General features: G+C 30.7%; 169 protein-coding genes and 9 non-coding genes across 178 annotated transcripts; 79 read left to right on the top strand and 99 right to left on the bottom strand.

Moving 5' to 3' along the window:
- Positions 1-17991: 17991 nt before the first annotated feature.
- PWA37_002494 (uncharacterized protein) lies at positions 17992-20907 on the bottom strand (the record flags this gene model as incomplete). Its single annotated transcript, XM_064859058.1, has 1 exon — positions 17992-20907. The coding sequence occupies one exon, from the start codon at positions 20905-20907 to the stop codon at positions 17992-17994; it is 2916 nt and encodes a 971-aa protein (XP_064714274.1).
- Positions 20908-25760: 4853 nt separating this feature from the next.
- PWA37_002493 (uncharacterized protein) lies at positions 25761-30380 on the top strand (the record flags this gene model as incomplete). The annotated part of the gene is made up of 1 exon (XM_064859057.1): positions 25761-30380. One exon carries the CDS (start codon positions 25761-25763, stop codon positions 30378-30380), a length of 4620 nt encoding a protein of 1539 aa, XP_064714273.1.
- A 435-nt stretch (positions 30381-30815) lies between these two features.
- On the bottom strand, positions 30816-35738 carry PWA37_002492 (uncharacterized protein; the record flags this gene model as incomplete). The annotated part of the gene is made up of 1 exon (XM_064859056.1): positions 30816-35738. One exon carries the CDS (start codon positions 35736-35738, stop codon positions 30816-30818), a length of 4923 nt encoding a protein of 1640 aa, XP_064714272.1.
- A 4550-nt stretch (positions 35739-40288) lies between these two features.
- PWA37_002491 (uncharacterized protein) lies at positions 40289-42487 on the top strand (the record flags this gene model as incomplete). Its single annotated transcript, XM_064859055.1, has 1 exon — positions 40289-42487. One exon carries the CDS (start codon positions 40289-40291, stop codon positions 42485-42487), a length of 2199 nt encoding a protein of 732 aa, XP_064714271.1.
- Positions 42488-47319: 4832 nt separating this feature from the next.
- Positions 47320-47946, top strand: PSF3 (DNA replication protein PSF3; the record flags this gene model as incomplete). The annotated part of the gene is made up of 1 exon (XM_064859054.1): positions 47320-47946. One exon carries the CDS (start codon positions 47320-47322, stop codon positions 47944-47946), a length of 627 nt encoding a protein of 208 aa, XP_064714270.1.
- Positions 47947-48067: 121 nt separating this feature from the next.
- CTR9 (Ctr9p) lies at positions 48068-51343 on the bottom strand (the record flags this gene model as incomplete). The annotated part of the gene is made up of 1 exon (XM_064859053.1): positions 48068-51343. The coding sequence occupies one exon, from the start codon at positions 51341-51343 to the stop codon at positions 48068-48070; it is 3276 nt and encodes a 1091-aa protein (XP_064714269.1).
- Positions 51344-51839: 496 nt separating this feature from the next.
- NOP8 (Nop8p) lies at positions 51840-53309 on the top strand (the record flags this gene model as incomplete). The annotated part of the gene is made up of 1 exon (XM_064859052.1): positions 51840-53309. The coding sequence occupies one exon, from the start codon at positions 51840-51842 to the stop codon at positions 53307-53309; it is 1470 nt and encodes a 489-aa protein (XP_064714268.1).
- Positions 53310-53547: 238 nt separating this feature from the next.
- On the bottom strand, positions 53548-54060 carry RIB4 (lumazine synthase RIB4; the record flags this gene model as incomplete). The annotated part of the gene is made up of 1 exon (XM_064859051.1): positions 53548-54060. One exon carries the CDS (start codon positions 54058-54060, stop codon positions 53548-53550), a length of 513 nt encoding a protein of 170 aa, XP_064714267.1.
- A 409-nt stretch (positions 54061-54469) lies between these two features.
- Positions 54470-57655, bottom strand: PEX6 (AAA family ATPase peroxin 6; the record flags this gene model as incomplete). The annotated part of the gene is made up of 1 exon (XM_064859050.1): positions 54470-57655. One exon carries the CDS (start codon positions 57653-57655, stop codon positions 54470-54472), a length of 3186 nt encoding a protein of 1061 aa, XP_064714266.1.
- Positions 57656-58111: 456 nt separating this feature from the next.
- On the bottom strand, positions 58112-58552 carry MDJ2 (Mdj2p; the record flags this gene model as incomplete). The annotated part of the gene is made up of 1 exon (XM_064859049.1): positions 58112-58552. One exon carries the CDS (start codon positions 58550-58552, stop codon positions 58112-58114), a length of 441 nt encoding a protein of 146 aa, XP_064714265.1.
- A 1775-nt stretch (positions 58553-60327) lies between these two features.
- EGT2 (Egt2p) lies at positions 60328-62685 on the top strand (the record flags this gene model as incomplete). Its single annotated transcript, XM_064859048.1, has 1 exon — positions 60328-62685. The coding sequence occupies one exon, from the start codon at positions 60328-60330 to the stop codon at positions 62683-62685; it is 2358 nt and encodes a 785-aa protein (XP_064714264.1).
- Positions 62686-63013: 328 nt separating this feature from the next.
- Positions 63014-64006, bottom strand: PFA3 (palmitoyltransferase PFA3; the record flags this gene model as incomplete). Its single annotated transcript, XM_064859047.1, has 1 exon — positions 63014-64006. The coding sequence occupies one exon, from the start codon at positions 64004-64006 to the stop codon at positions 63014-63016; it is 993 nt and encodes a 330-aa protein (XP_064714263.1).
- A 392-nt stretch (positions 64007-64398) lies between these two features.
- FIG4 (phosphatidylinositol-3,5-bisphosphate 5-phosphatase) lies at positions 64399-67452 on the bottom strand (the record flags this gene model as incomplete). The annotated part of the gene is made up of 1 exon (XM_064859046.1): positions 64399-67452. The coding sequence occupies one exon, from the start codon at positions 67450-67452 to the stop codon at positions 64399-64401; it is 3054 nt and encodes a 1017-aa protein (XP_064714262.1).
- Positions 67453-67902: 450 nt separating this feature from the next.
- On the bottom strand, positions 67903-68736 carry KRE1 (Kre1p; the record flags this gene model as incomplete). Its single annotated transcript, XM_064859045.1, has 1 exon — positions 67903-68736. The coding sequence occupies one exon, from the start codon at positions 68734-68736 to the stop codon at positions 67903-67905; it is 834 nt and encodes a 277-aa protein (XP_064714261.1).
- Positions 68737-69713: 977 nt separating this feature from the next.
- Positions 69714-72854, top strand: VNX1 (calcium/hydrogen antiporter; the record flags this gene model as incomplete). The annotated part of the gene is made up of 1 exon (XM_064859044.1): positions 69714-72854. The coding sequence occupies one exon, from the start codon at positions 69714-69716 to the stop codon at positions 72852-72854; it is 3141 nt and encodes a 1046-aa protein (XP_064714260.1).
- Positions 72855-73251: 397 nt separating this feature from the next.
- Positions 73252-74106, top strand: PWA37_002479 (uncharacterized protein; the record flags this gene model as incomplete). The annotated part of the gene is made up of 1 exon (XM_064859043.1): positions 73252-74106. The coding sequence occupies one exon, from the start codon at positions 73252-73254 to the stop codon at positions 74104-74106; it is 855 nt and encodes a 284-aa protein (XP_064714259.1).
- Positions 74107-74361: 255 nt separating this feature from the next.
- Positions 74362-75957, bottom strand: HXT14 (Hxt14p; the record flags this gene model as incomplete). Its single annotated transcript, XM_064859042.1, has 1 exon — positions 74362-75957. The coding sequence occupies one exon, from the start codon at positions 75955-75957 to the stop codon at positions 74362-74364; it is 1596 nt and encodes a 531-aa protein (XP_064714258.1).
- Positions 75958-76543: 586 nt separating this feature from the next.
- PHA2 (prephenate dehydratase PHA2) lies at positions 76544-77536 on the bottom strand (the record flags this gene model as incomplete). Its single annotated transcript, XM_064859041.1, has 1 exon — positions 76544-77536. The coding sequence occupies one exon, from the start codon at positions 77534-77536 to the stop codon at positions 76544-76546; it is 993 nt and encodes a 330-aa protein (XP_064714257.1).
- Positions 77537-78076: 540 nt separating this feature from the next.
- ATP11 (Atp11p) lies at positions 78077-79066 on the bottom strand (the record flags this gene model as incomplete). The annotated part of the gene is made up of 1 exon (XM_064859040.1): positions 78077-79066. The coding sequence occupies one exon, from the start codon at positions 79064-79066 to the stop codon at positions 78077-78079; it is 990 nt and encodes a 329-aa protein (XP_064714256.1).
- An 859-nt stretch (positions 79067-79925) lies between these two features.
- SKP2 (putative SCF ubiquitin ligase complex subunit SKP2) lies at positions 79926-82268 on the top strand (the record flags this gene model as incomplete). The annotated part of the gene is made up of 1 exon (XM_064859039.1): positions 79926-82268. One exon carries the CDS (start codon positions 79926-79928, stop codon positions 82266-82268), a length of 2343 nt encoding a protein of 780 aa, XP_064714255.1.
- Positions 82269-82672: 404 nt separating this feature from the next.
- LIN1 (U5 snRNP complex subunit LIN1) lies at positions 82673-83653 on the top strand (the record flags this gene model as incomplete). Its single annotated transcript, XM_064859038.1, has 1 exon — positions 82673-83653. The coding sequence occupies one exon, from the start codon at positions 82673-82675 to the stop codon at positions 83651-83653; it is 981 nt and encodes a 326-aa protein (XP_064714254.1).
- A 311-nt stretch (positions 83654-83964) lies between these two features.
- ZIM17 (Zim17p) lies at positions 83965-84549 on the bottom strand (the record flags this gene model as incomplete). Its single annotated transcript, XM_064859037.1, has 1 exon — positions 83965-84549. One exon carries the CDS (start codon positions 84547-84549, stop codon positions 83965-83967), a length of 585 nt encoding a protein of 194 aa, XP_064714253.1.
- Positions 84550-85312: 763 nt separating this feature from the next.
- On the top strand, positions 85313-86662 carry STB1 (Stb1p; the record flags this gene model as incomplete). The annotated part of the gene is made up of 1 exon (XM_064859036.1): positions 85313-86662. One exon carries the CDS (start codon positions 85313-85315, stop codon positions 86660-86662), a length of 1350 nt encoding a protein of 449 aa, XP_064714252.1.
- Positions 86663-86916: 254 nt separating this feature from the next.
- KRI1 (Kri1p) lies at positions 86917-88644 on the bottom strand (the record flags this gene model as incomplete). The annotated part of the gene is made up of 1 exon (XM_064859035.1): positions 86917-88644. One exon carries the CDS (start codon positions 88642-88644, stop codon positions 86917-86919), a length of 1728 nt encoding a protein of 575 aa, XP_064714251.1.
- Positions 88645-89201: 557 nt separating this feature from the next.
- MRPS18 (mitochondrial 37S ribosomal protein uS11m MRPS18) lies at positions 89202-89804 on the top strand (the record flags this gene model as incomplete). Its single annotated transcript, XM_064859034.1, has 1 exon — positions 89202-89804. One exon carries the CDS (start codon positions 89202-89204, stop codon positions 89802-89804), a length of 603 nt encoding a protein of 200 aa, XP_064714250.1.
- A 1531-nt stretch (positions 89805-91335) lies between these two features.
- On the top strand, positions 91336-91764 carry RPL25 (60S ribosomal protein uL23 RPL25; the record flags this gene model as incomplete). The annotated part of the gene is made up of 1 exon (XM_064859032.1): positions 91336-91764. The coding sequence occupies one exon, from the start codon at positions 91336-91338 to the stop codon at positions 91762-91764; it is 429 nt and encodes a 142-aa protein (XP_064714248.1).
- A 340-nt stretch (positions 91765-92104) lies between these two features.
- Positions 92105-92929, bottom strand: BXI1 (Bxi1p; the record flags this gene model as incomplete). Its single annotated transcript, XM_064859033.1, has 1 exon — positions 92105-92929. One exon carries the CDS (start codon positions 92927-92929, stop codon positions 92105-92107), a length of 825 nt encoding a protein of 274 aa, XP_064714249.1.
- A 649-nt stretch (positions 92930-93578) lies between these two features.
- On the top strand, positions 93579-94997 carry YPT11 (Rab family GTPase YPT11; the record flags this gene model as incomplete). Its single annotated transcript, XM_064859031.1, has 1 exon — positions 93579-94997. One exon carries the CDS (start codon positions 93579-93581, stop codon positions 94995-94997), a length of 1419 nt encoding a protein of 472 aa, XP_064714247.1.
- Positions 94998-95197: 200 nt separating this feature from the next.
- Positions 95198-96052, bottom strand: RPS19B (40S ribosomal protein eS19 RPS19B; the record flags this gene model as incomplete). Its single annotated transcript, XM_064859030.1, has 2 exons — positions 95198-95612; positions 96033-96052. 2 exons carry the CDS (start codon positions 96050-96052, stop codon positions 95198-95200), a joined length of 435 nt encoding a protein of 144 aa, XP_064714246.1.
- A 2379-nt stretch (positions 96053-98431) lies between these two features.
- Positions 98432-98875, top strand: TOS6 (Tos6p; the record flags this gene model as incomplete). Its single annotated transcript, XM_064859029.1, has 1 exon — positions 98432-98875. The coding sequence occupies one exon, from the start codon at positions 98432-98434 to the stop codon at positions 98873-98875; it is 444 nt and encodes a 147-aa protein (XP_064714245.1).
- Positions 98876-99473: 598 nt separating this feature from the next.
- On the top strand, positions 99474-101534 carry TRF5 (non-canonical poly(A) polymerase TRF5; the record flags this gene model as incomplete). Its single annotated transcript, XM_064859028.1, has 1 exon — positions 99474-101534. The coding sequence occupies one exon, from the start codon at positions 99474-99476 to the stop codon at positions 101532-101534; it is 2061 nt and encodes a 686-aa protein (XP_064714244.1).
- Positions 101535-102526: 992 nt separating this feature from the next.
- CLA4 (serine/threonine protein kinase CLA4) lies at positions 102527-105313 on the top strand (the record flags this gene model as incomplete). Its single annotated transcript, XM_064859027.1, has 1 exon — positions 102527-105313. One exon carries the CDS (start codon positions 102527-102529, stop codon positions 105311-105313), a length of 2787 nt encoding a protein of 928 aa, XP_064714243.1.
- A 218-nt stretch (positions 105314-105531) lies between these two features.
- MON2 (Mon2p) lies at positions 105532-110679 on the bottom strand (the record flags this gene model as incomplete). The annotated part of the gene is made up of 1 exon (XM_064859026.1): positions 105532-110679. The coding sequence occupies one exon, from the start codon at positions 110677-110679 to the stop codon at positions 105532-105534; it is 5148 nt and encodes a 1715-aa protein (XP_064714242.1).
- Positions 110680-111155: 476 nt separating this feature from the next.
- Positions 111156-112898, top strand: MRX6 (Mrx6p; the record flags this gene model as incomplete). Its single annotated transcript, XM_064859025.1, has 1 exon — positions 111156-112898. The coding sequence occupies one exon, from the start codon at positions 111156-111158 to the stop codon at positions 112896-112898; it is 1743 nt and encodes a 580-aa protein (XP_064714241.1).
- A 150-nt stretch (positions 112899-113048) lies between these two features.
- RIM21 (Rim21p) lies at positions 113049-114893 on the bottom strand (the record flags this gene model as incomplete). The annotated part of the gene is made up of 1 exon (XM_064859024.1): positions 113049-114893. One exon carries the CDS (start codon positions 114891-114893, stop codon positions 113049-113051), a length of 1845 nt encoding a protein of 614 aa, XP_064714240.1.
- A 544-nt stretch (positions 114894-115437) lies between these two features.
- On the top strand, positions 115438-117603 carry MSB3 (Rab GTPase-activating protein MSB3; the record flags this gene model as incomplete). The annotated part of the gene is made up of 1 exon (XM_064859023.1): positions 115438-117603. The coding sequence occupies one exon, from the start codon at positions 115438-115440 to the stop codon at positions 117601-117603; it is 2166 nt and encodes a 721-aa protein (XP_064714239.1).
- Positions 117604-118094: 491 nt separating this feature from the next.
- On the top strand, positions 118095-119312 carry PUS4 (pseudouridine synthase PUS4; the record flags this gene model as incomplete). The annotated part of the gene is made up of 1 exon (XM_064859022.1): positions 118095-119312. The coding sequence occupies one exon, from the start codon at positions 118095-118097 to the stop codon at positions 119310-119312; it is 1218 nt and encodes a 405-aa protein (XP_064714238.1).
- Positions 119313-119440: 128 nt separating this feature from the next.
- Positions 119441-121063, bottom strand: MID1 (Mid1p; the record flags this gene model as incomplete). Its single annotated transcript, XM_064859021.1, has 1 exon — positions 119441-121063. One exon carries the CDS (start codon positions 121061-121063, stop codon positions 119441-119443), a length of 1623 nt encoding a protein of 540 aa, XP_064714237.1.
- Positions 121064-121700: 637 nt separating this feature from the next.
- Positions 121701-122714, top strand: RFC3 (replication factor C subunit 3; the record flags this gene model as incomplete). The annotated part of the gene is made up of 1 exon (XM_064859020.1): positions 121701-122714. The coding sequence occupies one exon, from the start codon at positions 121701-121703 to the stop codon at positions 122712-122714; it is 1014 nt and encodes a 337-aa protein (XP_064714236.1).
- A 1106-nt stretch (positions 122715-123820) lies between these two features.
- PCL1 (Pcl1p) lies at positions 123821-124579 on the top strand (the record flags this gene model as incomplete). Its single annotated transcript, XM_064859019.1, has 1 exon — positions 123821-124579. The coding sequence occupies one exon, from the start codon at positions 123821-123823 to the stop codon at positions 124577-124579; it is 759 nt and encodes a 252-aa protein (XP_064714235.1).
- Positions 124580-128476: 3897 nt separating this feature from the next.
- On the top strand, positions 128477-129847 carry CAF40 (CCR4-NOT core subunit CAF40; the record flags this gene model as incomplete). Its single annotated transcript, XM_064859018.1, has 1 exon — positions 128477-129847. The coding sequence occupies one exon, from the start codon at positions 128477-128479 to the stop codon at positions 129845-129847; it is 1371 nt and encodes a 456-aa protein (XP_064714234.1).
- A 652-nt stretch (positions 129848-130499) lies between these two features.
- On the top strand, positions 130500-133301 carry SEC21 (coatomer subunit gamma; the record flags this gene model as incomplete). Its single annotated transcript, XM_064859017.1, has 1 exon — positions 130500-133301. The coding sequence occupies one exon, from the start codon at positions 130500-130502 to the stop codon at positions 133299-133301; it is 2802 nt and encodes a 933-aa protein (XP_064714233.1).
- A 515-nt stretch (positions 133302-133816) lies between these two features.
- CUS2 (U2 snRNP complex subunit CUS2) lies at positions 133817-134722 on the top strand (the record flags this gene model as incomplete). Its single annotated transcript, XM_064859016.1, has 1 exon — positions 133817-134722. The coding sequence occupies one exon, from the start codon at positions 133817-133819 to the stop codon at positions 134720-134722; it is 906 nt and encodes a 301-aa protein (XP_064714232.1).
- Positions 134723-135712: 990 nt separating this feature from the next.
- Positions 135713-135786, bottom strand: PWA37_002451. Its single transcript has one exon. It is a non-coding gene; the product is annotated as a tRNA-Gly (tRNA).
- Positions 135787-138533: 2747 nt separating this feature from the next.
- PWA37_002450 (uncharacterized protein) lies at positions 138534-139742 on the top strand (the record flags this gene model as incomplete). Its single annotated transcript, XM_064859015.1, has 1 exon — positions 138534-139742. The coding sequence occupies one exon, from the start codon at positions 138534-138536 to the stop codon at positions 139740-139742; it is 1209 nt and encodes a 402-aa protein (XP_064714231.1).
- Positions 139743-139823: 81 nt separating this feature from the next.
- Positions 139824-140798, bottom strand: PKH1 (serine/threonine protein kinase PKH1; the record flags this gene model as incomplete). Its single annotated transcript, XM_064859014.1, has 1 exon — positions 139824-140798. One exon carries the CDS (start codon positions 140796-140798, stop codon positions 139824-139826), a length of 975 nt encoding a protein of 324 aa, XP_064714230.1.
- A 1160-nt stretch (positions 140799-141958) lies between these two features.
- IZH1 (PAQR-type receptor) lies at positions 141959-143032 on the top strand (the record flags this gene model as incomplete). The annotated part of the gene is made up of 1 exon (XM_064859013.1): positions 141959-143032. One exon carries the CDS (start codon positions 141959-141961, stop codon positions 143030-143032), a length of 1074 nt encoding a protein of 357 aa, XP_064714229.1.
- Positions 143033-143542: 510 nt separating this feature from the next.
- On the top strand, positions 143543-143956 carry MZM1 (Mzm1p; the record flags this gene model as incomplete). Its single annotated transcript, XM_064859012.1, has 1 exon — positions 143543-143956. One exon carries the CDS (start codon positions 143543-143545, stop codon positions 143954-143956), a length of 414 nt encoding a protein of 137 aa, XP_064714228.1.
- Positions 143957-144525: 569 nt separating this feature from the next.
- URA1 (dihydroorotate dehydrogenase) lies at positions 144526-145479 on the top strand (the record flags this gene model as incomplete). Its single annotated transcript, XM_064859011.1, has 1 exon — positions 144526-145479. The coding sequence occupies one exon, from the start codon at positions 144526-144528 to the stop codon at positions 145477-145479; it is 954 nt and encodes a 317-aa protein (XP_064714227.1).
- A 433-nt stretch (positions 145480-145912) lies between these two features.
- On the top strand, positions 145913-147010 carry RSM28 (mitochondrial 37S ribosomal protein mS46 RSM28; the record flags this gene model as incomplete). The annotated part of the gene is made up of 1 exon (XM_064859010.1): positions 145913-147010. The coding sequence occupies one exon, from the start codon at positions 145913-145915 to the stop codon at positions 147008-147010; it is 1098 nt and encodes a 365-aa protein (XP_064714226.1).
- A 192-nt stretch (positions 147011-147202) lies between these two features.
- Positions 147203-150157, bottom strand: VPS3 (CORVET complex subunit VPS3; the record flags this gene model as incomplete). Its single annotated transcript, XM_064859009.1, has 1 exon — positions 147203-150157. The coding sequence occupies one exon, from the start codon at positions 150155-150157 to the stop codon at positions 147203-147205; it is 2955 nt and encodes a 984-aa protein (XP_064714225.1).
- Positions 150158-150616: 459 nt separating this feature from the next.
- Positions 150617-152509, bottom strand: PUF6 (Puf6p; the record flags this gene model as incomplete). Its single annotated transcript, XM_064859008.1, has 1 exon — positions 150617-152509. The coding sequence occupies one exon, from the start codon at positions 152507-152509 to the stop codon at positions 150617-150619; it is 1893 nt and encodes a 630-aa protein (XP_064714224.1).
- A 481-nt stretch (positions 152510-152990) lies between these two features.
- Positions 152991-154181, bottom strand: SEC20 (Sec20p; the record flags this gene model as incomplete). The annotated part of the gene is made up of 1 exon (XM_064859007.1): positions 152991-154181. One exon carries the CDS (start codon positions 154179-154181, stop codon positions 152991-152993), a length of 1191 nt encoding a protein of 396 aa, XP_064714223.1.
- Positions 154182-155159: 978 nt separating this feature from the next.
- On the top strand, positions 155160-156437 carry ERG24 (delta(14)-sterol reductase; the record flags this gene model as incomplete). Its single annotated transcript, XM_064859006.1, has 1 exon — positions 155160-156437. The coding sequence occupies one exon, from the start codon at positions 155160-155162 to the stop codon at positions 156435-156437; it is 1278 nt and encodes a 425-aa protein (XP_064714222.1).
- Positions 156438-156606: 169 nt separating this feature from the next.
- HCH1 (Hch1p) lies at positions 156607-157044 on the bottom strand (the record flags this gene model as incomplete). The annotated part of the gene is made up of 1 exon (XM_064859005.1): positions 156607-157044. The coding sequence occupies one exon, from the start codon at positions 157042-157044 to the stop codon at positions 156607-156609; it is 438 nt and encodes a 145-aa protein (XP_064714221.1).
- Positions 157045-157876: 832 nt separating this feature from the next.
- On the bottom strand, positions 157877-158467 carry POP3 (Pop3p; the record flags this gene model as incomplete). Its single annotated transcript, XM_064859004.1, has 1 exon — positions 157877-158467. One exon carries the CDS (start codon positions 158465-158467, stop codon positions 157877-157879), a length of 591 nt encoding a protein of 196 aa, XP_064714220.1.
- Positions 158468-159527: 1060 nt separating this feature from the next.
- WSC2 (Wsc2p) lies at positions 159528-161120 on the top strand (the record flags this gene model as incomplete). Its single annotated transcript, XM_064859003.1, has 1 exon — positions 159528-161120. The coding sequence occupies one exon, from the start codon at positions 159528-159530 to the stop codon at positions 161118-161120; it is 1593 nt and encodes a 530-aa protein (XP_064714219.1).
- A 595-nt stretch (positions 161121-161715) lies between these two features.
- On the top strand, positions 161716-162582 carry MRPL10 (mitochondrial 54S ribosomal protein uL15m MRPL10; the record flags this gene model as incomplete). The annotated part of the gene is made up of 1 exon (XM_064859002.1): positions 161716-162582. One exon carries the CDS (start codon positions 161716-161718, stop codon positions 162580-162582), a length of 867 nt encoding a protein of 288 aa, XP_064714218.1.
- A 3627-nt stretch (positions 162583-166209) lies between these two features.
- Positions 166210-166284, top strand: PWA37_002436. The gene has a single exon. It is a non-coding gene; the product is annotated as a tRNA-Cys (tRNA).
- A 402-nt stretch (positions 166285-166686) lies between these two features.
- UTP18 (Utp18p) lies at positions 166687-168540 on the bottom strand (the record flags this gene model as incomplete). Its single annotated transcript, XM_064859001.1, has 1 exon — positions 166687-168540. One exon carries the CDS (start codon positions 168538-168540, stop codon positions 166687-166689), a length of 1854 nt encoding a protein of 617 aa, XP_064714217.1.
- A 541-nt stretch (positions 168541-169081) lies between these two features.
- On the bottom strand, positions 169082-169999 carry PWA37_002434 (S-formylglutathione hydrolase; the record flags this gene model as incomplete). The annotated part of the gene is made up of 1 exon (XM_064859000.1): positions 169082-169999. The coding sequence occupies one exon, from the start codon at positions 169997-169999 to the stop codon at positions 169082-169084; it is 918 nt and encodes a 305-aa protein (XP_064714216.1).
- Positions 170000-170387: 388 nt separating this feature from the next.
- Positions 170388-171239, bottom strand: MPM1 (Mpm1p; the record flags this gene model as incomplete). Its single annotated transcript, XM_064858999.1, has 1 exon — positions 170388-171239. One exon carries the CDS (start codon positions 171237-171239, stop codon positions 170388-170390), a length of 852 nt encoding a protein of 283 aa, XP_064714215.1.
- Positions 171240-171715: 476 nt separating this feature from the next.
- Positions 171716-172453, bottom strand: DLS1 (Dls1p; the record flags this gene model as incomplete). The annotated part of the gene is made up of 1 exon (XM_064858998.1): positions 171716-172453. The coding sequence occupies one exon, from the start codon at positions 172451-172453 to the stop codon at positions 171716-171718; it is 738 nt and encodes a 245-aa protein (XP_064714214.1).
- A 909-nt stretch (positions 172454-173362) lies between these two features.
- On the top strand, positions 173363-174802 carry BNA3 (kynurenine--oxoglutarate transaminase; the record flags this gene model as incomplete). The annotated part of the gene is made up of 1 exon (XM_064858997.1): positions 173363-174802. One exon carries the CDS (start codon positions 173363-173365, stop codon positions 174800-174802), a length of 1440 nt encoding a protein of 479 aa, XP_064714213.1.
- A 419-nt stretch (positions 174803-175221) lies between these two features.
- YHC3 (amino acid transporter YHC3) lies at positions 175222-176409 on the top strand (the record flags this gene model as incomplete). Its single annotated transcript, XM_064858996.1, has 1 exon — positions 175222-176409. The coding sequence occupies one exon, from the start codon at positions 175222-175224 to the stop codon at positions 176407-176409; it is 1188 nt and encodes a 395-aa protein (XP_064714212.1).
- Positions 176410-176562: 153 nt separating this feature from the next.
- IKS1 (protein kinase IKS1) lies at positions 176563-179037 on the bottom strand (the record flags this gene model as incomplete). The annotated part of the gene is made up of 1 exon (XM_064858995.1): positions 176563-179037. The coding sequence occupies one exon, from the start codon at positions 179035-179037 to the stop codon at positions 176563-176565; it is 2475 nt and encodes an 824-aa protein (XP_064714211.1).
- Positions 179038-179838: 801 nt separating this feature from the next.
- On the top strand, positions 179839-181272 carry PWA37_002428 (uncharacterized protein; the record flags this gene model as incomplete). Its single annotated transcript, XM_064858994.1, has 1 exon — positions 179839-181272. The coding sequence occupies one exon, from the start codon at positions 179839-179841 to the stop codon at positions 181270-181272; it is 1434 nt and encodes a 477-aa protein (XP_064714210.1).
- Positions 181273-181534: 262 nt separating this feature from the next.
- STE20 (mitogen-activated protein kinase kinase kinase kinase STE20) lies at positions 181535-183958 on the bottom strand (the record flags this gene model as incomplete). Its single annotated transcript, XM_064858993.1, has 1 exon — positions 181535-183958. The coding sequence occupies one exon, from the start codon at positions 183956-183958 to the stop codon at positions 181535-181537; it is 2424 nt and encodes an 807-aa protein (XP_064714209.1).
- A 774-nt stretch (positions 183959-184732) lies between these two features.
- MRT4 (ribosome assembly factor MRT4) lies at positions 184733-185452 on the top strand (the record flags this gene model as incomplete). The annotated part of the gene is made up of 1 exon (XM_064858992.1): positions 184733-185452. The coding sequence occupies one exon, from the start codon at positions 184733-184735 to the stop codon at positions 185450-185452; it is 720 nt and encodes a 239-aa protein (XP_064714208.1).
- A 127-nt stretch (positions 185453-185579) lies between these two features.
- Positions 185580-186239, bottom strand: SHU1 (Shu1p; the record flags this gene model as incomplete). Its single annotated transcript, XM_064858991.1, has 1 exon — positions 185580-186239. One exon carries the CDS (start codon positions 186237-186239, stop codon positions 185580-185582), a length of 660 nt encoding a protein of 219 aa, XP_064714207.1.
- Positions 186240-186293: 54 nt separating this feature from the next.
- On the top strand, positions 186294-186746 carry PWA37_002424 (uncharacterized protein; the record flags this gene model as incomplete). The annotated part of the gene is made up of 1 exon (XM_064858990.1): positions 186294-186746. One exon carries the CDS (start codon positions 186294-186296, stop codon positions 186744-186746), a length of 453 nt encoding a protein of 150 aa, XP_064714206.1.
- A 375-nt stretch (positions 186747-187121) lies between these two features.
- Positions 187122-188312, top strand: MRP4 (mitochondrial 37S ribosomal protein uS2m MRP4; the record flags this gene model as incomplete). The annotated part of the gene is made up of 1 exon (XM_064858989.1): positions 187122-188312. The coding sequence occupies one exon, from the start codon at positions 187122-187124 to the stop codon at positions 188310-188312; it is 1191 nt and encodes a 396-aa protein (XP_064714205.1).
- Positions 188313-188678: 366 nt separating this feature from the next.
- Positions 188679-189872, bottom strand: PWA37_002422 (TLC domain-containing protein; the record flags this gene model as incomplete). The annotated part of the gene is made up of 1 exon (XM_064858988.1): positions 188679-189872. One exon carries the CDS (start codon positions 189870-189872, stop codon positions 188679-188681), a length of 1194 nt encoding a protein of 397 aa, XP_064714204.1.
- A 3434-nt stretch (positions 189873-193306) lies between these two features.
- On the top strand, positions 193307-193380 carry PWA37_002421. The gene has a single exon. It is a non-coding gene; the product is annotated as a tRNA-Glu (tRNA).
- A 436-nt stretch (positions 193381-193816) lies between these two features.
- PWA37_002420 lies at positions 193817-193911 on the bottom strand. The gene has a single exon. It is a non-coding gene; the product is annotated as a tRNA-Lys (tRNA).
- A 1321-nt stretch (positions 193912-195232) lies between these two features.
- PWA37_002419 (Ty1/Copia family ribonuclease HI) lies at positions 195233-196375 on the bottom strand (the record flags this gene model as incomplete). The annotated part of the gene is made up of 1 exon (XM_064858987.1): positions 195233-196375. One exon carries the CDS (start codon positions 196373-196375, stop codon positions 195233-195235), a length of 1143 nt encoding a protein of 380 aa, XP_064714203.1.
- A 336-nt stretch (positions 196376-196711) lies between these two features.
- Positions 196712-196783, top strand: PWA37_002418. Its single transcript has one exon. It is a non-coding gene; the product is annotated as a tRNA-Glu (tRNA).
- Positions 196784-197601: 818 nt separating this feature from the next.
- On the top strand, positions 197602-202524 carry PWA37_002417 (uncharacterized protein; the record flags this gene model as incomplete). The annotated part of the gene is made up of 1 exon (XM_064858986.1): positions 197602-202524. The coding sequence occupies one exon, from the start codon at positions 197602-197604 to the stop codon at positions 202522-202524; it is 4923 nt and encodes a 1640-aa protein (XP_064714202.1).
- A 646-nt stretch (positions 202525-203170) lies between these two features.
- On the bottom strand, positions 203171-206869 carry TFC3 (transcription factor TFIIIC subunit TFC3; the record flags this gene model as incomplete). Its single annotated transcript, XM_064858985.1, has 1 exon — positions 203171-206869. The coding sequence occupies one exon, from the start codon at positions 206867-206869 to the stop codon at positions 203171-203173; it is 3699 nt and encodes a 1232-aa protein (XP_064714201.1).
- A 1806-nt stretch (positions 206870-208675) lies between these two features.
- GLO1 (lactoylglutathione lyase GLO1) lies at positions 208676-209653 on the top strand (the record flags this gene model as incomplete). The annotated part of the gene is made up of 1 exon (XM_064858984.1): positions 208676-209653. One exon carries the CDS (start codon positions 208676-208678, stop codon positions 209651-209653), a length of 978 nt encoding a protein of 325 aa, XP_064714200.1.
- Positions 209654-210425: 772 nt separating this feature from the next.
- Positions 210426-218651, top strand: FMP27 (Fmp27p; the record flags this gene model as incomplete). Its single annotated transcript, XM_064858983.1, has 1 exon — positions 210426-218651. One exon carries the CDS (start codon positions 210426-210428, stop codon positions 218649-218651), a length of 8226 nt encoding a protein of 2741 aa, XP_064714199.1.
- Positions 218652-219594: 943 nt separating this feature from the next.
- RHO1 (Rho family GTPase RHO1) lies at positions 219595-220230 on the top strand (the record flags this gene model as incomplete). The annotated part of the gene is made up of 1 exon (XM_064858982.1): positions 219595-220230. The coding sequence occupies one exon, from the start codon at positions 219595-219597 to the stop codon at positions 220228-220230; it is 636 nt and encodes a 211-aa protein (XP_064714198.1).
- A 547-nt stretch (positions 220231-220777) lies between these two features.
- NUT2 (mediator complex subunit NUT2) lies at positions 220778-221281 on the top strand (the record flags this gene model as incomplete). Its single annotated transcript, XM_064858981.1, has 1 exon — positions 220778-221281. The coding sequence occupies one exon, from the start codon at positions 220778-220780 to the stop codon at positions 221279-221281; it is 504 nt and encodes a 167-aa protein (XP_064714197.1).
- A 482-nt stretch (positions 221282-221763) lies between these two features.
- On the top strand, positions 221764-222786 carry PDP3 (Pdp3p; the record flags this gene model as incomplete). Its single annotated transcript, XM_064858980.1, has 1 exon — positions 221764-222786. One exon carries the CDS (start codon positions 221764-221766, stop codon positions 222784-222786), a length of 1023 nt encoding a protein of 340 aa, XP_064714196.1.
- A 1377-nt stretch (positions 222787-224163) lies between these two features.
- NBP1 (Nbp1p) lies at positions 224164-224997 on the bottom strand (the record flags this gene model as incomplete). Its single annotated transcript, XM_064858979.1, has 1 exon — positions 224164-224997. The coding sequence occupies one exon, from the start codon at positions 224995-224997 to the stop codon at positions 224164-224166; it is 834 nt and encodes a 277-aa protein (XP_064714195.1).
- Positions 224998-227757: 2760 nt separating this feature from the next.
- PWA37_002409 (uncharacterized protein) lies at positions 227758-227919 on the top strand (the record flags this gene model as incomplete). The annotated part of the gene is made up of 1 exon (XM_064858978.1): positions 227758-227919. One exon carries the CDS (start codon positions 227758-227760, stop codon positions 227917-227919), a length of 162 nt encoding a protein of 53 aa, XP_064714194.1.
- A 1065-nt stretch (positions 227920-228984) lies between these two features.
- PWA37_002408 (uncharacterized protein) lies at positions 228985-230172 on the bottom strand (the record flags this gene model as incomplete). The annotated part of the gene is made up of 1 exon (XM_064858977.1): positions 228985-230172. The coding sequence occupies one exon, from the start codon at positions 230170-230172 to the stop codon at positions 228985-228987; it is 1188 nt and encodes a 395-aa protein (XP_064714193.1).
- Positions 230173-233802: 3630 nt separating this feature from the next.
- PWA37_002407 lies at positions 233803-233885 on the bottom strand. The gene has a single exon. It is a non-coding gene; the product is annotated as a tRNA-Leu (tRNA).
- Positions 233886-242414: 8529 nt separating this feature from the next.
- PWA37_002406 (uncharacterized protein) lies at positions 242415-244304 on the bottom strand (the record flags this gene model as incomplete). Its single annotated transcript, XM_064858976.1, has 1 exon — positions 242415-244304. The coding sequence occupies one exon, from the start codon at positions 244302-244304 to the stop codon at positions 242415-242417; it is 1890 nt and encodes a 629-aa protein (XP_064714192.1).
- A 599-nt stretch (positions 244305-244903) lies between these two features.
- MRP7 (mitochondrial 54S ribosomal protein bL27m MRP7) lies at positions 244904-245884 on the top strand (the record flags this gene model as incomplete). The annotated part of the gene is made up of 1 exon (XM_064858975.1): positions 244904-245884. One exon carries the CDS (start codon positions 244904-244906, stop codon positions 245882-245884), a length of 981 nt encoding a protein of 326 aa, XP_064714191.1.
- An 818-nt stretch (positions 245885-246702) lies between these two features.
- HRB1 (mRNA-binding protein) lies at positions 246703-247719 on the bottom strand (the record flags this gene model as incomplete). The annotated part of the gene is made up of 1 exon (XM_064858974.1): positions 246703-247719. The coding sequence occupies one exon, from the start codon at positions 247717-247719 to the stop codon at positions 246703-246705; it is 1017 nt and encodes a 338-aa protein (XP_064714190.1).
- Positions 247720-248965: 1246 nt separating this feature from the next.
- PET8 (Pet8p) lies at positions 248966-249820 on the bottom strand (the record flags this gene model as incomplete). The annotated part of the gene is made up of 1 exon (XM_064858973.1): positions 248966-249820. One exon carries the CDS (start codon positions 249818-249820, stop codon positions 248966-248968), a length of 855 nt encoding a protein of 284 aa, XP_064714189.1.
- Positions 249821-252780: 2960 nt separating this feature from the next.
- Positions 252781-254271, bottom strand: PWA37_002402 (uncharacterized protein; the record flags this gene model as incomplete). Its single annotated transcript, XM_064858972.1, has 1 exon — positions 252781-254271. The coding sequence occupies one exon, from the start codon at positions 254269-254271 to the stop codon at positions 252781-252783; it is 1491 nt and encodes a 496-aa protein (XP_064714188.1).
- Positions 254272-254963: 692 nt separating this feature from the next.
- On the top strand, positions 254964-255692 carry PYP1 (putative phosphoric monoester hydrolase; the record flags this gene model as incomplete). Its single annotated transcript, XM_064858971.1, has 1 exon — positions 254964-255692. One exon carries the CDS (start codon positions 254964-254966, stop codon positions 255690-255692), a length of 729 nt encoding a protein of 242 aa, XP_064714187.1.
- Positions 255693-256106: 414 nt separating this feature from the next.
- SIS1 (type II HSP40 co-chaperone SIS1) lies at positions 256107-257145 on the bottom strand (the record flags this gene model as incomplete). Its single annotated transcript, XM_064858970.1, has 2 exons — positions 256107-256648; positions 256698-257145. 2 exons carry the CDS (start codon positions 257143-257145, stop codon positions 256107-256109), a joined length of 990 nt encoding a protein of 329 aa, XP_064714186.1.
- A 1148-nt stretch (positions 257146-258293) lies between these two features.
- On the top strand, positions 258294-259205 carry LST8 (TOR complex subunit LST8; the record flags this gene model as incomplete). Its single annotated transcript, XM_064858969.1, has 1 exon — positions 258294-259205. The coding sequence occupies one exon, from the start codon at positions 258294-258296 to the stop codon at positions 259203-259205; it is 912 nt and encodes a 303-aa protein (XP_064714185.1).
- Positions 259206-259850: 645 nt separating this feature from the next.
- Positions 259851-261722, bottom strand: VAC8 (protein anchor VAC8; the record flags this gene model as incomplete). Its single annotated transcript, XM_064858968.1, has 1 exon — positions 259851-261722. The coding sequence occupies one exon, from the start codon at positions 261720-261722 to the stop codon at positions 259851-259853; it is 1872 nt and encodes a 623-aa protein (XP_064714184.1).
- Positions 261723-262917: 1195 nt separating this feature from the next.
- EDC3 (Edc3p) lies at positions 262918-264801 on the bottom strand (the record flags this gene model as incomplete). Its single annotated transcript, XM_064858967.1, has 1 exon — positions 262918-264801. One exon carries the CDS (start codon positions 264799-264801, stop codon positions 262918-262920), a length of 1884 nt encoding a protein of 627 aa, XP_064714183.1.
- A 2907-nt stretch (positions 264802-267708) lies between these two features.
- PWA37_002396 lies at positions 267709-267781 on the bottom strand. Its single transcript has one exon. It is a non-coding gene; the product is annotated as a tRNA-Glu (tRNA).
- A 643-nt stretch (positions 267782-268424) lies between these two features.
- On the top strand, positions 268425-268506 carry PWA37_002395. The gene has a single exon. It is a non-coding gene; the product is annotated as a tRNA-Ser (tRNA).
- Positions 268507-273845: 5339 nt separating this feature from the next.
- FRE8 (putative ferric-chelate reductase) lies at positions 273846-275987 on the bottom strand (the record flags this gene model as incomplete). The annotated part of the gene is made up of 1 exon (XM_064858966.1): positions 273846-275987. One exon carries the CDS (start codon positions 275985-275987, stop codon positions 273846-273848), a length of 2142 nt encoding a protein of 713 aa, XP_064714182.1.
- A 1060-nt stretch (positions 275988-277047) lies between these two features.
- Positions 277048-280785, top strand: MIP1 (DNA-directed DNA polymerase gamma MIP1; the record flags this gene model as incomplete). The annotated part of the gene is made up of 1 exon (XM_064858965.1): positions 277048-280785. The coding sequence occupies one exon, from the start codon at positions 277048-277050 to the stop codon at positions 280783-280785; it is 3738 nt and encodes a 1245-aa protein (XP_064714181.1).
- An 812-nt stretch (positions 280786-281597) lies between these two features.
- SCD5 (Scd5p) lies at positions 281598-284327 on the top strand (the record flags this gene model as incomplete). The annotated part of the gene is made up of 1 exon (XM_064858964.1): positions 281598-284327. One exon carries the CDS (start codon positions 281598-281600, stop codon positions 284325-284327), a length of 2730 nt encoding a protein of 909 aa, XP_064714180.1.
- A 404-nt stretch (positions 284328-284731) lies between these two features.
- Positions 284732-285925, bottom strand: OYE2 (NADPH dehydrogenase; the record flags this gene model as incomplete). The annotated part of the gene is made up of 1 exon (XM_064858963.1): positions 284732-285925. The coding sequence occupies one exon, from the start codon at positions 285923-285925 to the stop codon at positions 284732-284734; it is 1194 nt and encodes a 397-aa protein (XP_064714179.1).
- Positions 285926-287249: 1324 nt separating this feature from the next.
- STB5 (Stb5p) lies at positions 287250-290036 on the bottom strand (the record flags this gene model as incomplete). The annotated part of the gene is made up of 1 exon (XM_064858962.1): positions 287250-290036. One exon carries the CDS (start codon positions 290034-290036, stop codon positions 287250-287252), a length of 2787 nt encoding a protein of 928 aa, XP_064714178.1.
- A 1847-nt stretch (positions 290037-291883) lies between these two features.
- CTR2 (low-affinity Cu transporter) lies at positions 291884-292372 on the bottom strand (the record flags this gene model as incomplete). The annotated part of the gene is made up of 1 exon (XM_064858961.1): positions 291884-292372. One exon carries the CDS (start codon positions 292370-292372, stop codon positions 291884-291886), a length of 489 nt encoding a protein of 162 aa, XP_064714177.1.
- A 499-nt stretch (positions 292373-292871) lies between these two features.
- ENO2 (phosphopyruvate hydratase ENO2) lies at positions 292872-294185 on the bottom strand (the record flags this gene model as incomplete). Its single annotated transcript, XM_064858960.1, has 1 exon — positions 292872-294185. The coding sequence occupies one exon, from the start codon at positions 294183-294185 to the stop codon at positions 292872-292874; it is 1314 nt and encodes a 437-aa protein (XP_064714176.1).
- A 1473-nt stretch (positions 294186-295658) lies between these two features.
- Positions 295659-298379, bottom strand: SPC97 (gamma-tubulin-complex subunit SPC97; the record flags this gene model as incomplete). The annotated part of the gene is made up of 1 exon (XM_064858959.1): positions 295659-298379. One exon carries the CDS (start codon positions 298377-298379, stop codon positions 295659-295661), a length of 2721 nt encoding a protein of 906 aa, XP_064714175.1.
- Positions 298380-299902: 1523 nt separating this feature from the next.
- On the bottom strand, positions 299903-301846 carry ATG7 (Atg7p; the record flags this gene model as incomplete). Its single annotated transcript, XM_064858958.1, has 1 exon — positions 299903-301846. The coding sequence occupies one exon, from the start codon at positions 301844-301846 to the stop codon at positions 299903-299905; it is 1944 nt and encodes a 647-aa protein (XP_064714174.1).
- A 598-nt stretch (positions 301847-302444) lies between these two features.
- NMD3 (ribosome-binding protein NMD3) lies at positions 302445-304031 on the bottom strand (the record flags this gene model as incomplete). The annotated part of the gene is made up of 1 exon (XM_064858957.1): positions 302445-304031. One exon carries the CDS (start codon positions 304029-304031, stop codon positions 302445-302447), a length of 1587 nt encoding a protein of 528 aa, XP_064714173.1.
- A 531-nt stretch (positions 304032-304562) lies between these two features.
- On the bottom strand, positions 304563-306275 carry MTG2 (putative GTPase MTG2; the record flags this gene model as incomplete). The annotated part of the gene is made up of 1 exon (XM_064858956.1): positions 304563-306275. The coding sequence occupies one exon, from the start codon at positions 306273-306275 to the stop codon at positions 304563-304565; it is 1713 nt and encodes a 570-aa protein (XP_064714172.1).
- Positions 306276-306669: 394 nt separating this feature from the next.
- THP2 (Thp2p) lies at positions 306670-307557 on the bottom strand (the record flags this gene model as incomplete). Its single annotated transcript, XM_064858955.1, has 1 exon — positions 306670-307557. One exon carries the CDS (start codon positions 307555-307557, stop codon positions 306670-306672), a length of 888 nt encoding a protein of 295 aa, XP_064714171.1.
- Positions 307558-308005: 448 nt separating this feature from the next.
- On the top strand, positions 308006-310249 carry CDC23 (anaphase promoting complex subunit CDC23; the record flags this gene model as incomplete). Its single annotated transcript, XM_064858954.1, has 1 exon — positions 308006-310249. The coding sequence occupies one exon, from the start codon at positions 308006-308008 to the stop codon at positions 310247-310249; it is 2244 nt and encodes a 747-aa protein (XP_064714170.1).
- Positions 310250-310862: 613 nt separating this feature from the next.
- PRP8 (U4/U6-U5 snRNP complex subunit PRP8) lies at positions 310863-318173 on the top strand (the record flags this gene model as incomplete). Its single annotated transcript, XM_064858953.1, has 1 exon — positions 310863-318173. One exon carries the CDS (start codon positions 310863-310865, stop codon positions 318171-318173), a length of 7311 nt encoding a protein of 2436 aa, XP_064714169.1.
- A 650-nt stretch (positions 318174-318823) lies between these two features.
- On the top strand, positions 318824-319942 carry PWA37_002380 (uncharacterized protein; the record flags this gene model as incomplete). Its single annotated transcript, XM_064858952.1, has 1 exon — positions 318824-319942. The coding sequence occupies one exon, from the start codon at positions 318824-318826 to the stop codon at positions 319940-319942; it is 1119 nt and encodes a 372-aa protein (XP_064714168.1).
- Positions 319943-320849: 907 nt separating this feature from the next.
- On the top strand, positions 320850-325577 carry DNA2 (bifunctional ATP-dependent DNA helicase/ssDNA endodeoxyribonuclease DNA2; the record flags this gene model as incomplete). Its single annotated transcript, XM_064858951.1, has 1 exon — positions 320850-325577. One exon carries the CDS (start codon positions 320850-320852, stop codon positions 325575-325577), a length of 4728 nt encoding a protein of 1575 aa, XP_064714167.1.
- An 82-nt stretch (positions 325578-325659) lies between these two features.
- Positions 325660-326412, bottom strand: SOL3 (6-phosphogluconolactonase SOL3; the record flags this gene model as incomplete). The annotated part of the gene is made up of 1 exon (XM_064858950.1): positions 325660-326412. One exon carries the CDS (start codon positions 326410-326412, stop codon positions 325660-325662), a length of 753 nt encoding a protein of 250 aa, XP_064714166.1.
- Positions 326413-327486: 1074 nt separating this feature from the next.
- Positions 327487-329829, top strand: BRF1 (transcription factor TFIIIB subunit BRF1; the record flags this gene model as incomplete). Its single annotated transcript, XM_064858949.1, has 1 exon — positions 327487-329829. The coding sequence occupies one exon, from the start codon at positions 327487-327489 to the stop codon at positions 329827-329829; it is 2343 nt and encodes a 780-aa protein (XP_064714165.1).
- Positions 329830-329981: 152 nt separating this feature from the next.
- On the bottom strand, positions 329982-330377 carry MPC2 (mitochondrial pyruvate carrier; the record flags this gene model as incomplete). The annotated part of the gene is made up of 1 exon (XM_064858948.1): positions 329982-330377. The coding sequence occupies one exon, from the start codon at positions 330375-330377 to the stop codon at positions 329982-329984; it is 396 nt and encodes a 131-aa protein (XP_064714164.1).
- A 1321-nt stretch (positions 330378-331698) lies between these two features.
- Positions 331699-331770, bottom strand: PWA37_002375. Its single transcript has one exon. It is a non-coding gene; the product is annotated as a tRNA-His (tRNA).
- A 1923-nt stretch (positions 331771-333693) lies between these two features.
- PWA37_002374 (uncharacterized protein) lies at positions 333694-335334 on the top strand (the record flags this gene model as incomplete). Its single annotated transcript, XM_064858947.1, has 1 exon — positions 333694-335334. One exon carries the CDS (start codon positions 333694-333696, stop codon positions 335332-335334), a length of 1641 nt encoding a protein of 546 aa, XP_064714163.1.
- Positions 335335-335480: 146 nt separating this feature from the next.
- Positions 335481-337076, bottom strand: TDA11 (Tda11p; the record flags this gene model as incomplete). The annotated part of the gene is made up of 1 exon (XM_064858946.1): positions 335481-337076. One exon carries the CDS (start codon positions 337074-337076, stop codon positions 335481-335483), a length of 1596 nt encoding a protein of 531 aa, XP_064714162.1.
- Positions 337077-337499: 423 nt separating this feature from the next.
- PWA37_002372 (uncharacterized protein) lies at positions 337500-338057 on the bottom strand (the record flags this gene model as incomplete). Its single annotated transcript, XM_064858945.1, has 1 exon — positions 337500-338057. One exon carries the CDS (start codon positions 338055-338057, stop codon positions 337500-337502), a length of 558 nt encoding a protein of 185 aa, XP_064714161.1.
- A 509-nt stretch (positions 338058-338566) lies between these two features.
- RTT107 (Rtt107p) lies at positions 338567-341578 on the bottom strand (the record flags this gene model as incomplete). Its single annotated transcript, XM_064858944.1, has 1 exon — positions 338567-341578. The coding sequence occupies one exon, from the start codon at positions 341576-341578 to the stop codon at positions 338567-338569; it is 3012 nt and encodes a 1003-aa protein (XP_064714160.1).
- A 1150-nt stretch (positions 341579-342728) lies between these two features.
- SPO16 (Spo16p) lies at positions 342729-343391 on the top strand (the record flags this gene model as incomplete). The annotated part of the gene is made up of 1 exon (XM_064858943.1): positions 342729-343391. The coding sequence occupies one exon, from the start codon at positions 342729-342731 to the stop codon at positions 343389-343391; it is 663 nt and encodes a 220-aa protein (XP_064714159.1).
- Positions 343392-343425: 34 nt separating this feature from the next.
- On the bottom strand, positions 343426-343740 carry SPO12 (Spo12p; the record flags this gene model as incomplete). The annotated part of the gene is made up of 1 exon (XM_064858942.1): positions 343426-343740. The coding sequence occupies one exon, from the start codon at positions 343738-343740 to the stop codon at positions 343426-343428; it is 315 nt and encodes a 104-aa protein (XP_064714158.1).
- Positions 343741-344466: 726 nt separating this feature from the next.
- Positions 344467-346065, top strand: MTC6 (Mtc6p; the record flags this gene model as incomplete). Its single annotated transcript, XM_064858941.1, has 1 exon — positions 344467-346065. The coding sequence occupies one exon, from the start codon at positions 344467-344469 to the stop codon at positions 346063-346065; it is 1599 nt and encodes a 532-aa protein (XP_064714157.1).
- A 272-nt stretch (positions 346066-346337) lies between these two features.
- On the bottom strand, positions 346338-347981 carry PEX28 (Pex28p; the record flags this gene model as incomplete). The annotated part of the gene is made up of 1 exon (XM_064858940.1): positions 346338-347981. One exon carries the CDS (start codon positions 347979-347981, stop codon positions 346338-346340), a length of 1644 nt encoding a protein of 547 aa, XP_064714156.1.
- A 1000-nt stretch (positions 347982-348981) lies between these two features.
- Positions 348982-351216, top strand: SKG6 (Skg6p; the record flags this gene model as incomplete). Its single annotated transcript, XM_064858939.1, has 1 exon — positions 348982-351216. The coding sequence occupies one exon, from the start codon at positions 348982-348984 to the stop codon at positions 351214-351216; it is 2235 nt and encodes a 744-aa protein (XP_064714155.1).
- A 275-nt stretch (positions 351217-351491) lies between these two features.
- On the bottom strand, positions 351492-352043 carry IMP3 (snoRNA-binding rRNA-processing protein IMP3; the record flags this gene model as incomplete). Its single annotated transcript, XM_064858938.1, has 1 exon — positions 351492-352043. One exon carries the CDS (start codon positions 352041-352043, stop codon positions 351492-351494), a length of 552 nt encoding a protein of 183 aa, XP_064714154.1.
- Positions 352044-352555: 512 nt separating this feature from the next.
- Positions 352556-353242, top strand: MRPL6 (mitochondrial 54S ribosomal protein uL6m MRPL6; the record flags this gene model as incomplete). Its single annotated transcript, XM_064858937.1, has 1 exon — positions 352556-353242. One exon carries the CDS (start codon positions 352556-352558, stop codon positions 353240-353242), a length of 687 nt encoding a protein of 228 aa, XP_064714153.1.
- A 122-nt stretch (positions 353243-353364) lies between these two features.
- PWA37_002363 (uncharacterized protein) lies at positions 353365-356775 on the bottom strand (the record flags this gene model as incomplete). The annotated part of the gene is made up of 1 exon (XM_064858936.1): positions 353365-356775. One exon carries the CDS (start codon positions 356773-356775, stop codon positions 353365-353367), a length of 3411 nt encoding a protein of 1136 aa, XP_064714152.1.
- A 1664-nt stretch (positions 356776-358439) lies between these two features.
- ALA1 (alanine--tRNA ligase) lies at positions 358440-361310 on the top strand (the record flags this gene model as incomplete). Its single annotated transcript, XM_064858935.1, has 1 exon — positions 358440-361310. One exon carries the CDS (start codon positions 358440-358442, stop codon positions 361308-361310), a length of 2871 nt encoding a protein of 956 aa, XP_064714151.1.
- A 362-nt stretch (positions 361311-361672) lies between these two features.
- Positions 361673-363391, bottom strand: MRS2 (Mrs2p; the record flags this gene model as incomplete). The annotated part of the gene is made up of 1 exon (XM_064858934.1): positions 361673-363391. The coding sequence occupies one exon, from the start codon at positions 363389-363391 to the stop codon at positions 361673-361675; it is 1719 nt and encodes a 572-aa protein (XP_064714150.1).
- Positions 363392-364095: 704 nt separating this feature from the next.
- VMA4 (H(+)-transporting V1 sector ATPase subunit E) lies at positions 364096-364803 on the bottom strand (the record flags this gene model as incomplete). The annotated part of the gene is made up of 1 exon (XM_064858933.1): positions 364096-364803. One exon carries the CDS (start codon positions 364801-364803, stop codon positions 364096-364098), a length of 708 nt encoding a protein of 235 aa, XP_064714149.1.
- Positions 364804-365704: 901 nt separating this feature from the next.
- On the bottom strand, positions 365705-366904 carry PWA37_002359 (uncharacterized protein; the record flags this gene model as incomplete). Its single annotated transcript, XM_064858932.1, has 1 exon — positions 365705-366904. The coding sequence occupies one exon, from the start codon at positions 366902-366904 to the stop codon at positions 365705-365707; it is 1200 nt and encodes a 399-aa protein (XP_064714148.1).
- A 1684-nt stretch (positions 366905-368588) lies between these two features.
- Positions 368589-371079, bottom strand: TEA1 (Tea1p; the record flags this gene model as incomplete). Its single annotated transcript, XM_064858931.1, has 2 exons — positions 368589-370838; positions 371014-371079. 2 exons carry the CDS (start codon positions 371077-371079, stop codon positions 368589-368591), a joined length of 2316 nt encoding a protein of 771 aa, XP_064714147.1.
- Positions 371080-371773: 694 nt separating this feature from the next.
- Positions 371774-376006, bottom strand: KRE5 (Kre5p; the record flags this gene model as incomplete). Its single annotated transcript, XM_064858930.1, has 1 exon — positions 371774-376006. The coding sequence occupies one exon, from the start codon at positions 376004-376006 to the stop codon at positions 371774-371776; it is 4233 nt and encodes a 1410-aa protein (XP_064714146.1).
- Positions 376007-376581: 575 nt separating this feature from the next.
- Positions 376582-377484, bottom strand: RPA43 (DNA-directed RNA polymerase I subunit RPA43; the record flags this gene model as incomplete). Its single annotated transcript, XM_064858929.1, has 1 exon — positions 376582-377484. The coding sequence occupies one exon, from the start codon at positions 377482-377484 to the stop codon at positions 376582-376584; it is 903 nt and encodes a 300-aa protein (XP_064714145.1).
- A 649-nt stretch (positions 377485-378133) lies between these two features.
- FUN12 (translation initiation factor eIF5B) lies at positions 378134-381160 on the bottom strand (the record flags this gene model as incomplete). The annotated part of the gene is made up of 1 exon (XM_064858928.1): positions 378134-381160. One exon carries the CDS (start codon positions 381158-381160, stop codon positions 378134-378136), a length of 3027 nt encoding a protein of 1008 aa, XP_064714144.1.
- A 643-nt stretch (positions 381161-381803) lies between these two features.
- Positions 381804-382712, bottom strand: PWA37_002354 (uncharacterized protein; the record flags this gene model as incomplete). Its single annotated transcript, XM_064858927.1, has 1 exon — positions 381804-382712. One exon carries the CDS (start codon positions 382710-382712, stop codon positions 381804-381806), a length of 909 nt encoding a protein of 302 aa, XP_064714143.1.
- A 1169-nt stretch (positions 382713-383881) lies between these two features.
- TYE7 (Tye7p) lies at positions 383882-384640 on the bottom strand (the record flags this gene model as incomplete). The annotated part of the gene is made up of 1 exon (XM_064858926.1): positions 383882-384640. One exon carries the CDS (start codon positions 384638-384640, stop codon positions 383882-383884), a length of 759 nt encoding a protein of 252 aa, XP_064714142.1.
- Positions 384641-386813: 2173 nt separating this feature from the next.
- On the top strand, positions 386814-389354 carry REV1 (deoxycytidyl transferase; the record flags this gene model as incomplete). The annotated part of the gene is made up of 1 exon (XM_064858925.1): positions 386814-389354. One exon carries the CDS (start codon positions 386814-386816, stop codon positions 389352-389354), a length of 2541 nt encoding a protein of 846 aa, XP_064714141.1.
- A 2473-nt stretch (positions 389355-391827) lies between these two features.
- On the bottom strand, positions 391828-393336 carry PYK2 (pyruvate kinase PYK2; the record flags this gene model as incomplete). The annotated part of the gene is made up of 1 exon (XM_064858924.1): positions 391828-393336. The coding sequence occupies one exon, from the start codon at positions 393334-393336 to the stop codon at positions 391828-391830; it is 1509 nt and encodes a 502-aa protein (XP_064714140.1).
- Positions 393337-394183: 847 nt separating this feature from the next.
- Positions 394184-395980, bottom strand: PUT4 (proline permease PUT4; the record flags this gene model as incomplete). The annotated part of the gene is made up of 1 exon (XM_064858923.1): positions 394184-395980. The coding sequence occupies one exon, from the start codon at positions 395978-395980 to the stop codon at positions 394184-394186; it is 1797 nt and encodes a 598-aa protein (XP_064714139.1).
- Positions 395981-398368: 2388 nt separating this feature from the next.
- On the top strand, positions 398369-401500 carry CIN1 (Cin1p; the record flags this gene model as incomplete). The annotated part of the gene is made up of 1 exon (XM_064858922.1): positions 398369-401500. One exon carries the CDS (start codon positions 398369-398371, stop codon positions 401498-401500), a length of 3132 nt encoding a protein of 1043 aa, XP_064714138.1.
- Positions 401501-403309: 1809 nt separating this feature from the next.
- On the bottom strand, positions 403310-404944 carry MEK1 (serine/threonine protein kinase MEK1; the record flags this gene model as incomplete). Its single annotated transcript, XM_064858921.1, has 1 exon — positions 403310-404944. The coding sequence occupies one exon, from the start codon at positions 404942-404944 to the stop codon at positions 403310-403312; it is 1635 nt and encodes a 544-aa protein (XP_064714137.1).
- A 1069-nt stretch (positions 404945-406013) lies between these two features.
- TFB6 (TFIIH complex subunit TFB6) lies at positions 406014-407051 on the top strand (the record flags this gene model as incomplete). Its single annotated transcript, XM_064858920.1, has 1 exon — positions 406014-407051. One exon carries the CDS (start codon positions 406014-406016, stop codon positions 407049-407051), a length of 1038 nt encoding a protein of 345 aa, XP_064714136.1.
- A 422-nt stretch (positions 407052-407473) lies between these two features.
- SOG2 (Sog2p) lies at positions 407474-410227 on the bottom strand (the record flags this gene model as incomplete). Its single annotated transcript, XM_064858919.1, has 1 exon — positions 407474-410227. One exon carries the CDS (start codon positions 410225-410227, stop codon positions 407474-407476), a length of 2754 nt encoding a protein of 917 aa, XP_064714135.1.
- A 643-nt stretch (positions 410228-410870) lies between these two features.
- MSC6 (Msc6p) lies at positions 410871-413015 on the bottom strand (the record flags this gene model as incomplete). Its single annotated transcript, XM_064858918.1, has 1 exon — positions 410871-413015. One exon carries the CDS (start codon positions 413013-413015, stop codon positions 410871-410873), a length of 2145 nt encoding a protein of 714 aa, XP_064714134.1.
- Positions 413016-415437: 2422 nt separating this feature from the next.
- On the top strand, positions 415438-416580 carry CLN3 (cyclin CLN3; the record flags this gene model as incomplete). Its single annotated transcript, XM_064858917.1, has 1 exon — positions 415438-416580. One exon carries the CDS (start codon positions 415438-415440, stop codon positions 416578-416580), a length of 1143 nt encoding a protein of 380 aa, XP_064714133.1.
- A 1619-nt stretch (positions 416581-418199) lies between these two features.
- GDS1 (Gds1p) lies at positions 418200-420278 on the top strand (the record flags this gene model as incomplete). Its single annotated transcript, XM_064858916.1, has 1 exon — positions 418200-420278. One exon carries the CDS (start codon positions 418200-418202, stop codon positions 420276-420278), a length of 2079 nt encoding a protein of 692 aa, XP_064714132.1.
- Positions 420279-420914: 636 nt separating this feature from the next.
- CIR2 (electron-transferring-flavoprotein dehydrogenase) lies at positions 420915-422735 on the top strand (the record flags this gene model as incomplete). The annotated part of the gene is made up of 1 exon (XM_064858915.1): positions 420915-422735. The coding sequence occupies one exon, from the start codon at positions 420915-420917 to the stop codon at positions 422733-422735; it is 1821 nt and encodes a 606-aa protein (XP_064714131.1).
- A 177-nt stretch (positions 422736-422912) lies between these two features.
- PWA37_002341 (endoplasmic reticulum-Golgi intermediate compartment family protein) lies at positions 422913-424208 on the bottom strand (the record flags this gene model as incomplete). Its single annotated transcript, XM_064858914.1, has 1 exon — positions 422913-424208. One exon carries the CDS (start codon positions 424206-424208, stop codon positions 422913-422915), a length of 1296 nt encoding a protein of 431 aa, XP_064714130.1.
- Positions 424209-424610: 402 nt separating this feature from the next.
- Positions 424611-425234, bottom strand: SNX3 (Snx3p; the record flags this gene model as incomplete). Its single annotated transcript, XM_064858913.1, has 1 exon — positions 424611-425234. The coding sequence occupies one exon, from the start codon at positions 425232-425234 to the stop codon at positions 424611-424613; it is 624 nt and encodes a 207-aa protein (XP_064714129.1).
- A 539-nt stretch (positions 425235-425773) lies between these two features.
- HAP5 (Hap5p) lies at positions 425774-426460 on the top strand (the record flags this gene model as incomplete). The annotated part of the gene is made up of 1 exon (XM_064858912.1): positions 425774-426460. The coding sequence occupies one exon, from the start codon at positions 425774-425776 to the stop codon at positions 426458-426460; it is 687 nt and encodes a 228-aa protein (XP_064714128.1).
- A 543-nt stretch (positions 426461-427003) lies between these two features.
- VTS1 (Vts1p) lies at positions 427004-428632 on the top strand (the record flags this gene model as incomplete). Its single annotated transcript, XM_064858911.1, has 1 exon — positions 427004-428632. One exon carries the CDS (start codon positions 427004-427006, stop codon positions 428630-428632), a length of 1629 nt encoding a protein of 542 aa, XP_064714127.1.
- A 422-nt stretch (positions 428633-429054) lies between these two features.
- PDE2 (3',5'-cyclic-nucleotide phosphodiesterase PDE2) lies at positions 429055-430734 on the bottom strand (the record flags this gene model as incomplete). Its single annotated transcript, XM_064858910.1, has 1 exon — positions 429055-430734. One exon carries the CDS (start codon positions 430732-430734, stop codon positions 429055-429057), a length of 1680 nt encoding a protein of 559 aa, XP_064714126.1.
- A 985-nt stretch (positions 430735-431719) lies between these two features.
- PRT1 (translation initiation factor eIF3 core subunit b) lies at positions 431720-434020 on the bottom strand (the record flags this gene model as incomplete). The annotated part of the gene is made up of 1 exon (XM_064858909.1): positions 431720-434020. One exon carries the CDS (start codon positions 434018-434020, stop codon positions 431720-431722), a length of 2301 nt encoding a protein of 766 aa, XP_064714125.1.
- Positions 434021-434863: 843 nt separating this feature from the next.
- On the bottom strand, positions 434864-435895 carry PWA37_002335 (aldo/keto reductase; the record flags this gene model as incomplete). The annotated part of the gene is made up of 1 exon (XM_064858908.1): positions 434864-435895. One exon carries the CDS (start codon positions 435893-435895, stop codon positions 434864-434866), a length of 1032 nt encoding a protein of 343 aa, XP_064714124.1.
- Positions 435896-439273: 3378 nt separating this feature from the next.
- PRE10 (proteasome core particle subunit alpha 7) lies at positions 439274-440155 on the bottom strand (the record flags this gene model as incomplete). Its single annotated transcript, XM_064858907.1, has 1 exon — positions 439274-440155. The coding sequence occupies one exon, from the start codon at positions 440153-440155 to the stop codon at positions 439274-439276; it is 882 nt and encodes a 293-aa protein (XP_064714123.1).
- Positions 440156-440879: 724 nt separating this feature from the next.
- Positions 440880-441665, top strand: AIM2 (the record flags this gene model as incomplete). Its single annotated transcript, XM_064858906.1, has 2 exons — positions 440880-441128; positions 441195-441665. 2 exons carry the CDS (start codon positions 440880-440882, stop codon positions 441663-441665), a joined length of 720 nt encoding a protein of 239 aa, XP_064714122.1.
- Positions 441666-441911: 246 nt separating this feature from the next.
- PWA37_002332 (uncharacterized protein) lies at positions 441912-445532 on the bottom strand (the record flags this gene model as incomplete). Its single annotated transcript, XM_064858905.1, has 1 exon — positions 441912-445532. One exon carries the CDS (start codon positions 445530-445532, stop codon positions 441912-441914), a length of 3621 nt encoding a protein of 1206 aa, XP_064714121.1.
- A 542-nt stretch (positions 445533-446074) lies between these two features.
- SCP1 (Scp1p) lies at positions 446075-446719 on the top strand (the record flags this gene model as incomplete). Its single annotated transcript, XM_064858904.1, has 1 exon — positions 446075-446719. One exon carries the CDS (start codon positions 446075-446077, stop codon positions 446717-446719), a length of 645 nt encoding a protein of 214 aa, XP_064714120.1.
- A 61-nt stretch (positions 446720-446780) lies between these two features.
- On the bottom strand, positions 446781-447293 carry PEX22 (ubiquitin-protein transferase activating protein PEX22; the record flags this gene model as incomplete). The annotated part of the gene is made up of 1 exon (XM_064858903.1): positions 446781-447293. The coding sequence occupies one exon, from the start codon at positions 447291-447293 to the stop codon at positions 446781-446783; it is 513 nt and encodes a 170-aa protein (XP_064714119.1).
- Positions 447294-447920: 627 nt separating this feature from the next.
- Positions 447921-449375, top strand: RAD17 (Rad17p; the record flags this gene model as incomplete). Its single annotated transcript, XM_064858902.1, has 1 exon — positions 447921-449375. The coding sequence occupies one exon, from the start codon at positions 447921-447923 to the stop codon at positions 449373-449375; it is 1455 nt and encodes a 484-aa protein (XP_064714118.1).
- Positions 449376-449780: 405 nt separating this feature from the next.
- Positions 449781-450209, bottom strand: RPS12 (40S ribosomal protein eS12 RPS12; the record flags this gene model as incomplete). The annotated part of the gene is made up of 1 exon (XM_064858901.1): positions 449781-450209. The coding sequence occupies one exon, from the start codon at positions 450207-450209 to the stop codon at positions 449781-449783; it is 429 nt and encodes a 142-aa protein (XP_064714117.1).
- Positions 450210-451094: 885 nt separating this feature from the next.
- On the bottom strand, positions 451095-452942 carry MRS6 (GTPase-activating protein MRS6; the record flags this gene model as incomplete). The annotated part of the gene is made up of 1 exon (XM_064858900.1): positions 451095-452942. One exon carries the CDS (start codon positions 452940-452942, stop codon positions 451095-451097), a length of 1848 nt encoding a protein of 615 aa, XP_064714116.1.
- A 672-nt stretch (positions 452943-453614) lies between these two features.
- Positions 453615-456587, bottom strand: GPB1 (Gpb1p; the record flags this gene model as incomplete). Its single annotated transcript, XM_064858899.1, has 1 exon — positions 453615-456587. One exon carries the CDS (start codon positions 456585-456587, stop codon positions 453615-453617), a length of 2973 nt encoding a protein of 990 aa, XP_064714115.1.
- Positions 456588-457100: 513 nt separating this feature from the next.
- On the bottom strand, positions 457101-459359 carry NDD1 (Ndd1p; the record flags this gene model as incomplete). The annotated part of the gene is made up of 1 exon (XM_064858898.1): positions 457101-459359. One exon carries the CDS (start codon positions 459357-459359, stop codon positions 457101-457103), a length of 2259 nt encoding a protein of 752 aa, XP_064714114.1.
- Positions 459360-460335: 976 nt separating this feature from the next.
- NUD1 (Nud1p) lies at positions 460336-462999 on the top strand (the record flags this gene model as incomplete). Its single annotated transcript, XM_064858897.1, has 1 exon — positions 460336-462999. One exon carries the CDS (start codon positions 460336-460338, stop codon positions 462997-462999), a length of 2664 nt encoding a protein of 887 aa, XP_064714113.1.
- Positions 463000-464625: 1626 nt separating this feature from the next.
- Positions 464626-466179, top strand: ALD4 (aldehyde dehydrogenase (NADP(+)) ALD4; the record flags this gene model as incomplete). Its single annotated transcript, XM_064858896.1, has 1 exon — positions 464626-466179. One exon carries the CDS (start codon positions 464626-464628, stop codon positions 466177-466179), a length of 1554 nt encoding a protein of 517 aa, XP_064714112.1.
- Positions 466180-466420: 241 nt separating this feature from the next.
- Positions 466421-467323, bottom strand: PEX2 (ubiquitin-protein ligase peroxin 2; the record flags this gene model as incomplete). Its single annotated transcript, XM_064858895.1, has 1 exon — positions 466421-467323. The coding sequence occupies one exon, from the start codon at positions 467321-467323 to the stop codon at positions 466421-466423; it is 903 nt and encodes a 300-aa protein (XP_064714111.1).
- A 6230-nt stretch (positions 467324-473553) lies between these two features.
- PWA37_002321 (uncharacterized protein) lies at positions 473554-476673 on the top strand (the record flags this gene model as incomplete). The annotated part of the gene is made up of 1 exon (XM_064858894.1): positions 473554-476673. The coding sequence occupies one exon, from the start codon at positions 473554-473556 to the stop codon at positions 476671-476673; it is 3120 nt and encodes a 1039-aa protein (XP_064714110.1).
- A 4266-nt stretch (positions 476674-480939) lies between these two features.
- Positions 480940-484875, bottom strand: PWA37_002320 (uncharacterized protein; the record flags this gene model as incomplete). Its single annotated transcript, XM_064858893.1, has 1 exon — positions 480940-484875. The coding sequence occupies one exon, from the start codon at positions 484873-484875 to the stop codon at positions 480940-480942; it is 3936 nt and encodes a 1311-aa protein (XP_064714109.1).
- Positions 484876-497835: 12960 nt separating this feature from the next.
- On the bottom strand, positions 497836-498728 carry PWA37_002319 (uncharacterized protein; the record flags this gene model as incomplete). Its single annotated transcript, XM_064858892.1, has 2 exons — positions 497836-498607; positions 498721-498728. The coding sequence occupies 2 exons, from the start codon at positions 498726-498728 to the stop codon at positions 497836-497838; spliced, it is 780 nt and encodes a 259-aa protein (XP_064714108.1).
- Positions 498729-499195: 467 nt separating this feature from the next.
- PWA37_002318 (uncharacterized protein) lies at positions 499196-504076 on the bottom strand (the record flags this gene model as incomplete). Its single annotated transcript, XM_064858891.1, has 1 exon — positions 499196-504076. One exon carries the CDS (start codon positions 504074-504076, stop codon positions 499196-499198), a length of 4881 nt encoding a protein of 1626 aa, XP_064714107.1.
- A 4359-nt stretch (positions 504077-508435) lies between these two features.
- PWA37_002317 (uncharacterized protein) lies at positions 508436-508654 on the bottom strand (the record flags this gene model as incomplete). The annotated part of the gene is made up of 1 exon (XM_064858890.1): positions 508436-508654. A coding segment is annotated over one exon (219 nt), but the record flags the coding sequence as incomplete, so codon positions are not given.
- Between the last annotated feature and the right edge of the window lie 125 nt (positions 508655-508779).

The raw sequence follows: 508779 nt of genomic DNA, 5'->3' as shown, positions 1-508779 counted from the left end.
TGTGCACTGAGTGTTGTTTATATCTAAGTTATAGTTATTCAATATATAGACACACATCTCTTAAAAGTACAATTAATCACTAATCTAATGATAATGGTTCTTTTAAGCAAGATAGATAGTAATAACTACTCATAATAAATTATTAGCTATTTATCTTATACTATATCAAGTATCATATTTTGGCATGAACCAATGCTGTATTATGCAATATAAATAATACTTAGCTGTATTTATATGAGCGTAAAATAGTTATACCAACATCTTTAAGTAGATAAATGACTAGAAATATAATATATATTTATTATATCTTCAGGTTTTATTTTGTATTGTCTTGTTTACTAATTTATAATACCATCATAAATATGTCATTAATATGCTGGAATCATATATTACCTGTTTGCAAAACAAAAGAATATATCAAAGAGGAAAAATATTTGTTCTGCACATTCAATATTACAGAGATAAGATCAAACAGAATGAAAATAAATTAATACATTATGAAAAATTGCCAAAAGGTAAACATATATAAGTAGACGACTTTACTTATTAATTTCCAATATGGATGGATAATTTATATACATTCTATCATTTGTTTCTTTTGTATTTATATAATTGTTAATTCCCAATTGAGAAATCGAGGGAAAATTACACTACATATCAACATAATAATAATACACAATAATAACATATAGTATGATCACCGACGCTAAAGACATGTATACTAATGTTATTCATCTAGAGGATAGATGATGTTAGAATCTTTACATTAAAAAAATTGCTATAATAGAAATAATACAAGGCATTTTCTTTCTTCCTTATGTAATCGTGAAAAGGCAGTGATTATATTAAGGACCAGTAAATTTTTTATTTTTTTTAGGTTCAATATACCCTTGGGATTTATAGATACTAAGTTATTTGTCCAAATTACTTCATTTTGAATGGCAATAAAATAAATTAATCTGCACTCTTATTTTTTCATTTTTGTTTTCTCAGGTGCAATACTTTCTTAATTCTTTTGTCTGTATATTAAGTTAAAGGAAAAATAGACAAAAATAAGATGTTAAATGGATCTATCTGGTTACAATTTCGATGCTTTTTGAAGCTGATCTGATAGTTGTCTTGCAATGATAATAAAACAGCACCAGGGTAGTGGACAAATTTTAAAAAGAAAAAAAACTGTAAAAAACGGAGATATGAAAACAACACATGATCCAGAATATGGATTTACTTATTGTTTTATTGAAACTCTTTAACACTGATTTAAAAGTGACTGTTAAGTTTGTAAATAAAAATTTTATCGTATATTAACAATAATTCTACATTTACTTTGCTGGTTTGTAAAGTGTGTTATATTATAATAGCTGCAAATTTATTATTTAAACAAGAAATGTTTGTTGAATTAAGAAAAACTTTTTACAATAAAAAAAGAACTATCTAAAGAAAGAACAAAGATAAAAAGATTATCCATCTATGCTTATTACAATAATACGAATGGTATGCGTATAGAGGATCAAAAAAGTCTAACATAACAAATATATCGTATGATTTTTTTTAGAAATAGAATATTCTGGAGTAAATAGATAGACCGATTATATTTCAGCAAATATAAATATATATCAAAATGCAGAGTGTGTATTGTTTATTTATTGGTAGATATAAACAAAACAAATTAGCATTTTTTTCTAGCCCTAGAAGGGATATCACGGATAAAAAAATATGTGAAGCCAACAATTTTTTTATGCTTTGTTTCTTTTCTTGTATACGTTTTACATACTATCATCGCTGTATTTTACATATATTCGAAGAATCTAAGCATAATATTGTGTTGAAATAGAATGTTCTATAATGAAATAGATAGAACAATAAGATTTTAGCAGACACTAAATGATAAATTGTTGAGTAATAATCGTTGAGAGGTAACCAAAGGTTGTTGAGTTTGTTTAATAAATATCTTACTGTTCGTAGAGGAAAGTGGCTGAATGTTAACATATATAAAGCCAAGGATTTCATCATACATTATTTTTATCTTATTTACAATCTTTGTGTATTATTACTTCTATGTTGTATATAGAGAAAGAAAGTGAAGAACTTTATTATAATTTTGTATACTAAATCTGTTTAATATAATATTGAGAATGTTTACTATATATCCAAATAAAGGTGCTCATTCTCAACAATTGCAATATATATAGACACTCACTCTGTCTTAAATATTTAATACAAAAAAAGGTGCAATCGCGTAGTTGTTTCCATACCAATCCTATCTTTTTTTAACTACATAATAATTTCACTCTCCATTTTCCAAATTTATAAATATTCTATTTCAACATTTTTATAACCACCACCAGATTCTACTACTCTCTAGCTCTCGATACATATATACATTACCAAATGTATTCTCTATATTACCCTTCCTTACGTCTCTGTTCTCTTCCTCGTGACACCATCAATTCTCTGTCCCATGTTGTTTTTTCCGCGGAACCTTTATTTTTCCACGGAACAACTCATTTTGTTTTTGTTTTTCCAACTCCCCTTTTTGAATTTCACAGAAAATCACAAATTCCTCGAGGCCGTGGAAATATTTTTGTGAAAATTTAGCAGAACAAATTTGCATTTCCAAATGGCTTTCTCTTTTTTCAAACATGAAGGAATGAAAATATGAAAACCAAAAAAAAAGAAAACATGGAAGTATCTTTCATCAATTGAAAGAGAGATGTGATGTATTGAACTATTTTGTATTCACCTTAGCATCATGATAAAATATAAGCTAGACATGAATATACATTCTCAGCTGATAATACAACTACTTTAATACAGTTTCACAAACCTTTTCTGTATTCTCTGAACTGTCTTTATTCCTATTCAATAACTGTATTAAATATTACATTGATATATCATATTCCAGTATAGCATACCACAATTACTCTAGATTGCAATTTACTATGATGTTTAATACTTATATCCATGTTTACTATGATAATATCACTAATGATCTCTAATACAATTTTTTGAAACAATGTATTTCATAACATACAACATTATTTACAACATTAACATCTACTTGAACTGAACTGGTCTTAACAATCGACTAACTTTAATTATATTTTTATTCACTTAATAACTCTATAACATCACTGTTAGACTATGCATTTACCATCGATATAAAACACATTCACATTAAATGAAAATAACATAACAAATTGTACTGATGAATTGTTTACTCTTAACTTAATTTAAACAGGTCTTCTTATACTGATATCTCATATTCCTTTTTTATAACTATCATCGATATATATTACATCACATTTTACTCGATTACTCTCAATATCACATACCATCACCTCTTGACTATCAATCCCATCCAAGATCACCTTACTTTTTTTAAAATCTGAAAAAATATTTTGCAAGAATCAACAACAATAACAACCACTCCAACAGATATGTAAACAGGATAGACACACTGGTTTGTAAGCGATCAACTATGATCCACTCACTTTCATATGATATAACTTTGAACATTAGCAAACCATTATTTGATATAATGTGATTATGCCATCTTATATTTACCTATACTCAATACAACCAACTGGGATATTTTAAGCTATAGACAACCTACTTAATACATATACCATCATTAGGGAAGATATCCATCAATGATATTACTTCTTTATAAATATGATTATCTAAGAATATCCAAACACTTCCCATCAATATCTTCAGTCTAAAAGAAATGATTGCCTATTATTTTATTGTATGTTTAATGATTATCATATGAACAGAATATCAACTGACTATGAAATGATAACAGGAATAAATAATGAATCTTCAAACTTACATGGATATATTAATTGTATTTTATGGCTTAGAAATGAACATTATTTATTCTATTCATATCCCAGTCATCTGATAATTTTATTACTCTTTGTTAGACATAGCAGCATAAATCTTGAAATAAATTGCAACCTTAAACATTCTGGATAATAAATAATATAAACAAACTCTGAATATGTATAATAACTTATTAATTATTATACTAGGACTGTTTTGTTATCTACTCTAAAATGTGTGCTATCTTGGATCTTAACTGTAATATTACCAATATGAATATAAGTATTAGAACAAGAACATAACTAACATGTTTCAAACTATCTAATCTGTTATAAATGATTTAACAACTCTTCCAATAATGTATCTATAATTATATTCTACATTATAAACATCACACTAGTAGATTATTAATTGTATTAATTTAACAGAATTATTTGCGATACTACAATTCATTATATTAAAATGATCTCTTTGATTATCCCAATACTAATATAACACTATGACAATGAGATAGACAAAGATAACAATCTATATGAACAATAATTAAACCCGCTACTATTACTTACTGAATATATTTTTGGTGTTATTAATATTATTAATTATTTATATTCCAACCAAGAAAGCTATCATTATTTAGAATGCTTTTATACTCTTAATAGAAATTTATATATTAATATGTTTGTTTGATCATCAGGTAACATATCCAAAATTATCATTACAACTATCCTAAATAACATCTTACTATCTAACAAGTCAAACATTTCTGGCTTATGTAATACACCAACTCAAACAGGTCTCTATATACTATACCCCTAACTCTTTCTCAATCTTTATCTTTTTCAAATTCAGTAAATTTTAATTAATCAAAGAACATTTCAACTTTTAATCATTTCAATACATACAGATGTACAAATAAAATAACTTGATTGTTAATAAATCATGTGGTAACAGTTGTTTAATTTCCAACAGGAATGGCATCTACTGGTATTGGTATAAACCTTCATAAAAATTTAGTATGTCTCCAAATTTATTTTTCGTTATTTAATGACATCATCATTGTAAATTTCAATATTCTAACAGCAGATGGTTTTGTATTATCACTAGTTGACTAGGTAGTAATTACAACTAAAAACATTTGAATTGGGAAAGTATTGATGTTGTGCAATTCATTACAGAACTAAACCAAAAATGACTAGAGGATAATTCACGTAACTGTATTGGATATCATTCAGTATATGTTCAAAAGCCAGAGAGTGAAATCATATAAAAGCACAATAAAAAACTTTACACCTGATCTGCATATAACTCATAGCATTAATACACTATATGACATTAATTTTTATCCACAAAAGATGGTCATAACAAAAGAAACACTAGACATTTGTTGAAAGCTGCTGGTTCATAGAAAAAAACTTCCTGTTTCATTGTATTAAATATCTCATAACATCTTGTAAATTGATTACTCAAGCTAAACTAAGGTTCTTTGTTTGAATAAGTTAGATAACACTGTATAAAGTAGGAAAAATCAACTTATCATTTGATAGTAATACTCAAAACAAATACTATTCTACCTTTCCCAATTGTATATAAATATGGTAACTCAGATAAAATAATTCCTACAGATCAGCACAAAACCTACTTTTTGTTGTGTATCCCACACTTAAACCATTTTTGTTTTTAATTACAATATATTTACAAGTTCATACATGTGTATTATTTGATTTAATACTGTTGATTGTTGGATATTATGTTGGTGTTGTAAGAACTGACAACAGTGTTATGGAATTTTACCACTTGACAGTCAGTAATAATGAATTGATTTTCAGGAAGAAATATAATCTTAGTTATTGGTAGGGTGTATTTTTGTGAGTGATTTGGATGTAATATTTGTGATGTAGTTGGGTAGTAGTACGATGGTAGTTGGCATAGTGTTGATAATTATACTGTGAGGTTCATCTATATGGATAGGTTTCATGGTAGTAGTATTGAAGTGATCACTATGTGAAATTGATATGTTATCAGATTATATCATTTAGGTGGAAGATACTGTAAGTGTTTGTGTTTATGTATTTGTAAATACTCATAGCAATAGAGTGATCATACCATAAAGATAGATGTATTTTGTTTATAAATATCTTCCTTAGTAATAATCCATGTACAAAGTGGATTGTCGTGAATATACTCTCTATAGTTAAGGATATCTTGGTTGGCTGTATCAAATATATTTATGGCATAGTTATATCATGTTGAATGGTAGTATCTCAATGTTATATAATGTGAATTTGTGAAGTGCATAGATCTCAACTGAGGATGTGTTGTCATCTGTAAGCAAGTCTTTTTAATGTTGTTTGCATGGTGTAGTGGTTGATATCTGTTTGAGTTGTTTTTATTTGATTGAAAAAAGTTTTTGGAATTTAAGAAAAATTGGATTTCAGAAAAGAAAAAGAATGAAAAGATAAGAAGACAATTTTAGCATATGTTGGCAGTTACAGTTCTACAAGCAGTGTTATATTAACTAACCAGTAGGTCTAGATCAAGAAAGTCGTGTAAGAATGAATAAGTGGCTATTCTATATTGTTTGCTATGGTATGGCATAATACACAATAAAAGATAGTATTGTGCAAAGTGATAGTTGTAGTAGGTAGTGTAATGTTATGGTAGCTATTACTAGGATATCAGTAGAAGTAGATGTATTAATGCACATAGCACTTCAAAATATTAAATGTATGATAGAGAGAAGAGAATATAATGTGTAGAAATAAATCTGACTAGTGAGATATTGTCGTGGTGTTATAGGGTATTGCTGTGTTTGTGGCTTATTGAAATATAATTGGAGATATCTTTGACAATCTAAATTTATCATATTAAATGAGTGACACAATATCGTGTATTTTATTTATGTAGAATAAAAAACTAAGCAACATGAGATAAATTTACAGCACCACCAACCCTATTATAAGTAAACTGAGAACTCATCATACTACCAATATTCTATTATAAGTTTATATCAGTTCATCATGTTAATATTATAATAATTTTTAAAAAGGTTTTGATACAGAGACCATGAATTAACATATGACTGCTAGTGTCAATAACATCTTAGATAAATTTTCTTATTCTCTTGAAATAAAATATTCCAGAATGAAATACATAGAAAAAATGAGATTATAACAGATAACAAACAACGAAACTATTTGTACATATTTTACTATTCGTGGAGGAAAATCACTTGATGTCCATATAAATAAAACTAAAGATTTCCTCGTATCATACCTTAATTTTATTTACACTTTTTGTATATTATTAAAAGCATGTTCTGCATAAAAAATGGAAAGTGAATGTTACTATAATTTTGTGTACAAGCGGCTACATAATAGTCATAGAATACAGTTGAGAATATATCTGGTTTATTCAATACATAAAGGTGTTAATTCTCAACAATAACTTCTATTATGTCTCATAGATAATGCATATAGTAAGAGTCCAGGTAGCTATTAACTATTAATAATTGTTGGTAATTAAATATGAGATCTAAAAAAAGTGTTAAGTTAGATCATGGATCCCATTATGTAATATGTATTACTTAGTCAATATTGGTTATATTGGTAAAGTTACATTTTTATTATTAGGTCTGGAGATATAGAGTGAGTCTACATCTTTTATCTATCCAAGTTATCTATTAATATTAATTCCAAGTCTACTATTATCAGAAGTTAATAATCATAAGGTTATCACAATTGGTAGCGTTTGGTATCATATCACTGAACACTTGAAACTTCTAAAGTGGTGTAATCTATCATATACAAATATAGTTAATTCAAACTCATATAGATAGTAGTTTACGATACAACAACTGCAACCTGATAGAAAAGTAATAACGGTGAATAGGAATCAAAAAAGAAGAGTGGAAATTAATAATCTGTATCACATTGGATCCAATGAACCCAATTATCGGTGTGTGCAAGACACATACACCATGATATTTCCCAATCTTCATCTTTACTGTTTTGTTCCACTGTATACATTTCGTAAAAGTTCAGTTTCTATCTACTATTAACGCCATTTCCCAACAGCTCTTCCAACATACTTTGAAGTGAAACCACAACAAGGTTTATATTTCCAAGTAGTTTATCACAGATATGTGAATACGAATGACGTAATAGAAGATCATTGTTCTTCTATTAAAAATGCTGCCTGAGTTATGTTAACTACTTTGTAAAACACTATAGTTTTTCTTATTCAATATAATCCCATTGCACCCCTACAATATTCAGTAATAATTATTATACTAATTCTCACATACTATTATCATCTATTTCTATAATATTTGTTTTTATTAGCTTTTACTATATCTTCATATAATATTGAAAGTTTTTAATACTTATTTTAAACCGATTCTTGCATAGTATGAATATCAATATAATATTAAATATTCCAATCTTAAATTTATCTATTAAAAAACAAATGCTATACTATCACGTGTTGATTCTTCCATACTAATATCATATAGGTGTTTATTAACTACATCTCTATATGCTTTCATTGTACATATAATAAATTATTATACTTCTACAGAGTATATCCCTATAATAGCAATTTATTTTATGTCTGATCAAGTATCATATTTTGATATTAAGCAATGCTGTGTTATGCAATATAAATAATACTAAACTATTTTTATACATATATAAAATACTTATACCATAAAACTTAATAAACTATACAAATTACTAGAATTTTAACATATATTTATTATTTCTTCAGGTTCAATTTTGTATCTTCTTGTTCACTAACTGATAATACCATCACAAATTACATCATTAAGTACTCTCCATCTGTTAGTCGTAACGAAATGATATGGAAAATTGTATATGTTGTGACAGTTCTAGTACCTAAGCTTATTAACAGTAGTTGAGTTTCAACGTGATCTAACAATCATATTTACTCATACCTAACATTAGAGATCTTTCTCTGAACAAGCATTTCAACTTACTTATTGTATATAATAATTTATATCTTTACAAGTATTAAACATGTCAAGGATATTTATATGTTTATTAAAATTATTGTAAAAATAATTATATATAAACGTATGTTGTATTTAATGATAATATATACTTTATGTTAATGAATCATAGAAATCCATATAAAGGGCCTATCAAAATAATAACAAGACCAATTATATTATACATTTTCTTAATCATTAAGTAGAACGGACAAGTCACTTCATATGAGGTATAAATAGTGAGACAATGGTGTGTAAAAGACAGTTCATTTATCTCTATTATTTAGTTTCTTCATGAAATTCTAACACTAGAAGTATTCTTTATATGGAATAGTAATAACTAAATCAAACACTAACTAGCTAAAATACAACTGTGTTAGGATTGAATAATATTCTCTGTACGTTTCCTCTTTAATTATTATATATATATTATCGAATCAACTTGTTTCAGACTTAAAAGTTATTAGCTTACCTGGTAGTTTATCGCCTAATTCCTATTTATAATAATCAACTCTATGTATATATATATCTTTTATATATTGTAATAAATATTCAATGGGGGATATTAATCAATATACTTATTATATGTTCATTTGTATTAATATATACCATAATAATATATAAAATAACAGCTTAGATAGACCTATATTTCCATATGGTATAGTATATTTAGTAAGTACTGTTATTTAATTAAGATATATTATAAAGACAGTTAATAAATTATGATATAAGGAGCTGTATATATCAATTGACAGTATTGATATGTTTATAAAATAGTATGAGGATCCATGTGTGTGAAGAATAATATATCGTATGAAGCAGACCACTAATACTAGATTATATACATAAGATACTACTGACAACACAGTAGTGTTATTTAAATATATGTACACCTTGGTATATAATTACTTTTGAATGTCCATTTCCACTTCACACTTACTGGAAATACTATCTCAACAGTACACTCTAAAACATTCTTTTTATTACTGATCTCACATATAACCACATATATTTGTCTCTCTCATTACTATTATCCATTAAATATTAATTTTTAAGAATATACAGTACAATTTCAATATCACATATTGATATATCATCATTTCTCGTTATATACAAGTATCATTTAGTGTTCACGCCTATCACAATATCAAGAATGTAATCTCCTTACACTCTACTTCATATTACAGATCTGTTGTGTCAAACTAAATCACAACATCTGCAATATATCAACCACATTTGTTTCATTCTATTAACAAGCACTTATTAAGCAACTACCACTCCTGCAGTTATTTTTACTTTCTCATAGTTTTATAGTCCACTTCTTTTTTCATTTTTTAATAATAATATTTTACAAGTTCTGAAATATCATCTCAAGAAACACAAGAGTAATATGATTCTAGCAACAAGAACACACAACAATATAAACTTACTTAGATTACCGTATTTTTTGCCAGTACATTATTTCCATATTTAATTGACAATGAAAATGCTTCAACACCTTTATAATTCTTTATTTGTTTATATGATTTAATCTTTATCACAATCTAGCAATATACAATTATTCTTATCCATACAGTTGTTGAATTATGATCTTGTTTTGTTTTTTGATATACTATTTGCATAGTAATATCTTTTTATATCATATGGAAATAATTAGCATGTGCATTCGCAATCAACAATCACTTTCATTTACTAATTCCTGCACATCAACAAAATACAATATACTCAACTATGTTACATCTAATCCTATTCTATATGTATTTTCTCTTTAAATTAGTTCAATAAAATTCAAAAAGCATGATCACGAGAATCTAATATTGTTCAAAAATTTCATGGTTGAATCTTGTTTTTATTTATAAATAGACAGTGATCTCCATTAGCACACTGTTATTAATTCTTTTACCAATCAATTTCTTATTCTAACAGTATCACTTTATTTATCCTATTTTATCGTCTCTTATAACATCTTAATACCCCTTTTTATATTGATCATTTGCTTTTTATTTAATTCTTAAAAGTTCTCTTTTCTTACCATTGTATTTCAAAATCTATTTCTTATCCTACTTCAAGAGTTATTATGACAATGAAATATCAACTTTACCAAACTACTATTTTTTCACATCCATCTGTTTGCTTCGTGAAATTCAGATATATTACATTATCTCTTCTTCGAATAATTGTTTCATATAACTTATTCTGTGTTTATTATTCATAATAATATTATAACCTTTGGATAAACGTATCTTCTCACCACTGATACATCATCATATTTCCATACATTTAATTATTTCTTGTAAAGTATCACGCCTTCATTATACCTTATATTCTATGTTACTTCTATTGTTATATATTGGAATGAAATTTCCACAATAAAAAAGTAGTTATTATAGAATACTACTATTATATTTGTCAGCTGTCTTATATCTTAATGTTTTTCAATACAATATAAGTATGGTATCTAAGAAGGTATGCAACCCACTCAGCTCAATAAAAATAACACACAATATTTCAAATAGTTCATGTGGTATGTACTTGTGAATATTCTAACTAGTTCTATTACAATATGGTCATCTAGTACAACTTTGCTTTTTGATTGGTTGAACCAGTAAGAACCCTATATAGTGTTCATCAAATGGAATATGCAATTAGGAACATCACATTAGTTACTTCTTGTATAGTTGTTATGCAATATCACAAAAATACAGTCTCTAGAAATAGTATTTATATGACTTAACCTAACTACAATAAAATATATTTATTAAATATCGTTGCTTGTATTTGTTCAAATTGTATGCACATTAGTCATTACTCCGGGTTATTCTTCAATCCTTGGATGATTGATATTCTAATATACTTTTAAATTGGCAGTGTCATTCTTGAAGTGTTATAATTAGTGTTCTTGTATACTCGTTCTTTCTAGTGTACAGTAAATAAACAGAAAATATTTTCAAAAGGCTAGTGGGAAAGTATAGAGTGAACCACACTAGAGAAATCTAGCAGATATAACATGAAATATATTCTAATCGTAGCATTCATTGTTTAAACTAGTTACTTAACACTCACAAAGAAATATACTAGTCAAAACACAGTTACGTGCTTTGTATTTTTTCAAATTTTTAACTATTTTTTCTCGATGTCATCACAGAATTTTTTTGCTGCAGCAGTTTTTCCATCAACGATGAGATGAAAAGTAGATTAAGAGAAGAAAAGAAGAAAAGAGTACTTGTAGTAATTATCTTTAAATAGTGATGTTGGAACTTTCATTAAATAGAAAACAAGATTTCAATATGCAGTGGTATATTTTATTTCTAACATGAATTGGTATATATTCATAGTGTGATAATATATGTTGTGTTTTTAAAATATCAATATACCTTCTTAGATATTATCATAATTCAACTATTAAATGAAGTACATTAGCATTTCAATTTCTCTGGATAGAAGTTTATCTAAAGTGTTCTTTGCTACGCTAGTTTATTAAACTTTCATTACGTTAGTATATATGGATTATTTATTAATGTTCAGTTAAATTATTGTGGTTTTATAACTCCATTATTTGTTGTTGAATGTTAACAATTTCTGTGTTATACTGTTACTTTTATTATGTCGTCGAAATAGAATATTTGAGAATGAAACAAATGGAACAATGAGATTCCAACATATCACACCACTGGAATGCTGAGGAACTGTTGCTTACATGTCACAAAATGTTAATAATACTGCTTGCTTGATTTTTGCCATTCATAGAAGAGAAGTAACAAAATTTAACATACACAAAGACAACATTTTTTCAAATCGTGTTTCTTTTCCCGCATACTTTTCACATATTATCATTTCTGTGTTATACATACAGAAGAAGATGGAAGAACTTTAATACAATTTTGTAATATATATTTATCCAATTACAGTATTGAGAACGTTCATTATTTATCCAATGACTATGAGCACCAATTCTTAACAACTTTAATATACTGTAATAAAATATATATTGTTAATGTGAGGTGTGGGAGAGGCAACTATGAATTTACAGAATGATTATTCATATGCTATGACTATTACTATTATTCAAAGAAATCACAATCCACAAAACTATTTCTGAAAGTATTTCCTTCTCTCTTATTTTTGAGTTTGGAAAGATCATTGCATTCTGACAGTTAATTTTCTAGAACAGTAGTTGTCATAACTTTTTCAAATGAACTATACCATAGTACTCTTGAGAATAAAAATATGAATTGTATATGGGTAATTGTCAAAGAATTCATTTTCTGTAATTGATATAATTTCTGTATTAGTTATACAAACACTCTTACTTATACTCAGATATAGTTTTTAACTTGTTGTTGCTGGCCTTATTCTATAGTAAGAATTACCTTCGGATATCATCCCCAACATGAATGTATAAAGATATCTGTGAATGTATTTCATTATCACGACAATACATCATCTTATAAATTTCTTATATCCCTATGGATCTTATTAACAATAAAATTATTACGTTAACATTAGGATAAGTTCTATTACATGAAAGTATTTGCAGACGCGTAACAATCGATAATATATTTTGTAAAATCTTGTATTAGACGTCAATAAACAAAATAGCAACCATTAGATAATCATTTTATCAATCTTTTTTTTCTACAAGGATAAGACAAAACAGAAAGAACCTATTCGTTTTTATGAATCTATGATTATATTACTGTTGTATTTATTTGTTTTTTGAATTGTTTCTAAGAACACTTTTAAAGTGGTATGATGGGGAATATTTGATTTTTCTTTTATGTTTTTTTGACAATACTTTATCAATAATATTCTTGCATTTGGTTTAATCATCATGAAAGTTTGGAAAATGTCATATCAATCCTTCGTATATTTATAGTTCTTGAGGTCTTGAATATGTTAATTTATGCTGTTTTGGCTGTATTGTTGTTAAAACACAAGTTTTTTGAGAATCAAAAGTATTAGGGTGTTGTTTATATTCTGTTTATATCTATTTGGCTAGTATTAATTCTTCACGTTTTGTAAATAGTATTGAAGCAAGATATCCGATTTCATGAATACCTTAATATACAATCTTGTGATGAGAAGATCGACCCAAAACATTACAAAAATTTGTAGATATCTACAGTTGTAATTATATATAAATAAAGAGTTGTTACAAGTTCTCCAGAGAAGTGATCTTTATTTATATTTCAAACCACAGTGCTAAGAGACCTGTTTTAATAAATAAACAACAATAATAATATTTGTTGATTGTCTAACTTGCAAATATGGAAAAATTATGCTAGGCTCTAAAGGTTGACTATGAGTACTTATTTATTAAGTTGTAACTATTTAATTCACACATCTGATGTTCTGGAACATGATGTTGTCAATAATACAAATAAGAATGTGTGAGTATTTGTAGTCGATTATCAGATAACCCACGTAGGAAATTTTATATCAAAGCTTACTTAAAGAGGTCTTTGATCCATTGTGATAGATGATATGATTGATTATCAATATTAGATTATGGTATAGTTGGGTCCAATATAATATAATTAGATAATATATCGCATGTTCACAAAAAATTTTTTGTTAAAAACTGATTTTGGTACATCGTTGGTAATTTTTTTGAAAGAAGTAAAGTTGTGAAAGATCAATATGTATTTAATAATAAATACAATATATACTATTTGCATGGGTTTTCAATAAACGAGAAATCCAATTTACTAAATACTTAAAACATAACAACGTTAGACTTTAAGTCTACTATAGTTCAGGAGATACCATATTAGCATCCCTGAGACTCTAATCCCAAATGTTAAATCTACAAAACTATACTTCCATAAACAATTAAGATTATTTAAATTAAATATCATTTTAAATATTTTCATAGGATAAATGCTTGATCATAAACAGTAGAAAGATGGTATAGTGTTTAACATAAATCTATTTATCAAAGTCTTCTTTGAAATGAAAAACGTAAGCAGATTTTTCAAATTTGTGGCTTTCACTGCATATAGAACATGTAGATTATTTTTGGATCGATCTTGTTTTCTGGAAGATAATTTTGTATTATTAGGCATAGAATATTTCTCATAATTCTCTAAAAACTGTCCAATATATCTTTTCCCATGAGTAGAGCAAAAATTATTTCCCATGTCAAATGATTATATGAACAATTTATACTTAATCCACCAACTATACCAAGGTAAACAAAACAATGAGCTCTTTCTAAAAAGTTTCTGAAACATATATATCACTATCTCTTTCTTTAAATTACAAAATATGAGTGAACCACAATTTTCGAAACAATAAAAATAACAACGATAGAGTTATTTATTTTGTGATAAATAAGTCAATGAATTTTGACCATTCTCTTTTCATGTGTAAGATATAGAAACAATGTAAACAACGCAAACTTAATACACTGGATTAATCTGATCCATCAATGGTTATTTTATCACATCTTATATTTGCAGCTACATTTCTAGGTTTATTATAGTAATATCATCTAGTAAATTTTATTGCTCTTTTAAACCTATAACATTCAATGTTATTCACAGTATCTGCTATCATGATATTAACATGTATGTTTACTATGGATTTATACATAGTAGACTAAGTTCATATCAACCACTATTTCTTTCAATTATGTCTTTACTCTTGAACTGCTTACTTCATTTGGACATTAATAACTGGTAGATTGTATGGTATCACTCTTAAACTATGAACTCTTTGTTAATATACAACTTCTTTTGATATTATGTCTTAGACAAGAACGATACTACACAAACACATCACACTTAATTATTCTTAGCATCAGCTATCATGATCTCTTCACTATCCACCAATCTCATTTCATTCAAATTTCAATTGTCAATTTTCCTTGTGTCAAAATTTGAAAAAATAGTTCGAAAAAAAAATTAACAACAATAATAGCCACACTCATCGACAACCATATAAAATACAGATCCATATAACCATAAATAAACAGTTACGATATGCTTACTATATGGTATAACTTTGAACATTGCTAAACCACTATTTAAGATGGTATAGTTACACCACTGTATACTTAATAATCATTCATAAGTAGCTATAGAGAATATTCTCAAAAGAACTTACTCCATACATATATTGTAACTAGGGAAACTATTTATTAAATACCACTTTCATTTACTGTTATACTACTACTTTCATAATAAATATGACTATTTAAGAATTCTCCAATAACACATGAACACTATCCCTTACTAATATTTTCAATATGAAAAATATAATTATATCTTCTATATCACTTCATTATCCATCGAATGATAGTGTTATAATAATTTATGATCATATGCAGTACTCTTTTGAAATTAACACATAATGATAACTGTTATAAACATAAATACAATTATGCTATATCCATAAACAAATTTACTATATCATCTTTTTACTCATATCTTCCAGGATATTTATCCTCACTAATTCCAATCTATTACACATGGATTTGATTTATGGTTGATTTTCAATGCTTATGGTAATAATGATAAAAGACAAATTGATTTGATATAATGAATAATATTTTGATTATATCTTTATTCTATTCTACTGTACTACTTTCCCTGTTCAATAATTTTTGTTGTGTCTTTTATTCAGATGATCTTATTTTAATGTTTGAAAAATAACGTAATAAAAAGAGATTTTATCTCGATCTTTGAACATTGAACAACATTTAAGAATATACTATGGTGGAGTATTAACATGTTAATCTATCAATTTACTATTCAGGAAATCTACTTTCTTTAAGAATTAGTCTGACATTATTATGACTGGATGTCTAATACTGTATATGGATCTCTAATTGTAACCAAGAGTCATGAGAAGATATTGAAATTCAAAAAAAAGTAATAAGAGTTTAATCCCATTATAACATTAAAATAGCAAGACATACTATATTTATGAATTAACATTTGCAAAAATACGACTGTGTTATGATAGTTTTACATGTTCCTTATTTAAAAAGAAAATTTTCACATTATCGGAATCCTTGGATAATTATTATTATTATTATTATTACAATATCTTTCACATATAGAGGGGACATTCTCCTGTATCTTGTAAATCTTGAAAGTTCTACACCCAGTAAAAGACAAAAAGAGATATCATATGTTTTCAAAAGAAGGTACATTACGAAATTCTGTGCATCTACATTTTTGTGTATAATATTCTTAACATGTAGAGTAAGTATAATATATCATCAGTGTGCAATTCTCTGCATTTGGGAAATAGCATGTTATTTCTCTTTCTTTCCCTTTTTTCCTTTGCTACCTAAAAGGAATCTCCATTTTTTCAAATATTGTTAGAGTAATTCTATAGTATGTCTCTACTGTTCATGTGAGTACAATAGTTATTGGATATGTTAGCTTACGTACAATTGAATATTATATTACAAAAAAGAAAGAAATAGAAGTATAACCATAAGTTTAAGCGAGTTAATAACAGTGACCATATTAACACAAATATACATATATATAGTTATTTGACTTAGCAAGATACAGTGGTATTTAATTAGTGTACATCCATGTATATATGTATGTATTATATGTTCCCTATGGATGTATTTGTATATACAGAGGACAGAAAGAAAATAATTAAGGAATGTGGGAATAAATACATTTGTCTAGTTAACTTTTCAGTAAATACAGGTAAAGAAAGATTGTAACTGTTTTTAAGACATGTGTCAAACCTTTTATTATGATCTTTGAATTAAACTAGCATCAAATCTTCACAATTACAATTTTTCTTAATTAGAAAAGATTTAAAGACCTTACATCCTTTAAACCATGATCAATCGATTTATACAGAAGTAAATTTCCTAATCACAATCTCTTTATTAAAAATTGCCAAAACATGTAGCAAAAACATACATGTATTAAAATGTCTATATAGCAACTATTAGATTGTATAATTGTATTGAATAATTTAAATTACTTAAAATTGGGAGAAGATATTATCGGTTTATTAGGAATGAGTAAATCTATTTGTGCTGTATAAGATATTTGAAAATCAAATAAATAATAAAAATACACAATATAAAAAATATTAGAATACTATATACTTATATAGAAATATTTAATTATTAAATTATTTAGAATTCTTTATTTTAAAATTTTTTGCCTTTAATCAATTTAAATTACCATGAATAATAATAAACCAATGCAATGGGCAACACTCCACTTCATCATATACATGGTGCTACCTTTACCTTCATATGATACAAGAGAAGGTATACCCCCATGAGGTATTGTAACAGCAGTCGATGATGAGGATAATTTCTCAGGAATATATTGGGAAACTTGCGGCACCATTGAAGGCATCGATGTTTCTGATCTTCTAGACTCATTATTACCGATTACAGTGGTAGATGTTCTAGAGTTTCTAGATGTTGGGTGATTTTTACCATTGGTAAATGCTGGACCAGGGGTGGTAGAAGTAACAGAAATAACTGGAGTTGCGTTGGAAGCAGCAGAAAGTGAGTTGGTCTCTTCTTGTTGGTTCTTTGAATAAACAGATTCAATAGAACTATGTCCAATGATAGCAGTCATACTTGTTTCAGAAGTTGCAGATGGTTCTGGACAATAAGTTGTAGTCATAGTAACTCCATTAACAACCGTAGTCAGAACAACTAGAGTGCCACTCAAAGTAGATTCAATCTTTTCACCAGATATAGTGGAGTTTCCATAGAGAGGAGATGGTACAGAAATTGGTGATGTCATAAAGCTACTAAATGGAGATGGTGTGATTATAACAACAACAACTTCAGTAGAGGAAGAGCCATTACTGTCAGTGACTACAGTTGTGTAGGTAGATGTGATTGGGACAGTGACTACACCAGTGGTAGTAGTGGATAAGGTAGATGGAGCTGGAGTGATCACAACAACAACAACCTCAGTAGAGGAAGAGCCGTTGCTGTCTGTGACTACAGTTGTGTAAGTGGATGTAGTTGAAACTGTGACTGCACCAGTGGTGGTGGTAGATAAGGTAGATGGAGCTGGGGTGATCACGACAACAACAACTTCAGTAGAGGAGGAACCGTTGCTGTTGGTGACTACAGTTGTGAAGGTCGATGTGGTTGGAACAGTGACTGCACCAGTTGTAGTAGTGGATAAGGTAGATGGAGCTGGGGTGATCACGACAACAACAACTTCAGTAGAGGAAGAGCCGTTGCTGTTAGTAATAGTGGTGGTGAAGGTAGATGTGATTGGAGCAGAAACATCCGCAGTAGTAGTGGTGTAGATAGTTGGGCCACTTGGAGATGGGGTGATTACAACAACAACAACCTCTGGAGAGGAAGAGCCATTGCTATCAGTAACAGTGGTGGTGAAGGTAGATGTGGTCAAGGCAGAGACATCACCAGTAGTGGTCGTATAGAAGGTAGATGGGGCTGGAGTGATCACAACAACAACAACCTCTGGGGACGAAGAGCCATTGCTGTCAGTAATAGTGGTTATGTAGGTGGTTGTAGTTGGAGCAGAAATATCTGCAGTAGTAGTGGTGTAGGTGGTAGATGGAGATGGAGTAATCACAACAACAACAACTTCTGGAGATGAAGAGCCATTGCTATCAGTAACAGTAGTGGTGTATGTGGTTGTGGTTGGGGCAGAGACTGGACCTTTAGTGATATTATAGATAGTTGGACCACTTGGAGAAGGTGTAATCACTACAACAACAACTTCTGGAGATGAAGAGCCATTGGTGTCAACGACTGTAGTAGTGTAAGTAGATGTTGTTGGAGCAGAAATATCTGCAGTAGTTGTAGTGTAGGTGGTAGATGGAGATGGAGTAACCACTACAATAACAACCTCTGGAGATGAAGAGCCATTGTTATCAGTGACAGTGGTTGTGTAGGTGGTTGTGATTGGAACAGAAACTGGACCTGTGGTAGTAGTGTAGGAAGTAGATGGAGATGGGGTGATCACTTCCACAACAACCTCATCAAACATTGCAGTATTACCATACTCGTCCTGGTTATAGACTACAACAGTATAGCTAGTTGTAGTTGGAACTGTGATATCTGAAGTAATAGTAGTGTATAAAGTGGTTGGATATGGAGTATAAAATATCACAGCTAATTCCTGAGATGTAACACCGTTGTTCTTAAAGACATCTACCACTTCAGTGTAGGTACTCACTGGAAATCCGTAGTATGTAACAAATGTTGTTGCCATTGGCATATTAACAACCGGAATGATTTTTACGTTTGCATTATCATCATTCTGCCAGGATGTCGTAGTGATAACAGAAAGAGTGGTTGGTGCAGTCAAACCTGCAATATAAGATTGAACAGATGTGGAATACTGAGTATTGTAAACGGTTGTAAAAGGATGACTAATGGTAACTGCGGAACAAAGCTCTCCCTGATCATCATCATCTGCATACGAGAATATAGTGCTACCAACATCAGTAACAACAGTACTATCAGGTAGATGGACAGCCATTTCAAGGATACCTCTTTGTTTCACGTTAATATAGATAGCTTTAAATGGATAGGAATACCCAGCCTCCATATACACCTGATGAGCAGCCGTTCCTAACTGACCACTTTTACTCGAAGTAAGTGTGAGCATAGCATCATCGGAGGAGAAGGACTCTGTTTGATTACAGCAATCAAATGCCGCACCAGCACCAAAGAAAAAAGTGACATAATCATCCACTCCTAGGGAAATAGTATAAACACCACTCATTGGGGCAATAAAGTAACCAGTGATCACCATCATAAAGTGTGTAATAGGAACTCCCGTATAACCATATGGGGGCACAGATACAGGCCAACCAGAATCCCAGTTAAGATTCTCGACACCTTTTATTTCACCAACATAATGAAATTTCCGATAACCACTGGAAGCGAAGTCTGGATCATTGTAACTCACAATATCATCAAGTGGATATTCGTAGAATTGGACAGTAACACCCGGCTGAAGTTTTCTTGAAATAACGCATGCTTGCGGGGTGATACTACCAGCGAACGAAATATGAAAAACCGTAAAAAAAAGCAATAGAATGGAGAGAAAATTTCTATTGATTGAATGTATATCACTGTGCATTTTGAATGAATGTCTTGGTTTGTAGAGAAAAAAGATTTGTATACTTTTTCTGTTGGTTGAGCAAAGACACTTCGAGAGATTTATTATCTGATTAAACTTTTAATTGCACTTGTATTTAATGCTTTCGAAGCTGTGGTGTTCTATTCATAATAAGTGGGAAGCAAAGAGGAAGGAAAGGGAAATGGTCCACGAAAAGAAGAGATGACTAAATAAGATAGCGTTTGTTTTTCTATCTTTGGAAATATGAACGTTCTAATAAAAAAACATCAAGACATTTATAAAAAAATGTCAAAACATTTATAACAAAAAAAATACCAAGACATTTATAACAAAAAAAATATCAAGATATTTATAACAAAAAAAATTGTAGATTGAATTAAAAGTATTGTTCTTTTGGTAAAGAAAACAAATTTTTTTACAAAAAAATATAATAACGGTTGATAACAATTAAAACCCCTGAGATCAAGGAGGTTTGCCTTTGTCGAGATGAAAATAAAAAAAGATACAAAAGCGATTAGTATAATAAAGGAATTCAGAGAAAAGTATTTGATTTTTAAAATTCTTGGTCATTAAAAATGCTTGTTGGTAAAAATACTTTATAATTAGATAAGAGAACTTATGTCATCTCTTTGTCAAAGAAAAATAATGAAAAAAAAAAACAAATGTGCAATGCATGTCCTATTGTCGCACAAGAATATCTCGATTTGGATAAGATTTGTTGAACAGTTCTGAAGGAACTGTAAACAAAACACTTTCAAAGTTGGCCTTTTCTGGAACTTTTTTTTTTCTACTATGGAAATAATAGAAATAAAATAGTGTTTTCGGTAAATCCAGCGAGAGAATTAAAAATTTCTTTTACTGTTAAGGCATACAAAAAAAAAAGAAAGGAAAAGAAAAGGAGTAGAGAGAGGCAAAAATAGAGTTTAAAAAAAGTGCTTTAATCTTCTATAGTTTTCCAAAGACTTACCAAGGAGCAGCTCAACAAATAATGATATAATAGAATAAAATAAAACGACAAATAATAAAAGAATAAAAATGACGGTAACAATGAAAGAAAATAGTACCAGTAATTGTTACCTCAAAAAATTGGTATATCTCTCTTACTTGTTGCATTTACATAATATCGGCGAATAATTTCAGAGGAATACATTACTTTTGGAATGTTAGATTGAGTAATGTTATTTTTAGAAAAACATAAGATCCGCGATTGAATAATGAGTTTTTTTTTGACCTATCAAGAATTTTTTTAAAATTTCCTCGTTTAAATGTTCTGAAACAGTCTAATTATTTTTTAGAACTATATGTTATGCTAGTAAAGAATAGGAAGCAGATAATGGACATAATATCTAAAATTATCAGCCCTAACCCTATAAAAAATTATTTTCCTACAGCGTATGTATTTTTAATAAAAGTAAGTTATTTTAAAATTGTAACCTTTAAAAATTTTTGAACATGCATAAAAAACATGTCTTTCAAGAAAAAAATTTAGCAGATAAAACAAGAAATTTATGACAGGAAATTTCAAATCTTTTGTTTTTAACTTTCTTTTTTTGTTTTTTTTTATTTTTCTGTTTCAAATTTCCTTTCTAATACATCCCCTAAACAAATTTGGAAAAACAAAAGAACTCCTCTTATTATGATCTAAAAATTTATAGTAAAAAAAGACGTTTTTAAAAAAGTAGATGTTGCTTTTTTTATAAAATTCCCCCCGGTTATTTTGTATAAAAGCCTGTACTATTTTTGAAACAATAGGATTTCCCCCCGATTTTTTTGTTTTTGCTTTAAAAACAATTTTCAATTTCCAGTAAACTACATCATCCGGAGGTAGACAAAAAATATGTACGGTTTATTTGATGCCATACGTATTGTTCTTCTTTTTTAAATAAAGATTTTGATTGTTCCCTAAAACCGGTTCATATGATAATTGAATACAAAGCAGCTATTTGATTGGGGTATAACAATACCATACGATTTTTCACCATTAACATGCATTTACAACCAATTAGCACAGCACCGTTGTGTATTGGAACAACTGAACTAGAGTTTAGAAAAACCGGATTTTTTGTATTGAATTTTGGTGATGAAAAATTTTTTTATCATGGAACTATTGTTATATGTGAAAAATACAATACGTCTAGCGATGCCAAGCTTCAGTATCAAACACTTTAATATTATTTATTATAAGCTAATATGACAAAAAAATAGAAAATCACAATAAGACATTGGCAATATTTGCTGAAATGATATATTACAGGTTTGGGTAACATGTAGATATATCAAAAGGGGAAAATGTTTGTTTTGCACACTCAATATTACAGAGATAAGATCAGACAGAATGAAAATAAATTAATATATTATGAAAAATTGCCAAAAGGTAAACATATATAAGTAGACGACTTTACTTATTAATGTTCCAATCTGGATGAATAATATATATACATCATATCTTTATGTTTCTTTTATATTTATATAATTATTAATTCCCAAAGAAGAGATCGAGGGAAAATTACTCTACATATTAACATAATAATAATACCTAGTAATAACATATGATATGATCACCGACGCTAAAGACATGTATACTAATACTATTAATCCAGAGGAATATTCTTAACACATTTCATTGATTTAAGTTTCATTTTCACATAATTGGGCTATTTCATAATTGATAGGTCTTTGAAGTTTTATCTTTTTCTTTTTGTGCATTGTAAAAAGGGCAAGGTTTTTTTTACCAGAAATAACATGATATAGAGCGAAATTAGTCGCACCGTCTCCGCAAGCGGCACAAAAATATTGATTTATTGTTTAAACTTTTACATATATTGTATATGTCTGGTATTGTTATGTGATATTGTATTTTAGCCAAGATTTAAAAAATTTTATTGTTACCTTTTTTTTCTCAAAAAAAATACCGGCTGATAACATAGGGGCATACTTGTTTAGTAATAATAGTATGGATAATAATAGTTTTAAATAGTTTATGCCTGTCTCCGATTTTTTTTACATGCATATATTATCGGAAAATACCTTGGAAGCACTATAATTTTTCAGGGACGTTAAATACAATAGCTTCTATCTAGAAAAGAATAGGATAAAAACTTGAATATTACTTTTTTTGTTTTGGTTTCTTTGCCTAAAAAGAATTTATTGAGTTCTTTTTTGAAATATTCAACCGACGATCGTTTGTTCGTTCAAGTATACTCACAACCTTGGACTCAGAGTTTCAGTTGTTCCAAATTCTGCGCCTCGATACTAGGTGTTACCTACAGACTACGTATCTTAGGATTTCCAGTTAGGACTCCTTACAAAATTTCATTAGCAGAAAAGAATGCTATAAAAATAATACAATACGTAAAAATTAATGATACTTGCCTTAATAATGCAAGAAGAAAATACGTTTTTTATTTGGATATTCTTTAAAATATTATTAGAACATCAGATGAAAGCATGTAATTGGAGTAAAATAACAAAGGCACGATTTCACCCCTGCAGATTTGATCCTTAAAAGTTCGGCATTGTACCAAAAGGCATGTGTTTCAAGGAAAAAAGAGTACATAAAATGGTGCCACTTTCTAAGAACTTTGAACTTTCCTTTTAGTATACAGTGATTAGGTTCGTAAAAAGCCTTAGAGAGGAAAAGAATTTGTATTTTTGTATTTTTAATTTTTTTTTTCCTATTATTTTTTGTATGATATTGTATTGTTTCCAAAATAACCTGATTACTCTCTTAAGTTTTCTTGTTTCAAGAAGAGTCTAGAATTTTCTCTGAATTGTATTTACTTGAATAAAGTGCTATCAGGTGCATCCAATCCTAGATGCATTGTTATTTTAAACTGGAGATTTTGATCTTTCTTTGAAAATTATCCATAGAACTTTCAAATGTGGAAGTATTATTTTGACCTGAGTATAATGGAATTGCGGTATTTTTTTACTAAAAACTTATATCTACAACTAATTAGTATTATACATGTCTGTATAGGGATATTTTACTAGAACTAAAAGAAAAAATAAAATAAAAAAAAAAAGAAATAAATAAAAAAATAGAAAAGTAAAAAAATAAAAAAATAAAAAAATAAAAAAATAAAAAAATAAAAAAATAAAAAAATAAAAAAATAAAAAAATAAAAAAATAAAAAAATAAAAAAATAAAAAATAAAAAAAGAAAAAAGAAAAAAGTTAAAAAGTAAAAAAGTAAAAAAGAAAAAAAGAAAAAAGTTAAAAAGTTAAAAAGTAAAAAAGTAAAAAATTAAAAAAAATAAAAAATGTTGACGCAAGGCTTCAGAATCAAAAATTCTAGTCGAGTTCATTTTAAACTAATATAATAAGATAATGTAACTTACAATAGGATATTGGTGGTATTATAAGTTCTATTATTATTTATAGTAGGAAGTTAGTGGTACTATAAATTGTTATTTTATTGCTTAGTCCTTTTCTTTCTATATAAGTAATATACAAGATACAATATTATACAGTATACTCATTTTATCTTTGAATCTTCTTTACTATAAATTTTCATAACTTTTAATCACTTAGTGCTGGATTGATATATTACCGATTTGAGTAACATGTAAATATATCAAAGAAGAAAAATGTTTGTTTTGCACATTCAACGTTATGGAGATAAGATCAAACAAAATCAAAATAAATTAATATATTATGAAAAATTGCCAAAAGGTAAACATATATAAGTAGACAACTTTACTTATTAATTTTCCAATCTGGATGAATAATATATATACATCGTATCTTTATGTTTCTTGTATATTTATATAATTATTAATTCCCAATCAAGAGATTGAGGGAAAATTACACTACATATCAATATAATAATAATACACAATAATAACATATTGTATGATCACCGACGCTAAGAACATGTATACTAATATTATTCAGCCAGAGGATGGTAGCGTTCGTAAAAATTCGTTTGCAGAGATCAAATCGAAGAGTGAACCAGTCACTCCGATCCAAGGCATTCAGGGATCATATGAACAAACTAAACAGAACACAAACAAAGCTAGTGAAAACACACAAGCTCCTTCTTTTGTTCCCTCCACATATCCATATCCATATCCATACCCAGGTACTCCATCATATCCACATGGGTATCACTACCCACCTTATCCTATGGGTTATCCACATGCATTCAACCCATACTATTATTATCCCCCACCACCTAACCTATACTTCCCACCGCCACCGACACCAGTACAATCACATGGTACACCATTACAATCTAATGGCCCTACCTTACATGACACTGATGAACATTCAGTCTCTTCATACTCGAGTAACCCTATATCAACTGTTACTCTACACCAAGTTTCTGACCCATCAGAATTTCCAGACTTTCTACAAAACTTTCAAAAATATTTAAATGATATAAACTTATCCAAGATATGTATAAACACAGCACAATCTACCATTACCGATCAAGAAAAACAACATGTAACACATATTTTTAGATTATATGTTAACCCTAAAGCATATCCTATGTGGTTCAAAAACGAACTATCGGATAACTATGTCTCTTTGTTTGATTTAATTCAATGTGCCATTATAAAATACAATAAAAGGAATACTCCTACTAAATTATATCAGCAACTACAACACATCCGTTACGACCCAAAGTGTGATCCTATGTTGTTTAAAAAAAGAATAAATAATATGATACAACAAGCAAAAGATTACAATATCGCTATTCCAGATAGGATTTTATGTGATACGATCATACAATCGTTACACGGACCTTATCAAATAATTGTTGATAATTACAATCGTAACTTTCACAACATTACATTGAATGACATTTTAAATGATATTATCAACATCCATAGTCGTCAGCCACACCCCTATCCAACCAAACATCACACCAATACATTATCTTCTACCAAGCCAACCAATCAACTCAAAAAGCCAAAAAATAAAAAGAAAATTTCAAACATTCAATGTGAGCACCCTATTGAAGAAAACACACAGGATGACTCCCCAGAAAATCTTAAAGACTATCTAGTCCTTGACACTGGTGCAGAAATTTCTGTTATTAATGACATAGAATTTCTAAACCATATTACCGATGCTAACGTTGTCCTATATGCCGCAAATGACAAACCAATTCCTGCTGCTGCTAGTGGTATAATATCACTAAAATTTCAAACCCATTCCAAACCTTACGTTATAAGGGCTATTCATGCTCCTGACATATCGAACAATTTCATTAGTACATACCAATTGGAAAAAGCCGGTATTGTAGTTGACACTCGTCATCGCCAATTACTAGACAAGTCGGAACACATTCTGTCTCCCATCATTAATGTGGGTAAGTACATGTGTATACCTCGATCAATTTTACAACCATCTAATCAACAATCTACTTCATACAGCATAAACAAATTAGGTATCAAATTAACTGTACCTTTTCTACACAATTTATTTGGACATATTAATGTTCATGATATTAAAACCACAATTGATCGAAAGATGATTTCTGGTATCACATCAGCTGATGTCGATTGGTCTGGCATTCACTCCTTTCGATGTACATCCTGCATGAAAGGAAAATCAACTCGTCACAAGCATATTATAGGTTCTCGTATAAAATATCAAAAAGAATATGCTCCCTTTGAATATATCCATACCGATATTTTCGGTCCCATGTCACATCTACCAGTCGGAACACCTTCCTATTTCATCAGCTTTACCGATGAATCTACTCGTTTTCGCTGGGCTTTTCCATTATATTCAAAGGATTCACAAAATGTTACTCGCATATTTTCAAAGTTCATTAATATGGTGTCTAATCAGTTCAAGACCAACATCCTATCTTTTCAAATGGATCGTGGTTCAGAATTTACAAACGATCAGATAACCAAACTCTTCGAAGATAAAGGGATTAACCCAATTTATACTACTGCTGGTGATTCACGAGCAAATGGTGTTGCAGAACGATTTAATCTAACTTTTTTAAACGATTGTCGAACACTTTTACAAGCTACAAACCTACCAAATTCGACTTGGTTTTATGCTGTTCAATTCGCCACACTCATGCGTAATGCATTTTTTAACTCATCTATTAAAACTTCATCAAGAGCAAAAGCCGGTCTTGCAGGTCTGGATGTGAGTACTATTCTTCCTTTTGGACAAGAAGTTATTATTCACAAAGGATCAACAACATCCAAGCTTTCTCCTCGTGGTGACGACGGGTTGGCATTATGCCCATCCACAGTATCTCATGGATACTTAATATATAATACCATCACCAAAAAAGTGGTTGACACATCCAATTATTCAATCGTTAAAAGTTCACCATCAAAAGGCACCACACCAAAATCCACAGTCTTCGACACTCTAATTGCTATCCACGACTACCCCGAGAACATTGAACCAGAATCTGAACCAGAAAAAATTGACATTCCTACTGAGAACCAATTACCATCACATACTACCGCACTACCATCAGTTCAACACTCCTCTGAAAACAATGACACCCTTAAAGAAGTTGACAATCTAATTGATTCCATCGTACATACAAACTCCAATTATGAATCTGATGACTATACATCAGAAAATGAAAGTGATAATGAAAACGAAGCTATATCATCCACTTCGCCCATTCAAGCCCAGCCAATAGAGCACACCCCATTGGGTGGTACAAATTTATCTAATTCCTCCAATCTATCTCCTGATTCCACTTCTTTAGCTAATCCACAAAAAGACGCTGTGTTGGGTGGTAAAAATACCGATGCTAAAATTACGAAACCATCTAGTAAGAAAAACACAGACGCTTCAAGACTAGCAAAAAAAGCTGAAGAATATTTAACGAAATTCTCAAAAGAATACAAAATAAGCAATATTCGTGCTAATCAGAGATCAAATGAATTAAATAGTGCCTCCCACTCAATAAACTATAGAGATGCTATAATAAAAAATACTAATAATGACTCAAAATATTTGTATAAATTGGCATATGAAAAAGAAATCGAACAGTTAAAAAAAATGAATACGTGGGACGAAGAATTAATCGATGATAAGAATATTGATAAGAAGAAAATAATTAATACAATGTTCATATTCAACACAAAAAGAGATGGAACACACAAATGTAGATTAGTAGCAAGGGGAGATCAACAGAAGAAGGGAACATATAATGAGGAAGCAACATCCAATACAGTTCATCACTATGCACTAATGACTGTACTTTCAAATGCTTTAAATAAAAACAAATACATCACTCAATTAGATATTTCATCTGCATATCTTTATGCTGACCTAGAAGAAGAACTATATATAAGAGCTCCACCGCATATGAATTTGAAGAAAAAGGTCGTGCGATTAAAAAAGTCCTTATATGGATTGAAACAATCAGGAGCTAACTGGTACAGGGAGATATCCAATTTTTTGACATCAAAATGTTGCTTAAAAGAAATATCAGGCTGGTCATGTGTGTTTATAAATGAGAAAATTACGGTATGTTTGTTCGTTGATGATATGATTATCACATCCAGAAAAATATCTGACGCAGAGAATTTTATATCAAAGTTACAAGAAAAATTTGATACAAAAGTCATAAATCTAGGACTACCTACAGAAGGTAAAACAGAGTATGACATTCTAGGTTTAGAAGTTAACTATATGTTTGATAAGGAACTATCCTTTGGTATGGAAAAATCCTTAAGAGAAAAACTCCCATTATTGGATGTGCCTCTAAACAAAAATGGGAAACTATTGAAAGCTCCAGGGCCCCCAGGAAAGTATATTGAAGAAGACTATGTAAGTATATCTGGATTAGAGTACAAGAAACAAGTAAAATGGCTTCAAAAAATAATTGGCCTAGCCTCATATGTTGCTCACAAATATCGTTATGACATATTATATTACGTAAACGTAATCGCATCAAACACATTATTCCCAAACAAAGAAGTTAAAGAATTAGCTAGACTTTTAGTGCAATATCTATGGGATACTAAAGAGAAGAAGCTTATATGGTGCAAGAAAAAGAATAACGAAAATCAAATTATGCTAAACGCTATTGCTGATGCATCATTTGCTAAGCAAAAGGAATTCAAGTCTCAACTAGGTTACTACATTAAAATTGATGACAATATAATCGCTGGTAAATCAACAAAATCAAAAACAACTCTAACATCAACTGCTGAAGCAGAAATTGGTGCTATTGGATTATCTATTCCTGTGTTGAAATACATCAAATTATTACTTAAAGAATTAACTGCAGATAAAATAATCACTACGATTGAAACAGATAGCCAACCGGCTATGGCAGTAATTACTTCCAAAGAAGATAAATCATTTAAAAATAAATTCTTTGGGATAAAAGCTTTAAGGATAAGAGATGAGATAAGTGAGAATAATCTAAGAGTTGCAAGAATAGATACAGCAAACAATATTGCTGATATTTTGACAAAACCAGTGACATACAAGAGATATAGTAAATTAACTTCAGAATGGATTGTATGAGCAGTCCAAAATTTGGGTGGTATGCTGGATTGATATATTACCGATTTGAGTAACATGTAAATATATCAAAGAAGAAAAATGTTTGTTTTGCACATTCAACGTTATGGAGATAAGATCAAACAAAATCAAAATAAATTAATATATTATGAAAAATTGCCAAAAGGTAAACATATATAAGTAGACAACTTTACTTATTAATTTTCCAATCTGGATGAATAATATATATACATCGTATCTTTATGTTTCTTGTATATTTATATAATTATTAATTCCCAATCAAGAGATTGAGGGAAAATTACACTACATATCAATATAATAATAATACACAATAATAACATATTGTATGATCACCGACGCTAAGAACATGTATACTAATATTATTCAGCCAGAGGACTTAGTACGATGAATTTAGATTATCAAACATAGCTCTAATAATTATATTTCAACACACCCCCGTAAGCTAAATTCCTGTTCTATTTTCTTCATGAATAAATCTCGGACTTTTATAAAGGCAGGTCTTGGTAAAACTTTTGTCATTATATCAGCAATTTGTTCAGTTGTATTTATGTGACCAATTTCAATAATACCAGACTCTACTTGGTGTCTGATGAAATGATAGTGAAGGTTAACATGTTTCATTTTTGAGTGTAAGACAGGGTTTTTAGCTACGTGAATGGCAGGTTCATTGTCTATCCATAATTTAACTTCGTTTACATCTATTTTCATGTGATTCAACATATTTTTTATCCAAATTAATTCCCTGCTTGTGTTGCTAGCAGAAATGTATTCTGCATCAGTAGATGATAGACAAACTGCGCTTGTAATTTTCTTGGAAGACCATGTAACCACTCCACCAGCAAGTTTTATAATAAACCCACCAGTTGCATGTTTCAAATCATTCTTATTTCCATGAGATGCATCTGAGAATCCTTCAAGATATTTATTGGATCTTGTATTATAAGACAATCCTAGTTTTTTGGTTTTATATAAATATTGCATAACTCTGTAAGCACCTTTTAAATGCACCTCTCTAGGATCTTTGAGGAACCGTGATAGTAGTTGAACAGAGTGAGCTACATCAGGCCGTCCAACGTTGCTAACAAATAGCAACTGGCCTACAATACTTTGGTATTCAGTGATATTGGCAATTGCTGGAGATTCTGTGTCAAAGTAATTGGCTGTGTTAGATAATGGAAATTCCACATTTTTATTTAAGTCTATTTGACAGCTCTGAGCAGCTTTGGTAATATAGTCCTCCATTGAGATGGTTATATTGTTCAGGTTATCTTGGTAAACATTCATTCCCAAAAATTTAGAAACAGGGCCAAGATCTTTCATGGAATAAGCTTCGTTTAACCCTGCTTTCACAGAGTTCATAATATCTTTATTTGGAGCAGCAATTAAAAGGTCATCAACGTAAAGTGCAATCAATACTTTAAAGTTGTCTACATTTTTAAAATAAATACCATATTCTCCATCATGACGAGTAAATCCTCTCCTAGATAATGTTTTATGAATATGCGTGTTCCATAGTAGTGGGGCTTGCTTTAATCCGTACATACCCCCGTAAAGCTGCCACACGTGATTGGGATGCACAGGATCAACAAAACCTGGAGGTTGACGAACGTAAACCGGCTCTTCCATTTTGGAATTTAAGAAGGCAGTGTCTACATCCATTTGGTGAACACGGAGATTAAGGAGAGCAGAGATAGCAAGAAAGATACGGACAGAATCATACCGCACCACAGGAGCAAAGGTTTCTTGATAGTCGATGCCAGCTTTTTGAGTGTGTCCTTGAGCCACTAAACGAGCTTTAAACCGATTTCCGTCCTTAATGTTAAACACCCAACGAGACCCCAAGGCACGACGACCAGGAGGGAGAGGAGTCAACCTATATGTATCATGATCTTTAAAAGCTTGAAGTTCTTTCAGACAGGCTTGATACCATTTATCTTTATCTGATGAACTCATTGCCTGGTTGAATGTATTTGGGACAGAAGTAGTGGTAGACGTAAAGGACATGCCATGTACCAACGCAGTCAAGGCTATGTGATGTGAAGAGTTATCATCAGAGCCAGATGATTGAGAAGAAGGGAATACCGGTGTTCTAATGAGTTGGGTGAGACCATCCATGGAGTTCATAGGAACAAAACTGCCGGAGTCAATATTAACAGCCTCAACAGCAGGGGTACCAATTTTACCAGGACTAATTGGATTAGAATCCCACTTTGGATGGTGTTTCTCAATTTGATGATTTAAGTAGAATTCAGAAGCAGGAATAGGACCTAACTTGTTATGATTAACAATTGAGGATGTTTGGCCATTCAACTTGCTAACATGTGTGGTGATAGGGGCGGAAATATTGTCAGCTAATTCAATTTTACTATTTTTTAATGGTTTATGGGGATCTAAGTCTTCTAAGTTATAAACCGGTGAATTATCAGTTGATAAGGATTTGGATTGTAGATTAGGAGAAGATGTGTCGGAGTGGGTATCATCAATGGTAGATGTTAATTGTTGAGTAGTTACTGGAACAGCTGTTGGAGTAGTTGAAGAGTCAGTATCAGAGGATGAAGCAATTGATGATAGTTCGTCTGCTTCCTTCTTGTTTATTTGAGTAGAATTATGTGAGGAGAATGAGGCAGTTGACTCATTGTCTATAGAGGATGAATCAAGGTTGTTGAAAGTAAAATTTTCACAGTCAGAAGTCGTAGAAATAGGAGAAGAAGAGAAGGAAGTAGATGGTAGTTCATATTCATCAGGGGAAGAAGAGTCATATTCGTGCTTATCATTGTCAGATGAATCAACTCTGGACATAAAAGAATCAGAATCAACAGATGATAGATACGGAGTGGAGTATCGACTAGTACCTTGATCTAGAACCTCATCACCATGTATGGTGGTTAATTCATTTTCTAAGTTGTTTTCATATATAGGATAATCAGTAGTTTCAGGATAATAATTTGACGTTTGTATTTCAGAAGATGAAGTTTTGAAAACATCCGTAGATGAAGGATAAACTGGGACACCACCTAAAGTACCAGTGGCAAATGTATGAGCCACTTCAACTTCTTTGGTACCTGCAAGTGGGAAATCAAGTTCATCAAAGCGAACTTGGTTTGATACAAAAATTTTCTTAGAAGGAGGATGATAGAGACGGTATGCTTTGTGTTTGGAGTCATATCCAACAAACACACATTTTACACTAGTAGGAGCAAATTTCCCGTCACGTAATTGATGAGGTAATGTAGCATATGCAGCACATCCAAATATACGTAGATGTGATAAATCTAGATTTTCTGTTTGAATATTGTTCCAGAGACAGTAAGGGATAGAATAATTTTTATTAGATACTGGTAACCTATTTAAGAGATATACAGCAGTACTTACAGCCTCTGTCCACATAGAAGGAGGTACCTTGCCTCCGATTAAAAGGCATCTTGTTTTTTCTTCAATCGAGCGATGAGATCTCTCAACTGCTCCATTTTGAAAACTATTGTATGGAACAGTTAATTGATGGGAAATTCCATTGCTTTTACAGAAATTATGAAATTTACTAGACATAAATTCACGTCCATTATCTGTGCGAATGGCACCCACCTTAAATCCCCCTCTTGACTTGAAATGATTCTCAGTTTCTAAGATCCATTCAATCAGCTTATCACATGCAGCTGATTTCGATGCTAAATGAATTACGGAATAATATCTTGAGTAGGCATCCCGGATAGTCAAAAAATATTTACTATCAGAAAAATTAGTATACCTAAATTGACCACAAATGTCAACTTGTAGCAGCTGTAAAGGGCTCGTATATTGTGTGTCAGAAATTTTTCCTTTTTTCATCACCCCTTTTGAAAGGGAACAAGTGGGACACAACGAGTGTTTATCAGCTTCCATAATGGGCAAGTCAATTCGATTTGCCAATCGATTATAATTAGCTAAACCTGGATGTCCTACTCTAGCATGCCATTTAATGGCATCTGGAATATTTGCCTTTGGAGATGGCAAAACAGAATGGTCATACGAAATAAAAGCATAATCAAGTGGTTTGTTCATCGTTTTTGTTTCTTTATTGTTGGGCATAAAAACATAAAGTTGATTTCTCATTTCACCAACTTGAGTAATTTTATTATTTTTAATTGTATATACCTTTGTTTTGTCAAATATAAATTTCATGTTTGATTTAGAAGAAGCCATTTTGACAGAAATCAAGTTTACGTTGCCATCAGGAACATATGCCACATTGTATAATGTGACATGTCCTAGTTGTACTGTACCAATACCTTTAATAGCAGTTTTACCTCCAATGCCTTCGATAACCCCAAACTCATTCTCATCTCCTTCAACTAACTCGCAAAACATTGAACGGTCGTGAGATATGTGCTGGGTACAACCAGTATCAAAATACCAATCGTTTCTCGATGTTGTATTTTGTTTGCTAATCAACGCAATCCAAGCCGTATGAGAATTATTAATCTTGTAATCTTTTTCATGATTTTTATTTCTTTTGTTCTTTAACCATTCTTGAAATTCTGGACACTCATTAGTTTTATGTTGTCCCCCGCATCTTTTACAATTGAAGTTTTTAACTTTTTGCTTGAATTGATTTCTTCTTCCAACAAAACTGGAGTTAGTTACTCCTCTTTTAGCATTACTAATTACATCATACACTTCTCTCAATTTAATTTCCTGATTCTTACCGAATATATCCATAAATCTTTGGTAAGACTCATCATATAAACTCATTAAAAATAATGAAGCAGCTCTTTCACGAGCTTTAATCTTGATGACTCTTAAAGCCTCTTGTTGCGCAGAAGTTAATGAATTTAAAAAATTTTCTTCACTAGATGTGGTTTCAAAAATGACCTCCACTAAACGATTAACAAGATCATACTGGTCGTCTAATGTTAAATTCCTAGCTTTAGCTAACTGAAAGAAAGGTTCTGCAGCTACATCAATAGATTCTGTACCAAAACACTCAGTTAAGTGATTTAGAAGACCTTTTCCAGTTGGGATACCGTAATCACCAGCAACATATCTATCTGCTTCTTTTTTAGCAGATCCTTCGACATTATTAACAATTAATAATTTTAATGCCGTTTCAAATAATTTTTTAATATAAGCAATCATATCATTAGATGGATTATATTGTTCAATAATAACATTTAGCTTTCCATTTTGTGCATATTGATACCAGTGTAAATTGATATCAGACATATGCATAGCTAAGATGTTTATCCATTTTTTAAAGTTCTTTTTCCCGTCCAATTTAATTGGAATACAACCTGCAGCTGTAGCTACAGGGCTCATAACCTGTTGACGCAAGGCTTCAGAATCAAAAATTCTAGTCGAGTTCATTTTAAACTAATATAATAAGATAATGTAACTTACAATAGGATATTGGTGGTATTATAAGTTCTATTATTATTTATAGTAGGAAGTTAGTGGTACTATAAATTGTTATTTTATTGCTTAGTCCTTTTCTTTCTATATAAGTAATATACAAGATACAATATTATACAGTATACTCATTTTATCTTTGAATCTTCTTTACTATAAATTTTCATACCTTTTAATCACTTAGTACGATGAATTTAGATTATCAAACATAACTCTAATAATTATATTTCAACACTTATTTTGTTGCTTTTTTTAAAGAACGAAAATAAATAATCTTTTTTATGTTGATCAGAAAAATTTTCAGAGTTGATATGTTAATAGCCATAACTTAGACACAAGTGTGATTGGGAATGAATAAACCACCGTAACCACTGATGAAAAAAAATATCAGCTATTACAATCAGAGTTGCAACATATTTTCTACTATTCTATGTCCCCAGAGTCAGTCCCACCAATACCGAAGACATAAAAACAAAACGCCATAGAGTCTCCTTTGAGAAATATCAGCAGATGTTAAAACAAGCCTATGAACACTAAATTAACCAATTTACTCAAAAGAGTAGAAATAATAATGTATATCTAACCCTATACACCTGTATTTATGGGCAACAGAGATATGATCTGGGTTTTACTTTTTTTTTCTATACATAAAGTAATATATTTTGTTGTAACTTTATTTCAAATATACCAAAAGGGAGGAAAGATATCTTATTACTGATTTGCAAAAAGTTCAAGTACTAAAATATTAAATCAATTGCTAGTAAACTACTTTCAGATATCTAATAGCCAATAGCAAGTTTACTGAATACTTGTACAAAAACACAATATTTTGAAAATGAATCCAGTACTTTGTTAAAACCAAACCACGTTGAAAAGCTAACCAACAGTGGTTAGAAATCTAGTAAAGTAATGATTCATGGGACATCAACGAAATTAGGTTAGTTAGATGAAGCTTTACTAAAAGCTATAAATGTCCACAACAAAGTTTCCGACAATTTCAGAAATAATAACTTCCACGGTAAACCTTTTAAACCATTCTGGTAAATTGTCTATTCAGATTAGAAAATTAATAAGTAAAATTGCCCATTTATATACACTTTCCTTTTTGATAAATTTTTATAGTATTTTTTCTTATTTTAATTTTATTGGAAATTATCTCCAGAATACTGGATTATGCAGTACTCACATTTTTCTTCCTTGAGATAATGATTCACTTCCTAAACAATTAGAACATCATTCCAGCAATCAACAAGGAAATAAATTATGTATAAAGAGGACAAAGGATACATGCTATACAACATATCCCACGTTATAGACTAATTATTATTACTGTTTCAATGTCAGAAATGAAATAGGAAAAAAATGAAAAAAAAATGCATGATTGCGAGACTATTTATGAAATAGCCTATAGCGGCCTATTTGTATAACAGTTGTTTATTATGAAAGCTATTAGGAAATATACTGATATATCTATTGTTAATACACCGGAAAAAAAGATTTGTTTGTTTATTTAAACGTTTTCATTTTGGTGAATTTTGAAAAATCTTGATAATTCTCGAAGTTTATATTACCTTTTCGCGATCATATTGTTTTCGTTACCCGTATTATATTTCCCGCATATGACAATAGTTCCGTAGTAAAAAATTTTTTCATTGAGAAAAATCCTTTTTTTTCCCCTCCTTAACTCAAGTTAGATGCACTTACGTACAATTGTAGAATCGTGTAGTTCACTGTAGATGAAACTTTTAAACAAAAATATCTCAGTCTCGTTATATTCTAACTAAAATAAAAAGTTTCTTTAAGGGAGAAAAAAAAACTTCCAGATTTATTAGTTCTGGGGACAATTCTTGGGAAGAGATTGAAATCTAAAGTCAAATATATCCGACATACACATTAATTACCAACTTTGGTTGACAAAAAACTCTAAACTTTTCTTAAAACAGAAAAAGAGCAAGATTAATCTTTTTGTTAAGAAAACAATACAGGGTTTATGCAAACAAAAAAACATTTTTAAAGAAAAACTAAAGATCCTCCACTTTTTAAAAAACGTTGATTACTGTGATTTTCTTGACAAAACAAAAATAAGGGATTTCTCTTAGTCAAAATTGGTCAAAATGTACCAAAAAGGAAATGAGAAAAAAAAAAGAATTACAAAATTTGAAAAAGAAAAAAAAAACCGGTTTTCAAATTGTCAGTCATCATTTTTTTTTTTTGTTTTCTATCAAAATTTTCTAATCTTAAAATTTTTCAGACACCATAAACCTCCCCAAAAAAGAGGCATCATATCATAAGATAATGTGTATTTTTGGTATATCCTCAAAAATGTTTAAAATTTTGAAATGTAGGGCAGAAATCTTTCTTTTACTATTTTATTGAAAACATACACATCATACTTTAGGTTCTGATAATATTTTAGAAAAAATTAAAAGAAATTCAAAGAATAAAATTCTTCTTAAAGAGTTAATGCTAGTAATTACATATATTGTGTTCGTTACTTGCTTCCAATTCTTTGTTTGTATACCATATAGTTCTAAAAAATAATCAAATTATTTCTTTATTATATCTTTACACCAGGTTTAACTTGTCTACAGAAACATTTAAATAAGGGACTTTAAAAAATCTTGCTAGGTTGAAGAAATCTGAAGGAAAATAAAACTTTGATTATTCAAGCCCTCATCTTATTTTTTTCTAAAAAATAACATTGTTTAATTTAACATCCAGGAAATATTATGTTCCTCGAATGCTATTTGCCGATATTATGTATATGCAAAAAATTTAGAAATATGTACTAAATTTTTGGAACTACAATTATTCATGCTATTATTAATAAATAAATATGTCCCTATGTTGTTAACCGATATTTTTCTTGAAAAAAAAAAGTCAACAATAAATTTTTCTAAAATTTGCTTTAAATAACATTGTTACGTAACAATAATCTTTATATACAATAGCTTATATTGTATAAGCTATTGTTCAACATTTTCATGCTAGATGTCGGAGTGGTGTGAAAAATTCCATTTTCTGTTATCTTATTTTTGGAAAAAAAAACTTGCCCTATATCCAGTATATAAAAAAAAAAGAGCCTGTATTACAAACCTACTAATAATGAAATGTTTAGAGTACGCAAAAACGAAACCTAAGCAAATCAAAATATATATTAAGAATATATATACAAGATTCATCAACGTATCATGAAAAAAAAAAACTATTACAAATTCTTAAATGCATATTACAGTCCGTTGGTAGTATTCTTGATTTTTGATAATAAATTTGTTAAACTTATTTCATGCTTCTCACCAGTATATCTGTTTGTCAAGAATTGGCAGCCTCTGTATTGAAATACTTGAATATACTTTAGAATTAAAGTATCATATAGGTATTAGTATTCAAAAAAGGAACCTAGTCTTGCATTTTTCTTCTGTATATATAATATAAAAACTATATCATACACAACAAAATGTGAATAAAATAAGATAAAAATAAATAAAAACTCTTGAACTTATAAATATAAATAGATGTACTTGAGTAAATATATCAAGTTGCTTCCTGCTACAAACTCCAAAAAAAATTAACGAAAGAGTGCTATTAACATTTAGAGATATGTGAAAACAATTTTACCTCAATACTATATCATCTAGTTTCTCATGAAAACTAATAGTTCTATTTCTTTCATATGTTTAACAGCAGAACTCAACAATCCCATTGGTTAAACAAATCACTTCCTGTTCTTAAGTAAGGTAAAGCAGTAGATAGGTAACTAAAGTAGAATGAGTAATCAAACAACAAGATATATAGGTATGTATGATTTCTGTTATTACACAGAGGAAAAAAAAATGAAATATAGATAATGCATCCTTTCCACTCTCATTTGAAAACAATAACTGGATTCTACAAGTAGAATATATCTACTAACTTCCATATTTTGTCATGTCTAGTAACAACAAAAAAGGACTTTACATGAGAACATCTTAGGAAAAAGAAAGACAAAATTTGGAATCTTTTAATGAACCCTACTTTATTTCTCTTCAAGAGGTGAATATTTATCAAATATTTTACTTTTAGGACTCGACAGACCTAGAAATAGAAAACAATAGGGTGTGCGGATCTCTTTCATCACCCAGACACCAATTTGGGATGATCGAATTATACATGCATAATATATATCTGTATATTTATCTCCAGAACAAGGACCTAGATCTTATTGGTTAGTCTCGTTCCATTTTTAACGGTATCATTAGTGATTGTTTGTAATAAATAATTAAAATGCACACATATATAAGTATTTATCTATATATCTACATGTCTACAGCTTGAAAAGTAATCTCTATTTCTTCCCTATCTTGATTCTCGAAATGTTCTAGTTTTTTTTATTTTTCACTCCTACCCTTGCGTGTTTTTTCCCAGTACATCTACAGACAAAAATCGACGAGAAAAAAAAAAACAAATAGCTAAGATAAAATAAAATAAAATAACATTGAATTAAACATTATTCATTTGTTATCCTTAAAATGCAGCTATTAGTTTTGTGGTCCTTACTAGGGTTACTTGTGACCAAAATAAGTGCTGCTACAACAACTATTTCGGCACCTACAACCTTGTCAGGTGATCAAACGTTTTCCAATGATATCGTAATTGAATCAGGTGCTACTCTTGCATTAATATCTGGTTCTTCATATTCTTTCAATGGCAATATTGACGTTAAAGGTTCTTTAGACATCGTCGGTGATTCAACAAACGGGTTAACTAGTTTACAATTTGGTTCTACTACAACAATCACAAACAGTGGTAACATCAACATCGAAAATATTAAATCGGCAGGTTCTGCCAGTGATTTTGTTATTGCACCTGCAAGTATTGATAACTCTGGTATATTTACTGTTTCACAATTAAATGCTGCTGCTACTATACCAGGTACTAATTTTACTATAGCTCCAACCGGTTCCTTCATTAACACAGGTACTATTGATTATGATACTGCTGATAAAGGTGGGACCACAAACGGGTTCCTTTACCTTGGTGCTATAACAAATAATGGTGTTATAAAGTCTGGTGGGTTTGCTGGCTTAATAAATGAAGCATCTTATTTGATCCCTAGTAGATATGATATGAAAGGTATCATTTTCAATAATCCTATAGAAGGTCAAGGTGAAGTTACTGGTAATCAGGGGTCAATTGTTCTTATTAACACAAATAATATTGGAGAACAAACCTTCAATGTTTACAAGGGTATGTATATTATTAATCCAAAAATTGTACCAAGCTCACTTATAGTCAAGAATTCAATCGAGTCTATGATTGTATTCTTAGGTGTTGACTATTATCCATGGAATGCTAAAAATTTTAACACCTTACCAGGATCTCTACAAATTAATTTTGCAATAGATGGTCACCGTTACTGGTTCAACACAAGTTGTGATGGTGGTTGGCAAACACAAAATAATCCATTTGTTGTTACTCCATCTGATCCTCAATATCAAATTGGTGGTACCTTTATATATATACAGCAATTTTATTATTTTCCAAACTGTGCATGGATATCTGAACCAATTACAAAGACAACAACTGTTACTACTGAGGGTTTTATTACTGAAGCTACTACTATTTCAACAGTAACAACATCTACAACTAACCAATACGGATATACTGTCACTGAAATTATCTATGATGTTGCTGTACCTGCAGAATCTACTGTGTATACCACCACCACCGGTACAGTCACTGTTCCAACCACATCGACCTTCACAACTGTAGTCACCAACAGCAACGGTTCCTCCTCTACTGAAGTTGTTGTTGTTGTGATCACCCCAGCTCCATCTACCTTATCCACTACCACCACTGGTGCAGTCACTGTTCCAACTACCTCTACTTTCACAACTGTAGTCACCAACAGCAACGGTTCATCTTCTACTGAAGTTGTTGTTGTTGTGATCACCCCAGCTCCATCTACCTTATCCACTACCACCACTGGTGCAGTCACTGTTCCAACCACATCGACCTTCACAACTGTAGTCACCAACAGCAACGGTTCCTCCTCTACTGAAGTTGTTGTTGTCGTGATCACCCCAGCTCCATCTACCTTATCCACTACCACCACTGGTGCAGTCACTGTTCCAACCACATCGACCTTCACAACTGTAGTCACCAACAGCAATGGTTCCTCCTCTACTGAAGTTGTTGTTGTTGTGATCACTCCACCTGCCATTAGTAGTTTTAGAGAATCATCAGTTATAATTTCAGCTCCTATTTATCAAAACTCCACCAGAACAGGTTCTCCGATGTCGTCTTATTTGTCTTTATCTTCTGCTTTTAAACCATCTCAATCGTCTACTAAGACTAGTATTTTATCCACCGCTTCTTCATCCACCTCTCCAGTATTTACTAACAATGAAAATAAACCAACATCTAGAAACTATAGAACATCTGCTAGTATCATTGTTGGATCTACAAATAGTAATACAGATAGTATTTCAATGACTAATACTGTAATAGACACTGTTAAGTCTGGAAGATCAAAACCATCGTCAACAACAATGGTGACACCTATCTCCCAATATATTTCTGAGCAATTCTCCTCATCACCAACAACTATGACACTATCTCATGGAAGTGTACCCTCTCTTGTATCATATGAAGGTAAAGGTAATAAAATATATATAAAGTGGAGTGTTGCTCATTTCGTTGGCCTATTATTATTTATGATTATTTGAAATGTCCACACGTGAACAATTTTAAAATGAAGAAGCCTAAATAAATATATAATTAATATATTACTATCATAAACATATATGATATCCCAATGTTAGTAATATCGCTTATTTTTGTTATTTATATGATTGTTTACTAGTTATATTATACACTAAGAATAGATATGATAATACTTAATAAATCAATAATTTCCTCTCTTAATTTCAATTAATGTTAATTATGTAACACAATTATGTAATCTAACAGATTTGATATAAGTCTTTTAAATAACATATTTTTTTATCATGTATTTATGAAATTAAATTTTTTGTTTCCTTTAAATCATCCTTATCCTGTTCTAACACGTCACTCTCTTAAATGAACGATAATATATTTTCTAATTCAGCGTTAGGATGTTGTATAGTCTTCAAACCTGATGCAATTTTACTTAAAATATAGTAGAACCAACAATGATTAGTCCATCAAGGTATTTTAAATTGAATTATTACATTTGGTTTCCTATGTCTATTATTTATAACTGTAGTGTTGTTATACAATAAAATTTTCGATAACCTTAGCGGCTTAATCTTATCTGGGCTTAAGTAAACAAAAAAAAAGGCATTTCTCAACATTCAAGTATATTTAATCAAAAAATTCCAATATAAGGTAGCTTACTATTGTATAACGCTAAAGTCGATTGAGCATGATTTAAGAACTTTAAAAGTATAAAACCTTGCTAATTAAAAAAAATTGCAATTTTAAAGATCTGGTATTAACTGAATTTAAAGAGATTGAAAAAAAATCTTGATAAATATTTCAAAAAACATAATAATTTTTCCTACAGTTACAACCATAATGTTTACTAAAGGTGTATAATCCAGAAATTAGAAACAAAAGTGTCATAAATTTTTTTATTTTCCAAATTCTTCATTTTTTGCTTTCTTTCCCTTGCATATACATATATGTGGGTATAGAAAAGCTGATACGTATATATATTGATAGATATACAATAACTAAATGTCGCCATACTCTACTAAACCATATAACTGTGTATATGCATATGTCTATTTATGTAAATATGCTTACTTTCATCTCTTCTCCCTTAACTATTGTATCTACATCTACTTCTTTTTGTGTGTAACATATTCTTCAATCATAAATAAAATGGCATATTCAGCAACTAATATACTCAATTGAGCGATAAAAATATAGCATGAAATTACTTTAACAATATTTAAAACAATGAAAACTCTTTCTATATATCAAAGGGAAGAATAGAAAAGGGAGAGAAGGAGATAACTATTCCCCAAATAGATAGATTAGTATACATGATAAATTCTAGTTACGATACGCTTCAGTGACACTAAATATAATATATATATATACAATATATTATGATAGTTATATCTTATTTTCTTACTAATCTGTTGTAACTCCTCTTACAATTTACAGGAAATGGAATACACAAAATTTTAGAGAATATTAGAGGATTTCTCTCTTCTACCCCCCCCCTGAACCTTTAAAAATGCTGAAGTCGAACGTTCTAGAATAAATAGCTAAATCAATTCGATTTTAGGAAACTATTAATTGATAACAACATATGGAGAATGTATTGTTTGCTTATCAGTAGATGTAAACAAACATTATCAACCATTTGGTGCTGCACGTAGACGAGATAGGTCAAATATGCAAATATATAAAGCCGACATTTTTTTCATGTCCTTTTTCTTCCCTTATTATCTTTTAATCATTCTTGTATATTGTATATAGATAAAATAACTGAAGAACTTAATTATAATTTTGTACACTATATCTATCTACTATAATATCGAGAACATTTACGATATATCCAATTACTATAGGTGCTAATTTTCGACAAAAAAGCACTTACAAAATAAATAATCCATTTTGCATCTAAGACAAAGAATAAACTAGAAAGATAAGTTGTCTTATAATATTACCGTAGATTGATTTACAAATGTATGTAATAACCTACGATATCTACTTAACTACTATCAAAAATAATGCAATGACTCTAAAAAGCAATATCATCCAGCTGATTGTTCTGTTATTTGCAATCCAATAATTAAACTGGTATTATATTATAACCATATTTAAAGGTAAATTCTACTTCCTTCTTCCTAATAATTACTTTTTATATTATATAAACACTATATAACATAGACATAGATGTTAATATATACAATTTTTTTGCAATTATTTAAAACGATCAATTACTACAAAAAACTATTTACACATAGTTCTTGATATCTAGAAATAACTTTACAGAATTCGTTTTCGACATTTTTTACTATTTGAACTTACCTTGAGTTGCAGTTAAGAAGAAATTAAAATGACTTTTTTATTTCATTAAAATATGATCAGAGATATCGTTTATAACTCTTTTGGTCTATTTGTAAAATGAATTAAAACCATCAGAAACATTTCTAAACATATTTCAATATGCCTCTATAAGCTAACTTCCTGTTTTATATTTTTTAATAAATAAGTTTCGGTCTTTTGTATAAACACGCCTTTTGATAAAGCCTTGGTCATTACACCAGCAATTTTCTCGACTATAGTGATCTAATAACCAACTTGAATAATTCTTGTTTCCACTTGATATCTGATAAAGTAATAACGCAACTTCACGTAGTTTATTTTTGAATATTTCAATGAGATGCATCTGAAAATTTTTCGATGTAAATGAAGGATTTAGTATTATAGACTAGCCTTAGTTATTTAATGGTATATAAGTGTTGCATAATTCCATGTACGTCTCTTTAATGTATCTCTCTAAAATTTGCAAAAAAAATCGTGATAGTAGTTAAACAGAACAATTAGGACGTTCAACATTACTCGTAAAGAACAGCTAACCAACAATATTATAATATTAAGTTATATTGCAAATCTTTGGAGACCCTGTGTCAAAGTAATCAACTGTCTTAAACAATGAAAATCCCATGTTTTTATTTAAGTCAATTTAACAACTTTGAGAAGCTTTAGTAACATAATTCTCCACCGAAAGAGTTATGTTGTTCAAATCATCTTGCTGAACATTCATTTCCAAAAAAATAGAAACCGGATACCGATAATACCATTATGACGACTTACATAAATTAAGTTGCTATTAAATTTATTCAACAACAACAACTAAATATTGAACTTTTGTATATTCCACAATGTGATTTCTCCTTTATCTACTGGTTTATCAATTATATTATTCTCCCCATTTTAATTTGTAAAATATATCTGACAAAATGGTAGTATTGTACATTTCTATGCATAGACTTTTAATAATATTTTCATAGTGCTATAGAAAATTACAACATAGGATGGTGTTATGATACTAGACATGTTTCCATAATAATCAAACTTCATAAATTGGTTATAGAAATATGAAATCTAAAAGAAAAATATTTTTATAATATTACTGGTAAACCTTTACTAAAACATATAAGTACTGGATAGAAGTTAAAAGTTAAACAGTGAAAGTACTTAATTATGCACACCGAAGGGATATTTGAATTTTTTAATGAGCATAAAAAGGCTTGTTTGAACAAAATACACAAATCAAACTCTAGCCAGAGAAGTGCACTTACATCATAAGTTTGAAAAGAAAAAAAAAGATTATATAGTCAAAAATTCTGTTTTACTATTTTATCAAGGGTTTATTCATCTATTTTTATCTTTTTTAGTTTTGAATAATGGTCATTAAATACAAAGTTATTATTCAGACATTTACTTTTTTTAAAAAAAAAGGAATATTTCTTGTATTTTGCTAGAAAAGATTAATAATTTGAGATTAAACGTTTTCAAAACTAATTTAATATTGTTATATTCCATCTATATAGGAATTATTGTCATAAGACAAAAATAAATTGATATAACCAACTTCTATCTCTGTGAAAAAAAAATTTTGGTCCAAAATTTGTCTAACAAAACATTGTAATACTCCAAATATAATCCTGCATTGACATAGTTACCAGTCTACATTTTTGGATTACAATATTAGAGTGTTTTCTTTTTCTTTTTTGTAAGGACTATAATATTAAATTTAGTAAAGTTGGTAGCACAGCAATCCTTTTATGAAAACACAGTTCCAAGAGCTTCTGATGGATCTCGAAAAGAAACTTTAAAGAATATTAAAGACACCAAAAGTTAGCTATAGATATGGTTTTTTTCATCTAGTAATAAAATATTTAATATAATTAAACAAAACTTTACTGAATACTAGAAGAACCTTTTTCAGCGTTTCACAACCTTCTGACCTTCAAAAGACATCAATTAGGCGTCCCAAAACCTTGCTAGAATGACATGGACATATTCTCCTATATTAAAAACAAAAAAAATTACTGCAGTGAAAGAAGAGAGGAATAAGTACTAACAATTTCCAAACACTTGAGCACACGTTGACATCCAACCCAGCAACACACTCGTTGAAAAATAATGGGAAAAAGCAGGTGTTTTATATTTTGTTTCATGACAGAATAACTTTCTTCTTTTTTGTCTCTTATTCTTCTTTCAAGATTTTCGCCATTTCCTCGAAGAATTGAAAAAAAAAAAAATAAGAAGAAGACACGTAAACTTTTTCACAGAAGAGAGAAAGACAAAAAATGGAAAAAAAAAGAAGAGAAGAGAAGCAGAACCAGTAGAAAATAGTTGGTTAGTTTTTTTATATGACTGTAGCAACTTTTTTTGCCACTCATTTGTCTGTCTATTGACCTCTGCTACTCATAAGAGATTATATTTTTGTTTCTAACACCTTTGTTTCCCCTTACCTATTTACTATAGCTAAACTTTACAAATCAAATCTGATCAGAAAGAATATAAGGAACTTCTTTATTGTCTATACATGGGTTACTATGATCTTGATGACATCTTAGCAGATTCTGCTGAAATTCCATGTAAATTTTTACATGATATTCCAGGTTTAGGCTATTTGGAGAATAACCCTGGTGGTACGATTCACGTCAATACCCAGTTGAAGTTACCTCTATGGCTGGCTCGTGTTCTAGCCATTATCGATGCATCATCAGCATCAGATGACGTTGGAAATGCTGACATTTTTAATACTGAACAACAATTTACTCCATTTCTTAACATGCTGACACCGGAAACTTTTACTAATAAAGTTATTAATGCAATCAAGACCGATCCAATATCCCTTGATTTGCATTCTATTAACCCTTATTTTTACGCTCTGGCCATCAAATGGATTGAATTATTTAGTGATAAAGATTTGGCAGAAATAGTTAGTGATCTGTTATTACAAAGGTCTCAAGTTATTAATGCTCATGCTAATAGTACCACTATATCGTATAATAATAACAGCAATAGCACTAGCTCCACTGGTAATAATAATACAACCAATAACAATCACGCCCTGTTCACTCTAACGTTAGATGAATTTGAGAAAAAAATCTATAAAGAAGCTAATGATTCATACAAGGATATCAAGAAATGGATATATCAATATTAATTCAAAGAAAAATGTTCATAGACGTATATAAATACATACATAAATTAATATGATACAATACAATAGTCAAAAACCTACACTTTTAATACTATGTTTTCCTTATTTTTTGTTTTGTTCCTATTTAAAATAGCCCATCATCGTCATCGTCATCATTAGAGAATTGTGCTTCTTCATCACTATCATCAATAAAATCTTTAGAAGGATCAGAGTTCTTCTTTTGTAACTTTGCTCTCTTAGTCTTAATCTCTTCATCACTGTCACCATTATCATAATCATTATCTATGTCCAGATCCTCACTGTCGCTCTCTCTATCCTTTTTATTAATTTTCTTCTTGGTATTGGCACTTCTTCTCTTTCTCTTTCTCTTTTTTTTTTCACCTTCATTTTCACCTCCCTCACTTTCATTGAAGTCACTGTCCACATCACTCTCTCCAACTTCTTCTTTCTCTTCATACACTGCACGTTCTTGAACATATTTTTTGGCTTCTTCTTGCAATCTCTTATATTCTTCTGCTTTTCTTGCTTCTTCCTTGGACCTCTCTTCTTCAAGCTTAGCTAATCTTTGTCTTTCTTCTTCTTCTTTCAATTCCGCTTGTCTTTTAGCTTCTTCTAATTTGTGTTTAATATCTTCATCATATTTTATTTGTTCAGCTAGACAACGTTCTAAAGAACTCTTCATGGTAGTCTCACCCAATTGAATTCTTTGTTCTACTTCGTCCTTTGATACAACCTTAAAAGATTCATTTTCTTTCAACTCCTTTAAAATTACAATAGCATCATTCAATTCGTTTAATACAAATTTAATATCTTCTACTTTACGTGTTTTAATATTTGATCTTCTCAATGTTTCAGCTATTTGAAACTGTAAAAGTGCACAATTAAATTTCAATTCACTTAATAATTTAGCGCTTCTTTCATTGATATTCATAGATTTTATTGATTCCTTAACTTTTGCCAATGATTTCATAAACCATTCAATATTATGCTCTTTTAACCCTCTTTGATACCAGGCTTTACCTAAAAGATTTAATATGTATGATTTAAGCTTAATATCTGGATATTTCTTTAATACAATTTCATAATTTTCAATAGCTTTTGAATATTCATTCATTTCTAACAAACAATTTGATAGATTGATATGAACATTAGCGTTATTTATGGAATCTCTAACCTTTCTTAATACCTCTAATGCTGGACCTAATCTTTTACTTTGAGCAAAGCAAATGGCAATTCCCTGTGCTGCATAACAATTTAATGGATCAATTTGTAAAACCTTTTGATATAGTTGAATTGCCTTTAATAAAGATTGCTTTGACTTATCCATATCTTTGGGAGACTGTGTCTTTTTCAAATCGCGTGCAATAATCAAATATAGATTGGCTAATGATATTAATGCATATAAATCATGAGAATCATACTTAGTCAAAGTTTCCTTATTGTGTTCAGTTAATAGTGTATTTAAGGTCTTTTTAGATCTTGATTCATCGTTGTTTAAAAACCAAGTATAAAATGATCTAACTTCCAAATTACTTTGATATTTAGAAACCAAATTTTCAATATCTTTCATTAAAGTCTCATCTGTATTTGATTCCTTAGTAGTAATAAACTTACAGAAAAGATATTTCACTTTTGCTCCAATATAACTTGGATGCTCTTTGATAATAGATGAATAAAGTATTTCTGCATCCTTTGGACTGGTCTCTTCTGTGATTCTTGCAATATTGAAATCAGTTGTAATATTTAGTGAATTGGCATATACACCATCTTCGACAACATTGCTAGATAATAAAGATTTACTTTTAGTAAAATAATCCTTAGCTTTTTCAGATTCTCCTATAATGAAATGGAAGCAGCCTAAATTATTTAAAATTTCAATTGGAATCTTGCTTTCCTCAGAATTATTAACAAACAATGTTTGTTCGCTAACTTTAGACAAATACTCTAACGATTTCTTATAATGATTTTGCAATTCATATAATTGTGATATAACTAAATACGCCTTGGGGATAACTAACTGATTTTTCTTGGCCAATGTCAAGTTTACGTATCTTTCCAAAAATTGTAGTGCCTTAGTAACTAAAGAATTAAATTCTTTACCACGATTCATTTTTTGATCTGTTTGTTTAAACACTTTGTTTGAATAAAGCAAACCTAGAATATAATTCAGTTCTTGAATATTTTCGTTACCTTTATAAATATTCTCGAACTTTATTATACTTTCTTCTACTAAATTAGTTTTAATTTGTGATTGGCCAACCCCGATTTTTGCTAATAGGTTATCTTCATTCATCTTCAGACTTTCATTAAATAAAAGAAAAGATTTACGATAATCCTCCATTGCATAATATGCCCTTGCACACCAAAATGTAGATTCGGAAAAGATAAGTGAATCAATCACTTGTCTTTTTGGCTCAATTTTTGATTCATATATTCTAATTACACGGGTATAATCTTTTTGAAAATAATAATATTGTTGTAAAAGGGACAATAGCACTGGTGAATCTTTATCAGACTCTAAGAGAGTATTAAGTTCACTTAATGCTTGTGTAAAACTTTCTTTAAAAGCCATATCACTTTCTGAATTGACAATAGTCTCATGAAATTTACCTAAAAGCACCAATATAGAAAGGTTCTTATTCTTTGGGTTCAGGTCGTATGCTCTTTGCCAAGATTGAATTGCCATTTTAAAATCTTTCAATTTCCAAAAGCACAATCCGATACCAATACGAGGGTCTGGTTTAAACATTGGATTTGATACTAATAATTCTTGAAAGGAATGTAAACTAGCTACATAATTTTTCTTTTGATAAAGTAACTTAGCTCTTGTTAAAAGAAACATACAATTAATCCTTGGAGGCCCTCCTAGTCTGCGTTCCTTAGCTTGTGTACTTTTAATGAAAATATCAGTTGTCTCTAAAGCTTTATCGTAATCACCCTTCTGATAGTATAGATCTACTGTAGCTAACATATTACCTATCCAAGATGCATCTAACCCAATAGCATTTTTCAATTCATTTTCCGCTTGTTGTAAATATTTATCTCTTTGAGAGGTATCTTTTGTGGATTTAGCCAACCTTAAATAGGCCCAACATAAAAATGTGTATAATGATGCTTTTAAGGAACCTTCAAAGACTTCTAAAGCTATATTAACTAATTTTATACCTTGCTCAATGCGACCTTGATTACAATACGCAATAGCAATAGTCAACCAATGCTCTTTATCTGAACTCTCTTCTACAAGAAGAGTCTTCAGGTCAGCAGAATCCTCAGGCAAATCTGTTTCTAAATCAATACTCACTAATTCTTCAGAAGCTCTTAATGGAATATCCAATACTCTAGGCCATTCAACAATAGGATAAGCCTCTAAAGGACCATTAGAATTATATGTAGTTTCCATGATCTCTATTTTGCTTTCTACCTTCTATTACTGACTGTTTTAATCTATAACTCGTTCACTTTTATCGTATTTTTAATGTCTAAACTATCAGAAAGTCTTTCAGTAGTGTCAGCAATATAGTTGGCAAAGTGAACCAAGTGTTTATGCTAGATACAAATTCCTTTTTTCCTTGACACACACTTGGGTGATTCATTAATAAGTTATGTTTTAGCATCTTTACTCTTTTTATTTATTTCTGGATAATTTGAAATTTTTTAGGTTTTTTCAGGGTAACATATTTTTTGAGATTCTGAAATTTTTTTCTTTCTCAAAAACTTTTTATATGCGATGAGCTTCACGATATTTATTCAACTATTGTATAGAATATAACATATATGTATACTTATTTATCATACAATCACTTCCCATCCTGTATTAAATCGATACATTTGCGGAGTAATAAACAAGCATAACAAGGTAAATATTCATATAACTACATTTTTATATACACCTGGAGATGGTGACACATAGAGTATTTGTTGGAAACATATTTCATAATTATGATACATGTCTGGATGAATTGAAATCTAGATTTGATAAGTTTGGTAAGTGTTCAGAGGATGGGTTTGAAAAATTCACTACATTTGCATATATTAACATTGATTTTGAAGATGATTTAGATTTTAGTAAATTGAAACAAAGTTTAAATAATGTCAAATTCAAGGGCAATCTATTGAAGATTGATATAGCCAAGCCTGATTGGAAAGTCAAGTGGAATTTACAACATAAGAATGATTTAGCAGAAGATGTGAGGATTGGAAAACTGAATAAATTACAGGAGTGGAGACATTATAAAAAATTGGAAAATATTCGTATGTCGTGGAAGGACCAAAAAGAAGTTATTCCAGGGAGATATCGTAAAGCGGAAAGATCACGTACTCAGTTGAGAAACCCCACGTTTAGAATAAACGTTAATGGGTCATTAAAAGTCTACAAATTGTATAAGAACAAATTATGGGGCTATGAGAGAAACAAGACTGTTAAGGATCTTGCATATCAATATGTCAATGGAAAATGGTGGAATAATTATAATCATATTATTGATAGATTGGATTACACTAGATCAAGAAAGACAATGACTCATAAAAATCTAACAGACTATAATATTAAACAAGAATCAAAAATAAATACTACTTCAAATCTTATCAATAGTAATGAAAATAGAAGAAATGATAAACCTAATAAAAATAACCAAGAAGAAGAAGTTGACTTAGAAGAACAAATGATACAAGAAGAAAGATATAAGAATAATAACATATTAAATGAGCTTTTAGGAGAAGTGAATTTCGATAAACCATTAACAGTTGTTGACTCTGATGAAGCTGAAGTCTTTGGGTTTTCGAATAAAGAGAATGATGAAAGGATAGAGACAGAAAGGGAAAGCGAAGAAGAAGAGTTTATTCCAACATTTGATGTCACAAAAGATGAAGCAGAACAAGTGTCTGAACCTATCCAAGGGACTATCAGCAACACTGAAACTCTTAGAGCATTATTTAATCCAGACACAGCTAAGGTACCAACTTCTTTAAATATAAAAAATAACGCTGATGATAATATAAACAAAACTTTTAAGTTGATTCAAGATGATGATGAGGATATTGACCAAAGTAAAGCTATCACAGATGACATTATCAATGAGTACAATGAAAAGGATAAAAATGATAATTCAATGAATTTTATATTGCAAACACGTAATCAAAACCGTTTATTCTTTCCTCATTTTGATTCGCCATTTTTAATTGGTCAAACACAGTTAACTCAAATTGAAACTGGGAATAAACGTGATATATGGTCTAAGTGGGAAGAACTATTTTGGGAGAACAGAGGTCAATGGATGAAAGAGATGAAGAATAGAAGAAGAGATGCCTTAAGGCAAAGAAAAAAAAGACAAGCAAAGGATGGTAATAATAACATAATTATGATATAGTAACTAATCTATATAGAACTATTTAAATAGCAGTAAAATAAATAGTAGAAGCATTAAATGATATAAGGTAAACATACTATATTTTAATATAGCAACTGCATAAACTATTATTGACAGTACTGTACTAACGATTAATAATTATAAGAGTGACAAGAGAACAACAAAAATTATTTAACCTTCTTTATATTAGAATCTATTTATTTATATATCATCAAATTTATCAAGCATTATATATTTTTTAGAATGGACATTGAGGACCAAATTTAGTAGCCATCTCAACAGCAGCAGCACCCCAATCTTCACCATGGTTATGCATACTTTTAGCTTCGTCAATACCAGCTCTGGCAAATGCTTGTTCTTCAGTCAAACAAGTTAACAAACCAAAAATGACTGGTAAATCAACCTTTTCTTGTAAATTCATTAAAGCATGAGTAGTTGAATCAGAGATATATTCAAAATGCATTGTACTTCCTTTTATTAGTACACCAATTGGAATAACTGCATCTAATGGTTTGCCCTCCTTCTTTTGTCTGTCAACAAATCTTTTCGTACCCCATGGCAATTCATATGAACCTGGAACACTTTCAATAATAATATTTTCTTCTTTGACACCAAGAAACTTCATTCTTTTAATAGCACCTTCCACTAAAGCATCAATAATAACACGATTCCAACGAGCATGTATAATACCAATTTTTAAATTTGAACCATCATATTCCTGGTCAAGTTGTCCTAAACCCTTTACAGCCATTTTTTTTTTATGATCAGATAGATAAATGTACGTACGCTTTGTTCAGTTAATTCGGATCGATCTTTGTAGTTTTTTCGAATGTCACCAACTATAGATATTTTTGATTTCTATTGAAAGAATAATCTTAAGTGACTTTAATGTATTTATAAGGAGGGATAGCAGTCGTTAGTCTCCCTATACTCATGTTATTTATTTGCTCGTATTATAAATCCTTTTTTCAAACGTTTCTTTTTTCTCAAATTTTTGCCAGTCTTTGGATTAACATGGAAAAATTTAGAAAAAGGGAAAAAGAAAAAAGAAAAAAAAAAGAACAATTAGTAAGCATCATATTCAAATATGACTAAGCAAACTGCTAACAAAATATTGGTTCAATAATTAGTAAAAGGAACACTTATAAATGAAAGCCAATTTAGCCTTCAAAATTTTCCTTAATTTGAAGATAATGACTAAACTCCTCTGGAGAGACGCTTGGAACTAATTCAGACTGTGCTTTAAGAAAATCTTCCATTCGAACAGACACCGTAATATCGTCTTTAGTAGCAATTTTATCAAACCATTGTCGTATGGATAACTTTTTACTAGCACTTTTATTATATTGATCAACTTTACTGTCCACAGTCTTGGCTGCACGAGTCATGGCATTTAACATAGAGTCGGAACAAAGTGCATAAAAATCTGCACCTGTGTAATTGAAGGGGCAAATGTCTACAATCTCATGAAGATCCACATCCTCAGATAAAGTAAATTTTCTTGTCAGTGCCTTTAATATGTTATACTGCTTCTCGTTCGTATCAGCTATTCCCAAATATAACAGCTTATCAAATCTTCCCGGCCTTAACAATGCTTCATCAAGTAAATCTGGACGATTTGTTGCTGCAATTACAAAGATTCCATCACCGTTTCCTGTCATACCATCCAGTTCGGCTAATAACTGAGACACAATTCTATCCATAACACCTCCTGAATCCCCTTGATTGCCTCTTTTAGGTGCTACAGAATCAATCTCATCAAAAAAAATAACACACGGTTTTGCCTCTCTTGCCTTCTGAAATATACGACGAACATTAGCCTCTGATTCACCAATGTACATATTTAACAATTCTGGACCCTTTACACTGAAAAAATTCAGAGAAAAGTTAGTAGCAATTGCTTTAGCCATTAGTGTCTTCCCAGTACCAGGTGGTCCGTAAAACAATATACCACTTCTTTGTTTGGAACCTGAACGGAACAATTCAGGATGTCGTAATGGCATATCTATAGTATCCATGATTTCTCCCTTTATTATATCAACACCACCTATATCATCCCAAGTAACATTAGGAATCTTTGGTGCGCCAATGGATATAGAAAAATCACCACGAGTAAAAGATATAGATTCTTTTAATTTTTCCATAGATACTGATATGGTATAATGATTCCAAAGTAACATATCATATGGACTGTTTCTTCCCATTATATCATTATAGGATGCAGCTCTAGCCTTTTGAACTATATATTTGATATCCAGTGGTGTTAAACCTGCAGAGTGGATAGCTAATTGACTCAAATCAATATCGCTACTTTGAATAAACCGAATGGATGAATCTTCATTTTTTAAACAATCAGAATTCAATCTATCTACAGAAAGATACCATTGAAAGATATCCTTTCTTTGGCTTTCAGTAGGAACAGGTACTTTTATCTCAAAATTAATCTTACTTCTAATTTTACTGGGGATATTTTCGATGTTATTTGATGAATAAACAAATATGATGTGCTTATTAGTTTCCATAGATTTTTCTATAATATTCAGAAATTCTGTTTCCAAAGAAGTAGATAATTTAAAAGTGATTGAATCTTGATTTGGGTCAACTTTAGTGAATAGTTCTTCCAAATGAGTAATATAAACAATCGTTGATATATTTGTCATATGTATGTTATTACTTATCTTAGCCTTTATAGTGCCGAGAATTTTTGAAATTGAATCAGAAGAAGCTATGCTAGATATAATTTGACGACAATCGAATGAAATCAGATTTATTCCCAACTCTAAGGATAACCATCTTATCAATGTATTTTTTCCTGAGCTTGTCCTAGTAGAATGAACCATAATCGATATTTTCATTGGAATACCTTTTTGAATGCAATCAACTGTTGAATTAACAATTTTAAGAAGTTTTGCTGCGTAGGGGAAATGTTTCAGATTATAATTAAATATTGGTGGTAAATCATAATACGATATATAATCACACTGTTTTAAAGCGAAAGGTTTTTCATAAACAACATTTTCGCTTACCAATTTAACATTTTCTAATGGATCAACTCTATAATAGTTAATATCAGAATCAAATATAGATTTAGCATCTTTTTCTAAATTTATGCCATCATCTTCCTCATTGGAACTGATATCTGCTATTTTGAACCATGTAATACAATCATGCTTGGAATGAGAATTCAAGTTTAAATTCTCTAATTGATCATAGCTATTTGGTAGCATAGTAAGTGTCGAATCAAAAGTTATTGGAATTAGCTCATTTCTTTTAATTAGCCGTGGTTCTTTCACAAAAAAATCCTTAATCTCTTTAGAAATTATATTTTGATATATTTTTTCATTCTGGTACATGTCATTGACTCTTGTCAATATTATCTCTTTGGCTAAAGGAATATCCTTAATACTAAATGATGACTTTTTAAGAATACATTGATTTGTATCTCTGAATTGCATTTTTAATCTTGGTGATACATATACTGTAGATAGATCCATCTTGTGAGGTTCAATAAATGCAAATATATTTGAAATGACCTTCTGGTTGCTATCAATATTTGATAATTCAACATACGAACCGTCAACAAGATCTAATTGAATTAAAATGCTTCTATCAGTCAATATAACCAAAGATTTGTCAACACTTTTTTCGAGAGTTCCATTGTTACATAATATTAAATCTTGATACCTTTTATGTTCCAAGCACTTTAAAGACACATTTAAAGATGTCTTTATGCCAATCTCCAAGTCTGGATTCAATAACAATGGTTGCTTGGCAATGAATTGTGTACCTATTGTATCACTCACGATAATGAATTTAGTTTTATTAAAATCTACTATACCTTGTAAACAAGGTTTTGTATTAATAGTTTTGCACCATTTATAGGACAAAAACTTGCCAGAATGGATTATTGTTTTATTTTCTTCCACACCAAACTTCTTTGAGACAAATTCCATAATATCTTTTGAATCTGGTAATTGTATTAATATATTGTATAGAGAAGGATTGAATAATAAAGTTACTTCTTTTAAAATAGGTATGGTCGTGCTCTCAAGATCCAACTTTTCAATTTGACATGTATTGATAATAAAAGTATCGTTTGTTGTAACATCTAATAGCGTGTCTTTTAAACGTATATGGTTAATTGGTAGGGTTGAATCCCCCTTACAGTTAACAATAAAGCTGGAAGGATTATTATTGGAGTAAATTAAATATTTTAACTTGCAGTATGCTGTCCTATGATCATTTTTCTCTTGGGAAGGTTCTATTAAATAGTCAAATATGTCATCTGAAACTTGGCATTGATAAATTCCATCATTGTGATCAATTAATAGATTCGCACTTATCATTTAGGGAAAACAAATATAGATCCTGCACACGTTTTCACTAACCGTACTTATTACTGCTACTACATACACCTTTCTATTTAATAATAGATAGAAATGAAAAAAAAAGTAAGAAAAAAATAAGATTTGACAGCTACGTTGCACTCTCAAAACTTGTAAAGGTTGTGGAGGATTTGGTTTAATCTTTGTTGTTTTAACATATATAAGAAAATAAAACAACTAAATAAAGATAAAATAACAAAAAAAAAATGTAAAGGATAGGGAGAAGGGGTATATATTTCAAATGTTACAAAGAAGATAAAAAGTACATAAAAAACAAATATACAAACATTTATTGGAGAGCAATATAGTGATAAAGAGTTGCGACTTGTCTGTTATATTGAATATTAATATGTATGAACGCATGTATATACGTATATTTGCATGATATAATATTTTGTTCTATCTTCTATTATATGATCATTGCTTACGCACCAGTACACTATTAAACAGCAATTCTCTTGCCTCGTTAATCTTTGTAGTCACATATGGACTCCCCCCTTTATCTGGATGATTCAATATCAAGGCTTTCCTGTATTTTCTTTTCAACATCTCTGAATCCAAATCTTTAATCTCTTCGGAAGAAATATTTAAGATCAACAATGCTTCAGACTCATTCATGATATGACCGAACCCGCCATAGTATTGTTCCAAGTTTTTTCTTAGGATGGGGTTTATGTTGTTACTTAAGAACCTTGGATCACTAGAGAGATCGGAATGGACTTGATTAAATTTGATTCCATTCAATTTTGCAATTGTGATTGGAGTCAATGTTTTGTATACGTTCCAAGCTCTGAATGAAGATTGTATTGATAATGCTAAAACTGTGACTCCACATCCAATTAATATGGGGAGAACCATTTCATGTCAAATTAAAAATGATCACTAGGACAATGTAGTATACTACAATACGATACACTACAATATAATCTATGTATTCAATGTGAATAACAAATATTCAAAATATTAAAAAAAAAAAATAAGATATATACAACTTTCTGTATAAGAATTACCGGAATCAAGATCATTAAGAAATAGAAGCCAGTATCGATGGATATTTTGTAATACATTTTGGTTTTTCTTCTTACTCTATAGACCCCATCTTCTTTTCTTGTCTATTATAGATTTTACGCAATATCTTTCTTTCTTTTTTTTTGGTTTTTTTTTTCTTCTTTCTCCCATGTTTTTTAGTCTATATTTCTTTTCTTTGGTTCTAGACAGATGGGTGTTAGTCAATAGTGGAAATCCAATTATAGATGATATGGAACATAATTCAGTGTGGTGGCAGGTCTCAGATATGCTCAAGGAGATAAGGGAGAAGTTCTCTTAGAGAGAAACAAAAAACAAATTACATTAAACAAAGTTAATAGTCTCTATGCCTTCGCTCTTTCTCTCTCTTATTTGTTATCCATGTTAAACTGTTAGGACTTGAGATTTCTGCAGAGACAGAAATAGACTTTACTTTGTTGGTAAACTCTGTGTTCATTGACGTATAACTGTTATGCTTAAACTGACTTCAAAACCTCTATTATTTGAACCAGCTTAGGAAAACGTAACTAACTTCAATTGTAGCAATTTTGAGACTAACAACACTACGTACCGTTATTTATTATTATTATTATTACTGCTATTGTTGCTATTGTTATTATTCTTGGTTCTCCTCTACCTGGTATTGTTTCAAAGTATCATCTCTATTGTTTTGTGACTCTTTGTTCTTTGCCATTTTCGACTGTTTTTGCCTTTTTCCTATTTATCCTCCCATTCCCCTAGTAGTTGGTAAGTGTATGGGTTTTTGCACGTGTTTGTTCGGAGTTTTTCAATTGCATGACCGAAATAGGAAATCCGGTGCACGTCTTGCTTGAGGCGAGTTAATCAATAAAATAAAAAAAAAAAAGAAAAGAAAAGAGAAGAAAAAACGGAAAAACGCAGTGGTTTGCCCAGCATAGGCCCAGTTTCCTCTTTTGGAGCATTTAAGAAAGGCAGGCAACTTTGTGCCTTGCTTGGCTTTTGCTGGTGTCACAAAATGGTAGATATCCTCTAAGCTTCTTCTTCTTCTTCTTCTTCTTATTATTATTACTACTCTTGTCTTTATGTTAATCCTGTTTACTGAAGATTCCAAGTTAAGATACATACAATTGTTTTCTCTTAACCTTTTAAAATATTTGTTGACCTGAATAAGTAGCTTTTGAACTATTATTATTTTCTTTTCAATGAAAAATCTTTTCCTCTCCTTCCTAGTTCTCAAGACCCTAAAGATAGTTAACATTGTAAAGCTGTGCTTTTTCTGGGCTATTTTATTTAATACTATTAGATGAGTTAGCTAAACAAATCTTTTACTTTACCCTATTTTATTTTTGCTTTTGTAGAAAGTATTAGAGTGTTGTGATTCTAAACTTAAACTAAATCGATCAAGTATCCAAAGCAAAAAAAAAAAAAAGTATTTAAAGATGATGGAGTCAAACATATATATGCTAAACATCATTTGTTCCTTGCTTAATGGATGTCTCTCATTCTTTTTGTTTTTTTACTTTAAAAAAAAAAAACTCTTGAATAATTAAGTCTGAGCAATCAATCAATCAATCAACGAAAATAATCTATTTATATAAATATCCATATATACATTCCCAATATCAAAAATGCTCACAAGTATAACGTTTTTATTACATTTTCTACTCATATCAATTGCATTCGGTAAAAATATTTGTTTCACAAATATCAAACTTATAGACTCTTACACTAAAACCCAAAACTGTACAGATCCGGCACATTTTTTCCTTATTGAAACCCAATTATCCATAAGTAAAAGCTCTTATAAAGACGATGTCTATTTTAATGTTCCTTCCCAATTCGACTCTTTCCCAACTTTACCTCTAAATATCTCTAACAATGGTCAAATCGTCGCCTCTATCTATGAAAAGGGAAATAACGTTGTTGGAATCAATTTCCCAAATTCTTTCTCGCAAGATACTACCATCAATTTCAATATTTTGACTAAGTTGAGCAATTCAACTATCAATTCCATTAAATTAGGTGAAAATATCACTTTCTCCTTTACAACATCAACAAAGAACATATTTAATTCAAAGATCTATTTCTTAGGTAAAACCTCTGATTCATTGACAACTAATGGTGGGTATTCCTCCAATAATAACACTGCTTGGTTTATTGCCGATATTCCAATCTCTCTATTGAGAAAAGCTATCACTTTCAAGTCTGTTAAGACCGGTGCTAACGAATACTCCTTTAATATAAGTGCTACCAAATTGGAAGCTGTCACTAGTGTAGATTCTCAAGGTAATCCTTTGAAAAGTGTCCCTTTCACTGCTTACACTGATAAGTCTACAACTAATCAAATTGAAATTTTAATCGATACAATGATTAGTGGATCTGCTAAGTTTGTTCGTGTCTATTATTTCACCACTAAATTGAGTAAGACTCCAATCTCTTATTCTGCTAAATTAATCCAATCTAACTCTTTGAAAAAGAGAGATTTAACAGACTCTATCACTGGTACTATCTATGGCGGTAATATTGGCACCGAAACTAACAATAGTGTCATTGTATCTTCTGTTTCTACCACTTCCATTTCCATGTCTACTGGTTATATCTCAACTCCTTTGTATTCTAATAACACTTATACATCTACTCCATCATACATTGCCTCCACCTCATACACAACTTCACCAACATTTGATTCTGATGTAAATGATATTTTTATGAGACTTTCATCTGGATTAATCACTACAACTAGCAATAATTCTTCTTCTATTATCACATCTGTTCCTTCCTCCTTTTCCTCCTCCTCTTCCTTATCTTCTTCTTCTTTCCCTTCTTCTAATACCACCTTTTTCTCAAACACCACTTCTCTACCATCTTTAGTTACATCCAATAATGTTGTTATGACTTACAAAGTTTACACTACAACAAATAGTGCCGTAGTTACTGAGATTGGCTCTTATGTCGCTATTTCTACCATTGAACCAACAGCAACTTCTGTTTCTATTATCTCTAAAGCAAACTTATCCGCTACTTCTTTAACTTCAATTGTCAATACTTTTACCTCCAACAGCATAAATATTGCCTCCACTGTTACTGATATTTCTTCAGTTGTTTCCACTACCAGTACCACAAAAGATTCTGAAATCATGACTGCAAAGTCTTACGAAACAACCATTGCTACAACTGGTGCCACTATCGATTCAACAAATAAACAAACTACCTCAGTTTTATCCAATTCTACCTTTAATGCTAGTTCAAATGACTTGTATACAATAATTGTTAACGGTGTTGTTATAAGTAAAACTTTGTCTGGTGATTATTCCGTAGAGACTGATTTGATTCCAATATCTACCTTATCTAACGGAAATGTTATTAACGTTTACCAAACTGAGGTGTCTGGCTCTTTGGTGACTAAAACTATGACAGCCATTAAATCAGTTTACACAGAATTTGCCGCAATTACAAGAATCTATAATTTGACTACCACTATCTCCTGTTCCACTGAAGCCTCTTTTACTGTTATTACAAAGATTCAAAATGGACTCGAATCAGTTGCTACTGACTTTGCTGCCATTGCTACAATTCGTAATAAGACTATTGCTTTATCAAGTACTTCCACACAAGTTGGAAAAGTTGTATCGACTACTACTCTTTTACCAATTAATTCAGTGTACAGCAGTCTAGTTCAAGTTGCAGCTTTATCTACTGAAAATGAACACCAATCGCCAACTATAATCAATACTGCTTTGGATGTCTTAACAAGATCGACATCCATTCTTAAAACCACAGCTACGATTAAACCTGCTTCCTCTTCTTCTGATGCTAACCAGTCAATATCCATTTCTATGGCTGTTCCTTTGATTCAAAGTGAAATAGCTCAATATTCAAATTTCACTCATACTACAATGTCTGTCGTTCCATATGAAGCAGGTTCAAACAAATTAGTTTCCAGTATTAGCTGCTTCTTTATCACTTTACTTGCTCTATTATTCTAAGTAAGGTGTAATTATTTAATCAGTTTTTTCTTTTGTTGATTGACTCATCCAATTTTTATTGGTTTTCTTCGGGGCTTCCTTTTATTTTATTTTAGTTCTTATAACAGCACTAGTTGTTATCACTTTTTGGTTTTTTTTCTTTTGTTGGTTCTGAAACCACTTTTTGCATTAATAGAAATGATAATCTTTTCAATTAGAGGACAATATCTTTAACATTTATATCCCTATATATTTATGTACATATATTTGTAACATGAACAATTTTATAATACATTTCATTCTTAACTACTTATATTCAATATTGATACTTACAAGTTCTTAAAAATTATTAATTAATTAGTGGCCTCTCAACATCTAATGAAGATTTAGGAGTCACTCTTCTAAGTAGTCTGTCTTGTAATTCTGCACTTTCTAGAAGTTGATTATTTTTGAGATTATTGATTTTAAAATACAAACCTTTATTGTCGAGTGTATTTATGCAGGTTTGCGGTCTGATCTTGGAGATTGGCAAACACCATTCTTTCCATGTTGTTCCCATTACATCTTTCCAATTTTCACAGGCAGAACCTAAATTGAAAAGATTATAATCGTTTGTTGATTGTACATCACCATGTAAAATACGGATCTCTTCTTTATAACGTCTTAGACTGTATGTTTCTATAGTAGTTTGATTTTGGCACAACTGATATATACTAAACCCAGTGAAAAATGTCACTGACACAGAAACAGCAACACCTACAAGCCAAGCAGATAATAATTGAAGGTCAATGATCTCTTCTTCAAATTGTTTCCCCTTGAACCACCTATATAACTGGAAGAAAGTAAGACTTGTCACTATCAGAGCATATGATGAAGTGTAAATTAGAAACTGGATAAAAAATTTTTGATTGTTAAATCCAATACAACTTGCAAACCAGGGACAATGATGATCCATTTTCAACACACATTTTTCACAGGTGGAACAATGATGGCATCGATCAGGTTTCCAGCACTTACAACTTTGACACACTCTAAATCTTCCATTGTGTTTTATCGTTATTGATTTTCTGGAAATATATACTGGTGGTAATTCATTACCTGATTCTACTTCATGAAGATTATTGACTTTTAAATCCAAAAAATCCATCGGATATCCTGGTCCAACCTGTATAACTTTAAAATAAGTGTATAATGCAATCAAAACTCCCAAAGTTAGAAATATGAATAAAATACCCCGTGGGATACCAACAACCCTCGTTAAAGTGACATGGTATGTCCATATAAATAAAATGACCGTCAGGCATTTGGGAAATAATTTACTCAGCTTCGCTACCCATGACATTTTCAACTAATACATTTTTGTTTCTCGGTATTAACCTGATAGACTTTACAATAATACAAACTTGCCACTCGTCAAGATCAATTATATAAAGTGACGAGGATGTCTTATGTTTGTATGGTTATAGTGTAGATGTGTTATTCTCTAGCATCCACTTTTTATTTTTTTTAAAGCTTTGGTTTAGATGTACTAATTTTTTTTTTTTTCATATTGCTTATTATCCTCTCGAAGAATAAAAAACTTGACAGGTCCTCATATTACATGCAAAATATGGAAATTACTGTAAGAAGAATCGCTAGTCCCTTCCCATGTAATCTGTAAATATGAATATGTATATTATTAACAAAACAATTGATTATATACCAGTACGTAAATAACTCTAAGACTTATTTAGCCTAGCCAACAAAAATAAAATCATTATTTGCCATTTTAATTGAATTATGGTACAGTTGGAAATCAGCCTCATTAACTGTCGCCTTAAGAATACTATGTATCACCTGATTATAATCTTCTAGAGGTTTTAAGGCATTCAAATTCATCTGTGATAAATCAAAACTACAGCCTTGCGGATCAGCAGAAATACATTTAAATGGATATACATCATTAATGTTCATTTTGTGAGGGGTGTCTGCTAATGAGTTAGTAGGAGAAAATGATGATAATGATCTTTGCGATACTCCATCATAATTATCATTTAATGTCAAAGACGATAATAAAATAGGTATTTCACGATGCGATAAATCAAACAAGCTAGATTTTATTTGTTGTTCATTATCAATCAATTTATTCAAGCAATGTAACGATAATTCTATTTCATCATTTCTAGTTACGTCCTTCTTTGGCTGTTGTTCTGTTATAATGATTTTTCTTTTACACTTCTCTTCTTCTGCAACTAGTAGAGTCCTTAATCTTTTATTAATCCAACTTTGTTTTCTAGAAACAAATGGAGAATTCATGGTCATATCACTATTACTATATTGATTATGACTGTCACTATGATTACCACCTTCATATATTTTACTCCTCTGGTTACTTTCACCAACGTTAGATTTACTAGTATCATTATTATTTTTATCCAGACTCATTAAATGTTGATATCTTCTCGTAGAATTCATATTGTAGGTAAACAAATCTGTAATCCAGGTTAAACTTCTTGGTAAATAATATTCATTCCAATAATTATCAAATGCATCAGGAAATCCACGTATATTGACTCTAATTTTCTCTATTGTAATGTCGTTATATTTTTCAATAATTTCTTCTTTAATTAATTCTCTAATACTTTTTATATGATATTCATTCCACCAATGCGTATAGCTTCTCTTAGGTCCCATGGATTTAGATTCATTATGAAGATAAAAATCTGTATTTAATTCCCAAATAGGTGGTTCATTTTCTTTCCAAATATAATTACCTAGAAACAAATTTATAGCATCTTGTCTTTGAGAGTCCATAAATGAATTACTATAAAACCTTTTAATGCTCTCAACCATGTCTCTTGAATGTGAGCTCCATTGATTTATCTTTCTATATGTCTCCATTGTGTTAACTAAATGTGATCCACCATATTGCAATGCAATAGTATCACCAAGATCATGAAATAGTTCAGTTAGGATATTTACTATATCAGAATCATATTCCAGATAACTATCATCTATTATACCTAAAGCTTGTAACTGAACACCAAGAGCTCTTTTTCCAATGACAAATTGTGCTGCATTAGTCCTATCTAAACAATCAATGCAATTACTTCTACATATTCCTTCTTGTAATTTAGTGTCTCTAAAAGTCGAATAATTATGGAATATTCCAGTTTCCGAAACACTTCTTAAAGCATATGTTTCCAAAAATTCAATAACCTTTTGGCCGTTCTGTTTTGATGCTCTGCTCATATCCCAAGAAATGTAATCAATCTTTTTCGTTTCAGGTAACTGTTTATTTAAATATGTGATACATTGCTCGAATTCCTTCAACAATTTAGTCTCCCTTGGTGTCTTTTCTTTTGTTTTGATTAAATTTAGGATTTGAATAGTCCCGCCACCGTACCTTTGAAACAATCTATCAAAATGCAATGCAGCGGGACTAAAAAATGGATCAACTACATTTATTTTGATTGGGGGTTTAGCTGTTAGGTTAGATGCTTCTTGAATCCAGTATAATGGTATTGAACCTCTATGTTGTACAAATGAAGTGTACCGATCACTATCAAAATAACCTTGACCTGATTGATGAAAAGGAGTCAGTGACATATCAATGACGATTTGCTCGGTCTCTACTTCGTTTGCAACATATCCATACGTGTTAACACCCCTTTTCAAGAATCTGGCACCAGCAAAATGATGGGATCTTCTTGCAATCAAAGTGATATATATGTTTTTACCCAAGGTTGGAACGTTGACTTGATCAATAAATCCATGGATAATACATTGAAACCAATCGTATACAGTCGTTATGCAATTAAAGAGGGGTAGCAAAAGAAATTTATTCCACATGAACATTTCATTATAATTTGGTATCCCTGAAGGAATAGAGATGTCTAATCTGTTAACAGCTTTCAATTTTTCTCTCAAAAGATTAGTCTGTAAGGTATTGGTAATATCGTAGGTATAACTGAAATAGAAAGTTTTAGTGAGATCCAAATTTTGGAAAGTACTCATCAATTTAGATTCATTAGAATATTTATCAGGTTTTTTATAGTTATTTGAAATGGGAATCAACTCAGTACCATCTATATGGAATATAGAATGTCCACCGATGACAGCTACCTGTCTGAGCTTAGTGACAATGACAAGGTAGTAACATGACGTGAATCTAATAAACCCTAATAAGGCATATCCAGTCAGTTTTTTATGTAATCCACCTTCACTAGAATTTTCTAATTCTGCTAAGACATCAATAATTTCATTTCTAGTGAAAAATACGTTTGGATCTTCCAATACGGTTAAATCATCCATGGTCAAATCGATCTCAAGAATTCTAAACATTGATTCTCTTTTATTTGACCCAACTACATACATTCTATCCTTAGTTTCGTACAATGTAAATTTAGATAAGATGAATTTACTTGTCTTTTTCTGTTTTGGAGCATCATTAGTGATACCATGGTCATTATTATTATTATTATTATTATTATTATTATTATTATTATTATTATTATTAATAGTTGTATTAGTCGTTGCTGTGGTGGTGGTAGTAGTATCATTAACAAAAGTATTAGTCCTGTCATTAGTGTCTTGATTGATAATATTTAGCGTAGGGGATAATAAGGGTGTTAGGTTTGCGCCTAAAGATTCATTAGCATTAGATACATTATTAGTGATATCATTATTATCTCTTAGTACATTGGAATGTTTCAGTTCTGTCACTAAGGAGAGTGGTTGCGTGCTATTAGTTATTATATTAGTAGCAATACTTTGTTTCTCATTATTTTCAATGGTTACATCATCCATTATGGACCAAATCACATCAAGAACAAAAATAAAAATGAAGAAGAAGAAGAAGAAGAAACAGCCCAGTATGAATAAACACAATAGTTTAGTCGATTAAGATGCATATATAGGAATTATTTAAATGTTTGTATAATCTGGTTCTTCACTCTCGTGACTGTATTCTATTCTTTGATCTTTTTTGTTATATTGTTGATCAATAAGTTTTTTCAAAAAATAAATAAATAAAAAATATAGAAAGTAAAAGTAAATGATTCAGGAAGGAAAATACCAGTGAACACAACTTGTTTTATTTTATAACAGACTTGAAAGGATATATAGAGTTTGTTTATCTATCTATAGTAGCATTATATAAAAGGAGAACAAAGTGGAAAAGGAATAATAAATGCTATGTATTTTTCTTTTGTCTTTTTTTTTTTATACATATTATTACTATTATTACTATTTTATTTTTCATAATAACCATGATAACAAAATTGCACAAATGGATAATATTGGATGACTTGCTTGTAGAATAAATGCATTATTATACTTGATTGTAGTTAGATGTTCAGGCTTGACCACACCAACTTCACCAGATATTGTGCCTAATCCAATGGATCCAGAACTTGGTTGAGCAATAGTCGAGTACTGGGTACTGAACCTTTGGATATACGTTGTAGAAATTGTAGCCAAGGCACCATTAGTGGTGACAGTAATCCAGATGATGATTGGAGACAAACTTGTGGTGTATGTGGTATCACCCTCAGTGATGGTGGCCCAACTTTGCCAAGATAAAGTGGTCACGGGGGTAAGAGGTTCTGGGGTCACTGAAGTGCTTGGGTCTGGTCTATGTCTTGAATTGACGTAAGAGGTGGTACTGAAAGAAGCTAATGGAATAACGGTGGTATATGTGGTCAAAGCACCATTATCCAAACTAGAAGTAATAACAGCAGTTACCATGCCAGTGGTGATAGGTTTGGTAGTGGTGGTAGGCTTAGTGGTTGCTGTAGTAGCAGGTGTAGTAGGTTTAGTAGATTTACTAGATTTACTAGATTTACTAGTAGCAGTAGTAATAGCAGTAGTAACGGGTGTTGTAGGTGTGATAGGTGTGGTAGTGGAAGTAGTTATAAGTGGTGTTGTAAGTTTGGTGGTCTTTTTAGTTTTCGTTATTTTATCTTCCGGATCATATATACTAGTCATGGTAGATACGACACCAGCCACGTTAGTAGTGACGATGTAGTCTGTGACTAAAGCAGAAAGAACGTATGGAATAATCAGGAGAAATGAAAGTAGATTTAGTCTCATGTCTCACGGATATATAATGTTTTCTGTACTAGCTATGGATAAGCGACGGATCAGTAGAATAGAACAAAAGCTAACAATATCGGATGGGATTATAAAAATATAAAAGTATAAAAATAAGTATAAATATGAATATACTTGAGTGTATGTATGTATGATTAGATGGATGTGTATATGTGTGTATATGTATATCTATTACTCACAGATAACAGGTCGTGGACTACAAAGAATGAATAGAAGGATACACACACACACACACACACACAAGGTCCTCTATACCACTCAACTTCCAACTCTCTTTCGAAGTCCAAAGTCTCTTTTTCTTTTTTACCTTCTGGGTTTCTTTTTTCTTTTTTCTGTTTATTTCTTTTTTTCCAAAACAACGACGCCAAAAAAGCAAAAAAAAAGAAGCAAGACCCAGACACCACAGAGTTTCATTCTTTTATTTTATTTTTTTTTTGCGTCTCTCCCCGACGGCGCCAGCGTTTGGTCTCTTGGTGCGGGGAGCAATTTGTGCTGTTCGCTACGTCGTGCAGAATGACAGAGGTATGTGTTAGGATCGTTTCCTCTTTGGATAACTGTTTTCCTGTTTTGTTTGGCTTCTCCTATTTTGTATATCTTTTCCTGTTTTTGTTTACGGTTTCTGCATTTCGTTTGATCTAAAGGGATTTGACTTGATGGGTTTGACATCTGGCACTACAGTACATTAGAGAGCAGTGGTAAGTAGCAAGTAATTACTATAGATAGTAGTTGATACTAGTAAACACTACTTTCATTACCACCTATATCTATACCTCATATGAGATAAGATCTAATCAAATCTAATCTGACTATTTTAAACCCATTAAAACATACATTTTTTCTTTTCCTCTACTCTATTTTTTTTCTTTGTTTTTTTATATCTTTTTTATTATTTTATTATATTGTATTATATTGTATTTTATTTTATTTTATTGTATTTTATTTTATTTTATTGCATCATGGATGATTCATCCACTGAACCACCTGATACTTCTTCGGTAGTGGTGAAATCCAAAAAGAACATATCTCAAACCACACCAATTATACAGGAAAATATCCATGGAACAAGAATATTTAGTGTAGATGACGATCCAGAAGAAGTTAAACATGATATTCGGTACCTAGAAGGTCTCCATGATGGGTTCCACTACGCTTTGCATACTCAGAAGTCTAGAAATGCATTATCTGCAATCAAATCAGCTCCAAATATAGACATTTTAAATAATAATAATAATAACACTACTGTTAGCCTTGCTAATCCTGTCACAAATACAACTGTTCAAGGATCTAGACCAAAACAACATCGTAGTATATCTAAACTCGCTATTTTGACTACTCCAGATTCTGGTATAGGTTTTGATTTAAATAATTCTATTAAGCATGAAATATCTGAGAGTAATCTTAATTCATTGAGAGGCAACAATAGCAACAATAATAACAACAATGTTGTTAGTAATAATATCATAGCTGCTAGTGCCCTTTTAGACAATATCTCCGATAGATATATTGTTCATGATACTTCCTTTCACGACCACAAAAATACTAATCACAGCAACAACAGCACAACTAATAATAATAATAATAATAATAATAATAATGATTTGAGTATTCAAGAGATCCCACTATCATCCAATTACACTGATGATCAAGATTTGGAATCAAATCTACTAAACGCAATCAACCAACTAAACAATAATAATATTAATAATAATAATGATGATGATGATGATCAGGTCTCTATAGCCTCCTCTATTGAATCCTTTACTTTAAAGGAACGACAAGACGCAATCAATAAAACCCATCCCTTCGGTATAAGAATCTGGAAACCTGCTCTTTACAAAAAACAAAGATCGGTACAAAAAGCTGCAGATGAAGATATCCATGAAACTAAACTTAAACATATAAGCATCTATGTGCATCTCTCCAATGTGCTCTGGTCACTCACTATGGGTCTGACCTTATTTGTCATCTTTCTAATGGCATCGATCTTAGTTTTCATATTGGGCGGATTCACTCAATCATCCAGAAATTATTCTAAAGTCTTTTTCAATTTATCTAAATATTTGCTTTGGCCATTCGGTAAAGTAGTCTTTCTTTTAAAAGATGAACATTATTTGAAAGAGGATAGAGGTGAGGGGATAAGTGTTCCACAATTCTACAAGTGGGTCACATCCTATGGTAACAGATTGTTTTTCCATCAATCTCAAACTTTGTCCCCCACAGTAAGTAGCAATGAAAGATTACAGTATCCTTCGTATGGCTCTATCCCTCTTTCAAATAATCAACAACAAACTGTGGTGCCCGGTAGTAGTAAAACACATAACTCTACCACTTTTGCCAATAATCTTAACCTTAATCACTCTGCTAACTCACCTGTTGAAAATAGCACATTACAACAAAGAAGATTTTTTGGTAGAGGTGAATGGACACTTGGTAGAATCATCTTTTATACACTTTTCCACCTAATATTAGAACCCATCGTCATGCTCTTCGCACTGATCACATGGCTATTTGTGTTCACTATTCCCATGAGTAATATTCTATGGAATTTATTATACCATTTAAGGAAACATCCTTTAGCATTAGGTTTTAAGAATTTGCAAAATTCATCCACTACCCTGAATAACGTTGATAATGGAACGAATAAAAATATCCTGTTATGTACCTTTCGTTGTGCAGGATGGCATTATTACAAATTTACTGTAGATGGTACAAATGTCATAGTGGTAAATTTAATATTCTTGGTGTTTTTCACAATATTCGATTTTTTTGTGTTGAAATCATACTTTAACATCAACCACACTTGGTTAACAGATGAATCAAGTATCTTTATCCTTTGCTTATCATCAATTATTCCATTGGCCTTTTATATTGGTCAAGCTGTAGCATCCATATCCGCACAGACCTCTATGGGTGTTGGTGCAGTCATCAACGCATTCTTCTCAACTATAGTGGAAATATATCTATATTGTATCGCTTTGAAAAAAGGTGAAGGTCCCTTAGTGGAAGGCTCCATAATTGGTTCCATTCTTGGTGCAGTTCTTTTATTACCTGGGTTATCCATGTGTGGTGGTGCATGGAACAGAAAGACGCAAAGATATAATCCAGCCAGTGCAGGTGTTTCATCTGCATTATTGATCTTTTCAACAATCGTGTTATACGCACCAACAATAATTTATGAAATATATGGAGAGTATACCGTAATATGTATGGATAATGGAAACAGTAATCACAACAGTAACAACAACAATAATACTGTGTATGGTTTAACTATGAAAAGTGCCACCATGGCCATATTTTCAGATCAATGTTATTTTAGACATCCACCATTAAGATATGATAATATGTATACAGATATTATTCAACCTATGTCCATTTCATGCGCAATTGTGCTATTCTTGGCTTACATTATTGGATTATGGTTTACTTTAAGAACACATGCAAAATTAATTTGGGAACTACCTATTACAGAACAGATAAAAGAAAGTTCTGTCAATATTGAAGATGGTGAACATTGTTTAGAGAACGACAGAAATCTAGCACATGAAGGCCATGAGGCACCAAATTGGTCTAGATCTAAATCAACATATATTCTTTTGATTGCCACAGTACTATACGCAGTGATTGCAGAGATACTTGTTGCCTGTGTGGATTCTGTCTTAGAGGATTTCCCTGGTCTAAGTCCAAAATTCTTAGGTCTGACTATCTTTGCTTTAGTTCCCAATACTACTGAATTTTTGAATGCTATTTCCTTTGCTGTACATGGTAATGTAGCACTTTCAATGGAAATTGGTACTGCTTATGCTTTGCAAGTGTGTCAATTGCAGATTCCAGCTTTAATTTTATACTCAATCATTTATACATGGAATATATCACGTCAAGACATAAACATCAAGAAACAAATGTTTACACTAATATTTCCTAAATGGGATCTTATTGGCTCCTTTGCAGGCATATTTATGTTTACGTATCTGTATGCAGAGGGCAAATCTAATTACTTTAAAGGTTCAATGTTGATTCTTATCTATGTAATTGTCATGTTGGGATTTTTTTACCAAGGCATTTTAAATGATGGTTCCTTTGATCCAAGAAATATATAACTGTTACTAAATATAGATTAAATATAGCTATCTTTTTAAGTGTGGATACACACACACACACACACATATATATATATATAGTATGATTATTTTTTACTGTTATGTTGATTACATTTCATTATTAGTTTTCTTCGAGAGATTTTTGAAGTCAGGATGAACAAAATTAACCCCGAGATCAAGAAATATGCAAAGATTAAAAAGGAGAAAGCAGGTTGGAAAATGATAGTGGGAATGGTATTAAAAGTAGAGGGATGAAAGAAAGTGAATGTTGGCATACTTACAGAAGCCTAATAACAGCAGAAAGTTATTTAACTCTCATGCTCCTTTGCAAATTTTTTTTTATATTTGGTTAATAATCCTCTAGGTTTTTAACAATCTCTTCATACTTTGCTGCACCATGTTAATGAATTATATTCGAAAGTTTGTTGTAGGCACTATTACTCTCTCAACAATAACATTAGCAACATTATATATATTTCAGAATAAGTTGGTCTACCCGTCATGGGCTCAAAATGCAAGAAAACATGTAGATACTCCCGCTATTAGAGGTTTGCCCTATGAAAGGGTTTTGTTAACTACAGCAGATAGGGTTAAGATTGAGGCTTATGACTTGCAGAACGAAAATTCTAAGTCTACAGTACTTATATTGTGTCCTAATGCTGGGAATATTGGGTTTTTCATTCCTATTGTAGAACTGTTTTATCGCCAATTGGGAATGAGTGTGTTTATTTATTCTTACAGGGGATATGGGTTCTCTGAAGGTTCTCCCAGTGAAAAAGGTCTGAAATTAGATGCTGATCGTGCTATATCATATTTGGCCACTAATAATTTTCATAAAAATAAACAATTGGTTCTTTATGGTCGTTCACTAGGTGGTGCCAATGCTATATATATTGCATCAAAGTATCCTGAACTTGTGGATGGTGTTATACTAGAGAACACATTTTTAAGTATTAGAAAGGTCATTCCATATATGTTCCCGTATTTAAAATCAGTGGCGTTTATGTGTCATGAAATTTGGAACTCTGAAGGATTAATTCCAAATTGTAATACAAATACACCATTTTTATTTTTAAGAGGATTAAAAGATGAAATTGTACCACCTAGTCATATGAGACAATTATACGAATTATGTCCATCGACTTTAAAACGTATTTTCGAATTTCCATTTGGACATCACAATGATACCATCCTACAGGATGGTTATTGGGATGTAATTAAACAGTTTTTAAAAAAGAATGATTTTATTTAATTAATGTTAAAAAGAAAGAATCAATTACATATTTTTATTTTGCACTTAGTAAGAAAAAAGTATAAATAAAGCTAATAAGTCTATGACTAAGTACCATATGAAGGACAACAAAAAAAAATAATAATGTAAATTAACAAATGTTACACATATCATATAATTAGATATGCAAATGAATAAATATATAGATAAATAAACAAAGAATAGTACTTAGTTAGAGCCAGAATATCTGGTTTATTATAATGATTCTCTAATTGATTAGTAATATTCATTACCATATCGATCTGGTTTTAACGGATCAACTAACTCATTTTTAATGGAACTAAACATGAAATCAATTTGATCGTTATTTTTTCCTTTAGTTTCAGGTACCATAAACCAAATAAAGAATATTGATATAAATAAGAAGAATGAAAAGATATATCCTAGAAAAAAATCCATATTTTTTGTTAATACTGGTATTAATAAAGAGATAAAAAAATTAACTATCCAATTAGTAGCAGAACAAAGAGCCATCGATAGTGCTCTAGTTCTAATGGGGTATAATTCAGAAACAACAACAAATGTGACTGGTCCAGATGTAGTAGCAAAGAAAACAATATAAGCGCATGTTACTATAATCATTCCCCAAACTGCTTTCTCATTGCTTAGAAAAAAACTCCCAATACTTGAGTATAGCGTCATACAAATAAACATCCCTATTGAGCCAACAAATAAAGAGAATTTTCTCCCCCATGATTCAACAAGATAAATGCCAGCAAATGTAGATAAAAAATTGACACTAGACAATATCATAGCCGCAGTATAAGGATTACTCATACCTGCTTTTCCAAATAGCATAGTTCCATAATAAAAAAAGTAATTAATACCTGACAGTTGTTGAAATGCCATTAATAGTACGCCTATCAATACACGTAATCCCAATTTGGGACTTCCAGAAATAAATTCATGCCATTTTTTCCTATTTATCCTTTCTTGAGTTGATAAAAATAATTTATCTTGCATATTGTTAAGAAAATCATCGGTTTTATGATGGTATACGGAAATACCATTCATCTTAGCAAATGACAGTCTGGCACTATCCTCATTCATTTTTTGGATTGCTAAATATTCAGCTGACTCTGGAACAAATATTAGCCCAACTAATAATATGGCAGCCCATAGCAAACCTAGAGTTGTAGGAATACCCCAGGAGTAATTAGAGTCATTGAAGTATGTTACACAGAAGAAATTTGTTATATTTCCTACTAAGATACCAAAAGTTACTAGGACCTGAAAGAGGACCACCATTGCACCCCTAATGTTAATTGGAGCACTTTCGGATATAAACATTGGTACTAAGACAGCATTACAACCAACACCTAAGCCACATATAACCCTTCCTATCATGAATTGGTACCATACTTGATCATTGATGATTTGAATGAAGATTCCTAGCATATAAATTGTGGTAGCTAAAGTTATTCCCAATTTTCTTCCTATGTAATCGCCAAGTTTTGCTAGGAATATTCCACCTAGAGCTCCACCTATGTTAAAAATTGATATGATAAGACCGGTTAGTATATCAGGGAAGTCAATTTCCATTGATTCTGTATTATATATAGTTCCAAAGTGATTTTTGAATGATTTCATATTGATTATACCACCAATCGTTCCCACGTCCCAACCAAAGATAAACCCTCCAAAGGAGATGATTAGACATAATAATATAGGGATTATCAATGGTTTTTGTAAAACAACAGGGTGACTATTACTTTGAGTTGAATGGAGATCTCTTTTGGAAGAGTAGGGTGATGTTATACTCTCTGGACCGTCATCTATTAATATTATTGAATCCATTCCTGGTTCATTCATATCTATTCAATTTCCTGTTACTAGTTAAATTATTGGATTGAAAGTACAGATAAAAAAAAAGTCTCAGTGAACAAATCAAACAAGGAATCCCACAGTTGTTGACACTGTTAAATATAATTATATTTTATTTCTGTCTCTTATATATTATACTGATATTTTAAATCATATTCAATATGTTGGTGTGTTAAAATTGTTTAATTTAGCAAAAGGAAAGTAATGTATATTTAATAGTAAAATTACTTCGTAAATTATGTCAATGTAACAGAAATATTCAAAAAGCTATCGTTTATCCAAATGAGTTTAAGCAATAGGATTTATTAGAAATGTGCCAATTATTATAATGATATCCCACAAGTAATAAAATTTTATTAATAGATTTTTTTTTCTTATTTTTACACATATCAAAATAACAATTTTTCTTTGCTATATACTCAAGTTTTTTTTTCTTTAATTGATGGTAGTTTAAGTATTCTGAAGTTGAGACAGATATTTGTTGTAATAGTGTTTAACAAGATATTTTTATCAGTTGATGGATGAGAGAGCATGCCATTCATACTCAGCTAGAAAAAAATTGAGAAAAGGAGAACTATTGGTAATATCTTTCATTTCTTGGGAAAATACCCCATAAACACCATTGAAGACATTTCTCATCAAATTGTTTATAAAACAAGTCAATATCTGTCTTATCATGGTTGAATGTATATTCTATAAAAAACACATACTGCCATTTTCTTGGTGATGTAGTACTATTATATGGTCTGGAATGAATAGATGACATATTTACAGAATGTTCTTTTAAAATGTTCAGCACGTCCACCAAAGACCCAGGCTCATCTTGTTCTATGGTGAAGGTTAATAAGCTGACGTTGACTGATCCATTTGAATTGCCAGTTTCTTTAGGTTCAATCTTGTGATTTGTTCTCTTTAAAACAAGAAATCGGGTGGTATTTCCAACAATATCATTGATGGAACGTTCAATAATATTAACATGATCCAAAAAAGCAGCTGTTTCCCCTGCAATAGATAAATATATTGTATCTTTGTTGGTCGGATCCAAATTATCTTGTTCTGCCTTTGCTAAAATCACAGCGTTGGAAGTTGAATCAGCATCAAGCAATTGAATAGTACCACATATTGATTTCAATTTATTTAAATAATTTGATACTTGGCCCCAGACTTGTGGATGAGAATAAATTTTGATATTTTTATAAGTCGATAAATCGTTTATAGATGAGATTGAAGTAGACGAAGACAATAAACAGTGTGAGATTGACACGTACTGTTCTCCAACAACTTCTAAATCAGGAACTACTCTTTTACCTATCCTTGAAGTATCCTTTTGTAGCATTTTATCTCTTAATAAATCGAAAGAATACACGACTTGTCCATTTGTTGAATTTTCTAAAGGAACCACAGAGTAAGAGATGTCTTTATTATTTTCTAGATCATTGAAGCATTGCGGGATAGATTGTGTTGGAATATATTCAACTGTAGAACCCTCATCACTGAATTGTTGTAAAGCAGCTTGATGAGAATAGGTACCTTTAGGACCTAAAAAAATCACACGTGTAGGAGACATTGTCTGATGGGTAGATTATTTGGAGATGAATAATTTAGAAATGTTTTCTCTTTTGAATCGTATTTCATTGAAAGTTATTCAATTGTAACTACCTAATGTAAATTAATACAGAGGTCAGTGAGTATGAAAATACATATAATGATAGTTTTGTTTTTTAAAGATGATTTTTGATAATATATGAGTCATGATTGAAAAACAAAAAGATAAGCTTAAATTAAAAGGGTAAGCTATCCAAATATAAAATGCGTATAATAATTCATTGTAGCAACAAATGAACAAAAAATAAGAGATAAATTGGTTAAAGCTAACTTTTTGAATAGGTTATGGAAGCAAGGCCTCCATAGATGACGATTTTTTTATTATATTTTTCTATGCTACTGTCTATGAATTGTATGAGGAATAATCTAGATCTACTGATAAATTTAATATGTAAATTTAGTCTTATGTGGGAAAAAAGCTGATATGTAGTTATTTACAAGAAAAATACATATATATATAGATAGATAGGTGTATGCGTATGTGTGTATACTTTTCAAAATATTAATTTTCCATAGATTGTGATAATTCGATAAGTCTATCAACATTGAAGGCTTTTGAGCCTCTGTTAAATTGTTTCAATAGATCTAATCTTTCTTGACTTATCTTTGATTGAGTACCCATTGCACCATAAAATCTTTGAATGTTTAATAAGAGATAATGGGCATCCTGTAATGTTACATTGCAATCATCCTCTACTTGGCCCTTCATTAAAACTAGCCCCATATCGCCACTTAACTCAGAATGGAATTCCAAAACAGTATGAGGTCTGGCAAATTGGTTATGTAACTTATATTCTGCTAGACTTGTCAAGATACAGTGCGAGGTATTTGAATCAGGAAAGCTCCACTGAATATAGTGCAATTCCATACCTTCATCAGAAACGTTATCTTTATCGTTGTCCTTTTCCTTTGAAGTAATATTATTATGACCTTTTTCATTATTCAATTTTCTTGGTAACGGTAGTACAAAGACAGGATTCTCTTTAGCAACTTGATAGAATTTTTCGAATACACCATTCGGGACAACAGCAACCAATGAAGAATCCTTAGTAGACCATTTAGCTCTCCATAGATATTCAATTTGTTGAGAAGTTAAAGACTTTAATTTACTTAAGTCCATATAAGAATCCAAAGTCTTGAAAGGGATAAAACTATTGTGTGATTTACTATTGTTGTGATCTGATGATTTTTTAAGAGGGTCTCTTATCTTGGTGGTGATACAATTACTCCTTGGATTCGATTGTTTGGATTTATTTAATTCTTCCAGTGGGTCATTTTTATTAAATTCTATCTTTTGCATATCTATTTGTTCCTTCAAATGGTCTCTTAGCTGCTTAATTGAATCGAAGCCATATTCTTTTGCCTTTTTCAGTAATTTGTCTCTGTATACCTCTGAATAATCTATTGAATAAAAATAATTCGATGGTCTTAGGCTACGTGTCAAATTATTCTGAATTTTTGTTGGGTTGAATCGTCTTAGAGCAGACCACATTAGTAGAATATCAATAATCAAGAGGTTTTTCGTCCTGTTTCTTTAAAAAAATCAACCAGACTGCTTTTCAAAAAGTATAGGAGCTTGAAATGTGTATATGTGTAGGTGTATTTTTGCTTGTAGTTCTACTTCCTTCTTTTCTTCATCTTCATTTTTTGAGAGTAAGAAAGAAGTGTTTAAATAAAACTCCAAATTTTTTAAGCAAGACTAATATTTTATTTCATTCAACAACATAAAGAGATCTATCGATCTCCTATAACACACAAAGCTCACATGCACAGATTTGGATACAACATGTGTGTTTCTACAGAACCTCTACGTTTTGCTATAGACCCTTCTCGAAGATATTTGCTCTTTTGTGGGAAAGATCTCCCGTTCGAATCCCGATGGAATTTTCTCTTTCTCGACAGAAGGAAACTCTCGAGAAGTTCAGTGGAAGCAATGAAGAAAGAAAGAAAGAACCAGAGATGGGCTGCTGCAGTGTAGACTGTTGAAGAAACGTTGGTATGTTCTATTGCCAAATTCAATCATCGTAATGGTTGTAATTTGTGTACAGTTGGTAAAGTATTTGCTTTTACCTTTTGTTTTTTTTTCAGTTTGATTACAATCTACTAAGGGTCTAGCAGTTGTTTGGTTACTCATGGCTTTTGGATAGGTTAGTAAGGAAAAGAATTATCTATTACAGTGTACATTTTAACAAGAAATAATCTTTGGTATATGTTTAAAAAAGAAATTTTCCCTTCTGCTGGAGCATACATACGCACGCACATATATATATGCAGGTCTCAAAATCTTCTTTTAAGCCATAACACAGATAGCAATATTAATAATAAATTATAGAGTGTATTTGGTTTATAAAATGAAGAGCTTTCAACTGTTTGGAAGATCCAAATATTTTTCTTTAACTAGTTCTTCCATTGTATCATCAGTAGAATCTTCGGAAGAAAGTTTTCCTACAATTATACATAATGAAGGGTCTTTCGATAGTAACCAAAATCATCGAAATAATAATAATAATGATATATCAGGATTGAATACTACAATTACATTACTTTCACTTCCAGATAAGATTTTATGTAAAATTTTAGTCGAGTTGGATCTCTCTACCTTATTGAAATTGTGTCATTTAAATTCAAGGTTGTATGGTATAATATCTAACAAATTTCTGTTCAATCATCCGAGAAGAAATATTAAATTATTCGATAAGATGGCACTTTTGAAATTTAATGCTTTGATTCATGCAGAATTTAAAACTGCCAATATGCTTCGTGGTTATAAAAATTATACAAACAAGATTGCAAGGTTCCTGGTGACAACCATTGAATTTGTTAATCCACAATGTCAGGATTCTCTTTTAAAATATTCCAGATTTTATAATAAACAAGATCACTCATCATTGATTGGTGGTTCATTTAATCTAAATTCCATAACTTCCTCGCCTAGTTCTATAACCAATTCATATCATCGTACAAATAATACTCAGTCAATCTCAAAAAATAAAAAGGCAAGCAAAACAATTGATCTTTTGGACAAACTGGAAATCAAATATTCACACTACACATATATCGAATTGATGTTGGATATTATTGATTATTTGCCTAATCTAATGCATGTTAAATTGACTCAAATAGACAAAAATTTTAAGATTCCATTATGGTATTCTGTATTTAATGATGGTTCTAAAGAGTTTATGAAAAAAATTATAAGAGGTCAACAATCTATCACGATTGATGATTTGAGGACTTTTCAAATATCAGATTCTTTTGCAAAACAATATGAATGTCAATTTTATAGTCTTCAGAGGATAAAAAAACTAGAATTACAGGGTGCACTTGAAAATGGAACTGATGTTACTGTACCGTTAAGAAGTAATTTGTTATGTTGTTTTGGGATTATTACTGAATTGATCTTAGAGAATTTAGTAATTGATAAACTTTCATTGGACACTCCAATGGAATTTTTACCCTTATATTTAAGAAAGGAAACCAAGATAAATAACAGTACTGCCAATAATTATTCTGACAGTGGAAGTAATTATAGGGATAATCGATCTGTTCATCATAAGATGAAGCATAGACAACAATGTATGGAATCATTATCGTATACAGTTAATTCAACATATACTGCGCTCACATTAAAATCGTGTAATATTATAGCAGGTAATGGTATTTTACGTTTATTTCAGTCTTATTTTAAGGGTGTGAAACGACTCTCCTTGTTTAATTTGTTATCTAAGTATGATCTTTTAATTGTGAACTGTTTCCCTAGTTTAACAGATTTAACTATTGATTGTAACAGTAAATGTTTTATTGATGAGATGTATGTTCCTGAAGAGTATTATTATGATCAAAGGAATGTTCCTGTGGATCCATATAATGAAAGTTCATTATATTCCGATTGTATATCGATGACAGAGACTTTATTGGATGATCCAGGTGAATCCATCTTACAATCGCCGCCACCTACTTCATTTGTAGTTATGTCATTGAATTTAAATTACATTAATAGAACCATTACAGACATTCAAAATAATAAAAGAAAGCCTTCCATGTTAACCAGAGAACAAGGTCAGTTTTTCCAATCAATTAGAGTTCCAGCATTTCATTGTTTTTTTCATTATTATAAGAACTTATGGGATAGATTACCATATAAGTCTATCAACATTAATATCATTAATATTCCATTTACTAATGTTTTCCCCCTGTCTCCTAGAAAATTTATTGAAAATATGTTACAGCATAGTGATAATATTCCCAATTATTGTCTAGACAATGAAGATATCCATTACCATTCCGTTGACCAAGAGACTTTAATAGCATTCAGAAACAATCATGAAGCTCCAGATTACTACTGGAATAGTAATATAAAACAATGTATTAGTGATATTTTAGATAGGATAAGAGGGGTACCTACAGAACAGATCGAGTCTATAGTGGCTAATATAGATACTGATTTGTTCAATAATTATCAAAATTACAAATACTTTAAAGATATTCCAAATTTGAACTTATATTATTTTCTTCAGTCATTGTCTAAATTTAAGTCTGTAAAGATTCAAATGTTAAGAAAATTTGTAAATTGCACAGTTAGAACACGTTATGATTGGGAGTTATTATTAGACCCATTGTTAAATGTTAATGTTCCGATCGAAGTGACTGATAAAGATGGAATCAAATTGTATTCATATGGTGTAAAACAATAAATTTTACGTACGCATGACTCCTCAAATATATAGGATATAAAATTTTTGTACATATATCCTTCTGCATATTTCACATGCTCAACTTCTATAATGCTATATAAATTTTTTATTGATTATACATATATATATATCATAGAATGGATACAGTAAGTATAATTTTATTAGTGTGATTATTCTCAACATTTTGTTGATCATAGCAAATCATTATTTTTATATTTAATAATTCAATCTTTAAAACATTTGTACTTGTTAAACTGTTTTGAAAAGGAGAAAGGTGAAAAAAATATTAAATAATTTTTTTGTCTATTAAGAAAGGTACACTTCGATGATAAAAATAGTAAAAAAAAAAGAGATCTACACATTCCAATAGTATTCCAGGTGTGTATTCTTTCAGAGATGTGTCTATGAGGAAGAATTGTAATTCGAGTATGATAGAGGGATTTTCCAGTGATAATGAAGGCCAACCGGTAAGAAAAAAGTTTAAAAATAATTTATCCACCATCAATATTGAATATAACTTAGATCCTTCATCAGAGGAGGAGGATGCACATTTTGACAGCAGTGAACCTGATAATTTAAAAGATCATGAGGATAATATTATGAGTGCAGAAAAATTCAATTCTGAAAATTCGATTCACCAAGAGAGAAAAGAATCTAATGACGAAACTGTCAACTTAAGTTTCCTTAAAGATAATAAGATGAAGATATTTAATACCAAACATGGGACAACTGCTGATCATTTTGATAAACAAGGAAGTTATGTATCACAATATGACCCTAACGATAGTGGAGATGAAGATGAAGATGATATATTTCAAGGAGGTTCAGTGAATAAATTGGAAGAAATACAAAAAGTAGCTGAAGCACATAAGATACAGTTGTTGATGCTTAAGAAAAGAGAACGACAAGTTGCAAAAAATAGAAGGAAATATATGTTAGATGAAGCTCTTCTGAGATTATATTATTTTACTAAGAATGAATATACCGTTCTTGAGACTTTATCATATTTTAACTCACTACGAAAATCTTCAACAAACGATATAGAAATTTCTACATTTAGTAATGCAATCGATTTATTAACTGATCTAATTGAAATTCTAGAAAAGAAGGGTATAGAAGATGTTTATGAGCTGACACGTCCTAAAATTAAGAAGTTACTAGACGAAGAAGAATCCTTATCTGGAATATCGAATATTAATAAAGATGATAAAGTGTGGAGTTTTAAATGGATTAACGATTTACAAAAAATTCATGAATTTTATTCCAACTATGAGATGAATTACTGGAAGCACAATTATTTTAAAGGAAAAGTGATTGTCAAATATAAAGAAGATGATGATATCCCAAAAAATTGGATTCATATTTCTTGTATTACTTTCATGTAATCTTTTCAACTTTTCACTATCTTAAACGAAAAATTGAAGCTATGTATTTATCTATTATCCATTTTTGAGTTGCTAAATAATTCCTGCATGCATAAATAACTGAATAAATATTGATTTCCTAATGTGTCATTGATATTCAAAAGTTTTTAATATTATGGATAATAAACTTTTAATATCACGATATATACTCTAAAATACAGAAGTATATATTATGATTAAACATATAATTACAGATATATATATATGTAGATCCCATGATACTTCAAATATTACTTATTCTGCGTTAATAAATGTGTAATAAAGTCTAATCCTTATTCGCTATTGGCTTTTTCATTATCATTATTTGTGACATATTTTGATAGCATGAGTTTCAATTTCTCAGGGATATCCTCAAGGACCAAATCCTCAGCAGATTGAGAAACATTTTCTCCCTTTGCCTTCAAAATGTCTTCAATGTTGATACTGTGATCACTGAAGATCTTTAAATGATCAGCAATTAAGTGTCTATTTTTACAACCGGGACATTGGATCAATACGGTACCTTTAGTGTAGGCTTGCTTAGACATTGTGTGTGAAGATCTTGTATTACATTTTTTACAAGTAAACGCTATCATCAACTGTGGTTGTTTTGCTTTGGAATCATGTGCGTTGTCATTGCCATTACTTTTGTTGGAGGAAAGAATATTATCAGTTTTCTTCTTATTCTGAATAGATGAAACAGTATGGAAGGAGCATTTTTTAAAACCTATGTCAAATTTTGCGTTACTAAATAATGCTATATGCCTACTGGCTAATCCCAAGAATATGGACGGTATATTGTATGAATAATGCTTCTTTGTAAAATACCTAATCCAATTAGTCTGTAGAAAACGTCTTCGTGCAACACTTGTTATCATTTTGAAGGAAAGGTAAAAAAAAAAAAAGAATAAAACAAAATCAATATTAACTACAACCCTTGTAATATCTAAATAACAGACTATGCAATGGTAGGTGTGTATAATGAATATCTAGAGTCGTCCTAATTAGTGCAAGTCTCCCTAGCTCTCTACAGCAAATGTTCTTGTGTTTGATTTGCACCTTTTGAACAGCAAAACATGTTCTTTTGGGTTTTCATCTCATTGCAAAATTTCGTTTGTTTTCAAGAAATTTTTCACATGAAATCTTGAAAATTTCCTTTTTGGTATGTATCACCAAATGAGGAAATACACCACATTAGGAAATAGTTGTTTTTTCTGGTGGTTCCATCAAATTTCTTTTCTTTTCTTTTTTTTTTTCTTCGAACTGCAAAGACCCAAAAAAATTAAAAAAAAAATAAAATCGAAATATTTTTGATATTTGATATGATCCTATGTCCTATGTGGATTTGCGATCTGTGGATGAATTCTGTAGAGCCAGTGCCAAGAAAATAGTACAAGAGAGAAGCCAATCGAACATAGTTGTTGGATCTAACTCATTCAACTCATCCTTTTTTTATTTTATTTTTTTATTTTATTTCTCAATTCTATTAGATACAAACAAGACTGTACATGCAGTAAATCTCCGGTATTTCAATTTAACTGCGTTCGGCCCAATCAATCTTCTTTTTCTTCCCTAATATCATTTCCCACTTGATTTCCGGTTCAATACTCTGCCCTTCCTGTCATCGTCCTCACACAGTGAATGATCTCTGAACCAGTAATGACGTCCCCAGATAGGGATCTAGCAGCCAGGATTCTAGAAAGAGCCCAACTGGCTCAAATGACAAGAAATTTGAAACTTGGTTTAAGTCAAGTATCTAGCAATTCTATTGCAATGTCTGATAATAATGATACTGGTGCAACTAATACCAACAAACATGATAAAGAAAACTTAAGTTTAAAGGGTCAAGGTACTCAAACGCCATCTCTGTGCCTGTTGGAATCAAAAAAAAGAATCACTTCTATTCCACATGACAGTAAAGAAACTTCCCCATTGAAAAAACATTTGTCAGTGACTATGAAGAAAAGTGATACGAATAGTAGTAACAATAACAACAGCAGTGTGTGCACAATCAATCCTGTGGAAAATATCCCTAAAAAGGATACTTTTATTAAACCTAAATCGCCAATGAAAAATAAAGATCCTAATGACTCCTCAACCATGAAGGTTCCATCTACCCCTAAAAAATCGTCTTCCAACTCCACTACATTATCCTCAAGTAGTATTCATACAACTCCAGTGAAAAGAATCACTAGAATATCAGATGAACTTGACACAACTGATTATAATAGTAATAGCCATAATAATATCCACATTAGTAATAGTAATAGTAGTGCTACAAATCATGAAACAGATGAAATGATAAATAATTCAACAGGTGCTGATTTATTAATATATTTAGCCACAAGTCCATACTCGAAAAATGATACCAACTCTTCGTCAAAGATAAAAATTCCAACTACTCCAAGAACATCCACGTTCGGTCAATTGAATACCGATGATACAGTCCGTTTGTCTCACTTAAAACCATCTTTAACATCACCTCAATCTACCTTGAAAAACTTTAATTATCACCCTAATAATGATATGTTCAATAAACATAGCATAAACTTATCCCCCAACAACATGATATTAGAATCACCATCCTTATATAACAATAACAATAACAATAACATCAATAATAGTAATGCTAATACTAACAATAATATAAATAATAATCTATTAAAAACCCCAAATTTCAACATGGGTGATTATATACATAGTATTTTTAGTCCATCACCAAATATCAACTTAACTACTGTATCGAAAGAAAGAAATATTATTAATCTAAAACGTAGTAGTATAAGTAATAGTTTGACTCAAGTCGCTTTATTGTCTACTAGTGGGATACCAAATGAGAGCCTTTCTGCCACTATAACAAACTCAACAAATAATCACTCAAGTAATAACGATGATGGGCCAATAAAGAATTATGCTAATGATCATTTTCAGGAGGAACATCTCAACAGTACTAACAAAAGCAATAATACGAATGATAATATTAACATGTAAATCGTCGCTTTTCTAACAAATATTACATTGTATATATTTATACCTACACACACATATATATAAGGACTTATTAATATACAAATACACAATGAAATAGAGAAAGGTTTGTACACATTTCTGTTATTGCTATTAAAAGCAGCTACAATACAACTATTACAATTACTATTATTATTTTTTATTTTTTTTTTTAGACATATGATTTTTGAAATAGAATATGAGATTATGCATAATAATATTGAAATATTGAAATAATTTTATTTTTTTGAATGTTTGTGCTTATGACTTTTCTTGTGATGATGTTTAGATTTTTTAGATTTCTCACTATCTGTATCATCTTTTGGCAAACAAACACCCTCAAAACTTGGACCATTTTCATCATTAAAAGTTTTCTTCCTCCATTCTTTGATCCTTTTTGCTTTTGTCACTTTTCTCTTATCTTTATTTCTTAACTCCTTGGATCTATATGGTGCAAATTTTTTCAATGAGATGAATTCGTTTAAATCAGCATCATCAGCTGCAAAAATTTCTCTAGTGGTCAAACCAAACGATTCTGGTGATACTTCACGGTACCTGAATTTTACACCATCGGAATCATTTCTTTCCTTCGACCTGCCTCTTTCATGTAATTCATCATTTTCAACCTCATCTATAATAGCCAATTTGTTTGCCTCAACCGCGTTTTCAACCATCTCTGTCAGTTTTTTCTTTTCTCTTTTTACTGCATTCTTCATTTCTTTTTTAGATTTCTTATCAATAGTTTTATTATCCACATCTTTTTTCCTTTCATCTTCCTCTTCCTCTTTCTGATTTTCTTCCTCATTATCATCATCAAACTGATGGTTATTTCCTAGTCCATCATCATCATTCCAAGTTGGTTTTTCAGAATCGTTATTATAAAATTCATCATCAAATAACTCTGCAATAACGTTATCCCACTCATTTTCTTTGTAGTCACTATTCATTAAAGTCTTAGTAATTTTGTCAACCATATGCGATTCAATTTTAGCACCAAACTCCTTTTGTAATTGTTCCAAGACATCAGTCAATTTATTGATTTTTTTAGTCTTTTTCTTCTGAATCTTAGATTCTTTATCCTTTTTCAATTTGTCCTTAACAACCTTTTCTTCTTCTCTTTTACGTCTACGTGAGGATGTCTTTGATCTTCTCAAGGTGGCTTGATTTCTTGCATATGAAATAATTTCTGCAGAATTAGGATCTTCGTATCTAAAATTATAGGCATTTTCAAAATCCTCCACAGCATTATTAAAGTTCTCATCATCAGACTGTCCTGTTGCATCCAATTCAATGACTTTATCACCTTCTTTGGGAATCCACGCTTGTTGGGCAAGAAAATCCTTCAAAAATTGTTCGTCATTTTCATACGAAAGTTGGTTATTATCGTTGTTATCCTGTTTGATTTCTTTCTTTTTCAGAAATCCATCATCGTCTTCATCCTCACCATTTGAATCATCCATCGCACCTTTGATTTCATCTAATAATTTGTTTCTTTCATCTCTCTGTTGAACGACAAAAGATTTTTGTCCATCCACAGTCTCCATTTGATCTAATTCATCGTCACTCTTCAAAGCATCACCAGACAAGATATTCATTCTATGGTAATCCTTCAAGTAAATTGGTTTTTGAGTCTTAACTTTTTGACCAACATCCTCTTGTTCATTTTCATCTTTAAAGAACTTCACTTTTGGATCCAATAGTTTACTAGTATCGTTATTTTTGATGGCCTCCAAAACATTGTTAATACCTTGTTCTATATCTTCAGTGATCAAATCGCCATAATTGTCTTCTTCCTCACTACTACTACTACTGATGTCACTTTCGCTGTAGTTTTCATTAGGAATATGCTTACTATCAACTGTGCCAACATCCTTAACCGTATCTTTATTTGTTTGTTTCTCTTTTAAAGCAGCCTCCTTGGCAGCAGCTTCTCTAGCTTTTTTAGCAGCCGACTTCTTTCTAGGCATAATTACACCAGTCAGCCAAGATGATTGTGTTTCTTTCTTTTTTTTTATTTTTCGTTTATTTCCTTCCAGTTCAATCAAGCAACTTGTCTATTAAATAGAAGATAGTATCATAGTAACCACCACTAAGGTTACCCTTACTGTTTCATCTTTTGCTAAGCTGATATAAATCAATTGAATTACCTTCAGCAATCTCGAAGTCATCGCAAAGTTAAAAAAAAAAAAAAAAAATTTCTCTTGAGGAAAAAAAAAAAAAATACACCCAGACATCAAATCTAAAAAAGCCGATGACGAAATTTGTGTTCGTTCAAAATGATTTAGTTTACTAAACGTTACCAAGTTTAAAATCAAAAAAATAGAAGAAAAAAAAAAAGAAAAGAATGAGAAAAGGGTTTTATTGGAAAACTAGAAAGTACCCTTCAGGAGATGATAGAGAGATACAATACGAAAGGTATTTCTGATTTGTTGGTTTGGGGTTCTCAGATTATAGAACAAACTATAGAATAATACTGCAACTGATAACAAGATAACAGGGACAAATAGGGTAGTATAGAAAAAAGATGAGCTCGAGAATCACTCCTGGTTTTACAAACTTGGTCAAGCAAGTCAAGATACCCAACTTGCAAAACAACGTCAAATCTAAACCACAATTACACAAATATACGTTACATTGTCTCTTCACTAAAAACAACACCCATTTTACACTATGTTCACACTGGGAAGATCCGCAAAACCCAATTTTGACTTCACCTGATTCTACATACGATGAAAAATTTAAGTATTGGCTGCATTTACCAAGTAAAGTGGAATTTAAATTGTCTACTGGTCCATTAGGGTTTAGAAAAGCTAATAGGGGTGAATACGAAGCAGGTTTCCAGACTGCTGCTAAATGCTTAGAGATGTTACATAATCAAATCCGTCGTGACAGAATCAAAAATTCTACATATAACAATACTGGCAACCAATATCATAACAACAATTTCCATAATCAATTTGTTCCTGTAGATATTATAATGAAAGATTTTGGAAAAGGTAGAAGTGCGTTTATCACCGCGGTGAATGGTAAAGAAGGCTCGCAAATAAGGCAATATATAAGGCAGATCAGTGATGCAACACGTTTGAAATTCGGTGGTGTACGTTCTCCAAAAATCCGTAGATTATAGACTAAAGACGATATTTTCGGCTATCTTTTAGGCAAGAAAATAAACATTCACACTTTCATGTATATAGGATTATACATACACACACACATATATATATATACGTATATATATATATGTGTGTGTGTCAGCCTGCGAAGATACATTACATATTCTTTATATTTAATTCTCCGCCTCTTTTTTTATGTTCTTTCTTCTTTAAATCTTTTATTTTGTTTCAATTATATAAGTACATATATGTATGCAAGTTTATGTTTTGCTACTAGTGGTGGTTAAAGTTAGCAGGAATAAGTTCTGAACAAAACTAAGAAATAAATCAGCGACTTTATAGAGAACAACCATGACAAGTTCATGTATAGTCAACAACACAAAGTATTTTAAGATACAGTGAATTTCATTCTACGATTATTCGCATTTTTTTTTTTTTCAAAACTTGCACTTTTTCAAGACTGTTTTTCGTTTACCAGTAGTTTTTTTCTGTAAGAGGTCTGGATGTATTTTCTTAATTTTTCTTTCCACTACAATTTCCGTTTTTGGAAATTATATTATTTGTGTGCATACTATACAAAATTGCAGTAGTATATATTCTACAGTGGTGATATAGTTTCGCTCGTTCAGGCCTGTGATGTGCGAAAGGAGCAAACAGGGAAACTTGAATTCTCGTCTCTCTAATCTTTGCCGCATGGAACATGTATAGGTTTCAGGTGTTAGGACCAGATCGAAATAACACTGGCACCGCTGCTTTCTCCTTCTCCTATTGAACCTCATTATGTCCCCCACCTTTTTCTCCTTGTTTCTTCCTCCCAGTCTGACAAGCAAGTAATCTCAGCAAGAGGCAAAAGGCAGAGAGAGGTTGGCTGGCGCGCTACCACCACACTTCCCTTCCCTTTTGCTCTCAATCATCTCTTCCTCCCTTCCACAGAGGGGAGCAGCGGGCGGGGGAAGGATCACTAGTAGTCCTTGTACAGTCTGTCTAACCTATCCACGAAACAGAAGGAAGACAAGAGGGAAGGAGAGGGGGAGGAAGAGAAATTACATCACTCTCTCACCACCCCCTGCCTACGAATCTATCTGTCTTTGTAGGAAGGAGGGCCAGCTGGAATCCAGGAGTTGGTGTGAGGCCAGAAGGAGGTTGGGCTGGGAAATGTCTGTTTATTCCTGTTCCCAGTAACAAAGTCAGGAAAAGATCTTTTGATGTCGATGTTTCCATCCATCGCCATACCCTCCCATTAACTTAAGCATCTTGCTATAGTCGTAATTTTTGTTGCGAAGGTATTCCGAATAGTACATAGATATGTTCAATATTACCAATGTTTCTTATTACCCACTGTGAAAATTGGTTCCAATTGTTATATGTGTTACGTTTGTAGTATTGGACATTTGCTGCATTGTTGTTTGCTTCTGTAATAGGTATTCTTAAAAGAACCTTTTTGTGATATTTGGTATTCAAGTGTTTTACTGTGTTTTCGGTTTCCTTTAATATTTGAGAAACTCATACTGAAACATCTAGATATCAACTAATCGAGGAACAAAAATGGCTCCATCTGCTAAAGCTACTGCTGCCAAGAAGGCTGTCGTTAAAGGTACCAACGGTAAGAAGGCTCTAAAGGTTAGAACCAGTGCCACTTTCAGATTACCAAAGACTTTGAAGTTATCTAGATCTCCAAAATATGTCTCCAAGTCTGTCCCACACTACAGCAGATTAGATTCTTACCAAGTCATTGAACAACCAATCACCTCTGAAACTGCCATGAAGAAGGTCGAAGATGGTAACATTTTAGTTTTCCAAGTTTCTTTAAAAGCCAACAAGTATCAAATCAAGAAGGCTGTCAAGGAATTATATGATGTCGATGTCCAATCCGTCAACACTTTAGTCAGACCAAACGGTACCAAGAAGGCCTACGTTAGATTAACTGCTGATTACGATGCTTTAGACATTGCCAACAGAATTGGTTACATCTAAATGATCTTCCTCTCAATAATATATATGTATATGTGTGTATAGATATAAGACCAATTATATTTAATTATCTTTACTTTTTTCTTTCCTTTATATGTATATATATGTATATGTATATATGTATATTTAATTTGGTAAGTTGCTTTTTTTAAAGAAAAAAAAAGAGTCATTTTAATATATGATAGCATTATAATAGCATTAATAATAATAATAATAACAATAATAATAATAGCTGTCAATAAAGTGAATGAAACTGGGATGAAATATTTTATTCGTTTGAAGGTCTTATAGACTGACACATATATAGAAATATAGATGGGGATATACAGATTTTATATGTTATCTATTCGTCATTGTGAGATAAGATCCTCAATACAGATAAAAATAGATTGATGATGTCAAGATACAACATCATTGAACAACGGATCTCTTCATCACAATGTACCTTCCTCAACACCAGCTGCAGATCGACCAAAAGATATACGGAAAACAAGACTGCACCAAACCAACCATACAATAGATCCCATTTGTCGTTCCATGGAATAAAGAAACTAGTTAACCCTAGTCCAATCATGATCCAAAGTGACCAATTCAGCCAGTAATAAATGGACGTGTTTGATTCTACAAGGAACGACAGTCTATCATATCTGGACAACACAGAGATTGCCAGGACAAGGATTGTGGTTATCACAATGGCTCTCAACACAATTTCATATCTGTATGATAGCGTAACAATGGTGACCAACCAGGATTCGGTCAAAGTAAAGACGGATAATAGGACGTATTGACCGCGTTTCGCATACACATACCAAGGGATATCTTGGTTTGACTCGTAGTTTTCCAGTCTTGGCATTAAAGACAGCCAAATACACGTTATTATACTTGTTATGAAGGAGAAGATAAGCATGAAGCCATTATTTATCATGAAGTTATGGAAGAAAGACCATTGGAATGCTAGTAAAATAAATGCTAGAGTGAGAGACAGCTGGAAAGAGAGAATGTTCATCACTTTACTTATGAAATGGGCTCTAACTGGCAATTCACAGGAGTAAACTTTAGTAGAGTAGTTGAAATCATCTGGTATGAAGGGGCCATCATAATTTGGTGAATTTATTGTATCTTGATAGGAAGGTGGAGGTACATTATCGTTACGTGTTGTTGAGTACATAACTAAATAGTTTCTGTTAGGTATTCTCGAGTAGTGCTGGCAATTACAAGAGTTTAGCATACACATACATACATAATAACATATATATATATATATGTATGTATGCATACTGTTACAGAACATATCCTTCTTCTTCTTCTAAGTTTTGTTATGCGCTGCTTGCATTTCCCCTTTCTTCCTTCTGTATATAAAAGAAAAAAAAAAAAAAAAGAAAAGAAGAAAATACCTCTGGTGTGTGGGTGTTAGGGGTTGGGCAACGCCTCTCGAAAAAAAACAACGACGTCAAAAAAAAAACTACACGAAAAATAAAAAAGAAAAAAATCAACAAAACAAAACAAAACAACGAAAAAAAAAATCCCAGTCGATGGGATGAGTTCGAGAACTATTGTCGGTTTTTAACAGTGAAAGAGAGTTAAGGAAATACTTTATAAGCAAGCACGAGAGTTGGTGTGTAAGAAGGATAGATATTGAGTTCGCTATATGTGTGTGTTCATATAGATTACTAACTAACCAGAAGGAAAGAAGGAATAAAAAATAAAATAAAATAAAATAAAATAAAAAAAGAGATGTATTGAGTCTGTACTGTGCTCTTTCCTTTCCTTTTGGATTTTATTTATGGTTGTAGTGAGTATATGTATCAGTATTTATTATGAAGTCAAATAAGAGACACAGCACTTCATTCTATTCATTGTCTGCTTCTTCGGATATATACTTGTCCAACACGTCAGTTACTTCTCCAATCAACACGTCCTTGGACACGATCTCTTTCCACGGCGACTTTCTAACGGATCTGCCAAACATTAAATTATTATTAATTGGTAATGCAAATGTCGGCAAGACTGCTATCATATTGAGATTCTGTGACGAGCTGCCCACTAAAGGACAGTTGCGTCGATTGAAAACGTCACGGAGTCTCAAGGGCTCAGTTGTTAACCGTTCCCTCAGTTCTTCTTCTTCAACGAATAACGAACAAAATGTTAAGCTTCGAGATATGAAAAAAGATAATAGAAGAATAGGGTTAATTGGAGCAGTTCCTGCTGAGGTCTCGTTGCACGGTGGAGGTGTCGATGATAATGTTATTAGACATAGACGGAGAAGGAAGGGTTTTGGACTAATTAATGAAACTGAGGAGAGAAAACGGTACAGTTCCACGGATTTTGATGAATTCAACAAGAGAAGATCGCTGATTTTTACCAATAATTATTCTTCGTTATTTAATGAACACTTGAAACAAGATTCAACGTCCACAACAACAACAACAGCAACAGCAACAGCATCCAGTAATGGGTATAATTATAAATATGGCTACAACTATAACGAGGATGAAGATGAGGATGACGATGAGATAATGTTGTACACACAGTCAACGATTGGTGTAGACATTAAGACGCGCTTAATTAATGTAGACAATCAGTTTTTTAACTGTACATTCTGGGACACGGCAGGACAGGAAAGGTACAGAAATGCGTTGATTCCATCACTATACAAGAATTGCAATGGGATAATCTTAACGTATGATATTACCAATTGGCAGTCATTTCAAGACTGTTTCCAGATATGGTTGATTGAGTCTTTGAAGTATATACCGACAGAACAACTGAGACGATGCAGGATCTATTTGATCGGTAATAAGATTGATCTGTATCCTGATAGACAGGTGACACACCAGGATATTTTGAAATCCATATATCAGGTCGAAAAGAAACTGAATGTTAAGATTCATGGAAACTTCGAAGTCACTTGTAAATGGGGAGGAATAATTGATAATATAATTAATTCCATTGTTGCAGATTTGATATCGAACGGATGCTATCAAGATGTTAGAGGTGTCCAAAATGATGATATAGATTATTTTAACAGTGACCACAGGAAGAAAATATTATGTGATGACAGTGATGAAGAGGAAGATATAGAAATGGTAAAAGTCAAAGATGATTCGTTTCATTCAACTCTCAGTGATAACAATAATAGTCATCAGTGTAAGGATAAACCAACCACAAGTGTTATTGATATAACGAAAACCAAAGAGACTGAAACTGCACAGCCTGCATATTCCTGCTGTATGTAACATTATATATATGTATTTATGTGTATATACATTTGTAAAGCATTGGAGGGGAGAGGGACATTAACAATCTAACTGAAGCCTGTTAATATTAACTAATTAATTAACTGATTAAATAAAAGGAAAGATTACAACGAATATTTTATTAAGAAATATATAAATATAAATATGTATATATATATAATATTGCTGGTTTAAATTATTTATTCGTCTTCTTCTAAAGTTTGAGCGGCAATACGGTCCAAATCTCTTTGACCGTTTTCAGAGATTCTTCTACCACCCTTTGGAGAAATTTCAACGACACCAATCTTTTCTAAAGCTTGTAAGACCTTTCTGTTAATAGAACCAGAAGCATCGACGTGCTTGTTTGGTCTGACACCTCTAGATTTGGCGTTACCGTATAACTTGTTCAATTTACCGACACCAACGTTCTTTCTTAAGTAGATGTGTCTGGCGACGGAAGCAGCTCTCTTGTAGAACCAACCTTCGGCGTCTTGTGGTGGCATTTCATTACCAGCAGAGGTCTTGACAATGTCAACGTAACCTGGGACTTCTAATTTACCTTGTCTTTGTAAGAAAGAAGCATAAGCGTTAATGAAATCTTGAGCAGCAACGTCTCTGTATCAAAAAATAAATAAATAAATAAACGAACAAAAGAAAAACTTGAAAAATTTGAAAATAGTAGAGGATAAATAATTTACAGCAAAACTCATTTATCTCTTTTTTTGTTTTTATCATTTTTCAATTTTTATGGTTGCTTTGTTAGTAAATAAATTCGATGTTCATTTAAAGAAGGTTATAAAATAGAAGAAGAAGATCGAGTCTGTTTCTATTTTTTTTTTTGCCTTTCCTTCTTACTCAATGGGTTTATAAAAACCTAGAAATATAAAAAAAAAAAGAAATATTATAGGATTATTCATACTTTTCAAGATTGAATCATACTATAATTCTAACATCTTTTTTTTCTCCCCACTTTCTTTATATTTTTATATAATAGATTTGATATCCCCCCTCAATTACGAGCAAATAGGTACATACCTAACGGAAACACCAGCCATTTTGTTCTTGTCCTTGTTGTTTTGGTTAGCCAGTTTTATTACAGCAAAAAAAAAGAATAAGTGCTGTTTAAATAAATAGTACAAGCTCAAGTAGTAGATGGGCTACTATCATAGTCAGGAAATAACTACCATTATGTAAGAATTATAGATAACAATATTTAGGGCGATATACCGTACAATGCATTTTTGCAAAAGGAGGATAATGAGGAAAGTTTCTTTGGTGAGTTTGTGAAGACTCGATAGTACACTCAAGAGAGAATAATTGATCAAGTGAGTAACGATGCCAGTAACTTAGAATATTGTGGAACTGCGAAATTACGGAAAATTGCGAAAAGTGTGAAATCGGGGGAGAACGTAGAAGGAGGGAATGCGGTTAGTTTGGTACTGGCACATATTTTGCAGAGTGCCGCACCAACCAAACCATCCTCTTCCCTTCTGTTTTTGACAGAGCCAAGCTGGGGAGAAGGGGGGGAGGGGGAGGGGATGTGGTAAAGTCAGACGATAGAAGAAACCAGTTAGCATTCTCCCCCTCTGTTCATCCCCCCCCGCTATTCTTTGCGTCCCCTCGGCATTTTTCAATGATTTGAATTCGTTCACCCTACCTTCTTTTGTTTTCTTTCCCGTTTTTTGTATTTTCCACTGGGTTCTTTGGTAAGAGAAATACGAAACAGTGATGTACATTTATGCCTTAAAAGGGAAATCCATGGAAGACAACAAAAAAAACAGGACTGTTATGCAACCCATACACCCACCGCACGGTCTGTGAATGTGAGACGAAGTTATTGGAGAGAAAAAAAGCTGTTTTTATATAGCAACAGAAATTCTGGCACACCGGGATATACATGTTAGGGTTGCAAGGGTTTGACACTACTATGTGTGAGAAGAGAACATGTTAATAACTGGCCTTGTAGATAAAATGATTCTCTTGATTATTAGGGATCAAGAACGGCGGTAATGATTTGTAATGACTTATTATGTTGGATAGCTTAGTTCTATGGCTATGAAAGATTGCATATTCACTACAGTATACACGGTCATTCAAATGCTAACTTGTCTACTCTTAATCTTTAGTGAGAAGGAGAGGGTGTCGTCTTCTTTAGGGTTCTATTGATATATCATTATTGGTTTTTCCTAAATCTGACAAATGTAATGAGGGTTGCATAATAAAAAAAATAGAATAAGATAAAATGAAAAAAACTAAGAACATCCTCAAATACTGCTCAAGATATCCTTTTCTACGAAGGTATTCCTAAAAAAGGAAAGTAGATTCCATCTTTTTTCTTTTCTTACTGAGGACAAGAAAATTACAAATGGAGGGTCGAGGAATATGAAGCATTTCGTGCATTTTTTTTTTGTCTCATTTCGCTGATGGTTAACGAAACGAAATAAAGTCATGGTATGATTAACATTGTAGCACACTATACTCGCCTCACTGTCGCCAATTGTTAAGAAAAGCAAGGAAAACAACTTATATCTATCTCGGTTTATCCACTAATCGTGTAAGCAGATGCGACTTCTTGACATTTGGTGTCCCTTCGCTACACACACACACACATACACACACCTAATGGTAATTTTGAGGTTTCAAATAGTTGAGTCACGAAATGGATATAGTAAGATACAATTGAAGCAAGGATAACAATATTTAGAACAAAATTGCTACTACCACCATTTGTTATTATTGTTATTATTATCGTGATGATTTGATCTGATTTGATTTGATTTGAATGGATCAAACAAAAGACAAACAGACGTGTAATGCCCTATTACAGTTAAGTTCCACTCTATTGGGTTTTGTTTATTTAATGGTAAACTTTTTTAGAACAAACAAAAAAAAAAAAAAAAAAAGAAGTAATTGTGGACTTTTTCAAATGATTGTTTTATGTGTCATTGTTACATGGTTTTGTCCAACATGATTAATATTTCGTGTTCAAACGCCAAAACGAAAAAAGAATCCATTAAAATAAAGGAAACTAAAATAATATGATTATTATAACAATTACTTGTATTTTCTTAACGTGTTCTCCTGCTTTAATGTTGGTTTTATTAATGGACATAGGAAGTCTCTAGATATATCTTTCTTTAAAAAAAAAAAAAGATTGGATTGCAACATATATAAGCCAGTGTGTTTTTGAGAATCTTGAAAGGATAGGTCAAGCATCCCTTTTCATCTCCTGTATCATAGTTATCATCCAGTTAATATAGAACAAGATAAGACAAAACAAAAACAAAAACATTATTCAAGAGCTTACTAGCGGTCAATCTGTTTTTTTTGTTATTCCAACTATTTAGTCCTTCCTTAGAAATTAACTGTTAATACCAACTTATATTTCATTCCTTTATATTTTTATCATATCGCATACCATAAAATTGATAACTATGCAAGCCACTTCTTTAGCCATTACTTTATTCTCTCTTTTCGTTGCTTCTTTCGTCTCCGCTGATGAAGTAGTCACTACTAATGGTGAAACTATTACTTATGTCGATGTCACTACCACTCCAGAAGTAACTAAGTCTGCCGTTTCTACAGTTTTAACCACTTCTACACCACGTGTCACTATTACTGGTTCTCACAAGAAGTCTTCTTCTTCTTCTACATCTACTATTAATACTCTTTCCTCCTCCTTCTCTGTTTCATCTAATATCACTACTTCAACTGTCACTCAATCACATCTTACTCAAGAAACCAGAATCATAACAAGCTGTTCTTCTTCTTCTACTATGCCAGGTGTCTCGGCCTTTTCTGACGCTGCTGTTGCTTTAGACAGCAATATGAACAGTGTAATTGGTTTAGTCGTGTTGGCTGGTTTATCTTTATTATAAACTATTTTTTTTTATTCATTCACCAACTGTTATTCACATTTTTTTTCCTTTTATTGATATTATTACTACTACATCAAAGCATAATTTATATTCAACGAATCTCATTCACCCAAAGATAATATAAAAATTTCGGGGTGAAAACAAGATAAAAAAAAAGATTTAAAAACTCTAAGAACTCTAAGACCCTCTTTTTATGTATATTTATTTGTATCTGTATTTAATATAATTAATATGTCCAAATAGAAAAAATATAGGCAATTTTCTAGTTATTGTGTTCTTCCATATATATGCATTTTATCTGTTTATATTATATTTCCAAGTTATCTTTGTATTATTGAATATAGCATACATTGCATATTGTGTCATCATTCAATTGTTGGAAAATATGTACATTAAAAACTGAAAAAATTAAAAAAATAAAATAAAATAAAATAGAAAAACAAAATAAAACAAAAAAAAAAAGAAATGTTGGTTAAAGTCGATGAGCCTCACAAAAATACATTATAGTACGAGCATCTAGGGCAGTGTCGTTATGATTACTGTGAAATAAACACTCTATACAAAGTGGTATAAATATTCAAGGTGCTATGGTCACAATATGGTTGCCAACCGTAAGAGATTAAGAAGATCATCCTTCAATAGACTGAAAAAACATCTGGAAGTCTTTAATCACGATAACCATCATAAAAAGCAGCATAATGGTGCTAATTCGTTTGAAACGTTGATTGATGAATCATATGAAAATTTATTGGCTTTAGAATCAAATAGTAATTCTGTTGACGAAAGTAATGGTTCAGACAATGAGATAGTAGATGTGCTTTCAACCGAACAAGACAAATATGAAACAGATGACTCTGTGACAAGTAAAAGTGGTAATTTAATTGAGAATAACAATGACTTTATTGCTTTTAGCAGTGATAGTGAAGATGAACTTGAAAACTTCAATCATGAAGATAGTGAAAACGAGCAGGATGAGAGTGCAAAAAACGTTAGAGGACTAAACCCTGATTTTCCCTGGTTATTGGATCATGACCATTCCAAAGAAATTAGCATTACTGATTGGCTAACCACGGAAATAAAAGATTTTGTGGCTTATATCTCACCAAACAAAGAAGAAATCGAACAAAGAAACCATTTGATTAAGATGTTACGTTATTTAGTGAAACAACTATGGCCAGACTCAAAGTTGCATGTCTTCGGGTCCTATGCTACAGATCTCTATCTTCCTGGCTCAGATATCGATGTTGTGATTAATAGTAAGACAGGAGACAAGGAACAGAGACAATATCTATATGATTTAGCAAGACATCTAAAAGCATCTGGGTTTGCCACACACATTGAAGTGATCAGTAAGACTCGTGTTCCTATTATAAAGTTTGTGGAACCCGATTCAAATATACATGTGGATATATCATTTGAAAGAACCAATGGTATTGAAGCTGCCAAATTGATTAGAAATTGGTTATCTGTCACACCTGGAATGCGTGAATTGGTACTAATTATCAAACAATTTTTGTCAACACGAAGACTCAATGACGTACATACAGGTGGTCTTGGAGGGTTTTCTATCATCTGTATGGTTTACTCATTTTTACAACTACATCCAAGAATCAAAATGAACGAGATCGATATATCAGAGAACCTTGGTGTGTTATTGATCGAGTTCTTTGAATTGTATGGTAAAAACTTCTCATATGACGAGGTTGCATTAAGTTTTAATGAAGACGAATATCCTATATATGTGCCTAAATCCCATTGGAAAGCTTTGCTGCCTGTAAAAAGGCAATTTTCTATAGCGATCCAGGATCCAAGAGACCCATCGAACAATATTAGTCGTGGGTCCTTTAATTTGGGTACTATTAAAAAAAGTTTTGCAGGTGCATTTGATTTATTGACAGATAAATGCTTTGAATTGAATCAATGTACGTTTAGGGATCGAATTGGGAAAAGTATACTGGGGAATGTAATAAAATATAAAGGAGCTAAGAGAGATTTCAAAGATGAAAGGTCACTTGTGGTTAATACAGCAATAATAGAGAACGAAAGATTTCATTATGAAAGAAAAAGGACATTTAAGATTATGGAAGGTGAGGAAAAACAAGATGCCAATTATGAAAGTGATGAAAGATTTTTAAATCCAAGTGAGGATGAACTATTGACAGGTGGACATGATGACGTGGAAATGTACAAATTGGATAAGAATACAATTGAATTACTAAGAACTTCAAATAAAAAAGATAGTCATAGTCTTGTTCATGTTCATAGTCAGGATGTTATAAAGGTTAAAAAGCCTGGTAAGAAAAGAAAAATTAATCCTGAGATACTGATTAAAAAACGTCGTGGTAGTCCTGTGTCTAATAGAAACTGGCAATCTATAGATATTCTAATGGGATTACTAGATGAGGATGAGGATGAGGACGAAGACGAAGGTAAAGACAAAGACAAAGACGGGGATAACTATAATGCTTCAGATGATAATGAAAGCTATATAGATAGCAGGAGTACAGAACCTTCTTCAATACCGCCAACATTGGTTTCAAATAATATCAAGACCACGTCCAAATTAAAAAAAACCACTGTGGATGCACAAACAAGAAGAGATTATTGGCTGTCTAAGGGTAAAACCTTAAATTCTGGAATTATTCCTGGAACCATTTAGTTCAAAGATACATCACTCTGCAATAGAAGTTATAAAACTAAAACGATATTTTCAGCCACTGCTGATCGTCTTGACACGTAACTCTTGACACCCTCTACTCTAATAAGTTGTGATCTAACCTATAACTTACTTTTGTGGCTCTAATTATGCCAAGAAGTGCTTTCATCCACGTGACACACGCGAAGATAAAAATAAATTGAATCAAAAATGAAAAAGAGAGCGAAAACATGTCGTTTTTTCCGTTTTGGGAAGTTTCCTCGAGGACACGAAATGTCAATAAATTTCTTCTCGAAAATTTCTTTTTCTTTCTGTTTTTTGTTTTTTTTTTTTTTGTTGTATTTGTTGTTGTGGGAAAATCTGAAATTCCGAGGAAGGCGATTTGTTTTCTCGAGGGTTGAGGATCAGTGATAGGGAAATTGGACGTTTCAGCTATTTTGATCCAGTCAGTTATTGCAGCAAAGAGACTTGACAATACCTACATTCGTGCACTTAACTAAGACATTGGCTCTGCTGCCGACGACACGAACTTTTGTGGATTTCTCCAGGAGAAGAAAGAAGGAAGGGAAGTCAGGGCTTTATCGGATTCTTTGGAAAGAGTGTACCATCTACGTCAAATCTCGTTAGTAGTTTTTATCTCATTTTTAACTAGCTTACTATTCACCATTATTATTACTACTATCATTATTGCCTTTGGTCACTTCAGTCTTTCCTACTTCTATTAATAGTCTAAGCACAACCCATCAGGAATTAATTAATCATTTTGATTGGTATTATTATTCTGTTTTTTTTATTTTTATTTATTTTTCTTTTTGGATCCAATCCATAACATAACATACATTTAATTATACGTTAGACAATCAATCAATTATAGAAATTGCACTTGGTATACTAAATAGATAGATACATTAATACATAGTTTTGTTAATTAATATTAAGATTAAAATTAGGATTAACGATAATAAGAAAAATAAGGATAAAAAAGCGTATTGACTATGTCTCTCTTTGCTGCTGCAAATGATATGTCTGATAATGATTTTAACAATATCGGTCCCGCTCCAAGACCCCCTGTAACAAGGACAGGATCAGCAGCTTTTAATCAAACGCAACCCATTACTAAGTTTATGCGTCAATTGGATTTAAACAGGAGTGTTAACTCTCTTAATTCATCTCAAAGCAATTTATACAACAGTAGCAATAGCAGTAGTACAAATATGAATAGGTCATTTTCTGGTCCTTTAACACAACAGATGAAAGGGAGAAAAACAGGCACAGTCTCCTATAAAGATGATGGTGTCTTTTCCTTTCTATGGCAAAAAAGATTTCTTGTATTAAACGATTCATATTTGACACTTTACAAAAATGAAAAAAATCAAGATGATCCGATTCTAAGCATCCCATTGACCAGTATTGTCAGTGTCAGCAGAAACCAAATAAAACAAAATTGTTTCGAAGTGGTTCGTAGTAATGATAGAAATTCAAGTGGTTCATTGAATAATAGTAATTCTTTGTCCACTCTGGATTCATCGTCGAAAAAAATAATATATATTGCTACTAAGACTGAACAAGATTTACATTCATGGTTGGATTCGATCTTTGCCAGATGTCCTTTATTAAGTGGTGTCTCTTCCCCAACTAATTTCACTCATAAAGTTCATGTTGGGTTTGATCCCGAGACTGGTAGCTTTGTTGGAATGCCTACCAATTGGGAAAAGTTGTTGAAACATTCTAGAATTACAGGGGAAGATTGGAATAATGATTCTGCAGCTGTTATTCAGGTATTGCAATTTTATCAAGAATATAATGGTATTGATCTAAGTAGTAATAATAATAATAATAACCAGCCACCTAGGGTACGTGAATTAAGAGTTAGTGGGAATAATAGTAACAGTAATAATAATCACCCTATTGGGCCTACAAGTAGAAATGGTAGTACATACTCAAATACATCATCTCTTAACTCCCCAGGCTCTAGTTGCAAGCCAACTAGTAGTAGTACAAATACATCCTTTGTAGGTTTAAATGATTTAACGCCACAAAGAAGTGCTCCATCTCCAAATAAACTGAAATTGCAAACTAATAATACACCTACTGTGTCTAGTTTTAATGTGACTTCATCTAAACCAGCAACACCACAACAAAGAGTACCACATTATCAACAATTACAACAGGATAATAATATAACACCTCAAAAACTATCACAACAGCAACAAACATATGTTAAGAATCAATACCCAAATACTTCAGCTGCTGTACCTCCACAGAGATTACATCTAAGGCACTCACCATATCAAAATCTATCGCAACAGCAGCAAGCTCAGAAAATTTCACCATCTCATAATGATGAAAATCCTTATATTCAGAATAATATTAATTTCAATAATAAATTCACACAACATAATTTGAAACAAAAGATTAGTCCTTTGCCTATTAATACAAGCTACACGCCAAATCAAAATGACAATTATTACAATCAATCACCAATAAGACAAGGACCTGTAATATCTCCAATTGGACTGCAGCCTCAAAGAGCTGCACCAAAACCACCTACAGTACGTCCACAACAGAAAAATACTCTTGGTAATAACAATAATAATGATGTAAATATTAGTCTTGCAGCCGCAACAGTTGCTATGAAACAAGAATCTCCATCTAATAAATATAGCATTAATGGTAACTATCATCACCCTGTCAATAGATTCCCGCAGCCACTGAGACAGGCACCTAAGAAACCAGTTCAACAAGAATTACCAGTAGAACAAGCAAAGACTGAATCAACCCAAAATGATACTGGTGTCACTAAACTAAAAAAGTCGTCAAAACCAAAAATGTCAAATGCTGAAATTATGGATAAATTACAAAATGTTACCATTAGTTGTGATCCAACACCGTACTTTAACATGATTGAAAAGGCAGGTCAAGGTGCTAGTGGATCTGTTTATTTGGCTGAAAGAATACAATTTCCACCAATTACTGAGACTTATGACGAAGAAGTTTACGATAATATTCAAGTGGGAGATAAAGTTGCCATCAAGCAAATCATTTTATCTAAACAACCACGTAAAGAGTTGATAATTAATGAAATCCTTGTAATGAAAGATTCTCGCCATAAAAATATTGTTAATTTCCTTGAAGCATATTTAAAGACAGAAGATGATTTATGGGTAGTTATGGAGTTTATGGAAGGTGGGTCTTTAACCGATATCATTGACAATAGTCCAGCTGATCCAATCACTCATTCTCCATTAACTGAACCTCAAATTGCTTACATTGTTCGTGAGACATGTCAAGGTTTAAAATTTTTGCATGATAAACATATTATTCATAGAGATATTAAGTCTGATAATGTCTTGTTAGATAATTACGGTAGAGTTAAGATCACTGATTTTGGATTTTGTGCAAAGCTAACTGATAAGAGAAGTAAAAGAGCTACATTGGTGGGTACTCCATATTGGATGGCACCAGAAGTGGTCAAGCAACGTGAATATGATGAAAAAGTTGATGTTTGGTCCCTGGGTATTATGACAATTGAAATGTTAGAAGGTGAGCCTCCGTATTTGAATGAGGATCCATTGAAAGCATTGTATTTGATTGCTACTAATGGTACACCAAAGTTGAAATACCCTGAAACATTATCATTAGAAATCAAAAGATTTTTAAGTGTTTGTTTATGTGTGGATGTCAAATATAGAGCATCTACTGAAGAATTACTGCATCATAGTTTCTTTGAAATGGCATGTCAACCAAGTGACCTAATTCCATTATTGGAATGGAAAAATTGAAATGATATATTTTATTTATATAACATTATGAAAGGTTGTTAAATAAATTCAGAAATGTGAATAGAGACAATCTCTTTTATAGTATATATAATATAAAATATTATGTTATGCATTCTTGAGTGATTTAGTGTATTTTTGATGAAGTATGAATTTACCTATAGATCGTAGATTGTACTCAATTTGACGTACATACTATATATACACGCATAAATATATAATTAACTATTTGATTTTGATTTTGAAAGGGAATCTAATTTGGCAAAATGAAGAGACAGATTTAAGACAATATCTTGTAATCCTGATATTTTATGTGCAACTGGAATGGTTTTTAATATTAAGGGGTGTAAATTCAAGAAATTATCAATTTCGACTTTGTAAGTGGTGTGTTGTTTTGTATCGACTATCATGTCAAATATTTTGCAAAGACCATTCAGTAATGTTAAAAGTTCAATCTTTCTAACTTTTGGAATTGGGGCTCTACCAATTAAGTTTTCGTTTGCAATATATCTTTTTAAAACAAGAGCAATTCTAAGAGTTAAATATGGTGCTGTCAAATGTCTTAATAGTTTATATTCTTCGTCAGATAATAATAGGAAATCAATAAGGTTATCCAGACAATATTTAGAACAGGAAATCTTTGTTGAAAATTTGGATTCAACTGTTGATCCAAATATATTTTGGTATTCAAAAGTACAGATATTCTTTATAACAATGTCTGGCTGATCACTTTGAGATATGAATGCGTTTTCTATATCATTATGCACGTATGCAAAGGAAGCATTCCATACGCACAAGATGAATTCATGTATACTAGCCTCAGTCATTAACTTTATTACAGCTTTTTCTAATAGAATGGATTTTAAGCTATCATATTCTAAGATATCATTGTCTGCAGTTTTAAAATCGCTTGCACTTGAACTTTTTTGGATTGGAAGACAACAACATTTCACAAATAAGTTCTGGAATTCAGAAATAAATGAATCACTGAATAATGATTGAATTGGTAATTCAAACAGATGTTGAGATAATTTTCTAAAAGATTTAGATGCTAAAACCCACATTGGCAAATCATCTTTATTTGGTAAGATAATGAGAGGTTTCCTAATTATTGTATCAGATAAATTCCGTAATATCTTTAAAACAATCTTTTCTGTAGAAACCTTTATTTGAATATTGGAAATAAAATTTAATCTTTCGCATAAAACTTCTAAAGATCTGAAACTAATAGCTTCAAATGTTGGTATTCTCGATAAACTAGCATCAGACAATTTGGGTGCTAATTTTTTCATAATTTTTTCCCTTGTGTCAAACATTAATGTTGTCATAGAACTCAACTGAAATAAAATCAATAACTCAATTTTACTAGATTGACTATTTTCAAATTTTTTTAAACCTTTTAAGACGCTTTCTTGCAGGCTGGAAGGTTTAATGTTATCCTTAGAATATGGAGGAAGCAAAGGATATTTCGATGCAGTATTAAACAAGGTTAATGAACGTTCCACAAAGTCTGACGAAAGTGTATTATGTTTTGTAACAAGTTGATATATATAAGGGAAAGTTAAAATCAACTCATAGACACAATCATAATCACTCTTAGATTTTGAATTTTGTTGTTCACCAAAGTCACTATAGACAATATTATAATCTAACCAAAGTTCACATGATTTAGTGAGTAAAGTGTTTGGAATATCTTGAAGTTCTAATACTGATTCTAATGTTCTTTTATAATTAGATATTGCCACAAATTTGATTCCAGCAAATTTAGAATGAAATAAGTATTGTAATGCATCGTATAACGTAATCCATGCTTCTATGTTGATTGTAGCTCTAGTCGAATCAAAGTCACTAAAGTACGTAGGATATAAAGTGACCAATCCACTTATAGTAATATCATAAAAATCAATATATTGTGATAAATCTTCCTCCTGATGTTTCATAGTAAGAAGTGGTTTTATCACTACTAGATATATCAGTTTCCAACTTGGCAAATAATTTGAGTGTGAATCAATAATTCTAAAAAAAGTTTGAATTGCACCATTCTTGACTTCAAGTCGCTTATCTTTTGAGCATTTAACTAAACTCTCTAAAAGATAAATCCATAAACCATTATAAAAATCTACTAACGATGTTTCTTTTGAAGTAATTATTTCCATGAGACTGCCGGCATTTATTCTATCTTCAAAATTGTCAGATATTTTGTCACGAAACTCCTCTTTGAATTGTGACTTTAAGTAATCACTAACTAGCCAAAATTGACTTATTGAAGAAAATGAGATATTTAAATTCATATCTTGATTTACATAGTTAATTGATGTATCAATAACATACCTGACAGTTTCTAATGGTAATGATTGAAGGAAATCATCAGAGATCAATTTGAAAACATCGTATGAACCTTGAATCATTTCCATTCTTTTTTGTTGCAATCCTGATAACAGTGATGAATCTTCGATGTCTTGAGATTCAATAAGTGTCGCCTTATTTGACCAAAAATCAAATGGGACATTGATTATATGAAATATCACTGGCCAAGATACAGTAATCATGTCACCAAATTCATTCAAAATTCCTTTGAGAGATAGCAATAGTTGCAATATAATTTCAGCATCAGTGATAATGACACCTTGGTAAATATCGTCTTTTGACGTAGTTAATTGTGATAACGACCTTATACAGTCCATCATAGCGTTTATAACAAGTTGTTCCAGTGATTTGAATTTTGATGATTTAAGATTAATATCTTCAATCATTCCAATCTCTTCAGTAGCACCCTTGATAATATCATTAAAAATACGAACCACATAATGGCGTAAAGAATAACTCGGGATATTTCTTGAACTGATTAATTTGACAAAGTAAGACATAATCATTTCCCAACATTTTTTACCTTTATTATTGTTTAAGAATCTTTCTGTGTTATAAGAACAAATCTCCCCAATCTGGGTAATATAAAAACCTTTATTATAAACACAGGATAATATGGTACCGTCCAAACTTACAGGATAATAACTTTTAGTTATGTTATTTAATGTGGTATCTGATAGTTTATTCAAACTTTGTATTAATGTTTTAAAAGATTTAGTTGAATATGTTGGTGTGTTTTCAAATAATTTTAATACCCCAACCTCAATCGAATTGATATCATTCCTGGAAAGTGAAGGTGCTATCGGAACATCTTGTGAGTAATAGCTTTCCATAAAATCAATTGAGGGTCCATAGATGTAATATGACACCCATTGCCAGGTTAATAACATATATTCCCAACTAACCTTATCGAAATTTGTGCCTAAGGAAATAGATAAAGACATTAGTGCTCTGAACAGATTCACATGTCTTGATGTAAATATTCTTGGATATAATTTATGCTTTTCTAGGGATTCATTTGCAGAAGAAATATTGTTATTGTTGTTGTTATTATTAGTATCTTCATCTATTTCTATACTATTTTTCTCCTTTTCCTTATTCAAATTAATGCCAGCAGGTTGGATTTTTTCATCAAGTGGTTCTTCTGATTTATTATTATCAATAGTAAGAGGTGGAATATTTTTAAGTGGGATATTTTGAATAATACTCTTGGCAAACACATTTAGACATTTGTTTAGATTAGGCAACAATTGAAGAATTCCAGCACAGTGAGTCAATTTTTGGAAAGATCTTACTACAGTTTGAAAAAGATGATTATCTAACGAAGTAGAATATAAAAATATTTTATTTAATTCAAATAAATGTTCGAACATTCCTGTGTATATGGCTATCATGGTATTTCTATTCAGATCACTATTTTTGTCAGTACGATTTGTGTATATCTTTAAGGATAATTCACTTAATTCTTCAGATAATTTATCTGTGATCGATAATACTAACCAAATTATGTAAGTGATGTTAATGGATGGCGGTGACACTTTATCAAGTAACTGTATAAATTTGGAACTTGAATTTGAAGATGATGAGAAATCATGAGTAATTATGGGCATATCCATAACCTCAATTATTTCAGAAATACTCAGTATAGATTGATAGTCATTCGATTTAAGAATATTCAGACATTCTAATAGAAAGGTCTGGATGATGGAGGTCATTTTGTCACCATTGTGATTATTATCCTTATCGTTATTCTTAGTATTGCTGTTATCATACATTAAATAAAACAGTGTAACAAGTTCGAAATCATCAGAAAGATCATTAAACAATTCCAGAGAAAGTACACGTTGCCAGTCGGGAGCTTTAGAATCAATACGCATGACATGAATTAAAAGAGATAATACTACCTGTAATTCTAAGTTTAAATTTTTTAAATATTCCTTTCTTAACAAAAGTTTAATACAACGATAGCATCTAACGGCAATTGGGAAGTTTTGAGTGGTAGTTATACATCTTAGTAAAAAAGGAACTGCTTTAACTCTTAGTAAAAATTGTAAATCTGGGTAATCTAAAAATACAGACATATTATTTTCTAAAATGGATTCTAATATTTCTAGTCCGTAATCCATTGGCAACTCTTTTAGAACTAAAATATTGCCATCATTAGTATTATCAATGTCTTTACTTGTGTTTATAGAAGAAGAGATTGTACTAGTGGCAATGACTGTAGTGGAAGAAGACTGAAATTGGTTATCTAACAAAGATATGAGATTTGCAAAAATTCTATTAGCATCATATCTATAAGTATTTACCTTGATATAATTGTCATCATTAATATTCTGATTGTTAATTAAAACAGAATACTTATCTTGAAATTCTTCTAAATCATTTAAGTTTACGTTTTTAATATTATTGTTTGCTCCGGATATATCATTCTGAATAATGGTAATCCACTCATAAGATAACCTTTGAAAAATTTCATCTATCAGTTGTTGCATAGCTGCACTGGCTGCACTTGTGACCATTATGGATTTGTTAGCCAATGAAAATAGATTGGAACAACATTGTAACAATTTAGTTACAAGATGACCATATATATATCTTGCATAAGTTTTAAAAAAGAGTGGTAAGACTTGTAGTATTTTCAATTGAATATCTGTAGCCAAGTGAGTAGCTTCGACGAAAGAGACTAACAAATCCGAGAGTCTCTCTTTAGGAATACATTGGACACTAGATAATAATGGTAGGCATTGTATAGCAATTGAAGTTAATTTAACATTTCTTGATGAAAATGCTAAGATAAATGGGACAATAAAATCAGGATGTCTTATTAAATCTTCATTACTGTGTACTGTGGTCAAAATATTGATAGATTTATCACATGTTTGTTTTAATTGAGAGTTTTTCCTTCTTTTAGATTCAGAAGCCAACACAGTTAGTTCATGGCTTAATTGTTTATGAAGGGTAGTGAATGGAATTGTTCCAGGTTTTTGAGACATGCTCATCTCTAAATTCCTATCTTTTTATTATTTTATTTTTTGATGTGATTACTTAGGTTTTCTTATATGCAATATATTGTCTAGTTATGATATATGAAAAGAGTTCAATGCATAAATTACCAGGAGATGTTCTACATACAACCTTAAATTATTTTGACTTATCTGTCCTAATAACTGTGTTAAATAATATAATTATATCTATACCTATGTTTGTAGAGGTGGACCTGGGGAAATTATATGTTTCCACATTTGCAATTACCTTTATGTTTTGAATATTTCTTTTTTTTATCAGTTTAGCAGTTCTATGTAGATTTTGGCTTTTTTCCCTCAATAAAGGAAAAATATGAAGATTTGGTAAGGAAGGGGCAAGTAAACAAACTTTTAATTAGTCAATTATTTATGCTTCTTTATGCTCTTGTGTGGTTGATGTCAGTGTGTTCATATCTAAAAGAAGGAAAGGTGTGTGCGCATACCTATATGTTATGAGTCTATGGTTGGTGAAGGAATTAATAAGGTACAAAAGAACAACCATGTTAACATCAGTGAGTAAGGTTGGAAATTTGGCTTTGATGGCTACAAGAAGTGCCTTTACTAGCACAAGGTTATATTCATATTGGAGAGGAAACACTTTAATTGGAAATGAGACTATGATGATGATAATGTGTACAAGGAGGAGCATCAAAAAAATGGAGTTATATTTAACAAGTGTTAGATCTATATGTACTGGAAGTAAACAAAAGGAGAAGATAGATAATACTGAGGAGGAACTCGTAAAGAAGCAAGATAAGGATTGCTGTGATAAAGATATTAGTACTAAGATTCAAAAAGGTAATAATAATGGTAAAGATAATGACGGTAGTCGTGGTGATGATAAGAATAATTGTAAAAATACAATACCTAAATTTGTTATCCCAAAACGTGACAAACAAATTAGAAGTATGATTGTACCCCGTGTCCCCTCTACAGATTATATTTCTAGTGCCTCCATTCATATTGAAGGATTGTTTGCCGGTTATAGACCTCTTTTCTTAGGGAATTCAGTTTCTCCTTTAGACGGTAGTGATAAATATTATGATATGAGTAATAATTTATCAAACTTAGAAGGAGTGAATAGTAGAAGACTTGTTATGCCATGGAATGTTTCAATAAGTGGCATTAAATACCACAAAGATGATAATAATGATACAAGTAATATCGTAAAGGATGCTTTTCAAAATATTCCAGATAAATTATTATATAAACTACGTCCTTTTAAGCTTCATTCAGAAGATGTAGATTTATGGATTAATGGAGATAATATAGATAATAATATAAAAAGGAGTTCTTGTAATAGCGGTAAGTGTAATACTGAGAGAGGTATTTTATATGGTAGAAGAAGTAAAAGAAATAAAATGGTGGTATTAGAATTTCATAATTCAAAAATTAATGATAGACCCGAATTTGTAGATTTATATAATATTAGGGAGCAAGGTCATTATAATGAGAACACTAACACCATTTCATATCCGGGTCATAACAGTCGTAATTATAATCATGCAAAGCATTATGGATCAATTAACTATAGAGATATGGAATTCAAGAAACAGTTGAAAAGAACACAAAAATTGTATGACAATGAATTGCAAAGTTTAGCATATGATTTCCAATTTATTAGAAATGATCAAATAAAGTTTCGTGATAAAATAGAATCTCTCAATGAATCACTGATTGATAAATTTGAGGATTTAACTGGTCTAAGGATCCAATTGCAACGTCAAGAGAATCAATTACCGATATACATTTATTTTCAATCAAATCTTGTTACAAAAAGAAGATTAAAAGCAATTATTTCAAATTCTATCATTTTGCAAACAGAACCAATATTATCTACTTTATTACCAAATTTTGAAACAGCATCAAAAGCAAATTGTTATCATCTAAGATTTAAGAATAATGTGAAAAAAGTTATATCCAGTTTACTGGAAAATATTCCCTCTTTGTTGTTTGTGGATTCAAGTCGATCAATTGATTATGTTTATCAAAGAAGTCCAGTTCCTGGTTTTAAAAGAATTTACTGGTTAAATCCAAACAATAGAAGATTGGTTATTATGAATAAGAGAAGGAATTCTATGGTATTAAAGAAGAACAAAATAAGAAGAATAGGGTTCCGGGTTAGTGAGTCAATTAATTTGTATGGTAAGAAGGTAAATGAATTGTTTAAGGAATGGGATTATTATACTAAATGATGTTAACTATTGCTATTTGATTCTATAAAAAGTAATAATCTCGTGTAATTAATATGCGTATATATGCATGTATGTATGTATGTATTTAGGTATTAGAATTTTAATAATATTCGTGCAAACTTCAATGGGAAGATTTTTTTTTAAACAATCTTAGTAATAATGTTTACCAAAATCTCTTTCGAAATCCTGGTCATAATACAGGTTTTCTTGTTGTGGTTGTCTATCACTGTAATGGTCATCACAAGTATTGTTAGTGTCATAATCATTAGGATCGTTTTCGATGCCTTGGTTGTTGGAATTAATATGAGAATTGTTGAAATCGTTTGAATCTTCTGAACTGTCTGAACCGTCTGAACCATCTGAATCAAATACAACGTCTGTTGTATTATAAACATAGGTAGCAGGTGGTTTATCCAAACCAATGTGCCTCTTAATTAATTGGTACTTCTTTTTGTTTGAAGTGTTAGTTTTATCACTATTAGATGTTGAACTGAGTGACTCTGAGCCCAAATTTTTGAGGATAACATGGTCAGTAAATAAAACGAACTTATTATAGGCAGAACTAAATTTAGCTTTAAGTAAATCACTTTTTTTCTCTTTGGGATTGAAGTTGATTTCATCGATACTTTCGTGATCGGCAGTTATATCATCCATAACATAGCAAGAATTACCTGCAATAGGACGGTTTGAGAGACTACCAAAGGAAGGTGATAAAGTGTTTGAATAGTGTAGTTCTGATGTATTATCTTCAGATGCACGTCGTCTATTTACACTACGTGTATCTGTGTTCGAGCAACCTGTAAAACTAATTGATTCATGTGTCATATGGTCAATTCTATCATCATCATCATCGTCATAATTGTCATATGGTTCTTGTTGAACACGTTGGGTTCTTAATGCATACTTTGCAAATGCAAAATTTTGTTGTTCATTATCATATATAGGTCTACCTAGTATACTCTGAGCTCTTTCTGCTTTTTGTAAATTAGATAATCTTTTAAGCCATTCCCATGGCAAAAAGGTCGAACTAATGTAACAGGCATCATCGAAAACTTCACCAAGTTGTGAAATCCACAAATTAGATATATCAGCAATGAAGAACCCAGGTAAAAGTAAGACAGACAATATTGTCAATAATGTGAGAAAAATCATTTGAAGGTTTTTCAACCAGAATCTACTTTGTCTTAACGCAAACGAGATTATAAAGCAGGTGTATAAAGTTTCAATTGCAATTCTAAATAGATATACGAATACAGGGAAAATATCCCAATTTAATTGTCCATGATATATTATTGATGCACAATGAGGTGTAACCCATAAGACACAAGTTACAATTGTTAGGATGACACCACCAAACAGTATGATCCTCTTTTCCTTGTTTCTTTCAAAAGTTCTCATAACAATGAACACTTGACATAGTTGTAACATTATTAAAGAAATAAAATGTAATGAAATAATACTAACATTGTGAGAGAGTGAATCTATTATTTGAGAGGATATGGTCACACTTAAATGAGCATGTTGATCTCTTAATAATTTGAATACTCGATTCAAGGTTATAATGATATTAATTGTACAGATTAAACAGCCTATTTTTAATATGGTAGATACAAGCAAATAAGGTTTAGGTCGGATAATTATGAATGCTAATATTGTTAGGAATAGTGTTAAAACAAAATTTGCGGCATATGCAACCAATAGTGGATATATACCAGAGGTGAAATTTCCTCCAACACTGCATTTAACACTGATATATTGTTTCCAATCTTGTTCAGCGATCGGTAGATAGGATGCAGGGATACCAACATATTTAGTAGCCATATAAATGGGGTTATCTCTGTAACAAAAGTTTTGAAAATGGATGTTATCAGAATATAACACAGGGCTTGGAATATCCTTGCTGATCAAAATTCCATTGCCCAAGTTCATTCCCATACAACTCTCATAAGTTTCTATACTTTCAGAATCGGAAAGTCTCCAAATATTGTCAACCATACTAATATGTACATATATATACGTTTGTTTATGTGTGTGTATAATATAATAGTTTATTTTATAAGCAATTAATAATCTCTCATCAGCAAAGACTTATTTTTTGTGAAGGTATATATCCTTTCTTTTTTAACACCTGTTCTCTTTTATCTTACTGCGATGGAGTTCTAAAGTTGATTTTTTATCTTTGTTCATCCATATATGTTTCCCAAGCAGATTCTTTATATAAAAGATTCTGATAGATTTTTATTGTTTTCTTTCTTTAAAGGAGTTCTGCAAAGGTGAAATATATTTTGCGACACTTGGATTCACATAGAAATAAACACAAATTTGGAAAGGTAAGTTGTACTTATCTATATTTCTTTCAAAATACCACTAGAATTGATCAGCAAGTATAGAAAAAATATAGTAGACGAGGAAGGGAATAAGAAGGGCGCTTGTGTCTGTGTGTATATTACTTAAGAGAACAGGATCAAGTCAGTAAACAGCATTTCTCATATGTAAACAATCCTCTTTTGTATCTACAATTGATAGAGATAGATATACCATGGATTCACATTTACCAAGACTGCATATGCTTTCAAAATCTCCATCTGTTCCTGATTTACATGGTTCAATAAGGATAAGGAATCTAAATATGGAGATGAAAAAGACTATGTCTCCAAGGTTGCCTTCCTGGTTAGCACACGAGAAGTTTCAACAGCCATTAGAAGGTTCCAGTGAGTTAAAGTATGAACAGGAATCAATAGTTTTTAATATTAATGCTTCGAAGAATAATACTAACAAATATATTGGTGAGCATGATGATAAGGAGAAATGTAATGATAATGACGAAAATCTGAGTTTTATTGATCTTTATGGAGAAGAAGCGATGTCTGGAGTAATAGAATATGATACAGATACTAATAATAATCATGGTGGTGAAAATAAGAGAATAGACAATTCAATTAATAATGAAAGTAATAAGAATAGTCAAGTTATATCGAAAAGTGTCTTTTCAACATCAAGTGATTTTTTTAATGAGTCTTCCATTATTGGAGAGAATTCCTTTCATTTAGACAATTCATCTTTACCCTTAAAGCAGAAGATACACATCAATGATGATGATGATGGAATTTATGATCAATATGGATTTAAAAAATACACAAAATGGATAGCTGAATCTACATATGACCGTTGGTGGCATCGGTATAATATATATTGCCGAAGAAGAAAATTGAAATGGACATTATTCTTGGAGAAACATAAGATACGATCACAAATAGATCTCTCTCCACCTAAGAAATTCCCAGAGAGAAGTGAAAAACTGAAAAGATATGTTAGAAAGGGGATCCCATCTGATTGGAGAGGAGATGCGTGGTGGTATTTTGCTGATGGTGATGCTATATTACAAAAAAACATTGGTAAATATAAATCTTTAGTGAGTGAAGTGGAACGTACTAGAAATTTTTCACATAGTAATACAATTGAGAGGACTGATACGAATAAAGTGTATTTAGATATGGAAATTATTGAAAGAGATTTGTATAGAACTTTCCCGAACAACATTCATTTCCAAAAAGATGATAATTCCGATGTTGGTGAACCTGAAATGATATCAGCATTAAGAAGGGTTCTTGTAGCATTTTCAATCTATAATCCAAAGATTGGTTACTGCCAGTCTATGAATTTCTTGGTGGGTCTATTGTTATTATTCCTTGAAGAAGAGAAGTCCTTTTGGATGTTGGTAATAATAACATCTAAATATTTACCCGGTGTGCATGACGTTAATTTAGAGGGGGTAAATATTGATCAAGGTGTGTTAATGTTATGTATTAGGGAATATTTACCAGATATTTGGAAGATTATTGAACCTACATGTGAAACTATACCAACTTTGACTAATCAAGCACATCCAAAACATAAACACTTTAAAAACGAATTTCTTTTTAAATTACCTCCCATTACACTATCTACTGTTAGTTGGTTTATGAGCTGTTTTATTGGTGTTGTTCCTATTGAGACTACATTGAGGATTTGGGATTGTTTATTTTATGAAGGATCACATTTTTTGTTTAAGATATCTTTAGCTATCTTAAAAATATGTGAGCATGAATTATTACGTAAGAAGTCTCAAATAAGGATACCTGGAATTTCCTCAGCAGGCTTGGGGAAATATTCCAAATTTAATAATAGTAATGACGATAATGTCAATGGTTTCCATGTTAGAACAAAAGAAGAAGATTGTGATATTATATTATTTCAAATGGTGCAGACTTTACCAAAGACATTATTAGATCCAAATGATTTGTTTGAAAAAAGTATATTTAAAAGGACTGCAAAACTTAATATTTTAGGACAAGATGAGATTGATAGGTGTAGAAAGTATGTGATGAATCATAGGCGAAAATATAGGGATTATATGGATCTAATAAATATGCAACAGTATGCTGATGAACAAGAAAAATCAGCCACTAAGAGTTCAGATATGAGAAATGATACAGGAGATGAAAAGATAAATCATGTGAGTACTGGTATTAGTCACAACGATGATAGTAATAAATATACCACATCGATGACATCTAGTAATGAGTCAGTTATGACTGCTGAAAACTTATCTGAAGTATTAATGAGAGAAAATTATGGGTTTAAGAGAACATTGACTAATGTAAATTGGAATAGTCTCAGTTTAAAGGGAACAGTAAGACAAATACGTAAGAAGAAGGATCGTTGAGTTAGATAACAAATGGGAAAGTAATATTTATTGACTTAATAAAAAATAAATGGGTGGTGTCTTGCTTGCCAACATTATTAATGTATAATTACAAAAGAAACTTGGATTTATTATTTAATTACACAAAAGTATTCTAATAGAACAATAAAGAGAGAATAAGATAGAAAATTAGTGGATATATCACAGTAGGTGATAGTGTATTTGTTAGATGTTTGTATTAGCTCTTATATAGGTTTCTACTATAACTACATCAATAGTGTTCTTAAGCTGCAGTGAAAAAAAAAAATTATAAAGATTGTAAGACAAAAATTTCAAGATTCGAAATAATATTGATGCAATAGCATTGCTTTAAGTGAGATACAAAATACAGGAAGATCAAGTTCTTCAGACTTATAGATATTATATATAGCTTCATATGGGTTATATTTTTTAATATTTTTAGAAGTGCTTGTTAGTCAGAATATTGAGTAAACTCTTCATTAAGACAAACAATGAACGGTATCTTTGCAATCGAAAAACCAACAGGTATTTCATCCAACCAATTTATGTTGAAGATTCAACATTTATTCAATAGTAGTGAAGTGTTTTCAAAGGAAATTGCTAGAGCTACTGCAGAGAGGATGCAAGAATATAAAAGGCAAACGGGAAAAACCCCAAGTAAAAGAAAGCTACGAAAGGTCTCTAAAGTGAAAATGGGACATGGAGGTACCTTAGATCCATTGGCATCTGGTGTCTTAGTTATTGGTGTTGGATCAGGTACTAAGAAATTGTCAGAATATTTACAAGGCACTGAAAAAGTATACGAAAGTGAAGCATTGTTTGGTATTTCTACTACGTCTGGTGATGTCGAAGGTGAGATTTTGTCTGAAAACTCTGTGAAACACCTTGATATGGATGAATTGAAGACTGTTAAGGAAAAGTTCGAGGGTAATTTAAAACAGACTCCTCCTATATATGCAGCTTTGAAAATGGATGGTAAACCTTTACATGAATATGCTAGGCAGGGGATCCCATTGCCAAGAGCTATTGAACCAAGACAAGTGAAAATATATGATTTGACGATTTTCCCTGATTCTTTGACAAAAAATCACTCATATCCTTTATTAAGACCATTAACCGAAGAATCCAAGGATACAATTAAAAACTTGAATGCCAATTTGTTGCACGATACTTTATATTACTCAAAGGAATATTGTGAGAAGAAAGGTTTAGCCTCAGAGATTGCAGATATTGAAGATCCAATTCCAATCACTGAAGAAGAAAAGAAAATGATTGATGAAAATGGAGACTCATACAGGGCACCCTTGTTGCATTTCAAGGCTAAAGTATCATCAGGTACATATATTCGTTCTTTGGTGAGTGACATTGGCAAAGCCATGAGATCTTCAAGTTATATGGTTAAATTAATACGTTTACAACAAAAGGATTGGTCTTTGGAAAAAAATAATGTATTTAAATTGGAAGATTTCACTGAAAATGATGAACTTGTATGGAGTAAAGTTTTAAAGTTGGTGTTTGAAAAGGGTCCTCAGGTGAATATTGCAGAAGAAATTACGAAAGCTCGAGAAAAGTACGAAACTATTTTGAATAATAAGTCATCTGTGGAAGAATCAACCTTTGAAGAACAGCATACAAGTGCGTCGAAGAAGGAATCTGTAATGGAAGATTCTGAAAATTCATCTTTGAAGAGGAAGATTGATCAAATGTGAAAAATATTAAAAAGATGTATAGAAATATAGATATATTAATCTTATTGTTCATAGGAATGGTTTAGCGTATAGACGGGTGAATGAATATATATGTGTGTGTGTTTTAGGTATATATTATTTTTTGTTCCTTAATTATTACTTAATGTGTAACAAGTTGGAACGTCAGCATCTTCCACATAGTAATTATAACTATGTAATAATAATTCTTCATGCTTGTCTGAAGATGGGCAAGCAAATCCAAAAGCACTGGGACAATCTCTTACCATATTATAGCACATATTGATGCAGGGCAGTATTTCATAGTAGTCACGTAAGGGCCTGATAAAGCTGTTAATAAAAGAGTTCCTACTTTCGCCTTTTTTTCTTTTAATATAATATTGGGACTCTACAGTGGTGCAACGAGGGAAAGTAACTGCACATAGCCAATTTTTATAAGATTCTGCACAATCATCACATGTTCTTAATGGAGAGTATCTTGCATCTAACTCAGCATCGCAGGGTATCAACTGCAAAGCATATGAAAAATTAGTGTACAGTTGAGACGCAATAGCCTCATAAGTTGCAGCTAACAATGTTTTATTATGGCCTGCAAGTGATGAAGAAGGTACTGCATATGCAACCCCTCGGCAAAACTCTAAACTATGGATTAAAGAGCAGGTATCATCATCCATTGTAGTAAATGATTCTGCAGCGAATAAAATACCACCAACATCGGTTAAATTACCACTTTGTGCCACTTTTTTCACTAAGAATGAATAATAGGTGGTTGATGCATTTAGTCCCGTCACATAGAAATATTCAGACATTCCATAATTACTGGAGGAGACATATTTTTGGACTCTTAGTTGGTTCTCATCTAAATTTTTACTTGTTGTGTTTTCTGTTGCAGAAGTGGTCAAATAGTTTCCATTTTTAATTGCACAAAGAGAATAGGTTAAATCTGCATTAACTATCTTATTATATTCCTCCTCAGTGTAAATATAAACGTCGTATAGGGAGGGGTCATACAATGTGTAATTAGTAGACGCAGATAGACTGTCGCTTGTCACATTACCAGACATAAGTAATGCAGAGTTGTCATCGGTATCCAATAATTCCAGCCAAGACCTTTCATCCCATTGATATACTAAATCGGTCTCTGAAATTGCTAAGTTATAATTCCAAACAAGGTCTTGATTAGCTGATGCAGATTCCAAAGGTTCATTTGTAGTAGTGTTGAACAATTGGACCATGACATACAAATCCGGATACGTTAACGTATCTATCAAAGTATTGTTAGTGCTGTTATAAATAACTTTAACGGGACTGACGGCTAGACTTTCCACATAACCAGCTGAAAAAAGTTGGCGTATTGCTAAAGATCTATTTGTGGCCATTGATTTGTTAAATGAATACCACATGGCCAATTCTACATCATTTGTAACATTATTTTTAATGTTCTGTTCCATGGCAAACCTATCATTAGGTAGATATAGAGGGTATCTACATATAGTACCACTTATAAAGACTAACACTTCATAACTTGGTGCAAATCCGGTCCCTGAGGCATTTATATTGATTGGGAAAGAGTAAAAATGTTGTTGTCCAGGAGTGATGTTTGCAGAGATCGGTTTCCAAGATGATATATTGAAAGAATTGGCCATGAAATCTTCTACTAACCCATTTCCTGTTTGGTCGAATCTACCATATTTCTGACCATAGACCGATGATATAAAAAGCCAACCAAACCAAAATATCAGAGAATCAATCATTGGAATGAATCATTTAAATTTGTTGAACGTGTATGTAAGAACGGTTTAATTATGCTACTGGAGAGGAGAGAAATATTAGCATACTTTAGAACGTACAACCTTCAACTACCAAATAGATGGTAGTGCAGGACAAAAGAAAAAAAAAAACTGAGATAGGAAAGGAAAAAAAAAAGAACATAGATGCTTGTCTATTTCAAGTTATAACAAGAAGATATGCTTCTAGAAATATACATTGTTAGAGGATAGTTGGTTGATTCGATGACTTTCTCTCTCTCTATTGAAAGAAGTCGAATGTCACTGATCTGCAATTTCTTCAAACTAGAAATTTTTGTGGAAAAAAAAAAAAAGAACAGAAGAAAAAGGAAAATGAAAAGTTTTCATTCTTCTGGTCTCGAAGAATTGATTGAAATACAAAAGAGAAAAGAAAGATGACTATATAGGCAGAAGTGGGTAATGAAGCCGGTGTGAGGTGTGAGGTGTACTAGTAGATTAAAACTACAACTTCCATAATCAATTACAAAAGCAATTCAGGTTTTTTCTTTGTCAAGTTTGATACAAATAGACTTAGGATAATTTAGGAACAACTTAGAAATTATAAATATATATTATACAGTACAAGAGGTCAAGATTTAAAGGGATGACGAGTGCAATTAAGGATAATAAAGATGAGAATTTACCTTGGGTAGAAAAATACAGACCTTTGGATTTAAGTGAAGTGTATGGTCAAACAGAGATAGTGGCTATTTTACGTAAATTCATTTCAGAGAACAAATTACCGCATCTGTTATTCTATGGACCGCCAGGTACGGGTAAGACGTCTACTATAGTTGCGTTAGCACGTGAGATATATGGGAAGAACTACTCTAATATGGTCTTGGAATTGAATGCGTCGGATGATAGAGGGATAGATGTTGTTCGTAACCAAATTAAGGAATTTGCATCCACAAGACAAATATTTTCAAAGGGTTTCAAGTTGATTATATTGGATGAAGCAGATGCAATGACCAACGCGGCCCAGAATGCATTACGGCGTATCATAGAGAAGTACACTAAGAATACTAGATTTTGTATCTTGGCCAATTATTCACACAAGTTGACACCAGCGTTATTAAGTAGATGTACCCGTTTCAGATTTCAGCCACTGCCCATGGAGGCTATAGAACGTCGTATTGCTAATGTTTTAGTGCATGAGAAGATTCAGTTGAGTGAAGATGCAGAAAGGGCATTAATCAAATTATCCAGAGGTGACATGAGACGTGTTTTAAATGTTTTGCAAGCAAGCAAGGCTACGTTAGATAAGGATGATGAAGACACCGAGATAGGTGAGGATATTATATACGAGTGCTGTGGTGCACCAAGACCCACTGATATTAAGCTAGTATTGAAATCTATACTAGAAGACGATTGGAATACAGCATATTATACACTGAACAAAGTACGCAGTTTGAAAGGGTTAGCATTAATTGATTTAATTGAAGGAATTATTGAGATATTAGAGACGTATGAATTAAAACAAGAGAAAACAAGGATAGAATTATTAACGAAACTAGGTGATATAGAATATTCCATTTCGAAAGGTGGGAACGACAAAATACAGAGTAGTGCAGTCATTGGTGCAATAAAGGGCTCATTTGAAAATGAATTGCTTTGAAAAAGTGAGTCCACCTATCTATTTTTCTGTAGTTATTGATTAAATATACATATATATATAATATATACCTATCTGCATTATTAATGGAAACCAGAATTCTTATCGATCTTTTCCTTTATTTCTTCCCCCTCCGCTCCCCTCCTTTTACACTCGATAAAGAAAAGACAGTTACAGATAGTTCACTGTTGTTGTTTCAAAGAGAGCTGTGAACTTTTCACAATCGTTTAAAATTAAACTCACCTTTTTCTCCTCCCTCCACATATATCAATTATGTCAATATATCCTGTGTATTTCCAAAAGGAATCTGTATAATATCAATACTAATACTAACTACTCCTACTAAAAATAATAATAATAATAAAAATTCACTAATGAAAGTAAGAGCTGGTATCACGAAAGAAGTTTCCTGTTTTGGACAACTGCCAAATTTTCTCTTCCGATGCGAAAAACGTCCGGAAATTTCTTTTTGGAGGAGACACGAAAAGTTTGTATGAGGTGTCTCTTTATTTCTTTCTCTTGTTGAATGTAAAAATAATCTATGCATTATTATTATATTATTATCACAACACTGTGTCTACAGTAACTGCTACTGTTACTATTACTGTTACTGTTACTACTGCAGTTGCTTATTGCTATTACTGCTGCTATTTTCATCACTGTTACTGTTGTATATTACCTCATTTTCGTGTCCTTTGGATTGGTGATAATAAATAATAGCAATAATAGTAAGAAGAAAAAGAAAAAGAAGAATGAGAGTGAGAGCAACGAATAGTAACTAGGATGAGGAAGACTAAAGACAGGAAGAGACGTTTCTATCTTTTCCACTCTTCAATTCCATCCCTTCACCTCACTTATGTAGATGACACATAAATGATTCAAAAAACAACTCTTGGAAATATCATTACAGTTATGTAATATATATCAAACGTATATATAAATTTTATACAATTCAAATCTACTCAGGAATGGTTTTTTTTTTGGATGTAGATATTATGCTTGTTCTGTTGTCTATAGAAGTTGGCTGTACACCAGAAGCGATACATTCCTGCCATTACCAATTTGGAGAAGAAAATATAGTTACACACTATATATTATTATAGTACAAAATGTCTGATGAAATAAAATTGGAGAGGTTGATGAAGAGCCAAATAACCAATCAAATGATAGATCAGCTAGTATATGAGACAGAATCAGTGATCTCTGTGGTCCCAGAACCTATAACAACCAAAAACAAACTACCCACTTTGCGTGAATTCATAATAAAATTAATAGATTACACCAACGTATACACACCTACCTTACTAATGACATTGTGTTATTTGAATCGTTTGAGTTTGAAACTGCCACCGCATGCCACCGGGATGCCTTCGAGTAGACATAGAATCCTCCTTGCATGTCTAATACTGAGTGCTAAAAACCACAATGATTCATCCCCACTAAATAAACATTGGACAAAATACACGGATGGATTATTCACTTTGCAAGACGTGAATCTGATGGAACGACAATTACTGTCACTACTGGATTGGAATGTCATAATACGAGAAGACGAATTGTTGGAAGTTATGGAATCTCTATTGAACCCCAAGGTGTCTTCTGGCTCATCACTATATAAATTGGGAAGGGAGGACTCTATATGGTCTACTCTCAGTAGTTCAAGTACGCTAGTGAATCCACTGTCTCAACAGGATCTAAATAAGCCATTACGAGAGTACAATATGGTCAATAATTTAAAGAAGAAGAAGAAAGTATTCATTTTAAAGGATAATATCCTCGAAACTACAGGTGATACTAGTAATAATAATTTGAAAAGAAGTGAAAAGACTTGGTCTTTAGGGAAAATAATGAAACAATATGGATTCTAGGGTTAATAAAAAAAAGAATAAAAACAAGAATATATATATACATATATATACAAATACATTATAGAGATATAGATTTGATACCCAATTACTTATAGATTACATACATCATTTACCTTTAATTGTTATGGAAATTACTTAATACGGAGTTGCAAGCATATATATATGTGTGTGTGTTTTCTATTACTTTTTTTTGCCTGTTTTAACTGAACTGACCCGCTCTATAAAGTTAAGGGATTATGAGAGGTGTCAGCAGGTGACAACAAGTGTAGAACTAAAATACATTTGTATCCATCCATATCATGCCAAAGTAAGATATTAATCAATAATTAATCAACATTGAGGATCGAAAACTAAATCATAACATAACAGATTTGATATTATGATACAGCAGATACTTCGTGTAGAGTCATCAATACATGGATCAGCTTGAATGGCTCAAACATTACCCTAACCCTAATGCAACTTTTTTTTTTGGTGGATTGGATAAACCCTAGCTGTAAATATACTGTTATCATTTTACACGGTATAGTCCGGGTAACACAATCAATCAATTTTTTCTTGTGTTTTTTTTTTTGTATAAAATCTCTGCAGCAAAAAAAAAGATATAGAATTCAAGAAAAAAATTTTATATAAATAGAGACGGAGGGTACATTTTCGATATTGCCAATTTTTAATGTCGCTTTTGTGTGGGCTTTTTCCCGTCAGCTGCCGCCGGGAATGACGACCATCGAGCTGAGGTATATGTGGCGTATGATAGTTGTATCGTGGCCAATTTATATCTTTATTTGTTATTGTTTCCTTAAGGGTAAGAAGGAGGAAAGAAGAGCAAGATATTGTGAATAATGATAATAATGGAAAGATGTGTAGATGACGATACAAACGCTGTGCACCAGTCTGAATTTTGGCATCTATTAATGTACTCAGATGTCATTGAAGTATCAAGTATACCCAAATTTCTGATCCATCTTTTTGTTTTATTTCATTTTACTTTATTTTATATAGCTTGTTTGGTTCTCTTTTTCTTTTGTTATCTTTCTTGTCGTGTACCTTGTTTATAAGAGCAGGGGGGGGAGTTTGTTGGTCTGGTGTTTGAATTTCTGCAATGCGGTGTAATATGGCGGTACTCTGTGTCTTAAAAAAGGGGGAATGTGATTTTGTTTCATTTGCTTGTTCTTTGTAGTGAGTGTGGAAGTAGCTTTTTGTAATCTTGACTTTTGATAGATACAGTAGGTTCAGAGGTCAGACGCCTCCATTGTGAGCAGTGAATTGTTTAAATTTATCCTTCTAATTCAATAATATGTTAAAAAAAGAAAGAAAAAAGACAAGATGAACTATTATTTTGCTCATTCTTTTTTGCCTGTTCATTTTCAAAAAAAAAGTGTTTTCACATTGGATATATAGATTTTATAACTAACTGATTCATAATTCCTTATCTCTCCTTTACTTTTCGCCAATGTAAATGGCATTCAGCAACATTCATTTGATTCCTTAGCGATCTACTTTCTTCGTTAATATCCATTGACATTGAAATTGATTTTTTTTTCTTTACTGAATTTTGATAAAGTTTTAACTATGGAACTTCTTCACATATTTCAGGATCATTGTTTTGTTACGACATTGTGTTTAGTATAATCTGTATATTTTATAAACTATTACTCGCACATTTTAAATAATACAAGCATCATATATAAGACTATATAAAGTATAGCTGTATATATATATATATATACTAGAGTGATAGAAAAAAAAAAGTTGACATCTAATTGTAAAAGAATATTTTAATATAAGAATCACAGTGTTTATTTATGTTTCATATTTTACAAATTTCCATTTGAACACACCAGATAATGCATTTTTCCATGCTTATAATTGTTACTTGTTGAAATGCGATTAGAGACATATGTTATAAACTAAATAATTTGTTTCAAAAGACAGAAAAATTTTTATAATAGCATATAAAAGAAGAGTTAAAATAAAATGTGTTATAATGTATATCGGTTATATATGTGTATTAAGTATGTGGAACAGAATAGAGCAAGTAATACAAGAACACCTTATAATACCACCAATATTATATTGTAAGTTTATGTTATCTTATTATAATAATTTAAAATGAATGTTGGTGGAATTTTTTGTTATTGAAGCCTTGCATCAACATAACTTGGCAAGCTATTTCATTGTTGATAAATTATCATGGCACTTTTCGTATAGTACTGTCTCCGTGTGGCATTTTATTTTGATGGTGTATACTTTCTTGATCCTTTTTCACAGCAAATATTAGTATACATAATATTTTTAATTCTACACAGGAGAGTTTAAATAGTCTTGTTTTTATGTTTTACCATTTTAAAATAAATTGTTTATTTTATGAGAGATCCATCTTATTTCAACCACTAATTTCATCACTATGAATACAATAAAAGAAAAAAGCCACATAAATTTCAAAAAATTCATAACAAACATAAAAAAACATAAAATGTTGAGAATGAGCGCCTTTATTCATTGGATATATAGTAAACATTCTCAATATTATATTAAACAGATTTAGTATACAAAATTATAATAAAGTTCTTCACTTTCTTTCTCTATATACAACATAGAAATAATAATATACAAAGATTGTAAATAAGATAAAAATAATGTATGATGAAATCCTTGGCTTTATATATGTTAATATTGAGCCATTTTCCTCTACGAACGGTAAGATATTTAATAAACAAACTCAATAACTTTTGGTGACCTCTCAACGATTATTACTCAACAATTTATCGTTAATGTCTGCTAAAATCTTATTGTTCTATCTATTTTATTATAGAACATTCTACTTCAACATAAAAATCAAGATTTTTTTAAATTGTGAACAAAGCAATAATGCAAGATCATAAGGTGGATAAATTAAATTTTTATTTTCTCAATATGGAACATTTTCTGTTATACGTATCTATTGCCTGACTGGAAAGAAACCCCCCATCTACAGTCGAATAGTAAAAAATAGAACTACAGCTTTTTCAATTCCATAAGAATCCCTCTCTTTTTCTCTTTTCCTACTCGCACCAACAATATATTATCAATGCACATATGACCTATTCTCTGTAACGTGTATAATTTATGACTATTACGCATGTTTACTACGTCTTCAACCTCATAAGCATCAATTGTTCTTTTTTTTTTTTTGTAAGGGAAATAGACTTCTCTTCGGATTTGACGGAATTTTTCAATCCCACCACTTTTCCGCAATTCTGAAAAAAAGAAAAAAAAAACTGAAAACAGAGCACGTGACTTGTTCGTGTTCCATGACAAACCGCACCAGAAGTTTCTCTCTAATTTCCAGCCATCTTTAAAAACCTTTGGGAAGGAACATTCTAAGACGCAGAATGGGTGGGGATGGGATGGAGATGGAGGTGACGAAAAGTGATAACAAATAGCATTGAAAAGACAACTACAAAATATTCATAACTGAGAGCTACATACTTCAGATTTACATGTACACTCTATCCCTCTCTGTATATATATGTGTACATCTGCCTAATAGTAGCCTTTCAACGATTAATATTTTAAAATATCAACAAGACTTATCCTTTCTAGTGAGACACCAACAAAACAGGAAAAAGAGAAAGGACTGAAGACAAGAAAGAAAAGAAAGAAAGAAAGAAAGAAGAACGAAGAAGTAAGAAGAACTTTAAAAAAAAGTATCTATTGATATTTAGTACTACTTAAGGTCTCTCCTATTCATTTTTTCTTTTTCTAAAAAAACAAACAAACAAAGTATTGAATAGGAAAAGAAAGAGGTTAGACTCAAAGTTTTTAAAAAAAACCCATACTTCAAATAAGAATAGTACTGACTTGTTTTCTCATTTCCCCTTATCTCCTCATAATATTAAAGTATTGTAATACATAATGATGTTTGTTAATAATCCAGTTTACACTTCTACCACTGCCAACAACCAGGCTAATAATACAACCACAACCACAGCTACAGCCACAGCCACAACCAGCAATCAAACAACTAATACGATTGCTACAGCATCTGGTGCTCCAGTCAATACGGCTAATGCTTCTACTAGTACTAATGCCACTAACAATGTCCCTTCTAGTCAAAATATTCTTATAAGCACTTTAATGAATAATGCTAATACTAACGCTAATGCTAACACTTCTACAACCAATATGTCTCCACCTGGTATAGCCCCAACTACTACTGTTCCAAATCAAACTAATCCTGAAACAAAATCGCATAACATCAACGCTAACACTAACACCAACACCAACAACAACAATAACAACAATAGTACTAATAACGCTAATAACAATACACCTTTTGTGCATGCTTTGGAAGATCCAAATATTTATCACTGGATCTGCCAATTAACATACGGCCCCCAAAAAGAACAAGCTCTCTTAGAACTAGGTCGTAAGAGAGAACAATTTGACGATCTAGCAATTGTATTATGGTCTTCGTTTGGTGTAATGACTTCCTTACTATCTGAGATTATATCCGTTTATCCAATGCTACAACCAAATTTACTTTCGAATCAATTATCTAATCGTGTTTGTAACGCTTTGGTACTTCTACAATGTGTGGCTTCACACCCAGAGACCAAACATTCCTTTTTACAAGCGCACATCCCATTATTTTTGTTTCCCTTTCTAAACACAACTTCAAGACAAAGAACCTTTGAATATTTAAGATTGACTTCCCTTGGTGTAATTGGTGCACTAGTAAAAAATGATTCACAAGATGTCATCAGTTTCTTGTTAAGAACAGATATTGTTCCCCTTTGTCTAAGAATCATGGAATCGTCATCTGAATTGTCTAAAACTGTAGCTATCTTCATATTACAAAAAATTTTATTGGCAGATATTGGATTGCAGTACGTCTGTGCTACATTGGAGAGATTTTATGCTGTCACTAACGTCTTAAAAGATATGGTAGAACATTTAACTGTCCATACACCACCGGGTAGGTTATTGAAACATATCATCAGATGTTATTTGAGGTTAAGTGATGATCTGGAGGCTCGTAGATTATTGAAGGTCGTATTACCACAAAAATTAAGAGATAATACATTCACAGAGGTTTTAAAAGATGATGTTGGGTCGAAAAGATGCTTAGCTCAATTACTACTAACTCTGAATGAAGATATTCAACCACAACCACAGCCACAATTACAACAACATGGTATACCACCACAACCGATGCAACATCAATCCCAACTACAAATACCTCTACCGCAACCACAACAACCTCAACCCCAAATGACACAATAATCAATAAATCCATGAATCAGTTAATTATAAATAGTTTTCTTTAACAAAAGTACTATTCACCTATACGATTAACGAACCTCAGCATTTTAATACAAATAAACGAAATAAGTAATCAAGTAAACATTACACACATAGAGATACACATGTATAATCCTTTTTATCCTTCATCCCCTCATATCATACCTCGTATTCTTCCTACTATCTATATCCCTTATATATTTATAAAATAATTCAGCCATCAATATCCTAATTTTTGTTACAACAAATACATATAAAAATATATGGTATAGACCAACTAAGCCATAGTGGGAGAAAACCATCAAACCTCATCTCTAACGTATCTATTTCTCTCTCTTTCTTTCTCTCTGTATATATATGTATATTATTTATGGTTCTTTATTATTTGAAGGTATCATCACTTCACACGACATTTCAAGGACTTTATTATGAAAAATAAATGTAAGATGGAGAGAACCAAAAAAGAATGATCACATATCCAGGCATATATTTACGTATATGCAAAAAACACAAAGGTATATATTCATGTACTCTTTATTGTAATCTATCTGGTAGAATAAGAAGTCAGGAATACACCAAAATTAGTATCTGGTTACTTAATTGTGATTGAATAACAGGCAGTCCAGACCACACCATGTCTACCAAAACGTATAAAAAATCAGAAAATCAAATAGCAGGTGAATTGTCTGATAAGATGACAATCTATCAGGATTGTATGAATACGTTCAATGAGTTGCCTGTAAATGCTAAGAGATGTCGTATCTTAATTTCTCGTCTATTAAGGTTATTAGCTAATGGTGAAACATTCCCTGAAAGCGAAGCTACTGCGTTATTTTTCTCTGTCTCCAAATTATTCCAACACCAAGATGATTCACTAAGACAAATGGTTTATCTTGCTATCAAAGAATTAAGCAGTATTTCTGATGATGTCCTTATGGCCACTTCTTCCATTATGAAAGATATTCAAAACGGGTCCAATTTAGTCAAACCTAACGCCATTAGATCTTTAACTTATGTGCTAGACGAATCCACTGCGTTCTCCGCTGAAAGATTATTGAAGAGTGCTGTAGTGAACAAACATCCTGCTGTATCTAGTGCAGCTTTGTGTACTTCTTACCATTTACTGCCAATTTCTGAAACTACAATCAAGAGATTTTCTAATGAGGCACAAGAGGCTATCGTTGATTTAAAACAGTTTCCACACTCTTCAATGGATAATAGTGAATTTTATCCAAATTCAACTTTTATCTCTCAATACCATGCATTAGGTTTAGTTTATCAATTAAAAAAAAATGATAAAATGTCTTTATTAAAACTTGTTAGACAATTTGCCGAAGCTAATACTCTTAAAAATCAATTAGCTAAAGTTCAGTTAGTCAAATTAGTCAATGATTTGATTCATAGAGACCCACAGTTATTCACACAATTCCAATCTTTATTAGATAACTGGTTAACAAACAAATATGAGTCTGTTCAATTAGAGACTGCTAAATTGATTACTTCTTTTTCAATCAACAACAGTCATCTTGTTTCACAAGAATTGTATATTTCTGCTATTAACACACTACGTTCTTTGTTGACTGTTCCACGTGTTACTACCAGGTTTGCTGCATTAAGAGTATTAAATAGAATCTCTATTAATAACCCAGAAAAGATTATGGTTTGTAACCCAGAATTGGAATCATTAATTAATGATTCAAATAGAAATATTTCTACTTATGCAATCACCACTTTGTTAAAGACTGGTAACGCTAAAAATATTTCTTCTTTAGTCTCCACTATAACAAAATTCATTCATGAAGTTTCTGATGATTTTAAGATTATTATTATTGATGCAGTACGTACTTTGTCCTTAAATTTCCCACAAGAGTGGAAATCAATAGTCAAATTTTTAATTGATGTGTTAAAAAATGGTGAAGGTGGTTTGAAATTCAAAAACAGCATCATTGAAGCAATCATTGATATTGTTTCATTTATTCCACAATCCAAAGAATTGGTTCTTGACAATTTATGTGACTTTATTGAAGACTGTGAATATAATGAAATATTAGTCAGGGTTTTACATTTACTAGGTAAAGAAGGTCCATTTACATCTAAACCTTCCTTATACGTTAGGCATATCTATAACAGAGTCGTATTAGAAAACTCCATTATTAGATCTGCTGCTGTCATTTCATTATCTAAATTTGCTTTAACCAAGAATGATCCAACATTAAAAGACTCCATTGTCAGTCTTTTAAGAAGAATTGCTAATGATCAGGATGATGAAGTTAGAGATAGAGCCACAATTGCATTGGAGTTAATTGATGCTTCTGAAAATAAACACAGTCTTGTTGCTGAACAATTAATTCAATCCAAATATTATTATGACTTAAACTCATTGGAAAACAAGTTAACTAATTATATGTCTGCAAACGATGATTCATTCAAGACTCCATTTGATGTATCATCTATTCGTAAATTCACTGAAGATGAGGTTAAAGCCATGAAATTGAAGAAAAAACAACAACAAGCTGTTGGCAATAATGTCGAAAATACAAAGGATGCTGTTGTACCAGGAACAAAACAAACAGATAACAGAATTGATAATGACACTTACCAAGGTGCAAATCTTCAAGAACATCAAGAAGATTTATTAGAAACAAAATATGCTGATGAATTATTATCTATTGAACAATTCAAAGAATTTGGTAATTTAATAAATTCATCAAAACCAATACCATTGACTGAACCAGAAGCAGAATTTGTGGTCCATGCAGTCAAACATTTGTTCAAAGATCATGTAGTCTTCCAATTCAATGTTTCTAATACATTGACCAACGTCGTTTTAGATAAAGTTACTGTGGCTTGTTCTTCAGAGGGAGACAACCAATTGGAGGAACTATTCACATTACCAATTGATAGATTATTACCAAATACCGAAGCTGCTTGCTATGTTGCCTACAAGAAAGACGAGGCCTTCGCAATGGAAGGTTTTATAAATATCTTACATTTTACGACTAGAGAGTTAGATCCAGAAACCAATGAACCATTTGAAAATGACGAAGGTTTCGATGATGAATATGAAATTGATCCAATATATTTGACTGCTGGTGACTATGTCAAGAGCTCATTTACTGGTAATTTTGAAAACACCTTTGCTGAATTACCTAGTGAAGATGTTGCTGTATACAATATCAAAGAAGACCTTTCCTTACAAGAAATTACTGATAAGTTAATCTTGAACACAAGTTGTCTACCTGTAAGTAATACCCAATTTGCTCCAAATGACACCAATTCTCATACTTTGAAATTGTTTGGGAAAAGTGTTTTTAATGGTTCCAAGGTTGCATTAGTTGTTAAGATGATTAAAAGTTCAAAGGGTATTGCTTTAAAGGCTCAAGGTAGAGGTGAAGATGCTACTTTGTGTGCTGATTTAGTTAACAACCTTATGTAATGATCATTACACAAAATAAAAAAAGATAAACTATCACTTTTAAGTTATTAATCCATTGACAAATATTGATTTCACATATTTTTATATCCGTTTTTCTATCAACCCCTTTTTGTATATTTACTCATACAGATATATATATGTACACAATTATATTAATAAGCTTTGTTTATTAATATTGTGCTTGTATATTTAATTACCATAAAATATTGTTGAAGTTAAAGAATTATCCATAGTAATTTATGTGAAATATGGCAATAGCTCATTATGGAACTTTTTCACAGTTAAAGACAGTTTTGCCTTATTGTGCACACCGTTCACTATACAACCGAATTGAAAAATAAAATCTTTCTTCATTACAGTTCAAAATCAAGTATATATGGTCAGAAGATCACCAATATATGCATGTGTTTACATGACATTCCTACAACAAGAGACCCAGAAAACAAAGATACCTGGATTCAATTCTCTATTTAATATTCTTTACTTGTGTTGGTTTAGTGACAGAGCTGATATTGATGGATGAAGAAGAATTAGAACTTAAAGAACAATTAAGACGTGAAAAAAAAGCCATCATAGAAGAAAGGAAAAGAAAACGTGAAGAAGCCAAGATTGACTGGAAGAATTCCAAAAGCAAAAATGACAATAAACAGAGTACAAATATCTCCTTGAAAGCTGTATATATTTCAAATTTACCTATTGATTGTGAGATTGATGCTTTGCGTAATGATTTACTGCATGAATTTAATAAATTTGGAGATATTGAAAGAAGTAAAGACGATAAAATAAAATGTAAGTTATATACAAATGACCAAGGAGAACTTAAAGGAGACGCTTTAGTAGTGTATTGTAGAAAAGAATATGCTACATTAGCTATTGAAATGATGCATGGTTATAATTTTAAAGGTAAACAATTGTCAGTTGAATACGCCAATTTCAGTGACAAGAAGTTTATAAACAATAATGAAATTCCCAATCAAGATAATGAAGTAAATGATGGCAACGATGATGTTCAAAATAAAAGAAGGAAGGTAACAAATGATATTATTCTAAATACTAACATTGATTCAAGGAAGGAGAAAACGTTGGTGCTGGCTAATGTGATTGATATATATCGAGACCTAGAAACTGATGAACTCCAAGAAATTGAAGTAGACCTTGTTGATGGGTGCAAATCCTTTGGATCCATAATTTCTCATGCTATGTATGTAGATAAAGGTGAATTTCATATCACTTTCTCAGATAGGAATGGGGCGTTAGCATGCTGCAAAATTATGAATAGAAGATACTTTGACGGAAGAAAATTATTTGCATACATATTAAATGAGGAAGACTTATCTGATGATACATTAGAATCAAATTCTGAAACAGAACTCTTTATGGAAGAGAATGAAAATTTTATAGACGATGACGGTAGAATATAGAGAAAAATGAAAACGATATACAATTTTCCCCTATCACTATTAAATTAGTACATTTTTCAGGTTTTTTGTTTTTTTGGGTTTTGTTTGACTTACTCAGTATATTTGTGAACAGGATATATTAAATTTTTACTTGAGGTAGAGTTATTTCAATTAATCGTAATTACATTCATTTATTCTTTTTAACTCTTAGCAAACGAGCAAATTTCTGATATTATTAAATTTATTTTTACTTCTACTCAAAATAAACTCTACTCCAAGAATGATTAGATGGTACAAGGCTAAAATGAGAAGAAAATAAGGTTGTAAACTTTTTACCCAATATTGAAAGTAGGATATATTCAAATTACTAAAGCTAATAGCAATCTAGACAAATATTTTTATTGATCAATTGTTTCCAATTGAATGAAAAAACTTATTATTGATTTTGTTTTAAAATAAAACAGACAAACAAACAAAGTTATACACTATACGTATATATACATCAAGTTACTTCTACAATTTGTAATGTTGTTTTGTTGTTTCGTAATATGATATCTGTCTAAACCATTTGTTAATCTGCAAACACAGTGATATTCTAGTGAACTAATTAATTCATTGGAACCTCTAGTGTTTATTCTCTACAATAGTAAGAAGACAAGTCATTTAGAGAGATTATAAAACAACGAGTTATACCAAGATATTTAGATGAACATGCCACTTTATTTGTTAAACCTATTTTAGCTACTGTAACTTATGCCATTCTAATTACGACATAGCCATCCGTGTTTTTCATACTTATAAAATTTAAGCTTAATTATCTAGACTAGAAAAATCTTCCTCATACAGAATAGTATATTCTATTTATCATGTTTAAAGAACAATAGCAGTAATTATTTATCATATATTGTACCCCAAAAAAAGCCCATAACACATGGCAGGTCTTCTTCCATTACAGTTTTTGTATACTTATCAATGTGATCAAAGTATTAACGTTAAAAGACCTGCAAAAATATGAGCGGTACGAGAATCGAACCCGTGTCTCCACCTTGGAAGGGTGGAATGATAACCACTACACTAACCGCCCATCAACAACTGCTATCTGTTATAGAATAGAATAATAATTACCATGATTAGAGAATTGAGGTCCACTACTGCACCTAGATTAATGTAATAAATTTTAGGGTTTGAATCAGTCAGATCATTAATGTACTAATCTGAATAATCAATCGAGCTCCAAAAAACACATAAAAAGACAACATTTTCTGGAGATAAAAGATCATCTTCCATAACCGTTTTTTGTAAATAATCTATATATTGTATAAAAACATAAATAGAAAAACAAGCAATAATCCTTAATTCTCCTATATATAACGTTCTTATATATTTGTTATTGCCCTTACTATTCGTTCAATAGTCCTGTTAAAGAATTAGTCCTAAGTCCAAACTATAACATTATCTTGTTGTAATATAATGTGATCAGAGTTTTGTATTATTTGGGGAAGCAGTAGAAATATCAAACGGATAATCTATTAATAATCGAAACAATAATTGATACAATCGGTAATGAAATTATTAATACAGTCTTATATATTAACGGCTATATCGAGTTTATATAATTATATTATTTGCTTATTGTATTCTGCATTCGATGTTCGATGGTTGTTTGTTATTTATTTTATATATAATATATTTAAATTTTGTGTAAGAGAGGAGTGACGGAAGATAGTTCCATCTACAGAAAACGTTGTCCTTTTATATGTTTTCTGGAACTCTATCAACTCTGGAACTCTATCAACTATTCAACTTGATATATTAATGGATTAGTAGTCCATATCTTTATTATTAGTTACAATAATATAATCGAAGATCATAGAACATTTAGGACAATAGGTTATGGTGGCACAGCAACAAGAGTACATTAATACGGGGCAGATGAACACAATAGATAATTCTAAATTCAGCTAGAATCTTATGCAATTTCAATGGTAATGGTATCTTGTTACACAACATACTTTTAAGAAAGATAACATTACTAAGATTTTTTATGAGAAATTAACCATCTATTGCTATTGCACCACTTAAGATTGTGTACTGGCTGTTTAACAATGTCACCTGCTATTGAAAATATTTCATGAGATTTTATCAAAATATTTAATTAATTATTATGATATAAAATTGTTAATCCGGTAATATATTAAATTGGATAGTTAATTAAGGTTCAGAGACATATAATGGGCAGTAATTTTGAGAAAAGAATCTGCCTTCTGTAATTCTTCATTAACATTTAGTTTATATACATTACTGTATATAACAAGGACCAGAAGGAAGAAAACAAAACAAAAACAAAATAAAAAAAGATATGTTTTTGATGACATTTGGGGTAGTTGTCATTCATAAAAAAGACGAAGATCCTTCAGTTATACAATATTAATAAAAAAATATTCATTAACTTCAACATTTTTATTAAAGATTTTTATATACTTATACTCTCTAGAAAATACTTTTAGTGAAAAAAATAAATATTTTGCAAGTTACAAAAACTCTAACAAAATAGACAATTATAACTTCCATGAATGATAATTTACTTAACTCCTTCTAGTATAAGTGACCATAACAAAACGTTTATCCAATCAGTTTTCTCCTCCCTTATCATAAAGTGTCTTATCACTTACACCTACTTTTTCTTCTTGTTGTTTCAAGTTGTTGATTCTATCTTTTTTCTGTTATTTCTTCATTCATATACAACAATCTCTATCTTTATAATGCGACTAATCTTTTTTTTTTATAAATAGATGAGACTCTCATCTGTTTTTCTTTATTGGACAATATTCTAAAACAAAGTTTGCTAAGCCTATAATGCATCAAGCATCCTTACTAAAAGAAAAAAAAGGTTGGTATATTAGAATTTCTAGTATATTTCAAACTGTGAGATATAAGTCGAAGAGAGATTTTACATAAATCTGGAATAAAGAAATAAAAAAAAAATATTAATATAATATAATACTATGTTAATTATAAAAACAACAAAAGATGCAAAAAAAATAATGAAAAAAAAAAATACTAAATATCGGGTTTCTCTTATGCCCAAATACGGTATCCACTTCACTATACTATATTAAGATACCTATTTCAATACCAAATATACTTATACCTTGCAACAACACTCTTAAAGATCGAACTTCTAAAGCCAGATTTTCACTTTGATAATTAACATGTATTTTCCTATTTCTATCTTAAAAGATTTTTTACGCAGTTTCCTGATTTTATATATATATAAATCTACAGAAAACACAAACTGTCATTTTATGATTAACCAAATCATGACTCCAGGATTAATTAACATACAATGCGTTCTGGTGTACAAACCGTAATATCTATAGAAAGCTATAGACATTTAAAAAATAAAAAAAAAGCTTTGTAAAAGAAAACAAGTAAAAGAACCATTCAATAATGATAAGCTTTGGTAAATGCTGTTTTTATAGGTTACACATATCAAGTATCTTATGATTTTTGTTGATGTGTAAATCAGGGTTTATCAGATTGTTTTTACTTTTGCAAAAAAATGTAAAAATAAAAAAAAATTACTTACCCTAAAAAAATTATTTTCAGTAAATATTTAGCTATATCTACGTAAGTTTTAAACATTCTGTTGATAGAACCATACCTACAGGTCATAAATGTATCCAAATTTAATATGTAAAATAGGGCAAAACTATATAGAGAAGGGATAATAATATTGGTTAAAAATACCAACAAGCATTGGTGTTCTGCTACCTTTGCTTCCATCTAATCCATAAAAAGAAAAATTTAATTAAATGATCCTGTCCTGTACATGTCAAGAGACAAAGAAAAGGAATGCGATAGCCCCTCGATCAAACAACATCATCAACAATATGAAATAGTAGGAGACATAAGTCGTATATATGATGATTCAACGGATCCTATGGTTCAGGGACAAAAAGAACCACACTCATCTTCGTCAACTGAGTCCACAATTGGGATTATTACAGCTATAGGCCGTTCTTTGACATATAGATTAACTTCATTCTATCTAAAAACACCGATCAAATTATTTCGACCACCAAGGTTTGATATATACCATTATGTGAGAGAGGAAATGAACAATAACAGGATTAACAAAAAGAAAAAATTTTATCACAGATCATCATTGTATATTCTTAAGCAAGCACTACACAAATATGGCTGGAAAATTATACCAAAGATTATTGTTCCTCCAATCTTTGTTAATTCTTTGACAGGTGTTGTGCTATATTCGACATATATCCATGCAATTCCAAACAAACCTGCTGAGGATATTACGTGGTTCGAGTATTTCAAGACTGGTTGTGTTGCAGGTATAGCACAAACTATAGTGGCGACGCCTATTGATGCCATATATGTTCGAGCACGCACAGATGCACTTTTATCACCTGGTTATATCAGTGATAAAAGTAATGGAATAGCTAATCTGTGGATATATGGTTGGAACAAATGGAAACAAATCGGTATCGTTGGATGTTATGCGGGGTTTAATCTGACAGTGATAAAGGAAATGTTAGGATTTGGCTGTTATTTTAGTATATTTGAAAAGATGAAATTACAATTGTCAAATGAGGTTAATCATAATTTGGGAGATGATACTGAACAGACAAGAAATAATAAATGGAAACAGAGTTTTGTTACATTTATATCAGGGATTACAGCTGCATTTACGTTACAATGTATTCAATTTCCTATAAGTAAAATACAAAAGATACATTTTCAACGGCTAGAGATTTTAGATTTATTGGCTTTACCCGAAACCGTTTCAGCTTCAACCCAAAATGCATATAGTCAATTATTGAGTGTGTCTCACATCTACTGGCACTCATATGTGAATACACTACGGTATATTAAAAGAAAATATGGTTCGAAAAATGTGTCACAACTCATATTATGGCTATATAAAGGATTTACCAGAAACACAATGGCCATAATACCAAGTACCACTACAGGGTTAATAGTTTTAGATTATGTGAAAAGAAAATTGGAACCAATATGACATGTGAAGAAATACATATATATATATGCTTTATAAATCCATATCTTTTTTTTTTTTTCTTTTTTATAATTTATTTATTTTTCATCTAAATAAATCAGGTCTTGGTGACCATACAGTCTCTGGTTTTGTGAAATCTATGTTATGGTTTTTAAAGAATTGGTGTGTTATAATATCATGTAAACTCAATCTTTGACCTATATCTTTATTAAGAACCCCTTTAACCAGATCAGTCAATTGCGATGATATATTATTTGGACTATTCGAGAGAATTTCATTTATATCACAGTCTGTGATTTTTTTAAAAGTTAAATACTCAGTTTTATCCTTAAACGGTGGGATTCCAAATTTCATTTGATAAAAGATGCATGCTGCTGCCCAATAATCACATCTATAATCAGTGTATCCTGAAGCCAATAATTCTGGTGTCACATATTCTGCTGTGCCTACAAATGAGTTTGAACGGGTCAGAAGATTATAAGTTTCATTCCTATCATCGTCATGTTCATCATGTTTATCATCTAGGGGAGTCAAGATTTTAGCAGATCCGAAGTCAGATAACTTAACTGTCCATTTATCCGTAAAAAGTATATTTTCGGGTTTAATGTCTCTATGGATGATCCCATGACTTTGGATAAATCTAATGACGTCAATTAATTGTGCTCCAATATAAGCAATACTGGATTCATTTTGAGCATTAGTTGAGTCTTCTTGAATATACCTTAATAGATCGCCATTTGGAAGGTATTCCATGATATAGTATAATGAGTCCTTATCTTGTAATGTGGCAAACAATATTACGCAACCAAAATAAGAAATATTACTACTAGTACTATTACTTTTAAGGAATGCCTTTAATAATTTTTGCATAGAATCTCTCTCAATAGAGGCATATTTAACCTTTTTGTTCCTGATTAGGTGTAATTTATGCACACATTTGATTGCATATAATTTTCCTGTTATTTTTGATTTAGCTAAATCGACCTGTGAATAAGACCCTGTGCCTAATATATCCTGTGTCACAAATGTATTCAAAGCCCATTGCTCTTGAGTATTCATTTTCCTTTTATCAAAAAAACAAAAACAAAAACAAAAAAAAAAAAACAACAAATCGAACCACTGCTATGTGGATATATTTTATTCTTATTCTATTCTTTATGTAACAACGACCAACAAACTTCCACGCGGGGTCTTTACAAAGCAAGAGCCATACTATTTTACTGAATAGAATAAAAATAAGCTCATCTCTTTGTCAGACACTTTCAAATGAATGGAAACAGTATTATGGATGAAAAAGGGAGGAACGGGGAAAAAGAGAGGGAGGGAGTGCAAAAAGAAACAAACCTAAAAGAAACAAACAAATGAAACAGAAAAAAGACAAAACCCTAATAAAGCATGCCGCAACTTCTGAACAGTAACTCTAAATCTGTGAACAAGCCCTGGTCTAGAGGAATGCATTTATACAAGAGTTTCTTTGTTTTTGTTTTTGTTGTTTTTTTCCTCTCCCGTACCCCCATTGTATATTGCGAAAAACAGTACTGATGAGAATAACCAAAAAAAATAATAAAAAAAGCAAATAATAAAAGGAGAAAATAAAACATTCAGAGAAAAAAATTTGTTGAGAATTGCCCATTGTTATTTACTATTGTTATTTGTCTGTGTTTCTCGGGTTTTAGTGTTTTTCGGATTTTAAACCTTAACCCTAACCCTAACCCTCTTTTGTTTTTTTGTCTTTTTGTTTTGGTCGAATTCCCCTCGTTCAATCGACGTTGTCAATCAAATCAAAACAATCAAAACAATCACAAAACAATTGAATATTTCAGCCATTTATTATGTATTTTTTATTCTTGGTTTTTCCCTTTTCTTTTTCTTTTCTCTTTTCTCTTTTGTTGAAGACATTATAGAGATGCTTAGATAAGATGACATGTTATTGGAAAAAGCATATATATACATATATACATACATACATACATACATACATACATATATATATATAAACATTATGAAAGATACTGTTTTTTCTATTTTTTCTATTTTTTCTGTTTAATTGATTGATTTACTTTATACATACACAAACGTATATAGAATCTATTTGTCGTTCTTGAGTGTACTGTTACGTACACAAACTTGTGTTGTGTAGTCCTTTGGTAAAAACAGAGGGATTGAAGTTAACCAAACTAGTTTGTTTATATATTTATATTAATATATATTGATAGAGTATGACAGACTCTAACGTTAAAGTCAATATCTGTCCCATTGAGGAACATGAACATGAACATGAATATGAACATGAACACACTTTTTTGAAGAAAAGAATCCAATATAGACGTAAAAGTACTTCAATTGTAAGTAAAACAACCGACACTATTCAAGATAATATCGTTACCACAACTACAACTACCACCACAACAACTACAAGCACCACAAAGACCAATTACATCTATTACAAAAAACTCTGCACATTCCATGAGTTACCATCCTGGCAAAGAGATAACGATAAAATTTTAAGTGGTTACGTGAAAGAAACGAACTCTTTTAGACACTGTCTATTATCCCTGTTTTATTTCCATAACGAATCCATCAACGTCTACTCACATTTAATCCCATCGATCATATATATGGCATTAGGCATCTTCCTACTAGACAAACTTTGTATCAAAGTTTTCCCAAGTACCACCCTATACGATTATATCTTCATCAACATCTTCTTACTGGGTTGTGGTACTTGTCTCCTATTCAGTGGATGTTTCCATTGTCTGAAACAACATTCAGAGAGACAGAGCATCCTGTGGTCCAAGATAGACTACATCGGAATCATTCTGCTGATCTCCTGCTCCATGATCTCGGTCATCTACTATGGCTATTTCGACCATCCAAATATCATGTTCTCCTTCATCGCCATGGTGGTGGTCCTTGGCAGCCTGTGTTCCCTCGTGGTCACCAACGACGTCTTCAACCAACAGCACTGGAAACACGTCAGAGCCACATTCTTTGTCACCTTTGGATTAAGCGGTTCTGTCCCCATGATCTTCGGCATAATCAAATTCGGCTATCTGGAAGTCCTGAACCGGATATGTCTTAAATTTATCTGGCTGGAAACTATGTTCTATTTGCTAGGTGCCATAGTATACGGCTGCAAATTACCTGAGTCTCTGTTGATGCCAGGGGCCGTGGACCTGTTGGGTAATTCACATCAGATGTTTCATTGCATGGTAGTTCTAGGTTCAATATGCCATTGTAAAGCTGTTTTCGAATCCTATAATCTATTACATACAAGGTATACCTCTATGTAAGTATATATTCAGATATTTACATATTATGAACACACACACACACACACACATATATATATATATATATATATATATATATCTATTAGTGTGTGTATATGCGTGTGTGTGTATAATTGGCATAATAATTTTATAGAATTACGGCTAGAAATTTACTGTATAACAAATAAATATTCTTAAATTCTATTTATTTCATATGTGTATATGAATATAAATATGTTGTATATATATGTGTCACGAGTATCCTTTGTTTTTTTTTTTTTTTTTTTTTCATTTTACTCCTGTTTGTCATGGCAACATTTTCAAATTTCTCGAAAGTAGAAAAAAAAAAAGTGGACATTATTATCTGTATTCTAACTAGCATAACGTATAAACCGAGCCATACTCTCCATCTGTACCACAATCTTCTCTTTACCTCTGCACTTGGTCCGATCCAACCATAGTTGCAGCTGAATTAATAGCTAGATTATACTATCAAAGGAGTAACAAAGTTATCCAATTTATTAAATCAATATGCCCACTCAAAGTTCTATATTAACAACTTCTCAAAGGGCCCTTCAAGCTTATAGACATTGTCTAAGAGCCACCAGAGTTGCATTCGATGGCGACACAAAAATGCTGCTAGCTTCAAGAAACCAACTGAAACAAGGTATGATAACCCCCCCAGAGAATCAAAAGGACTTGTCTCCAGAGGGGAGAGTACAATTATTGGAAGATATTGCATTGTTTTTAAGACACAACATTGTTCAAGGACGTAGAGTTAGCACTGATCCTGTGACTTCCGAACCACAGTACCACTTAAATATTCATAAAGATACAGAATTAGGAGACAATGATTCTATTAAGATGAAGACGAAGCTAAAATGCCGTTCTTTCCCCAAATCTAGTACTAGTTGTTGCAGCAGTAGCAGCAATAGTACTAAATAATTATGACAACGGTGACATGAAGTAATGAAAAGAATAAAAATAAAAAAAAAAAAGAAGATATGACCATTATCACTATACTCGTCGTTATTCACTTCCAACTTCATATAATTTATCCAAATGGGCACAACACAAATATCGTAGCCCTAAGTTTCCCAACCCTACATTTCTCGGAAATCTCCGAAGATACAAGTAAAAAAAAAAAGAAATATAAAAAAAAATTTTCTTTTCTTTTTTTTTCTTTTGTTCGAATTCTCGATGAATAAATCAATTATAGCGTAGTATTATGGGGGGGGGGAGGAGAGAAGGCCTACATTATTACTATTATAACAATGATTATGTGACTCTGGAACATCAGCACGAGGTTAATCGACATATATATATATATATATATATATATATATACTCATCGTCTTGTAAATATTTATACTTTTAGGGATTTATCGTGTTCTTACATTCGAGGCATCTTTCTTTAACAACCATTGATTTCTGCCTATGTCGAATAGTGAGAAGTTATTAACACTGTCATCGAGACAAAACACATTAAATTCCCAAAACACAATACATATACAATGTCTGCTGATTTAACTACGAAATTCTTTGATGCTACTTTTGCCAACCCATTCATGAACGCTTCTGGTGTTCATTGTATGTCTATTGAAGAGTTAAAAGAATTGGATAACAACTCAAATGCAGGTTCTTTCATCACAAAGAGTGCTACCCCAGAGTTTAGACAGGGGAACCCAGAACCACGTTACTACTCGGTTCCATTGGGCTCTATCAACTCCATGGGTTTACCTAACAAAGGCTTCGACTATTATCTAAACTACGTCATCAAACGTCAACAAGAAAATAAAAATGATAATAAACCAATTTTCTTCTCTGTAGCAGGCATGTCTGTAGCAGATAATTTGGAAATGTTGGAAAAATTACAAAACAGTGAGTTCCATGGTTTCACTGAATTAAATTTGTCATGTCCTAATGTCCCAGGTAAACCACAAGTTGCATACGATTTCGAATTGACTAAAGAGATCTTGACAAAAGTTTTTGAATTCTTTAAAAAACCATTAGGTGTCAAATTACCACCATATTTCGATTTTGCACATTTCGATATGATGGCTGCTATCTTGAATGAATTCCCATTAGCATATGTCAACTGTATCAATTCCATTGGTAATGGGTTATACATCGATGTGGACACTGAAACTGTTGTTGTTAAACCAAAGAACGGATTTGGTGGGATCGGTGGTGATTACGTGAAACCAACTGCATTAGCAAACGTTAGAGCCTTCCAACAAAGACTAAGACCAGAAATCAAAGTTATTGGTACAGGTGGTATTAAATCAGGACAGGATGCGTTTGAACATTTACTTTGTGGTGCAACAATGTTGCAAATCGGTACTCAGTTGGTCAAAGAAGGTCCATCTGTCTTTGCAAGAATTGAAAAGGAGTTGAAGGAAATTATGGACAAGAAAGGCTATAAGACTATTGGTGAATTCCGTGGTAAATTGAAAAGTATTGAATAAATGTATCCACGATAGTTGTTAATTCCATTTATATCAACCTACATATCTACATACTCATACATTATATACATGAACGCCACCAATAATAATGAAATAAAACCATACATAGTTTGAATACAGACATTTTATTGATTGATTAATTGATCGATGGATTTCTTCCTTTCCACACGTGTTACGGTTTATTAGGATTAGAGTTTGATGAGATTCACAATTTCTTGAGGTGTATGGGTGTATAGATAAAAGGAATTTCGGTAGAAAATAAAAAAAAGGAAGAAACTAGAAATGCAGAGCTTAAGGATCCTCGAAAACTATCAACTTTCTCTATGTGTAAAAGGAAACATACTCTTCAGATAAGATCTCCAAGTTCCCACAAGATTGTGTATATTGACCATACATATATACAAATAAACCCAGACAAAAGAAAGTGTATGTTATGAATAAATTGGTTGCAGTTCAGAGAGTGCCTCGTGCTCTCTACAGCACTGAGATTACTCAAGATTTCTTAAAGGATCTATTAGATAGAGCCAAAAAAGCTACTACTTTACGAAGTACTACACCAACTAAGCATGTAAATAATTCTAATAAACAATTTACCAAGGGGCTAAAACACGGCAAAAAGAAATTTACTGCTCCAAAGAGGTCAAGACAAAATTTTAAAAACAATAATAACAATATTAAAAATACTAATTTAGACTTTCATCCTATGACTTCTAAAGTAACTAAAGAGACAATTTCGACTAATTTACCCAAACAACCACAATTTCAAAAGACTAGTAGACAGATTGAAGGCATGGATACCGACTTACTTGATGTGCTAGATAATACAGAAAAGGGTAAAATTTCTTCAACGACACCTACGGAAGAAAAGTTAAAATTACAATCTAACAGAAACAGAAACTCTAACAATAGAAATAAAAATAAAAACAGAAATAGAAATACAAATAAATTTGACCAGCCTTCTGGGTTTATATATAGAAAACCCATCTCTCCAACATTGAATAAAAGTTTGGTTAAATCACAGACTGTTCCTAAAACTTTTCAATTAAATCCAATCAATCCAAATAGTTTGTTCAAATTCTATCCATCCTTAAATGTTAGTACAAAGACAAGATGGATTAACTTCATCTTGAATTCAATGAATGAAGCTAATTTCCCATTGTATCGTGAACCAAATATCTCATACGCTAAACTAATTAAAGATCAAATCGAGGGACCAATTAAACCAAATCACATCTTTACTGTAAAGACACCAGGCTTTGGTAAATATATTTATGAGAATTCATATTCGGTTAAATTAGAAAGAGAACCCCAAGTGGAAAATATAAATGTCACTCTTAACAAAGATAAATTCAGTGAAATAGTTCTAGGGAAATACGAGTCGATAGCAACTGAAATAGATTCCTCTTTTGATAATCATGAGACAAGAGTGAAATTAAGTTTACAACAATGTGCAGGCTTATCAAATACTGATAAAAAATGGTTATATGAAGTTTGCTCTGGTTCTATTCCATTGACTCAAATTAGTAAATGAATCTGAAGGATAAAAAAAAAAGAATAAGAGTACAATCATCAAATATATTTTATACCTATATCTGTATTTATATACCTTTGTTTATCTATTCCTTTTGAATGTAAAATTCTGTAAATAATATGTAACTCCATTGAATATTAACATTATTCTCTTTTTAAACATGTATATATCTAACTGTGTTTTTTATTATCTCTAATCCTCTATCTTATCCACGATGCCTAAAACTTCATTGAACCTATTTAATTCACTTTTCAAAAGCATCTTTTTAATTGTAACATCCTCTGCTAATGACTTTTCTTGGTTTAATACAGATATAAGGAATGGTGATATAATTGCAACTGGCGATTCCTTTGGAATTATATCCCGAATCATTTCAAGTATCAGAGACTTATTATTTTCATAGATTTGTCGATGCTTAATTAAAATTTTACAAATTAATTCACTAGAATAAGGAATTTTTGCTATATTTGTTATCCATCTTAAAACTTCTAGTATGTTAAATTTATCTATCCTTTTATCAACTTCTTTGAAATCATTATATTTCAATGCCTGATTTAAAAGTTGTTTATCGTTTAAATGATGACAAACTAATTTCTTGTGAACATTTCTATCTTCATAATCAAAAAAGAATAAAATTACTAAAATATCATGTGTATAATTGTCGTCTTTACTAAATTTTATTATATGTTCATATAATTGATTCGATAAATGATCATCACCTTTACAAAGTTTAATGATACGCTCATATTGAGTCTGAAATCTGGAAAATTTTGAATCATACTTGAACTTGCACCTGAGATATTCCAAAATGTTTGGTTTACTATAATTTAAATCATCACGATATTCATTAACAATTTTTTCAAAAGCGCCTGATAAAGCTTCCTTAATGATTATCTCGTACATCTTTCCAATGTAATAATCCATTAAAAAACCTTTGTCTTGTCTATCTTCAATGCCTATAATTTCAAGTATATGGACTTTTAAACTGATATTATCTATTAAATCTAAAATAGCGTGATAATCTATATGAATATCTGACATCAGTTTTAAAGTTTTTTTTATTATTTCATTATCATTTTTATTCTTATCACTATGATTACCATCAAAAGACTCATTTGTAATAATTGTAGCAAGATCAGTTAAAATATTGTTTTGTTTATAATCATTTGTCAAGTTGTCAACGTTTTTTATTAAAAAATTGAGTAAATTTAAGTATTTTTTATCTTCCTTTAAAATTGCAATTACATCGTCAACCATGCCTTGTTTTATGTATATTTCTGTCAATAAGGATTTTTGCTCAATCGTATTATTGTCTTTAATTGTCTTAATAATTGCATTTAAACTTATCTCTTCGAAATCATCTAAATTAATTTTAATTTTAGAGTTTAATTGTTGCATAAAAATATTCACATCAAGTGTTATCATTATAATATTATATTCAATGAAATCTTTATCGTTAGAATATTTCTTAATAAGATATTGTTTCATGATTTTTAAATACTCCAAGATTTCTGATTGTGAACTTAATTTATTGATTACCTTTAAAGATTTTAATTTATTTATAAAAGATAATAACCCGTTAGGACACCAACATTCCCCCAGTATTATTAGATCAAACAAATATAATAATATTCTTATATCAATATATTTCATATCCCAACACCATAGCTTAATAGAATTTTTATCAATTATATCACAATGCAACAGTACTAGCAGATGGTGCAATAACTTCAAGTATTTTATTTCTACTTGTTGAATTCTATTTAATTGAGCATTGTTACTGTTGGAAGTCAAATACTTTTCGATATTTACTATTTGAATTTCATTATAATTTTTAATCTCCATAAAAAATGGCATTTGGAAAGTTTCGTATACAGCAAAATTATCATAAAATATTAAATTTGTGCTGAAATTGATAATATCTTTAATAAATGCCTTCTCTCTATCTATTCGATACTCTACAGTAGTAGGAGGGCTTTCCTTGATAACATCCATGTTTAATTTATTATTTGATATTACTAGTGGAGAAGACCTTAATTTATCTATTATTTGATCTATTTTTTGTAATCTTTTGTCATCTGCATTTGTTAGATAAGCATCACTATGGAAGAATTTATTCACTTTGTTAAACATTAGTCGAATATCCGTCAATCGTTCATTATTGATATTATTATATTTTATAGTCTGTATCAGAATTGGATTTTCATTGCTTACTAATTTGAAGATATCTATTTCTTGAAAATCAATATTCACCATCACATAAGGGAAAAAAACAACGATATCTCTTGGATAATTCCTTAATGCAATTGTTCCTTGAGTAATATCACCATCCAAATTTATCACAAGAGCCATAGCTTCATTTTCGTATGATGAACCACCTGAACAAACCAATACCTCTTTCGAACTAAAATCTGCAATAATTGGTATTAAGCCATTACTACCAATTTCATTAGGAGCACTATCGGTCTCAGATACTTTAAATAACGGAACTTCTTTATTTGCTAACATATCAAATATCATGTACTCATTACGTTGGGCTAAAATCAATTTATCTTTTTTAATTAAGGCTTTTCTAACATCACATAGGTTATCAAACTTTTTTAATAAATTGAAGGAACTGCTAGAAACTTGATATATTGCGCTATGATCTAAAAAAAAAACCATTATACTATTTATCATATTATTCTTAATAATTTGAACATCGTTTATGCTCCTTAAGCATTTTGAATTTGGAACTGGTGCAAACTCTGGGAGTAAAAAAAGTGTCAAAATCCCTTGACTTAAAACACCTGCTCTCTCAATTGATGGAAGTAAGATAATTTTGTCTATTGGTTCAGCTTTAGAGTCGTCTAATTTTATTCTTGATACAAGAAAATAATTCCCAGTTTCAATTTCAAAATAATGGAGCAATTCACCTGTTTCTGTCCCTAAGTAGATATGCTCTGCGTATGATTCACAGCATGTATAATTCAGCTTTCCCGATAGATCTTCGATAATAGGTAATAACGAGAATGGACCATCTGAGGCGTCTAGACTAAAATCTGACACCTTTATTTCTTCTTGAGTCTCTAATTCCTCATCTTGCTCCTCCTTTATGATAGTCTTGGAATTATTTTCAAACTCTTCAATTTCTCTAACTTCACTCATTACTATCTCAAAGTTTATCTTTTGCAAATACTTTTTTATATTTTTTTTTCACCTACTTGTCTATATTTTATTATCCTTTGAAAATTGTCATTTGTGAGTTACTTACTTAGTTGGTTTAACTGCTATTTAAGGTGTATAACATATATTATTTTACCGCTAATCTACTTTATGCAAAAATGTATAGAATTTTTCTTCCTAAATTTCAACTTTATTTTCAAAAGTTGTCGGACCGATTTCTGAATTTATATAATGTTGATTATTTTCATATTTAATATACAAATAATTATGGATGTGTGCTATCAAATACACAAACATGCATAAGTGATAACCTAGATAGATGGTTAGAGATGATTATATATAACTATTTAGATAAAAAGATTCCAATAGCAAAAAGGTATTCCCTTCTTGATTTCTTATTACTTAATTATAGTCTCTTTCTATTTGCTTTTTTTATTAAGTTTAATTCAATAACTTGAAAAGTAACTGGGCACCTTTATTGACAGTCTCTTCAGAAACATCGATATCTTGTTTGATACTGTTCAAGTCATCCAACAATTGCTTGCCTTCATCCTTTTCATGTAATGATTCATATAATGCAACGATAATAAAAGAACTATCTTTGTTGTTAATCCATGTTAATAAATTAGAAGAGTCTACAATTTCATCATAAAATTTACAAGCAAATTTTACACCAAGACCTTCCACCTTAATTAATGGTTCAATTTTTTTCTCCTTGTTATTCCATTTACCACCTTGTATTAATGATTTTAACAATCTTGCAGAAAATGGTCTATGAATTGGATGTTCATCTTCTGTAATATCACCTTTAAACGCAATAGAAATGGATTCCACTAGTTCATGGAATTGTTTCTTCCCTCTATCATCTAACTGTTCATATAAGTCATCGCTTGTTAATAATTCAGAGATGAATTGAGAACCGATATTTGCTGACAATAAATCAGAATAATCCTTGTTAACAATTTTTAAGATCAAAGGGGCAAATTTATTTAATAACTGTTGTCTTCTAACCAATGGATCTTTTTTAGAACTCTCTTTAGACATCTCAATGTATTTGTTCAATTCCTTTTTAACATTAGGAGCAAAATATTTCCCATCTAATTCCAACAACATATAAAGGAATGGTCTCCTACCATATTTGTTCAAGATGAAATCTGTTAAATGTTCTTTCACAATATCTGAGAAAGTTTTGAAGATTAAAACAGTGTCATCTACAGTTAATAATAATGTGATAAACACTATATTACCATGTTCGTTCTTAATCAATTCTTCTGCATGTACTTTTAATGCTTTTAATATTAATTTTCTCTGTTTAGCCGTGGCTTTAGCTATTAATGTACATGCTACTTCAGAACCTTCAGGAGTGTGAACTAATTCAGCGAATTGTTCATGCAACAATTCTATCATTTCATTAATTTCCTTTTGATTTGCGATCTTTATCATTTCTCTCATAGCAGCATGTAATATCTGAAACCCAGTAGATCCTTTTTCCACCGAGGCAGCGATGGTACCAATCAAGTTTCTAGCAATAATGTTTCTCTTTTCAACAGATTTATTACAAACATTTTCAATGGTCAAATTAGAGTGTTCATCTCTAAAAACAGCATATTCAGACCCCCAAAACTCTCTTATCATTTGTTGTCTTTGCTCATTTGTGGCATAAAGAACATATAAATCTTCTACGACATATGCACCTTCCCTATGTCTCATCAATTTTCTCAAATTACCATGTAATTCATTGATAATTAATTGTTTAGAATTCCTGGATCCATAATGTAATAGTTTGACTAAGAGATATTTACCATATGAAGAAGTGGCTAACAGGTAAAATTTGCCCTTTAATGCCAAGACAATTTGTTCACGACGTTCCTTGTTTGAGTATTTAACTAAAGTTTGTACAATACGTGAAGCATCATGTTTTAGGACCAAATCAGAGATTTTATCCTTAGCGACATCCCAGATTTCATTAGACAATTTATCACGAATATTTTTAGGTAATGGAGGGCTCTTACAACGTAATTTTTCCCAAATATGTTTAATATGTTGGATCTCTGAACCAGACTTTCTTTGTAATTTTCTTTCCTTTAATAATCTTTTTTGTTCAGCGTGGTTAGAGGAGCTTTCTTGTTTTACAAAATTATCATTTTCAGCTCCTTCCTCTTCCTCCACATCCTTTTCATTTTCTTGTTCTGGATCTGCATCAAGATCATCTTCTGACATATTATCTAAGTTATCTTCATCAGAGGAATCAACAGAAATCCTTGGCTTCTTAATATTCTTTGCTTCAAAATCTTGACTGTTCACAGAACGTTTCTTGCTAGTAGTTGGAGCCATGGCTAAAAAAAAAAGAATCAACAAAATGGGGAGAAAAAAAACCTTATTTCCTACTTACTTGACTGGTTGTGGTGTTAAGGATAACAAAATATTATATGATGAAATATCAGTGTAAGTTACACTACAAATACATTTATGTATAACGACTATAATCAATTAATTCTAAAACTCATCTCATCACCAAAAAAGAAGGAAAATGAAAAAAAAAAAATATTTTTATTTTATTTTTCAATCATTTCACACGAGCAACATATCGATTGATTTAGTTACAGGTGAAGCATTCCATTATTGTATGCAAAGGAGATTGAAGTGAATATTATTTATTCAAGATGGAGACGAAAATGATGTAATTATGCAATACTTATATATATATATATATATATATATATCTGATGTCTTTCTTATTTATATATTTAGGAAAGTTAGAAATTCATATTTTTTTCCTCCACCTTTGTAAAATGTTATCTAATATGATTGAATATCACAATTCGTCATGTAAAAGGATCCGATTAATTGCATCATCTACGGCCTGTTCAAGAGACGCAGTAATATCCGTTGCTGTATTAGAATTAGTTAAACTTGCTCCAGTAGTCATTATAGCATCTGTTATTGCATTTGGAACTGTAAGAATATTATCTTTACTTGTAAACTTTTGCACAACACCGACGGAGACTAAGATACCTTTGAAAAATTTGAATAAAAGCCAAAGAAACAATTTTGTTGGACCTTTAAAAATACGTCTCCAGACCACCCACGAGATAACCAGGGCCAGAAAACCTAGGGAAATATAAACGTCTCTTTTCTCTTGGTTGGATGCTGTCTCCAAAGATTTGACCAATCTATTGGTCTTATTGAAGACGGTTTCCAACTGTGAATATTTATCCTGGATCTGGTTCAAGGACTGGGTCTGTTGCTTCAAATTATCTAAATTTAGATCACTCTGCAGGATACTTGACTGCAATAGAGTGTTGGATTTAATTAGATTGTTTGTCAGTTGCTGGGTCTTATTCAATAATTGGTCTCTTGTTGATTGTTTATTGCTCTCTGTGTAATATTCAGGTTTCTGTGGTGATGATGATGATAATGATGATGGCGATGGTCGTAGTAATGATAGTGGTAGTGGTGGTGATTCAACGGAATTGTGCGTTAACTTGGTAAGTTGGTCGAGATTCCCATCACGGATCGACAAGATGGTTTGTTTCAGTTGTAATTTGTAACCATGCAACCAATTGATATGGCTCAAAATCTTGAAATATGAATCTTCTAAACTGAGGGGGTTAGAATTGTTTGAATCTATATCACGTAAACCAGATATCATTGTATCACTTGGACTTAAACCATTTTTGGTCAACGACAATTTATCATATTTTTTAAAGGAGGGGCTCCTTTCCCAAGACAGAGTCAAAGAGGATATATTAGATTGATTGAATGCGACTATTAGAGTTTCAATAAGGGACTCAAACGTGAGGGTATTTTTATTAATGAGAGACAGGGTCTCATTATCCACTTCATTGACAATAGATACATCGTTGTTCCCTTTGTTACTGTTGCCAATTAATTGATCCCATTGAGACCATAGCTGACCTTTCAAATTGACCAATTCTTCTTCAATAGAGGAATAGAAGGTGTTGTTATCATGCAACATTTTGGTATCCGATACAGTCTCACCCATTCTAATACTTACTTACTGACTCGCATATACATACACACCGAATAAAAGTGGTTGGACAAATATATGATTATGTCTATAACGCACACCCTTTCAATCTTATGCAGCAATAATATAATAGTAACATAATAATGGCATATTATTGTTACTACCCATATGTCAATATTTGATTTATCTTTTTTTTTTTTTTTTTTTTTTTTTGTTTTTTTTCTCATCCATCGGGTTTTTCGTTCTGCTTTACAACTTTCTTTTTTTTTTTTTGATGTTCTATTTTTGGTCCCTTTTCTGCGGTGCGTAAACGAAAAATCGAACATATGAAAGGGGAGCAAGCAAAGAGTAAACGAGGATGCATGGGTGTGTATGCCTATAGGGTTTGTGCAGTTTGAATTCCATCGAACAAAACCCAGAGGGGACCTCTTAGGGTTTTGTGTTCCAGTTGGATTCACGATCGGTTTCTACAACTACTACCAACTACTATTAATACACATTCAGTCCTGCTGTTGTGGGATCCAATGGTCCACAAGATCTCGTGTATGGGAGATGTGTTGTGGATGATGGACATATGCATAACGATAGGTGACAAAGAGTGCTAAGGTTAGAAAAATGGAAAATGAAGAAGATTATTAGGGTTGTGGAAACCTATTTTAGGGCTTGAGTGTAGGGTTGCAAATATATATAAAAGAAAACAAACAAAAAAAAAAGTAAAAAGTTGATATCTTCGAGGGTATTTCTCTTTTCGTATAGATTTTCACTCTCTCTTTTGGTGATGATAATTACTCTGTATGATCTTCAATATACTATGAATATATATATATATGATTGATTGACTGATTGACTGGTCGAATACACACTTTTTTAAGTGACAAAGGACACTTAAGGGTATAATATTCTATATATATATATATATATATATATATATATAGAGGGAGAAAGAGAGAGAGAAACAAAAACAGTATATTTCCAACTTTCAATCGATTGAATATGGGGAAAAGGAACACGTCTAAAGAAGTATTAAATCCAAAAACTACAAAATTCGAATTCGGTGGTGTCCTTGGATCCACCCTCATATCATTGACATTGCCTGTCTTCACTGTCGTCATCAATCATCTTATAACTCCAAATGTATCCATCTCCCATGATCCCCTTTTCTATTTAAACCCTTGTAAATCTCACCATCTTTGGATACCTTATCTATCCTGGTTCATCGTTTTGGCTGTTCTAGACATCCTCATGCCAGGCCATTGGGTTAAAGGCACCGTGTTAAGAAATGGTCAAAGACTAGATTATAAGATAAACGGCATAAGTAACTGTCTGCTACTGGTCTTTGTCTTATCTCTAAGATGGCAGATGACTAATGGCCAAATGCCCGAACTACAATATCTATACAACAATTACATGGAACTGAACATCATCACCTGCATCTTTTCTTTCTACCTGGCCACTTGGGTCTACCTAAGATCTTTTATCAATGAAAACAAAAGAATCCTTGCCCTGGGTGGAAATTCAGGCAACGTCCTTTACGACTGGTTTATCGGCAGAGAATTGAATCCAAGATCCATCGGTGGACTACTGGATATCAAGTTGTTCTGCGAACTAAGACCAGGTATGCTGCTATGGTTCTTAATCAACCTATCCTGTTTGCACCACGTCTACCTCGAAATAGGCACATGGAATGATTCCTTATGCTTGATCACCCTTTTACAATCCTGGTATATTTTCGATGGAGTCCTAAATGAAGAAGGACTTCTATCCATGATGGATATTGTCACAGATGGATTCGGGTTCATGTTGGCGTTCGGTGACTTGGCTTTGGTCCCCTTCACTTACGCCTTGCAAGCAAGATGGTTGAGCACAAATCCAATTGTGTTAGGCCCATGGAAAATCGTCGCTATTGTATCTTTGATGGCATTGGGATACACAGTCTTCCATCTATCCAATCAACAAAAATCGTTATTTAAACAGGGTAAATTACCTAATATGAAGTTCATCCCTACTGAGCGTGGCACCAAGTTGTTGTGTGACGGATGGTGGTCTGTTTCACAACATATCAATTATCTCGGCGATTGGATGATTTCTTTGAGTTGGTGCTTGACTACCTGGTTTAACACACCCTTGACATACTACTACAGTTTCTATTTCGCTATCCTACTTTTGCATAGACAGATGAGAGATGAGGAAAAGTGTCATAAGAAGTATGGAAAGGATTGGGAGGAATACCAAAGAAGGGTTCCATACAAGATTATTCCATATATCTATTGAAATAAAAAAAAAAAAAAAAAAAAAAAAAAAAACAAAAAACCAAATTGAATCTTATAACAGTAATTAAGTGTTATAGAATAATCTATACATATACATATATGTATGTGTTTGAGTGTGTATAAACAACTATCTATTGTTTATTTGTCTATTTGTTTGTTTGTGTATTTATTTATTCTTGTAGATCACTTGAGTGTTTTTCTAATAAATCATTTTGGTATTGTAATAACGTAGTTTTAAATGTTGGAATGAAAGATGTTTGGATTAATTGAGAATTGGATTGACTAAAACCATTAATATCAATTAAAGGCTCTGAATCATCATGCATAAATTCAGGAATACGTAGAGTACCACTTTCCTCTTCTTCATCCTTTTCTGGGTTAGTAACATTTACTTTAAATTCAAGATCTAGGTCAAAATAACAAATAGGTTTTCCCTTTCTTTGCGAAACATTGGAATCTCCATTGATTCTATTTATTTGTATGATCTTTATTGTGGTACTGTTTTTAGTTATTTCATAATTAATAAACTTTTCATTTAAATATTGTTTAGTCCAAGGTAAAGTGTTTTTATCGACCCAGTGCCAGTTGTTTGGATTTAAAACAGCCATGATTGAAATAAATTAGATGTGTATGTGAAAATTAGTTGAAGATAACGAGAAGAAGGTACAAAGCTTGGATAATTATAATATATTGTTCACTTTCTTTCTTTCTTTTATTTTATGTCAAAGTGGTCTCTTACCTTGGTGTTTGCTATGTAATGCTAATATTTACTACACTGCTGTGCCACTACCACATTAACCACATATTGTGAATTTTCTTTTCTTTTGTTTCTTTCTGCTTTTTTTTTCTTGTTTTAAATATAATTTTTCAATCTTCAGAGAAAAGCGGGAAAGGAAAGAAAAAGAAGGAAAAAAAAAAAAAGAAGTTCTATGATATTCCATTTAAAAGGTTCCACACCTAGACGAAGCAGACTGCCTACGATGAGAACCTACTACCAGAGATATACTCCTCTGGGACACTAATAATAATAATAATAATAATAATAATAATAATAATAATAATAAAAGATATAATGAATATTTCGTTCTTGTTGTCCTTTATTTGCAGTATAGGTGAACTATAATGCATCTGAGGGAATAATCTTGGTAAATATACATACATACACACATACATACATACATATATATAACATTTATAAACATGAAATACAAGAGTAGTATTTTTGACTAAGGAGCTTACAAGATTGCTCGCAGTAAATTTCAGAGTGACATATGTCACTATCTTCTCTTTGTATCCTCTACTCTCTAAAAGAGGCAATGAAATAACGAAATGATAAAGAAAAAAGAAAAGAAAAGGAAAAAGGGAAGTAAAACCACAAAAATCGAAAACTGACCACTAAGAAAAGCGATAGTAATAGGAAATAACAAATATGAATGGGAATCAGCGTAATGGTTGGGTCGTCTTCAAAAGATCCAATTGAGTAGATCTGTATCTGGTCAAATCGTCTAGCCAAGGTTGTGATACATTCTCCACTCTCTCCTTTATAGCAGATACAAATTTATCATCCAATTGATCATTGACATACAATAATAAAAGACCATGTTGGATGTTTATACCGTGCTTTTTGATCATTTCAAAGGAGCCTGCTGGTAATTGTATAATTGTTACTTCATGCGGAGATAGATAGCATAGTGCAGGGATATGTTGTAATATAATAGATGGTATATATTTGGTGTCTTTATTACACACAAAGAGGAAAAATGCCAAAGGCCTCTGACCAGTGTTTGAAGACAATAAAGAAACTATCTTATTATAATCTACTTCAATCGTCCATGGCCAATCTTTCATATCAACATTGCTCAGATGAATGCACTTATTTAAAATAGTGGATTTGAAAAGTTCAACAACAAACGGCTGTTCGTTCACATGCGGCCAACTATGTAAGTCATTGACGTAAGGACTGGATAGGATTGGTTTGTATACTTGTTTTTTAGTTGCAACTTTCTTGTCAATCGCTTTCAATGAGGACATGATTTATGACTTCCAATCACATGTACTACTCGACTTGAACTAAATGGCTAATTGAGTAATACAATGGTTACTGTCATGATTATCGTCATCTTACCTTATCCCTTCTACTCTCATCTCAATGAATTTTTCAATGTCAATCTCTTACTTACAATAAACATAAAAAAAAAGAAAAACAAAAGAACGAAAGGTCTTTGATATATCACTTTACACGTTCTTGCGATTATATATATAAAAATATCACGTGCATCGTTCGCAAAAGCGAGTGTTTTTTTTTTCGTGTCTCTTTTTATTGTTTACAAGTAGGAAAAACAAAAACAAAAACAAAAACAATGCGAAAATAAAGAAAAAGGCTAGAACAACGGAAAAAAATTCACTGGAAATCATCTCGACGAATCTATTGGTATTGTTTTTTTCGCATTATTTTTGTTTCATCTGCGTTTTCTTTTCAAGATTTTTTCAAATAATCGCAATATAATAATAAGAAGGAATAAAAATAACAAATAAAGAATATTTTGGACTATGTAAAAATTCATATAGAATATTAAAAGATATATATTATAACATGAACATTATTAATTGAAAGATGGCTTCCTTTTGGTTAAACTACTTATTGCACAAACTAACCTTCTTTTATTTTGTTTTTTTTTATCATTTTTTTCTAGAGTGACTGTTACGGAGATCTTGGTAGAAGCATTAAGGGCGTTAATATTTTTGAAGACTGAACCTAACAGTGGTATTTCCTCGAGGGAAAAGTCCCTACTAAAGCAACTGTGATACCCTTATTCTTTCACTTACACTTTTATTTGATTTATTTAGTTTTATTTTTATTTTTATTTTTGTTGTTGTTGTTGTTGTTCTACTGCATTACATAATTTGTTTTTATTTTCATTTTTGTGAATTGGTTCATCTTCATATCACAATATCATTATATTAAATCGAAAAAAGACAATATTTTAATATTCATATATTCGAGATTTAATAATTATTATTCAAAAGTGATTTTTTTTGTTAGTAATCACTAATACCACGTTATAATATATTATATCATAGAGATTGAAATATGTTAGCAACACTCCTGACTATAATAATATCTTTCTTCATTTTTTTAACTTCAGCAGAGGATGTTTTTTCTTATAGTGGATGTTATCTATCAAGTTCATTGCAGTCCATGGGACTTACATCAAAAGGGTCTTATACTTGGCAGTCTCCTTCATATTGTGAGGGCCAATGTTCCGGCTCTGCATTTATTGCCTTGTCTGGAGGTGGTAATTGTTATTGTGGTTCTGATACAAACCTTCTTTCAGTATCTAAACAATCGGAGTCTAATTGCAATACAGGCTGTTATGGTTGGCCTGCTGCTATGTGTGGGAACAGTGCTGGAGATTATATGAATGTTTATGTCAATAAAGATAAAGTTAATACACTATCAAGTTCTAGTAGCTCTGCATCAGCATCCACATTCGACACCACTTTGACTAGTTCTTCAGAATTTACAGGTTCTATGTTGCATTCACATTCGTCTTTGAGTTTATCGGGATCTGTTTTCGTTTTCACTTCAATGTTGTCACAAGGTTCTAACTTACCAAAATCCACCACTTCTGTACAAGCAAGCACAAATAATCAGTTTTCGGAATCTTCTTCCGTCATAACAACGTCTACATTAGCACAAGCATCTTCTAGTATTACATCTTCGATATCATCTACAACTAACTCTGTTTCTTCTACCCAGTTAACTACTAAGATTGTAACAAAATCCGTCATAACTACATCAAATAAAGTGCAACGTACAATAATCGTGACGGCGTCATCAGTTGTTGAAACTGTTGTGACCACAGCTTCGGCAAGCACCTATTACAATGGAACCATGCCACTAAAGAATAAGTCGGCTAGTCCATTAAGCGGTGGTACAATCGCTGGTATTGTGGTTGGTTGTGTAGCTGGTGTGGTTATTATTATAGCATTGGTTGTCTTTTATTTCTTATATATGAAACGCCATTCAAAAAATGATGTCTTAGACATTGAAGAATCTAAGCAATATCAGCCATATTCCTTTGGTGACCAAGATGCTAATCCTATTATTATCCCTGAACCAACGGGTTACCTAAATCACGGTTCAATAAAGAGTAAATTTAACGGTAATACTAATAACAGTAATAATAACAGTTCATGGAAATTACCTTCGAGATCAAGTACTAGAAATAACAGCAATTCGAATCTAAATGGTTCAAATAACAGCTCTGATGTGTTTAATATGAGGAACGGTAGTATCCATAGTTCAGGGACTTTAACCAACAGGTCAATCCCAATGGGCAACAAAATTGCTGATGGTAGTAATGCACACAATAGCAATGTCAACAGTATGTCAACGTTCACAAATCCTTCAACATTAAAAACACATGCCATGAGACGTTCTCAATTGCCTTCCACGGTATTCGAAGAGCCTACAAATATATCTTTCTATGATGGAGTACAGAGATTTAGTACAAGTTCTCTACCAGATATGATGGAAGAAAGAAAACCATTAAGAATAGTCAATCCCGACGATTCTTCAGTAGGGATACATGATAATAGTGACAATGGTGAAGACAATACTAATGCTACCACGGAATCTGGTACTTCTATGTCATTATCTATGGATGATGAAAAGTATTAAAATATTATAAGTTTTATGCATTCGATATTCATTTCATCGTTTTTTTTTTCTTTTTTCCATCACTGCACATATAAATCTATATGTAACATTTATATACAATATCATACAAGAACAGCAAAAATATAAGTTAGCATGCATTTCTATTAAACTTTGTTGGAATGTTATTTTATCTTTCTAGTTGTTTACACACCATCCATGTTGTGCGAAACTGATCACACCAATTATTTTCCACTGTGACTTCTTACCCCTAACTGTACGCTTTATATTTCTGACTTTTTTCTGTTCTCGTTGTTCTCAACCCTTTTTTTTACAAAATTAGAGAGAGAAAAAAAATAAAAAAAGAGGAGGAATTCGATTTTATGGTTTTTGTGTTCCTGGAAATCTTGTAAAGGAAAGTTGAGACAAATCCGAACTAGAAAATTTAAAAAAATTTGTTAAGAATCGATAGAGTTTCAATAAAAGTATTCAAAGATTATGATACATGTGAAGCAAAGCATAACAATAAGTTAAGAGAGAGGTCTAAAAAAGTATTGTTATTACGTATATACGTATCTTATACACCAATACTACACAGACAAATAAAATTATATTGTTCATGTTATCTAACTGGTTTGGTTCCTTAAAGACCACCCATAAATGCCTGACAACACAATCGTTTCCCATTAGATCCATCCAAATCTTATCTACTTTAAAACCACCCCCAAATTCAACTAAAAAATTTAAAAGGTTGGGTAGAGGTCCATCTAGTAATAAAGGTAAAACCTCAGGTAGAGGTACTAAAGGTCAAAAGGCCAGAAGTCATGTTAAATCCTGGTTCGAAGGTGGTCAGACCCCTATTTACAAATTATTCCCTAAAATCGGTTTTACAAATGTTCATTCAAAAGAATTTGTACCATTAAATTTAGAAAGAATTATTGAATGGCACAGAAAGGGAAGACTTACTCTAAAGGATGGGGAAGTGTTAGATATGAAGAAAATGAAAGATACAGGACTTATTAGTGGAAGTATTAAAGATGGAGTAAAGATCTTGGCAAAAGGTCAGTTTATTTATAATTTACCATGGCCAATTGAAGCTTCATGTGCTTCAAAGAAAGCTGTTGCGGCTATTGAAAAGGCAGGTGGCTCCTTTGTGGCTAAATATTTTTCTCCATTAGGGTTGACGGCACATTTGAAACCCGAATGGTTTTTAGAAAAAAGAGGATGGGTTCCACTACCTGCAAGGCCAATTAAGAGAAAAGATATCGAATATTACAGTGACCCTGAAAAGAGGGGTTATTTAGTTGTAGAAAATGATCCATATTATAAAATATTGCAAGAGAATAAAATTAAAAAATTAGCATCCAAGACTGTTACTAAAAAATCAATGCTGGAAAAACAGTTAGATGCTTTAATAGGAAAGGATCAAGTGCACAATAGTGTTAATAATTCTAAAATAATAACTTTAAAAGAATTCATGGGTTGAATAAATTAAAATTATTAGAATAGTTCCTGTAAATATAGAAGTTGTATCAACAGTAAATAGTCATGTTCAACATAAAAGATATTTTAAATAGTATTATGTTCCATTAATTTTATGAATCAATAGTACAACTGAATATATATGTATATATCCACAATAGAATGTGTTTTTATTCTTACAATATATATCTAATGGTTAATTTTTCTCTGAATAAAGTGAAGATTATTCAATCATAAAAGCTCTGCTAAGAACTATTTGATTAAGATATAAATTTTTTTTCTTTTTTAAGAACTCTATTTATTCACTTTATACTTTGACAGCCTTCTGCTATTATTAGTTTTATGTCCTGTTTAGTATTAAACAGGACATCATAGGTAGGGAAAGAATTATTTTTATCTATTTTTGCCTATATCACAATTGAATTAGTTTTCAATATTTATTTATACTATCTCTTATCAAATAAAAAAGGCAATCTTAAACTAATAAACAAGTTTCAAAAAAATGGTATAACAAGCATAAACATCAGTTTATAAACAGATTAACACTTTTTTTTCATAAACATTATTGTTACCGAATTAAAAAGTTTTAAGAGCTACAAGAAGAATTAATGTAAATTTAGAATTATGTGCGATAAGGTATTTGGGCATAATATTTAGTGATAGTGTAAAAATCATATTAATTGAAAGGATATCATAAGAATGGGTAGTGGTCAAAATATATGCTATAGTACTGAAATTGAATATTCTAGAATAAATAGATAGACCAATCAGATTTTAGCAAACATAGATTAATAATAGAATGCAGAGAATGTATTGTTTACTCATCAGTAGATGTAAACAAAATGTGTTAACAAATTGGTGCCGTTCATAGACGAAATATGCCAGATGTAGAAATATATAAAGCCAATAATTTTTTTTCATATCACGTTTCTTTCCTTATGTACCTTTTATACATTACAATCTATACATCATATATATAAAAAAACTCAAAGAACTTTAGCATAAATTTGTATACAACCAATATATAATATAGTATTGAGAATATTTACTATATATACAATCACTACAGGCACTTATCTTCGGTACTTATCATAATACTTGAGCTATCTGCCAATGTAATCTATTATCTTAGATATTCCATGAGGTATAATCAAATTATTATAATTAATTATCAGGATATGGATAACTAATACACTAAGACACCAGATAGAATGGTTAATCGAGTTTCAGAAACATATAAAAGGACAACAACATCTGAAGATAAAACTATCTTCCGTAATTCTTCATTTATATAGATATATTATGTATAACATACAAGAACAAAAACAAACAATTATATAAGTTCGATATAGTCGTTAATATATAAAAGATCGTCCAGTAATTATCTTACCGATTGTATCAATTACTGTCTTCGATTATTATAATATTTGTTTGATATTATCTGCGCTTCCCGACTAGTTATTAAACTCTAGACTACATCATACCACAGCATAAGATGTTATCATAATCATTTAAACAATTATGGTCATGTTCCTTCTGTGGGAGAAGAGGAAACCCTTAAAAACATTGGCAATGTTGTAGCAGGTGTCAGGTGGAAAGATTGTGAACCATGGGAAACTGTCAGAGTTCCCGTGAAGTTAATTAGACCAAATGTTTCAGCGATATTATATGAGTATTGGAAATAACATCTTAATAAACAAAGATATCGTCTGGACAATTGGATAGAAAAAAATCGCCACCAAAGGAAAATTAAAAAAATTAAAAGAAGATTTGGTTAATCCAAATGTGACATTGTGACAGTTTACTACTGGTGATTGAAAGATAATAGTTTTTGGCTATATCATTTTGTTACATTCGTCTATTCAGATCCTTATCATGCTTTGGAGATGTAGAGATTACCTTTTATTTGACCTTTGATCCTCGAACTCTCGAAGTATTAAAATTGGTTATTGTTATATTATAACATTTGCAAATCTTGATGATTACTGAAAACTGCAAATCGTACCCGATGGGGAGCGTTGTATTTGTCTCGATGAATGATCATTCAATCCTCTTAGATTAATGTAAGATGATGGAAGTTAGAAGTTAGATATGTTGGATGTATTTTCCCAATTAGATCTTTACCTTAGCTTTCAAATTCTCACATTTAATTGTTTTCATAAAAATTAATAACTTTGTATAGCCAAGTGGTTTGGGGTTGTAGTAATTAGTCAGGAAGTGCAGATGACGTCAACAGGATATTTTATTAATTGAAGCAGTGATTGTTACAATCGGTAAAGCAATTACTATACGATCCTTTATATATTGATGGCTATGTCAAACTTATATGTTTGTTCGTTGTTTGTTGTTCGCTGTTCGTTCTATCTATATTTATATATATTTTATCTACATTAGAACATGAATAGCACGGTCATTAGGTTTCTTTATTAAAGACTATTTTATTATTTCGTCAATAATGGCAATTAAGAGAAAAAGCTTTGTAAGAAGAGAATTAAAAAGAGGAGGGATCATTTTGCATTTAGATATAAACATATTATATAATTATGTACATTGTTTTTATAGGTTTTTTAGTGGACCGAAGATCTAATTTATGAATAAGTTAAGTCACGACTGTATCAAATACAGACATTACTACTTTCCAAGAGTTTATACAGGGGAGGAATTACGGAAGATAGTTTTATCTTCAGATGTTGTTGTCCTTTTATATGTTTCTGAAACTCGATTAACCATTCTATCTGGTGTCTTAGTGTATTAGTTATCCATATCCTGATAATTAATTATAATAATTTGATTATACCTCCTGGGATCTTTAAGATAATAGATTATATTGGAAAATGGCACAAATATTATGATAAGTGATCATAGATGTGTGACATTAGTAATAATGGCTAGAATCTCACATAATCTCGATGGTGCTATTTTTCATCTCACAAGAAGGCAAATGTTATAGCTTGGACTTAGGATTAATTCTTTAACAAGACTATTGAACGAATAGTAAGGGCAATAACAAATATATAAGAACGTTATATATAGGAGAATTAAGGATTATTGCTTGTTTTTTCTATTTATGTTTTTATACAATGTATAGATTATTTACAAAAAACGGTTATGGAAGATGATCTTTTATCTCCAGAAAACGTTGTCCTTTTATGTGTTTTTTCGAGCTCGATCGATTATTCAGATTAGTACATTAATGATCTGACTGATTCAAACTGTTGGAATTTGGAGCCTTCTGCGTCCATGGTAATGGTAGACATCATTAAGTTATAGATGCTTTTTTATTTTATATTAAATACCTGTACATATTTATTATATAGTGTATTCAATATACATTCTTTTATTTACTTTAAGTTTTCTTTTAAAGTTTTTCATTTCTTTTCAAATCTTCGAAAAACATATTTGGTGACAAATAAAATGTCTTCCTGATATTATGTACATCTGTGCACCCCATAATATACAGAAAAACTAATTAAAAATAATTCTTAAGGAAATGGCAGTAATAAACTCTCATTTTCCAACACAAACCCTAAAATTTATTACATTAATCTAGGTGCACTAGTGGATTAGAACTGCACCTCAATTCTCTAATTATGGTAATTATTCTATTCTACATTTCCGAAACAGATTTTGTGGCTCGTATGGCGCAGTGGTAGCGCAGCAGATTGCAAATCTGTTGGTCCTTAGTTCGAATCTGAGTGCGAGCTTCTTTTTTATATATGCAGGCTATTGTATTCTTAGTTATTTTATCTACTACAAGAGACATACAATATAGACCAAAGTCTTCAAATAGGCCTATTGTATTATACAAATTTGGACAAGGTGTAATGCGCACATATTATATGTCTATCTTGGCAGTCAAGTTCTTTTTAAAATATATATATTTAAAGTCACCATACTTCTGGGATTGTAAGTGTGTAGCACATTGTAATAACTCCTTTCAAATATGTTTATTTTATATAGTAATATATATCCATGTTCCTGTATATGATTTTTGAAATACCCTATTAGTTATATATAAACTAATATATCTATATATAAAAAAATATATGGTAGTTATGAGAAAATAATGCATCTTTAGTAATGGTACGTATATACCTTTTATATTATCCTAATAATGATTTAACTTCCATAGTCTTACTTTACCTTGCTCATTACCTACTGCTAGCATTTCACCACGTGGAGAAAATGCAACACTAGTAACTTTACCCAAGGGAGTACCACTAGTTGGCCAGTTTTTAAATACACTAAATGTAGGTAAATGGACTAATCTTAATGCATCTTTAACAGCTCTAGATGCCATACATAAAATTTGGCCATCTGGTGAAAATTGTAATGATGATATTGTAGTAGTTAATTGATCTAAAGTAGCGACAGGCTTTGGATTTGGAGAGTCATCTTTCATGGCACCATTGTTGTTTCTTTCATAGATGTTAACAAACCCGCTTTCACTTCCAATAGCTAGCCACCTATTGGATCTAATTTGTTCAGTGGACAATAAATGATTTGAATTAGTGCCCCCACCAACCTGAATAGTGGTAATACCAATACCGCCGTTATCTTTCCATCTTCTAAGTACTTTACCATTTTGGTTCAAATCAAATTCCCATACTTCACCATACGTATTTGTCACAATCAAGATTGTTTTAAAGCTTCTTACAGTACCACTATTTTTATTCTTTTTATTGCTATTACTCTTCTTTTTCATATTTGACACTGACTGATAATCTAGACAGAAATCGACTAAATTACCATCAATCTTGCAACCAAACATCCACATACCAGTGATGGAACTTAAAATATTGATCCAGCCATTATTACCTTGTAAACAGATAATACCATGAACACCTCCAGTTTGGAAATTGTAAAAATGGCCCAATTTAAACTTTTCAAATGATCTTTGCCTATCTTCATGGCCATATAACCTTGAAATTTTTTCAATTTTAGCAACTTGTGTTAAAGAATCTGACCTATTTGTAATTGAGGAGGAAAGATCCCATGAATGCATATAACGTCTTCTACCACCAGTAAAAATTTTTTGTTCATATTTATTTGGAGATAGATAAAAAAAACAATTTTGTATTGGCGTGTTATATAAAAATACACTTGTAACCAAATGATTGTTTTTTCCATCAATATGGTAAATTCTCAATGTTTTGTCATACCCACCAGTTAATAATAATGGTTTTGATGGATGGAATGAAAGTGACTGTATAGCTGCCTTTGAGGGATGGGTTATATTTGCATCTTTTAATCTTAATATATCCAAGTTTGTATGCGGTAGTAGTTTTGAATTAGTTTCTTTGTAATTGTATGTACTCTTCAATATCTTCGACAGAGCATTGACATCGCCATTAATTACCTGTTCTAAACCGTCCTCTCCATCATCTTCTTCTGAGTCCAACGTTTTATTATTACTATCACTATCAGATTCGTCATCCACCCATTTGGGTCTTGGACAAATTCTTTCAAATTGCGCTCTTAATCTTTGGACATAATCGTTACCATTGATTTTAGTTTCTTCATATGAAGTTCTCAATTTCTTGGTTTTATTTGTCATCATGATTGAAATATGTAATCTTTCGTCATCTGAGTCCTCCCAAGCAACATCACTCTCGCTTTCACTAATACTTGAGTCATCAGTCTCATCTTCATCAGGTTGGCTTTCTTCATTATCTACATCCATAAGATCAGTTTGTTCAGATGGTTCACCATCATCAAAGAAGAATAATTGATCATCCATAATATTTTTCATTGTATTGTCGCCATTGTCTTCTTCGTTTTCATCTTTACTGTTGTCATCACCATTATCTATGTCTGCATCTTCATCAAAATCACTCATTCCAAATAGAAATTCATCATTAAAATTGGCTAAGCTAGATTGGAAATCAGTCGTATCACCAAAGACTTGCTTTGCCAAAAACAATTCTTCTTTATCTGGTGGTGGAATTTCGAATTTCGCCATGTTATTTACTTTAATATGTATCTATTATGTCTCGGTTATATGGCCTAAGAGTACACCAGTAGGTAACTCTTTAATCACCAAAAAGATTCTGATAGTGATAAATGAGCTATGTAATGCAATGGGAGTGTACACAACCTCTTATTCTCTCTTTATGCATATGCAGAAAAAAAAAAAGCCAAAACTCATCTCATCTCATCTCATCTTATTTTTTCTTAGTCCTTTCAATTTTTTAAGCAAGAAAAAAATTTTTTTACAACTTTGCGGGTAACTTTTATTGAATTATTAGAAAAGGTTTTGTATGTCATGTAATTTGTAAGATACAAAGGCTTATTGGGGAGACTTCTTGAGACGTTAAATTAATCTTTTGTATCTTTAGATGGAATAGTTGTCACTGATAGCCAGGAATAGTCGATCAAAGATGGTATATAATATATATACGCTACGCGTTTACATCTAGTGATACATTATGGTATTACAAAATTGTAAAGAAAAGATTAACTACACACTTCTTGACATTTATTAAAATTGATTGATTGGTTAGTCAAGTTAGTAAACCTAGATGTCTAGCATGAAATTCAGCATGTTCAGGTACAAAGGAACTGATAAAATAATAGGAATGATCATAGCCATCAACTATTTTCAGATCTATATGTTTCTTCCATTGCTCATTGCAACCAATTGCCTTTAAGAAATTTTCTGCATTCAATTGTTTTTCCAAGAATGGATCATTAGAACCAATATGAATCAAAATATCCTTCCCCTCGATGTAATCAACTGTCTTTATCAATTCACATGGATCATAAACTTTTCCCTCTTCTAAAGGATCGTTAAAATAGCCACTAAATGCTTTTTCACCCCATGGACAATTCAATGGGTTTAAAATCGGTGCAAATGCTGAACACGACTTATATTTATTTAGGTTCTTTAAAAAACCAGAAAGGGCACCAAACCCACCCATTGAATGACCAGTGATCGAGACATTGTTAACAAAATCCACAAACCCATCATCAGAAAAAAATTTGTTCAACTGATCGGGTAATTCTTTGTGGATATAATCATACATATGGTAATTTTCTGAAAAGGGTTCTCTTGTAGCGTTAATATAGAAACCTGCACCTAAGCCGAAATCCCAATCATTATTCGGATCAGTTGGAATATTGTCACCACGTGGAGAAGTGTCAGGGAAGACCATAGCAAATCCATATTTGTTTGCTTGAAATTGCCAAAATGCCTTTTCGGAGGCATTCTGTGGTGTACAAGTTAAACCTGATAGATAATAAATTGTAGGAATTTGTGGGTTTAAATCATTCTGTTTATCTTTATTATTCAATCTTTGGAAATATTGTTTTGGTAGATAGATGTTGACGTTCATCGTACATTTGGTCACCCTTGATTCATGAGACATTTTAAAAAATTGTCCACCACATGCTGCAACCTTAGAATTAATGGTAAATGTCATGATAATTGAATATAGACGGTGCTGGTTATGTTATACTTGTTTATAAATGGTAGAAATCTGATTTTTAAGGAATTGGTCCTATGTATGTGTGAGTATATGTATATGTGTCACCTACATATATATTTTTGGATAAAATAATTATGAATTTTTAAAGTTATCTATCTATACAAGGTTCCTTCTTTCTTTCTTTCTTTTTTTTTTTAAAAAAAGAAAAGAAAAATGAGATAATTTCTCACAGTATGCATGATGTTGTAATACGTCACTTGAAATATAATAAAAAGGAGTAACAAGAGTTTATATCGACATGAATGATTTGTGTTAAGTTTGTGAAGAGGTGTATACAGAATATATATATTTATGGGTGTGTTGATTTATTTACTTTATTTACTTAAAACCAGGAGGATGACGAAGATGAAGGTTTTTCCCTGACGACTTTTTCTCTTTCTTTAATAATTGGTTCTCTTCCATCATTTGGAATGATCTTTTCTCTTTCTTTGATTAAACAAGATCCATCATCGTAAAAAGTCTTTGTAGTAGTAACCTCTTTAGTTGAATTGTCACTGGCATCACTATTACCAAACATATTATTATTACTACTGTATGTCATATACTGGGATCTCCCTATAACCTTTTTCTGACATTTTTCATTAGAATCACCATCTATCCAGTCCGTCTGCATAATATCTTCTGGTGTTGTTATTCTGTCAACAGGAAACCAAGATTGCTTGACTTCTCTTTTTTTATCGGAATCCAATAATAAAGAGGAAGAAGACAAAGACTTATCTTGTTCAGACTTCCATAGTAAATATTTAGTATAGTCATTAAAATATTTACTTAATGTAATAGGATCATTAGCTACAGATTCCTTTGAAACAAATCTATTCAAGTCGACTCTTTCCATATCATTGTATATTTTATTTAATCTTTTCTTAATGATTTCTTGTGGGAATAAACACTGCCACCAGCCGTTTTGGTCCCATAAAGATAACCCATTTACTTTATTACATTGGACAAATTGTAGATTTGTTGGGACCTTATAATTGTACAAACCAGTGACCCCTTGCAATATACCCTTTGGTGGTGGGTTATGAATAAATGGGAACTCATTTGTTATATTGAAATTCCATGATGATGATGGAAACGGAAAATCAAACCACCCTTCAGGAATATTATAGTTTAACAGCCATGGTTCATCTAATTCATCTTGTGGTATAATATCCTTTTCTTCTATGTTAGACATGATCTATTTATTTATTTATTTATTTATTGGAAATAATAAATAGAGAATTGTTAACCTGCGACACTAACGTATTTCACGTAAATTGACGTTATTTGAAGTCTATTTAATCAATCAATATATTTGTGAGGAAATTAAGTAATGGTTAGGAAGCAGTGAAATAATCCCATACTTTTCTTCCATACTTTTTTTTTTGTTCACTTCTTATAATATCCATAAAAATTATGTAAATATACTTTTGTAAGGATAATTTTAAAACAAGGGGAAGGAAAAAGAGAAAAAGGAAAATAAAAAATGGTGGAAGTAAAAAAAAACAATATAGGTCTTTTCTAAATATCCAAACAATTTTTCACACAAATTTGTGATACGTATTAGGGTTTAGATTATATTATTTAATATTACATCTTATTTATTTTAGTTTATATCTATATATTTATATATGTCATCTACCATTGCTATCATTACTGCTATTGATGTTGTTACTCATCATTTTCATCTTCAGTATCATCATTATCATTGCTATTGTTTAGATCTATTTGCATGACATTAGCTTGGTTAGTTTCTTCTGGAGTAATAAACGTTGTGTATCTAATCTTATTTTTTGCAACCAATTCTCTCAAGCTTTTGGTTCTTGGTATCATATCAGATAAGAAACTGAACTGATCTTTTATGGAGATACAATCGGCTATATCATTGTAGTTCAATTGTAACAAAAGTTGACCTTGTTTATCTTCCAGTTTCTGTACTACACCATTTTCCTCTAATAATGTGGGTGATGGGCTTTGTCTGTATGAGGCTATCAATGAAGATTCTTTTGTTAATGATTGGACTAGATATTTTGCGGCAAACACAGTTGCTATAACGGAATCTGGTGTCATGTCCATCCAATTTGGATCGTTCTTGGAAATATTTATGACTTTCTGTAACCATATACGCATTTCTTCATCATGACCATCATCATCATCATTATTATTATTATTATTATTATTATTATTATTATTATTATTATTATTATTATTATTATTATTATTATTATGATTGTTATGGTTGTCACAGTTGTTGTTGCCATCAGTGTATTCATTCCTACTACTAGTTGAATCATCAATTGTGTTGTTATTGGTGTTGTCACTGCTGTTCGTACTAGATTTTTCAATTAAATGATTTTTTACTCCCTGTGTTGACGAGGATATTGTCACTGGTTTAAATGTTTGAAACATGATGTTTTAGAAAAGCCTGTGGAAAAGTAAGTTATTCTGTATGTATATTGGTATATATGGTTATTTTGTTGTTTACTCGTGTACTAACGTAATATTGGTCTAGTAGATTGTAAAATAAAAAGTTACATGTTATTAGACACATCACGTCAATATGCTTATAGAAATTTTATCTTAGGTTTAGTTATGGTATAAGTTTGTATTTTTTTTTGTTCTATTACCAACTCGATATACTATTTTTGTTATTGATATCATTATTATTGTTATTGTTGTTATTATTATTATTTAGTTATAAAAAATAATAAGAAACAGAGAGGAGTTGAAAAAGAAAGAAAGAAAAAAAAAAGATTGCCCAAGTGTTTTCCTAATCGAGTAATTAGAAAACGAAACAAACTAAAAAAATTAATCAGTAACCCTATGGTTTTTGTGCAATATCTTGGGAAAAACAGGCCGGTCATGTACAGCAGCCCTAAACCACAATTTGGCAGAATTATAGTTTAAACGTGTGTGATTGTCTCTATCTATAATTGAAACTGTGGTGTGGGAAATGTGTTGATATTACTTACAATCAACATCTGTGGTGGTGACAGTAAATGAGTAATAGTTGCACCGGTAATATATATATATATATATATATATATATATATCTTAAGGAGAAAGAGTGTTTATTAACTCAGATTATTGAGCTGTTTAATATCTATCGACCTCTTTTGTTTGTTTGTCTGTTTCAGTTTCTACTATTTTTTACATCCGATGTATCATTCACCTTAAGTTTTACACATTCCTTTGCTACGCATACATCAATTTTTTATATTTAATACTACAACTTTATATATTCTTTTAATATTGTTTTCTTTTTTTTTCTTTCACTACTCTTTGTATATACATATATATATATATATATATAGTAGAATGGCAAGAGCCACAAATCATTTGATACAGCCTTTATCATCTTCCATTTTGTCAGTTACATCTCATCTCGTTAAGAAAAATCATATATATTATAACTGTTCCAGTTCTATAATGACCACAATTAAATCACTTTCCACTGATTCCTCAAAGAAGTCCATCTTGCCTAACCAATATTTCACTTTGAACACAGACAAAGATGTTTGGACTTTAACAAACGAAGCTGCCTCCTTGGCCGCCACCAATTCACGCAACAAAGATAGGGAAATGTTGAATCTAGGACAGGGTTTCTTCTCGTATTCTCCACCAGACTTCATCATAAAAGATGTGCAAAGGGTCGTGGAAATTCCGTTGGTCAATCAATATTCCCCAACAAGAGGTAGACCCAATTTGATCAATGAATTAATTAAACTCTACCAACCATTCTATGGTAACAACGTTAAATTAGATAAAGATAATGTCACTGTTCACACTGGGGCCAATGAAGCTATCTTCTCCTGTCTTATAGGTCTTTTGAATAAAGGTGACGAAGTCATTGTCTTCGAACCATTTTTCGATCAGTATATTTCAAACATTGAATTGGCTGGAGGGAAAATCCGTTACGTTCCAATTAATCCACCAAAGGAGTTGAATAACAGAGTCACCACAGGGAAAGAGTGGGAGATCGACTGGGATATTTTGGATCAATCTATCAACGAAAACACAAAAGCTATGATTTTAAACACCCCTCACAATCCAATAGGCAAAGTCTTCACACGGGAAGAACTGCTAAGACTAGGTGATATCTGTGTGAAACATAACATTCTAATTATTGCTGATGAAGTATACGAACATCTATATTTCACCCCCGAGTTCACAAGAATCGCCACCTTGTCGCCAGAGATTGCACAGTTGACATTATCTGTTGGGTCTGCAGGTAAATCCTTTGCTGCTACTGGATGGAGATTAGGTTGGGTCATTTCATTGAATAAAGAATTGCTGAACTATGTCGCAAAGGCACATACAAGAATCTGTTTTGCATCTCCATCTCCATTTCAAGAAGCTGTGGCTTTAGCTTTACCACAAGCTACTAAATTGAATTATTTTAAGAACATGCAACAAGAGTATATTAAGAAATTTAAAATCTTGACTGATGCATTCGATAAATTGAATCTCCCATACACAATCGCTGAGGGTTCATATTTCATATGTGCCAATTTTGTTAATGTCAAGATTCCAAAGGATTATCCATTCCCTGAAGAATTACTATCTAAGGGGAAGGATTTCAGAATCTCCTATTGGTTGATGAATGAATTGGGTATTGTTGCCATTCCACCAACTGAATTTTACATCAAAGAACACGAACATGCAGCAGAAAATTTATTGAGATTTGCCGTTTGTAAAGACGATGAATACTTAGTTAAAGCTGCTGAAAGATTCCAATTATTGAAAGAATATTTATAAACATTATCAAAATTGTTCCTCCAAATATATACAATTGTATCCATATAAATCTACTCGTATATAAATGAGTATATACATATATTCAGATCATGTATTTTTAATACGTTTTCTTCCCACTAATTGGGGAATCAAGTGGATCAGGTGTGAGGGCGAAATGGTCCATGTAGTAATTGTCTTTTGTGTCAATGTCAAAATGGCAATTAAAAATAAACACTTATGAAAAAATAATGTGTAGTGAATAATATACACATAGTAGTTGGTATTGGGTTATATTCAGAAAAATATATGTAAAGAGAGGGGGGACAGCCAAGAAAGAAAATATACCGTTCATTCTTTACGCTTCATTCCTCATAAACTGTTTGCTCAACTAATTTTATTCACATTATAAGCTTTTTAGTTAATATTAGTATATTATCATTATGAAACTTTTTTACAACCCTTTCCCCATATTTTGGTTATTTGGACTTATAAATAATGTGTTATATGTAGTGATTTTATCTGCTGCTGTAGATTTGGTAAATCTAACAACACCAAAGTCTTTAATTCTATTAGTGGATATACTACCGTCACTGTTGGTGAAACTTGTTTGTCCCTTTTATATCCACAAAATACAATATGGTGTCAGAATTATAATTCTTATATTATTAAGTGTCATCGGTATGATGATGGTTTCAGTCCATTATACTCTTACATGGACATTATTGGGTATTATCTTGGCTTCAATGTCTTCTGGATTTGGTGAAGTGACTTTTTTACAGTTAACACATTATCAGACTGAGACGTACACTCTTTTAAGTGATGAAAATGAAGACAACAATAGTAAGAAGGCTTTGAATGGTTGGTCTTCAGGTACAGGTGGGGCTGGGTTAGTTGGTTCCTTCTGCTATTTATTTTTGACTTCAATATGTAATATATCAATACCTGCCTCTCTATTATGTTTTGCAGTTTTACCTATTGGATTTTTACTTTATTTTCAACTCAATTTGGAACCACAATCGTCTGTGAATTTATCTAATATGTCTACAAATCAATGGATAGTAAATAATTTTAGTGTTTGGTCACGATTGAAAATGCTAATCATACCATATATGTTACCCTTAACTTCAGTGTATTTCTTTGAGTATTTAATTAACCAATCGATTTCACCAACTTTGCTATTCCCAGTAGAAGTAATCCCATTTTTTCATAGGTATAGGGATTTGTATGTCCTTTATAGTACCTTATATCAAGTCGGTGTTTTCATTGCAAGATCATCAGGTAGGTGGATAAGATTAAAAAAATTATATACATTGACATATCTACAAAGTTTAAATTTCATAATAACGTTATTACAATCTTGGTATTTTATAAATTCAAGATGGCCGTATTTAAATATGTTAGTGATCTTTTGGGAAGGTTTACTCGGTGGGTCATCCTATGTTAACACTTTTCTAAATGTTCAGGATGATTTACCTCATGAACAAATTGAATTCTCTATGGGCTCAGTCTCAATTGCTGATTCACTAGGCATATTTTTAGCTTCCTTAGTAGGACTACTGCTAGAGCCAACTCTCTGTGACCACCAGGTTCAAGATGGAAGACCATGGTGTAGAATGGTGGAGAAGTAGTTTTTTTTTTACGTTATCCAATTTATTATTATTGAATAAACATTACTGATTAATTCAGTGCTTTTTGTTCTTATTTACTTTTTTTTTATAGTATCTAAATGTAGTACTTAGATATTTGATTTATATAAGTTGGATGGTATCATTAATTGTTAATTAGAAAACTTTTAATATAACGTATAAAAGCATTAAGATAATTGTTATCATTTTTGCCTCCTCGTAACCACTATTGACAGAAAGACCTAATAAGAACATTGATAGTAAATTTAATAGTGATAAGTAGACCTTTTTTTTTATTTCGAAATAAATTAAAGCAGAAATCAAGATTGAGATTGTTGTATATAAATATGATGAATAGAATACCTTTTGGCAATATTCATTGTAAGTAAAAGCAAACAGGGGTGATAGATTGGTTGCTTGATGACTATTAATCAATGCCAAATATTCTGTTTTATCACTTGGTGAATTATTTTGCAAATCAAAAGGATTATCTCTCCGATCGCGAGCAACAATATTTTCTATATCTGACATAGATGATTCAACAGATGTTACTTCATCTGCATCGGAATATATATTGTTTTCAACACGGAATACCTGAAGGTCCTTTGTTTCCTTGAAGTTTGATGGTTCAGTTGGATTAACATTATTATTATAATTATTATTGGTTTTACTAATATTGGCGTTATTATCCGAATTTGTTTCACTCAGAGTAAGTATTAAACGACCAACATATTCCTCTAGTTGTCTTGCAGTGGGTCTCTTGGCTGGATTAGTAGACAGCAATGATTCTATTATATTAAATATTCTAGAATCAATTGGTTTTAAGTTCATAGCACTATGTTCCTTAATCATAGATAATTTATTAATTTTGAATGACTTGACCGTACGTTTCATGTCAGGTATATCAAATGAATCTAATATAAACGGCAATTTACCAAATATGATAAAATATATTATCATACCGAAAGAATACATATCTGAAGCAAAAGTATATTCATTGTATGGCAATGATATATCGTTGTCTATCGGGGAATTACTTGCTACTCCCTGACTTAATTTATCACTAATAATAACTTCTGGTGCAGTATATTCTATAGTGCCTGTTGCCCCAGTAGCGGTTCTTGCTTCTCCGAGAAGCTGACTCTCACCTAGATCACCGATTATCACAGTAGGGAAAGTGTCATATTCCTCTTCATTTAATGAATTCATTTTATTTAAATGATCCTCTTCGATGTCAAAATTATTAGTTATCGAATCGTTATTCTGAATTATGTCGTTTTTACTATCTTCTGCAACTGTCCTGTCTTTATATTTAGACAACAATAAACAATTGGATGGCTTGAGGTCTCTGTGAATCAAACCAATATCATGTAACTCATGTAATCCTCTTGAAATATCTTGAATAATATGTAGGATTTGTAATGTCGATAATCCTAATTGAAGTTGTGCATTAGCTCTCTTAATTCTTCTCATCTCTTTGAACCATTTTTTCCTTTCTTCAGGAGATGTTCTTTCAGGGTATTTTTTGAAAACATCAATTGAAATACAATCTTCTAAATTTCCTCCAGGGCAATATTGTTGTAAAATGAATAGACATGGAATCTTTTCATTTGAATCATCATTTTTATCATCATTTATTGAATCTTGATTTAATTGTTCTTTATTAGTGTTCATTTTGGTTGTAACACCATATGATTTATCCATTTCTAACCAAACATGGTTGTATGTGATTAGATTGGCACTTTTATGTGTCAGAGAACTCAATGCTTTCACTTCTCTGATACATTTATTAAACCAAACCATATCATTACCAATAGAGATTTTTTTTAAGGCAAAGACACCAAGTGGTGTATTACCAATTCTATGAATCACTTTAAACACTGAACCACGAGCACCATTACCTAATAAAGATAAGGTTGTAAAAAATTTATGGAAATAGCCAGGTATAAAAAGATCTTCCGGTATAAAGGAATGAAAATCCTGCTCTTTTTGTGAGTTTTTTGTTTTATTTTTACTACTTTTAATATAGTTGCTGTTGGTACTAGATTTAGAATCATCATTAATGCTTGGCAATGAATATTGCCTATGTGTACTTTGTAAAAATTGAAAATATCCTGGAGATAAATTGAAATGAGGTGATTGGTTAGAATTCAAAGGTCCCATTCCTTGAGTATCAGTTAGACTGGCATTTGTGATGAAGTTATCCGTTAAGTCATTTGCACTATTATAATTTGTATCACTCAAAGATTGGAGAGGCGATCTTCTTGTATGATTGTTGCGAGAAACTTTAATCTTATTCCCATCTGATATTTTTGTGCCACATTGTGGACATAAAAATGTTGCTATAGAATAATGTCTATTTTTACCTGTAATATTATTATTATTGTTAGTAGTATTAGAATTACTATTACGAATATTATCTTCAAAATATATGGTATTATATCTTTCCAACTGATTACTATGATCAAAACTAGATAAAGATCTTCTATCTGAATTATTAACTAAAGGATGTGTGGTAGGAACTTCTTGGAATACAGATAAGGTACCCTGTGCAGCATTAACAATCATCAAGGATTTGGAGTTTGGGTCATTGAGTATCAATGAATCATCTGAGTAAGGTATTAGACTCATGTTAAATTGAATATCAGTTTGTTTGTTTGCTTATGGACTGTATATGATTTTTTTATTTCTAAACAACAAAAATAAGGCAAAACATATATGTACACATAAATATACTTTTAATCTTCATGCGTTTGTCATTCCTTATTATTTCTCCTTCTTCTTCCTCCCTTTTTCTAAATTTTGATCTAATAATGACTATCTTTATTAAACCATATAACTTTTAACAAGTTGCAATAAGATATGTTTGAAATAGGAACTAAATGTAGAGAGATAGTGTGAGACAGATGGCACGAAAGAATCTGAAGAACCGAATAGATCGACATGTTTAATCATTAAAGAGATCTCTTTCTTCCCTTCCCTCTTTATATTTTTCTTTGTGGAATTATATTTACCCCTTCAGCTGTTTAAAGGATTGTGGTAGTGCCGTTTGGGTCTCGAGAGAGAAAAGAAGCCAAAAAAATTTTGATTTCAAGAGCCTTCGAGAAGATTTTTTAGATCTAAAGTTTCAAGCAGAGCAGATGAATTAATATATTTTTCTAGAGAGTATGTATATGAGTGTTCATGTTTGGTAGGGCAGCTACATCTGCTAAGAACATGAGATAGTAATTCGATTATTTTAATCTAGATTTGTTTTTGGTTGTATGGTAGCACTTATTGCTGTTAAACATTGAAAGTAAAGAAGAAGAGAGTGAGTATAAGTGTATGCACAAATATACGTCAATGTAAAACATTGTTAACGGAATAAATTAAAAAAACAAGCCTATGGTATACTTAGTTATTTTTATAAGATAAATTCTAGATAAGTTTACCATGGATTATATGTTGCTGGGTTCAAAATCTAGAAAAACGGGGTTTCGATTGAATAAGTCATGTGAAAGAGATAAATATTTAATGGAGAATATCAATGAATATTTTAATGAAGAAAAAAATGAAAGTCCACATGTTAGTGATCAAACTAAGAGGCCTAAAAGTAAGGATAATAGCATTTTTGATAAGAGTAATCTTTCCATTTTGTCACCGTTGAAAATTGGTATTATTATTTCACCAGATAAGTTTAATGATGTTCCAAGAGGCAACATTCCTCTTTTAATTGATGACGTTGAATCACAAAATATTGTTGCTACCCCACTATATAATAAAAATTCCTTTCAGGTCAAATCAAACCTAGATGTAAAAGACTTTCAATCAAATTATAATATTCCAGAAATAATCGAAGTAGAGGATGAAGAGGAGGAGGAAAATGAAAATCAAATTTTAGAAAATGTACCTGATCTATTAGACAATTCTGAATTAGACTATAGTACAGCAGAAGAAAGCGTTCTATTGGACACGTCACAAGATGCCCTATTGGAAACTGAGATTGCATCAAGAGTTCATAACAAAAAAGTCAAAAATACCGATACCTGTAGTGATATTGACTCTGATGGAGAAGATAGTGATTATATTCCAATAAAAAATGAAGATTGCAAACTAGCAGAATCGAACGTCCCCTTAAGGAGAAGTACACGGATTAAAGTTCCTATTCTTGATTATTGGAGAAATGAAAAGATTGTCTATAAAAGAAGATCTGCAAGACCTGAATTGGATATCTTCAAAATAATAACTTATGAAAATGAAAATAATGATAGTATTAATCAGAAGAAAGACACAAGGAATAAGAAAAGGAATGGAGTTACAGTTGATAACGAATCTTACGATAGGAATCAGTTTCTTTCTCCAGTAGAAAACAATTCGCAAAGAAGAAAACAGATAAAAGTAGATTATTCTTATTTAAATAGTAAAATACAGAAGAAGATATCAAGCTCTGGAAATAAAGATATTGAATGGGTATCTAGAGGTGTATTTGAAGGTACTATAAAAGAGAAATCAATTACAGAGGATAAATTAGAATCTAAAAAGGAGATTCTGGCTATAGCACCAGATTATATTGATAATGAAAGGATGTACTATCAAAATAATAATAATTATAAAATAAATATTTTATTTGATTCACAAAAAGATTATTTTGCAAGTGGATTCATGACATTACCTATCAATGGTCAAAAAACACTCTCAACAATTGATAATATCTATATAATCTTCCATGTATTGAAGGGTTGTGTAGAAGTAACAATATCTGATAACAATAAGTTTGTCTGTATGAAAGGATCCACATTCCAGATTCCCTCTTATAACTCATATTCATTAGTTAATAAGGGGAATATCGCTGTTAAACTACATTTTGTTCAAGTGACAGTTAAGTAAAAGAGAAGTTTTTTTTGAATAGATAGTGTAATACCTATGTTGATCTTTAAGTGTTTACAAAAAAAATAAAAGTATGTAAAAATCTAGTAGGAAATAAAAAATAAAAAAGGATCTGGTTTTATTCTATAAGAAAAATATCATAAATATATATATATATTTGCATATGTGTGTGTATTTAACGTAAGTCTCTATATGTTTATTTTGAAAATGGTCAATCCATTTTACTCTCTCGGTTTATCAACTGTGTTTTGTTATGAAAATATTATTGAACTGTCTCATTATTATTATTATTATCAGCAATTAAGTTTTCTTGACTATTGCTAGTAGCTGGGTTACTATTATCATCCATATTATCAGACAATTTTTTCATGCGGGCTAGTTTTACCAATGGAGCTAAAGTTGATGTAGATGCAGCTTCTTGTTTGATAAATGGATCATTTAATAAATCTTCTGCAGTAGCTCTTTGATCAGAATTTACTTTAAGACATAAACCAAGGAAATCTTTCAAAAGTGGTGATAATAATTCTGGTTCCTTTAATTTTGGTGTTCCGTTTGTGGCAATTAAATATAAAGCTCTTAATGGTGTTTCATTCAGATATGGTGGTTCTCCTTCAATCATTTCAATGATCATAATCCCTAAGGACCAAACATCGACTTTTGGACCGTATGCTTTCCTTGAGACGACTTCTGGTGCCATCCAATATGGAGTTCCTACCATAGTTGTTCTCTTCAAGTTCGATTCGTTAATTTGAGCACAGAAGCCAAAATCTGTTAACTTAATATCACCTTCCATTGATAAAAGTATATTATCCGATTTAATGTCTCTATGGATAACCCCTTTCGAGTGCAAAAACTTCAATCCATTCAATGTCTCTCTACATACAGTGGCGATTTGTGATTCATTTAATATACAATGTGTCACTACATCTGTTAGTGAACCACCTTCCATATATTCCATAACCACCCATAGATCTTGTTTAATTAGATATGAGTCGATAAAATTGACAATGTTGGGGTGTTTACTCTCTTTCATGACTATGATTTCATTAATGATTAATTCTTTCTTTGGTTGTTTTTCTAGATTCATCTGTTTTATAGCTACTGACACATTTGTATTGATTTCATGTGCTGTATAAACACCACCTGAGGCCCCCTGGCCGATTTTTATCAGGTCGACATATTTTGTATGTGGATCATCTAATGAACAGATCTGTTGTAACTTGTTATAAATTTCTTTTTTGCGTTTTTCTCTTTCTTCACGTTTCCGTTCATTTGATAATTGAGTGCGTGTTGGCGAAGAGGTATTTATCTTATCTAGTTCATTCTTTGTAGGTAACGTTGGTATAGGTGGTAATTCTTTTTGTGAGCTTTGTTCTTGGTGATTTGATAGGTCTGTTTGAGTGTTTGATTTTACAAAAGTAGCTTTGTGGTTGTTATTATTTGAGATGGAGGGAGATGATGGTTGAGAGTTGATATTTGCTTTTTTAACAGTTGGAGGTTTTGGCGCGGGCCTTGTTGGAATAAATTTTTCATTATTTACAATATTTGAATGTAAGGGAGGGGTGGACATAGGACTGTAAGCAGTATGATTATGGTTATGGCTATGGTTGTGACTATTATTGAGAGTTGGTAAAGATGGAGTAGAAGATGATGAATTTGATATGGAAGATTTATAAGAGCCAGTACTTGGTAATCTTGGGGTGGAAGAATTAGATACGGGTTGTGTGTTAGAGACTGGTGTTACTGATTTGGGTTTATAAGTTTTCATAATTTTATCCCCGGGATGAGATACATCGTTTTGATAGAACTGGACAATATCCATCACAGTCTCTATATTTTGTTGTTGTTCTTGTTTAGATATCCCATTTGAAGCCAGGAGACGTTGCCATTCCTCTGGAAGACCGGTGTATTTGCCAGTTTTAGCATCTATCCCCACATGATGTAGATGTTTGGGGTTATATGGAGTTGATATTTTCAGAGAACCGGTACTATTATGTTTGTTGCCAGCACTTTTTCTTCTCCTTCTTCTCGCTGTTGCTGTTAATGATGTAGTTGTTGAGGAGGAGGAATAACTACTCCCGTTAGTGCTACTATTCGTACTGTCCCCACTATTTCTTTTGATTAAGGATGCAAACACACCTTTCATAATACTGGTACTACTACTGTTGTTACTACTATAGCCGATACTATTACTTATATTATTTTTATTGTTAATGTTGCTGCCACTACTTCTATTACTCCTACTTTTGCCAGTAGTGCTATTACTATTACTTTTGTTAGTGTTGTTGTGGTTGTGGTTGTGGTTGTAAGCTGATGAGGATGGTAAAGTATTGTTATTCCCACTTAAAGATATTTTTTTGTTCTTGATTTGATTTTTAGATGTAGTAGAAACTTTCTCTCCATTATTTTGAATATTATTATTGTTATTGTTGCTATTATGATTACATTTATTTAAATTTGGGGAGGATCCAGTACTGTTATTTGTGGTTTCGAAAACATTTGAACTTGCTATATTTGTAGTAGAAGGATCTGACTTATTTATATCATTTGTTAAAGCATTAATGTTCCAAACCCCGAGGGCTCTGGGAATATCACTATCTGGCATAGAACTACTATTATGGGTATCAGTATTATTATTTTTATTTTCACTATTGGGATTATCACTACCAGTCTTATTATCTGTCATAGTTATTTCAGTAATAAATGTATACTTTTTTGTATGTCAGTGTTTTCTATATTAAGGAAAAAAACAAAAAAAAAGAGAAAAAAGAAGGTAATTGTAGTATTCTATGTTCAATGCCAATTCAAAGCATACTAATATACCAATCTATTGCGCATATATACGTCTTGTTCAGCAGGGGTAGATATAATACAGGTGTATCTGTTGTTATCACCACTTTATGATATGGAAGACGTTACATTGTTTACCTTTTAACTTGTTTCAAGTTCGCTGACAAAACCCCACAGCATTTTTTTTTTGTTTTTGTTTTTCATTTTTTCCCGTTTTCCCTCGATTCGTGGAAAGTGATGTAGAATATTCGGGTGTGTGGGTGTCTACTATTTTTCCCGTGTCGTTTCTTTTTCTGAGTGGAAAAATTTTTCTGTGGAAATTTCCTGGAAGATTTGTTCAACTCGATGCAATGAGGTGAAGTTATGTAATATGGATTTGATTGATTAAGTGTAGTCAGTCTGATCTGCCTATTGGTTTTATTGTTGGTGCTATCTCAGGTCTGTTTAAGTACATCTGGTGGTTCAGCTCTTATTCAATTTGTTTTATACACACAATTGACTCTCTTTCTTAGGCATTTATCTCTCAGTCTCTGTCTGTTTCTCTGTCCATCTCTTTCTCCATCGCTTTGGTCCCTTTAGCTCTCTCTTCGTTTGTTCCCATTCTAGAGGTAGAAGAGTTTAAACCATTACACATATACGCATATTATAATACGCATATTATACTCGTACCATGCCAAGGTCCAAACGTTCTAAATTAGTCACACTATCTAAAACTGAAGCTAAGACCCGTGAATCTAAGGAAAAAATATTCGATTCAGTAAGAGAAGCCTTAGACACTTTCCAGTACGTCTGGGTGTTACAGCTGGATGACGTAAGGACTCCAGTCTTGCAAGAGATCAGGTCTCAATGGGTAGGATCCCGTTTGATTATGGGGAAGCGTAAAGTGTTAATAAAAGCTCTCGGTGAGACTCGCGAAAATGAATACAAGGAAAACTTATACAAGCTATCAAACCATATCAACGGTGTGGTGGGTCTGCTTTTCACCAATGAGGATGTCGCTACCGTTAAGGACTATTTTACTGCATACGAAAAGAATGACTATTCCAGGGCTGGTAGTTTGTCTCCTATAGACTTTGTTATACCCCAGGGAATCGTGTATTCTCGAGGCGGACAGATTCCAATCGAAGACGATGTCCCCATGGTCCATTCTTTGGAACCCACTTTAAGAAACAAGTTCGAGATCCCGACTAAGATCGTGAAGGGTAAGATTTTCCTTGATCAACCATATAAAGTTTGCTCAAAGGGTCAGAAATTGGATGTTAGACAAAGTTTGATATTGAAGCAATTCGGTGTGGCCGAATCTAAATTTAGAATTAAAATTCAATGGTATTACGATATCGCAAATGCTGGGATAAAAGAGGTTGATGTTAATCTTAATCTTTCCAATTAGGTAAATATATATGTGTTATATACTGTTGTACACTAAAATAATTAAAAAAAAAAAAAAGATTCAATAAAATAGATGTATCATTTTTATTTTTTTTTTTCTTTCCTATTTATTTTCTTTTGATTATTTCTTATTGTCCATTAATATATTTGCAATAATTATTGATTTGTAATTCAATGTTTTTAAAACTTATGTAGTCATTATCATCAACGTCGCTACCGTTTTCTTCCTTCGTGTTGTTATTATATGATACTATCAACAATTTATTTATAGTATCAAATTTATGTTTCAATGAATAAAAACTGTTTAATATTAATTGGTATAGTTTAATCATTTCAATCTTACCACTAGCGTTTTGGACTTTCGACATTTGTTCATCTAGTCCAAAAATTATTATATTGTTGTATTGGAACTTATTTGAATTTAGATCGCTATCGACTTCAAGGTAAGTCAAATACATGAAAAGGTATTGTAATTTATTTAAAAACAAGATTTTAATATCCTTATCTAAACGTCGTATATCATTAATAGTTAACAGATGGTCATCGTCAGAAGAAGATTCAGCCCGTTTTGTTAATAGTTTTTTTAATTCAGTTTCAATAAATTGACGTGATTTGTCACCAAGAACAATAATTAGACTCGGTGCATAATTAATGGTGCTGGTGTTACTGCCGCTGGTTTTATTGTTGTTATAAGTCTTTTCATCGTATCTGGAATCTTTCTGTTTTATTAAATCAATTATAACTGATTGTATAGTTATGTTGCTATTGTCAGTATAACAAAAGCACATTCAAAGCGTTAATTTTATATCTTCCCATATAATAGTATCTACCTATATATATTCATGTATGAAAGTTTACTTGTTCCTTATACACAAAAAAACTTTATTAAAAATATGAATTTCTCACTTGATATATCACTTAAGCAACCTACTCACACACATATACAAATACAAATACAAATACATATACAAACACATATACATATACATATACAAACACATATACATATACATATACAAACACATATACATATACATATACAAACACATATACATATACATATACATATACATAGATGCGTGTATGTATTTGTGAGTGTGTGTGTGCTCATTTATTCTACTGGGGCCACTCCACACAGAAACCGAAAATTACGTAACAAAATTCCAAATCCAAAAAAAAAAAAAAAAAGAAAAAAAAGAAAAACTTCTCTGGCCCAGAAAAACCCAGACATTTTAAATGTTGGGTGTATGGGTTTGTGTTCGTTGGTGATGATGTTTTCCCTTTTGTTTTATTGAATTTTTTCAATGTCTCAAAAATCCAGAAATCCAAAAACATACAATAATTGTTTACAAGACTTCGAAATATAATATATATTAACAGATAGGGATCAAGAGGCGTGGTTCAAAATTGAGAGAACAAGCGCTACTTGGCATATACCTGTAATTGCATGTGCTTCATGTTTGCATATGCATGGGGGGAGGTACTAATGTTATAGAATACAAGACGTTAACAATTGTTTATTTCTAAGTTTTCTCTGATTTTTTTTATTATTTCATTTTTTTATCGCAAGTTTATACGTACATATATATGTATGTATGTATGTATATATTTACTTGTATTTATGTATATAGATGTGTATGTGTGTGCTATAGATATATACAATAGAAAATATGTTGAAATTAGTATCAGCAAGACCGTTTAATAAATTATATCCTTCTACCTTATCTAAAAGATTCAATCATGTTTCATCAATAAACAGCGAGAATACTTTGACAAATGAGAGTATTGTTAATAGACTTAAATCACTGAGATACGTTAATACTGATGAAGAACAAAATATTAGAAATTTACTTAATCAACCATTAAATGATAAGGAATTACAATTAGACGAAGAATTGACAAAGTTTTTGGAGGAATTTAAACATTTAAAGGAACAACAACAGCAAGTCCTTGCTAATAATAACAACACCAACAGGTCTCTAACAGGTCCTTTTACCACTTCTTCTACGACTGCATCTACTACCACTCCTTTCCCCTATCTAAAATCAGTTTCTAAATCAAACGAACCATATTCTTTACAAGAATTATATTTAAGACAATTGAACCATGCAAGGGTATCAGCTTCTTTGGGTGCCCAAATTAAAGACACCTACCAACCTCACATGGATATAACATGTCCACCTTCTGTAGAGGAGACCACTATACAAAAATTGATGGCTGCTAACGTCCATCTGGGTCAATCAACTTCTCTGTATAGATCCTCTACACAAAGTTTCATCTATGGTGAATATAAAGGCTTACATATAATCGACTTGAATCAAACTTTGCAATATTTGAAAAGGGCATGTTCTATTGTAGAGGGGGTAGCAGAGAATGGTGGTATCATCTTACTGTTAGGCACAAGACCTCAGTGGAAAGTCCCATTACAAACAGCTGCAAGAAGAATGAATGGTTATTTTGTTTCTACCAGATGGATTCCGGGAACTCTCACTAATCCAACTGAATTGTCACGTATATGGGATAAACAAGAAATCGATCAATTCGATGTTCCTACTGGCAGGACTTTGACTAATGATGAAATGTCATGTATTGTTAAGCCAGATTTGTTGATTGTTTTGAATCCTACTGAAAATAGAAACGCTTTATACGAAGCAATGAAAACGAGGGTTCCTACTATCGGTATCATTGACACTGATTCGGAACCATCAATGGTCACTTATCCAATTCCTGGTAATGATGATTCTAATAGATCTGTTAATCTACTATTAGGTATACTTTCAAGGGCTGGTGAAAGAGGATTGAATAAAAGATTGAAAAAAAATATGATGAAAGGAAAGAATAGTGATGATGCTACAATATGATATGATATATTTGAAAAAAAGAACAAATTATATTATTACTGATAATAACAATAGTGCATATGATGTATATATGTTTATATATGGAGATATGTTGATATCTACATTCTTGTAAATAAATAGATTGGGTTTTCCTAAAAAAAAATCTTGGTACACCTCATCATATTTATTATTTCAAATAAAAAGATTTCAAAGTGGTTGTTGTATGAAGAAAAAGGTTGGAATGAGAGAAAAAGAAGGGATATAAGTAAAAGAAATAGTTATAACTTTTTCAGTTATGTTATAAAATTGAACTGTCTCTCCGTTAAAAAGTCATGGAATTCCAGATAATTCAATTTATTTTATTTTTATTTTTTCTTCTTTTATTTATCAATTTTTCTTTTCTTTGAATTCTTCTTCATCCTCATTTTCACTTCTTTCATCAGCTTGAACACCACTAGAGATATATCTATAAAGAATACGGAAGATCAAAAATAACCAGTACAAATTGACTAATTGCAAAGCAAGGATTAATACAAACACAAAGATTAAAGAAATCCAACATTTGTATTGTTGAGTGGCAAAATTTAATCTATAGTTACCCACAGTTCTAAACTCGGTCAACACAGACCATAGAATACGAATATTGACCACATGACGCAAATAGATCCAACTAATAATGAAAATGATAAAGATGGTAGGAGTGAATGGGGAATCTAAATAATTTAAAGTCTTTGATAAAGCTAATAGACAATCAGAGACATCCATGGTGATATAGATGGCTAGACCCATCTTGGTGAAATGGAACACATAGGATAACCAAATTAGTAATAAAGTCACAATATGATGGAAAATCAATTCATAATAATCCTTTCTTGGTTTCTCTAATTGTAAAGCAAGAACACAGGCTTGTTGAGTCCAAAATGCAGCTTGACCTAAATAAAATATTTTGAATAGATAGGGATTATTAAAATCTGGATAAGTCTCGTACATGGTTCTAGTTTTGAAAAGCCACAGATCAGTACCGTGCATGATATATAGACCAAATGGACCAGAGATACCGTAGTAAAATACATAGTATACTTGCTCCATAATTCTATCTTGTTTTTGTTTATTTTTGGCAACTTTTAATGCAAAGGGACGAATGAAAACATCCATTATAAAATCTCTTAAGAAAGTAAAAAAAATCATATAAAAGAATACAAAACAAAGATCTTTGATACCTTTACCATACATATCAGTATCATCTATTTGATAAGAGATGGTCACAAACATATGTAATGGATTTGTCTTTGTTTGGTTATCAGAACTGAAGTAGAAGGCATACACAACACTAATGATGAATAAAGGTGGTATCCACACATGGCGAGATATTAATTCACCAATATATTTTAAGGGATGTTGTAAACATAATTGTAACGAATTATAGGAGCTTTTATTTGTGCTTTTTGAACCAAGTTGGCTTGTTATTGATTGAACATTATCACCTAAGTCGATCTTCCCAACAGAAGAAGATCTTCGACTTCGAGCATACCTTGGTGTCGGTGAATGTAACGATTGATTTATTCCAGTTGATGTAGACATGTTTTGACAGGATTCCTAGAGGAGAAGGGGAAATTATATAGGGAAGAATAAATAGTGATAGGAAATTAAGTAAAAAATTAAAGAGATAACCGATAAAGTGTTTCGGGACAGTTCTAATAAAAAATCCTTGACAGCCAGAATGCTCTTCAATGAGTTGAGAGGTTATTATCAAGATATGTGGCTTGTCCTCTATTAAAGTAATATATTAATTGATATGTGTTTTTTATAATTCAAATTGCAATAAGGTTTCACTAAGGTGTTGAAGCAGAGGTGGTAGAAGTAATGAAGAACTTCTCCTCTTCGCTTCATTTATTGTTATATAATACTCGTTTATTTCTTTCGTTCTGTTTGTTTGTTTTTTTTTTTTTCGTTTCTCGATGTTCCTTCAACAGCAGCATTTGGAAAAGGGTGTACGGAATAATAATGGAAAATTTTCCGTGTTGAGAATCCGCTACCAAAAAATCTGTTTTTGCAATATATTGCAAGGAAACTAACCCAAGAACATGGATTAATGGTATTTAATGGTAGGCATCGGTATTCGAGAATACACTTCTTCGGTTTATCCAATGTCTTTCCTGATAAATTATGAATATATTATAGGTGGATGGATAAATGGAAAACATAACAAAAACATAAAAGTGCTTTCTTTATTATGTAGGCCCCATAAAGCATGTTAATTTGCTTTTTAAGCAAGTTTTTTTGGTAATGTCATAAATGAATATTAACTTCAATTCTAAATTTTTAATATGGTGTACATTAAATAAATGATGATGCTAAGAGAAGGGAACTGCACAAAAGCACAGGAGATATTATTTTAGTAAAAACAGTGTTTATAAGAAAGTAGACTTAAGTTGTTATTTAAATTAGTGGACATAGTTGAATACTAATGTTATTTGTGTGTATATCATAATTCCAGTTTTTCAGTATTTTGTGATGTGAAGTAACAGATAGGAGTGTAGAAGAACAAAACATAGTTATATAGAATAATTAGAGAGAAAATATAAAAGTGAGTTTTATTATTTTCTTGTCTTAACCTATGATTTCACTTTTGGGGTTGAATAATTTACTTTTTATATATCCCTTAAATACTATTTTTTTTATCACTTTCAACAGTATCGTGTTTGATAACGGTTGTTGTTGTTTTTTTTAAATAACATTAAAAATTTTTTTATATAGTCGTTTGATATTTCTAATAGTTAAAACTTCTAAAGAAATATCAATAATGATTTTTTTATATGTAGTTGTCCCTGTTATAGATTGTGAATACTTTGTAAGAATTTGTATAGTATCATTATTCATTATGAGAAAAAAAAACGCCCACTTGAAAAAGTCACTTTTTAGTAATCTTTAAACAATACTATTATATGAAAATTGTTATTAGGTAAATAGATGAATTGAATTAAGTAGGATAAGTACAAATATTTTTATGTAAATAGTGTACAAAGTTGCATAGCACTTGATATAGTATTATTAACTTAATTTTATTAATGCTGGTGATTTTGTATAAAATTAAGAGTTATTCCTTAATATTGGTACTGGAATTTATTTAAAAAAAATAATTATCTCTTGGAAAACTTCCAATCAAATTTACCAGTTTATATTAATCATTGAGTACATAATTGTATTAATAACTCATCTGTTAAGATTTATAAGGCGTGGAGTAATAATCTATATGCTATAATGAAACATTATAAACCGTGTATTTTATCGTACATTGAATTAAATGACACAAGAGTTATATACAAGACTATGTACTGTGTATATAAAGTGATGGGTAAAAGAAATTATTCTTAATTTCTATATTTTGATTATTTATACTTTTTCGAAGGTTACTTTTGTAAAAACCTTTTCCACAAAATTTTCATTGATGCTGGGTAATATCTCAACATTATCTATATATTGTATTGTTGAGAATGAGCGCCTTTATTCATTGGATATATAGTAAACATTCTCAATATTATATTAAACAGATTTAGTATACAGAATTATAATAAAGTTCTTCACTTTCTTTCTCTATATACAACATAGAAATAATAATATACAAAGATTGTAAATAAGATAAAAATAATGTATGATGAAATCCTTGGCTTTATATATGTTAACATTTAGCCACTTTCCTCTACGAACAGTAAGATATTTAATAAACAAACTCGACAACCTTTGGTGACCTCTCAACAATTATTACTCAACAATTTATCGTTTAGTGTCTGCTAAAATCTTATTGTTTTATCTATTTTATTATAGAACATTCTATTTCAACATGTATATTGTCTGTAAATTTGTACAATTACTGGGTTTCAGTTGGATTCCTTATATTGTAATTGTTTATTTTGTAAGTGTAATCTTTTTTTTTCTGGTTGAGCTTTGCTCATTACTAAAAAATCTAAAAAAGAGATTTTTGAAAAAATAGAAAATAAAGAACACAAAATATTAAAATAAAAAAGACAGAGTAGAATAAGACAAAATAAAAACTAACTTTTATAATTTTTCTTTAATTACTCTATATAACTATGTTTTGTTCTTCTTACTGAACTCGAACTTTCTAGAATAAATAATAGACCAACTAGATTTTGGTAAACGTTAATTGATAAGCAAAAAGTGGAAAACGTATTGTTTGCTTATCAGTAGACGTAAACAAACTTCATCATAAATTTGGTGTCGTACGTAAACGAGATAGACCAGATATGAAAATATATAAAGCCAACATTTTTTTCATATCATGTTTCTTCCCTTGCTCATCTTCTATATTTTAGCATTATACATTATATACATAAATAAAAAAAACCGAAGAAGTTTATTATAATTTTGTATACTAAGTCTATCTAATTATAATTGTCAGAAAATGAGAGTTTATTACTGTCATTTTCATAAGAATTATTTTTAATTAGTTTTTCTATATATTATGTGGTGTACGGATGTACATAATATCAGGAAAACATTTTAATTGTCACCAAATATGTCTTTCGAAGATTTGAAAAGAAATGAAAAACTTTAAAAGAAAACTTAAAGTAAATAAAAGAATGTATACTGAATACACTATATAATAAATATGTACAGGTATTTAATACAAAAACATAACAAGTATCTATAACTTAATGATGTCTACCATTACCATGGACGCAGAAGGCTCCAAATTCCAACAATGAGAAATGTATCTATGGTGACAATCGTTACAGAACCTCAAATAAGAAACTATCAACCCATAGTTCACATATAAAGGACCAGTATCTTGGTATCTAAATTTATATGTTTGGTTGATTTATAATTATATGTAGCACATTGTATAATACAAAAAAAAACAAGCAATAAACCCTTAACCCTCCTAGTTATATATAACGTTCCTATATATTTGTTATTGCCCTTACTATTCGTTCAATAGTACTGTTAAAAAAATTGGTCCTAAGTCCAAACTACAGCAGCGAACAAGTGGTTCTTTCCGATGTAGTGTAACGGCTATCACATCACGCTTTCACCGTGGAGACCGGGGTTCGACTCCCCGCATCGGAGTATCTTTTTTTGCAACCTTTTGGTAGCGTGTGCAATAATGTAATAACCCTTAGGCTATGTGTTTCTGATAACAGTCAATCATGTTGAAAACACAATAATACTTCACTTAGATAGGTATAAGATATAAGCTCTTTCTATATCCCTAAATGTAATATTCCTATATATCTATATATCTATATCCCTAATCTAAGATAGCCTAATAGTATACACTTATATACTATATATCTAAACCTAGGTAATCCTCAGTTCCTTGTTCTTTGCTTGCTTTATTGTTATTCGTTCTTGGTTGCTCTCTTGTACTTATGTTGATTACTCCTGTTTTTATCTATGTTTGTAAAATTTTCAAAAAAAGAAAGTTTAGAAAAATACCATCAACTCTCATTTTTCCAAACAAACCCTAAACAGTAATATCAGGGTTATCATAAATTTAAAAAGAACTCCTCATAGGGGGCTCGAACCCCTGACATTTCGGTGACCCTTGCTTAAACAAATGTTTAAAAGCCGAACGCTCTATCAACTGAGCTAACAAGGACGAGTTCTTCGGGAAGATGTTGTGGAATAGAATAGTTATAACCATCAAGATTACATAAGATCCTGAATGAATCTAGAACCAATTAGTGTATTAATAAGCCATACATGTGCTACAACATTAGATGCTGCATAATAAAAAGATTGGATTACATAAGATCTTGGCAAATCTAGAATTTACCTATTGTTTTATTAAGTCCCACGTGTATTACTAATCACCATGATTAGAGAATTGGGATGCAGTTCTAATCCAGTAGTGCACCTAAATTAATATAATAAATTTTAGGGTTTGAATCAGTCAAGTCATTAATGTAGTAATCTGAATAATCGATCGAGCTCCAGAAAACATATAAAAGGACAACGTTTTCAGGAGATAAAAGATCATCTTCCATAATCGTTTCTTGTAAATAATTTATATATTATGTATAAACAAAATAGAACAAGCAAGTAACAAGTCAAGTAACTTCGAATAAGTACATTAGCTCGATATAAGCCACTTAATATATAAGACCGTTTTAGTAATTATACTATCGACTATAGTTGATTACTGTCTCGATTATTTGAATTACTATTAATATTATTTGCGCTTCCCTGGAATACACAAAGAACTTCACCATACCATACTACAACAGAAGATGCTGTATAATAAAGAGGTAACACTATCGAGATTACGTAAGATTCTATGAATCTAAAGTTATCTATTGTGTTTCGAGTACAACATGTCCATTTGCCACCTGTTTTGTACAGCGTGTTTAGATATTGTTACTGCGTCACCATAACATATTATGTTTATGCACACCGTGTTCATTATAGTTTCTACTACGCCAGCATAACCTAGTGTCCTAAATGTTCTATGACCTTCGATTATATTATTGTAACTAATAATAAAGATATGTGTTGGAATTTGGAGCTCTCAGCGTCCATGGTAAAGGTAGACATCATTAAATTATGGATGCTTGTTTTGTTTTTGTTGGAAATTGGAGCCTTCTGCATCCGTGGTAATGATAGACATCATTAAGTTATAGATACTTGTTATGTTTTTGTATTAAATACCTGTACATATTTATTATATAGTGTATTCAGTATACATTCTTTTATTTACTTTAAGTTTTCTTTTAAAGTTTTTCATTTCTTTTCAAATCTTCGAAAGACATATTTGGTGACAATTAAAATGTTTTCCTGATATTATGTACATCCGTACACCACATAATATATAGAAAAACTAATTAAAAATAATTCTTATGAAAATGACAGTAATAAACTCTCATTTTCCAACATGCCCCTTTAATTGGTTTTTCTTATAATTTCCTCCTGTTCACTATAACTTAATGATTTCCATTACCAGCATTCCAGAGGACAGTGATTGGAAGCAACTCTTTGGGTGTTAATTCATGTTGTACAATCATTCTTAATTTATTTATATCTTTATCAGTAGTGGATTTTGTTAATGGATCTGCAGGATTTTCTTTTCCACTGATTTTTCTTAGACTTAAGTCTGAATCTAATATTCTTTCTTTTAATCTTTCAATTCTTAGTCCTAAAAATTTGGTTCTTGCTTTAAAATAATCTTGTTTTAACCAGTCCAATGCTGGTTTGAAGTCAGTAATTACACATATTCTTATGTTTTTAAAATCCATCATCTTTTCTAATTTCAATTTTAATAGCAATGCAATTTTCTCAGCCTGATTTATGGCATCTAATTCAGCTTCTGCTGATGATGTACATAAAATTGATGATTTTTTTGAAAATCCATGGAAAAAATTGTTTCCTAACCATATTAATGCACCACATCTTGATTTAAGATCAAATTCAGATGCTAGCGAAGTATCTGAAATCACCGTGATGTTTGATATATTTTCTACTTCTTCTCTTTTAAAAACAGTCTTTGTACCTTGTGTTTTATAAACATATTTTAGTATTTGTTCTGTTAACTCAATTACCTTTTTATGAGGATATAAAACTAATCGAGCCATTTTACTTACTGCACATTCTATATCAATTCTTCCTCTAGACCTAATATAATTTAATTTACCGATTAACTCTTGTAAATATCTTACTTTCTTCTTGTATTCCTTTTTAGTCATAATTAATTTATCTTGTTTTGGATTTATTTTAAACTTATCAATATCTGGAATCATTTCTTCTTTTAACTTATCATTTAATATCATTGGATATTCCTTTTCTAATCTCTTTATATAGCTAGTCATGCTTAATGCTATCTCCCCTTTTTCATAATCATAATTCAAATCCATTCCCAAAATATCTGTATTAAGCATATTATTTTTCATTCCACCAACTATTTTTATTGAGAATTGTTTTTCCAATGTATTTATAAATTCATCTAATTCTTGATCTGTTCTAGCAGCAATTATACAATCATCAACATATGCTGCTATCATTAAATTACCATCCTTTGAAACGAATAATCCAGGTGAGTAAATATTATCATATAGACCCATACCATTCATAGACTATTTTAAGGTTTCATTCCATCTTTTAGGGCTTTGTTTTAGTCCATACAAAGCCTTTCTTAATGGAGTAACCTTTCTTGCATTTTTTGGATGTTGTATATACAACTCTTCACTCATTAATTAGCTATTTAATGTTTCATGAATGTTTCATTTTGTTACATATTATTCAACAGTCACATGGGATTTATCAACAAACCCTAAGTCCTATTAATCCAAACTAGAACTTTTCTTGACAACCATCACAAAACCCTAACAATATTTTTCAACCCTAATCGTTTTTTCTATATAATCATAATACAAAGGTTGATCTACAACGACGAACAAGTGGTTCTTTCCGATGTAGTGTAACGGCTATCACATCACGCTTTCACCGTGGAGACCGGGGTTCGACTCCCCGCATCGGAGCTTCTTTTTTGCAACCTTTTGGTAGCATGTGTAATAATCCTTAGGCTATGCGTTTCTAATAATAGTTGATTAAAGATAATATTTTCAATAATTCATTTAGATATGTATAACATCTGATTGAGAGGTATTATTTCAGTTTCAAAATCTTTATTAGAAATTTTTATAAAATCAATACAATGAAATGCTATGGATTTGTAATAGAATATTAGTGGTGTTATAGGCTCTCAACATATTTATACTAGATTGTTAGTGCTATTATAACTCTAACTTATATTGCTTGATTTTACCCAGTCTTCATAACTAACAGAGAAGGTATAATATATAGTTAGACCTGCTGTTTATTTAAGTCTTTTTTAATAGAAGTCTTTGGAACTTTCTCTACCATTTGGTGTGGTAGATTTAAGTTGTCCAGAATATCTCTAACTTATATTTTGACAGAATAACATAAACAAGACCAAAAACATACATTCTGGACCGCATATTTACCGATTAAAATATACTATAAATAATTGTTTATGTAAGAAACTTTCCTAAAATCTAATTGTTGAAATATAATTATTAGAGCTATGTTTGATAATCTAAATTCATCGTACTAAGTGATTAAAAGTTATGAAAATTTATAGTAAAGAAGATTCAAAGATAAAATGAGTATACTGTATAATATTGTATCTTGTATATTACTTATATAGAAAGAAAAGGACTAAGCAATAAAATAACAATTTATAGTACCACTAACTTCCTACTATAAATAATAATAGAACTTATAATACCACCAATATCCTATTGTAAGTTACATTATCTTATTATATTAGTTTAAAATGAACTCGACTAGAATTTTTGATTCTGAAGCCTTGCGTCAACAGGTTATGAGCCCTGTAGCTACAGCTGCAGGTTGTATTCCAATTAAATTGGACGGGAAAAAGAACTTTAAAAAATGGATAAACATCTTAGCTATGCATATGTCTGATATCAATTTACACTGGTATCAATATGCACAAAATGGAAAGCTAAATGTTATTATTGAACAATATAATCCATCTAATGATATGATTGCTTATATTAAAAAATTATTTGAAACGGCATTAAAATTATTAATTGTTAATAATGTCGAAGGATCTGCTAAAAAAGAAGCAGATAGATATGTTGCTGGTGATTACGGTATCCCAACTGGAAAAGGTCTTCTAAATCACTTAACTGAGTGTTTTGGTACAGAATCTATTGATGTAGCTGCAGAACCTTTCTTTCAGTTAGCTAAAGCTAGGAATTTAACATTAGACGACCAGTATGATCTTGTTAATCGTTTAGTGGAGGTCATTTTTGAAACCACATCTAGTGAAGAAAATTTTTTAAATTCATTAACTTCTGCGCAACAAGAGGCTTTAAGAGTCATCAAGATTAAAGCTCGTGAAAGAGCTGCTTCATTATTTTTAATGAGTTTATATGATGAGTCTTACCAAAGATTTATGGATATATTCGGTAAGAATCAGGAAATTAAATTGAGAGAAGTGTATGATGTAATTAGTAATGCTAAAAGAGGAGTAACTAACTCCAGTTTTGTTGGAAGAAGAAATCAATTCAAGCAAAAAGTTAAAAACTTCAATTGTAAAAGATGCGGGGGACAACATAAAACTAATGAGTGTCCAGAATTTCAAGAATGGTTAAAGAACAAAAGAAATAAAAATCATGAAAAAGATTACAAGATTAATAATTCTCATACGGCTTGGATTGCGTTGATTAGCAAACAAAATACAACATCGAGAAACGATTGGTATTTTGATACTGGTTGTACCCAGCACATATCTCACGACCGTTCAATGTTTTGCGAGTTAGTTGAAGGAGATGAGAATGAGTTTGGGGTTATCGAAGGCATTGGAGGTAAAACTGCTATTAAAGGTATTGGTACAGTACAACTAGGACATGTCACATTATACAATGTGGCATATGTTCCTGATGGCAACGTAAACTTGATTTCTGTCAAAATGGCTTCTTCTAAATCAAACATGAAATTTATATTTGACAAAACAAAGGTATATACAATTAAAAATAATAAAATTACTCAAGTTGGTGAAATGAGAAATCAACTTTATGTTTTTATGCCCAACAATAAAGAAACAAAAACGATGAACAAACCACTTGATTATGCTTTTATTTCGTATGACCATTCTGTTTTGCCATCTCCAAAGGCAAATATTCCAGATGCCATTAAATGGCATGCTAGAGTAGGACATCCAGGTTTAGCTAATTATAATCGATTGGCAAATCGAATTGACTTGCCCATTATGGAAGCTGATAAACACTCGTTGTGTCCCACTTGTTCCCTTTCAAAAGGGGTTATGAAAAAAGGAAAAATTTCTGACACACAATATACGAGCCCTTTACAGCTGCTACAAGTTGACATTTGTGGTCAATTTAGGTATACTAATTTTTCTGATAGTAAATATTTTTTGACTATCCGGGATGCCTACTCAAGATATTATTCCGTAATTCATTTAGCATCGAAATCAGCTGCATGTGATAAGCTGATTGAATGGATCTTAGAAACTGAGAATCATTTCAAGTCAAGAGGGGGATTTAAGGTGGGTGCCATTCGCACAGATAATGGACGTGAATTTATGTCTAGTAAATTTCATAATTTCTGTAAAAGCAATGGAATTTCCCATCAATTAACTGTTCCATACAATAGTTTTCAAAATGGAGCAGTTGAGAGATCTCATCGCTCGATTGAAGAAAAAACAAGATGCCTTTTAATCGGAGGCAAGGTACCTCCTTCTATGTGGACAGAGGCTGTAAGTACTGCTGTATATCTCTTAAATAGGTTACCAGTATCTAATAAAAATTATTCTATCCCTTACTGTCTCTGGAACAATATTCAAACAGAAAATCTAGATTTATCACATCTACGTATATTTGGATGTGCTGCATATGCTACATTACCTCATCAATTACGTGACGGGAAATTTGCTCCTACTAGTGTAAAATGTGTGTTTGTTGGATATGACTCCAAACACAAAGCATACCGTCTCTATCATCCTCCTTCTAAGAAAATTTTTGTATCAAACCAAGTTCGCTTTGATGAACTTGATTTCCCACTTGCAGGTACCAAAGAAGTTGAAGTGGCTCATACATTTGCCACTGGTACTTTAGGTGGTGTCCCAGTTTATCCTTCATCTACTGATATTTTCAAAACTTCATCTTCTGAAATACAAACGTCAAATTATTATCCTGAAACTACTGATTATCCTATATATGAAAACAACTTAGAAAATGAATTAACCACCATACATGGTGATGAGGTTCTAGATCAAGGTACTAGTCGATACTCCACTCCGTATCTATCATCTGTTGATTCTGATTCTTTTATGTTCCGAGTTGATTCATCTGACAATGATAAGCACGAATATGACTCCTCTTCCTCTGATGAATATGAACTACCATCTACTTCCTTCTCTTCTTCTCCTATTTCTACGACTTCTGACTGTGAAAATTTTACTTTCAACAACCTTGATTCATCCTCTATAAACAATGAGTCAACCGCCTCATTCTCCTCACATAATTCTAATCAAATAAACAAGAAGGAAGCAGAAGAACTATCATCAATTGCTTCATCCTCTGATACTGACTCTTCAACTACTCCAACAGCTGTTCCAGTAACTACTCAACAATTAACATCTACCATTGATGATACCCACTCCGACACATCTTCTCCTAATCTACAATCCAAATCCTTATCAACTGATAATTCACCGGTTTATAACTTAGAAGACTTAGATCCCCATAAACCATTAAAAAATAGTAAAATTGAATTAGCTGACAATATTTCCGCCCCTATCACCACACATGTTAGCAAGTTGAATGGCCAAACATCCTCAATTGTTAATCATAACAAGTTAGGTCCTATTCCTGCTTCTGAATTCTACTTAAATCATCAAATTGAGAAACACCATCCAAAGTGGGATTCTAATCCAATTAGTCCTGGTAAAATTGGTACCCCTGCTGTTGAGGCTGTTAATATTGACTCCGGCAGTTTTGTTCCTATGAACTCCATGGATGGTCTCACCCAACTCATTAGAACACCGGTATTCCCTTCTTCTCAATCATCTGGCTCTGATGATAACTCTTCACATCACATAGCCTTGACTGCGTTGGTACATGGCATGTCCTTTACGTCTACCACTACTTCTGTCCCAAATACATTCAACCAGGCAATGAGTTCATCAGATAAAGATAAATGGTATCAAGCCTGTCTGAAAGAACTTCAAGCTTTTAAAGATCATGATACATATAGGTTGACTCCTCTCCCTCCTGGTCGTCGTGCCTTGGGGTCTCGTTGGGTGTTTAACATTAAGGACGGAAATCGGTTTAAAGCTCGTTTAGTGGCTCAAGGACACACTCAAAAAGCTGGCATCGACTATCAAGAAACCTTTGCTCCTGTGGTGCGGTATGATTCTGTCCGTATCTTTCTTGCTATCTCTGCTCTCCTTAATCTCCGTGTTCACCAAATGGATGTAGACACTGCCTTCTTAAATTCCAAAATGGAAGAGCCGGTTTACGTTCGTCAACCTCCAGGTTTTGTTGATCCTGTGCATCCCAATCACGTGTGGCAGCTTTACGGGGGTATGTACGGATTAAAGCAAGCCCCACTACTATGGAACACGCATATTCATAAAACATTATCTAGGAGAGGATTTACTCGTCATGATGGAGAATATGGTATTTATTTTAAAAATGTAGACAACTTTAAAGTATTGATTGCACTTTACGTTGATGACCTTTTAATTGCTGCTCCAAATAAAGATATTATGAACTCTGTGAAAGCAGGGTTAAACGAAGCTTATTCCATGAAAGATCTTGGCCCTGTTTCTAAATTTTTGGGAATGAATGTTTACCAAGATAACCTGAACAATATAACCATCTCAATGGAGGACTATATTACCAAAGCTGCTCAGAGCTGTCAAATAGACTTAAATAAAAATGTGGAATTTCCATTATCTAACACAGCCAATTACTTTGACACAGAATCTCCAGCAATTGCCAATATCACTGAATACCAAAGTATTGTAGGCCAGTTGCTATTTGTTAGCAACGTTGGACGGCCTGATGTAGCTCACTCTGTTCAACTACTATCACGGTTCCTCAAAGATCCTAGAGAGGTGCATTTAAAAGGTGCTTACAGAGTTATGCAATATTTATATAAAACCAAAAAACTAGGATTGTCTTATAATACAAGATCCAATAAATATCTTGAAGGATTCTCAGATGCATCTCATGGAAATAAGAATGATTTGAAACATGCAACTGGTGGGTTTATTATAAAACTTGCTGGTGGAGTGGTTACATGGTCTTCCAAGAAAATTACAAGCGCAGTTTGTCTATCATCTACTGATGCAGAATACATTTCTGCTAGCAACACAAGCAGGGAATTAATTTGGATAAAAAATATGTTGAATCACATGAAAATAGATGTAAACGAAGTTAAATTATGGATAGACAATGAACCTGCCATTCACGTAGCTAAAAACCCTGTCTTACACTCAAAAATGAAACATGTTAACCTTCACTATCATTTCATCAGACACCAAGTAGAGTCTGGTATTATTGAAATTGGTCACATAAATACAACTGAACAAATTGCTGATATAATGACAAAAGTTTTACCAAGACCTGCCTTTATAAAAGTCCGAGATTTATTCATGAAGAAAATAGAACAGGAATTTAGCTTACGGGGGTGTGTTGAAATATAATTATTAGAGCTATGTTTGATAATCTAAATTCATCGTACTAAGTGATTAAAAGTTATGAAAATTTATAGTAAAGAAGATTCAAAGATAAAATGAGTATACTGTATAATATTGTATCTTGTATATTACTTATATAGAAAGAAAAGGACTAAGCAATAAAATAACAATTTATAGTACCACTAACTTCCTACTATAAATAATAATAGAACTTATAATACCACCAATATCCTATTGTAAGTTACATTATCTTATTATATTAGTTTAAAATGAACTCGACTAGAATTTTTGATTCTGAAGCCTTGCGTCAACACTAATAGATACATAATCTTGCGGGCAATATTCCAGTGTCTGAGTGGAGGATTGGTACAACCATATACTCAGTGATCAGTTTAAGCTACTGAATTTATTTAGAGGTTTTCCGAAGAGTGATAACAATACCAGTTCTTACCCAAAAGTCCTTCGATATTTGTAGAAGCAAATTACTTATTATCCATATATATGATGTCACGGATTTCTTCACTGCAGGTTTTTATTTTATTTACATTTTTCTGTATATTATTATTTCTATATTATGTATGCTAGAGTGAAAATATTTACTTCCAATTTGTATACTATTAAATACATAATAATTAAAAAAAAAAATTTCTCACTAGAGTAACAAACGAGGCCATTCATTAGAAACACAATAACCATCACAAGGTAACTTCATAAGATATCCTTTCATGAATAGCCAATTACATATTTCCGATAATTCATTAAACGACAGAATTTGATTGCATTGTTCAAGCAATTTGGAAATGGTAATACCTGGACGGAAAAGAATTGTATATATAACGAAACAAGTACATTGCTTCCACACAGTCTCCCTCAATCTACCTTGTGCATCAACCCATAACCGTGCATATGGTTCGCCTAGTGGTGCAGGTACAGATTTTGATTTAGTGTAAAATGGCATCTTTATGTCCTTCACAGTCAGAATTAAAGGTGGTGTTAACGTGTCTATTTCAAATTTTCTAGACGCATAGTAAAAACGATAATTCTGTTTCTCCATAGGGACCTGATAAATATTGACAAGTCGTCTTTCACAAATATCAATCAAGCTGATAATAGAAGTGTCACGAGGCTCATCACTTACAATAATCCCATTACTTCCTTGTAAAATCCCTTCAATGTTTTCTGTGTAACTTGCTATTTTTTTAAACAAATCTGTATATTCATTATTTTCGAAAAATTCACCTACTGTAGTAGTCATTCTAAGCTTTGAACCCTTTAAATATATTTGTTTCTCTCTAGCCATTTCAACTAAGGTTTTTTCAATCAATTCATGCGGAATATTATCAAGAGCTGGAATTTCCTGAACTTCAGTATTTTGCCTATCAATTAAAATAGACCTAATAACAGACCTAATTTTTTCCTCTGATTCGGATTTTTTTAATTTAGTAACAGTGGAATATGGGTTTTCTATGGTATAAGTTTCTTTCAAAAGGAACACTTCCCTTTGGATCATCGAAGAAAGGACATTACTCATTCTTGCTGAAATATTCCGAGAATCTGGTGCAAGTATATATTTTTTTTTATTATCTTCGTAATTCTGATACAGTTTAATAGAATTAATATCTCCATCCTTCTCATGATCTAACCATAACTTTAATAACTTAGATAAATGTAACTTCTCGACATTTTCCAGTGTAACAATCTCCTTTTTAATACCATCAACTAAAATCGATCTCCACTTATCTACAAGAAGCTTTAAACCACTGTTTCCCATTCTAATTCTTCTAGTTGCCCATTTTTTCTTTAAATTCCCTATACTATTCTTAGGGAACAAACACGAAATTGTAGGCCATTGAATCTCTTTTGTAATACTTTTAGTAATAACAACAGCTTTAATTAATATAGGTATTGTTTCCTTCTTTAGAATAAAGGATAATTTAGACATAGAAGATGATCCAGAATTTTCTAGGATAGATATTTCGCCATCAACTCTATCCTTTGCAGCTTTTTTAACTGATACAGACTTTACAACATCATCTCTTGATTCCTTTGATCTCTGCTTCTTCTTTTGCTTAGTATTCGTATTCTTGTTAGATGCAGCAGTCTTTTCCTTAAATTTACGAAGCCTTTTTACAGCTTTAGATTCTAGGTTAAATTTCTTTTCTTCATTAGCATCAAAGAAATAAATATCACTCTGTGAAATAATGTCGTGTATCCCGGTTTTTCTATTATCTTTATCTTCCATTATGAATTTTTCAATAGTTTCAGAGTCCATATCCGGTAGATAGATATACCGTTTCCTCAACATTCTATCAATTTTTAATATTACCTTATTAGTACTAGATAAAAATCTTATATCACCATCAATAGTCTTTTTATCAACAATGGTTGTTAAACCCAACATCTTAGACAATTTATCGAAAAATTTTTCCCTTAAGAATGCAAAACCTCCCATTCTTTTCAAAAGTTCCAAAAGTTTCCTTTGTCTTTTCAAGGAAGCTAATGAGGTTGCTTGAAATCCATTAACTGAAATAGTATTGACTACGCTTTCAGTAGGTTCCGATACAGATACCATAAAGGTTGGATCAATGATGGTATCTGTATTGATTTGTTCAGATAATACCGCATATTCCGATTGATCCTTTAATAGCAATTTCTCAGCAGCGATCTTTTTATTTTCAATTTTAATTCTTTTAGCAGTTTCTTCCTCTTTTAATTTTGTTTCTTCCTCTTTTTTCCTTTTCAATTTTTCCATATTCTCCATTTTTTTAGATACTCTCTTTGGTCGACTTGTGCTTAAATTTTCTATATCTTCACCATTCCAAAAAAATACTTCTTCCCCATCTTTATTAACACCAAATCTTACAGTGTTACTAATAGCAAGAAAATTATTTTTATCTAACGAGGTTAATGATATATTTTGTTTTTTTAACGGTTTTAAAACACCAATATCAGTAGAGACTTCCTTATCAAAACATTTATTAAAATTCTCTTCTGTGAAAGTTCTATAAAATTTTTTTTTACCTTCAAAATCATATATTTTAATTAACTTTAATCCAGACGTAGAAGCATTCTTTTTCCCAATTGTACTTAAAAAATATTCCCCAACCTTTGCATATGCCCTTTGAAAATCTTTACCACATATATATTTTACAGCATCAATTGTAGATAACCCTCTTTCACCTGTCTTTTCACTGAGATCATATGTTTGGTTTTGAATAGGATAAAATCTATTCATCAACATTTCATTTCTTTCAATCACAGTTTTAGTTTTATTTTTCTCATCAGTAATTATTGTTTGATAGGTTAGCAGATCTATACCATTGACTTTATCCAATCCTTCATATACAATTTCATCATAATCATCTTCATATGCATCGTCATTTTCACCATTACCACCATTACTGCCACTACTATTACTATTTTTCCCAAGACTGGTATCACGGTTTCCATCATCGCTATCAGATGGACTTCCATCTTCAAAATCCACCCCAATTTTATTATTTTCTAAAACGTAATCACGTTGATATTGAACACATCTAACTTTAACATCAGGATTGTTTGGTGGAATAACTAAAACTCTTCTCAAGAACCCTTTATCAGAAAGCCAGTTAATAGCTGCAAGGAATGATTTAGAAAGCCTTTTATTCTTATCAAAATTCATTTCTCTTCTTAAGTCATTAATCTGTCTTATGCCATTTTTAGATTTCTTCACTATACTGACAATAGTCCCCAAATAGTCTCTCATACGAATATAGGTAGAACCATCTTCTATCTTTTTTGTACTAGATTGATTAGCTTCCGTTGAGACAAATTTGTTCAAGGTTAATTTTTTGACTACGTGGCCTTTATAGATTAATTGGACACTTTGATATAGATATTCTATCTTTTTTAATCTACCAGTAATTGACCTTGGATCTTGTCTAGTGGCCCTTGCCAATTCCATTGTATTAATCCCTTTCTCTTTGGCATTAGCGATTTCCAATAATAATTCGAAAGCTAAATTACCAATTTTACATTCCTTTTTGTTATAACCTGTCAAAATGATCCATAATCTATTTTCTTGGAGTTTCAAAGAGTATTTCCCATCAGTGTCATCCAATAATAAAGAAATATCAATATCGTTTTTATTTGGGACTGGCAATTCATTCTCAACTAAAATGACGTCAATATTGGATAAACAACATTGTAATATAAATTTCTTCATACTTATATTCTCAATTTTAAAAGTATCCCATAATTTATTAATTTTAATCGATCCTTTATTATAAGAGATTTCTTCATATATCTTACCCACGATCTCATCTGGAAACATAGGCAGAGATATTGAATCTATAGTATTTGGTTCTTCCATTGTAATATCTGGTATTAGAAGCCAACAAAATTTGAAGTGTACAGGAACCTAAATAATATTGGAAATTAAATTATCACACACGTCCACACTCATATATAGATATATGTATATATCAGTATACTAACTACAAAAAATGTGTATATGATTAAATGAATCGATTAATAGTAGTATTTACTATTCTTATAAAGTAATCTGGAGTTAGGAAACTACAATGAAATTAAAAAAAGAAAGAAAAAAAAACAGTAATTCTAAATACAAAAATTCTTGTGAAAATTAAGGCTCTTTTCTTATACCCTGCTTTACTTTGTTTATGCTTCATTAATATGTGGTATGTGCAATAACTTTTACTAGCTTTTCCATTTTTTTTCTTATTTTTTTTTTTTTTTTTTTCTTTCAAAAAAATAATAATAATAAATATATAAATAAAGATAAAACGGGCTTACTACAATATATTCTGTAAAATTTCCTTATGGGCAAAAATTATTCTGCCAGATTTGGTGGAAGTACTAAAGGAATTAAATGTCCTTAGATTTAAATAAAAAGAAAACTTGTTTCTAGATTTATTCACACATTCTAAAAACAATTTCTTTGAAAGACCCAGGTTATGTGAAGGGTAAAGCACTTTATAAAAGAAATAGGAATAAGATAATATTTACTTTTTACACTTAACTATTTAAACACAAGAATAAGATGTATTATCAAAACATTTTAAGAAGAATGTGATATATTACTACATTCAACAATAAAGTTATTCTCCCCTCCCTTTCTTCCCCGCAATTCCAGTATATTTTTAGAAATATGATTCTCTATACTTTCTCTTGTTTATTTTTTTTTGTTGTTGTTTCAATATAAGATCGGGATTTCAATAGTGACTATTAGTCAATATTTCATTTACTGGATATGTACAGAACATATTGGGGACATCATACCCAAACTAAGATTAGTATTTTTTTTTTATAGTGGGCTACCTAAAAATGGATACTAATTATCGAACAAATTTTATTCACAATCGGATTTCTTTGCTAAGTCAACCGATAACTTATTTATTTATTTATTTATTTATCTTATGTATAGCTGGAACTTCTTCCACTATATAATCCCCGCCAATCATATCTATATATATCTATATACATAAATATATAGTTTCTAGTTAGACTCGATGGTAATATCCTTCTTCTCTTCTTCTTCCCTACTAACAAATAGTGTTATATTCTACACATAGTGGTTACAACAACAACAGCGGCACAAACGTTGAGAACACAGCAGGATTCTGTTGATCACGTACCCAAAAAGCATCTTAGAAGAACAAGTTGTACTGCTCACTAATCTGGTTCTTCGATCTCTGGTACGGGTCCATCGTGATATATTAGTATGCATACGGCAAATACGACGTAAATATAAATATTGTTTGGGTTCGACCGAAGCCCGTAACATTTCTATGCCAATGTATCTTTTCTTCGTCCACGTTATGACACTAAAAATCCTCTTCGGAGTTTAGAAGGTACTTCTACACAGCTTTATTTCCGTCTTCAAAAGAGAAGGGAAAAGGAGAAAAAGGGAAGGTGAAAATCCATTTTAGTATAGTGCCTTTTTCTTAGTGTCTTTTCTTTTTGTTTTTCTTTCTTTCTTTTTTTTTTCCCCATTATAAAAATAAAATACTTTCATTTATTCATTCATTTGTATATTAATAAACATACGTGCTATACAAACAACAATTGATTTGTGATTTGTTGATTAACAAAAATAAGAAAGAGTACACAAAAAAGTCATATAGCAAAATATTAACATAAGTAAATAAAAAACAATATGTCCTTTGAAAAAGTAATTGAAGTAGCTCAAAATGATCCATTTCTGAAGTTGAATCATACATGCTTAAGAGTCAAAGATCCAAAAATTAGTGTTTCCTTCTATGAAGAAAAATTTGGGATGAAACTATTAAATCGTAAGGATTTCCCTGACATGAAATTTTCTCTATATTTCCTTACTTTCACAAATGACAACAACAATAATAAGAAAATAATTCCAAAGGATGGCAACGGTAACCTAAATCCTTTCTCCATCCAAGGTACTTTGGAACTCACCCATAACTGGGGTACTGAATCAGATCCTGATTATAAAGTTAATAACGGCAATATCGAACCATATCGTGGCTACGGTCATGTTGCATTCACTACAAACGATATTGAAAGCGAATGCAAAAGATTAGAATCCATTGGCGTGGACTTTAAAAAGAAATTGACTGATGGTAGACAGAAAAATATCGCCTTTGTCTTAGATCCCGATGGATACTGGATTGAATTAGTTCAGTACGATACATCCAATGCTTCTAATAAAGATCTTACCGGATATAGATTTAACCACACTATGATCAGAGTCAAAGATCCAGTCAAATCTGTCAATTTTTATGAAAACGTTCTTGGTATGACCACTCTTATGAAAAGTGAACATGCAAATGCCAAATTTACTAATTATTTCTTAGGATATCATAAGCCAACGGACGACAGATTATCTTTGGAAGGTATCATAGAACTAACACATAATTGGGGCACTGAAAATGATGAAGATTTCCATTATCATAACGGTAATGATAAACCTCAAGGGTATGGTCACATCTGTATCAGTTTGAAAAACCCTGCTGAGTTATGTAAAGCCATTGAAGAGACTTATGGTGACGAAATTACATGGGCTCCAAAATGGAATCAAGGTAAAATGAAGAATTTGGCTTTCTTAAGGGATCCTGATGGATATTCCATTGAAGTTGTTCCGGAGGATTTGATTTTATAGATAAATGTATAATGCATCATTTGCTTCCTCGTGTTTTATAAGATGAGCAGTATATAAGCTTTTTATACAAACATTGACATATTTAATATATGTTATTTAATTGTTTTTTTTTTTTTTCAAAATGTACTTGTCATAATGGAAAGAGTCCAAAGAAGAGTCGCCATTGTACAAGGAATAGCTCAAGAAGATAAAAAAGAACTGACCTTTCTGCTGTGTATGAACATTTACTAATAGTAACAATATAAAATAATCATAATAAGAATACCTGAAATTTAAGTTATAGTACTTGCATCGGAAAAAAATGGGGAAAGGGCGGGAGTTCGAAATTTCTGTGCTGAAGAACAAATTTCTCTTTCTCTCTCTCCTTTTCGATTTTTTTCCCCTTTCCTTTCCTTCTTTTCCTTTTCTCTCTCTCTCTATCTTTAACACAAACAATAAATTGTACTATGTCATAACTGCATCGGATTTTACACTTCTTTAAATCTCAGTGTTATATCCAGGTAATACGCCATTATATACATACACATATAAATATATAGATATATTTGTGTGTATATTTGTATATGTATGCATGTTTGCTACCAATAATTTAACTATGCCATAATTACAGTAGCTTCTCTGTACTATACATATTACTATTGAACATAATAAAACCAACAAACGGGATTAAACTAAAAGAAAGAAAATTTTAACTATTACTATTTTGCCTACATATCTACAAATATATATATATATATTCCAAATTGTAACTGCATATTCAATTCACTGTCTCATGAAATATTTCCTTAATATTCTGTCATTTTTGGTTTTAATACCAAAATGGCTATGGATAATATTAATCCTGTTACCAAGTCTCAAATACCTTCTTTATATCTTAACTGGTATTAATATAACGTATTTTAATCCAATAAAATTTAAATTCGGGTTTGTTTACAAAGATATTATTGAAGTTAAAAATATTCAAATAATTTTGTTACAAAGGAAAATTGTGGTTAGTGGTTTGAATATCAATAAACTTCCACATAATAATGATAATAATAAGCTTGCACCTAAAATTAAATTATTTGATGTGGGAAATGATGATATAGTACCCAAGACAAAAAAATTGATTAATGAAATTATGGTACCTCAGTGGGTAACAAACCATTATACCATACTGAAATTTTTGTTTGATGATTTCAGATTGGCATTGAATCATATATATGTCAAAGAATCAAATTTTAACCTGGTAGTGCTTCTTTTTATAATTACATTTTCTGAAACAAAATTATCTACTAACTCCACTACTACCACAAATAAAATTAGTCAAGATAAAACAGTTTGTTTTGATATTTTAATTAGAGGTGCAAATTTGGATAATGAAAATGTTTGTACTGAATTATATTTAACGTTGAAGAATAAATTATTCTTTCAACCTATAAAGGGTTCTAATAAATCCATTATAGCTTTTAATGACACTATCTTAGATATGAAATTTGGAAAATTGTTGTTGCCAATGAAACTTTTGAACTCTTTAAAAAAGGACGATACTACTGAAAATAATAGAATATGTAAACCTGCTTTAAAAGTTGAAAAGAAAGTATTACAAATAATTCAAAAATTAACAGAAATATACACATTTACATCTTTGATTGAAGAAATTAATATAACTATGGATAGATTGATTATGAAGGATTATGGTTTAACTACTAATAAAAGAATTATAGAAGTTAACAATTTTTTAAGTTACCATATATGTGCTTCCAATTTAACATTTAATATGTCTCGTTTCAAGCCCGGAATGCCTGGTTATCAATTGATTTTCAAAGATAACGATACCCCATTAAAACTAAGTTTGACTTTATCTCGCTTTAATATTTGTTTATGTATGAAAAGACAATCTGCTGCTGATAGAAAATTAGTAAAATTCCTTGAAATTCCAAGTATCTATTTGTTCGGTGAAACCAACATTTTCTCTCAAAAATTTAAACATGATTATGGCAATACAATTGAAAACGGTATTTTGAATTTAAAGGGTAATATATCATCACCAACTTTTGAAATTGATATTATAAATCTATCATTTTTGAAATCATTTAAAAAGAACATTAAAGTTTTTAAACAAGTTTTTGATGACCCAGTTAAAGTTACTTGTGGTGATGATAAAACCAAATCATATCAGAGAAATATCATGCTTTCATTTTTCAAAAGTTTCTTACCTTTAATTAATATGAAAATTACTGTTGATGAACCTCGTTTTATCATTAATGATAATGAAGATGTAATAATTATGCGGCTTTGCACTCTATTGATTATTGGCACCTCAAGCAGAACTCTTTGTGATTCTGAAGGAAATTGCAAAGAGATTCCATTAATCAGTAATAACGATATTCACATATATAAAGAAGATGCAATTGTCTATGAATCTCATCTAAATTTCGAACTATTAGAGTTGCAGATGCAACATCAGGTTAGAGGTAAGTCATATAAAAACATTTTTTTCAGACTCAAGAGTTTGACTTTACAAGACTATATTAAGATGAATCCACAACATATCATTGCATTATCAGGTACATTGGATGGTTTAGATATAGATTTATCTGAATTACCCACTATGGTCATGTTGAATCAAATTGTCAAAAAATTAGATTGTCAAATGGCAAATGTGGAGCGTAACTATTTTAAACTATTATATGAGAAATTTGCCTCCAAGATAAAAACTTCTGAAGACAAATGTTCTTTGCTAAGTAGAACCTTTGAAGAGGAAGCTATTGACCCTGGTTCATTTTTATTTCAAGCTTTACCTCAATTTTTTGATTATTTTAAGATCGACATAAAAAGTTTTAAAATTTTACTAGGGGCTCGGTCTGTTTTTATGCCTCCTGATGTTTTTTCATCAATTGAATCGCAAAGTTCACATGATTTAGTGGATGGTAGATTAAGAAAATTCTGCGTCACAATGAACCAATTGGAAATGGCTCTTTCAGGGAATTATACACAGTGGAAAAATAAATATGACAATACATATATTGGTATGGTTAAAAGTGGAGAAATATCAACGTATAGACACTATGATACTGATTCGTTGGATGATATTTCTACTAATGAATCAACAGAAGTCGGTTATTTATGGTCGTTTAATATATTAGTTGATGACATCACATGTACGGTTATAGGTGATGCACCAGATTCAACAAATGAATTGACTGCTAGAACTGTTTCTAGATTGTCTGTCTTATCTGTAATGGTTTATCCAAGTGTTGAAGGATTTGAAACTAACCAATCTAAAAAAATTATTGTACAAATTAGCAATAAAAAAGTGAAGTCTGTACTATCTTTAATGAATATTTTTCTTGTAATTTCGGGTATTCATACATTACATCAAATTTTCCGTATTTCATGTGTTAAAAGTAATCACGAGTCTCTGGCTAAAAAATATCTAATGGCTATTGCTCAAAGCCAAAAAAAATCATGTTTGAGGTTAATAAAGTGGAAAGATATATCGTCCTATCTTGACATTACATTTGGTTCAGAAACATTTAATCAAATACTGTCGTTTCCAAATGGATTAAGGGCAAAAATTGAATTATTTGCATTTTTTATGAATATTAAAAATATAAACAATATTGAACTTACTGGTGAATATTTAAGAATGTGTGTTGAATCGCCAACCATACCTTCTTTATGGGAAAGATTTATATTGATCAATAAGTTTTTAGTAAAGACAAAGATTAATGAATTAAAGGCACAAAGAGATATGACTTATGAAAAAGCTGTTTTTTCTTCTCCATCCATACTTCTTCAAAATGAATCCTGGCATTTGTCTGTACCACACAGTTTTGAACTTCATAAATTGATTGATAATTTTTCTACCGTAATTAAAACTCTAAGGCAAATGGTATATAGTTTTAAGACTTCCAAAAATAATCTAGTAATTTTTCCAAGTGAAACATCAGGTAATGCTGTGCCAAAAATTAAATTAAAATCCAATAGGTATATAATGAGTATTATGGATGATCCTTTTGAAGCGGAATTAAATATGATTTTCCAAATAGGCTTACAAGAACAAAGAGAGAGGTTAGTAAAAATACGCGAATTTGATGATTTATCATTAAAAAAGTTGAGAACACTTTATACCATAGATACTAAAAGAGATGAAACGGTTAGTGAAGTAATTAAAAAAAAAAGATTACAAATACTTAACTATAATCGTGCAAATGGACAAAAGAAAACTTTTAATGAACCGTTGATCAAGACATCATTTAATATTGATGGAAAAGCTAACGATAGGCGGACTAATTTGCTAGGAGCCATAACAGAGGAAATCGAACAATATTATGACAAACTTCAGGCAAATATATCTACATCATGGATTAGGAGAATACAATCCTTTCGTTATAAAGAAAAAGCATTATTTGAAAAAAATTTCTCATTTATATGGGGAAATATCGACTACAGTGTACTTCCACAAAATGTGTCTCAAAAATTATTGGATTTCTCGACTTATCCCTTTTTATCAACATTAATTATGGAAGATATTAATGTTGATATATGTAGACCTTCCTGTGGAATGGAAAACATTTCAAATTTTATCTATAATGTTGGTAAGGGAGTCCCTAAAGACACAAAGTATTCAATCATGATTCCTTTTAATATCAATGCATGTTTTTCTGAAATTAGATGGCATATGCGTGATTATCCATTGCCGTTTATTAATATTCCACCTTTGTTACCTAGTCAATCTCGAGAAAAATGCACTTTGCAAATTGCAGGTGATATAATTATTGCAGAAGATATGATTCAATCAGATCATGAATTGAGGACAATCTTCGTTCCATTAGTTCCTTCCATTGTTATGGAAAATACAGACGAATATTATTCATTGAAAGTTCCAAGAACTGTGACCAGTATCAAATTTTTTACTGATTTAAAATTTAATATTTACACAAAAGAAACGACACAGGTACAAGTAGGTGGTTCATACCAACCTGCAATTCAACAAACAATGCAATGCTTAGAAAATATTTCGAAACCACCGTTAGACCCTTCAAAAAAAACAGGGTTTTGGGATAAAATTAGATACTTGTTTCATGGAAGAATTCAAATTTCATGGCCTTGTGGTGGTCATTTTGAGGTTGTTATGAAAGGTAGTAAAAGTCCATATAAGATTGGTGGGGATGATGCAGGTTTTGTTTTAGGATTTGGAGGAAATGTTGTGTTAAATGTTAATAAGAAAGAAGACCCAAAAGAATTCTTATCATGCACAGCTGACCAGCTGTATTTTGGTATTCCAAACTTCTTTGCAAAGCCTCTACTTGTCTGGTTTAAACCTTCAACTAATAAAATATTTATCCCAAGCCAGGAAAATACTAACATGCAAAGATTTGCATCATATTATTATATGTTTGATTTAAGAAAGAAAAAGGATGAAATAATGCAGATCAATGCTTTTAAGGATGCATATATAGAAAAGACGGCTATTAAATTAACAGGTGGAATCATCTTTAACTTGGGAATGGTTTTTGAACGTATGGTTGGAAGCACATCTTTCAATAATAGAACTTTTGATTCAAAGCCTCATTATGACATTAGATTGACCAATCCTATCTATGTTGCAAATTTAGAGCAACATGACTCTTATGCTGGATTCAGAAGTGAATTCATTCACATGTCTTTTACTTTATTATCGAAAACAGATTCTGCTTATAATGCTATGCAACTAAGTCCTGCAACGTTAGACATTTTTTTTAAATGGTGGAAAACTTTTTCAGGCAATTTTCCTGTTAGACGTGGGAAATTGTTTAATATTCAAAACAATGCTCCAAAGTTCGGGGAACACATATATAGTATTTCTTATCATACAGATACTAGACCTTTGTTTATTTCATACATGGTTCATAATGTTGATGCAGATCGTGTTTTAAGAAAAAATTTTTTAAGCTCTATTGAATATGTTGGGTTAAAAGGCAAGACAGGCCAGTTTGTTATGGATTTACATCAAAGGAAGGAACTTTTGACAACTTATAATCCTACATTAGGTGTCAGAAAGAGAATAAAAAAGTTAAAATTTCATGAAGGTAAAATTATTATGAATAATATCGACGTTCGTACCGTACATGGTAAATTCCGCAGATTGCAATATATTGAAGAAAAAGAAGATGCAAAATATGACATATTTGATAATGATATGGCATGGATTGATCTCACTGATTTCCAAGAACCGTTTTTTGTTGATATTTACAAGTACTTACCATACATTTATGTCAGGCCATTTGTATTTGCTCCTAATTTCATGTATGACAAATCAGCAAGTTTTGGCGATTCATATCAGTTGGATCCAGTCACATATAAGCCAATTAAACCATTTATTAACTCTGTCTCACATAATTGTGTTTTAAATGAAGAGATGGGAATAACTACAAATATGATTATAACAAGAATTCAAAGCTTGAAAAAATATAAAACAACTGTTGAGAAACAATTGTCTGTAACAACAGATACTGACAAGAAACAAAACTATGGAAATTTATTGCAAAGGGTACAAATTGGTTTAAAGAACTTAGAGTTATTGGCAGATGATTTTAATACATTATGCAACAAACGTCATGGTGCGTTAGAGGATGGTAGGGCATATAATATTAGAAGTATGCAAATACTTGATAGATCCATTAAATCAAAAAGTTTATTTGATAATAGATTTTATATTTATCATATGCTATTAAAGTGGAATGAAAACATTAGAAATGTGTTATTGAAATTTTTCCATTATTTAACTTTAGCTAATGGATTTACCTCATTGTCATCTAGAAAAAGCTTTAGAATGTTTGAAGATCTAATTAAACAGAAAATATATGAGAAAGAAAAAGAAGAGAAGACTAATGATGAATCAACTTTCAATAAATCTGCAAATAGCATAAATACAATAAATGGAGAATCTAACGAATCCTTTTCCTTTTCTGGCAAGCGTAAATCTGATGAAGATCAAGCGTTTGATATTAATTATAATGATGACCTTGATTTGACCGAAAATTGTATTAAATTACTTGAAGATAAAATTCTTCATTTACCCGAGACTGTTGACGGAATTATTCATAGGAACAATTTTATTCAATTTGTTATTCCACAAGTTCAGTTAACCACTGAGGAGGACCCTGATTCATGTATTATTGTTACTGCACCAAATATTATTAATAAAATGATATCCTTTGAACCGAAGAACGATGATGTGAATATTTATTATGAAGAGAGGTTTTTGAAAAGATTTGGTTGTATTGTTAATAATGCAAACATTTTTGTATTGGATAGAAAGAAATATAAAGATAAGTCTGCCTTATTTTTTGATTTGAATTCGTATGGTCAAGTTAAGGGTGCTGAGTGGCCACCATGGTTAGGTGTTGAGTTAACCTTTCAAAACGATCTATTAAGTGAGGCTAAAGTAATTAGTGATGTTACTACAGTGGTGCAATCACAAACACTTTTACCTCTTTCTAATAATTATGAAAAAATTAGGAAGTCATTAGAGGATAAATTAACCATCCATTTGCCACGCGTTTTCTTAACGATTACATCAAAGAATTTTTCGATATTGTACAAAATATATCGAAATTTAACCAATTATGAAGAACCAGAAAAGAAAGAATTAAATAGCCAAATCGATAAAATGGCTATTGGATTTAATTTTAATAATTACGAAACGATACTTGAATCGGTGAAATTACTTTATGATAATTATGATATATTGACATGTTTGGAAAAAGAGTTTTCATTTAGAAGACATACTTTGGATGATATATCGAGTATTGATTTTTCTAATATTCACAACGAAAGAAAGAATCATTTATTAAGGTTATATATGTTGTATCAAGTATTGGAGACTGGGAAGACAGGGAGTAAAATTACTAATTATGATGAAGATAAATGGCATATTCTAAGGGTTAAAATCAATGAAATTCGTTTAAAATTATTAGACAATAATAGAAACGATTTTATTGATATTAATGTTAATAAATTGATATTTAAGAAATCCGATAATATTAATGGATTGGTGAAAAATCAGATATATGTTGAGACTATGGAGGTTTTGACATTGGAAAATAATTCTAAGTATGAGTATTTGTTGAGACCATACGAGCACAATAAAATATTGAAGACATGTAAACTTACATTAAAAGGATGTGTTAAGAATGAGTTACAGAGAGAACGAATTGATAATCCATTGGTAAATATTGTGTGGGAATATGAAACCCCAGTGGGTGGTATTAAAGTTATCAATAATGTTAATGTATTATTATCTGCTTTAAAGATCCAGATAGAGGATGAGATGGTCACAAAGGTAGTGGCATGGTTAAATATTAATAGTATTAGTGACGGATTGAAGGAATTACGTGGTAAAGATGTCACAGTAGATGATAATAACTTAGATAAGAAATTTATTGAGTGGAACCAAAAGGATGACACAAGATTTGTCAATAAGGGAGTGAATATTACACAATTGCGACAAGAAAATGGATTAAACACCGAACTGGATGAAATGGTGGAAAGGTCAATGAATTATATGATTATTGAGAAGTTAGTTGTTAATCAGTTTAAGTTAAACATATCGTATCATGGGCATGGTAAGAAACGACTAATCAATGTGACAGACTTTTTGTTTACATTCCCAAAAGTAATGTTTGAGAATGAAGTTATGAAATTCATTGATATAATCCATGTTTTAAGAAAAACACTCATACGCGTTATATTGAAACACACGGGTAAATTTTTAGGTACTAAACTGAAACGACGTCCAACTTCTAAATTAATTACTGCTAGTGATGGAAAGAAATCGATACAATCAAAAATTCCAAGTACATCCACATTGGGAGATAATTCATCATCACTTGCACCTTCTGCTATTACTGGAACTACTGCAAGTACTAGTACTATTACTGAAGTAACCCCTTCTAATATAAAAGATGTTCGAGAAGAAGAAAGAAATAATAAGAAAGGAATGGCTGAAAGTAAGTTAGCAGAAATCTGAAAAATATACAAAAAAAAAAAAAAAAAAATACAGATAATGTTCAGTATACTTTTTTGAATGCTGATCGCACATAATTGGAATGACATTATTAAATAGGAATACTTTTATACGTATGTATATTGTACATTGAGATGTGAGATATAACAAAAGATATATTGCTTGAATGCTGCCTAGCAGATTGTGTGTCATTTTATTTTTAGAACAATTTCCTCGTCTCTAAAAGCCTGAAGAGGGCTGAGCAACAAAAAAAATTTCTTTTCATTTTTTTTATCTTCGGTTTTTATTGGCATTTTGTGTCACAACACACGAACACGTAAAACCCGAAAGATAGAGGGCTAGGGACACAAACAAAAACAAAAATAAAAACTTTTTTTTTCCTATTTTTATTTTTATTTTTATTTTTCTGTTCGTTTGTTTGTTCCTTTTTTTTTTTTCTTTCACAAGAACCATTTGTAACTCTTGGTTGGGTTGATTTCAAAAATATTGGCTAGATATGGTGTTGTTAATGCTGTGTTAACCCTTTGAAGTTCTTTGATTTTGTTTCACATTTAGTTCCCTATCTGCTTTGATTGATTTGCTTATTAATCGACGTTTGTTGTACTATTTATTGCTTTAAATTAATAGGAAGAAAACATATACATAGAATAAACAAATAAAGACAACAAGGGATAATAGTTAAGGATTGGTCCATATTGTAAGGTGAATTTAGTCATTAGATCCTTTTTAATCCTCTTTTTTCTTTTATTTTTTGGTCTATTTTTTTTGTCTAAACACTGCTAATTTAATTATATTCAGTTTTATTCTCCATTTGTAACTACTTGTCAAATAATAGAAGTGTTAGAAATTTATAAGTATTAACGCAATATTATATCATTAATTTAGCAATAATAAATCAACAATACATCAATAATAATAATAATAATAATAATAATAATAATAAAATATGTCACAACAAGTTGGAAACAGTATTAGAAGAAAATTGGTTATAGTAGGTGATGGTGCTTGTGGTAAAACATGTCTTTTGATTGTATTTTCCAAGGGTCAATTCCCTGAAGTTTATGTCCCAACAGTTTTTGAAAATTATGTTGCAGATGTAGAAGTGGATGGTCGTCGTGTTGAATTGGCTTTATGGGATACTGCAGGTCAAGAAGATTATGATAGATTAAGACCATTATCTTACCCTGATTCCAATGTTGTGTTGATTTGTTTTTCTATTGATTTGCCAGATTCTTTGGAAAACGTTCAAGAAAAGTGGATTGCAGAAGTTTTACATTTTTGCCAAGGTGTACCTATTATCCTTGTTGGTTGTAAAGTAGATCTAAGAAATGATCCTCAAACTATAGAGACTCTAAGAGAAGCTGGATTACAGCCTGTAACATCAGCTGACGGTCAATCTGTAGCCGATCAAATCGGTGCTACTGGTTACTATGAATGTTCTGCAAAGACAGGTTATGGTGTTAGAGAAGTCTTTGAGGCTGCTACAAGAGCTTCCCTAATGGGGAAGTCTAAGAATAATGGAAAGGCAAGAAAATCTAATAACGGTGATAAAAAGAAGAAGAAGAAATGTGTTTTATTATAAGATATGAAAAGTGATTAGGTTTTTAATTGATTTATTAATTGATTGGTTGTTGTTATTTTTTTTTATCTATCTCTTCTATCTCATCATCTTTTTTTTTTTCCTTTTCATTCTCTTTTTTGATTGATTTGAGTTGAGTTATTTAAAAAAAAATTTTTTTTTATTATTTTTTATTTTATATATATGTATATGCTTATGTATATATTTCTAATTGATTTTATCTATATTTTCATTTACACAAATATTTTTGTATATACATGTATATATATTTGGGTATAGATGTATAAATATGTTCCTATTTCTTTTATGATTTTTTTTCTATTTTTCCATTTTTTTTTTTATTTGTTTACTATTTTTTTTTTTTCATTTGGAAAGATTTCTTCTATTTGAAATCCTTTGGATTGAAGAATAAACTGGAGTTCATTGAAAAAGGGCGTTGATATGTATGCCACATTGTTTTGATTGGTGAACCAAGGTGGCTGTTTCATTAAACAAGACGGTTTATACAAGGGATAACTGTGAAGAGATCTATTTGTTCGTTTGGCAAACAATGAATACTAACACTTTGCAAAAAGATAATACCAACCAAAATGATGTGAATAAAGACGTTGATTTACATAAATTACATGAAGAGTTAAGTCAATCAGAACAGCAAATAACAGCAATTATAGAATCATTTATAGAATTGGGTGTATCGATATATGATTTCCCTGGTACGCCAGAAGCTACTCAGGGAATGATCACTAATTTGAAACGTAATGTGGACCGTCTTTTCAAACTAAATCAGGTCTCGAATGATCCGGAGTCCACTTTACAAAAAGTTAGTATTCCATTCGAAGTGGTTCAGTACATTGAGGATGGACGAAATCCTGATATTTATACAAGAGAATTCGTAGAAGCTATCAGAAGATCGAATCAATATCAAAGGGCCAAGATGCATGGGTTGAAACTGTTAAGAGACTCATTGGCAGAGAAAATCAGTGAAGAATTTCCTGATTTGGAGTCGACTGTCCAAGATATTCTGCAGAGAACTAATCTACAAAAAGAAGAATAGAGATAAGAAGAGTATTAGTGATGATAAAATTTCTTTTTGCTTTTTCTTTTTCTTTTTTTTTCTTTTACCTTTATCAGAATTATTGATTTAATTCATTTTCATAAGGTCACTTAAATAATAATAATAATGATAATAACAGCGATAATATCAAATAATAGTAATAACAAGGATAACATGAATACGATACATAAACCGTGGCGGAATAATGGCGCAATATATGCGGAATCTTCGAGATTCTGTGCTTGTTCCTTTTTTTTTTTTTGGGTCTGCTAAAAAAAAAAAAAAGAAAAAAAATTCGAAATTGTTAGAAAAGACAGATATGAAAATATGAAGGAAGTACAAAAAGAGATTTGCATAGGGAGATTTTCTTTTAAAAATTTCTGTCTCTGTGCAGTTTGTTTTTATTTTGAAGCCTCAGTAATTCGGTCCTTTCTGAATCTGATAATGTTCGTGTGCCTCTTAGGATTTTGAGTATTGATATCATGACCAGTCATAAAGATAAAAGAGCTAAGCACAATAGTAATAATAATAGTCATGCTAATGTTAATGTTAATGCCAATATTAATAATTGGAAAACTGGAGACTTGGTGCTTTGTAAAGTTGGATCTTTTCCACCATGGCCTGCTGTGATCTTTCCCCAAAGATTCCTTAGAAATGACGTTTATAAGAAAAAAAAACCTGAAAGAATTGCTGTTTCCTTTTTCAATGATCCAACATATTACTGGGAATTCCCGCATAAACTGACGGCATTGACGCCAAAATTAATAGATTCTACTCTGAAAAATAATAGTAATGCCAATTCTATGAATGATGCATTGTTCATTGCTTATAAAGAAGCTAAAAAATATATTGACTTAGAATCCTTTATCACGGCAAAATTTATACAAGAAGATAGATTAAATGATTATTCTGATGAAATTGACCTGAATGGTCCTCTTATAAATGGGGAAGACCCATTTATTACAAAAGAAATGTTAACAGAAAAACAGAATGATAGTAGTAATAGCTATAATGATAATGATAAATTTGATAATAAAGGTGAAGAAGATGGTGGAGAATTTTCAACTAAAAATAGAAATTCGAGACTTAAATTAGATCATAATGGTATAGCAAATATAAAATCAAAGACTACTACCACTAAAAAGAGATCACATTCAAAATTAGATATATCAAGACAAACTGAAATTGCATCTTTGTTTCGACGCAGAATTCAAGCAAATTTGATACAAAGAGATGAACCTCCAACTATTGAAGGAATCGAAGAGTCTCATAAATTACTAAACAAAATATACGAAAATCTGGATACAGAACCCCCATTTTTTGATTTGAATACTTTAAGAAAAACAAAATTACATAAATTATTAAGAGTGATTGTTAATAATTATAAATTAGAAGAATTTCACCAAATTTGTAAAGATATCTTAGCTCATTGGGCTACAATGATAATTCAATTAAAGAAAGAAAGGGAGGAAGCAAAGAAAATAGGAAAAAAAACTATTCTGTAAATAATAACAAAAACAATAGTCATACTAATAATTTTTCTATAACCAAAAACAAATAGCATTTTTATTAGTTTATATGCTAGTAATATTTTAATTTGATTTTCGTTTTGCAGTGCAGTAATATTTTTAAAAAAGAATTATTTCTCTTTTGTTTTATTTTTTTTTAGTGCCTTTTCCCATTTGTTATTAATATTTCTTTCTCCACTCTTTTTTTTCTTCACATTAATATTCATTTCAAGATACTTGAATCTATACATGGCTGAATAGCTGAACATATATATATATAGAAATGTAGATAGATTGGTATATTATGATTTATCGTTTGTTTGTTTTTTTCCGCGTTCTTACTCGAAAACTCCACGCATTTAAACTAACTTTTGAATATACTAATGTTATTTGAATAGTTTTATATTTTTGCTTATCACATATCGTTTACAGTTCTTATGTAATTGTCTTTGTGATAAAAAAGTGATGCATAGCTTAGAAAAAGGTATCTATATTTGAAGATAAAATAAACAAAAAAAAAGTAAAGTAGTGAAATTTTTTTGTGAGTGCCCTTGATATTAATACCTTAACAGATAATAATTAGTAGTTCAACATTTGGTGTTATACATGTACGTTGGTCTTTGTTAGAAGACATATCATTAACTATGTTTAGAGTTTTTTAAAAAAATAGATGAAAACTATTGAAAATGTCATTCAACATAGATAATTATTCATCTAATATAACAAAAGTAATAAATATTTCAAAATTTTGATTATATGAACACATACTTAAACGATTTAGTTTAGTCTGTATCATTACCAAAGTACCCTTATGTGTCGGAAAGAATCTTTTTTTTCTGTTCATGTATAACAGTGATTACATAACATTTATTACAACATGAGGAATCGTAAAATATAGTAATCTTTTAAAAGATTCTGATTGAATTTTATTAGTTCATGATTGAATTTGAGGCAATAGTTCGAGTATGAACAAACACTTAATAACAATTGACAATAATTTCAAGGACAATGAAAAAATTTTGAATCATGTAATAAATAGGAATCCAATAGATGATATTTGTGATGAAATGATTGTTACTATTAAAAGTGAACCAAAGATTATCACACTCATGATTAAGGCATTAAATTATTATAAAGATTATTTGTTGAGAGGAGATCTAGACGCTAATGTCTTTTTTTTTATTTTAGAGAATAAAGCACCAGTACGTGAGGTTAGAACATTATCATATATGATTCTTGATAGTCATAATGACAATGATATACACCATTGAAATTGTGGGTGTTAGAAAAGAAAGACTTAATATTACAATACATATAAGATATATGTTTTTATGTACCTTTTTTTTGAAAAGCGTATGTTACTGGATCATTTGATTACCTGGAATACTGTGAATAATCGACTTGAACCGGAGAAAATGATTTACTTCTTTCTTCTATAATATTATCAATAGGATAGTATTTGTCTATATTATGATTAGTTTTATACATTTTATTAATATCATTAGAATTTGTATTTGGTATACTTGGTATTGTATCTCTGTTAATAAAATTAGTATGTTTTTGTAGAAATTTTAATTCTTTTTTTAGGATTCTTAGTTCAGATTCTCGTTGCAGTAATTCTTTCTTCAGTCTTTTATTTTGTCTTTGTAATAATAGAATCTTGTCATTATTTAATTCAGAGTCGTTAAAACTTGCATAAGAATAAGACTGGTCTTTCTCTTTCCTCAGTAAAGATCTCTTCAATGCATTTAACTGTCTTCGATCATAATCTCTTTCTGCCAACTTTTTTTTAAAAGATCTACTTTGTCTAATTCTTTCTCGTATTATTTTATTTCTATTAATATAACTGCTATCATGAATAGCATTTGAATTATTTGATAATAAACTAAAATTCTCACATGCTACCCTCATATTGGTGATGTTTTCTGCATCATTAGAAAAGATGAATTTTAAATTTTTAACAAAATGATTCAAAGAATTGCCTATGTTAAGTGTATACAATAAAGAATCTCTAGACTGTTTCAAAGGTACTCTACATTTATTCAAAGATTTTCTGTTTATACGATATCTTTTTATGGAACTAGGTATTCTCCTTTGGAACCTAATTTCATTAAGATTACCATATTCTTTTTTTCTTTTATCTTGTATGGTATTGTCACTTGTGTTAAAAAATTTTTTATACAATCCTTTAATAGCCTCAGGAACCATAACACAATAAATGGTCTTTCTCAACTTTCCATATATGTCTGTTTGATTTACATAGAAACTTCAGCAATGCTATCACTACTTACTGTATCTTGTGCTTTTGTGTATTATCCAAACAGTTTATATTACAGTGCAATTTGAAAGTACTTTGCTGAAATCATTATTTGTGTAACATTCGCTGTTCAAATGTCATTATAGACGATCTTAAAAATTTTTTTTTCGACGACAATATTTTTTTTTTCATATTTATAAAGTTTATAACTGTTTGTTGTACACAACTATTTGTCTATATTTTTCTTTGTATGCAGTACACCTTATTAGTATCGTGCATAAAGGACAGCAGCCAAGAACTGCTTCTTATATTTTATATTCTGGGAGAGTTTTTCTCCCGTAATAGGTCGTCATCTATTACATTCTATGGCTCTCTAGTTTAAAAGATCTAGTAATATCATGGATAGTTATTTTATTTACACTTTCAGATATTTATCTAGTTTTTAAACGTACTGCAAACTAATAAAATTACTCCAACTGATCAGTTAAAGATTCTCGTGGTTAGTAATCACAAAATTGAATCTTTAATTGCTACCTCCAATATTAAGGGTCTAGTATTTTAGTCCCTTAGGCTTCATTGATTTAGCTCACCAAGTTTAGTAATAGTAAGACTCTAAGTACAGCATAGCCAAAGAGATACTATCAATTGCATATTATGAAATCGTCAAGTATTTAACTAAATTAGTTTCCAGCTTCTCAGGGTTTATGACAGATGGATGAAATGTTACATATGCTAGATGGAAAAGCGAATTGCTGAATTTCAGGTATAAAGTTGAATTAGCAAGTCTAACTTTGAGAAAAGTTATTTTAGATAAATTTAAAGAAGGTGAATATTCAGTTAGTTTAATTGAGCAATTAGTAGACTTAATGGGTAAAAGATTTGACACTCGACTAAATTAAGTGTAAGTTTATTTGCAATTACAATCTTTGTGTTCCATTATAGATTTTGAGGAGTTTTTCAAGGCTCTCGCTGAAACATAAAACATGGCTTCTCGAGTTTTTCTTTATTTCTTTTATACTACGACCTTTTCAGTTGTATTATTGCCACTAGAAAGTAGAAGTTTTGTGTTAACAGATGATATTAACCTGATTTTTCCGTAGCATACCTATTTAAATAGAGCTGGATGTTATGTCAGTGACTCAGGTGTATTAGGTATATCTATTAGTGATCTATCAACTAATGATAAAGTGTATCTTAACTTTTTGCCAAAGTCAGTTAGAAACAACAATAAAACTAGATTTAGTGTTGCGTCAATTCGGTGTTTTAGTTGTAATAAAAAATATTATATGGACACATTATATTCTTTTGTAAATAGGCGTAAGACTGGTAACAGATTAACTGCCAAGAGTTTTTCTGCCAGTAGTAAGTCAAAGAACTATGAGAGTGCCGAATTTTAAAAACTGCAAGGACTGTTAAGGACGAAATGGTTAACTATTAAAAAGAATTCAGAGATTTATCTACATGTACAAGAAACAATGAAAATTGACAATCAAGATGTAGTAGTAAATTTTGATTGTGGTACATAACCCAGTTCTTTGTCAGGAATTAATGAACAGATTAAAGTTGCAGATAGTTCAGACAGATGGTTCTTACTAGGTTAAAGACACAGATAAAATCTCAGGAACTATTTGAGCATTTAAAACTGCTGTAGTCTAGTCTAGTTTATATAGCCGGTCAGTGGAGGACTCAGTTTTATATTAGACAACGTCAATCTTAAAGATCTTACCTTTTGAAAGTATGAAAACAATACGCAGACAGGTATCAGAAACTAAACTCTAGAATAAGGTTTAGAAAAGTTTTGATAAGTGTAAATCAGCTAATCCTTTCATTCAGATAAGATAAATTATATTTGACAGTTTTTCATTTAAGAGAGTAGATGTAGAGGTTCAGGACCTTAATATTTGGTTAGTTTTCATTAGAAAAATGAATAAGTTGTTACCTAAAAAGAAGGGGGAAATTAGACAAGCCAGAATACAATCATTAATTCAGTTTCAGAATAATAAGAGGTAAGTAGACAGATTGATAAATTAATTCGTTAAGGTAGAATTTGTCCTAAAATAACTCCATATGGTACTCCTGTGTGGTTTGTAAGTAAAATAGTTCTCATAGATTGTGTTGTGATTTCAGAGAATTAAATTAAACTACTATTAAGGGTTGTTTTTCACGTCGGATTCAATCTGTGTTAACTATCATATTCTGGTTAGCATCGATGTTCAATACTAGAAAGCTTCTACTAGCACATGGAGTCCGTATATTAAAAGAGTAACGCTTTTCTTTTTGAAAAGTGCACTTTTGACATTTTAGATGATTATGCTAGGTGTGTTATGTGAATATATTGGGAAATTTGTTGCTGTTATTTTAGACAACGCTTTGGTATATTCTAAGAATCAGAATTCTTATACATAGCATTACTAGTTAGTATTGGACTAATTTAGAGAGATAAGATCATCTGTTAAAGAGTTAAAGATATATTTGTTTCAGACAACATTAAACGACTAGGACATTATATTAATACATTAAATATTCAGGTTGGCCTGGAATTCAAAGGGAATAATAATACCGTTTTTATATGCAAAATTGATAGTACTTGTGAATCCTATATCAGTTTTAGGGGGTGTTATTAAAATGGTAAGAGTTATAATGAAATAGAAATATTAATTTTCGATAGGTAATCATTAAGGACCATTCTAATTGTAATAAACACTAAGAAGATGTTTTTAAGAACATTTAACACAAATCATGCATTTTTATATGTTGCTTTGAATGGAGGACTTCATATTCTACATTCGCAGAATAATAGAGTTGTTATACTATTAAAGACACCTATGTATGACCTTAAAGAAAATTTTTCAGAACTGCAATTATTTTGTTGAAAGAGTTTAAGGATTACATAGAATTTTGCAATTCTATCTATTCTCCTAGTTTATTCGTATTTAAAGGCGAATTCTTCGTGTTAGCTGCCCACGTCGATGATTATATTATTGCAACTAAAGATGAAGATATCTTAGAAAAATACATGACTATTAAAAAAATAGGTTTGTGTTAAAATAACTGGGTTTTATGATAAACAATCAACTAGAAACAGATATTTTGGGTTTAGACTTAAATTATGATGGAGAAAAAGGAATATTACAATGGAATATAAAAAATTATATTGAGGAAACTATGAGAAATTATGAAAAAGTTATTTCAGTGGAGAGGAAAAATAGAAAAATACCAGTCTTTCAAATATTCATAGTTATAGCATAAATCCAAAAACTAAAACACTGATTATGGATAAATCCACTTTAAAAGGAAAGGTAAAATAACTTACTTGAGTATTAATTGGAAAATTTAATTATATTAGAACATGAGGAGAACTATATATAGAATTTGATTTAGTCAAACTATTACAATTAGTTTTTATTTGTTTATCACAAGGTAATCTAAGGTAGTGAAGAAATTATTGAAATATTTTTACAATAATAGAGATATTGGATTAGCAATAAAAAGAGACAACACAAGTGATTTAATTATTGTGGCAATTATAAATGTATTATTGAAGTCTGAATTTGACTTAAAATCTTGATTTGGTGTTATTTTGTGGGTAGGCAAAAATTTTCATGGTGGACTTTTTAAAAAATCGACTATAGTGTATAGGTCATCAATTTAATCTGGATTAGATACTTCTACTATAGGGGGAAGATCAAGTTGTTTTATTAAAGTGTGAAATAAAGGGAGTATTTAAATATGTAAATCCACATATTAATATTATAACAAATTCAAATCCTGCAGCGAATTAACCGAAATAAGGATATTTTAAATCGAGACCGAAAGTTATTGGACTTGTAATATTTAATCCAGAAAGAAAGCAGGCTTTTATAACTTAATGATGTCTGTCATTAATATGGATGGCGAGAGCTCTAAATTTCATTAATTTCATCTTATTATTTGATTTTTTATCCTAAGTATTTGGATTTTACTTTGAAATAATCTCGTTTTAACCAGTCGAATATTAGTTTAGAGTTGAAAAACCCATGAAAGCAAATGTTCTCTAACCATATTAAAGCACCACATCTTGACTTAAGATCAAATTCAGATGTTGTTGAAGCACCTAAAAGCACTGTAATGTTCAAAATATTTTGAATCTCTTCTCTTTTAAAAACAATCTTCACATCTTTTATTTTATAAACATAATTTAATATCTGTTCTGTTATCTCGATTACCTTTTTATGAGGATATAAAACTAATTGAGCCATTTTACTGACTGCAAATTCTATATCAATTCTTCCTCTAGACCTAATATAGTTCAATTTGCCTATTAATTCTTGTAGATATCTTACTTTCTTTTTACATTCATCTTTCGTCATGATTAAATTATCTTGTTTGGGATTTATTTTAAACTTATCAATATCTGGAATCATCTCGTCTTTCAATTTATCATTTAATATCATTGGATATTCTTTTTCTAATCTCTTTATATAGCTAGTCATGCTTAATGCTATCTCTCCTTTTTTATAATCATAATCTAAATTCATCCCCAGAATATCTGTATTAAGCATAATATCTTTCATTTCACCAACTATTTTTAGTGAGAATTGTTTTTTCAATGCATTTATAAATTCATCTAATTTTTGATCTGTTCTAGTAGCAATTATACAATCATCAACATATGCTGCTATCATGAAATTACCATCCTTTGAAACGAATAATCCAGGTGAGTAAATATCATCATATAAACCCATACCATTTACAGATTCTTTTAAGGTTTCATTCCATCTTTTAGGGCTTTGTTTTAGTCCATACAAAGCCTTTCTTAATGGAGTAACCTTCGTTGCATTTTTTGGGTGTTGCATATACAACTCTTCATTTAAAGCTGCATATAAAAATGCATGGTTAATATCTAACGTCTTTAATTTCATCTTCTTATTGTTAGCAATAATCAATAGAATTCGCAATGAATCAAGACTTAAAATGGATGTTTCAATATCATTATAACTACTGCTTGTTTGTTGATCGCCTCTACAAACAATTCTGGCTTTATAAGTTCCATCTCTCTTAATCGTAAAAATAGAATTTGTTCCTACGATTTTATCCTTTGGTATTTTACTTTTATCTATGGCAATATTTAGATCAATCACTTTCATATTAACTATATTTTTCAACTCTTTATTGGATGCTTTAATAAATTTAACTTTTTCTTTTGGATTTTAATTCTCAGTTATAGTTTGTTTATAAAATGATATTCTGATCTTTCTTTTAAGCACACTTTCTTTCCCCCATGATTTAGGTGTGAACTCTTTTCATCTTCCTTTAGAAGTAATAAAATGAATAAACTTTTCCTTTTTAAAAATCTTCTTAATATTCCTTCTTAATATTAACAAGGTACCTACCATTAATTTCTAATTATTTTCCTCGTTCTTGAACTTGTTACAAGTTATTCTTTTTGTTGTCAAGTTCTCTTTCCTTCTTTTGTTAAGTTTCTATTTTCTATTTCAAGAATTCCTTAATATCATCATTAAATATCTGATATAATTCAGTATTTGTTGATTTGAGTGATGTAGATTATTTCTTCAAAGGATTTGCTGATCAAATTATGATGTTTTAGTTTATGGATGTTTTTCTTTATGGCATAGAGTAAGTTTAAAAACTTTATTATTATTTAATTCTACTTTTAACACTTCTGGTTTGACAACAATATTTCTTTCTGTTTTTTCTTTCTCTTGTCTCATATTAAAGACATTAGTTTCCTACTTTGTTGTATTAAGATCATCCTCTAAAAGTATGTGTTTATTGACTTCTAATTTCTTCTCTGTTGTTAATGTTTGATTAAGTTTATTCATGACATATGTCTCATTAATTTTCGATAAATTTTTAATCATATTTCTATTAAGTTCTTCATGTCCAACACTATTTGCCAACTTACGTTCCATTTACTTATTAGTAGTTTTGTATGGAGTTTGTATTGTTGTTTCCCTGAAAGTCAGGTGTATTGTTCAATTTTGGATACAGTTCATAATTATTATCTTTGTTATTATGATGATGGTTATTTTCTGTCAAAGGTATTCAAAGCAGTAAATTAGCTTGCTCCTCAGTCTTTTAAAAATATTAAACAATTCTCATGTTTATATTTTTATTGCAGAAATTATATTACGAATTTTAGCGCTATTGTTAGATCCTTACACAAGTTTATCGTTGTGAAAACGAATATTAATTGGTTAAAAAATAAAATAAAGTCATTCGTTTAGTTACATATTTAAGTAAGACTTTACAAAACTATGAATTAAATAGGCCAATCAGAAAAAAAGAATTGTTTGCAATAATTCATGCCTTCAGACACTGGAAACATCTTTTGGAGGGTAGATAATTTTAATTATATATGGATTCTAGGTCTTTAGAACCTACTATGAAAAAGTATTGGTTAAATTATAGACCACAGAATTGGGTGCCATTTTGAATGCAGCTCCATTTAATAATCATCTATATTTTAGGAATAATAAGTGTTACTGACAATTTATTCAGAGAAACAATTAAAATATTAATCTTTATAATAGGATCAGTTCAAGCATCAATATCAAAACAAATTGAAGTAGGTTATAAGGACGATCATCATTTGGCACTTAGTATTGAGATTTTAAAAGGAGAAAATAATATCTCGCAGATTAGTGGACTATTATCATCAACTATTGACTACAAAAGATGTTTTTGTGTTACGGCTGTTACAGAGGCATTAGAAATAGATTGGTTATTCCATATAAATTAAGATTAGAGTTATTAAGGATTTGTCACTTTTTGGATATAGCATATTTTTGAGGTGCTAACAGATCATATTAGCTTAGCGTTATCATTAGAAGGGTACGCAAGTTTATGTATTAAAGTTTATTAATTCTTGTCATAGTTATTAAGCCTTGAAGAATTCTCGTTAGCCACTAACTGGTGCTTTTCATCCAATATACACAATAATCACAAGCCTTAAAGCAGTTTACATCGATTTTATGAGTGGTGTGAAAATAGATGGTCCCTTTGAACAAATTATGTTAATTACAGAGAGACTGACTAAATATGCTGTAACTATATCTTTGTCCAAGGGCGTTTCTTCCCTAGAAATTGCAGAAATAATTTTAGCTAAATTTGTATTAGAGTATATTATTCTAGAATTCGTAATCTTAGATTGCAATAAAAAGTTAACAAATTCGTTATTAGAAGATTTTATGTCCAGATTAGATATCGGTATAAATTTCTCCAAAGTAAACAGCTCTCAGGGTGATCGACAAATTGAAAGATTAAACAAGATGTTAGTTAGGTACTTGGATTATATTGTCAAGATGGAACCCAATAAGTCCAAAATTTACAAAATGTTATCTTTATGTGTAGCACCATTAGTCATACTCCACTCTTTATATTGAGAGGTTTATAGGTATCTTTTATTCCATTTGGGATCGTCAAAGGGATGGACTTTCTAAGATAGGTGAATCTAGGAAATTAGGTAGCAGAAAACCAACAATTGAATTCGTAGAAGATGTAGAAGGTCAGTTAGTGTCTATTTGAGATCAAATCACACAAGTTTTGGAGAAACAACCAAAGAATAACAATAAATAATAAATATAATAATAGATTTTGTGACGCTAATCAATGTAATTGTTGAGAACGAGCGCCTGTAGTCATTGGATATATAGTAAACATTCTCAATATTATATTAAACAGATTTAGTATACAAAATTATAATAAAGTTCTTCGGTTTTTTTTATTTATGTATATAATGTATAATGCTAAAATATAGAAGATGAGCAAGGGAAGAAACATGATATGAAAAAAATGTTGGCTTTATATATTTTCATATCTGGTCTATCTCGTTTACGTACGGCACCAAATTTATGATGAAGTTTGCTTACGTCTACTGATAAGCAAACAATACGTTCTCCACTTTTTGCTTATCAATTAATGTTTATTAAAATCTAATTGGTCTATTATTTATTCTAGAACGTTTGATTCCAGCAGTGATAACTGGGTGGTTATGAATTTCTAACAATATTCAATTTAGAATTAGTAATAATAATAACGTATATACTTAATTGTCTATCCTTCTTTTATTCTTGATTACTCACGATTCTTCTTTTGTTGGTCACTCCTACTTTATATGCTTATGCATTTTCTTTATTACCTCTTTATGTTTATGTTAACAAGGTTAATTTGTAAAATTTTTGCAAGTTCCCCGTTTTAGACAATTTTATAAACATATAAAATTAAGAGTAACCAACACAAGTAAAGGAAAGTGACCAAAACAAACTAAGAAAGGAGATGAAATAAAGATGAATAGATATTATGTATATAAATATCTATTTTTTAGTGCTAGTAAATTAGAGATATACATTGATATTATGTCTAAATATATGGAGTTAGTGTATATCTTATATCTATCCAAGTGATTCATTGTTACTATTATCCTTAATGCCGACCGTTATCAGAAATCCATTATTACATAGTTATACTGGGGTATTGTGACATATGAAATCCTGATGTCACTATAAATGATCTTATGAACTCTTTAGTCGACGGCGACATTCTTGTTTTTCTTGTTTATATAACTATGTTTATCTATATATCTGTATATGTCAGTTTACTCTTTATGTAGAGTATAATTTATACATCATATATAGACAACCAACTAAGCTATATTTATCTATTTTAGTGTCTAGAAGAGTATATCTCTCGTAATAGGATTTTCATCTATTGCAGGTATTATAAAAATTGGTGTTCTTGGGTTAAGGGTGTAAAAATGAAGGGTGCGAGGTTCGAACTCGCGCGGACACCGTCCAACAGATCTTAAGTCTGCCGCCTTAGACCACTCGGCCAACCCTCCTTCGCTGCTGTTCCATGTTGTAGAATAGAATAATAACAATTACCATGATTAAAGAATTGGGGTGCAGTTCTAATCCACTAGTGCACCTAAATTAATGTAATAAATTTTAGGGTTTGGATCACTAAGCTCGTTAATATACAAATCTGAATAATTGATCGAGCTCCAGAAAATATATAAAAGGACAACGTTTTCTGGAGATAAAAGATCATCTTCCATAACAGTTTTTTCGTAAATAATCTATATGTTGTACATAAACATAGATAGAAAAAATAAAAAGAAGCAATAAAACCCTTAACCTCTTAGTTATATATAACGTTCTTATATATTTGTTATTGCCCTTACTATTCGTTCAATAGTACTGTTAAAAAAATTGGTCCTAAGTCCAAACTATAACATTCTACGCTGTGGAATAGAATAGTTATAACCATCAAGATTACATAAGATCCTGAATGAATCTAGAACTAATTATTGTATTAATAAGCCATACACGTGCTACAACATTAGATGCTGCATAATAAAAAGATTAGATTACATAAGATTTTGGGAAATCTAGAATTTACCTATTGTTTTAATAAGTTCCACGTGTATTACTAATCACCATGACTAGAGAACTGGGGTGCAGTTCTAATCCACTAAATTAATGTAATAAATTTTAGGATTGAATCACTAAGCTCGTTAATATACAAATCTGAATAATTGATCGAGCTCCAGAAAACATATAAAAGGACAACGTTTTCTGGAGATAAAAGATCATCTTCCATAACCGTTTCTTGTAAATAATTTATATATTATATATGAACAAAAAGAGAACAACAAGCAAGTAACAAGTTAAGTAACTTTGAATAAATATATTAGCTCGTTAAAGCCGCTCAATATATAAGACCGTTTTAGTAATTATATCATCGACTATAGTTGATTACTGTCTCGATTACTTGAATAACTATTAATATTATTTGCGCTTCCCTGAAATACACAAAGAATTTCACTACTTCATAATACAACATTCTATCTTTTAGGATAATGAGGTAATGTCACTGAGATTATGTAACATCCTATCCAAATCCAAAGTTATTTGTTGTGTTTTAAGTACAATGTGTCCATTTGCCACCTAGTATGCAGCGTGTTCACACATCTTTGTTACGGTGCCACCATAACATATTATGTTTATCTGCACCATGTTCATTATAGTTTCTACTGCGCCATTATAACCTATTGTCCTAAATGTTTTATGTTCTTCGATTACATTATTACAACTAATAATGAAGATATGGATTACCAATCCATTAATGTATCAAGGTGAATAGTTGATTGAGTTCCAGAAAACATATAAAAGGACAACAACATCTGAATATAAATCAGATTGTATCAATTATTGTTTTAATTATAAGATTATCTGCTTGATATTCCTCGCACTTCCTGAATAATTGCTAAACTTTAGATTATTTCATACCACATCATTTATTTCTGGTTAGGTAAAAGAATAAAGTGATCTATTAATTCAATTAGGATTTGTAATTGTTGGAATTTGGAGCCTTCTGCGTCCATGGTAATGGTAGACATCATTAAGTTATAGATACTTGTTTTTTGTTTTTGTACTAAATACATGTACATACTTATTATATAGTGTATACAGTATAAATTCTTTTATTTACTTTGATTCTTCTTTTAAGATTTTCATTTCTTTTCAAATCTTCGAAAGACATATTTGGTGACAATTAAAATGTTTTCCTGATATTATGTACATCCGTACACCACATAATATATAGAAAAACTAATTAAAAATAATTCTTATGAAAATGACAGTAATAAACTCTCATTTTCCAACAGTGATTTATATTACAATTGTTTGAAAGCAGCATTTATTACAGTCAATAATCAATTACTATATGGTCTTAATAGTTAATATCCTAAAAAGCTATTCTATTTGTTGTAATTATTCTTGTTATTATATATGTATATGTATATATATATATGAGAGAAAAGTTGTAAAAAGTCGATTTTCTTCTGAAAGTGTTGTCCTCTAATATGTTTCTAAAACTTAGTCAACTATCTAATTTGAAGTGCTAGTGAATTACTAATTAACACCTCAATGATTAATTATAACAATTCAATTGAATCTCAGAACAATCTGGTTAATAAGTGGCATGGCAACTAATTATGTTGTGTCTGACTCAATGTGGTTAACTGGTTATGGTTTGATTATATTTGTTATTTATCTCATGATGTGGAAGTTATGCTTCTTATGTTCGGTGATTTGATAGCCAAAGTATAAGACTGACAATCATTTCATTATAACTGTTGGTTTTGGAATACGTAGCGTTCAGGATAATGGTAGACACCATAAAGTTATAAATATTTGTTCTTTTTTATCTTAAATATGATTTTTTCATTTTTTCAAATATCTGAAAAACATCTTTGATGAAAAATTAAACGTTTTACCAACATTATGATACATCTGTATACCACTAATATACAGAAAAAGTAAATTAAAAGTAATTCTGTTGAAATAAAATGTTCTATAATGAAATAGATAGAACAATAAGATTTTAGCAGACACTAAACGATAAATTGTTGAGTAATAATTGTTGAGAGGTCACCAAAGGTTGTTGAGTTTGTTTATTAAATATCTTATTGTTCGTAGAGGAAAATGGCTAAATGTTAACATATATAAAGCCAAGGATTTCATCATACATTATTTTTATCTTATTTACAATCTTTGTATATTATTATTTCTATGTTGTATATAGAAAAAAAAAAGCGAAGAACTTTATTATAATTTTGTATACTAAATCTGTTTAATATAATATTGAGAATGTTTACTATATATCCAATGAATAAAGGCGCTCATTCTCAACAAATTCTTATGGAAATGATAATAAGAAATTGTCATTTTTCAATAATAACAAAAGATATAGAGGTCTATAATTATTTAAACCTGGAGATAAGGTGTTTATGTGTGAGAATGTCTATGTAAATAATGATATTAGTCATAAATTCCATTGTATGTGGTTTGTATTACTTGAAGTGGAACAAATGATTGAAGATCTGAATGTCAAAAACAAAAGAGGCAAATTGGGCTCAAGAAGACATAATGTGTTCAATGTTAGATTGAAGAAATATTACGTAAATACAGGCACTCATTTTTACCAAGCTCCAAAATGTACACTGGAGGAAGTAGCAAAACAAACTCGACATATTATTAGAATTATAGATATGATAGGGAATAAATATAATTAAGAACTACTACCGGGAATATTGGGGGAATGCTCAGAATTGGATCTAATTCAATTCAATAGAAAAGAAGTAAAAAAAATTTGTCTAAGAAAGAATTATTAAGATTATCTGAGAAGTTTGGTGGAAAAAGATCTTGGTTTAGAAACAATGCAGAATTTGTTTGATAAGGAGAAGCAAATGTAATATTCCTAATATTACTGTTTGAGATTTCGTTTAGAAAAATATCATTAATCCTTGTTTTTTTGAATTTTACTTTTTGCAAAATTTTATAAAACATACAGTAAAGTAGAAATAATCAACATAAGTATAAGTGAGCAACCAAGAAGAAGAAAAGAATAAGAAACCAAGGATTAGATAAGATTAGATAGATTGTATATAAGTGTATACTATTTCGTTATCGTAGATTAAGGATGTATAAATATATAGTAATATTGCATTTAAAGAAAACAAAAAAACTGGGACAGAAATTTAAATAGTAAACATAATGACATTAATTTCTTTAATAGATAAATAACGTATATTAATATATATTACATAGGTATCAATATTTAGCGAATTTTTTTTTTTATTTTACAAAATTCCATGTTTGAGGAGGTAACAAAAATTATTAAAAATGGACCACCAATCATTTTTAACTATTTTTAAATCTATTATTTTTTAAAATTTGCTAACTCTTTAAAGAAAGTTAAGCTAACATATTAAAATATTAAAACAGAGATAATAGTTATAAAAATATAACTAGGCCAAATATCTATGTAAAATATTAGTTTAATAAATAGCATACTTATTTAAAAGTTAAATCTCAAAAAAGATCATCAAACATAAAAACTTTTTGGTAATAGTCACAACATAACTATCACAAAATACCCGCCGACCACCCTATAAATAAACAAATTCAGTGAAATAGCATTGGAAAAAAAAACATATTGTAGTTTTACGATATTCTATATTGTTTTTATATAAAAATAACTAGTCAATAGTAATTATTATGTTAATATAATGACTAAAGATATATCCTCACTCAAAAAAATTTAAAACTCATTATTTTTAGAACTTTTAGCCAAACATTTAAATTCAAAATTAAAATATACCATTTTATTTAAAAATAACAATATAATTTATATAATAATAATAGATCAGTTTTAAAATGTATATAAATTATATTTCTTTTAAGAGAAAGAGGTTAGTAAAAAAAGAATAAAGTTCCACAAAAAAATATTTATCTTCCTTTTATACTTTTCTTAAACTGATAAATAAAATTTGAAAAAAAAAAAAATAAAACAATAATTTTGTTTATATAATAAAATAAAAAAAAAATAGTTTTTTAGATATAGTTTATTACGCTAACAAACATTTGTGTTAAGGTAAATACTTCCTATTTTGTAAAAAATAGCCGCCTAGTAATTTTCTCCATTTTAATATATATTCTATCATTTATTTTCAGTATTATTTTGTAGCATTTTTTTCTAACATTGGAATCATTACCTTTAATTTTGTTTTTTCATTTCAATCTGAAATTTTAGAAATCACAACAAATAGAGTAAAAAAGAATGATCTTTTCTCTTTTTCTTTTTTTTTTTTAATGAAATATAAAACAAAAGGCTCTTGAATGATTTGATGTGCACTTATGGATAGAATATCGTTTTTAAAATTAGTTATTTTCATAAGTCATAATTCCAACTTGATAAAAAATAATGTGAAATTACATACTTACCAAAAAAGAAAAGGCAAATATTTTACAAAAGTATTAAAATTTCAGTCTTAATGAAGAAATTATAAGACGATATTTTTAATTATTCTATAAAAAACCGTATTTTCCTCATAAAAATATCTAGAAATGTGATTTTATTAAACCAACTAACAAATTAGTAAATCATGTAATAATACACAAATTTTATTCAATATGTACATAGAATTGAACATTTAAGAAAGCAGAACAAACAACTCGAATTACCTATACATAATGCTGCTAATGTCCAAATCATAGATATAAGTAGCACTATATATATATATTAATCATGTCAATTAACTTGCTTGGTTCATATAATATTGATGTTTTCTATATTTTATATGAATTTGCTGAGTATTTTTTTCATTTATTTCCTGCCTTTTACTAAGTGCTCTATTTCTTTTCTTTAACACTTTAATATCACTCTATTTACAAACATAAAAATATATGGGATTCCACCATATTTTACCAAAAAAAAAAGTAGTACCGCATAATTTTTATATTCTTTTTAAATAGTATATAGAATGTTGTTTATAAGAAATATGTCTAAAGATCTACCAAAAGTTCTGTATTTTTCATTTTTCAATTAATGTATTTTTATCCATAGTCAGATCACCTTTAAAAATCCATGTTAAACTAAAGCTTTTCTATTCAAAATTCAATAATCATTCTTATTTGGTAATACTCCAGACTTTCTATTTTAGAACTGTTATTAGAACATACAAATTTAACTATAAATCCATCTAAAAAATATCTGTACGGTAAATTATAAAAAGCATTAAGAATTAACGCCTATATTCTTTTGATATATAATATCTATTCTCAATTATAATTATTAAATATTTATTATGCAAAAACTTAAAGGGAATGTATTACCTTCTCTTTTGTATATATTATACGGAAATAATATCATGAAAAAAATTTATAAACGAAGAAAACATGACAAAAAAACTTTTTGTCTTATGTATGTTAAAAATTGTTCCATTTTTTCTATAAGTAATAAAAATTTATCAAATATCTTCATTTGTAATTAATGATATACAAATAATAAGTATTTAACATTTTATTGGTTAATATTTGCTAAAAGCTACTTAATCTATTTGTTTTACTCTAAAACAACTAAAAAGGAAAACATTATTCTTAGTACTAGATAAAATTACCTAACCTACTGTAATTACAAAGTTGTTAAGTTATTGTTAATTGTAAGAATGTTTAAATATTAATTTCTATTTTTATGTAACGCGCAATTAATGATTTTTTTATCATAAAAAAGGATTATGGGAATGCAAATGCTATTTATATTTGTATTTTCTCTGGATGAATAATGTTAGTACACATGTCTTTAGCATTAGTGATCATATTACATGTTATTATTATGTTAATATGTAGAGTAATTTTCCTTCGATCTTTTATTTAAGAATTAATAATTATATAAATATAAAAGAAACATACGATATAATGTATATATATCATTCATCCAGCTTGGAAAATTAATAAGTAAAGTCGTCTACTTATACATGTTTACTTTTTAACAATTTTTCATAATATATTGATTTATTTTTATTCTGTTTGATCTTATCTCCGTTATATTGAATGTACAAAACAAACATTTTTCCTCTTTGATAGTATTATGGAGAATTTTGCATAATTTTTTAGTAAGATTAGAACCCAAACAAGACGTTAGTATACATATATATATTTCTTTATTATTTTTCTCAAATTATTATTTAAACCTTGCATCCTGTGTTAATTGCTCTCAAGCATTTTACATATTATGACAAATATATTTTAAAATATCAATAAACGAAATAAATAATGACCACGTGCAAAAACTGTAAATAAATACATTTTATATTCTTTTTTCTTCTGTTGTTTTAAAACTAAAAGTGATTAAAAAGATATACAATTATATACACTTTAATAGTGCTTATTTTAAATTTATATCCCATTCCTTATTCTACCTTCCCTATTTACAAGAAATAATTTTCTCTTTTAAAAAAACATTTATTTTCAAATGAATTACAGAATAAATATCATAAATTATAATAGAAAAGTAATTGTTCTAGTAATGCACAACTCAAAATTGTCTAAAGTTAGGAATATTTTAAGTTAAATAATTACATAATTTATAAGTACATTGAAAATATCAAGATACGAATGAAAATTTATACAAATTTATATCTAGACTCATCAATCTTGAATAAATGTATTCCTCCTTTTAAAGTATTTTTCCTAATAGAATACTTCTAATCTTCTAAAGACAACCAAATAACAAACCATTCTTCATTACAGACACATAATAAGTATAGTATCCATTATCTAACAATTATTATTATTTCCACATATTCTGCCTACTTCTTATCTTATTTACAGTATAGATAAAGTTTTTCATACTAAATATTTTCTTTCTTCTCTTTAATCATATCTGTTTTCATTAAAATAAGGCATATAATACCAATTCAGAACTACAACAATGACTAAGGTTTAAACCTGTTTTATTTTTCCTATACGAAATAATAGAAAGTTATATATTACACAAAAACGCTTCTTTTATAATATTCATTCTTTTATTTAAAAAATCTTTGTCTCGTAATAAAAAAGAATAGTTAATACACATTATAACATAATCATATTTTAATAAAATTTAAAATAATAAATAACGAAATGCTTTCTATCGCTATACACGATTTTAATGGACACGTGGATAATTTAAAATATTAAATTTTTATAATATTAAAATATTATATAGTTTCATATTTTATTTCCGAAGTTTTTATTTTATTTTAATAACGTTTATAATGATATTACAATATTTTTTGAAAATTTTTACTATAAAAGATAAATTTTATGCTTGAGAGAGTACTTCGTATACCATGATATTAACATTAAAATTTTAAACAAAGTTGCTTTTCGTAACAGTAAATTTTTCTACAAAATATACACATATATTCATATATATTAAATATATGACAGTTATATTTGAATAGGGTTAAAAAAAGTCAGAGAAATTTACGTTTAACTCATGAAAACTATTGCTGAAAGTTATTAAAATTCAATAATTACTTTAAGTAATAATTAATTTTATTTGAAAACTTTTATTCATAGGTAAAGAAGTAAATAAAAATTCTTTAACACTCTTTATATGTTATCATCATATAGTCTTAATACATAATATTTATGCTTTGTATAACACAAGAAAATAAACATTTATACATACCAATAAGTTATGTTGTGACGATGAATAATAACACACACATAAGTAAATATTCATAACCTCAACTATGAATTATTATTAGCGCTGGTTCTATAAAACAAATGTTATATTTTTTTCCGCTCGAATTTCTGAATCTTAATTGTTTATATTTTCCTGACAAGTTAATCTGTGAAAATTTCCCGTATAAGGATTCCACTGATTCTAAATGAGTTTCAGCACTCTTAATATGTGTTAAATCTACAGTATATTCTAAAAAAAATACTATTTAATATCTCTTGTATGTATTAATATGTTATTCTGCAGCAACATCTATCAATATCCAAAATAGCCGACAATCATAACCCATTACCATTTATCCTTGAACAGCATCTCTTAAAACTTTTTGTAGTGCTTCGCTTTGTAAGGCATTACTGGCTGAAATATGCTGAGCAATTTTTTTACTTCTACCTATACCTTCAGCCAAAACTGTTCCGACACCCATAATACTACAAGTGGAACGAAATCCACCAGAATCTAACATTATGATCTCATACGTGGGAAATAAGTTTACTGAACCCAAAGTTGTATATAAAGTACTAGATGCCTGTTTATCAAATGGAATATTATCCAACAAAGCTTTATTAGCTTGTTCATCTGATTTCTTTTTCAAATCAGTTACCGCTTTATCCTTTTCTGTTGTTTTAGCTACTAATGTTGCATTGTTTCTTCTAACCGGTTTAGGTGGTAAAGATGGAATATTAGAGACAATTGGTCTTAAAAACAATGTTTTTTTATCATCCTTTAACATTGTAGATTTACTAAACTTATCATTTTTTGTTTCCTCCAAATCAGAAACAATACCTGTGACCATTGGACGAAGAACTGTACCCATTTTTTCCAGAATTGCTTCTGCCAATGCATCTATATTAGTGATATCGTATGGAGCTTTACACTCAATACTACTATCCACTCCTCTAAATTCCTTATTCTGTTCCTTATATTGTTCTTCAGAACTGATACTTATCAAATCTTGTTGTTCCAAATCAGAATTAAACTTCTCAGACTCAGAAACGACACTACTCTCTATAGAATTTTTAGTATTATATCTTTCTGCAATTAATGAACGCCTTATTGAAATCGGTGTTTCAATATCATCAACCTTATGCCCTGGTAATATGCCTTTTCTTATTGGAATTTCCTCTACTAAATGTTTTGCCACATCATTAGTTTCTATTTTATACAGAGAATATTTCTGAATTAAATCTGGGTTACCTAAAACTTCCATGGCTGCTCTTTGTTCAGCTTCCCTGACATTAGCACCAGTACCTAATGCTAGAACTTTGTCACCTAATAGTACTTCTACAGTAAATGGTGGTGTTGTAGTGATTCTCCTATAAAATATTTTTGCACCAATCTTATTAAATTGTAATAATTCTGCTAATTCACCTTTGGCATTTTTATTCAAAGGCTTTTTTAACATTTCTGGACCTAGTTCTGCAAATTTATCTTGAGACAATTCTTCCAACCAATCGGCAATTTCCTTAAATTCAACTGAAAATCGGTCAATAACTAATGCACCAATATAGGCTTCTACACAATCCGCATAATACTTAGAAAATTTATCTTTAAATTTCATCGAAAATCTTGGAATATTTTCTTTTAGTCTTTCTTTAAATCGTAACTTAGTCGATATTTTTTCTAAATTACTATTGTTAACAATAGCACTTTTCATTTTGGATAAAGCACCTGCATCTGCATAGGGATATTTTTCGTAAATAATGTATGCAATTAAAGCTCCTAACCAACTATCACCTAAAAATTCCAATCTTTCATTACTCATTAAAGTCTTTTGTGTTTCAGTCAAATTTACATTCATATTTGGATAACTTCTATGAATAAATGCCAATGTTTCTAGTGTAGGATCTGATACTACAGGATAATGAATAAAATGATGAACTGGCGAACTCACTCCATTAAATGAATAATGTTGAAATATTGATTCCAGATCAATAGTGGACTTGATATCACTTAAATAAGATGCTATATATGTAGCAGGACTTTCTGCAATAGCATTTTCTATCTTATTAGTGCTGTTTGAAAATACTTCTATTTCCTCTTCACTTAAAGAATTATTGTAGATAACCCTTACAGCATCCAAGAGCTGATTGCATGCTTGATGGACCTTGAAGAATTTTCTAATATTGATAGAGTCCTTTGGGGTATATGGAGAAGAGTCCAATTCCTGCAAGCTAGGATCATTCATATTAAATATCGATAAATATATCGGCTAGTTATATCTCACAGTTTCTCTAGAAATTCTTACAGGGCTGAATATACATCACATGACGTTAATGTAGACGTATCTATTTTTACAATACCTGAAATGACCATAAACATCTCTTGTGTTTTACAAGATATTTTCTCTCTAATTTTTTTTTTTCTTTTTTTCTTTTTTTGACGAGATCTAAAACGGAAGTAGTTAGGAGTTTCGAGGCCCGGTGGTTACAAAAAAAAAAAAAAAAAAAAGAAAATAAAGAAAATTTAGCAGATTTATCTTTTCCCGCGTTCTCAAAGCCGTCTCTTTTCTCTTAAATCTCCTTTTTCTTTTAACCCACAACAAAAATAGTTCCTCCCATGTTTTCAAAAGGATAATACAAGTAATGGTGTACGATTGTCTCAAGTAGATCTCTAGGAAGAAAATAAAATATAAAAAGACAAAGAGAAACTAGATAAAGCAGAGACATAACACTATTATTCTCATCATTACCCTGCGGATTCCTTACTGTTTGTGTGAAGGATAGGTGACGTTTTAATAAGATTGAATAGGCTACACACAGGGATCCTGATAAAGTACTGTACGTAATGCTGTCATTATTTCAAATTATTAAGCCTTCTAATTCCCCAATATATATTCAAATCAGAACTGCTACGAAAAGGGCGGCGGGTTCTAGAACTTCCATGAAGGATTCTGCAGGGCGTAGACTAGGTCCCAAAAAATATGATGGTCAGCGAGTAAAAGTTGGTGAAATTATTATGAGACAAAGAGGAACTAAAATTTACCCAGGGGAGTATGTTGGAATTGGTAAAGACCACACCCTTTTCGCTTTAGAGCCAGGGTTTGTACGATATTACCTTGACCCTTTCCATCCAAGAAAGAAATTTGTTGGTGTATCCTTAAGAGAAGATATAAAACTACCCAGACCACATTTTGATCCCAGGGTCAGACGGTTTGGACACATTCTATTGGATAACAAAAAGGCTGCTTTAAAAGAAGAAAATTCATTAAGTAGAAAACAATATTTAGTTAAGGATTCTATTATGAAAAAGTATAATGAAAGGATTGAGGATCGACTAAAACTATTAAACAATTTTAAATCTTCATTGAAAGATATAATTAGTGTGGAAAATGTTGATACCAACATTGCAGCCAATTACCTTGTTCGTTTAAGAATGTTGCTAAGAAATGGGTTTCTGCTCAAAGATGCTCAATTTTATTCTCAACAATATCTGAAGTCAGAAGTAGATCTTCAAGGAAAACGTGAACAATGGTCTTTGGAAAAGGTATCCACTTACAAACACAAAATCAATTCAACCTGTAAATATCTAGACAATAACGTATCCTTTGACAATAAGTTCAAATTGATAAACTTTATATCGCTGGAAGAAAAGGAGAAGTTGAAAAAGGAACTACATCATAATTTAACAGAAGAACCAGTTGCTACAGCTAAAAAAATCAAAGATTCAACAATAAATCCTTCATCTTTCCTTTCGTTAAGAGAAGAGAACAAACTCAAAAGAAAAATCAACTCAATCCTTCAATCAGAGAAAAATGCAAAAGTCTGATTGTTAAATAATCACCAAGTCTTATTTTCTTTTTTTACTAATGAATTCTTTTAATTATTCAGTAGGCACCATGTGTATATTTATGTGACATGTATATAGCAAATGATATCGGTTAGTACTTTATATAATCAAACAACATTATCATAATTATTAAGGCTTGGAATTCAATCTCATAAAAGAAAAGAAAACAATTGATACTATTTGGAAACAACGTCATCTATTTTTCAAAAAACTGGAACGCTACATAAACAAATTTACTCGGAAAACTTTTATATAATGACTGACAATCTTGATTTGTTAAAAGAATATATTTTTTAGAATATTCTACTTCAATGTTCTATCCATTCTAACATTATATAATCTATTTACATGACTATTCATAAAAACAAAACAAAAGAAAAACTATGATAAAATTTAAGGAAGTATCTAATTTATGACCATTGAAAAAATCTGTGAAGATATATCTTTTCCTCTAATCCTTCTTTTTTATTTTTTTATTTGGATTTATTCTTTATTTAATATTTGCCCTAATATATATAAAGTATTCATGCTCAAGTAGACCTGTAAACATGAATGAATAACAACTGTATAATTTGAAGAAAAGTTATAGTATAAAAACAAATAACAAATTGTTTAAATCTAAGCTTAAGGCCTATACCTCAGTGATTTACATAAGCCTGATTGTGTGTGAATAGACAAAATCAAGTTGCAGCACTACCTTAATTTTGGATATATTCTTAAATCATCAACACTTAATATTTTTTATAGTATACAAGCGTCAATATATATACCTATATTCTACATATAATTGCGCCATTTTAAACTTTCTTAGCATAAGAAACATTTAAATCACATCCACCATAATTGTAACCATGCAATCTTTCAATACACACATCCGCATCTGATATATCACTGTATTGAATTACTGCAATACCAGTTGGTGCACCTAAAGGGTCATATCTCAATTCAGCATTTACAACATTACCAATTGTACCGAATAAATCAAAAAGATCACTTTTAGCAGTAGATTCCGGTAAATTACTACAGAATATAAAATTATTACGATCTCCTTCTGCCTCATAACCTTCAGTAAATCTATTAGCTGCATCTATATCAACATCATCAATATCTCCTTCCACACCAACAGCAGTAGCTTGTTCTGAGTCAAAATTTTCTTGGTAATCTTTTGAATCATAACGTGATGGAGTAACTACTAAAGTTTTTCCATTCATCTCATAATTATTATACATCCTAATTGCTCTTTTCATTGTTTCTTCATTAGGGAATACTACAACACCCCTTCCCTTTGAATAACCACTACTGTCAATTTCGACATCTGCATGCAAAACCTCACCACATTCTTTAAACATGTCTTTAAGGGCTTGCCAATTGACAGAGTATGGTAAGTTTTCTACATAAACAGTAAATGATTCTCGACTATCTCTCTTACGACTTTCTCTTGATATTCTTTTACTTTGGAATCTATCACGTTTATCTTCTGGAGGTGGGTTATCCTGTCTTACAAAAATAGATCTGTCCATAAAAAACGAACCATCATATTGACGAATTGCTTCATCTACGTCTCTAGTATTAGTGAACTCTACAGTTCCCATCCCTCTATGATGTCCCCTTGACGTTATAATATCTGCACGGACAACTTCACCAATACCAGAAAAATATTTTTTAAGATCATCAGGAGTACAATCGTATGTCAAGTTACCGACAAAAATACTATTTGCAAAGTTTCTGTTTACCTTTTCATCGTATGAACTATCCAACTCTCTAGCCAAAATTGGCCCATAATCTCCTCTTGTATTACGGTATCTACTTCCCATTCTAGAGTCATTACGACCCTTACTATTATATTGACGTTCTCTATATCTGCCGTCGTCTCTCCTGCCCCAGTCGTTAGAATATCTGTCTCTCCCTCTATTATTGTTCCTTATTTTGTAACTATCTTTTTCGTATGTATCTTTTCTTCTATAATTCTCTTTCTCACGGTTTCCATAGCTTCCACGGTAACTTCTCCTAGTTTCGCGTTCATATTCATCACGATAATCATAACGAGATGGAGATCTTGACCTACTACGATAAGAATCTCTCTAAAATGAAAATTCCATGAATAAAAAGAGAACATTAGCTAGAAAATATTGTACATAAACAACATCAATACTAAATAAAAAAACACCAATATGTTCTTCATATTTTCTTGCAATGTCTAATTTATTTCCTTAAATATAACGTATTAGTAAATAATAATTCTAATAATGAAGTCAAACAGGATTCTTATTTAGCAGAGCGTCACACATCAATGAACAAAAAGAATTGAATAATATTCAATGGAATAAAAAACCAGTATAATCACCAGAAGCATAGAAACAAATAAAGATGAAGGACATGATAATTATCCTTTTGTACCATAATTTTTCCAATAGCCAAAAAAAAAAAATAGATTAATATCCAATCTATCCTTCTAATGGCTTCAATCACATTAATTGATGCATCACAGTTCTTCCTAAATTATAATACCATCCATTACCTGACACATATTGAAAACCTTTTCAGATATTTTGTTACATACAGTTTCTGTGGTTCTTTTCATTTTTGATCACTTCTCAAAGGTGTGTTCAATACTATACCATGTCGTAACGAAAGAAAACCAATAGAGCTAGTAATAAATAATGAGCAAGTCCTCTTCTACATTAAACAGTTCAGATATACTCTATTTTTCATTCCATCGAAAGGATAAAATAAACAGAAAAAAAAATTACTGACGATTTAATTGTCAAAAAATAACGATAATAACAATGATGACAATTTTATTTAGAAGATCATTTAAGACGACAAGAGGGATGATGGACATTGTAAGTTTATTAATTAGTACAGACTATTTTTATTAAACGTAAAGATACGGTTGGTTTAAACATTGTTTAAACTAAACAGTCTTACATAAAAAAGGGAAAAGAATTTTCTTCTACACACCTATCTACTATCTACAGTATTCTATGAGGAATATCACATGGATCTTTTTTGATACTTTAAATTAGCTACTATACATATTTTGCCAAAACTTTGCTGTGTCTAGTATGCTAATAGATGATCTTTTGTAATAATATATTTAACAGTTTCGTACATGCCTAGAAATATAGCACCTCCTGCGCTTATCCATACTGTTCTAGGACCTATACCACTAAAAAAAATAAGTGGACCCTCTTCCACCCATATAGTTTTGGTCAATTGAAATGCAGGTATGCTTTTATCACTTAGCATTAAACGAGTTTTGATAAAGTCTAAAGGAGTTGTAAGAGCAGCAGCAATACCTCCTGCGATGGATCCACAAATTGCACCTTGCCATGGCTTTAAGATATTTGACTTGCTTTGATATAATGCCCATTTCTTCTTGAAAAACTCATACAATGGAAACTGAATACAAGTAAAAGGAATTTCCCTCATAATTGTAGTGTTATAACCCCTATATAAATTCCGTAAGACACCTTCTCCATTTTTGTTCTTCAAAAGCATCAAGAGAGTATTATATGACGAGCTTGTAAGACCTGTTTGTGTTCTTTGCTTGATAACTTCAGCTGGTACCCTTACTGTACACGCCGCAATTTCTCCCAGTGAGGATGACAACATATGGGATAAAGTTTCAGAGAATTGTTCATGATGTTGCATTCTATCAAATCGTTGAATCCATGGTTTGGAATATTCTTTCATAGAATCATATGTTATAAAAAAAAGAGATGCACCAGGAGCAGATGCTATAATGGCACTTCCAACACCTTTGTAAATATTATGATATCCACCATTTTTGAAGAATCCCCCCTTGGCCTGTAGTCGAGTTTTAACAGTGTCTATGGGGAAGAAAACAATATCAGTTGATGTGCCTGCAGCTGCACCACTAATTAATGAAACTAAAAATGCACTCAACGGCATATTAATCAAATCTTATATTTCAATTACCTTGTAACAGTTTTATCCGACATCTTCGAGAATACTGGGCTAAGATTTCAATGTGTAATCAAATCGAAATTAACTGTTTCACTTGATTACTTTTAACCCACCTTTCTCGCTGGTACATTTCTCTATTTTAACTTACTTTTACTTTTTCCATTGAACTGAAAAAGAAAATATATGCACTATATCTAAAGATATCATCTTGTTGTCAAGTTCTAACACTGCTACTTCATTAATATACAAAATAAAAAAATTACAACTCCCCCAATATAAGGTAATATAAAACCAAGGTTTTTATCTTGCTATTGCATCACTATAGAATTTTTACTATTTCCATATTTGGATTAAAAGAAAAGGCTAATTATGTTAACTCACTAATGTTTTATTCACATTTAGCTTTATAGACAGAAAAATATTCTGAATAAATATATATATATTATATAATTGATACAGAATATGTGAAAATACTAGACTACTATCTTTATTCTGATATTTTGCATTTATTGGAATAAGTTTTTAAAAATTAGATTAGTTAAACTCAATTAATAGTCAAAAACTACATTATCAAAAAAAGAGTACATGAACAGTCAAGCATAATGAAGATAAAACAATCTAACTAGAAGATTTCCAATTGAAGCTGTGTCAGACTACATTTAATTCAACAAACTCAAAAATCAATTAGTTAAAGTAGAAGAGGAGTATGTCACTCAAAAATATTATCTTTCACAGGCTAGAAATTTATGGAATATCTTAACACCTTTGATGATGCAAAATTTACTTTAACTTCCGAACTTGTAAAGGATGTATTAAAACATTCACCGAATATTGTGCTTCTCATATCAGAATGCTTTTTTATTGATATTTTTAAATCTTTAATATTTATTTCCAACTTCGCAAATAGTAGTTGGACACTTCTTGACCTTATTCTTTACAAATTGATTCTAATGAGTTTTTAAAATAAAGAGAGTTAGAAATCATATATATTGGTGGGTGTCTTTGATTTTAATATGATAACCTATAATATATATGACAATATCAATATTGACAAAAAATTTGAATATCTAACACAACGTTCACTCAATAAATTCACAAGATCTTCACAATGTGAAAATTATGATAATAAAATTTATTCCAGAAGAGGACAATTTTTTTTTGTTCTCAATTTAACAAAGTGGCTTTTAAAGAATGTTGTTCCCCATAAAGTAATCAAATTTGTTAAAAGATCTAAACTTACTACACAATTTTCAAAATTTTTACTAAATATTCATCTTAAAGTTTAACAGACAGAGCTTTTTAGCCTCAGGGTGAAATATTGATTCACTAAGTTAATAAACTGCTAATTTTGTCAAATCCCACTTCATTTAATAATTTAATTCGTATAAATGCTTATTTTAGCTTAAATCAGATGTTAATCCCAATTCTTTCTGCCAACTATGAAAACAAAAATCGAAGGAACTTGACATTTGTATTTACTTCATTTAAATTTAATAGGTGAAAAAAACGGTGGAATTTTTGCAGAACTTAAATATTTAGGGTCATTTTTAGAAAATAGTATATCTGAAAAATGTTACACACAGTTTTATGATGTTGGATTTATCGTAACAATATCTTCATCAATTTTTAATAGTGGAGTAGCCTTTGTTTAGAGAAAATCATCTTAAACTTTATTATTATTATGTTTAATTTTGGTAATATGCTAGAAATATTTAAAATCGATGAATGTAACAACTATTCTATAATCAATAATAGTTATCAAAAAGAGAAGAGAAAAAAAAGGAACAAATTATGGACAAATTGTATAATGCATTATCCAAACCTATTTTTTCAATACAACAATACTGTTGAGAATGAGCGCCTGTATTCATTGGATATATAGTAAACATTCTCAATATTATATTATACAGATTTAGTATACAAAATTATAATAAAGTTCTTCACTTTCTTTCTCTATATACAACATAGAAATAATAATATACAAAGATTGTAAATAAGATAAAAATAATGTATGATGAAATCCTTGGCTTTATATATGTTAACATTTAGCCATTTTCCTCTACGAACAGTAAGACATTTAATAAACAAACTCAACAACTTTTGGTGACCTCTCAATAATTAATCGTTTAATGTCTGCTAAAATCTTATTGTTCTATCTATTTCATTATAGAACATTCTATTTCGACAAATACAAATATTACTACCTGTATCATTAAAGATGAATATATTTATCCTATTATTAATAATAAAAATGAAGAGAATATCTCTCTAAAAACTTGATTTTATCTATACAAATAGTGACATTTACTTTAATCATTGTTACAAGAATAGATGATAATATCTAAGTGAAACCACACCAAAAGAATGTTATAAATCTCTTGAGACTAGATAAGATTGATTATTTACAAGAAAAAAAAAATTATTACTCTGAATTCTACCTTAAAAAACTTCTATTTGTTTTTGCCTGTTATTTCAAACCTTATGATTATGACATTAATATTTCTCCATTATTAATTAATTACAGAGATCATGAGAATAGTTCTTATTCAAATATATTTATATTCAAAGTTACAGCTTCTAAAGAGGAGGTATAAAGAATAGTGTTGAATGACAGGTCAATATTTTGTGGAGAAGACGTGGGAATTAAAAATGATAATCGCCCATACTATTATTATTAGTATGGGCGATTATTTACTCTGTTTTTTGTTAAAAAGACAAAAAAATACTATATTTGACAATAAAGGCTATTTACACAAACCTAAACATTACAATTACTATTTTAAATCTTTTTATGTACTGCAAAAAGATAAAAGCAATATTTATTCATTATATATTTACATTTTTAACTGATTCTGTTTCTAAAGTGAAGAGAGTTTGGAATACAAGTTTACATGTTATATAATTTTTTTTTACAAATAATATAACTAAACATTGCTTTTACAGCTTTAATAATGTGCTTGACAAATATCAGAAGAATGAATTTTATTTAGAACATTTTCCAAATCTTCATTTTCTAATTTATTTGAATTAATAGCATGTGTTATAATACCCTTCTTATGTAACAAATCCCAATCCATCTGAATTTCACCCTCAGTTAAGTATATGATGTCAGTTATAAATTTATTCCATGGAGCATCCTTTAAACCTGTCACAGGAAGCCCTTTACTCTGTCTGTAGCTAATTATTGATCTCAACATAGAGTCAATAATCATTTTAATATAGTGAATTGCATCTAACCCAAATGTTTCTCTGTCATACTTATTATTGATAATTAAAACCTTATGAGTTCCATTCTTTTCAAATATTGTGTGAGCTAAATTACCTAAAATAATGATTGGTAAAAGACTTGTCATTAATGAACCAATAGAATATACTATAATGTCTGCAGTTTTTATCTTAGCAATAGCTCTAACATTAGCTGTTGGTTTGATTTCTTCTCCATAAGGATTTATATAAAGAATCCTTTTCACTGGAGAAGGTAACAAGTTATCTGTTTCTTGTTTACTAAAATGTAGTTGAGAATTCTTTAATTCAGGTAAAATATAAACTGGATTGGCATATTCTTCTTCTTCTTCTTCTTCTTCTTCGTGTTCCTCTTCTCTTTTCTGTGCAGTTTGATGATTGTGACCTGTGTAATTCCCATTTGAGGAAAATGCACGAATTTCTTCTAGTGGTGTTTTACTCTCTGCATGATTAGGGTATGAGTCATTAACACTAGTATTATCATTCTGAATATTAGTAATGTCTTCGAAGATATCATTTTTATTTTGTAAAGATGTACTATGTCTAGAGGCTAATCTATTAATTGATGGCTTTGAAGGATGAGAAATTTGGGATTGCCCGGTGATTACATCACCATTTGTCAATAATGCAGAAATATGGTGTGTATGATTTGTATTGATACATGGAATAATATTTACATTTCGATTACACCTTCCAATCCTCATCATTAACTCAATAGATGCATCCAGACTTCCTAAAAATAGTCTTGCGCCAGTTAAAAATAGATTACCAACTGAAGCCTTTTCAAATTGAAATTTGTTATGTAAACCTTTATTTTTTTTCAATAATTCTGATTGAATATGAATTAAAAATGCTCTGCACATTTCTTTTACAGATGGTGACACATGATTCCAAATTGGATGGATCCCCTCTACAATGTCGTTCCATTCCAGTTTAGCCTTTGAATAATCATTAGGTAAACGATAACTAAAAATTTTGACCAAAGTTTCTTCTTCAATTAATCTAACAATTCTTGATCGAATGTCACCAATAGCAGGCCCACCTAAAACCCTTAATATTTCACTGGTTGAACCGCCATTATCAGAAATGGGCAAAACAAAAGTCAGCTCGTGGTACTTTTTCACAGTTAAATTATAAAAGCTCGGAGTAAGGTTGTTTGTTGCGGTACCACCTGAAAATACTACTAAATTCATTTTCTTATTTTTTGCTCTTAATATTTTTGATTGATCGATTGTTTGTTGAGATAATATGTCAGTGAATTTGTTTATTTATTAAGGACTGTAAACAATTCTGAGAAGTAATGTATGTTTTTCTTAGAAATTTGTTTCTAAAATTAGATTGATAATCTTGCAACATATATATATATATATATATGGAAAATTAAATCTATAATGGCGTTGACTCCTTCAGTGACTATATATTTTTCTTGAATGGACTTTGTGACAGGTTGTACAAAACTTACTTGAAGAACTAGCGAAAGGGAAAATTCCAGATCAGCCTTTTAGAAGAAAGGGGTAGAGGAGTCGAGACTACGACTGCCAAAAAAGGACATAAAACCGAAATAGCGCCGTGCAGTGATACACTGAGGAGAAAAAATGAAAGAGAGACTAAAATAAAAAAAGAAAAGAATAGAAAAAATGAAAAAAAAAAAAATACAAAATTGAAAGTTCGGTGACGTTCAAAAGTATTGAGCATTCTTTTCTCGAGAAAAAAAAGAAAAAAAATAAGACGTTCGACATAAGAAAGTTTTTTTTTTTGTTTTTCTTATAATATTTTATCAGTTGCACAAGTCTAACTTATTGCAGTACCATGCCTTTACATACAGTTGATGTCGGTCTTGTCTTGTAAATAAAAACCCAACAAACTTAGAGCATTGTATTATATTATGATTCCAAAAGCTGTTATTTTTACTGATTTCGACGGTACTGTTACATGGCAGGATTCCAATGACTATTTAACTGACACTTTAGGTTTTGGTAAGGAAGAAAGACTAAGAATCTTCGAAGGTGTTCTTGATGGGACTACCTCTTTCAGAGAGGGATTCACTCGTATGATCAATTCAATTACCTCTCCATTGCCAGAGAGTGTGAAAATATTGGAAGAGAAGATTCAATTAGATCCAGGTTTTAAAGAAACTTTTGACTGGGCCCAAGCCAACAATGTTCCTATCATTGTTGTCTCTAGTGGCATGCACCCAATCATTAAACATCTTTTAACTAATTTGCTTGGTGCAGAACATATCGACAAGATTGATATCGTATCTAACGATGTTGAATTGGATGAAAACAATAAAATGACCGTAGTCTACAGAGATGAGACTCCATTTGGACATGATAAATCAAAGACTATTGGTTTATATAAGGAAAACTTTGAAAAAGATTTAGCTGATGGTCAAGTTAGACCAACATATTTCTACTGTGGTGATGGTATCTCTGACCTAAGTGCTGCTAAAGAATGTGATTTATTATTTGCTAAGCGTGGTAAAGATTTGATTACTTATTGTAAGAAACAAAATGTTCCATACCATGAATTTGATACTTTTAAAGATATCTTGGAGAGTATGAAAAATGTTTTGAGTGGAGAAAGAACTGTTGCAGAATTGATGGACAATTAAAAAATCGAAGAAAAAAAAAAGTTCAATTTTTTTATTGCATCTAAATGACCTTTGTATAGATCAATTTATAAAATCTATATAATTTAATCTTAATGATAGAAATACACACACACATATATATATGTATTTGTGTATAGAAGAGGCAGCGACACCAAAAATTTATAAAGCCTATGTGAAAAAAAATTAGTCTCCTATAGAATATATATTTTAATAATGAAGTTTATTATTAGAATCTGAAAAAAATGATAATACATATATCTATATATATACACTTATGCATGTTAAATTTATATAAAAGGAAAATATTACATATCTTTAATACTAAGATGATTTAAATATTGCTTTTTTGTTGGAGTATTTTTATTTTTATTATTGTTTTTGTTTGTTTTATAATCTATATATGTTTAAATTCATTTAAAAATTTTGGGCAATGACATTCTTTTGGACATCATTTAGAGAAATTGGATAATCAATCTTATAACGAACAATTAAATCACCCCTTTGCGAAGGGTTCTTGGAAAGTGGCATACCTTGACCTGGATATCTAGAAGTTTCAGTTGGTTGAACAGGCGAGCTTCTTGAGATAGGTAATGTTCTTCCATCAATTGTCTGTATAGTCTTAGAAAAACCTAATAAAGATTCTTTAAATGTAAGGGGTATAACACATTCTAAATCATCACCATTTCTTTTAAATACAGGATGTGGTTTTTCTTGAATAACAAATTGTAAAGTCTTTCTACCACCGGTTTGTGGATTATAATCACCATAATTCTTGTATGTAATTTTAGTGCCCGCTTTCCAACCTGGTTTTAACTGAATATCGATTTGTTTCTTTTCTTGAACACCTCTTTGATCCTTTACACCAACTTTAAATGACTTCTTTTTACCAATAAATAAATCTTCTAAGGAGACAGGTAAATTAACTTGGACGGTTTCTTCTTGAACAGGTGGAGAAGCTGATCTAAATCCACCTGGCATACCTCCCGGCATACCTCCACCGCATACCTCCACCCATACCACCTGGCATACCACCAAATGAGGTAAATCCACCACCTGGTGCACCGCCGAAACTTTGGAATGAAAAGGTACTATCATCTCCTGCACTACCGAATGGAGAGCTACCACCAAAGAATTGTGAGAAGATATTGAAAGCATCTTCATTAGAGAAACGGTGAGCACCACCAAATCCACCAGCACCGCCGGCACCACCGGCACCAAAAGTAGGACCACCTTGTCTTGCAGCCTCTAAACCGAATTGATCGTATATTTCTCTTTTTTGTGGATCACTTAATATTTCAAAAGCTTCTGAAATTTCTTTAAACTTTTCAGTGTCACCAGTGGGTTTATCTGGGTGGTACTTAAGAGCAGCTTTTCTATAACCTTTCTTAATTTCTTGTTCGTTAGCAGTTGGAGATACATTCAATAAGTCGTAAAGTTTAGTATCTTTAACCATTTTTTATTTGTATGTATGTATGTATATGTATTATTAAAAACTCAAATAACTTTAGAATAACACCTTCAGTAAACGCTGTTACGTACTCCTAGAGTTCTTTTAACAAATGATATTATCGTTGTTACACTGGTGTGCACCATTTAAACAAGGGTTCGACATATAATGAGCAGAAAAGAAATTGCACAAATTGCAAGTGAAATTGCCGAGCAAGAAATGTTGACACATACATGTATATACTTTTCCTTGACTTTCGGAGATACTCCTTAAGAGCAATAAAAACGTTTGATCTAAATATATATATATATATACATATTTTTTTTTTCCCTATCTTATATTTCACCTTTGATCCTACCTGAAATATAATGGGGTATAGGACTATTTTTGTTCTTTTGTTCCTTTTTTATTTTTCTTTCTCTCTCCTTTGATTTCTTATTTTCTCCTTTAAAAATTTCTAGAAGGTTCTGGATCAAAAAAAAAAAAAAAAGGAAAAGGAAAGGGAAAAGGAATTTCGTCAAAATCCCTTTAACACTCAAAATACTTTTCTACCTCCCCCCCATTTTTTTTGTTTCCTGTTCCTCTTTTTTGATCTCATTTTTTCCTCGAGGACAGCAAGCAGAAAAGGAGAAACAGGAAAAAAAAAAAGCAAAAAAAAGAAAGGAAAAAAATATGAAAAATCTGGAAAACTTCTTTAAGCCCTAGAAGTGGAAAGATAAATTTCAAGAGGAAGGTTAACAATAATTCTACCAGGCTATTCTTTTGCCTCTTCTTTTTCTTCTTGTTAATCTCTGTTTTTCTCAAATAATTGAGACATTGTTTGGGAAAATAAAATCCTTTCTATACTAAACCCTAGGAGATATCATTGAATGAAAAGCAAAACAAGAAGTTGTTAATGTTTGACTAAATACTTATGCCACAAATTGAAGTAATAACACAATAACAGATAGTAACAAACGGTAATTGAATTTAATAACTGGTAAACAATGTAGAGTAGTAATAATATTGTGTATGTAGATACGCGAAAATAAAAAGACATTTCATATATATATACATATATCCCTAGTAAGTGAGATAATAATAATAGACAAATAAAACTACTATTACTATTACTACTACTACTACTCCATTACTACCAAGATTTTCATCAAAAGATGTCTGTTATTTTAGTATCTGCTGGTTATGATCATACTATTAGATTTTGGGAGGCACTAACAGGTGTTTGCTCGAGAACCATTCAGCATTCTGAGTCTCAAGTGAATAGATTGGAGATCACAAATGATAAGAAATTTTTAGCCGCAGCAGGACACCAAAATGTTAGATTATATGATATTAGAACAACCAACCCAAATCCAGTAGCGTCTTTTGAGGGCCATAAAGGAAACGTCACGTCATTATCATTTCAACAAGACAATAAATGGATGGTAACATCTAGCGAGGATGGAACTATTAAAGTTTGGGATGTTAGATCTCCATCCATACCAAAAAACTATAAACATAATGCACCAGTTAATGAAGTGGTCATACATCCAAACCAAGGTGAATTGATATCATGCGACAGAGACGGAAATATACGTATTTGGGATTTAGGAGAAAATCAATGTACCCATCAATTGACACCAGAAGATGATATATCTTTACAATCATTATCTGTGGCTAGTGATGGGTCAATGTTAGTGGCTGCAAATAATAAAGGAAATTGTTTTGTTTGGGAAATGCAAAATCATACAGATGCATCAAATTTAAAGCCAGTAACCAAATTTAGAGCTCATAATAACTATATTACAAGAATTCTTTTATCATCAGACGCTAAACATCTGGCAACTTGTTCAGCTGATCAAACTGCAAGGGTCTGGTCTGTTGATGATAATTTCAAATTGGAATCTACATTAGATGGTCATCAAAGGTGGGTATGGGATTGTGCTTTAAGTGCTGATAGTGCATATTTGGTTACTGCTTCTTCTGATCATTACGTTAGACTTTGGGATCTATCAACAAGAGAGATAGTCAGGCAATATGGTGGTCACCATAAAGGCGTGACATGTGTTGCATTAAATGATGTATGATCGAAAGAACAGGCAAGAGAGAAGGGCTTAATAGTAATATTACCATTAAAGAAAAAACGTAGGGATTCCTTTTTTTCATGTTGAGTTGTATAGTTTTAATGTTATTGTTTATCACATTATCATTATTTAATAACATTCATATATTGGGTTGTTTCCCAAGAGAAATGCCAAGATATTATAATGTTGTTTTTTTTAAGAAATACAGAAAACTTCAGAAGGACAAAAATAATATAAGACAAATTCATAGTGGCATATAAATTAATGAAAAAAAATTAAGAGAAAAAAAAGAGCGTATGTATTGGTTTTCTTTTGCTTCTTAACCATTGTTCTTTCTAATACTTAAACAATTCACTCTTTTTTTTTGAGTTCTTATAGATTTAAATATTAATTCTATGGATGCATATATGATAACAAAACTTTCTTACTTAATGACATATAATATATTTTCACAAAGATAGAATAAAATTAATAAATTATTTTGCATGTACTTAATACAGAATTTGTCTAATTAAAATATATATTAAAGTCACTTTTCTATTTTTTAAAAATTATATTGTATAAATAATGTTTTAGCAAATGATAATTTCTTGAAATATTTGTTTTTTTTTATCTATTATCTTTATTCCCATAAATTTCTTTTATTATTCAATGTAAAAATTCCAAGATTTGTTGTGTTATATTATATAATTCCAAGCTTGCATCTTCCCCAGATTCAGATAACTCAGAATTTTCTATATCATCATCTGTAACGGTTTGTCCTGCATTATTAACAGTATTTTTATTATTATTATTATTATTATTATTATTATCATTATCATTGTTCTTATTCTTTTTATTCTTTTGTGTATCATCTCCTTTTACATCGTATCCTGATTTTTTTAACCTATTGGATGTAAAAACAGCCATTTTTTTCACTCCTGATACCAGCTCATCATCTTGTTTAATTAATTCTAAAATTTTAACGTTATGACTTTCTAAAAGTTGTAGTATAGTCCATAAAGCAATATGTTCGAAAGTAGCATAATCACTTTGTAAAAATCTGATTAAAAAACCACGAATACCATCATCAGGTTCATTCCAACATTGGATGATTTTTTGATAATTATTAATTCTGGAACATAAGTTCGCTAAGGCAGCGGCAGAATTTCCTGATACTTCTTGGTTTGGTGATAAAGTCATTGGAATTAAAGCATCTAAAATACCAGCATTTAAAAGGTCTAGTTTAGATACATCTGCTAATGCTAAAATTGCAAAACAAGCAGAAATCTCACTTTGTACACTGATTGGTGAACTGACTGCCATTTCTTTACATTTTTCAATGGCACCACTTTCAAAAAATTCTTTACGATTCTTTTCAGAAGATGCAGCAAGATTCCTTAAAGTTGAAACTGCATGACATTGAATCTCTTCGGAATCTTTATAGTCCAATAATTTCACTAAAGGTTTTAGGAACCCAGTATCTACTATTAGACCTTCGTTTAATGGATGAATTGAGATATTTCTAATGCATGCAACACTAGCTAAAAGTAATGGAATTGAATCACTTTTGATCAATTTAACTAAATGTGGTAATCCACCTGCTCTAACTATTTCTAATTGATATGATGTATCTGATGCTAGGTTTCTTAAAGCCAAAGTAGCTTGGCATTTAACTCTTGAAGATGGAGAATCCATCAAACTAACCAATTTAGAGACTAACCTTGGTTCTGTTTGTGCCAATTTTGTTCTGTTAGCTTCATCAACAGCAATATTAGAAAGTGCAGTAGTACAATAATATTGAACATCAGGATCAGTTGATGATAATAATGATACTAAAACTGGTACAGCGCCTGCATTAACCAATTCTTTTCTATTTTCCTCTGAGTGTGTCATATTTAATAATGCACCTGTAGCGTTTCTTTGGACTCTAATGTGTTTGGATTTAGCTAATTTAGTTAGTGGTATTAATGCACCTGACGTGGCAATCTTATACTTATTGTCATCTCTGGTAGCCAAATTAGTTATACAGCCAACTGCATTACATTGTACTTCAACATTATCACCTAGCATTTGTTTAATTAATGGCTCTAATCCACCCATTTCTACAATAAGTAATTTGTTTTCATTATTAACAGCTAAATTTCCCAGCGCAGCACAAGCTGCAACTTGAATTTGTGAATCATCACTTTGTAAAAGAATTAATATAGGCTCTAATACTTCTCTAGAAACTTGTCTTACATATTTTTCGGTAATTTCAGCAAAGGCTAGAGCAGCACTTCTTTGTAAATTTAAATTATCAGAATAAACCAGAGTAGTCAATGCTTTTAATGGGCCACCTGAATAGAAATCTAAATTATCTTTATCTTCTAAATATCCCAATAGAGCAGTTACTGCTTCCCTTTCATTATCAGCGATTGGAAGGACGCTTGTATCATCAGTGCCACCTCCATTGACACCTAAATTATTGCCATCTGTATCAACACCTGCAAGATTATCTGAAATGGAAGGATTTTTATAACAACTACAACAAGCACCCATTTAATATGTTATTTGTTTTACACTTTTTTTTCTAACGACAGGTTGGAAGGATATAGTTTTTTTCGTTTCTTATAGTTTATTTTGCTATTCAATATATAAATAATAATAGTAATGATGGTAATTTACTTTGACTTAACAGTAAATTGACTAAATTCTTCAATTGGAATGTAGAATAGACTAACTTCTAAAATTATAACTTCTTAATATTGGTTATACCCAGTAATAATAACAACCTTCAAATATATAGATAAAATGCTAAAAATAAGGTCAAATTTTCAATAGTTGAGAAAAGAATTAATGCTACTAGAAGATAACAATAGGTGATTGGTACTGTTATGAGTTTGTTTACTCAGGACAATCAAATAGAATATAAATGTCTATCTGTCTGTATATAATACAGAATAGAGGTATAGTATTTTCCTCTAGTTGATCTTATCTGTTTCTCCCTATGTTTGTGTCTCTCACTCTATTTCCAGCTTAAAATTTCGCTTTTCTGCCCTTTTGTCCTTTTTCTAGTTTTATTTTTATTTTTTTAATTTTTTTTTTTTGCTTTTTTTTTTTCTGTTATCGAATTTCTATTTTTGTGTATCTCCTCAGTAAATCTCTGTTATTATATTACATACTTTTTTTTCATATTTAATTGCTTGATTATTAGGTTAGACATCAAGATATTGGAAAGAACAGATTCTACTAAAATAAGTACATGCATATTTGTTTGCATAACAAAATATAATCGTCACATTTTTTGTAAATAATTTTTAACTAAGAGTGGTATGATACAGTAATTCATAATTTACTAAATTTTCTAATAAAGTAATAATTATCCTTTCTTATGATTAATCTAGCATCATATGTGTCATCCCTTTCATTTAAGTTTCTAATATTTTATAGATTGTTATATAAGTATACAATTATGTAGATATTTGTTAAGTTATCAAAAAATAAGACAAAAAACAAAAAAGATATCGTTTTTCCTTATCCCCCCTCGCTTTTTCAATTGCATACTCGAATGTAAAATATAATTGTTATAAATAACAGAAGAAAACATGATATATTTCTACCCTTGCCGAAGTGAGAAATATTAATTGTAAATGGCAATGCCAATAATATAAATCACATAAACAGATTTAAGTCGAACCTAAACAGAAACAGAAACTAGCAAAAAAGAATTAATGATAATAGTAAAAAATCATATCTATAAACTTAAACTCAAATACCCCTTTGTGGTAAAAGTATCAACACTATGGAATTTACGTAAGGAATTTCTTTCTAAATACACATTCTGTGGAATTCCACAATCAACTAAAATAATATTACCGTCATTTTCATGATTACTGTTTGCGATGATTGATTTCATATTGGCTAATGCAATTAATGGCCAAGTATAAGAACATAACACACGATCAATTCTATGCATAGCAACATCGAAATTTTGTAAGCCAGATCCACTGTCATACCCTGATGGCATATCTATTGAATATACTTTGACATTATTATTTTCAATAGTTTCATTACACCAATTGATCATATCTATAATTCTATTCTGTGATATATCAAAATCAATTAGATTGCAATCAAACCCTTGTATAGCATCAATTACTATTTCAATCGGGCTATTTAGTGTAGTTAAAATCGTCTTTAATTGCTTTATATCCGTAGCTATTTTCCCTCCACATTTAACAAAAATATCAATATTTGCCTTTAGTACTTTATTGTTTTCTTCAATATTTTTCATTGAACAACTAAATACCATTAAAACACGAACTTGCTGAGTTTGACACAAATATCTTGATAGGGCTAATGCTTTTCTGCCCGATCTATTTGAATCAGAAGCTAACACAACAACTAATGGTTCAGGATTAGAATTATTCATAGTTAAACGAGATTCACCACCTAGTTTTTGTCTTATGTAATAAGATGCATTTAATGCAAAGTTATTATCAATGCAGTCATTCATTGAAATATGAAATGTCTCTTCAGTTAATCTTTCTATTTCCAATAATTGTACTGGAGTAGCCATTGGAATTTCTTTATTATTTTTGGGATTAATTAATATTGGATTGAAGTTGGAGATGGAATTTGATCTTGCGGTCTTTGATGTTTCATTAATTATCATCTTCTCTAATTTAGATAGTAACTCACTATTACCGTTTCGATCATTGTTATTATCATCTCTTGAATCATTATTTGTACTATTAACAGCTGAATGTAAAAGATGTGTAATATTAATTGATTTTGTGATAGGGAAATAGTTTGCATCTTCAAACTCTTCATCATAGTCATCGTCCTCATCTTCATCCTCATTCTCATCGTTGTTGTCACTAGATCCAAATTTATCATTATTTTGCATTCGGCTATCGTACATTATTTGGTCCCAAGCATCTTTTTTAGCATTGGGTATAACCATTTCATCTATATCAAAGTTATTATTACTATTATTCAACAAATCAAGAGAAGAATCTTTACCATTTCTTCCATTTTTATAATTATTATCAATAGGTTTTCTGTTATGTGAGATTAGTCGTTGCGCCGAATCAACGGTATCTTGTTGTTTCAATTGTGCAAAAACATCTTTTTTATTGAACATATTAAGGTTTCCTTGAAAATCAAAATCCTCACTTTCTTTAATCTTTCTAATGTCATCATTCTGCCAATTATCACTTTCGGTATTATTACTACTACCAGTATTATGATTGCTGTTATTATTAGAGTTTCTGCCATTATTTTGTTTTATATCGTTTTTATTAATGCTATTGTTAGATATGGTACTGCTTTGGTTACTATTAAACCCACTAAATTTGTTATTTTCTCTTATGCTACCATTCTTGTTATTGTTATTGTAGACTCTATTTTGTTTATTACCAATACGGTTGTTTTGGGCTACACTTAATACTTTTAAATCTTTCAATCTCGAAGCTCTGACTTTAAAAGCTTGTGATGTACCACCATCACTGAATTCAACGTCATATAAGGTTAAACCTTTTGAAGTAGCCTTTCCAATTTTCCCCTGAATTAACTTTCCATCTTTTAATTCCACCTGAACACCAAATCCTACAAACTGTGACTGTTGGCGTGTCATATTCTGATTAACTTTATACTCTTATGCGGATAATACTGTGACTTTATGGGAGATATGGTTATAATGTTATTTTATTATATTCTATTGTATATATTATATTTATTTGATTGATTGTAGTTAAGTAGAAAAGAAAACCAAATAATCCAAATAGCACGCTTACTGAAAAATATTATAGTGATGGTAATATTAGTATTGTTTCATACGCTTGCAGGAAAGAAATAAAAAGAAACAAGGAAACAAAGAGACTATGTATCAAACTCTAGCCAACGCTGAATGTAATAGTTTAATAGACTTTCTTGAAAACTTTACGTACTCTTCAGAATTATTTGGGTTACTTAAACTTGTTTTAGGAATTTAAAAAAAAAAAAAAAAAAAAAAATAATAATAATAATAATAATAATAATAATAATAATAAAACAAGGAAAGAGAGAAAAAAAAGTGAAAACAACTTGTGTATATCATGTCGTACGAAGCTATAGGGCAAATAGTATAAAAGTAGTAAAAATATAAGAATAACAAGAACAATGTAATGTTGACAATGAAAGCGAGAGTAATGTCATGGAAAGAATGTCAGGGTTGTTTGAAAGCGCATTTTTGAGCAGTTACAAGAGTCTAGCAAATCACATCCAGTTCAAGCAATTTCTTCTTTCCTTAAGACTAACAAAGAAAATGTTTAACATCTGTATGGAAGTCCAATACATCTAATTAGTAATAACAATGAAATATCTCTTGATTTAATTACTAATAAAGTTGTGTTTTACAGATATTTTGCAAAAGAGCTTTATCATTAAACAATGTTAAAAATTGACATGCATAAATATACTTTATGGACTAATAGATATTATCACTTAAGTAAAAAATAAAAGTATTATATAGTGGTTATTTATATCATTTGATATTTTTATCCGCCTAGATGATTAGATATATGAAATAATATATATATATATATTACATCAGAAGATATATTAATTATATAATATAAAATATATTGTGGAATTTACTGTCAAATTTTCATTGCAAAATAGGAGACACAACAAATGAGGCTAAGACTGATCCAATATATATGCTTGTAGCTTATTTCTGATTTTGAATTTGGCTTTTCATTACTGTTGAGAATGAACGCCTGCAGTCATTGGATATATAGTAAACGTTCTCAATATTATATTAGATAGATTTAGTAGACAAAATTATAATAAAGTTCTTCGGTTCTTTTTATTTATATATAATATATAGGTGATGATTTATAAAAGATGAACAAGAAAAGAAACATGATATGAAAAAGAAGTTAGCTTTATATATTTTCATATCTGGTCTATCTCGTCTATGTACGGCACCAAATTTATGATGAAGTTTGTTTATGTCTACTGATAAGCAAATAATACATTCTTCACTTTTTGCTTATCAATTAATGTTTACTAAAATCTAATTGGTCTATTATTTATTCTAGAACGTTCGATTCCAGCAATTACTAGTTTCTACGAGTTTGGAGAGTATTTCTAAAGCGAAAAAAATAGTTACTACTTTTCTTTTGATTACAAACACAAAGCTACAGGCATAAAGAAGCTGTATCACTGTGAAACTTCTTTTGATCAATAATATTTCTTTCAATTTCCTTTCATAAATAATTCAAATAATCTATTATAATTTTCTACCAGATGGGTTGATGACTCATAAGCTCTCTGGATAGTGAAGGTAAGTTATTTTTTCTGTTGAGTTCGGGATTACATTTTTTTTCAAGATTTATGATAATTTATATGTGTGGATATTAAATAGTTTTCTTCTACAAAAAGTAAAAGATTAAGCAAATAGTATTGTTGGCATTTATTGATATATAGACAACAAATATTCAGCAATTTATTGTTTGGTGTCTATCCTGATCACATTATTCTATCCATTTCATTCTGGTTTATTCTCTTTGAGTAGTTAATTTTTACTGGGCACAATTCTAAATTATATTTATATTGTTATAAATAATAGAATTCCTCATACTATCAACGTATAGAAATTTTTATTCGATAAATAGATGAATTGAAATAAGTAGGATAAGTATAAACATTTTTATGTAAATAGTATATAAAATTGCACAACACTTGATGTAGTATTATTAACTTAATTTTGTTAGTGTTGGTGACCTTATACGAGATTAAGAGTTATCTTTTAATATCAGTACTAGGGTGTATTCAAATAAGATGATTACCTCTGGCATATCCCACAATTATCGAAGGACTTTTGGGTAAGAACTGGTATTGTTATCACTCTTCAGAAAACCTCTAAATAAATTCAGTAGCTTAAACTGATCACTGAGTATATGGTTGTACCAATCCTCCACTCAGACACTGGAATATTGCCCGCAAGATTATGTATCTATTAGATTTTAGGAAAGTTTCTTACATAAACAATTATTTATAGTATATTTTAATCGGTAAATATGCGGTCCAGAATGTATGTTTTTGGTCTTGTTTATGTTATTCTGTCAAAATATAAGTTAGAGATATTCTGGATAACTTAAATCTACCACACCAAATGGTAGAGAAAGTTCCAAAGACTTCTATTAAAAAAGACTTAAATAAACAGCAGGTCTAACTATATATTATACCTTCTCTGTTAGTTATGAAGACTGGGTAAAATCAAGCAATATAAGTTAGAGTTATAATAGCACTAACAATCTAGTATAAATATGTTGAGAGCCTATAACACCACTAATATTCTATTACAAATCCATAGCATTTCATTGTATTGATTTTATAAAAATTTCTAATAAAGATTTTGAAACTGAAATAATACCTCTCAATCAGATGTTATACATATCTAAATGAATTATTGAAAATATTATCTTTAATCAACTATTATTAGAAACGCATAGCCTAAGGATTATTACACATGCTACCAAAAGGTTGCAAAAAAGAAGCTCCGATGCGGGGAGTCGAACCCCGGTCTCCACGGTGAAAGCGTGATGTGATAGCCGTTACACTACATCGGAAAGAATTGCTTATCTGCTGTTGTAGTATGGTGTGGTGAAGTTCTTTGTGTATTCCAGGGAAGCGCAAATAATATTAATAGTAATTCAAATAATCGAGACAGTAATCAACTATAGTCGATAGTATAATTACTAAAACGGTCTTATATATTAAGCGGCTTATATCGAGCTAATGTACTTATTCGAAGTTACTTGACTTGTTACTTGCTTGTTCTATTTTGTTTATACATAATATATAAATTATTTACAAGAAACGATTATGGAAGATGATCTTTTATCTCCTGAAAACGTTGTCCTTTTATATGTTTTCTGGAGCTCGATCGATTATTCAGATTACTACATTAATGACTTGACTGATTCAAACCCTAAAATTTATTATATTAATTTAGGTGCACTACTGGATTAGAACTGCATCCCAATTCTCTAATCATGGTGATTAGTAATACACGTGGGACTTAATAAAACAATAGGTAAATTCTAGATTTGCCAAGATCTTATGTAATCCAATCTTTTTATTATGCAGCATCTAATGTTGTAGCACGTGTATAGCTTATTAATACAATAAATAGTTCTAGATTCATTCAGGATCTTATGTAATCTTGATGGTTATAACTATTCTATTCCACAATGATGGTAGTTCATTTTGGGCACTATGGCCGAGTGGTTAAGGCGACAGACTTGAAATCTGTTGGGCTCTGCCCGCGCTGGTTCAAATCCTGCTGGTGTCGATTCTTTTTAATATCCTTGATGTTGCTGTTTAGGGTTTTTTTTAGAAAAATGAGGGTTGGTGTTATTTTTCTAACCTTTCCTGTAATATATGAAATCCGGATGTCACTATAATCGATCTGGTGAACGCCTTGGTCGACGACGACGCTCCTGTTTTTCTTGTTTATCTTGTTTATATAACTATGTTTATCTGTATATCTGTATATATTAGTTTACTCTTTATGTAGAGTATAGTTTATATGTCATATATAGACAATAAATCAAGCTATATCTATCTATTTTAATGTCTAGAAGAGTATATCTCTCGTAATCGGGTTTTCATCTATTACATTTCCTTTTTGCAAAATTTTACAAACATACATAAATAAAAGAAGGAGAAATAACGAACGAACAATAAGTAAATAAAAGTAGATATCTAGTGTATAAGTGTATAAGTGTATATTATCTAGTTTCATTATATTAGGGATATGTAGATATGTAGTAACATTATATCTAGAGATATAGAAAGAATCTATATCTTATGTCTATTCAAATGAAGTGTTATTGTGATTTTAACGATGTTAATTGTTATCAGAAACAAATAATCTCAGGGTTGTCACAATGTATTATATTAGGGTTTTGACTTTTACTTTGGAAAAAAGATTGTTAGCACCATATTTCCAAACTCTTCTTTTTGGAAAATTTATAAACACTTTGTAACATATGTTGTTCTAACATTAAATAAATATGGCTATAAAATTTAAACTATCCATATAATAATAGGTGGAGTAAAGTTAATATTACAGAATATATATATATATATTTGTTCGTTTACCTATAATACTGTTTAGTATCTCTTGCAGTGATCTCTTTCAAGGTATCAATATACCTTATAAGTCCATAAGCGCCAAACAAACTGTCCTTAGATAATGCTAATTTGTAAAAGAAAAAAATACTATAATATAAACAGGAAGTGCCGATTAGGACAAACATCTCTGCTATTCCTAATCCAATTTGTTGAAAAATTGTCCCAATAAGACTAAAAATTTATGGGTGAAATTAGTTGGACGGTAACATATTATTGACTTTTATAAGCTCCATCCTGTAAAAAAAATCGAAACATTCTATAAATACGAAGAATTATATTGCTAAGAAACAATTGTGAAATGTTTTTATCTATTATTTTGAAAGAATCTTTTAAAAGAAAAATTGAATATTTTCTCAAAATATGTTAAAAATATGACCATATATTGCCTATAAACTGAATACATAAGAATAAACCAATGTTTTCTTTTGTTTTTGAAGTTGGCTTATAAAAATAAAAATATAGGTTCCTTCTTAAAGTATTAATTGGATTTTTTAATTTTAATGGTTGGAATAAGTTTTGAACATTTATCTATTAAACGTATAAAAATTTTATATAATATATAAAATTTTTTGTGTCATTTTTTAAAAAAATAACAGATTCAAGGACAGGTAAGAACATAATCAACATGTACTGATATAATTTTATGTCTGAAGTTATTGTTTTTTACAATATCATTCATATTTCCTTTGTTTCTTTTTTTAATGTTACTAATATACAAAAAATGGAAACCATTACTTTTTTCAAATTATCCGTTAATGTGGGACTAAAATAATAATGTAAGAGTTGTTGTATGTAAATGGATGAATCGTATCAATTAGTATAAGTATAAACACTCTTACGTAAGCTCTATATATTACTAATTAATAACCCTGATATTGTATTACTTCTTCTTGTTGTTCTTGTATGATATTAAGATGTAACTCTTAATATCATTACTAAAATGTATTTAAATAAGATGAGTACCCCTAGCCTATCTCACAATAATCAAAGGCCTCTTGACAAGATCTGATATAATTATCACTCCCTGGAAATCCTCCAATCAGATTCAATACCTTATACGAGCCACTGCGCACGTGACTGTACCAATCCTCCACCTAGACACTCAGGTGTTACCCTCGGAGTTGCGTATCTACTGGATTTCCAGTTAGGTTCCTTACAAATAACTTATATAGGAATCATTTTGTGGTTTACAATCTTCTTTTTTGTATTAATTTTTCGGGATTGCCAGTGGAATTTATATAGAAATATTATTATTTCCCTCTTTACCACTACATTTTATTAGGTGACTTAGTAGTTTTTGCTTTAAATTTTTGGTTTTTTGGGCTTTTTTGTTTTTCCCTATTTTTTTGTTATATTTTATAAATAGACAGACAAAAGGTTTAATTTTAAGTAAACGTAAATATATATCCTGAATATTATATACTTTGTCTAATATTTCTATTTCAGATTTACATTTATTTACCAATTGAATATACTTTTATGAAGTATGATGTTTTAGTTTCAAATTCTTTTTTTAAATATATATCTTTCTATAGCTATAATTAATTCTATGAGATTATTAATAATATTGTAATCTTTAACTTTCATATTTTCATAACAATACTAGAATATTGATGGTGATGCATTTATTGTTTTTTATTAAGAATTTAGCAAAACAAAGATAATAAAAATTTTAATTCTTCTTTGGGGGATATTAATTTGAAGGAAACAAAGTTCAATAAGTTTATTTTACAATTGTAGAAAAAAAAAATTTGTAGTAAAAAATTTTTTTTTTCATTCAGAATCACTACATTTTTCATAATCAAATCAAATCTTTTTAAAAATTCAGTCAATTTTTTTTTTTTTGAATTTTCAATTTTAACAATAACTGCGTTATAGATATGTTCTTGAACGATAATACTACTATTATATCTATATTTAACAATTTAGAAACTTTTGAAAAGAAATTGATAGAAAAAAAGATGTTGTCAATAGAGAATATTATTTATTTTTAAGAAAAAAAAATAGTTATTTTCATTATAGGTAGTATGGTTTTTGTGCGAATTAAAGTTTTTGAGTTTAAAATATATTACAGTTTGTTTAAAATTATTTTAAATAATAAAATATGTGCAATTAAATGTTTCATAAGTTATATCTTTATATTAATTTTTTTTTTCAGTTTTGTTTATTTTGTGAGCAATCTTTTTTACTTTTTAAAATGTTTATGATTGGGACATTAAGTGTAAATTTTAAGAAAAAAGTATAACAAATCTGTAATAATTCCAATCATCTTTTTCTACATTCCTCTTATAGCTTGACACCATCTACATTACAAATAGCAAATCCTCCAAGGTTGTGTAAGGGTTATCTCAAGTGGTATACTAAAATATGGATATTAATTATATATATAAACACTTACAAATTATATATTTGGTTGATTCTAACTATTAAATAGATTAGTCTTGGATATTCGTCTTGTTCTTCTTAACCTATTAGATTGATTATAAATATTAATGCTGATAGTTATCTCTGGCACTATCTCTCAATAATCATGGGTTTCTTAAGTAAGCTTCGTAGTAATTTGTCACCAATATCCATCCGACGATCATATGTTTGTTCGAATACACTCACAACCTTGGGCCCAGAGTTTCGGTTGTTCCAAATCCTTTGCTTCGACATTAGGCGTTACCCGCAGACTACGTATTTCAGGATTTCCAGTTAGGGCTCCTTACAGGTTGATATATCAACCAATGCATATTTCATGTAATAAAAAAAGTAAAACTGAACCACAAAAACTAGTATATAAAAACCGACTTTTGTGAGATATAACACTTGGTTTTATAAATAGTACTAACTCTAATAAATTTAAGTTGTTACAGGAATAGTGTAAATCGAATCAAAAAAAGAAGATTTATGTTAGAAAAGAAAATTAAGTGAAATTTGCTAATATATACTGGAAAGTTTGAAACAATGCAGTCTTTAACCTTACAAAACTGCCTTTTTTTCTTTTTAAAATTAATATATATTAACGAGAAGAAATCAAACTTTAAAAGACGACAAAGCAGAGCCACACTTTTATTTAACTCTCAAGTGTCCACTGTTAAAATAAAGAAATAAAAAGAATCTTAATGATAAGTACACATTAAAATAGAATACTGTTGAGAATTAGCGCCTTTAGTTATTAGATAAATAGTATACATTCTTAATGTTATATTTATGTATATATAGTATACAAAATTATAATAAAGTTCTTCGGTTCTTTTTATTTACATATAATATATAGGTGATGATTTATAAAAGATGGACAAGAAAAGAAACATGATATGAAAAAGAAGTTAGCTTTATATATTTTCATATCTGGTCTATCTCGTCTATGTACGGCACCAAATTAATGATAAGGTTTGTTTACATCTACTGATAAGCAAACAATAAATTTCTACTTTTTGTCATCGATTAATATTTACTAAAATCTAATTGGTCTATCTATTTATTTTAGAACGTTCGATTTCAGCAAATCTTAATTGGATATTCTAGAGAAGCAATGTGAAAAATTGTATTATTTCCTTTATTTCCAGGAAAATAAAGTTAATTTCTTGTTATAATATAAATATGATCAATTATTATTTTACGTTAACTTTGAGATATTGTGTGAGAATTTACCAAATTTATACCAGTACTTGTGGTGATAATATGGTAAATATAAATGTCATCAAAAAATTGCTAATTAGTACAATTTCTGTTGGGAATGAGCGCCTTTATTCATTGGATATATAGTAAACATTCTCAATATTATATTAAACAGATTTAGTATACAAAATTATAATAAAGTTCTTCACTTTCTTTCTTTATATACAACATAGAAATAATAATATAGAAAGATTGTAAATAAGATAAAAATAATGTATGATGAAATCCTTGGCTTTATATATGTTAACATTCAGCCATTTTCCTCTACGAACAGTAAGATATTTAATAAATAAACTCAACAACTTTTGGTGACCTCTCAACAATTATTACTCAACAATTTATCGTTTAGTGTCTGCTAAAATCTTATTGTTCTATCTATTTTATCATAAAACATTCTATTTCAACAATTTCATATTAGTATAATTATCTTTATAAGGCATCTACATGAGCAGCATTTCTGAATAAAAGAATATTTTATATTGTTAGTTATATAGGAAACTATTTTTCTTCTAATAAAGAAATTGTTTATATTTTATTTCTTATAACAACATTTTCGATATTTTGAAAAAGTTATTAAGAATCAAAGATTCAAACAATTTATTTTTTTTAAAAGCAACATAAACTACGGATACATATGAATTTTCTTGTGAATAATATTAATAAGTGGATTTACCACCAAAATAACTTAATTATTTGAAAATAGATATAATATATGCCATATTGATATGAAATTGTGAATAGATGTGAGAAACTATATGTGTATTAATTAATTAGGAAATATATAATTCTATATATATAATTTTTGTATCTACGTTTCCCCTCGCTGTTCTATAAAGTAAATTCTTCTCCATGAAATCTTAACCCACAATCATTAGCCCAACTTCTCGTAGTTTTAACCAATCCTGTTGGACCAACAGCAACAACCCAAACGTTAGACAGAATTTCTTCGTCTTTATCACCTAGATCACTCTCCAAACACTGGTTGTCAACACAGGAAACAGCAGTGGTGTCACTATTAAAATTATGGCTATGGGTATGATTAGTACTGTTAGTATTATGAGTGTTTTGAGATAGATTCCCTGTTGAGTTACATTCTCTTTGTAAACACCATTCATAATAAGAATCATCCAATTTAGGTCTACCATACGATACTTTAACAAACGAAGGCAATTTAATCCTTTCTTCGTCATTTTCCTCACTTCTAGCCTCGGTACAAAGGTGATTAGGATCAGAATTTAGATTAACACAGTTAGTATTCATATTTGTAGGAGGTTCTATAACTTGTAGTTTCCTGAACATATTTTTACTGGAATTTTTGGAGTCCAATATCTTAATCAAAGGTGAATTCAAATCAGCTCCAGTAAAATCAATTTCATCTTCACTGATGGAATCTACTGTATATTTCAGTCTATTATTACGTTCATGTAACAAAGAAGTCTGTGAATCTGCCCGAGTGGAGCAAGAATGATCATAATCGTAATAATCAATCTTGATATCATCATCACCACCATTATCATCATCATTGTTATTGTTGTTATTATTGTTGTTCGAACTTTGACTCTTCCCACTAATGAAGATTTCTAGCCCCTGATAATAGTGAATCTTCAAATAATTCAGTATTTTCACATCTCTATAGTCTCTGACACACCAAACCAATCTCACCATAACCCCATTAAAATTCAATACGCTAAGAAGTGGCAACCCAAAAGATATGGCAGATCCACCAACAAAAATCAACACTCTTCTTGCATCCACGAAGAAATGCAGTGAAGAGGACCTCAAATGTGCTGAACTGACTTGGAATGGATTCCTTATCGAGTTTTCACTGCTGTGGGAGAATAATGGGAACCTTGTGGGCATCCCATAGTTCTTTGTTGTGGAAATGAAATTTATTACAGGCTCGTAGACTCCGGTGACGTAGTATTCGTGGTTTGCTAGAAGTGGGAAGTTACCGGTTCTTATTAGCAGCCGGGCTGTATTCTGGCCAGGCAAGTTCAGTAAAGTGAAAGGGTGTGTCAGCGGAACTATAAGGTAGAAGATTCTTTTGAAGATATTTTTGGATTTCAAAACCAATCTAATATGAGAAGCCGGTAGAACCGGTTGTTTTGCCAGTTGAGACATTGGGAACTCTAAGAGAGTCAAGTTTGGTGAGATGTTAGTTATGCTAGGTTTGATCGTGGATGTGTGAAGGCACCTGTAGCCGATCTGGTAAAGCAGTATGGCTAGACACAAAAAAGTGTATTTAGTTATTTTATACCTTGAATGAATATGAAGAGTTATAAGAAGGGGCCATGTAGAAATGTAGTGTAGGATGTAGAAGAATCTGTAGTGAAGCCTTCTAATGGAGGGCAAGGAGGACAAAGCGATTATGAAAAGGAGGGCTAGTGCGAGAATACCTAAAAAGTTGTCTAGTCTGAGCAACCTCTGTTTCCAAACATGGTATTTAACAAAGTAGACGAAGTATAGGATTGAATGTAGTAAAGAAAAGAAAACCAAGGATCTAGAAAGCCATTTATGGAAGGGAAGCAAGTTGAGATAGAGGCTATTGGGTAAAGGGGAGGGTTTCAAAGTCATAAAGAGAGTGATGGGGAGTAGCAAAGCGGGGATTCTACCTAGCCGTTTAGCTATTTGTAAAAGATCTGATTGAGTATTGTACAGAGAACAGAAAAAAATGATGAAGCAGATAGTAAAACACAGTTTAAATGATCTATTATGGTATAATGAGGAGTGATGCAGTCTAGAACAATTATTTTTGACAAATCTTCTGAAAGTGTGGTAAATTTTAAAGAAATGTATATTGTTTGAAGATAGATAATTAAAAATAGGTAGGAGAATTAAGAACCATAGTAAAAAGAATAGAAAACAAAGGAATGAATATTTAGATGCCAAATAGTTGCTTAGATTTCTATCTATGGAGGTATCGAAGGAGGGCATCCAATTTGATATGATTTTAGTTAATATGCTTGACATAGTAGTAATGTTTAATATACTATTGTGTGTATATGCATGAATACATCAACTAATTTTTTTCCATATAACATACACGCACATACATACATACATATATATATATATAATATATATTAATGAAAATATATGTATATGTGTGTATTTTTGTCTATGTGTGTATATCTTCTATCGTTGTAGGCGGATGAACGGATAGAACTTTAGTATGAACAGAAAAAAGGCAAGCTCTAAATTAAACTAAACTAAATCAAACTAGACCAAACCATTCAAAAAGACCACGATCACAATCACCAGAACAGGTTAATTAGATACTAAAATAATGAAATGGACTGGAAGATCCCAACAGTGCAAAACTCTACTTACATGATATTGAGGAAAAAAGGAAAAAAGTCTAATGTGATTGATTAGATCATCAAAAGGATTGACAAGCTATACACACAAGCAACCACGTAGACACTACTCTCATGTTTGAACAGGTAGGTATGAATGAATATATCTGTGAGTATATCTATAATTTTTATGTTGTGTTGTGTTTCTTATTTAAAATGTGGGTGTAGTAACGTCAAAATCTTCCTGGAAACAAAAATAAAAAAAAAAAAACGGCGATGCACCCAAAAAACAAAAAAAAAAAGGAAAAAAAAAAGAGGGGTGCAGGCACAACACCCACACACCACATTTTCTTCTTTTCTCTTCTGTTTTGTTTTTTTATTTTTTATGGTTTTTTTCTCTCTGTGGAAGAAAAATAATAGAAAATGCGTTGTGTAGACGCAAAAACAAAACATAAAACAAATCAATATACAAATACAGTAATATAGATATAGAAACAGATGCAGATATAGACATTGGTATAGATATTGGTATAGAGGATTGGGATATATTATACATTGTAGGTTAATACAACCGTGCAACTGCTGTTTATATCACTATATCAATAGTTTATGGTACTTTCCTTTCCTTTCCTTTTTAATTTTTTTTTCCTTTTGTTGTGTGTTTTCATTCATTTTGTATATTATCAATATTTCTTTTCCTTTTTTATTATATTGAGGTAGAATGTTTTTAGGTCATGCAAAATACTATTTCAACTAGTTTTACACACACACGGTCACTGATATATACATATCTATCTGCATGTACACATCTACATCCACGTTCAAACCCAAGTCGAAGCATTTACAGTTTTTTAAAGAATAATAAAAAATTATACAGCACAAGTAATAATAGTAGTAGCAACAGTAATAATAGTAACGTTGACACCGATACCACTGTCATAGCATCGAATCAATTTTCCTATTTCAAAGAACAACCACGAATCAATCCTGTAGGTATCCAATATTTAAGTAAGTCTCTACACAAACAGTTATTTGGCAACAACACTCCTCACAACAACAACAGCAACAATGACCTCACAAGAGATGAAAATAATAAACTATTAAAATTGGCTAAACTCTCTTTGCAAAACCATGATCTGTTGAACAAAAGAACTTTGATCACAGAACCAATATCTTTCATCCTCCCTCCATTGCAAGGCCATTCACTAGACGAACACTTCCAGAAACTGGGCCATTTCATGTCTCATCCATACCTATCAATGGCTCTAAATAAATTCAAATCCTTACCCCCAATCCCTGCAAAATGGCTCTTTCAACCTGGTTGGACCAGGTACCCAATAGATCCCAGTGATTCTATCCAGTCTGTTCCTTACCCACTGGAAAATACCTTGGTTTTTGACACAGAAACCATGTATAATGTGTCTCACTACCCTATAATGGCTACTGCCGTATCTTCCAAAGCATGGTACTCCTGGTGTTCGCCTTATCTATGTTCTTCTGATTCTTCCTTTTCCTATAAACATTTGATCCCTTTAAACTCAATGAATAGAGACATGCTCATTATTGGACATAACGTCGCCTTCGATAGATCCAAAGTCTTGGAAGAATATAACTTCACTGCTCCAAGAGCTTATTATATGGATACAAGATCCCTACATATTGCCATCACTGGGTTAAGTTCAAGACAAAGACCTATTTATAAAAAAAATGAAAAATTGAAAAAGTTGAAAAGAAATCTAAAATTAAGAGACTCACTTTCTTCTTCCTCTTCCTCTTCTTCTTATACTGATTTGGAACAAAGTTTGATGTATGAATTGGAAGACAACCCATGGATCAGCGTTTCCAGTTTAAACTCGTTAAGTGACGTAGCATACCACTATTGTAACATTGAAATGGATAAGACAAACAGAGACTATTTTTCCACAACTGATAAATCTTCGATAACCGAAAATTTCCAAGAACTCATGACTTACTGTGCAACCGACGTCATCGCCACATCCAAAGTGTTCGATGCGGTCTTCCCCATGTTTTTAGAGAAATGTCCTCACCCAGTCTCCTTTGGTGCTCTAAAGGACTTGAACAACTGTATCTTGCCATTGGACCACACCAGATGGCAGAGTTATACTAACTCTGCAGAGACACTATACCAAAAATCAAAGATAGAGATCGAGCAAAAAATCATCCAAATCATCGAAGATATAGTTAAGCTGAAAGACTTACCCGACCAACAATTCATAGAAACTATCCAAAACGACCCTTGGCTTTCTCAATTGGATTGGACAATAAAACCAACCAAATTGACAAAAAGGGGTGTGCCTTATAAGAACCAAAAAAAGCCAGGGTATCCTGAATGGTACAGATCATTATTCCATAACAATACTACTACTGTGCCCAACATCACAATAAAGACAAGAATCATCCCTATCCTATTTAAATTGTCATGGGAGGGGTTCCCAGTGATATGGACTACTGGTTCAGGTTGGTGTTTCCCTATACCAAACTATCTATACGATAGATTTGTTCAAAAAAATTATGTAATGGCAGATGAACAATCACAGAAACTATATCAGAACCAAAGGATGTCAAGTTTAAATAATAACAATAATAACATTAATAACAGCAATAATGATTACAGCAACGATATTACGATACTAATGAAAATACCTAATCCCAGAGACAGAAATCTTCGATCCACAACTTTACTAGGGAAAGGTTATATTCATTTTTTTGAGAAAGGTATCTTGACCTCTAAATCCAAATTGGCCTTAGAGGCACTGAATTTGAATTCTTCAGGTTCTTATTGGATGTCATCAAGAGAGAGAATCTTTGATCAACACGTTGTCTGTAAAAAAGATTTTGATAATCAATTTAATTTCCAAGACTCTAAGAATCACAATAACAATAATACAAATATTAATAACAATATCAATAATAATAATAATTTAGCTGTTATATTACCACAATTGGCTCCAATGGGTACTGTAACAAGAAGGGCTGTAGAGAAAACTTGGTTAACTGCATCTAATGCTAAAAAGAATAGAATCGGATCAGAATTAAAGACTCAAGTAATTGCACCGGATGGTTATTGTTTTGTTGGTGCAGATGTGGATAGCGAGGAGTTATGGATAGCGTCTTTAGTCGGCGACTCGGTGTTTAATATTCATGGAGGCACTCCTATTGGGTGGATGTGTCTAGAGGGTACTAAAGCTGAAGGTACCGACTTACATAGTAAAACTGCCTCTCTTCTTGGATGTTCACGTAATGAAGCAAAAATATTCAATTATGGTAGAATCTATGGAGCTGGCGTGAAATTTGCAGGTGAATTATTAAGACAATTTAATCCCGCTCTCACGGAAAATGAGGCCAAACAAACCGCACTCAAATTATATGAAAACACAAAGGGTAAGATTAAAAGATCCAAAATGTTTAAGAAATATTGGTATGGAGGTTCTGAATCAATCCTTTTCAATAAATTGGAAGCCATCGCAGAACAAGAAAACCCTATGACACCTACACTAGGTTGTGGTATCACTTCCACCTTATTAAAAAAAAACTTACAAACGTCCTCATTTCTCCCATCACGAATCAACTGGGCTATTCAATCATCAGGCGTTGACTATTTACATCTTTTATTATGTTCAATGAATTATCTGATTGCCAAGTATAACCTTAATGCAAGATTATGTATCACCATCCATGATGAAATTAGATACTTGGCATCCGAGAAGGATAAATACAGGGTAGCTATGGCCTTACAAGTCAGTAATATTTGGACAAGAGCCATGTTTTGTGAACAGATGGGAATCAATGATTTGCCACAAAATTGTGCATTCTTTTCTGCCATCGATATTGATAAAGTATTAAGGAAGGAAGTTGATATGGATTGTATTACACCATCTAATCCAATGGCAATCCCACCAGGCGAATCCTTAAATATTTTGCAACTCCTAGACAAACCAGAGGCCCAACTGTTAACGTCTGATGAGAATAAACTTATTGATGTTTCAGGTTTTGATTTCACTCCAAGGGAACCTGTTTTTGCTCAATATAATAGGGCGTATTCTAAAGATTTCTTGGAATATTTCTTAAAAATGCAACTCCAGCGTGATTCAAAACAAATTAATAAATTGGAAAATGAATATATTAAAAAGACTACTGAAAGACAGTTTTCTAGGAACAAGGAATGTAAAGAATACAGTTTAAAGGATTATTTAAAAGATATTCAATCGGGCAAAAAACAAAAATTACCTATTATGTTACCTGATGGGATTCCTTCATCTGAGGATTTCGTAAAACAACATAGTATAGCCCAAAAAATAGATTCAAGTATTACTAATATACGTAAAGAAATCAGCATAAAGGGGTTTGATCACATAAAAAGTTGTAACAAAAGGAACTATTCAATTAACAATACACCCACACAGCCTTCTACATATTATGTTGACTTGCATCAACGTATTATAAATCAGTAGTCATAATACTCCTTTCATTATAAAAACAAATCAAATAATTTAGATAGACTGACAGGTTGATTGAATGAGTTGAGTAAAATGACAACTGCAATTGACTATACATAATCAACATTTTTTTTACTTTGCCAGCAAATCAAGGACAAAATACTATAAAAACTATTATAGACTGAAGAACACTTAATACGAAAACATATAAATATATATACAAACATATGCGTGCTCTATATACTATTAATAACTAATATTCTAAATGTATTTTCAAATGACACCTTTTCGTAATTAATGTAAATTGAATCCCAAACTTCGTCATTCCTACCACCAAAAAAGAGTATGTGTATCTATATCATCTGTCACACTCCAGATAAATACTTCAGATAAATTTTCTAACTGTTCTTACCAATTTTGTGTATGTGGTGCGTGGTTGTGTCTTTATAGTATTTATCAACAGAAAACCGTATTGTTGCAATTGTAGCGAGTAATTGGTGAACTGCGGCATAAAGAAGGTTTAAAAGAATCAAAACCAAATCCAAAAAAAAGTGCGCTAACTCATACAAAAAACAAGAGAAAAGAAAAATCAGTAGCACTAACTTCCACAAAACAGTTCTTATGTACAGAAGACATTATTAACATTGTATATTTTTGGAATTTGATATTACTTTATCCTTTTATTAACTATCTGATCTTTACTTTTATTTTAACAATACATCCTCAATTAACTATTTCAAACCATTTGCCAGATACTGTCTTACAGTTATAACATCCCACTCGTTCCTTCTAGTTTTAAATTTATTATAATCATCTTATATTTGAGAATGTCATTTGACTGGTTGAACGTACCAGGTTTAAATTTTAACGATAATTCAAGTACTCCAAACATCCAAAAGGATGGGGCACCACCACCATCTGTATCATTTTATTACAATCAACCTTTAAGTAATAATGCCCAACGAGAACAAACACAGCAACAATCCACAACGGTTATGCCAAAAAAAAATAATCCTTTTGCTAATTATACACAAGACACCACAACAACTTCAAACACATCAATCCCTTTAAATCAACATTTACTACGGAAGGCTAATCATCCGGCAACAAATATAAATAGTGGTAGCCACAGTAACCGATCAACTGCAATTATCCCATCCAATGGTGGCAATGATGATAGTGAAGAATCCTATATAGAAACGACTGAGGATTTACAAGTTCCTTTATCATTGTCTCAAGTCCAACTGTCGCACGAAGAAATGCGTACATATTTAAGATGGTACAAATACATTACAACAAGAACACATGGAAAATTAGTTAGATTAAATGATATTTTCAAATTCTTAACCAATTTTGCTATTCCAGAAAAGTTAAAAGAAAGAATATACACCATTTTTAGAACTTGTAAAAATGCATTAAATATTGGTCAATTTTTTGCAGTTCTAAGATTAATTTCTTTGGCTGTATATAGATCCATTTTACCTACTAGAAAAATGATTCTGGAAAAAGCTACAGTACCTAAACCCAAACCTATTTTAAATTCTCAAACAGATGGAGAAGTTTATGAAGAAGTGGAAGAAGAAGAAGAAAATAATCAAAATAGAGAAAATGATTCTAAGGTTGATTTTGATTCCTTTACCTCTCTGTTACTAACAGGTAAATCAACTAGAAAGAGGATCAGAAGAAAGATTAAAAACTCAGCTTATAGAAATAAAAAAGTCAGATTCTCAGAACATATAACTTTCCAAGAGCCCTCTCAAGAAAATACTAATGATTCAAGTATAAATGACAAAAAAACTGATGATAGTAATCTTTCTGAAGATAGTCCATTAGATTTATCATTACCGATGGATCAACTTCTAAAACTAATGGCCGAAAGAAAGAAACGTAATACATCGTTGATATCTGAAATCCCCACTGAACAACAAGAAACTGAAGAGGAAAAAGAAGAATTAAAGGATATGCAAGATTCCTTATCACATTTCAAACAAATTAGAGGTCCTGATTCTGTTTCTTTGATTCCACCTTCGTATTTAGGTGCAAACGGATTTGTGGGAATTAGTGCTCAGCAAGTACCACTACAACCTTTGAAACCAACAAGTACGGGTTCTGCTAACCATTTCATGCGTCAAGAATATAACACTAATTTTGGGACACAGGATTCCAATTCTCAACAAACTATAGAACCTTTAAAGCCCACAGCAACTGGCTCTGCTAATTATCTAGTAAGAAGTCAATATAGTGGTAATATCAATGCAAATACGATTACTAATGCTAGTGTTACAAATAGTAATAGTAATTTTAATGATTTAATGACAAATGACAATGCTACTCAATCTTCTACATCATATCAATATAACAATATAGCAAATACTGTGAATACTAAGGTACCTCAAATAATTGAACCGTTGAAACCGACAGCCACAGGCTCCGCTAATTATTTAATGAAAAAACAGAATAATACAATTAATCAAATAGATATGTTATCGAATGAATCTAACACTACATCTCAGGATTCATTTATGAATTTTACTCAGTATAGACCAGAAATGCAGGAACACCCACAAAATATACAATCGTCACAACAACAACAACGACAGACCCCAACTCATCCTGTAACACAGCAAAGTATGTATGGGGATAATAGTTATGATATACTACAATCTAATCAGCCCTCTTCACCACAACATACGATGAATGATGCAACTAATATATTAACACGACAATCTAATTATTCGATAACAGAAAAGGCAAACTCAACTTATTTAAGTCCTCAACATACAGCTCAACAGCAACAATTGCAGCCAACTAATATAGTAACGCAAGGCTCAATTCGGAATAATAACTTGTTATCAGCTTCGAATGTGGCAGGCAACTATTTTCAGTCATTATTATCGCACACCCCTTCTCCTAATGTAAGTAATAGTGCATTACCATACCAAAGTAATGTATCTCAACTACAACAACAACAACACTCTATGACATCTGCAACTACGACACCCTCTCATATTTCACAACAGAATACATATAATAATTCTCAAAATATTGCCTCTCGACAATTTTTCCACAGTAATAACAGCAATACTAATGGACAATTTCCATACCAATTACATAACCCTACACAACCGATTCAAAATTCTGGCAATTATAGTACTAATTCTCAAGTATCGTATAATAGCCAATCCCAGTCATCACAACAACAAGTACAGCAGCAGAAACCAGGTGTGCAATATCTGGGGAATCCCGTTCCTCAACAAAATCAGATACATATGGCAAATACAATACAACAATCAAATCCCCATAACACATATCTAGGGAACACATTACAGACATCTGTACCAACCATGACTATGAGTCAACAGAATACGAATCAAGGCCAATATTTAGGGATGCCAAATCAATTGGGTATGTTTAGTAAAAGTAACTCACATAGTCCAACTGTTACTGGACAACCGAATAATTTGCTTTCAAATGCATCTTCCAGTGATACAAACATTCTAGGTAATTATCAAGCATTACAACAGCAAGTGAATATTTTACAAAATAGGTATAGATGAGTAGCTGAAGTTTAATACTATAATCTCTATTTGATGTTTATCTAAAATACACACATACATACACATTTTTTTGTCTTTTTTCCTTTTTCTTCTTTTCGACTTTATAAATATAAATATAAATAGATATATGTACCTATTGGTATTATATACGATTGTTTTGAATATGATTTATAAGACGTTATAACGTTCTTTGAACAGAAAACTACTATATATAAAAAAAAAGTAAGCGAATGTTAATCAAGCAGATAAATAAATAAATAAGAACATATTCTAACCAAATATTTATAACATTAAATAATAATTCATTCGTATCTATTTAACTAATATATATATATATATAAAGTAAATAAGAAAAACAGGACATCATATGAGGAAAAAAAATTTTTGAAAAGAATTCCATTGAATCAATAACCTAATTTAACAGCTTCGTCATAGGTTGGGTAGTCTAAGTAACCCTTATCAGTCATAGCGTAGAAGGTATCTCTGTCATATTTGTTTAATGGTAAACCCTTTTCTAATCTTTCAACGATATCTGGGTTGGAGATCCAGAATCTACCATAACCAATCAAAGTTCTGTCATCCTTAACCATTTCCTTAACGACTTCTGGGTGTAGAGCCAAGTTACCGGCTCTGATAATTGGACCCTTCCAGATGGAGTAAACGAAGTCGTTGGTACCTTGGTCGTATTCACCTTCACCTTCGACTAAGAATGGGTCGGTGACACGTGGTTCGACTAAATGGACAAAGGCCAATCTCTTACCTTGTCTAGCTCTCTTTTCCAATTCACCAATAACGTGTGCATATTGGGCGACAATCAATGGCTCAGCACCACCGGACATAGTACCGAAGACACCATATGGAGAGAATCTGATACCGACTTTCTTGTGGCCGATAGCTTCGACGACAGCGTCGACGACTTCCAACACGAAACGAGATCTGTTTTCGATGGAGCCACCGTATTCGTCAGTTCTTTTGTTGGAGATTGGGTCTAGGAATTGGTTTAATAGGTAACCGTTGGCGGAGTGGATTTCAACACCATCGGCACCGGCAGCAATAGAGTTCTTAGCGGCTTGGACGTATTCCTTGATGTATTGTTTGATTTCTTCCCTGGTGATACCGTGTTGTGGATTGTTAGCTTTCAAGGCTCTTTCCTTTTGTTCCTCGCTCATGTAGACGTTATCGGAGGCGGAATCGTAACGTAGACCGTCTCTGGCCAAGGTGTCTGCGAAGGATTGTCTACCCAAGTTCCACAATTGGACGTAGACGTAGGAGTTGTTTTCGTGAATTTTCTTGAAGATTTTAGTCCATTCCACGACTTGTTCCTGGGACCAGATACCTGGAGCGTTATCGTAACCACCGGCCTGAGGGGAGATAAAGGCACCTTCGGTGATGATCAAAGTACCTGGGTATTTAGATCTTTGGTCGTAGTATTCAACGGCCCAGTCTTTGTTTGGGATGTTACCTGGGTGATGAGCCCTCATTCTGGTTAATGGAGGCATAACGGCACGGTGTTTCAATTCAACGTCACCGATTTGGATTGGCTTGAATAAGTTGGTATCCTTTAAGGCGATTGGGGTGAAATCTTTGACGAAGGACATGGTTTATATGCAGAGAAGGACACAGTTACGAGTGTTATAGTTGATGCAGTAGACTGAAGAAGTTGGGTATTTAGTTACTGTGTGATTGATATTTTTATTTTCTTCTTCTTCTTCTTCTTCTTCTTTGATAACAAGTCAAATCAAATTATGTCAAAAGCAAAACAAGAAGAAACTAGTGAAAGGGAACAAGGCAAAGAAAGAAACGAAAAGAAAAGGTTAAGAGAAGAGGTTATATACATTAACAGAAGGACAATTGGAACTTCAGTAGATCATAGCAAACACAAGAAAAAAGGAAAGAGAACGAGAGAGAGAGAGAGAGAGGGAGGGAGGAAGGGAGAAAGAGATCGATCAATTAATGCATAGTATAGTATAGTATAGTGCACACAAACAATCAGACAAACAAACTGGGGAACGAATACAAAATGTGTATATATAGATGTAGATATAGATGTAGATGTAGATATAGATATAGATATATCTGTATATATTATAGATGGATAAATAGCTAGATTGCTGACCAAAACACGCACAATACAAACATCACATTAGTATCATTGTTGTTATTGTTGTTGTTACTGTTTTCATCATAATTTAATACGAATTCTGTGGCATTTTTCAAAACCAAAACGAATTTTTTTTTTTTTGCATAAATTTGTCAAGATAAAAAGAAAAGAAAACTATGTAATTATTCATATCTTTCTTTTCTTTTCTTTTCTTTTCTTTTCTTTTCTTTTCTTTTTCTTTTTCTTTTTCGTTTTTTATTTTATTTGTGATCTCATTTACCCTGAAACTTTTTTTCCCGAAATCGGAAGGCACCAGCAAAACAAAAAAAAAAGGGGGAAAAAAAAAGTGATGTGTTGTTTTTGTTTTTCCTTCCTTTTTCTTTTGAAGGGAGAGGGAGGCAAAATTAAAGCCGGCAGTGGTTAATGTTGTTCTGTAAACGAATTATATCGAGAAGCCCTGCGAAGATGAAAGTTTTCGTTTGTTTTCTTTTTCTCTTCTTCCCGTTTTCCGTGAGATTGGGAAAGGGAAAGGGAAAGAAGAAAGATCATAAATACAGATAAATAGGGTTTCGGTGATCTTGGGGCCGTTTTTCTGGACTCTGGATTCTTTGTTAGGGTTGCCTGTGGGACATTTGTCTCTTTTTCAGTAAATTTATCTGCAGAAATATAGGGTTTTTTGTTTTTTCCCTTTTTTTCGCATCTTTCTTTCCTCTATTTTAAGAAGATAAATCAAATATATCTATTATATACACATATCTATATGAGAATAAATTTGTATACTATATTTATTTTATTTTATCTTGTTTTTTTCTTTATTGTTTTCACACCAGCTTATCAATCCATGATACGTCAACATTATTTTCATTTAGAATCTCATGATATGCGTCATTAGCTCCAAACACTTCCGTAGTCAACTTATCCATGTTTGGCACTTTACCGTCACTCAAACTTATCTCCAATATAGTATTGCTAATATTTGTAAACACTTTTGCACATTTTTTCGCAAATATCCACTTGGATCCAAAATGGTCCAAAATCTCTGCACATTGTCGTATCTCTATCTTACTCTCAATTAAATCTATGGTCCATTGGCACAAACAATACAAAATAATATTACATATCGTTAACGTCCTAAACAACGTTATCCAATTCAAAGGTAACAACTTCTTTTGGTACAATGTATACGTATGTTTCCACGCTTTTAAACAGTATTTGCCCAATATGGAGAGCGATTCAATAGGTGGTTTAGGGATTAGACTGGATGGTCTGTACAATAATATCATCAACTGCGAATGTCTCATCGCTAACCATATGTCCGAACTGTGGAACGATATCGTGTTTGTTATCTGTTTGTTGATATTCTTATCATTATGTTTTTTCATCTTCAGTTTCTCCGTCTCAAATATCGTATCCAATTCTTTTCGTAATCCGTTTATTATCTCAATTCTTTCCTCCACCGTCAATTTCTTCTTAGACACACTCGTCGAATGTACCTCTTTATAGATTCTACCCGCTAATCTTCTAAGACGTATCATCGTGTTTGTGATATCAATGTCCTCTTTCTCAGATTCATTCAACGAACGTGGCAACGGCACAGTAACGTCATCGTCACTTATCGCAGAGGCTCTGCCTAAACATGTAGCAATCAATCTTTCAAAACAATATGCACTCCAAAAGACGCGATACCTTGCTTCAACTTCAAATATCGTCATATGTTTCATTTTCTCTTTGACTAAGTCTCGATTCAATCCTAATTCAATAGTCAGCCTCATTATTATACCACTGATAGTCCATGAAGACCAACCCTTGGGTTCAAAAAATGAATAAATACCCAGTAACAATAAACAACACACAGTCTCTATGTTTTGTAAACTTATCACATGACAAAACTTCTTCATCGCCAAAAATGCTAAATGATCGCTCAATTCTTCTTCATCTTCTAACAGCATTCCTGCTCTTCTAAGAGTCGTGCATCCAATAGCCATCACCATATAAAGCCTAAAAATGAAGACCGAATCGTGTATCTTATCTAATTTATCATAATCAAACTCTTCAATCATTGCTACTTGCTTTAAAAATGAGGCTTTATCGATCATTGGATATAATCTATGATTGTGTCTAAAGTACGCTGCAATCGACTTATCTAAAAGATTTCTATCAATAGGCTTTTGACTACCATCTTCATTAACCCATGTCCCTACACGTCCTCCTTTAAAGATTGTACCCAATGTAGCAGTCTCGATAGATGCAGAATCAATAGGGATGGATTCAACGTTGGCTATATTATATGGAGTGGTATTTTTCATTGGTTCATGTACTTCTTCTCCCCCTTCTTTTTCTCCTTCTTTAGTACTGTTGTTCATATTAACGTGATTATAACTATTTTCATTAATATACTTGGTATCAGGCGTGGTTACAGTGGTACTTATTTGTGTTGGTCCAGTATTAGTAGCACTGTTGTTATTGTTACTGTTATTCACACTTGATGGAGAAAGCGGTGTAATTGAATGGCTATTATTAATATTGTTATTGGATATAGGTTGAACTGTTGTTATAGGAGATAATCTTATACTTTCTAATGATGTTAAAGAATACTTTGTTCTTTTATTCTGTTGGAAATTAGGATCTGATGTGTATCTATCAATGTTATCTATATTACTATTATTATTGTTATTATTATTGACACCAAAATTCATCGAAGATGGAGTGGATAATGTAGGTCCTATTGGCATTGATGGTAACGAAGAGACTCTTGGAATATTTGTCATATTAGTCTGCCTTCCATTTAATGTAGTCAGTAGATTTTGTGGTTGTTGAGATAAAAGAGTTGCAGATAATAAAGGAGCCGGGTCAATTTTATCCATAGTCGATACGTCAATTGCAGATGCAGGGTTGATGGGCAGAGTTCTATGAATGGTATTATCATTACCGATAATACTGTTATTTTTGTTATCATCTGCTCTTACAGCCATGTTTTCAGCAATAAGAGCTGTTGTGGAATTATTAGTGGTTGTATTCACTGGCGAATTCAAAGAGGAGATTAGGGTGGATACATTTTCATATAGTGGTGAATCATTCGTAGGTTGATTTGTTACTGGTGGTGTAGTACCTATGGTATTTGTTGTAGATAATGGTAAATTGTCTGTCTGATTCGTATTATTATGATTAAGGGTTCTCACAATATTTGAATAAACATCATTATACAATGCAGTAACGGAGGGTAAAGATACATTACTGTTTTCTCTTACAAGGTTGTTATTTACAATTGATGTTTGATTTGGTTTAGTCATTAATGGGATATTGTACTGTGAGGATGATGGGTCTATCTTGGGCAATACTTCTTGTGTTGAGGGTATTATAGTAGTTGGAGTGTTCTCCTTTGATGTTTTTTTGCGACGTCTTGAGGGAACATATTCACCTCTTCTCATTGCTTCTTCCAGCTCCTTTTTGGTTCTCCTAGGTGCTCTACCGGGATAGGTACATGGTACATGAAGTCTAGAACAAAGTGAACAAGCAGGAGATTCTTTGGTACATTTTTTTTTCAAACGACGACAACGAGCACAGGAATACTCTTGCTTCTCAGAGATGACAGGTGTATTCTCTTCCATGATTCTTTTTAGTTGTGTTTTTCTTCCGTTAAAACAGAAGAGGAATATAAAATATAGAGTTGATTTGAATATAGTCTTGGGAGAGGATATAAAATGATATCTGTAGTAATGTAAAAATTTAAATAGCAATCGGCAATAACTCTTATTATATCATACCTTTTTACTCTCGTTTTATTTTTAATATACCGTTGCCCTAGTTGTATTTCTACTTGGCAATGGCTCTTTTGTTTTTTTTTTTTTGGCAGCTTTATCACTTTCTTTATTGTATTGTAATGACTTTCGATGTCTTTTTGAATCTCCAAAACTTTTTTTTGCATTCTTTCTTTATTCCAAAATAGAAAAAAACAGTTTTTTTGTAAAATTAATGAAGGTAAAAGGACAGGGAAAAAAAAAATATAAATGAAAATGAAAATATGAATAAAGCATAAGAATGAGTGTGTTCAATGTTGTGAATTTTATGTTGGTGCTGATTCATAGTAGATTATTTATCCTTATATGCAATTCAATAAGTGTATTGATGTTATCGTGTTCCTTATGTTAAAAAAATGGTAATGATTCTTTATGATCTCTATAGAAAATGGCTATTTTATGTAATTTGTATACTTTGTCATTACTTTTAATTCAACACAATTGAATTGTAAGTCCTTTATATTTTTTTCTTATCCAAATAGAAGGAATGGAATGATATTTGTAAGGATCAAAAAAAAAGTTTAAAGATTTAGTGTTTATTTTAAAAGACATGATTCAATAAAATGTTAAAAATTTTTCCTGTGTCGCTTGGATTTAAGAGTTATATCTTTATGGATTGTTTTATCAAAGATACAGGGATAAACATGTTTTATAACAGAAGATGTTTGATTCATGATCTCTTGACCAAAAGCTACTGTATCCTATAACAATAATGATCATATCATTTGTGGGTTATCTGTTTGAGTTATTTTTAGAATGAATTGCCTTGTTACTTCAAAAGCATGAAAATTGACTTTTAATAGTATACAAATTTCTGACCAACCACGTATTAACGTCTGCCCATTTCCTATCAGAAATGATTACTTCTCTTATGTTGAGATTGTTATGGTTGTTGGATGGCAGGCAGGCCAAATAAGGCTAAGTTGTGAGAATACGTGATGGAAAGAACTTTAATAGCGGCAAAATTGCATATTTGTCCAACCTTAAAGAATACCCAATTTTAGTAAATTTGTGGACATAGAATATAACAGGTAAATAGTGATGATGGTATTATCATTACTTGCTAGGTGGTTGACTGATTTGTTAGTTCGTTTTTCTTGGAAGGGGGGGGTCCTTTTTTCTATCCCTATCGTTTTTTTATTTTTTCTGTGTGCAAAAGATGAATATTGTGGATAAATAAATATAAATAGGTATATATACAACTGTGGAGATAACTGTGTGTGGGTGTGGATTCAGATAGGTATAATAATAAATAGTGTCTAGTCGTAACAATAATAATAATAAAAAGGGAAATGTAATAACGCAAATTTCTAGATTTATCTGTGTGTGTACTATAACTACATGTAGAAGAGATGATATAATAACACTTTTAACTTTTGTTGAAGATGAAGGCAATTTTTCAAGCGACTTATTATTAATGGCTTGTGTGAAGTGGAAATCAGAATATGCATTTACATAGAAGTGATGGAAGTTAATCCACAACAAATAATATAAACATATTAGTTATATTACATAAATAATAAAGAAAAAAAATATAAGAAGGAAAGAGATGGGAAAAAAGAAAATAATGTAATAACCTATATATTTTTTTTACTATTATCAGTTGCCCAGTTCCCCAGTATTGTGGTTGTGATTATAATTCATGTCTTATAAATATATTAATGGCATGCCAGTGAATTTTCTGTTTCTAGAAGAGATGATGCTTGTTGCTGATGTTGTTGTTGCTGTTTCATATAATGTAGTCTATAGCCAAACCAGTAATGACCAATTGTGGCTCCAATTAAAACACTCAGCATAAGCCACCCACTATAGGTCATAAACACCAACATTAATAAGAAGGAGAACCCAACTTGACACCCATATAGACAGCTACTGATCATCCTTTTATTTGGTCCAACAACACTACTTGGATAAGTATTGCTATTCAAGGGGAGTGACAATACTTGATGGCTGTTGTACAACTGTAATCTGTATTTGAACCATTCATAAAGAATTGATAAGACAACCAATGTCATACAGCTTAGCAACAAATCAGAACCTGTATTGATTTTCCACCAGGAAAAAATGATGCATGTGTTGTTGTAGGACCAAGTAAAGGACATGTTCATTGAACAAGTGTCCATATCCATATCTGTATGATGATTCATGCTCTGACTATAATGACTTAATGTTACTTAGCTGTTTCATGCGTTTGTAGTGATGGATATATACAGCATTTATCCAGATATCCCCCAAAAGATAATTACACTTACATAGTCTCCAGGTTATCTATATCAATATACATATACACATATATACATATATATATGTATGCAGCGTCATAACTCTTCAATTACAACAAAAAATAAGGGTGCAAAAATACCAAACAGACAAAAACAGGAGGGGAAGAGATATAAGAATGCCTTGCAGTTATAAAATTTATCAAAAATTTAAAACTTATATAAAAATTTATTATGTACAATATACATAAAAAAAAATTTATAACACGTAACAGCAATATATAATGTAATCAATCATCGAACATCAGTAAATGGTTGGCATCAATATATCAAATGAGGGGTTGTTGAAAAAAAAAAATAGATGAAAAGCATGAAAAAACAAGAATTAAACAAAAAAAATTATTGTTATTATTCATTATTGAGTAACTTATAACTTGTTACCGTGGTGGAAGTTAGCACCAGCGTAAACAGCCTTGTCACCTAATTCTTCTTCGATTCTTAAGATTTGGTTCAATTTGGCTAATCTTTCAGATCTAGCTGGAGCACCAGTCTTGATTTGACCAGTTCTTAAACCGACGACTAAGTCAGCAATGAAGACATCTTCAGTTTCACCAGATCTGTGAGAGACCATAACACCCCAGCCGGCAGCGAAGGAGTCGTTAGCAGCCTTGATGGATTCGGATAAGGTACCGATTTGGTTGACCTTTAATAATAAAGCGTTAGCAGCCTTCTTTTCGATAGCAGTAGCAATTCTAGCTGGGTTGGTGACAGTTAAGTCATCAGCAACGATTTGGATACCAGCAGTCTTGAAGAAGTGAGACCAAGCTTCCCAGTCATCTTCAGCGAATGGGTCTTCAATGGAGACAATTGGGTATTTCTTCATTAAGTTGTGGTATAAGTCAGCTAATTCTGGACCAGATAACCACTTAGATGGGTCAGATTCTGGGTTCTTGAAGTCTAAGTCGTACTTACCGTCCTTGAAGAATTCAGAGGAAGCACAGTCCAAACCGATTTGAACCTTACCTTCGTGACCAGCAGCCTTGATAGCGTCGACAATTAAGTCTAAAGCTTCTTCAGCAGTTTGAATGTTTGGAGCAACACCACCTTCGTCACCGACGTTACCAGCAGAAGCACCGTATCTCTTCTTGGTTAAGGACTTTAAGTTGTGGTAAACTTCAGAACCCATTCTTAAAGCTTCAGAGAAGGTCTTAGCACCAGTTGGAGCAATCATGAATTCTTGTAAAGCTAAAGCACCACCAGCGTGAGAACCACCGTTCAAGACGTTTAAGAATGGAACTGGTAAGACGTATGGAGAGGTCTTAGCACCAGAGATTTCAGCTAAGTGTTGGTATAATGGAACGTTCTTTTCAGCAGCAGCAGCTCTGGCAACAGCTAAAGAGACACCTAAAATAGCGTTAGCACCTAACTTAGACTTGTTTGGAGTACCGTCTAAGTTCTTTAAGAAGTCATCAAGAGCTTGTTGGTCTTTGACGTCAATGTTAGCCTTGACTAAAGCTGGGGCAATGACGTTGTTGACGTTAGCAACAGCGTGTAAAACACCCTTACCTAACCACTTGGATTTGTCACCATCTCTCATTTCTAAAGCTTCGTGGACACCAGTGGAAGCACCAGATGGGACAATAGCTCTGAAAACACCCTTTTCAGTGGTGACTTCGACTTCGACGGTTGGGTTACCACGAGAGTCGTAGACGGATCTAGCGTAAACCTTAGAAATAGCCATTTTTTAAGAATTAAAACCTGTGGATTGGTGTTGATTATATGCGCAAATTTATGATATAAAGATGCTTGGTTTTCTTCTCGAATGATAAAAGGAGAGGCTAAAAAGGAAAGAAGAGGGAAGACGAAAGGCGTTAGAAATCCGGTTTGGAATTTGAAGTTATCAAGTAGGATAGGACGTTTATATATGTTATATATATATTTAAGTTATTTTTTTTTTTTTTTCGTGAATTGATTAATTGGTAAATTAATCTACACATTTATTATCTGTCAATATGATTTGGAACAAAGAACACAACGACGACAACGACGACGATAACGATAATGATGATGATGATCCTGATGATACCAGTAGTAGTAGTAGAGGGAATTGAGAATTGAGAAAGAAAAAAAAAAAAAAAACAAAAAACAAAAAAAAGTAATTCAAAGGGAAAATATCACAGTCAATAATAATAATATGAATTAAAAATAATAAGAATAATAAGAATAATAAGAATAATAAATAATACAGATGATGATTACAACCGCAACTTGTAATTGTAATAAAACAAAGATTGAGGCCAAAAAGGTAATATTTGGTGACAACCAACAAAAATAAACAAAATCCAACAAATGTATTTTTTTTAATCGATTGAATTGATGATTATAGAATTGGATCCATTTGATTTGAATTGAATTGAATTGGATGGAATTATTATTAAAAATAGCCTCTCATGTCAAACTTTGAAGAAAACGACGTTCATTGTATATTTTTCCACGGTGTGAAGTTTTTGTTACAAGTTATGGAATCTGGTGGAAACAAGTGGAAACAAGTGGCAGGCAACTCAGAGAAAAAGACACGTTGACCCGTTTGGGAAAGTGAGATCCTCGTTTCTTTTTTTTTCTTTTTCTATTTTTTTTTTTTTGTTCAGTTTTCCTTCCCGCACAACAATAGAACAAGATTGGTTGTGGCTTCTTCTTTTTGTCTTTTCTTTTGGGTTTTTGGCGTTACAGTTTTTTCGCAAAGTTGGGTTCCTCTTTTTCTTTCTTCGCTTTCCGTTTTTCATGTTGCTACTGCTATTGCTATTCCCTTAAGGGGGGGGAAGGGAAAAAGAGGAAAGGAGAGAGGTTATTTATTACTGGAAGCTACACATTGTGCGGGTGAATGGGTGTTTTTTTAGTGGAGGCCCAAAGGCTTGTTTTTTTTTTTTCTTTAAATGGAAAGTGAAAGAGAGAAAAAGGAAACAAAAAAAGGTCCTCTTCATTTGTGTATCCTTTTGCTTAGCTCATTAGTAAAGTATTACTAATATCTATTACTAATAAATATCTTAATATTTCGATATTTTTATTCTGTAATATGATGCTCATGAATTGCATACATACATATATATATATATATATATATGTATATGTGTATGTATATGTGTATGTGTGTATGCCTGGGTAGATAGAGGTATATACATGTCCAACTGTTTATTACTTATGGCTCTTACTGCATTCATTGCATTACTGCTTGCTTGCCCACATTGACTGTGGACATAATTAATCTAGACCCATGAGAAATAACTCCAATATTATTGTTATATTCATTCGTTGAAGTGACCCCATGGTGATAATTAAACAAAGGATGCATCTTACCCTCATAATGATACCATAATCCTTCTATTAACGTTTGTCTATGATCTTTGAAACTTTTTGACACCACTTCTATAAACTCGATGTATTCGGATTGCTTAACTAAATTGGTATCTTCATTGTAATTTAACCTATTTCTCATCTCTTTTCCCTCTTCTCTCTCCTCTTCTTGATATCTTGTAAATAAATTATAATCTAATTGAATCAACTTATCCTTCATTGATAACAAAAATTTACAAAATTTATTAATGATATCAAATATTTGTAACTGTACTTTGATTAATTTAATTAGACATCCATCATGCAATATATTAGTTAATGATTCAGCCAATTGACTCTGTAACTCATTTATATCAATCCTATCAAACAGTGAGGATGGTGAGAAGGATGGGGATGAGGATAAAGATTGTACTATTTTATTCATCTCATTCTTGATGACATCTTCATTGAAATATTCCATTATAGATTTAATAAAATTGTTCATCCCATTATGTAAGATTCGACTTCTTTTGATTATTTTATTCTTAATATCCTTATTATAATTAGAATATTTCCAAATTGTATTCTTATTTATCTCTATCCATGTTTCTTCAAGTAACATGTTATGATACCTTAACATATTTAAATACCTATTGATTAATTGATATTGTAATATACATGATCTATTGATTATCATATTCAATGGATATGGTATACCGATATCAAATTTCATATAATAAATATTATTTTGTTCATTTCTATTTTGGTTCTGGGTCTGGGTCTGGTTCATTTTCGAGAACTCAGTTCCATCATTTCTTGAATTCATCATTTCGTCATTGTTGTTCTTTTTGTTATTATTTAATGAAGTCTCAAATTCTTGCATTACCATATCCCTAATTGAATCCAATGTATTTAATTTGTTTGCATTACCAATTGTTTGTAATTCACTATTAATGTATTGATTTATAATATCGTCGAACGATTCTTTATCTAATTGGACTGTTAATAATTTTAATATTATATTATCTTTCTCATATTCTATAGAGGTAGGAGTATGATGATGATTAGTATTACTATTATTACTATTATTATTATTATTAACATTATTTGACAATAATAACTCATTCTTAATGTTTTCAAATTTTGTTTTTATTCTATTTTCAATATTGTTACTATATTTCTCAGAATATCGCCTTGTTAGTTCCACTAATGACTGCTTTAATATCATGTTTATATTATATCCATTCTTGTAACCAAAATACCATTTAGATAAATCATCGATTATTTTTGGTAAATGGTACCCATCAATAAGTAATTTCAAACATAATCTATTGGCTCTATTGTACCATTTCTCCACATAAAGCTCAAAATTAGTTCCTTCCATTAGTTCCATAAAATTTGATACTTTGACATTTCTTTCATCTTCTTGTTCTTGTGTAATAGGTATGTAGTTTATATTAAGACTTTTTTTGATCACATTTAAAAATTTGCCAGTGGAAAGAATCTTAAATAACAGTTTGTTGCTACTGCTGCTATTATTATTATGGTCATTGGTAAGACTAAATTTGTCCAACAGTCCATCTTTTCTAATACCGTATTGTGTTAGCCATACTCTATCACACTCAATAGGATTTGACATATTGATATTGTTTATATAGGGCATAGTATCGATAATCATAAACTCATCACATGAATCATTTAATTCACCTTGTGTCATCCAACCATGTAACGTTTTATAGTAACTATCACTGATCTTAATTAATAGATTTTGTAAAAAAAGTACACTATTAGAATCACCTAGTAATTCCAATATCATTCTGTAAAGTATTTTCAGTATGGCACCACCCTTAGCGATTGGTGAAATTTTCCTTTCAATAAAGAGTGGTGTTAAATCATCGTTTTGATTAAATTGTTCCATTTCCAATAAGAAATTGTCAATTGACAATTGTTGTAGATCAGAATTTTGTCGTTTGATCATCTCTTCTTCAATCCTCGTAATAAAATCATATAACAAAGTTAGTTGATTACCGACCTCTGAGTCATTTAGAATTTGTTTGAATTCTCTTATAGAAAAATTAGGATCTTCAAAATACATTTTTTCCAATCTATTAACTAACAAAGGTAAATAAGTCTCATTAATGAAATTTTTGATTTCATAGCTTAAACTTTGTAATACTACTCCATATTTAATATCTGTCCAACGTTCACTTGCATTATTTAAGGCTACAAAATAACTGCCATATTGTAAAATTTTTTTACTGAATGCTTTTAATGAAGTATCCAATTTTTTAGCTATTTTAAATTCAGGGACATCACCATTATATGGATTATATTCGTTGTTATATCTAATATATGTGCCACTAAGACCCATCAAATTCTCTAACAAATCATGTACTATCAACGACTCTTGAACTCTTATTAAATCATTACTACTAGAAATTTCAGCTAGTTTATCCAGTGGATATAAAATCAATTTGGGGTTAATATTAGATAGTGGCTCATAATTTGCTTGTCTTGATAATAATGCATCCTTCAGTTCTACATTTTGTACCGTAGATGATTCCGTAAGTAATTCCACATGGTCTTCAACTGGTCTTATTTCCATTATACATATGTGATATTTCAAAAAAAAAAAAAAAAGTAGTTTCTCTCCTTTAGAGTGCTTTTTGTTCTTATTTAAATCCTTCTTTTATTGTAGTATTGAGGTTATTGGTATCTTTATGATTTTTTTAAAGTGTAAAAGTGACAAAAATTCTGGTTGGAAGCTTGTATATAGAATATTGATGTTCGATGGCCTTTGTGTTTATTATTAATATTTATTATTTGTGTTTATTATTTGTGTTTATTATTTGTTGGTTTTTTTTCCAAGAATTGGAAAATGAGGGAAATGAAAACAAAAACAGAACGCGTAGAAAAGTCAAACAGCCGCAATAATTTTGGATTTTTTGTTTTACAAAGCAAAAAATTGGCATACGAGAATGTTGAGGAGCTTTGAGAATTTAGGTTTTGTTATTTGTAGAATATAAAAAGAAACATGTTAAAAATAAAAACATATGAGAAGTTACAGCGCTACTACAAGGAATATTATTGAATACTCAAACTATTAGGAACCTACTGTTTTATTAATATTAGTTCTTGTAAAGATATTGAGTATATGGAAAGAGTGTATGTGATGTTTTTTTCATGGGATAACATAAAAAAGATGTTCATAAGAGAATTTGTTTAAGGCATTGTTGAAGTTAGTGAATGTAATTAATTGATAAAGATACTAATGTGTTTCCTACTGATGAAAAAAATTTTGTTCACTTGTATATAAAATAGAAAAATAAATATATATATATAAATATAAAATGAAATTACATAGAATGTTTAGAGTGAAAATGTAAATTTTATTTCTTTATTTGCTAAAAATAATTTATAAAAAGTGTAAACAAAATAAAAAATTTGATACAAGTTCATAACTTTGATTATTCAGGAAATGAATAATTTTCCCCTACAAAAAGCAAAAGATTAACCAAAGAGTTTCATCAACATTTATTGTTATCTAAACAACAAGTATTCAACATTATATTGGTTGAGAACTGTTGACACCTTATTGTTCCAGTTATTTCATTTTATGTAATATTCTGTTTCAACTCAAGTAGTCTTTTCTTCATATATTATCTTTATTTATTTTATCAATAGTATGTTTTATAATATTTGTTAATCCAATTTTAATTATCTTTTGAATTATTCATGAGTATTTATTTGATAATTTCAATAAAAATGGCTGACAAATTTGGATATTGTTCCTTTGTTGTTAAACTTTTTTTAAATTATAAGTATATCAAAGGATATTTAAAATTTATTCTTTAAAGTCTTAAGTGTTTGATAAGTGTACATTTTTCCGTAAATGTTTGTTTTTGTTCTGTTTCTTCTGCGTCTGTTTTATGTTTTGTAGCTAAATAAGTTTATTTATCATACCATTTTTGAAAGAATAGAGTTACTAGGAAATACTCTACTCAAAATAAACAACATATTAAAATCTCAATTGCATAAATATGCAAAATGTAGCTATTCATATCTATATATTTATCGGTTGATCTATCTATGAATATATATATGTATATAAAATGAAATGAACTTTTTTCATAGCTCATCATCACTAATCCACGTAATATCCTCCATAATACTCTCCATTTTTTGCTTTATTTCTAAAAGACCACTACATCTTTCAATATATTCGTTGTCGTTCAATGAATTTTTTACAAAATCCCATACATTATTTCTACAGGTCTCTACAATAATGTGACTACATGCTGAACAATGTGTATACGCTGGTGATTCGACTTTTAAAGTCTCAAATTTATCAAGAAACCCTCTAATCTGATGAGGTATCTCTCCTAAGATACATTGTCCTTTATTAGATTCTTGTGCTTTATCTCTTTGTAACATTGAAACCATTAATTCTACAGCTTGCGAAGATGCCAGTAAAGCAACCCCAGGTCTAGTCACTGTACACATTTGATCTAATGTTTTTAATCTCATACTATCTGTAGGCACCACAATGTCATTACAAAAATAACAACCAAGTCTAGTTGATTCTCCATTTAATTTGGCGTTCTTATCATTATTATCATAAATCCCATGTCTCATAACTAAATAGCTATCAAAACCTAATGCTGCATTAATAACCATTTTACTTTCTATATTTGAAAGTACAGTAGGCAACCATCTCGATTCTCTAGAATCTGTTAACAAATATATAACATCATGGTCTTTTATCAATTCATTTAATATATCTAATTCCCTATGTTCTCTTAATTCATTAGTAATCGGATGACCAATCATTGGAATTGATATATTTATACCTTCGGCTTGGACAAGAGGAAATATTCTTTTTAACGCAGCAGCGGCAACTTTTGCTTTTGGCTTACCACAATCATTAAACTCAAATAATGGTTGCCTAACAAGATTTGAATGGGACACTGTTCCATTATCAACAAGCGTTATTCTTCGTACACCCCACCCTAACAATGTTCTTGCTACATAACATCCAAGTGTACCTGCACCTAATAGAAGAACTTTTGTATCTTTAATAATATCCAAATTTAAGCCAGGTACAATACGCCATTTCATTAACCTTAAATTCAGATCTAGACTTTGTTCTGCTATCTTTAATGGGTCAATCAAAGAAGATAAATCAATTTGTCTTGGTAATAATTTACCCTCTGTGGTTCTTTCCCAACCAGAAAAATTTAATAGAAATTCATCGAAATTTGGTGTATTATTATCATCAAATTTCAATGTATATCCGAAACTCTTTTTATCTGAACCCCTAACAAAATAAACATTAAGTTTTATAATCTTAGGATTATTATACTTGATTGTAGTTAATATATTTTTGGTGACACTTGAAGGAATTTTATCAATATTTGACGTATCTCTAATGAAAACAATCTTTCCATTCAAACTTATATTCTCCTCTGGGTCATAATCTTTAATTACTGAGTTATTCATTACACACACCCATTTATCTCTATTCACAGTTTGACAAAACCAATCTCTAACATCATTGAGTTGTCTATTTAATAAATCTTTTTCAATAGTGATTATGAGTCCCTTGAGAATGAAGGAAGGTATCATTAACCAATAAGTATACTGATACTTCTTCAAATCTGCAAAACTTATTAGACAAAATTTAAAACATTTATGGATGTTTTTTTTACAATCCTCCCATAGTTTCATTCCTTGTTCGTAAAGATATTGTTGTTTATCTAAAGTCATCATTTGTTCTAGTTTATTAAAATTTAAAATTTCTCCTCCAATCTCAATTAATGTATCTTGATTAGCACCATAGTTACTTTGTGAATTAACGTCAAAACTTTGTCCATTTAGAAATAGGGGTGTTACTGAATTTTGTTTAGGTATATTATCTAGGTGAAGTATAGATTTAACAGGAATACTCGATTCACTCAATTTCAATGTATCTAACTTTAAGTCTGATAACCGTTGATAGAAACTGGTGTCAATAAAAGAATTTACAGGAAACACATATTTTAAACGTGAAGTATTGTTTTTAGACAAATCCATTTAAATAGGTGTTAACAAACGGACAAACGAACAAACGAACAAACGAACAAACAAACAAACTAACTAATTGAAACTAGCAATAAAATATAATATGAACCAGAATAAACTATCTAATAATACCAATGCGTACTTTCTTAACCATCTAGATGTTTCTTCTACTTTCAAAATTATACAATGTATGCTCGTATCATTCTTAACAGTCCTCAACAAATTAAATATATACTCTAAAAATATATTATATTTTTCTTATATTTATCAAACCCGTATTTTATACATAGTTAAAGTAACTACTCATTAAAAGAAGACACACAAACGCCAGCACTTAAGCAGAGGAATAAGATGGATCTTTTCTGATGTTTACCACAAGAGATAAATAAGAGAGATAAAGTTTAATTTGAGAACGAAAAAATAATGTACAGATATTGTCTTACAAAAATATTTATGTATGTGTTCAAAGGTCACTTGTATGTATATTCTAGTATCTATCCCTTGATGATGAAAAGTTATATATATATATATATATATCCTTGTAATTCTTTTAAAATAAAATTAAACCGATGTGTTTCGGGTATTCACTACAGTACTTCCTTCAACTTTATTATATTTCCATTGGTGTATCTTCTAACGTCATCTCATCTAATTCATCTAACAATTCATCAATATTAATTTCTGGTGCATCATCATCACCATCATCTTCTTCTCCACCTTGGTTAGCAACTGGGTTGCCATATTGATCCACAGTAGTATTAGTTACAACTGTAGCATTATTATTCTTGTATAGATTAATGTTCTTTCTCAATTCTTCGTCTTCTTCTAATTCTTGCAAGAATAATTCATAATCTCTTTCGGCACGTTCCATTTCCTGTCTTTGGGCTCTAGAACTGTAATCTTCAGATGCATCAATATCTTTGTGTTCTCTAGCCATTCTCTTTAACTTCCACTTTCTGTTCTTCTTATTCTTTCTACGGTAATTCTTCTTCACTAATACAACATCTGGAATATAATCAACATTTAAACTATCGAACAGTTCTGAATTGTAATTCGAGTTACCTACAAAATATCCCATAACTGAATCACCAGCATGACAAATTGCACCTAAATGGGATCTAACATAATAGACTTGATCATTGACACCTAAATCTGCCGCTCTAGCCACAGTAATATCAGCTAGGACACGTTTACCTCTCACAATAGCAGTTGGATCAACATCCAAGACAATGAATTCTACTAATTGGGAAACATCCGCTAATGAATTAAATGGGTTTCTCCAGTACACATCAGCAGGCATATCCGCTGTTTGTAAAGTTGATGAATCAATAAACTGAACAATATTGGAGACTTTGGAACATAACACAAATTGTGAAATATTACCCATTGATTTAGCCAATTTTTTGGGTAAGACCACCAAGTCATCTCTACAGATCGGAATAATTTCTACAGAATATGAGAATTTATATGTTGACGCACCAGTATGAGTATCTTGAGAGATCAGTTCCTCAGACTTCTTATATCTGATAGGAACCACTGTATTCAAGAAATCAATCATTTTAATAGCATGATTCTTTTGAGCATAGAAGAAATCCAACCCATCCTTTGTTTCAGTGATAGAAATAGTATCAACATGTGCGTTATGTTTTAATATTAACTGTTCTAGGTATAAGAAAGTTCTTTTGTGTGGGACTTTTTGTCTGATTTGAACAGTAGCTCTCCAAGTGTGTGTAGTGTAGGATTTAGCACAATCTGGACATTGCATGGCAATAACAATGTATTCAACCTCAAATGTTTGTTGTATAATAGTATTAGCCATGGCTTCTCCTTGTACAGTCAATTTGACTCTAATACGTCTGGAATGAGGTTCTGTCCAAATGAAAGAGGCATCTACCAACCTAACCTTATTCAACCCCTTCAACCTTCTCAGACAGATGGCCAATAATTCTCTAGATTCTAACTCAGCCTTAATCCAAGTCCCTGGGGGTTGTAAAAATCTTTCACAATTCCTACAAAAGGAGATATTGGCCTCTCTTGGAATCCCCTCTGTGATATCAACGGTCAATTTAATACAATCATAACACATAACCAGTCCACTAGAACCATCTATTGGAGTCCCACAGTTGCAACATAGCACTGTGGATCCGTTGTGTTGAACCTGTTGTTGTTGTTGATAGTGTACTTGATTAAAATCCATGACCTGCTTATTTTATTTTATTTTATTTTATTTTATATCTGTTGTTTGTTTGGTTCTTGTCCTTACCTGCTAGAAACTGTTTCAACTATAAATTGTTAGTGACAAACGGGCCAGTTTATAGAATATTACACAGGCCGACAACTTACTAAAGTGAAAATTCTGTGGATAGAATACTGTATCGGGTAGTTGCTTCTAAATCAATGAGATTCGATGCTCATCGCAAAACACAGTCATATATTATGTATATAACGCATAGCAGAAAAATTTTTTTCTTCATTTTTTCTGTTTTCTTCCAAGTAAAACTTTTCCTCCCATCATCCAAAAAGATGAAAAGAAACAAAAAACTTCAAACACGTATACAATAAGAGAGAAAGAGAGAGAGAAAGCAAAAGAATGTGATGATGTGGCCACCACTGGCACAATTGCTATTATTACCACTATTATGTGGTACTGGGAACTCACAATTAATAACCCAGTCTCAAACTAACATGAAAAAAAACTTAATGAATGTTATATTACTATTTACAGTATTTACATAGTTGTAACGCATTTTCTCATTTTATGTACTAACAAATCTATGTTATGATTCTTCAATGCACTAATAGGAAGGATATCCCAATTATGTTCATTACAGAACTGAGAAAGTCTGTCATATCTAACAATAGTATCGGCGGACTCTGTAAGATCTGCCTTATTAGCCACCACAAGAACTTCCCTCTTCTTGACGCCCCCAATACCCCCGACTTCATCTATTAATATCATAAAATCTTGTAAAGGATCCTTACTCTCTAAACTTAGAACAAAGCACCAACATGTGGATCTTTCGATATGTTTCAAAAAATCTAATCCCATTCCACGATCTAGGTGTGCATCCTTGACTATTCCAGGGATATCTGCTACAGTAAAAGTATCATCTGCGCCTATGATTCCTGATGATACAGTACCGATACTCGGAGTTAATGTGGTGAATTCCCAATGCCCAATTCTAGGTTTGGCATTCGACAATCTATTCAAAATTGTAGATTTCCCTGCGTTAGGAAATCCAATTAATCCGATATCTGCAATAATCTTCAACTCTACAAGAAACCAACATTCCAGCCCGGGTCTACCCTTCTTTGCAAACCGTGGGTTTCTAATCATACTTGTTAGAAAATGCATATTACCCAAACCACCTTGTCCACCTTTTAATAATCTAATAGGTCCAGTTGTGTCTACATCAAGATCAATACCATACAATGGGAATACATCGTTCTTTCTTTCTTCAAATAATAAATTTCTGTCATATTGTTTCATCTTATTATTTAAGTCTACAAACCAATGTTTTTCCATATGGTATTCTAATGTTTTATCTTTAAAGATCCAATTTGGAGAAATATCTTTAGGAACAGAATTAATTTCAGGTCCAATATAAGATTCTCTTGAAAGCTTGATATTCGGGGAAATTTGTGAATCTGTCTTTATACAATCCAGTGTAACTTCTTCATCCTTTAAAATATTTCTCAATGATACTGATAAGGCTGAAACATTTAATTGAGAACTTAGACGTTGGGAAATTCTATCTCTTACCAACTTAGGATCTATACACCAACGAATTGTGGAACCAACAGGTACTTTAATCAATATATCTTTCCCTTTTGCTCCATCCAATTGACCCGCTTGTCCTGATCGACCATCAGGTGCCACATACCGAGTTTTTAATTTGGTCAACGAATTTAAACCTTTCACTGCTTGAATATATATACTACCACCATGACCCCCATCTCCACCATCTGGTGGACCTATTCTTCTATTCGCATCCCTAAAGAATGAAACACAGCCGTCTCCCCCATGCCCACTCTTACAGCAAATTATCTTGGTATCTTGGAAATTCCCTTGACGATACAGTTGTTCTTTATTCCGTTGTCTATCAAGTTGCTTCAAATAATTCATCGAACTGAAATTCAACAATGGACTAGTAATCTTAATATTATTGCCATATCTGCCGTTGGTTTCCATTATTTCAAAATCGATCATTTTAGCAGGTTTATAAGATTTAAACAGATTTCTAGTGGAAGTAAGTTGAATCGTATCATCATTACTATAGGGATTCTGATTCAATCGATTTAACCATTCGTCATTTTCATTCAATGTGGGTGCATTATCTGGTGGGTTTCTACTCCTGTGAATCCACCGAAACTGACCAAACCATACTGATCTTTCTAAATGTCTGGTTGCCTGTACCCTTCCCACACAGTGTGATACCATACTTTTGACACCTACTTGTATATCGTCTCCACCTACTCTTAATTAGTTTCCAACATGCATATACACACACGTATATGTTATATATTTAGGTACATATGGCATTAGAAAAAAAAACTGCCTCTTTTATTCGGTTACATTCCCTCAATATTACGTTGCAAAATTATATTCGAGAAGTTTACACATAACACTAAAACAACCAAATTTATATATATATATATATATTTAGTGAAAAAAATACTTTGTTGCTATATATTTACATCATTACATATACATATATATACGTTTGTGATAGCTAAACCAGTTTACACCAATATCTATACACACATATCACATATGTATCTGCATATATGCTCGTTATATCTGCTTATCATGTTGATGGAAGCTCTTCTACTCATCACACAGTTTCTTCCTTATTTCTTTGCTCACCAGCATCGTCAACCGAACTATTTGTACCACAGTCCTGTTCTCTCTCATCAATCAATCTTTGTTTTAAAGATCCAATTGTCCTTAACATACTTTTCATGGATCTTGGATCATCACCAAACATCAAAGATTCCATGTTATTACATTCTTTTCTCCATTGATTAATTTCATTATTTAATTCATTCAACTTTGTTTGTAATTGATATTTATTCTCAAGCGTATATTTAGCTCTAGATAACTTGATTTGATCCAAATAATCTTTCAAATCATCATCTATCTTAGATAAATCTCTATCTGTATTAGAATATTGATCTAAGATCTCTTGCAATTCTTTAGATGGTTTCCAACTTTCCATGTCCACTCTGGATACATTAGGGTCTGAAACTTCTACCTGTTTCACTAGGTCAACTGACATCCTGTCTATTAAATTAGTATATCTCAATGAATCTCTTTGGATACATTCTAAGACATCCACACATTCCGTAAGATCCTTACCAAATGGAGACTTATTCAGTCTTGTATGATTATCAGTCTCCATGGCTTCTGCACACTGAATCTGGGCTTCTCTAGCCTGATATTTAGCTTGTTTTAAAGCTATAGATGTCTCAATCAACAAATCGAAGTCTCTAGAAAGAGTATCAAGAAGTTTAATAATAATATTATCATCAATTGCATTGGTTGTATCTTCATTTTCAACATTACGTGTAGTAATCGATGTATCAATGGTAGATGATTGAAGTTTTAATAGCTTCAACAATGTTTTTAAAACATCCTGTAACTTTTCAAAATTTGCTTGGGAATAATTATCCAATTCACATAAGGAATCAAAATACTCATCACCGTTTTCTATACCTGACATTTCTTCACGTCCTGTTTCTTTGCAATATATGCCTGAAATCACACACAACTTTCTGCATAGAAAAGGACTAATGCTTAGTTCTTTTCTCAGTACCTTTCTATTAGTCACTTATCTAACAATTAATCAAATAACAGAATTTGTACATACCTATATACATATATATACAGAATATTTATTACAATGGGTATCTATCCATCGACTCGACCTATTGTATTTCCTGTTTTTTTATGCGTTTTTCTATTTAACTTCTTAAGTTTTGTTACTTTATTCATTGTATAAACCCTTCAACAGATTCAATGTATCTGCAAGATACATCTAACTTTGTAAATAAATAAATAAATATATTTAAACGTATCTATACACATAAACGTAACAACTATCCCTCCCCCCCTACCTTGTCTCTTAAGTGAATTCCTTAACCAACTAAGCATACGAAATTATATAAGTGATGCTTGCTAGTGAATCACTAACAATGGACTTTATAACAGAGATTAAACAGAAACTGAGATGTTCTGTCAGAGATTTATCACAATGGAAGTTATATAATTCCTCCAAATGGTCTGCTGAAGCACTCAATGGTATCATCAAAACATCAGAAAATGATAACAACAACAACAATAATAACAATACCAATAATATCAATAATACTAGTTATGGTGATCCCCATTCGTCAATACCACACATGACCAAGGATGATTCTCCTTTAAAATTAAATATCTCATTATCGTCAGATGGGCAAGTCTCTCCTGATAATATTTTTAAATCTACTGCTAAATCAAATACTGGTTCATTGAATATCGATCCTATGATGGGTCTCTCTGAAGAAGAATATGATACTTATCTCTTTGCCTCCACCCTATTTGATTGTAAAGAATTTGATAGGTGTTCCTTCTATTTGAAAGATGTTAAAGAACCAAGGTTAAAATTCTTGAAACTCTATACAGATTTCTTAATATGGGATAAGAAATATATGGAAGCTACCGAGAACATTTTAATGACAGGAAGATTAGATAAAAGAATAATCAACAATCTAAGCAAACATGATCCATCAAATGGTGACCTAAATAGAATGGATGGGCAAATTTTAGAAATGTTTAATAACAATTCACAAAATAATAAGTCTTTAACTACTAGCACAATTTTGTCAGAGACTGGCCATCAAACGAGTCTGTCTCTTCTTTTATCTGAATTAAGAGAGTATATGGATACACACATTAAACCATTATTAAGTGATAACGATAATGTAATATCAGACAAAACAAAATTGGGGATTGCATTATTATATTATTTAAAGGGAGTGATACTTACACGACAAGGTAATAAATCTATCGCTATAACTGCTTTCTTAAATTCTTTATCGTATTACAATTATAACTGGAGTTGTTGGTCAGAACTATTAAACTGTATATCAAGATTTGATGAAGCACAGTTACTTTTAAGCTATATAGAGAATAATTTTGTTATTAGACAGAGCAATGAAACAACGTCCCAATTAGTAATAAACTCCAATATAATGGTTGATTTTTTCAAATTAGCCATATATCAAGAATTCCATAGTTCCACAATTGACTTATCCACACCATCTAATTCTTACACAACCGATAATGTAACAAGTTTAAATTTCAACAACCATACTACACCGCAATCGAACAAAAAAAATAATATTAATAGTAACAATCAGAACAGTATCAGTATTAATGCCAATACTAATGATAGCAACAACAACAGCAACAACATCGATGAATTCTTTAGAATCTTGGAATATTTGTTAATAATAATGCCAAATTTCTCATTTTTAAAATCTATGAATGCAATGATAAGTTATAGTTATATGGACTATGCCACTGCAGAAATAATTTTTGACGATATTGTGAAACACGATCCTTATAGACTAGAAGATCTAGACATTTATTCGAATATACTATATGTGATGCAAAAATATTCGAAATTGACGTATTTGGCTCAGTTCGTTTCCCAATTGGATAGATTTAGACCAGAGACATGTTGCATAGTGGCAAATTATTACAGTGCAAGGCAGGAACACGAAAAATCCATCATGTATTTCAGAAGAGCACTGGTATTAAACAAGAAGTCAACTAGTGCGTGGACGTTAATGGGCCATGAGTTTGTCGAGTTAAAAAACTCACATGCAGCTATTGAATGTTACCGTAGAGCAGTAGATATCAATGAAAAAGATTACAAGGCATGGTATGGTTTAGGACAAGCATACGAAGTATTGGATATGCACCTATATTCTCTGTACTATTTTCAAAAAGCTTGTACACTAAAACCGCTGGATCGTAGAATGTGGCAAGCCGTAGCTGATTGTTATGCCGTATTAAAGGATGCAACTCAAGCTATTAAATGTTATCAAAGAGCATATCAACTATCCTCTAATCCTGGTCAAGATGCATTGCTTTTGTACAGATTAGCCAAACAATATGAACAAATGATGGATATAGATAATTGTAAGATGACTATGTTGAAATGTATTGCAATTGAGGACAATTCATCCGGTGAATTAGTAACAGACGAAACAATAAAGGCAAGATTATGGTTGGCACAGCATGAAATGAGAATGAAAAATTATGAAACTGCGTACAATCATGCTGTTAATATAACCAATGGTACATCCGAAGAGATTGAAGAGGCAAGAAATATAGCTAGAAATTGTCGTATTATCTTAAAATAATGTTTTTCCTTTTAAACAACTTCATCGTAAAAACTGCACTATTATTCTCATTAACACAACCTTATATAGCATATAAACACATACAAACATACGTATGTATAAATATAAAATTAAGTATCTATCAGCATCAGTGTACTTGATTCTTCAAGATATTATATATATATCTCACTCATTAACTACAAACACAAACCGCTGCTCAAATTTTTATCCGTAATGCATTCCGACATATTAAGAAACAACGGCTTTTCAATTACTAAAATCACCCTAGCGGATTTTGTCAAAATATAAAAAAAGTTGAAATATGCATACCATTTATAATTTTTCTATAGAGCCATGATCAATAGAAAATGTGTCTTAACCCACAACTATGACAATATACATAACAACGCAGACTACTAGTAAGACTCGCTATTTGTAAAATATTCTGAATTGAAAATTTAATTTTTTGTTATTCTTCTTTCATTTTCTAACAAAAACTATCTAACCATCCTCGATCAGGATATACATAGTTTTGATTTCCTTACCGTTTTAGTGAAAAATTATTGAATAAATATACTATATTATAATTTACTTTATTTCTTCTTTTTAATAATTACACTACAATAGAGTTAGTATGCCTGATTTAACTCCACCTCCACCTCCACCAGGATTAAGTGATTTTGAAAGTGATTGGGAGGATGAAAACAATGTCCTCAACAACAATACTAATTCACTTCCACCACCACCCCCTCCACCAGGATTTGAGGATGAAGATATAGAGGAAAAACAGAGTCTACTATCTCCATCACCACCACCTCCACCACCAGATCTAGAAGAAATAAATTCCTTGGAATCGCCATCTCTACCACCGCCTCCAGGGTTTGCTGATAATATAGTAGATGATATTACCCATACTCTGTCAGAATCTCGTCCTAATCAAAAAGCGTTTAGAAAGAAGTCTTCTAAGAGATCTCAGAAACAAGTTGAGAATGAAAACAAACGACAAAAACTTGCAAAAAACAAATTTCTCAATGCTAATAAACACCGCAAGAAATCTTCCAAAACTGGTCTTGTCCATTCACATAAAGTTGATATGCCTGCTGAACACTTAAGGAAAATTATTGAATCTCACATGGATATGACTTCAAAAAGATTCAATTACAATAAGAGGGCTTATCTAAATGCATTAAAGTATATGCCTCATGCTATACTGAAACTTTTAGAATCTATGCCACAACCTTGGGAACAGAAAAAGGAAGTTCGAGTATTATACCATACATCGGGTGCTATCACATTTGTAAATGAATCACCAAGAGTAATTGAACCTGTATATACTTCACAGTGGTCTACTATGTGGATTGCCATGAGAAGAGAAAAAAGGGATAGACCCCATTTTAAAAGAATGAGATTCCCACCTTTTGATGATGACGATTTACCTTTGTCTTATTCGGATTATATAAAAGATATTGAACCCCCAGAAGCTATTTCATTGGAGTTAGATGATACTGATGATAAAGCTGTGAAATCATGGCTTTTTGACAATAAACCATTAATAGACCATCCCAAAAATGTACCAGGTAGTGCGTACAAAAAATGGAAATTAAATTTACCTATTATGTCAAATTTATATAGATTATCAACACCTCTCAGACATGAATTATATGATACAAATAAAGATTACTTATTCAATATGGAATCCTTTTTAACATCCAAAGCACTGAATACGAGTATACCTGGGGGACCTAAATTTGAACCTTTATATCCAAATGAGGAAGAAGAAGATTACAATGAGTTTAATGCAATTGATAGAATAATTTTCAGAAACCCCATAAGAAGTGAATATCGAATAGCCTTCCCACATATTTATAATTCACGTCCAAGATCTGTAGAATTACAAAAATATCAAGAACCCTTATTATGTATCATGAATCGTAATGATGATGAATTAGAATTACCAGCATTTTATTTTGATGAATCCTTGCATCCTATTTTGATAGATGATGATCTTAAAAAATATACAAAGGAAAGAGCACAAAAGGATACAGGATTCCTGTCGAATATACGTCCCTTAATGGATAATGTGAAACTAAATACCCCTAATTTGAAGGATGCAGTTGCATTATACAACGCATCGTTCCCATTTAATAGAAGAAGTGGTAAAACTATAAGAGCACAAGATGTTGCATTAGTAAAACAATGGTATTTACAACATCCAGATGAAGAATACCCGCTAAAAGTAAAAGTCTCCTATCAAAAATTATTAAAGAACTATGTCTCCAATGAGTTGAAACAAAGAAGAATAAATAAACGAAGGTCACAGGTTAAAAATACTCCTCTACTAAAAAGTTTAAGAAAGACAAAGTATTTTCAACAAACTACAATTGATTGGATAGAGGCAGGTTTGCAACTTTGTAGACAAGGACACAATATGTTAAATCTTTTGATACATAGGAGAGGTTTAACTTATTTACATTTGGATTATAATTTCAATCTCAAACCTACCAAAACTTTAACAACTAAGGAGAGAAAGAAATCTAGATTCGGGAATACGTTTCATTTAATTAGGGAACTACTAAAAATGATTAAATTAATAGTTGACACCCATATTCAATATCGTTTGGGCAATATAGATGCATATCAATTAGCTGATGGGTTGTATTATATTTTGAATCATGTTGGTCAATTGACTGGTGTATATCGTTACAAATACAAAGTTATGCACCAAATTCGTGCATGTAAAGATCTTAAACATGTTGTTTATTACCGATTTAATAAGATTATTGGAAAAGGTCCAGGTTGTGGATTTTGGCAACCTGCGTGGAGGGTATGGATATTTTTTATAAGAGGTATCATTCCTTTGCTGGAGCGTTGGCTAGATAACTTACTAATTCGTCAGTTCGAAGGTCGTAGCAACGAAGTTATTAAATCCACAACAAAACAAAGATCAGATGCATATTACGATTTGGAACTTAGAGCATCTGTAATGAACGATATATTGGATATGATCCCAGAAGGAATCAGACAAAACAAAGCTAGAACTATTTTACAACACCTAAGTGAAGCATGGCGTTGCTGGAAAGCTAACATTCCATGGGATGTTCCTGGTATGCCTAAACCTATTAAAAATATTATTGAACGTTATATTAAAGCCAAAGCTGACGGATGGGTCTCATCTACTCATTACAATAGAGAAAAAATTAAAAAAGGTGCACATATTGAAAAGACTGTTGTCAAAAAAAATCTAGGGAGACTGACTCGTTTATGGCTAAAAAACGAACAAGAGAGACAGCAACAGATTGAAAAAAATGGTCCTGAGATAACTCCAGAACAAGCTTCTAGTATATTTTCAACCATGGTAGACTGGCTAGAATCTAGAGAGTTTTCACCAATTCCATTTCCCCCATTAACTTATAAAAACGACACCAAAATTCTAGTTCTTGCTCTAGAAAACTTAAAGGATGTTTATTCAGCAAAGGTTCGTTTGAATACTATTGAGAGAGAAGAGTTAGCTTTAATTGAAGAGGCATATGATAACCCTCATGATACATTGAATAGAATAAAAAAATATCTTTTATCACAAAGGGTATTTAAACCGGTTGATATATCTATGACCGAACATTATCAGTACGTATCACCAGTTTATACTGTAGACCCCCTAGAAAAAATTACAGACGCATATTTAGATCAATATCTGTGGTACGAAGCAGATAAAAGGAATTTGTTCCCAAATTGGATAAAACCCAGTGATGAAGAAATCCCACCATTACTAGTTTATAAATGGTGTCAAGGTATCAACAATGTATCTGGTATTTGGGATATTGATAACGGTGAAAGTACAGTTCTACTTGAGACAACTTTAGAAGAATTAGCTGAAAAAATTGATTTTACTGTACTTAACAGACTACTGCGTTTAATTATGGATCCGAATTTGGCAGACTACATAACTGCAAAAAATAATGTTGTTATCAACTTTAAAGATATGAGTCATGTTAACAAATATGGGCTAATAAAAGGTCTTCAGTTTGCATCATTTGTTTATCAGTATTATGGTTTAATAATTGACTTGTTAATTTTAGGTCAAGACAGAGCGACTGATTTTGCTGGCCCAGTTAATCAACCTAATGCATTTATGCAATTTAAGAGTAAGGAAGTAGAATTAAATCATCCTATTAGGCTTTATTCAAGATATATGGATAAAATACATATATTATATCACTTTGAAGAAGATGATGCTGAAGAGTTGACAGATGATTATTTAGCTGAAAACCCTGATCCAAATTTTGAAAATGCCGTAGGATATAATAATAAAAGATGCTGGCCAAGAGATACTAGAATGAGATTGATGCGCTCAGATGTCAATCTTGCAAGAGCAATATTTTGGGATGTTACAGGAAAGGTTCCACAGTCATTAGCAAATATTGTCTGGGAAAAATCATTTGTCTCAGTATATAGTAGACATAATCCTAACTTATTATTCGAGATGTGTGGTTTTGAAGTTCGTATATTACCAAAATCAAGATCTGATGAGGTTTTAAGTAATGCTGAAGGTGTATGGGATCTAATTAATGAAGAAACTAAGCAACGTACTGCAAAAGCATTTCTGAAAGTTTCCGATGAACAAGTCAAACATTTTGAAGGAAGAATTCGTGGTATATTAATGTCTGCAGGTTCATCAACTTTTACTAAGATTGCATCTAAATGGAATACAGCAGTTATATCTCTTTTTACATATTTTAGAGAGGCTATTATTGCAACTGAATCATTACTAGACATACTGGTTAAATCAGAAACAAGAATACAGAATAGGGTTAAACTAGGTCTTAATTCAAAAATGCCTACGCGTTTTCCTCCAGCGGTATTCTACACTCCTAAAGAACTTGGTGGATTGGGTATGATTAGTGCATCACATATATTGATTCCAACATCTGATTTAACATGGTCTAAACAGACAGATACTGGAATCACTCACTTTAGAGCCGGTATGACACACCAAGATGAAAAAGTCATTCCAACTATTTTCAGATATATTACAACATGGGAAAATGAATTTTTGGACTCCCAAAAAGTATGGGCTGAATATGCTGCTAAAAGAGAAGAAGCGATTGAACAAAATCGTAGATTAGGTTTCGAAGAACTAGAAGGATCATGGGACCGAGGTATTCCTCGTATTAGTACTTTGTTCCAAAAAGATCGTCATACCTTAGCTTATGATCGTGGTCACAGAATTCGTAAAGTTTTTAAACAATATAGTTTGGAAAGAAATAGTCCATTTTGGTGGACAAATTCTCATCATGATGGTAAACTTTGGAATTTAAATGCATACCGTACGGATGTAATCCAAGCTCTTGGTGGTATAGAAACTATTTTAGAACACACATTGTTCAAAGGTACAGGTTTCACATCGTGGGAAGGATTATTCTGGGAGAAAGCATCGGGCTTTGAGGATTCTATGCAATTCAAAAAATTAACCCATGCTCAAAGAACAGGTCTTTCGCAAATTCCCAATCGTCGTTTTACTCTATGGTGGTCTCCTACAATTAATAGAGCAAATGTGTATGTCGGTTTTGTTGTTCAACTTGATCTTACAGGTATATTTTTACACGGTAAAATTCCTACATTAAAAATCTCCCTAATTCAGATCTTTAGAGCTCACTTATGGCAGAAGATTCATGAAAGTATCGTGTTTGATATATGTCAAATACTAGACGGTGAGATGGATATTTTACAGATAGAATCAGTTAATAAGGAAACCATACACCCTCGTAAATCTTATAAGATGAATTCATCGGCAGCCGATATAACTTTAGAATGTTTACATCAGTGGAATGTTTCAAAACCATCTTTACTACATACAACTAATGATAAATTTACTTCCTTTACTACAAACAAAATGTGGTTTGATGTTCAATTAAGATATGGTGATTATGATTCCCACGATATTTCACGTTATGTTCGCGCTAAGTTTTTAGATTATACAACGGATAATGTAAGTATGTATCCATCTCCTACGGGTGTAATGATCGGCATTGATTTAGCATACAATATGTATGATGCTTACGGTAACTGGTTTAGTGGTTTGAAACCACTGATTCAAAATGGTATGAAAACTATTATGAAAGCTAATCCTGCACTTTACGTTCTAAGAGAACGTATTAGAAAAGGTTTACAAATTTACCAATCCAATATTCAAGAACCATATTTAAGTTCTTCTAATTATGCGGAGTTATTCAATAATGATATTAAGTTATTTGTAGATGACACTAATGTATACCGTGTCTCTGTCCATAGAACATTTGAGGGTAATGTTGCAACGAAACCTATCAATGGTTGTGTTTTCATTTTGAATCCTAAAACTGGTCATCTATTTTTAAAAATTATTCATACTTCAGTGTGGTCGGGTCAAAAACGTTTAAGTCAACTTGCAAAATGGAAGACTGCTGAAGAAGTTAGTGCGTTGATTAAATCTTTACCCAGAGAAGAACAACCAAAACAGATCATTGCAACAAGAAAAGCAATGTTAGACCCATTAGAAGTTCATATGCTTGATTTTCCAAACATTGCTATTAGGCCTACCGAATTGAAACTACCATTCTCTGCTGCACTCTCGATTGATAAATTATCAGATGTTGTTTTAAAAGCTACAGAACCTCAGATGGTGTTATTTAATATATATGATGATTGGACCAAAAGTGTGTCGTCTTACACCGCGTTTTCACGTTTAATTTTATTACTTCGTGCTTTAAAAACAGATGAGGAAAAGGCTAAAATGATTCTTTTACGTGATCCCACTATTGTAATCAAGCCTAATCATTTGTGGCCATCATTCACTAGTGACCAATGGATTCAAATCGAAACAGAAATGCGTGACTTAATTCTAGAAGCGTATGGTAAAAAATATAATGTTAACATTGCTGCATTGACACAGACAGAAATCAAAGATTTAATTCTTGGTCAAAATATCAAAGCACCATCAGTTCAGAGACAGAAAATGGCTGAGTTAGCAGCAGCAAGAGCCGAAGATAGAAGAAGTGGTGAAGAAACAAGCCATGCTACTACTACTATGAAAACAAAAACACTTAATGCGCAAGGTGAAGAAATTGTTGTTGTTACGTCATCTAATTATGAAAACCAGACATTCACATCTAAAAATGAATGGAGAGAGAATGCAGTTGCTAATAGTCTATTATATTTAAGATTGAAAAACATTTACATCTCATCAGATGAATTTATCGAAGAGAAAAATATTTATGTTTTACCAAAGAATATTTTACAAAAATTTATTGAAATATCTGATGTTAAAATTCAAATTGCTGTTTATTTATTCGGTAAATCTCCAAAAGATCACCTTAACATCAAAGAAATTCGAACGGTCGCGTTAGTTCCTCAATTAGGCACGCACAAATATGTACAATTGAGTAAAATACCAGATCGGACAATATATCCAAATTTGCAAGGATTAGAATTACTTGGTTGGATGCATACTCAAGACAAGTCACTAAAATTTATGTCTCCTTATCACGTTTCCACTCATGCTAATATGTTTGAAAATCATATGAAGTGTGATCCAGTGAATATCACTGTATGTTCTCAACCGGGTTCCATATCTGTTTCTGCTTATACTTTAAGTGACGAGGGTATAGCTTGGGGTTTAAATAACAAAGAAGTTATCGATGATATGCCTTCAACTTTTGAACCAACATATAGCGTACATGCACAGTTGTTATTATCAGATCGTATTATGGGTAATTTCATGATCCCCTCTGAAGATATGTGGAATTACTCAATGATGGGTGCTGCATTTAATGCAGAACTAGATTATAACTTAGAATTGGGTATACCCATCGAGTTCTACAATGAGTTGCACCGTCCAGTACACTTTTTGCAATTTAATCAATTGACGGGTAATGAAGAACTTGAAGCAGAACAAGAAGATTTGTTTGCATAAAATAACAAGGTCAAGAAATGTTCAATGGTGAAATAAAAATACAGTGCAGTACTATATAAATAGAGCCCAGTTAATCTTAGCATGTACAAACTCACATATATACAAGTATATCACTCATTTTTATACTTAATTCTAAGCTATGCACCAAAATTCATATAATATCACCTACAACATATATTAATGTATATACTAATATCTATTTCATATTTTTTCAATAGACAAGATTTTGGGGATCTTATAACAAACAAAATTGTACATAAAATCATTGCAGTTTATTTAATTTAATTTAATTTAATTTAATTTAATTTAATTAATTTAGTTTATTTATATGCTTGTTTATTTATTTGTTTTTTTTTATTTTTATTTTTATTTTTATTTTTATTTTTATTTTTATTTTTATTTTTATTTTGATATAATGCTTAAACAAACTGGAGACAGTCATATAGAAAAAACTATCCTAAACTTGTGTGTAAGAGATACAAAGAAAAATTACTATTCATAGTTATGAGTACATAATGATGTGTGTATTGAACACAAATTATTTCCATTTAATGATCAAAGGTCACACTAACTACCCAAAGTTTGTCTACATTAATTATTATAGTATTGTTTTGAAGTAATTCCAATACTAAAAGGGAGAAGAAGCATCCATGAAACTGTTGAAAGACAATTCTACAAAGTCACATACAGAAAATGAAACGCAGAGCCTTATACATGAACTTCTAGCTAGGATAAAGAAAGCAAAGAAAACTAATCTTAATGAGCCAAATATTCAGGACATAGTATCAGATTGTATATATTTATTACTAAGGTTAGGATACGACGCTCAAAGGTTATATCAACTTTCTAATTTGAGTGAGAAATTTCTACGAACGAATTTTCATCAGATGGAGTTGCGAGAACCCCCACAATTATTAAAAAAATTACCTGATAACACTTATTTACCCAATAGTATACCAACCGAACGTCCATACAAATCTCCTGGTGCACCGAACAAGATCAAATCGTTTTTGGAGACCGTCCATTCAGTGAAAGAACAGTCGCAAAAAAATAAATTACAAAATGTTGTTGCCCCAACTATTACAACTGTGCCATCACAATCAAATTTAGTATCAAAACAGACAGAAAATGAATTCCATATTCAGAATATCTCCAATGAACAAAATTGGTTATCCAAATCTAAAGTTTCTTTAACTGATAGTGAATCAGATAATGACAATGCATCTATTCCAGTAATGAGTACTACAGTGGGTCCAGTACAACAGGAAACTAGAAAAACCCCAACCATTCCTACGCGGGCAATAGAAACTGGAAGCGATTCAAATACAATAAAAAAAGTTTCATTGACAAATACAGATAAAAACTTAACTTCCAGCACAAATGTTACTAAATTAGTCTCATCACTAACATATAATAATGAAGAAAAAAAATTCCAAAAAGTTATCAAAGGTAGACTTACAAAATTATCAAATATTAGTTTTGTCAAAAAAAATAGTTCATTACATATAGAGGAAATAAGACAAAAACTTTTAGGCGATGTAAATAAATTCATGGATTATGTTGAATTGTTACGAAGTAAAGAGAAAAACAATTTAAATAGAACACATGCCACCAAAAATAAAGATAATTCTAGAAATAAACTTAATGTATCACCAGAACAGGATTCTTCACAACAAGAGGTATTAATATCTGATAGTTTTATCAAAATGACCAAAGTATGTTTCAATTTTATTTTATTTTCTTATTTCAAATTTTACTGTGTATATTAGCTTAGTTACTAACAATTATTCTTACAATGTTTTAAAAAAAACGTTATCATTTCTTTCAATGTTCTTTGTTTGTTTCATTTCATTCATCTAGTCTAAAACACAATCATTTACTCCTTATAAACCCATAATCCCTACTAAAAAATAATATCAAGAGTAATGTTACATTATATTGTTACCACGAATTGTGTTACTATTTCAATTATTGATATTATTGTTAATCATGAACCTACTCATAATTTTATGAGCATTGTAATAATAATTCTTGCATTTTTAAGATATAAATGATTCTGACACAACAATATATCAATAGACCATATTTTTTTTACCATATTGGTAAACTCCTTGTCATAGAATAACATATTTTTTATATCAAGATTTTATTTGAGTGTTGCATAGAATACCATTTGTAGTTACTTTGGTTTCTAGATTTCTTTGTATATTTATTTGCTACCCTTTACACTACACTTCTTCTTCTAAATATAAAAAAATGTTTACCATTTCACATTCTTCTTTGTATATTGTTACAAACAAACACATAAGCAAACAAACATATTGGAATACATAGAATATATATATATTTACCTAAGATACCAAATATTTTATCGATATGCTCTTGTCATTAGCTCTCGCTTTTTTTATTTTGTGGCACATTGAATTTTACACTACAAACAGAAAATACAGATGCCATTTTTCTTTTTAAAATCATGCCTTTGAGAAACTTCAAAGAAACAAATATCACAAACACACAAATGCTCCTATTTTATTTCTTGCTTCACTATGTATTAAATTGACTGTCTAATACTAAGTACCAGCTACTAATTTGTCACTTAGTCATCTCTACAGAGTGAATAACTTAATTCTGAGAGCAAACAAAAACATTAAGTGTCTATCGATTTTTTAATGATCCATGACTAGAGAGTCCAATAAAAGTGGCAAAGGATCCATCTCAAATGATGGTGTGAAAGAATTAAATCCAAACATTAATGATCCATCCACAATTGAATCTATTAGTAAAGGAACAGTTAATAAAAGAAGAACAAACACTTCTAGTAAAGGTACAAAACGATATAAGTTTGCAGTGATTGACAATATATCTGGAAAGAAATCTGATAGTCATGGTGTGTTAAAATCGATATCCGTTTCACAGATTAGGAATACTGCTGTACCAAAGAAAATACCAATGGAGGAGAAAAATAATATTAAACATGAACCTAACAAAAAGAATAATTCACAGGATTTAGAAAACAAGAATTTACATGATTCAGATAATATCAGTAAAAAAAAGGATAGTGTTGCGATGATTGATCATGAGACTGTAAAGTTGAGAAAATCACTAGGCGAGATGAGTCCACCTGAAGAAGTTGTGTGGCAATTCAACCCTGATGATAAATTACCAGTTGATAAGACTACTAGCACTGTAGAAATGTCTGATGACATTGATAGAATAGATAATAATCTAAGAAACCCCTCTTCCTCCACTCCTCTATTCAATAATCGATTAAAAGGTATTCTTGACTTTAATAACATATCTGAACATAATAAACAAGCTAATATCAAAGAACAACAACAAGAGGCACATAAAAAAAATGGACTAGAAATAGAATCAGTAAATACAGTAGAAAGACAAATAAATGGAACAAATCTAAAAATGTTCGCAGGTGACAGTAATACTGATTTGAATAACATGGATAAATATGAAACAATGACTACAAACACCAAGTTACTTAGGGATATAGATGACATTTTGAATGATATTAAAGGAGACATATCTATAAAATTAAGAAGCAGTCTTAAGAAATCTCAAAAATTTAAAGATATTCCTTCTTCTCCATTGCCTATAGGGGAACAGTATAATGCAAGAGACCTAACTTTAACAGAGATTTCTAAAGGGGAAAAAATCGATATAAATACAAATTTTCGATCAACCGTTAAATCTCCTACAGGCTCAAAGGATATACCTAGTAAACATAATGACACTTATCTTGAGAGTGATGAAGATGATGATTTAATTATGGAAATGCTTACACAGAATTTATCACCAAAAAAACCTTCATTAGAACAAAATTGTAGTTTTAATAGTGAAAATATGTCAAAAAAAATCTATATTCAGAATCATCAAGGTGTAGGAGAGAATAACAAGGATAAAATAACATCAGAAATAAATATGAATAATGATAATATACTGAAAAATGAAAAATCTACCAATAATGTACTGTCAGGCGATCCTTCAGGCGATCCTTCAGATGATTCCTTGCTGGATTATTTTGACGTATCAAAATCAGTATCAGACACATCAACAGTAATTGCAAAAAACACTCTTACTAAAAACAACAAGAAACCCATGGTCATTAAATACAATGTACAAAAGGAAATTGACAATATCAATTATATAGAACGCGCAAAATGGTGCTATAATAAACCTGGTGTTGTTCGATTAGTAATTGTATCAATAAGACAAATGAATATTCCAAACATAGGAGAACAAAAAATATTAACAGGTATTGACGGTGCTGGAAAAACTGAAACCGTGATTCTTCGTTCACCATGGGTATACCTTAAAATTAAAGAAGGTGACATTGTTCACATCATTGAAGGCAAAAATTTTGCAAATAAGAGGCTACTATCAGATGCCAAAGATCCACAAACACAGCTACCTAATGACAATTTATTGATTCTACATCCAGATCTGTTATTATCAGCAACCACAATTGGCTCAGCAATTCAATGCCAAAGAAGTAGTTTTATTCAACTTCTTTTTCAAGATACTCGAGGTGAAGTTAGCTTACCTATGACAATTGGAAATATTGTCCATGAAATACTACAAAGTTGTTTAAAATACAAACTAGAAAATATGAAATTGACAAATGAGTATATAGAACAAAAACTGGATGAATTATTAGAAATATATTCTTTTGCCATTATTGTATGTGACGAAACCATCGATAATGTCAGAAAAGAAATAATTAAAACGCATTTAAACAATATTCTTACGTTCATTAATAAATTCGTTACTAAAAGTAATTTTGGATGCTATGTTAGTATTTCAGGTACACGAAGAACAACTCCTCTATCTATTTTAGATGTTATAGATATTGAAGAGAATATTTGGTCACCTGTCTATGGATTCAAAGGTTTTCTTGATGCAACTGTTATTGCACGAAGGGAAACTTCAAATTTTCTAGTTCCATTGGAAGTGAAAACTGGGAAATTAAGAAGTATTGCACACGAGGCTCAAGGCCTAATCTATACATTACTATTACACGACCGTTATGATATTGCATTTAATTTTTTTCTTTTATATTATACCAGAGATTCAACGATGACTGAATTCCCATTTGCATTGCATTCTATAAAACATATAATAATGCTGCGTAATAGAATTGCCATGTTCTTACAGTACAGACTAACAGAAATCAATAAACCTGGTGAGACAATTATTGATCTTCCACCATTAAATGAATGTAGTTTTTGTGAAAGATGCGGTGATAGGATAGAATCATTAATTTTACACACACTTCTCGGTGATTCTACTACACTAGACGATATTGGTGTTGAAGATTATTCACAATTAACTGCACATCTTAAAGCCAACCTACATGAAAATCGCTACTTTTTTAGGAAATATAATGATCTGATTACAAAGGAAGAATCAAGCATAACATCGCAGAACCAACAATTATATCTAAAAGATTCTGTAGCTAGAGAATTAGAGGATGCTATTACATTATCTTATTTAGTCATATCTAATTTCTCATCAGATTCAAATTTTGAAGGCCAATACATATATACTTTTTCGAGAAATCCAAATTATGAGGCATTCCCTCCATTATCACATTCTCAAATATATCAAAACGATCCTGTATTTATTAGTGATGAAGTTGGAAATTTTGCCCTTGCCCAAGGATATGTTATTGAAATAACAGCTTCTCAAATAGTTATATCGACTAAACGACAGTTAATTACTAATAAACAAACTATGACAGATAATTCAAAAAATATTAACCAGTCAGTTATAAGTGTTCTTCACCCTGTTACAAGTACATCTCAAGCTATTCAAAGTCAAAATTATGTCAATTATAGAATTGATAAGAATAACATTCAACAAGATCTCTCCACATCAAGATTCAATTTATTAAATCTTTTTCTTCCACCAGTAACACCTGGAATTCAACTTGTAGATGAGAAAACTGGCAAAACGAAAATAAGTAAAAGATCTGATGGTGGTGATGAAGTTATGCGAAAAATTTTAATTGATAAAGTAGCGCCTACATTTGTTTCTAGTAATCAATATCCTCATGTGGTGTATGATGAATCTTGTTTAGATGGTTTTAATGAAAATCAAGTTAAAGCAATTGACCAAGCATTACGTTGTGATAATTATTCATTAATCTTAGGTATGCCAGGAACAGGTAAGACAACTGTTATTGCAGAATTAATCCAAATTTTGGTCACCAATGGTAAGAGTATATTATTGACGTCATATACTCATTCTGCAGTAGATAACATTTTATTAAAATTATTAAATTCAGATATTAATATCGTGAGATTGGGTTCCAAATTCAAAGTCAATCCATTGACGCAAAAATTTATGCCAAACTATGAAGATATTCGAACGTATAAGGAATATATTGACCGAATTAACAATATATCAGTAGTAGCAACAACGTGTTTAGGGATAAATGATTTACTATTTTCCTTAAGAACAAAAGATTTTGATTATGTGATTCTCGATGAAGCAAGTCAGGTATCTTTGCCTATTGCTTTAGGTCCATTACGATATGGTAACAGGTTTATAATGGTAGGAGATCATTTTCAACTGCCGCCATTAGTTAAAAATAATATAGCTAGGGAGAATGGACTAGAAGAATCCTTATTTAAGATTTTAAGCAAAAGACATCCCGAGTCCGTAGTAGAGTTAACATATCAATATAGGATGTGTGGTGATATTGTGAAATTATCAAATTATTTAATCTATAATGGTAAGTTAAAATGTGGCAGTGATGAAGTTTATAATCAAAGTCTAGATATTAGTGATCCAACAAAAATATTATCCAGATATAAGAGATCAGATGATAGCAATAATATCGATATCAATAATAATAACTGGTTATCTGATATTTTGACACCTTCAAAAAAAGTTATATTTTTAAATTATGATAAGATCCCTACTATCGTTGAAACATATGATGGTGATAATATAACAAATAAAGGAGAAGTTGAACTGACCAAATTATGTTTAGAAGGAATGCTAAGGTGCGAAGTTAAATATGAAGATATTGGCATAATGCCACTTTATAGAGCACAATTAAGATTATTAAAAAGAGAACTACAAGAGCATGAGATTAATGGGTTAGAGATTTTGACAGCTGATCAATTTCAAGGTAGAGATAAGAGATGTGTTATAATATCTATGGTTAGATGTAATAAAGAGTTACATGGCGGTGCATTATTGAAAGAATTAAGACGTGTTAATGTCGCAATGACAAGAGCCAAATGCAAACTGATTATCATTGGATCAAAGAGAACAATTGAAAATATCAAAGAACTTACTGGATTCATGAAACTTTTAGAAGATAACAAGTGGATTTATTGGTTGCCATCAAATTCTTTGGATGTTTATGATTTCACTGGTTAAATACAAATATCAAATATACATAAATATATACACATAGATATACATGAATATACATTTCTTATGAGAAAAATCATTTATTGGTTTAAATATCTTTGTTTTCAACTTTGGCGAAGGCTTTATCATTGACAAACCAAGTAACTTTATCACCATACAGGGCGTTAATTAAAGCAGTTGGTAAATTAAGATCTTTTAAGTCAAAAATTTCATGCATGATTGATTGTTTGGATTCGCCTTCAGTTACAAATGCAATCTCTACTGAATCATTTAGGACGGGTAAGGTAATTGTAATTCTATCACTAGGTGGTTTTGGAGAATCGTGGCACCACATGACTCTTTTAGTTTGTTCTTCCAATAAATATTTGTGTTTCAAACCAGGGAATAAAGAACAAGTGTGACCATCTGGACCACAGCCCAATAATAAAGAATCTAATTGTTTAGGTAAAAGTTTTTCGTAATCTTCTGCAATTTTTATATGTGAAGATTTGTTATTGTTATTAATCAAGGATTCATTTATTGGGAAAACCTTGGGTAATTTGCTGTTTGTTAAATTATCTAAGACAGCAACTTTGAATGCCCCATAGTTACTATCTGGGTGATTCAATGGGACGATTCTTTCGTCGACAAAATAAATTTCCCAATGATCCCACTTAATTTTTGATGATATGTTTTTATTCTCAATTAATCCGAGACGCAATACATTAATTAATGAACCACCACTGATAGCAATCTTAAAAGTGTTCGATCTAGATAATGTCTTATTTTGTTGATTTAATATGTACTGACCTAACTTTTCTGGTAAATTATCAGCTTCCGAATGAACGTAAACGGTGACCATTATTATTTTATTGACTTTTTCTTCTTTTGTTTTTGTTTTTATTTTTGACAATTAGTATATAGAACAGCTAAATTGTGTATGATTGGTGCAAGGCACAAAGACACAAAGAGAAACAAATACACTTATCCATGCAAAGATGCAAAGGTTTAAATAAGAATCATGTTAAGATATACTTATTAAGCATAAAATGAATAATCTCATTTGTAGTATTTTCGAAATCTCAACAGTATTACAATATGACCAAATACAGAAAAACCAAAAGAGCAAAAAAACAAAAAAAAAAAAGGAAAAAAATACTATTTTTATTCAATGCCCTAAATATTGTAGAGGTTGGTCTGTAGGAAAAATCGTTGGAAAACAGACTAACCTTATTTTATTGATCATAGCTATTGATAACGGTACCACTATACACGACATCTGTCATGTTATCCATGTGTCATTACAGGAGAACTTTATGTATGATAAAAGAATGTAATACATACATACATACATACATATATATATATATATTATCATTTGAAACTGGACATAATTAAATGCCCTTCTTATCTGCTACTTAATAAGAGAGGAATAGTATTATGTGTAACATGAAATGAAAAACCTCACCCACTTTTGCCAGGTTTCGCTGCATTTCCGTTACTTTTCCGTGGCATAATCCGCCAAGGATTTGTATTACCGCCGTAAAATCCGTTGGGGCACTGGACGGTTATTCACGGGTTGTTTCCGCATGCGGCGGGATACGGAATTCTTGTTAAATTACGTTTTATTTTTTTGCTTCCTCCTCCAAATTCTGTGGGTTTACGCGTTTTCAACATTTGATTTTTTTTATTTTTTTTTCCTTTTTTTTTCATTTTAATAGTAATTGTTAAAAGGTTTAGAAGATCATCTTAAATCAATTGTATTCTACTATCATATCACATACATCATTGAATGGCAGTGCCACGGAAGAAAATAAAGGAAAAATATTATTAGAATCATTGAATTAGTTTGTTTCTCTCTCAACCTATTTATTTATCTGAATTTGCTATTAATAAGCAATAACATCACATAAAATAACACAAAATAATATAAAATATGCCTGTTTGTAAGGTCTGTAAAAGTACAGAATTCGAAAGAGATCTTTCAAATGCAAACAATGATTTGGTCTGTAAAAATTGTGGTGTCGTCTCCGAAGATAATCCAATTGTCTCTGAGGTCACTTTTGGTGAAACTTCATCTGGTGCTGCCATAGTACAAGGTTCTTTTATCGGTGCCGGTCAAGCACATGCTTCCTTTATGTCACATGGTGGTTCAAGTGCTTTGGAATCAAGAGAAGCCACTTTGAACAATGCAAGGAGAAAGTTAAGAGCCGTATCTCATGCCCTAAACATTCCAGATTATATAACTGATGCTGCTTTCCAATGGTATAAGCTGGCTCTAGCCAATAATTTCGTTCAAGGTAGAAGATCACAGAACATAATAGCATCCTGTCTTTATGTGGCATGCCGTAAGGAAAAAACACATCACATGTTAATTGATTTCTCTTCAAGATTACAAGTTAGTGTGTACTCAATAGGCGCCACTTTTTTGAAAATGGTTAAACGACTACATATTACTAATTTACCATTAGCTGATCCGTCTATCTTTATACAGCATTTTGCCGAAAAATTGGATCTCGGTGATAAAAAAATTAAAGTAGTTAAAGATGCAGTCAAATTAGCACAAAAAATGTCTGATGAATGGATGTTTGAAGGGCGTAGACCTGCAGGGATTGCAGGTGCATGTGTTTTATTAGCATGTCGTATGAATAATTTAAGAAGAACCCATTCTGAAATTGTGGCAGTGTCACACGTAGCTGAAGAGACTTTACAAGAAAGATTAAATGAATTCAAAGCAACAAGAGCTGGAAAATTATCCGTTAAAGAATTCAGAGAGGTTACAGAAAGTGAAAACGATAACAATAATATTGATAATAATGATAGTATAATAAAGGATCCAAATGCAAGACCTCCATCATTTATTAAGAATCGTAAAAAAGAAAAAAAGATTAAAGACCAAATCAAACGTAATGAAGTCAATGAGACGAGTGAGGAAGCATTAAATAAAAATCCAATTTTATGCCAGCTGTTATCTGCACAAGAATTATCGTCAAAGGAACTATTATTTTACTTGAAAAGGTTCTCTGAAAAGAGAAAAAAAGATTTTAATAGAATGAGGGCGTCCAATGGTATTGATGATACAGACTTACATGAAAACAAAAATAAATTAAATGATAAAAGAGAAGATGATGAGGAAAATGAAGAAGAACAAAAAAAGCAAAATAGTAATGTAAATACTCCTGACGATGAGACAGAGGATAAAGATAAAGATACAGATAGTATTAGTACTAAAGTAGTAGTAGTAGAAGAAGAAGAAGAAACAAAGAAAAAGAAAAAGAAAGATACTGAAAAAATTAAACCAAAAAGAAATGAAATCAGTAATAGGAGAAGGAAGAAAAAGAAAAAATCAAAAGAAGAAGACTATATAGAAAATAATGTGGTAAATGATTCATCTCCCGTACCGTTAAGAAGAAGTAGAAGATTAACAAAGAAAAAATTTATTGAAATTATAGAATATAATATCCATGATGACAGTTATGATTTTGAGAGTAACAGTGAAAACGAAGACGAGATAGGAAGAGCTCTTGATCAAAGTGAGAGTGAATCGGAAGAAGAAAAGAGTGTGGAAGAAGAAGAAGAGGAGGAGGAGGACAAGACAGAGGGGTCAAATGATGAATATGAAAAAAAGAAAGAGAAGATAGCTCAAAGGAAAAGAGAGCAAGAAGAGAAAAGAAGACATAGGGACGAAGAGAAAAGAAAGAGGAGAGAAAAGTTAAAGAAGAAAGGTCGTAATTTTCGAGAAGTCAAGTTTCAAGATGCAATTGATGGCTATTCATTAGAAAAAGATCCCTATAGACCCAAGAATTTGCATTTATTACCAAAGACAGAGGAATATTTAACTAAAGTTAGTGATGATCCAGAGAATTTATCAGATGTGGATGATGAAGAGATAGAATCTGTTTTATTAGATGAAGAAACATCTAAATTAAAGGAAAGAATATGGATAGGCATAAACGAAGAATATTTATTGGAACAAGAAAACAAGAGACTAAAAGAAGAAGCGGACCTTATAGCAGGTAATACAACTACGAATAAAAGACGTAAACGTGGCGGATCTAGAAGAAAGAGAATAAAGACAGAAGGCCTAGACCAAAATATGATGGCCCAATTAGGTATATCAGATACGATGGGTACAGACCGTACTAGTTTACAAGAAGCATTACGTATAGCAGAAGCTAAAGGTGATTTCACGGCAGCAGACAGTGTGAAAACTATGTTGCAACGTGCAAGTTTCTCGAAGAAGATCAATTATGATGCAATCGATGGCCTATTTGGATAAAACTTAGAGAACTACACTAAAAAAACAGCAAAGGAAAAAAAAGAAAGGAAAACAGAACAACCATGCAAATAACAATAATAACATTGATAATAATTATGTATTCTTATAAGCATACATACATTAATACATACATATATATATATATATATATATCAGATAGTATTGGTATGTTTATTATCATTTAAAGGATTTTCCCGTTGAGAAGGGCCATTGATAATGTAATTAATTGCTTGTGAAACGGTATCACCATTCCGTATTCTGTAATCGACAATTCTTAGTAAATGATAAGAAGAAATCAAACCGATAGCAGAATTAACAGCAGCCAATAAGTAATTCTGTGGTTTAATAACAAAAGACCAACGAGTCCAAATTGCGGATGTAGCAATTAAAGACAAGTTTTGTGCACCGGATATATTTTCCACTGGTCTACTTATATCTGAGAGACCAGCCAATGCAAGACCCCATTTTAAAGTGGGAGCCCAAAAGTGAACAGTCTTTGGACCAGTCGGGCTAGACCAGAATCTCTTGAAAGCGTAAGCACTTGACATGAATTTGTATGTATATGCTAGGCTAAGTAGCGATACGAATATAGGTAAATAATAGGCTTTTTTATTTTCTATTCTTTGCTGTTGTTGCTTTTCTTTTGTTCTGTCAGGTAAACAATCAACTCGTTTGTAGGTATCCGTTTCAGATGGATTATTAAATAGTAATTACAAACTGAGTTAGAAGGTTAGGGAAGGGAGAACAAAAATGTTTATTTATTTATTTATCTATGGTTGTTATCTTTCACTTTTGTTGAATTATTACGTTCAATAATAAAACAAAGACAGTAACCGGTATTTGCAAGAATTGATATTAATATGCATATATAAGCAGATGGGTGAAATGACCTGTGCAAATGCTTGGAACAACAAACTCCTTTCGTATATAGAAAATAATCATTTAATGTCACCTTGAATCATATTCAATTCCTGTAGGCAAAGCCCACGCCAAAATAAAAAAAAAATTTTTTTCTCTCCTGTTAAAGTGAGTCATTTTATACCGAAGTCAAAAAAAAAAGAAAAAAAATATAACCCTAATTTCACCGTTAGGGTTAACTAACAGAACCCTACTTTTTTTCTCGCTCCACATTGTAGGAATATTTCAAAGAGCAACATAACCAATCAGATCTATTTACCTATATATATGTTATCACACCTCTTTATGTTAATAGAGCCATGTCTCTTTTCTGTATTCTATTTTATTCAGAGCTTTAATCACATGATTTCACGTGATTTGTGTAACCCAACCCCGTAATTATGGTCCTATCTTTTATTTTGTTTGTAAAAATAAAATACCAAATTAAACTACATACATATCACTCTCTTTCATGCAATAACATTACTAGACTCGCCCATATGGTTGTTGCGATATATACTGTGGTACTACTATCTCCATAATGATAACAGAACTTGCGATAACCCTAAGATTATGTGTTTCTGATAACAGTTAATCTTGTTGAAATCTCAATAATATTTCACTTGGATAGATATAAGATATAGACTCTTTCTATATCTCTAGATGTAATATTCCTATATATCTATATATCTATATCCCTAATCTAAGATAACCTAATAGTATACATTTATATACTATATATCTAAACTTATGTAATACTTTTTTTGTTCCCTGTTTCTTATTCTTATTCGTTGCTTGGTTGTTGTTCTTCTTGGTTGCACTCTTGTACTTATGTTGGTTACTCCTGTTTTTATGTATGTTTGTAAAATTTTGCCAAAAAGGAAAGTTTAGAAAGATATCGTCAACCCTCATTTTTCTAAACAAAACCCTAAACAGTAATATCAGGGATATTACAGAACTGCAAAAAGAAAATGCCACCTCCTGGAATCGAACCAGGGTTTCATCGGCCACAACGATGTGTACTAACCACTATACTAAGATGGCTACATATTCTTGCTGCCTACCGTGGAATAACAAACTCATTACCATCAAGATTACATAAGATTCTAAGTGGATCTAGAACTATCTATAGTTTTAATTAGTATTGGAGAATAAGAGTTTATTACTGTCATTACCATAAGAATTATTTTTAATTAATTTTTCTGTATATTATGTGGTGCACGGATGTACCATAATATCAGGAAGACATTTTATTTTTCACCAACAGTATTTTTCAGAGATTTGAAGAGAAAGGAAAAACTTTAAAAGAAGAATCAAAGTAAATAAAAGAATTTATACTGTATACACTATATAATAAGTATATACATGTATTTAGTATAAAATAAAAAAGCATCTATAACTTAACGATGTCTACCATTACCATGGACGCAGAAGGCTCCAAATTCCAACAATATTAATATAACATTGAAAATGTATGCTATTTATTTAATAACTAAAGGCGCTACTCCTCAATACTGAGCTACTTAATATTTAAGTCATAACAGAATTAGATATAAAATCTATTACTTTTCAAGAACATTGTGCATTGATCTTGTTTTAGGCGACTATTTTCCAAAGATGTATAACTCATTGTCAGTCTACCAATTATATATTTCTAAGCTTACAGCTTTTTTAAAAAAAAAAAAATATCTTTCTCCAAGAGATAAAAATAATAAAATGGTACAAAAAGTATCCAAAAAATAAATATAAAAACCAAAATGAAAAATGAAAATGAAATGTTAACTCCATATATTATCATCTTTTATTTTTTATACTCAAAATAGATATTCTTCTTGTTTTCTCTTTGCAGAACTTATTAGGAGCTAACAAACTGCCATATACCTTTTTGGTTTCATTTATATTCTATGAGACCTTATTATTAAGTGAGAAATAATTTACTAAAAATTTTTTTTTGTTTCCAACAATATTAACTCAAAAATAATTATGTTTGAATATTAATATATAATATTTATTTTAATTATTCTTAAAATTAGTTGTGATTTATTTTAATACTTCAATATTTATCTATTTGTATTATTATTATTATTATTTTAATGAAGAAAATGCCACAACTCCAGTCAAAAAAAAATAATCATAAAGGAAAGAATAAAAGCTTATGTATTATCTTCTAATTTAAAATATACCCATACTATATACCCACTATATATATATATATGTACAAGTTAAAACAGAAAATGTACAAAATTTTGGTTAATAGAGAATAAACAAAAATAACAACAACCACTTTTATTGAACCTAAAATAACTGTACAAATTAACTCCACAAATACTACAGTTAAATATCTAGATACTGGATAACCAATGGAATCATTCTATATTGTACAATAACCTCTCTCTTTATGAAAAAAAATGTGTTGTCACCAAAATTTTCTGCCCAAAGGATTTGACACGACAGAACCCTAATTAATAAAGCTAGGGCTTATTCATTTTTTTTGCCATTGCCGTGCAAAATAATATTTCGTATTTTTAAAATTCAAATCGGTAGATAACAGAAATATTTAACATCAATAGAAGAATAGTAATTGTTTTCAAGCCAACAATTAATGTACATGTGGAACAAGCACCTATATTAAACTAAACTAAACTATTGGTGGGTTAACACAAGGATATATATATATAGATATATATATGTATAAGGAGACATAGCTCATTTATTATTGTTATTAGAGTGATATCCTATATGATATCACCGTAACCACATCCTTCCTTCCTTCCTTAAGATACCAGCCTGTTTTTTTCTTTCCACATCTACTTTCACTTATATTTATTTATTTATCTTTTACTTTTCTTTTCTCCTATTCCTTCTAGTTATTATTACTGATAAACACCAACTTCTGTTGTGATTATTTAATATTAACATCTCCTTTGTCTATATTTCAAGTTTGCTTTCAATTATTGCCATTCTAAAATGACTACTTATGTTAAACTAGTTAAGGGGGCCACAAAGATTAAAATGGCTCCACCAAAGAGCAAGTACATCGACCCAATCCTATTAGGTACTACTCAGTCAGGTGATTTTCAAGAAATTATGGATGCATTACAACCTAGAATCAACGATTCTGCATGGACGGTCGTTTATAAAGCCTTGATTATCTTACATCTTCTAATCAGAGATGGTGAAAAACAAGTAGCTTTGGATTATTTATCTGAATCTTATCATGCTGACCAATTTTTCCATATTAACAATAATTTAATGTCACAGAGCACACATTCTGGTGATGTTAAGTTATTGCAGAAGTATTCGAATTATTTAAAAGTTCGAACTCAAGAATTTTCAAAGACAAAAAAAGATTTTGTTAAAGAAGATTATAAAACCTTGAGAATTGTCATAGATAACAACAACCATGAATCTATACAATCTGCATTGGATCAAGTCGACTCGTTGGAATTACAAGTGGAAGCTTTAATTAAAGTAAGGTTTACTTCCTATGAATTATCAAATGAATTATTTTTATATTCATTTAAATTATTAGTCTATGATCTTTTACCCTTATATAATGCCTTAAATGAAGGAATTATTACTCTTTTAGAATCGTTTTTTGAATTATCTCATTCAGAAGCAGATACTACTTTACAGTTATATAAAAGATTCGTGACTCTTACTGATATTGTTGTCAAATACTTGAAAACAGCAAAAAATGTGGGTCTTAGAATTCCAATCATCAAACATATCACAACTAAGTTAGTCAAATCTTTACAAGATCATCTAGCAGAAGATAATAGAACTCACAACACTTTTAATCAAGACTCAACAACTGCAACCACAACCACTGTCCCAACTGGTATCGCTAGTAGTGGTGCACTTTCATCGGCATCAACTTTTGCTCAACAGAGATTAGAAGAGATTAGAAAACAGAAAGCTCTATTAGAGCAACAACTAGCAAATCAACACATTTTGTTACCACCACAAACAGGTTCACAATCGCATAATCCATTTATGACAGCAGAAAATCAAATGTCATTTATCCCCCAACAAATAACAAATAATCCCTTTGTAATGCAATCAACTCCACAAACGATACAACAACCAATTCAAGTGCTTCCAACACCATCGGTACAACCAAACCTATACACAGCTTCATCGATGCCCGTCCTACCTCAACAGGACCCTATCTCTATAGTCCCATCTATATCGACGACTATGACTCAAGTACCTACTATCATTCCAACCATGACATCTACTTCACAACAAATAGTTACTTCAAATATGACTAATACTCAAAATGTCCCAACTTTTGTTCCAGAACAAATACCTCCACTACCAACTGGATCAAACAATCCATTTGCATTAAATAATATAGAGAAAGAAATTCAATCGAGACAAGAAATTAATCCATTCTCCAAAACAAACTATACTGAGTCTAATAATGAAGTTAACAATAAAGTTCCAAACAATGTTTCTAATAATCCGTTTTCTTTGGTCAATAACCCCCAAGGACAACAAATACAGGCCAATGGACAAGTCAACCAATTAACAACTTCACAATATCTAACACAGACACAACAACAACCACAGATCTATAATAGTATAAGTTTAATAGATTTATGATTGTAATAATATACCAATTGTTATCCTATTCAAACAACAAACAAAAATAATGATAAGCTATAAAATAGAAAAAAAATAAATGGGATATAAGTCCAATATCTACTTTTAACGAACATTAATATTCTATTAAATTTATATATTATATACTAAATATATGCCATTTCAACAGATCTATTTACTTGATCGTTTTTTCTCGTTGTGTTAAACTCTTTCATATTGGTGGTGTCTTGTGAACTACTTTTATCATCATCCACAAGTTCATAAGTACCTAGTAAACCTTCTTTCACATCATTAACAAACCCCCATAGCGATGTAGATACACTTCTGGTCAAAGACTGGCCACTAGATTGTAACTGGCGACTATCAATTGCTGATTGTTTATGTAAATAATCATTTGGATTTGATTTATACCCAGTATTCTTAGTATCAAGATCGGATCGTACTATCTCACTAGACTCCTCTTTATCTGTCTCTTCAATAAAACTTGACGCATTCTCTGTTCCATTATCCCAATTCAAAGACTTTTCTAATTCAGTTTGTAATAGCTGATCAAATTGGTTAAAAAGTGCAAACGGTTTAGACCACATTGATTCATTTCTATTTTGTGATTTTTTAGGCGGATTATAATCCACAGGATTTAATTTAATTACAGCAGTGTGTGAATGTTTTGTCATATCTGATAAATTTTTTCTTGTTGTGTCTCTTTGGATATTAATCTTTGTACCATTTCTTTTCTTTACAGCTAGGGGACTAATTGATGGCTCTGCTTTATTAATATTTATATCATCAGGTTGTTTTTTTATAACAGGAGAAAGCTTCTCTGGAGTAAATTGGATTATTTCCCTTCTAACTGGTGATCCCTTCTTGGTCGAAATATTTGAACTGTCGATATTCATCATGGAGTTATCACTTATATGTCTGGATACCTCAGCCTTTAATTTTTTCAAGTCATCATATTGTTGTTCATATAATTTCTCATGATGTAACAACTTTCTTTTCAATTCCTCTATATTTCTCTTACTTTCCAATAATTCTAATTCTTTATTGGCCAAATTTTTTAGTAAGTCATCAACATTGTTATTATCAACTAGGGAGGAAAAAATATTTGAATTTTCAATACAATTATTAGTAATATTAAAATCAGTTGAAGATAGAGTCAAATTTTCATTTGCAACAGCTCTTTCTATATTTTTAAGAGAATTTTGATTTATATCTATACTACCACCTGAAATATTCTTCTTATGGTTATCATCATTATGTACTATTATAGGCTGTATTAATGATCTTCTTTTACTAATTACTGACTTTGAAGATGAGACTACCCTTAATCCGTGATCATTTTGATTACCAGGTTGTAAAGTGTTTGTATCAACGGTATCCTGAGCTATGCTATATCGTATATACTTTTCAGACTCATTATTGTTTAACGGTTGATCACATAAATTATTAATTCTTACTGGTGTTAATGGCTTTTGAACTAGAATAGATTTGGTACTATTACCACTACTATTACTAATGCTGGAACCTTCTGAATTCAATATTACAGAATCCCGAGGCTCAGATTGAGTAGTTACAGTAGAGCAGATACTATAGTTATTATTAATAGGTTTCATGCTATTATTACTATTACTTCTTTTACATTTTTCAGTACGATGAATTAAGTTTATTGAAGTTTTTCTAGAGCTTGTATCAATGTTAAATTTTTGTTCAGTCTCTTCTATAAATCTATCAAATTGATTCATTTCTTTGACAATAAAATATGCATAATCTACATTAAATGTGATGTTGAAAATATAATTGATAAACTACAGAGGAAACGAGGAGTTCTTGGTATTAGCCTTTTACCATACGACATGGTATTTATTTTAAGCGCGATACAGTGAGGTTTCTTTATATTTCCAGCCTCAACAAATCAAACACAAACTATTTTTATTATGGTATTTTTCTTTTTTTTTTTTCCTTTTTTTTCTTTTTCGACCTCTGTTATTTTTAGTGATATTTTTCGATTTAACAAATCTCGTCATATAAAAATATGTCTATATTATCGGTATAAACAAACAAAAAATAGAACGTACAGATATTTTTTCCCCTTTACAGCACTCTATTTCCTGAACATGTATTATCCAAATATGTTTTTACCCTCGAATGGCTAGGTTTTAAGTTATTCACAACTCACTAGTGTAAAGTAAAGTCTGCGTTACACCTTCCTGCTCTTCAACGTCATCTGAGATTAAAAGCTTCATATTGCTTTTATTATTGTTCGGAGGAACAGATGATTCTAATAATTCAAAGCATGCTTCTGAGAGTGTAATATCGGAATACAGTAAAGTATTATTCAGTTGATATTTGTTTTCTATATTTGAATATACACAATCACCAAGTTTTGACCGTTTCCAGTCGTCTTTTGAGAACCCATTTTTCTGGAAATCTTCCTGGAATAGTGATTTTAAAGGACGTTTTGCCTTGAATTTAGTTGTTTCCATAGATAAACAATCTAAAACAGATGTATCATCGGTTTCAGAAACAAATGTAGTTGCGTTTTCCTCTTTTTCCATTTCTTTACATAAGAAAAGAATTTTTTCAAACTCTTGCTCTGTCATTGCCTCAATACTTGAATTATCAATGCCAATAGACATGGCTCTTTTATTCGAAATATTATATTTTCTACAAAATACACATATTGGCACAATTTCTTCTCTCTGTACATCATCTTTACTATTCATTTTCTTCTTTTTTTTCTCTTTTTCTTTTTCCTATTACTTCTGCAAATCTCTGTATTTTGCTATCTTTCTTATAATTCCCAAACAAATATACAGTCTTATATACTTTTCTAAACTAATAGAAGAATTGTCTGCATGTAGACTTTAATAAATTGTTCTTTAACTTTCAAGATATGAATATTATTTTATTTTTAGCCGCCCAAATATTGATAAAAAAAAGAAAAGAAAAAAGGCACAGGCCTGAAACCAAACGGTAGCGCCTTACCATCCTGAAACTCACTTTTATTTTTTTTACAACCAAAGTCTGTATAAAACACGACAGCAATACAACAGAAGAATAAAAGAAAACATAAACCGGTGCAGAACGAAAACACAAGGAAAGTAAACAAATAATCACTCATCTTGTACGGTACATACTCAAAGCAAATAGTACATTATATTTCTTTCTATGAATCAGTACTTTATGAGTTTATTAACTCGGATATCTATCTATATTTATATATTGTGTGTTTTTATAAGGAACTGTATAAAACATCTTTTTTTTCATTATAGTCGACGTCCAATTGGAAAATACTTTGTACACACCAATCCCAAGTGACAACGAGCAATCCATCCATATTGTCATTATTCATAGTGCTCCATCGTTTCTTCAGTTTACGTACATTAGAATTTGAACCAGCTATAATAACGCATCTGGGTGGATGTATGGCTTTCCCCCTTTTCAAAATAATTCTTTTATGGGAATGATTGTTAACCAATAATGGACTTTTTCCTATCCTTTGAACCTTCTTAATCCCATGATTCATAAGAATTGATGAAATCGTTTCAATCCCACCAGTGACATCTGATGTTATATTAACGTTTGCTATATAAGCTCTCTCAAATAATTTACTATTTAATTTTGTCTTTTCCAAGATTTCATTATCTATTTCTTGTAATCTGAAATCCTCACATTTTATAACACCCACTGGATTTTCTTTATGATGAACATATTCAAGTATTTTTGTAATAAATTCTGGAGTTAATATATATTCTAATGGATGAAAACTTAATCCATTGAAAAACTTTACTGTACGAAGTTTCTTTGGTGCAATAATACAGTTCAACTTTGATTTATAATCTTCAGTGATTTGGATCCCCATAAGTGATAAAATTTCTTTATCCAGTTCATTTATATCATCGTGACAACCAGTAACAAATGCTTTAACATTATAAGAGTGTTTCAACTTCTTTAATGTTTCTTCTTTGTTACTCTCATGAGATAATTCCTTCATAGATAAAACAACCTCTTTAGCTTTATTCTTCAACTCTTTTATATGCTCTAATTTTTCAATTTCACTTGGTAACAGATCTCCAATCCTCTTCTTTTTTTTGTTCCTTTCAAATTCATTCAATGATTCGATGTCTTCATGCAATCTTTTTTCTGCTTTTGCTCTGGCTGCTCGCCTTCTAGATGATGTCTCTGTAGGATTATATTGTTCAAGAATATCATCTGTTGGTTGTGTCAATGATTTATCCAGAGTTTTTGATAATTTATTTTCATTGTTGGTTAATTTATCTATCTCATTAACTATCATATCCCTATCTGCTCGTGAAATCTTATCCTCACTTATGAATGATTGTTTAGACACCAAAGGTGTATGTGACATCCCACTATTATTTGAATCAATATTATTGTTACTACTTATATCATTATTATCAATAATTTGTTCGGTATCATTAATGCTGTTTGTATTAAAATTTGTAGGTGGTTCAGATAATGAACCAAATAATTCTTGATATTTATCCTCTTCTGTCTCAACCTTATTATCCTTTTTATTTTGTAATGAGCTTTCCACTTGGTTTGATTCAAGATTATCCTTTTCACTTTGAAACCCACTCTTGCTATTTAACTTATTTAAATTTAATCCATCTTCCTTCGTATCAACATTTTCCTTTCGGTCTATTGACATATAATTAAATAAAGGATTAATTTGATTTTCATTAGCTGTTGAAAATCCAATATCAGTCTCTTCACCTGATGAAAAAGTATCATTAGTTATGTTATTCTTTTCAAATAATTCATACACTTTTGAAGCATTCTCCTCATCTTTGTCCGCTTCATGTGAATTGTCATCATTACCTATTTGATTTAAAAAATAAGATAAACCTTTTTGACAGATATCAAAATCTTTAAATAAATCTTGGTCAGTATCAAGAATAACCCCCTCCAAATAACATTTTTCCAACCAAATATGATTAATCACTTTACAATTTGGTTTTTTTGTAGTAGCATTTAAGTATTTTTTACCAAAGGGAATTTTAACTAAAAGATGTGTATTTTGGGAAGATAAAGATGTTGTGGTAATACCTCCTAAAATCTCCGTTAATTTTTGAATGTATATCCTTTCCTGACCAAAATAATTAGTATGACTTAGAATCAAATCTTTTGATTTAAAAAGTTTAGATTTAAATGGACTCCAAATCATCTTTTTTTTTGGATCAATTAATGTTTCAAACAACCAAATATTGAAAAACCATATTATGTTACCCGTATAGATACCTTTTTTTTTACACAACTCAAAACTTTTCGTGTTAATTGATTCGCCAATAAAACAATCAATATTTTTATTACTTTCTATATCATCAAGTTTAATATAAGGTACAAAGTTCCCACCATAAAACTTGATCAACTGGATCAAAAATTTATAAATTTTGGAAGATAGAGACAAATCTAGATCTATTATAAAGGTATGACCTTCAAGGTATTTTTTCTTTATTGACTGTGAGCAAAGCTCAGAGGAATTTTCCAAATCTTCCCATAGATCTTCAAATCGTTCGTCAATACGTGTATAACTAATATTTATCCTAGTGTCGTTATCGTTATCATCATTTATAGCCATATCGACCTTATGTTTACTTTCATCTGCATATTTAGATGTTTTGAAACATTCCAAAAGCCATGTAGGATACACAATTTTAGTGTTCCCTATATTTTTAATCATTGGATATATTTTTACCATATTTGGATCGAAACATGAAATAGATATAATGTGAGTCACTTTATTAGTTAATACATCTAAACAAACACCACCTAATGCCGTCACAATCTCGGAATAAAATCTATAATCCGTGTGTGTCATGGTTGGGTTCCTAACTATATATATAGTGGTATCCTTTAAGAGATGTTTTGGATCAGGAGAGAAATTTAAAGTTCTTAACAGATGGTTTCTGCTAATACATTGTTCAATCCATTGGAGAGACACTATAGGAATCAAATAATCAAAAGCAGCAACTTGATAAAATAGAAAATCCACATTATTTGATATAATGAAATGAATACTTTTATAGTTATATTCTTTTATAAAAAATTTTTTAATAGAATTATAATTATTTAGATTAGGTGAATTTTTCACATGGAAACAATAAATATTGTTGTATTCGAAATCCTTTAAAAGATTAGTGACCTCTTGTAAATTGTCCTTATTTTCTTTATCATCTTCTATTACAAGAAAATTAAAGCAACGAAACAAATTTGATGGCATAATTGAATCACAATCAAACAAGTGGATGTGAATATTTACAAATTATTTTTCTTCATAAAAACATTATCTTCCTGTCTTTATTTATCAAAAAGTGAAAAAATAGAAAAAAAAAGAAAATAGTACTGAAAATATAAGACTATGTTCAGAAAATAATCTTAAGACAGCCGATAATTCGTAAAGAACGTTGTACAGGATACTTTTGAACCAATATTACTAGACGACATCGATATTCTACGATGCCTTAAGATGGATTAACCTGGTGTAAGAAACTTCGGACCTTTCCAGTGGTAATCTTCCCCCCCCCTCTTTTTTCCACACTTGCGCATCTCATCGATTTTTACGTGTCTTTCTTTTCATTATTTTCGCGTTGCAGTTATGAATAATAACATTTTGCTAAATAAAGCCATAATATCTCTATCTACATTCATACCTGAATCTATCTAATTTTTCTGTACATATGTATAATCTCTCGGTCTTTCAATATATGTATAACTGTATTGACTTGAAACCGAGAATGGGGGTGTTATAAACATATTATAACCGTAGATATTCCAAAGCCTCAGAACACAAATTATTAAAACATGTAATTACACATTATAAATATATACACCAATAGGTTGCATACAGGATACTGTTAGAAATACATTTTGTAAAGCTATTAGTTCATCATTAAAAGTTGGGATACCATATTTATTTAATATCCTAATGTATCTCCATATAATTAAAGTTTATAAACCCTTTATAATGGTGTCAACTAGCACCGCGCTCTAAATGTCTCTCAACCTTTCATCTTTGTTTCACTATGTACCTTCTTGAATAAAATACTATTATGATATCATACTAATATTATTATTAGCGCTTTAAAATATATTACTTTATCCTACTATTATTTTGTTGCTCTATAATCTAACAGCTGTATTACAAAAACTATCACATTTATCTCCTCTCCTCCCCCCCCTTTTTTTTTTTCTTTCTTTCTTCTCTTGAATAACTGTTATGACCAGATCTACCCACCTACATACCTACATATACATGCATGTACAGCCTTGCTTTTCAATTGAATAGATTAATATGGGTGGACTAAGAGAGAGGTACAGATAAGATATTATATAATATCGGCGAAACCAATTCTTTTTTGTTTTATCATAAGATGGAAATTACCAGGAAGATCTATTTAAAAAATGATAAAATCGTTCAGGATAATTTAAATCCAAAAATTTTAGTGGTTGATATTAACACATCCTTACTTTCAACACAACTGCAAATCATTATAAATGAAACTAAACAAAATAAAAAATTGGACAATCCAAGGGACGAGTTTTATAAAACAAAGATTCAAAATAGATTATTTAAAGTTGCACAAAATGAAATGTTTTGTATTCTTAAAGATATACTTATTAGTATACATCCTGAAACTTCAATTATAATAAATTTAAACTTATCTAAATTAATTATTCCATTACATAATTGGTATATGATTCTTGATCGAATTACGTTATTTCCCCCTACTAAAGTTATTAATTCACCGTATCATATTTATATCACCGAACAATCCATGATAGAGAGACAAGATTATATTGAAAACAACGTAAATTTAAGCAAATGGATCAAAAATCTATCAGATTCTATTAACTTTCAACATGATTTTTTTTCTACTGATGGATCCAATGAGACCTATTTAGATGATGAATATTTTGTGAAAAACTTATTGATGCAATTATTCCAGGAAAACAATTTGAATGAAAGAGAAATAGAACAACTTTTATTAAATTGCAATAATTTAGGTGATCTACTTAATCAATTGCATTGTTAAAAAATATCAAGCATATTTAATAATTATATAGCTTTCATTCAGTACCAGAACTAAAGGATAATTTCATAGGAGTTGATTTTGCTACAATACATTTAGATCTATAACTATCTAGTTTCCTGGAACATGGTGACAACAGTTTATCTGTAGGTGATTTGTAATATTTTATTCGTTGTCTACTTATTCTTTGAGAATTTTTCGTATTATATATAGATTTATGAAGTGAATAAAACGGTTTGCATTTGGCTTTAATATCATTAATAATAACCTTTTTATCACTATTTCTTAATTTATCTTTTTCAGATTCTTTTAGATTATCATTACATTTTGACACTGCCTGTTCTTTCACCATTATTATTATTTTGATTACCTCTACCTATATTTTTATAAATTCCCAAATACAATATATTTCGATCCTTCTAAAAGTGTCTCCTTAGTAAAAGAAGTAACAATCAAGCCAATATTTCTTTTCAGTTAAGCATATTAAATATATATTAAAACTTCCAGCTCAAATATATTCAGTGCTATATATATATATATATATATATATACTTACTCTATCTTAGTTATGTTTTACTCCTCCGTTTCACTCTCCCTCGATGGGCTGATCTACAAAGTAATGCATTGTAATTATTACTTGATTAGGTAAATGAGATATACTAACATTACCCTTTTGGGATAACATGTAAATAGCAACCCAAACAGGAAATTTGTAACCTCCAATTAAGGTTTAGGACAATTACCCTATTTTTTTACGTCTAACCCTAACTTCTCTACAGAAAATAATATAACATAAAATAGGATAAACTGGATGGATAAGAGCTGAAGGTCTACTTGAAACTTAATAAATGCTACTAACTTTTGAACAACTACCACAGCAGGTTGTAATATTCTTTACTTTGTCATTCCAATGAGTTGTTAGAGTTCTGCCATTTTCATACAGCTGTTAAACTTTCATATTTGCTCATCAATATTTAAAACAGAAGAATAACAATAATATATTGTCTTTCAGAATTTCATATAAACATTTCATTCTTTTCATAATCATAATAATATAAATAATAAAAAAAAGAATATAATGGCAAAATCAACTTGGTTGATTATCATCCAATTTTGGATATTGTTTCTTCACACTGTCATAATACGATGCTGTTCAGCAACAAGTATCACCAATTTCTTCAATGAGGAAGCATGGCCATCAATCTCTGTCCAAAGACAAAATGCTATCAGATCACAACGTGATATTATGAGAAACATAACAATTGATCAGATACCTTATGTTGGAGTAGACTTGAGAAAAGTATTATTCAACCAAGAAAGTATAGATAGAATAAATGAAGTCAATGAACAGTATAGCTCAAAATTGTTCAAAGTAAATGAAACCGAGGCACTCCTCAATAATTTATCATCCTTATTTAATACAGGTTTACAAACTATGGTACTAGATTTAGAGATTAGAAATAATACTTGGATGATAGTAGAGACAAATATAACCTTTCAGCAATATTTAACTATTTTACAACAATTTCTGATAGAGAGTCATTATGATTTATCGGCAAATATTCAAGTGCTTTTACTTAATATTCAAAATAACACCAATGTGACAATAAACTCAAATTCCAGCAATACTACTAATATGACACATCTTTTCGATACTTATTTAGGGTCTAATTACATTTTTACTCCCAAAGATTTCTTGTCACATCAATATGCAAATTTTTCCATTACGAAGATTCCAAGATGGCCAACAGCACAAGAATTTTTATTCACAAATAACAATAGATTAATAATTGCTGAAATAACTTCCCAATTAAACCTTACCGAAAATCCTTATATTTTTCCTGGCGAAACTTTACATTACGAAACAATGTATTCTACTTTACCATGCCCTCGAACTAATAGTGAAATTAATCAAATGCAAAAAATTTCATGGAGATTTCTTAATTCACAATTCACACCAACAAATATTACAAAATGTATTGATTGTGGTTTATCACCTATTATATCAAACCCGTATGATATTTCAAATATTACAACCATTGTTAAGTTGATCATCCCTAGTATTGTTTGGACATGGGCGAATAATGAACCAAGACTTTCCAACTCGAAATTATTAATGGGTAAGGATTCGATCAAAATATATAATTGTGCCAAGATAAAATACCTAAGTTCAAACTCCACATTAACATGGTATGTTGGAGATTGTTACAATAAATTAAGTGGACTATGTAAAAAGGATAATACTAATGATGATTGGCTTGTGACTTCATCAGAAATGTCCTTTTTCCACTTTGATGATAACATTAATTCGCCATGTCCTGATGGTTATAACTTCTCATTACCTATCACTCCGTTAGAGAGTCTTTCATTAAGTTTTTATCTTAATAATTCTGATTTCTCGTTTTATGATGAAAAAGAATTTTGGATCAATTTAAATTCTATTTCCGTCAGCAATTGTTGGGTAATTGGTGAAAATACAATGTGTCCATACCGTAGCGAAATTTCAACTAGAAATTTTTTAGAGATGATTTTACCAATTTCCATTGTATCCTTTTTATTATTGGTAGCTGTATTTTATTTAAGTTTGTTAACAATACCAATTCATGATAATCGTAAAAACTGGAGAACTATTGTCAGTCAAGTATCAAAATCTGAATTTGAAGGTGTGCCATCATGACAGAACAAGACAAAAAAATAATATGCATTCTTTTTTTCATTAATTCTACTACATGTCTTCTTTCTCCTTTTCTTTTTCTTTCTCTCAGTAATATTTTGTTCTGCATTTAATGCAAATTTTTATTAAGTAAAAACATTGCAATTTCAACAATATTTGCATCTCTCATCAATATTATTATTTTATAAATTATTATAAAAGAATATATAATTCATCATCAGTACCACTACTAAAAAACAAAAACGATTTTCACATTGATTGTTTTTTGTTCTCAACTACTTCAACACTTTTCTGGTTAGCCTACGTCTTTTAAACATATTATCACATAAAAATTCTTTGTCAATCTCCAAATCTAGGAGTCCCCTGTAATATGCCCACTCCTGAACATTCTTATCAATATTCCATGTAGAATTGTTATCAAATTTCCAGGTCTTCGGTGGATACAATTCGTCTAAAGTTTTAACACCGGGTGGTGATTTTTGAGCTTTTCTATACTGATCATTATAGTCGAAAACATTATTAGAATATAAAAAAAACTTCCATTCACCTGGGATAAGCCCCTTTCTATAAATTTCAAATATTTCAATCTCTTTTATTTGAGGAGTAGTATCAATAATGATATTACCAATCTCATTTTTCTGACCTACAGTTTCCAAATTATTTTTTTTTGTAGTAGATCTCTGCTGTATCAACCCTACAGCATACTTAAACTTTGATCTCCATTTTGGATTCAAACTCATAAAAAATAACCAAATCAAGCAACTGAAAAAGAGCGGCCAGTTTATCCATGAAGAAAAAACCTTGAATAAAATATAACTCACTATACATTTTAGAAATAAAATAGTGGTTTTCCTTTCGTCCTTAAATGATGCAGTTTCATATATAAATTTAGATATTGAATTTGTCAATGCTAATAGATTTGTTGTCATATTTTGAAAATCTCGAATAGTAGTAATAAATTTTAATCCAGAGTTGGAATCTTCCCAATCTACTAGATTAAGATCTTCAATAGGATCATTTATCTGATCTTTAAATGGATTTGATGTACATGCTACTGGCTTGCCACCAGATGAAATTACCTCTAATAAAGATTTACCATATTGTTTCTTTAAATGGTAATCGAAGTTTCTCAAATTATGTTTTTGAGTGTAACTTGGTGTAATAAGTCCATATGCAATATATAGTATGGGTAATAGAATTAAGTATAATGGATGGAAAAGGATTAATGAAATTATAAGTAAAGTTAAGATAGTATAGGAAGGAGTTTTCCAAGTTAATAATCTAATAAATGAATCTTGAAATTCAAAAATACTATTTAATTGTTTGGACATTTTCCCCAAGTTTGATGCTAAAATAGATGGGGATACCAATTGAGCATGTTTTTCTTTATGTGAAGTTTCTTTCTCAGTTATATGTTCTCTTTCGGGTAACTTATCTCTTATAATTCTAGATAATAATCTCTCCATAAATATATCAAGGAAAGTATCATTCTCCAAGATAGTGTCTATAGAAGTGTCATTTTTCTCTTGTGTTGCTGGCAATGAAAATGATTTTGTCATTCTATCTAATCTTATCTTATCAATAGATGCATTTATAAAAGTGGATATTGCATGATAAATAAGTTCTTTGTTATTAATTGTGGGGTTGGATACTACAGTTTGTTGTTCTGTGAAATAATTTAACCCTTCAATTTCCCTATCTAGCAACAAATTATCTATGTGGTTTAATTTTCTCTTCTGTTTTCTATCTATTTGATTTTCTGCTACGTCAGAATGAGCTAGTTTAGATTTTAAAACAATTTGATCTTCAGTGACATCTAATATAGAATTCAATAATTGATCATATTTATTTTCCAAAAATTTCCGGATAATTCCCTTGTCTTTCGCAGCAGCAGTTTTTTCATTTACATTTTCTGTCATAATATCACTCACAATAGTAATATATATAAATAAGTTTTCCGAGGTCTAAATATAATAAGACCTTCCGCTGTTTCCACCTAGTTTGATATTGCTAGGATTATTCTTCCATATATTGGAACCATTTAATTAATATTATCACCCAAAATTCAATGCTTTATTTTCTTATTTTTCCTTATTTTCTGTTTTTTTTTTTTTTTTTGCCTTGCTTTATATTAATGACTATTCTTTAATTTCCAATTAGGAGAAAAAGAACAAAAATTTGAACAACCCTAACTAAAAGAGTTTTTATTAACCAGAATATCTTTTTTTTAAAATTCAAACCCTACTTAAAAGTTTTTGTATTTAAGGCTTATTTAGTTTTTTACTTCAATTATTTTCGCGTTTTCGCGCTTCAAAAAAAAAAACTTAAACAATGTTGTTCGAATTTTTTATTCTTCTGTTTTTTATTTTTTTATTTTTATTTTTTTTTTTGTGGGGAGGTGTTATCGGATCTTCTCGAGAAAGAAAGAACATAAAGAAATTACATCCAAGACAGCCGGTCAAAAACTTTCATCAAATGATTATGGTCTCTTATTGAAGACGTTACAACACTTCCTCTTCCTATACCTACTCTGTGTGATATTTGAGAATATAGCCTTCTGATTAATACCATTTTTTCTTTCAAGAATTTAAGCAAAGCGAAAGTTTGAATAATCATAAAATTAAGAAAATCAAATATTTGTTTCTTTTTAAAAGAGAAACATCTTTAGATAGAGATTTCTAATAGTGCATTATATTTTAGTTTTGCTTATTAGTCTATTATAACATAAGAACAATTTTTTGTTTTTTTTTATAGTAAAATTAAATAATATTCACGCTTTAACAAAATTTGGTAAACTTCATAACTCCCCCCTCTCCTACTTTTCATTATTAATTAATATCCGTTCGTTATAAAATAGACAAGACTATACCCCCCTCTGTAAAACATATTGTTATAATTCCTCACATAATCTCAAAAACCATGTTAGATACTGATACATTGAGATCTACATTCATAACTTATTCGACAATATATAAAAATGCATTTCGTCCTACTCCTACTAAAGTTTTAGTGAGAAGGGCTGATAGTAGTAGTGATAACAATTCAAGTGCCTCAAAAACAAAAAACACTAAATGTACAGGTTCTAAACAAGAATGTGAATTACCAGCAAATAATAAACGTACCACTTCTATCACGGTAGGTGTTGCTGTTGCTGTTCCCGTTGCATTTGTCGCTATTCTATTATGCATAATCTTATATATAATCTATAAGAGAAGTAAAAAAGAGGAACAAGAAGATAATGATCCGGAATTTGAGGGTGATTCTGAATACTTGCCACAACATAACACGTATGAAATTAATCATCAGCTTTCTTCAAGTGATTCAAATCAATACATTACCGAAAAGAATAATCATGCATTTTATAATGACATGCCTATGGCTCCACCAAGTGCCGCTATACAACAATATCCACACCCAATGCCAAACCCATTTAGTAATAGAAATTCTTCGTGGACTACTGATCCATTCCAGTTGCCAGAAACTGAGAATGTGGAATCTCTAAGAGAATTTGCTAAACAGGTCCAAAATGATGGTTTAGGCGGATATCAATTGGCTTCAAGGAATGGTAGTCAACTTTCCTTGCATAATAGATCTATGAATATGGATCAAGCATCACTTACCTCAGTGAATAGAATGTCTAATATGCGTGTAATAACTAATCATAGTGGGTCTGCTAATCCTGTGATAATTACAAATGGTTCCACAAATGGTCATATTGTATCAACTTTTAATTCAAAGAACGGATCACCTTTAAAAGATGTATCATCAATCAACAAGAATGAAGAGAAGAATAATTTTGTAAATATGGATCCTGAGAAATTAACATTTGTACAAAATGTTCAACCTATTGATCATGAAGATGAGGATAATTTTGATTTTGAATACAGAAATGATAGGGATAATATTACAAATGACAACAACATCAATAATAATCACAATAACAGTAATATCAATCAAGAAAAACTTAGTGATAAAATAGATGAAAATAAATACGAATATACTGATCGACACCGATTAGACAATGAAAGAGAATATGCTTCAACCTTGCCTTTATCCTTAGAAGAAGAAAACATACAAAGGATGAAGAGTATTTATAAAGTCTATTTAGATAAAGATGAGAATATCTATGAACTTACCAATAAAAAAGTTGATGATCATGAAGATATGAATAATATGAATATATCTTCTAACGTAAATCCACAAGAATATAATAATAGGGATTTTTCTAATAATCTAACGTCTTCTATTCATGATCTTTCTAACTCAATATTGGAAAACCAGAATGTAAATAAATCACAAGTTAAAATTGAAGGATACGATGAACAAGATGTAGAGCATAATAAGGATAATGAATATAATGACTTAAATGATAACCGTATTTCCCATAGAGTTGCATCTTCTATATACTCAGAAATTCCGTCTTCTGCATATATACCAACCTCATCACAATTACCAGTACAGCAACAACAACAATGCGGATATGATTATAACTCCAATATACCCATGCAACAACCACAATTCTATAACAACTACCCCCCACTACCGAACATACCTTCACAGTATGTACATCCGCAAACATTAGAAGAGATAGATGAATTACCAATACCAGCAAAGTTAATCCATTCAAATTCTTCTCATTCATTGACTTCATTCAGACAAGCATCAAAGTTTCAACAACCACAATCACAACTACAGTTACCTGGTCTTCAACCAGCTAGAATAAATGGAACTGCAGTGAACCCAATGGATCATCCAGAAATGTTTTATTCCAACAATGCTGATGAAATATATAATGGACATTTCCAACAACAACCACAGTATCCTAATAATTCCTCTATGAGTTTTGTAAGTAATAATAGTCAAATGAGCAACATTGCATCACCTTATCAAATGAGGAAATGTATTGTTATGACTAACCCGGCAGAGTTACAAGTATCGACAACTTTTAAGCCAGCTGGATCAATAAGAAACCTAGGACCACAACAGCAGCAAGGGGATCCATACACTCAACATATTCATTCAAGGGTAAGTGGCATTTTGGAAAATAATGACATGATACAACCACCTAGTATGGGTGGAATATTACCACGTAGTGGATCACAAGAAGATTTGCGTAAACAGTTAGGCTCATCCAATAATTATAATATTAAATAAGCAAATAAGAAGGAAATAGAGACAACCAATAATATACTGATAATGAGAACTTATAAGTCAAAAATTGATCGGTATTCTGTATCAGGAAATATTTTACATTGAACTATAAAATGTTATATAAACAATCAAACAAAATTGGAAATTTGTAGCTTTGCTACCTAAGAACACAATGTTAAACAACCTAATAAAAAACCTTTCTGTTGAATGTGGTTATGTTACAGAGACAATTATATATATATATGTATATGTATGTGTTTAAGTGTATATACATATGTTTATGCATATTCAAAATCATCAATTTCGTTTCTATACTTCAAAACAGTCTTCTTAATCTTAGAATTATCAACCCAAGTGACATAATCCTCCATGTTTCTAGTTACTAAGTAAGCAGGGTCATTGATTAGATTTGGCCCTACTCTAATATGACCTTGTTCGATAAATTCAGTTGCATCTTTAATAGTCTCAGCCATCTTCAATCTATGCATAATTACAGGTAACCTCCTTCTACAGATTGCACTTACAGTGACCTTATTCTCCAAATCCGATATCTTTGATTTTGTGGATAGGATACCCATATTATATAATTTCTCCAATAAAAGTTTCTCATGTTTATGACGAAATGGATCGGTTGGAGATAAAAGTGATAATTTGTGTGCCAATTTACGGATATCACCACATATCCTGTTATATTTATGATAATCTTCACGATTCTGGATATGATATGTCCTCATCACTTGTGTATCTCTATGACCTTGGTCCTGTTTCCATTCCAGAAAATCTACCTTCTTCAATAACTTTTGTTCATGATACTTCAATTTTCTAACCATTTTGCTTTTGATATTACTACTATTATTACTGGGTACCTGTGAATGATGTTTAGCTTACTTGTTAGTAATAATAATGTGTTGTTATTTATGATTACTTTCACGAAAACTATTTGTTGGACAGACAAGAACATATACACAATTGTAGCATATACATTTGAAATAGATAAAAACTCTTTGCGATGAGGTTTTACAAAAAAATTTGCGATTTTTCGAATTCTTGGAAATTTATGAAAAATAATTGCTGTCTATCTTTTGAGGATTGGAACTTTGTTCAAGGAGACAAGAAAACAGATGATAAGACAAACAAAGAGAGAAAAAGAGAAAGTAGAGCAAGCACATTAAAACGAGGAAGAGTTTAGTTTGGTTCTACTTGATAGATTTGAAATTAAATTTAGAATATAACTGTATTCTGCTAGTTTTTTTCTCTTTTTTTCGCAGTGCTTTGAATAAAGCAAGAAACTGGACACGAGTGCATACAGGGAAAAAGGGAGGAAACAAGATATAGTCCAATCATGTTATTAGAAGGTGTTATATCATCAAGCCAGGTCTCTTTAACAAGATATTTGTCCAAGAGACCATTATCTTCTACTGTATTTTTGAGGTCACATATAGGCAGTCTTAGCATTTTCACTACTCCTGAGACGCAAGTTAAAGTAGAACCTTTAAACCCCCCAAAACTCATTCAGAATGGGATTAAAAGATTTGTCTTGAACCAATTGGTGATTGTGAAAGGCCCAAAGGGACAAGTTGAAATGGAGATACCTTCATTTTCTAATATTGATATCGATGAAGAACATAGAAGAATTAAAGTCTCTGTTGTAAATCCAGAACAAAAATTACAAAAGTCTATGTGGGGAACAATAAGATCTCTTTTAAATAATCATGTTGTTGGTGTCAATGAAGGTCATTTGGCTATTTTAAAGTTTGTTGGTACTGGTTATAGGGCCCAACTAGAAAAAGATGGAAAATATGTGGGTGTAAAAGTCGGTGCTTCCATTCCACAAGGACTGGATATACCTGAAGGAATCACTGCTTCATTGCCTGCCCCAACAACTTTGATCTTAGAAGGTTGTAACAAACAACAAGTCATGCAAATAGCTGCCAAAATAAGAGATTTCCATCCGCCAGAACCTTATAAAGGTAAAGGGATTTATGTAAACAATGAAACCATTAAACTAAAAAACAAAAAGATCAAATGATTTTCTTGTGTTTCAACTTCTTTACTCATTACACTATCTATCATTATATTCATGTAAATACAAATAAATGTAAACATAAACACCAGTATATAAATGTATACATAAGTACATTAATGATAATGTTAATAAGAACGTGCCCATCCTGCAATTCTAGATGCTCTTTCCTCTTTAGATTTACGTTGCATTTTAAGTTCCATTTCTCTTTCTTCGAAGAATAAGTAGTCTGTTGGATCACCATCCATTTCTTTGATTTGAACCAAAAAATCTCTTAATGTAGTCTTAAACAAATCTAAGTCTCCTATCTCAGTAACTAATACATTTAAAAACGTTCTAACTTGTTCTTCCTTCAAGTTATCAAATTCAGATAACAATAGCTTGGCCATATATTGCATAAGATAGTCTTTATTTGTAGTATCTTGTGCTATACCATTAATTTTTTCATAGATAGACACAGATATATCATCATTGAATGATAAATTTATTAGTTTCGTTAATAACATGGACTGTTCAGTGAATGTAGATTTATGATCTGGTTCAGTTAAAATATAGAAAGTTTCATTTATTAAAGAAAGATAATACTCTTGGAAGAATACTTTAAAAATGTTTGTATCACGATAATGAGTATCAATATTACTCAACATAATTAATGCACTGTCAATACCAAGGCTTTCAATTTCTCTATTTGTATGTTTCATTGCCCAACAGATTGAATCAAAGAATAATTTAAAACTACATATTGGTAACTCTAAAAATACTTGGAAACAATTCTTATCGATAGCATTTAGTAATTCATAATATTCTCTTCTGTGATCTGGATAACTGATCATATCTTTGTTAATCATCATCAATGTAGGTTCGATAACTAAGGGAAATAGTTGTATTACATGATTAATTAACTGATCACCACATTTTTGTAATATGATGGTTAAACATTTTAATAATTCGTATTCCTTTAACTCAGAAGGACTATTTTGATAATCACTTAGAGTTGCATTCATAAAAGGTGTTAAAATATCCAGAATAATAATTTTAGAATCTTTTGTATTTTGGATAAAACACTGCATTAATCTTAAAATTTCTTTTTTAATAATTCTAAACAGTCTTATCTGTGGAGTTTCTATTATCTTGTTATTGTTATTAGTATTATTACTAGTTTGTTGTTGGATAGCATCTTTTATTAAACTTGAGATATTAACATAAATATCTAGCATATCTAAATAAATATATTGCATTTGTTCAAAGTAATTATAACTCAAAGCTTTAGATACAGATATATTGATTCTCAATACGTGAATCAAGGCTTGGCAATTATTAAACTCATTGACGTCAGAGTCATTTTTGTTTAGGTCTAAAAAAAATTTAGAATTTAGACGAAATTGTGACACTATTCTTTGCCAAGTCAAATTTTCATTTCTCATTAATTTTACTGTTAGATCTCTTAGAGTTGAAAAATCTTGCTCTTGATTGATGATCATTGCACATGTTTCAAAGAATCTGTTTAATTGACTGGAGTTCAAATCCGGTACAATATTTGGCATATCCTCTAAAATCACTCTAATAAAAGGCTTATTTTCTTGATCACACTCTTGCATGGTCACCATTTGATATTTACATTTAGAACTTATTTTATAAAATGTATCACATGCCATATCACGAATAGCATCATTTTCATTGTGCATCATACTAAATAATTGTTGCATAACTTTGTAGAAAAATGACCAATGGTTTTTCAAAAACCTTGAATATTGACCTACAATATACATGATGTTGGAAGAGTATATTATAATTTGTTCTTTAGTTAAAGAAGCCATATAAAGTTCACCAAATAGATTTAAAATTTTAATAAGAAAATTTTGTTCCGTCTCCACTCTCATAGTACCAGAAATTGAACCAATAGCCCACGATATTTTATTAAAGTGTTCGCCACTATTTTTGAAGAGTATATTGTTTTCTTTTAATTGTACTAGTTGCTTCCAGAGAAGATTTTCCATATCCTCTACATCTAAATGAGTCAATAATACCAAGACTTCTCTTTCAGTTTCATACAGTTGAATATTTTCAGTCTCAGTAAACACCTCTCTGACGAAATTCCCATCTTCTGTCATTGTAATTTGAAATTCCTCAGGTTTTACCATGCAATTAATAATAATTTCACGTAGCTTGGAACAAATTTCAGAATAAAAATTTCTTTTTAAAGGGAGTTGTTTCAAAAGACTTGGATTTAGTGCACCAGTGCCTAAAGATACTTCATCCATATATGGGTTAATTTGATTGAATGGATAATTTTCGATTTCAATAAATAATGAAGAGACTAAATCATGCCAGTAATCTAAAGCAATTTTAAATATCTCTTTATCGTTTATTGTAGTCATTTGTAAGATGTATTGATGTGCTTTTAAAAGAAGTTTATTATACTGGGGTGCTAAATCTTTACAAATCCCTTCTATAATTGATCTATGACAATGCAAAAATGTACACAAAAATATTTCCCAATCTTGTATAAATAGTTGATCTTCTAATTTTGATTGTTGATATATATCATTGAAATTTGTTCTAGATTCTAGAAAAAGGATATTGTTATTAGTATTGTCGTTGCAGTTGTTGCTGATGATTTGAAGAATATAATTAAAATATTGGATTATCGTCGTTTCAAAATCAGGAATACCTGATACATAGTTAGGGTTTTTAATATTGAATAAAGTAGTTAGACATTTTAAAGTATTTGATCTAGTGCCATTTTGCACTAAAAACTTTTCAATTAAAAGAGTAACAATATCTGAATCCATAACACTTTTAATGGGCAGCCAAGCCAAATATCTATTTAAAGTGATTATGGTGCTATTAGCCAACGAAATTATATCTTTTATATTATTTGAGTTGGAATCAAAGGTGACATTGTTAAGCACTTCATAACAGAACCTCAAAATAAATTGGAAATCCTTAAATAAAGCATTTTTCAATTTGAATATTTTTGCTTTCGTCAAATCTTTTGAAATTGTAAAATCAACTTCTTCAAAACTATCACTACTACCACTATTATTGTTAACAAGTATTTCTTCTGCTATAATTCTAAGTATGTACATATTGTTTTGACATAGGGATAAGGACGCCGAGGAACTCTCAATCAGATCTTTTATCAAAGATTCATTCCAGTCTCTTTTCAAGATTTGAATTAGAACATAATCTGCTTTATGTGTCAACTCGATATTTGTATTTGAATTGCTTGACGCTAAAATCATTCCTATTAAGAAATTCCAAATCCCTGACTGCTGTTCTTTTGGTAGAGAATTCCATTTAGTTGTGATTAATTGCTCCAAGATATTTAACCCAATAAATTTACTTTGTAATTTATTTGAAGAGTCCAATATTTTATCTACTTGTAACCATGCATTTGGTAAAGATTGAAACTGACTCAATATTTCACCAGCCACTCTCTGTTCTTGAGAAGTTCCTTTCCCTTCATAGAAAACAGATACTACCTCATCAAAAAGTGGGATATCTAACGGTTCATCCAATTGTAATATTTTCTCCATAATTTGAAACTATATCTTAAACAAGTAATGATGGGATAATTATTATTGTTAAACTTGTATTAGAGTTAACAAAGAGATCTGGAAAAGAAATATAGAAAGAAGTCTAAACTTTGTTGACCTAGAAGATATTCATATATTATTATTATTCTTAATATGTATACAAATATAGAATAGTCTACTGTAATAACAATAATTTTTACTTTTTTTTTAATATAGCATATCCAATTATAAATTGATGTACTTTCTTATAATTCTTATTGTAAAATGTATTAACTCTAATATTCTTTTACAGGGGTCACTTTATGACCAAATCAAAATTTGTGAAATTTCCGAAAGAGGAAATTATATAAATAGAGACACGACGAAGGCACACCAAAAAAAAAATAAGGGGTATGTGGCAGGTACGCAGTCGAAGGGGGAACTACATCCGTACACCACATTACAGGAGAAAATGAAGATTTAGTGTGTGATTTTGGCGCCAGCAAAAACAGACTATACAACAGTTTTATTACCTTTCCAGTTATTCATTTTCATAACGATTTATAATCAGGGTTGTGCTTCTTTTAAATAATCCCATAGACATTGATATAACAGCAGCTTTTTCATATGGAGAACAAAGTTTACAGACTTATACTTCTATCTTTCTCATGTACCTTTTCGTTTTCACCCCTTCTTTTGATATAAATTTGCTAGAGAATTTATTTCTCTTTCCTTGTATATATCGAATAGCAACATTATTAAACCACAGAAGTATAAATGATAATACAAATTCAACCAAAAAAGAAAAGAAAAGTTAAAAAAAGTAAATGAATCAAAGGTTTAACTATCATGGACTTAAATTACCTTTTTATAATCACTTATAAAATAAGAAAAGAGGAGAGAGAATAGAAAAATGTGCAGACTTCATACCTGTAAATTAAATCTAGCAAATTTATACATAGACTGCAATAAATCGAACATGTTTAAAGTGTCGTAAATATTGATTAATATTTATTTATACTCAATCATGTATGTTTATATATAATGTAGTGACAAATCAAGCACATGGTTTCCTCTTTTGAATACAGCTTACCATTTAAGGAAATTAAATATAAAATAGGAAACTTCAAGATTTTTGTTTCTTTTTTTTATTTTTTTATTTTTTTATTGTCGCTCGAAGAAATTTCTTTTTTTTTCTTTTTTTATTACTTTTCAACACTGGCGATGAGTTGTGGAAAACAAACTAAAACAAACTAGAAAATGGTCGAGAAAAGATTGTTAGCTAACTCACTGTTCTAGTTTTTTCCAAAGGATTACACTTAATTCAACGATCACTGTTATCGAACCTGAAAACAATATACATACATATATATCACATATACCTCTTCTTATATTACGGTATATATATATATATCCTCTGATATCTAATTTTTTTTTGTTCGTTTTATTCCCTCTTTCCATTAAACAAAATACATTAAAAACTGGATAGAGAAAGTATTTATAAACACAGATATATATATATATATTAATATAATCAAAAGTACAAAACGGCATCTTCAGTTATTAGACAAATTTACAGTCGTTCTGTTTCACCATTATTTTCTAACAACCACTTTAGAACTATCGTAAGAACAACCACTACTACTTCTACCACGAATTCTATACAATTTAATAAGACTAGCAAAATGACTGTCGGTGATAAACAGAAGTGGACAGCTAAAAATGTACGTGACACTTTCTTAAATTTCTTTAAAGAACAAAACCATACTTTTGTTCCATCTTCTCCTGTCGTTCCATTCGATGATCCAACTCTTTTATTTGCTAACGCTGGTATGAACCAATATAAACCAATCTTCTTAGGTACTGTTGATCCATCCTCTGAATTCTCCACTTTGAAAAGAGCCCATAATTCTCAAAAATGTATTAGAGCAGGTGGTAAACACAATGATTTAGAAGACGTCGGTAGAGACTCCTACCATCACACTTTCTTCGAAATGTTGGGTAATTGGTCCTTTGGTGATTATTTCAAAAAGGAAGCTATTTCATATGCTTGGACTTTGTTGACTCAAGTCTATGGGATCCCATCAGAAAATTTATACGTCACTTATTTTGAGGGTGACTCAAAACAAGGCCTTGAGCCAGATTTAGAAGCTTTACAACTTTGGAAGGATGTCGGTGTCCCAGATGATCACATCATACCAGGAAATGTCAAGGATAATTTCTGGGAAATGGGTGATCAAGGTCCATGTGGTCCATGTTCTGAAATTCATTATGACAGAATTGGTGGTAGAAATGCCTCATCCCTAGTCAATCAAGATGATCCAGATGTCTTGGAAATTTGGAATTTAGTCTTCATGCAATTTAATAGAGAAAAAGATGGTTCCTTGAAGCCTTTGCCTGCCAAACATATCGATACTGGTATGGGTTTCGAAAGATTAGTCTCTGTTTTGCAAGATGTTAGATCCAATTATGATACTGATGTTTTTATCCCATTATTTAAACGTATTCAAGAAATCACTGGTGTTAGAGAATACACTGGTAAGTTTGGTGATGAGGATAAAGATGGTATTGATACTGCTTACAGAGTTCTTGCTGATCATGTACGTACTTTAACCTTTGCTTTAGCAGATGGGGGTATTCCAAACAATGAAGGTAGAGGTTATGTTTTAAGACGTATTTTAAGAAGAGGTGCTCGTTATGCTCGTAAGTACTTAAACTACCCTATCGGTAATTTCTTTTCTACTTTGTCACCAACTTTAATAGAACAAGTGAAGGATATCTTCCCAGAAGTTGCCAAAGATCCTGCTTTCCTTTTCGAAATTTTAGATGAAGAAGAAGCCTCTTTTGCTAAAACTTTGGATCGTGGTGAAAGATTATTTGAAAAATATGCTGCAGCCTGTGAAACTTCTGGTTCTAAAATATTAGATGGTAAACAGGTTTGGAGACTATATGATACTTATGGTTTTCCAGTTGATTTAACTGAATTAATGGCTGAAGAAAAGGGTTTGAAGATTGATGGTCCAGGTTTTGAAAAGGCTAAGCAAGAATCATATGAAGCTTCTAAGAGAGGTGGTAAGAAGGGTGATGAAACTTTGATTAAATTAAATGTTCATGAATTGAATGAATTAAATGAAGAAAATGTTGCTAAAACTGATGATTCTGCTAAGTATGGTTTTGATAACATTGAAGCTACTATCTTAAAATTATATGATGGTACTAAATTTGTTGATGAAATAAATGAGCCAGGTAAAAAATACGGTATTATTTTGGACAAGACATCCTTCTATGCTGAACAAGGTGGTCAAGAATATGATACTGGTAAGATTGTCATAGACGATGTTGCAGAATTTAATGTTGAAAATGTTCAATTGTATAATGGTTATGTTTTCCATACTGGTTCTTTGGAAGAAGGTAAATTATCCGTTGGTGATAAGGTTATTTCTGCTTATGATGAATTACGTCGTTTCCCAATTAAGAATAATCACACCGGTACTCATGTCTTAAACTTCGCTTTGAGAAAAGTTCTTGATGGTGAAGTTGATCAAAAGGGTTCTCTTGTAGCTCCAGAAAAATTAAGATTTGATTTTTCACATAAGAAGGCAGTATCTCTTGAAGAATTACGTAAGATAGAAGAAATCTGTAACGAGCAAATTAAATCTAATTTAACTGTCTACTATAAGGATGTTCCATTGGAAGAAGCTAAAACAATCTCTTCAGTTCGTGCTGTTTTTGGTGAAACTTATCCTGATCCAGTCCGTGTAGTTTCTGTTGGTAAACCAATTGAAGATATTTTGGCTGATCCAACTAGTGAAGAATGGTACAACTATTCTATTGAATTTTGTGGTGGTACCCATGTTGCAAAGACTTCTGATATTAAATTCTTCATTATCTTAGAAGAAAGTGGTATTGCTAAGGGTATTAGAAGAATTGTAGCTGTGACAGGTACCGAAGCCTTTGAAGCTCAAAGAATCTCTAGTGAATTTGAAACAGAATTGATTGCTGCTGAAAAGCTACCGTTCTCTCCAGCTAAAGAAAAGAGATTAAAAGAATTAGGTGTTAAGTTAGGTCAATTGTCTATCTCTGTGATTACTAAACATGAATTAAGGGAAAAATTCAATAAAATAGAAAAAGTGGTCAAGGACGAGGTTAAAGCTAGAGCTAAGAAAGAAATCAAGCAAACAGTTGATGAAGTCAAGAACTATTTCGAAGCTAACAAGGACGCTACCTATTTTGTTAAGGCTATTAATATTCCAACCAATGCCAAGGCCATCACTGAAGCTGTTAACTATTTGAAATCTTCAGCTAAGGATAAAACTATCTACCTATTAACTGGTAATGATCCAGAAGGTAAGATTGCTCATGGTTGTTATATATCCAATGAAGCCATTGAAAAGGGTGTTGACGGTGCTGCTTTAGCCAAGAAAGTTTCTTCTATTATTGGCGGTAAAGCTGGTGGTAAAGGTAATGTTTTTCAAGGTATGGGTGACAAACAAACTGAAGCAGAAAATGCTGTTGCTGAGATTAGTGCTGTGTTCAAGGAGAAATTGACCATTTAAATGGCGTCATGATCTGAACAAATGAAATTATAAATAATTCCTATTTTTTTTATCTTTTTATGTATGATTATGTATATAATAGTAGATACGAATAATAAATATTTTTTATCCAGTATATTTCAAATCTATAATATTACATCTATAAGTGAAATCTTTATAAAATAAATCTAAAAAGGTATATATCTATGTGCACAGAGAAAGTAGTAGTGAATGGTGGCAGTACTCATTGGTATTCACTAATATAATAGAAGAAAAATATTTACAAAAAATAAAAGGAACTAAGGAATGAAAAGACAATAAAAGATCAAGTTAAAGGATATAAAGCAAAGTTGAATAAAATTTGAGAGATATAAATTAAAAAGTTAATTCTTTTTATTATCGATTAACCATTTCCAAACTACATCTTTTTCTTCATCAGAACAGCTTGTTCTAGTATTGATATGTGATGACATTAAATTGGTCATATTTTTAGGAGTATACTTTTCACCAAACCAATAACGAATTAAAACTTCTTTGAAATTTGACCACCACATTACCTTTAATAAATTTCTATATGAATGTTTCCGTACAGAAGATGGTGAGATTGTGGAAGAAGAGTAAAGTTGTGGGGATAATGATGCAGAAAATGAATGGGAAGAAGAAAGTTTGGCAGAATATTTTTTATTAAATGAAAACGAGTTTATATTGTTATTAGAGTTGGTCTTTTGAACAAGGCCTGATTCTAATTCAGAACTTGTCTTAAACATAGATAATTTAGTCACAGATTTCAAAGCCCTAAAATTTGCTCTAACTACAAATAAGCCCATTAAAAAGGAGATGAGCATTACGCCAGGAAATCCAAAAGAGGATTCTTCAATAAAATTTTTAAGGTTCATACCGTAGAATGCAGGTAACAGTGAAGCTACTGTGAAGCCAAGTGTATATATTGTGATTTTCAATTCTAATAGCATTAAAGAATTTCTATTTGCATCTAGTATAATATTGACTATTTCCTCTGTTGATTTAATATCTTCTATTAAAGAAATTGACTGTTGAACGAACTCATCACATTGTGTATAGTAATTCTCTATCAACATTTCTAAATCAGAAAAATCAATATCTTTTTCTCCATTTTCATCTTCTTCATTTGCATCTTTTCTATTTTCATTAGGTGTATCTCCGTTCACTTCCTTGCCATTATATGTTATTTTAAGGGGTGCGGATGAGGATAAGGATGGAGGTATGGAGTTGCTTGCAGTATCTGTATGAGGTATTCTTGGATCAGTTAAATACATCATAGCCATATCGTCATCATTTTCCAGTAAATCATCTAATACTTGTCTAATTAAAAAGGTCTTTTGATAAAAAGAAGATAAAGCCTTTGATTTAATTAACAGTTCCCTTAACTTCTCTCTATTAACTTCATTCTCCAAATCTATAAGGATTTGTCTACAAACAGTAGAACATTCTTTAAACTCTGCCTCCAAACAACTCATAATATTAATTAAAATGATTTCCAACGCTCTATGTTCATAAAAATTATTTGAGTTTGGGTTGACTTGAGATAGTCTAGACTCCATATCATACATCAGGACACCTAATTTCATTGCAGATTCAGGGATAGTGGTGTCAAATATAAACACTTTATCCTTTTCTATCAAGGCTTTAATATGAAGTAAATTTACAAGGATACAATGAGGCTTCACCAGAATAGTTGGGATGATGTCTACTGAGGAGGTATCAATTTTTCTTAAATCTCTTGGAAACAGATTATGATCTCTTAGAAAATTCCATTTATTAAAATTTTGCGAGACTTTGACTATTGACCCTTTAGAATTGAAGACTGTACATGAGATGAAAAGAGCATTAGGTTTGATTGGTTTTAATTGTAATAGCTTAGAATTTAAAGGAGATCCAGCTTGATTATTCTTGAGTGTAGATTGAGGTTTTTCTAAAGAATTCTGACATTGACGGATATGATTCCGATACACAGTGAATAACCGATGATTTAGTAATAACAATATATGTCGTTTATTATGGTAGAGAGTATTATTTCCCGTAGTACTATATCTTAATGGTATAGTAAACAATCTGGGTATCATATTGCGGTCATAGGGACGGATAGGAATGAATTGGAAATATGAAGATGATGACAGTTATACGTGTCTATGAAGTGATAGAATGGTAGCGTTATACTAGTTTTGTGGTTCAAGTGAAATCTGAAAACTAGGAACACATACCTATCGATTGATAATGTTGTATGGTATTTTTTTTTTGTTTCAATGTGACTTTGTTCAATGTCATTTCATCTAGTTCATCAATACTTCATTTTTCCTTTCCCTTTCTTGCTTCAGCGTAACACAAAAGCAAGATATGGAATTTTGTGAACAGGAAGCCGCTACCATAACAACAGATGCTCAGAGGCCAAAATTTTTTTTCTCGAACAAAAAAAACGCCGACGTTAAAATGTATAACATCTTTTTTGCACGTGGACAGAGATGGATTTCGTTTTGTTTTTGTTTCCCGCGGATGAGCTGCTCATCCGCGGGAAAAGGTTGCATAAAGCATTAAATATAATCCAGCAAAAATATAGTCAAATATTACCTTGCTATGAGTACTAACTATACTTGCTTTCTTTATGTATGTATGTATGTAGTATCAGAATAGTCATATATTAAGTCATAATAGATGAAAGATGGTTAAAAATATTTATTATTTATACTATAAAAGATGAAATCATACAAAGTACAGAAACATGTATATACATATATATATAGGGGGAGAGAGAGAGCATTGTACGTAGAAATTAATCAAAGAATTTCCTGGTCTTAGTTATACCAAACATTTCTAATCTTATGGCAGGTAAAGCTTCTTCATGTAATAATTTCAATCTTTCATCAATAGTATTATTCAATTTAATTTTTTCTGAAGAATCTTTCACTATAACACCACCAATTAATTCAGGGCTCAAATAATCTTTTGATACAGCTATTTTAAGATTTTTACCATTTGTAGTGGTCTTATATTCTTCAGTAATCTTATTTAGAAATTCTTCATTTTCCACAATAGGTAAATCACTTTCTTTAACCTGGATGACAACCTGACTCTCTAACAATCTTAAAACCGATTCAAGAATCAATTTGTGTAAAATATCTTTGTACAATGTTTCATCATTAGTTATTTTGTCTCTTAATTGTTTTTGAGTCTCTTCAAATATTTCATTCAAGGAATCATTTCTCTTATTTAATACTTTTAATCTGATTTGATTATCAATAGTTGATTTCATGATTTGTTTTTCTAGATAAATTTTTTTCAAATTTTTTTCGTAATTTGAGTCGATGTTGCTTATCTCTTGGCGTACTAAATTTGTCTTTTCGATTTCATATTCTTGGTTAGCTTTCAATTTGATCTCTCTAGCCTTTTCTTCTGCCTCTTTCTTAATGAAGGCTTGCATTTTATTTAATTCATCATTAACTTGATTTGGTGTCAAAGAAGTGATTATAGATGAAGACATTGTGATTTATTTATTTATTTATTTATTTATTGTTGTTTGTTTGTTTGTTTGTTCGTCCTTATTAAAATGCGTATAAATGAATTTGCAGGTTTTTCTTTATATTATAATTTACACTTTAATTGGGCAAATATGCTTGGATATATATATGTGTGTGTATACGTGTTTGTGTGTCCTTTCGTATGTATGTCTAAGTGACAACAAACTATTTCTTATCATGATAAAACAAACTCATGTAAGGAACATTTATTAACCTGTCTATCTTGTTTCTTTCTGAAATAAAGAATAATTAATTACAGAAATAATTATTTTTTTTTTCTTTTTTTTATCAAATGGAGTGAAAAAAAAAAAAAAAAGAAGATAAAAAGCCGCCATCTTTTTTCCGAAAATAATTCTTTACGGGAACAGCATGGATTTTATTTCCAAACATGCGGGTTTGGAATTCCTTTCCTAAGAACCGTGTATTATTGTAGTATTTATAGTGCAAGTGAACCAGAGGTGAAGAGAGGAAGGGCAATACTGATGAGTTAAATGTGGATGACTAAAGTGATATAAATTCGTAGGTCAATCAGAATTGTAAATAATACGAATATTGATACATCTGAGCATATATTAATAACATATTATCAACGTGTGACAAATACTAGTATGGAGAAACCTCAGAGATCTGAATTACATGGTAAATCAATTTTGAAATGACTAAAATATATATATATACTATGTGTATATAAGTATGGATATATGAATATATGTAGAAACGACCAAACAGAATATTAATAAATATTTTAAAATAATTGAATAAAAAAAAAAATAAAAATGAGTATAATAGTACTTATGGCTGTTAGTTTTGTATTTTTTTTTCTTTTTCTTTTTCTTTTTCTTTACTTTACTTTCTTGTATATGATCATAGATATTTGGTAAATAATTTGTCATCTAACCAACCAACTTTTTCGTATGCAGAATATAATCTTGATGCTTTGTTCACATCGATATGGCATGCTTTTTGAGCATCAGTTCTTCTAAATGGCAAGCCTTGTTGCATTCTCTCTACCTTTGACATAAACAGTCTTCTCTTCGAATCTAAATACAGTGAGCATGGTAATCTTAGGATCTGTGCTAAATTTAATTCTGCAGGATGCAGCTTATCTCTCAACGGATCATTGGACAAATCCATCATAGATCCCTTCCATTCTACTCTCATCGACTTGTTTACATTTGTGGTAGGTAAAGTGGCCAAACTTGGTGAATAATCTGGTAATAATTCCCAGTTTATATTTGGTGTGGTATGGTTATGCGAATAAACCATAACTTTTTTAGGCGAACTTCCTATAGAAGTCTTAGTGATCCACTTTTTTCCCTGTTTCAATGTATTTGGTTCTTTACCGGTTGCAAATGATGGTGTGATACATTTAGAGTTGGGGACGAGTCGTTGGGATGCAACGGAACCATCGTAATAATGATCTACATCTTCCTTGGTATCTCTATATCTATTGTTTCTTAATGAATATCTGTATTCTCTCTGGAAAGGAAGAACACTGGCAGAATCTTTATCTTTATCCTTGAATATGCGATAGTACGACATGAATCGTCTATTGGATCTCTTATATTTTGTTACATTTAACCCTTGTTCCCAATCTGGTCTCACTAAGAATATATCTTTATCGAGGTTGAACCTTGTTGCATTTATGCTTTTCCCTTCATTGATGCCGGATACAGAAGGAGATATTTCATCACTATTCCTAGTTTTATCTTTACTTATTTGAGTTTTTCTTTCAATTGAAAGTTTTGGTGATTGCGGTGGAGATGGGAACCCAGGATTTTTTTGAAGGGTTGTGGAGGAAGAACTGGAGAGATCCAGGGTACTTTCTGGAACAGTTATGTTATCCAGGTTGTAGTTACTTATCGAGCTTGTGTGTAATGGCAAAGGAGGTAATAGGAAACCTAGTCCATTCGATTCAGCCGATGATTTTGTTTTGTTAATAACAGTCGATGTAACAGCATTGAATGAACCAGATGGAATTATTTTTGGTAGTTGTTCGTTTTTTGGGTTTATTGTATCGTTATCTAATTGAGTATGTTCAGGTCTTGGTGAAAATAAATCCATAACCGTAGAAAAAATAACTATTATAAAATTTGTGGTATAATGTGAGTTTTTCTTCGTTATAAGTGTTTACGATAATAATTGAGTAGAAATTGTTTATTCTTGTAAAGATATAAGGGTCTAGTTTTGAGAAGAAACTGCTATACAAGCATAAGATGTAAGATAGTAACGTCAAGAGAAAATCAAGACAGATGGAATGAAAAGTGAGAAGTGGTGATCTATTATACCCCTTTAGAGTCTGTCATATATATATACGTATGTATGTAACAATATGTTTCTATGTATGGGATATAGAATGTTGATTACAGCCCCGTTCTCCTGCCTCTTTCTCCTTCTCTCTCTCCTTTTTTCTAGAAGAAAGGGTACCTTCTTACCAAATTTTTTTATTCTGTGAATGCATTACTCATTCAGTTACATCTCCCTCTCGGAGTCATCGCAGACAACACTCGACTTCACACATTCAATCTTATAGACAGTTCTCGAGGGCTCGAAGACGACTGGCTGGCTCTGTGTTTCTTTTTCTCTCGACTTCTAGAGAATTCTCCGCTTGCTTTCTTTTTTTTTTTTTTTTTTTGTAAGCTCCCGCAAAAATAACAAAGAAGGAAAGAAAAGTAGATAGATCAATTTTCTTATTTAGGAAATCATGGGGCTGTGTCTAAAAATGAGAATTTTAGCAGTTGTTCCCTTTTTTTTTCTTCTTCCTGTCACTTTAACCTAAGAAACATTTATTCTGGAGTGTATGTGTTTGGAACAGTGATTTGTTTGGAATATATGAAAATCTAACCAAGAGTTACACATGAAGGAATAGATACACTTATGTAGAAAAAAAATATAGGTACTCCACTAAACATATTATTTTGAATAATAAAGTACTAGGTTTAATAGTAAAAAAAAAAAAAAAAAAAAGAACAGAAGTTCGCTTTCATTACATGTCTCACCAGAGTAGTCAGTTAATATATCGAAACCTAACATAAAGAATATAGTATTCTGATGATATTGAAATGGAAAAAAGTGTTGAACCCTAGATTTTTTTTTGTGTATAGAATAATTTAGTCCGAAAAAAAAAGAAACGAGGTCAAATAAAATACATCAGTGGACGATCTAATTTTTTTAAGGAGAGTGTGTTTTTGCACTCTCTAACTTTTCTCCAGTTTCGTTTTTTGGTTTCTTTTTTGTTTCTTTCTTTTTTTTTCTTTTTTTATGACGAAATGGTCTTTCCCCTTGAAAAAAACAAAAAAAAAAAAAAAAAAAAAAAAACAAAGGGACCCATTTGATAAACAATGGATTTCGATATCATTCCAACGGAGAAAGGGGAGAGGGAGAGAATAAAACAATACAGGTGCTAATTATAGATATATACATATCTATATCTATATATTTTTTCCTTAGAAGAAAAGTTCTAGTATTCGGAATACCTGTCAACGGTTTTTTTTACAATTCCGATACATTCACAATCACCTTGTAGATACGGAAATGTAATTTTCCGAAATTATTCTCAGGTTATATATTCATATGTACATATATATACATACATACTGTATGTCATATATTAGTAGAATGGTCTATAAATAATTTCATAAAGCAAACATATAAATGAATGAATGCTAACTTATTCAACATCTTCAAATAATATGCTTAAAGTCTATAAAGCATGAGTTTGTGTTTTTTGTATGCTTTTGTATCTTGTTTACAATGGTTGTGCTGGGTTATATGCAATACCAAATAGTTCTTTAATCATATCATCAATCTCATTACTCAGCGAAAAATCATGAGTGTAATTGATATTATTGACTTGATTTAAAGCAGTTTGCTTTTCTTGTTCATCCTCTAAATTATCATCCTCTTGTAATTTATTTGGTAATTTATATGCTGGTGATAATTTTTCGTAAAATATTGAATGGAAAAATCGTAATTGTTTCTCCCAATCCCGATTGCTTTCATTTATAATCAGTAATTTTTTTAAACAGGTAATTGCTAGTAGACATGCAAATAATTGATATAACGTTGCATAATTGTAATTGCCTAATTTCTTCTCGAAATTATTAAATAATGTAATTAAATCTTCCAGAATTTCAATAACAACGCCACGAGACTCTTCGCTTTCTTCTAAAAAGGGCTTATTGAACGTTAATAACACAACATAATAATAATACCAGAAATAGGACACTGTCGGGTCCGTTGATACCTCTTCATCTTGTAACAATTTCTTACTCCATTGTAAAAACCCAGGTAAGGATTGTCGCCATTGAAACACTTGTGAATTAAACACAATCAATAATTGCACTCTTACACTAGTGTCATCAGATTCGATAAATATCTTAGAAGTGAACACTTGCACTATTCTAGAAAGGATAATCAAATTTTTTAATGGCAACGAAATTTGTAAAACATGTTTACCGATAAACCTGAATTCTTCTGTGCCTTCCACTTCCGGTAGTTCGTCAGATTCTGGGATAGTAGAATTACTTACACTTAAAGTGGACGTTCGGCCCAACATTAAACAAATAAAGTGATCTGCAATGTAACATCCCCAATATATTCTTGACCTAATCTCTAATTCACTGTCTGTTAACTGACTCTTTGAATCTTCTGTGTACCAAACCTTTGGATCTAATTGGAATCCCATATCATAACCCACTCTAATCGCCAGGCCGGAGAAATACCATGCCAACTGATTGCAGCCTTTGCCTAATTCGTAAAATGCAAGGCAGAACAATGCTTGTACAGTAGTAATTGATGCTGTATTTTGTTCATCGAACACTAATTTTAACAAAGTTTTTTTACTTTGTTCGTAATACCATTCAGACATATTCTGTAACTCAGGTGATAACCTTGATCCAATGGCACACATAGCATAAATTAATTCGGTTGAACAATAATGAGAATCTGCATAATTATTCTTTGCATGATTGAAGAACCCATACAAAAAACTTTCTCTGTGAACAAAGATAAAATGACCCGGGTATAACCACCTGTAAAAATTAGATAATGATTGTAAAATTAATGGATCTGTATTAATACAATACTCGTTACTGTAATTGCTTACTGGTCTTTTAATAACGGTTGTTTTCAAATCAGATATTCTTTTCTCTCCTATTCTATCATCAACTGCATCAATACTATTACTATCATTCTTACTATTATTATTATTATTATTATTATTAGAGGCGGTACTATTATCTTTATTTAGAATTGCATTAGATGAATTTAAGTTTTCCTGATTAAGTTGATTATCAATGTCATTTATACCTTGTGAAATGCTATCTTTGGAGTGACGATTATCAATACTGGAATCACTTCCTATTAAAGAAACTGCTGATGAAGAATTCGAACCAATTGAATTCACTGATCCTGTTGAAGTTTTCGAGTGTGGTTTTGGTCTTGGTTTATATGGAACAGGACCTTCAGGATATAGACTACCTTTTACAAATGATTTTTTCTTCCATTCTGGATAAACTTTTTTTTTGGTTGGAATCGTTACTGTAGAGTTGTGTTTGCCATTCCTACTATTATTGTTGGCTTGATTATCATCATTAGTACAATTACGAATACTGCTATTATTATTGTTGTTGTTTGTGGTGGTAGTGGTGCTGTTGTGGTCGGGATTGTTGCCATTGTTAAATATTGCATTAGGTAACATTGTAAATTTATCCTTTTTGGATTTAATATTTTGCTCATGTCTCAATCTGTTTTCAATATTTTGGTTATAAATTAAACTGGAATCCCCATTATTATTTTCATTTATAGTGTCAGGTAATATGTCACCTATCATCATCTTATCCAATATTTGTTGATTATTAGGATAAAATGTTTCTATTAGATTTTTCAAAGTAGTCTCTAAGGATGCTATATGTACCTCTAATGATTGAACATAAGTAGAAGAATATCTCTTTTTCCTTAAATCTTCTTCATTGATATTACATTCAATACCAAGCCTCTTACAACTCTCGCATGGAAACCCTAGATCACATTTTTTACGTCTCTTCCTACAGTTATAACATGATAATCTTTTTTTACCATTGGGTCCTAAAACTATGGGTTTTTTTGATTTCTTTTTTTTTATGGACTTCCTGTTGTACTTGTCGTGAAATTTGATCGGTATTACTACATACTTTTGTTGGGTCAGGTTCCTTAAGTTTAGATATAACTAGCTCAGATACTGTTGGTACCGTTCTCATATTATTGGGGTTTATTTGAGATCTCATATCCCGATAAACCTAAATAACACAACTTAAATAATATGGGTAAATATTTTGCTTGGATCTGAATGTTAATCAATTTTGTCTATTTTTCACGGCAGTATATGATATGCTGTTTAATTTCTTTTAAACTTAGGGAGTGATGATCTTCTTTTTTTTTTGCTACTATAAAAATGTTACCCAGATACGATATCTCAGATAGTAATATACATATGTGCTTTTTTGTCTACTTTACTCTTAGAATAATTAAAAGTTTCATCTATCATCACAATAGAGAGGGTTTAGTGGGTCAGAAAAAAAATAAATAAGTAAGTAAGTAAATAAAACCGAAAATATCGCAAATATTCCACAGGTAATATTATATAATGCGGGATTTTAAAAGAAATCCTCCGCAGAGATGCCGCACTATATTTACAAATTATAAAAGGTCGGGAATTTCTGTTTCCGGTATTATTCCGACAGTCTAGTAAAGCTTAAACATAAATATAAATGATACTAAGCAATTGTAGGATTAAGATTTGAGATAAAACGTTAATTAATAGAGGCTAGGCATAATATATATAAGTCATCTAATGATGATCATATCACTAGAAAAAACTTGGCTCTTTCTTATACTTTTTTCTAGATATTGTGGAACAGGTAGGGAGTCAAAAGGGCATTTTGATTGGCTCAATTAAAGTTCATCATGGAACTTATCATATGATAGTGTATTAAAAATATTATTAGTGTTTTCAATCTTTGTCTTTTTATCTCTTTGTAATGTCTTTTGTGTTTCTATAATCTGATTTTCCCATCTACTTAGTATTTGTTTACTGGTAGATAGTAATAATTTATTCTTCTTTAGTGATCTTTTTAATCCGCTAATAGGTACTTCACTTTGAATGTCATTTAATAAATCTTGACCAATATTTACTAAAGAATTTGCGTCTGCTGATAAACGTTGATAATGAATTCTTAAAAGATCACCGATATCCTTGGATCTTATCTCTTCTAAGTCGATTAAAAATACAGGGTCTGTTGAATAAAACGAATATCCATTGTTTTTCAACCTCTTTTCCCAATAGCCGTAATTCCAGTAACCGTCCACTTCCATTTTAAACATGCTAAATGGAGCCTTTTTAGTCTCGGATCTTATAATCTTTTCGGGGTCTAATAAATTATCTGTTGTGCCAAGATTCATATACACTATTTTTTTTATATCTGATGGGAATAATACGTCAAGGAATAAAAATCTAGAAATGTCCAATTTACGTTCACAGTAACGTTGTGGACGTAACCATCTTGGCCATTCATACTTCACAAATTTTACTTTCCCATTTATATCAGAAATGTTATTGATAATAGTAGCAAAGTCATGCAATTCTTCATTCATATAGGCATCTTCTAACAACCAAAATGTAAAATTTTTAGTAAGATCAGAAGCACAGATTTGTAATACATTTTTCTTGAAGTTGGATTGTTCTAAATCAGAATGAGCTAACGTTGTAAAAATATTTATTTCAGTACTTTCCATTGATATTCTGTTTTCCGGTATTGCTTTATCATGATTTGTCACTAGTATAGTTATTCTCTTCATATTCAAATTGGAGATACTAAATTCACCCTCGTCAACCAAATCTGAATATATTTCATTTGACACTAATTCTACATCATATCCTGGTGTGATACACACAATGTGATATTTTTTTTGGAAATCGTGGATCATAAATTGACCATATCCAAAAGTACTCATTGAGGTAAAACTAGTTATGATCTCATTATGCTCATCTAAAACATTAAAGCTTAGACCACCAATGCCATGAACGTTACCCTCATTTATTGTAATTTTGGAATCATACACATAACTCTCAACTATGACCCCATCGAATTGAGAAAGGTTAGAAACTGCAAAGTGATCAGGTATATCTACTTCAACATCAAAGGCATTTATTATTTCCTTGGTAAGCAACCTATTAGGAATAGTAGGTATGAAAACCCTTTCATTTGGAATGAATGGCAAGTTTTCAGTGGGTAAAAGAACTATTTTAAAGTTTACAATATTCATTTTTTCTAAAAACGGTATAAATGATAACAATTTTTGAGTTCTTTCTTCGACTGGATCAACAATAATGGTTACATCAATTAATTTCTCTACAGAATTGTGATCACTATCATCAAATATAGTGAAGCCATTGCTATGAAGATAGTGTTCTATATTGAACCTTAATAAGACTGTTTCAGTAGTAAAATCAAACCCGTCGTTATTGTATTGGGAACCGTGATAAACAAGTTTTGATAATAAAGCAGATATCATTTCAACAAAATCTGGGTCTAACGCTGTTTCTGAAAATCCAGGAAATATATTTTCAAGGGCAAATATAGTGTCTAAAGTTCTTTTGGATTCTCTTTTAATTATGGATTCAAATTCAGTTGTAGTAAGGATCTCGTGTTTAGAAAAATGAATGAATCTACCATTCAATACCAAAAATAATTTAGAATCAAAATATGAAGGGGGAACATCCGGTAACCATTTATGTAGGGTCATTTTTGTAATCTGTAATAGAGATTTTTTGTTGTGATTTGCTTGTATAGATTTCTTAGTTAAAGAGTCTAAAAATTTCAACTGCTCAGATTTCTCCCTGTATTTATTTATCTGTGATTTCAATTTCTTCCATGTGGAGTCTGATAAATCGCCGGAATGGAATATTCTAACACGAACACCTTCAAACTTAGTACTTAACAGATTGCTTAATCTCTGAAGTCCTTCAACAGTTCCAAAATTATCAAAAAGAGTAATAGTGTGGAGTATATTTAAGTTATTATTATTTATACATTCGATAATTCTTTGTTTGTGCGTGGTTAATATAGTGTTATCCATTGTGGTATATATACTATTTGAAAAATAATTTGGTGTATACTTTTCATTCTTTGTAATTGAAGATTTCAAATGCAGAATACCTCTTACATCAATGTTTTTGCGATTTTTGCCAGATTTGAGCTCTTTCTTAATTTCATTTTTTAAAAAAGCAGTGTCTTTCTTAATAACCTTGGCAATTAGATAATACCAAGAATTATATTTGAATGGGTAGATTTCCCCATTAATAATAATTGAAGTAGTCATTCGAATGTCCAATGATTTTAATAGGGATTTTGTATCAGGAACATTTCTGTAGTTTTCACTAAATAATGAATTATCAATATTTCCACTTGCTATGTCCTCAAGGAGAGTAATCAATGAATCTAAATCATTTTCGAGTTTAAAATCGTAGATCTTACTTAATAAAGCAGAGGATTTCGAACTACCTATAGGAAGTAACCCGATTCTTTGGGGATAACCTTCCTTAACAACTCTTAAACTTCGAAGTAAACCAGTCAAAGCTTCCAAATCATTCTTTTCTTGAGTGTGAAAAATTTTATCAAAGTTTATAACAAATATAATTTCATTCCAGTTTTTTCTGTATTCAGGTATTTCTCCAAACTTAGATTTTTCAGCCAAAAAACTTTCAATATCAGTACTTAATTCATCGTATTGAGAGTTTTTTTCAATATCATTAAAATAAATAACATTATCTGAAAATGATTTGATTCTATGAAGGTCAATTTTAATTGGTTGTGACTCTCGTAAGCTTAATATTGAGAGGTCTGTAAAATATTTTAGTAACGATTTGGTATTTATATTGATAGAAGTCTTATCACTTAATTTATAATCTAATAAATACTTTTTCAATTGGACCATACGTTTCCATTCATTGAAGATTGTATTGAGCAATGAGTAATGATTTAAAGAGGACAATTTGATATTTTGACCATTAATAAAAATTCCAAGCATATGAAAATCAATTCCATACTGTTTTAAAATAGAATTACTTTTGATAATTTTATTCTTTTCGCCTTTTAATAACTTGGTGTCCACCAAAGTGTTTATCAGTAAAGGGAAATTATTCACAATACTTTGAAAATACTTTATAGTAGAGCTAAAATTACCATTTTTCTTGTAAAATCTGGTGATTAATGAAGTTACTTTAATATCGAGATCTGAAATATTCTGATTATTTATTGGTTTTAGTATTAATTTATCTTTGAATTTTTTTGGGACTTCTATTAGATTCTCTAATAATTGCCATTTATTTATTTCTTCATTCTTTTTCAATGTGAAAGAGGTGGAAAAATCTTGATTGATATGGAAAGTTGAATTGATGTTACAGATTGGTTTCCAAAAGAATCGAATCTTTTCTGTTTCAGTGGCTTCAATAAATAGATTTCTGCTAAAATCCTTAAAATCTGGTAAGTTAGGACAGCCATAAAAAATTAATAAAGGTGCTTGGGAATTGGTACCAATGATAGCAGATGGGTTATCATTTTCTGATAGTAATTCGAGATCTGTTAGTTTTGATTGTTTCTTTAGATCATCAGACCTCAAATAGAAGCTATCATCCGGTTTATCGAATATTTTTCCATTTAATGTAAAATGATTTACTTTATAAAGATCTGGATCAACATAATCAAGGAAGCCAAAGGGATATAGATCGTAGTAAGTTTTAAATAATTGAGCACTAAAAGTTGTTTCAAATTTAGAATTTTTATTAGTTTTATCAAAAGTTTTCAGAGTGTCTATTACTTTTTGGAATAAAGTAGAATCTGCTTTAATATCTTCTTTTTCTTCAAAGTTTTCTGTAATATAATAATCCTCAGCACTTTCGCTAAATTCATCTAACCCTGTTATTATAGGATATAGGTCATTTAGTAATTTTCGGCCTTCTTTATTGTCTAAAACTATATGATTAAGAATGCTCCATATAGTCACAGGGTCTGAATGATTGCTTGTGAATCTCTCTACAGTAGTTAACTTAATGGAATCCACAAAAAAAACTTGAAAAGCCAGGATATTAATCAAAATCAATAACGGTCTTTTGATTTTCAATAGCATAATTCAGTTTCTATCTTTCTTGACTTTCTTGATCCCTAAAGGTTTTCATTCCTCAAGTCAGAGGGTATTGAAGTGAAAAAGGCCTTCTTTCTTTTTGTATGCGTTAATCTTTCGTTACTTATACATATTTCATGGCACTAGCAAAAAAAATTTCCAGAAAACCCTAACCTTTCTTTATTGACTTTACCCATAACCCTAATACTCAAAATTTACTGTGAAATATTCTTATTATATGTTGCTGATATATTTTATATATTTGGTCCATAAAAAGCTTCTAGTTATTATTTTCACTATCTCTCTTTTCGTAATAACCATCATCATTGCACTAATGTATTTTTAGGATACATCAATTTTGTAAAAAGAGATAATTATGAATACTCCACCTATTCGGATCTTTAATCAGTATTATCTTGAATCCATCTTAATATTATCAACCCAATATCAACTTAATAATAATATAATGAGAAAATTATACTCTGTATTTATATATAAATATTAATATGTGCTGTTTGTAATATACAATTATAAAAGTAGTTTGTATAGATTCTTTTGTTCACATTTTCACTTTGTGGAAATTAATCGCTTTCATCAGAATCGTCAGAATCACTGCTGCTAGAATTAGCTTCATAAACAATAGATGATCCATTATCTTCTTTAACTTCAGATAAAACTAAATCTTTGTGACTTTCTCTGTTTTCTTCCTCTACTTCTTCATCAAACACTATCTTTTTATTTGACACTACTGGTAATTTTTCTGCCTCAGAATTACTTTCTTCGCTTTCTAATAGGGTACCTTCGACTGATACAACTCTACCTGTAGTATATATATTTCTGACACTAAACTTTAATTTCCCATCTATTTGATTACCATAGGAATCAGCCCAATGACCCAATGAACCAGTCTTTCTATTCTTTGGCTTAGAACTATCATTATCATCTCGACTATCTTCATTGACATCTTCTTGTTGTTCATCCTGTATGAAAGTCCAATCGTATGGAATGTTGTTCTTTTTGATAGAGGCGTTAAAGGAGTCATGGATTAACAAACCAATATGAGATGCAGATTGAATGAAAATATTACCTTCTAACACATCACCAACCTGAGGTTGCCAGACATATAATTTAACTTTGCACCACATAAAACTGAAAGGAGTGTCAGGTGTGACCTTAATTAATTTGCCTATCTTTTCCCCACCATCATTTGGATCGGCATCCATAATGGTTAAATCTTCATAGCCCATAACAACCCCGCCAATATTATTATTATATTTCATAATCATTGGGTTTAGGTGTTGTTTCATTATCCCTTGTAATGGATTTTGTAAATACATTGGAGCTAATGAGACATACATTGTTACAGGAACACGAATAATACAATTGGAGACACCATCTTCTTTTGGATTAGTTATAAGTTTTTTATGTTTCTTGATAAATCTTGCAGCTCTCAAACTTTCAGCTGTTCTTTTAGTAGCAACCATTATGGATTGATAATCTTCTTATATCTTTGGTCTTGGTTTGTATTAGGAAATAAACTACACCGATACTTTTTAATTAGGCAAACTTATTGTTTATACGATCTCAATCTGACATGAATGCCTTATTCAATGAATTATATGTATCTATAACAACTAATCTTCAAGGGCATCGAATTTTGTGATGTCAAAATATTTCTTCACTATTTAAAAAAAAATTTTTTTAATGGCTCACGTGATTTAAAAACTTCAAAAAAAATAGAGAAGCAATAACAAGTTTTCAATCTTGCTTATTGGTAGTTAACTTTGCTAAAGGTTGAGTGTTCAGCAGTATAAAAGAGTTTATTAGGGAAGATTTTGCCTCCCCCTCTTATTTTAATTATACTAGGGTTGAATATAATAGAGAGACGTAATAACGATAATATTATAATATATATATATATATATATATTTAATTATTTATATACCAATGCTCATACACGCTTAAACAATGAACATTTCATACTGCAGGAATCGTAAGATTAATAAACTTAGAAAATACAATAATTCTTACCCACCAATATTTCAATAGAGTATTTTACATAGAATGATTTTTATTTTATCTGTTTTGTTTATAAAAGAGTGATAATTTAATGAAATTAGAAACTAATTACGCTTATTCGATACCAAAAACTGGCTTCAATTTCTTAATTAATAGCCAGTCAGATCTTTGGACTTGATCTCTGAAAGCTGGATCCTTTAAGGTGTCGATAGATCTTCTAGAAATCAAGGAGTATAAGGTATCAGACTCATCAACATGACGGCCCCAAATTGGTTGTTGACCAGATGGGTCTTCTAAACGAACAGCTACACCAGCAGCAGTTTGACCTTTCTTGACTTCAGTGACAGGTTGGTGATTAATTTCTAAAGACATTACTTTACCTAATAATAATATATTCCTTTCCTTGGTGGTTGGATCCGTTCTCACAGCACAAATTGGAGTACCAATACGTAAGCAACCCTCAACAACATCAACACCAATAATCATTGGACCACGCTTGTTAATAATTTGTAATGTTTGTAAAACACATGGGAAAATGGCGTAATCTAGGAAATCTTTACGACGTTGTTCCAATAATTGTTGTTGATATGCAGTAAATGAGTCAAATAAGTGATAGATAATATCAGCATTAAAGATTTTAATACCTTCTTGTTCAGCGTATTGTTCAGCTTCTTTGTCTACTTTAACGTCAAAACATAACATAACTGCGTACTCTGGAGCCTTTTCTAACATTGTACTAGCTTTCATAACATCACGCTTATAAACTGGACCTAAACCAATGGACATCACTGGAATCTTCATATCCTTTAAGAAATCCAATAAAGCTTCTAGCGAACCTAAAGTAGATGCTTGAACAACAACACCTTTACCAGATGTATCAACAGAATCAAGAAGGCCGGTCAAATCATCCATAACATCATCCATCAATTCTTCCTCGTCATCGTCCGGACCAACAACTAATAATCTAGAACCAGAAACAGCCTTTTCTAAATCATTGGCAGCAATCTTAACACCTAGGGCTGCTTTGACCTCTTTATGGTGAACATATTCAGATTTTAGACGTAATTCACGTAAAGGCTGTGGAGTTAATAATGCTCTGATGTTCGTAGCAATTGGACCATTCATACCACAAAGTACAATTCTATCACCTTCTCTTAAGTAACCATTAGATAAAATAACATCAATAGTGGTACCAAAACCCTCGACAACTTTAACTTCTAAGATAGTGGCCTCAACGTGAGATAGATACATTAATTGTTTGGACATTCTCTTTTGAGTTAATTCTAATAGCAACCATAACAAATCAGGAACACCCTCACCAGTGACGGCAGAAGTTGGAACAATAGAAACATATTTAGCCATGTTTTTGTTCTTGAAGTATAATTCAGAATTCAACCCTTGTTCAGCCAATGCCAATTGAATATTACTTAATCTGGTGTGGAACTCGTCTTTGACAGCTCTAGTTTGTTGTTCGAAAGAATCTCTGAAAGAATTGTTTGGGGTAGCTTGCCAATCATATAATCTATCAATCTTATTTAAGGCAACAACAAAAGGGGCCTTTCTGTCTCTTAACAATCTAATAGATTCAAGGGTTTGTTGTTCTAAACCATGCATAATGTCAATAACCAAAATGGCAATGTTACATAATGATGAACCTCTAGAACGTAAGTTGGAAAAAGATTCGTGACCTGGGGTATCAATAACCAATAGACCAGGAACGTCAAAAGTCTGTTTTTCAAATTTGGCCATAGAGGCAGTTTTTTGTTTGATAGCTTCAATTGGGAAATATGTGGCACCGATCTGTTGGGTAATACCACCAGCTTCACCACCTTGTACGTTGGTTTGTCTAATCTTATCCAGTAATTTGGTTTTACCAGTATCAACGTGACCCAAGATACAACAAATTGGAGAACGTAAATCTTTCTTTGGATTTTTGGTACTTTCGTTGACTGCTGGAGTGGAAACTTCTGGAATTTTCTTTTTTGTGTCTTCCACTTGAGAGTCCTTTTGAGTGTCAGCATTGGCTTCAGCTTTTGATTCATTAACTGGTTCAGTATTAACAGATTCAGTTTCAGCAGAAGAAACAGCAAATTCTTTCTCTTCTTCTTCATCCTCACCTAAATCTAAGTTCTCCCAATCGTCAATTAAGACATCTTCGCCAACTTCCTCACCATTTGCATTGTTCTTTTTCTCATTATCTTCTTTTTCACTCTTGGCAACTGCCTTTGTATCATTATCTTTTTGAGTGACCCTCTTCTTCTTCTTACCATAGACAATCTTTTTTGGTTTCTTTTCCCCTGTAACTTCACCATCAGCGGCAGCATCAGCTTTCTTAGTAAGACCAGCAACTTTGATATTCCCTGATGCTAAAAGGGCAGCACGTCTCATTTCTATCAATTTCTTTTCCTCCTTTTGTTTTTTGGTTAACAATTTACCTTCAGCCTTTAACTTTTCACGTTTAGCTTTTTCCTTTTCTCTCTTCAATTGTCTATTTTTCTCTCTTTCAGCTTCCTCTCTAGCCTTTCTTTCTTCTTCTTCACGTTCTAGTCTTTCTTCTTCTTCACGTTCCAATCTTTCTTGTTCTTCTAATTGTTTCTTCAATTCTAATTGACGTTTCAATGCAGCTAAACCAGCAGGAACCTTCTTACCCTTTTTAGCTGTGGTAGTGTTGGAAGTGGTAGTTTTAACTGGAGCTGGTTCTTGAGATGAAGCTTTGGACGAAGCTGCAGACTTTTCCTTTTTTTCAGCAGCTAATTTTTCAGCATTTTGCTTACTTAATTCTTTGTTTTTATCCTTTTGTGCTTTTTGTTGAGCCTTCTTCTTGGCCGCTAATTCCTTTTTTCTTTGCTTTTCAGCTTCCTTCTTCTCTCTTTCCTTCTCCTTTTTGGACTTTAATAAAGGTTTAGCTTCTTCTTTTTTTTCTTGCTTCTTCTTAGATTTTTTTAAGGTGGACATAAAGTCACCTTCAGCAGCAAGATCTTCATCACCAGCTTGTTGAGGTTCTACAGAACTAGCTGGTGTAGTATTGGAGGAGTCATCTACTGGTGTAAAAGAAACGCCGAATTCTTCACCTTGAGGTAAATCCTCTTCGAAATCTTGGTCCCAATAGTTTTGTTGATTCTTTTTCCCTTTCTTAGCCATTTTCTAGGATAGTTTAGTACATATAGGTATTGTTCCTAGTGGTACTTTCTTTTTCTTTGGTACTTTATTTAATTATATATGTATTAAAGGAGTAAAATGGTGGTCACTAATTAGTAGAGGCTAAGAGGGTGTACGTATTTCGATATACTTCTATTAGTGTTCTATACAAATTTTCTCTCTTTGCAATTTTTATTTTAATTCTCTCTAAATTTTTCAAAATTTTTTTGGTCCCTTTCCGTTAAAAAAAAAAAAGAAAAGAAAGTTGGATCACTTAACACGAACGTCATCGCAAATACTTCGAATACATTAACGTTACATAGACTACATTAGTTGGTATAGCACAGTATAGTTGAATAAACAGTTGTACATATATATATATATGGAAATGTTGTGATGTAGTAGTACAACACCTTCTCATGCATAATTGAAATAAAAGCTTGATATTGAGTGAGAAAAAGGGGATGGAGGAGGAGTATTATAATATATGTGAATTAAATAGATGCAGAGCTGAACCTACCAGAGGTTGATCAGAAGATGAAATCGATAGTTATATATGTCTACTTCTTTTTTTTTGTTTCGTTTTGTTTTTTGTTTTAGTTTGGTTTGGTTTAGTTTGGTTTAGTTTGGTTTGTTTTGGTCTTGATCAGTCGGAACGAGCCCTTTTACATCTATCAAAAGAACCCACAGGATTTACTTTTCCTTTAAGTGGAGAAGTGGGCGACATTGGAGTTTGGTTTTGTGGATGAAGATTTATTACTCTTCTCTTGTTAGGTGAGATGGTCTTATTCTGGAACATTGATGATCCATATGATAAAGAGGGTATCCCGTTAGCATTCCAGACCATAGAGTTTTTTCTTATTGTTTCGTAATAGCTCAACAATCCACTGTTCCAGTAAATCCTTTGTTCTTGGATGTTGTCATTCGAATCATTCTTTAGAGACTTGATGAATTGGAATGCATCCATGATCTTCAAGTTTGACGATTTTTTGATCACACAAGATATTAATAATGCTATAAAAGTTTCATTATTTTCGTGATCACCGAATATAAGCACGCCGTTCCCTGTGGACTTGAAAATCTCCAACCAATCGTTGAATTGTTCGAACAGGTCATAGTTGTTCAATTGGAATACGTTGAATCTGACATTTGTATAGTTTGTCTTGTTGCCGTAGATCACCTGATTTGTATTGAAGATTTCGGGGTTTAGTTGTGCAGTCAATTTATTCAACATGCAGGAATTATTATTGATATAGCAGGAGATTGTTGGATCGTTAACGTTAAATGGTTGTGGCATTAAAGAAGTGTGGAAATTAATCATTATAATATCGTTGATACCATTGGAGGAATATAAGTTACAAAGGTTTGAGTGGGTGTATAATTGTGACATAGTCTCTGTTGGAATATCAATACCGATGAGAAATCTAATATTGTTGGTTTTCAATGAGTCAAGATCATTTAGCGATGGTAAGGAGCCGAAGAATACATTTTTATCTAATTGTTGTAAACGATGTGAGTTGAATTGTTTATTAAATGCAGCCTCATCCAAAATCATCTTCTGTCTTTGTCAAACAAAAATAAAGAAATAAATATATTCTTAAAGAGGGGAAGAAGAATGAAATAGTGTATTACTGAGACTAATGTGTCGTGATGTAGTGTGTCTCTTTTCTGTATTAGGTGAATTTCTGAATACTATAGTTAGAATTATTCAAGGCACGATCTAAAAAAACATAAAGACGCATAAAGAAACAGAAATGCATGTATGAATATAAGGATATGTAGATAGATATGCACATATGTGTCTGAATAAAGACTTGCGATAAGTAAAACAAAACATATTAAATAATCTGTCCTGATTCGAAAACTCCATGCTCGATGAGATCTTACTGCAGTTTTTATAGTGACTCAGCGTTTTCGATCTTCAAGAAGAAAATTTTCAAGTCTTCGACAAAAAAAGAAAAAATGAAAAAAAAGAAAGCAAAAAAAAAAACAGTTTGGTTATCTTTCTTTCTTTTCTTTCTTTTTTTCATTTTTCAGTCTGTCATTACGTTTCCTAATGAGGTAATTGCTGGATTGGAGGGACGTTTCACAAAAAAATTTACTTTTTTTTTTATGTTTGTTTCCCAGTTTGTTTACGATTGACATATTGCAGAGTGTCAAAATTGTTCATTTGCTGGTCGAGAGGATATGATTAATAATGTAGACACGATACAGTTGTTAAATGGTAGACCCAGTGAGTAACTAAACCTGAAAAATGCTTTTACAAGTTACATTATTTATGGATGGTGATATAGCGACAAAGAAAACATGTTAAAAGATGTATCAAATAAAGTGCATTTAAGAAAAATTTATCTTCAAAGTTTATAAACGTTATGTAGAGAGTGTATATAGTATGTATATGATTAATAGTAAATTATAGTGGGTTAAAGGGGGAAGGGATCTTCGTTTTTTTCTCCCTTTTGATCGTCATGTCATTAAAATGAGGTCATTACAATGAAATATTATTGCGTTGTTGTTACTTTGCATTTTCTTTTATGAATATTCAGTCGTCTTGCTGTTATTTTTTTTGTGTGGTTTTTTTTTTAGAGAAGGGAAGGGGTGTTTAGAGGGGCTTTGTTTCTAAATGCTAGTTTAAGATGTGTATCATTAAAAATTTATTAGAGTGTATTTGAATAAATTGGAGGTAAGGGAAAGTAAAGAGGGTAGGAGGACTAAGTAGGAATATCATGATTTATATTGACTTAACTCAGATTTTAATCTCATTACTTCCATTTCATATAATCTTTCATTGTTTTGTAGATAAAGAATATAATCAATAGCCTTCTCTAAAATCATACTTTTATTTAATCGTGGTTTTTTAATGTTTGAAGCAGATTCCTTGTTTGAGCATTTGCCATTATCATCCAACTGACAGGAAAATGTGGTCTCTTCGGTTGCTAACCAAGGTATGATTTGCTGCAACTTGGAGATCTTTGTGTTGATGTTTATTCTATATTTTTTTTCAATTTTGTTATGAGCTTGTTTTTGGTGTTCTGTTAATTGTCTTTTACCAGTGCCGGAGTTTTTAGATCTTTTCGGTATCACTACAGCTTCTTTCACACTTGTTTTCAACGTGTCGGTCTCCGTATCCGTCTCTGTTTCCGTCTCTTGCTTCAACTTTTCTTGTTCTAATATCTTATTCAAGGTGAATTCGAAGGAATCGTCCTTTGGTTCTAACTTCACTTCCGATAACGAAGCGGTGGATATAGGAGATCCCGTGGATGACGAAGTAGCAGAAGACAGAATGGCTTCCAGTGGTTCAAACCACGTGGATGAAGAAGGAGAATCTTCTGTTTCGAAGACATTTTTTTTGTTCATGCCTGGGAATGAAGACACAACAGTTGATGGGTTATCGTATTGTTGAAACATCCAGTCATTGAAAGTAGCAGTGTCTTTGTTGGTATTTTGTGGGATCTCGAAGTTAGAAACATATTGAGTGTTCATATTTGAATTGATGTGAGTTATTTTTTTGCTCCTTTTTTATTCTGTTTTATATTTTTTTTGTTAAGAAAAACAAATTCACTTGGTGTTTGTGTATTATATTAGAACTGGGAGTTTTACAAAGAATGGGAATATTAATTGATGATACTAAGTTAGGTATACCACAAGGGACAAAAGAAGAACGCAAGAAACTCAAGTGTAAGTGTGTGTTGGTTAGATCAAGGATAGTAAATGTCATATGAGTAACGAATCTTAATATAAAGTTATAATGTCGAACACATAGTTGAGTTCAGGTACATATATATATGTGTAAATATCCATAGATATATTTATATATATATATACATATATACATATATACATATATACAACATAAATGTTTTTTTTCCTGAAGTTGATATGGAAACGTGGCCTTTTGTTATCTGTTGAAACACAATCCAACCAAAAAACGAAAAACAAAACAAAAAAAAAAAAAAAAAAAGAAAGTACAACCAACAAAAAAATCAATAAATAAACAAATAAATAAGTAAACAAGTAAATAAACAACTCGAACTATCATTAAAAAAAAATACCTCTATTCTTCTTTTGTTTGTAGAAACATTGTACTAAAAATAATACTACATTACTATTGTGTTTTTCCGCTCGTCCTTTTATCTATTTAGTTATTAATATAATACATCATTCCTTTCGAGATGTTCATTCTGGAAGAAAAATCCAAAAACAGAAATTTTTGGTAGCCACAAAGAAAAATATTAAAATCAACAAAACACAATGGATTCAGAAACATTTTAGGCACGAGTATTCGTAATTTCTTTTGTTCTATTTTTGTTTCTCCTCTTTTTTTGTTTTTTTTTTTTTCTTTTATCTTTTGTCTTCATTTGAATAATAGTCTCAGAGTATCAGAGATTTGAAAAATTTTTTCCAAAAAGGAATAAACTGAATCATTATACTAGTTTCGGAAATCTTTTTTTTTTTCGACTTTTTAAACACCTAAGTATTTTTAACCAAGGAAAAAGAAACTACCCTATTTGTAAAACCCTACAAAAATAATGTTCTAAGAAACAAAAAAAAAAATAAAAAATTGAAATATCAAAGGTTTTTCTACGACACCAAAAAAACCAAGATTTTCTTTTTAATTTTTTGTCGTCTTGTTCACTAGCCACTCGTATGTCATACTCTTACTCTCTTGGTTTTATTTCAGTAGTGATTATCTTATTGTAATTAATAAGAAAAGTGTTAGTACTGGAAGTCTGAAAAGGAATACAAGAAACATTATTTTGAAAACCCTTTCTTATTTTGTGAAAAAATTGCCAGACTGGATAGTGTGAAAGAATGTATACCCTAATTTTTTTCACTTTTATTTTAAAAAGGACGATTAAATAATTAAAAACAACAAAATTGATAAATTTTCTAAATCCTTGCCTTAAAATTTGTCCCTTCGCACATTCTTTTTCCTCGAGATATCAGAACTTTGGGTCCATATTGTTCAGCAAATCTGTTTTGTTTACTTTTTCTTTCAGGCAATGGTGTCTGGATGTGGGACAATCTTCAATTTTTTTTTTTTGTTTTTCAGTTTTTAGAAAGTTTTTTTCTTTTGTTTTGCGATAGTGGAGGGCCAAATTTGGCCCTTTGGTTTCCCGTTTAGGAAAGTCCATCAAGTTGTTGGGCTCCATTCCTCTTTGGGTAAAGGGCAAACGGAATGGAGCCCACACGGACTCCCATAATGTATGGGTGCAACGTCAGTTCTTGTTATTTACCGCGGAAGGACACGAGGACAACAAGAAAAGAAAAGAAAAAAAAAAAGAACGGAAATCAAAACCTGCCAAAATTAACTTTTCTTTTCTTTTCTTTTTTTTTCTTTTTTTGGTTTGACAGAATTTCTAACGCGGCTTTAAAAGAGCTTTCCTTCGTCTTCCTCCTTCGGAGTTTAAGATGCTGTTCCGAGATTAAACAGAGGTAAAAATGAAAGGCAAGAGGAAGAAATCACTTAATGCTGTTGCTTCAAAAAACTGTAAAATTCTCATTTCCTTTGAGATTTTTACATTTGAAAGTATTTGGTACAGTTGTATGTGTGACTGGAAAAACTGAATTATGTATTGATAGTATAGGGTAATATTTAATTAAGTACTTCATAGCAGCATATGTGGGTGGGTGTAACTATTTGATCATAAAGCATATGGTTTATACGCGATCAAACTATTTTTCGGATAAAGAACAAAAGCAGTTGCAGAGAGATGAAAAGAATAAAGGTATTAAATCACATATTTTTCAGAACTGTATCATATATGTCAATGGTTACACAAAACCATGGAATAGATTGAAGTTACATGAAGAGATAGTTTTTCATGGTGGTCAATTTAAGCATTATTTGACCAAGCTGTCTGGTGTCACACATATTGTTGCCTCAAACTTGCCTTTGCAAAAAAGAATACAATTTCAAAAGTATAAAGTGGTGAAGCCAGATTGGATCGTTGATTCAATCGAAAATAATAAATTGTTGCCCTGGCAAGATTATTCGCTTTTGTCTAATTCAGATGAAACTCAAAGAAAACTTCTAATATCGAATAGCAATCTTACTGCTGCTTCGCTAGGTCAAAATACAGACTGTAATGACCCCAGTTTCATAAGTAATTATTTGTCAAACTCTAGATTACACCTTCTTTCCGACTGGAAATCACAATTGAGATCAAATTTTTTGTCTAATAATAGGCATCGCCATGTGTCTCCAAATGATGAATTCATTTATTTATATATCGATTTCGACTCATTTTTTGCCACTGTGGCATATTTATATAGACCACCACACTTGCTTTCTTGTCAACTTGATAAAGATCCAATTGTTGTTTGTCATGGCCATGGAAACTCAGATATTGCTAGTTGTAATTATGTGGCTAGAAAATATGGTATCCGGAATGGCATGTGGGTATCACATGCATCTTCACTTTTGCCTAGTAGTACAAAACTGATCACTTTGCCCTATGATTTCAATGCTTTTAAACTAACTTCACGGATCCTTTTCGATACGTTGAACAACGATTTCCCTTGTTTCAATCATCAAGTGATCCCTATTTCAATTGATGAATGCATTGCCTTGTTGCCCCGATCTCCAATGTATTATTCTGATACGTTACACAAATTGTGTCAGGACATCAGAGATAAAGTATTTGAATTAACGCAAGGCTGTACAGTCAGTATTGGAGTCGGGCACACCCAAGTGCAAGCACGGTTGGCATTAAAATTGGCTAAGCCCAATGGGATACATATTATTCTGAATGATTTTGATTTTGATGATATCTTCCTGTCGAATTTAGAAGTATCTGATTTACCCGGGTTGGGTCCTTCAATGCTAAACATCTTACACTCTTTAGATCCCACTATTAAAACATTATCACAATTATCGGAAAAGTTCCCCACATTGGAGTCATTGAAGCGCATATTTGGTAACAAATTGGGGATGAAAGTATTCTTGGCATTGCAAGGTAAAGATGATGAGGAAACAAGAAGACTGGTATATGATACAGAAAATGTCTTTGCAAAGAAAACAATTTCTTTGGAAATTAATTGGGGGATCCGTTTTCAAACAATAAAACAGATCGATCAGTTTTTGAAAAGGGCCTCTCTTCATTTAATTGAAACAAAACTGACCCCATACAAGTATTGTACTTCATCTATTACTTTAAAAATATTAAGAAGAAGTAAATATGCCCCGATTGATCCACCTAAATATTTGGGATGTGGTAAATGTGACTCATTTTCTCAAAGCTCGAACTTAGGAGTACCGAGTGACGATCCTGGAGTTATTTGTACTGAATTGCAGAATCTTTTTAGAATATTGGCGTGTCCACCTTTGGAATTACGTGGTGTGGGGATCCATTTTCAAGTAGCGATCAAAAATTCTGGAAATAATGTGCCCAATAAGTTAGGAATTGATGATGTGTTACAAAAAGAAAATATTTCTAAAAGAATACAAACACCATCTCCAATAATAACAGCAGGAGAAGCAGAAGTTCAACCACCATTTTTAATGCCACCAAATATACCTGGTATTAGACTATGTCCTGTTCATGCAAATAAATCAAAGCAAAAGAGAAGACAAATCTCACCATTAAAAAATTCACGTATATATAAAGTGACTAATTTTGGTCCCAACAATGTTTTTGACGATATTCCTTCCACTTTTCAAATCGATTTTTTAAAAGAGTTACCAACTCAGATTAGAAATGAGATTAATCAGGAAAGAAGAATTTATTCAAAAGCTAAGAAAAGCGAGGCCGAAACTTTAAAACGAAATATTGCTAAGAGAGAGGTTGAAAAATCAAAGAAGACAAGCCATTTTATTGGGGGAGTTTCTATTTTTGAACCTATTAAATTTCAAAATATGGATTCTTTTCAAAGTATTTGTAACATGATTGTTCAATGGATAAGGGAGACAATCACAGATTCTACAGGTCCACATGAAAAGGATGTTAAACTGTTTAAGAGATACTTGATTAAGCTCTATAATACAAATAGAGTTCATTTGGTATTGAGAGTTGCAAATATTATCTCTACCGAATTGAATTTATGTTCAACAAGAATTATTAATGATACTACAATTACCCAATCTTGTTTGCAACAATGGGATAATATTTTATTTAATGTAGTTATTCCAATTTTACATCAAAATCATTTGACTTTTCAATCTGAACGGAACATCAATATTGAATATGATGTTTAAAATAACTTTATACTATGGACTATTCTATTTTTAAATTATACATAATTATATATATATTCTTTTTATATTTTTAATAAGAATAAAGATGTATTATATTTGAATTTCTATATTTTTACAACATTTAGAGGATTTTGTTTTGTTGACGCAAGGCTTCAGAATCAAAAATTCTAGTCGAGTTCATTTTAAACTAATATAATAAGATAATGTAACTTACAATAGGATATTGGTGGTATTATAAGTTCTATTATTATTTATAGTAGGAAGTTAGTGGTACTATAAATTGTTATTTTATTGCTTAGTCCTTTTCTTTCTATATAAGTAATATACAAGATACAATATTATACAGTATACTCATTTTATCTTTGAATCTTCTTTACTATAAATTTTCATAACTTTTAATCACTTAGTACGATGAATTTAGATTATCAAACATAGCTCTAATAATTATATTTCAACATGTTTTAAAAAGCCATAAGTATGATGTAACTGAATTTGTTTATTTTGAAAATCTCATATTTTTTTTTTGTTGATCACGAAGTTTGTCAATTTATCACAAAATGTAATTTTTTACCAACAAAATGTAAGAGTTGTTGTATGTAACTGGATGGATCGTATCAATTAGTATGAGTATAAACACTCTTACGTAAACTCTATATATTACTAAATAATAAACCTGATGTTGTATTATTACTTCTTGTTGTTTTTCTTCTTGTATGATATTAAGAGTCGCCTCCTAATATCAGTACTAAGATGTATTTAAATAAGATGATTATCCCTGGCATATCTCTCAATAATCAAAGGCCTCTTGACAAGATCTGATATAATTCTCACTCCCTGGAAATCCTCCAATCAAATTCAATACCTTATACGAGCCACTGAGCACATGGCCGTACCAATTCTCCACCCAGACACTCAGATGTTACCCTCGGAATTGCATATCTACTGGATTTCCAGTTAGGTTCCTTACACAAAAAGAATAAGCAAAGAAACCTTGATTGGAAATCCTGAGATACATATTTCCTATCTAATAATTTTCAAAAAAAAAAAAAAATATTTAGAAAGCTAATAAAACTGGTAATCATTTTTAATTAAAGTTACTGATATATTTATTATAAATAGAATTTTCCAATGTTTTCTATATATAATAAAATTACTTAAAATGTTTACAGAAAGATTATGAAATTTGTTTCTTTGCACTCCCTATCTTATTCTTGTATGCAATTTCAGCTTTTTGCCAATTGAGTTATTTCCACATATTTCACATTAAATTTTTCTTTTATCAATCTCAATAGAATTACAACTAACAATATTAATTGGTTTATCTACAAGTCTCAAAATAAAAGAATCAGAACAGCTTTGAACCCAAACAGCAAGTGTATTTGAAGGTTTGTCAAATTAATATTCCTTTTATATCTATTGAATTTTATTCAACATGTATCAACATAATAGGAATAAAAACAATTATATAATTGATTTTTTGGTTAGAATCAACAGCTTTATAATTTATAAGTAATTATATAAACTTAATATCTATATTTTAATATGCTACATGGGATAATCCCTTACATACTATACAAAAAATGAATTCTAAAATAACAATGTTTATATATTTTGTTAAAATTTAATTAGAATTATTTTTAATAGTCCAAAATTGTAATGGTAAATAACTAAAAAGTTTATAAAAGTTTATATCAAAGAGAAATCAATTACCAACTGAGTTACATAGACTAGAAAAAACCATGCAATATAACACGAAATCCTTCTCTCTTAGCTAAGTTAAAAACCTATAATCTCACCAATATCCTACTATAAGTTCGTATCATTTTATCATATCATCTTTATAATAAATTTTAATAAATTTTTGCTATGGAGGTCTTGCATCAACACATACCTTTTTCCTACTGATGATAAAGACCAATATCGTTTTTTTTCAAAACATATAATATACTCTAAAAAGAAACCACAATTTACGAAATATCTGCCCTCAACAATAAACTTTCAAATATTTTAACAGAGTTTTCACCACTCTTCATCAGAAAAAATAAAATAGAAAGATATATCCTATTAACTACAGATCATTTTATAACAATTCCTGTTTTCATTCATTTTTGAATTTCAATTAGTATCAAAATATCTCTTCTCAAAAGTTATGTACTTCATCATTCCTTCAAATTTATATTAGACACAAATATTTTTTTAAGTGTCAATGCTACCTAGGTTTAGAATCTATAATTAAATCTAAACCAAGCTATAAACCCTACTAATATCTAATAGAAATTGCCAAAAAAATATCACCCCTTTTCTTACACGTAGAAGTAATTCGTTAGAAATATTAACAAAAAGCACAAAATGTTGTTTTCACTTAATTAAACATATATATACATACTATATCCAAAAAATCAATGGAAAAAAACAAAGAAGAAATAATAAATAAGAATGCAAATAAAAAAAGGGGTTTATCATTCATTTTTGTTCAAACATTTAAAACTTGTAACGTATTAGAACGACCAATACCTGGTGCAAAACCTTGAACAGTAATCACAGCATCACCCTCCTTGAGAATATTAAATTCTTTAGCTTTTTCGATACCAAACTGTAATCTTTTATGGACATCAAGAATCCATTCATCAACACGAGGTTGATCATAATAGAATGGAAATACACCTCTATAAAGATGCCCATTTCTTGCAGTATTTTGATTTCTGGTAACCATGATAATTGGGCAAAAGGGCGAGTACTTAGACACAAGTCTACCTGTACGTCCGGTAGCGGATAAAACAATAATTGCTTTTGCATTTTGTTCAATAACAGCAGAGACAGCAGATACTGCAATAGTTTCCACTGTACATGTAGGTTTGGGTGTTAAATCCCTTACATCTTCAAAATGTGAGATATAGGGAAAAGCCTCTTCTGCAATCAATGCTGTAGCAGCCATGGTCCTAACAGCCTCAACTGGATATATACCCTTTGCAGTTTCACCTGATAACATAACACAATCGACTCCATCAAGGATAGCATTTCCAACATCTGAAACCTCTGCCCTAGTTGGTCTTGGATTGTAAGTCATTGATTCTAACATTTGAGTAGCACAGATAACTGGTTTTCCAGCCAAATTACATTTTGCAATTAGTTTCTTTTGGACAGCTAAAACTTCTGGTGCTGGTATTTCAATTCCAAGATCACCTCTTGCCACCATCACACCATCTGTAACTTTCAAAATTTCATCAAAGTTATCCACACCTTGTTGATTTTCAATTTTAGAGATAATCAAAATATCTTTACCTCTTTCGCCTAAAGTTTTTCTAATCATCTCCACATCTTTGGCAGTTCTGATAAAAGAAGCAAATATCATATGAACATTATGCTTAATCCCAAACTCCAAGTCCTTTTTATCCTTTTCTGACAAGGCAGGTAAATCTATATTTGTACTAGGTAAGTTGACACCCTTGTGAGAGGAGATTTTACCTGAATTCAACGATCTGACCCTTAAATTGGAATCATCAATAATTTCCAATACTTCAAAACAAAGAGTCCCATCGTCAACAAAAACTTCTTTACCGGGCTCGATGACTTTTGTAATATTTTTGTAATCTACATACATGATATTATCATTACACTTTTCTTTAAACTTATCTTCTGTAGTGAAAACCATTTCATGATTTGCATTAATTGGATAATCAATTTTATTAACTGTGATACCAGTTCTAATTTCTGGACCTTTAGTGTCAAGAGCAATCCCTAAGGCCCTACCAGGGTAGATTTTCTCAGAAGCTCTAGCATTTTTTATCACAGATTCATGATATTCATATGAACCATGCGAGAAATTCATTCTAATGATGTTCAAACCAGCCTTCCTCAATTCTGTAATAGTTTCTACAGAATTCGTAGCTGGACCAATTGTACCAATAATAGATGTCTTTCTAAGATCATTTGACTTAGGGGTGTACTTCAAATTTATCAATCTTTGTAATCTTGATTTCATGTAATAAAGGTTTTTATATTTCAAAATTTTTGGATTACACTATCTGTTTGACTTAGGTTGTCTAACCACAGTACGAAATCGATGTATCAATATAGAATTCATCAATTCAGTAAGAAAAAGTATTTAGCAGACCAGTCAAACCGCCTAAAGAATGACTAGATTGACAACATATGAAGAAACTTGCAAAGAGGAAGAAAGATGAGACTTTTTCGTTTGTACAATGAATTTTCTGTTTCAATCAACAGACTCCACTATTAATGAAAATTTCTATCGTATAATTCGTCATAAAACGTAAATCATCCTTAATTTTTCACTGTCTCGAGAGAAAAGAGAAAAGGAGGAAATCCAATGCTTTCCGATGACTATCGGTAACTATTGGAAACAGAAACCTAGACAGAAAAATCGAAAAATCAAGTCTCACGAATGAGAATAAACTGTTATACGTGTTACAGACATATCGATTGTATCAGATAGTAGTCTTATATATAGACATTGTATACCTTGGATATATAATATATTAAAAAAAAGAACATCTTAAAGTAGAATATCATAAAAGGCTTTAGTAGTCAAATTAGAATACATTTACTAAAATACAATACAAACAATGAATATTGTCACTATACATGTGCTCCTATCAGGTGCAAAGACATATAAATTACAAAAAATAAACAGGAGAAACACTTTTGATCATCCTAAGAAAGAATATAAAGAATGAAATTAAGTAACATCCTCAATCATTCAAAAAAAAAAGAATATTAACAAATGCCAAGAATCATAAAAATGAACAAAACAAACAAACAAACAACAAAGATGCACCAAAGATGTCCCTTTATTGTCTTCTGTTTTTTCACAATATGGCGTCAACAATCTTACCCCAGATGGTTGTTGGATAAACTCTCGCCTCATCCAATTCTCTAGTTTTTTCTTCTATCTCCTCTAATCCAGTAGTGACATCAATGACTTCTACAGGTTTCCACCATCTCTTGAAAAAAGTACGTGTCCATATCTTATGACCAAACCAAAGTGTGATAAAAATAGGTAAATTAATATAAGCTGCGATGAAATCTGCCACTCTCCAATATTTTGGGATGAAAGTTGCATAACCATTAGTCAAAATGACCAAGGCCACCACAAAAAGGGAATAATACACCGAATATGGCATTAAAGCACCTCTATATGGCAGTCTTTCTAATAGACCATTGTATTCAATTGCCTTTCTAAATCTTATATATGCAATACACGAACATAGCCAACCAATGAAACCTGCAATGGTACTAATGTTTGAGAACCAGTTGAATACGTCTGCAGTGGAAGCAGTCGAATTTAAAAATGCCAGGCATCCAATGGCACTAGATAAAGCTAAAGCCATATATGGGACACCAAATCTATTGATATGGCCCAAAATCTGGGGAGCTTGTCCATTCTTTGCCATTGTCAATAAGGATCTGGTACTTGCAAACATGAATGCATTACCTGCTGACCACGCACTAGTTAAAATACAAAAATTGATAATATGTGGCAACACTTGGATACCAAAATTTTGAATACCAATGACGAAAGGGGAAGATCCAGCACCTGGTTTCCCCTGTACTAATGCATTTTCTAACACGGGGTCATTAGATGCCACAATAACAGAGATGGATAATGCACCAAGAACGTAAAAACACATTAATCTCCAAACAAATCTTCTTGATGCTTTAGCAATATTTGCTCTTTGATCTTCACATTCAGAAGAAGTCACAGCGACTAATTCAGGGCCTAGGATGAATGCAAAACCACCTTTAATAATACCAGTATAAACATCTAAGAATCGTCCGAAGGAGCCTGTTGTAATATGGTAGACAAACGGACCAGGATGTATCCAATAACGGAATCCCACACGATCGTGGTTTGGACCGCCACCCCAGAAGAGAATAAAGGACAAAATTATCAACCCAATGATACATAACACTTTGATTGAAGCAAACCAGAATTCTGATTCCCCATAATACTTAACAGGGCTGCAATTCAATAAAATGATAACTAACAAAAAAATCAAAATCCAAACACCTTTGGGAACAGCAGTGGTCCAATATTCTATAACACCCGAGGCTGCAATACATTCCGCAGCGGTAAGAATAATCAAACAATAATAGTAATTCCATGCTGTAGCGAAACCTAGAGACGAATCAACATACTTACCGACCAAATAAGCTGCAGAACCTGCAGAGTCATTACCATTACCTGGTAGATAACAAACCATTTCACCAAAAGCGTTCATAACTGGGTAGATGACTGTGGAAATAATGATATAAGAGATGACCAAACCTGCAGGACCACACGTAGCCAATGTAGAACTTGTCCCAACGAAGAGACCTGTACCAATACCCCCACCTAAGGCAATCAATTGGATATGACGAGATTTCAAGCCCTGCTGTAATTTGCCCTCTCTTTCTACTAACTCAATTTCATCTGCATCAAACGGTATAGATTGAGTGGAACGATGTGCTTCAATGTCGATGAAGTTTATATGTTTATCATCTTTAAAGAAAATTTTTTCCTCTAAACCCTCTACTGTTCCATTAGATTTTTCAACATTGAGAGGATTATTACGTTTTGTAGTCATATTACTACTTGTAAAACTGTCAAAACTTTCCAGTGTCATAATATCTTGTTAAAGAATATTATTATTAATATTATTAGTTATATGTATATTGTTTGTTCGAATCGTTTATATGATACTTTTCAAAAAAAGAAAATAAAAAGTGTTTATTGAAAGTGCTATTTGACACCTTGGCTACTAGTAACGTTGTTGTTTTTAAGTCCTTACCACCTAGTCAAAGGAAAAAAACAAAACTATAAGCATGAACCAACAATAGTTAAAAAAACAAAAAAGTAAAAGAGTCACTTTTATGGGAATCAAGCAAGGTAAGGGAAATTAAATTACTGTAAATTGAATAGTTATTACAACAATTATCATATAACATTACTGGTTGTAATCTTTACAAAGGGGTTTCACAAACACACATACACACACACAGACATATATATATGTATATATATGTATACATAGACATATAAAAACATACATATGTTTGCTGATCAAGTTAATTAAGGCATACCAAAGAATTAAAGGTAATTAATGATATCATTATCTCCACCTACTAAAAAAGGGGTATAAAACAATTTATAACTCCATTAGTATTGTGAACATGATCTTAATAAAATAAATCAATAAACAAGTAAACAAACAAGGAAGAATAAAGAAAAAAAACAAAGAAGATAAGAACAAAATGGAAGATACAAAGAAAAACGTTAGTAACAAAGGTTGTAAATGTTTTTTTTTGTCTTTATACTATATAAAGGAAAAAAGAACCAATGGTATCACATTCAAACAGTAAATAACATATGATAAACACAGACACAAAAGTTACCTTGGATTTTTCTGATATACCGTGGACCTCATTTCTTGAAATTGAATAATAGTGAAACTCAATTAAGCTGAAAGTTAAAGTCAAAGTCAATTACTAGTCCAGCACTTTTAATAAAACTAGTAAAGTTTATGTTTTTCTCTATTTTAATCTTGAATCCACCAATTAACAAAAGAAACAGTCTCGACAAAATTACTGAACAATAGAATATTTGGTCTAATTTATTTGTAATACAGACAACAATACCGTTTCGATAAACCTCCAGATATTTCCTAAATGGGAATTACAGCAGCCACTCGAAAGAATCATCTTCTTAGCAAAACAAAAAAACCAGGAGAAAATCCAAGTGGCGCTTTATTTTATTCCACATGTTCTATTGTTTAGCATATTGTTCTACTCAATTGTTTTTTTATTTTTTTTTGTGATGCTTTGTTTTATTAATCCCCCCTAAAAGAAACGTTGATTTATTTTGTTTTTTGTTTTTTTGTTTTTGCAGTCTCTCGGGGAAGAGGAAGGGGAAAAAAAGAATGAATCAACGTTCCTTTTCAGTAAAGTTCGAGACAAAAAAACGTCATTCGGTGTGGTTTGTTCTCCTCTGTTGATTTTAACTTTGGTTTATCAGACAAACAGTCTTGTGGACAGACAAAAAATGACAAGAAAAAAAAAAAGCAATAAGTGTCCCTAATACAAAGTTTTGAGAATTTTATCCAAACCCTACTTTGTTAAAACTAGTTAATGGATGTTAACGTTTACAATCATTTACTATTTAGCCCAATTTTCCTCTTTTCACTTGGTTGCTAAATGCTCAATACCGTCATACTTCAAGATAGAAGATATGAAATAAAATTTTCTAATTATCACTAAGTACTTTGAATGATGTTTTTATGGACTTATATATATATATATAAGGAACATGTCATTATCATTACTAGTATTTTGCTTGAATACAACCTATCTTTTTCTATATATATATATATGAGACCTGTGTAAATTGATGATTCCATGATATATTCCACAAGACCTTTGACATCAAATAATTGATAACAGTTGGAAAAATCTAAACTAATTTTTTTTTCGACCTGATGTACTCAAGTTGTTAATTCACAAGACTTTGTTCTTAAGGCAGGGCAGAAGGGTTTCAATCAACAGCTTGGTACATTTTACAGATGCCAGAGGTGCATCCAAAATAAAACTCCGTATCGTGTACCCGATATAATTTTTTTTTTATCAATATAATTTATTTTTTTCTTTTCTTTTTTTTTGCAAATTTCGATTTTCTTACAAAAAAACCTTTAGGGTTTTACAATCTCCACTTCTCAAAACTTTTTTCATTCTTGCAAAATAATTAGGTTATGTTCTTATTTTTTCTCTTCAAATTTCCTGTTGCTAGACTTACTTTTCTATCCCTCATCCTGCCATTAAGATATACTTGCAAATACACACAGGTCACGAGAATGTTCAAAAGAAGTTCCCTGATCATCACCATCAGATTAAAGTAATTTTATTTATTCTGATAGATATATATATACAAATAAACACACACACACATACATATTTCCTTATTTATTTATTTATTTTTGCAAACTATTTCTCCTCTCTAACTGAAACCGTTCAATATTTGAATGGATAACAACAATATCGAATATAATTTGCAACTTATTAGAAAGGGTGTCAAAAATCCAAATGACGGTCTTCTACATAAAACAATAATAGCAATCAACCATTTCCAAAATGACCCAAGTATACTGAAACCCTATTTAAATGAATTCATATCAAACATTAATAAAAGCTTTATTTTGGCCATAGATGATCCTAATATTCAATTATCTAAAATACATTTCATTCAATCGAAATTTTTTTACAATTTGACTAAAATTTGCTCTAATAAAATTGTCAATAAATATCTATCAACTGATATAACTTATTTAAATTCAATAATAACTTTGTTAAAAACCGATATCCCATGGGAAACACAGTTTTTTTTACTCTCCTGGTGTCGAATCGTCATTCTATCTCCCTTTAATATTTCTACTGATAAATACATTTGGCAGCTGACTTATAATTTTAAATCAAATCAAGTGTTAAACCACATTGTGACACAGATTCATGCCATTTTATACCAAAAAAATTACGCTCTTTTTTGTGAAAAGATAGACAATGAACTACTGCGTAATAATGATCTCGAAACTTTAAATTACTATCTAAAGACTCAATTAATCGAGTCTACCAGTAATTTTTTAATCCATGATTCAAATGATAATCTAAACAAAATTACTCAATTGTGTCTAAACGTGAACGTTAAGGATCTGGAAAATTCACAGTTATTAATTTTGAAAATCTTACCGAAACTATTTCTTTTACAATGTTGGAAAGAGAATTGGTCTATTGTAACTGATATCATGGATTGGTATTTCAAACATTTAGATACTAATTACACTGAGGTAAGGTTTATGCTAGCTCATTCATATAGTAAACTTTTAAGAAGAATGATTAATGATTTCGATGGGGATACAGAGGCAATCCGATGTATTGAGGAAATAATCCATTCCATATTAACTCTAATAACATCGATCCCAATGGATGTAATAGATATAAATATGTTGCATTCATATCTACTCATAATTGCAGAATGCTCTAAGATCATTATAAAATTTCTACCTCATATGCTATTAATTATTACCGGTGAAATTTTACCGTTTGCATATAGATTCCAACAAATGCATATTGGGAATGTCATTAAAGGATCACAAGTTAAAGATGCAGCCAATTTCATTATTTGGTCATGTTCCAGATATTCAAGTCTACCAAATTCAGTTATCTGTGATTTATTAAAGTTTCTTTTACCCACTACTTTATTTGATAGAGATTTTTTAATTAGAAAATCATCCAATGCAACGTTGCAAGAATTATTGGGTAAACACGGTAGATTAGTTTTAAACAGTGCAACAATAATGAATTTAATTCAACTGCCTATTCATAGTCTGCATGACTCATACACAAATAATTTAAAATTGCTATATGAAATATTTAAAAAGGATGAATCTCCACATAGTCAAAATATTTTCAACCATATAGTTAAATGGATCTTTGAACATAATATAGTAGAAAATTTCGATTTAGATATTGTAACACTTTCAATACACAGTCTATGTCAATTTCATAAACAATTTTGTGAATATCCGCTAATAGAAATGATTCAAAAATATACAAAACATAATACCGTCACAAACGAATTAACATATAATAAATTGTTATACTTTATTATTGAATTAAATATATTGGATAACAGAATCGATTTCATTAACCCAGATTCATTAATGATAGACTTTGAATTAACAAAAACCTGTTTTTTTTCTTCTCATAAAAACGATATTTTCAAGTTATTATCGTTTCTAAAATATTATCATTACAAACTCCTTAACAATACTCCAAAATTTTTCACACCGGAAAAGGTATCATTATTTTATAGAGTGATGGAAGATATTACAGAAGATAGTCCCTGGTTTGATTCATTTAAATTGGTAACCAACAATACTGTAGAAATCCTAAGTACAAATGACGACACCTATTACTTCTCAAATAAGGATACTCTTGATGATTTTTGGTACAAATATGTTAAGTTTTTAAAGTATAATAAACCTTTAATATGTTCATCTTTCCCGTTTTTGCCAAAAAATAAGTTCTTAAAATATTTACATGTGCACAAAGAAGTATTATCATGTAACTCAAAATCTTTATTACTTTCAACTTTGACACAAAATAAGAGTGCCTTTAAAAAATTTCTTGAGGATAAGACTTATATGGATATAATCATTGAATTTTTAAATGACCACACTATCACAGAACAAGGTGATGTTGGCAGATTTACAAGAGAAAGTGCTTGTCAATTTGTATCTAAATGGTATCCTCAATTCTGTGAGAATGATATCAAAACAAGATTGCTTCCAACCATATTGTATCTTGCAGCAGAACCATCCAAGAATGTAAAGGACCAATGCATTGACATTCTTACAAACATTGTGAAAAATTATTTATCATTAAAACTATTTTCTCAATATACAAAATCAAATTCTCCAAATATAAGAATATTCAACTTACAATTAGGGCTCAACAATAATTCAATATCACGAACATTCTGGAGACATTATTCTACCTATGCTGGCGCATTACGTTCTACGGAAGAAGATTTGATGGATGGGATCAACGATTTTATAAAATGGTACGAACAATTAACGCCAGATACTCAAAAAAAAACACTTAATGACATTATTATAAGTATTCCTTCTGCGCAAGATATTAAAAAAGACAAATCTTTAATCAAGTATACGATATACGGTCTAAAATTCTTGGAAAGAATTTGGTGCTCAAGAATTGCTTGCGGATATGAGGGATTTAATTGGCAAGGTGTCTATGCCAAATTATTTAACATTGCATTATTAAAACACAAACCACTGCTTGGTGCGATACTACAAATTCTACCGGCTCTAGCTATCGCTTGGAATAATTCCAATGTCATTCATAACAATTATACATACATCAATACCTTAATTGAATTTTTGGTAAAAACAATTAACAAGAACAACAATAACAATATATTAAAAACAGAACTAACCACGTTACAAAGAAACAGTATTGAGTGTCTTGTTAGTATATTATTGGAATTCAATGCATTTGAACATATAAAATATATCAATGTTTTTATCAAAAATTATAAGAATACAGCATTTTTAGATATTCATAAGCTATATTTATAAATAGTATTTTTTAAATAATCATGTTTTTGATTCTATTCTAGTTATATACGCACGCATTATATGTTTCCATGGAGAATTTGTTGTTACGATCCAGCTTTATTAACTTTAATCGCCTTTTGGCCAATCTTTTCAAACAATCTACTACTAATTTCTATGTTACCTTCTGCTAAGTTATATATCTGCAGTGATTTTTGTCGGTTTTCCAATATTTACATATCTTATTCGACGTCATTAATAGCAATATTTCTACAAAATTCCTTGAAAATATACATTATCCTATTCATACTAAATTCAAATATACATTTGTTAATTTGAGTTAATTCATTGCCAATTAGATTAGGAAATTTCTTTGATATACAGAAAAGGAGTGTATCTTTAAAAAACTTCATAATTAATGGCTAATTATTGTAAAATATGTTTATGAGATTCTATGACAAATCGGATAATCTAAAAAATCCCGAGTTATTCTGACGTGATTGTATAAATCAATTCAATCATATCTAGGTTTATCTTTTGATTTGAAATCATATTATCCATCGCTACTTGGTAATTTCGACGATTTTTAATTTAGTTACTGTAAGAAAGAATCAATTTAATAATAATTATTATGTCTAATTTATTATCTGCAAATTTCTTCTTTATCCTAAATGAAGTTTTCTTTCTTAATTTCTTCATACTAAAATCTTTCTTTACTGAAATGACTGTTAATGAATCATGATATCTCATGTAATATACCTTAATTAGTAATTACAGTTTTATGACAATCTCAGATAGACAATCTAAAAACGCATCACTACTTCAATTTAAAATAGGGACTTTTGTTTAATAATAAGATGATCATTAAATGATTTCAGTAAATTTTTAATTTCATAATAATAGAATTTATGTATGAATTCAAAGATTGAATTAACATTGTTTAGACTAACTGTACCTCATCCCGCATTATAAAACGATCCAAAACTCCAAAAATTCTACATCATATCTTAAACACAGTTAATTTTTAAAAGAAAAAATAACTACTGGATCAATTAGTAGACCACATGATTTTATAAACTTTTTTTAAAATAAAAATCTTCTAAGCAATAACCAGGTTTTTCCAGCACTTTGGTATATTATTCTGTTCAATTGAAAAAATCCAATAACATAATATCACATAACTAACTACACAAATAAATAATATGTTTTTATTTTTTTAAATGTAATTTGATAAACTGCTTTTATAGCACTGAAACATATCCAACAAAAGGTGTTCTTTTATCATATGTGTGGTTCATATCAAACATTTTACGCCCACATTTCCATTAAGAGATGATCAATGATATGATTTTCAAATAGCGAGAATATATCTTGTCAAACCCAATGCTTCAACAAGATCTGCAAAGATTAACAAGTATACTTATTTCATATATAACATGTAAAACCACTACATTCAATATCAAAAATAAAAATTTTAATTTAATGGAAGCTTCAATTTCAATAAATATATCACAAAATATTTGAAATAATTACACCTACGACTGTGAATATATATATATTATTTTAACCTTCTTTTTAAAATATTTGCCTTAAACCAGTTTATCAACTATTATATCTATTAATACTAAACCATCGTTAATGAATATTCCTTTTTATGCCTTATTTTTTTATTTACTTCAAGCTTATCCAGCAAGACTTAACAATCTCATTATATTGATATCAAAAAATCATTAAGGAAACTTGTACTTAAAGCATATATTATACTTCATATAACAATGATAATCCAATATAACAATGCCAATTTAGGTTGAATTATTAACTGCCCATCTCTTTCTATCTAAACAGCTGTATTTTATTATTATTTAATTTCTTAGTAGAAAATTTTGGTTTAAAGACTTTTTTTACGATGTGGTTAGAAGAACCTTTAGGAAGTTTTTTCTTCCAATGATCATTGTCAAGTATATTCAAAGATTCTTTGTTATGTTTGGAAACCTCCTCTATTTCTTGGTTTGTCTCCGTCTTCAATAATCTTTTCTCATATATTTGGTTTAATTGATCTATATGCTTTGAAACCCAAGAATGATCCAGCGCTGCAACACTATCCAATCTTTTTTCTACATCTACAGTCAATAATGCCCTTACAAAATCTTTGGCAGTAGCTGATACTTTTCGCCAATGTGATGTTGTAAAATTCAATCGACCATTCTTTGTATTCTTAATAATGCACTTTTCTGTACCATCCCCATAAAATGGAGATATACCACTTACCATTATATGAGTAATTACACCTAAGGACCACAGATCACACTTTTCATCGTAACCAGCATGATCATTATCGATAGTGGCAACACGTGAAAAGTTTTGATAAATTTGTCTATCAGCTTTAAAACCAACTTCAGGTGCACAATATTCTGGTGTTCCAACAATTGTATGCATTCTTTTCAAGTCTGAGGTCAAATGTTTTGCTATGCCAAAATCAGCCAAAATAATCCTTGTACACGGTTCTGGAGAGCACAATAATATATTATCTAACTTCAGATCTCTGTGTACAATTCCTTTACTATGCAAATATCTTAGAGCTTGCAAAATCTGGAAAACGATCAATAAAGCTTCTGATTCAGGAATCGAGGATAAGCACGACCCTTTAGCCAAATATGAAAATAGATCTCCTCCTGGTATTAAATCTTGGAAAATATATAGGTTTCCATTAAGATCATCAAAAGTTCTATGAACTTTGATAATATTTGGATGTTTTAAGGTTAATAAAATTTTAGCTTCTTTATCTATTTTATTTAGTTTGACTTTAATGATTTTTACTGCATATTCTGTCTTTTTAAATCTACGTGTTTTCCGTTGAATAGAAGTTGTACTTAAAGCTATATTGTTGCAGTTCCGATCTCTATAACACACTAAAACGTGCCCAAAGGTCCCATTCCCAATTACTTTCGTTCCAATTTCCCAATCACCAATTCTTTTTGATATATTTAATTTTTCATAAATATCCAATCCACTAGAGCTTAAGCTTTGTGACCTACGAGAAATAAATTTAAATAATGGTCTACAATAATCTTGTTCTGATAAAATCTTTGAACTTTTGTTGTTATTATTGTTGTTATCACTCCATATATTAATAATATCATTATCTTGAAGAAGATATGTATTGCCTTTTTTTAAAGAAAAACCATTAATTTGAATTCCATTTAAAGATACATCTTTAATATAAAACATTGGTGTAGCCTCCTCATCAAAAAGTGTCACCCAAACAATTGCATGGACACTAGAAATAGATGGATCCAAAAGAACCAATTGACATTCCTTTCTATGACGACCTATTTTGATCATAGAGTGTTTTCTCAATGCCAGATATCCATCTATTTCACATTTTAAATCTTCACTAGTAACCTCAAACCCTGATGCAGTATCTACACCATTATCTATAATTTCTAAATATCCTAATGTGCGTTCCATATCCTCTCTTAGTACCGACTTATCCCTTGTATAAACGTGTACGTTCTTTTCTGTCTCTCTATTTTGTTAAAAATGTATAACAAAAAATAAATCAAACTAGGCGCTAAGAAAACAATATTTGATTATATCTTCACTCTCCTTCCCCTTTATATATATTTGAAATCCAACTTGGGCGGCTAAACTTCATAAAAAAAAACTAAGCACATGATTTACATTTCATTAATTGTATATATTTTATACTCACATATAAAATGAGAAAAAAATGCTTATATTTTAAATCTTTATTTAAAACCTTCCTATTAATGTTTATAATACTACCATATTCACTGAACCCTGTGGTCTATACTTAATGATCATCCACTGAACACATATATATTAGATACATAACAAGAATATCAAGATGTATTTTATTCCCCCCAATATCTACAAAAGACTTTCATAAACCATTATTAACCGAAACAACCATTTAAGATATATGTAACTGACTCTAGTTAGAATCTAAATTACTTCAGTGGTCTTGGGATCCGACATATAGTACAATATGTTACAAGCATCTTATTATACACACATGGTAATACCATATATATGGTAAAATTAAGTAGTATACACAATTTTATTATACCAGAAGGGGAAAAACAAAAAAAAACAGAAAAAAAATTATACCCTATTTAAAAAAAGAAAAAATGTGTAGACAATTGTATAAAACCCTAACAAGAAAATGATATTTTTTTAGAAAATAATTGGGAAAAAAAACAGAAAAAAAATGCGGTGAGAAAATGAGGAGAATGTAAAGAAAAATAGGGATCAATGCGATTTTTCGATGAACCATCTGTATATATATATTTAACATATAAAAAAACAAATACACTAGATCATCAAGATAAATTATTCCATTATTTATTTTTTGACCTATTGATCGTTTAATTTTAATCAAGAGACCTTTTTCTTTTCTTTATTTTAACATATATTTTATCAAAAAACAATATATAACAACTACTACATATAATTCACTGACCAAGTGTGTAAATCAAAGAACAAAAAAAAAATACCAATTTAATACACTTTTACAATGGAAGATATATCAGAAGATCCAAAGACTCCATTACATGCAAAGGCAAATGAACAATTAAATCTAGACAATGTTAACGAATTAGATGAAAAGGAAATTGAGGATTTAGATTTGAATCCTACCTTTGACGAAAGTCTGCCTCCAAGTACCGTACCCTCAAGAATCAATCTAGATAACATGAATGAGCCTATGCCTGCATGCTTAAGAATGAAAAGATCTATTAATGACGCAGAAGACGTTACTATTGCTGGTGAAAACGAATATTCCTTGAATACAACTTCCTCACCTATGTTTGATAACGTTGAGGATTTTAAACCTTCTATAAATGTCACCTCACCATTCTCATCATCCACTCTATTACAGAATAAATCATCATCTGTAACCACACAACGTGGTAGGCGTTTATCAATGACACAACAATCTAAATTTGTCTCTTATGTAGATCAAAGATTCATGGATATTCAGAGAAAATTTGTACAATCTAGAGGATTAAATAATGAAAATGGTTACAAAAAATTATCTGAACTATTAAAGGATATAAAATCCTTGTTAGATTTTATATGGTATTCAATTGATAATACATCAAGTACAGATTTTTTGTTGCAGGAAATGGGAGATGCTACTAATGATTCTAATTCGTTAGTAAGTGATGATGCTATAAATTTAGATTTAATGAATGATCCTAACAACAAACCTTTGAAAAATAAATCAATCTTTGATTTTGGTCAAAGTTCATATGTGATTAAGATTGCTGATGATGTTATAGATTATATAGAAAAATTTGAGATTGAAGTGGAGGATAATGATACCATATCAAAACTTTTTAAACTTTTCTTTATCTTAGATAAAATTTTTGCCAAACTAATAACAGGAAGTAATAATAATTCCATAAAATTGAATAGAACAGATATAGTAAGATTTGTTGGTATCGCGGAAAGGTCAAGAGTTAGATTACCACTATTTTTCGAACATTTAAATATCCATGGCTTCCATTATGAATTGAGTAAAATATATGAAACAAGTTTAGACCTTTGTTAAACATGATTCATCATTTTCTTCCTTCCTCCTCTCCATCCCTGCGTTTTTTTAAAACCATTCCATTTATCTTATTTTTTTCTTATTTTTATTTGTATCCATAGTTATGGTATTCTATTGTTACCTGTTGTATTCTCTCCATTTTGCATATTGTGTTATCTCCATCATAAAATTGTATATGTAAACATATAATATATATATATATATATATATTTGTATTTTAATACAAACTCATAAGAAAATTTATTGTGGAAGCATATCATACAATAGGGTTCAAACAATTATCTAGTATATAATATTATACTAAAATAAAATACCTAAGTTAATCAATGATTTTTTATCTATTGTTATATGTCATTGTCCATTAAACTCGTTACACATGATAGAATTATATATATTATATAACGATTATCATATTTTTACACTTACTCCTTCGTGGTATCAATATTGTCAAATGGATTCTGCATATTTGGTTGAGGAGTCGACAGTGGCACATGTATATTACTAGTTATTTGTTGTTGATACTGATATGGTAACTGCCTTTGTTGTTGTGCAGTATGTTGATATTGTTGTTGTTGCTGTTGCTGTAATTGCTGTTGCTTTTGCATTTGAGCAGCAGTTACAGTAACACTTTTATATGAAGATAAGTCTAAAATCACTGTGACGTCTTTAGTAATCTTTGCCAGAGAGGCTAAATTCGGCCTAATTTCATTTAGCGAAGGTAAATCACTCATAATTTCCTTTGTATTACCAAGTATAGAAATAATTGATTTTAAAAATGCATTAATCTTTTCCCATGTTTTCAATTTTTCTGCAGTACTCAAATATTTCTCGGTAATATTAGGATCCGGAGATAATAATAATTTTAATCGATCATTCAGAGACTTTGATAATTCCATAGCTTGCCAACAAGTATCAGTCAAATCTTTGATCTTTGATGACAACGACTCTGTGAGTATTTTCTGACCACTTGTACTAGCGACAGCAATCTTAGAGATTTCACCAGTTAGTTGATTATAAACTACACTTACCATTTTGATGACGTTTGTCAAAATTTGATATAATTGAGTATCAACATTTTTTTGTGCTTCGGATGCCTCATCAACTTTTTGATCTATTTTGTCTAACATATTAGTTTCGACACCCTTATTCATTAGACTGGATTTATTATCATTCTCGCTCGTAACAACACTAGTACCACTACTATTACTATTGATATTTGTATTACTAGCAGCTGAGTGTGACCTCGACATTTCAATAGAACCACTTGTAAGTGTGTTAACATCTTCAGACCGAGAATACAATTGACCTGATGTAGCCTGCGACGTCAGTATCATTGGTGACCTTATAACTTTGTTTTTGTGATCAGCTACAGTATTACGTACACTAGTAGTAAAACTATTTTCATTAACATTAATTAAAGAAGCAGATAAATTCCCTGAGATTGTACTTGAACCACTTAATGATGACTGACCATATGTAGTAATATTACCAGAAGGATGACTTGCATGATCATGAGTACTTGTTGACATCGGTGTATTATTATTATTGCTATTATTGTTATCACTGTTATCACTGTTAGTATTATTGATACTGCCACTCAAATTGGTTAAATTAGAAAAGGATCGAGTTGTATCTATCGGATGGCTATGAAGAGCTTTACTTTGTAATGTGTTACTTCTCATCCTGGGCTTTTGGATAATATTTTCGATGGTATGACCCGAAGAGGTTCCACTAATATCTGTTTTTGATGATAAAGATGTAATACCACTATTGTGAGATGATGCAAATAAACTTGCCGATGAATCATTTTTCTTTAGAGTCTGTTTTCTTGGTAAAGTTGATACAGATTTTATACCTATTTGTTGCTGCTGCTGTAATCTTTGATGTGCCTCCAAATCAGCAGTATTACTAATGAAACACCATGCATTATATATCTCATTATAAGAACATAACAGTGTCATATAAAACATCCTAATAAAACATAAATCATCTCCCAAAAAAAATATATTAAAATTTTTCCTTAAATTACCCACTAATTGCTTAAAATTGGTCAAAATTGTGATACATAGTTTAATCATCTCTTGATCGTTAAAATTAGTTTCGTTTTCTGCTTCCTCTAATAATTCTAATAGATGGTCAATATGTGATCTGACTGAATATAATAAAGAAACCACATTGACTGCAATAGCTTTATCTTTACAAAATGATGCAATCTTTCTGATAGACTGTTGGCATTCGGTAAAACTGAATAACAGTTTTCTACAACATACTACTATTTCTGCATGTGATGCTTTATGTGTCTCATTAACAGAACATTCTTCAGGAAGAATAGATAGTCTTTTAAAATAATCATTATATTTAGAATGATTATAAAGATCAATACCTCCATTCATAGATGAAGGTATCATAATATTATTAGTTGGGTCTGTTTCGGTATCTTTCAATTTATCAGTAGGGTTTAATGTTGACGTATCCACATTGATAAAACCCATTCTTTTCGATATTATTTTAGTTTTATTACTATTAGTGTTGTTGTTATTCTTATTTGAAAAAGACTGTGTGTTATTAGAATTTGCGCCCATGATAGAACTTGCATATTTCCTTAGAGCAGACATCCAGATTTCTTCTGGTGGCAAATAAATATTATTACTATTACTATTTTGTTGGGACATTGACAATACCATATCCAATTCCTCTTTTGGAATATAATTCCCATCTACATCCAATACAGATAAGTTTTCTAATTTGGTCAAATATAATAGATTACTAACAGATTGAATTCTATTATTTTTTAATGATAATATTTTAAGATTTTTGTTCCAATATTTAAATAAATTCACATCCTGTTGTTGCAATAACTTTATTTTATTTTGTGACATATCTAATATCTCCAAATTAGGCATTTCATATAATACAGAAGGTATCTCTCTGAACTCGTTACCCTTTAAATCCAAATATCTTAGCTTTTTTAAATTAATAAATCCTTCAGGCAAACTGGACAACTGATTTTTTCGTAACGATAATCTTTCCACATTGGACAATAAAGATAGAGTAGATTCAGATAAAGTTGAAATTTTTAAATTAACCAATTTAACACTATTTGATCCATTTGAATTTTCTTTACTGAGTTCTTTCCGAATGATATCTTTGATTGATAGTGATATATTAGGGTCCATTGTAGAAAACAAACTGGAATAATAATATAAAAGTTACTGCAAAAGAAAAAAAAAGAGGATAAAATAGGCGGAATGATGACAATAGGAAATTGTTAATAATATTAGGATGCTGAGTCTGATATGTTATTGATCACAACATCCTCTATCTTTAAATTAAGCAGTCTTTAGAAATCACACACTTCCATACTCTGCATATATTCTTTTCAGTGTGTTTATTTACTTATTTAACTGATCTTGAATTAAAAAGTTAAATTTTCCAAAATCGAAATAAAAAAAGGAAAAAAAAAAAGCAGAAATAATTTTTTCTGTCAAATTTCCTCTAATAACTTATACAACATATACAATGTAGTTGAGTTACTACTACTACTACCACCACCACCATTTATAGAAGGTAAAAAAAACAAGAAGGCATGACATGCATTTCAAATGAAATGGGAAAAAATCAATATTTACTATAATAATAATTATCTTTATTTAACATCTATTTGGAGATAGAATAGCTATTTACATGTAGTTGTGTATGTTAAATGCAGAAATAAATCAAGGTAGTCCATCAGAAACATACAGTATATCTACTAAAAACAAAGAAAAAAAAGAAGAAAGAGAGAGAAAAGAAAGGAAGAGAAGTCAACTATATTAGTTCTCATTGTAATAACCCCATTTGTTTAAATCTCTTCATATCCTCGTCATTCAATTTGAATCTAATTTTTTTACTCGTTATGAGTTTTAAGAAGTCTCTCACATTTTGTTGCGTAGTAGCTGGTAATTTTGTAACTTTCAGTTTCTTCAGACGTCTAATCACTTGATAGATTGTTGAATTTTGTAATGTTATAGACCACTGATTTGCAATGATTATATATTTCAATATCATATCGATATCTTCTTTAGCGTTATTACGTGAACAATTGGTGATTATACAATCTAATATCAACTTAATTTTTAATTTTTCCTCCAAATTTAACTGAGTATAATCTCTTAATTCTGAAGTAGCATTAAAAATATAATCCTTAACTATGGAGTCTGCTACCTTTACATCACCTGAATTCTTCTTAAACTCTGCGTCGATAAACATTCTGATGATACTTGGATCATTTTCGTATCGCTTTAGTTGATGATACATTTTACGTATTGGGTGAATAGTAGGTATCATAGTAATAAAACTTTCAATGACTAATGGTTTATGTTGGCTATGTTTATCATTATTCAAAGCTTGCATAAAATTGAAGTCATCTTTGTTTATAGAGTAACGGTAGTTTGATAAGATATCAATGGCCACAAAATCAGAATCAATCTTATTTTCAATGGCTTGCTTATACTTATCCCATGCCTCAATATATTGCTCCTTCTTTGTCTTGGGATCCAATATAATATTTAATAATATGGTTTTGATTAATTTTGGATACTGAACCACTGATTCCTCTTTCAATCTTTTAACCATATTCTCATATGTCATTTCTTGTTTTTTATCCTTCAAGAAACACGATAAATAGCATTGCTTGATTGTATGGTCTGATTTCACACTGGCTGGTAATTCATGATCCCATATATTTTCAAGTACTTTGAATTCCTTTGCATCAGTCAGAGATTCGAAAAGGGAACAGTAGGACTCGATTGGAATTGGTTTTTGAAAATATTCCATCTTGAAATATGTGTTCCAAACAGCTTGAATCATTTGTCTCTTTGTGGTACTGTTTCTACCACCACCTAATCGAGAAACAATGTACAATAATTGATTATTAAGAGATAGTCTTTCTTGAGGATCAATCATTCTTTCTTTAAAAGTATCGAATACTCTCATTGCTAAAGGAGCAGAATCCAATGATATAAATCTTTTGACGAATGCTATTAATATGTCCACGTTAGGTTTTGTGTCGTCTCCTGCCACATAGCGTTCATAAATCTTATACATGGACTCCAGCTCCGAGACATTAATGGAATCCTTGATTCTTTTTTGGAAGGCTTTAGAGTGGAGATGTAAGTACTGTTTTAAAAGAGAATCGAAATTGGTCCAAATGAATTGATTAGCGTTATCACCAGTGCCAGTAATAAAGTTAGATAGCTTGATTCTTTCATACAGGTCCACAATATCGATATCTTGAATATTTAAAAAAGTTAATAAATATTTCAAATCTGGTGTAAATTGTGTACTGTTCAGTGACAAATATGCAATTATTGTATATGTTTGGATCCCTTTATGGATATAGAGAAATTGATCGATCCTGAAAGTTGGTAAAGAGTCCAAATATTTAACCCACAGACTTAGAACGTCTTGATACCTTTTCTCTATCAAGTACTGCTTCATCAGTGTGAAAAAGTGGTTAGGACGAGCCAAATGATGGAGGCAGTAATCGTTTAGCAATTGGTATGGATCAACCTGTGGTTCTGCTTGTAATAGAGATTGTTTAAATAATCTGGTCAATGTTGTATTCAAATATCTTGTATTATTGAAGATGGAATGTCCATTGTTAACCATGTGTGATTTATTATATTTAGATTCAAAATGCAATATCAGATCGTTAAAGATTTGATATGATTCTGATAAGTTTTTTGACTGACTCAATCTTTGAGATAATTGTTCATTTAATTGTAGTATTTGTTTATTGAATCCACCACGATTATATCTACGTCTATTATCATTACTATCATTATTATCATTAATATCGTTGTTATTATTTACATGTTCATTTATCTGACTTTTTAAGGATGTACTATAGAATCTTGTAGAAGAGATTAATGAAGAATTCCCTTTCAAATATCTAAATCCAATATATCTATTGGCATTCAACATATTCTAATTTTTTTTTTCTTATACATATATGTAAACAAAATAAAAAAAAAAAAAGAATTCGCGATGATATTAAGAGGATATCTTTAAGTATAGATATAGAATAGTTAACTTAAACCCATATTGACGAGTAAAGTTTCCCTTTAATGCAAGATTTCCAAACCAACTATCCTTTAAAAACATTTGTTATTTGTTAATCCAGTTTTCTATTATTTTTTTTCCTCCCCCCACTCCTTTTTCCTGTTCCCTCCATAATCAGAAAAAAAAAAAAATAGATTACCCGGTTACCAGCGGAATATTTTCTTTCCGCAAAAATGACTCCCAAAAAGCCCCAGCGGAATCTAAAAAACAAACAAACAAACAAACAAGGAAAAGGATAAGAGGGTAACTTCTGTGATATACTAAATGATACTTGTTAATGTGAGACCAGATTACTCAAGATGAATATTATGAGGATCAAAAGGAAGAAGGAGAGAAGAACAGATCATTTACCGTCATTTGTAACATCTTGCCATCATCTTCGCCTCCATGCAAATGAAAAAAAAAACAAGTAACTTAAATTAAAACAAGTGTCCAAAGGTTTCTTTGTGAAATCTAAGCCTTATCAGTCTTGCCTTGTAATTTGCCTCTTCTGTAACAATCACATACAGTAGTCAAATACAGTAGTATACACCATGGTGATTGGAAGACGAGCCCGACAAAGAAAGATATAATGGAAGAAAGAAAGCAATTATTGTGATTTTCTTTTTCTTTTTATTTTTTTCTAGCTTTTAACACGACGTTTTAATATTATCTCAGAATAGTTCATACAATATCACATATACAAGAAAAATATCCAAACATATTTTCAGTAGATATAGTGATCACACTACATACAAATCTTATCCACTATATATTAGTATTCTCTAATAATAACTATGATTTCTGTTATTTCTTTTTTTTTTCATTTATTTTTATTTTTTACCTATTTGATTAGATATTACGATATTAGGAAACTTTTTTCCTTTGCCCCATTTTCTCATTTCCCTCATTTCTCTGCCCCCTTGTGCTAAAAAAAAAGAAGAAAAAAAAAAAAAAAACAAAAGCAAAAAATAAAGAAAATTAAAACGGCTGCCTATGTTTCGCATTTAGCGCTAACAAATATCGCCTTTCTTTTCTTTCTTTCACAAACCACAAAACTGGCTGTTGGTGCCGGTGGAAATCCCACCGTTAGGATTCCTTTTTTCCTTTTCCTTTTTTACAAGAGCAAAGGAAGGGAGAGAGGGAAATAATACATCACAAACATCACAGAAACAAAATATTCGCACACTGCACTTAAAACGTTGGATTTTAAGCACATTACCATGTTTTTATTAGTATATCCATCGTATTGCTGTTACTATTGCTATTTTTATTTTTCATTGCTACTATTATCACTATTATTTTATCACTATTATTATTACCGTGATTGTTCGCAAACGACTATTGTCTTTCTTGAGCCTTCCAATATTATTTTGAGTAGCAATTTCTTTTTTTTTTTTCTTCTTTTTTTTCTTTTTTGATTGTCTTTTGTCTAGCACGGGAACCACTTTATTATAGTTGATTTATTTTGATCTCAATGCATTGTTTTAGCTATCTTCTATATTCTCATCTCTTAGTTATTTATTACTACTCTTCTATTCGGTTTAATATTTTATTGTAGATTTGAATAGGGTTTAAATCACTTCTTTTGTTTTATTTTTTTTCCCTCCCCTCTTTTCTTTTTTTCGAGATTTGTTAAAGTAGATGAGCAAGAATAAAGCATACTAGTAGTATATCTTGTCAAATCCGGATCTTATTTTAATTATTTCCGCATACATATACATATATGCATACACACACACACACACACATATATATATATATAAATACACTAGAGAATCTTAAATGATATTCTAAACAAATATAAATCAATATATTATTTTCTTATTTGATCTTCTACACTTATACAAACCAATTTCAATGCATTAGATCAGTTTTTGTTAGGTTAGAATACATATACATACATATACTTGGTATATATACATGTATATTATCAAAAAAAAACTAACTTATTAAAACATCTCATTTGCATATTGAAAAAACAAAAAAAAAATTATACCTTATTCATAACACATCATTCATTTTTCTTTTTTTTTTTTATCCATTCTATCCTCTCCATCCATTTATTTGTCTTCTGCATATATTACCGCTATTTTGCATAATTCTGTTTGATTGCATCTAATTTTTAACGATTTTAACCTTTCTTATTTTAACATTCCCACATCCCTCATCCTTCTCCTTTTTTTTTTCCTCTATTCGCATCTTTTTTATTTCTTTATTTATTCATTATTCATTATCATATTATTTAATTGCATTTCTCTAATACCTTCTCCTTCCCTTTTGTTCTTTTTATCATCTTTGGAAAATGGCCTTACCAAATTTATTTAATTTAGCCATGAAAAGAGCCGAGATCAGTTCCATAAAATCTTCCAACCAAAATCTAATTAATCACGAATTATCAATCCACCAAAATTCAATAACAGAATATCTATCTAAAGATGTATTCACAAACCAAAACTTCCTGCCATCGCCATGCCAATTAAATTTGCAAAATTTTTTGGATCAGCCGCACATCGACTCCAGATTGAGGTCTCGCATGATCGACTCGTTGATCACATATCATCTGAAATTGAAACTTTCTACTCCAACTCTATTCCAATCCATATCTATTATGGATAGAATCTCATCTAATTACATCATCAAAGATTATAACTATAAATTGATCGCTATTGTCTCACTTTGGATTGCGTCTAAGTTCCACGACTTGAAAAGGCGTGCCCCCACCATATCTCAACTGACCCAATTGACCCAGTACAGATACGATTCGAAAGAAATCTGTTCCCTGGAATTTATCATTCTAAGTAACCTTGGATGGAACATCCAATCAAGTAACACCTATGACACTTATATCGATGCGTTACTGTTTCCTCACTTGCAAGAACTAGGAAACGATATAAATAGTATCAAGATTTGGATGCTAATTATTTGCGAATTATGCTTATTTGATATCCATTTATCGATGCAATATGATTTACAAGAAATCGCAAAATGTACTTTCCAGATCGCACTGGTTATCAACCGTTTCAGTTATGAACAAAAAAAATTATGCCCACCTGACACAACCCATTTTCGTAACGACTACGATATCTCTATATTTAACAAGATTAGAAAATATTTATTTGCAACAAATTTTGAATTCCCGGTTAGTGTACGTTTGAAATACAAACAGAACATTTTATTTACTATCCTGAAGGATTATTTCATAGATCAAACTGGAAAAGTTCATGTTTCTGGAGAAATTACTGACGCATCAGCCACGACAACATCACCACAATCTACAACTACAAAACAAGCATCCAATACAGTCAATTATAAATTGCCTATGACACCAACTACACCAAGTAACTTGTCCTCACAAGAGAAAACAAAGAAAAAACCATTTTGTGACACTGAAAAACGTGCCAATCTTGATTCTGACACAATACCAACAAAGCGTGTACGGATATAGTAATAAATAATAATCCTGTCGGAAAAAAACAAAAAAAAAAGATAAAAACAATTTTTTTTGAAAATCAAAAAACCTTACACCTCATTGTGTATGGATATGTATGTGATATATATATATATATATCTACAGATGTACGGATGTTTATTGTAAAAAACTAAAAAAAAACAAAAACAGTCTTGGGAAGTTTTACGTTTTATTTTTTTTGCTGTTTGAGTTACTTTCCCTTTTTAGAATGAACTGTACGTTTAATTTGTGAAACTTATATTATCAGAAAAATTCACAGATTTTCTTGAGAAGCGTTTCTAGGAGAAGATAAAGTTCAGTCCAGAAAGAATTGAAAGAATAGCTTTCTTCAAGGAACACGCATTTGCTTTTGCTTTAGGTAACCCTTTCTAGAATCTAATGAAAGAAAGCTTACAGACAGGAGAAAGCCAAGTCCAACCAAGAGGACTCACAAACCATTCCTTTTTACCAAAGTAGAATCAGCTATGTTCTCCCCTCTCCACCTCCAAGCCCCTAATCCTATGACTTTTTGGTAATCAGATGTGCTCTATAATGGCCCTCGTTGGCTGAGATTTCCACCGATTCTAAAGTGCTCTTTGCAAGTCGATCCTTTCCCACTCAAGAGATGGAAGCCCTAGCGCTTTATAACAGGAAATTGTAGACCTCATTCTTTGTTTTTTGATAGAAAACAGGTCGTACCGTGAGTGGTTTCAAGTCGTAGTAGCTAGGTGTCTTTTAGACAGGCGTCCAAGTTTGTATCTGTTCTACTAACTTTCAAGGTAAGATTAATCAGTGTTTGTATACTTCTTTTTTTTTTTATCTTTAATTTATGTTTTCGAGTCCACGTCTTCGCTTCTTGTCTTTCTTCCGTCCATCTATTTACAGCTTGGACTTCTCTTGGTGTTCTGGTTCCATCATTTTTCTCTCTCTGTTAACAGTTTATATTATAATTGTTTGTTAACCCTACAGCTTTTCCTCCGGATGTTCTCATTTCTTTTCTATTTTTTTTTTTTTGGCTTTCAGAGCTGCCGTCAATCTGGTTTTACTTTCACAACAGCCTTACACCTCTTCATCTCTCTTCTCGCCCTTTTCTTTTCATACGTCAGGGGTTTCGGAGTTTTATGTTCCAATTCTTTCTTTGCATTGTTTTTTCTTTTTCCTTGTGTAACTATCTTGGTATTTTCTACCCTTTGGACTTTTTTTTTCTTTGTTGTCTTCATTACAAGTAAGACTAAAACAGAAAATAGGGGAAGAGAAAATTGAACAACATTTTTCTTCGCTGAAAATAGAGTGATTCCTACTTTTTTGGTTACGTGTTCTATTGTTTCTGTCAACGGTTGCTGTATTGAGAAGTGCGTTTTATATTGCCCGCATATACTGTGCCTGAAGTTTGGGGATTACCTTAATCTCTTTAGTTAGAACAATAAATCAGAGATTGACAATACGTACGTACATATATCATACATATACATATTTTTAATCTCATAAGAGACACCCTTTTGTTTTTCTTCACCTCTTTCATTGGAACATCGTCCTTTTTTTTTATTTTAACAAAAAAAAGTGCATATATATTTAGACCTGGTTACACTCTTCTAGATTCTTCCATTTATGAAAATATGGCTTTAACAAACTCTAGACCATTAAATTTACTGGATAACGGTAAAAATGATATCTTGCATAATTCAACATCGCCAATCTTTCAATTTAGTATGACTCCTTCATTGGCAGGTTCAATGACCTCTAATTCACCTAATAATAGCACCACTCCTTCTTCTGCTTTTGGTACTACTACTACTACCAACAATAACAGTAGTAGCAATAGCAACAGTACCACCACTACTACTACTAATAATAATAGCAGTATAATATCTCCAATCAGTAACATCACCAATAAAATGGCTAATACAACTACAGCCGGTTCCAATAGTGTTAATAATATTCCAGAAATAAATAACAGTCTTTCCTCAGGGTCAGATATCGTAAATATCAATGATATCAACCCACCTGTAAGTGAAAACACCATGAACGATGTAATGACTCATCTTAACACAACCGCACAGACAACCCCTACCTCTACCTCATCGGCAGGTCCAAATAAAAACTCTCTATCTTTGTCAACAACAAATAATATAAACAGTATATCTGCAACTACTTCAACAACCGTCACTAGCTCTTCTAGCTCTTCTAGCACTTCAAAAAAATCAAACAACACAAAGGCTGCAGTTTCTAATAATCCTCTAAACAATCCAATTGTTGAAATCTCTAAGCTGATCCCCGTAACAGGCGAAAGACCAAGACCTGTTGAAGACAAGACGCAGTTCGACGATGATGTTCTATTTGCTGTATTCATTATATTGTATGAGATGGATCCTGAACAAAATGGTATGACAGTGAAACAGTTATGTGATTACTTGCTGATAAAACATCCCGAGATGTCGAATTTATCTACAAAATTGTCAAATCTAATATCTGCAAAATTGAATGCTTACGTTAAAAAAATCGAAAAGGGGGAAAAGACTTTGATTTATGCTATTTCTAGGGAATGGTCTGCCGCTTCTCCAAGAAGGATGTTATATATCTATAGAGGTATATTGGCCCCAGATTATAAAGAACAAGCCCAATTAGTGGCTAGTAAATTGAAAAAACAAATGGCTGCTAATATTATAACGACATCAACCGATAAAAATAACAACAACGATAAGTCGAACAAAAAGAACAGTAATAATGGTAAGAACAACAACAATAATAATAATAATAATTTGATTACTTCATTCAATAATATACCGCAAAATGTCGATCTTACAAGTTTTGATGCCACAAATTATAATTATAGACAAGCTAATAATTTAAATTTTACGTTTCCTCCAGAATTTAATATTCCATATTCCACATCACCTGTTTCTGCTACTTTAAATAATACATCTCATGAAGATAATCACAATAATATCAATATGAACTATGACCAAAATAACAACATTTTGATTAATAATATCCATGATAATGAAAATATGAGTTTTAATGAAGCTATGAAATCCAATAAGAAAAATGGTTCTCAAGGAAATACAAAAAAGAGAGCAGCTAATGATATGACCACGATAGGAGTGACAAACAAAAATAACAAAAAAAATAATGATAGTATAAAATCTCCAAATAAGAGACCAAAGACTTCAAATATAGATTCTTCATATAGTTCTAATAGTTCCATTTCAACAAATCAAAGTATGGCCACAGATTCTCAATCCACAATCGTGTCTACAGTTGCCACGATAAACAATGATAAAAGTAATGGCAGTGGTAACGGAAACGGATTGATAAACATTCCTACGAATTCTGACCGTAGTGAAAGTAATTATATCACTGCTGTAGCTGCAGCACCAAGAATATCAAAATATTTACCAAGAAGTAATTTTTCTACTCCAAACAATTCATCCACCAATATCCATCAGCTATTAACACTACAGACTCCTATATTAAATTCTAGAAGTCAAAGTAAACTAGCTGAGAAAAACAACGGTGGCACTGTCACTTTAGGTAGTGATACAACTGCCAATGATAATAACAATTACAACGATGAAAGTCAGGAACAAAAACATAAAGAAGAGTATTGGATCAATATGGTTAGAAGTGGATTCTTGACAAGGGACATTAGTAAACCAGAGTCAATTTCAATAGACGACTTGGATAGTATGTTTTAGTGTTCAAGACTAATTGTTATATAGCCTGCTAATTGTATGCATAACATTCAACATGTAACTTTCTCTCCCCATATTGTCACACTATTTTATATAATTGTGTTATACCTATGTATTTGGACTATTTGAATATGACTTTTGACAATGCCATTGAGCAGTTATTGATTCCACAATATTTTATGGTATAATCCCAGCGTTATACTATGAGTGATACTGGTGATTAATAATATTGATAACTAAGCGAAATACACAAAAACTTTATTCTAAAACACCCATACAATCCACAATAAAAGTTAGTTGACTCCGTCTTTTATCGTGAAAAATGATAGAAACGAGTTATCCATTTCCTTTAAAGTCACATTTTTTCTATTGTTCTTTAAATCCTCGAGGAATTTCCTTCTTTTAACTTTATTTCCTGTTTCTTTTCTGTGAATTTATAGATTGTAAATATATATAATTGAAATACAATGTAAATACAGGAAAAATGGATCTGTCAAGAATATTCCTTCCGTACTGAAATTAACCCTCAATTCTAGCATATCTACTGTTTTAGTCATTCTTTAAAACTGCCTGAGCTTTTGCCATTAGAAATTAGGGCAAAAATATTTGATATTATAATTATAAAAGTAATTCGTTATAATGTTTTCTCTTTTGCGAAGACACTATAGCAGTGTTGCTAACATCCCACGTTTTGTTGAATTAGTAGATGTTTGCATTGTAGGTGGTGGACCTGCAGGTTTAGCTACCGCTATTAAATTGAAACAAATAGATAAAGAGAAAAAATATCGAATTGTTGTATTAGAAAAGAGTGCTGACTTCGGTAATCATATTGTTTCCGGTTGCGTTATTGATCCAAAAGCTTTGAAAGAATTGTTTCCAGGAGAATCTTTACCATGTAAAGGTCTTTTGACACCTGTGACAAAAGATGATTTCAAATTATTGCTTAACAAAACTTTGTCTATACCCGTTCCTATCCCATCTGATCTACAGAATAAAGGCAAAAACTATATATGTTCTTTGAGTCAATTGACTAAATGGTTAAGTGAACAGGCAGAAGCGCTTGGTGTCGAATTATATCCTGGTGTTGCAGTCTCTGATATCATCTATGATAGGGATCAAAAATCTGTTCTTGGTGTAGCTACAAGAGACCTTGGTTTAGATAAAAATGGCCAACCGCGAGATGATCGCTTTGAAAAAGGTTTACAATTCCATTCTAGACAAACTGTGTTTTCTGAAGGTTGTAGAGGATCTTTATCTAAACAGCTGATCAAACATTTCAAAATGTATCAAAACAATGACCCCAAATTCCAAGGTCAAACTTATGGTCTTGGTATAAAAGAAATTTGGAAGGTGGATCCATCTAAATTCAAACCCGGATATACTTCACACACTATGGGTTATCCATTAAGTTATAATACCTATGGTGGTGGTTTTCAATATCACTTTGGTGATAACTTAGTTACAGTTGGTTTAGTCGTTGGTCTAGATTATAAAAATCCATACATCTCTCCTTACCAAGAATTCCAAAAGCTGAAGCATCATCCATACTATGCGAATGTATTAAAGGGTGGAACATGTATTGGATATGGTGCTCGTGCGTTGAACGAGGGAGGCTTACAAAGCATCCCATCAAAAATGACCTTCCCTGGTGGTATTCTTGTGGGCGACTCTGTTGGTTACATGAACGTTCCAAAGATTAAAGGTAGTCATACTGCAATGAAAAGTGGTATAGTAGCTGCTGAAGAGATTTTTAAAGGTTTGGAAGCAAGACAATTTAAGACCATGGATACTTTAATTCAAGAATGTGAGATGAACAACATTGAGTTGGATTCTACTAATGTTGTAGAGGTTCTGAATCAAAAAGATAATGGTCCATCAATTTTTGAATTAGGTTCATATGAAGCTGCTATCAAGAAATCATGGATTTGGGATGAGTTATATAAAGTGCGCAATGTCAGGCCAGCATTTAATACTAAACTGGGGATGTATGGTGGTATGATGTACTCTGGATTAGATACTATGTTTTTAAAGGGAAGAGTACCATGGACTTTCTCTCATCATACTAACAATGGTAAATATATCAGTGATGGTGAAGTCACTGAACCAGCTAAGAATTTTAAGAAGATTGAATACCCTAAAGCAGATAATGTAATTTCTTTTGATATTATGACTTCAATTTCACGTACTGGTACATATCATGACCATGATGAACCATGTCATTTACGTATTGGTGAAAACCAGGATCTAGAAAGCCATGCAAAGAAATCATGGCCACAATGGAAGGGTATTGAACAAAGATATTGTCCTGCAGGTGTCTATGAATACACTGAAGAAGGTAACTTCAAGATTAATGCACAAAATTGTGTTCATTGTAAGACATGTGACATCAAGGATCCTACTGGTAACACTAATTGGGTTGTACCAGAAGGTAATGATGGACCAAAATATTCTTCTACTTGAGAAGATCGAAGAAAATCAAAATTTTGATATAAAAAGACAAAGGATGTATTAGATATGAAATGTTAACAAAGTGAAAAATAATATTCGTTGCCTATAGTAATAACGATCAGAAACTTATTTATTCATTACCATATTATTTATTCATTGATATATTTATTAGATTTTTAAATATTTTTATTATTTATTTTTATAAGTTGAATAACTTCTTTGTACCCTATATATGATTTTATCAAACACAGTTCCAACTGCTAAGACTCCACCAATACTGGTAATACAGTTTAAGAAAAACCCAGACCAAGATATTTTATGTTGTTCTCTTTGAATAACTTTCAAAGGGGACATTTCGATGTTAAAATAAACACCTGGTGTACCACCACGTTGATGAGTTATAGAGGGATCATTTGAATCAATGCCACCGGTAACAGGCTTAGAATGGAAAGATGAAGAGAATTGTGCAGTCTCAATGATTTTTTTTGTGTGATATTTATATTCATATCTTGTTGGAACAATTTTAATAAAATAATTGAACTGATAATTATGAGAATTGTAATCTGGTAACACTTGATTGCCATCCAATGACGATGTTGCGACAGATAGAATGTTATGATTATCATTTTGGACTAAGAATGAGTGCTCTTGGTTATTATTATTGATGTTTGCGATTTGTGGACCAAAACTTAAATGATTAATGATGTGGTTAAAATTCAAATTGATATTATTCAGTCTGTCGTATAAAGAAGTGTCATGGAAATGACCGTTAAGGCTTTGGAAAGAATAACCTGGAGCAAAATGGATATTACCATTGATACGTTTCAATTTGGAGTCACCTTTCAAACGACAACCTTCATTTAAATGTTTATGTAAAGACGAGACATAACCTTCTCTTTCACACTGTTCAATATTTTTACCATCAAAGAATGCCCAACCTGCCGATATATATGCCCTTTGAACCTCAAAACACGTTTGACAACAGATGTATTCGTTAGGATCACTCTTTTGAGAGTTAGCAGACTGGTCAATGGCACCATAACAAGAACCACAGTATGCAGACTTGTCCTTGTTATTGTTATCACTGATAGAAGAGGACTCGGCCAAGACAGGTTTATATTCCCCCAATTCCTGACCAATGTTGTTTATACGATATTTAACAAACTGAGAATCTGGGTTGTCATTAAAAATGAGAAGGTTACCCATGTCATCCATTATATCAAAAGTCAATATGTCACAAGGTATATTTGGGAAAACAATATCAATTGAGAAGTCTAGAGGCAATTGTCTTTCACGATCAATGACCAATTCTGGTTTAACTATTATTGATTTGAATTGGATCCATTCGTTTAACAGTAGTAGGAAAGTAACAAAAAGACAGGAGATAGTCATCCATGCCCCTGTCTTAGTTCTAATTCTAACATCATCCTGTGCCTTATAGAATGCATCTATTGAAATTAATCTGGATTTCGATACCAACGCCATATTTACACTTGTGCTTCAAGTGTCTAGAAGTCTCAAAACAAAAAGTCAGTACAGGAGGGTTAGCCAAGGAAGAAAAAGCCACTAATACCGTAAGCTACTGAGAATATTCCTAAATTAGAAACGGGACGGTCTGCAAATCTTCATCTACATATATATATGTTAGTATTAGTATATTGCTTCAAGGGCTAAAAATAAAATAAAATAAAATAAAAGATGAAAAAGAAAAAACATTAGAAAAAAAGCAAAAAAATAGAAAAAGCCCTAACTTCAAAATTGTGGCAGTGCAAAAAGTTGTCATAATCTTATAATTCTCATTATCGTTACTACATATATATATATATATATATATGATGGATATTTAAATGCATATATGTTGAATATGCAGTATTTATATGTTTCAAATTAACCTGTGAAATTTTCCTGTTGTAGGAATCTAATCAAAGTTGGACAATTAGTCTGAATTAAGGGATGACCAGCAACGAATCGTATCCATTGTTCCAAATCTTTCTGTCTTTGTTCAATTACCGAAGGATCGAATCTGTTCTGCCAGATCAATTTGCTTGGCAAATGAGGTAGTTTAATCTTATTCAATCTCTCATTCAGTTGGATTTCTTTCTTAAGAAAATGTCTAAACAATTCGAAATCAGAATATCTACGACGTACATGGCTGATTCTTTTAGGAAACTGGGGCAGATTCGTTCTTGTCACAATCTCATAGTCTGTGAATCTATTGAATGTTGTATGGTTACTACTTGCATCATTGTGGGGTATTGGTTCATGGATCTTTGGATTAATGATATCTACTTCAATAAACGATTCTGTTTCGTTATAATTTGTAATGACATTATCCAATCTTGGATCAAGTTCTTTTGCGCTATCAGATTCAAGTGTGGTGGATGCTGGTTTTGTGATAGTATTAGTTACTGTTGCATGGTTATTTGAATTTGATTTCTGTCGAGCAGTTAGGTCAGGGGAATCTAATAGAGCCTCTTTAGCAATTGTACTGAAAGATTGAAATTGCTTCATTCGTAAATAGAGAGATAGGTAATAATATACGTATATGCAATAGAAGAAGGAACAATCTTCTACAAGCCTCCAGAAAATAAAATGATATAAAAAAAAAGGAAAGAAAAAAAAAGAAAAGACAATAATTAAAACATTCAATTACTTGATCATAATCACACTAATATTAATACAAATGCCAATACTAATGCTAATACTTCACTCTCCCTACATGTTTTTTCTCTTGTTCAATAGTTTCAATGTATTCCAATGCTTTTCTACAGCAAAATTAACAAAATTGCATAATGCTTTTTTCTTTTTGGAAACAAAATAAAAAAAAGAAAAAGAAAAAAAAAATAAAGTAAGAAGAAGAAAGGAAAAGAAATTCAAAGGGGCTCAGTCGAGAAGAATGAATACTGTTGATTGAAAAGAAGGAAAAGAGGAGTCCTTCCTACTTTTGAATGTACTTGCAAGTGTCTCAGTTCAATAAGGAAATCTTCCATGTAAAAGATTATAAAAAAAAAAAAAAAAAAAAAAAAAAAAAACAGTAAACACATATCGTCATGGATAATACTGGCAACGCTAACACAACAAATATCTCGGAGGAGAACCAACAACCCCAGAATTTTCAGGATATTCCTGCACCTCCTTTGGAAACCAGTTTGTTAATAGAATTGGTTCGTTCTGAACAACAGATAGACACAACAGTAAATAAAGAAAATTTAGACACGGTTTCTGTAAATATTCCTCAACAACAACAACAACAACTTGAAGAACATAGAAATCCACAACAAAAGTTTGATATCCCCATTGAAGAACAACAATACCAGGGTCAAGAAGAAGTTTTTGAACTACCTGAAGAGGATTATGATGTATTTAGAAATGTTGGTCAGGGGTTGACTGGTCACTACCTCGAGATTATGATCCAATACTGGCAGGAGCTGGTCAATGAAATAGAAGCAATAAACGAACCCGGCTCTAACCATGAGGAAGATTTTAGGTCGCACTCTTTGCCCTTTGCGAGAATACGTAAAGTGATGAAGACAGACGAAGAAGTCAGAATGATTAGCGCAGAAGCCCCGGTTATCTTTGCCAAGGCTTGCGAAATTTTCATCACTGAAGTCACAATGAGAGCTTGGTGTGCTAGTGAAGCTCATAAGCGTCGTACTCTACAACGTGGTGACATTGCAGAGGCACTAAAACAAAGTGACATGTTCGATTTTTTGATCGATGTTGTTCCAAGACAATGAAGCATGCAGCAACCATCTAAACTGGATCTCAATCATCTACGAAATCACCAGCCATGTAGGGCTACGTATATTGATTGCTGTTAAGTCGATACTTTTGTTTCTCTATCATCTATTCTTCCCTTACTGTCGCTACCATAAACTATTTCGCTCTCTTTCGGGGCCTCGTTTCTTTTTTTATTTAATTCCTCTCTTTTTTTTTTTCTTTTTATGGAAAAAAATTTTTTTTTCTTTGTTCTCTCTTTTTGCTCCAGAAATTTCGGATCGATGCTCTTTCCATCGATCTTTTATAAAAATATAAGAAAGAGAGATAGAGAGAGAGGAATAGCGATGATGATGATAATGATGATGATGATAACTAGGCTGCAGATGCTGATAAGATCACATTGAAAAGTACATCTACAAGTCAGAACGGATGAATTCCTCGAGGAATGTTAACATTTGTTTGTACGTGAGTGTTTCTGTGTAAAATTGATTATTATAATCTAAGTCCTCTGTTTCATTGTCTGTTCACTCTATTTTCTACAATCTATTCATCAGTTTGAAATGGGCATTCTTCCTGTTAATAATTCTACTACTTCACCAATCAATATGTTAAATAGTATCACTACTACTGATAACTATAACTATAACAACAACATCAATAATAATAATAGTGTCTCTGATAATATTTCGCATAATTTTCGGTCACAGTCTCCATTTGGTAGAAATGCATACCCTGGAGTAGTTTTGATGTCTCCACAATCTGCTTCTAAATCGACTTCTTCTTCTTTTAATCAATCACAAAATTCTATTTATTTTCCCTCCAAAAGTAATGATAATCATACTACAAATACTAATCATAATTCCAACAATACTAAAAATCCGCTTTCATTTGATGATATGTTAGATAAAGTTACTTATGAATCAACTAAGTTGCCTTCAATACAATATCCAGTCCCATTATCGTCTGCATCTAAGCATGCTTCCTATGTCCCATGTATTGACATACCATATAATACAACATCCATTAGTAATAATAATAATAATAATAATAATACAAGTTATAATACTCTTCTTCCTTCACATGTTCCATCTCCTTTACCACAACAATCTATTAATGCCAATTATCCCTTAGATCAAATGTATCCATCTTATCTCAATAACCAATATTTGGATGTACCATCTATAAACGATAATGGCACTATTAGTATCCCCATATTTCTTTCTACCGACACGAATACAACTGGATTTCTTCAGGATATCAGATGTATAAATCATTGGATGAAAAATTTATCTGTTCAACAACAGATAATAGCTATTGATAATATATTATCTGTTTTGAGTGACGACATTCTTTTCCATACAAAAACAAAAATAGATTCTGTCCTAAAATCTCCTAATACTAATATGTCTTTTGCAGATTCCGCATCCCTCTCTACTGTCAACAATAGTAAAATTTCCAATTCTCTCCTTGAAGATCAATACAATTCTGAATTTTCAAAACTAGATTCTCTATTATTTAATGAGACACAGTTTATTACTTCTAACAATGCAGCACATATTACACAAAGTAAAACCAACAATCACTATAATAACAACAACAATAATAATAATAATAGTAATAGTAGTGGTAGTGGAACAAATACTAATAATTCAACCTATCATCCTTGGTCCCCACAGCCAGTATCTCGAAAGCATTCTTCATTTAATGTGGAAAGATCTAAATCTGTGGATCCTGGAATGTTGATGACAAAGAGAAATATATATCAACAGACCACTTCAAAACATTCTTTTGAATCTTCTTCATCTCCTTCAAATGCAAACAATAATAAATCTAATGTAATGACCTTTGTGAGCAACAACAATAACAATAACAGTAATAATAATAATAGACATTCTAGCTCTACTACAAATAATCATTCTGTTGCTCCAACAAATAACTCAATGACATCTGAAAATTTATGTGACCCATCGTTATTGAAAAATATTCCAGCTTGGTTAAAATCATTGAGACTACATAAATATTCTAATTGTTTGAGTAACCTACCGTGGTATACATTAATTTATCTGACTGATGAAGAATTGGAAGCCAAAGGTGTTAGTGCCCTTGGAGCAAGAAGAAAACTACTGAAAGCGTTTAATATCGTTAAAGATTGCAAAGAACAGAGTTTAATAGATAAATCTGCTTATTGAATTAAAGTTATATTATATAGTTAGTAGAAATAAACTTTCGGTATATATTAATTTAACTTGTTAGATATACATATCAAAGTAAATAAATGATTGTCATTTACAATTGATTCTTATAAAAGAATAATTTATACAGTATACATATATATGTTCGAGTGTTCAGAATTTATATGTATATATGTATGTTTATTTGTGATATGATAATGAATCAAAAGAAAAATAAAATGAAAAAGACTAAAGCAATACAAACCAGGTGTTATCATTAGCACCTCTGCTGCTGATACTTTGTTTAATTTATTTTCCCAGTAACTTAGCACACTGCTTATCTTTGTATATAATTTTTTTAAATAAATTCGAAGTATTTTGTAAAATTAATAATACTAATAATCATAATGATATCTTTTTAAAACCTCATATACACACTTTCACTCTACTTTAGATAGCCAAAACTCCTTATTAGACTTAATATTGTTGATGAGAAATTTTAATTCAGGGAATTTAGTTGATAACTTATCGAAAAAATCATATGCAAAGGTATCAATGAAAAATAATTGCCCCTTAGGTATCATTGGATAATTCTTAAGTAAAAGCGACAATTGGAATGGTTCTTTTATAATTGTATTATGCAGCTCGATTTCAAAATTCATATCTTCATCAATTTCAGCTTCACGATCTATCATCATGGGTATGTCTCCGCAAGAAAAGTCTTCATTTTTATTGGATTGGTTAAAAGTTTGTAAATTAAAACAATCTTTGAATTCTAATGTAATCAAATATGCCCATTTAGCTGATATATTTAACGGTCTTGTTACATTCGATATATCTGCTGCTTTGATAATAAAGGACAATATTTCCATTGTGGTTATTTCTGATTTCTTTTGTTGAGTCAACATATTGACATAATTATCATGCAGACTCATATCTGTAGCCAAAATTATCTTCTTTGTAATATCTTCGTTACTTTCCCTTATAGTTGCATCTTTAACTGATAATTCAAATACTTGCGGCCAGATTGATTTAATAACTTCGTGGAAAGTCTGGAAATGAAAATTCTCTAGTATTGAAGTTTTCTTGAACGATATAGATAAATCACTATCATCTCTGAACAAGGAATTATTAGTACCTGGATGGCCAATATCATGACCAATGGCAGCGAGACATAACAGTAACGTCAGTTCATGGTTCTCTGGTAATAGGATCTGGCATAGGTTCCAAGTGGCCTGCATTACATCTATGGCGTGTTTAAAATTATGGAATTTATTAACTTGATGATATGAGGATTCTAGTGTAAACAATAAAAGCAATAATTTATTTTGTGAAATTTCAATTTTGGCATTTTGAGCCAAAAAATTTAGTAAAAAGTATCCACCAATTATTAATTCTCTTGTAGTTAAATTCAATGCAGAAAAATCCCAGGAATTGAAAAGTTTCAAATAAAAATCTTTATCTTCTAAACTGTGTGGTAAAGATTCTTTATCCTTTTCAAGATTTGACACAATTGCACTAAATTCGATATTGCAAATCACTTTTGGTATCACACATTTTGATCTATTATTTGCACTCCTTAAATTAGTTAAATGGTCCAACATAGTATATATACTATACTCACAACTTCTGTAAGCTTTTGAACTATCATTATTCTCCATTTTTGTATTCACACATCTCTCATCTTTATGATTACCTTCCACAAGAGTAGTATGGTGATCATGATGATGAGGATGATGATGATGCATCCAATGGTTCATTCTTTTGATTTTTAGTTTACATAAATTATATTCGATTTGAATTCGCTTAATAATCTGTTTCCAATTTATGATAAAATCAATTAGTGTGACAAATTTCAGATTAAAAGTTGGGAAGAATCTGTATTGAATAGTTAAAAAGTCTTCAATATTATACTCTGTATTACCTAAGACTATTAAAGAGACACCAGTCTCGTAGTTCCATTTATTAGGAAACCTCTGGATTCTATCGAAATAGAATTTTTCGAATAATTGTTGAGGAGTAGGCATTTCTAAAACACGTTGGAATTTAGATTCAATAAAGTTCGAGTCGCTGAAGCTTAATTTCTGAAGATTACAATTGATTAAAAATAATGTGGACATGGTGTAAATAGGTGAGTGTCTAATTACTAAACTTAACAATAAGAGTATAATAAAATAATAATATTATTAATGACACTAATGCACGAGAGAGGTAGAGAGAAAATGAAAAAGAAATAAAGTTACGTTATATGACTCTATTTAGTATACAACCAGGGGTTTAATCTTTCGATATAATAAAAGGGGCACTTATTAGTGGAATCAAAAGATGGAAAAAAAAGAAAAAAAGGAATGAATAAATCACTCTATGCACTGTTCTAATTAATATAAAAAAATTAAGATATAATGGGTAATTTTATGTATATTATCTTATCTATGTTCGTTGTAAACTTAGGACACAAAACACAAATACTGTAATATTGTAATCTTAATTAATTTAAAGACTGAATCTATGAGAGTGGAATAACGTTGCTATGTTTGTTGGAAGGATACATATAAGTAGATATAAAATCCGTCCTTTACTTCTCTAGTTACTCTTGGGTTTTGTAAGGTGTTCTTATCTCGTATTTAATTTTTCAAGCACCATTTCTCTCTTTTTTTTTTTCTTTTTCCTGGTATCTTAATTTCTTTCTCGAGGAATTTCTTTTTTTCTTTTTTTTTCTCCAAGAAAAATTTTCTTTCTTTTTTTTTTTAGTTTTTTTTTTGGTTGGTTCTCACACAAAGTGTCACAAATTTGGAAAAAGAATACAAAAATATTTCTGTTTTCGAGTATTTTGGTTACGTCATATTTATTTTGTGACACATTCGCTATGCGGTAATTATACAATTCGTATGGACAGATTGAAAATGGTCAGATTTAAAAGCAACCTGTAAGCTGCATTATCTTTAATGATGTTTATCTTTATATGAGCAAAATAAATATACTGAGAAATTTCAGATGTTACAAAGAAACATTACTTATAATAATTAAAAAAAAAGATACAAATATACAATAATAACGTTTCAAAGACAAATAAATAAGAAATAGATAACCTTTACCTCATCCCTCTTAAACACGCTCTCTCTTTTCTTCAATTAATTCTTCTTTGATCTCTTCAACGACAGTATAATCGTCGTCTTCAGAACCGTCCATAGATAATGGAACCAAAGCACCAACTTTGTTGACAGTGGCATTGAATTCAGTTTCCAAGGTTTGAACGGTTTCTTGTCTATAAGCACTCCATTGAGCCAACATTTCACGGTGTTTCAAGATCAAATCTCTCATTGCAGTGTCAGCTTCCATAGCATCTTGCTCGTCAAATTGCAAAGACCATTCTTTCAAGTTCTTCTTTACTTTCTTCTTTTCAGCACTAGCTAACAAAGATTGTGGTCTTGGTCTCCAGACGAAATTTCTCAAATTTGGAATGGCTTCTTCTCTTAATAATTGGCCTGCAACGTTAAACATCTTATAACCATGGTCGATCTTATGTTTCAATGCTGAGGACCAAACAACTAAAAATCTACCTGATGGATCCCAACAGATATCAGTGACATTACCACATGGTGGTTGTGCAATGTCCTTCAAACGAGCTTGAACTGGCACATTGATATTTGAATCATTGATGGTCTTCTCACCGTTGAAATCCAAATCAAAGAATTCTAATTCTGGTTTTCTTAGATTAGGTTTAACTAATGTGGCAATAACAACGAATCTACCAGCTGGTGACCAAGAAATAGTATTGGAGAATTTTCTGACATATTCTTTGATCATTACCCATTTTTTAACAATAACACTACCTTGTTGTTGTTGCTTACCCTTTGGTTTGTCAACCTTTTCTGGAGCCCAGAATTGTACCACACTTCTTGGCATGGCAATATTGTTATTATCGTCGTCGTTGGTTTCATCAAGAGCGATAGTAACAAATCTCTTTCCATGAGGCTCCCATTTGAAATCAACCACACGATGTTTCAATTCAATCTTTTCTACAGGAACATCTTTTTCATTAATCTTACAGATTTCTAAATTGGAGAAGAAAGTTTTCTTTGATTTGGTATGACGCTCAACATTGAAACATAAATATTCCGAATCATTTTGCCAATGTAAAGTGACATTAGAGACTTGGACTAAATTAACAGTTTTAATAACACGACCGTTATTTCTACCGACATCGACAATAGTAGCTTTACATGACATGTTATTTGTTTCAGGAGTCCAATAAGCAAGCAAGACAGATGGGTCTGGCTTGTTAGATCTGATTGGCAATAACTGTACTTCAGTAGGAGCAAATTCAAAATCTCTAATACCTGAAACTTTCAAGGTTTTTGATTCCATTGGGGCAAAATTCTTGGTAGCATCATGAACAACTAATGTGTCTCCAACTAATCTGGCACAGTATTGGTCATTGTAAGACCATTTGATTAATGGCCAATGTAAAAATTCAGATTTGATCACTGGGAAAGTAGCAACTAAAAGACCAGTGGTAATATCCCAAACACATAATTGATGACCTTCATTTTTGATGGTAAATGGGCATTCAATATCCTCTGGAATATCATCTTTATTAATTACAATTGGGTCAGTAGAAAATGTAACTAAATATTTTTCATTTGGAGAGACACTTGAGGTTCTGACATTTGGGTGATAAAATCTTCTTAGTTTATTAAAATGTGGGCCACCCCAAGCAGTAACACCCTGAGGATGGTATGAAAATAAGTAGGTACCCTTAGGAGAGAATCTAACATAGTTGTTTGACCAGTTGTTTCTAGATTCAACAACAGCTTCTTCGGTGACTTCATCCTTTTTATCATTATTCCAAAAGACTGTAGTCAACTTTTCATTTTGAATAACATATTGATCGCGAACATTTTCATCTAATAACCAAGATTTTAATTCACCAGAGGAGACAAATGGTGGTAATTCTGGTTCCTTAAATTCTTTTTCCTCAGTAGTCAAATTGCTTAATCTTTCAACATCGTGCATAGTGTAAATGAATAAACGGTGTTTTATATCCAATCTTTTTGTGTGATAGGCCTTAATAATTTTTAGGGTATCAGCCTTAGATTCACATTCAACGAAAAGAAACCCCTTAGTCTTTTTTGTTTCTTCATCAATTGGAAATTCCATATTGACAACTTTGGCTACTTTAGAGAAAAGTCCAGTCAAAGCTTTAGTTAACAATGGGACTTTGGCTTCAGGAATAACTGGAGCACCAGTAACAACGACATAGTGATCAAAATGAATAAAATTGTCAATTTCATCATTGGTAGAAGTAGAGGCGGAAATACCATATTCCTGCTCCAAATCAGTGAAATCAATATCATCGACAGAAATGTCTTCCAATTTGATGTCTTCAAAAATCTCAGTTGTCATGGTGTATATAGATGTATGATTGCTATATTGTGAGATACTTCAAACAAAGACAGGATGTGTTCAGTGTTATATAAAGTTTATGTGTAATATCCGGTAATAAGTCTTTATTCAATAGATTTTATTTGTGAAATCAAACGTTAAGCAATAATAAATAACTCTTTATTCTTTTTTTTTTTTGTTTTTGTTGTGTTGTTGTTGTCACGAGATTTGAAAAAAGAAAAATTTTCATTTTACCCGGAATGTAAAAAAAAATTTAGCACTGCTTAGAAAAAAGGAAAACCCTAGAATATACTTTTTTATTAACAGGAATATGTAAAAACAAGCTTGAAAACCGTTAATAGTACGAGTACTTTTCTGGAGATAATCTTTTTTAATTTCTCTAGATATTAACTATATTTCATCTTATTAATTGTTATGATTTATGGACAAACTAAAAATTTGCTTGAATGAAAAGACTATTAGTCATTGCATTTTAATACCAAACTTTGAGGATATGGGCAGAAAAAAACATTTTGATAATTTATGAATGTAGGAATATAAGTTTGATGCTATTTTTTATTTTGTTGAAATTTTTAATAATGTTACCTGAGAGATTGCCTTTCTTTTTTTTTTGGTCAGATGACATGAATAAAGAATAGCGCACAATGTGTCTATAAGAGTAATGAAAAAAAAAAACATGTTTACATATTTCCATTTGCATTATAATAATTGATGATATACTTATTATTAAAAATATATGTATTTAGTAATAGATAACATAATCACACTAGATATATGAAAAAAAAAAGATTGAAAAAAAAAGAAAAGAAAAAGAAAAAATACTATATAGGAATTGAATCCGAATCAATATAGTAAATATTCAGATGGTTTATATGGTTCTTCTAAGTATTTTATATCATCCTCAGATAATTGAATCATAGATGCCTCAATTGCATCCTCTACTCTTTTAATAGAATTAATTCCTACAATTGGATAGAAACCCTTACTTAATACCCATGCTGTAGAAACTATGGCCATTGAAACATTATATTTCTTGGCAATTTTTTCGACCCTATTAATGATCTCAACATTTGCATCTGTCATAGGTAAGAAGAAAGCATCTTTTGATCCCCTTTCAGTATCTTTTTGCTTGGAAACAGGTCTAGTTAATTGACCACCTGCATTTGGTGACCATGGGGTCATAGCCAAGCCATGTCTTTTGGCAAATGGGATCAAATCCCTTTCATCTTCTCTATATAATAAGTTATATTGTGTTTGTAAATTAACAAATTGAAACCAATTATATTTATCGGCAATCATTTGTAATTCTACAAATTCAGTTGCACGCATAGTGGATGCACCAATATATCTTGTATAACCTTGTTCAACAACCCAATTCAAAGTTTTCATGATTTCTTTCACTGGTGTGTCGTGATCCAATCTATGGATTTGTAAGACATCAATGTATGTACCTAATCTTTCTACAGAATTTCTCACACCAGCAATGATATGTTTACGTGAAAGGCCTCTTTGGTTAGCTAATTGAATACCTTCGGCAGTATCTAACCCCTTATTCATAGTTTCATAAGTCACTTGCATATCTTCGTCAACAGGGAAAAATACTTTTGTCATAATAACGACAGTCTCTCTTTTGATATTATATTTTTTTAAAAATTTTCCTAAAAGTCTTTCACTTTTACCATTAGAGTAAACATCTGCCGTATCAAAAGTTCTTAGACCATGATCGTATGCATACTTTAAAATTTCGAATACTTTATCCTCATTTTCTATCGTCCAAGACTGCCATTTAAGGTCACCAAAGGACATGCAACCCACAATTATTGGCGATATTTTAATGCCAGTTTGGCCAAATGGAACTTGTTTAACTAAACTCATTATTTATTTTTGTTTGTTTTAATTTTATTGTTGTTTTGTAAATGAAGATCAAAGTAATAGTAAGTCGTTATTATGTTTGAAGAACGCACTTGTGTTTGTTTTGGTGTGTTGAAGTCATATAAGGAGAATGGGTTATAAAGAAGTATCTGTTCATTCAAGAATCCCAAAGATGGCATACATTTATATAATTATTTTTTTTGTCAATAGCTAATTGAAAATAGAGTTATGTTCTTCCTCATTAATGAAGTGTGGTGTAGTACTAAAGTCGAGAGAATTGAAGTATCCTCGTACTTATTTCTATGGTTTATGGTTCATGTATTGTGTTTACCCTTTTTGGAAGGGAGGTTAGTTCGGCCGAATATAAGTCGGCCGAATTTGATTGTGTTCGGTTAAATTTTTAAAAAATCATAAGATTCTTTTATTAGTAGTTATCATGGAAAGATGGCCATGTTGTTGATAAGTATGTAGAAGTATTTTATGGTATGGTAAAGATATTTTATCAAGCATAGGCTTTATTGTGTATGTAAGATTTCAGTTTTAATTGGAAATGGAACCTATTATAATGTTGGGATAAAAAGTACATTCAAAATATTAAGGTACTAATATCATTTTATAACATGTTTTTATTCATGTATATTACTTTTTGGTTAACAGAAACAAGAAGAATCAATTGTAGAAATTTTTTAATAATAACTAGAAGTAATAAATGTTCAATATAAGTAAGAAGTGTAATAATACTGAAATCGAGCATTCTAGAATAAACAGATAGACCAATTAGATTTTAGAGAGTATAAATTGATAACAAAATGGGGGAAACATATTGTTTGCTTATCAGTAGACGTAAACAAATCTCATCAATAATTTGGTGTTGTACATAGACGAGATATGCCAAATATGAAAATATATAAAGCCAACACTTTTTTCATATCATGGTTCTTCCCTTGTTCATTTTTTATAATTATCCTTATATATTATATATAAATAAAAAAATCGAAGAACTTGAGCAAAATTTTGTACAATATATATATAAATATAACATTGAGAATTTAAACTATTTATCCAATTTCTACAGGCGTTCATTCTCAACAAATAACCTTCCTACAAATGTGTAATTAAATTTATTGAGTAATTTTATAAGGAAAATTTTCCTAAAGAACAACCTTGGGGAAATATTCTTTGATAAAACAGATTAGAATCGCAATAAATTAGATTACTTATGTAGTTTTAACAATAATTTAAAAAAAACATATTGTCGCATTTAATATTTTCAAAAAATAAAAAAAAAAGTTACAGAGGAGAATTACATATATAAATGTAATCTAGTTTGTTAAATAGGGCTTACATAAAGAAAATATATTGATATTTTAATTGTTGTTTATAGAAAAAAGTCTATTTATTCAGTCACAAATGTATAGTACAATACTTAATAAAGAAGAAAGGTAATAGTATTAAGTTGTGGAATTTTTATGGAATTTGTCAAATGTGTAAAGTTTTAATTATTTGGCAATTCAACAGTTAGACATAATATTTTATTGTACTTTGAAAAATATAACTTTCAGTAATCATTAATGAAAAAAAACATATGTTAGTTATATTGTTTCAGACCTGTTTCAGTATTTTTATTTAAAGACAATAGTGGTGAGAACAAGATTTTATACTTTGATATGGTAATTATGTTGCAATGAATAGATTCAAGTTTGATATTATGATTTTCAGTGATATTATTAAGTTTTGTATAATATATCTATGTCAGGTAGGCTGTAAGAGGTCTTAATTAGACATCCTGAAACATCTAACCCGTAAGTAACGTCGAATATCGAAGTAAAGGATTTAGAACAGTCAAAACTCAGAGTTCAAGGTTGTGAGTGTATTTGAACGAACAAACAATCGTTGAATTGATATTGGTGGCAAATTACTGAGAGGCTTATTTAAGAGACCTTTGATTATTGAGAGATAATGCCAGACGTAATTATCAGTGTTGATATTTGTTGAGAAATAGCACCTGTAGTCATTGGATATATAGTAAACATTTTCAATATTATATTAAACAGATTTAGTATACAAAATTATAATAAAGTTCTTCACTTTCTTTCTCTATATACAACATAAAAGTAATAATACACAAAGATTGTAAATAAGATAAAAATAATGTATGATGAAATCCTTGGCTTTATATATGTCAACATTCAGCCATTTTCCTCTACGAACAGTAAGATATTTATTAAACAAACTCAACAACCTTTGGTGACCTATTAACGATTATTACTCAACAATTTATCGTTTGGTATCTGCTAAAATCTTATTGTTCTATCTATTTTATTACAGAACATTCTATTTCAACAATATTCGTATTCTATCTGATAGGTTTCACTTAGAAGAAGAATAACCCGAATAATAAAACTAATCTATTTATTAGTTAAAATCAACCCAATTATATAATTTGTAAGTGTGTGTATATATGTAATTAATGTCTATATTCTAGTATACTACTTGAGAAAACTCCTTACTATATAATTCATACAAGTCATCTTTTGTGAACTAAAGGAAAAAAATTTTTTATTTATAATTTGGATTGCTAAGATAGAACAAAAGTTAAAATATTTAAAATAACAAAAAAAAAGCCACGAAGAACTTGCCCTAAAAGTACTAATATATCCTATATTATAATAGCACATCTTCAATATATAACTCTCTTTAACGCTATCTTCTCTTCATAAATCATAAAAAAATAAACCAAAAAAAATGGATCCCATAAACTTTTTGAATGTTATACGAGGAATATGTCTCTCTATCAAATATGAAAGTCTTGCGAAAAAAACGTTACTTTTTTTTATATCTTTACTTTTTAATAAGCTATTATCTTTACGCCTTTATGCATATTTTTCTATTTCAATCCTGGCTTCTAGCTTCTCCTAATACTTTTATGTTTCAACTAAACCTGATGTGCCCACCCAAATGAATTTAAAAATAAAAGGATGTTCTTTAAAAATGAACTTATTTAAATTTTTGAATCTAACATATACTTATATAGACCAACCTTCATGCTCTCATATTTTTCTTATTATATAAGTCACTAAAATTAACTAATAAGTATAATTTCTCCAATATTCGAATGGTATATCACTGTACCTAACCTTGCACACACACATATATACATAGAAAAAAAATAATTTAATTAGGAATTAGTTGAAATAAGTTATCTAATATAATATTTTCACTATACGAATAGACAAAATTACACACTTTCTATTTATAATCTTTAAGACAAACTACATTTAATTGATGTCATGTTAATACTCCTAAATTTTGAATTACTTAATCATTTATACTTATATTTCCATACCATGGATATTACGTCAATCATCTAAAAAAACGCCTTTATTCTAATACAATATCACCTTCATTATCTTGTGTAGCACTTCCTTCGTTATTATCATCATCACTATCACTGTCATCACTATCTTCCAAATGGGATAATGTTTCTTTAGCAAAACTCACAGCCTCTTCAAGTAATTCCTTTGGAACCAATTTATGTTTCCCCTGAGTCTCTTCATTTGAACACCAACTGATTTCAATTTCAAATTCTTTTTCTTTATTATCTTCATGCGCTAAATATATGATTCTGGCAATTTCTTTCACTGCATCACGTACTTTTAATTGAATAGTTTTATTATCAGTATCATCTTCATTAATATCAATGTTCTTTGTATGTTTAGCTATCAATTTCTCTAATTCTGCACGTGCAGATTGTCTACCTTTTCCAGTAGCTGCACCACTATAGCCCCAATAACTACCATTTGGTTCCAACATATACAATTGAGGACCCTTAACGTCATCAACACCACCAAATATGGCAGTGATCCCAAAAGGCCTAACACTGTTGTATAAGGTGTGTGCTTGTACATATTGGCCTAAACGATCAGCAAGTGCATCAACAGGAATTGGTCTATGATAAATTTTTTTAAAACTTGCTGCTTCATCACGACCTCTATTAACTAAATGTCTTCCATCCGGAATCAATCCTGAATAAACACATCCAATATGACTATCGATTGTCTGAATTTTACGGTTTTTTCCTGGAACTAATAATGGAGATGTAATTAGTTTCTCCACACCAAATACCACACCATCTTGACAACGGATACCTACGGAAGTTGCACCATTTTCTACTGCCTTAACTGCATATTCTACTTGAAAGTTTCTACCATCTGGAGAAAAAACAGAATTTGATAAATCGTAACCAGTACCAATTGAAGTCATCCTGCTAAAAGTATGCTAAACAAATATTATTTCTAAATTATTCCACTATAGTTTTATTTAATCGAAGAATCTGTCTCACCGCTTCGTCTTCAATCCAATATTGCTTTTTGTTGAACTTTCAACAAACGAACAGTCGAAAAAAAAAAGGAGAGGAAAAATACGACTTAAAACTACAGAATTATGTAATCTTGAACTAATTGACTTTATTACACTGTTTAGAATGTGGATCACTTCTAATTTTTCTTTTGTATAAATAAAGCTGATCGAGATGTTGTTATTATTACCCTTGTGTATTATTTAAGACCAAGTTTTTAAAAAATAAAAAGAAACAGGATGAGACTTGCCACACTCGATCGACAAATTCGTTCGAAACGATAAAATTACTTCCCGTCATTCTTCAAAAACACGTTATTTCTCCTTTGGAACGTATTTCCAAAATTGGAAATAAATCTTGCGGAATACAAAAGCTGCAAAACGGCATTTAAAACCGATAATTTGAATAACAAAAAGCCGCCTGTTTGCTCGAGGGTCTCTAAGAAAAAGCTAAAAATAGCAAAAAAGCAATCTAAAACTTCGAAAAGTCGATAATAAATTAGGTTATAAATTGAATATATTTTACGTAATTGTTATATCTCTAAACATTCGTTTTCTCCCCAATGATAATAAGAAGTAATACATTTTTGCAGTCGACAAAAGTGCAAAATAAGTAAAACAAGAAGAAAAAATGGCTTCAAATCCACCAAGTAAGTGTTGTTTTATGGGGTTCCGCCACGAAGGTCAACCAAAGGGCTCCCTTCAAGAAATCTTTGGTCTAGAAACTTATATTGCCAAACCTCAGGTTTCCCACTGTTGTAAGTCTACTAAAGTTACCTATGAAGATAAATATATTGTCATCTTGACAGATATCTACGGTCATAAATTCAACAACGTCCAATTGATCGCCGATGAATTAGCTAATAAAACTGGACTATCCGTTTTAGTCCCTGATATTTTATTCGGAGATCCTGTTATTAAATTAGATGGTTCTACTCACCTATAGGAATGGTTAAGTAAACATTCCCCAGAGAAGACAAGAAACGAAGCTGTTCAACCATTTTTACAAAAATTAAGGGATGAAAAAAAACCATCCTTCGTTGGTGTCATTGGTTACTGTTTTGGTGCCAAATTTGCTATCCAACAACTGGCTGAAGATGGTCTCGCCGATGTTGGTGCTGTTGCCCATCCTTCTTTTGTCACCATTGAAGAAGTTGCTGCTATCACTAAAGAAAAATCACTGTTAATTTCTGCTGCAGAAACTGATCCTGTCTTCACAGAAGAATTAAGACACCAAACTGAAGCCAAATTAATGGAAAAGGGTAACTGCTATCAATTAGATTTATTCTCTGGTGTCAGTCATGGCTTTGCTGCTAGGGGTGATATCTCTGATCCATGGGTCAAATATTGTAAGGAAAAAGCTTTAGCTGATCAAATCCACTGGTTTACTTATTTTGCCAATCAAGGTAAGAACTAAATCGATTTTTAGTTTCTACTCACCTCATATTCACCCAATATTGAAGAATTTCTTCAATTCACTTATATTAAAACATATTTTGTGTATGAAGAGATTATATATAAGAATATATATCAATAATAACAAAAAATAATACTTTGTACTTTACTTATTTATTTACATTCATACATAGCTTACAAGCAAGCTTTATGATATAATTATCTCTGTTTTTTGTGATCCTCTAAAACTTTAAATAGAATTTTTTTTTCAAATTTCATTATTATTATTATAACTGAAAAAGTAATCGTAATCAAAAAGATCTAAATCACCAAATATACCAGTAAATGTCTTGGATAATTGTTCTTCATCAAAGGTAAAATTATTATATGGAGTAGTATTGTTTTGATCATTAGATGATGTCTCTACGTTAAATTGGTTATCATTATTGAGCATCTCTAAATTCATATCTAAGAACCCTGGAACGCTTGTATTGTTGAGATTATCATTGATTCTATCTTGATCTATAGAGGTTGAATTTTCAACGGTTGGAACTAATCTAGGGACTAATGGGTATGGTTCTTGAGATGTCGTGATAACTTGATTTAAAGCATTCTTAGAATTGTTGGTATCCTCACTTGATTCCCTAGAATCGAAATGTAGATTTGATGTCTCTCTTTGATTGCTTTTTATTTCTGTTGGTAATTGGACCAAACTGTTTTCATCAATCAATGATATATGATTTTTGCTTCTTAAAATATCAATTAATTTTGCATTACCATCACTAAACGGAATATTAAACGACATTTTAAAAAATTTCGCCATTCGTGGATCTACATCTCTTTTTGTAATGGGTTTAAATAATCCACATATTAATTTATCACAAACAATTCTACGAATCAATAAATCATACATCGATAATATTTTGAATACTGAAAAATATGAATATTTCAAATGATGTGTAACTAAATCATGTATATCCTTTAATCTAGTTCTTAATGTATTTTGAACAATCACCAAAGAATCAATTTTTTTATTATTTTTACCATATTTATTGTCTTCTGATAAAAAAATTTGGTTAATAGCGATTCTCACAATGATAGCTAGTAATGTAAACATTGCAGTCGATAAAGATACTTGCAAAAATTTAGAAATATGATATGGTGGTTGAATATTAGAGTCTACATTATTATTACCTTTTAACGAGACCCTATCTGATGAAAGAATATTAGTTTCAGAGTAAAAATCTTCATATAATTCAATCAATTTCAAACAATAATTTATGGTCATCTTCAAATAACGTAAATAATAAGGGATATGAGATTCCTTTTTTGATACTATAAAACGTTTTTCATTCACCACCTTCTCAACATTATAATCATCTTTGCCATCTTTATCATTTGCATTTTCGTCCTCTAGGTTTTCAAAATAAAGCATCAATGCATATGAGGTCCTTACTTGTAACGTTACGCTTAAAAATTCAGATATGAAGCTTGCTTCCGGTAAAATTTTAGAAACATTAATATCGTAAAAATTTTCAACAAAGTGATTTTCGGTTTTTATTAAATTGATATCATGATGTGAAACATTCAAATACTTTTCACAATATATATCAATACAGGCCATAGCCTTTTCTATATCCCATAATGAGATCCCCTTATTATAACTTATAGTTAAAGTATTAAGATTTTGATGTAAAAGAGCCAATTTTGTCCTTTTCCAAGTCAACTCATGAAGAGGTACCACAATGTCATTTAATGAAGGGTCATCTACCAAATCCTCACGGACACGATTCATATAATTCTCAAAAGCGCTGGGAGAGCATATATCAATCGATGAATCTAGAAGTTTTCTAACCGATACTCTTCTACCTTTTAACGCATTTTCATAACTGGACATGGAAAGAACAGATAACCATAATAACCGTCTGTGGTTTCTTAATAGCCTATTATCATCTCCATCGAGTGGACTGTAATCTTTTGGATCTCTATGAAGACCTATCCTGATGGATAACATAATGATAGTGTCACAAATAAACTCCGTTGGATTAGGTGCAAAAAAATTTTCTTCATCTGGGGCAAAGATAAAAAATGACCACAGATACAGTGTGATCGTAATTATATTTTCATTAGGACATTTAGTCCAATTCTCCGATATTAGACAACGAAGTACAGTGACTATAATATCATTTTTAATTGGATATTGATGTAGTTGTTCCAATGAAATATAATTCCTCACTAAATTTTCAGTAAAAGATCCTCTTTCTTCTAACATACAGAAGAATTGGAAAGAAATCTTTAAAATACATGATAATATACATATATTTTCAATTTTATCTCTGATGCCAGAAACTCCTAAAATTAACTTACATTTTTGATTGTTGTTTGGATCTGGTATCAATATCTTTTTGAGAGAGTTTTCAAAAGTGATCAAATCAACAAATGGTACTAAAGGATATAAATTCTCATAAAAATATCTTTTAAACTTTTCAATAGTATGTAAAGGCGGTAATAAAGTTTCAAAGGATTGAATGATCTGCTTTAATAATGGAGAATAATATTGTTCATAATTTATGTTTACCGTAGGATCCATACTGGAGCCATCTCCCTTATTAATACTATATTCTAGATTAATTATATCTTCCAAATGATCATTGACATTTGGATTTATCCAAATTTTCAATACATCTGTGATATCATTAACTTCAGAAGATAATTCAAGGATTCTATTACAAAAATTTTTAATCCTTTTAATTTCCGTCAAATTGTTTGATTGACATCTATCAATCAAAATTTTTTGTAATTTGTAAATATTATCCCTTAAAATGCTGCCACTTGTGGCCATTGTGATGTCTACAGTAAGTGCACTTACTAAATGATTTGCATTCATATTTCGTATTAATTCAGAATAAGCGGATTTAACAGAACTTCTCACGGTTTCACTAGTTCTATCATCAGCATTACTCGTATTATTACCACGACTATTGGGGATACTGCTGGCGTGAAGATTATTTCTTATAATATTTTCCTTTAAAATAGTTGGATCTATAAAGATTGACATCAAAGTCATAGCGAAGAAAATATCGTTAATCATTAGATAGTTTGCACATAATGGGTTAACCTCCCTTTTCATAAATTTAGACATTATTAACCTTGGATTTTTTTTACCTAGATAAATCTTCTTATGGTAAAAATCATCATCATAATTTATAGGTCCAAGAATTGTATCAACAACAGTACTATCACCAATACTAAAATTACTACTAATAATATTATTATTAGTGTCAGTCTTGATATCAGTATTATTATTAGTAATAGTACCAATAGTACTAATAGTAGTGTCATTTTCATTATATTTGCTTTTAATTTGATATTGATTCAATAAATTTTGTTGTTCTTCCAATAAAAGTTTAGTTTTCTTCTGCCAGTAGTCGACTTCATTTTCTAATCTCAGAATTGCCAAGTCCTTTGACAAATGTTTAGGTAAAGGTTGTGTAGCAGTATCATAGATACACTGTATCTCTAACCTTTCGCACCTTGAACATTCCGGTTTAGCTTTATCACATTTAGATTTAGCCAATCTACAAGCCTGGCATACAAATGATAGCCTATTTCTTTTTCTTTTCTTCATTGTACATTCACTATTATTGACAATTTGAACATCAGCATCTGGAGTAGCTGATCGATTAGCCTCTGAATAATGGACAGAATTATCCAATTTTAATGAAATCGGCGCATTAGGAGGACAATATTGACTAGCAATATTATTGGTATTATTGTTTACAGAGAGTAGGGGTGGCAAGGGTATAATAAATGGTTGTGTAAACCTTGGATAATCATTAGTCTTATTATTGATACTGTTATTATTATTGATATTGTTGTTGTTTGACATAATTTCTAATAATACTTCAGACACACCAAAGTCCCATATAAGCAAACAGATAACAGTCCTTAATCACTCATTCATTTGCTCGTCCATCTGCTAGTATACCTATTTAATTTAACAACAGGTCTTGAAAATGTTTATATTGCTCCAAAACCAAGCCCCTCATTCCATCCACCAACATTAACTAACTGCAATATATCGAATCACCATAATTCTGCATGGGCTAGAAATGAAACAGATGGAAATCAATCGTATCTCAAATGAAATGTCTTGAAACTGGAAAACTAAATAAAAAAAAAGACCTTTGAAATCCAAGAGTCGATGGCCGGGGATTTAACACTATCAGATCACGTGGAAGTCACAAGATCCGTTAAAAATATCGGATTAATGAATTGAAGTATAAACAGCGATCAGAGTGATAATAATGATAATAATGACGATGACAGATGGATGGATATATAAGAGTATGTCTTCCCTTATCGTGTTCTATCCTGTTCAGTACTCTTAGACCACGCTACAAATATATAAAACATTAGATTGTTTCAATTATGGAGAAAATATATGGGATCAAGCCTGATGTGACCACATTAGATGAAGATTTAAAATTGTTAAGAGCTTCAAAATTCTCAAAGGATGCAATTGAAGAAATTAAAAACTGGATCTTTGACAGTGTATTGAGAATTAAAGACCGACCAACTAACAGTCCATTATTAGATCTTTTGAAAGATGGTACTATACTTTGTCAATTGGCGAACACCTTAATCTTTGAAAATGACCAAGACCAAAGAAACTTCATTACATGGAAACACTCAAATTTACCTTTTGTGCAAATGGAACAAATATCGCAATTTCTAGATTTTGTTAGACAGTATGGTGTTCCAGAGGATGAGTTGTTTCAAACAATAGATCTATATGAATCAAAGGATCCAACTGCTGTTTATCAAACGTTGAAATCCTTATCAAGATATGCCAATAAAAAACATCCAAACAGATTTCCTGTTCTTGGTCCCCAATTAGCAGAGAAAAGAGTGCCCCCTCCAATTAAACGTAAGCCTGATCATCTAAAGAGTACTAACAATAATAGTGGTAATAGTAATGGTACAGGATGGTCCACCTATGAATACGGATATATGGGTGGGGCGTCACAAGGTTCTGAACATATTGTCTTTGGTCAAAGAAGAAATATATTATAACAAAAAGAATGAATACATATACATACACACACACATATATATATACATATATATATACATGTTATATGGGGAATGTTGTCAGAATATCTTTTTCATTTTTCCAATACGTTATATGTGGGACATATCTAGGTATATCATCAGGCATATTTCGTTCGCCATCTGGAAATTCTTCAAGATTAACATACAATTCTTGCTTCTTTAAAGATTTAATACAAGACCAGACACCAAGCACTGTATCGCAACGTATAACTTTATATGCAAACCTTGGATCTAATTTTAAATGGAATCGGTCCTTACAACTTGGAATAACAATCAAAACTAAATCTTCTTCATCTTCTAACAATTGTGACCAAGGAATCACATTCATTGTATCAATGACACTAGATGTTACCACTACACAACGTGATTTATTCCTTTTATCATTGGTTGCATCTTTTATGGGAGTATCGCTTATTTTCCTATCTTCTCCATTTTGTAATGATTTCCATAAATAGTAACATGATGTACCAATACCAATAGCTAGTGTGATCCCAAGAATCAATTGATTACTTTTTCTACGTCTGTTATTAACCATTTTATCCTTCTCTTTCTCTTTGAGACTCTCCTATCTCTATAATCACAATTGCAAGTAACAAAAAAACAAATTACAATTCACTGTCTCTAATGCTACACTATGTCAACATCAATGTTTGTTAATATATATATATATGTGTGTGTATGTGTCTTTTAATAAACCCCATATATTGTTGCTATTCTAAATTCATTATGAGGGTTACATTGAAAAATAGAAAAACTTCAAAAATTAATTACCGAATCGCGATTAGGGCTACTAATATTTTTATGTCCTCATTGAGAAAGTATGTTACCAGCAAATAGGGTTCACAAAAGTTTTCTTCTTTTCCAATAACATTTTTTCCGGTTGAAGTTTGACACATCTCTTGAACAAAAAACATCACTACATTTTTGGAAGATTTGGTTAGAAGTATTAATGATACAAAAAGCAGCATCTCATTGTTGCTTCTTTGTTTCTCTATGTGCTCATTTATCGTTAATAGATAATACTCTATTTGTTTGATCCTAATCTATTTTACTGTGGCAAAGTACTTCAAATTGTGTCTAATATGAAAATACTAATATCCCCCGTCTAGCAACAATCCATATAATAAAAAAAAAAAAACAGAAGGAAAGAAATATAGCTACAATGGACTTCCCCAGATTCTCTGCGTCCACAGTTCATTTAGATCATATCACAACAGCATTAAATTGTTTAACTCCATTTGGTGGAAACTATGATGATTCTTCAAATTCTGGATATTCGAATACGTCAACTAATATATCTCACAATCTAAATAAAGTTGGTTACAGTATTGGTGGAGGCGGGTCCTCTTCAATAAATAATGATGATGTAATGATCTATATAGACAGAGATGGTTTATCCTTTATTAGGGATTATCATGGTTCGATTAGAATACAATTATTGTTATCTAGAGAATTATTTTTATCCTATACTTTTAATGATGATCAAACCATATCAACAACAGTTGATGCAAGTGATAGTCACCATAACAATAATAATATATTAGATGAATCGGATTGTATGAAACTTTGTATCAAATTGAGTCATTTACTAGATACTATCAATGTAGTCAACAAAAACCAAGACGATATAATTGAATGCACAATGAATTATGATGGTTATGGATCAGTGTTCTCTCTTATTTTGCAGGATTCACTTGTCGAGGAAAAAGTTTCCTATTCAACATATCTATTTAATGAAGCTTTAAAGGATAAAGAAGCTGAGTTATTGCAATTACAGCGTGATTTGGTTCAATTTGAATGCATAATCAAAGGTGATATTTTATATAATGCATTAAGAGATCTCAAAGAATATAACGCTAAGGAATGTTATCTTTATGCGAAAGTCTCTTCGAGAGAGGACTATAATGAAAATGTATTTGCGTTAATAGCAAAATCTGATATTGGTTATTCTAAGATCATCTTGCCTAACAATAGAAATATTATTGAAAAATTAGAAATCTTCGATCTCTTAAATGGTCATAGTAATAATAATAAACTATTGTATGATGTTCCCATAATTGCATATTTTGATTTCAACAGGTTTGACAAGATAAGATTGAGTTGCAGGATTGCATCAAAAGTCTTAATTAGATTAGATACGAATGGTGTCCTTGGGGTGAACATTTTAAGTCAAACAAGTAATATAATTATTTCAAATAAAAGACAAAATAACAATAATAACAATATTTTGAATCAACAAAACTCTAATAACATAAACAATAATAGAAAACCTCAATTACCTATAGATTATCCAGGGGTAGTTATTGAAATCACAATGCTTACAAAGGATTCTTTAGATATAATCGCTAAACAAGATATTGAAATGTTAATTGATATCACCTTAAAAAATATGAAAAAATTGAGAAGCTTAACTAACGTAAAACGACCACATCCTGCAACAATTGAACCATGGAATCAAACTAATAATTTATTAGGACTATCTAACACAGCTTCTGACAATTTTAATAATGATAATAACCCTAATAGTATGGAAGATAGCAAGAGTGAGGCTGAAACTACCACAGAAGGTTTTACGTCGTCCGTGCAATTTGATAATATGGCGTTTCCATTTTTTTAACCACTTTTTTCTCACCTTCTTATCATATTTAACTTTCTTAATTATCTGACGGCTTAAGTGAATATTGGAATCAAAATATTCAAATATTCAGAAATTGCATAGCCATAATATCCTGTCATATGCCGCATGACTTGTGGACCTCCCCGCATAAAAGTCTTACAATTAAATGTCACTCAAAATAAAAAACAACAGGAAGCTTGATGATGACATGCTAACTTTGTATATTTCTTTGAAATTAATTTATATATAAATTATATAAATACTTATATAAAGAAATTAAATCAACCAAAAAGAAATAATTATTCAATGATACTAAGCTAACCTAATAAATAAAGTAACATTTAAATGAGACGAATAATTAAAAAAAGATATCAGTCCAAAAAATAACTTTACATATTAAATTGCTTATTGTTGAGAGAAGTGATCTAAGATCATAGCTCTTTCATCAGTTTCAGCACCCCAGTTCTTGACAACAACAACAGAAGCACCGACAACCTTTCTGGCGTTACCTTCACGGTCAATCTTACCTAGACCGGCCCATTCACCTAATTGCTTGGCATCAGCAACCTTGATTAATGGAACCTTGTTGTTTGGATCGTTAGCTAAACCTTCAACTAACTTAATAATGTTATCTTCGGTGACAGAGGAAACTAAGACAACTAATTGAGCTTCACCTCTGGTTAAAGCCTTAGTAGATTCTCTTAAACCTCTAGCTAAACCATCGTGGATTAAAGCAGTTCTTAAAACAACTTTTAAAGCATCTTCAATGGTAACTTCGGCAGTTTGTTCAACAACTTCTTCTTGAACTTCAACAACTTCTTCAACGTCAGACATTTTTCTTTGCTTCTTTTTGTATTTGGCTTTCTTTAAAGTGTGACTTCTTTACAGGAGAAATATCAAAAGACTGCTCAGTGGTGACTTTAAAATGGAATCATAAGAACAACTATTAAGAAATCAAAAAGTACGTCGAACAAACACTTACTCTAGCGAAGTCATCTCTTGTATATTCCCTACTTCATCTTGTTGAGATAATGCCTTAACTGCAATCTACTAAAGCATCTTTGTAAAAAAAAAAATTGAATGTCTCCAAGTCAAAATTTCTCGATTTCTAGAATAGGCAAACAAATTTAATTTGATCGCTCAATGAGAGAGATACAAATTTAAAAAAAATAAAAATAAAAATAAAAAAGAGATAAAAGTTCCAAAAAGAGTAATTTATGGGAGAACTGTAAAGGTCTGGGTTTATTAAATTAAAAACCGTCTTGAAAAAGTGAGAAAAATAATTATTGATTCCGAAGACCACCCAACCTCAACTAACTGAATAGGTCTTAGATATTATTGATTGTAAATTGTTTTGATAGATGAATGAAATATTAATACGTACCTGTTACACATTAGATTATATAAAAAGATACAAAATCAATTGTATATTTGTTCCATTTTATATGTTTCCTCGATCTATGTATTTGTGCAAAAAAAAAGAATCTTTTTTTTAAAAAAAACAAAAACAATGTTAATGTAAAGTCCACAAATTCTTGCTGTAATGAAGTCACATTTGCTTTTATATTTTTTTCTCTCTACTAACCTTTTAATAGCCAAGATCGGTTTGAAAAATTGAATGTAAAAAAAAAAAAAACTGAGGTTAGGAGAAGACTATTTATAGCATCACCTTATTAGATCGATTTCAGCATAGTATCATAAAATTCTACGCTCCTTCGATCATATTTCCAATTTGCCCACAACGTCACTATTATCTCCATCTTTATCACCTTGATCCATATCGATATCTTCTTCTTCTTCATCCTCAATAGCGTTTTCATCATATTGAATAGCTCTGCTAGTACCATAACTATTACTAGATGTCACTGGATCCTCATCTTCAAAATCTATATCAAAGAAATCATCATCACTTCCCACAATTTGCTCATATATCACTTTAGCTGCTGTGATAACTTCATCATATGATATTTCACTACTTGGCATAGCAGTATATATCACATTATTGTCGCAAGCACTAGGAATAAACTTCGAAGAGGCTCCAGAAGAAGGCATGAATAAAGAAGGGTCTACTACATTGAATGGAGGGACCATTGTACACTGTGTATAATATAATTTAAACAAAAATTGTACCTTTTCTCTTTTCACGTATTCTTTAAATGATTGACCCAATTTAAATGAATTTATTGTAGAATGCCCATCTTCTGAGACTTGTACTAAACTTTCATCTTGGGGTATTTTGACTGAGGATTCTCTAATAATACTGATTTCCATTGCCTCTAGTGCTGCATCAAGATCCAATTCTGCACGTGGCCCTTGCTGTGTAGTGAATAAATACCATATGCACGTTCCATCTGGACAACATTCAGAACCTGAGCCAACAATGATTGCTTGTACAACCTCTTGGTTACCAGATTTCAATGAGTTTGGTGGAAAGACAATAACTGCTGCAGATTCATTCCCATTAAACCACTCAGAGCAATCCTTCTCTACAATACAAGTCAATCTATGCACCTCATATTTTTGTTCTGGCATATTATAACTATATTCAGGGGCTTGACTAGGTGATAGTACCAATTTTTCTTCAACTTTGACTTTTGATCCATTTTCAAAAGTGGCAATTTTAGTCTCTGGATTATATGACACAAATTTCTCATTTAATTTGTATGTAGCTCCAGCAACTGCAGCTGACCTGCAAAACCCTTGTGATATTTCACCTGCACCACCATATTTGGAATATAATACTGGGAATGGTCCGTATACATCAAAACTTATCAAAAAACGACGGATTCTTTGTAACGTTTCAGGGATTTTAGCATCAGTATTATAACATAATCCTATAGAAAAAATTAATTCAAAGACTTGAGGTCTTTCCAGTTTAAACTTCTCTGCTAAAAGGTCAGCTAATGATCTATCCTTGTATGGCTCCCATATTTCTGGTTGATTTTCCCAATTCAAAACAAATTTAAGAAATTTCATTAGATTACGTTTTATCATTAATGGTAAAGTATCATTAGTAAAAATTTCTTGCTTAGAATTTGATAATTTTTCGAATGAATCATTTTCAAAAGTATGAAAAGTAGATAAAGCTTGAAATTCTAAATATTGATATACTCTTGATTTCACTAATATAGACAAAAGATCAGATTTTGCAAACATTATTTTTGGGGATAAATCAATACCAAAACTTCTTGATTTATATTTACAAGTAGGACCAATATCATTTGAAGCATATAACTTCGCATTTTTATAACAGGGAATCTTATTGTCATTAATTCGAGATACCCACTTTTTAATTTGTTCAACAGTTAAAGTAGCAGAAGAATCACCATAGTAGTCATTAGAATCCACATGAAGAACATTGGAACCTTGCCATGCTAATGCTGCAGCAAGAACACTCTCCACGATGCCAGTACCAACTATTAATACATCAACATTCTCGGGAGTAGCCTCTGGCAATGGGTCTTCAATACCTGCCAAATGAGGTACAAGTAATGGTGTGGCTTGTTGAAATGCAAAAAATGACGGTCTACGTTCTGCCATAGATGTACGACGTTCTGGACTTAGCATTGTAATGACTGTTTTAATATTTTTTTTATTCCTTTATTTTTTTGGATAATATATAGCTAAGTTTGTTGAAGTGAGTAAAAATAACTTAAAGAAATATTACTTTTCACTGATACTGCAATTAGGGTATTATAAAATGACACACTCTTTTTCGTTAGCTGTTTGTATTCTAATATTAATATGATATCTTATTCTTATGGTTTTCACTAAAAACAATAGTTATTAAACTGGACTTATTATTGTTTGTTGTTGTATAGTAATATTGCAAGAGTAGCTAGAAATATAATTCAATTCAAAGTTGCATTAAACATAGTAATGTAACGATTAATTCGAAACAGTACATGTTGGATAACAGAAAACCAATTGTCAAAGACCATAAAAACAACACAAAAATCCTTTTGTTTTATTACGTTTCTATTTAACTGATAGCCAAAATATACTTAATTGAAGCAGTGAAAATTTTTTTTCTTTTTTTTTTTCTTTTTCTTTTTCCTTTTTTTTTTACCTCTTGAGAGAATAGTTATTGCCCTTTTAGGAAAGGTAACAATTTGTGACAGATTTTTAAACTTCAGATAACTCACATATTTAGTAGTAACTCCGGAGATTCCTATCCACAGAAATATGAACTACAATAAATCCAATGGTTTATCATGAGGAGCAATGCATTGTATAGGTTTAACTTATTAGTGATTTGCTTGGAAGCACAAATTCCAATATTGACCCATGCATGTACATTTTGTTTAATATGTTTCGTCTAGCAGCTAAGCCACCGATTAAAAATAAGCTGCCGTCAGATTTGACAACTGTCCCACCAACACTTGAAATAAGATGAGATTTAGAAATATCTTGTGAAGTTTCTTTTTGGAATATTGTAGGATTTGTTTCAGCTGAGTTATTATTCTTCAATGTAACAGCTAATTGACTATTAGACGATCTTACGCAGCCTTGTATACAACGAGATCTCAAGTCCATTATATTGATAACACTATTTTTAACTGCGTGTGTTTGACAATTACTATTTGATACATCATTTCCGGATATTTCTGATTCCATTCCCATCTTTGTAGTCTTATATGTTCTGTTAACGTCTGCTTCAGAGAACCCACCTGTCAAAACAGCCATATATCCTAACGAGGTCATAGAATGACCGACAAGTTTCATCTGTGCAGGAATGGGGTTTCTTAAGTCATTTATTATAGTACCATAGGTATCCACACGTTTCCAAGAACCTTCATCTAAATTAAAACACCATAATTCACCAAATACTTCAGTATTGTTTGAACCGCCATGAATGACAATCGTTCTACCGCCGACATAATTAGAATTGGAAAATCCACCCATGAATGGAGGGCTACCTTCAGCAAAAAAAAACTGCTGATATTTCTCATTACTGTTTGATGCTATATTTGTATTTGCCTTTGTTGTTGTTGAAGCGACTGGCGTACTTTGATACTTTTGAATTGAAGCAGTAGCGCCAATGTGTCTCTCAGAAGAAATTGTCGATGTGATTGATGATTTACGGCTATGGTTTGTTGTGGAATGTCGTATCGGTGTATTATGTATATTAGAGAAATCTATAGTATCCACTGCATTTGTTTTCCAGTGTTCTCTGGAATCTGGATACTCTATCTCGAAATTCTCTTCCAAATTTTTTAATATTTTATCTTGTAAAGTATCATAGTTAGTGACATTAAATGGTGGAATATCATAGGCAAAAAATGCTCTCATTGATGGCCAATTTTCTGCATTATTTATACCTGGTATTTTAACTGCAATTACAGTATCTGCAAATTTTAGGAAGTTTCTTTTGCCACGCTCTATAACTTTGATATCTAATTTCCACATATCATTCATTGCCTCGTATTTATCATCCCCTATTTGTCTATACCCACCAAATATAACAATAGTATAGACATCAATACCCTGATTAGATAGATTTGACATGAACCTTGAAGATTCTTTCAGAGACATCTTAACAGATACATCACTTTTCACAGAATTACTCCTTGTGGAGTTATTTGATGTAGAGGATTCTGTTGGTGTACCAATATCAACCTTTCCAATGTCTGTTGGATAACCAATGTTTTTAATACCCTTGGTAGATACTTGCATGTGTCCAAATCTAGCAGAAAAAGTTGGATATTTAACATTCTTGTACGATTGAGTCACAACATCAACTTTTGTAAAATGCAATGAAACTGTATCTAGTATGTATACAGTATTATTTAAATATGCACTTCTTTTCAAATAATATTTCCCATTATTTTTAAATTTAGTTTCTGTCTTAATTTCAAATCCACCATAGAATAAAATATGTGTTTCGGTTAATTTTGAAGCAGTAGCACATAATAATGGAGGTGGAATATGTCCTGAAGGCGTTACCCTGGATAATCTCGACGAATCAATAGAATATATGTATAGATATGGATTGTTGACCAAAATTGGGTTATTGATTATTTCAGGTAAAAGGGGAGGTGGTAAGTTCTTAATAGGTTCCATAAAATACCTATGTGGATCAGGTGCTTCTGAGTCGTATCGATAACACGGCATCAGTCCACCTATTGTGAATATTTGTCTATTCATTGTAATGGAACAATGGTATACTAATGTTGGAAATTTATACTCTGAAAAGACCGATTTCATAACTGAACACCCAGAGAATGTATCATACATGGCTGGTATGTAATCTAAACCTTTCACGAATAATGGGCATGTCTTACGAGTGTATATATCGATGTTCTTAATATAATCTCCTATCAACAGATCCTTACAGTCGTCTCTAATCATAGGAATCCATAAGTTATGTTTTTTCAAAGTGTCTGTGTTATCCGGATTCACCGTTAACAATTTTTTGTAATATTTTCTATATGAGTTAGCAAAATTCATTTGAAGCATATCTGTATATTGATGGAGAAACTTGCTACTAGAAAGATATGAGTTAAGATCTGCATTTATCGGATACGATGAATCACCTGTATGTAATTGTGATTCCTCGGTAGTTGCTCCATTAGCACTGTTCTTTCGAGAATTCTCTGAAGTATATTTCGAAAAATTGAAGTTGTTTAATTGATGTAGTAGATTTGTTTCTATATCAAATTCTATCTGCGGATCTATTTCAGTGCTAGTATTCTCATCATCTGGACTAACTAATCTATGGTTATTTCTAACTTTTCCTAACAGAGGTATACTCAACTTTCTTTTCACTTGGTAAGGTTCTATGCTATTCTGAGAACAAGAAAGAAAATGATCCATCAAACCTTGATATTTAATAACCTCTGTATGTATAGAATTATTACTACTATTAACATTTGTATCTATTACCCCATTGTTGTTATTACTATCATTTGCTTGGGTTAAAGGAAATGTGGTTGGAAAAGTGACATTTTTAGGTGAAGAATTTGAATATTCTGAGCCACTAATTATACTACTTTGTCTTCTAACGCTACCCTTCTTCAAATCATAATACCTACTCAGTTGCATATCATTCAATTCTTTCAATTGAATCTCGGTATATTTATCTATGGTTATATCCAACAGAGAAGAAGTATTGGTCAAATATTCTATAACATCGTAATTATTTTCGAAGTTTTCTAACTTGCTTGTATCATAGGCTGATAAAGGATCTTTTTGAGAAATAATATCTGGCATTTTAATATATTTTACTCATATATATTATCTGAGTCAACAATAATGGGCTAGGAGGGAAAGAAAGGACAAAAGCGGGACTGCTTGATTATTATTTATTTATAATTGGAATGTTTCCTTTGAGTATGAATGGGTCCTTTCAGAAATGTTTACATGTAAAGACGTTTAACAATGTGACTACCCTTCTAGTTGGATAATCTCCTCTAAAATTCCATTGACACTATCTTCGGGTGCCTTTATAAAATGACTCCGTTTTCGGAATGGAAAAACTCTGAAGAATTTTGACATCTACATAGATAATTTTGACCAGTTGAAGATATGACCAAAAATCAAAGGATATAAAAATACCGTGGAGATTATCATTGATATCTAAAATTCATAACAACAAGAAACTCAGGATGTATATAAATTAAATCGATGTGTAAAATTATGTATGTATGAAACTAAAAGATTCGTAAATAATTATGTTTAAATAGCTATATTTTCTAAACCAGAAAATCAACAAACAAGATCACCTTACTTCTTAGTACGTTTGTTTGTTTTATTATTAGCAGATGAATGGGTATGATGGCCATGCTTTAAGGATGTGACTGGAACAGATGAATTTGGGTCACTAAACTTGTGAACACTAGAAACAAAGATTTGGAATTTCGGTTGTTTGGCCTTGGTTATTCTTTTTTTCTTCACTACACCTTTTTTAGACTGTACCTGTTGTGGGAGAATAGTTGTAGAGGGAAACGTCGTTATAGAAGGTAACTTTGGTAATGATGCTGATTTTTGAGAATTTTGAGAATTTTGTGAATTTATCAATGTGTCGTTATTAGTCAATGTAGATGCCGTACGTTCGCTCTTGAAAGAACCCATCTTTGGTAAATCAGACACTGGCAAAAACGTAAGTACATTACTGCTTGATCGGCTTTCATTTGGAAGCCGCGGTTTGATATCTACTGGAGCATGAAGATTGGAATGTGGTGTTGGCGAAAAACTCATATCCAAAGCAACCTTTTGTAAAGGAGACATGTTTCTTGATAATAAAGGAATTCTGTCAGGCAGTTTGTTATAAATATTTCTTTCCATCTTTGGCAATGATTTAGTGACTGAGGAATTTAACTGAATTGTAGTAGGTGATGATTCATCAACGTGTGCATCAGGATCCAGTTTTTTATCAATACTATCCAACTGAATATTATCGTGAATGTTTTTATCACTTGCGATTTTTAACTTAGGTATATGACTATCATTTAAACTGTTCTTGTTGTTTCTTTTATCTTTTTTGGGGGTCGTTATCAGTTTAGGGCTTCTGAATGCAATATCAAACGAGCTAAGTTTACTTGGAGACAATATGGTATTGTTTTTCATTAATGAATTAATATCATTTGGGGTATCAAATATTATACCTTTTCTTGCTCTCTGGAAATCTATCATGGCGCTATTTGATGATCCACCGAATAAGTACGTTTTAATATTACTGTTTGTAACAATATTATTATTGTTATTATTATTGTTATTTTGGTTTTGGTTTTGATTTGAATTTACAGTGTAATTAAATGGAGTACCTAAGTCATTTAAAATCTTTCTACCATATGGAGTCAATGACATAGAAAATTTTTTCAAAGGTGATAATGAATTAGAATTAGTTAATAGTTGTCCATTATTGAACATTAGATTGATATCTATTTTACGCAACGGAGTCCTTGTATTACTAGACAATTTATCCCATATATCTATTAATGTATTGTTAGTATTATTATTATTAATATTATTATTTTGATTAGAGCTTGTATCTGTGTTGTTGTTATTATTAGATTCCACATTATTGATTGAATTAAAAAAATGCAATGAGTTAGAAGAGGTAGGTCCATTATACTGATTTTCGTATTTATTAGTTTTTTTATCGTTACTATGATTAGTGCTAAAATCTTCTGTTATGAATTTTAATGGGGATTTTGCAGGGGTATTATGGAAAAAACTTATCCCAGCAGGTGAATCGTATAAAAATTCACCAAACTGTACAGGTGAAGGCAATAAAAAATCAGTGTGAATATTATTATTGTTATTGTTATTATTATTTGTCATATTGTTATTAACAGTTGGAATATTCAAGCGACTCACATTGTTATTACTGTTATAATTCATGTTTATCTTCGATGGGTACTTAGATTGCTTTATACTAGTAGATTCTATATGCGAAAATTGTAACGCATTGGACGTTTGTGTGCTCATATGGTTTATATTTTCTATTATATCATTTTCGGTTGTGTTATTAATGTTGTTGTTAAAATTATCTTTATTAAAACTTTTTTCCCTTTTAATATTTATATTCCTATCATTTTCTGTTTTATGTATGGTATTATTCAGATTTGCATCATGTACATTATCTTCGTTTTTCGAATATATATTCGAATTTTTATCAATAAAAGAAGAATCTGGATTTCCATAGAACGTAGTATCATAATCATGAGCAGTATACGTGGTACTAATATCATTATTTTTGTTAGTCTTAGCATCATTATCGTTACTACTACTGCTACTACTACTGCTATTGCTTTTATTCATTGTTAAAATATTGTGTCTCTGTGTAGTGTCTAGTAAGTTTGAGGAATATGGTGTCGGAAATTGAGATTTTGATTGTATTGGGCTATTAAAAGACAATTTCATATTGTCAGGAAGGGCTTTAAAAAATTGGTTCTCTGAGCCTGTATCGTTTATTATTGAAACCATTGAACCATTTCTAATCAAATCTTCATCTGATCTTCGAACCTGGCTGCCATTCATTTTGTAATTGTAGAATAGAAGAAGAAGAAGAAGAAGAAGAAAGAAACAAAGAAAAAACAAAGAAATGTTTCTGGCAAACAAGTAGTGGTAGAAGAAGCTTAATTTTCTTACAACAATTAGATATATGTCTTTTATAATTTTTTATGTCTACCCCTTTGTTAATAATATAACTGAAAAGATAATATGTATGAAATAAGTGCCAAGCAGGATATATATAATTTCTTTACCCAATAACTCAACCTTATGTATTTGGCTTTGCTTGCTTGTTTGTTTTGGATCTCCTTTCCCTGGCTGATGATATATACTGTAACACCCCTGTTATACTGAATAATATAGTTGTGTGTGATTAGAGTATCTGTATATCCAAGATCTAGTGTGTCAAACAAATGCTGCAAAAATCTGGTCAACCAGCAAGTTGCATTTACTAACAGTTGCAATGGAGTAGTCAATCAATCAAATCAATCAAATCAATGGATTCTTCATTCTTTCTTTGTCTTTCAGTATGAAAATTTGTTTGTTTCAAACCGAAATCGTCTTTTTTTATTTTTTTTGTATATCTTTATTTATTTATTTATTTATTTTTTGGAGGGGGAGGAACGAAAAAAAAAAAATAGTCTACAATTCGTGATGAGGTTCCCGTCCTTTTGTTTCGTTTGTTTACTTTCTGTGAGCAAAATAACAGAGACGTAAATAGTGCGAAAATATTTTCGTGTTCTGCGAGTAACGAAGAGAAAAAAAAAATCTCCTCGACCTCTCTATTTGTTTAGATTTTTGAGATTTTTCACTTGATCCAATCATCCTAAAAATCATAATATTCATAATACTGGTGCACAGTTATAGATGGTTATGCTAGAAAATTGTTGTAGTGGTATTAGCTTTATATGTTTATTTAAATAGAGAAGAGAGATTTGCAAGCTTGTATTTTTGACTGAATTATTGTTTATACAGAAGTACACCGGGCAAATTGGTGGCTAAAATGGCTAGGAAAGTTTATGAAGAATTCGTAGACTATAGTAATAACAACAGTGATGTCTCAAATGTTGAAAACCCGGTTGTTTCCTCAAAATGGAATGATAATCACAATAATTTTAATAAGCAGTTGTCCAATTATGATACTTTGAATTCGAATAGTGAGTTTGATGACTCTATGTCAAGTAACTTAAGGGGAGTTAATAGATATTTCAATCGTCATAGTAATAACAATAATAATAACAATAATAATAGCGGTGATGATATTGACGAAAATAGTCATTTTTTCTTGAATGATAATCATAATCAAATGAACTATTCACATGATGGAAAATCAACAAATTTGTCTTACTCTTCGTTTTTTTCTGACCGTCAATTACAGTCTCCAATGCGCAATTCAAAGTTTTATACAGATAACAACAATACGTATTCACAGAGTGATCAAAGTCTCGATCTACTGAATGAGAATGAGGAGCAGGATAGTGGTAGTAATAGTAGTGTCACTATTCATAGCAGTACGCGACTGAGCCACGATCCATTTGATACAGTACAGCAACGTCACAAATCCTCGAACAGAACCACTATGGATGACCCAGAATTTTTATCATATTTGAGGAAAGGTCAAAGGAGAGACAACTTAAAACATGGTAACCCTAATCTGACACGAAATAGTCTAAACGACCTTATTGTTAAGGGAATAGGCGAATTATCTGGTGAGGTTTATAACACGTTTAAAAATAAAAAGACAAAAAATAGTAATAACAACAACAGCAACAACAACAACAGCAATAATAATAATAATAATAATAATAATAACAGTAGTAGCAGTAATAATTATAGCAATAATGATAACGGTAGTAATTATAATATCAATACGATAAACAGTAGTGAGGAGGAAGAGCAGAGTGAAGATTTGGAGACGTCAAACGAAGTGTTGCGTGACGCAAATAATGTTTTTGATGATATGATATCGCAGAATAAGAATAAGATGACATTAATTACACCATTAGTAGCTGGGTTAAATTTTGAAAACAATTTAGGTAAATGGGTACGAGATATAGATCAAACGAATTCACAAGACATATCTGCAAACCATACCGTAGCAGATATAAGTTCTTCCACTGCTACAACTACTGCTACGCATCCATCTGAAAGAAAGTTAAGCAAAATCCATCTTTTCAAAGATCTAAGAACAAGTAATAATCATCGTAGTCATAGCAGTGACAATAATGATAATGTTAATAACACTAACACTAATTACAGCAAAAACAAAAACAAAAACAAAAACAAAAACAACGACATTGATGATGATGATAGTAGACAAGTGAAAAACACGAAAAGAAACGGACAAAATTCTATTCTAGAAGATACCCCATTACCATTTAGGATCAAGACTGGCTTCCAAGATTTGGAATCGAGCATTGAGACATTAGAAGCACATAAAATGCAGTTGATACGTAAGCTGACTCCGTTATTGATAGATAGAGACTGGGAGACGGTTACTGAATTGGATGCCAAGGGACAGGATTTGAAAGATATCACAAGTTTAGCGTTATGTTTACCATCACTAATTAAATGTGACTTATCGAACAATAATATCAAACTGTTTAATAGTGGCAACAGCATCCCTAAAAATTTGATAGAATTGAACCTTTCCAAGAACTTAATAAATGACACCTATATATATAATGATAATAATAATGATAGTAATGATAGTAATAATAGTAATAATAGTAATAATGTGAAGATATTAAATTTATCAAATAATCAATTCAAGACGGATTTGTCATGGTTAGGACAACACGGATTTATCAATGTGCAAAAGTTGAACATAAGTTCCAATAGAATCAGATCCTTGAACGGATTACCTAGCGGATCGATGATAAAAAGAATAGATTTGAGCGATAATTGTATCAGGGGGCCGATAGACTTTGAGGAGTTAATGGAGGAAGTTGGGGAGTATGGATGGCACGCCGTTGAGCATTTAGATTTGAGTAACAATGAGATCACCGAGGTATATAACTTGGATAGATTGAGGTCGTTAAGAAGTATAAATTTGAATGGGAATCCGTTAGTGTCTGTTATATTCCATCAAGACATGAATAGTGGTGAGGGTGAGGGTGAGAGTGAGAGTGAGAGTGAAACTACAAGTACATGTATGAGTAAGGTAGAAATATTAAAGATACGATCTGATAGACTTAAAATAGTGGGTAAATCGAGAACACAACAGTTTTTACCGTTACCAAGATTGAAGGAATTAGAGATAAGATGTTATAAGAGGTTTCCTGAAATGAAGTTTTTACCAACTGGGATGGTGAAGTTGAGTATACTTGGCGGGGATGTGGAAGATTTGATATCCTTGAGCAAGATACCTGGTTCATTACAGAAGTTAGAGATAGTTGGTATTGGTAGGATGAGGGAGTTGCCTAGGGACCCAAGGATGGAGATTAGATTGATGTCTATACAGGAATTGAACTTATCATATAACGATTTGTCAAGTTGGGAGAATTTAATACAGTTTTTGCCGTATAGTCATTTGAAGATTTTAAAACTGGATGGAAACAAAAGGCTGTTGTATGAGAACGGAAGAATGAACAGAGAGAGACTAGAACCTGAATTGAAAGGAATGTTGAAAAGGGCTATTCCATGTTTAGAGTATATCAGTATATAGGAAAAGAAAAAGAAAAAGAAAAAGAAAAAGGAAAGAATCATTAAAGATTGTACACGTATACATACATACACATATAATGTATTAGAGAGATAGATAGATAGATATAGAAGAGGTAGAGCAATGAATGTTTACAAGATCAACTCACCCGAACCCTAACGATAGCTCAAACCCTGATTGTAGGGTGCCAAGCCCGAGATTGCGGACTTATTTATTTCTCACCAAAGAATGGATACATCCAGCGGAGAGGGGAGGAAAAGGAAAAAAAAAAGAGAGCAAAGACACACGGCTGGTGCAGAGGTGGGCGTGTGGATGTTTGTCTCTCCCCTTTCTCTTCCTCTCACAAAAAAAAAAAAGAAAAGAAAAGAAAAGAAAATCCACGGAACGGAGCTTACTATTTATGTTCATTTGTTGGGGCAGTCGTTTCGTTTTACTTCTCCACTCTCTTTTTTTCCCGTCCCCATCCCCTCCTCTCCTCCTTGTTCTTCTTGTTTCTTTTCATTATCCAAATTCACCCTTTCTCTCTCTTCATACAAACGTAAAACAAAAAAACCCAAAGCCAACTAGAAACGGAAAAAAGAAAAAAGCAAAAAGAAAAAAGCAAAAAGGAAAAAGAAAAAAAAGCAAAAATTCCTCCATTGTACAAACGGCATTTTAGAAAAATAAAACAATATAATACAATACAATACAATACAATACAAGATAAGATAAGATAAGATAAGGGGCGGGGCAAAGACGGCGGGCACAGGAGGAGGAAGAGAGAGAAAAAAAAAGGTTGAAAGAAAGGGGAAGAAAAGCGGGGTAAGCCCAGAAAACACTGAAAAAAGAAAAGAAAAAAAAAATAATAATAATAATAATAAAATAACAAACAAAAAGTGTTTTCGGTGTTTTCTTTCCTTTTTCTCACACTATGACGTATGACGTTATGTTATTTCTTTTTTTTCTTTTTTTCAATAACGGAAGAAAGAGATGAGGAGAAAAAGAATAGCCGATGAAGAAGATGAAGGGGATGAGATGAGAAGGACATCGGTAGATGTGATTAGTAATGTAGATGGGCGATACCTACTTTAGTTACTGGTTTAGGTGCATTAGAGTCGGAAAAAAGAGTGGAAGAGTGGAAGAGTGGAGGCAAAGTCGGGGATGTTTTTGGGAAAAGAAAACATGGCTGGATATTATTCTTGGATATCCTATCCCATTGGTTAGTTAGAGCAAAGGTTTTTTCTCATAACGGTTATTCATTCTCTAGGATTTGAAACAAAACACTCTTACTTAGAGAAAATATTTGCTAGAGCCATATTTATTGTGCTTTAATTTGTGGAGTCGGCTAGTGGAAAGAAGAGAAGAGAAGATTAGAGAAAAGTGGAGAATTATGTTACATTATATTATATATATAACACCGTTAATTGTATACACCTTTTTTTCCTCCCCTCCTTTTTTGTTTAATTGTTTACATTCACACATTCACACATACATATATATATACATACTACTACAACTGCCGCATCTAAGTATATGTATTAATAACAGAAAAAGATAAAGAAATAAAAACAAAAAAGAACACAACTCAACACAACTCAACACAGATTAAATTAAATTAAGCTAAACTAAACTAATTAATATTCAAAAATCATGTTTTCTGCATCCGTTCAAACTGTTAAATCCTCTAGATATACACTATACCGTCAACTTCGTTGTTTCTCGCAACTACCTCTTTCCGTTAACATCAAATTACCTAACGGTCTAGAATACGAACAGCCAACCGGTTTATTCATCAACAATAAATTCGTTCCATCTGTACAACACAAGACTTTCGAAGTCATAAACCCATCTACCGAAGAAGAAATTTGCCACGTTTACGAAGGTAGGGAAGACGATATCGAAATCGCCGTGGAGGCAGCCTCAAAGGCTTTTGAAAACGGCTCCTGGAGTAAGATCGATCCAATCAAGAGAGGTGAGGCACTATATAAACTGGCTGAGTTCATCGAAAAGGATAAGGAAATCGTCGCCTCCATCGAGTCCCTGGACAACGGGAAAGCTATCGCCTCTGCAAGGGGCGACGTCCAGTTGGTCATCAACTACTTGAAGTCCGCTGCAGGGATTGCTGACAAGATCGACGGTAGAACCATAAACACGGGCTCCACCCATTTCTCCTACACAAAGAGACAGCCATTGGGGGTCTGTGGTCAAATCATCCCGTGGAACTTCCCTCTATTAATGTGGGCTTGGAAGATTGGTCCAGCTTTAGCCGCAGGTAACACCGTGGTATTGAAGACCGCAGAATCCACTCCATTATCTGCTTTGTACGTTTCCAAATATGTCGCCAAGGCCGGTATCCCACCCGGTGTCGTTAACATCGTCTCTGGATTCGGTAAGATCACCGGTGAGGCTTTGACTACCCACCCAAAGGTCAAGAAAATCGCTTTCACCGGCTCCACTGCTACTGGTAAACACATCTACCAAAACGCTGCTAGGTCTTTAAAGAAATGTACTTTGGAATTGGGTGGGAAATCCCCAAATATTGTTTTTGCAGACGCAGACATGTCTAAGGCCGTCCAAAATGTCATCACTGGTATCTTTTATAACTCTGGTGAGGTCTGTTGTGCAGGTTCAAGAGTCTACGTAGAGGAAAAAGCTTATGACGATTTTATCCAAGAACTTAAGACCAGCATAGAAAATTTGAGGGTTGGTAACCCATTTGATGAGTTAACTTTCCAGGGTGCCCAAACTTCTCAAATGCAATTGGAAAAAATTTTGAAATTCATTGAAATTGGTAAGGAGGAAGGTGCTACCATTATCACCGGTGGTGAAAGATTAGGCGATAAGGGTTATTTCATTAAACCAACCGTCTTTGGTAACGTCACAGAGGACATGAGAATTGTCAAAGAGGAAATTTTCGGTCCTGTGGTCACCGTCACTAAATTCAGAACCGTTGACGAAGTCATTAAGATGGCTAACGATTCAGAATACGGATTAGCTGCTGGTATTCACACTTCCAACATTAACAATGCAATCAAGTTGTCAGAAAATATCAATGCCGGTACTGTTTGGGTTAACACTTACAATGACTTCCATCATATGGTTCCATTCGGTGGGTTCAATGCCTCTGGTTTAGGGAGAGAAATGGGTCTTGAATCATTAGATAACTACACTCAAGTTAAAGCTGTCCGTATGAAGATCGACTGATCATTGATTTTGGATACATATATACATTGTTCTAGTTAATATTCATTATTCCCTCTTTATGTATAATATTTATATAAAAAAAAAAAAAAAAAAAATAGAATAGAGAGTAAAATAAATCTAATAGAGAAAAATAATAAAGATATCGATTATATGTAATAATTGGGTACCAATTTCTTTGCAATGCTGTCCATATTTTCTTTCTTCCTTTTTGTTTTTTTTCTTTCCTCTTTTTTTTTTTTATCTACGATTCAAAATATGAAATTCCTTTTAAATTACCACTTTCATTACATTTGTAACAATGTTTCCATTCTATGCTTTTCAATAGACATAAATAACAATATATGCCCTTGCAACATTGAATTCTATACGGATTAGTGGGAAATTCATTACAAAGACAACAAACAACATGCTTAGAAGTAGGTGAATTGGTTGTGCTAATATTGTTCTTCCGTCGAAAATAATTGAAATATTGTGTTGTGCTGGGTAATATAGTTATGTTCAATAACTCCAAAGTAGTATTCCATAACAACTGTTTATTCTGATACTCTAATCTTGAATATATGGAGTTCTTGTAGAATGAAGAACCTGTATCCAAACTTACTGGTTGAACTTTTAATATTCGATGTAAAATTGTATAATATTTGGTGTTAGAGTTTCTAATAAAATGTATAAAATTAATTAAATCCAATAGATTAATAATTGTTCGTATTCTTTTATAGAGTGGCGAAGATGAACATCTGTTCGATAACTTATTGTTGAAATATCTTTTGAAGACAGAAAGAAGGTATAAGGAGACTTTATGGCATGTGAAACCCAGATTACTTAAATGAGAACCATAAGTTGTTGTTATACCACCACTAAAACTGAAGTAATGACTAGAAAATAGAAATACTAGGGTATCAACGAAAAACCTCCATTCTTCTTGGTTTCTTACTAAAGGGATAATCGATTTGAATTTTGTCCATATAAGTTCATACAACTCTGTATCTAATTCCTCTGAATCGATATGTGATACTCTTAACATGTTCATGTTCACTAATACTGTACTAACAGTCTTGTTAGGTTTGTATTGGCTATTATATTTTTGTGTGAAGAGTTGAGAATAATGTATTATGTGAGCATTGCAACCTTCAATTCTTGACATTCAAATGTGCTTAATTCGATTATTTTTCTTGGATAGTTTTTTTCGACCGGAAACAAAAAAAGAAATCAATTAATTAATAAGGTTAAGGGCTGAATTAAGTATTGAACATTTAAAGATACTTGGATAAACCTATCTGTACATTTCTCGAAAATTATTTACACAAGAAAATTCTAATTCATAAAGAGGATGGCTTATCCTGTAGAGTTGTAAATGTCAAAAAGTTTTAAGAATTTAGAGTAAAAAATATAGATAGATGATTTAAATATGATTCTCTTAAAAGTATTTTTTTTTTTACAATAAATTATATGAAAAAAAAAAATGTTAAAAGATATGTTAAGAAAGTTGAACTAGTATCTTGCGAATTGGTCTAGGTTTACTCTTTATCTAGAATGTTATGAAAGAGCAACAATTTGGTACAAAGAGTAGAATACATTTTCTTATTTTGTGACCTGACATGTATGAGTAAGTAGTCGTTAGGAAGTATTTTTTACTCATAATGCTGATTGCCACTTTAATAGTATATATATATATATATATCAATAATACAAGCACTATCTTTTTTTTTATCATATGCTATGTATGCTAAATATATGTACTGAACTCTAAGACTCATAAAATGCAACTGTCAAAAAATATTAGTCATATTACAACTATTTGCTTCTCAAAAATAGAATTGCACATAGTAATTATAGATTCATGGTAGTTAAGTAAATTTAGCATATTTTACCATATTTTCCATCAAAAGTAAATTTAATAGTTACCACTATAATGAGTCTTGCTTCAACTCCATAGAAAATTTGATCATTATCCACTTTTTGATTATACTTTTATAGTTACATATTTTGAATCTAAAAAAATGTTATACAGTGTTTATTATTATATTTCTACTTTATGAATTTACAATAGACTATAGAACTTGAACAAGTTACTTATTATGGCAGTTTTTATTCTTGAGTAGAAATATTAAATACTACAGAAGAAATACATGACTCACTTATCAGTAATACCATCCTTTATAACAGCTTGAATTGATCATTCAATTATCATATTGTATCCTACAAAACTACTAACTTCAAAAGTATTAATGCAATAAAAGTTCAAATCCCATTAGATTTTATTCATTGGCTTGTTGCTTTAGTGTTATTGAACATTAAATAAGTGTGCGTGAAAATGATATTTTTCATATTTTTTTAACAAAGTAAAGGTAAAATTTTGAACGTAACTTACAAAAGGATAGTTGGTAATGGAAGTTTATTTATGCTTACCTTTGAATATTTGATATTGATGAGAGTGAGCGCCTGTAGTCATCGGATATATAGTAAACATTTTTAATATTATATTAAACAGATTTGGTATACAAAATTATAATAAAGTTCTTCACTTTCTTTCTCTATATACAACATAGAAATAATAATATACAAAGATTGTAAATAAGATAAAAGTAATGTATGATGAAATCCTCGGCTTTATATATGTTAATACTAAGTCATTTTCCTCTACAAACAGTAAGATATTTAATAAACAAACTCAACAACTTTTGGTGACCTCTCAACGATTATTACCCAACAATTTATCGTTTAATGTCTGCTAAAATCTTATTGTTCTATCTATTTCATCATAGAACATTCTATTTTAACAGTTTACATATTAATAAACATCAATAAAACTATTTGGTTATTATTTTTGTTGTTCGCAGAGAGAAACTACTCAATAAATCGTATATATAAGACCAAAGGCCATCTCCTTGTGTTATATTCATATTTTATTTACAATTTTTTTGTACATTCTTAACTCCATACTTTGTGTAAGTAGAAAAGGGAATAGCCTTGTCGTATTTTTGAGTACTAAAACTATTTAATAATTATAGAATGTAATTGAGCATATATTTAACTCAATACATATACAAAGGTGCTAATTCTCAAAATCTAAATGCTACATTTTATAAAAAAAGGCTTTAAAAAGTACCAAAAATTGATTCCTTCTATAACCTATACTTCTTTCTTGTTAATTAAAAATAAAAAAAAACATATTTTTATCCTTATAGGAACATATCTAAAGCATATAAAAAATGATTTTTTTATATTAAATAGGAAGACTTCTAGGATTGATGCATGAATAGGAAAAGCTAACTAACATACAACAATCAACTTTTAAAAATTTTCTTTACCTTTTTTTTTCATCTTATATCTGTTTTAGTACCAAAGAAATTTTTACATAAAGAATTAATCATTATCTGTTACAGCGTATTCTAAAAACAACAATTTGACAAACACTATATTTCTCCCCCTTCAAGATAACAAAAAATTGAAATCCCCTCAGTACGAATGCCTAAGTACAATTTAGGTGTACCTGTTGAATTATCATGCAATATCAAGAAAAGTACATACATTTAACATATCAGAGACAATATTTTTCACTTGAAGATGCATGTAGAACATTAAAAGAAGATACAAACAAATGTAACGCAGTTTATGATATTTTGTGTACTATCCAATACAGCAAAATCAAATTTTCTGCAAAAACAATTTGCTACTATCTAGCAACGTAGTGTTGTTAAAATAAAGAAATCTTTACTGATTATACCAATCAAGACTCTTTGTAACTCTAAAGAATAACCAAATATGTACATGTGTGGTATATGGCCTCTACATAAACAAACAATTAAAAATGCCAAGTTGGATGGTTATAAAGTATTTAAAGCTAGTGCATTATCTCACTTGAAAAAATTAGTTGTGAATAACGTTATTGTAATAAAAGCAAATAATCAAAAAAAAATTTAGAAAGACCAAGGAAGGTAGGTAATTGCATATTAAAAATACATGATCATAAGCAGATTATAATTTCTTTCATGACTCAGACAGATATGTGATGTAGGAATGAATAAACCACTGGAACAAACAATGAAAAAAAAAAAACAACTGGTACTATAACCAAGGTATCAGCAGCTGTTAAAATAGCGTTATGAATCTCAAGATAATAAATCTACTAAGTTGATAAGAAAAAGATAAGGCATACTTAAATTTATAAACACATACTTGTAGGTAACATAAATATAGTTTAGATTTTTCTTGTATACACTAAGTAAAATATCTTGCTGGTTAAATTGAGGAACAATAGAAATAAGTATTCTATCATTGATTTAGTAAGAATTAAAAATCTTCAGATATGTTACAACCAGTAGCAAGTTTATCAAATTTGTCAGAAGAGACTGAGAATCCTCGTTTTTATTTTTTTTAAAAAAAAAAACATCAAGTAGTCTATTAAACCAATCAATGTTAGAATGTTGTTAAGTAAATGGTTTTAAATCCAATGAAAGTTAGTAAAAGCAATAACTCACTGTATAATGCATCAAGGAAATTAAGTTAGGTAAGTTCAATTATATAGAAAAATGAAAAATATCCTCAGCAAAGTCTTTAGTGATTCCAAAAAAAATAAAATGAAAGAAAAAAATTCTATAACAAACCTTGTTGAACTCTACTAATAAATTATTAATATGGGGAGAGGCGGAAAGGGGGGAGGGGGAACAGAAGATTAAATCCTATAGAAATAGGACAATCTATGGATGCAGTACAAAGACTCTAAAATCTCCTAGATTACAGATTTGCAGGCATTACAGATTAGTTGATTAATTTCAATACCAAAAATAAAATAGAAAAGACAGTAAGAAGAAATATACGATTGCGAGACTTTTGTGTATGAAGCAACTTGTATTGATCTATTTTGTTGAATAATTGCTAGTATAGAAGTAAGAACTATTGTAAGTTGTGTTAAAGTATTTATTGTGATATAACAAAAATAAAAAAAAAGTTATTTTTATTCAGTTTTTTTGTGTGTTTATTTAAATATTTCCTTTTTTGATAAAACTTCGACAAATTTTGGTGATTGTCGAATTCTATATACCTTTTCAGGCATGTATTGTTTTTGTTACATGTATTATAATTCCTTAATACAACAATAGTTCCGTAACAAAAAAACAACAATCTTTCTTTTTTTTCTTTGCAAACAATAACCCGTGCTGTCTATTTATTTATTTATTTATTTTTTTCCCATTTAATACTCTAGTTGGACATTTCCTATACACATTAATGATGCAGAACCAATTGGTTATGGCTTGTACATTTATAGTTATCGTTATCAAATGAGCTAACTTGGCCAACAAAAAATTTTATAGTTCAGAGGATATTCTTAATTCTCTGTACAACAGAAAAAGAAAACAGAAAGTGGTTCTCTACTAATTTTAAAAATAATACAAGACTCAAGCAAGAAGTAGCAGAAAGGAAAACATCCATAAAGGCAAAAAAAAATTTCTTTCAAAAAGTTCTCTTCTTCCCTGAAAATTTTTTTCCCGTATTGTGAAATTTCTTATAAAACTCAAATGAGGTATTTCTCTTTCCCAAAATTATTCACCGTGTACTAAAAAGGAAATGAAGAAAAAAGATCCCCAGAAATAACGGTTTTTAAATTGTCAGTCATAGAAAAAAAAAATAGTGCCATGGTATGGGCTTCTTGTTTTGTCTGCGGTTTCTTTCTTTTTTAGCCTCACAACATTAGGGCAAATATTGTACATTTTTTATTTTATTAAAATTGTACGCTTTATTTTTTAGGTTCTAACAATATTTTAAAGAATATTCCAACCAAAAAAAAAATAAAAATAAAAGAACAAATTTCTTTCTATTTAATCAAGACTTAGTAATTCAACATATTGCGTTCATAATATGGATCTTCTACTTCACAAACGTAATGTAGATGTCAAAAAAAATTATTATTAAAGTTGTTTTTTTGGTATATCTTTTAAGTAGGTTTTACTTATTTCTAAGAACATCAAAATGAAGAACTTCGAAAACTCTTAATAGGTTTAAGACTACCAGAAATAAAAGAAAAAAAAAGAGAATAAAAGAATATAGTCATCATTCACGTCTTTCTCCCTTTTTCTTAGATATGCACCAAACATTTTTAGAACCATAATTATTCGCACTATTATTATTTACCAAACAATCAAGTCCCTTATATTAATACCCGATAGTTTTTTTGAGAGAGAAAAGACTAACAATAATGTTTTTCTAAATCTTGCTTCATATAATACATTATGTAACAATAACGATTATGCATGTATTGTAGACTATTGTTCAATAATTTCTTTTATCAGATATCGGGATCGTGCAAAAATTTCCAGTTTCTATTAATATTTTTATTGTTATTTTTTTTTTGTTTTTTTATTTTTGGGTGGGGGGGAAGGGGGAAAAAGAAAAACACAACTTGCCCTACTTTCTATATTCAAAAAGAAAACAGATGCAATCCTGAAGACCTATCAATTATGAAATATATGTGAAAAACACACACATACACACAAGTAGAGAGATTCAATAATTTATAAGGCAAAAGACAATGAATATACCTATATAATTATATAATTATTCCATATTATTAGGAACAAGCTGTAAGTTATTGTTGGAATTGCTACTTCTTATTCTGTGCTTTTTAATAAAATATAACACTGGTCATTAATCAGTATCTTATTATGTATTGGATATCAGGAACACTTTTTCATTCTTATTTGGAACAATCTATTTCAACATTTTTTGCTATACAAACAAACAAAAAATAAAGTAACAAAAAAAAACAACATTTCTTGTGGGTAAGATAGATGATTACGTTGAGACAAGTAATTGGAATATTTCCGCAAGCCCTACTTTTTTCCTGCTTCCAGGGGTGTAACTGCTCACCCAAATTTCGATCGAAAAGGCTCGAAAGTCCTACAAAAAAGTGGAAACAATAGGATATGCAAATCTTTTACATCATTCATACACCGATTCGGAATGATCGAAAAATAATGTAGAAATATCTGCATGCATATATTTAGACACTAAGAGTCTGACACATATTGGTCCCTCTTTAAAATCATTTTTACTAGTCTCCTTAATAATTACTTACTGAAAATACTCAGAAAACAAACATATATAAGTGTATCAATATTTTCATACATACAACTTATAAATTGACCTTTATTTCCTTACTTTCTCAATCTTCGTCATAGTACGCAAATGTCTCTTTCTTTTTCTTTTTCTTTTTTTCTTGTCTTTCTTTCTCTTGTCTTTCTTTTCTCTTTGTTTTTTTCTCAAAATATTTACAAACAGAAGTCAATAAAGAAAAACACAATTAGATAAGATTAAATAAAAGTAAAGTAAAATATATTTCGCCATTGACTCAATTTTTTCTTTTTTATTACTAGAATGCAGTTATTACTTTTATGGTCCCTGTTAGGATTACTTGTGACCAAAATAAGTGCAGCTACCACAACTATTTCAGCACCAACAACTTTGTCTGGTGATCAAACATTTTCCGATGATATCGTAATTGAGTCAGGTGCTACTCTTGCATTAGTATCTGGTTCATCATATTCCTTCAATGGTAATATTAACGTTAAAGGTTCTTTAGATATCATCGGTGATTCAACAAACGGGTTAACTAGTCTACAATTTGGTTCTACTACAACTATTACAAACAGTGGGAACATCAACATCGAAAATATTAAATCAACAGGTTCTGCCAGTGATTTTGTTATTGCACCTGCAAGTATTGATAACTCTGGTATATTTACTGTTTCACAATTAAATGCTGCTGCTACTATACCAGGTACTAATTTTACTATAGCTCCAACCGGTTCCTTCATTAACACAGGTACTATTGATTATGATACTGCTGATAAAGGTGGGACCACAAACGGGTTCCTTTACCTTGGTGCTATAACAAATAATGGTGTTATAAAGTCTGGTGGGTTTGCTGGCTTAATAAATGAAGCATCTTATTTGATCCCTAGTAGATATGATATGAAAGGTATCATTTTCAATAATCCTATAGAAGGTCAAGGTGAAGTTACTGGTAATCAGGGGTCAATTGTTCTTATTAACACAAATAATATTGGAGAACAAACCTTCAATGTTTACAAGGGTATGTATATTATTAATCCAAAAATTGTACCAAGCTCACTTATAGTCAAGAATTCAATCGAGTCTATGATTGTATTCTTAGGTGTTGACTATTATCCATGGTATGCTAAAAATTTTAACACCTTACCAGGATCTCTACAAATTAATTTTGCAATAGATGGTCACCGTTACTGGTTCAACACAAGTTGTGATGGTGGTTGGCAAACGCAAAATAATCCATTTGTTGTTACTCCATCTGATCCTCAATATCAAATTGGTGGTACCTTTATATATATACAGCAATTTTATTATTTTCCAAACTGTGCATGGATATCTGAACCAATTACAAAGACAACAACTGTTACTACTGAGGGTTCTATTACTGAAGCTACTACTATTTCAACAGTAACAACATCTACAACTAACCAGTACGGATATACTGTCACTGAAATTATCTATGATGTTGCTGTACCTGCAGAATCTACTGTGTATACCACCACCACCGGTACAGTCAGTGTTCCAACCACATCGACCTTCACAACTGTAGTCACCAACAGCAACGGTTCCTCCTCTACTGAAGTTGTTGTTGTTGTGATCACCCCAGCTCCATCTACCTTATCCACTACCACCACTGGTGCAGTCACTGTTCCAACTACCTCTACTTTCACAACTGTAGTCACCAACAGCAATGGTTCATCTTCTACTGAAGTTGTTGTTGTTGTGATCACCCCAGCTCCATCTACCTTATCCACTACTACAACTGGTGCAGTCACTGTTCCAACCACATCGACCTTCACAACTGTAGTCACCAACAGCAATGGTTCATCTTCTACTGAAGTTGTTGTTGTTGTGATCACCCCAGCTCCATCTACCTTATCCACTACTACAACTGGTGCAGTCACTGTTCCAACCACATCGACCTTCACAACTGTAGTCACCAACAGCAACGGTTCCTCCTCTACTGAAGTTGTTGTTGTTGTGATCACCCCAGCTCCATCTACCTTATCCACTACCACCACTGGTGCAGTCACTGTTCCAACTACCTCTACTTTCACAACTGTAGTCACCAACAGCAATGGTTCATCTTCTACTGAAGTTGTTGTTGTTGTTGTGATCACCCCAGCTCCATCTACCTTATCCACTACTACAACTGGTGCAGTCACTGTTCCAACCACATCGACCTTCACAACTGTAGTCACCAACAGCAACGGTTCCTCCTCTACTGAAGTTGTTGTTGTTGTGATCACCCCAGCTCCATCTACCTTATCCACTACCACCACTGGTGCAGTCACTGTTCCAACTACCTCTACTTTCACAACTGTAGTCACCAACAGCAATGGTTCATCTTCTACTGAAGTTGTTGTTGTTGTGATCACCCCAGCTCCATCTACCTTATCCACTACTACAACTGGTGCAGTCACTGTTCCAACCACATCGACCTTCACAACTGTAGTCACCAACAGCAACGGTTCCTCCTCTACTGAAGTTGTTGTTGTTGTGATCACCCCAGCTCCATCTACCTTATCCACTACTACAACTGGTGCAGTCACTGTTCCAACCACATCGACCTTCACAACTGTAGTCACCAACAGCAACGGTTCCTCCTCTACTGAAGTTGTTGTTGTTGTGATCACCCCAGCTCCATCTACCTTATCCACTACTACAACTGGTGCAGTCACTGTTCCAACCACATCGACCTTCACAACTGTAGTCACCAACAGCAACGGTTCCTCCTCTACTGAAGTTGTTGTTGTTGTGATCACCCCAGCTCCATCTAATAGCTTCATGTCATCATCAATTTCTATATCATCTCCTCTCTACAAAAACTCCACTATTTCTAGTGAAAAGCCTGGACCTATTTTGACTGACACTTTAGTTGTTTTGACTACAGTTGTTAATGGAGTTACTATTACTACAACTTATTGTCCAGAACCATCTGCAACTTCTGAAATAAGTATGACTACTATCATTGGGCATAGTTCTATTGAACTAGTTTATTCAAAGAACCAACAAGAAGAGACTAACTCATTTACTACTGCTACAAATGTAACTCCAGCTGCTTCTATTGTTTCCGCTACTATTGGTTCAGCATTTGCCAACGGTGAAAATCAACTAACATCTAAAAACTCCAGAGCATCTACGACAGTTGTTATTGAATCCACAAAGGATAAGGAAGACGTTACTTCAGAAACTGGTACTGTTGTCGGTACTGTCGAATCTAGAAAACCAGAAACATCACCAACCACAATGGTACCACAAGTTTCCCAATATATTCCTGAGCAATTATCCTCATCATCGACTGGTGTTACAGTATCTCATGAAGGTGTACCTTCTCTTGTGTCATATGAAGGTAAGGGTGGTACTATGTACGTGAAATGGAGTATATCCCATTGCATTGGTTTATTATTATTCATGGTAATTTAAATTGATTAAAGACAAAAAATTTTAAAATAAAGAATTCTAAATAATTTAGTAATTAAATATTTCTATATAAGCATATATAATATTCTAATATTTTTCATACTGTATGTTTATTATTTTTTTGATTTCCAAATATCTTGTACAGCCAAAATAGATTTGCTCATACTTAATAAACCATCAATATCACCTTTTAATTTTAAATAGTTTAGCTTATTCAATACAATTATACAATCTAATACTTGCTATATAAACATTTTAATACATGTATATTTTTGTTACATGTTTTGGCAATATTCAAGAAAGAGATTGTGATTAGGAAATTTACTTCTATGTAAATCAACTGATCATAGTTTAAAAGATATAAGATCCTTAAATCTTCCTAATTAAGAAAAATTGTAATTATGGAGATTTAATACTGGTTTAGTTCAATGATCATAATAAAAGACTTGTCATAATCTTAAAAACAGTCACAATCTTTCTTTACCTGCATTTACCGAAAAGTTAACTAGATGAGTGATCATTAATTGTGAAATAGATTGTCTTAAATCTTTTTCTTTCTATATTCCCTAATTATTTCCTCTCTTTTCCGTATGTATACGTACACACAGGTATGAAAATAAATGATATATATATATGCTAATTTGAGAACACTATTGCCCCTTAAGTCAATTAACTATATATATATGTACATTTATATAAATATGCTAACTGTTATTACTTTCATTTTTGACTAGCGGTTCTACTTCTACTTCTATTTTTGTAACATTATATTTGACCCGAAATGAAATAACGTATTTAAGAACTATTATTCTCACATGAATAGTAGAAAGACACCATAAAATTACTCTAACAATATTCAAAGAAATGGAAATCCCTTTTATTAGAACAAAAAAAAAGCTGTAAGGAAGTGTGGTATCAAGATATTTTTCAAATATACAAAGTTGCATACCGATGATATACCATACCTACTGTACATGTTAGAAACACCATACACAAAGAATTCAGATATGAAATGAATTGTAATATAGATACATTATTGTTCTATGAATATATGACATCTCTTCCTGTATTTTACTGGATGTAGAGATTTCAAAGTTTCAAAAGAGACAAGAGAATTTCTCTCCTACACTTGAAAAATATCGTTATAATAATTATCCTAAGATTTCAATAATGTGGGAACTTTCTTTTTAAATAAGAAACATGTAACAATATTATAACATATTCATATTTTTACAAACATTAATTCATAAATATAGTACGTCTTGTTATTTTAATGTTATAATGGAATTAAACTCTTATTTTTTTTTGAATTTCAATAACTTCTCATCATTCTTTGTTGCAGTTAGAGATCCATATACAGTATTAAACATCCAGTCATAATAATATCAGATTAACTCTTAAAGAGAATAAAGTTCCTGAATATTAAATTGATAGATTAACATGTTAATACTCCACCATAGTATATTCTTAAATGTTGTTCAATGTTTAAGGATCGAGATAAAATTTCTCTCTATTATATTATTTTTTCAAACATTAAAATAAGATCATCTGAATAAAAGACACAACAAAAATTATTGAACAGGGAAAATAGTACCGTAGAATGGAATAAAGATATAATCAAAATATTGTTCATTATATCAAATCAATTTGTCTTTTATCATCATTACCATAAGCATTGAAAATCAAACATAAATCAAATACATCTATAATAAGATTGGAATTAGTAAGGATAAATATCCAGTGAGATATAAGTAAAAGTATCATACAGTGAATTTCTTTATTGATATAGTATAATTATATCTATGTTTATAGCGGTTATCATGATGTGTTAATTTCAAAAGGCTATTTTCTGTGATCATAAATTATTATAACAGTATCATTCAATGGATAATGAAGTGATATAGAAAATACAATTATATCTTTGTATTGAAGATATTAGTAACGGATAGTGTTCATGTAATATTGGAGTATACTTTAATAGTTATATTCATAATAAAAGTGATAGTGACACAAAAAATGGTCATAGTTTATCAATAAATATCTTCCATAGTCACCGTCTATGCATGGAGTAAGTCGTTATGAGGTTATTTCTGATAGTCAAATATAAATGATTATTAGGTATACAGTGGTGTAACTATGCCATGTTAAATAACTGTTTGATAATATTCAATATTATATCATATGAATATGTAAAGAAGGTAGATAATAACTGGCTATTTATAAGTGAAGTTGGTTACTTATATACTTGGTTGTCGATGAGAGTGGCTATTATTGTAATTGATTTTTTTTTTCGAACTGTTTTTTCAGATTTTGAAACAAGGAAAATTGACAATTGAAATTTGAATGAAATGAGATTGGTGGATAGTGAAGAGATCATGAGAGCTGATGCTAAGAGTAATTAAGTGTGATATGTTTGTGTGGTATCGTCCTTGTCTAAGACATAATATCAAGAGAAGTTGTATATTAATGAGGAGTTCATAGTTTAAGAGTGATACCATACAATCTACCAGTTATTAATGTCCAAATGAAGTAAGCAGTTTAAGAGTAAAGACATAATTGAAAGAAATAGTGGTTAAAATGAACTTAGTCTACTATGTATAAATCTATAGTAAAGATACATGTTAATATCATGATAGCAGATACTGTGAATAACATTGTATGTTATAGGTTTAAAAGAGCAATAAAATTTACTAGATGATATTACCATAGTAAACCTAGAAATGTAGCTGCAAATATAAGATGTGATAAAATAACCATTGATGGATCAGATTAATCCAGTGTATTAAGTTTACGTTGTTTAAATCTTTTCTACATTCTACATATGAAAAGAAAATGGTCTAAATTTATTGATCTATTTATCATAAAACAAATGACTCTATCGTTGTTATTTTTATTCTTTCGAAAATTGTGGTTCACTCATATTTTGTAATTTAAAGAAAGAGATAGTGATATATATGTTTCAGAAACTTTTTAGAAAGAGCTCATTATTTTGTTTAATTTAATATAGTTGATGGATTAAGTATAAATTGTTCATATAATCATTTGACATGGGAAATAATTTTTGCTCTACTCATGGGAAAAGATATATTGGACAGTTTTTAGAGAATTATGAGAAATATTCTATGCCTAATAATACAAAATTATCTTCCAGAAAACAAGATCGATCCAAAAACAATCTACATGTTCTATATGCAGTGAAAGCCACAAATTTGAAAAATCTGCTTACGTTTTTCATTTCAAAGAAGAACTTGATAAAGAAATTTGAGTTAAGCACTATACCATATTTCTACTGTTTATGATCAAGCATTTATCCTATGAAAATATTTAAAATGATATTTAATTTAAATAATCTTAATTGTTTATGGAAGTATAATTTTGTAGATTTAACATTTGAAATTAGAGTTTCAGGAATGCTAATACGGCATTCCCTGAACTATAGTAGATTTAAGGTTTAACATTGTTATGTTTTAAGTATTTAGTAAGTTGGATTTCTCATTTATTGAAAACCCATGTAAGTAGTATATATTGTATTTATTATTAAATACATATTAATCTTTCAAAACTTTACTTCTTTCAAAAAAATTATTAACGATTTGCTCCATATAATCCTTAACAAGAAACTTAATATGTATACTATTTATTTTTTAACAAACATCATTAACGATACAGTAATTGAGCAAAACTATTTATTAGTAAATATTGAAAATATCTTTGTTAAGAATGAGTGCCTGTAGTGACTAGATATATTATAATCAGTCTCAATATTATATTTAGATAGATATGGTATACAAAGTTATATTTAAGTTCTTCTAATTTCTTCTATATATATGATAGATGTATAATAATATATAAAAGATAAACTAAGAAAAAAATATGACATGAAAAAATTGTTGGTTTTATATATTTTCATATCTGGCACATCTCGTCTACATGTGGTACAACTTTGTTGATGAGGTTTATTTACATCAACTGATAAGCAAACAACACATTCTCTACATTTTTGTTATCAATTAATATTTGTTAAAATTGAATTGGTTTATCTATTTATTTTTGAACATTCAATTTCAGCATCTATATATTATGTACAAACAAAGCAAACCGAACGATATACAAACAACAAAACTAATGGGTTCATAAGTTAAAGCTACAGGTGTCCACTATCATGTCATTCTATTAAAACGCAAATTATTGTTACATTAAATAATAAACACATATACAAAAAAAAATACATACAATTTATGAGGAAGAGTAGATAAAATCTGTAAATCACTAAATAAGCATGAAAATGTATAATACAATTATTGATAGTAGAGAGTTGAACATTTGAGACTTATAACCACTATTAGCATTTTCTTGAAGCATGTAAGTAGACACTGTGTAGATCAACTTGGAGCTAGTAATTTTTTGTGGAGCCGAGTCTGTATTTATTCTAACAACATCAGTAATACCATCAGTTAAGGATATAGTCTTTGTGCTAGCGGTTATTGTCATTGTTGTATGAACTGTACCAATTGACTGAGTCTTTTGTCTAAACTGGGAAGATTCTATGGGCCTTGTAAAAGCAAGTGTAGTTTTCTTTTTAGGTTGATCTGTTTCAGTTAATATTATTCCATTGTTATCTGATTGTAAAACAACTAATGAGTGATTGAATATCTGTGCCTTTGATAATGTAGATGATTTATTATTATATGAAGACTCAGATAAGGTAGCTAAAGTTGTTGTATGTGCCATGCATGATGGGTGAACCAAAGAAATAAAAGAGGATTCCTTTTTACTTTCATTTTCAACTACTACCGTAGTCAATACAACTAAAGTATCGGATAGCATGTCCAATTCAGAATATGGACATGATGCTGTCGTAGTTGTCATTACAATGGTATCATAAGTGCTATAATGACTAATGACATTTACTTTTGAGATATTTGAATTGTTAGCTGATGCACTTATAGACTGAATTTTTGCAACAGACTCACTCTTAGAAGAACTTTTAATGGAAGACAAAACCGATGAAAATATACTAGTCATGCTAGTAGAAGATGCTCCACTATACTCGACAGAATGTGTTTCCTTAGAAGTAGATGTTGCTGCTAGACTTGAAGAACTAGTACTCATACCATCTGAGGAAACTTTGTTCCATAAAGATGAAGAATTAAATAAAATAGTAGATCTTGATTGACTAGACATACTTGAGAAAACTGGCAATGAAGATGCAACAGAAGAACTGTCTTTTTTCGTTATTGGTGCAGCTGTATGTCCATCTGACATAAAGCTGGAAAGGGAAGAAGTCTTTATTGTAGTAGAGAAAGTTGTAGTTGAACTCATTTTGTTTGGACTTTCAATTGGTGAACTATGCATTCTTGACATTGGATCGATAGAAGTAAATGTAAAATTTTTATCTGAATCCTTTATAGTGGAAGATAGAGCTTTTGACTTATGAGAGGATACTAAGTCATTAGTTAAAGAAGAAAGTGAAAAGGAACTGGAAGTCAAGGATAACGAGATATGGGTTTTTGAGCTTGTGTTATAAATATTTGATGAGCTTAGAACAAGTGTGCTAGAAGCAGAAGTCAAAATAGCAGCACCGCTTTGGATAGAAGATAAGGATATTGAACTTACAATACTAGAGCTTTGAAGTTGAGAATGTGAAGTTTTTGCTGTTGAAGTAAACAATGAGCTAATTGTTAAGGTAGAATGTGAAGAAAATATACTAGAAACCGGTGTAGTTGTAGAATTAGTCTTGGCCCTTGATTCCATAGTGCTTGTATGATCCATTGACATAGAAGAACTGATGAATGATGATCTGATAGAAGTAGAAGATGGTAATACTGCAGAGTGATTTATACTTGTAGTATTATTTGCAAAAGAAGAAGATTCGGACGATATGTCTTGAGACGTTGTTGCTTTTGACATTAACGATGCCGTTAAAAGATCAGAAGTGGTGGACTTGTTTGGAGAAATGGATGATGTAGTAGAAGTACTAGAGGATAAAAGAGACGACATCCTACTATCAGATGATGAGGAAATATCAACAGTTGAAACAAAAAAGGAAGGTACACTAAATGAGTCTACAGTTGACGAACTTGTAGACTGGAGTTTTGCAACAGACTCACTCTTAGAAGAACTTTTAATGGAAGACAAAACCGATGAAAATATACTAGTCATGCTAGTAGAAGATGCTCCACTATACTCGACAGAATGTGTTTCCTTAGAAGTAGATGTTGCTGCTAGACTTGAAGAACTAGTACTCATACCATCTGAGGAAACTTTGTTCCATAAAGATGAAGAATTAAATAAAATAGTAGATCTTGATTGACTAGACATACTTGAGAAAACTGGCAATGAAGATGCAACAGAAGAACTGTCTTTTTTCGTTATTGGTGCAGCTGTATGTCCATCTGACATAAAGCTGGAAAGGGAAGAAGTCTTTATTGTAGTAGAGAAAGTTGTAGTTGAATCCACTTTGTTTGAATTTTCAATTGATGAACTATGCGTTCTAGAAATAGGGTCAATAGATGCTTTTGAGCCTGTGTTATAAATATTTGATGATTTTAAAGCAGGTGTGATGGAAGAAGAAGCCAAGATAAAAGTTGTGCTTTGTGCAGAAGATAAAAATACTGAACTTACAATACTAGAGTCTTGGAGTTGAGAATGTGAAAAAGGCATACTAGAAACTGGTGTAGCTGTAGAACTAGTTTTGACCCTTGATTCCATAGTGCTTGTATGATCCATTGACATAGAAGAACTGATGAATGATGATCTGATAGAAGTAGAAGATGGTAATACTGCAGAGTGATTTATACTTGTAGTATTATTTGCAAAAGAAGAAGATTCGGACGATATGTCTTGAGACGTTGTTGCTTTTGACATTAACGATGCCGTTAAAAGATCAGAAGTGGTGGACTTGTTTGGAGAAATGGATGATGTAGTAGAAGTACTAGAGGATAAAAGAGACGACATCCTACTATCAGATGATGAGGAAATATCAACAGTTGAAACAAAAAAAGATGGTGTACTAAATGATGCCACAATAGCTGTAGTTGACGTAGTAGAAGATGAAAAAGAAGAGGATGGGTATGGAGAAAAATTTGCTGATGAAGAAGAAGAAATAAAGCCAGAGGAATTTACAGTAGATAATGTCGAAATAATAGAAGAACTAGAAAAGACACTTGACAATGTAGGCAATGAACTAGAAGAAGGAATACTAATAACAGGTATCCAAGAAGATGAATCACATGCCATACAAGCGCTAGGCTTACCATTTGGGTCAGAACCACTATACACTAAAGCGTTGTTCAGTAACCTTGAACCAATATGGTTACTTATAGTTGTCATTGAAAATCCGTCATTATCATAACCAGTACCGATATTAATTTTATGACTAATGAATAAAAAGACACTAAAATATAATACACCAGTGTCTGAATTATAAGAATGTCTAACTATTGAAGTACCAAATGTCAAATAATTACCATTACCGAAACCTCTAACATGGATATTATTTGTTACACCATATGAGTCCACATAGATCATCGAAGAAGGAGAAGTCATATATAAAGTCTGTGAACCAAGTGTGCCTTCACTATCAGATTGAATAGCATATACTGTATTTTCACCTATCGTAATACAACCATTACCTGATATAGAACTCTCTAAATATGCTTTCACATTTTTCAAACAAATGGTACCATCATTAGTGAAAGAATTTGATTTGAGCTGCACGGAGCCACTATAACCAGAAGAACTATCTTGACTAAAATACATCAAACCATTATTTATCAAAGATGAACTCGGATCCAATGTAAAACTATTCGAATCACTATTTAAACCATTGAAATACATTTTTCCATTATTAGTAATTGAAGAACCACTCCATGACACAGTCATTGAACCAGATGAAAGATTCCTACCATCAACTACAATCAAACCGTCGTTTTCTAGAGTTGAACCAGTGAATGTAGTAGTGAATCCACTATCAGCTGGATTTTTATCACCAATGAAAAGCGAACCTTTCACCACTAAGTTATGCTGGAAATCTTCAGTGTTCCCATTGACTAACGCTAAAAAGTAATCTTGATTAATGGTGATATCATTAGAGAGATCATTATTATTTAAATAAGTGTAAGTAGAAATTGTGATAGCATCTGCAAAAGTCAATAGAAACTTAAGAAATACCAGAACACATTTAAAAAAATGTATCACTTTCATTATGGTTGGTTTGTCACCCTCTTATGTTCCAATAAAGATGTATGAATATCTTATGTTTTCAAAATTGCAAAAGCAAATATATGCCAATGAAAAAAATAAACCTTCGAAACATCCACCTTATTCATATATATGCTTATATTTGCTATATGAGAAATTTGGATTAAAAATTTAAGAGTTACCATTGACAATTACATCGTATCTGTTTTTTTTTGTCCTAAACATGTCTTCATAAAACATGAACAATTGATCGAATAAAAAACTAAATATTTTACCGTTAGTATTATTATTAGTATGATACGAGAAATTACGTACTAAAACGCACAATTGAATGTATTTACTACTTTATTTGTTCAATAAATCAAAGTAGAATATCACCAAATGTAAGAAGCATCGACATTAATTATTTATCAGTAGCAAAATAATGGGATTTTTCAAAAATGCAAAACATCTTTTACGACTAAAAATAAAATGTCATAAAGATAATAAATATTTTGAACTTCTTCAAAAAATCTTATTCATATTGTCATACTGTTATACGGGTTTGCTCGTCTATTTTTGTTTACAGTTTATTTTAGTTTATTTTTAGTGAAAAATTAAAAAAATCAATTTAGTGCTGTAAATAACGCACCTTTTTTCCCTACTGAAAGTGATTGTTAACCATCGAAGTATTCTTTTATGTATTAAGATATTTGAATAATAACAATTCTCGTTTAAATTTTTTTTTCACTTCATTTTAGCACATGCATTAATGACAATAACATCTGAGACGTCAAGAAAACAAAATAACGTATTATTAGTCCTATATAAATAAATATATTTCCTTACTTGAAAGCATTTAACATTTCGTGTTATTGTCATTCCCCCACTTGTATTTCATCCACTACTAATTCGTATAGAAAGAAATCAATGGTTACCAAACGAAAGTGAATAAGATTGTTAATCTAATGGATGTAATTTGTTTACATTGATGAGTAACAGTTCTATCTGTTTTTCCGAATAAACCATTACAACAATAAGAATAACAATAGCATGGATGGAAAAACAATCCAAACTCTTTTTTTTTTTTTTATATCTTGAATAAAAAATTTTTTTTTTTTTAAAAAAGTAGTGAAAAAAAGGTTTTAGAGAGCAGGCATGAAAGAAAATATTGTTCTTTGCATGCTATGATTACATTATCGTTTATAAAGATATTGCTATTTTTGTATTTTAAGTATATCCGACAGACTACATTGTTATTATATATATGGATCGTTTTGTTGATTTGTGGCTGCTACAATTAACAAATGAAAAATTCAACAAATAAAATTAAACATAAGAACTGAGAAGGAAAACAACAAAAATGATAATTTCTAGGAATAGTAATAAGTTTTAAGTAAGAATATACATTTTGCTATGCTAAGAAACTCCATGTGTATTTACCATCTAATATATGACATTATTGCTTGAAAGAATGTGTATTTATTGTGAGCTATGAATATTGATAATTGAAGAACTCTTTGAACAATATTTACCAAATTGAATGTATGGAAGATAATATAATAGTGTAACCATTTTTATAAAGTGATAATATTTTTTTCTTGTATTCCAAAGTTCTTTCTAAATTAAGTACTATAAGAAGGGCATTTATTGTTATTTGCAATTTGTTTTATTCAATATAAGCTAAATGCTGATCTAAAGGCGCTTTAAATCTTTTTCCTTTAGTTATACTGCCTCTTTTTATGAAAGTGTAGGCATTAAAACAGAGAAACCCTTCGAATATTTTTGGACTTATATTTTGAGTAATAAATAGCTTCTTCACTCAAAAAATATATATTTTGCAAGTTATTTTCTTTTAATAAAATTAGAATATATCTGTTTCGGTTGCAAATTAGTATCTGTAGTCATTTAATATGTAGTATACATTCTCAATTATTGTAGTTACATATGTATAGTGTACAGAATTCTGTTTGAGTTCTTCGATCTTCCTCTCTACAAATAATACAATGTACAAAAAGTATCCAAAGAGAGAAACATGACATGAAAAAATTGTTGCCATTTGACATGTTAAATCTCGCTGCTTCTCTTCTATGAATAATAGAAAAATAATTAGGCTGTTTCACTGATATTGAATGACACATAAACAACAATTCTTTAGCATGTTCCTGTTTGTCATCCGTTGAAATCACATTGTTTTTTTTTTTTTTTAATTCTATAATACCCTCTTTTAATAACATAATAAAAGTAACAGTATAACACAGAAATTATTAACATTCAATAACAAATAATGGAGTTATAAAACCACAATGCTTTAACTGAACATTAATAAATGATCCATATATACTAACATAATGAAAGTTTAATAAACTAGCGTAGCAAAGAACACTTTAGATAAACTTCTATCCAGAAAACTTGAAATGCTAATGTATTTTATTTAATAGTTGAACTATGATAATATCTAAGAAGGTATATTGATATTTTAAAAACACATCATATATTATCACACTATGAATATATACCAATTCATGTTAGAAATAAAATATACCACTGCATATTGAAATCTTGTTTTCTATCTAATGAAAGTTCCAACATCACTATTTAAAGATAATTACTACAAGTACTCTTTTCTTCTCTTAATCTACTTTTCATCTCATCGTTGATGGAAAAACTGCTGCAGCAAAAAAATTCTGTGATGACATCGAGAAAAAATATTTAAAAATTTTAAAAAATACAAAGCACGTAACTGTGTTTTGACTAGTATATTTCTTTGTGAGTGTTAAGTAACTAGTTTAAACAATGAATGCCACGATTAGAATATATTTCATGTTATATCTGCTAGATTTCTCCAGTGTGATTTACTCTATACTTTCCCACTAGCCTTTTGAAAATATTTTCTGTTTATTTACTATACACTAGAAAGAACGAGTATACAAGAACACTAATTATAACACTTCAAGAATGACACTGCCAATTTAAAAGTATATTAGAATATCAATCATCCAAGGATTGAAGAATAACCCGGAGTAATGACTAATGTGCATACAATTTGAACAAATACAAGCAACGATATTTAATAAATATATTTTATTGTAGTTAGGTTAAGTCATATAAATACTATTCCTAGAGACTGTATTTTTATGATATTGCATAACAACTATACAAGAAGTAACTAATGTGATGTTCCTAATTGCATATTCCATTTGATGGACACTATATAGGGTTCTTACTAGTTCAACCAATCAAAAAGCAAAGTTGTACTAGATGACCATATTGTAATAGAACTAGTTGAAATATTCACAAGTATGTGCCACATGAACTATTTGAAATATTGTGTGTTATTTTTATTGAGCTGAGTGGGTTGCATACCTTCTTAGATACCATACTTATATTGTATTGAAAAACATTAAGATATAAGACAGCTGACAAATATAATAGTGGTATATATTAATACAAACGAACATATAATAAGTATATTGATTAATATCCCATTGAATATTTATTACAATATATAAAAGATATATATATACATAGAGTTGATTATTATAAATAGGAATTAGGGGATAAACTACCAGGTAAGCTAACAACTTTTAAGTCTGAAGCAAGTTGATTCGATAATATATATATAATAATTAAAGAGAAGACGTGCAGAGAATATTATTCAATCCTAACACAGTTGTATTTTAGCTAGTTAGGGTTTGATTTAATTATTACTATTCCATATAGAGAATAATTCTAATGCTAGAATTTCATGAAGAAACTAAATAATAGAGAAAAATGAACTATCTTTTACACACCATCATCTCACTATTTATACCTCATATAAAGTGACTTGTCCGTTTTACTTAATGATTAAGAAAATGTATAATATAATTGACCTTGTTATTATTTTGATAGGCCCTTTATATGGATTTCTATGATTCATTAACATAAAGTATATATTATCATTAAATACAACATACGTTTATATATAATTATTTTTATAATAATTTTAATAAACATGTAAATATTCTTGATATGTTTAATACTTGTGAAGATATAAATTATTATATACAATCAGTAATAGAAACTAAGCATTTTAAAACAGGTATTCACAGGGTTAATTAAATAAGTAAGTTGAAATGCTTGTCCAAAGAAAGATCGTTAATGATAGGTATGAGTAAACATGATTGTTAGATCACGTTGAAACTCAACTACTGTTAATAAGTTTAAGCACTAGAACTGTCACAACATATACAATTTTCCATATTATTTCGTTACGACTAACAGATGGAGAGTACTTAATGATGTAATTTGTGATGATATTATCAGTTAGTGAACAAGATGGTACAAAATTAAACCTAAAGAAATAATGAATATATCTTATATTTCTAGTAATTTGTATAATTTATTAAATTACACATTATATTCTCTTCTCTCTATCATACATTTAATATTTTGAAGTGCTATGTGCATTAATACATCTACTTCTACTGATATCCTAGTAATAGCTCTTATTAAATTACACTACCCACTACAACTATCACTTTGCACAATACTATCTTTTATTGTGTATTATGCCATACCATAGCAAACAATATAGAATAGCCACTTATTCATTCTTACACGACTTTTTTGATCTATACCTACTAGTTAGTTAATATAACACTGCTTGCAGAACTGTAACTGCCAAAATATGCTAAAATTGTCTTCTTATCTTTTCATTCTTTTTCTTTTCTGAAATCCAATTTTTCTTAAATTCCAAAAACTTTTTTCAATCAAATAAAAACAACTCAAACAGATATCAACCACTACACCATGCAAACAACATTAAAAAGACTTGCTTACAGATGAAAACACATCCTCAGTTGAGATCTATGCACTTCACAAATTCACATTATATAACATTGAGATACTACCATCCAACATGATATAATTATGCCATAAATATATTTGATACAGCCAACCAAGATATCCTTAACTATAGAGAGTATATTCACGACAATCCACTTTGTACATGGGTTATTACTAAGGAAGATATTTATAAACAAAATACATCTATCTTTATGGTATGGTTGCTCTATTGCTATGAGTATTTACAAATACATAAACACAAACACTTACAGTATCTTCCCCCTAAATGATATAATCTGATAACATATCAATTTCACATAGTGATCACTTCAATACTACTACCATGAAACCTATCCATATAGATGAACCTCACAGTATAATTATCAACACTATGCCAACTACCATCGTACTACTACCCAACTACATCACAAATATTACATCCAAATCACTCACAAAAATACACCCTACCAATAACTAAGATTATATTTCTTCCTGAAAATCAATTCATTATTACTGACTGTCAAGTGGTAAAATTCCATAACACTGTTGTCAATTCTCACAACACCAACATAATATCCAACAATCAACAGTATTAAATCAAATAATACACATGGATGAACTTGTAAATATATTGTAATTAAAAACAAAAATGGTTTAAGTGTGGGATACACAACAGAAAGTAGGTTTTGTGCTGATCTATAGGAATTATTTTATTTGAGTTACCATATTTATATACAATTGAGAAAAGTGGAATAGTGTTCGTTTTGAGTATTACTATCAAATGATAAGTTGATTTTTCCTACTTTATACAGTGTTATCTAACTTATTCAAACAAAGAACCTTAGTTTAGCTTGAGTAATCAATTTACAAGATGTTATGAGATATTTAATACAATGAAACAGGAAGTTTTTTTCTATGAAACAGCAGCTTTCAGCAAATGTCTATCTTTTGTGGATAACGATTAATGTCATATAGTGTATTAATGCTATGAGTTATACGTGGGTTAGGTGTAAAGTTTTTTATTGTGCTTTTATATGATTTCACTCTCTAACTTTTGAACATATACTGAATGATATCCAATACAGTTACGTGAATTATCTTCCAGTCCTTTTTGGTTTAGTTCTCTAATGAATTGTACAACATCAATACTTTCTTAATTCAATTAGTGGTAGTGCAAAATCATCTGCTGTTAGACTATTGCAATTTACAATGATGATATCATTAGATAAAGAAAAATAAATTTGGAGACATATTAAATTTTTATGAAGGTTTATAATAATACCAGTAGATGCCATTCCTGTTGGAAATTAAACAACTGTTACCACATGATTTATTAACAATCAAGTTATTTTATTTGTACATCAGCATGTATTGAAATGATTAAAAGGTGAAATGTTCTTTGATTAATTAAAATTTACTGAATTTGAAAAAGATAAAGATTGAGAAAGAGTTAGGGGTATAGTATATAGAGACCTGTTTGAGTTGGTGTATTATATAAGCCAGAAATGTTTGACTTGTTAGATAGTAAGATGTTATTTAGGATAGTTGTAATGATAATTTTGGATATGTTGCCTGATGATCAAACAAACATATTAATATATAAATTTCTATTAAGAGTATAAAAGCATTCTAAATAATGATAGCTTTCTTGGTTGAGATATGAATAATTAATAATATTGATAACATCAAAAATATCTTCAGTAAGTAATAGTAGCGGGTTTATTTATTGTTCATATAGATTATCATCTTTTTCTATCTCATTGTCATAGTGTTGTATTAGTATTGGGATAATCAAAGAGATCATTTTAATATAACGAATTATAGTAGCACAAATAATTCTATTAAATTAATACAATTAATAATCTACTAGTGTGATGTTTATAATGTAGAATATAATTATAGATACATTATTGGAAGAGTTGTTAGATCATTTATAACAGATTAGATAGTTTGAAACATGTTAGTTATGTTCTTGTTCTAATACTTATATTCATATTGGTAATATTACAGTTAAGATCCAAGATAGCACACATTTTAGAGTAGATAACAAAACAGTCCTAGTATACTAATTAATAAGTTATTATACATATTCAGAGTTTATTTATATTATTTATTATACAAAATGTTTAAGGTTGTAATTTATTTCGAGATTTATGCTGCTATGTCTAACAAAGAGTAACAAAGTTATCAGATGATTGGGATATGAGTAGAGTAAATAATGTCCATTAACATTGCTACAATAAAAATTAATACATCCATGTAAGTTATAAAAATTTATATTAAAGAAGATTCGAAGATAAAAGGAGTATACTGTATAATATTGTATCTTGTATATTAGTTATGTAGAAAGAAACGACCAAGCAATACAATAACAATTTATAGTATTGCTAGCTTTCAACTATAAATATCAATAAAACTTATAATACCACCAATATCCTATTGTAAGTTATATTTTTTTATTATATTAGTCTAAAATGAACTCTACTAGAATTTTTGATTCCGAAGCCTTGCGTCAACATCTATGAAGCAATATTAATATATAGTTGGCGGCTGCTTTGTACAATTTTTATAAGAATCTATCATCTCTTAATATTTATGTGTCGTTCTATATTTGATTTTTTCTTTTCCTTCCTTTTTTTGTTTGTTTTTTGCATATATAATATTTAAGTATAGTTATTAATTTCATTCTTATACAAATTTTTTGAAAATCATTAAAAAAGTCCAGACAAAAATTTGTAAGGATTCTTATAAATAATATACAAAAATATAGATATTAATTATATCTATAAACGTTTACAAATCACATAATGGTCAATTCTAAACTAATAAACTCATTATTTTTGGCTGATCTTGAATACCTGAACTGATCTTAAGTTATTTTATTTTCTGGGCAAACCTTAGAAGATAGAATACCAACCTTAAAACTAATAATTACCTCTGGCACATTCTCTCAACAATCAGAGATTTCTTAAATGAAATTTTCAGTAATCTGCCACCAACGTTAATTTGACGATCATTTGTTCGAATATACTTATGACTTGGCTTCAAAGTTTTGGCTACCCCAAGTCTTTCCCCTTAATATAGGGTGTTACCTGTAGACTGCGCATTTCAGTATTCCAAATAGAGCTTCTTACGAAATTTAATACAACTAACCATTGTGAAGAACTCAAATTAAGAAATCAAAAATTAAGATAGTGAAAAATTCTAGCATTAGCATCTGCACTTAAGATGCTACTAAAAATCATAACCATGATTAATTAGTATAACCCTTCATACATAAATTGCAAGTATATTTTTTTACCTTCTTATATAATAGAAAAAAACTGAGAGTATCATGAACAATATTTATAAGAAATAATTATTTACAACCTATAAAAAGAATTTGTGAAATTATTACTTTGTTTTCTTATCTTGATCCTAATATAAAATTCCATCTTCGAGACAAATAATTTTTCTCATCTATATATATATTTTTTTACTAGCCTATATCATAACAATACCAACAGTTTGATTTTTAGTAATACCTATCGAATTATCTTGAATCAGCTTCTAAAATACTAGTTAAGATTTATTTAATAATTTTTCTATCCTAAAAATTGAAGAGTATAACGACCATCATACACTCACCAGGTTAAATTTGGTAAAAAAACTCAAAAAAACGATAATAAGAATAGAATGCACGAAACAGTTGATACATTTCTTAAAAAAAATACGGTATTCTATAAATATCATTTATTTTATTTTTCTTCAATAGTTAGACTCAAGATTAAGACAACTTTTCACAATACACTATTTAAATCTTTAATTTAGACTGGTGTTTATAATTTTAGTAATGTCAGACCAGATTTGCTTCTATGTCACAAGATCGATTAAAATATGACACCACCTACACCATCACCCTTGTTAACGGTGACAGTTCTTCGTCTTCAGAAGTTGTTGATATTGTCACCCCACCTTCATCCACCTTATACACTACTGCCTATAACCATCTAAGGGGTAAAAATACTACAGCCTAACAAAAATATTATATTTTCTTTTGTTTTTATATACAACTGTCCAATAAAAATAAAACAAAATCCACTTGTTTATATTAGTTTTAACCAATATATAGTTCAGAGTACTCTTCTTTTAAAATCATTTTAAAGATACACTCAAAAGAATACTTCACATAGCATACTATAAACATCTACTACCTGCAAATTCTTATATTTTAAAACATATTATTTTTTAATCATAATACTTCTCATTTCTATTTTATACTTTCCATAAAATGTACTGGAAACCCTCTATAAAAGTGTCTATCCTACACACTGAAGTATCGAAAGACTGGATGAGTTTTTTCTGTAATGTTAACTCTACCATCTAGCCTTAAACAGGATTGTTACACGCTACAACAAGGAGGAAGACTTACGTACCTAGTCTATCTTCCTCAATTAGGACTCCTTTTAACAGTTCTTCTTTTTTCAAATATTTGCAACTTTGAATAACAATGCGATCTCGAGGAAATTCTATCCACTGAATTCGGAAAAACAAAACAAAATCTAAGCTTTTTTTAATGGACATTTCCCTTTTTAGGATAAAGCCGTAGTGTTTTTGTCATAATAATTTTTACTCTATTGTCAACGGCTTTCGAGCTAAATCTCACGAAAAATATCTGCAGTCAGAGAAAAAAATTTTTTTCGACTTGTAAAAGAAAGCAAAATCTTTAATGGGACATGTAAAATCCATAAATTACACAACCACTGGAATCCTGTTGTAGGTAACCATTTTTCTTTTGAAGAGACAGAGATTAGTCCTTTCAATCTTGAATTTCACATGGGTTAGATAATAAAACACCAAATAAACATAAATAAATATCTCAGAAAACTTCCTAATTAATTACTTTTGTTAAGACCCCTGCTAGCCAAATCTGTTTTAATGATAGAGTGTTTTCTATTATTATATTTTTGAAACAGACATCCAACAATTACTACAAATCACTTCGTTTTCCAAGGATACCTGTCTTCGATTTTCTTTCATATAAATCAAAACAGGTTATATGGGACTGTTGTAATAATAGTAGTCATGCTTCTGCTTTTCAATAAATCATTCTAAAATCTTCTGGATTTGTCAAAATCCTTAGAAAACACAGTCATTATGAATAATATAAAGAAACTCAATCAAACATACAACAAATATGTCAAATATATCTGTGTAAATATAGACCATCTCATATTTTTTAGATTTTCAAATATTATCATTAATTATATTAATATGATATTGTCTTTAAATAGTCAGTGATACACTTAGGCATTATATGCAATAAAAAACACAACAAAACTTTTTTCAAGATAAATTTTATACTAATGGGGCGATATTATCAATAAAGTAGTAGAGATTTCTAATATTACACATGAATAATCATTCAAATACAGAATAAACACAAGTTACAGCGAGTAGTCTTCACTGCTAAATTAACACTTGGACAAAAGAGTGGTTTTAACAATAAATTTGAAAGATAAAATCTCTTTTGAGCCATATATTGAAGATGATAGCTTACTAAATTTTACAATTGTAACATAAAACTACAAATATTTTATGGTAATTTGGATACTACAATATGAAAATTTGTTATTAAAAATAAGCAATTAAACGAAAGGAACAACATTTTTAGTTTGAATTTTGAAAATTACCAAATTTAAGGAATATTGATGTCCTATATCTCTGTTAAGTGTAAATTAACCTTAGTATACTTGGCAATTAAAACTTGAAAAGGACTCTAATAAATAAATATCCTTAGTCGCTAGTAATTATTAAAACATCTCTATTATACGTAAAAGCACCAAATTCAATTCAAGATATAGCTAACTTACATTTATCTGAGTATTATTCAGTTTTGTGATTTGTTATAAATCTATTAAATCTTTTTAGTATTCCTAAAATAACAATAGCAATATACACTTGAATTGTTTTAATTTTCTTTTTGCCTCTAAAAGAATAAATATACTCACCGATATTAATGTCGTTACTATGTCTCTCCAAGATACTGTACCGTAATTAATTTTTGCTTTTCACTATGTTTCTAAAACAATACTTCTAATACCTCCTCAAATTTATAAAGCATGAAAATTTTGATGGTTTCGTAGTTATATAAACATTTTCTTATTATCATTAGAATTAGAGCTTTTGCTCTTCAATGAATTAAAATATGTTCTTAGGACAATATGCTTTATAACATAATATAAAAGATGTTTACTTATATCTGTTAGAAGTGTTTTTTGTTTTTTTAAAGATCTCTGGATATCTGATATTCAACTGTAATAATATAAAAGAATCTCATAAATGACTGTATCAATTTTCCCTATTAATTGAATACTAATTAGAAATATGCTTGGGATAAATCAATTTGAACTTACAATTTCATTTCTATGAACTTCATTTTTTTATATAATACAGGATACGACAATCTCTTGTTATACTAAATTCTTATGGGTCAAAAGATTTTGTATATATCATAATGAGTATGTTTTGGGCATTATTTCTGTTAACTATAATAAATATTTATACAATAATGAATCAACTACTTCTTATAGGTTGCGGATTGCATACATTCCAAACTAGAAGAAATGATTCACTTCCTAATACTACATAAAAACATTGATGCAATAACATCAACATCTAATACGATTAAAAAAATGAATGTCCAAATTTTTCTGATCAAAAACAACAGAAAAAAAAAACTGTTTTTCTTGCGCTGAAGTAATGAAAAAATGCATTTCTTTCAAAGTGAAAATAAAACATTTAACATAAACAGCTTTATCTACTATGGATCGTCTTAAAAAACTTTAGCTTACGTATTGACTGGCTATTCTTCTCAACAACACCATATTAGTTTTCAAAGAAATTACAAACTTGGTATTCACTAGAATTTTCCAATCCATTTGAAACAAAAACAATAAATACCATGAATTATTGAAACAATAGCTATAGCATATTCCCCCTTGATGTCAAATCACAATTAAAATTCATAATTAAAACGTTTATAGTATTATAATTACCTCTGCTTGTTTGGAAACATCTATTAGCCCATTTTACGATGAAAGCAAGTAGAAAGTTTCATGTGAGTGAGATATTTCTGTTTTGCCCTCAACCAATTTTTATTTTGCTATTATGTGGTCGTTTAAAGGAAAATTTCTCAATGTTTGTTCCAAACAACAACAGGCAAGATGTCATGCACAAAAGTAGTCTAAAACAACATATTTGTGCCAGTTGCATAAATGTCAAAAAGGAAATTGCAAGATTCGAAAACAAAACTACTATTTACCATGAAATTATGCAATCTTAAATTCGACTACGTTATTATAGTTAAAAATGCCAAATAAGTGAATGCAAATAATTTCTAGGCTTTAGCATCTATTGCAACTGAAATATTTTGATAAATGATAAAGATTGGCAGTGTTGTATTGATGCTAACTTTAGCAAGTTAAACTTAAATCAGGTTCCATAGAGACAATAACTTATGTGGAGTTATATTTTAACACATATGATAGAATTGATGATTAGCACAGTAGTATTGAAGATAGTTGGTTTATCTTAGACAATAATGAATTTTATATCTAACATTTCTATTACTTGAGCCTTAGACAAATTGGATCTCCATTTTATTAAAAACTATGCAGAAAATATATATGGTGTTTATAAACAAACACACATTGATCCTTCACTATTTCTTTTTCTTGAAATATTTTCTTCAAAAAGTTGTTTTAATGATCTACAAAAATCACTTTTAAATAAAAAAGTAGTGATTATCTGCCTATTATTCAACAGTTTTGATAAGTATACTAATAATTAAATAAAAAGAAAATAAGGCAAAAGCTAGTGGATATTATTTTACAAATAAAATAACAGATAGACTTTTCTTACCTATGGTTATAATATTATATATATCTAGAATATTTATTGCTATATCATAATAAATAGAATTCTAAAATTTATTAGTTCACCATTAAATAAATATGAAATCCAACCTTTATTAATGCGTTTAAATAATTTATACATTACAACATCTAAATTCTTCACATAATACTATTAATACTTACAAATGAATAATATTTAATGACATAGTTTTTGGAAAAGATAATACAAAGTGAAATATTAAAAACTAATGGGTGTATATTATATTTCTATTATTTTGTATATTTTATTAAGTTTTAAGATATAATTAGATGTAAACATTTCAAGTATATATAATGACATTTGGTACGAAATAACACTTGAATTCTTTTTGTGCAACTGTTTTAGTTCAATATCATTATTATTGGAAGTGATATTATTAAAAGATTCAAATGGTTCAGTCAACAGAGTATGGGACAAAGGTGGTAGTAAATGATCTAATTTGGAAACACTGTTGTATCTCCTGAAGGACTTTGTAATATATTCGTCATCATATGTATTTGTAGTAGTATTAAGATTATTGTTTCTCATATTCACTAATAGTTCCTTTAAGTTGGTCTTCTTTATGTTAGATATTGGTTGAATTAACTTTTTTGGATTAATCAATTTTTCAAAATGTTCGTTCTCCAAATCTATTACTTCTTGGATTTTCAGGTGATCTCCTTCATCAGCTGTATTTTCTAAATCATCTAAGGGTACTACATCTTTTTTATATCGACTTGTTTTTGAAGATTTTATTTCTATTTTAGTTTGCCTATCAAACTTTGGTGGTTTCCTCATTAGAAATGTCTTCACCGAGACGTTGGATACATTAACACCAACAGGAATATTTTTTGGTTTATTTGTTTGAACGTTATCGAGGTCTACCTGCTCAGGTAGTTCCACAAGGTCGACAGTCTCTGGGTCTTTCGATATTCCTTTTATTTTACTCCCATTCAGCTTAGTTCTCTTAGATATAGGGTTCCCATTCAGTATTTGATTCAAAGATACAGATCTTTTCACTTTTACATCTATTGGAGTAGTTTGATTGTTTTATATTGTCTCTTTAGAGTATCAAATATGATCATTGATATATTTCAGTAGGATCTTCAGATATTTGGTCTCTACGATAGCATTGAAGGATTCCATATAGATAGTGACGTATTCTTCACAACTGAAATGAAAAAAATATCGTCCTTGAGACGCATAAAGTTGTATTTAAGAAGGTCAATAACTTATACAACCCCTGTAGTCATGCTTTTTAGGTAAAGAAAGGAAAGCGTCATGGTGATGAGAATGAAGTAGACTACTAAGGTCATGCTCGTAGTAGTAGGACAAGATTCAATATTTTTAGGTAAAAATAAATTAGACCAACTAAAAGTGTTCTGTAAATAAATTATATTTAAAAAAAATATTTTATACAAAAAGTAAATAAATAAAATCAAGGTTAGTATAAAAAAAAGAGGCATTTGTACTTGTACTAATAATCAACGGGTGCTGTAATTTTTTTATACTAACATCAGACAATCACAATAAATGATATATTACAGCGTCTGTCAATTATTAGTACAGGTTCAAATGCCTCTCTAAAACAGTATCATAATTAGATCAAATGAATAAGAGCCATTAAAATAGCGCTGAATAGAACATCTGAGGTCAAACTAGCTGCCAAACCTTCATATTTTGCAACTGTAACACTTTCCGCAGAATTAGAAGAAGAAGTAGCAACACCTACAGATGGAACAACATTGGAATGGGCAGATTCCATGCTTACGTCTGAAGGTGCAGTAGCAGTAGCAGCAGAAGCTGAAACAGAACCTGTCTTAGCACTTTCTGGACATGAAGGAGTGTATGTAGTGATAACAACACCGTCTGTAGTATAAACTGTACTAACTCTCAACACTGGTTCACCATGTAGGACAGTTTGACTGTTTTGGGAAGAAAATGAAGTGGTAGCGGTGGATAGTGAGCAAATTGGACATTCAGTGACATCTACCGTGTGTGTGCTCTCAACAGTAGCGGTTGTGACGGAGTGAGCAACATTTGTTTTAGCAGATGCAGCTTCACCAGCAGCATGTGTCTTACTACTGGCACCAATAGCAGAACCATTACTGTTGCTTGGGGTAGATGTTGTTGCAGTAGTAGCTGATCTGTCAGTGGCATCTATAGCAGAACCATGACTGATTGAGGTAGATTTTTTAGAAATGGTGGTTGATCTGTCAGTAGTATTCATAGCAGAACCATTACTGTTGCTTGGGGTAGATGTTGTTGCAGTAGTAGCTGATCTGTCAGTGGCATCTATAGCAGAACCATGACTGTTTGAAGTAGATTTCTTAGAAATGATGGTTGATCTGTGAGTAGCATCAATAGCAGAACCACGACTGTTGCTTGAGGTAGATTTTTTAGAAGTGATGATTGATCTGTAAGTAGCATCAATAGCAGAACCACGACTGTTGCTCGAGGTAGATGTTGTTGCAGTGGTAGTTGATCTGTCAGTAGTATTCATAGCAGAACCATGACTGTTACTTGGAGTAGATTTTTCAGAAGTGGAGGTTGATCTGTCAGTAGCATCAATAGTAGAACCATTACTGTTGCTAGAGGTAGATGTTGTTACAGTGGTGGTTGATCTATCAGTAGCATCCATAGTAGAACCATGACTGTTTGAGGCAGATTTCTTAGAAGTGGTGATTGATCTGTGAATAGCATCAATAGTAGAACCATGACTGATTGAGATAGATTTGTCAGAAGTAGCAGTGGATCTGTCAGTAGTATTCATAGTAGAACTATGACTGTTACTCGAGGTAGATTTTTTAGAAGTGATGGTTGATCTGTTAATAGCATCAATAGCAGAATTATGACTGTTGCTAGAGGCAGATTTTTTAGAAGTAGTGGTTGATCTGTCCGTAGCATCTATAGCAGAACCATTACTGTTTGAAGTAGATTTCTTAGAAGTGATGGTTGATCTGTCAGTGGCATCTATACTAGAACCATGACTGTTGTTTGAGGTAAATTTGTTAGAAGTGGTAGTTGATCTGTCAGTAGCATCCATAGCAGAACCATTACTGTTTGAAGTAGATTTCTTAGAAGTGATGGTTGATCTATCAGTAGCATCCATAGTAGAACCATGACTGTTGCTTGGAGTAGATTTTTCAGAAGTGATGGTTGATCTGTTAGTAGCATCCATAGTAGAACCATGACTATTGCTAGAGGCAGCTTTTTCAGAAGTGGAGGTTGATCTGTGAGTAACATTGATACTAGAACTACGATTGTTGCTTGAAGTAGATTTCTTAGAAGTGATGGTTGATCTGTGAGTAGCATCCATAGCAGAACCACAACTGTTGCTAGAGGTAGATTTCTTGGAAGTGATGATTGATCTGTCAGTAGCATCAATAACAGAACCATGACTGATTGAGGTAGATTTGTTAGAAGTGGTGGTTGATCTGTCAGTAGCATCCATAGTAGAACCATGAATGTTTGAAGTAGATTTCTTAGAAGTGAAGGTTGATCTGTTAGTAGCATCAACAACAGAACCATGACTGTTGCTTGAAGTAGATTTGTTAAAAGTGGTAGTTGATCTGTCAGTGACATCCATAGCAGAACTATGACTGATTGAGGTAGATTTCTTCGAAGTAGCAGAAGGGGTAGAGGATGACTTAGGTTTCCTGGAAGTACTACTTGAAACAGATGCTTTCAAAGGCATGACATTTTCAGGGAATTCACCTTCATAATTACCAGGAGGTGCGTACTCACAAACAACATAATCACGATAATAGGGGCCACAATATTTTACAGCACAACCAACCTCCTTGGTGGATCTCCAAACAACCTGTGTAAAATGTCCAGTTGCCATGGAAAAGCCAGGATGGCTGTAATTATAATGGGCAATTTCATTATACCAGGCGTACACAGCAGCGACTGCATTAGGAAATCCCAGGGCAAGGTTTTCACCGTATGGACCATGAGAGTGCACAAGTCTACCAGATGAACAATCATAAACGGCAGCATACTTCTCAGCATATACAGCTAAAGTATTAGACCAGGTCAAATTACCAGTATCGACATGCAAAGCTCTCAACTTATCGTGTGCGAGAACAACAGCAGCCTGTTCTTCTGGAGTCAATGCATATTTAGTATATTCAGTAGATGTTGTTGCAGTGGTGGTTGATCTGTCAGTAACATCAACAACAGAACTATGATTGTTGCTCAAGGTAGATTTATTAGAGGTGATGATTGATCTGTCAGTGGTATTCATAGCCGAACCATGACTGTTTGAGGTAGATTTGTTAGAAATGGTGGTTGATCTGTCAGTGGCATCAATAGCAGAACCACGACTGCTGCTTGGGGTAGATGTTGTTGCAGTAGTAGCTGATCTGTCAGTAGCATCAACAACAGAACTATGATTGTTGCTTGAGGTAGATTTGTTAGTAGTGGCAGTTGATCTGTTAGTAGCATCCATAGTAGAACTATGACTGTTTGAGGCAGATTTCTTAGAAGTGGCAGTTGACTTGTTGGTGGCATCGACACTAGAACCATGAATGTTGCTAGAGGTAGATTTACTAGAAGTGATGGTTGATCTGTCAGTAGCATCCATAGTAGAACCATTACTGTTACTTGAAGTAGATTTGTTAGAAGTGGTAGTTGATCTGTCAGTGGTATTCATAGTAGAACCACGACTGTTGCTTGAGGTGGATTTGTTAGAAGTAGCAGTGGATCTGTCAGTAGCATCCATAGTAGAACCATGACTGTTGCTAGAGGCAGATGTTGTTGCAGTGGTAGTTGATTTGTCAGTAGCATCAATAGTAGAACCATGACTGATTGAGGTAGATTTTTTAGAAGTGGAGGTTGATCTGTCAGTAGCATCAATAGTAGAACTATGACTGATTGAGGCAGAGTTTTTAGAAGTGATGGTTGATCTGTCAGTGGTATCCATAGCAGAACTATGACTGTTTGAGGCAGATTTCTCAGAAGTGATGGTTGATCTGCTAGTAGCATCAACAGCAGAACCATTACTGTTGCTTGGGGTAGATTTGTTAGAAGTAGTGGTTGATCTATCAGTAGCATCCATAGCAGAACCACGACTGTTGCTTGAAGTAGATTTGTTAGAAGTAGTGGTTAATCTGTTAATAGCATCAATACCAGATCCATTACTGTTGCTTGGGGTAGATGTTGTTGCAGTAGTAGCTGATCTGTCAGTGGTATCTATAGCAGAACTATGACTGATTGAGACAGATTTCTTAGAAGTGGTGATTGATCTGTCAGTAGCATCCATAGCAGAACCATGACTGATTGAGGTAGATTTTTTAGAAGTGGTAGTTGATCTGTTAGTAGCATCCATAGTAGAACTATGACTGTTACTTGAAGTAGATTTCTTGGAAGTGATGATTGATCTGTCAGTGGTATCAATAGCAGAACTATGACTGTTACTCGAGGTAGATTTTTTAGAAGTGATGGTTGATCTGTTAATAGCATCAATAGCAGAATTATGACTGTTGCTAGAGGCAGATTTTTTAGAAGTAGTGGTTGATCTTTCAGTAGCATCGATACCAGAACTATGACCGTTTTTCGAAGCAGTTGTTGTTGCAGTGGTGGTTGAGCTGTCAGTGGCACTTATATAAGTTATCTGGGCTGTTGATGGAAAAAAGTTTGACCAATCTCCAAAAGGTATTGTGTAAACAGGGTTAGGATTTGATGTCGGAGTTATAGTAATTGGAGCTACAGTATGTGTTTTTTGATATAGAGACATAGATGTCCAATTTATGGGGGCGGTTGCCGAATGAATTGTTGACCAATGAAGACTTTTATAAGCTGGTTTCAGAGGCATAACATTTTCAGGGAATTGACCAAACATATTACCAGCAGGTAAGTACTGACACACAACAAAGTATTGATTGGGCGAACCGTCAAAAGCGGGCCAAAATAAATTTGCAGCACAACCAACCTCTGTGGTGGATCTCCAAACAAGCTGTGTAAAATGTACAGTTGGCCAGGAAAAGCCAGGATGGCTGTAATTATAACTATTAATTTCATCAAACCACATGTCTACAGCACCGACTGGATTAGCAGCAGCTCCTGCGTACATGCTTTTACCAATATTGTAGTCGTAATCTGGAGGGTCTTCTGGAATGTCCTTGTATACATCAAATTTGCAAGCCCACCACGCAGCCCGTTTGGCTAAAGCATCAGACCAGGTCAAATTAGGAGTGTCAACAAACATAGATCTGTACTTATTCATTAGGTCCAAAACAGCCGCCTTTTGTTCTGGTGTCAACAAACACTTAGCATCATTAGATGCATTATACGGATTATTAAAAATTATTCTGTCCACTGTTACAATAGGACCCTCACCTTCAATAGTAGCCGGATTCCAATAACCAGAAACTGGTGCAGTATAAGTAGTAACAGCATAAGATACTTGTGCCTTCGATACAGCAGAAAAAGCAGCTAAAAGCAGTGCCGCGCACAATGGTAAGGCACTTGAGACCATTATATTATTTTCAAATATTCAGAATTATTGACTTTTCAGTAAAATATATAGTTTGGTGTGTATATTTTATGGCGTTAGTTTTTTTGGTTATTTGAGGTGATGTACTTAGTTCGGTTATACTGGTAGCATCTAGAAGTATAACGAGATGATGCTCATGCCTGCAAGAAGAGAAGCAAGAAACGAAAGAATATTCAGACATAATCCATAGTAGTTTTATATAAAAATGTGCTCATGACTTACAATAAAAATGATTGTCTAATAGGTTCTGTTTTTTTGACTGAACAAGAATAAGATATAAATAAAGTTTTGCAATAAATCTTCAATAATAAAAGTGTGTAAAGGAGTAGAAACAAAGAATGAAGAAAAAGATCTGTAATCTTCAACAATTGGACTAAAAATCTAAGTAAAACCTAGAAACACAGCATAGTCAATCATTCTGTTATTTCTAATAGGAAAAAAATATCACTGTGTAGTGATTTCTTTAAACGAAAAAGGAAACAGAAAATGTTGAGTCCTCAAAAACATTTCCAAATATAGAATTAAAAATATTGTTTATTGTTTAGACATTTTCACATTGCAGGACAATAGAATTAGTTTTGTCTAGATACTTTACTTTTGAAGAACATAAAAGGGAAAGTTTACAAATTTAAGAATGGACAAATAGTTTTTTTTCCTTTTTGCTGTTGTGTTGGAAACACTCGTCTTTGTATTTGATGCAACGACAAAAAGAATAAAAGTGAAGAAAAAAATTACACAAGTGGGAAAAGAGACAATACAGACAATTCTAACCACACTATAGATATACATGTCTCTTTGTATTCTATTTTTAAATTTTTGCCCCTGAATTATTTTAGAGAATCCCCACTCTTACAGGATCATCGCCCCTGATTAGTTAGTTATTTGGTGTCTATATTTCTTTTATACATATCACAATATTCTATAGTAAATCGATCTATAGAATGTTCAAAATTTATTACTTCATTCACAATAGAATATTAAAATTTTTGGCAGTGACCGTGGGATCGAATAGGAATGTATAATTTAAAAAAGGGGTAAAGAATTTTTATTGCATTGTTACTGTTTATACATAAGTTATATAAAGTTATATACTATAAGAACCATCAACAATTTTTTTTCTTTTTTTAGTTCGTATTGCAAGGATCAGCACCTTATATGACGTTAGCATGTAGTAAAATTGTTCTTTTGTTAACCAAGAATTTATTATTTAAAGTTATTATTGTTCTATTAGAACATCTATTATGATAGAGATCTAAAATATGATTATTCTCCTGGCAGATTTAGATCTCAATTAGACTTTTTAGTGTGATATTCCTATTTCTGCTTTTTTTCTCTTTTTTCCGATCTAGTATAAGAACAATAAAACTTGTAAAATTCAAAATTCCCCATTTAAGTGGAGTGTTTTTTCTTCTTTTCGGATACACAATATCTAAGACATGCAGGAGTACTATTGAACTAGAAAAAATGACGTATACCTTGTGGAATCCTTAAAATCTTTTACAATGTCGTTTAATGATAGATATTTGGTTTAATTTTAAGACAAACAAGAAAAAAGATGATTATTATTATATTTGACCTATTGTTATGATGTTGTTTATTTATACTAGGTCAAAGGATGATAGAAAGTTTGTATCTTTTTAAAGTAGCAAGACTTGATAACAGAGTATTTCTTTTTGTTTTTTGTTTGCCAATTGGTGGTTGAATGAAATGACTATAATAGATAGTATACAATGAACTATTTTTAAGCATGTTTTTTATTTTTAGATTATGGGATTTATTGTTGTCCAAAGCATCTTCTTGTACTAGTATTTAGGAATATTTCTGTTAGTAACTGAAATGAGGTATTTTTATTCCTAAGTTTCGTGATATGTCTAAAAATGACAATTTAAAAACAACCCTAAAGTTCTATGGCTTTTGTAAAGAATTGACTTACAATTTAAAAATAAAACCTAACACAAGTCCTTTGGACAAAAAATAACAACAATCACTCTAGGACGGTTGCTAACTAAAAAAAGAAATAAACTTTGTTGGTTATTTTGCTTGTGGAATTGTACATTCCAACAAATAAATACTATAAATTAGATAAATACTGAAGAATAGCCTTCTTAAAGAAGATAATAACTTGTTTTTTCTACTTACTTACTATATTCATATTAGAAACAGGAAAACATAATTTATTCATCTTGATGTAAGTTCAAGCAGAAAGTTAGTTTCTTTGTCGAGTTGCAAAACTATGTTCAAACCCTCGTTTGCTAGAAGAAGAGTTGAACAATCAAACTTGTTGTGGTTTTTTACCCTAAAAAAGTTAAACAATCAGATAAAAATTTGTCCAAATGTAGACAAAATTTAACCGGTTAGAAATTGGAATTAAGTATTTTTACTTTTGCCAAAAATTTTCTTTGCTTTTGTTACTACAGAATAATTGAAAAGTGAAATGAGGTTTCTGTGGTAATTGGTCTGAATATGCGTTTACATGACAAGAGCATGTTTTTCTGTTTTACTGGAACGCACAAGCAAAAAATTTTTTTATGAAAAAAAGGAAAAAGTTGAGTTAGCTAAACATAAACAATAATAGATGAGAAAAAATTTTCAAAAACGTTGTGTTTGTCTTTTTGTGTACATTTTTTGCCTGTTATAAAGCAAAAAAAAGCAAACCCACCGTTCCATGGTATTTTTTCTATCTTGCTTCTAAAAAGTCTTACAATATCTATAACACTATATTGTACCAGCTATGTCGTGTAGACATGTTAGCTACATGAAGGGAATATTAACACAAATGTGTAGTTTTAATAATCAATTTTTTCTAATACTTCCAATTTTTTTATTTTGATATAGCACCACCAATTTGAATTCACATTACAAGTATAGATGTTACTTTTTTGGAGATATAAAAATTCTTCATTCTGTTTTCCAAAAAATTACAATAATGCCAAGTTGTGTTTTGGTTACTGAAAATTCGTCATGCAGATAGTGTTGATTAGTAAGAATTGCTACTGCATCTTCGTAGTATTTGGATAGAACCGATATATGTATTAAACAAGATTGTGCTAACGTGAGGTGTTTTTAAAATTATAGGAGTGGGGGTTTTCTAAAATAATTCAGGGACAAAAATTTAAAAATAGAACACAAAGAGACATATATATCTATATCGTACTAACATGATAAAAATCGGGCATGAAATAATATTCTGGGTTTTTCTAGCTTTCGTCTTTGTTTAGAGGCAGGGTTTGTAGAAAACGGTTCGGCAACTTCATATCTCAAAAGTAGCAGATGTTGTCAAGATAACTTAATAATGGCCTGTCTTCTTTATCTACTTGCTTTTTCTGTAAGCCTAATTAAATTTTTTCATTCTTAAAATAAAAAGATAGAACAATATTTGTGCGCAGTCACAAGAGAATAGTTAACAGCAGAATTAACATTGTTTATCTTTATATATTCAATACTTCTTATGTAATTCCAACTGAGACGACGTACATAAGATTTAACAATGTTAATTTGATTTTTGGAGTCATTGTAAAAAAAATGAACTTCAGATTTCAAAATATATATACATCATGTTCTAAACGACTATGTTTTGAGTTTTATATCATGTGCAATTTTTCAGCTGTTGTGTTCTTTGCATGGTATGAATCGCTTTATATAGTTAACAATCAAGAAAAAAACAGATTAGTTTAAGATACTATTTATGGCGTTAGTTTTCTTTTTTTGCTTAGTTTTTCTTTATACTTGATATATAGAAATAGGATTAAGAACGAGGAATGTAAAAGACATATATTAAGAGGGTTGTGATGTTATATTATAAGCTTTAGTAAAAACAAGACCTAGGAAAAATAATGAATTACTAATCATTGTTGATACTGGTAAGACAGTCACAACTATGTTGTGATAGCTTTTAAGTGATCTCTTTATTAATGTCAATAACAGAAGGACCAAAGATTCTATTAAAATAATAATTTAAAGTTTTTAATATCTTTAAATATGTAGTGAATAACAAATATAAAGCATTATTTTCCCTTGTATATTTGGAATTGAAGGATGTAAGAATTCTTCTTATGGCTAATATTGTAAGTTTGTCTATTGGAGGATTTCCAGAGAGTGATAGTTATATCAGATTTTGTTAAGAGGCCTTTGATTATTGAGAGATATGTCAGGGGTAATCATCTTATTTAAATACATCTTAGTAAGAATATTAAGGGGCAACTTTAATATCATACAAAAAAAGAAGAAGGAATAATACAACATTAGGGTCATTAATTAGTAATATACAGAACTTGAGTAAGAGTGTTTATACTTATACTAATTGATATGATTCATCCATTTACATACAACAACTCTTACAGATTATTGGTGTGTGAGAATAGGAGAGTAGGGATGAGTGTAGATGTTGTAAAAATAGGTAAATGAGGGAAGAGAAGTAGTAGAGTAGATGAGGAGATGTATGGAAACATAGGGAATATGATGAGAGAGAATGTAAATATTTATATTATGATGGAATATCTGCAGGGAAAAGATAGATTGGTATAGGGTGATAAGTAGTGAGGTAAGGAGGGTATGTAGGTGTTAGAACATAGATAAGTGATCTAAGAGGGAAAGTAAGAAATAAACAGATGAAAGATTGGGAAGAAAAGGATAAGACAAAATGATGTGGCATGGAATAGAAAGAGAAATAAGAGGTCCCCCTATAA

This window comes from Arxiozyma heterogenica, assembly GCF_036370985.1.
Source record: "Arxiozyma heterogenica strain weizmannii chromosome Unknown scaffold_20, whole genome shotgun sequence".
NCBI lineage: Eukaryota > Fungi > Ascomycota > Saccharomycetes > Saccharomycetales > Saccharomycetaceae > Arxiozyma > Arxiozyma heterogenica.
This window is presented reverse-complemented; position numbering and strand designations above follow the sequence as displayed.